Consider the following 576,716-nt stretch of genomic DNA (forward strand, 5'->3'; position numbering starts at 1 on the left):
GGCAACTTCAAGATCTCCGTTTCCCCTTATTGTGCCTACCTCTAAACTGGACTTGGACTTGGACTGGACAGCCCATCAAGCAAAGGACTTTTCTCTGAAAACCCTTCAAATAGAGGACTGTTTTCTTTAAAGTAGGAAACATGGCCACCTTATGAAATAGGTTTTATCTTCCAAATGATTACAATAAAAAGGTCACCTAGGCCTGGTTCATACATCACATTAGACCATAGTTAAAGTAAATTATGGTTTAATGTGAACAAGCGGCGTAGTGATAAATGCTGCAGAAACTAGTGGCACTTTGCTCTTTCCCTGCTTCTGGTGCAGCAATACTACTGGGAAAGAAGCCATGGTCTGGCTGGTTATGTAGAATAAACCCAGATTCCTGGTTTGGTTTCTCTCCCAGCAAACCATGAGAAGAATCCAAGGGTTGTTCTTGGCTTACCACTCATGGTTTGTCGGGAGAGAAATTGGATGGCTTTGTGCCAATCAAAATATTTCTCTCAACTAAGCTTAACAAGGCCATTGTGTGGATAAAATGGGTTAAACCCATTTCCTTCTCTTTCCCCTCCCCCCCCCCAAGTGTGGCCTTATTTCCAGATGGGGAGAGTTTGCCATTGGGAGTGCTTTCCAAAAAGCAATTCCCACCAAAGTGCATTCTAGTGATACTACAGTCTAAGGAATTGTCCTGTACTTAAAGAGGCTTCCATGTGATGCAGAACCCTGGGGGGGGAAAGCATCGTGTGGGAAGCCTAAATGAGTAGAAGCAAGGTCCCTGCTCATCTTCCAACCTCTCCAACTCACAGAGGGATATCAGTGCAGTAATGGGAGGGGCAGAACCAGCCTACCAGTGTGGTGTAGTGGTTAAGAGCAGTAGACTGATAATCTGGGGAACCAGGTTCGCATCTCCGCTCCTCCACATGCAGCTGCTGGGTGACCTTGGGCCAGTCACACTTCTCTGAAGTCTCTCAGCCCCACTCACCTCACAGAGTGTTTGTTGTGGAGGAGGAAGGGAAAGGAGAATGTTAGCCGCTTTGAGACTCCTTCAGGTACTGATAAAGCGGGGTATCAAATCCAAAACTCCTCATACATGTTCCCCACTTCCTGAACACCTGAAATGGGCCACACTTTTAGTCCTTAGCACACTTTGACTTGTATACTATCCACACTAAGAACAGTTTTGGAAGTATGGAAACTCCAGTTTTCTGATGGTTGCCCTCCAACTGGTGGGGATGGTTGGTACACAGCCCCTCCTCCAACCTTACATGCTGCTTTTCCCTCTTCATACCAAACCGGGGGGGGGGCATATAAATTCTTTCTTTCTCTATTTCTCTCTTTCTGAATAATATCACAATTCCTCTTTTTTATGGGGGGGATAGAACCCACACATACATCTTGAAAGCACTGCATGCATTTATTTGGAGGAGAAAAGAAATTAACAACACACACAGGTGTAGGTCACATTTGACTTGCCTCTCATGTATTTGCATATTCATTCCTGAACGGTGGGAGCTGGTGCTTGAGAGAGGTGAGGAAAAGATAACCAAGAATAGGATGTTTGGTGTAAAAAATCTTCCCCCCCCCCCCACACACGCATTGTAACATAAACTAAGGCCAAACCAACAGAACAATTTACATCGTTTGTGAGGTTTTCTGTCGTTGCAGTTGAGTTAATTAATGTTCTTTTTCTATATCAATACATTTCTAGCACTCAGACTCCACTTCACCTTGTGCCAAGGAGAGAAAAAGTGGCAGATTTAATTGAAGCTCGTTTCTCTCAACTTGTAGAGTTGGCAACTTGCAGGGTCAGCCAATATATAGGAGGCCAAGAAACAGCAGCTTTCACCCTCTTCACAGCCTCCAAATCTGTAGCTTGGCATAAGACATTTGGTGCTAAATTACAGCTGATCTCTCAGGCACTTAAGGCTCAAACAATCTACCGTGGCTGCTTGATCCATTTAATTTTGCTTCATTTTACATTATGTGTGTCAGTTATCATCAAAAGTGCAGAGGGATGGGGATAAGCTAAATATAAAATCGAAGTCACTTCCTCTTTATTCCCACTTTCTTTCTTTGTCCTCAATCAGACAATTCAAAGGGAGTCCTGTCAGTGTGAGAACTGGCAAAACAAAACACACAGCAAATACAAAATTGTAGCAAGGTCACTTAACATGCCATTCCTTGTACCTTATTGATCTTAAAACAGCAGAAAACAGGAAAGAATATTTATTTATAATGCTATTAGCAGCTTTGTACTGCTAAGAAACCGTAAAAATCTGCGTAGTTTTGATGTCAGGGGTTAGAATCACGGCAGTTTTGAAAGGTTCAGTCCACCATCTTGAATCAAAATAGTATTCAATTGTATCACAGCACAGACAAAAACCTTGGTTTTAGGAACCATCATGCAAAATTTGGTCTTTATATCTTATGAGGTATTCAAACACATAGCGAACAGACGACTTTACAAAATCTATAGTGCATTTATCTATTTAAAAAGGTAAAGGTAAAGGGAGCCCTGACCATTAGGTCCAGTCGTGACCGACTCTGGGGTTGCGGCGCTCATCTCGCTTTATTGGCCAAGGGAGCTTCCAGGTCATGTGGCCAGCCTAACTAAGCTGCTTCTGGCGAACAAGAGCAGCACACGGAAACACCGTTTACCTTCCCACTGGAGCAGTACCTAATTATCTACTTGCATTTTGACATGCTTTCGAACTGCTAGGTTGGCAGGAGCAGGGACCGAGCAATGGGAGCTCACCCCATCACGGGGATTCGAACCGCCGACCTTCTGATCGAAGTCCTAGGCTCTGTGATTTAACCCACAGTGCCACCCGCATCCCATATTTATCTATTTATAGACCACTTATTTGGGGCATAGCCACCTCACAGCAGCTTACACAAAATAAAAGCAGAATACTAAAAAACTTACAAGAGTAGAACCATGAACAACCATGTAAAAGCATAAGCTTTTTAAAGAAGATTTTATGAAGGAGAAAGCAGCTCCAAATTAAATGAGTTTAGAAAAGCCAATTAAAAGTTTGCAGTATGGGGGCCAGATGCACCTCCTTAGAGAGGGAATCCCAAAACCTGGAGGAAATATCCATGGCAGGAAATGGATTTACATAAGTAGCACATTTCAAAATCTCAGAGTTTAAGCTTTTTTTCCAGGTTTCCCCCCACATTTCATTAGCATGAATACAGAAAACCACTTACCAAGTGGCAGTTCACTTTGGTGGAAATTTGGCCATATGGAGAGCCACACACCTGTAGCATCTGCCCAACTGGTAAGGAGAATTTTACAGTATATTGTCTGTCTCGGGAGACAATGGAAGAAGGTGCCCTCATGGGTAATGTCAAACGGTTGGAGAGTTACAGTGCCTGCTGTGGCTGTAGAGACCGATACAGGACAGACGTGTTTTATTGCAGCTGGGGCAAAGGAAAGCGACCGGTTTTGCTGCTACAAGGCGCACCATGTTATTTCTTCTTTCTGCACTCCTCCCAAGGGTTTACAGAGGCTCAAATTCAAATCCCTGATCCTGCACATGACCTTGGAGAGCTGCTATCGGAAGAGACCATACTGGGCTAAGTGATTCAGTTGTCTGACTTGCTAAGAGGCAGGTGCATACAGTCTAATTGTGTCTTTCTGCCTTTGAAAAACATTCGTCCGCATCCCTTTCAACCATCCTGAACAGCGCATCAGAGAAGAGAGGCTCCTCCACCTTGCTTGCAACCTGAAGGTCATTGGGTCTTTGAATCCACATGCACAGCAGAGGCAGTGCTGTGGTGTGCCATGATGAACGGCTGCCGCAGCTCACCATCTGTTAGGACGTTCCTATAGGATACAAAGCCAACAAATGAGAGAGCTTGACAGCTCTGCTCACCAGAGTTTCTTGCCAAGCACCAGCCTTCAGCCTTCCACCTCTGCATTGTGTTGTGCTTTATTGAAGCATAAATCCCTGGCTTTGTAGTCAGGGGAAAGGTCGGCAACCCAAACGTTCAAGCTTTCCCCTTCTTTAAACAAATTCTTCTTGACTACATATTTTAGAGCAGACAACGGACACAATGAGGTTTTTACGACAGATGCTTTCTCTGAAGGCAATCAAGGACATGTTTCCTGTGATCTTTACTACCTTCCCCTATTCTTTATTGTCTTAAGAAAGACAAAGAACAGTTCAAATGGCGCTGGTTAGATGCACATGGAATGAAACCTAGAGACAACCTCGTCTTTGCCTTAAAAAGAAACAAGGAAATAGACAACCACCTACAAAACAGCAGAGTATATAACATGGAACATGAAATAAGCAAGCTACGGAACATGAACTAAATAAGCCAAAGAACTCTTGTTAGGGACTATCTATATAAATGCAGAAAATAAATACTAAAACTTCATAATTTCCATAAAGATAATAAATTGGTCCAATCATTTACAATGATTTTCTTCCAGAAAATCTAAAGCATTTCAGGATTTTGTATCAGAAGACTAAATATCTGACTTCTCTACTTTGTTCTGACACAGAGCAATTACATTGTCTCAGTCAAACTTTGATTTATACTTATCTAAGCAGGAAAGCATGCATGACATGTATCCATGGAATAAACCTACTTCAAACCATTCATAAAACTGTTTGGCCTCTTTGAATGAAAGAGACTGAATGAATCCCAAGTAGCATTTTCAATATGAATTACAAATACAAGGCTTAAAAACTGGCTCCCTATCGCTGGCAATTTTCTTCTTGCTCCTTTAACGTGTTGCAATGGCTGCAAACATTCTCTGTGCTAAAGGGTCAGGATCTATCACAGGATATTAACAGCAAGTAGAACAGATTCTTTCATTTTGTCTTTATCCTAACTGGTTATCCATAACTATGAGATATGATGGCATCACAGGGTTAAATCAAACAGGCCAAAAAACATATGGGCAAGAAAACGTATTGATAGACATGGGAGTATTTAAATGGAGAAAGGTTTGTCACACTGAACAACTGTGAACTGAAATAGCTATGAAAACCTTGTAAACACGTTAGGAAGTATTTCAGCCCTTAAACTGTTATGTGTAGGAGCTCCTTCATTATGTAAAAAGATATATATGAGCATTTGGAAGCAGCAGCTCAGATGGGTTTATTGTAATTTGCAAGGTGGAGGAAATAATCTCTATATTTATCCGCTATAATTATCTACCATAATTTGTAGGCATTTTTAACAGCCAATGGGTGGGAGGATGTCTGGATTTCTGCGCTACAACAGTCAGACCCAGGAAATCCATTTTTATTGCCAGATAGAAGTGGTGAAGGAATGCGGGTGGTGCTGTGGGTTAAACCACAGAGCCTAGGACTTGCCGATCAGAAGGTCAGCGGTTCGAATCCCCGCAATGGGGTGAGCTCCCATTGCTCGGTCCCAGCTCCTGCCAACCTAGCAGATCGAAAGCATATCAAAGTGCAAGTAGATAAATAGGTACCGCTCCGGTGGGAAGATAAACGGCATTTCCATGCGCTGCTCTGGTTCACCAGAAGCGGCTTAGTCATGCTGGCCACATGACCCGGAAGCTGTACACCTGCTCCCTCGGCCAGTAAAGCGAGATGAGCACCGCAACCCCAGAGTCGGCCATGACTGGACCTAATGGTCAGGGGTCCCTTTACCTTTACCTAGAAGTGGTACATCTTTTAAGTGAAATCTTCAGCTAGTACTTGCAAAAGCATTTGGGGGCAGCAGGAAGATAAAAGCTCCTGAGGGTGGATGCACTTTGTGTGTCTCTCCCCGCCCCCCATGTTTTTAAGGAAGAAGCTGAGCTCCCTCAATAACCAGTGGCAACATCACAACATCGTGCGCAGGGTATCATGATGTCACAAGACATCACAAGCACAACGTCAGGGTGTCACAAGCAGGATGTTGCGTGTGTGGTATCACAGCATTACATGTGACATCGGCTCTCTTGATCATGGGCACAAGCTGGCCCAATGATCCTTACATCTCATGCCCATGTGTAATGGGCCCCTGTAAGTCCCTATTTAAGTTACACTCGACACCTTCCATCTTCTAAACTGCTTATCATAAGCTGCATTTAAGTTGCAAAATGAAAATCAGAGCATCTAAACTAAAAGACTAAGAGTGTATAAATTAATCACTGGCCACCGGGAGCAAAATTATTCATATTATCTACCTCTTTTTTAATGCAACGTAAAAACCCAAGCACTATAGACATCAAGATACATGTGATTTAATATACTTCAATGAAGACTGAGTTTTCTGTTTCACATAAACACGGGGCAATAAATCGTGCTGCTAGGCAAACACACTCTTCTACATCTGTCACTTACACCTCTATTCGCAGAACATTGTAATTACATGGTTCTGAAATGGGCAAAGTCTTACAGCCTCCGAGGCAGCGCCAAGATTTACTGGCATACCCCTGGCAGAACAACTACTTTAGATGATTAAAAGAAACCCACCAAGGGAATACCTTTCAAATTTAGCAAGAAAAGTTATATTGACCTTTTAGTTTGTTTGCTGCATGAGTAAGAAAATGAAGAACAAAAGGATAGCAGAAAAGGCAATTCATATAGATCTATAATGAGGATCTTTATTTTCAAAGTCAGACTCCTTTGAAAACAGATGTAGATAGTCTGCATCTGCCCAATGGTGTTGCAGGTGAGCATATATCAAGATCGCAATCATCCTTTTCGCCTGTGGCATATGCAGGGAGGAAAAGGCACAGGTGGCCTAATCTAATGTAAACCCATATCAAGTACCTAGCCCTGTGGACACCAAGATTTAGAATCAGTGTGGTGTAGCGGTTAAGAGCAGTGGACTCGTAATCTGGTGAACTGGGTTCACTTCCCCGCTCCTCCACATACAGCTGCTGGATGACCTTTGGCCAGTCACACTTCTTTGAAGTCTCTCAGCCTCACTCACCTCACAGAGTGTTTGTTGTGGGGGAGGAAGGGAAAGGAGATTGTTAGCCCCTTTGAGACTCCTGAAGGGGAGTGATAAAGCGGGATATCAAATTCAAACTCTTCTTCTTCTTCTTCTTCTTCTCCTTCTAAATTGAGGACAAGCGTGAACAATTACAGATTGGGGGGGGACTGCATTTTTGTGCGCCAAACACGTTCGCTTGTATTTAGCCGAAACATTGCAACTGATTTTGATGGACAACCACTGGCCAATGGGAAGACCACAAGTGTGGAAGAATGGATCAAGCAGACAAAACGTTCAAGCAAAATAGGGGTGAGTAATTCCCATTTCACTGTAGCATAACAAGCATGGGAGGGAAATCCTCATTAAGCACAGTGAGTTCCTCAGAAGCTCCAGAAATGGTATCCCCAAAAAGCAGAAGACACTAGTTATCACTATATATATATAAAAAGCTTATATGCATGAGGTGTACCAGATCCACAACAAACACCTTTCTTGAAGACACCCTTCATTGATACTACTGCCAATATGGAGACAGGCGGAGACAGTTTCTGCATTCCTCAAAGGTCTCTGATTCAGTACATGCAAGCAAGGCATAGAAAATGCAAAGTAAAACTGACAATATGTTTGATTTACTTTTCAGAGACCTCTGGAACATCAGCTCATCACAATTAACTACAAGAGCAAGACTTAATATTGTTTGCAGAAGAGGGAAATTCTTTGATTTCTTTGGCAAAGTAGCTAGAATTTCTAACACAAGTATTTGGGCATATTAATTTTCTTTATCAGGGACGCGGGTGGTGCTGTGGGTAAAAGCCTCAGCGCCTAGGACTTCCCGATCACATGGTCGGCGGTTCAAATCCTCGCGGCAGGGTGCGCTCCCGTCATTCGGTCCCAGCGCCTGCCAACCTAGCAGTTCGAAAGCACCCCCGGCTGCAAGTAGATAAATAGGGACCGCTTACCAGCAGGAAGGTAAACGGCGTTCCGTGTGCTGCGCTGGCTCACCAGATGCAGCTTGTCACGCTGGCCACGTGACCCGGAAGTGTCTGCGGACAGCGCTGGCTCCCGGCCTATAGAGTGAGATGAGCGCACAACCCTAGAGTCTGTCAAGACTGGCCCGTACGGGCAGGGGTACCTTTACCTTTACCTATTTCTTTATCAAAAATAGGCAGTGAAGTAATGGCTCTTTTAGATTTGTTTTTTGAATTGGCTTAACCCTCCAGTCCTTATCCACAATTAAATGAAGCTTAAGTAGTATAAGTACATAAGCTCATATTCATCTCGTTACCCCTGATTCTCTAATTCTTTTCTTTGGTGTTAGTACAGTTGCCAACTGGCCCGGAGGGGAACTGGGGTGGTAGTCAGCTAAATTTTACTCAGAGTAGACCCACTAAAATGAATGGCCTTAACTTAGTCATGTTTCAATACATCTACTCTGGATAAAATTTGTTGACTATCACTCCTGGCCTGGATTGCTCCTGTACTTGTAAAAGCAACTTGATCAGCAGAAATCATAAGGCAAAGTTTTCAGGGAGTGAGAGAATGAAAACCATCGACAAATGTCTGCAGGCGATACTAGTGTTTAAAACAAACGGAACAGAGACCACTAAAAAGCTGGAAACCATAATAGTTACTTTTTCCTCTTGTCTTCCCAACTCACAAAATTTACCCATCAGGACTAATATTTTGGATTATGAAAATTCATACAGCATCATCATCATATACTTTGATAGTTAGGTGTAAGCAAACAATGATAGCTGTTTTCGGGCCAAAAAAAATGGAGAAAAGATCCTGATGTTCTTCTCCTTTTCCTATAGGAATGTAAAGAATGAGAGGTTCTCACTAGGAGTTCAAAGCTTTTTGGTCTGTGGCTGTGACACTGTCCATCTAGAGGAATTAGATTCTGAGGTCAGTCCTGCTGCACAAAACTAAATCTTTGATTTCCGGATAATTTAGGAGGGGAGAAAAGTACAACCTGCCTCTCTTCCTGAAACTCTTTGCTTTCAAACTTGACATATGTGAGAGCTACATCTTAGCTGTCTTGTCAAGGCGTGTTAAAAACAAAGAACCATCCAAAGAGAAGTTGACTTTATTTTAATTTCATAAATCATTTGCATTTTGAGGATGAAAAACAGGCTTGTAAAATAAAGCAGCTGAGAGCTTTAATTTGCCTGTCATTCAGGTAGCGTTGATTCCATCAACCTTGGTGATCCTGCAGGGGTCATTTATTTTTTACAGACAAGAAATGACCTTGAACAGCTCCTTTGCTGTACTCTGCATAAACCATTTCCACTGGAAGGCCAAAGATCAAACCAACTAAGGAGTCAGAACTTCATCTGCCACCAGATTCACCTAAGTGCCACTTATAATTGGGTCCCAAGCAAGAATCATATAAGGCTCTTGTTTCATTGACGGCATACCTTTGCCTTTAAATAAAAGGTACAGGGTGTGTGTTTTAACACAGCTTTCCAGCATAGCCCCAGATTAGGACATCAGTACCTTAAAGAGGGGGACGCGGGTGGCGCTGTGGGTTAAACCACAGAGCCTAGGACTTGCCGATCAGAAGGTCAGCAGTTGAATCCCCGCGACGGGGTGAGCTCCCATTGCTCGGTCCCTGCTCCTGCCAACCTAGCAGTTCGAAAGCACATCAAAGTACAAGTAGATAAATAGGTACCACTCCGGCGGGAAGGTAAACGGCGTTTCCGTGCGCTGCTCTGGTTCGCCAGAAGCAGCTTAGTCATGCTGGCCACATGACCCAGAAGCTGTACGCCGGCTCCCTCGGCCAATAAAGCGAGATGAGCGCCGCAACCCCAGAGTCGGTCACGACTGGACCTAATGGTCAGGGGTCCCTTTACCTTAAAGAGGGCTTTAACACTTTCACAGCTGCTATAGTCCTGATCCAGATAGGAGGCCGCGTGCCTGCATTTTTCATATGAAGACATCCCTCCTAAAACACACTCAGTTCATTCAAACCCTCCACCTTCCCCCCACAAAGGCTTTATATCCACTGCCCCTCGAGTTTTGCACTGCTTGGGAAATGAGTGGCACGAAGCAACCTGCCACAGTTATATGTTATTTTCTTCGAGAAGCTGTAAACCTGCCTTGCTACTTTAAAAAGCGCTCAGGGTGATACATGCACCTATTTCTCCACACAGCAGATACAGCCCGTATAAGAAATTTATCAGTTGTGAACTAGCCCTAAAAAAGCGGCATCTCGGCAGGTAGTCTTCCCCAACCGTCATTTCATTATAGCTGCTTAGAAGTGGTACCAGTTTGCTTTAGTTCACCACTCAAAGTAGACACCCACAAAGCATGAATGAAGGCATGGAAGTTCTCCGCCTCTCCCACTCCCTATGTCTTTTTGTGGAAAGGTTGGGTAGTGACTAGATGAATTTCTGGTAGTTTCTTTATATAAAAAAACACACAGAGAAAAAACAGTTAGCATTTTGCCACATTTCAGGGAAGCTGCTAATGGCACAGCATTGTGATTCAAAGGCACCAGCTTTTCAGAAATAAAGGAACCAAGTTCTGCATGACTAAATTGTCCTGATGCATTTATAGCTCTGACCTGTTGGAGTTGTTCTTGACCACTGCCCACAGGACAGGATTTGCTTTCAGCTTGATACCAGAAGGCCGAGAGCTGACCGTGGGGATTCAGCAACACCAACAGTAAGGGAAGAGGGAGAGATGACTAGTCCTAACACCCACAAGCAATGTGTTGAGGCAAGCAGCATTGGCCCACTTCTCCTAAATTCTTTGGCATCAAAAAACTTCCACTAAAAACAAAACCACGTCTTCTTGGATTCTCTTGTTTCAGTTGCCAAAAGATTCTCAATTCAGGGAAATGTAAGAGCCAAGAAAAAGGCTCCCCAGTTTGGTACCTATTTTCAACTGGAAATAAAAACTGCCTGGAATTGACCATTGCCACTAAATTCATGCCTCTAAGTGCAATCTTTCTCTGTCCCACTCATACACATAAAAATCTCCCCCAAAAAACAATACCATATGCCCATTTTAAATCCTTTTTTACTTTCTTGTGCCTCAGGCAGAGCTTTTTGTCCAGGGGTAGGCAACCTAAGGCCTGTGGGCCGGATGTGGCCCAATCGCCTTCTCAATCCACCTTCTCAGTACTTTTATTTAAAATGCATCTCTGGGTTATTTGTGGGGCCTGCCTGGTATTTTTACATGAGTAGAATGTGTGCTTTTATTTAAAATGCATCTCTGGGTTATTGTGGGGCATAGGAATTCATTCATATTTTTTTTCAAAATATAGTCCGGCCAACCACACGGTCTGAGGGACGTTGGACCGGCCCATGGCTGAAAAAGGTTGCTGACCCCTGTTTTTGTCCAACATATTCAGAGTGCATAATCATGCTGAGGGACAACCTAGCCCCACACCCTGCAATCAATTGTACGCAATTAACCAAGCTCAGAAACCCCAAACCTCTTACAATTGCAGTAAAAATAAATGAATACACAAACAAAGGACCCAGCCACATGATGCTGACACAACCTCCCTACACCAATAATAGGCAGCAGAATTAAAGAACAATACCCCCATCTCTCTCCCCCAACTGCAAGATGTCTCTGACCAAAGTGTCTCTCACCAAACGTAAACTGTGAAAAAGACTATGAATTGAAAGTGGAGACAATAGATGTGCTTTTCCTTGCTTATCCGTTTGCTTTGTAACATGAAAAATATAAATAAAATATAATTAAATAATAATAATCATGCTAAGGGGAAACTACAGCTTACTATGAGGTACAATGTGTGGGCATGTGCAGGTAAGAAACAACTCATCCTAAAGGGGAGTGTAACCTTATAGAGGCCATGTTAAGAATAAGCGTTCAATATCCTGAACTGGGAATGTTTACTTATGTTGGGTGACCCACCCCTCTGTCCTGAACCTCTGGCCTACCTGGTGGCAAGTCAGTATGTCAACTCTTCAGTCCTAGGTCAATCCACATGTCCAAAGTCCAAGCAAAGGGGCAGTTGAGCAGACACAGCACCTCAGCTCTGCTTCCCTTTGGTACTTTGCATGCTGATTGCAGCACCTGGGCTTGATGAGGCAACTGACCCTCACCTGTTCCAAGCCTACTGCAGCTAAGGATCACAGACCTCCTCCCAGAGGTAGCGAGCCCCACCTGGCCAGCTAGGGAGCTGGGCTATGGGCCCTTGCCTGCTGCTCCCTATACCTTAGAAGCAAGACCAGTGGTCAGGGATGATGGGAATTGTAGTTCAAAAACAGCTGGGGGCCCAAGGTTGGGAAACACTGCCTTAGAGCCTGCCAGAGTCAGGGCAGGGGCCCTTTTGGCTCTGGTGATGGGTCCTGCTGCTCTGGTTCCTGTGCACTAACTCCCATCCCCTCATCACCATCCGTCATTTTTTAAGTATTATTATTATTATTATTATTATTATTATTATTATTATGCCACCCATCTGACTGGGTTGCCCCAGCCACTCTGGGCAAAAGAAAAATACAAAGTACTTTTGAAGTCGAATAGAATCCGTTCCGGAAGTCTGAAGACTTCCAAAATTTTCGAAAACCAAAGCATGGCTTCTGATTGGCTGCAGGAAGTTCCTACAACCAATCAGAAGCCACGGAAGCCCTGTCAGACATTCAGCTTCCAAAAGAACGTTCAAAAACTGGAACAGTCACTTCCGGGTTTTGATTGTTTGGGAGTCAAAATGTTCGAGAACTAGGCTGTTCGAAAAAGCACAATACAGCATCACAATATGCAATATGACATCACTCTTCCTCCTCCCCGTCACCCTGCCAGTTCGTTACACACACACCCAATGTGTTCTGTGGCTCCCCTCAACTCTCCAGCATTTGGGGGGAGGGTGTGGGAGCATGTAGGAAGAGGAAACCCCCATTACACTGAAGTCTTTGGGCTAATAGGGCAGCTTTGCTGGATGCAAATGTGCCCTTCAACTCAGGCTTTCTCAACCGCGGCCCTCCAGATATTTTTGGCCTACAACTCCCATGATCCCTAGCTAGCAGGACCAGTGGTCAGGGATGATGGGAATTGTAGCCTCAAAACATCTGGAGGGCCAAGGTTGTGGAAGCCTGCTTCAACTGGAACTCCTAGCCGGCATTCAAGGGTCAGCAAGGGACAGATTTGGTGCCACATGAGGCTGAGGTAACCAAGTTAAGGTTGTCATGACAACCACTGCCCTGTGATGGGAACCAGGTGTGGATGACATAGATGTAAATGAGGACTAGCTAATTTAGAACACTTATCGGCACCTGCCTTTCTGTTTGCTTCTGGAAATCATTGCCACCGAAAGAAAATTGTTCTCAGCTTCCACTTAAGTCACCACTTAAATATAGAAGTTGGCATAACTATTTGGTGAGTTTGTTTGGAAAGCTAATTGAATTCAGAGCCCGGAGACTTTAAAGCTACTGAGAAGAGAAACTGTTAAGTAGACAGGGAGGCTAATCGCAGAATTCTTAAACTGAAATTGTTCCCAGCCCTTTCGCAGTATGGCAAGAGAAGGCTTTAAAAGCAGGCCATGTGATGTGATGTTGGGAAGGAATAGACAGGGATAAAGTTGCAGCAAACCATTTCACGCAGTGGTGCCAGCTTGCCCCCAAGATCCTGCTGGCGCATGTTGTGTGTGTGTGAGACATCATTCTGCTAGGCCGCACTGGTCTCCCCAACATCGGGAGATGCTCTGCAAGTCGGTGCAACCCCAAGTCAGGTGCGCTAGTCCCCCCAGCTAGTGCAGCCTTCTGTGATGTCATCAAGCCTCAATATCATCAATGATGTCATCAATATCAAGCCTTACCCCCTTGATATTGGGAGGGCTGGACCCCTTTCAAACAAATATGGAGGGGGCAGAAGACACCTCCATCCCCTAGAGTTGACGCACCTGCATTTCACTCATATTCCCTCAAAGATTTAGGCCACCTTACACAAAATGTTAGCTTGAGCACACCTCTATACTAAGAGACTATGCGTTGACACCTATACGATTACACTTCACTTCATAAAATCGCTGCTTATCTTTTCTGCCCCATATGCTTTGTTGGGGAGGCATCGCTGACACCAAGCCCCTTGCAGTTAGTCATAAAGTATACACATGGAGAAAATGGTGTGTGCTGTTCTTCTGCATTAAGGGGTCCATGGTAGGTACAGTTTCATAATGCATAAAACAGTCCTTGGAGGAGATCAGGATAATATTACGAGAGCAGTGGCAAAGCATGCAATTCGCTTTCATTATTGGCTGGAGTGCGCTGAGTAAACACCAGTTATAATAAAGCGATACGGAAGTGGAAGGACAAAGGTATAGCAGTTTGCAAATAACTGTAGTCATTTATTTGCAAAGAGTAAGCCTGGGAATCTTTTGGAAGCGCAATAAGGCTTACCAGCGTGAGCTAGGCTTTATACGGAATTTACAAATCAGTAGCATGACAGTATAATCAGGACTGGAGGCAAATCCTGAAGGCACTTAAGTGTTAGCTGTCTCTACCAACACAGAACCCTGGTTCAGCGAAGCCTTATTTTACTATAGTAAAATAACCATTGATTTAATGGGCTAGGTGAATGGACTTTCTAGGGCACAAGTAGAAGAGTGGGTTAAGTAGGAGCATTGGAAGCTGCCTAATACTGATATAATCTTCTCCCCTGATCTAAGACGCCATTGGTAGAATGTGTTCCTTGCATTTAGAAAGTCCCAGTTTCAACCTTTTTTTTTTTTTTTTGCTACCTTACCCTGCAGTCCTATGGTCTCTGCGAGGGCATCTAGAGTCTGTAAGGAAGCATTGAATCTCCCCTTCCCAAAGAGGTTGCTCAGACAACAACACCACCACCTTGGGTGGCACTTTACAGGCTATCAAGTTTATTATTGCATAAGACTTCATTGATTTCCCTGTATGGTGGGATTCTCCCCAAATCTAACCATTTTGGATTGCTATATTTAAAGAGATAACAAATATTGTACAGATACAGATTAAGATGAAACCACAACAAGCCCTTACTTCAGTTTTTGATGGAAACAATACAAATATTGTACAGTGGTACCTTGGGTTAAGTACTTAATTCGTTCCGGAGGTCCGTTCTTAACCTGAAACTGTTCTTAACCTGAAGCGCCACTTTAGCTAATGGGGCCTCCTGCTGCTGCCGCACCTCCGGAGCATGATTTCTGTTCTCATCCTGAAGCAAAGTTCTTAACCCGAGGTATTATTTCTGGGTTAACGGAGTCTGTAACTTGAAGCGTATGTAACCTGAAGCATATGTAACCCGAGGTACCACTGTATGTATAGAACTTGTAATATTTTTATTTGCTGCACATTTATTTATTGTACAAAAATGGAAAATGTTAAGAGGGTTTAGGTGTGAAACTCTGGTATAATATATGCTTTGCTATCTCTGAGAAGAATGCTGGTACCATTTTGAGGCCCCACAAGGATTTGCTAAACTTGCCACATTTCAAGATGTATGGTGGCATTTTATTATGTATGTAACCATGCATCATTTACATCAACAGCTCCCGACAGCATATGTCAAACTTTGGAATCCTGAATTGATCCATTGTATTTAGCTGATGATGTAATATGTTGCCATCTGTCTTCCCTGCTATTTAGATTTTTTAAAAAGAAATTAACAAAATAAACAAAAACAAAGATGCTATTTTGGGGAGTAGGGGCACCAACTCATATTTTATAAATAGCAAACAGTTTATTGCCGTTTTTTACCTGAGCTAGGATAAAGTCACAGACACACACAAAGAGAGAGTTTGTGGTTCACTATCGATCTCGTGAACAATTCCAGTCCTATAGGAGCACAGCCGTCAAAGCTGCATAATACTTCAGTAATTGGAGCACTCAGGCAAGCTGTCTTTTGTAACATGATTGCTCGGTGACTTAAAGACGCCTAAGTATCGTTCTAAAGAATATTATGACAACATGTCTTCGACTGACTGCAAGCCTGCCTTCTCCTTGAATACAGGTACTTTTACCTGTCCTATCCTTTTACAACATGTCACTAATAATCTGCAGACCTCTAAATTCTTTGTGAGATTTTTATTTTTATTTTTATTATTTATTTTCTAGACTGCCCTGCGTTCGAAAGGATCTGAGATGCGCACAAGCCATAGAATAACATATAAAACTGGAGTTCAGTGGAACCATTCAAACAGTTCAGCAGCAGTTTAAAGCAAACACCCCAGGTACAGTCTTCACACTATGAAGGTTCTAATACAGCTCAGCTGGTAAGAGTGTGAGACTCTTAATCTCAGAGTCATGGGTTCGAGCCCTACGTTGGGCAAGAGATCCCTGCATTGCAGGATTACCCTTCAGAGTCCCCTCCAACTTTACAGAAAGGGGGGAACTAAAAAAAATGAAATGTTGTAACTTTTTATATCAATTTATACCATGCTCCCATTTATTTTTTTGTCCCACTTTTTGTTGTCCCCTCCAGATGGGAATAATGGGGGAGTATCACAGAATAAGTGAATTGATGTGCGGCCGGTCCAGTAGAAACCCACCACTAACACACTTTTATTGTGTAAATGCATTGTGCAATACATAAGCAAAAAGCAAAACGAAACACCCATCTTGAGGGGCCTTAGAACACCCCTTCAGACCTTTCTCCTCAATGCAGGAAGGCTGAGGGTGAAGCAGACAGAGATAGGGATGCTGGGGCAAGGCTGGTGTGTGTACCCCTGTGAACCCCGCGACATAACATGTTTAAACACTGTTCATTCTAACGCCTGTATTGGTCTCACAGCCATCTATACGGTGCGCAGTTCTTTAGAACTCCCTGTGTACAACAAGGAAACAGGAAAATTGATGCAAGAGCTCAGTGAAATGGCACCTGGGGCTGCAAGAATTGTAACTGCCTGGAGTCAGACATGGAACATCACACAGTAGAGCTATCTTTGACAGAACTGAGATTTTTTAAAAAATATATATTATCAACTAGCCCCAGGAAAATAATGTAAGTGTCTCTGCTACATATTCAGAATTACACACACATAACCAAGGAACAGTATGGTACAAACTCCACAGACAGACTTGGTGTATATATTACAAAGCATATCTGGGGGGAAACAGATGAGAGTCCCCACCCCCCACTTAGATTAAAAAGCAGTTTGAAATTGGAACTGCCACTTGTACATTCACCCCACTTCTGCCTCTGGTAATCAGGTTTTCATGTTAGCCCCCCCCCCCTGCAGTTATTTTAGCTCCAGTGTTTCAGGCTCCTCTCCCAACATCTGCAGAAAGAATCTCTGTAGAGAAGGGTGGTGGTGGTTTGTGCATATAACAATATTCTGCTTATATAAATATTTATTTATATCCCACCTTTTTCCCTGACAGACTGAAGTTGGCTTACAGATACAATAAGAACAGCTTTTAAAAATGTGAGATATTGGAAGTGGGAGAGAGAATTATGTTTTAAAAAATTGCACATTGATAGAATTAAAACTCTCTATATATACATTTAAAAAATATTAAAAACCATACAAATGATTGCAACTAAAACAGCGCAGCAGCAGCAGCAGCAGCCCTTTCTCTAAAAGCAGTGAGTTCCAATAAGCCTGTTGAGACAATAAAGTCTTCACCTGCCAGTGGAAAGACAAGGAGAACGCTTCTCGAAGGAGGGAGTTTAAAGTCTGGGAGCAGCCACCAAGAAGGCCCTTAGAATGATGTGCTCGCACGGGATTTGGCAACCGGATCCCGTGGAGAACATTGCGTATATAACTATGCAAGCAAAGGCCCCTCCAAGGCCAGGCCAGCATGTTTTGCCCCTGAGGCAAAGTGGAAAGTGCCTCCTTTCCCCTGCTTAACTGCCTGCTGATGCTGATTCCTCCCTTGCCCCCTTCGAGAACAAATCCCCTACTCTCCCCCCCTCTGCTGCCAAAGAGAAACAGAGGCAAAAAGGAGGCCAGTGGCTGGAGAGGGGGTGAGATGAGGTGGCAAGGAGGAGGAGGAGGAGGCATCAGTGTTGGCGTTGGAGGAGGAGGAGTCAACAGGTGCTAAGCATAGCTGTCAACTTTTCCCTTTTCTTGCGAGGAATCCTATTCGGAATAAGGGAATTTCCCTTTAAAAAAGGGAAACGTTGACAGCTATGGTGCCAAGAGGTGGTGGTGTAGACGGTGGCAGCAGGCAACACACTCCTCATGGGCCCAGATCTGGCACCTGGTCCCATGGCCGCCACCCTGAGGCAATTGCTTCACCTTGCCTCATGGGCAGGCCAACCCTGGCCCTTTCCCCACAGATGTTCACGCTGGAGAGTGCACAGAAACATCCTGCTTTTTGTAAACCTTATTCTGAATGCGGTAATTCTAATGGTAATATGACCTATCTTTTGAAAGCATTAGCTCGGAGTTGCATTACTAAAAGCTCTCCCCCCCCTCTCCCTTATCATCAATTGCCACAGATACATGTCCCTATATTAGAATCATTTTCATCTTGTTTTTTCTCTTCAGGGCATTGCCTGAGCTAGGCTTCAGAAAGGCCTTGCCTGTTTTGAAAAATGATTGCCCTTTAGTTTCTTTTAGTCCCCTTTGTTTAACTTCCTTACATTTATGACTACCTGATGTGTATTTACAGGCAGTTATGGCAGCATGGGGGTGTGCGTGTACTGGTCATTTGGGCTGTGGGCACACCAGAGGGCTAATGAGCCCATGGGTCACGCAGATCCATTATTTCTCTGTGTGCTTTTGTACATATTCATGCATACTTGAGTGCTTTCAGTTGAACTCTATCACAATGTTTTCTATTCCCACTAGCTGACGGTGCTTGATGGGACATATTGGTACTGTATGTTCTTTTCCCTTCCCCAAGTTCTAGAAACCCTGGGTCCATTATGGGTATTTGTGCAAGTGTTTCTGTGTGTAGACCATTTTATTTATTTATTGCTGAGGTACTAATATTCCAGTACAGTGGTACCTCGGGATGTGAACGGGATCCGTTCCAGAGCCCCGTTCGCATCCTTAATAGAATGTAAGACACGACTGCGCGTGTCGCGTTTCGCCGCTTCCGCGCATGCACGTGATGTCATTTTGACCACCTGCGCATGCGCGAGCAGTGAAACCCGGAAGTAATGCGCTCCGTTACTTCTGGGTCACCACAGAGCGCAACCCAAAAATACTTATCCTGAAGCATATTTATACCGAGGTATGACTATATACCAGACTTGCACAAAACAGCAGATGATAGATAGATATGAGAGAGAGAGAGAGAGAGAGAGAGAGAGAGAGAGAGAGAGAGAGAGAGAGATCCTCCTGGCCCCATCAGTAGCCCTTTTCCCCTGAGTTCTGGAAAACAGAAATCCATTGAGGCATGTAAGCAGGCATTTGTTTACTGAGCTTTGGAAAATTTGAGCCTTCTCCTGTGCTCAGTTATATGAAGTGGGTGTTCTGCAAGAACCAAAATTCAGAGATGTGAAATCCCCATCTCCTGACCCAGCACTTCCCAGAAAGAAAAAGTCAATCGGCATATTTGTCCAGGCAAGGCTTTGCAACATAATTTTGTAAATAATCTTGCGCAAATCACACTGATTTGATAAATGGTTACCAGTCTCATTCTCTGAAGCAGGAAAGTGATTGTGAAGAAGACATACATTGTGGGAATTTGTGAAGGATGCTGACCAGCAAAATAAAAAAGAGAAAGTTGTAATTGTCGTGAAAGCTTCGGATTTGTGTTCCTAGTTCAGTTTCATGCATTGGTCTAATATCATCTAAGGCTAAGCAAGCCCTGGTTGTTCAGTCGCACTGACAGATTTTTGGAGAAGCAGGAAATACTCTTAGGTACCTTTTGCTATAGCTGAATGAACGAACAAGTGATCAAATTAGCATGATGGAATTAGGGCAGTGCTTAACATATCAAAACTCTACCTGACAAGAGGCTTTCTGGTCTGCTAGTCATCCTTAGTTGAGGATAATGTCTTCTGCTAAAGAAAATCCCTCTGGCATAGGGCAACATCTGGAGGATGGTGCAAGTGATGTCAGTGTTCATCACACATGCATATGTGTGCACAGGGACACACACACACACACACACAGAGAGAGAGAGAGAGAGAGAGAGAGAGAGAGAGAGAGAGAGAGAGAGAGTTAACTGAGAAAGGACTTCCTTTTTTTTTTTTTTACTCATTTGCCAATTAGCAGGCTCCTGTGAAAAACTTTTGCATCCTCTGAGGGTTGCTCTTTGAGGCTGAGAGCAATGAGGGGGAAATAAGGAGGAGAGCGAATGGAGCTGAGCGATGCTCTTGCTCTCACTTCCCAGTTCAATTAAATTACCTCGGCACACGGCACAAAAGCTAATGCAATGTCAGAAGCTAACTGTGATCAAGAATGACACATATTGCAGTTGTGTCACCAAGCCATAAATATGTGCGCAGCAAAGGTGAATTAACAGAATCAAGCGCTATCTTCCTCTCTCAATCCAGGCATTGCTTAGGAAACAGCAGGTGCTAAAACTGCAGCTGCTGGTATCTCACCTCACCAAAAACAAGTCTTTTGAAGCTGTACAGCACAGACTCCTGATACACAACCCCTTTCTCTTTTAGAGGCAAAGGCTTCTGGACTCCCAGACCCCCAGGAGAGAGAGAGAGAGAAAGGGATGAAGATCGGGAGGAGGATAATGAGGGGAACTACTCTCAGACCCATAACAGATCATCAACTAGAGTTGCTCTTCAGTTTTCCTTTCGTTTGCTGGGAAGAATCAACCACCCGGCTTCCAGTTGTTTCTACTCAAGAGTGAAATATTAGATGCTGCAAGTTTATTTCTCGATTCTTTGTGTTCTCCATTCTTGCCCAAGTAGAAACAGGATGTGCAAAGTGGGATGCATGCAGGCTTTTAGTCAGTTTGAACCAGCACTTCTAAGATGCAGAAGGGCACAGGAAAGGAAGTGTGTGCTTTAGGTTCTTATCTCAACCTCATTTTTCATAGTCATCGCATTGCTCAACTAAGACAAGCCGAAAATGCTATTTGGTGGTTATCTTGGGAAATCGGTGCTGTTGTGTTTCCCAGAGGTGGTGCCTTGCATCTTAATGTACCAGGGCCCTCACCTTTCCTACATCTGGGGGCCTAAGTCCATGTTCCGCTTTGGGGGGTTTTATGTGAAGGTGCCCCTTCATGGATCACTGCCTTGCCGTGGCGAAGGGGCTTGAAGAACTCAGAGAAGCTATGAACTACGCCAAGCAGGGCACACAAGATGAACAGGTCATAGTGGAGAGTTTGGACCAAACGTGATCCACCTGGAGGAGGAACCGGCAAACCACTCCAGTATCCTTGCCAAGAAAACAACATGGACAAATACAACAGGCATATAAAAGTTATGACGCTGGAAGATGAGCCCCTCAGGTCGGAAGGCGTCCAACATGCTACTGGGGAAGAGCGGAGGGCAAGTACAAGTAGATCCAGAGCTGATGAAGCGGCTGGGCCAAAGCCGAAAGGACGCTCAGTTGCGGATATGCCTGGAAGCGAAAGGAAAGTCCAATGCTGTAAAGAAAAATATTGCATAGGAACCTGGAATGTAAGAACCATGAACCTGGGTAAGTTGGAGGTGGTCAAAAATGAGATGACAAGAATCAATATTGACATCCTGGGCATCAGTGAACTAAAATGGACGGGAATGGGTGAATTCAGTTCGGATGACCATCACATCTACTACTGTGGGCAAGAAACCTGTAAAAGAAATGGAGTGGCCCTCATAGTCAACAAAAGAGTGGCGAAAGCTGTACTGGGATGCAATCTCAAAAATGATAGAATGATCTCGATACGAATCCAAGGCAGACCTTTTAACATCACAGTAATCCAAGTGTATGCACCAACCACTGGTGCTGAAGAAACTGAAATTGACCAATTCTATGAAGACTTACAACACCTTATAGAAGTGACACCAAAGAAGGATGTTCTTCTCATTATAGGGGATTGGAATGCTAAAGTAGGGAGGCAAGAGATAAAAGGAACAACTGGCAAGTTTGGCCTTGGAAATCAAAACGAAGCAGGGCAAAGGCTAATAGAGTTCTGTCAAGAGAACAAGCTGGTCATCACAAACACGCTTTTCCAACAACACAAGAGACGACTCTACACATGGACATCACCAGATGGGCAGCATCGAAATCAGATTGATTATATTCTCTGCAGCCAAAGATGGAGAAGCTCTATACAGTCAGCAAAAACAAGACCTGGAGCTGACTGTGGCTCAGATCATCAGCTTCTTATAGCAAAATTCAAGCTTAAACTGAAGAAAGTAGGAAAAACCACTGGGCCGGTAAGATACAATCTAAGTCAAATCCCTTATGAATACACAGTGGAAGTGAGGAACAGGTTTAAGGATTTAGATTTGGTAGACAGAGTGCCTGAAGAACTATGGATGGAGGCTCGTAACATTGTACAGGAGGCAGCAACGAAAACCATCCCAATGAAAAGGAAATGCAAGAAAGCAAAGTGGCTGTCCAACGAGGCCTTACAAATAGCGGAGGAGAGAAGGCAAGCAAAATGCGAGGGAGATAGTGAAAGATACAGGAAATTGAATGCAGATTTCCAAAGAATAGCAAGGAGAGACAAGAAGGCCTTCTTAAACGAGCAATGCAAAGAAATAGAGGAAAACAACAGAATGGGAAGAACCAGAGATCTGTTCAAGAAAATTGGAGATATGAAAAGAACATTTCGTACAAAGATTACCATAATAAAGGACAAAAGTGGTAAGGACCTAACAGAAGCAGAAGACATCAAGAAGAGGTGGCAAGAATACACAGAGGAATTATACCAGGAAGATATGGATGTCTCGTACACCCCAGGTAGTGTGGCTGCTGACCTTGAGCCAGACATCCTGGAAAGTGAAGTCAAATGGGCCTTAGAAAGCACTGCAAATAACAAGGCCAGTGGAAGTGATGGTATTCCAGCTGAACTATTTAAAATTTTAAAAGATGATGCTGTTAAGGTGCTACACTCAATATGCCAGCAAATTTGGAAAACTCAGCAGTGGCCAGAAGATTGGAGAAGATCAGTCTACATCCCAATCCCAAAGAAGGGCAGTGCCAAAGAATGCTCCAACTACCGCACAATTGCACTCATTTCACACGCTAGCAAGGTTATGCTTAAAATTCTACAAGGAAGGCTCAAGCAGTATGTGGATCGAGAACTCCCAGAAGTGCAAGCTGGATTTAGAAGAGGCAGAGGAACCAGAGACCAAATTGCAAACATGCGCTGGATTATGGAGAAAGCTAGAGAGTTCCAGAAAGACATCTACTTCTGCTTCATTGACTATGCAAAAGCCTTTGACTGTGTCGACCACAGCAAACTATGGCAAGTTCTTAAAGAATTGGGAGTGCCTGATCACCTCATCTGTCTCCTGAGAAATCTCTATGTGGGACAAGAAGCTACAGTTAGAACTGGATATGGAACAACTGATTGGTTCAAAATTGGGAAAGGAGTACGACAAGGCTGTATTTTGTCTCCCTGCTTATTTAATTTATATGCAGAATACATAATGCGAAAGGCTGGGCTGGATGCATCCCAAGCTGGAATTAAGATTGCTGGAAGAAATATCAACAACCTCAGATATGCAGATGACACAACCTTGATGGCAGAAAGTGAGGAGGAATTAAAGAGCCTTTTAATGAGGGTGAAAGAGGAGAGCGCAAAATATGGTCTGAAGCTCAACATCAAAAAAACGAAGATCATGGCCACTGGTCCCATCACCTCCTGGCAAATAGAAGGGGAAGAAATGGAGGTAGTGAGAGATTTTACTTTCTTGGGCTCCATGATCACTGCAGATGGTGACAGCAGCCACGAAATTAAAAGACGCCTGCTTCTTGGGAGAAGGGCAATGACAGGCCTAGACAGCATCTTGAGAAGTAGAGATGTCACCTTGCCAACAAAGGTCCGTATAGTTAAAGCCATGGTTTTCCCAGTAGTGATGTATGGAAGTGAGAGCTGGACCATAAAGAAGGCTGATCGCCGAAGAATTGATGCTTTTGAATTATGGTGCTGGAGAAGACTCTTGAGAGTCCCACTGCAAGAAGATCAAACGCATCCATTCTTAAGGAAATCAGCCCTGAGTGCTCACTGGAAGGACAGATCGTGAAGCTGAGGCTCCAGTACTTTGGCCACCTCATGAGAAGAGAAGACTCCCTGGAGAAGACACTGATGCTGGGAAAGATGGAGGGCACAAGGAGAAGGGGGCGACAGAGGACAAGATGGTTGGATAGTGTTTTCGAGGTTACCAGCTTGGGTTTGACCAAACTGCGGGAGGTAGTGGAGGACAGGGGTGCCTGGCGTGTTCTGGTCCATGGGGTCACGAAGAGTCGGACACGACTAAACGACTAAACAACAACAACAACAACATGTGAAGGTGACGGGATCCAATCCAGCCTAAGGTTACCAGAAGTCCCCGTTTCCCCGGGACAGTCCCCGGATTTACAAATCAGTTCCCTGACAAAATCCATCTATTTAGTGGGAAGTGTCCCCGGATTCATTGAAAAAATCTGGTAACCTTAAAGATAAAGGTAAAGGGGCCCCTGACCATTAGGTCCAGTCGTGACCGACTCTGGGGTTGCACGCTCATCTCGCTCTATAGGCCAAGGGAGCTGGCATTTGTCCGCAGACAGCTTCCGGGTCATTTGGCCAGCATGACTAAGCCGCTTCTCGCGTACCAGAGCAGTGCACAGAAACGCCGTTTACCTTCCCGCCGGAGCAGTACCTATTTATCTACTTGCACTTTGACGTGCTTTCGAACTGCTAGGTTGGCAGGAGCAGGGACCGAGCAATGGGAGCTCACCCTGTCACAGGGATTCGAACTGCCGACCTTCTGATCGGCAAGCCCTAGGCTCTGTGGTTTAACCCACAGCGCCACCCGTGTCCCTCTGGTAACCTTAATCCAACCTAAATGAGAACTTGGTGATGTCATGGGAAGATACAGGGCTGGCATGTGGCACCAAGTACACAATACTCCGTTAATCAGAGTAAGAGTTTAAAAGTGGGTACTTATAAATGTGTGTGTGTATCTTATCCCTCCGAGTTCTGAAAGCTGCAAATCTTTTAAGAGGCCAATTAAAGATGCAGGAGGACCACACCTGCCTTTCACACTCGCCCACATTCAAAAGTCTTTCCCATATAGCTACTGTGCAGTTTACTTAGCAAAGGTTAACCCAACAATGGAAGGGATAATACAAATGTGACAACAGAATGGCTAATTAGCATCTTAAGATTTCTCTCCTTCCCAGCTTTTCATCAGCAACTTCTTTTTGCTTAGCTTTTTCCATGTGCCTCCTCTCTGTGTCCACAATTTATTTTTTTAAAATATATTCATTACTCATGTGTACTGCTTACAGTTGGCACCCTCGTTGACAGAATTATGAGCTTCTTATGGAAGGAAGCTGTTGCATAGATGCCATCATTCTAAGCAAGCCCACATATTAGTCACAAAGGAAAATCACCTGACCAATTTTAAGCTTATAAAAATGTCATGCGAGGTAATTATCAGAATAAGTCATTATTCCTTTCAAATATAATCGGAGGGCATGCGGACAGAAACTCACACACGTATTATACACAGGCCGTAAACTGTTTAAGATATATTTTCTGGACAATACAAAACACTGTCAAAATTATTTTAAAGAAATAAATAACAAACCATTGCATGTGTGTCATCTTCAACCGCTGATGCCTTTTCCAGAAACAGGTCACAGGACTCAACAGGTGAAGCTTTTTCCAGGGTAAAGGGGACCCCTGACCATTAGGTCCAGTCGTGGCGCTCATCTCGCTTTATTGGCCGAGGGAGCCGGCGTACAGCTTCCGGGTCATGTGGCCAGCATGACTAAGCCGCTTCTGGCAAACCAGAGCAGCGCACAGAAATGCTGTTTACCTTCCCGCCGGAGCGGTACCTATTTATCTACTTGCACTTTGATGTGCTTTCGAACTGCTAGGTTGGCAGGAGCAGGGACCGAGCAACGGGAGCTCACCCCGTTTCGGGGATTCGAACCGCCGACCTTCTGATCGGCAAGCCCTAGGCTCTGTGGTTTAACCCACAGCGCCACCCGTCTCCCTTTTTCCAGCATAGAGATATGCTAATAGGAAAAGCAACACATGTTGTTTCTCATGCAGCCATTAAAGGGACATAATTGGGGTGGGCGGGTGCACACATGCGCACACACATGCACATGATACTTGCAGAATTAGTTTTTGCTTTTTCCATAGATGTTATTTATTAAAGAGTACATGACTCACTTCCGCACTAGCCACATGTTTCTGATATACAGAGACTTTATGTCAAGAAGAGGTGGGGAACCTCAGACCCTGAGACCATACGCTCCAACATTTCTCCGATGAAAATAGGGACGTCCCCTTCCATAATGATAATTTTACTATTTATACTCCACGCATCTTACTGGGTTGCCCCAGCCACACTGGGCAGCTTCCAACATAAATAAAGACATAATAAAACATTAACTTTTTTTAAAAAAGAACCTTCCTTATACAAGATTGCCTTCAGGCAGTTTGGGGGGCGGATAACTCCATACCCTCCAACATTTCTCCAATGAAAATAGGGACATCCTAAGGATAAATGGGACATTCCTGGATCAAATCAGAAACTGGGATGGGTTCTCTAAATCAGGGATGTCCCTGGAAAACAGAGACACTTGGAGGGTCTGTGAGACCAAGTGGGACCTTCTAGCGCTCTCTCTCTCGCGCTCTCTCTCTCTCTCTCTCTCTCTCTCTCTCTCTCTCTCATCCCTGGGGCTCTTCCTAGGCCCCAACTTCTCAGTAGATCACACCCCTCTTCAGCCCTGCTCCATGCCCTCAAGCACTTTTACCTGGTTGCAATATGTTCTTGAATATTGCTTGCTTGCCTAGACAGTGATATGTCTGCATGTGTACAGAAAACTCTGGTTTTTGTATGGAATACAGTCATACCTCGGGTTGAAGTAGCTTCAGGATGAGTATTTTCGGGTTTCACTCTGCGGCGACCCAGAAGTAACAGAGCGCGTTACTTCCAGGTTTCGCCACTCACGCATGCGCAGACGCTCAAAATGACATCACGCACATGCGCGGAAGCGGCAAATCGCGATGCGCGGACGTGAGTTGCATTCACTTCAGGATGTGAACGGGGCTCCGGAACAGATCCCGTTCGCATCCACAGATACCACTGTATAATCGATCAGTCAAATCCATTGCTCCACCCGCTTTTACCTTTGGCCCTGCCCACTTTTGAATCTGGCCCCCGAAGGTTCTCCACAAGGGAATGTGGCCCTCAAGCTGAAAAATTCCCCCTCCCTTACATGATATTCTACAGTTCTGCTCTGTTGTATTTCATACATCTGAAGCAACTGAAAGGAAATCATAATCCTTTCAGTGGCAAGGAAGAGCTCTACCTTTGTAGTATTCACAACCTAGAAAATTAGTAGAATAGTATACAGTGGTACCTCGCAAGATGAATGCCTCGCAAGACGAAAAACGCGCAAGACAAAAGAATTTTCCGTTTTTTGAGTCATTCCGCAAGACGAATTTCTCTATGGGCTTGCTTCGCAAGACGAAACGTCTTGCGAGTTCTTGCGAGTTTGTTTCCTTTTTCTTAAAGCCGCTAAGCCGTTAATAGCCGCTAAGCCGCTAATAGCCGTGCTTCGCAAGACAAAAAAAACGCAAGACGAAGAGACTCGCGGAGCGGATTAATTTCATCTTGCGAGGCACCACTGTATTCATTTTAAATCAATGACTTGGATCCTGATCCGAAAACAAGACTCAATGGTTTATTATTATTATTTCATTGAGACTATACTGGCACTTTCAATGCAGTCAACTCTAGCAGCTATCTGCCTTTTGCCGTTTAAAATTATGGTGTGTGAGAGAAAGTGTGTTTGCTTTCTAAGAAAAGCTTGAAAAAGAACAAAAGATGTCAGCCAAATGACTGAACGAAGCCAATCTCTTGTACTTAAAAACTCTTGGGGGGGGGATGTGTGCTCCTCATCTAATTATAAGCATGAATATAGTGGTAGTAGTGGGCAGTTCTGTAGCAACAACATTAATTAGAGCTAATAGAGGCATGTTGAGACAGGCCATGCGTCTCTTGTCCATTGTATAACCCACAGTTTCCACAACACTGCAGGTTGTTGCATCCTTCAAGGGCAGCTGGCTCTTTAAAAACACAGGGTGTTTGTTTTGCTAAGCTTCGCCCTGCCTGCTACCCTATTTTGTCTTCTCGGACATAGTTTGGAGCCAGCACTTAGACAGTTATTTCACCTCTTCAAGAGAACTCTCTGCGAGGGTCCTTTATTGCGAGTTAATTGCTCTGGCTAAGTAAGAGGAGCAATTAATTTTTGCAAGAAATATAGGGGGCCAAAGACCACTGGTGCAGACATTTCTGAGAATTTCCAGCGTGAAAGCAACAATTTTGCCTTGTTCCCTTTGAAGTCCACTTCCCGGCATGTTTAATTTAAAATGAATCTCTTTCCTGCTGAGTGGATAGGCAGCTTGAAATTTGGAATGAAGGGGTGTCATGCTGCTTTGTGGTAATAAGTGGCAAATTTACCTCAGTTTCTATTTCTGGACAAAGAACTGGGTATTCAAGGATGTTATTCCAATGAACCATTATTAATAGCGGCTATTTAGTTTTGTTTCTTTTTAAACACTTAATTATATCCAAACATACACATATGCACATAGATGAAGCATCAGCTAATAAGTAAATATTGTGCCTGAATTTTTTGACGCTGATACAGCTATACTGCAGTTTCTCAGAAGAAAATGTGTCCCACGCCACACACTTGGTATTTTCGCCCACATATGTGCTATATATAACCATTCTGCTTTGGTGATATAGTGTATGGAAAAGCACAACAGACTGTGCTCACAAGAAGGATAGTCATTAAATCGGCAAACACAAAGACAGTCATTTTTGAGTTTAGGAACAGGAGTGATTGCTAACAAGTTGTTGGTTTCAGAGCTAGTAATTCATCATTCATGTAGGATTCTCATGGTCCATCAACCATTTACTTGAGGCATACAGATGTAAAGCAAAAAGGCGCAATCTCTTAGTTTTGTTTTTTCTCCTGTTAAAGCCCTTTTGATAATAGCGGGAGCGCTGCAAATGGAGCTGAAGTGAATTATGCTCTTTTGCTAAACAATAGTACTTAACATTTTAATTTAAGGCTTTATATGTGACACGTCTGTCCCATGGTCACGTGAAGGTATCACCTTGCTAAACCTAAGTAGATCTGGGCCTAGTCAGTGCCTGGATAGGAAACCCCCTAGGAAATATTTGCCTCCTGGTACTCTTTCTTTTTTTCCCTTTTTGGGGTTTTACAAACAAGAATACAGTGGTGCCTCGCAAGACGAAAAGAATCCGTTCTGTGATTCTCTTCGTCTAGCGGTTTTTTTGTCTTGCGAAGCAAGCCCATTGACGGATTAGAAGATTAGCGCTATTAGCGGCTTTTAGCGGCTTTTAGTGGCTTATCAGCTTATCGGATCAGCTGATAAGCAGCTTAGTGGCTTAGAAAAAGGGGGGGAACCCGCAGGAACTCGCAAGACATTTTCGTCTTGCGAAGCAAGCCCATAGGAGATTCGTTTTGCGAAGCACCTCCAAAACGGAAAACTCTTTCGTCTAGCGAGTTTTCTGTCTTGCGAGGCATTCGTCTTGCGGGGCACCACTGTAATGTTATACAAACAAGTATACCAAGTTTTCTCATGTCATTTGTATATCACAAAAATAGCATAATAAATGTGGGAAAGTATCTACAACATATGTTTCATTTTTAGTGGTCAATGTACAGGTTCCTGGTTCATGAATTGGTTTAAACAATTAAGAAGAAAGAAAGAAAAGGGGGGAAGAGGGGTAGGGGGAATGGTGAGTGGGGTGGGGTGATTATGCTTCTATTCTTCTACTTGGGGGGAGGGCGTTGTGTCAGCGTTACTTATATGGGTTCTCTTACTATTCACTCGTTGTATTTCCTTGGTGGCGAGAGAGTTGGTTGGCTGTAGTGAGAGTTGTTTGTGTGTGTGTATTTTTGAATCAGGTTAGCCAGATTGATTCGTATGCTGTTGGCGGATTCTTACATTGTCTTGTTGGGCTGTGTATGTGATAAAGGGGAACCAAACCAGGGTGAAGGCATCTTCTTCTATTTGGCCCTGTGTCAGTTTCAGTTTATTGGTTAGTTTTTCCTAATAAGGCTGTTTCCCATACTATTTGGTACCATTGGTCCATGCTTACTCCTGACAGATCTCTCTAGTGTCTAGCTATGATGTTTCTGGCTGCCAAGAGTAGGTGGGTTATGAGCTCTTTATGGTGTGAGTGGGTGTTATAATCTTGGAAGATGTTTAGTAGGACCAGTTCTGGGGTGACTTCTAATACTTTAGTTATTTTGCATATTTCTTATATGATTGCTGTCCAAAAGAGTTGGAGTTTGATTTTGGAGCAACTCCTGGTGCCCTTTGTTCATCATCTGAGGCCCTACTCTGTGTATATCCTCTTTTCTTCTTCTTTTTATAGAAAAATAGCTCAAAGAAGCATCAGAACTCACCATGTTCTCTTATAATGGCAAAGGCACCCATCTGAGAGGTGATGGAAGGGAGTTCTGGCTGGAAAAAATGCCCTGACTCTGAGGAAGGTGTGGAGGGTGACTGCCCATTTGAAGAATGTTCTGCTCCAGAGCCAGCCCACCCATGAGGCAAGGTGTAGCAATGCCTCAGGTGGCAGGATCCATAGGAGCAGCAGATCCTCGGCTTCGGCCCAGTATACCTGAAGGAGCGTCTCCACCCCCATCGTTCTGCCCGGACACTGAGGTCCAGCGCTGAGGGCCTTCTGGCGGTTCCCTCATTGTGAGAAGCAAAGCTACAAGGAACCAGGCAGAGGGCCTTCTCGGTAGTGGCACCCGCCCTGTGGAACGCCCTCCCATCAGATGTCAAAGACATAAACAACTACCTGACATTCAGAAGACATCTGAAGGCAGTCCTGTTCAGGGAAGCTTTTAATGTGTGACATTTTAGTGTATTTTTGGTCTTTGTTGGAAGCTGCCTAGAGTGGCTGGGGAAACCCAGCCAGATGGGCGGGGTACAAATAATAAATTATTATTTATTATTATTATTATTTGGCCTCCAAGGAATGCATCACCCGCTGCTGGTGCTGCCACAGCAGGATCTGCTATCTCCTCAGCAGCCCCTACAACGCAGCTTCTACAGCAGTGTCCTGGTGAATACCAGAAACATCATAGCCAGACCCTGGAGAGGCACTCTAACCCCTAGGGAAGAAATGGCAGGGTCTGCCCTCTGGAGTCTCCTGGGCTTTGCATACATCCAGCGTGATTCAGAACATGCGCCCCATCCCAACAGAATTTGATTCTCACTTAAACCATCAGGTAAGGTTGCTTCGATTCTCCCCCTTGTTCCCAATGTAGATCTTCCCTTCCCATTTGTTCCTTATGCAGATCTCTCTCTCTCTCTCTCTCTCTCTCTCTCTCTCTCTCTCTCTCTCTCTCTCTCCTCTCTCTTGTTCCTGATGTAGATCTCCAATCACCCCATCTTCCCTGGCTGGGGAGGCGCCATTTTGTGACTAGCTTCAGGTGTCAAAATGTCTTGAGCCGGCTCTGCTTTGCTCCATCTGCCCTTATCTGCTTTTAAGTGCCAGGTAAAAACATTTTTATTCAGCCATGCCTTTGTAGCTTAACTCTCCACATATTATTTTAGTGCAGTGAATTTGAGTTGGAATTGCTCTTTTATGCATATTATTGTATTTTAGGTTGCTTTTATATCAGTTTTTAATGTCTCTGAATAGCACAGGGTACATTCTTTGGAAAAAATGAGCTATCGATATAAATAATATATATGGTGTCTTGGGGTTCATGATGGAAGAAAGGTTGGGTACAAATGTCAGAAAATAAAGAAATAAACACAGGCATAAATAGATGTATCCAAGGCACACAGGAAAATTGCTTATTCTGAGTCTTACTTCAAAATAATAAATATATTACTGTATATATTAATAATACTTTATTGTGTATTTTTCATTGTTCCGATGCTCCTGCTTCTATACTCAGTCTAGGCTTGGGTCCACAGAGGGTTCATTAATGCAAAATGACAATAACCTTGTATTCTAAAAGACATTTAAGTCAGTGTCCACTGTAAGGCGAATCTTTGGACATGTTTCCATCTGCATTTCTTCAGCTCACCAAGCTGAGCCTTGAATGTTTCAGATTACCAAATGGTTTGTGTTTCTTATCTCAGGAAAACACATTCTGCAACCATACACCTTGCGATCTACCTTCTTATGGTCAGGATTAAATCTGGAGCGTTATCCCCACCCCCACCCCGGTTAGAACCAATCTCTAGCTTCCCTATGGAGCTACAGGCAAGCAGTTATTATAAAGCAGGGGAGGAAGTAGAAGTCCTTTTACATAAACATTTTGCTGTCCCTGGGTGGTGAGAAATTAAAGCACACCTCTACTCTGCAAAAACATCGCTGCAGAAATGACACTTCCTTATATAACAGACCCATTCCGCCTGCATTCAGAGTTGCAACTGCTGACTTTCGTGTTTAAATAGAACTGTACTTTTACAGAACAAAAACAGCTAAGGAAACGGCCCTGGATTTTATTGCTGGTTGTTTATCACAACTCTTATTGGCTGGATAGCTGAAGCAGAATATATTGGGATTTGAACACCCCACTGTCGTCATAATTTGACCTCTAGAGTCATGCTTGCCATTGAATGATATGCACACAGAAAAAGCAGCAGTTCGTATTATGTATCTGACACTAGCAGAGGTGGTTTTACAGAGCAGATTGGAGGCTCAGGTATAGGAGCCAAATCCTAGGGGCAAGGTCCCTCCAGCCTCCCCCTAAAATATTTGAGGGGGCCAGCTCCCTCAAGGTGATGGGCATTGCCATTCAAATGCTGTGCATGTGAGGCAGGACTTACCTCCCCCTCCAATATTTTATTCAAGTTGGCTCCCCTGGGCTTAGAGGCTTTGTGGACACCGGAGAAAGTTCACAAAGGAACCATAATTAAGTTCTTCTAACTCTTGAAAATGTTCGCTCTAGTACAGGATTATTAGAAAAACCCCTTAAAGGGTGAAATACAATTATAAAATAGCTATTCACATTAATATTGAAGTCTATAGGCCGTAGTCACCTAAATCACTGCATGCCCAATGTAGCTTTCCCTTCCTCTTCCTATATTATTATTATTTATTATTATTATTATTATTATTATTATTATTATTATTATTATTATTATATTGAATTTATATATCACCCTATACCCGGGGGTCTCAGGGCAGTTCACAGAATAAAATCAAGATATAAAACCACAAAATACATAATAAAAATAAAAGCAACCCAATAGTACCCTCCCTCAACAACAACAAGAACCCCACACATTTTAAAAGGGCATAGGATGTAAATCAGATCAACCCAAGGCCTGGTTAAAATGAAGGTGCCAGGCGAACTTTCCTGAGGAGAGCATTCCATAGATGGGGAGCCACTGCAGAGAAGGCCTGTTCTCGTGTTACCACCCTCTAGACCTCTCGAGGAGGTACACGGAGGAGGGCCTCAGAAGATGATCTCAGGGTCCAGGTAGGCTCATATGGAAAGAGACAGTCCGTGAGGTATTGTGGTCCTCCCCTGTCCCCAAACCTGCTCCAAAGTGTTGGGGAAAACCTCAGAGCAGATTTGGAGGCAGTGGGGGGGGGGGACATTTCATTTTGTTCAAGGATTTAGTTGGATACAGTCCTGTGTTTCCTGCATATAAAGTTGGATTCACACCATCGATTTTCCTACTCTCACATAAAACACACTTTTATGTTGGTGGGATGCCGTCAGACCTCTTTGTTCTGTAAATAGTTTCTGATTTGTTTTCAAACCTGGGCTCACTGGAAGGACAGATCCTGAAGCTGAGGCTCCAATACTTTGGCCACCTCATGAGAAGAGAAAACTCCCTGGAAAAGACCCTGATGTTGGGAAAGATTGAGGGCACAAGGAGAAGGGGGCGACACAGGACAAGATGGTTGGACAGTGTTCTCGTAGTTACTAACATGAGTTTGACCAAACTGCGGGAGGCAGTGGAAGACAGGAGTGCCTGGAGTGCTCTGGTCCATGGGGTCACGAAGAGTCGGACACGACTAAACAACTAAACAACAATTATTACTTAGAAACCTAACTATTGGTTGGCCCACAACCCTGACTATGCATGGAATCACTACGAGACCAAAGCATGCACAAAACAGAAGGCAGCAACAAGAAGGAAAAGTTAGCTCATGCTGGAAGCAATAGCTGTGTGAACTTGTCTGAATGCGTTCCTCACTTAGATATACTGAGTTTGTTAAGTAAAACAGCAATGTCTTGAGCATAGTGCCATTGAACTGAATGGGAACTGCACAAGATCATAGCTGTGCTTTCAGCATGTTTCCTATACATTTCACTGGGGGTGGTATCAGAGAAGTTCTCCGTAGATTCAGCCCTCTTGTCTCACAAGATCTCTGCTTTAAAGAAACTTGTTGGTTTTGCTTAAGCATAATCCTCCCTCCCCATCTTTTTCTCTTCTTTTCTTTTTTCTAGCTGGTTTATTTAGCACATCTTGTATTGACAAAGTGTTTCATTTTCTCCCCTCCACGCCTTGCTTCAGCAGTCTGTAAAATACATCTGGGAGAGAAACCTGTGCTATCCATCAGCATTATTTCAGATATGTTTTTTAATCAAATATCAATACTACTTAAAAGAAAGATACAATTGGGAAATGGTGTTTGTACAACCTGACATTCCCCGACCTAGGTGTATTTGTTGAAGAGGTTAGCAGCTTTATGGTACGTATTAGGAAAGAAATGAAATTGCAGGGCTATGGGCATAGTTTGTTAGGCGATTATTCAGCTGACAGTACAGAATGCAAGCAGAACAAGCATCCTGGTCTCCAATGAATGAATTCATTATCCCTTATAAGCAAAACATGACTTCCCTGCGGGATTGTAAAGTCTGCTTTTCTTTTTTCTATTCAACACCTTACCTGTATAAAAACCTCAACACAGGGAGTTAAATGCTAATGTCATTTCATACCACAATTACTCATTTTCAGAATGGAACTGCATGCCAAGACTTGACTGTGCTGTTTTTCCTTTCCAATGGACAGGTACATGCGCTCTCTCTCTCTCTCTCTCTCGTGGAACAATAAGCCATTTTAAATAATGCTGGTCAGATGAGTCTTACCAATCTGACCTCTAAGCTGCGCCATACTCCACCCCACCCCACCCCACCCCACCCCATCTTCAGAGTGTGTAAGAACATATGGAAACTACAGTAATTCACTGCAGAAGTTCTAACTGGACAGATATAGTCTTCTGGAAGCATTGCTGTAGCTAGGGCTTTTTTTTCCAAAGGGGAACTCAGCTCACAGGTGAGTTCCGGAACATCTTCTTTCTATAAAAATAGCACAGGTTGCAGCAGATATATAATACAGCTTTGAATCTGCCACATTTCAAGAAACAGGCTTCTAGCCAAATAGGGATTTGAAATCACCACACTGGTTTACTCTTTAGCGTTTGGCAGAATTCTGAAAGCTTTTTAGCATAGATGTAAAATCTGATACTATGGTTCAGTGGATAGGACATTGCCCTAAAGTTCCTCTCTCTTATATGATATAGTGTGTGTGTCACTCACTAGCATTCACACACAGCTTCAGATTAACTATAATATCATAGAAAGCACTATGATCCAATGGATTAAAAATAATGCAGTGCCAACCTGTTATCTACAAATTTGCTCACTGGAAGGCTTTCATTAAGTCAGCCTCAGTTCCCCATCTTATAAAATGGGGAAAATAATAATGGTCCATCACTGAGCTTTTCAGAAGGGAGATAGTTTTGCTTACCATTTCCTGAACATTCATTATGTCTTAGTCCCAGTTGGGAAATTTAAAATGATATATAAATTACTAATGTAACAGCTCTGCGTGATTTTTCTTTATATAGAGTGTTAAAATAACAGTTGGTTTATCATTAATTGATTGTTGAATTTTATATGTTTTGAATTTTAGAAGGTTTCTGAAATAGATGGAGTGAAAACTGGATTTTCCACTATCAGACTTCTGAATCCTCGGGCTTCAATCCTACGTATACTTACATAAGACTAAGTCTTGCTAAACACAGCAAGACTTTATCCAGGTAAATGAACAAAAGAATGGATCATGGGATTTCTCTTCCTCTTTGAACATAATTTTGAATCTATGGCAGCCTTTTAAAATTAGTGACAAAAAAGGGAAAACCTGGTTCTACCAAAGGGGGCTAGTGCTCTTTTAAAAACTATTTGTTGCATCCAATGTTAAATCATATGTTAGGAGATACATTTAAATTAATCGGCATGACTAATTAGGTCCATTAATTGCAGTGGGTTTACTCTGAGAAGAACTTAAGTTATATGCAACCGAATGAAAATGACTATGTGCAGAAAAAACTGCAAGGTTCTGCAAGCATCTGATACACTTTAAATGCACTGAAAATGTTCAATTTTAATAGTATGGCAAAACACTGGAAAGTTTAACAGTAAACTAGATCCAACAAGAGACTGACAGATACTGAAACTCAAGCTGCGTGGAAGGAAGCTTGGAAATGAGCCTAGATAGATATCTGAAGAGATCCATGTACTGGAAATTCATGTAAGATGCAACAGACTGAACTAGATAATCTGAGCTCCTTAGTCTTAGGTTTCAAGCTGTGGATTCTATTCTCTGTCATTTCAGATGCCCACAACCAATATTATTACTTATTAGAATAAAATAAATATTAACTTGGTTTAAGCACACACCATGCATGCTTTTATTCAGAAGCCTGTCTACTGAATTAAATGGCACTTGCCACTTAGTAAGTGTATACAGAACTGCAGCCTACAGGACTGGTTTGGGCAGAGGTATTCCATAAATAATTATTAGAGTTGTTATGGAATGATTTTATATTACAATGACGTTCTCTTGCTATTCTTAATACATTCCAGAGTGCAGCATTTTATATTTTACCTTTTAATATATGACTTTCTTATTTTGTTGTCATTAATCTTAGTAGCACCAGTTCTTCAGATTTATTTTCTGTTCTCCGCACACTTCTAAACTCTTCCAGTTGGTTTCTCACCTTTGAAGTTTATCCTGTTACATATGGCAGCAGAACTTAATGGCTCAGACATTATATCCTAGAACCTGGTAAGTTCTCATTTAGTTTCATTTCACAAGCAGCAGATCACCGAAGAGAAAGACAAGTCTAAGAGTGCACTCTCCAAGACACCAAACGCCAGCATTTTATGGGTTGTAATTCCAGCAGGCTTCAATTTGGTTCTTAAAGGTAAAGGGACCCCTGAACATTAGGTCCAGTCGTGGCCGACTCTGGGGTTGCGGCGCTCATCTCGCTTTATTGGCCAAGGGAGCCGGCGTACAGCTTCCAGGTCATGTGCCCAGCATGACTAAGCCACTTCTGGCGAACCAGAGCCGTGCACGGAAACGCCGTTGACCTTCCTGCCGGACCGGTACCTATTTATCTACTTGCACTTTTGACGTGCTTTTGAACTGCTAGATTGGCAGGAGCAGGGACCGAGCAACGGAAGCTCACCTCGTCACGGGAATTCGAACCGCCGACCTTCTGATCGGCAAGTCCTAGGCTCTGTGGTTTTAACCCACAGCGCCACCCGCGTTCTTACAGGGCAGCAAAACAGGAAACATTAAATTTGCAGATGACACCAAACTGGGAGGGATAGCCAATGTCACAAAAGACAGGTTTGAAGATGACCTTAACAGATTGGAGAACTGAGCCAAAACTAGCAAAATGAATTTGATTAGGGACAAATGTAAGGTTCTGCACTTTGGCAGGAATAAACCAGCAGCACAAATATAAGATGGCGGACACCTGGTTTGCCAGTACTACATGTGAAAGGGGATCTAGGGGGTCTTAGTAGAGTCAACTCTAAAATTCTTTGATTCTATGAATTTAGGGAAACCTCTGGTGGAAAAGATTTCTTGAAGATCAGGATTTCTAAGCGAAGGAAACAACCAGGAAAAGGGCACCAGGAGAGAACTAGCAAGCTAACACTGGCCTAAGTGATCCCAGAACTGGCCTGCAATCCATTTAAATGGAAAAACAATCTATCTGAAGTGCTGAGCTTCTCCTAACCTGGCCCACCTGGAGAAACAGCTCCTGTATTAAACACATTTGATGGTTTGAGGGAGGTTTTCTGAACGGTTTGTTAAGAGAGGCAATTGAAATCAGAAGAAATAACAGGCAGTAAGGTTGTGTGTGTATGTTTTGAATTGTTTTAACGGAGTATATTAGGAAAACACCATTCCATCTGTGTATCTATTCTGGAATCATTTTACTAAAACAAAACAAGTTGTCCAAACTGAGATATTGTGAAATGCCGCACTGTATCCAAACCCTTATCCCCCTTGTTTTTATAGATTGAAGAAATCCAAATGAATTCCAGCCTGAACTTTCCTACTTCAGAGAAATACACTCTGAATCGCACTGAAATGCCATTTAGGCATAATGCCACTTTTCCTATATCTTTCAGAGAGCACCTTAACACAGAAAAAACAGAGAGAGAGAGAGAGATGGTTATCATTGTATGGTCATCAGTGAATACTGGAACGAATGCCACTGTTTCATCGAATGTCCTGGCTAAAACAGACAAGTCACCATTCATAAAATTAGAAATAGTGTAAATATCTCTTTAAAATAAAATAGCGGGAGCTGGGCAGCAGAGGGGAGGAAGATCCCAATTGAGACCTTGGTAGGGGGCTGTGGCGTTTGCCTCCTAGGTGGGTCATTAGGAAAGGGTTAAATGAGTGAGAATGTGATTGGCCAGTGGGAATGCAAGGGGGGAGTAAAAGTTAGAGTGGGGGGTTTTGAAAGTCAGTTGAGATTTTGGGAGTTGAAGAAGGAAGAGGGAGGATTAGGTGTGGGTTGGTAGAGTTGTACTGTGAGAGAGTGAGAGGAACTGTCAGGTGGAGTCAGATAGATAGTTGGGAATAATCAGTTTGAAGTTGTTAGGAACTAAGATCTAAGAAACTGACAAGAAAAATTGTTCCTGCCTTTAAAAATAAACTTGATTATTTGTTAATGTTAACAACTGTCTGGACTCCGTGTGTCCCTGTGAGAAACAGGGTGGTGGCAGCGAAGAAAGCAATCACAGTGGTGGCACAGGGTCAAACCACCGTCTAATGTCCGGGGCCCCTGTGTGATTGCCACAGGGGCATTACCTTTTTGCCCCCTTCGGTGGTCCTGATCAGGAGGATCATGCCTGATATTTACATTGGAAGAAAAGCTTCCATTGATGTGAATGGGCCTTTTCTTCCTTTGCAAATAAGCAGGCTTACAGTGCAGTTGTTTTTTTATCTTGACCACAGCACAGAGGAATTAGCACCATCCCACCCCCATAGTCACACTGGGGTGCCATCCACTTCCAGATTTTTTTTGGGGGGGGGGAGCCTTGTGCCTGCTACCGGTAATTACTTTTAAGTCATTCGAGCAACCGAGAGTAGTGTGAATGGCTTCTCATCTGCTTTGGCCATCAAGTCAGGCAGAAATTAGTAACAGCACCCATTAGGTTAGGCCGGCACAATGTAGGGAATTACAGTATCAGCATCTTCGCAGAATATGTAAAGGGTGTATTATGGATCAATACTGCATGCCCAGGAAGTATGAAATTGTCTTCAGCTCTACGGTATTATTTTTAAAATATTTTTTATTTTTTATTAAATGTGTATACTGCCCTTCATCGGCAGATCTCAGGGTTTTTCGCAACATAAACAACAACACAAAGCACGCAAAATGGCACACATATCTGGCATCCTTATCACTGAGAAGAATCATATAATCCACTCAGTGACTTCAGGTTATATTATCTTACTTTTGATCATGAACCATATACCTCTTAGCAGGAAATTAAAGTCACCAGTAAATTGAGATTTTATACTGCTGCCTACTAAATGCAAAAACACTGCTGATGGCTTTTCAGAAGATGTAAGTTGAGCCTGGAACATAAATCATTGCAAAATCTGGAAATGATTCATAGTTACAGTTCAGCACATTCTTTTTTGTTTTTTTTGCTTCAGCTCTGTCATAAATGCCCATGTACAGTGGTACCTCGGAATAAGAACTTAATTCATTCTGGAGGTCCGTTCTTAACCTGAAACTGTTCTTAACTTGAAGCACCACTTTAGCTAATGGGGCCTCCTGCTGCTGCCGGAGCATGATTTCTGTTCTCATCCTGAAGCAAAGTTCTTAACCCGAGGTAATATTTCTGGGTTAGCGGAGTCTGTAACCTGAAGCGTCTGTAACCTGAAGCGTATGTAACCCGAGGTACCACTGTATCTGTAGGACACAGTATCTGTTCTGCTTCTCCAACATTACGTCCCATCTTCCTCCTTTCTTCTACAGAGCTGAATCATATTTAGATACTTAAAACAGTAGCCATGCTATCACCATCATATTTAATTAGCCAAGTAACCTCACATCAATTACTAAAAGACAACGGTAGGTTGATGGCAATGTACCATGCCATCTCTAAGGGAAATTGTTTTGCATAGATTGGGAGTTAATATGCACTAATAAATAGGAACCTAGGAAGCTGTCTTAACCAAGGTGCGACTGTTCATCCATCCAGGCCAGTACTGCGTACTCTGACCGACAGCAGCTCTCTGCGGTTTAAGGCTGAAAAGCCTTTTCCCTGACTACCTAATCCCTTTCGCCGGAGATGACAGGGACTGAACCTGGAATCCTCTCCCTAGAAAGCATATGCCCTACTATTGGGCGATGGTGGTTGGGAATTGAAGGTGAGATACTCACACAGCGAAAGTTCCCCCCAGTTCCAGTCACTACACAGAGGCAGCTTAAGGTCCAAAATAATTGGACTTCAAGGTTAGGCTTCAGTAATACAGTTCCTGATGTTGACAGCTGTGGGCAGGATTCCTGCACTGTAAAGGGTTGGACAAGACCCTCAGGGTACCAACTCTACAATTCTGTGATACACACACACACACCCCTTATAGGCTTTGCAGATACAGATACAGATAAGTAGAAAGCATTTCAGTTTCTCCAGCAATTCAAGACGTAACACAGACTCCCGACTCACGGGCGGACTCACTGACCGGACATACCTTAATCACTTGGCACTGGATCGCTGTCATAGCAACTGGCTTGGCTGACCTTGCACCTGTTAGCTTATCTCATACATGGAGGGATTAAACTCATGAAGGAAATTAACCCTTTCCTCCATGTCCAGTTCCTCCAACAATGGTCCCTCCACTATGTTGTAAGTAACAAGTAAGTGAGGACTGCTGCACACAACCTTTTGCTTAACTGTTTGACGTCAGATAGCAGGCACAGGGTAGAGTGTGTAAACTCCTTGCCACATAAAATTCTCTACAAACCTGAGAAATCTCTGCATGTTGGGATGGAGATTTGAGTCCAGCTTTGCTCCTTCCTTGTTTCTTGCATGCGTTGCAATAGGGAACCTCAGGCCTGGGGAAATGTGGCCCTCTCTGCCTTTCTATCAAGCCTTTGGTACGCCCCCAAACCACACTGCTCACTGGTTCTATTTGCACCCCGAGTCCTTTTTGCCCGGTTTGAATGTGTCCTTCAATGCTTGGTAATGCCTCTTGCCTGCCTGCATGGAGGATCGAGAGGGTGGGTGTGTAGAAACCAAGCTGCACGAAGGTGAAATTATTGCTCTGGCTGCTTTTGTGTCTTGCCACACTTACCAAACGCACATGGTCCATGGCAGGCTGCCCAGAAGAGCAGGCAGCTCATAGGCTGGAAAAAAGGTCCCTGTCCCTGCTCAGTAATATACCATACAAGCATCTTATTTCTTCCCAGACCAGCAGACCATTAGCGGTTACAGCAACTAAGACAACAGGGAGGAGGAAGGGGATCCCGGCAAGGGGTGTAGCTGGGACTGGGACACACCAGGACATACAGAGAATTCGGAAAGAAGTACTCACGGGGTGATGGAGAATGGCATGGGGATGAAGGTCGGTGCACAGGAACCAGAGCCAGAAGGACCCCTTTCTCCATGAACATGGCAGGCTCTAAGGCATAGGGGGCAGGAGGAGAGGCGATCCAGGAGACTGAGGCAGGCAGGGGCCCACAGCCCAGCTCACTAGCTGGAGGCTTGCTAGCTTTGGGAAGAGAGGTGTGATTCCTCAGCTGCAGTAGGCTTGGAACAGGTGAGGGTCACAAGCCTCATCAAGCCCAGGTGCTGCAATCAGCATGCAAAGTACCAAAGGGAAGCAGAGCTGAGGTGCTGTGTCTGCTCAACTGCCCATGTTGGTGGACCTTGGCTTGGAGGTGCCTCGTGCTCTATGGGACTGCGTTTCAGGTTAGACTTTGACTGTGTGGATTGACCCCTGGTCTTTGAACTTTGACATGCTGACTTGCCACCAGGTTGGGTAGGGGTTTAGGGTGGCAACATCAGCAGAGAGCACACACTTTGTAGTTCTATCACCTTCAGAAATTTTTTTTCTGGGAAATAAGGGGTACTCCAGGAGAAGGGATCCACTCCAGGAGAACCTACATTGCAGAATTCCCCCCTACACACACAAAACAAACAAACACGTGTGTATCTGTCATCTTCATTGTATAATTCTTGCCAAATGCTTAAAGCACACCTCCTTACTGTTGCCTTTGACACCTGAGATATATATTTTAAGACCCACCCTGTTCCCTTGATTGTAATCTGTTTTAACTGGTTTTTTAAACACTGTATTTTTAAATAGTTGCAACCCACCCTGGGACCTCATGGTAAAGGATGGGAATGATAGCATACAGGTGGAAATGTTTATTACTCATTAGCTAAGGAAAAATTTCATCTCCATTACCAGAATTAAGGGTCTTGAATAGGCATAGTCTTAAAGAATAGTGGTATTGAAATATACCAGCTAGAATTGAGGAGTCTGGTCCTGGTTACTGCCTTAAGTGGGAGAATGCCTGGAAATCACATAAAAGACTTCCTCCTGAAGGAAGAACAGCTGGGTGTATAGGCATAGTAAAAATAAAAATTCTGTCAATCTATGAAACTTGGAGAAAAGCAAGAAAAGGCCATCTCACGTGCTTGACGCAAATTGTGCCTCAAACTAAATCTGTCCTTAAAATTTCTAGATTTCTTAATTTTGATTATAAACTAGGAGAGGCAGGGATTATCCCTGACTGGGATCTGCATATGCAGGTTTCAAAAGCTTATGTGGACTATACTTGGATTCATTGTTAGTTTGGTAAGAAGGTAAGCAAGACCTTCATCCATCTAGTCTGAGGAGTTTCCCCACTAAAAATAGAATTTTTGAATAGGTTACAGTCTTAGAAAACAATAACAATACACATTTCATTTATGGACCACCAATATTTAAGTTACCATCTTCTCTGCAAAAACGTAACCAAAACCAAAACGAGCACAATACGTTTTAAAGTAATTCAAAGAACAGCAAAACAAGGTAGCCATACTCTGCCCTTCAATGATACATGTTCTTGAACACTGGGAACTCTGAGGAGATGAAGTCAATTAGAACTTCAGTTTTCCTATCAATGATTTAATTTAAGTTACTGGCCAAAGAAGAGATAAGCCATTTATTGACAACAGCCAACTAAGTATTTCAGCAAACACTGCCAGCCAAGTTATCTTCAATATTGAAGTGAGAGGAATGTGGTGGGAGAAATTAAGTCTTCACACAGTATCACGTAAGAGAATCCAGCTGTGCTTGTATAGTCTCCAACTATTTAACAGAAAAGAAAAAAGAAAAATGTTTAGAAACATGGAAAGTAGAAGAGAAATAATAAACTATGCAAATTAAATATATCCTGAATGTGTTTCCCCACGAAATTAATTCCTGCAAATCTGCAATCTATATAAATGTTTATTCTGACTGGGTGAGTTCACCATGTTTATAAGCACAAATAAAGATATGCTATACTGAAAGTCTCTTGTCCTTTTGTTAAGTTTGTAGATTTAAAAGGGTATAGCAAGCATCACCTTGTTCGAAAGCACTTCAGCGGCAAATGTGAAACCTGCATTCAGTTAGTGCTTTATAGGAGACATAACTCAGAGATGCAGTGCTTTGGGAGATGAAGCTATTACATGTTTACAAGGAAAGCGCAAACCAAAAACAGCTAGAACCAAAGGACTGGTAATAAAGACTTATTAAAGGTAAAAGAAAGGTTATCAAAATGTTAGGAAGTCTGTAAAAGCACCAGTACAGACCTTGTTATAGAACTCAAACAGCTCTTGATGACTGAATTCCACAAACACTTTCTCCATGTTCTGTGAAAGAAAAGAAAAGAGTCAGCCCATATAATGTGATGTTACCCGCAACACTTCCTTCAAGCATCGTGACTCTTAAAGTTTTGACTCCAGCAGTTTGGGACATAAAAGAGCAGAATACTCCAACAAACTCCTACAGATGTTCACAGTACATACATATTTACATTATGGAGAGAGAGAAATGATGTTTTTTGGTCTGCAACTTCATTTGTTCCTCTGGAAGTTGTTCTCCAAGTCATAACAAAAGTAGATGCAAAGGAAGAAAATTATTTCATTGCTGTGCTTTTCTTTTTAAATACAAGATTACATTTCAACTTTCTCAGTAGTCCTTTCAAGTGCTGGCAAATTCCATTGCAGGGAGACTGTGCAGGCAGTGAATGTGACTGAACTCGCAGAGCCGTTAAAAGCAAGTACATCAGCTCGGAGTTAATACCTCAAATTAATCTAACAGTTTTGAACTTTTCATGCTGAGATTGCTATAGCCATTCACGTAGTCAAAGTTAACGATTAACCAAGCTGCTTCAAAGCAGTGGTAAACTAAAAGGAAAAGGAAAAAGGACACAGTGGATGAAACAGGTAACAGCTCTGTGTATTAGTAAGCCTGTGGTGGTTTGAAGGTGGCGTTAAATACATTGTTTTAGGCATTGTTGTTTTTTCCATATGTATATCCAACCTATGGGACGTGGGTGGCGCTGTGGGTTAAACCACAGAGCCTAAGACTTGCCGATCAGAAGGTCGGTGGTTCGAATCCCCACGACGGGGTGAGCTCCCATTGCTCAGTTCCTGTTCCTGCCAACCTAGCAGTTCGAAAGCACATCAAAGTGCAAGTAAATAAATAGGTACTGCTCCGGCAGGAAGGTAAACGGTGTTTCCGTGAGCTGCTCTGGTTTGCCAGAAGCGGCTTAGTCATGCTGGCCACATGACCCGGAAGCTGTACGCCGGCTTCCTCGGCCAATAAAGCGAGATGAGCGCTGCTACCCCAGAGTCGGTCACGACTGGACCTAATGGTCAGGGGTCTCTTTACCTTTACCTTTATATCCAACCTGATGGTCTACTTGAGTCAAAAAAAGCATGCATGTGATGTCTTCCTACACTGATTGTGCCTCTGCATTTGCTTCTAGCTACGTAGCACTGTTTTCTATCACACTTGCATCCCATCCAGAGCTGAAGAAGGACATAGGGATGCACCGCAACTAACTCCGGCAGGTGGGTTACGCCACGAGGGAATGACCTGTCCAAAAGTACACTTCATGTCTCCCCAACTCAGGTGCAGCACACTGTTCTCTATACCACAGTGGCCCAACTATCCCTGTAGAAAAGCTGTCACTGTTGTATTGATCCTGGTGTGTTGCTTTATCGATCTGTATGGAAGAACTTCTTCTTGGCACAACTGACTACGGAAGGAGGTGCAGGAAACAAATTGATGGCAAACACACGCATACACACAAAGTACACTCCAGCCCAATTAAGAGATATATTAAGGTACAAATTGGGACAAAGAACCCCATTCAGTTTGCTTGAAGGTTGCACTGAAAATTCTACTCACTCCAGTGTACTTTTTTTCGGGTAAAACTACTGCATTAGCAGCTAATCTTTCAGTAGACATTGTTGATCAAGTTACCTAAAAGGAAATAATTTCTGAAGGCTAAAGATTCTGATTTTAGTGCCCGGACTACCTCATACTAAACATTAATAAACCATTCGTTTACCTTGGGGTTCCAAACTGTGGGGTGGTGCTCTTTAAAATAAGCTTACTTGGTATATCCACATTAAACAAGGATAATGCAAAATGTATGTTGATTTAAGGTGGAATTTTTTTGGAGCTTTCAGAATGCTAAGCAAAATATTGTAAAAGGTAATCCTTTTCCTTTGATATAGTATTTTTCTTGCCTATTCAGACATGGATGTAACATGACACATACATTAAATACATCACTTGCCATAGCCAGTATAAGGAGCTGGCCTGCCCCCCCCCCAACCCGCCCCCATCCCCAACAGTTACAGGAAGAAAGTCAGGGGAGCTCAGAATGAACTCTGGCTTTCCAGAAAGGTTAAAAACAATAAAAAGGTTTCTTCAGCTATGTTTGAAGCAAGAGGAGGAACAAGCAACTAAGTAGGTCCCAAGGACATTCTCACACACTGGATACTGCTAAAATACCCACTCGCATAACCTTTATTTTATAACAGATAAGAGTTTCTGAATAAGATGTGTACAAAGGTTAGACTTGGACCTTCTGTAAAGTGATTTATTATTATAACGGGTGTATAAAATCAGTTGTGACCATGCCAGACCAAAAGATTAAACAAATTAAAATGACACTTCTTTCCCCCCAAGTGGTTTAAGATGTGCTTTATATGCATCTTTGGTTCAAGGCAGGAAAGAAAAACAGGAACTACAAGGATTGGATTTGACCACCGGCCCAACTATTTCAGGGAACTTGGGCCTGGCATACTGAATTTTCATAAGCAAACACACTGCCCAATGCATACCCTTAAAAGTGGCTATTAACAGCCATAAAATCACTGGGGCCAGCATGTCTACCTCAGCGCCGCCTCCTCTCTTCAGTAGAAAAAGCCCCTATTCTAGCAATCTGGGGAAATTTACAAAGGACCAGTAATTTGTATGAGAGACTAGTCTTAGCTCTAGTGGAGGGAACAAAGCAATGCTGGGAATGGGGTAGTGAATAAAAAAATAGAAGTCCTGGAAAAGGAGTTCTTTCTGCCATGATTCCCGCTGCTCCTCTCTCTATAAAAAACACACACCATAATACGCTAAAAGGAAAGAGAAAGATTTGTAAAATGTTCTGTCGGCCTTGAAACAGAGAGCAACAGAAGAGGGACCCATTTCTAAACAACAACTTACTGTAGTGTCTCAACCTCCTAGTTTATCACCTGCAAACTGAATCAATGCTACTAACACACAATTCTGAAAAGCAAACACACACAAACGTTAGAAAATATTACTGGAAGTTTGCTCTTCACGCTATACAAATAAAACTTGGATGCTTTGCTCAACTGTCAGTCGAGATTTGGCACTGGTTAGCGTAGACCCTACGTTGCCCAAAACTGTTCACAGAAAGTCACAGAAGAAAAGCCTCAATATACTTTTGTGTGTATCTTTTAAACCATTCAACAAATAAGTATATAACAATGATGTGAAAGAGTACCGCTGACTGGAAATTTTGCTATACTTTAATTTTTGTTTTAAATGTAATATCCTTGGCACCCATCATCAACATTCAGAACTTCTGATACTTTAAAGGGTTTAGGTATATTACATTTTCTACATTGCTTTCCACTAAAAAGAAGTCCTGGATCAATTGATAACCAAAGTAAAAGAAAAAAGAAAAAAAGCAATTACAACATTAAAACAACAGTACAACATAGTTCAAGGGACGCGGGTGGCACTGTGGGTTAAACCACAGAGCCTAGGGCTTGCCGATCGGAAGGTAGGAGGTTCGAATCCCCGCAACGGGGTGAGCTCCCTTTGCTTGTTTCCTGCTCCTGCCAACCTAGCAGTTCGAAAGCACGTCAAAGTGCAAGTAGATAAATAGGTACCGCTCCGGCGGGAAGGTAAACAGTGTTTCTATGCGCTGCTGTGGTTTGCCAGAAGCAGCTTAGTCATGCTGGCCACGTGACCTGGAAGCTGTACGCCGGCTCCCTCGGCCAATAAAGCGAGATGAGCGCTGCAACCCCAGAGTCGGCCACGACTGGACCTAATGGTCAGGGGTCCCTTTACCTTTACAACATAGCTCACGACACATCAAAATGTAAACTGTTGAAGTTGGTCTTGAAAAAAATAATCTACTGATGATGCAAGGGAAATATTATTTAAGAGAGGAGTGAGGAACCTCCAGCGGTTCAAATTTGGCCCCTTTTACATAAACCACAGTCACCTGACCCATAAATGACATCATATGTGACATCAGGTGTAGGGCCTGTAGAGGTGCAGCTGCCAACAAGCTTAAAGTGCACTTCCGATTGTGCATTGGTGAGGGAATCCAGGCTCTGACTCTATGGCACAGCCAAAGCCTGCTGAATCAGGTGTGCAGGATTTAGCTGTGCACAGTGCTTTGAAATCTTGACTTTGGGACTTCAAATCACCCAATCACCTGATGTCATTGTGACATCACGTGACTGACAAATGAGCCTGTCAATTTTAGCCCATGAGGTTAGATCCTTATAAGCCAAAAAGGTTCTTCATGCCTGACTTGAGAGATTTCAGCACTTTAGCACCAAACACTTCAACTCAGCCTAATACTGATTCATGTTGCATATTTCATTCATTCGTAACTTCCAGTCTGCATTTTGACAGAAAGCAGTATGTACTTGGTTCTAAATTTTCCCCTGCCTTTCTAGGGAACACATATGAAAAGAGAATTATGTATTTAAAATATTGCCACATTTTGTGCAGTTGCATTAGTGACTGGCAACCTGGAATTGACAGCATGCTGCATATTTCATTTACTTTTTAACTAATGTTATTACTGTTGTAAGCTACTCAGAGAACTTGGGTATTGGGTAGCATATAAATACTGTTAAGATGTAATAAATAAATGAATGATGAGACTCATGGTGAACACTAAAAATATATATTTAAGGCTGGACTCCTACCTTGACTTGTAATGTTGGCTGTGCTGTGTTTACTTTTATTTTTGTATTACTACAAGGTTTATATGTTGTCCATCAACACACATTCCCTGGGTGGCTTACAAAACAAGAAGTATTAAAATGCAAGGTAATAATTTAAAAACCACGTTAAAAAGCCCCAGTAAAATGCAGCATAAAAATTTATCCTTTCTAGCAGATGAAAATACAATAAATTAGCGTCTCAGTTTACAAAATAAAACATGGCTTAAAACAATGGTCCAGTTTGCACGTAACAATAAGACAAACCATGGATAAGCAAGTGTGTAAAAATCGCATCTGCTTTACTCTTCACAGGTCCTGCAGAATCAAACCACGGTTTGGCTTAGCGTTATGCCCAAACTTTGGTTCGTGGTTTGTTTTGTTCAAGGCTCAAAACAAAGCACAAGCTGCAACCAAGCTTTATTCTTGGCACTACCATTCATGGTTTGTTTGGAGAGAAACAAGCCAGAGGCCTGGGTTCAAATGTAAGGCGGAGCCAATCCATGATTTGGCTCTAAATAAGATCGCCGGAAGAAATATCAACAACCTCAGATATGCAGTTGACGCCACCTTGATGGCAGAAAGTGAGGAGGAATTAAAGAACCTTTTAATGAGGGTGAAAGAGGTGAGCGCCAAATATGGGTTGAAGCTCAACATCAAAAAAACGAAGATCATGGCCACTGGTCCCATCACCTCCTGGCAAATAGAAGGGGAAGAAATGGAGGCAGTGAGAGATTTTACTTTCTTGGGCTCCATGATCACTGCAGATGGTGACAGCAGCCACGAAATTAAAAGACGCCTGCTTCTTGAGAGAAAAGCAATGACAAACCTAGACAGCATCTTAAAAAGCAGAGACATCACCTTGCCAACAAAGGTCCGTATAGTAAAAGCTATGGTTTTCCCAGTAGTGATGTATGGAAGTGAGAGCTGGACCATCAAGAAGGCTGATCGCCGAAGAATTGATGCTTTTGAATTATGGTGCTGGAGGAGACTCTTGAGAGTCCCATGGACTGCAAGAAGATCAAACCTATCCATTCTTAAGGAAATCAGCCCTGAGTGCTTACTGGAAGGACAGATCCTGAAGCTGAGGCTCCAATACTTCGGCCACCTCATGAGAAGAGAAGACTCCCTGGAAAAGACCCTGATGCTGGGAAAGATGGAGGGCACAAGGAGAAGGGGACGACAGAGGACAAGATGGTTGGACAGTGTTCTCGAAGCTACCAGCATGAGTTTGACCAAACTGCGGGAGGCAGTGGAAGACAGGAGTGCCTGGCGTGCTCTGGTCCATGGGGTCACGAAGAGTCAGACAAGACTAATAATAATAATATTAAATTTTATTTATATCCTGCCCTCCCCAGCCGAAGCCGGGCTCAGAGCGGCTAACATCAAATGTAAACGACATAAACAACAACAACAAGCAGCAGCAGCCCTGAGGAAGGAATGAGCATCTCCAAGCTTGCAGGGCTCCCTGAAGTCTTTCAAAAATAAACCAGCCTTTATGGCCTTTTGCACAGCTTCATCTGAGCTGTGTTCAGGATCTGGATAAAAACTGAAGGAAACTTTTTTTTCCCTTTTCTTTTCTTGGGAAATATTTTAGCTGTTTGTCAGAAGGGTACCCCTCATCAAACATGCAGATTCTGACATGAAAAAGTCATCTCAGTTCTAAGTAAAACTGGCATAATACTGACAGATGTCAAGTTTTAAAACTAAAAGCTACCTTTAAAAAAAAAGGCACTAACATGGCAAATTAATGTCAGGCACATCTAAGAAGGCAGATGGAGAGACAGGTTGGCTTGTGAATGAGCTGCAAAATAGCTCTTGCTGCAAAGGCAGCAGTCAGAATTTTCAATAGTTTGTTGGTAGAAACTAATGGAAGCCTAGTATATACCCTTTACTTTTTAAGAGTCTAATGCTATGTGGAGTAAAAACAAAATTTATTATTTAATAATATTGGGATTTCACAGTGTTAGCTGCCCAATATACTATTTAATCCCATGAAAATAAACACGAGTTCAGCTAAAATACAGCTTGTGAAGCTTTCTTTTAGATTGCACAGATTATGCAGTACCTTATATCAAGATACCTGGCTGCACTTCTAGCCCTGTCCACAAAATCACAAATCTGACTAGATGGCTTGAAGTATCGTCACTGTCAGCCCTTTGAAGAACAAGTGGAGGTATGGCGTGAAGCAGCTGGCTGCCTAACTGACCTGTTTTCAGATGCAAGGAGTGGGAAGGTTAGAGAAAACCCTAATAGCATAGTGTTTTCCACATGGATGAGAGAATGGAAATCCTCTCCCTTCCTCGATGGGAACCCAAATAATAATAATAATAATAATAATAATAATAATAATAATAATAATAATAAATATTTCATAGGCCAGGATCTGTTCCTTAATCACACTAGTTAGCTGCACTTAGTTACTACTGAAATTAAATGGGACTTGCCCCATTTATTTCAATGGGAACAGCGCCCATTGCAATTTCATCCAATTAATGGGACAAAAACAGACGCTGTCTTTATCTGTTATGGAACTCTATAGTAAGATTTAGTCTGGGCATAATTAAACAACTTTGATTGTTTTGGTTTTTATACTGCAGCTTTATTTTATTTTTCCAAACCCACTACCTTACACTACAAGTTGATACTTACTTGCATTAGCATGAATAGAAATGTGAACATTTTGTGGACTTCCTTGACCTTTTTACCTGCTGAAGAAATTTTGCCAGGAGCAAACTGTGACCATTCAAGAGTTACTTTCCTCTGATCTCTTATCTGGCATCTCTTATCTGTACTGATGTCTTATCTGGCACAGTATTTCTGCTTTTTTACATTCTCAAACAGAACACATTGAACGAATTAGGTTACCAACTACATGCCAATCAGAATAGAGAATTGATTTACTGCTGTTTATGTGTGTGTGTGTGTGTATAAAAGTGCCTGTGTGTGCAGATATGCCACTATGATTTAAAAGCTCACTAGGAAAAAGCTTAGCCACAAACATAAAATGCAATATATATATTAAGAGTTGCTTTTCGAAAATCATTAAGGCTTAGCATTGCTCTGTAATCGGACTTCTTACTATTAACTGAAAATCATTGATTAAATTAAGAAAGAGCTTCTATTGAAACAACTCTTTCCTTAAGTGTTATCTTATCCCACGTATTAAAAATGAACTTTTCTTTTCCTACCCAAGCACACTGTATCAAATGCAATAACACACACCTTAATCACATTGTATTAGCTAGAGATTTGAGAGAGAAAGGCTAAAAGGCAAAGCTCTGCCTTCCTCAGTCAAAATCCATTTTGTTTGGTACAGTAATATTTTAATCACAGAAATGAATCAACATACCACTTCATCTTTTAAATTACATTACTGCCTAAACTCCAGAGTAATGAAGTCAGTTACAGCACAAGAGGGAAAGGCAATGAGAAAAGCAAGTTAATATTTCTCAACAACATAGCTGTTTTAGTTTAGAGGAAAGGCAAGGAAGAGGCAACATGACAGAAGGGTATAAAATTACGGAGAAAGTGGAGATGATTCACTGCCAAAGGAGGCAGCAATAGCAAAAGATCCAGCGTCTCCCATCAGGACACACACACACCCCAATCTGACTCTGGGCCCTTCGTCATAACACTCAGGTTCTGAAGGTCAGATCCAGTAACGCCATTTGGCTTTGGCAATCCACATTTCCCTCCTTCCAACCTATGCAAGAAGAGGCTGCAGATCCCACAGTCAGTCTCTAGCTTCTCAGTGCTGCTACAAGAGCGGTTAAAAATTGATGAAGTAATGTACATAACAATATATTAGGACCGCCCCTGAACAATGACCTTTATCAGGTGTAGGTTTACCAGGTGAGCAAAAACTTTTGAACCAATCAGTGTTACACTTACTAATAATATTTCATGTACTCAAACTAATGTCACCATATTCAAAGAAACAGAATACAATATGCAATATTGGTCCATAACTTCTTCAATAACACTTTCCAATAAAATAGAATCAGCTTCTTCTACATCATCAACAAAATTCCCCAGAATAGCTTAGATTGTGCTCAGTGTGGAGAAATTTGTTTCAGGCTAATGAAATTTGTTTCAGGCTAATGAAGGGACACGGGTGGCGCTGTGGGTTAAACCACAGAGCCTAGGACTTGCCGATCAGAAGGTCGGCAGTTCGAATCCCTGCGACGGGGTGAGCTCCCGTTGCTCGGTCCCTGCTCCTGCCAACCTAGCAGTTCGAAAGCACGTCAAAGTGCGAGTAGATCAGGGTCTGCAACCCGCGGCTCCGGAGCCGCATGTGGCTCTTTTACACCTTTGCCGCAGCTCCGGGGCGGATACTAGCGAGGGGAGGAGGCGCATTGTGCGCCCCGACACTCCCCACTGTGGTGGGCACTGTACTGGCTGTGACATCGCATGGGGGCGGTGCATGCGTCAGTCACGCACCGTCCCGATGTCACCTTCCCGCCCGCCTGCCCGCTACACTGTAAGGGGCATGTACGCTGGTCACTGCATTGAAAGGGGGCATGTACGCTGGTCACTGTTTTGAAGGGGAGTGAAGAACACACACACACAAAAAGGTAACTTGTTAATTTAACATTTATTTCTATGAGAAGGAGTAATTCTGAGGGGTCAAACGAAGAAATAATAAAAAGTGACAAAAAAGTTATTTTTATAATGACGAGTTTTGCGGCTCCCAGTTTTTTTTCTTCGGAAACGGGTCCAAGTGGCTCTTTTTGTCTTAAAGGTTGCAGACCCCTGGAGTAGATAAATAGGGACCACTCCAGCGGGAAGGTAAACGGCGTTCCACATGACCTGGAAGCTGTACGCTGACTCCCTTGGCCAATGAAGCAAGATGAGCGCCACAACCCCAGAGTCGGCCACGACTGGACCTAATGGTCAGGGGTTCCCTTCTAGAAAAGCCCCCAGTCACACGGGTTTAAAAGTGTTTATGTTGAGCCAAGACATCACATCATTTGCTTACTTTATTATAAGAAACCACAGCTATATCCCAAGGCTCAACACCAAGCAGCTAAGGTTGCTTTGATTTGGATTCTCATTGGCACCTCACTGGACATTTGGACTCATCATGTTTTCTTCCACAAAGCTGTGGAAAGAAAAATCGGCTGCAATTCTATAAGAAACGTGTTAACTCCAACCTCCCATTTAATCTAATCCATGATATGTCCTCCAACACGTCTAACCATTCAGTTCTATAAGAAAGTACAGCTATTTCAACAACACTCATCTTTGTTTAAATATCTATTGTCAATATTATGAATGCCCCTGGGTCATTCATATCAATGAGGTTGAACTCTACCACTTTTTGTTTGGAATATAATCCAAGTCTTCCTATATTTTGTGTATCAGTTTCCCAAAGCTTGTATTTTCATTTAAAATACTGGTCATTTAAAATACATTTATTACTATAAGCAGTAACATTACTATAAACAACGTCGATGTTCTTGCAAGAACCTTATGAACAGAGGCTGAAGACTACAGTGGTGCCTCGCAAGACGAAATTAATCCATTCCGCGAGTCTCTTTGTCTAGCAGTTTTTTCGTCTTGCGAAGCAACCCTATTAGCGGATTAGCGTTATTAGCGGTTTAGCGGCTATTAAAGGCTTAGTGGATTAGCGGCTAAAAGGCTATTAGCGGCTTAGAAAAAGGGGGGGAGCGGAAAAAAATCGGAACACTTGCAAGACGTTTTCGTCTTGAAAAGCAAGCCCATAGGGAAAATCGTCTTGCGAAGCAGCTCAAAAATGGAAAACCCTTTCGTCTAGAGGGTTTTCCGTCTTGCGAGGCATTCGTCTTGCGGGGCACCACTGTATATACTTTAAAGACAGGCATCTTCCCATCTTATTTACAGAACTTTGAGCCATTTTTGTGTGTATTTCAGAACTACGGTTTGTTTATCAGGGGATATGAACCCTAATTCATAATGACAGTAGTGATATGATAGCCATATGAAAATACAAAAACAGGGACATGATTATCCCGGAAGGCCTAAGGTCTACTGGGAAATGTTATATTTCAAATTTTAAGACAATGGAAGACTGAGCCATGATGAAGAACCTGCCAGAACTAGTGATGTGATGCTAAATCATTAATGTACACCAATGTTTTAAGTATATTTTTCTTAAAATAGGCTCCACTGTAATCAATTCAGTGGTACCTCGGGTTAAGTACTTAATTCATTCCGGAGGTCCATTCTTAACCTGAAACTGTTCTTAACCTGAAGCACCATTTTAGCTAATGGGGCCTCCCGCTGCTGCCGCGCCACCAGAGTACAATTTCTGTTCTCATCCTGAAGCAAAGTTCTTAACCCGAGGTACTATTTCTCGGTTAGCAGAGTCTGTAACCTGAAGCGTATGTAACCTGAAGCGTATGTAACCTGAAGCGTATGTAACCCAAGGTACCACTGTAGACACATTATAAGACAATTGCTGTAGGATCTAACTCAAGTCTAACATTCTTCTCACAGTGGTCAACAAAATGTTGACTGGGCTACCACAAAGCATTGCTCCCCAACAAGCAATGGGATTCTACTTCAGAACAAATAAGGTTTTTTCCCGTTATGGCCTGTGGAGCAGACTAGCTCAATTCAGGGTTCAATTTTTCATCTTACAATTATGATTTTTTTTTAAAAAAAAAAAATTTAATTTGTGGTCTTGCTCTGTGGTACATCTTCTCTACAACAAACACGTTAACCAGTTAACACATTGGCCATTTAACATTCCAGTCATTTTTGTGTGTTTTGCAATGGCCTCGCTTTCAAGGATTTTAAAGGATGTTAATCCGAGCCACCTTTATACTTTTCAGGATATATTGATTACCTAAATACAGTCTCTGAAACTGACACTATGGAAAGCCTGGTGTCCATCAGATGGTGACTATTTCTCATTTATGACTGATGGTTGATGCTTAAATATTAATAGTCCTGTACCAAACACTTGCCATGACAGCAAAATAGAATGACTTTGCTAAGGGTATGCTCCCAGATAGAATCAGAAGAACTATGAGTAGAATGGTGCCCTTTGTTCTAATGTTTGTTCTGTAGAGTAAAAACACTGAAGAATGGCAAAGCTAAAAAGACAGTTGTCTATACAGCATATTTGGGAAGTACCATTTAAGTCAGTACAGCCAAAAGATCACAGTCTATAAACACAGACATAGCTAGGAGATGCAACAAAATTCTTTCATAAAGGTCAAAGGGGTATAAAAATGAAGGGAAACGAGAAATTGTCTGACTTTGAAACAGCCATGCCGTGCCATGACATCTTCAGACAGACCCTGAGTGTGATATAGCCAGGCTTGCCAAGCCAGGCCCTCCAATGTTTTAACTGTTCTTACAAAGAGAGAGAGAGAAGGAAAAAACATTTTAAAGGCATATAGTGAACACTTTCAAGCTTGGTTGTTGTTGTTTAGTCGTTTAGTCGTGTCGGACTCTTTGTGACCCCATGGACCAGAGCACGCCAGGCACTCCTGTCTTCCACTGCCTCCCGCAGTTTGGTCCAACTCATGCTGGCAGCTTCGAGAACACTGTCCAACCATCTCTTCCTCTGTCGTCCCCTTCTCCTTGTGCCCTCCATCTTTCCCAGCATCAGGGTCTTTTCCAGGGAGTCTTCTCTTCTCATAAGGTGGCCGAAGTATTGGAGTCTCGGCTTCAGGATCTGTCCTTCCAGTGGGCACTCAGGGCTGATTTCCTTCAGAATGGATAGGTTTGATCTTCTTGTAGTCCATGAGACTCTCAAGAGTCTCCTCCAGCACCATAATTCAAAAGCATCAATTCTTTGGCTATCAGCCTTCTTGATGGTCCAGCTCTCACTTCCATACACCACTACTGGGAAAACCATAGCTTTAACTATACGGACCTTTGTTGGCAAGGTGATGTCTCTGCTTTTTAAGATACCTTCCCATTAACTTTGTCCCCACCTTGAAATGGTTGAGATATGTTGTTTGTTTGTTACCATTTCAAAGAAACATTTAATACAAGCTCCTCGTGCCAATATTTAGCCCGGAGTTGCTTTTATCTTTCTTAAAAGGCTCATAATAAGACCCTGGGGGCGGGGGGGAATCCATAAAAAAGAGAAGGTAAGCAAGGGAATGTTGTTAACTATATGGTTGGGTTCATTTCTAACAGCATCTGTAAATAACAGTTTAATGCTATGGAGCGTATTAATAGCAACTGTTGCTGGGCAGACCATAGGACAGTTTGGGTTGCGTGTTGTTGCAGTTTCTCTCTTGGCTATAAAACTAAAAGCAAAAGATCAGCAGTTTTTGCTGCTGAAAAAGCTGAAGGAGAAATGTTACAGAAGACATGGCGTTTCATAATTAAAGGAGTGGTTGCATTTCAGTGAAGAATCAACTAGCTCAACTTTCTGTTTTAAGAGTACTGAACAACAGCCACAGGCTACATTAAAAAAAATGCATAAACACAAGAAATACTGACTGTACTCCAGCCATCTCACCACATCAGTAAAACAATATAGTTGTAAAGGGGCAGGGGGAGTGATACACATACCACTAACGCTATGCTGTTGCACAGTGTCTCACATCAGAAAACAAATTCAAAAATCCTTTTTAAAAAGTCCTACAGTATCATTTACATTTTTCTCCCTTCCAAAAATTGACTCAATCAGTATGCAGGCTTTAAACAAGCCCATCTGCTTTCCTGTCCATCCTAGGAAAATTAATTTTCAGTGACCAGATTAACAATTCCTCTACATAACAATAAGAGGCCTAGCACTTAGGACTTTTACTATATTGCTCCTGGCAACATGCAGAGACCTTTTTCTGTTAACTCTTATTAAAATGTACAATGGTAGGGCATCTTTCAAACTGAATTTTTTAAATCTACAACTCTTCAGTGTTTGGTGCTTCATATCCAATGCACATTCTAAACAAAGTGGGTCAGTAGCAGACAGCATATATTAATAATAATCAGGCTATTAGTATGGGCCCTTTATTGCTGCTCTTAATAAGAAGAGGTCGTACACCGGTAAAGCAAGTTGGCTGCCAATCTGAATCTCCTTTACATGCCAGCCTGAATCGCCTTCTAACGCTAACCACTTTGCACAACCCAAGATCATTTTAAATTAACTATGATTATACCTTTACTTACATGTCACAATCAAACAAATTGATATAATTTCAACATATGACCATAACACTTCAAATATGGGTGAAAACATATTCCTGGCACTGAGAAAAAAAGGTGAAAATAAACACTCAAGCTACTGAATATAAATTTGTGGGGTTTTTTAAAAAAAATTAAGCTAAAGTATTTATGCAAAACAGCAACAACAAAAAATCAAATCCATGAAATTCGTAAGAGACTAATTTACTGCTAATTCCATGCTCTTAAAATATCCAGAAAACACTACAGACTTTTTCCAGTATGGAATCATTTACAGACCGTTCAAAGTACTGATACACCTCACTCTGGTAGATGTGTAGACCAAGTCTAAGCAAGGAAGTACAGTGGTGCCCCGCAAGACGAATGCCTCGCAAGACGAAAAACTCGCTAGACGAAAGGGTTTTTCGGTTTTGCGTTGCTTCGCTAGACAAACTTCCCTATGGGCTTGCTTCGCAAGACGAAAACGTCTTGCGCTTTTTTCTTAAAGCCGCTTGAAGAGGCGCAGTTGTGACGGACCGTGCTTCGCAAGACGAAAAACATCGCAAGACGAAAAGACTCGCGGAACGAATTATTTTCGTCTTGCGAGGCACCACTGTACAGGGGAAAGAGAATGAACATTCCACATTTTCCTTTCTGGAATGACAAAAAAATCCCTAACTTTAATTTGGTCACTCATTTTGCCAAATGATAAATCATCTCCGATCTGTACTCCATTGCAGGTTCCAGGGTTGTAACCACTGAATCCTGCAAGCATTGTATAGTGTTGAGGGATACTGTCAGAATCCCCGAGACTTTCATGTAACCAAAAAGTACTTTGTGTCATTAAAATAGTCCAAGTGCCAGTTTGCATTTCTTAGTACAGAACGTATTGATCTGATGTGCAGAGATCTTTCCTATTCTACTTAGTTCAAGAGGGTTCTGGAAGCTTATCTGTGTGAAAGAAACAAGCAGAAGGTCCATGATGTTTGGGTTATTCCTTCAGATAAGCTGAGTACAGCTGGTTTGAACTGGTACGGTTATCTTGTTCAGTCAAGGTCATGCTGACTATAATAATAAGGCCAGAAGGAGCCATTCTCTTTCTATCTCTTTTTGTGGTGTTCTGTACATAGTATGCTTAGTGTTTAAACTTATTATAAATTATTGTAAGGTTATGTCTGCTGCAACTGGATATCTTATGGTCAGGGCCAATCCTGAATGTATTGAATTTGTGACCTTTATGCTCATTTGCCTTCAGTAGCAGTAAAGCTCTGCTGGATGAAATACAATGGCCTCTGGTCTATTTGGGGGGGAATCCTGCAACGTGTTTAAGTTGCTACTCTGCTAACGATACATTGGAATCCACTCTGGATCAATAATGAGTAGAATTTTCACGACACCAAGTGCATTAGTTTGAGATTTTTAGAGAGAACCGAACAGGTTTTGAAACCATCTGGTAATGGCTAGCTGTGGGCCGGGAGTGTTGGAGGAAAATGCCATAACGTAAGTGAGAGTGCTTTTAAGTAGATTACCTGTGGTGAAGCCATTTGCATGGGGTCATATCCCGACAACCACATGGAGAGAAGTGGCCAAATGCACATTATATTTTAACATATCAGCAGAAATGAGCAACATGCTAAAAATAGTCTAACCAACTAAACGTCCTTTGGTTGCACTCTGTGCCCTGAACATACACTGGTACAAAAATGTCAATGACATTAAAAACAAAATAAAAATTCTAGCACAAACAGGAAACAAGACCAAATTGTAGAAAGCCAGGTTTTAATAGCACTCTAAGAACATTCCATTCATGACGCCAAACAAAAGGAAATGAATGTATATGAGAAGATGAACTAACTAATTATTCAGTTTGGATACGAAAGTTCATGACAAAAAGATCTATAACTAGAAATTCAGTTTCACAGTGAGTGCATGCCTTCACTAATAACTCGCAGGAAGGACCCCTGCAGTAGATTATTTTATTTTCCACACAGGACTTCATAATTATGAACATACGACTACAATTTAAAGCTGTGTGAACTCCTGAATAGATCTCAGACCAGCCAAACAATAATTACCTACTGCTTTGATATTGCAGTTTCTGCTGAAAGGTTTATAAAATATAGTAGATGAAAAGAGCGAGAATTAATAACCTGGAATAGCAACTTTTTTAAAAAAATCACCGCATAACTTTTGTTGCAACAGTCTGAACTCAAACTCAACTAGCCCTCATACAAGCATACAATCGTTTACAATAATTTACATACAAAATGATTTTTTAAATAGTAAATAAGTTTATGTTTTGCCATATATTACTGTAATCAATGTGGGACGCGGGTGGCGCTGTGGGTAAAACCTCAGCGCCTAGGACTTGCCAATTGCATGGTCAGCGGTTCGAATCCCCGCAGCGGGGTGAGCTCCCGTCGTTCGGTCCCAGCTCCTGCCCACCTAGCAGTTCGAAAGCACCCTTAAGTGCAAGTAGATAAATAGGTACCGCTTTATAGCGGGAAGGTAAACGGCGTTTCCGTGTGCTGCTCTGGTGCCGGTTCACCAGAGCAGCGTCATCACGCTGGCCACGTGACCCGGAAGTGTCTGCGGACAGCGCTGGCTCCCGGCCTCTAGAGTGACATGAGCGCACAACCCTAGAATCTGTCAAGACTGGCCCGTACGGGCAGGGGTAGCTTTACCTTTACCTTTTACTGTAATCAATGGACTTGTCTGGAGGTAATACAGGAACTCTGCCAAGTAAGGGGGAAACATATGTCTGGCCTGGGGGTGAGAAAGTGGCGATGCCTGGGCCAAATTTGGCCCAGCTGGTCTCCAGTTAACCACCCTTCCCTAAGGGGCCTTCCAGTGAAACCACAGATGCCAACTTAACATTTAATCTGCCGCTAAGCAAGACCCTTCTTTTAACAAAATACTGTTTCGCTATCAAGGTGCAATCATGCTATCTCTACCAACGCTTTCAAATGCCTATTTTTACCTAAGCCTGAAGGTCTGCTAAACAGAGAAATCAAAGGCTGGAAATGGCATTTCCTCTGCCCCCACCTGCTACAGCCTCCTGCTCCATATCCTACACACCATTTTCCCAAGCATCCCCCAAACCCCAGGACAGATATTTAGGAGGGTACAGTGAAGTGAAAAGGGGAAGGATGGAAAACCCCGTTCTGTGACTATATTCTGTTCACAGAAGGAGTTAGGATCTTGTTGCAGAATTTGGGACAAACATATGAATGATATGTTCAAAAGGGGGTGGGATGGGTTTTGAAGTCTGATATTACTAATTGTCTGATATGTCTTTTGCTACTTTGCTTCTGGGAAAAAGGACAATTTCCTCATCCTTCGCATAATGGCAAAACTGTTCCTAAAAGTGACTGCAACGAAGAAGAATCACAGGATATGTGTTATTTTGTAAGAAGTCTCGTCGTTTGGAACTGAACGCAGAGGAACAGAAGTTTCTGTTGAACAGAGTGAAAAGATCAGGTTTTCCTACTTACCCATACGCAGTACCCATCTGTTTTTATGTTTTGTGTTACACTTTTATACTTCATTTATTATATTGACTGTGTCCATAATGGAGAAAAGAACATTTTAGATATATATCGGGCTCAAATTTCGAAAGCTGTTAGAGATGCTTTTACGAACTGGAAATTTGCCAGATCAGAATAGCCTTTTCACTGGATTTGGTCTAGCATTTCTGGTTAACAAATTTTGGGGTTGCTCCAGTAGCTCTGCTGAAGCAGCAGCTCCATCAGGGTCCTTCCTCAAGTGCTACTTGGCAGTATCCATCCCATCAGGCTGCAGCAGCAATTGAGATGGGAAGCAGTGCCACTCAGCTGTTTTGGGAGCAGCTGGTCATTATAAAAACTACTTCGCAAGTTTAAAAAATGGTGCCTGAGGGTGCTTGTTTTCCTCTTTCCTCCCCATTCCTTTTATCTTTTGATTACAAGCCTGGGGGCAAAAAGGACTGTCTTGACTGATCATCTGGAAGTCACCCTGGGAGCCTTTCTGGCAAAGAGTGGTGTAAAAATGCTTTCAAACAAAGGTATATTATAGATGCCACAGAGGTTCTGCTGAATGCCTCAGTGAAAACTTGGTTTCCTTCCATTATTTGGAGAAAAAAAGCAACTATTGGTTTTGCCACCTGATCCCTAGGTTGGATGTCATATTTTGTAACAACTACAGTACTTTTGCATTGGGACGCGGGTGGCGCTGTGGGTTAAACCACAGAGCCTAGGACTTGCCGATCAGAAGGTCAGCGGTTCGAATCCCCGCAACAGGGTGAGCTCCCGTTGCTCGGTCCCTGCTCCTGCCAACCTAGCAGTTCGAAAGCATGTCAAAGTGCAAGTAGATAAATAGGTACCGCTCAGGCGGGAAGGTAAACGGTGTTTCCATGTGCTGCTCTGTTTTGCCAGAAGCTGGCCACATGACCCGGAAGCTGTACACCGGCTCCTACAGCCAGTAAAGCAAGATGAGCGTCGCAACCCCAGAGTCATCCGCCACTGGACCTAATGGTCAGGGGTCCCTTTACCTTTATACAGTACTTTTGCAAGACACTCCCTGTTTGTTTATTTCATCTAAACCCCACCTTTTCTCTAAAGAGCTTAGGGTGGTGTACACAGTCCTCTTTCCCCTTTTATTGGCACAACAACCCTGTGAGGTAGGTTAGTCTGAGAGAGAATGACTGGCCTACGGTCACCCAAAGAGCTTCAAGACTGATATTGGGATTTGAACGCTGGTCTCCAAGGTCCTAGTCCCACACTCTAACCTCTTCAACCACACTGGCCTTACCTATATCAGGTTGCCTTTAGCTGCCTTATACCAAAGGACCAATATACATGGTCCATTAACGGTCTTTAAATGGCAGCAGCACTTTGTGGTCTTTTTTACCAGTTCTGCTTTCAGAGATCCTTTAAAAAGAGATGCAGGTTTGAATATTAAGTGCTTTGCATGCAAATACAGATTGTCTACCTATGAGCAATGGCATCTTCCCTTCAAGGTTAAAGAAAGGGGTTGTAACATTTCCTCTCCACTCTTTAACTGGGTGTTATGGTCGTCTGTAACTTTTAGTCCAAAGGGACTATTTAATTCTGTGAAGTGTTTTGAAATCATGACACCACAAAGAGCTTGGCTTATAAATCAGAACAACAGGCAAGCATTCAGCACCGACAAGGATATACTTTAAGTTACTACCCAGAAACATTTATAACCACAGCAAAACAGCAGCGTTTATGAACTATTTCTAGCCCAAGGGGAAAGAGACTGTCACAAGTTCTTCAAAGATGGTTATGTAAAAAGGGACCAGAAATATGAAGCAAAGTCATAATGGGACATGATAATGGTGCATCCAATAAATGACCATTAATAATATAATTTAAGTAATTCTAACACCATTCTCCGAACACAACTGAAATATTTGACATGGTGGAGTTTCAAGTAAATGGGATTGTTGCTGTCTCACAAACTGTGATGGGCAATCTAAACTTCTGCAGGGTATTTGCATTGTTTCATGTCTGTCTGTCTCTCTTACATACACCATGTGGTAGAGCTGGGCAATGTCAGATTTTCAATACTGCAGTGTATCACCAGCCAAACATCACAATATGGCTATGCATTGTGTTGCTAAACGGAGGGGATGCAACACACCCACCCAGCAAGCTAGGAGAGAGGAAGGACAATCGCCGTCTCCTTGCTTTGCATCGTTCGTTTGCCACCTTCCCAGCGCCACAGTATCTTCCCCTCAGGGCAGCTGATTTCCCAAGGAGCCGATTTCTCCTCTGGGCTGTGGTGCGTGTCCCCCACCCCGATTTCAAACCTCTTTCACTGCATGACCTATTCTCCATGCTCCTTCATATACCCATCTCAAGCCTGGCCAAGGCTGCTTGTTCCTGCCACCAGGCGCTGGAGGCGGAGGAACTCAGGAGCAGTGGTGGTTTCACTCACAGTATACCGCTGGGTGAAGCCACCAGAACACTCTGGCCCTCATACATTGCCTCATACATCAGTACATCGGCCAGGCCCACCATGTGGAAGTCAAATTCCTCATGGGGCTATCCCACATGACTCTGCTGTGCAGATGTATACAGCAATCACAAGGGTGTTGTAGATCTCCCTTGTGTCTATTTGGCAAGGTCTAAGTAGGCTTTGAGATTAAATTTAAAGGAAGAGAAGAAGCACAATGCAGCATAGCAAAGAGTTCCTGGCAAAAGGGGATTTAAAATCTCAGCTCAAGTGATTATATTGTCTAAAAGTTATGCTTTTCCTGTTTTTAGCAATTTGTCAATTATGAGCCAACTAACCAAGAAGAAAGTACAAAAAATAGTAACACCCTCTTGCTCAACAGGATGCTACATCCTTGAACTTCCTGCAGTGGTGCTTCCTGTAAATTAAGAAACATCCGCACAGAGGACAACTTTAGTAAGATTTGCAGGAATAATGTCTGCTTAAAGAAACTCCACATTACCCAAATATAACCCGTATAACTCCATATAACCCAAATATTATAATTGCTTCCTTTTCCTCACAGAGTTTAGTGCTTGGAGGAGTTCAAAGTATAAGTAGAAATCTTTTTCTTTAGATTCAGTATCAGCAAAACATTACTATGTGCATACAGAAATGATCAGGCCTGAGCTAGGAGTGCTCCGTTTACAAAAGAATAAGACACTTGCCTGAGCTTGTGGAGCAGAGCTGAGAAAGGGACAGACTGTGTTCACAGATAACAACAACATCATAGTCTGCTGCTCCCATTTTCCAAGACTGCTAGACAGTGTCAAACACTTACTTGTGGCTGTTTTTGCCAAAGATTTCTGAGTAATATTCAGGGTCACTAAGGTTTGTTTTGTTTTTTATGGAAGCTTAGCTGATTATATATAGCATTCTCCAGTGGAACCTTTAACAAAGCATTGCAGTAATCTCCGGTCCCTAAACGGAGGAGGGTTCCTGGTCAGGGCTTCAGCTAGCCTGGAACAGGAACCCTGTGCAGGCCTCTCGGGAGAGGGAGACGTTTGAGGGGATAGGAAGAGGAAAGGACACATCCTGGTCCCACCCCAAGCCCTGTGTCATATACAGTGGTACCTCTGGTTACATACGCTTCAGGTTACATACGCTTCAGGTTACATACGCTTCAGGTTACAGACTCCGCTAACCCAGAAATAGTACCTCGGGTTAAGAACTTTGCTTCAGGATGAGAACAGAAATTGTGCTGCGGCAGCAGCAGGAAGCCCCATTAGCTAAAGTGGTGCTTCAGGTTAAGAACAGTTTCAGGTTAAGAACGGACCTCCGTAATGAATTAAGTACTTAACCTGAGGTACCACTGTATTAGCAGAAGGATTTCATTGCAGAACATTTAATAGCGGCATAGTGGTGGGTGGGGGTCCTGGAGAAACATGTTCCTTTTCCCTTCATTTCCTGCTGAAACATTCTTGTATAAGTGCAGGGGCTGTGGTGGGGGAACAACCCCCCATACTCCCTCCAGGATTCAATATAAGCTGTTAGGGCTCTAAGGCAGCCTACTGCCTCTCATCACCTGCCCTCCATTTTCTTTCCTTTTTTTCCTCCCCCTCGGCTTACACTGTAACATTCAATATCTCCACTGCTCTCCCTCATACACTCAATTGATGGTCTGTCTACAGGAGGCTAATTTATGCTCTTTTCAAGTCCCTTTACTCTCTCAAGTTTCAAATGCCAATGAATTCTGTAAGTCCTAGAACCATTTTGGTCTTTAAAAAGAAAAAGGAAAACCCTTTCAATTTATAAGCACATATACTTCTGCATCCTGCTAAAGCCCCCAAAGCATATATAGGCCACTCCCTTCTTTTCGAGTGGCCTTGTTGTGCTTCCAATCACCTGTGGTTAATGCTGAAATGAATAATTTCTATTCTGAGGCAGGTCAAGCTAGTAACAGTAAGATCTGCATTAATTGGACTGGAAGATAATGAGATCACTAGGAAAGTAGGCAACGGATCTTGCCGGAAACCTGCTGTCGCTAAATTAATAAAGCTTTCATTGCCTACAAAAACCATTTGAAAACTATACATTGATAGGGGAACAACTTGAAAAGCATTTAACACACCTAAAATACATGGAATGTGTTCCCGTGATATGTCATAGAATAAAAAAACTATTAGAAGGGATTCACTATTGGATCAGAGAGCTTAATGTTGACACAGCTACCCAGAAGATTGTCAGGAACGGATGATGTCCTGTTCTGTAAAGGTCTTATCTTAAACAGTTAACTCACAATGCAAGCATAAAAGCTTCAGTGACAGCACAATATTGTACATGGCTACTCGTAAGTCAGTCCCATTAAGTTCAGTAGGACTTGTTCCCAGGTAAGTGTGTATAGAGTCGCAGCTGAAGAAAACTTTTATCTTCATAATCCCAAAAGGTAGTATTTCACTCTGAAGCGCGTACTACAAGATGTTAGTTACAATTTGTACAGTTAGTATATCATGCTTGTCATTTATCAATATGAATTGGTTTTACGCGACAAACTGTTTAGACTAGTAATCTGCCCAAACCTAAACTCCTTTGAGCTTGTATGCGTAGCTACCACAAAGTTATTTGGCTTTGAAGTTTAAAAATATCACTGGCATCGTAAGCTATAACATATGCAATCAAAATATAAATTCAAATTATGCCATTTTTGGTTTGGAAATATTTTGCTGAACCCTTGCTTGCTTAATTTAAAAAGTCAGGAGTAACTCCTCATTTAATAGGCATATTAAATGGCATAAACTCTGGACAAAATAAAAGCCTTCTCTTATTCTGCATAGAAGCCAAGACCCCAAAGCAAATTTCGCGTACCCAAAGCTGTACTTGTGTTTTATGAACAGCTGCCTTGCATCCCGTATAGTAAAAAGTTCTCAAAACCAAGAGGAGCAGCAAAAGAAATCTAGGATATGGCATGGAGGGATGAAATCTGCTGTTGAAATCTAAAATCCCACTGGGTGGGTACAAACTCTTGAATAAGCTTAAAGTAGCTCTTTGGATGCTGGCCAAAAGCAACCCTTGTGATGCTCCAATTTTAAGCATGTATCAACTCCGGTGGGGTTCTCTCCATTCCTTCAGCTGTATGTATGTTTATGCATTTTGCTGCATGAAACTCATATAGTGTGAGGTAGCACATTAAAAGAAAATCATTTTTTTTAATGTTATGCTCTTCATTAAAGCCATAGAACAGTTTGCAAGTAACAGTATAAAACGCATAATCATAAACAGTTAATTAAAAAAAAATACAGTTAAAATCCCCTAAACCAACTCAACCATTACAAAAAGCAGTGGGCAATACTGTTCAGTAAATCAGATGTCTAAAAAGCTTCTTTAAAGCAACATCAAAAGGACCCAATGCCCTTTGTATTCAGCATACAAAGGAGTGCAACATATGCAAACATTGCAAATGTTCAGATATAAAAATGTGCAACTGTCATGATACTATTTGATCATTCTTATCAGTTGATTGCAACGCAGTATTTCTAAAAGCATTGTCTTTAAAAGTTTTAAAGAGAAAGCACTTCTGTTGAAATATCACTGGACAGAAAAAGCATTAAGTGGTTAAAGTACCATCACCCGCTGTGGATATGGTCCATTAGGAAGTTTTACCAAAAAAATAACCTCCCTAAAAAGAGTGGCAGCGTAAGATCACATACCTACTAAAATAGAGAGGTCAATTTTACAAATGCTCCTTAATACAGAGGCACATTCGGTCCTGGACCAAAATAATTTCATTTTGCTGTTAGAACATAAACCGCAATGAAAAATACACACACATACGCACCTAAAGTACTATGGTGAGCACAGTCTGGGGAAGGGAGCCATCACATCAGGTGATTATGCACTTTGAAGTTCTGAAGCCAGGACTTCAAAAGGACCTCACAACCAACAAAGTACTGCTAAAACAAAATAACCCCCCCACACCCCTTTCTTTCTAGCAGCAAGTTTCTATGAACAACCTTTTCCAGAATTGAAACAAATGGAAAGATCCACTGGACTCACCTGAAAGGTGTATCTTCACGCCAACATCTTGGACCTGCTCTAAACAAGAGGCATTGCTCCTGACATGGGCAGAGGTCAATGTGGAGAGTGTCAGTGGAAAAGCTAATGAGCAAGCCGACTGGTTGAGCAGAGGGACTCTACAACCAGGGGAACGGCATTTATCTGACCAACTATTCTGACAAATCCAAAGGGAATTCAGGCTGATCTAGAGCTGTCCACTTTTCACCTCAGCAACCAAACACCAAGGTTCTTTTCCAGGGACCACCCACAAGTAGAAGCCATGGATGCCCTCCACACAAACTGATCCAAGGGACTGACTTCTGTTTGCCTTTCCCCCTAATGCCTCTTCTAGCCATAACCCTCAAGAAGATACAGTAGGAATCACAAGAAGACCCTGGTTCACCGAGAAGAAGAAGAAGAGGAGTTTGGATTTGATATCCCGCCTTTCACTCCCCTTCAGGAGTCTCAAAGCGGCTAACATTCTCCTTTCCCTTCCTTCCCCACAACAAACACTCTGTGAGGTGAGTGGGGCTGAGAGACTTCACAGAAGTGTGACTGGCCCAAGGTCACCCAGCAGCTGCATGTGGAGGAGCGGAGACACGAACCCGGTTTCCCAGATTACGTGACTACCGCTCTTAACCACCACACCACACTGGCTCATGAAAGCCACCATGGCATCTAACCAGTGTTTCCAGACCTTCTCACACCGGAGGCCAGCATAGGAGATAAAATCTTCATTTTAGAAGGGGACTCCATCCTACATAGCTGGGTTCAAGTGAGCAAAAGTTCCCTACAGGGAGCTCTCTCCATCATCCAAATGAGCAAGACTGACCTCACCATACATCAGCTGCTGCATGGAAGTTTTACTCAACGATATAACCTGCAGGAACATTGCTGACTTTCCCACAAGTTGATGAAGCTCATATAATAGCAAAAAGAAATCAAGCCTTTAGTACAATTGGCCTAATCCTGCACAATGCTCTGTCCACAGATATTCAGCAGGTACATTCTGTTTCAACCTTTAAAAATCTAGTGAAAACCAAGCTTATTATAAGCACTGAAAAAAATTTCTTCCTTTAATAATTAGCTGATCTATTATTTGAAATCTTTACATGGTTTTTATTGTGTATATGGGTGTGTGGTTTTTGTTAGCTGCATAGATTTTTTTTGTATGAACAGCGGTATTTTATGCATACAATAAAAATAACACTTTATGTTATTTAACATAACATATAACAAACATATCATAATCATAATGTGTTAGTAAAAATAACACATTATGATTGATCTCCTTGTTAGTTTTGTAATTGGAGCTAATTTTCTCACGCTTATAGGGACTGAAATATTTCACCAAGTGTGAATTCGTGGCAGCCATCTTGGGTTCCAATATGAAAACTGCTTAGCTGATTGGCAACAGCTTCTCCAACATAATGCAAGTAGCTCTAACTGAAACATATGCCTGTCACCTGCAGCAATGAGCTTCCTAAGAGGAAACACATTGTATCTAATTTTTTTAAGTTTTGAGCATTTGGAAAGAAAGAATAAGTGTACAAAGCTTGTTTATAAGACCTGCGCATGATTACTGTATGAGATAGGCATGATACCCACTTTAGAAGGAGAAATTAAAACCAGCTGCCTTGTAATTTTATTTCAATATATGCTGAAAATATTTTTATTGTGACAGGTGTAAAGCATGGCATGAATTCAAGAGGTAATAACTTGAAGATGGCAAGGCTTTGAGCAGTCACAACAAAACAGTAACTTCTATTAGGTTACTTTTCCTAAATCAATATCAATTACAATAACCCACTCATGAAACCTTTTCTAATCTAGCTGCCTTTTCAAACCCACTTCAAGAAGATAGAAGCTCTCTCATTCGCCACTACTTATCATCATTGTTAGGTATTTTACATAAACAAGTAGGCAAGCAAGAAAACCTCCTGATAAATTAATGTAATCATTCACTTATTTATCGCTAGAGACCGATACAAAAAAATCCTTTAGTCATGTTACCTATAAAAGCTTTTAGAGTGCCTCGCAAATTTATGCATACGTGCCTCTTTCAAGTGACATTTAACTTACTTTCCTGTCTTACTGACATTTATTGAATGACCTAGTTTGGCTGAAGTTACTAGAGTGAAAAAGTATCTTCAGTTTGATAAGTGATTTTGCCCAGACACAGTGTCTCATTCTGAACAGCATACAAGCATCTACAGTGGTGCCCCGCAAGACGAATGCCTCGCAAGACAAAAAACTCACTAGACGAAAGGGCTTTGCGTTTTTTGAGCTGCTTCGCAAGACGAATTTCCCTATGGGCTTGCTTCGCAAGACGAAAAACGAAAACGTCTTGCAAGTTTGTTTCCTTTTTCTTAACACCGTTAATACAGTTGCGACTTGACTTCGAGGAGCAACTCATAGAACGCGGTGTGGTAGCCTTTTTTGAGGTTTTTGAAGACTTTGGTGATTTTTGAAGCTTTCCCAAAACTTCTTTTGCAGACATTTGGTAAGTTAAACTTTTAAAACTTTTTTTGGGTTTTTGGATTTTGGGTTGGGGTGTTTGGAATTCAAGGACTTGGTGTTGGGGAGGGGTTTGCAAGAATCTGGAAGCTTGTGTGTTTTTTCTGCATTTTTCTGATTTTCTGTGACCATTGGGCCACTCCGCTGTTTTTTTTAAAAAAATCTGGATTTGAATTTCTGTGTGGTGGGTGGCTGGGGGAACAGTTGAGGAGGGGTTTGCAAGAATCTGGAAGCTTGTGTGGTTTTTTTCTGCATTTTTATGATTTTCTGTGACCATTGGGCCACTCTGCTGTTTTTTTAAAAAAATTCTGGATTTGAATTTATGTGTGTTGGGTGGCTGGGGGAACAGTTGAGGAGGGGGTTCTTCAGCAAGAAGCAAAGAGTGGAAGAGGAACCTTCTTCGAGTTGTCCCCCAGAGTCTTAGAAAATGTACTGTACACTTTGTTGATTTTTAAATGTTTTTCTGTCATGTTTAGAAACTTAATTTATTGTTCCTTCAATTTTTGAAATGCTCTTTACAGTATGTGTGACATTAAAGAGCACTTAATAAACTCTTGTTGTACCAAATTTGGCTTTGTTTGGACTTTTTTTGATCATAGGAACACATTAATTGAATTTCAATGCATTCCTATAGGATTTCGTGGTTCGCAAGACGAAAAATTCGCTAGACGAAAAAACTCGCGGAACAAATTAATTTCGTCTTGCGAGGCACCACTGTATGTCCCTGATTGCAAAAAGCTGATTATTCATACACATATTTAGGGGGGTGCGGAGGGTAGGGGAGGTTAGAGAGAAATGTGGTACTTCTAAAAGAATCTTCTTTAAAAATGCAAAAGTAAAGGTTTTCCCACTATTAACCCAAACACTGAAATATATGCTATGAAGTACAGTGATACCTTGGTTGTCGTTATGGAAGACCGTTTGACTTCCTAAATGTTCGACAACCGAGGCGCAATGGGTGGTTGGCAAATTCCATTGAGAAAATTGGGAAACACACCTCGTTTGAAAATGGAAACATTTACTTCCAGGTTTTCAGCCTTTGAAAACCGAAACGTTCGACAACCCAGGTACCACTGTACCTACATGACTGTGTTGAAATTATCTTGCAGGTGGCAAGACAACTCCTCTTAATTAATTAATTTCATTTATACATCCTGTCTTTCCTATCTGGAGTTCAGGGCAGCATACATGGTCCTCTCCTTTCTACCTCACAATAACCTTGAAGTAGTGGGTTGCTTCAGAGTCAATGAAAATGAGCCTAGCCTCTTCCAAGGCTTGCACACACTCTGTCATTCACTAGGGTGGCCACAAGGAGAAGTCTGGAAACTTTGCTGTGTATTTTTGATTAAATGCAGTTTACTGTGGCATCCAAAGCTGGGCGAACCGTGGTTAATTTTAGTGGAAACAAGCCATAATTAACAAAGCTAAATTGTTTTCATGAGCCACAGCTAAGATTAACCACAGTTTAAGTTTGGACAGTGTGCTGAAGTGTTCGTCGAAGACAGAAGCTTCCGGTCTCCTGTGGTGGAGGAAAGTGATGGGGAGAGGAGGGAGAGCACAAGAGCCTGGGGGGAAGGCCAAGTTAATATGAAGTGAGCTTCATGGCTGATTTGGGATTTGAATCTGGCTCCTAGGCCAACACATTAAACCAGTTCTCTGTTTTGGGAGTAACAGGGAACTCTGGTTTAAAATAAGCCCGGATCTCCATATCAAAGATGGCAATAATAGTAACACAGAAGCCAGTAACTGCTCAGTTTTGCAATTCCTTGTAATTCAAGCCAACCTTCGGCCTTTCGGTGTGTACTGTTTTATTATGTTTATGTTTATTATGTTTATGTTTTGGAAGCCGCCCAGAGTGGCTGGGGCAACCCAGTTAGATAGGCAGGCTACAATGGTTGCTGCTGATTGTTGTTGTTGTTATACCAAGTTTTATTGTGCAATTTACTTCTTAAATATTAACTGCAAAACCATACATACTAGATTCAAGTATTCCCAGGTAGAAGTATTATTTTGTACTGGAGCTAAACTGATACTGGATTTTTTTGGCCTGTCATCTCTGCTGTCTTACCTAGAACTGGGGATACCCAAGTTCAAAACCCCATTCAGCCATGAAGTCCACTAGTTAAAACTTCAGTGCAGTCATCATCTCTTTGCCTAATCCACCTCTGCTTTTATACTTCCTGACATAAACAAAGTCCACCAGAAAGGTCCTTTTGCTGGAAATACTTTAAGAAATGCCACCCAGAACACCCTCTCCATTCCCAGCTCACAAATTAAATGACTACAGCGGCACCCCTTCTTGAATGCAACACACACACACACACACAGCAAGTACCCACAGCACCATCCCAAACAAAACATTGCTGTGTTGGAGAAAAAAAGAGGTTGGCTTCTAAACAAATCCAGTTTCCCGTATACTGTATCCTGATATTTGATATGCCAATTACATTCATTAATCTTATCAAACTTTATCGACTCAAATTATATCTCTGGCTGTAGAGTGAACCTGGTGGCAGATAGGAAGCCATTCACTGTTATCTTGAAAGTTCAGTAACATAACACACCTGAAAGATTTAATGAGCGACTTGGAAACTGGTCAGCTTGGCCTTTGCATGCAGACTGGTTATGCTGCAATACTGAACGCAGCCTAGAGTTTAAAGCACAGCAGATACCTAAATCACATCTGCAAAATTAATGTATAATTGCAACTACAGGCAACCAACAACTGTGGAATGTGAAAATGCTCAGTTTCCTTTCTTTTAAGCAGCTCACAATGCTACGCAGTAGCATGCTACACAATAGGGCATCTATTCAAGGTGCACCATATTTGGAGAGATCACGGGTGGTAAAACCGTAGCCCTCCAGATGTTGCTACAGTTCCTACCTTCCCTGGGCAATGGGCATGATGGGAGTTCTAGATCAGCAACATCTGGAGGGCCACAGGTTAGGCATTCTTGGTAGAGACTGTGTAGGTCCTCTTCAGTCAGGAATCAGGCATGTTTAAAGCCTTACCAGGTATCAAAATTATTCCACACTGGAGAAAATAAGACTTAAAACTGAGCTGACGCAAGCAAACGTGATCAGCGCTAGCGCTGAGTAGTATCTGGTTTTCAACATCAAGATATATCACCAGCTAAACATTGATATATCACAATGTCTGAAATAAGGATGGAGCTATGTAGAGGCATTGGCTGGCTTCACAGTCCCCCCCCCCCATTGTGATTGTTGCATAGCATGCACATGCACGCAATATATTTGCAATATATTGCCAAGTCAAAAACTATGAAACCGATATCATGATATGGACTTCAAACCAGTTTTGGACAATATATCAATATATCGCCCAGCCCTAGTTGGGGCATGTGAAAAGCTGAGAAACAGCTAACAGGTCCCTAAAGGTAAAGGTAAAGGGACCCCTGACCATTAGGTCCAGTCGTGGCCGACTCTGGGCTTGCGGCGCTCATCTCGCTTTATTGGCCGAGGGAGCCGGTGTATAGCTTAAGGGTAATGTGGTCAGCGTGACTAAGATGCTTCTGGCGAACCAGAACAGCATATGGAAACGCCGTTTACCTTCCCACCAGAGCGGTACCTATTTATCTACTTGCACTTTGACGTGCTTTCAAACTGCTAGGTTGGCAGGAGCAGGGACCGAGCAAGGGGAGCTCACTCTGTCGCGGGGATTCGAACCACCAACCTTCTGATTGGCAAGCTCTAGGCTCTGTGGTTTAACCCACAGCACCACCCGCATCCCAACAGGTCCCTAGTTTTGTGCAAAAGCAAATATTAACAGAAGAATAGATGTAAAAACTGTTGCTGCTTGGGTTTCTGGTAATGCTGCAACCCAGGTGTAAAAAAGTGGGTGAGGAAACAACTCACCACAAGGATTTGACTCTGAAGGCCTAAGTAGTAGCAAGAGGGTGCATTTGGTTTGGATGAATCCTGAGCTGTGAACAGGATGGGTCCAAGACTCTTCTGACATGAAATGGTGTCCTCTGAGGTACAGGCAATGACCAATTTACATGCGTCCAATTGATGTGTGACAGCGCACACATGTGCATCGCCACAACCTGGAAGTGGCCGGGGCAGACTAGCGTGCGCTCCACCAACATGCGCAGGGGTCAGGAATGCAAACCACCACCCCCTGCAAAACAGCCATTGCCTGTATCCCAAACCTGATTGGGCTGCTGCTGGAGCCTCAGGGCTTCACAGAAACCCAGGGAACTCAGACCATTTGTCTAAATCTGTTACTCCAAATAAAGAGGAGGTTGTAACTGGCTGACTGAGAGTTCTAGCCTAGAGTCTGTCCCTCACCTTGTCGAAATCAGACAACTGGAGACTAGCAATTAGCCTAAAACCTTCTTGAAGTGTTCCACTTTTTACAATATTTATAAATTCGTTCGCCAAAATGCAAACAAATGTCAGTTATCCTATAGTAGATATGTCACTCCTATCTGTAATAAGAGACAAATGATTTTTTTAAAAAATTATCAAATGAAACTTAAGTTTAAAAAACAGGATTTGTAGCTATAAATAAGAAAAGTGTGTATGTGTGCTAGTATTTAAGTTTACTTCAAAATACGGGGGTGGGGGAAGGCTATACACAAATACATTTTATTGCTTGTAATAAAAAATAACAACTGTGAAAAAGCCAGTGGTATACTTGGCCTCTTTATTTTTGAATTCTGTGCTTCTGCAGTCTCAGTTAATTAAACTAAGGAACTTCTAAAATGTGCACTATGGGTACATTTGAAATTTATGACAAGGGACAACAGCAGGAGGCTTATTGTGACCTTTGACCTTAAATGATGCTGTTCAATAATGAGGGTCACTTTACAATGCAGCTTTAGTGTTAACAGATGTGCAGATTGCCACTATTCTCATAATAAGGTATTAAGATGAATATGTCTGCAAAAATAAAAATAAAGCATTATTATAATTATAATCTCTGATTTGGAATTTAGTTAGGAAGCCAGACAGTCGTCCAATAAGAGTTCTATTTTTAATTACTTAAAAAAAATCCATTCTATAATATATATTTATTAAAAGTTGCACAATAAAAGCCTAACTCAGACCACACATACCACATATTACTTAGGTTAGCTTCCTCTTGCCCACAAATAATACAAAAGTTGTAAAGCTTTTTTAAAAAATCCCCTTCTGGCCAAAATCTGATGTAGCAATTAAGAAAAATCAGAGCAATCTCTTGAAGAAATGAGAAATATAATTCTTGTTCCCCAAGTTTTTTTTAAAAAAAATAGCATGATTCGATTATACATTAAGAGCTATGAGGAAATGTAATTCAAACTTCCTTTTTCATTTTAATAAGACCTTTGATGGAATCCATCCCACCAAGGGCCTTTACCACATTTCTTACCTGGGTGGTCATTATGTCATCATTTAAACTTTTTACAAAAGGGCTTTATTTGGTTCAAACAGTGCTGAACAACGAGTTTCCAGGGACCTAAGAGCGGACAAGGAAATGTTCTGCGGTGAAAAACTTCCTCAAAGAATAATATAACCTTACAATGGCTTACTGTTCCAGCAGCATATGGGCCTTGTTTGGACTTACAATTGAACATAATTCTACTTTATTTTCCTGACAGTTTTTATGTCTCCAAATCTTCCCAAGTGCTGCGCTTTAATGCTGCCATGAAATCTTCCCAATCGCAGATATTCTATAAGTACATTATCACCGCCAAATGAGTCTTCAATCTTGGGTGTTGGAGGACAAGGAAGACACTATAGCTGGTTTCCCAAGTCCACCAATGATCGTGAGCCCACAAGCTATTACTTTGGGGGGAACAGAAGTACTAAAGAGAATGTCTAACCGGAATCATCACTAGGGCTGTTAACATTCTAATTTACTTTGAAACATACAGAAGATTTATTTGTTTGTTCCTTTCCCTCCAGCTTGGCTCTACAGAGCTTTCAGGGCAGCCTACAACAAATCAAATTCTGACGTGACCATCTTTCCCCAACAAATTTGACCAAGCTAGCACACACAAAACTAAATGCATTGTAAACCAAGTTTTCAGCAGTAGCAGATCACTCAATGCAAAACTACCAAACGCCAACTGAGATAATAAAGTAAAAATAATAATATAAAATCACACTGGCCTGATGGGATTTCTCTGTGGAAGGAGTTTCATAAACAAAGGTGGCTTTGCTTCTCAACCCAACCAATCTGGCTTCAGATAAAGAAGATATTTTGAGGAGGCATTTCCAAACATACAATGTGAGAAAATTAGGAACAGCTCCCTTTGAAAACAGAAGCAAATAGCTATGGAGTCATGTCTGGATTAGGGCAACCTATTGTACTCCATCTTATGTTGTGTTAAAACTCAAACATTTTGGATCGGGTTATTTAAGGAAATAGCACATACTGCCAGTCAGAAAGGAGAGAAAGGGGCATCCATGCCTGTCAAGAACAGGAAGAACGCCAAACTCCCAGACCTGAGAACCAAATACCCATAGCACGTCCATCTTGTTGGGATTCATCTTCAGCTTGCTGGCTCTCCCCCAGCCTGTTACTGATTCCTGTTAATATATAGAGTAATTATTCTCAATGCCACGCATTATACCTGATGTTTCATTGACTTCCTCAAGGTATGATATTTATATCTGTCACAAACTAAAAAGGTCATAATAAAAACTTTGAAAGTTCCAGTGTAGCTCTGAATCTGGAAACCCCAGTAGCTGCTAATAGCGACATTTTACAATTCACTTTATCATTTTGAGTCATAGTACAATATAAACTGCTGAAGCTTTAAGGCGGAGCTACTATGAGCTAGAAGGTTTAAGAGGAGACATATATCATTTTAAGTCTGACGTGAAGTGCATTTGCAGCTCCTTGCTCTTTGGGAAGAAATCTTGATAAAATGCACAGTTGAAGTTAGCAATCAGAGAGTCAGACCTGGAGTTGGCAGGGGGAGAAATTATTTTACACTTTGGATATTTTAATAATTCAGGGAACAGATGTTCGTCAGTAGCATAAGATTAATAACACCATCCTATGCGTGTCTACTCAGAAGCCAGTCTCACAAAGTTCAAAGGGGCTCATTCCCAGGTAAGTGAATACAGGATTTCAGTCTTAATCTACAATTCAATGTCCATGCAGCTAGAGGAAAGGTAAAGGGACCCTTGACCGTTAGGTCCAGTCGTGGACGACTCTGGGGTTGCGGCACTCATCTCGCTTTACTGGCCGAGGGAGCCAGCATTTGTCCACAGACAGCTTCCAGGTCATGTGCCCAGCATGACAGAGCAGCGCATGGAAACGCCGTTTACCTTCCTGGCAGAGCGGTATATATTTATCTACTTGCACTTTGATGTGTTTTCAAACTGCTAGGTTGGCAGGAGCAGGGACCGAACAACGGGAGCTCACCCCATCACGGGGATTCGAACCGCCGACCTTCTGATCGGCAAGCCCTAGGCTCTGTGGTTTAGACCACAGCGCCACCCGTGTTCCACTGAATTTGGCAGATTTCTTTCCAAATAAACAGATAAGGGGTGGGGATAAAAGACTTTTAGCAATAAAAAGCATGAAAGACTTGCAAAACAGGATTGCAACTATAATATATGCATGGCTCTTTAACAGAACTATATTTTGGTATTAATCAAAAGCTTTACTGGTGGTGTCAAGAACAACGTGCTTCGTCACTGATCAGCAGGACTAACTATTCCCATGCCTCAGTGACCATGAAAGACCTTTGGAGGGAGGGAAGGAAAGACATGCCTATTCCAGGATCTGCCTGTTCCCAGATAAGATCTAAATATTTTCCACGTGTGGGAGGGTGCTTTGTTTTGTTCATTATTTTTAAATTGTGTTTCTCCTAACAAACCCGGCAGCAGCAGCATTTGGCTGCAATGTTGAATCTGTTTGTTTTACCAAGTTTATCCTAATAGATTTTTTAAAATGTTGTCCACCCCATTTCATTTAGTGAAATAACATTTTCACAAGCAATGAATAAATTCTTTTTTTATGCTTCTGCTTTCTATTTTGCATTAATATTCACATTTATCATATTTCAAACTAAAAGGCATTTTTTGAATAATTTGTAAAAAGAGCTCCAATTTCAGCTCGTGCAAATTATAAATGCTAATAACAGGCAAGTGTTTTACTCCTGCTAATCTGTAACGTTTGGAAGAAATGTGGGTTTTTTTATTCATCTTATGTTCAGTGCAGAAATATACATGAAGAAGTCAGATCCAATCACTCTCTCCAGAGTGGAGATGTATACGAGATGGAAAAGAGAGGGGTGTTCAGTGATTGTTACCATCTTAGTGGGCATACAACACAGGCCTTTAACTGTGGAGCCACTGAAACCATAACACAAAGAGCAGACCTCAATCCAAAGGGTCAATAATAGAGGAGGGGAACCTTCCTTGTAAGGTGAAATAATATGACACTAACTGCAAGCATTCAGAGATTTTCTCTCTCTCCAAATAGCAATTGAATCTTGTCTTTAGAACAAGCTTTCACTAAACAGTTTGAAGTCAATTTCTGCAATTCCGCAAATACACAGAAAAATAGACTGTAAGATTTTTATTTTTATTTTTACACATAGTTCAGCAATTCTGCAATATTATTGCTTGGAGTTGATTGTGCTAAGCCAAACATGCAGGCTTCAAGAGATGAGCTTGCCACTTATTTCCTCCAGTCCTTTCTGCTGCTGCACCACACGAAGCCCAGATTTTCCTTCACTGGGACTCCTAGTTAAGCTCTCTCCTGAATAGTTTGTGGTTAGTGAGGCCGTGTATGGCAAAGATGTACCTAATAATACCATATAATAATGTGGGCATTGGGGGGGGGGAGAGAATGAGAATCTAAAAACCACAATGTTACTCAACCCATGCTGGTCATCCTCAGTGATAAAATATAGATTTGTAATAATACATACAGTGGTACCTCGGGTTATGAACTTAATTCGTTCCGGAGGTCCGTTCTTAACCTGAAACTGTTCTTAACCTGAAGACCACTTTAGCTAATGGGGCCTCCTGCTGCTGCTGCTGCTGCTGCTGTGCCGCCGGAGCACAATTTCTTTTCTCATCCTGAAGCAAAGTTCTTAACCTGAAGCACTATTTCTGGGTTAGCGGAGTCTGTAACCTGAAGCGTATGTAACCTGAGGTACCACTGTATTGTCTTTACCCGAACCCTGAACAAGAATACCATGAGAATACATATCCTTGTAGCATTTGAAATAGCCAAAAGCACATATGGGGGGGAAATGAACTAAAGCATCCAAAAGGAGAACCCCAAATATAATAACATAAACATGCAAATTTACTAGAGTCAAAACAATGCCATCACCTGGTTATAAGTTGTCATGGAAGAGGGCTTCATTCTTGCAGCTGTTTGTAAAGAGCCTTTGAATCCATTAACTAGAGATATTAGCAGAGGTCCCTGCTATAGCAATGTGTAACCAAGGTGGGGTTTATATTAAACAGGAGTTTGAGAATTAAGAATTGCTTCCTTAACTAGTGCGCACAGTGTTCATTTGTGTTTAAGGACATTCCTTTCTGTACCTTTGTGCCGACAACTGTAAGTGGATGAAGTTAAGTTGTAGAATAGCTGCAGGTGGCAAACTTGTTTGCTGCAAACTGCACAATGGGATCGATGTAAACTGCTGGCCTTGTAACTGATTGAGGTGCTGACCTGTAACTTCAGCTACCTGAAGCATGTCTGCAATGGTTGCTGGAACACTGTGACTGCTTATTTGCTCCCAGCTAAGCCTATACGGTGTTTATAACATGCAACAATATGGACTGCAATATTCAGCTTGTCAAACAAGACAGGTTTTATGGAGATGAAATTTAATCTTCCAAAAATCTGCATGATTGATTTTATGTTTTTACCCCCCACCTTCCCTTCCAAGGACCTCACGATGCCAAGTCACAACAACAACTCTGAGGGGTAGCTTAGATGAGAATGACTAGCCCAGGGTCACCCAGTGAGTTTCATGACTCCTATTTTTTGTATGTTTGGGTTTTTTTCTCCTCTTTTCCCTCAGCCCTTGCTTTGTATAACATTCCTGCCTGATGAAGAGCACTGGAGAACTTGAAACCTTGCTGGCTATTTTGTGACATTTGGTTGGTCCCAATGAAGGGACTGCCCACCTGCGGATTTGGGTGGTGGTGTTTTTTTAAAAACTTATGAACAGATGCAGATGCCTTTGTTTATACACCTGGGAGACAGAATACTGAGTGGAATATATAGCCAGAGATTATTTTCTAGCACCTGAATTGGGATTCTGCATCCCATGTTGGAAGCCGCCCAGTGTGGATGGGGAAGCCCAGCCAGATGGGCGGGGTATAAATAAATTATTATTATTAATTATTATTATTACTACTACTACTACTACTACTACTAAGGGATTACATGCCATCCAATGACCAATACTACACCATTTGGCTTCAGATGACTTTTACCTAGTGTACTACCCACAATTAATTTGCATCTTTGCTAATATAAATACTGTCATATTTTGCTTTGCAGCTGCTTCCTGCCTCACCAGAAACTTGCAGGTTTTTGCCTAAAGCATTAGACAGAGCTGGGTAACAACCAGCCTTTAGGTTTTTCCAAATGTGGATCAGCCATTGTTTTGTCATCTTAGAATATTAGGTATTACTGAATACCTGCAACGACCCAGCAGGGACTAATTCAGCCTGCAATCTTCTTTGTCAGGCTGAATTGAAATGAAGACCTCAAGGCTTCAACATCTAACCTAATTTCTGCACTAACTCCATTCCCAGCATCCCCAACCGTTGCTATGTGCAATTTCTAGTCTGCTCGTTGTTTTGTGGGATGATCGGTACTAATAAAGGGATTGCCCAATGTTCGTATGAACAAGTATGAATGCATTTGCTAGTTTAAAATTCTGTCTACTAGATCATGAGACCAGTTCAGATTAACCAGCCTCCTCAATAACACCCTTTCGTATCAAGTTGTTAATCCCTTCCAACACAGCATCTCTAATTTCAAACAGTAAACAACGTAGCTTCTGATCTGCAGGTATCACACACTGTTCAGTTTAATTTTAAGAACAAAAGCCAAGTTTCCCCTCACACTGGTGCACTGATGCGGCTGAAACTGTGTTTGTCCTGCAGGAGCAGCACTTGACTGAGGAGGGATGTGTCCATCAACTATACATTCAATGCATCAAATACACGTCTGCCAAGAATAGGAGTGCCATGAAGAACGATATAGAACTCTTCTAGGTGCACGAGAGGAGCAAAAGGTCGCTTTTTACAGGTAAACAATCACACGGGGGTATCTGATTCTTCAGATACTAAGCCAAAATTATGATGGGCGTGCTCAGTGGCATAAATTAATGCAAAGAAACCAATTCAGGTAATATAGAAATTCCTGAGCTAATATTCAGCATTCGTTCCATATCCTTTGGTAACCTTGCAGCTGTAGCAAAAATATTAACAGCACACTTTTTATAAATAAAAAAAATGCAAGGTGTGTGACCAATCCTGTCCACACTCAAAAGAATAACACCGGGTACTGTACCTATATGTGATTTCTAATTAAGACTGACTACGATGATATACTTCAGCAAAATGTCCTCTCTTCTTTACAATTTGTACATTGAACCAGCTTAGCAGCATATCCTGTATAACTTGCAAGGTACTGCGAAGGTCTACAGTGAAAATGTACTCTCACTAAAAACACTGACTTTGCTGAAGTAATCGTTTTCAACCAGCTTGCTGTATAACTCTCCGTCGGCTTTATACTGGAACTTCCCTGCACCACACCCGCTTTTATTGGAGCTCATTATTTTGGCTTCTGTCAGTGCAACCTCAATTTCGGGTGCAAGAATTATAGCTCTGTCCAGTGTAGGATCCGTCTCTAGGAGCAAGTGCTCACATACAAGGCATTAGATGCTTTCTCTATCAGATGGTCTCTAGTCTCATCTGCCACATATCCGAAGCATGTTTCCTTGCTTCAGGGATCACTTATCATTATCTGCAAACAAGAGTTTACAAAAGTCCAGATCCAAACTGAAAATGTAATTGGCTTTAAAAAAAAAGTTGCAACAAGGTTCAATGGCAGAAGAGGCATCCTAATCAGCAATGTGCAATAGCCAATATGCAAGGCAAGAATAAGTCACAAACACTTTATTTTAACAGAACAGAAGTAACCATGAAAGCAGAACTGAGCGACGAGCACCTAGGCCTAAGGGAAAAGCCCATTGCTACTTCCCGCTTCTATTTATAGTCTGCTTTCACTCATATTCCCAGCTGTTCTAAAAAGTTACACTCCCTACAAAAGCACTACACAGCATCACTGGTATCTCAGGGGAACGGCAGAGAAAGACGAAAGCAGTTTGGGGGCTGCAATAAGATTTGAAGATTGTGCCAAAGCAGTCACTTCTACATGCAAAGTGTGTGTTTGTGTGCGCACACACACACCGCTTTAAGACCTCTGCATTTTATAAGAAGCGAACTGAAGATTCAGAAATTGCCAAGAACAACCTAAAGCCTAACACTGTCAGTGCTGCTGGCTGCAATAACCACATCTTCCCACCTTGTAGGTACCCATGCATTTTCTGAAATCCCAAGATTTATGAGGATATGCGTTGTCTGCCCTCCTTGAAAGGAAAGAAAAGGCAAATTTCCAGCAGAGAAGGGGCAGAGAGCACAGGTATAGGATACGGATAAAATTATACTTCCTGGTGTGCACTACTGGTTTAAAAAGGCTGTCGACAGGTATGGCAAAGTTAGCAAGCGGAAACGTTTTCAGAAGGCAGAACCCTGTGGACAGACTTGAAAGGGCCAATATAGCATTTGATTAGAACAGATTGGAAAAAAGTTTTCAGTTTGAAAAGAACAGTAATTTTAGTTTATGAATCTCAGTGGCATGTTTCTGCTTTGATTTTTATCAGGCTGCTATAAAGCAGGGCTAGATAAGAGTCCACAAGAGAAAGAAATCATAAAATAAATCTACAGCAAGTTTGTATTTTACATTTCAGTATCATTTGATTTTGCTTAAATTAAAGATTGTCAAGAAGATTCTGTAAATTCCTTTAATAGGTTTGTTTTGCACACACTTTTCAAAGGAAAGAATTTGTGTGGGAGTCCACTGAAACGCATCAAATCGCACAGCGTGGTGGATTTCATCTTCTGGCAGGTTTCACTAGATACATGTCTTAGGAGGCAACATGACCAATACAGACTACAGCTACTACTATTTTTTTTAAAGAATGCAACAGATACTGTATTCACATAATCAAAAAGAGTCTTGAGGCACCTTAAAGACGAACACAATTATGAGTTTTCAGGGTGCCACAAAACTCTTCATACATTTTGCTTCAACAGACAGCTTTCCCTCTAGAAGATATTCAGGTAGTGATATAGGGATCACACAACAGCACCTCCTCCTCTTCTCTGCAACTATTTGTGCATCCTGAAAATTTGCTGGGGGGGCACTAGGGGTGTCTGTGGGAGCTGCCAGAGAACAGGATGGTACTGTCTCATTGCAAGAGTTAAAGTCACAATGTTGGTTCATTTGGGTTATGGTACTGTCTCATTGCAAGAGTTAAAGTCACAATGTTGGTTCATTTGGGTTATGGTACTGTCTCATTGCAAGAGTTAAAGTCACAATGTTGGTTCATTTGGGTTATGGTACTGTCTCATTGCAAGAGTTAAAGTCACAATGTTGGATTCTGTCCAGGCCTTCTCGGTGATGGCGCCTGCCCTGTGGAACACCCTCCCATCAGATGTCAAGGAAATAAACAACTATCTGACTTTTAGAAGACACCTGAAGGCAGCCCTGAAGGCAGCCCTATTTAGGCAAGTTTTTAATGTCTGATGTTTTATTGTATTTTTAATACTTTGTTGAAAGCCACCCAGAGTGGCTGGGGAAACCCAGCCGGATGGGCGGGGTATAAATAATAAATTACTATTATTATTTATTATGTCCACAGTTACTCTTCATATTTTCAAAAGAGATGAAAATTTACGTAGGATGAACAGAAGAGTACAATTATTCAATGGATACAGATCTTATTTTTTTGCTGTTCAAAATGTAGAAAATCTAAAGGGCTCAAATCTGGAAAATTTGCTGTCACTGGAATTAACAAAGGTCTAACACAGTGCTGCTCTGGTTCGCCAGAAGTGGCTTAGTCATGCTGGCCACATGACCCGGAAGCTGTACGCCGGCTCCCTCGGCCAATAAAGCAAGATGAGCGCCGCAACCCCAGAGTCGGCCACGACTGGACCTAATGGTCAGGGGTCCCTTTACCTTTACCTAACGTAGCCATTATTCATTTGTTGTCAAACTGATGTTGCAGGATGGTACGAATAAATCTAAAGTACCGTATTTTTTGCACCATAACACTCACTTTTTTCCTCCTAGAAAGGGGAAATTTCTGTGCGTGTTATGGAGGGAATGTCTACGGGTGGCATGCCTACGGATTTTCCTCCTCTAAAAACTACGTGCGTGTTATGGTCGGGTGCGTGTTATAGAGCAAAAAATACGGTACATGGAAGTTGTTGGGGGGGGGAGCAGCATTCGGTTCACCAGGTTTTAGAAGAGAAAGGCTTACTTCCAGGATTTTACACAGCCTTTACTTTACACATTCCTCTTTTTTGGGGGGGGAGGGAGAGCAGGACATTCAAAGCCTTTTACAGCACAGTTCAATACATGTCTACTCTGACGGAAGTCAGAAGGAAAGATAAACAGGACTCACTACCAGGAAAGCAGGCATACAACTGCAACTTTATGTGGCCAAAATCCTGAAATGACATTTAGTAGTCCACTTAATACGTGCTGTGTCAGCATAGCTCTTGTATTTACATGCAGGATACAATGAACTACAGTGGTACCTCTGGTTATGGATTTAATTCATTTCAGGGTGCCCTGTAAAACCTGTAACTAGAGGTGCTGCTTCTGCGCACACGTGCGGCGCAGCCATAACCCAAAGATTCTGCAACCTGGAGGTTACGCAATATTTTAATAGCCATTAAGAAGCAGGAGGGGGTTTATTGTTCATGTTTTTATTATATGTTTTGTGTTTTTATGTTGTGAACCTCCCCAAGATCTACAGATGAAGGACGGTAAACAAATTTAATAATCAATCAATCAATCAATCAATATCTCTTTGCAGACTTCCAGTATAATAGTCAATTGATCCACACTACCCATCCATCCATAGTTTAAAAGCTTAAAAAGAACTTTCAAAATATATGTTCGGTTGAAATAGTGGCAATTGAGGAAATAAACACAGTCATTGCGAAAAAAGTTAAGACTGCAATCCTATGCACACTTTCACAGAAGTATGTTCCATTTAACACAGTGGGGCTTTCTTCCAAGCAAACATGCACCAAATTGCACTGAAAAAGAAAATTTATGGCACAGTAACAACAGTAAGCGGGAATGAAGGGAGAAGCTTAAAAAAAAAAAAGGAAAGAAGAGCCAGCAAGATACATTTTGCAAAGACAATGTTTCTCATCCAGAGTGTTTCCAGTTTGAAACTCTTCCCACAAATAGTGCCCCCTCTGCAAACAGAATCTAATCCAATTTTTTTTGAAAAATAAATTATCCTTTGTTGTCAAGGCAATTTCATGGCAGCACCCTGGGAAGACGGATTAAATATAAACTCAAAGCAAAACGGAATTTTTATTTTATGATAAATATAATCTACCAGAAGTGATTAGATCTGAATTTACCAAAATCTCTCTTCATCAGTTCAGTCACTGCTAAGTTTTGGAGAGCCTCCTTTCCCTCACTGTTAGAACACTGTAATCTATAGTGCAAAATATTCCCCAAGAGTCAAAGAGCTCTGACATAACAACACAAATCTCTTAACACTAGAGCATTAACCGTAAGCGGTGAGTCCTCACTGTTTAATCCGTTCATTTCCTTATACTCACTTCGTAAGTGTTGCTTTTTTCTATTTTTCCAGCAAGGAATATTTTTTAAAACTCTGCATATTTTTTCCAGCAAGCAGACAGATCACACAATAGCAACTGAGCATGCACTGGCAAGAAAACTGTTTCCGCTCCTAACTATTCCAGCACAGGGCAGACTTAAAGAAGAAAGCCATGCTAGACATGATTTTCACCACAGGAAATCAGCACCCCTGTAGAAAGTTGCCAGTCTCCTGGCCATAGCATGTACAAGTAAGGTGATCGTGGGGCAAGTTCCCATGTCTGTGCTCTACATCAGCAGTGGCCACCAGTGAAGACGGGGAAGCTAATAGCACCGACTCACTTGGCAAGCTGGTGGGAAACTGATCGTAGGGATCAAGCCCACTTTGAAGTGAGAAAGAGAAGGGGCAGAGAGAAGGGGGAAGAAGGAAGGAGACAGGCAGCACTGGGAGATGAATGATGATGAATGACGACTATCCAGCACTTCAACAAAAAGAGTTGCACCTTATCAAGTTACACACTTCATTCTCCTCCCATTGATGGAATATGCCTTAAGATGTAGGAACCCGTAAGGAAATGGAATATTAAATTATCTCCAAATAGTCATTTATTGGAAATTTCTTTTAAAATTATGTTTAGATGGTATCTGATCACATGATGGGATTGAAAGAATGATGGGTTTTACAAATGGATTTAATATACTCTTCTTTTGTATCTCTGTATCTTGTATTTTATTTTTATTTATTTATTTTTTGTACACCACCACAATCTTTTTGAATGGTGGGCAGTTTATATATTATTTAATGGGGGGGGGGGAGTCAGTATCCAATACTGTGCATTTAAAAGCTAACAAAACATATGGAATCAGTGACTGCACACATCAGCTCTCAGAACTCAGTACTGCTGCCATGATCCAAATAAAGCCTACATGGGCATAACACAGTTTAGCTTTGCTATTTGCTTCACAAGATTTCTGTTGCCAAAGAGACAGGCTGCTTTTTATACTGAAGAGTGGCTTTTCTCTTCTGCACTGGAAACATCTTTGGCCAAAAACAGCACACAAAGTTTCACACTGCAAACCTTCTTCTTCGGTTCCCATACTGAAACAATAAGCAAAAAAATGGTAATATATCTCTGTGGCTTCTTTTGAGGAGTCCAAGCTAATAAGAAATCCCTTAGGTATGTAGTCCACTGGGATTCCTTAAAAAGGGGCAATAAGGTTTCCACTGATGAAAAAAGCATTGCATTGATTTAAAAAGCATTAAAATGAGCAGGCAGGTATAACAGAACCGAATTGTTGTATGTAGATTAGAAAGGTAAACACTGTTTCCCACCACAACTAACTTCACAACTAATTCAACAATGTTATTTGAGGGAGGGGAAAAAGCATTCAACGTGTCAAAGAAACAAAGACACTTGGAAGAGCTCTACTGCCCTCTAGCGAGCCAATGCAACACACATTTTGGTCAAATCCACCAACTACTATTACTAAAATCAGATTTTGAAGTTGTTGCTTTCCTCAACAAAAATAAATAAATAAATAAATAAAAATATGACAGTATAGTTTTAAAAGAGGAAGAGGAAGCTGAGAAGGATTAGAAGAATAAAGGCACAAATGTTTCATCACACTTGAAAGCAAGATTTTATACATTCCTCAAAATAAATAATTCAGAGCATTCATTTAATGAGGGGACATACTTTTACAAAAGGCTCTTCATAGTTCAAGTTTATTTCAGTTGGTTTTTATTAAGATTCAAGATGCAATGTACGCAGAAAGTTATTAACGTCTGCAAACATACGGAGGACTGAAAAACTGCCTGCAAAAGAACAAGTGTATTATATGCCATCAGAGCTCCACGTAGTCAGCCAAAGCTCATGGTTGCCAGGGATCCTACCCTTCTCCCAAGGAGGGGGGGTGCCTGCCCAAGATCACGTGGACCATCTCTCAAGAGTCCACATGACTGCAAAGTCAAGACTGCACATTCGCCTCAAACAGGCAAGAGGAACAGGGTGTATGTTGTTACCATGGCACTAAGTCTTCCAAGGGCTCAGAAAGCAGAAAGATGCTTCACTGCTTACCACACCTCTTCTTAAGAGTTCAGTACTAAGGACTGGAAGAGAGGGACCTCTCACTGTGCCTTGGGAAAGGGTGGAGTACAACATACTGCCTTACTCCTTTCTAAGCACATTCGAGTCAGCATGACACCTACTGGCTGAGGGAAAGGGCAAGGAAAGTTTCCAGAACAATAATAAAAACACTTTACTTTAAAAAGAACTCCTACGTCAAGTGAAAAAAATTATACAGCAAGAGATTATCTGCTTAACTGGAGGTAAATCTGCAAGTTGGGGCACTATTAATCTAGAATCCTGTTTATAATCCGTATAGGAAAAGTGATAAGGATTACCAGGTCCCATTTCTCTGGGAAGGGAACTCACAGGATCCTTTTAAAATGATGGGCTTGAGTACAAAACGTTACATATCATGTCTCTGCAAGGAGCAAGTTGTACCAGCATCCATTTCAATAGGCTATAAGAGAGCTTTGCAAAGCCACAGGCTGCATTCCAAAAAACTGTGGTCCACTTTTTGCTGTGAACGCTCGTAATGGTGGAGGGAAACTGTTGCTAGAGAGGCTATTCTGGAGGAAATATCCCCACTTCTAACAGGGAGATCACAGAGGATGGCAATAGGCATTTTTCCTAGGATTGGTCCTGTGGCATCCCATAAGGTCAAAAGACGGGACTGTGCTGAGCTCTAGAGTTCAGCATCAGGACGATGCTAAGAACACGCAATATGACATTCATTTTACGGAAGTCCTGCATATGTGGGTAATGATGGCCGACTATTTTGGGAACGGGTCAGAAAGGACAGAAAAGGAGACAGGAACATCAGTAATAAGTGGTTCTCATTCCCCAAACACAAATTCAGCTGCACAGATTGGTACGGTTTATATTTCTAAATTGAAGTTCATTGTAATGGGTATCGACTATTATCTCAAATGTGCTGAGTGCTCTTTAGGATTGTGTAATCTTTGTATTAAGGTTAAGATATTGTAGTATTTATTTTATTTATTTGTACTTAACCTTGGAGGCAGTGATGAATCCACTCCAGAAGAGGATTTTCCTGGACTCAGAAGTGCCCACTATTGTTCAGTGGCAAATATCCCCTTTTGGGGCAAGGTGCTCGGTGTGTGTGTGTCCAGTTTCAGGCATGTTTGGAGGACACTGAATATCTGGATCGTTTTTGGGTTTCAGGCCAATTCAGGACACTAAAATTGCCTTAGTTGCTGTGGCTGATGGCATTTGTTTGGGGGGGATGGGGGGAGTGTCAACTTTCTCTTTCTTCTTGATCCCTCAGCAGCTTTCGAGACTACAGACCATGGTATTCTTCTGAAGAGGCTCAAGAAGGTGAGAGTTCTGTGATTCAATCAACAATTAGCGCCATTCATAATATTTATTAAAAAGGTATTTTGAACTGCTGTAACGGTTGAGTTGGATGGTTAAAGGGTATACTCTTTAGATTTACTGGTGATCTGAAAATGGCAATGTAAATAAATATTATATGTAATGGTTTTGATGCATCTTCCACCTCAATGACCCAAAGAAAGCCCTGATACAGTAATTCACTACAAAAACAAGAGAAGAGTTTCCCTGCATGGCACACATATAAGAATCATGAAACCCAGATCATTTAGCATGATACCTCAGCAGCTCTACACACCAAGGCCTATTTAAATTTGTTACCTATATTTGATATCTGAAAACTGGAGCCAGCTGAATCATCACCAGCAGCAATGCAGCAATGGGTATGAGTTGAGGCTTCTTACCTTTGAATCTTCATTGCTCATTCCAAGTTCTAAAACAGCTTGAGGAGATTTTTGTTTTGCTTGGGTTGATTGAGCCATCTGAAGGTTAAGCTGCCATCCAACAGACTCAAGCTAGGAAACACAAATGCAAATTAAAAAAAGATGTGCCACAACCACCCAGGTAAACCAATGTTTTAGCTTTCAAGGCTGATGCTATCACTCCCTAAGAAAACGCCGACAGCCTACAGACTGCAAGAAACACACTTCTAGAAACTTTACCCAGTTCTTCCTTAACCTAAAGCCTGGCTCGTTTTCACTGCAATTATATGAAGTAACAGATAAAGCTTATTCTAGGACAATCTCCCTATTCATGAGGATAGACTTCAAGCACCCTAAAAGTATGCAATTGTGATCAAAACCACAAACCACAAATGATGTTTGCTAGTTCCTAGTTCTCAAAGGTATTAACTGTGAGAGCTGCAAAGATAAAAAGTGCCTGTGCTGGAGAGGTTACAATGTGAAAACAGGGCCTTCTCAAATCAGCCAAACTGCTTCCTATGTGCATTCAGTCAAAGCTACTGGCTTCTAGCAATGAGGTGCACACTGGTGACGCTGTGGTCTAAACCACTGAGATTCTTGGGCTTGCTGATCAGAAGGTCGGCTGTTCAAATCCACATGACAGGGTGAGCTCCTGTTGCTCTGTCTCAGCTTCTGCCAAGCTAGCAGTTCGAAAGCATGCCAGTGCAAGTAGATAAATAGGTACCACTGTGGTGGGAAGGTAAACAGCATTTCCATGCGCTCTGGCACTCATCACGGTGTCCCGTTGCGCCAAAATCCGTTTAGTCATGACCCGGAAAGCTGTCTGTGGACAAACGCTGGCTCCCTCAGCCTGAAAGCTAGATGAGCGCTGCAACCCCATAGTCACCTTTGACTGGACTCAACTGTCCAGGGGTCCTTTACCTTTATTCTAGCAACGAAAATATATTTATAGAACCCTGACTTGTCAGCCATTTTTTGGTTTGCAGGGCTAAGAGCATGAGATTCAAAAGCCGTTTCCTTGAGCAGATCAAAATGCAAGCCTGAAGGCAAAGTTGCAAACTTTTACATGATGTACTGGTTTTTAAACCCATTACAATATTACATTCCCATTACAATATTAACCATCCCTTAGACAATTTTGATTATGTGAGCAAGCGGTACTACTGGTAGCTGCAAACAGTATTTTCCTAAATGAGTTACCGTAATCTCTCAGAATCTGTTTGGCCCCCAGAGGTTCCTGGGTCATTGTCTAAAAGGCAACTGGGTCCTCATAGCCATACTGTTCCACAATTCTATTTTTATGTAAATACTTGAAAGCCAGGCTATTTATAAATGTTTTCATTCATATATCACATTCATTTAGATGCGCGACTTCCACAGGGGAAAATCAAACAAGAACACCATATGGTGTACCAGTTTAAATACAGTAAATCAGGATATTTAAAGCTTCAACTTTGCTAAAAGTTTGAGATAGAATTAATAACTTTTTTTTTAAGCTAGGCTTAGACTTTCAGTGAAAAGTTACCCGTGTAGCCCTGGGGCTTCCACTATATGAGAAATAAAACATTTGACCTTATTAATGTTAATATATGTCTGTTTTACAGGTATAGTTGTCTCCTATGGAAATAAGGAGATGAAAGATGGAATGTTCTTGTCAGAACAAAGACATAATACACAGGTATTAGTGTCACACAATCATTTTTCCATCCTGGTTTTAGTGATCTCAAAACATGTTTCATTTCTGACACACAAGCCACAAGATATCTTGCTCACATGTCATTGTAAACCATAATGAAAGTTTCTAATGAATGCACAGATACTGCCCGCTTTGCTCACAGAAGAAACAAGCCATGATCCCCAAGTTAACATTATGTCCAACCCAGAGACCCTGGTTTGTTTTGCTCCAAACAAACCACATCTATACCAAAGGTTTTTTATTCACTTACTAACTCAGTGGTTTGAGCAGGTTTAAAGAGTTGTTGTTTTATGAATATTTTGCTGTGAATCACCCCAAGGTCCATTGGTGGAAGAGAAATTCATAAATACAAATAACAACAACGATACCTTTTGTGGCATAAACAATTCCACACGTTTATCAGCCATTTCAGAAGCTCTTCGACTGCATCATGCTAGCTCCCTTTTCTACCATCCCCAACTCATGAAATGTGATGTTGTGTCAATACAGTGGTACCTCGAGTTGCATACGCTTCATGATAATACGCTTCAGGATACATACGCTTCATGTTACAGACTCCGCTAACCCAGAAATAGTACCTCGGGTTAAGAACAGAAATTGTGCTCCGGCAGCGTGGCAGCAGCGGGAGGCCCCATTAGCTAAAGTGGTGCTTCAGGTTAAGAACGGACCTCCAGAACAAATTAAGTACTTAACCTGAGGTACCACTGTACACCATGCGAGCATTGCTGTGCATGGAACACAGGTTTTCCTCACAACTACACTTTCTTTGACATATGGTTATTTTACTACAATGGCATTGAAAACTATTAGAAAAAATATATATTCAGATTTAATGCACACTTTAAAAATATCACAAATTACACTGCAGATTAACGGAGTTAGCAAGCAAAGGAAAACACAAGTAACCTTTTCATAGATTGGATAGTCTGATTTTCCAGTGCAATTCAAGTGGAGTTTTCACCCCACATTTCTAGAAGTACAGCTATGCTTTCAAAATCTTTGATTAATGTACCATATGCTGCCTGGGGCTTCAGAATGGCTTACCTATTTATTTTATTGAAAGGAAGATTGAATATAATAGAGTCCATCCAATTCTGACTGCTAAGAGTACATGATATATGATCGCAATAAAATGGGACAAGGCATACAGGCATAGAGAAGTGGGTTACTTAACACATGCTGAGAATTAAGGAACCCTCCAAGTAAGCAAAATTATTTTTTACAGAGATTTGCTTTTGAAAAAAATGTTATACAACAATATATTGTTACATACAGCAGGTCTCTTACCAAACACAAGTTTTAAGGCTGGGGTTTTATTTTTTGAATGTGTGCGTGCAAAATTATCACACCTAATATGTAGAATTACACAGTTCAAAATCATTTCCCAGAAGCAATAACTTATCAGACAGTGGATAACCTTCAGTATTACATTAGAATGGGAAAGCGCTGACTTCATTCTTGAGTGGTCTATGTCCCTCCCCGCTTTAAAGACTCCCCATGGTCCACCAATGTGTTTCGAATTTACACAACAAAAAACCAATGCACACACACATATACAATCTCTTTAACAGTCAATGTATTCCAACCATACACTCTTAAGAACAAGGTATTTGCAAGATCAGACCAAATTCTACATAGTTCTCTTTGGAGGAATCCCAACACCGACAGAGACTATGCAGCTCAGTAGAAACTGACCAGCAGGCTGCTTTCTGCAAGTACCATCATCATCATCATCATCCTCATTATTATTATTATTATTATTATTATTATTATTATTATTATTATTATTATATTTATACCCTGCCTTCTTCCTTGCCAGGACTCAAGACTGCTTACAGATAAAATCAAGAACTGATCAAAACAAAAAAATAATAATTAAAAAGCAATTAAACATTGATAGAATTAAAACTATATACATATGCAGTGAGTAACCCTTCATTAAGCAACGGCACTCTTTAATGAGGGCACTGCATAACCTCGCAGTATCTAAATTAAAGGTGCTTGAAAAATCTGGGACCCTACTAACATATATAACGGATGACTAAACAGTTTTATGCAAACTTGTACAAAGTCATAAAAACAATTGACTAGAAAGATGAGAATATATATATACACACACACCCTTTCCTTCCCTCAACAGCCTGTGCCATGAACCATTTTCACTGCTGCAGTTCACACAATATTTTGTTTTATTTAGGAACAACATCCCACCACTTCCGCAGATAACCTCAACCAACAGTGCAGCGCAGCAGCTAAAAGAATGAACTGCGAATCAGTCTCTGCTTTGAATCTTATCTCTGCCTTAGGCCACCCCATCTCGCTCTGCCTTCATTTCCCCAACTACACTAATGAGGGATAGTAATATCAACCTATTTTACAGGGTTGCCGTAAAGAATACAACTGTTAGAGCTTTCCCTGAACACTTGAAAGCTACTTCCAGTTCAGCAAGCATTTTTTGTGAACTGGGAACCCTAAATACTAATTACGGGCACCCATGTTTTGCATCGGGATACCCTACACCAACACACTTTATAGTCACATTCTTGGCCTACACAGTCCTCTTTTTGATATACAAATTTCAATTCAGTTTACATATTCCTCCCAATCCCATCCCCCTAAAAACCTGACAGAGTACAGCAGTGGCTCAAACTAGAAAAACCTGCATTTGTTTCTTCTTAAATAGCAGGCATAGTGGAGGGGGGGGGGTTAGGGTTAATTTCTCCCTCAGGATCCTGATGAGAATCCCTTCCTCTAGGTGCTATTTGACCTTGGATGGAAGCTGATATTGGCAGAAACGCTTGTTTCCAGCACCGAAAAGTCACACTTGCATAAATTTCTTATTTGTGCTCCAATTTTAAGCTAAGGAATCTGCGCATGAAGGATTCATGCTCCCAAGAGGCGGGAACAGGTGAAGAGACTGGGGAGTGAGAGACTGCAGACAGGTTAGGTGATGCACTTAAAAATGAACTTAATGTGATTTGTAACAGTGTTAAAACAGCCTCTGTAGTAATGGCAAAGGTGACAAAGCCCAACATCGTTTTAGGAATCAAGCTAAAAAGAGGAAGATAAGCATCATTAAACATTAGCGCAGGAGGATCTTTAAACAGACAGTGGCTCTAAGCTCCTGAAAGGAGGACATTGCCAGAAAAAATATGGGAAGCTACGAACCACCTGCTCTTCAGCAAATGTTTCTCGTTTTCAGCAAAAAGGGCTTCTTCCAAAAGAGTCTTCTACTGGACCTTTCTCACTACTCTATGTCCTATTTTTCTTTTTCTTTTCTTTGTTTTTGAAATTTTTTTATTAGTTTTTATAATTACAAAGTGGTAACAAAAATTCTTTATATAATCAAGCCATGAGATTCTCTGAATCTCGTGACCTCCCCCAATCCCTTACATGGGTCCTAATAACAATTTTTTACCAATCTACATATCAATATATTCTCCATACTTCTCATAAGTGTAAGTTGTACATAAAACCCATTACTTTACAAGTGGTTCTTAAAGTCCAGCTAACGTTTTGATTTGCTTAAAGTGTTCTCTTGGGGAGATTATTAATTTTTCCCATTCTTTTTTGTATGTCCTATTTTTCAAACACCCATTAAAACTACTAGCCCATATTTAAATAAAACTCAGCAATGAATTTTTGTCCTTCCTCTAGGAATGGACTGGCATTCTCTGCATCAAAAGTATCTCTGGGAATTGGGATACCACTAGAGCCCGTGGCTACATATGCATGAAACACCATCTCATCTGAGCAGTAGCAAGCTTCTTTCAGACATGGAGCCCAGACTCAAACTGTTGCAGCTGCTTAAACCAATCACATCACATTTGGTGGCTATGGTGCAGCCAATGGGCCACACAGTACCCCATTCCAAGGAATGTATAAGGTTTCTTAGTGCCTTGCTGCTTGCAACGATGGGCATGGAGAAAGGGAGAGGACTTGGGATCCAACACATCATCATGTCAAGAAAAGAACTGTGAGCAAATCTGAGCCTATAAAGCAGTGCTTCCCAGCTGGTGGTCCTTGAACCCCAGAAGGTTCATGTAAGCCACCCAGGGGGTCTGTGGTTCCAATCACTTAACAAAAACTACCATAGAGATATCAACATTTTCAAAAGTAGGGGGTCCATGGCTTGGTTTTTGAAAAGCAGAGGTCCACAGTACTTAGCTAATTGGGAACCACTGCTGTAAAGAAGAAAAAGAAGAAGAAGAAGAGGAGGAGGAGTTTGGATTTGATATCCCGCTTTATCACTCCCCTTCAGGAGTCTCAAAGTGGCTAACAATCTCCTTTCCCTCCCTCCCCCACAACAAATACTCTCTGAGGTGAGTGGGGCTGAGAGACTTCAAAGAAGTGTGACTGGCCTAAGGTCACCCAGCAGCTGCATGTGGAGGAGCGGAGACGCGAACCCAGTTCACCAGATTACGAGTCCACCAATCTTAACCACTACACCACACTGACTCTCTAGCATAATATGGGCTGGTTTCATTCACTAATAATAGTAATAATAATAATAATTAATAATAATAATAATAATAATAATTTATTATTTATTATTTATACCCCGCCCACCTGGCTGGGCTTCCCCAGCCACTCTGGGCGGGTTCCAAAAGAATATTAAAATACATCAAACATTAGAAGCTTCCCTAAACAGGGCTGCCTTCAGATGTCTTCTAAAAGCCTGGAAGTTGTTGTTCTCTTTGACATCTAGTGGGAGGGTGTTCCACAGGGAAGGCGCCACTACCGAGAAGGCCCTCTGCCTGGTTCCCTGTAACTTGGCTTCTCGCAGTGAGGGAACCGCCAGAAGGCCCTCGGTGCTGGACCTCAGTGTCCGGGTAGAACGATGGGGGTGGAGATACTCCTTCAGATATACTGGACCAAGGCCGTTTAGGGCTTTAAAGGTCAGCACCAACACTATGAATTGTGCTCGGAAACGTACTGGGAGCCAATGTAGGTCTTTCAAGACCGGTGTTATGTGGTCTCTGCGGCCGCTCCCAGTCACCAGTCTAGCTGCCGTGTTCTGGATTAGTTGTAGTTTCCGGGTCACCTTCAAAGGTAGCCCCACGTAGAGCGCATTGCAGTAATCCAAGCGGGAGATAACCAGAGAATGCACCACTCTGGCGAGGCAGTCCGCAGGCAGATAGGGTCTCAGCCTGCGTACCAGATGGAGCTGGTAAACAGCTGCCCTGGACACAGATTTGACCTGTGCCTCCATGGACAGCTGTGAGTCCAAAATGACTCCCAGGCTGCGCACCTGGTCCTTCAGGGGCACAGTTACCCCATTCAGGACCAGGGAATCCTCCACACCTGCCCGCCTCCTGTCCCCCCAAAATAGTACTTCTGTCTTGTCAGGATTCAACCTCAATCTGTTAGCCGCCATCCAACCTCCAACCGCCTCCAGGCACTCACACAGGACCTTCACTGCCTTCACTGGTTCTGATTTGAAAGAGAGGTAGAGCTGGGTATCATCCGCATACTGATGAACACCCAGCCCAAATCCCCTGATGATCTCTCCCAGCGGCTTCATGTAGATGTTGAAAAGCATGGGGGAGAGGACAGAACCCTGGGGCACCCCACAAGTGAGAGCCCAGGGGTCTGAACACTCATCCCCCACCACCACTTTCTGAACACGGCCCAGGAGGAAGGAGCGGAACCACTGTATGACAGTGCCCCCAGCTCCCAGCCCCTCAAGACGGTCCAGAAGGATGTTATGGTCGATGGTATCAAACGCCGCTGAGAGATCCAGCAGAACTAGGAAACAGCTCTCACCTTTGTCCCTAGCCCGCCGGAGATCATCAACCAGTGCGACCAAGGCAGTTTCAGTCCCATGATGAGGCCTGAATCCCGACTGGAAGGGATCCAAATGGTCCGCTTCTTCCAGGCGTGCCTGGAGTTGTTCAGCAACCACTCGCTCAATCACCTTGCCCAAGAATGGAAGATTTGAGACTGGGCAATAGTTGGCCATCGTGGCCGCATCTAAAGATGGTTTTTTAAGAAGCGATTTAATAACCACCTCTTTCAGCGGGTCTGGGAAGGCTCCCTCACGGAGGGAAGCATTCACCACCCCACGAAGCCCATCGCCCAGTCCTTCCCGGCTTCCACTTAACTTTTGTGGATTTTTGTTTTGTGTGTCAACCTTCAGCGGGTTAGCAGTAGAATCTTGCCAGCATACAAAAAGTATATATAAAAAGTTAAAGCCATAGAATCATCTTTTGATGAATTTTTCTTCTTTTTTTTTAAAAAAAGAAAAGATTGCTAACACAGCAATAGTATAAGCACAATGAAAAAAGAGCAACCACAAAGTTATGGCACGGTAATAAATCTCGTATTGATCTCTGTTATAATCAACTATCAGTCAGACCACACCAGTCCCTCATTATGTCATCCCTTGAGCACAAAATAAAAATAAAACTAAACGTTTATTTTTATATTAGATCTTGCCATGTATCTGGATCTACTTCTTATAGTTCTGCTCCTTCTGGCATTAGCAGTACCCCTAACCAAGCTGTTAATGTGAACACTCATGCTTTGAATTTATTCCAGTTAATTTCAAGGCAGTTTCTAACGCATTGCTTCCAAACAGCTACAGGCAGACAGAGATTTTAATCTATGTTAAATACCTGTACAAGAAGCCATTTGAAGCCAATAACTGCTTCCACCTCCACCCACCCACCCACGGAACACAAAATGAAGGCAGTGAGAATGAATATCATCTTGTGTTCTATCCATACAAATGAGCAAAGGTTCATGTACATTTAAGTCAGGGATCAACAGTTAAGACACAGAGGAATATTATCTGAGAAATCATAAACTTGTTAATGTTTATAAAATAAACTTGTTTATTTGGTTCAGTTTTAATAACTGTCTGGACTCAGTGTTTTACCCGAGAGTAACGGGTTGGTGGCAGCGGGGAAGTGAGCACAGTGGTGGCACAGAGATCAATAGACTGTGAAACGTCCGGGGACCCTGTGTGAGTGCCACGCATGGCATCCTCCTTGTCCCAAAATATCCCTTTTCACACAACCTTTTGCCCCTAGGCCATGTATGAAACTTTGATGGGGCTCCAAACACTGCCTCTTCAAGCCCCTTTCCCATATTCCCCCTCCCACCTCCTTTCCTTGACTCCTGCTTGCCTTTTACTGAACTTACATCCTTTATAGTCCTAGGTTTGTTGCATTCAAACCTACACCATTCAGTTTTCTTCTAGCACCAGCAACCCCAAGTTCCCTTTGCAGCCCCTCCTGTCCTGGCTTATGCAACATGAAGCAAACCAAGGGCTGCTTTACACTCACGAGCATTTCCTATGCAAATACCTGGGGAGCCTAGCATGGCAAAGGCCATCTTGCAGCCAGGCGACACTCACCACGTTCAGGGGAGAGATTACTGCAACTGAGCAGCTACTGCAATTTCTGAGCGACAAGGGCAACTTTTTCCATGATGCTCAAACATGGGTAGACTACAGGGCACCCAGCTCCCTAAACTTTGGTGACAGCTCCCTTCTACTGTTTTAGAAAGCTGAGTGGCAGGGGGAAGGTGCTTCGTCTAAAAAAATTACCAGGGGAAAATGAGAAGATTTGGCTTGTGGATTTCATTAATGACTACTATAATCTGAGCCCTTCCTTTCAAGTTGTCACAAATCATGTTAGTGTATGTGTATGTCTATCACACTGATTCAACCTGGTTCACACATATGGCATTTCCATGCAAGAACAGCTGACATGAGTCCTAAGAGCAGAAACAGCTGATGGAGCCTGCTGCAGATTGGTACTTCTCCCAAGCAACACGAGGGTAGCTCTTGTTAAAATAGCACCCAATACTAAAAAAAATCCCAAAAAACAAATGTGTCAGAGCGAAGGACGAGCTAACATTCTCCTGCCTTTTCATCTGGCTCTGACCTTCTGCCTCTCTAAAAGTGTTGTAGCCTTTCAACCATCTACTGGGCTCGGGCAGCTACTTCACGGGATCAATAATAAAAGTTCATAATACAATGTTCCCCTCCCTGCCTTCTTACCTAATGGGGTATGTAAGAGCATTTAAAGAAGCAATCTATCCCACATGAGGCACAGAAGTAAACACAACTCTCTTGATAGAGCACCATTACAGTAGTTTTTGCTTAAACCTTTCCAAACTCATTTGTCACCTTAATTATGCTCTTAATAGTAACAGAGGTGGGTTTTTTTTTTTATAGTCCCAGGTTTTAATACTCAGTACATTCTAATTTCCTCCCATCTCCCTTATGCATCCATCTCATATGTATGTTTTTTTAATTGTACATGAATGAAAACTGTAAACAATCAGTACAGTGACGACCAATTAAAATAAGATGAGGCACAGCAGAGAATAAGATTTGTGGTGATACAACAGAAACAAATGCTCTGAATGTATTATTTATTAATGTATTGCGACATTAATAAATGAACAAATAAATAAATAAACACTCTACATGTACGTGTTGCCTTAAGGAAACTTGGGCACACTGCCCAAGTACATTTCACAATTCAACCAGTAACCACATCTACCGATAATAATATGCAATATGTTATTCTTAAATAAATGGTTTCATTGCCTTATTTGAATCATTTAATGCTGTACTCTCTTACACCAGCCAAGTATCTTATTCAACCAACGAGCCAGTCACGTAAACTACTGGATTCTCTACAAGGCATTAATGGGTTCAAAGCAAGGTTTGTTGCTGTTTTTTGAACATAATGTGTCAAACTCTCAAAAATGACTCATGCATATATATGTACACACACTAGAATGTTTACATCGCTTGGCTAGCAATAATATCTAGGTTTTCACTATTAAAATATTTCTTTCAATTTTTGGCACACACCTAGTTCTTAGCTCATATGCATCACATTCACCATTTACTGTGCATCTTCTGTCCCAATGAAAAAGTATTTTCTATGTTTCTGTAACTGTTACCTTCTGAGGTGACAAAGTCCTCTGTCTGAACTTTTCCACTGTCTCTGGACCTGCAGCAGCCCATGTGGTGGCAAACACTTCTGCTTTGTCGTGATCCACTTTGGAATGCTCCAACTGCTGTTGCAGAACAGTTGGCTTCAAGTTGTGATACACAGCCTGCAAAAAAAGAAAGAAAAATAATGCAATACACACACTTCCCTAGCTGATACACTAGACAACATGCTAAACAACTCAAGTGATGGTAAATATTTGACACTCACGGTTCATTATTTAAGTCAAGGTGGGTATATCCAAAATGCACAAAAAAAGTTAGCACAAAATTTACAACAGCAATGAGGGCACTGGCTGAAGGAAGAACAGAATGTTTCTAACAAAAAAAAATTTCTGCAACAGAAAGGATACTTTAAAGTTGCAGGAACCATTGAAAGGATTAGCTGCACATTTGTTGCAGGGCAAACCGACTGTCTGGAAAGGCCTTGTACAATTGACACATGATATACAGTACCAGGATAAAATCCTACTTAAGTCAATGTTTAGGATCAGGATGTTGCATTACTTGTAAACCTATTTACATGCCAAATAGCAGGCTTCCTCAACCTCAGCCCTCCAGATGGTTTTGGCCTTCAACTCCCATGATCCCTAGCTAGCAGGACCAGTGGTCAGGGATGCTGGAAATTGTAGTCTCAAAAGATCTGGAGGGCCGAGGTTGAGGAAGCCTGCCTAACAGGAACAAATTGCAGCTCTATTATTTCTTCCTATGCACCCATCCCAGTTAATATATGGGTATATGTTCTTCAGTCCCATGCACTACAGCACACCATTATATATACCACTGCAAGAAACAGGGAAGACTACATGTGTGACGTGGGTGTGTGTGCGTGCGCGTGCACACACACACACACACAGAGAGTTCTGAATTATAACCCCAGATCATCCCAATTTAGATCACAATCCTATGCATGTTTTCTTGGAAGGTAGGTTCCATTCTGATCAATGCAGCTTACTCACTAATAAGCATGCAGGGACAGGCATCTTAAAGCACGAAGAAGCAATCCCAAGTGTTTTTAATGATGCAGTACCTTAAAGGAGGAGGATTATCTCTTATACTTTGCATCCTTTTACTGAAAGTATAGAACTATAATAGAAGATACCTGTTCCAAAATGAATGCAATGGTTTCAAGGACAAGATGGAGATCTTGCTTCTCCACTGAAAAAGCGGCTTGTAGCTTTTCTTCCTCCTCTTCTGTGAAAGTACTCTCAGCCTGAAATAAAAAGATTTCCATTTACCAAAAATTAAGATACTATTTTATTCACCAGATTGATTGGTCTCATGCCTTTTCACAAACAGCATAAATGTCAATTATATTGGCAAAAGTTGCTTTACAATGAGTCAGCCCACTGGTTCACCTAGCTTACTATTATTTATACTGACAGGCAAAATCGCTCCAGAGCTTCAAACAGGAGTCACCATCCTTTATATAGCTCCCTCTCCCACTCCCATCTCTTCCAACCTCATCCTCTGGCTGTCATTGAACTAGCTTTCAGCCATTTTCCGTGAGAGTGGAATAATAATTATTAGTGGTGGTAGTAGTAGTAGTATTAATTAAATTTATATACTACCCTATACCTGCATGTCTCAGGGTGGTTCACAAAATAAAATCACCTAAAGGAGAGCACAGCAGACCACAGCAGCATTTTTTAACCCCATCAGTGTGCCCGCAAAACTAAAAAACCTGGGAAACATCTACTGAATGGTTTTTCCCCCAGGTGTTCCAGCAGAAAATATTGCCCTTACAGCGCTCTCAGAGGAAAGCTCCCATTGGCAGAGACACTTGGACAAGCAATTGTATTGTACTTTTCTGGAATCTATACTCAATTGTAGCCCATGGATACTACCAGCTTAAGAGATTTCACTGTGCATTGTGCAGTTATTTTCTCTCTCTGTATACAAACCTTTAGGTGAAGCTTCTGAAGGATGCGGGAGAGCAACCGAGAGAACTTTCCCGTGTCAATAGCATTGATGAGGGACACAGCCTTTCGAACACTAGAAAAGGGGAAGAGAGGATGGCAAGAATCAGTTAAAGACAAGGGACCTGGTGGGCAAAATAAGTTTTTCTCTGCTCTTTTCTGATGCCAGGAAGAGGTTTAAACAACAATGAAAAGGGCTGCCTACTTTCCCAGGCAAAGTTCCTGAACACACATGTGTTGTGGGAAAACCTTCCACAGGAGACGCAGCCGGTGAAGGAAAGAAAAGAAACAGTCTCCTGATCAGGAATTACCACTATATTTAAAATGTTTATTGAATATATGGGGGGGGGGAATTGTGTACATTTGAAAACGTGGGCAGAATTAAGATAAATTTAACAGTGTAAAGAAGTTTTGATGGATATATCAAAGGAATACTGAATGGCTTGGTTTATACAAAATATGCAGGGATTTGTGTAATGCAAAATGAACCATGGGAAGAGAAGAAGGGAAGTCACTGAAATTTTGAGGTTGTTTAAATGAATATTCTAAAATGTACAATAGAAAAGTTAATAAAAATTGTAGAAAAAAGAAGACGGAATTACCACTTTATTCTATGCTTGGGCACAGCATTTCAGCTTCTGGGAAGCTAGAAATTAAAAATGCTGGAACTGTGAACAAAGGACTTGGAGGGGGTTATACCCATGCAGAATTTTACATCTGGTTTTGGGCTGCCTAGTTCCTGCTTCTCAACCAGCATACCATCCTCCGCGCTGTCTAAAAGTGTGTGTCGCTGAGCTCATTACTGCTATTTTTCTTTGGTTTGTTGCTCTACACACACCACAGGCTATTCAACAGCAAATGCTGCTGCTATTGTTGCTTTTCCTACCACCGCACTTCTATGCTAAGCGCGCGGGGGGGGGGGGGGTCAGCAATAGGTTTTCTTTGCAGCACCATCTTATGCACGTCTACTCGGAAACCAAGACCCGCTGAGTCCCAGAGGAGTTTGCTCCCCAATAACCGTGTGCACAATAGCAACCCCGGTTGCCACGGAACTGTTCAGACACAGGAATACCGGCAAGCCTCAGGCTGCGAAGACCCAGCCTCAGTCCCATACTAGGTAGGTAACGTTGGTGCAGGTAAAGAAACCTGCGCATGCCCAGACACCACTTTGTTTTTACTACTTTGGAAACCGTTTCAAGGCGCCACCTCCCGCCTGCCCGTGCCATATTTAAAGGGAGAAACGGGGTTGGCAGCGCCTTTGGCAGACCCACAAGGGAGGAGGCAGCAGAGCAGATCCTACCTGACAGTATCCGGAATAACAGTGGGCGCCGCCATCTTGGTCGCTGTCGATCATACTGTCCCCGCCCAGCCAATAGCCAAGCAGCTAAAGCCGAGAGCCAATCCCGGCTCAGACTGCCTCGAGCTAGCTCCGCCTTTCGACTTCAACCCACAGGACTGAGGTTTAGCGTCGGAGATGCTTTCGCAAAGCGGGACGGAGAGCGGAGCGTCTCCTTCTCTGTCCGCCAGGCGGCGCAGTCCTTAGCTTGCACACGCCAGATCACTGTTTAGGAATAATAATACCCAGCAGGGGCGGATTTTGGGGACAGGGTGCCCTGAGCGGGGACAAAATGTGGCGGGCCCCCCCTGAAATATTTCTTATTTTCACAATAATTCCTTTTGGTACAATTGCTTTTCTAATGGATCTTCTCATTAGGTACAAGTCCTTTTTTATATATAAAAATTTTTAGGGGTGCTCTCATTTTCCTACTCATATTGAAATACTGCCCCTCAATGTGGCCAAACTTAGATTCACAAAATGTTTAGCAGTATGCGTACCCCTGTGTCGTCCCCCCCTCAGAAAAAAAGCACTGGGTACAACACATAGGTGGTGATTGTTATAAAAGTTGGGTGCCAGCTTTACTCTCAGCAAGAGAAAAGAAGGCTCTTAGGATCTGTGTTCCTTTGGAGAATTGAGACGTGGCAGGGTCTGCCATAGCTTTAAGAAATATGGTTTATTCACCTATTTGCACCTTCAGTCTGCATGGAGGGAGTCCAGATCTTACAGCATGGGCATTTCAAGAGGGCACTATTCAATTTCAGAAGCCTTTATCCATACAGATATTATTATTATTATTATTATTATTATTATTATTATTATTATTATTGATGAAGACGAACAATATTTTATTTATATCCCACCCTCCCCAGCCGAAGCCGGGCTCAGAGCGGCTAACAACAGTAAAATGATACAACATTATAAAATCAGTTCATTATAAAATCAGTTCAAATCAGATTAATGGCAACCATTGGGCTAGAATGCTGTGATGATTGCCAAAGGAGGGGGCCAGGCTGTGCCCTGGCCAAAGGCGTGGTGGAACAGCTCTGTCTTGCAGGCCCTGCGGAAAGACGTCAAGAGCCGCAGGGCCCTAGTCTCTTGTGACAGAGCATTCCACCAGATCGGGGCCACAGCCAAAAAAGCCCTGGCTCTGGTTGAGGCCGGCCTAACCTCCCTGTGGCCTGGGACCTCCAAGATGTTTTTGTTTGAAGACCGTAAGGTCCTTCGTGGGACATACCAGGAGAGGCGGTCCCGTAGTTACGAGGGTCCTAGGCATTCATCAGATTAAACATTCATCAGATGTCTTTTCAAAACTGTTGAATTATGAAAACATATTCAATAACTGCATGTTGAACTGGCTTTGCTTCAGTATTATTTCATTCCTCCCCTGAAGTTTTTCTACCTGCCCATCTATCAACAGGTGCCTTCCTAGTTTCTTATTTCGGGTGCAGAATACTGTTTCTGCGTTTGCACCACTATGGCCCTTTCCTGGGTCTGCACACCACATTAAAGGGGCGTTGTGCATGTGTGAGTACAGAAAGGAGTGGTATCTGCATTTTATTCAGCATTATTTTAAAATAACCCAGAGTTTACAGAGGGAAACAAATATGGGCAATAAACAGCTGGAGGGATCTCTTAACTTAACTGGCCCTCTTATGTAACTTGAACATGATATAATAGGCCCCTGTAACATACTCCTAAGGCACTGTGGTACTTGCATCATAATGACAGCAGAACAATTCTGGCCCTAAAAGTACAATCCCACAAAGATTCCTGGGTAGAATATTACATGATAACATATCTGCACTGTTTTAAAAAAGATGAGCTGTCATCTCAGGGAGACCTATGGCTCCAGAAAGTCTAGTAGTTTCAATCCCAGGTTTTGACCATTAAGCCACCCCTTTGGGTTTCAAAGAGTGATTCTGATGTATTTGGGGCAAAATGCCAGCTGGTCCCACTTCATCACTTGATGGAAAATGAGTCTGGCCTGTTCAACCACTCGTACCGATCAACGTCTGCTAAGGGGAGAGCTTCATAGTTAATGTTCACCAGCCTTGGCCTGTTAAGAGCATAACTATGCCAGAAAATTCACAAATCACAACCTCCTTCCAGGCTCTTTTTGTTTTTCAATAGCATTACCTAACAATACAAAACTGAACATAAGCAATATTTCCAAGCCCAAGTAGATCTGATTGAGGACCGCCAGTCTCAAAATCAGTTAAACTTGGAACAAAGCCTTGGCAAACGTTTCAAGATATGTTCCAGATACTTTCTTTCTGGGTCTCTGCAATCTTGCAACTGATACAAAACTTAAGTTGTAGTGTGTAGCTGAACACATTCCAAACTCCACACTAGAGTTTTGGAGTCAAAGAGCAACCATTTGTGAAGGGTATCTGGCTGCCTAGTAAGTTAAGTTCTCTGCTTTTTTGTTTTTAATACAATAATACTATTTTAACACAATAATGCTATTCTTAACACAATAATGCTATTTTTAAAAATATAAACAGTGAAAAGCAGCACAAAAACAGTGCTTTCTAGAAGAGGAAGAAATAAAACTACTAAGAACACAGATATACAATAAAAACTACTAACTTTAGAAGCCCAGATTGTAAGACAACAAGGTGTTTAAAGCCTGAGTGAACAAAAATTTCTTCAACTAGTGCTGAAAAGAACATAAAGGTGGTGCAGGGAACATATGTTACTGGGAAGCATATTCCATAACCAGGGTTTTGCCACTGAGGCCTTTTTTCATTAGCCACCTGATTCACTTAGAATCATAGAATTGGAAGGGACCCATCGGTCATCTAGTCCAACCCCCTGAAAAGCAGGAATCTCAGCTAAAGCATCCATGACAGATGGCCACCCAACCTCTGCTTAAAATCCTCCAAGGAAGAAGAGTCCACAACCTCCCGAGGAAGACCATTCCACTGTCAAACAGGTCTTACTGTCAGAAAGTTCTTCCTTTCTTGTAACTTAAAGCCATTAGTTTGAGTCCTGTCCTCCATAGCAGGAGAAAACAACCTTGTTCCCTCTTCCATATGACAACCCTTGAGATATTTGAAGATGGCTATCGTATCTCTTCACAGTCTTCTCTTTTCCAGGCTAAACACATCCAACTGAACCGTTCCTCATAAGGCTTGGTTTCCAGACCCTTGATCGTCTTGGTTGCCCTCCTCTGCACACATTCCAGCTTGTCTAATATCCTTCTTAAATTGTGGTGCCCAGAATTGGACACCGTATTCCAGGTGTGGCTTGACCAAGGCAGAATAGAATGGCAGTATTACTTCACTTGATCTTGACACTACAGTATACTTCTGTTGAATTGTTAGGTGCAGATTTTGCTGAGTAGTCTTATTGTACTGAACCTTTCAGAATTTTGTTTAAATGCTAATAAAGGATTGAGATTGGTCTTTGGTCATGCATGTCTGCAAAGGGGAAGCCCATATGCATAGTGTGCTATGCAGCAAACCCTACAATTTGTACCGGATACAAGTATAACAAAATTTAAAAATGCAAACCTACCACAAACACAAAGTGTGACTTGGGCACTTCCCAAAAAATTGTTTTGTGTGACATTGAAGGGACTTGTGGGTACATTACAGTAATTAAGGTACTGAAGTAAGAAGTGAACTGTTGATTCAACGCTTCCCTTGAAGGCTTAGTAAAGTTGCAATCTCAGGTATGGAGTTTTGCAAGCCTTCATTTATTGAAACTAGGTTTCTTTGACTATTTTAAAAAATTAAATTTTAGACATACTTTTAAGCAAAACATTGACTTGTGTTGGAGCTATACCAAACAGCACCAGCTGAAAACCTGGCCAAGTTGGCATATCAGAAGTGATTTTCCGTGGCTGCCTGTCTCACATTAAAAGCCGATGAGGGAAAAATGAAAGTGAACAACCAAGCCTCCCAATAGAAAGTGTAATGGCTCTATTTTTCTCTGAAATAAGAAAAGGGGGTCAAGGCCACCTAGCCAATTTTGTGGAGGTCAATTGGAGTCAAAAGAAAACTACAACCAAGCAAAGAGGTATTGCAGGGAGGGGTGAACCAATCAACTCTCACAGGATTTCACATGGGATTTAGTCCAAAGTTCTTTAAAGTTTTAATTTACATTAACAATTTAAGTGTGCAGCTATTACATAACTGCATTACTAAACAGCAAAGAGAAGCAAACACTGCAGAAACCTTAGTTAAACAGAATAACAATTAAACGTGTCAGCGTTTCTCTTCGCTGTGAAAGGTGGGGCTCCCTCAAAATTCTAATAAAGTTTTCATTGTGATTTTAGCCACTACTGTATATCATTTGATAACCTCTTCATATACACCACTATATTACCAGTATACACGCCCATTTCCTTTCCACTAACCTGTATGTCGCTGATTTTTTTCCCCAGTCAAGGAGCCTTGACTTGTTATCCATTTCAGTTTGTTATGACCACAGTATCTTAAGAGTAAGCAACTCGTTTAGGAATGGGGGGGGGGGCGGACTCAAAGTTGGAAATGACACTTTTAACAAAAATCACCTGCATGCTTCCTTTTATGAATACAAATGTCTATTACAGGCAAACTAGTGTAAAATGGTTGAGAACGTAACTTTTAAACTATGAATTCCTTAAATACATTTAGAACCCAGGTCTTTGTACCAATAAAAACTGTATGCTTGACATTACTTATATCCAACTTTATTTTCTGCAACTTTGCTCAAGGACTTAAACATTTACTTTGATAGCCCCTCGTTCTGCACAGATGATAAACACAGAAGGAATCAATTTTCGAGTTGTGCAGCAGCCCGTTGGGGAACAAGAGGCTTTCATTAATCTTGGATTCCTTGGTTCCCCCTTTCTTCCTTCTGTTTGCAAGAGTCACTTTGCAGTGTGATTTTCAGGAGGGCACAGTCTTTTCACCTGAGCAATAACAGGGTACAATAATCTATACGAGGCATGTATAGATGCAGTCAAGAAATAATGAGCTTTTAAAGAGGGGAGGCCTGCTTTTTCTTTAATTTGCTTCTGCTGGCTTTGAATTGGTTTATTCCCAAGGCAGCTGGATCTGTGCAACAAAAATGTTCAAATCTCGCCCCCCGCCCTCCTTCTCTAAAGCCTTAACAGATGAGAAAGATTAAATAAACTTCCTAGTAGCCAATTCCAACTCCTAACTTGTTTAAATTGAAGAAACTCAGAGGCTAGGCAACATATTATGAACCAACGCCTGGCTCAGAGCAAACGTGAACAAAAAGATATGAGAAAGTGCTTGAACTTTTTCATCTGCCCTTTTCCAGCTCCACACACCTAGTGTTCAAAATGTGGCTGTGCATGTATTTTGGCCCCCACAGGCGGAAAAGACTGCTTGGGGAGTGATTTGGAGCAGATATTATGGTCCGCATGTCACACCCTGACAGCTCTGCTACCCGTCTTTGCACGTCAGGCATTTTGTTCCTCTAACTAACAGGAGGAATAACACCCCTCTCTCTTCTTAAATAAATAAATAAGTCCAGCCTCTGTTTCACAACAACAGTGGTCAGGTAAATAGCCGTTCAAAAGGGAAATCTGATAACCGGCCCGGCCTCTATTTGAATCTGATCATAAACCCATTTCCGGTTGCAGCGACACTCTGCCCCACACTTGGTGGAATTGCATTTAGGGCAGGGGTAGAAGCAGCCCAAGCAGTTCTTCTCCAGGCAGTCACACAAATCCGCTTTACTGGAAAGCAGCCGGCCGTGTTTGTCATATTTCTTCACGGGTCTGTGAAAGAGAAAACATGGAATCGCCATTGGTTTTCAGAGTATGAAGCAAATAAAAGTGGGAAAGCCATGGGGGGGGGGCACCTCCGTACTTCCTCCTGATACTCCTGCAATATACAGTTCCAGAAGACCATTTGACTTCCCAAATGTTCAACAACTGAGGCACAATGGGCAGTCTCCAAAGTCCGCCAAAGTCAATGGAGAATATTGAGAAAAGTTTGGAAACGGAAGCAATTACTTCCTGGTTTTTGGCGTTCGAATACCAAAACGTTCAGCTTCCGAGATGCTCGAAAACCGAGGTACTGCTGTACTGAAAAAACATTTTTGAATCTCAGACCTTAACTTGGGGCCATATTACCTAAGTCCAACTTGGAAGGATGAGTTAGGAGTTCTTTGGGGAAGATGTTTGCTAAGGGCTGCTGTTCCCTGGTAGATTTTCCACAGGTAACCTAGATGCTCATGCTAAGTTATGCAGTTAAGCACTGTAGCCATATAAGAACAGCTGTCATTTGTGCAGTTAGCAAGGGACCCTAAATATCAGAAATCTGATCAGTTGCACAACTTACCTAACAAATGGGCACACATATCAACAAACTAGGGTTCAGTGAAGTATTCTGCAGGGGAGAGCCAGGAACATTAGCCACAAAGACTGGCCAGCATGATTAATTACAATCCAAACTAACTAGAGATAGGGAATTGCATTCCTGTACTGTCTTGCAAACAGCATATTTAAAATAAATTAGAGGTGTCCTAGATTCTGATCTTGATGAGCACTATCAATAAGCCTATCCTGCTTCCTTATCAGCAGAATTCACAACCACCATCAATTCTAGTTTTCTTGGGATTCAGACTATTTTTTGTCCTCCTCATGCAATTTATTAGTGTCTCTAAGAGTCAGTTCAAAGCCGCTATTTGCTTCCGATTCAGATGCAAAAACAAAATAGAGAAGGGTACCATCAGCATATTGATGGCCCATTTCTCCAAATCCTGGACATTTTCCATGGTGTTTGTTATACTGTACCAAATAAAGAAGGAGAATTAGAAAGTTTTGCTGCACTCAAGTACAGTGGTACCTTGGTAGTCGAATGGTTTGGTTCCCGAACAAATTGGCTCCCAGATGCTGCAAACCCGGAAGTCAGAGTTCCAGTTTGCAAACGTTTTTCAGAAGCCGAACATCCAACATGGCTTCCACAGCTTCCAATTGAGTGCAGGAAGCTCCTGCAGCACAATCAGAAGCCGCGTCTTGGTTTTTGAATCATTTCAGGAGTCGAACGGACTCCCAGAATGGATTAAATTTGAGAACCAAGGTGTCAGGGAACTGACATCAGAGCGAGAGGCGAAGGGGAGGCTCCCAGATTCTGCGGGCGAAGGACCCAGCACACCAGGGGGAGAAGCAGCTCGGTAGAGGAGGAAGGAAATCAGCGCAACACCAGGGATAAAGGGGGGCAAATGGGGGAAGCGAAGGAAGAGCTCCAGGATTCTTCTCTGGAGATTAGTGAGGAGAGCACAGGCCCTCCACTACCCACGCCCTCCCTGCGCAGAAGACTCCCGCGCAGTGAGAGAAGGAGGCGACTGGGAGTCAGAAAACTTTTATGCTGGAAAAGGTTTAAGAAACGCCCACAGACAGATTCTGCCAGCGACTGAGACAGCCACACGGAGATGGGCTGTGCAGTCAGAACGGTTTAACCAAGGCAATTAAGCCTAGAGAGGCGGCAGTTTACGCACGAGTAACTCATACCCCATTACACAAGGTACCACTGTAGTCTCCATAAAGATGTAAGCTGTCCATTACTATTTTACCATTATAACTGGAAAAATTCTAAACCAGTTGAGTGCAGTGACCCTAAGGATGGCATGATAACTTATGGCAGTTTTTTTAATGCACTTTTCTCTTGTTTTTTAAAGACAGTGCAGCCTCGGCAGATAGAAAAATCAGCTCTGCCCTCAGATGAGCAGGTAATATGATCAACTGTGGTTCTACTCCAGATGAACACCTGCCTTCTAGGGCTACCGAAAAGGATACAGTCTATGTTGGAGCGTGGAGAACAAGAGAAGATGGGTGTTACCATTGGGCCCCACTTCTGATTTTTCCCTTGTCTGCCTAATGAATGTTAATCAACTACCAATTCTGTGCCTATTTACTCAGAAAGCAAATTCCAGAGAAACCGGTGGGGCTTAAAAGACAGTTTGCATCGTACTGCTGTCTTAAATTATGAACATCAGGTCCTAGCCTTATGATCTTATGGTAATTATTATGATGGTCTGTAATTACCAGGGACGCGGACTTATAAAAAATATTGGGGGGGCCCGGGAAAGCTCATGAATAATAAATAAGCTCATGAATATGCAAATAAAGTGGCTCCGGCCCTAAATAGGGCAAGCCACGCCCCCCAGCCAGCCGATTGGCTGGCTGGGAGGTGTGGCCAGTCGGGATTCCCCTGTTCTCGCGGGGGCTGAAACCGACAGGAGGAAGGAAATTCCCCCCGGCAGTGCCTTGGCAGTGGCGGTGGTGCTGCGAAGCAGCGAGGCAGGAGCCCCCGCCCCCGGGGATTCCCTAATCTCGCGGGGGACGGCCGGGGCTCTCCCACTAGGGCGCGCGGCTGGCTGGCTGGCTGGCGGGGGACGGCGGCGGCGCTCTGCTGGAAGGGCGCCCGAGATTATTGGGGGGGCTGAGCCCCCCCAAAAATTTTTTTGAGGGGGCTCGAGCCCCCTCAGGCCCCATGGAGTCGGCGCCTATGGTAATTACTCCCAATTTAAAATATAGAATAAGATGCCGCATGTTACTTACTTCTTTGTATTGTTAAAACAATCCTGGTTTATCATTGACAGGCAGGCTTTCTTCTGCTGCTCTCGGGTTTCAGGGTTGAACTCTGCTAGAAGCGGTCCTGGATTTTGAAATGCCAGGCATTTCAGCTGACGCTCTATTTGTTGCTAAGAGAAAACGAGCGGTTCTGAGTTACAGTGATAAAATACTCTAAATCAGGCAGTAGCACAGGGTGGACCCATTTCAAGCCAGACCCAAACTTAAAGCATTCTGGGGGTTGTTACATGATTTTGAACAGGGAAGGCATTCACATTCTTACCTTCCCCATTTGAAGTTTGACACCCACACCTACATATACCTGGCCACTTCATTATCACTCACGCTTATTTATTTATTATCTATATTCTTAGTTGTCTCAGAATACAGATCCTCCAGATGATGCACAATAAGTTAAATAAAACCACATTTGAAATGTAACAATGATGATACAAGCTCACACTAAATGCCAGACCAACACAAAGCCATAAAGCAATGCCTGTCCCAAAAACTCATTGTGCACATCAGGAAAGCTACAACAGAGGAGCCACCCCCAAAAAGGCCCTCTCTCTCCCTTGTAGCCAGTGCCTGCACTTCAGGATGAGGGGACAACAGAAGAGATGCTCCAGCCATTCCCACAACCTGTCTGCTGTGCTGAACCCACTTTATTGCTTCATGAATGGCAGTGGTGGATTGCTGGGTGCATGAAGGAAGGGAGGGAAGGATGGCCGACCATCACAATGCAGACGAGATCAGGATGGCAAAAGGCAGCCAACTGATTTCTGTTGCAATGCAGGAGAAAGGATTGGTTCAATCACCCACCACTCTCTTTTCCTCTCTTGCTCACCATTTCTGCATGCTCAAGGGGGAGGGTTATTTTTACCATGATGGCATCAGCTGTAGGGCACATGCAATTTTATAAATTATGAATTATAAATTCCCCTCATCTTGTCATAATTTAGCAGAGAGAGCAGATGGCAAACACAGGGGTGGGGAGATAGCCAATGCACAAAGGAGAAACTAGGTGCAATGCCAGCCAACCTGTCCTGGCCAGACAGGCAGCTGCACTAACTGCTACTGGAAATGGTGAACAAAATCATGATAAGCCAACACTTATGGGTGTCAACAGTAAGTCATCATCAGAAACAAATCACGGTTTACAGTGAATGAACAAGCAATGTGCAGAAGCACTCGTACCCACTCTGCCTTGCCTACCCATAGGAGAAACAAACATTACGTGCAAACCACTAACTGGTAAGCCAAGAACAAACCTTTGAATCCATTTGTGGTTTACTGAGAGAGAAACAAACCTCAAATGCTCTTCACATATAACACTAAGGCAAGCCTTGTGGTTTGTTTATCCCAGAGATGCTGATTGAGTAGAACACACCAGCACACTCCTCATAGTTTTTCCCCCCTGATTATAGCTCACCATTACTTGTGAACCAGATCAAGGTTAAATGACAACAAAGAAAACACAGGGCAGCACCACTGAGCCTCTTGGGCTTGCCAATCAGAAGGTCGGCAGTTCAAATACAGTACCCGCAATGGGGTGAGCTTCCGTTGCTCAGTCCCAGCTCCTGACAACCTAGCAGTTTGAAAGCACGCCAAAAGGTGCAAGTAGATAAATAGGTACCACTCCAGTGGGAAGGTAAACAGTGTTTCGGTGCACTGCTCTGGTTTTGGTGTTCTGTTGCACCAGAAGCAGCTTAGTCATGCTGGCCACATGACCCGGAAGCTGTCTGCGGACAAACACCGGCTCCCTTGGCCTGTAAAGTGAGATGAGCGCCGCAACCCCAGAGTCGTATGCAGCTGGACTTAACTGCCAGGGGTCCTTTACCTTTATTAGCACTAGTAAGGAAGCTGCTAGGCAGGCATGATAGTTGAGTTGCTCACTTAGGCTAATTTTGTGATGTCTAAGAGACCCTCAGTTTGCCTAGGTGCCAAGACAACCACTCAAAATGTACTGGTGTCATGACCAAGGGCCCTGACACTTTATCTACAGGGGGAAAGGCCATGGATTCAGAGGATATCTCTGACTGGGAGGGAAATGCATCCTCTGAACCCACTTGTGACATGCATCTTCAGCCTGAAAAGGTCGTATTACTTTCTTCAAACACAAAGGGCTTCAGCTCAGAAGCTACAGTAATAATAATAATAATAATATATTATTTATACCCAACCCCCGGAAATGCTTGAACTCTGCTACTCTCTGCTAGGTAGTTGCCTCCCTCCAAACTCTTACCATCTTCTTTTTCAACTGATCCCCTTCGCCTGGCAACTCAAGAATCTGAAGGCAAGGAAAAGACACAGAAAGAATCACTGATGCAAAAACAATAAAATAGGCAGAGGTGCTACAGCAAAGTACTGAAAAAAATGAATAAACCAAAAGCCAACACATTAATAGCTAGGGAAAGTATTTCAGGGTGGCCGTTTTATTTTCAGAAGCAAGAAAGGGTTGAATTTTGATACATAATAAAATACAAGTAAGCTAGTAAATTTGTGCCCAAATTCAAACGGGAGCTAAGAATGAGGTCGTGCTTTTATTTATTTATTTTTAAATATCTAAGTCAGTAGTTGACTACTGTATTAATTTAGTTGTTCGAAAAGGTGAGGGGGAAGGAGGGACAAGTCAAATGATTGAACTGCAGAAAAAAACAAGCATCTGTTCTAATAAAAGGCTTGCACAATGAAGGCGAAATGATAAGGAGCAACACTGAAGGACAAAATGCCAAACACATGCAGTCTGCTGAATTAGATAGACTTATGCTCGATCAACTGTGCAATGATGTGCCTATGTGGCTAAAAATATATCACCTGCCTGTGTTTGACTAAATAGCTCTCGGGCTGTTACCTTTTCCTAATATCAGCTTAGGGCTGAACGCCTTAAATCCTTCCATGTGGAAACTGCTGTGACATGACGAGTTGTTCGCCGTGGCTCACCATAAAGTCCCAGCAAGTTCCACCAGGGAACTGCTAACCTCCCTCTTCCAACATCTGTGGTTACACGGCCAAACCTGCCTAATCTGTGAGATGAATCACCATGGGCAAGCAGCTCTCCATGTAACAACAGCTGCCACATGGAAGGATTTAAAGCAGCCTTCACATGCTAAGCTGTACTGGATACATCCCTCCCCTCTCTATCACACACAAACTTTTCAGAGCTGATTGAGGATGCAAAAGCTGATTGAGGATGCAGAAGCGTTAACCTATGTTGTATATTTGTAATGTGTGACTGTTTTCTTTGTGTCTGGAACTTTATGTCAGGATCTGGGCCAGATCCTTATCTCCCCCATCATGCACAAGTGCATTTGATAAGTGGGTGGGACCCCTCACCTGTCTGTCACGTGACATCACAATGCCATCAGGCAGCTGTGTAGGTGGGTCACCAGATGATATCACTGATGCATGAAGTTTTGATACAGGTACAAGGATGTGGAAATGTTAAGGATAGTGGGAGAGGATATATTGATTAAACATTATCCTTCCTTCACTCACGCCAGTGAGTGATGTAGCAGAGCAGATTCCCCGCAATACAGCAGGAAGCTAGTTTGCAGATTCATTTGAATCTCTTTAGTTAAGCAATCCAATCTGGCTTGCCCAGATGCATTATTCCTGGTGTCCCCTTTTTCCCCCTCTTAAAAGAATAAAGACACAAGAGCCTTTCCTTAAAAGTAGCAATAAGTTTACTCACATTCAGCTCACAGTATGATCCCTGAAGGCAGGCTTTAGCTTATAATTACATAGCAAATTGCGAGTTAATCCCACATGGGGATTGAGCCCATGTGCTGCTGGCTGAGAGCCAGCAGACAGCAAAATACAGTAAGAGAACAGCATCAGGAGAACAAAACGGAGAGCAGCATGGCATCAAGAGAAAGATGGCTGCGTGACTTGGCTCTTTTGTGGAGTCAGCCAGGGTCACGCCTATCTTTTTGGTCACATGCAGGGGAGGGACGCTACAGGCAAGGGAACAGGAAGTTATACTGGCTGGAGTAACACCTCCCTGCCTGTGTCCACTCTAGGGAAACAAGGAATGCTCCAATGGATTACATCCCACAAAGGATACTTTTTTTAGGCAACCACATATAACTTCATGAGTAGGGCAGGTGAGTGTGGCAAAACACACTTGTAGGTCAAACTGGGATGCCTCACAGCTGGAGGTTCCCCACTGCTGTTTTAGATTGCTACTGCTATCCATGTGGTTTGCATTGCCACACCCTCATCGCTGACAACATTGATACACACATATGGATAGGTTCTTTTGACAAGCATTCCCTTTGTTGCCAAAAAAAAAAGTCAGATGGGCCATTGCACCATGTAGCTGAGTATTTATTTCTGCTTCTCAGGGAAGCAGAATGGAAAACAATCACTGGTAGAAAACTGCTACAATATATAAGAAAGCAGATAAAATAAAAGCAGCTAATACACCAATTCAGAGAAGAAAAATAAACTAGCTATTAATTTATGTGTGTTGTGTGCAAAGGACAGCAGTCTGCACAGTGACAGTACCTACGCACAATACAACCTATTATATGACCCCAACAAAACCATTTGCTGCATCACACACCCCTGACTAATCCACTTTTTGTCTAAGCTACAGGATATGTGAAACTGGATTCTATGCACATGTCAACATAAACACATGATGACGCTAGCCCACCCTAGAGCGGCTATATATTTTCACCCTAAGACAGAGAATGTTTTAGTTGCTGAATCAGTCCCTCCATAAATTTCTTGGTTTGGGTACTTGTGGAACAACAAAGTGACCCAGTTAAAACAACACTGTGGTAGAGTGGTTAGAGTTGTGGTTGAGGGTGTAGAAAGCAGTGAAGTTCACTGTATGACCTTGGGTCAGTGGCAGTATCTCAGCCTAAGCTACCTCACAGAGCTGTTGGGAAGATAATGTGGGGACTGGGAGAACTACACATGCCATCTTGATTATCTTGGAATGGAGGTGGTATATAAATGTAATAAGCAAATAAACTCATGGTATGAAGTATATTGTTTTGGAATTGATGATTTTGTGGTTGTGACATACTCCAAGGTCATCTACAGAGTTCTTACCCTTCCCTGTATCCTGCCACATCCTGGGGGGTCACAAGACAAACTTAACTGTGTACCTAAAGGCTCCACCTTAGTCAACAGAATTAAGTCTACAACAGATTAGCCAAATGGATTATTAACTGCTACCATATAGAGCCATAGAACTTTACCATAGTTTGGTTAAGAGGCTGAAGATCAGGACAGGGGGTGAGATACTGGAATCCCACTGTATCGAACCACACCAGCTGCGCTTAAACCTCCGAATTTGATTTATAAACCAATTATACACAACATGGTATTGAAGCCAACTTACAAAAACAAGAAAAGTTTGTTCTGACTTCTGAACTTGCTTCTAACTACTAGGCAGTGAAGGTTTCTTATGTGCTTCAGAAATAGTGGAGTCTAAAATTACCAGTCTTTTGTGCTGCTCTCATGGCAGATGGATAGCATTGCGCCTCACCAGGTAACTCCAACTGAAGGCCCCGAGCACAGGACTGCATTTATAAATATTTGCCTGTAAAATGAACAGAGGCCTAAACTGCATCCGGACATTGGCTGGGATGAAACGAAGGTCATCTCTGATGGTCCATTCAGGAAAGGAGGCAGGAAGGAACACTGGGTCCTTGGGGTGTAGCAAAAGGTCAAACAAACATTTCAGTTTTCTATCATTTGACCCCAACTCTTTGTGACAGCTACAATAGTTCAACTTCTGGTTCATACACAACAGCAAGCCAAAATTAGGGGGAAGTGAATCTTAAACATTCTGGCAAAGTCCTTCTGGTAGCACAGGAAGAGGAGGAGGGGGAGAGGGGAAGGGCAGGAATCCAAAGCTTTGCTTGGAGTTCTTCCAGCTCATGTACATAACACTAAAACTGTGAACCTGTCCCATGTGGAAGGAAGTGTTAGAATTCCTGCTCCATGATTGCAGTCATGGGATTTTTGTCTTTCCATGACGGTATATGCTTTGACTCCACAGAGTGGGAAGTGACAGAGACAGGATGTTTGTGTTACTGTGTTCTGTGAAGTGGGACTATTGTCCTTTGTTGTTGTTTTTCTCTTGGCTGTCTGATGCTAGAGAGAGAGGGAGCCATGTTGCAGTGCTCCATGTGTGTTTATATGTTAATAAAGTAGATTAGCCAAAATGCTGAGTTGCTGAGGTCTGTCACACGAAATGCACAAACTCTGTGGATCCCTAAGTGTGCCAGTGTTGGTTGGCATTGGTCGCTGTGATGTTCGGGCAGAAGAAAGCTTTTGAAGCTCCCGAACGATCGACCAGGAGAGAGGGAACATGCCAGTCAGGCATGTGTCTCTACCAGGGTCCTACTCGAGCGTAGGCTGAGCTCTTGAAAGGAAGAGGGGTGGTCAGTAGTGGTCAGTGGAGTACTGCTTACCTAACCTGACACCTGTATCGCTGTGGCTTTCTGGGAGGGGTGAGGCAGCAGCAAGGCTGCCTAAACATGTGAACCTGGTCATTGTAGCAACAAGGATGTACTGGCAGGCAAGCTGCATTGGCTCCAACACCATGCCAAATTCTACTGGAAACAGGAGAAGATATTGGTGGTATCCCAATTTCAAAGCAACCTTCTCAGAGAGGTTCAACTGGCACCAGTGCTTTTTCTGGGGGGACACAGGGGTACATATACCCCTAAACATTTTGTGAATCTTTGTACTTCTGTCCATTTACTGTATTTATTTTTCCCGATTTGAACAATAAAATGGTCATTTTCTTGAGTCAAAATGAGAATACCCCTAAACATTTTTTTAGAAAAAAAGCACTGCCTGGCACCATCTTTATGAAATTTCCAGCACCAGGTGAAGAGTTATCTATTCTTTAATTAACACTTTATAGTCTCAATCTCTCAGTCTTAAGATGAGTTTTGAATAGTGCTTCAGGGGTTTTTAAAAATTAATTTGTTAAAGTTTTTTGTGTTTATGCTGTTTTAAAATGTTGTTTTTGCTTTGTGAGCCGTCCAGAGAATTCCTGCTATGGGAAAACATTATTATTAATTATTCATATTAATTAAACTTATTAGTTGCCCTTTTACAAAATGCACCTCAAATAAATGCAATAAATAATCAACAGCCTAGTACTTACTGTCTGAACCTGTGACACATTGTCTCTGAGCTATATATCCCCCCTCCCATTAAGATGATAAGAAAACTACACATCACTTTATTGACAACATAAAGTCTATCCTCCATTTCCTTTGTCCCATAAGGACCCTTGTCAGTAGAAAGATGGTTGAAAATATGGGCATCTTGCAGCACTTAGGAATATTGGAGCTGCTAAATAGCTAGGTTGTGGGGTCCAAACCCAAGAGAGATCTAGGCATGTTATACATTTGTATCAATACTAAGGTTCCAGACAGATTTCTAACAGGAGGAACCCCCTGGTTGGAAAATGTAAAATTTTATTTTATTGTTATTTATTAAATTTGCATACCACCATTCATCCTCAGGGCAGTTCACACACACACACACACACACACACAATACAATATAAAAACCACAGTGTGGATCAACTTAAAATTTCATTTTCTATACTGTAATTTGGAAAAGAAGACACATTTTGAAAGATAGAAATAAATAATATGTGTGCACTCAGATATCCTACCTGTTGTTTTTGCTCTTTAGTGCAAGTGCTAATTGTTCCTACCAGCCCTGCAGCTGCAGATTGTTCTCCTGCTGGACCATTTCTTTCTGAGGAACCATCCATTGTCAAAGGTACGCAAAACCTAAAATGGCAGGTGTACAATGTATACAGGTGAAGCATGTGCCAGACTTTAGGCTGCTAAAGATTTTCAAAGATGGCAGCAACAAGACATTTTATAGGGCACATTAACCTAGATACGGAACCGTTTCTCTCCCATAGTAACTGAACCCAGATGTTTTATTATTCATTCTTTCTTACATTACTCCCCTGGCCCCCCCAAAAATCCCATGGATATACTTCATCTCCACATGTTAATTCCTGCAAGAGTACTTCTAAAGCTTCAGAAGGCACAACGAAAATGTTAAAAAAACAACGGCAGATTAGGACAATTTGAGAGCTCCTTAATCTAATAACATTATCAGCAAGAATGGCAAACAGCCTTGTCGCACATTAAAAGAAACACCTAACAAATTTGTTGCGACAGGAAACTACATCAGATGCGTATGCCGTAATAATACATTTGTAAGTGTTTAACGTGTCACAAAGCTCTGCTGGCTGTGGGCAAACAAACTAACAGAATTATCAGAAAGCCAGTGACAAGTACACATTAGAGATATATTGAAAGGTATTGAAGCAGTACAGTGGTACCTTGGGTTAAGAACTTAATTCGTTCTGGTGGTCCGTTCTTAACCTGAAACTGTTCTTAACCTGAAGTACCACTTTGGCTAATGGGGCCTCTTGTTGCCGCCGCGCCGCTGCTGCGTGATTTCTGTCCTCATTCTGAAGCAAAGTTCATAACCCAAGGTAATATTTCTGGGTTAGCGGAGTCTGTAACCTGAGGCATCAGTAACCTGAGGTACCACTGTATATTAAAAGGTATTGAAGCCAGTACAGTGGTACCTCGGGTTAAGAACTTAATTTGTTCCGGAGGTCTGTTCTTAACCTGAAACTGTTCTTAACCTGAAGCACCACTTTAGCTAATGGGGCCTCCGGCTGCCACCACACCATTTCTGTCCTCATCCTGAAGCAAAGTTCTTAACCCGAGGTACTATTTCTGGGTTAGCGGAGTCTGTAACCTGAAGCATCTGTAACCCGAGGTACCACTGTATACTATAAAGGTCTACAAATGTTCGCTTGGCTTTCTAGCCAAGCCACCAACAATCCTCAGTACTAATTCCAACCTCACCCACCACCTCTCTGGCCCGTGCAGAAGACGACTTCTGAAAGACACCAGGTTTTTGGGGTACTGCAATAAGGATAAGCTTTCGGTTTCTACTCCTGATGTGTAAATCTGAGTCCGTCTTCCCTAATCCGAAGCCCTCCAACTATATTGGACTACAACTCCCATCAGCCCCACCCAACATAGAGGACTCAGGAAGGAGGCGGAGCCTGGCCTGAATTGCACCAGAAATCTAGCTGAGATTAAAAAAAAGAATATGAGGAGATATGGCTGCTGCTTTTATTCTTAGCCAAATTAGCTGCAGGAGTGAGACCCTCTCTGAGGCTGGCTTGGGGGTCTCTCCCACCAAACCCCCACCCCTTGAGGAGATCTAGATACTATATATGCTATATACTAATCTCCTCAAGGGGGTGGGGGCTTGGTGAGAGAGACCCCCAAGCCAGCCTCAGAGAGGCTCTCACGCCTGCAGTTAATTTGGCTTAGAATAAAATAAAATATATATTTGGCTAAGAATATATTATAAAATACATATTTGGAGATTACACACACAGGGTTTCTTTCAGGTCAAGTTTTGTACCAATCAGGAATGGAGGTCATGGAAATAAGCTGAATAAATCAGGAGCTGGAATTGGGCCAATGTGCTTTCCTGTCCCTGTTCCTCTGCACCAAAACTAAAATCTTCCAGGATTTGTTAAAGGCTGCTTCTCATTGCGTGTATAAGCCCTTCTTCCTCTCATCCCACCTCACTTCAGAGAACAATGTATCTGGCTTCTCCCTCTTATAGTCAGAAAGCTCAGTTAATTGCAGGGACTTCTTCTATCCATTCTAACTATATATTTTCATTTCTTTTTGTAAATAATTTTATTAAGTTTTCTGTTTTACAATTTAAAATACTCATTTTACATCCTAAAGATACCAATTACTTCCCTTCTTCTCTTTCCACGGTTCATTTTGCATATCATAAACCCCTGCATATTTTACAAAAAAACTATTCCATTCTTGCACCCATCCAAACTTGTTTACACTGTTGAATTTATCTTAACACTTCCAGCGTTTTCAGCTGTACACAGTTCTTTCCCATATATTCAATAAACCTTTTCCAATCTTCTTTAAACGTATGTTCTTCTTGTTCTGTGTGTTAAGTCTGCAAGTTGTGCACGTTCTGTCAACTAAAGTTGTTGCCATTCTTCTTTAGTTGGGACCCCGCCCATTTTGCATTTTGGGGTAATTACAGGGACTTTTTAATGACGAAACAGCTTTAGACAGCTTTCCTTAAAGCTGACGATATTTCCAAAATATAAGATAAAAAACAAATAAACTAAAACCTACATACAGCAACAGTGTTTTTTGTTGTGTAGGCTCCTATGGTATAAGTAATGGGCCCCGCCTGCTCGCCTGCTCCATAAAATATCACTGGTTTGCTCATTTCTATATCAATTACTTTGATAAAACACATATTCTGTTATCTGCAAATGGCTTTAGATACCTATTAGGTTCATAAATTACCATATAGCACATATTCAACACAAAAAGCAGCGACAATTTGTTGTTGACAAAGGACAGATGGACATACAAAGGGCTCTGAGCAGGGCGTGTCGTTTTAAGGGGTGAAATTTATTTCCCCAAAAATTTATTCAGTGAGGGGGTCTTTAAAATATTGTTTTTGGGTGTGAAAAATTCAAACCTGCTTTTTTTGTGACTGGACAACATTTAGCTTAGTAAATCTAAGATTACCACAGAATCACAGAATTGCAGAATTGGAAAGGACCACGAGATCCAACCCCACATTGCAGGAATCAGTGTGGGGCTGCAAACCACAGCCCTGAGATTAAGCGTCTCCTAAGAACTGCTTTCAGAAAACCAAAGAATTTTTATTTTACCTTCTGAAAACGTCAGGTAATATAGAATACGTAACTGCAAATACTTGGCCATGCTTTTTAACGACTTCTATGCAATTTCTCACACATTTTACTTACCAAGCAAAACTAAATTATATTAATTTAACCCGAATATGTTTTGAATTCCCAAGTCGCGTTAGAACTTTTTAGCACCCTTCGCTTTTGGAAGCTGGAAGTTTAAAAAGTCAACACACCCAACTCTCACATTTCATTTACCTGCAAATGTTTTATTATTATCTGAAACTCATGTGCTGCCCTGTTGCATAATGCCCAAAAGGGAAACACCAAACTCCATTTGCAGTGATGAGGCCAAAAACTCTGGCACCTAAGACAAAAAATCCAAATGGTGCTCTCAATATATAAAAATATATATAAAAATATATATAAAAAACTATGTAACTGACAATTTGCTGTTTTTAAATGGTACTCCAAATTCTGATATTTGAAGTTGACCACAACACTCTTTCTCACTGTAGGGCCAATTCCAGAAGCAGTGGCATCACTGTGTTACTCTTTATCTTAAATACGAGTTCTGCTGTTGCAATGTTATTTCCATCAGTGGCCACTGAAAAGTACAGTGGTACCTCGGGTTACATATGCTTCAGGTTACATACGCTTCAGGTTACAGACTCCGCTAACCCAGAAATAGTGCTTCAGGTTAAGAACTTTGCTTCAGGTTGAGAACAGAAATCGTGCTCCGGCGGCGCGGCGGCAGCAGGAGGCCCCATTAGCTAAAGTGTTAAGAACAGTTTCAGGTTAAGTACAGACCTCCGGAACGAATTAAGTACTTAACCCAAGGTACCAATGTATTTCATGAAGTTTAAAAAACTGAAATTGGGGGCTGTCTGACTGGTCACGCCGAAAGGCCCTGTGTCGATTTGAAGTAAGAAACAGGACTTAAAAAAACAAACAAAATGATTTTTTTTCTTAAATACAAACAAACAACAAACCTGTACAGCAACACGCAATATGTAGTTAAACTAATATGCCATTAGGTGTCACTATTGTTCTATGAAGGCGCAAGGACAGTATCATGCCACTCGAGGAATGAAAAATATGTTTCTTTTTGACACAGACTATGAAGCATTTGTTTGAATTGCCATCCCACTTACAAATCAAATACCTTGCAAGGTATTCACACAGCTTTTAAGTTAGCATAAAAATGATTGCCAACAATTATTTTGATACATAAAACACGCATAAATCCCAATGCAAGTTTCAGAACCAGCCCCTATTTCTCTCATCCCAAATACCCGCTTTAACACACAAACCCTCACCTCCAGGGCCAGCCTTACCATTGGGGCAAGGCAATTGCCTCAGGCAGCACAGAGGGTGCAGCAGCAGCAGCAGCCCCCTATGGCATTCCTCATGAGCCCCCTGGACAATTGCTCTCTCTTGGAAGACCAGAGCTCTGTATGCCACAAAACCTGGCATACATCCCCTAAAGTAGCCTGCACGCTCCCGTTTGCTCCATAACTGATAGCTGGGCCCCATAACCCTGAAGCAAGCACATCACGTACCCAGCTGTCCCCAGCCTGCCAGGTTGCTGAGCCTGCATAATCATGTTCCCACAGTGATAACTGCAAGGCTGGTCACACCTGGTCTGCCCCTGAGCTCAAGATAAGGATGGGATAGGAAATAACTGCCCTGTAGCCAATCAAAAGAATCCCTGACTTAAGCATGCTTTGTCTACTCAAGTTCTCAGTCAATAATAACACAAGAAAGGAAGAAATTGGGCATGCATTTGCTAGGATAGTATAAATGCTTTGGGTTTTGTGCATTCGGGGACTGGTCTTTTGGAGAGATCCTGCCAAACTTCTTATGCTGCAACACTGAATAAGCTCTTTTGCCCTTCTGCCCGTTGTCTTCTATTGGTGACCAAAAGGCGGCAAGGGAGGTCTTGCCTCCACAACATAGCCATCCCATGCCTTCCAACTGCTGGTGTGAGAGGCAGTGCACACTTAATGTTGCAGCAATCCCTATCTATCCTGTATCCATCTTGTCATTCCTTGGGAAATACAAGTAATTTGCAACTTAAGTGTATTTCACTTGTACACATTCAACTTTACACTCTTGGCATAAAAATAAATAGAAAGGGGGTGGGTTTTTGAGAAAATGATTATGGCAATCCCACCCACCATTGGACCCAATGGTATTTTTACTATACGCAATGGTGGCTTTGCACACAATTGCTGAAACCTAACCCCCGCATAATATGAGAGTCGCCTGCACTGCGTTTTGATGCACTTTCCTGCAAAGCGGCTTCAATCCAAATTGAGAAAAATGATGGACCTAGCTGTAAGGTGTACACAGCTTCAGGTAAAATGGAGGGTGCTGTCCTATTGCCAGTGTTAAAATAAGAATCAACTAAACAGTCAGCTTCTGTACATGTAATGTCGTTGGAGAAATGACATCGTCATTGTCGCATAAAATGCCCTGGGCCAGCTTTCCTTATTTCTCATAAGTCTTCCCAGCCTATCCTCTGCTATGCACAGTTTACATATTTTAACAGAAAAAGGATACTACTCATTTGGATAATCAAACTTATGAGGATTTCAGTATTGCCTTAATGCTTCTCTTGGATAGCCATGTGTCCTACTTCGTGGAATATATGTCTTTATTTAAAGGAGTCCATTATCTGAAAAGCTACCTGTGTCATGGAGTGATCAGTGCTGGATTTACGTATAAGCTAAACAAGCTATAGCTTGGGGGCCTCCAAAAATGTCACTATTAATATACTTTTTCTTAATTGTATTTCAGTTCAACAATTTCTCTGATAAAATACAAGTTTTGTTATGTGCAGATGGCTTTAGATACCCATTGGGTCCATAAATTGCCATATAGCATATATTCAACACAAAAAACAGCGACAATTTGTTGTTGACAAAGGACAGCTGTGCATATAAAGGGCCCCATTACCGTCAGTAGCTTAGGGCCTCATCAAACCTAAATCCGGACCTGGGAGTGATTCTGTAAAGTATAGCTGGATGCGGCCCCTCAGGCAGGTGTTAATAATTAGTCCCCAAAGTGGGAGCAGGTGATGGGGCTGCCCTTATAAATCTTAGCGTTAACCTGCGGGGGAGAGTACACACTGTAGATAAGACTGCTGTTTGATGTCTGTAACTGGTGCCAGAGAAGACTGCAGTAAAGCCTTGTAACTGGATTGGTGCCTACCTGTGAGTTACTGGAAGCTTGGAGAGAGGACTTGGGAAGGCGACCCCCTCCTTGACAACCTGGTCCAAGTCCAGATGAAACCATAAGGATGGAAAACAGGGCTCTTTTGTCAACATAGACAGTGGACTCTGCAGGCACACAAGGTGACTTGAACACAAGTCTTCCTCATTAAGGTAAGATGTATTTCTGTCAGCTATAAGGGACGCGGGTGGCGCTGTGGTCTAAATCAGAGCCTAGGGCTTGCTGATCAGAAGGGCAGTGGTTCAAATCCCCGCGACGGGGTGAGCTCCCATTGCTCGGTCCCTGCTCCTGCCAACCTAGAAGTTTGAAAGCACATCAAAGTGCAAGTAGATAAATAGGTACCGCTCTGGCGGGAAGGTAAACGGCGTTTCCATGCGCTGCTCTGGTTTGCCAGAAGCGGCCTAGTCACGCTGGCCACATAACCCGGAATCTGTCTGCGGACAAATGCCAGCTCCCTCAGCCTATAAAGCGAGATGTCCACGCAACCCCAGAGTCATCCGCGACTGGACCTAACAGTCAGGGGTACCTTTACCTTTAAAGGCAGCTATATGTGTAATCACTGAAGATTTTTGCTGACCTAGTAGTACAAAATGAGGAAGAGGATTGCAAGATAGTTCCAGGAAATCGGACACTGGAGCAGAAGAAGGAAGATACTTTAGCCTATTGTAAACAAAATTGCTCAAGCCACAAACAAGAAGGAGGAAGCTACGCTGATACTGCAGCTGTGCATTTAAATCTGCGAAGGAGCCAGTAATACAAAAACCTTTCTCGGAAAGAGCAACTGCACACAGAGGTAACTGCTACCAGATGATATCACATTGCCAAATGCACATTTACAAAAAAGCTAATCTGGAAAAAGTTAGTTGGACTGACACCATTTCAGTTTATTATATTATTTTCATAAACCATTAAATATAAAAAATTTGAATAGTTTATTCCGGGCTGGTTTAAAAAGAATTGTGCAGAAGCTTGCATTAATAATGTGCTTTCCTGCCTTCAAAACTAAGCCATATCATTCAGGGGGAAACAGAAATGCTTCTTATTCCAAACTTTTCGACAATAGAAGGATGAAACAATGCTCTGTAAATGTTTTTCCCTCTTACAAATTTCACAGCAAATTAGTTACTTGGAAGAAGCATATTAGTCCACAAATTAAACCTGCACTTGTACTAGAATGAAAAGGGTTTTTTTACATTTAACTCTTCCATGTAAAACTTTTCTCTATTTTTGCAGCAGAGAGGGAAGAATGCAGCATTTAATGTGAATATGCACAGAAAATGTTCTGAGTGTCATGAATGCAATGACAGTAACTGATCATTTACTGAAGTTAGCTGCATTGACCTAAAATCATGTCATTATTTTTTAAAGGTGGACACAGATTTCCGGCACATTTGGCATATTAGAGAGAGATCAAACTTTTTCAATAAGTTAAAATGTGTATATCCCATATCAAAGGACCACTGTACATTTTATCTTGAACTGCCATGCCAATAGCGTAAGGTTTGCCAGCTCAGAATTTAGGAGAGAAAACCACAAGTTCCCACCTGTTCTTTTCTGCAGAATATGAAGAATCATCCCACCCCACAAGCTGGAAGTGCAATTTGAATGTTATGCAAACAGATACAAACGTAGATTATTATTTTCTACCAAGTTAGCATTTTTATGTGCATATATATATATATGTATATCTTACCTAATCTGATAATTAAACTGCAAAAAGCAACCTATTGCTGCATTCCATTTGGAGTTGCACAGAGCAGAAATTCAAATGATGGTAGAATTACACAATGGTCCACAGATAGTCTCTTGGTAGCGATGCTGCTTGTTTGCTATACACAAATGTAATTGGACACAATGGGCCGCCGATTCTGCCAATTAAAATTGTTAGTGCACCTGAGACATGATTTAATCAGTGATTATGTAGACTGCATGAGAAAAATACTGTATGGCAAAAAGAAAGTGCACATTTTAAAAGTGTGGATGGCAGTTTTCAAATGTTTGATTTGTTAAAAGAGTTAAATCAGCTAGGAACTGTTCAAAATTTAAGAGCTCTCATAAACACAAAACAGACCATTCTCTTCATGTGACTTCTCCATCCGTTAGGACTCAAGCCTACAACACACACTATCAGAAGTCATATCAATTGTGCATTCAGTGTGTGCAACATCACACAGCTCTGGCCAAAGCAGGGATCTTCAGGGACTGGAAGATCAGCCAAGCCCAACAAAGAACAACAGGCCACAATCAGTAAGCTGGTGACACTGGCTTTAGGTCAGGTTCCCCTACAAGTCTTTAATTTGAATATGTTGCTGGTGGTTATAGGCTTCCAGGGTTGGGCTCTAGAGCACTGTGTTAGGAGCCGGGAACTGAGCCAGAGAATGAGATCTATGGGACCAAGGAGAAATTGTCACAGAGGTGTAGGCCAGAGTTTGGGAGTAAGTAGGAAATGGAGCCAAGGAACAGGTCAGAGATGAAAATCTGTGCCAGTAAACAAGTCAGAATGAGTACCAAATAAGCAAGCAAGCACCTAAAAATGAGCACTGAACAAACCAATTACTTGTGACTGGACTAAAGCCAGGAAGACTTTGCTTTTCAGGCAAGGCTGAATTCACAACGGAAACCACTTCCTGCCCAGGGAGAGTCACTGGCCATCTTTTCTCATGTGGCGAAAAGGATTCAGAGCCCTCAGCTATTCCACAGTCCCATCACACAATCATGTATTTCACTTCTGGCACCGTGCGTTGCCTTTGACATGAACTTCCAGATTCCGTGTAGTAATTTAGAAGATATATTTTATTAACAAGCAAACATCCATGTTGTACAACATCCATCAACTGAAAAGCCTGATAGGCTTAGCAGCACAGTAACAAATACCAGCATGGGGAGTGTGCATAAAAGAGGGGTGCAGAATAGAAGGAGAAAGGAGGAGGCGTGGAAATGGGGTGGTAGTCTGAGCGCAATGGAAAGTTGAAGGAAAGAGTTGGTAGGAAGCAGGGAGTGAAGAGGTTAATGGTGTGTGCGCGCAGAATGGGACTGACAATAGGAGAGAAAAAAGCCTAGAAACGGGCAATCTGTGTGCAATGGTGAGTTGAGGAAAGTAGGGGCTGTAGGAAATAAAGAAGTGAACGTGAAAATGGGGGTGGCAAGGTAGAAGGAGGTATGGAAATGGGATTGAAGATGAAAGCTTCTGAAGAACAAGGGGGATGGTGGCTTCATAACTGGACAGACGGTGGAAAGGGTGTTTAGCAGTGTCAATGGGGGGGGGAGATAGTGGGGCTGCAGAATAGAAGAAAGAAGTGGCTTCAGAATGGGTAGGGAAAGTGAAAAGGGAGTTTAGTAGTTTCTTGGGGTAGGAAGGCAAAGCTCTAGGGGGTTGATGTGGAAAGAGTATTTGGGGGGTTGGCAAGTTAAGCGAGCTGAGGTGCCCCCCTTAGTGCATTTTAAAAGGCAAGAAAGCTGAAATTTTACAGATGTGTAGCCCAAAGTGTCCCACGTCACATAGCAAACTGACAACAATGGCTTCTTCTAGTTGCTAGTTCTTCATTTCAGTTGGTAAGGCTTGCTACATTCCATCCATTTGAAATAAGCGTCAAGATATTCCTTGAGTTTCCTTTTACCTTTGTTTAGGCACGGGGTTATTTTTTTAGTTCATTCTGTCTTGTATGGCAATGTTCCGAGTAGAAATTTGACTCCACAGTAGACTGATTTGCACAGACACTATCGCAAGACTAAAACATGAAGTGGGAGCTCTATGCACAAAATATGTGCTCCTTTAAAAAAAAATGCTACTAAACAGTTACCAAAAAACACAGATATTTGGAAAAATTATCAAATGTCAGATGTCCATATTTCTTTGTAGCCACTTGACCATTTTAGTAACCGATTCTTTTCTTTCTTCATTTCTAGATTTTGCTTTCTGCAGCATCTCTGTAGGGGTTGTTCTTTGTTCTGGTTCAAGTGTATTGTTAAGAAAAACCTGGACCTAAAATAATTAACGTTTATGGTAAATTGGCAGTTGTTATTCAAAGTATTGCATTTTCACTTCCACTCACTCTCTCTTTAATTATTTTTAAAAATCCTACATACATTTCTGCCACCTCCAACCCTCATTTCCACCACCCTCATATGCACAGAAGGATAACATTGGGGGAAAACGCAGAAGAACAGAGAAAAGGAATTCACAGGACTCTTGTCCATTCTGGCGTTGGGCAATTGAAGAGAGGATTCCAGCCCCTGCTGATATGGATCAGAGATGGGCAAAGGCTTCTAAGCAACGGAACTACCTAAGAAACTCAGCTGCATTATTCTTTCTATTCCACATGGTTTTAAGTTTTGTTTTTTTTAAGGGCTTAAATCCTTCATTTTCAGAGTGACCGTTCTATGCTGTGTCTGTTCTACTTACCACTTGAACCTCGAAGTCTGTACTGACAGAATTCATGAAAGCATATAATGGTTCAAAGGAGCACCTATAAAAGAAAGAATGTTTATAAAGAGAAAACGTTTTGATAAAAATGTTGTGCGTGCGCCACTCGTCTGTTTTTACTCAAGCATATTTTGCAAAGGTTTGACAGAACGCTCATATGTATTAACCAGAGTAAACAATTCACCTTGTTAAGGGAATGAATGTTCTATGATTTAACACCACGGATGTAGCCAAGGGGGGGGGGGGCTAAATCAAGTAAATAAAAATATTTAACTGAGGTTCTGCCCATGTTTAACACCCTTATTATGTTTTCCGTATACTATTTTCTGTGTGATTCTTGAGTATTTCGTCTCTGGATTATATTGGTATCAGGGATGCATGTATCCTGCCCACTTCCCCCCGAAGAGAATGCAGCCCTCAGTGGGGGAAATGGTTTGTCACCCCCTGCTCTAGATAATGGATTGGCTCCAGAGATTCCCATGAGCTGAATTTCATTCATGAAATGCCTCTGTGAGCAGAAAGGAGGCAGGTAAATATCCCCCCCCCCAACCTTCCCTGCATCCCCAAGTACCCAACAAAAACCTAATCTGCAGAGTTAGAAAACTCTGAAACAGTATGGGAGATACTTTGGAATATCCCATGACAAAGTGGAATGGGGGGTGGCCTCCCCCACTGTTTTCCATGATTAGGAACTTCCACTACTTCTCCAAATGGATTTGAGATATGTTGGTTCCAAGCCAATGAGTTTTGGATACTTTTCATTTATATATTCAAGTATATAACTTTAAATATCTGTTCATTTTTTAATGCTGTGGTGTTTATTCTCTTTTCTAGTATATTAATGTGCTTAATAGATTCTCAAGCACACCACCACTGTGTCTGGGTTTTTAAGGGGGGAGGAATTTTATCCCTTATTCTGTTGATAGCCAAGTAAAACAAAACATTTGCAAAGTAATTAACACTTCAACTCTACCGGACCCAGCAGATTAACATTAGAAAATCAAGTTAAAGGGAAATTACATAAAACAGTTGCTTGCCATACCTATTATATAAATGTGACCAATTTTCTGTTATGAATTCCCATGCTATCCAGTGGCCAGCCTCACTTTCTGCCACGTGTCTAATTACTTCTGATACAAGATCTGGTGAAATTACAGAATCGTTCAGGATATACTGCAAGTATCTAAAGAGAAGTTTATTCAAAATAAACATAAAAATTATAATAAAGAAAACAGTTTCCAAAACACTTCTAAGATGAGCACCAGACTTCCATCTTCATACATTTTACATTTTGGAGGGGAGACAAATAGGGCTGGGCAAGGAATCCAGTGAACTGGGATTGCAAAGTGGACACATCAGATCTGATCTACTGAGATGTGGCGTCCAGTGTCTTACTCCATTGCCTTGCTCCAACTCTCTTATGGATTTTTCTTTGAGATGGTCAGAGAGCTGCCCCTTTGTCCTCCTGGTTGCCTTTTAAGAACTAATCAGAGCTGCCTACAAGTGGCTAGCTAGCACACAGGGCTCCGGCCACCACTGTATGTACATTCCAAATAATGTCATCAAGTTCTAATGCTCCCAGGGAGACTTTGCTACTACAGTGGTACCTTGGGTTACATACGCTTCAGGTTACGGACTCCGCTAACCCAGAAATAGTACCTCAGGTTAAGAACTTTGCTTCAGGATGAGAACAGAAATCACACAGCAGCGGTGTGGCGGCAGCAGGAGGCCCCATTAGCTAAAGTGGTGCTTCAGGTTAAGAACAGTTTCAGGTTAAGAACAGACATCCGGAATGAATTAAGTGCGTAACCAGAGGTACCACTGTACATTGTTTCGAATGTGCGCAGCAGAACTGCAACTCCCATCAAACTTGATCATTGGCCACGTTTGTTAGGGGTGGTGAAAGTTGAAGTTCAAGTAACATTTGAGGGGCCAAAGATTCCCCACTTCTGAGATAAAGCATAATGGACAAGGAACATGAAGAACCTGCATGTGAATGCAAAACCTGACCAACCTGGTAGCTTTCTGTAAGCCTGTGATGGCCTGGGATTCGGACTCAGAGGCTGAACCTGAGGGATCCCAGCCTGCACAGGATTCCCCGCCTCCAGAACCAGCTGCAGCCGGGGCTGGGTCCTGAGCCTGAAGGGTCCTCACCTGTGCTGGGTCCTCAGGTGCAGGCACCAGCTGTGTCTGCTCTGGCTCCGGAGGTGATGGAGGACCCATTGCCTGCAGGTGCTCCACTCTCAGCCACATCAGAGGAAGCTGAGGATGCCTCTGGGTCTGGTAACCCTCCAGCCTCTCCTGAACTGCAGGGGCTCAGGGCAGAGAGGCGGAGGGAGCTAAGTTCCCGCAGGAGGAGTGCTCGCCTCCAGGCCAGGAGAGGCGAGTCACCTGAGGATCGGGGCTGCCCTATGCCTCGGGGCAGATAAAAGCCGGCCAGTCCCAAGTTGCGGGAGCAACATTGTTGGTTGCCAGTTCCTGCCTGAACCCTGCCCTGCTTTCCTGCCTGAGCTCCTGACCTGCCCTGGCTCCCTGCTTGCTTGCCTGTTCCTGACTTCACCCAATTCCCTGCCCTGCACCCAGCTTCAGCTACTATGGACTGCCTTCCCGTTGCATCTTTGACCACGGACCGGACTTGGACCTCGCCTCTCGAGTAACTCACGGGACCAGCACAAAGCCACTGGAATGCGTATTATTTGTCTTAGAGGAAGCCCCTGCTGAAGCCTGACCTATCTAGAGAATCCTAAAAATGTTGTCTTTTTTTAAGTAAAATGGAAACTTGCTCTAAATTTTTGTCTTATGACCGCAGAGGTGCAGCTGTGGACAATTTCTCCTAAAGTTGCAGGCACCAGAGACCACTTTGTTAATTAAAGATGGACTTTCTTAACTACACCACTCAGGCCCCTAGTTAACAGACAAACCACCAGTTCTGTTCTCTTCTCCCCTCCCCCCAAAGTGAAGAGAATGTTCCGTTCAAGAAAAAAATCCTTTGTGTTACCTTTCCCGCCCTGACCTGGCCACAGTGATCCATGCGACGGTCATCTCCAGGCTTGACTACTGTAATTCGCTCTATGCGGGGCTGCCCTTGAAGCTGTCCCAGAAACTCCAGCGGGTGCAGAATGCTGCAGCGAGGCTCCTCACGGGGTATCTGCCATGGGAGCAGATTCACCCAGTGCTTTTCAAGCTGCACTGGCTCCCGGTGGAGTACAGGGTCAGATTTAAGGTGCTGCTTTTGACCTTTAAAGCCCTTCACGGCCTAGGACCCTCGTACCTACGGGACCGCCTCTCCTGGTATGCTCCACGGAGAGCCTCAAGGTCCATAAATAGCAACACCCTAGAGGTCCCTGGCCCTAAGGAAGTTAGATTGGCTTCAACCAGAGCCAGGGCCTTTTCAACTCTGGCTCTGGCCTGGTGGAACGCTCTGTCTCATGAGACCAGGGCCCTGCAGGATCTGATCTCTTTCCGCAGGGCCTGTAAGACAGAGTTGTTCCGCCTGGCCTTTGGCTTGGAGCCAATTTGATTCCCTCCCTCCCTCTCTTTCTTTTTTCTTTTCCTTCTCCTCCTGCGATGAGGCTACATTTTAATATTTTAATGTTCCATTATTTTAATGTTGTATTTTATTTTTGTTTTTAAGTTGTAATCATTCATCTTGTTTTTATTATTGCTTGTAAGCCGCTCTCATCCCGGCCTTGGCTGGGGAGGGCGGGGTATAAATAAAATATTATTATTATTATTATTATTATTATTATTATTATTATTATTATTATTTGTGATATCCCACCAACCTGATAATCAAGGAGCAAGTTCTGAAGTGTTGTGGAGGAAGGGAAGATTTCTGAGTGCACATTAGCTAACTTTATCCTGAGAAGAAGACTGCCTTCCTAACAAACTCTGCAAGATTGTGTGCTAGACTTGGACAGCAAGGGTTTGTGTTGGTTGTGTTGCTAGGCGTTTCACCCACATCAAGAGAGGGGAGCAACAGCTGTGGAGAGCTCATGGAATGGATTGTGTAAAACAAAACAAAAAAAAGTAATGCTTTTCACACCATTTCTGTTGTTTGTCCTCAGTGCACCATTCAGTTACTAAGCATAAATTCACGATAACTGAACAGATAACCCAGCAAAAAACATAGTAGTAGTATTATAAGGGATCACAAAATTCAGTAGTGAATTTCCCCTGTCCAGAGAAAAACTTGAATGAATAAGGTGTATAATGTTACTGATTTTCAAACAAATCTGGAGTGGAGTACCTAAGACATTTGAATGGCACCTTGTATGCTTCCTTCCAGCAACTCCTGGAGCCAAGCTGGTACCAAATGTATTGCTCTGCTTTCCTTTGGACCACATCAGTGAGGCTGAGAATGGGGTCTTGTCACCTGGGCAGACCAGGACCTCCATAAGGGCTTAAGCCCTGGAGAGGTCACTTCAGTGCTGTTAGAACAGCGGTTTGACTTCACCACCACCACCCCCCACACACCTAGGCGCACTCCATTGTCTTTTGAGACAGACAGATGCCAACAACAAATTTGGCAAACATTTTTTAAATGCACTGAAACAGTAAGTTAATTATGGTCACCTTTGAAGTAACCATGGCTCACGGGTACAGCTCATGGCGAAGAGTAGGTGATAATTTCCTTGACTATCATTCCGCTTGTACATCTGCCATTCAAAGTCCCATTCTTTGTCACTACCCAGCTGAATACCAAAGCAATGAATGGCCCTCCTAATAGAAACGGGAACCCTGCAAGAGAGAATATCGCTTAGAACGGGCACCATGCAGTCCTTTGTTTCACAATTTAAAATAACCTATTAACATAATGAAATCTGTCACTATGGCTGATGGAATTTCACATCATACACTGTGGTTGAGACAAAAAGAATTTAAAGTTCTCCATTTCAAAAAATGAGAATTTGCTAGTTGGAAGAGTCACATTTGGCGGAAATGACTGGCAGAATCCGAGACCAGGGAGAAGAGTCGGTGGAAGAAGATTGGAAGAAATTTAAAGACTATTTACAGAAATACTGCAAAATTAATGAATGTTAGAATGATGTCAGAATGAAGTTAAGTGGTTTTAGCAGCAATGTTACAAAGGAGTATGTAAAAATGGTTTGTTAACAGGTGAGAATCCAAAGTTACAATATATTAAGTTAAAGGATTAGGATAAAAACAAAGAGGGAAAGGATTTGCTGAATTAACTAACTGAACTGGAATACAAAAAAGGGAGGTGTGAGGAGGACAGGGAAACAAGTAAATGAAAGACAAGACATGGAAAGATTGATCTGTTTTTAAGTGTTTTTATTTTTCTGTATTCTGTATTTTTTCTTTTCTTTTTTTTTCTTTTTCTTATTTTTGTAACCTTTTTTGAAACTTTAATAAATATAATTTTTTTTTTTTAAAAAAAGGAAGATTCACATTTGGGAATGCTATACTCTTTTCTGATAAAATGGAGTATTCCTATGAAAACATGACCTACGTATGAAGAGGACAACATCAGGAGAATGTTTGAAATTTTGTGTTTTCAAATATCTAACTTGAGAATTCTGAAAATCTTTCATATCTTCAACTAAGAAACTTCTGTGAATAATTCAGAAATATGTTTACGATCTCTCCTTTTTAGTGAAAAGCTTTTGTTTTTATTGAAAAGCCTTTAGTATTTGTACTGTTTGTTAATTATGACAGAAAGCAGTCAATGGAGAAAACGATGAACATTACTTGGACTATTACAATTTCACTTATTTGTGCAGCAATATGCTGTTCAAAGAACAACTGAACTTCTTTAACTATAACTATTACTTTGCTAATATGAACTGATGTGTTACTGTATTGCCATGTGTGAAGCTAACTTCCACCCCTTGTTCACACTCTAATTGTGGCCCCTTCCAAATGAATCAACACCTAACACAAAGGAAAACCTACTCAGCCATTCTGTGTACTTAATAACCGTTTTTTTGATGAAGGGTTTTGTGAAAATTTCACTTGCTCCAATACACGACAGCCTGGCTAGATCAGTTGGTTAGAGCATGGTGCTGATGATAATGCCAGGGTTGCAGGTTCAATCCCCGTATGGGACAGCTGCATATTCCTGCACTGCATGGGTGTCAGGGGTCCCTTCCAATTCTATGATTCTTTATTACCAAATATGTATCTGATCCTGTCAGGAGGGGAAGAAAATCCTTTTTACTGAACCCCTGCAGAAATCATCCGTAACCAGCTACTATTTTCTCAGTCGTAAATTTGCAGACAGATATTATGCACCATACTCACTCAAAATCGGGGTTGTTCATCCACTTGGTGAAGATTTTGGAAGCTAGGTCTAAACAGTCACGGGCCCCCAACCAACATGCAGTTTTTATAATGGTTCCTATGCCCCTTTTTGGAAGGAAGAACAAAATGTAAATGAATAAATAAAAGGAGACAGACAGAAAAAAACATTACCATATTTTTCGCTCTATAGGACGCACGTTTTCCCCTCCAAAAATTAAGAGGAAATGTGTGTGCGTCCTATGGAGCGAGTGCAGGCTCCTTGGCTTCAGTGATAGCAACGCGAAGCCTCCAAAGCGCAGAGGGAGCGCTCCCTCCGTGCTCCGGAGGCTTCGGGTTCCTTTCGCTGAAGCCGGGAGAGCAAGACTCTCCTGGCTTCAGCAGAGAGGGAGAGCTGCACATTGCCCCTTCAGCGAAGCGGGAGGAGAAATGGAAGGGGCTCCGTTTCTCCTGCAGCTTCGCTGAAGGGGCGCTGAGCAGAGAGGGGGAGAATTTTTTCTTCTTGTTCTCCCCCTCTAAAACAAGGTGCGTACTATGGTCGGGTGCGTCCTATAGAGCGAAAAATACAGTAAATGTGTTGCATTCCCCCCCCCCCAAAAAGGGGGGAGAGTTGATGTTAACTAATGCGCCATCACAGGAGTCACCTAGAACTGCGTCCTCTGCAGGCACCTTTGGGCACCTGAGTTTTTATGTGAGTTTATTTATAGGGAATGACCGTGGCCCATTGGTAGAGCATCTGCTTTGAATTCAAGTACCAGTTTGCCAGCATTTCCAGGTAAGGCTAGGAAAGGTTACCTGTCTGAAACCCTGGAGAGTAGCTGCCAGTTACATGTATACAGTACATAGAGCTAGATAAACCAATAAGGCAGCTTTCTATGTTCCTATTGTCCAGTTTATCTGCTCTCATCGGGACTGCACAATCTGATTTCAGAAGTAGGGTGGGATTGATGAGCGAACCTGTGCATGGGGTTCGGCCAGGTGGCTTTTTAATTTCTTCCAAATTTGCAATTCTATCCCGTGGTTGAATAGATTCCCAGTCTATGTTCATATGCTTGGATGACAGGGCGACTCGAACAACTAGCACTAAATTTACAAGACCAGGGACAGGATAGGGTGGAGATGGAAAATCACAGAAGGATTTGTAGCTGTAATTAGCAGGAATTTTTTTAAGGAAAGGACAGTAATGAAGTAGCAGTGTTGCTACTTGCATTTTCTAAAGTTCTCAGTGCTGAACTTACAAATTTAGGATTGTGAAGAGTATTACATAAAACAACAGATTTTACTCATCGGTTTTTGTTGGCCATTGCAATTTATGCATCAAACAGACCTTATTTCTCCTCTTCCAGATATCATGTACACTGTGCTAGAGACCCAGCATGGTGCAGCTGATAGACATAAACTGATGGCTTACCTTTATGTTGCACGTTCTATGATAAGGATGCTGGTTTATTAAAAAAATTAAGGACTTACACAGTATTAAATTCATCTTCCAGTACTTCAAAGCTCTGACGAAGGAGATTTGTATAATGACGACAAATTGGTGAAATCCTTGTTAAGAAATATTTCTTTGGAGAAAAGAGAAAGATGTAACATATAGATGAACTCTACTTTTATTACGTTTCTTCTAATACAAACAGCACAATCTTTTCATATTTACTCAGAAGTCCCACTGAAATAAATTTTCTTTTTGTCCCAGGTAAGCGTGTATAGGGACTGCACGCAGCCTTAAGTAGATAACCTAGGTTAAGGTACTGTGGTTTTCATTTTAGCATTCTCCTTTTCCTCCTCCAATATTTATTTTACTATTATTTCCTTTGTCTACATTTGATAGAAAGCTTGTTTGGACAAGCATATTTCCCCCATGTGTTCTGTACAATATTTAGCATTTTAGACACTGAATGGCAATAACAACGATTATAGCAGAGATTATTATATCTAATTTATATTAAAATATGGCCCTGCAATCTCAAAAAAATTATTTCACTGACGAAATAACAGAACATATTGCTGCTGCTTGTGTGAATGTTTTTTTTCTACTTATAATGAGGATGGAAATAACACATAATTCCTAAGTGGACAGCAAGACATATAGCTAACTCTTTGGACGTTACATTAACGGCCACTTTTCTGCATGCATTCAAATGGGGAAATGTCACACCAGCAAGTACCTGTACTCATTGTAAAATAAGCACCCTAAATTTCAGAATTTAGATACCTTTAAAACTGGGTATAATTCATAATCCCTCTGAATGATCCCCCAACTCTCAACTTCTAGATGATGCAGTACCGATTCCCACACTAAGGGATCATCTTCCTTTTCAAGGTACTTAGTTAAATATAGAGGAGTATCATACTCAGTATAACCAGACCTATATTAAAAGAAATCATATTTAAGCAATGCATACAAGCAGCTATGTACATATGTGTATGCGTGTTTTCATTATTAGACAATGATCACAAGCAAATAAATGGTCTGATCTTGAAATACTTTAAAGAGAGCTCACAAAAGAATATTCTGCTAGGGCAGGGGTCAGCAACCTTTTTCAGCAGTGGGCCGGTCCAACATCCCTCAGACCATGTGGTGGGCAGGACTATATTTTTGGGGGGTGGGAATGAACAAATTCCTATGCCCCACAAATAACCCAGAGATGCATTTTAAATAAAAGGACACATTGTACTCATGTAAAAACAAGCTGATTCCCAGACCGTCTGTGGGCCGGATTGAGAAGGCGATTGGGCCACATCCAGCCCGCAGGCCTTAGGTTGCCTACCGCTGTGCTAGGGGAATGCTGGGTTGTTTACAAGCTGAAGTGTCTCCATTTAGAAATGATATGCAAAGAGTCCTTTATATGAAAGCAGATTCTACTGAAATCCACGGAACTTGCTTCCATGCAAAGGTCACGATCCCTCCCATATCCCATTCACCCTGAGGAGCCCCAGTTCCACCGGCTGTGGGGCTGGGAGGGGATACACACCCGATGCCTAAGCCGAGGTCTTCCTGCATCTGAAAGGTTTAATAAAGTTGTGGCCAATTTTTAATTCTCTAACACGTTGTGGGCAAAGTTATTTAGGCTTGAATCCAAGTGAAATCAATCAGATTCAAGCACAATGTTAAAATGCTAAGGAACTTAAGTTACAGCAATGCAATGGGAGAAACTTTGTGTGGAAGCAGCTTCCCACATGAAGGGTCTACACTGACATATCTGAAATCACACAACAGCAAGGGAAGCTTCATAACCCCAATCACTTCCTACACGGTGCTGCACCCCACACAGTATAACTAATGTGGCAATCGTGTTGCTGGCATTATGACCCCAACTTTAATGGTTTACGTGTCAGGACTCAAATGGAGGGAAGTCCCAGCAGAATTGGGTGCAGCAGACAGCAGTGTATATATACTCACAGTTCAAATATTATTGAATGGTGATGTTCCAGGCAGGCAATTTATAGGAGGAGGAAGCGGAGCTGGAAGCAGAGTCAGGAAGCAGGTTGAGGCTGGAGAAGGGAGACCAGGTGGGCTGGACTCAGAACTGGAGCAAAGAGAGGGCAGGAGCAAGACACAGGCTAGAGGCAGACCAGGAAGCACATGTTTGGAGTGCAGGATCAAAAGTTGTCTATGAGAACTCGCTATGTGATAGGCTGCTGGCTGCACAGGCAAAAGCCTCTATGAGTAAGGTTCTAATTCTAAGCACACCACAGAGTCTGCTGTGTCGAACTTGCTTCTGAGTAAGCAGCTTAAAAGTGTGCTGCAAATTATATATTTGGGAGACAAATAGGGCAGGCCTTCATTATGTTCAGTGTACACCTTAGCTGATTGAACAGAACAGTGAAGGGGAAACCGTAACAGGCTAAGGAAGCCAAGCTGTTAGCCTGAGTCCTAGCAAGCCCAGATTTCAGATTTATGGACAAAGATCCTGAGTTATAAATAAATCCCAAACATTTCTTTTATTTTCAGTCAAAGCTCTGCTTCTAGAAGAAATATTTTTCAGTCAAAAATTTGAACTAATTATTCCTCTACTCTACTGTAACGCTGCATCAATATTGCCAGAATCCATAGGCATGTGTATTGTAGCACAGGGGTAGGGAAGCTCAGTCGGTAGAGCATGAGACTCAGGGTCGCAGATTTGAGCCCCGCGTTGGGCGGAAGATTCCTGCATTTGCAGGGAGTTGAACTAGATGAGCCTCATGGTTCCTTCCAACTCTACTAGTCTGTGATTCTAAATCTGTGGGAACCTCTGGCCCATGGGACAAACTTGGTCTGCAAGGTCATTGCTCCCTAACCACCTGACATCAGGTGTGGAGCAGGTAGATACACAGCTGATCCCTGCAGAAAGCTGATGCACAGAGGGTTCAATCCTGCTTGGTTCTCACACACCAAAACCCTGCAGAAAGCAGGACTGACACCCACCGGCTGCCATCAGCAAATGCGCAGAGAACTCTATCCTGTTTTGTCACTATCTCCCCCCAGCCCTATAGGCCAACTTTGAGAGAGAGGTGGGACCACCGCTTGTCAATCGCCAGGCATCATTATGACCTCAGATGATTGGCAGTTGGGTGATCCCACTCACCTGTCAGAATTAGCCCACAGAATGGTGGTGGGACAAGAGAAATATCTGGCCCACCAGGTCAAAATGTGTCATGCCTCATTCCCAATACATGCAGACAACAGTTGCTGCATATAGGTAAAGAAAGAGATCTTTATTCCAGCACATAATGGTACAGGCTTGGCAGTGGACACAAGATGCTCAGGACTGCACAGAAGCAACCAAGATGTACCAACATTCTCCATGCACTGCCTGTCAAGTTTTTAAAGACAAGGCATGGCATGCTCAGTTGCAAAATTTGGCTTTGTGACAGTGATGGGATCGCAAACAAGCACTCCTCTGGAAACTGGCCTGCCTAGTTTCAGGCTATAATACTGCACTGGTCCACCCCAGGTGCCGGTGGGGGGTTGCTACGCTGCTGTTCCCCCTTGACGATCCATGGCCCTCCCCAGTCTCCACTGAAACTCTCTGTACCGCTGGGAGGTTGGGGTGGGGAGAAGCCAGCAGCCCTGCTCCCCTTTCCCAAGTGGCTGAAGTCAAGGCACACCAGAAAGAGACCCTGCTCCTGTATCAGGGCCTGTCGACCGAATCCCAGGACTCATGGAACCAAAAGGTTTCCCACTCCTTTTCCAGCAGCTAATCTGTTTGTGCATTTACACTGGTTGAGGGAGTAAGCCAGTGATGGCCAAACTTGGCCCTCCAGCTTTTTTGGGACTACAACTCCCATCATCCCTAGCAAACAGGACCAGTGGTCAGGGATGATGGGAATTGTAGTCCCAAAACAGCTGGAGGACCAAGTTTGGCCATCACTGGAGTAAGCCAAGGGGAAAGGAATGGGGAGGGAGCTCTTTCATTGAATTTGCAGCTGTGATCATCATAGCTGGTGAGGCTATTCTAAGGAACTGGGGAAACTGCAGCAGCCTAACGTAGGACTACATTATCCATGTCCACATTCCCCTTAACTCTTTTGTGCTAAGCACCCTGCACTCTCAAAGCAAAAGGTGGTGCAGAAGAAGTTGTGTCTGTCTCTGTGTGTGTGTGTGTGTGTGTGTGTGTGTGTGTGTGTAAAGAAGCAGACAGAAGTGGGAAAAGTATGGAGCTCATTTACAAATATAGCAAAAACCTGTCTTTGGGAGGTATGCTTACCATCGCAGCTCAAAGGCATCTCCGAACAGTTGGAATCTGCTTACAGAAGGAATGGCCTGCAAAAGAGCATCTACGTGTTCAAAAGATCCAAACAGTTCATTAAATACGTCTACTGCACTTCAAGATATTCACAAGAATCTGCAGCACCCGAAGTCAAGCTCATGCATACTTTTAATTGAAATGGTTCTCAATTATTCCAAGGTGAATGTAATGTGAGATATTGCACATTTGGACTGGGACATTGATTTCATTTACTTAACAAAGTTTACATAGCACTCAAGCAACAGAATTACATTTTAAAAATGTAAAATTTTCATAACAAAATACGATTAAAATAAAATCTTAAAGTAGGCATAAAATATATCAAAATATTTTTAAAAATCTGAAGTTTTATAACAGATATACTAAATAAAATTAAGAGTTTGGGTAGACTTGCCTAAACAAAAAAAAAAATTGGGGTAGCAAAAACAGTACAGCAAAGGTGTCTGCCTAATATTAACAGGCAGGACAATCAGCCAATCCCTATCTGGATAAGCAAACTTCAGTTAGCATACATACACAAATAATGTAGGGAAGGCACATCATATCTGTATAGTTTATATTAAATAAAGAATATATTGTTACTGTTATTTAATTACAAAACCAGCCCAACACATTTTTATATCATGTCTAAATTAACACAGCTACTGGAATATAATTAAAGGCATTGGTAATATATATAGAGTACAAATATTTGGCGGCAGCATTTAGAAGGTGAATCACCAGTGGTAAAAGAAAAAGGTGATTCTCCACATATAAAAAGAAGCTGAACGCCCCACACAAAAAAAGGAGGTTGTCTTGACATAAAAGCTCACATGACTATATAATAATCATTACCTTACCTTTGGGTTTCTTTCAAGCACTTTAGCCAGTCTTCTCCAAGACTTCTGGTCATAATTAACTCTATAGTAGCCAGTCCAGTTCACATTTAAAATAATCCAATCATGTTCTGAATCTGATATCTTCATTTCTGGAAATATTTCTGCAAGTGGCATGAAGGAAACAAAGTTGGCATGAATTTAGTGGTCTTTGTAGGCATGTGAAGACTGTGGGCTCATTTCTAAGGTAAGATAAAACATATGAAAATACACAAATGTGCTTCCTACAATGCACAAAAAAGCAAAACAAAAAAAAAAACCTGGGAACCAGGCAAAGGACCTTCTCGGTAGTGGCTCCCACCCTGTGGAACATCCTCCCACCAGATGTCAATGAAATAAACAACTATTGGACTTTTAGAAGACATCTGAAGGCAACACTGTATAGGGAAGTTAATGCTTATGCCTTATTGTGTTTTAATTTGTTGGAAACCGCCCAGAATGGGTGGGGCAACCTACTAAGCTGGGCGGCATATAAATAATGTGTTGTTGTTGTTAACGATCCCCACCAAACATCTGTACAAGATGAAGTGCAGTACACTGCAGGACTATGCCTGGATCTTAAACTGATGCACCAGACAGCAAGTTCCTGAAATATAGCTAGTATATCCCAAAAGAGATGGGAGTATAACTATTAAAACCAGTGCTTCCTCACTACATCACAAAGCCCGCCAGCTGCTGCAGAAACTTGTGTCTCTTTTCCTAACCATGTTGAGGCTTCAATGTCAGCAGAAGCAAAATGGGAATGTGCTGGGGAGTGCTTGAATGTGATGGATCTAAAGTGTTCCTATTCCACCAGCATTAGGAGTGAGAAAATATGCCAGCCCCTGAACCAGACTGGCAAGGGAGGGGAGGGGAAAACATTCTCCTCTTTTCCTACTGCCACAAACCCAGCAGAGCTCTAGATCTGGCATTTTGTTCCCCTTCTCCCTGCTATTTGAATTGCTCTTAATATGCTTTTAGCCTGTTTTCAAGATTGTGTATTGCAAACACTGTAGAGGCTTTCTTAAATTCAGAGAGAGCGAAAACTACTTACTGCTGCTCTTATCAAGCCATGCCAAAGGTTGTACAGTTCCATTTCTTAACCAAGAAATGGGAATCGTCCACATGTTGCTTCATTAAGGACAAAAACACATGATTATTTATTGAACCTAAGAAAATGAATGGTTCAAATGCAATCAAATAACTTACATTTAGGAAACATTTTCTGGAAAAAATCTAGTTCTCTCAGCCTTTCCTTTTAACTTCTTTATCATTTTAAATGTGCATTTCAAATTGCATCAGCACCTAAAGAATACTCACTTTAATCATATTGGGCATGAGCAAGAGGAGCTTACTCTGGAACTTGACTTTTGGTGTGAGTTTTAATTCAAGGTACACTAACTTTCCCAGACCCCAATTCCAACTTCCATGAGATTTGGAAAGTCAAGCTTTGTATATGCATGACAAACCTTCACTTTCCATAACTAATAACTGGGAAGCCACAGTCATGCACACAGCTCCACTCCGAACCAGAACTTGCCCTTTGATTTACTTGCAAGCAAGTCTCATGGATTTCTGTGCAGTGTGCTTTCACGTAGTGGGAACAATCCATATAGAAGCAAGCACTATTAAGCGCACCCGGCTTTCATCTTCATAATTTTCATAAAATTTATTATTTACCCTCCATCAGCAGATCCCAGGACAGGTTACAATTTAAAATTTGGTATAAAAACAGTTAAAATAAATTGCCTTCACATGAATATGGTTGGTCCTGGAAGCCCAGAAAACTGAACCCAGAAATTACAGTCCCAAGGTTTCAGGTGTGCCGCATTTATGCACACCATTTTCCCCACATCAGCCAAAAGATGCATCTTGCATTAAATGCCAGGTGATCCTGACACAAAATCTGAGATCATAGGAGTTATGGAAACCTTGTGTGTGCACAACACTTGGGGCAGCACACATATCATATATTTGACACCAGTAAAAGCCTTTCAGTTTAATGTGAAGAGAATCAACAGTGCTTTGACAAAATGCAACTATTTATTTAGTTTCTATACCACTTTATATTTTTAAGAAAAATCTCAAAGCGGTTTACAGCATACTACTAATAGGGTTGCATTTCCCTCCTCCCCTCTCGCGTGCAGTTTCACATCTCCTTTTTGGCACAACCCCATAATGCATGTTGACATCCAAGGTGGATTTCAATGTCTACTTTGGAAGGAAAGTGCAAAACATAATTTGCAGAGTCAGAAGATGTGGCTAATTATAGTTCAGGCAAAAATAGAAGATTATCAGAAGAAAAGAGTTACCTACTATTCAAATATACACCAAAGTACTTTATGAAATCAAAATTAAAACAATTGCACTAAATTAAGCATACTTGGTCTTGTTTGTTCCTTTTTTAGAATAAAACTGCTCCTGACTGATGTTCCCAGTGGTCAGATTTACTGTTAGGAGTGGCAAGCCATGTTGGCAGGTCCACGAGTCCATTATAACTTTTACTGGCGCCGGCAACCGGAGGTCATTCTGTTCATCTACTACCTTCAAGAAAAGTCTGAATTAGAAAACAGTTTGGTTTATTTAATTTCACATAAATGTTTCTACTTGTACTAACAGCAGGTTTTCCAGGTACTATTTGCTGGTTCATACGCAAGTAAAACCCAGCATTCTTAAGCATTTAATAGCTCATATGGAGCGGGGGGCAAACTTTACAGATCAGTTTTCATAAGAAAGGTTGCCGTTACCCACCTCAAGCAGCAACGAGGCATCCAACTCGGAGAAGAAGATCCCGTTGGATCAGGGGGCTGAGCAGTGCAAGATGTGGGGTTGCTGATCCCTGACCCAGTCCCTGACTCTGGAGTGGAGCTGAACCCAGGAGCCTCAAGAAACAGAATCCCTCAAACAGACGTCCAGAGACAGTACCACCCAACATAGGCGCCGACTCCATGGGGCTTGAGGGGGCCCGAGCCCCCTCAAAAATTCGTTTGGGGGGCTCCGCCCCCCCAATAATCTCCGGCGCCCCTCCAGCAGAGCGCCATCGCCGCCCCTCCCCCAGCCCAAAATGCACAGGGTCGGGCTGTATGCTCCTGCCCTCCCTCCCGAGCAAAAGCTCCACCCAATTTCCTTCGGAGCTGATTAATAGGCGCAGCACGCTCTCCCCTATTCGCTCACGAGGAAGCGGCGCCACTTTCTTTGCATATTCATGAGCTTATTTATTATTCATGAGCTTTCCCGGGGCCCCCCAATATTTTTTATAAGTCCGCGTCCCTGCCACCCAAGCAAGACTGAGTGACTGGTCTCTTCACATCATAGGCTATTAGCTCACTGGTATCTCCTTGCAAATACAAAGCCCTCAGAGTATTAGACTTCAGGCCAAAGGACTACCACTTTAAGGCTCTCTACTCTTCAGGAAGGGACGGGAGCCTGGGAGGTATAGCCTGGTCCAAGAGGGATGAAAGGCCCCTGTTGAGCTCCAAATTTGCCAGAGCAACATGTCCTAGTGAAGCCAATTACCATACTAATTTGTGATTGGGCCTGGGTGATGAAACTGTCAATTATGTATAGGATGCCTGATCTAAGCAGTTCTTGAAGTGGGGTGGGGGCTTTTTCTCCACCTACTTTATTCCCCAAGTCTTTATTACCGTATTTTTCACTCCATAAAACGTACTTTTTTCCTCCTAAAAAGTAAAGGGAAATGTCTGTGCATCTTATGGAGTGAATGTGTGGGTGATCGCTGGCTCCCTTTCTGGCCCTGCCCCCTTGCCCAGGCCTCCATTGTTAAATGTTCTGCAGATGAAGGCTGTTTGTTTCCCCAGGGACATGTGACTGGCTGATTAGATTATCTGTCTGGAAACTGTAGAAACGGCTCCCTTTCCTTTCTTAAAGAAGCTGCAGAACTGTGAGTTGAACCCCATAAAACAGGATATTTTCCCGTTGCAAAGTAAGCTCAACAACTTGAGCTGATCCTCAAAAAAGGGGGCTTTTCCCCTTTGCAAAAGAAGCTGCACAACTTTGAGCTGATCCCCCCAAAAAACGGGGCTTTCCCCCTTTCCTCCTCTAAAAACTAGGTGCGTCTTATGGAGCAAAAAATACGGTAAGTAGAAACTTTTCATGTGGGATTAGTTTGCACTTCACACACTGCTTTCTGACACACCCATGCTTTGCTGACTGAGGGCACATGACTGCCCACAGATGGTGGCGGAAAGGACTATAGACAACTACAGATATATAAATGTACTGAGATTCATATAGACTTTTGTGTGTGTTAAATGGGCTATTAACCACTGCCTGCAAGGTAATATCACGTACCAGACATAAGCTATCATAGATGTGGGAACGTTTGGCCCTCCAGATGTTGCTGAACTGCAGCATCCCTGACGTGCCTACTGGGGCTGATGAAAGTTGTAGTTCAACATCTGGAGGGCCAAAGGTTCCCCACACCTGAACTATCAGATCAAAAAAAATGAGCTGCTGCTCAGGGAAAGACCTGACTTGGAATCATGTCAAAGAGGCTTAATGCAGAACGTATTTGGTGCTGCTCATCACTGAGCCCAAACTAGCAGAGCATCTGAACAGTAAGTTCAGCACTGTTGGTTCAAACTAGTGTTGTGCACTGTTTTTAGCTGAACCCTGAACACCACATCAGGCAGAGTCAAACAGGTCATTCATCTCCCAGCCCTCTCCTGACCACATGTTTAAACTAGGATGAAAAACCCTAATTAAGCATTAGAGCTAGCCCCTAAATTGATTTGGCATATGGATATGGGTCAGTTAGGCCCCACATTGACCTGGGGCCAACACAAAGTGCCAGATTGGGTCTCAGTTCTTATTGAGAGGCCATGCACAGCCCTGGTCCGAAGGCCTTTCAGGACAGGACCAAGAATGCCCCCACACTGGATATTCCAAGAGCACCAGCGAAAACACTAATGGTTTAAATCACCTTTTGAATGTGATTCCACAGGTCATCCTGGTTGGCATTTGAAAAGGAAAATGCATTCAGGTACGACTGTAATTAAACAAGTATAATTAGTCAATTCACAGTGACAACACATTTTGAATAGTCGTCAAGAATCCAACTGTTGGTAAAGTTGTTTTTGAAACTCACATTAAGTGCTTTCATTAAAAGCCTTTCAGTCACAAAGTTGGACAGCATCCGGATGATGGCAGCCCCCTAAGAGAGAGAAAAATAGATATAGATGATTTATCTTTATGTATTTAGAATGATGAGACTTTGCAAGTCATGAAACTCAAGACATTAATCTACCAACATTACATTCAAATTAGTAGTTTTATTAAATATATTGATTGTTGTGGGGGCGTTTTCAGATGGATAGCTGTGTGAATGTTGCAGCAAAATCATATAGAGTCTTTTTATATTATACAGTTTCTTCAAAATGATTCCCTGCACTCATATCATACATCTCCAAGTGATGAGATTTTGCATATCTCACACTGTTATATGGCTTTATATGGAATCTTGTGAGTGGCTATTTTGCCACAGAATGCTTTATTTAGGATGGGCATATATAATTACTAAGGTAATTTTCACAAGTGATACAAAGAAGAGTAAAAATATCTCACACAGCCTAACAGCCACATTGATCCAAATTCACAAATCAGAAGTAACAGACTGGAGAATAAAAAGGCACTTGTGGCATTCAGTGATGAAGTTTGCTGACCACATCAAACCTGTCGGGCAGTCATTCTCTTCCTTAAAAACCCTCTCCAGTTCTAGATATGTGGGCACATATTGTGTCTCCTCACAGGTGAAGGGAACATGGGGTGGTATTCAACAAAGCTTTATTCAGAACAGACCGATTGAAAGGAATGGACCTAACTTACAGTGTGATCCTATACATGCTTCCTTTGAAGTAAATGCCATTGTTCTCAGTGGTGCTTGCCCCAACATAACTGGGCATAGGAGCCACTCGTCTGTCCCGCCCCGCCCCCCCGCCCCCACTGTACACTGCTATTTGATATACAGACTCCACTTCGAATGCAGCAGGAAGCCTTCTCAAACCTGGTACCCTCCTATCATTCCAGACCATTGGCTAAACAGTTTGGGGGCAACAGGAGTGGTGGTTCAAAACACATAGAAGGCACCAGCTTGGGGAAAACTGTCATAAAGGCTTTACCATTCAATTCAATGGAGGCAGAGAATTCCCTTTCTCATGTTATGAAAAAGTGACAATTTCATACTAACTTTTCAAATCATGTGACCGATAAAATCCTTTAATATACTGCTTACAAATTTTGTTTTTACCTTCTTGTATGTTATTAAACCAAACAGTTTAAGTAATGCACCCGATTCTTGTCTTTCACCTGTGTCTGATAAAGACTGATTTTGTAGTTCATTATCCATGCGCAAGACAGGTTGAACCACGTTGTAACTAAAGATGTCGTCCTGAAAATAACCATAAAATAGCAATGTTTACCTAAAAATAAAAGACCACATTTTAAGTTATTTTGAGAATTATAATTAATTCATAAAACATTTAATAGGCTTCCTATTTAAAAACCTTCGTTCAAGTCATTGCATTCATAACCCCTTTCAAGAAAATCTGTATTTGGCTGAAATTCTTATCGCAGAAAATCAATTTGTGGAATGCCAGCATGTGAAATGTAATTGTCAGGAAACCAGTATCATGTCCTAATTTTAATTACCATCTGCTACAGATAATGTAGCATTACATTACAGAGCCTGGCGTGCTCTGGTCCATGGGGTCACAAAGAGTCGGACACAACTAAACGACTAAACAACAACAGATAATTAGTGCAAATCAGTTCAGTAATACATAGCACAAAATTTCAACAAAAAGAATACCTATGGTTTATAGTATTACCATAGCGCAACAGAGCAGTAGAAGACAGCTTTGACCTAGTATACAAGGCATGATTATTAGCTAGGGCAGCTGTTTTTCAACCAGTGTGCCGTGGCACCCTAGGATGCCTTGAATGATGATCAGTGGTGCCACAGGCAACACTGGCCTCTGTTCCTCTTTCCTTGCCTCCCTCCTCTGATGCGTTCTCGCATCTCTGCCTACCAGAGGCTTGCACAGCTGTTTGTTGCAGCAGCCCTGGCTACAATGTGCTTCCCAAGTGAATGGTGCCTCTGGCCAGGGGGTGCTAGTTGCCAGGAGCTGAGGTGGCCTTGGAGTAAGCAAGCAAGCAGGCAAGGGAGCCCAGCCAGCCAGTCCGTCAGCCCTTACTGTTGGGAATGGATAGACAAGTGGGGCAGGCAGGCACTGCGCTGGCCTTTCTTGTGCTTGTTGTGGGCAAGGCCTGCCTTGGAGCTGAGTGCCTGGTGCTGAAGGGGAGCCTTTCTGCCTGGCAGGACTGGCCACGCCTGCCGCTGCCTCTCAAGGTAAGAAGAAGAAGAAGAGAAGAGTTTGGATTTGATATCCCGCCTTTCACTCCCCTTCAGGAGTCTCAAAGCGGCTAACATTCTCCTTTCCCTTCCTCCCCCACAACAAACACTCTGTGAGGTGAGTGGGGCTGAGAGACTTCAAAGAAGTGTGACTGGCCCAAGGTCACCCAGCAGCTGCATGTGGAGGAGCGGAGACGCGAACCCGGTTCCCCAGATTACGAGACTACCGCTCTTAACCACTACACCACACTGCTGACCTCACATTCACCTTCAGCCAGTCTCCGTTGGGCCGCTAAGGCTGGGAGCATCCTCTTCCCAGGCCCCTGTGGAGCAGTGTGAGGAGGCACTTCTCTTTGGGGCAGGGGGGCAGCTCAGAGACCAGGAGCGGCAACAGTGGCTGCCCAGAGGACTTCCAAGGAGACGGGAGGAAGATGAGGGGACGCTCCACAAGGGAGGGTGTTTGAAAAAGGGTGAAAGGCTGTCAGCTCTGCAGACAAGGGGTGACATAACCACAGGGGTGCTGCAATTGGTCAAGGGAGCCGTGGACTCAAAAAGTGGATTCTGCTAAGGGATTTGGAGCCACCTACTGACCTTGATTGGGACGCGGGTGTCCATGTGGTGTAAACCACAGAGCCTAGGGCTTGCTGATCAGAAGGTCAGCGGTTCGAATCCCCGTGATGGGGTGAGCTCCCATTGTTCAGTCCCTGCTCCTGCCAACCTAGCAGTTTGAAAGCATGTCAAAGTGCAAGTAAATAGGTACCGCTACAGCAGGAAGGCAAATGGTGTTTCCATGCGCTGCTCTGGTTCGCCAGAAGCAGCTTAGTCATGTTGGCCACATGACCCGGAAGCTGTCTGTGGACAAATGCCGGCTCCCTCGGCCAGTAAAGCGAGATGAACGCTGCAACCCCAGAGTCGTCCGCGACTGGACCTAAGAGTCAGGGGTCCCTTTACCTTTACTGACCTTGATGGAGAACTGTAAGGCTGCTAGGACAGCTAATGGATGAGTTCTCAAAAAGGTGAGATGAAGTGGCAAATCTGTGCGTGGACTGTACTAGTTCAGTGTGTGGATAGGGGCTCATATGTAAGCAGGAAAGTAGGTGGAGGCAGCAGAAAGGAGAATGCTGAGACTGGATCTAAACTGGGGCCCTCTAAGACCTGAAAGAACCATTGCATAGATCCCATTAATTTCAAGGGACTGAAAACAATCCCACAGTTTGGATAAATTTTATATAAACGATGATATAGTTCACACCTACCAGAGGTATTTTGGGCATTATGTAATATGTACCGAGATGCTCCAAGTAAGATGCAAATCCTTCGTTAAGCCATATGTCGTTCCACCAATTCATGGTAACTAGGTTTCCAAACCACTTCAAATAGAAGGAAGAGGAGAGAGAGTCTTTCAATGTTTGTTTTCAAACTGCTCTTCTAATCGTCAGGCATAAGAGTGTACAGTGGTACCTCTGGTTATGAACTTAATTCGTTCCAGAGGTCCGTTCTTAACCTGAAACTGTTCTTGACCTGAGGTACCACTTTAGCAATAGGGGCTCCGGCTGCCGCCAGGCCACCAGCGCACAATTTCTGTTCTCATCCCAAGGTAAAGTTCTTAACCCGAGGTACTACTTCCAGGTTAGCGGAGTCTGTAACCTGAGGTGTTTGTAACCCAAGGTACCATTGTAGTTAATAGTCTCGCATTGGCATACGTTATCAATGAGGAATGCTATAATGTTTACAGGTTTGTATGGATTTAGGAAGATGCAGTGTTTTTTTTCTTAAAAAAATGTTTAGGGGTACTCTCATTTTCCTACTCATATTGAAATACTGCCCCTCAATGAGGTCAAACTTAGATTCACAAAATGTTTAGGGGTATGCGTACTCCCAGGAAAAAAAAGCACTGGGAAGATGCCATTTTAGAAAAGCTACAAAGATAGAAATCAGCAGTTAAAGTACTAAAAATCCATTCTGGGATTTGATAACATAACCCAGGGGTCTGCAACCTGCGGCTCCGGAGCCGCATGTGGCTCTTTTACATCTTTGCTGCGGCTCCGGGGCGGATACTAGCGAGGGGAGGAGGTGCATTGTCTCCTCACTGTGGCGGGCGCTGTACTGGCTGTGACGTCGCATGGGGGCGGTGCATGCGTTAGTCACGCACTGTCCCGACGTCACCTTCCCGCCCGCTGTCAGATCGTGGCTCCGGAGATATATTTGTTTTAAATGTCGCAATGGTTTTGCGGCTCCCATTTGTTGTTTTTTCTTCGGAAACGGGTCCAAGTGGCTCTTTTTGTTTTAAAGGTTGCAGACCCCTGACATAACCAAATAGAATTCTCTCTAAGTGTGATGCATTCAAGAGCGCAAATGCAATGAATTTGTATGTCTTTAAACAGCAGGACCAAGTGGAATGAGGAGGGAGCCCTAACGGTCTGGAAGACAAGGCCTTCCCTCACCTGCCTTCCCAGCACTGAGTGTTATTACTGGTTCCTGAGAGGTGCAGGGGAGCGGAGTGCGGTGCAGGCACAGCAGGAGGAAGCACCAGATTGGCTCTGCTGCATCTCCAGCATCACCCTGAGCTCCCTGGATCTCCCCTCTCAGGAAGCAGCAGTGATGCTCAGTACTGGGAAGGCAGATGAGCAATGCCGCCATGCCTGACTGCTACTGAGAAAATTAACTTTCCCCCTGCCAACTGCTATATGCATTTCCAGATGAGTTCCTATAAGCCAGTGTTTCCCAACCGGTGTTCCCCGGCACACGAGTGTGCCGTGAGACACCGGCTGGTGTGCCGCGAGATGCCTGGAGGGAGGCGGGCGAGTCGGGCGGCGAGAGGCGGGGCGGGGGCGGCGAGGAGAGGCCGCGCCTCCTGCTGCTGCCTGGCGCTCCTCCTCGCAGCCGGCAGCGCTGCCTGGGCGCCTCCGCGCGACTCTGTCTCGCTGGGTTTGGTCTCCCAGCAGAGACGGGTCACACGCGCCCCTCCCTCCCTCCCTCAGCCTGCGCGGAGGCGGATTGAGCGCAGCTGAGAGGAGCTGCCGAGGGAAAAAACGTTCACTTTTGTGCGTCCCTCCCGGCGTGACGCTGCGCGCTGACGTCACGGGGCGGGGCTTTAATGGTGGTGTGCCGCGAGATTTTTTTTTAGTACACAGGTGTGCCGTTGCCCAAAAACGTTTGGGAAACACTGCTATAAGCATTAATGGAGGCTTCTATTGAAATGGAAATGGAGACTTCTCTTGAGATGTAAATAAGCAGCAATTTTGGGTCTGGTCTTTTACCCTTCCCACCCACTCCCTTGATCCTTTTTCTACTTTAATTTAAAAGAGGCATGTTTATGCTTTACCACCCTATTAATCTTGTCAGGATAAAGCGTGTAAAGCACGGCGTTCCCCCAGTTTACAAACACTTTTTTTCAGACACCACTTTACATAAAACTGTTATCGCTTAACTCGTAATGAAAAGAAAAAGAAGTCAATAGGAAACACAACAGGAAAAAATAGATTTGCTTAACAACATAAGCAGAAGCATATATTGGAGTGTCAAAAGGTTTGTTTGGTATTAAAGTTTATAATAATCTGATATATGTTTGCGGATTTGTAGAGCAAATGCTAATCAATCAAGTTTTGATCCAGTATCTTATTTTACATGCTTTCATTAAGTACTCCTTTTTAGGCTTTTAGCAAAAAAATAGTCTGGTGCTAAACAAATGTGACAATGTTCCCTGCTGTTCCTTTCTTGCTCCCACTTCTGTGCTTCCCCTTGTTACTTCCTTCCCCCTCCCCCTTTAAACAAATGAGGTACAGATACTCCATATCAGTGAGTACCATCACAAAAAAGCACTACATACCCATAGCTGCATACTACATTCAGCTTTCAAGGAATGGGATCTATTACAAGCTGCCCAACTGCAAGCTCAAAGGGACAATGCACAGTGAACTTATGGAAATCACTAAATGTATGAATTATTTTTTAACATGGCTGGGAACTTCATGGAGACGAGCCATGACAGTTAAACCTCCATATTTGCAGGCATATTTTGCAGGCAAAAAAAATAAATCTCTTGAGTATCAGGTAATAGGGACAAACAATATGAGAAGGTCACTACTTTCCTGTCTTGCTTATGAGCTCCTGTATATTCCTTCCTGTCCACTATTGGAAGCAAAATGCTGGGACAAAGGCACTATAAACTGAACCCGAAAGGTGGTTCTTGTGTGCTTCACTTATCCTCCTACACTTCTACTGGGACTAGATTATAGCTGTGTTGCTAATTAGAGCAGGGGCCATTAGCACTGTACCCCCTCTCTTTTGCGGCCCAAAAATGCTATTTAGGGGGGCTTACTTTTAGCTGTGGTCTCTTAAACGGCATCTTGTTAAACAGCATAGTGCCACAGGAAGCCTCATAGGTCAAAAGGACAATTCTGGTGTGCTGGCAGAAGTGCAAGTAATTGCTTGCATTTCGGCAACATTTACCTAAGTCATACGTGGGAAGCTTTGGCCCTTCAGATGCTGCTGAACTACTGCTTGCATCAGCACCAGCAGGCATGGCCAATGGCCAGGTTACATGGGAGCCATATTTAAGCCACATCCAAAGGCCCAAAGGTCCCCCATACATGATCTAAGGGCTCTGAGAGAAAGCAAAAGTGGACTTCCGGGGTGGCGCCATCAGCAATGGCGGACTCCCTCTGAACTGGAGGGACTAGCTCTGCGTGAAACGGGTCTTTTCCGCTACGGCAAAGTGGGGACCCTGCTAAAAATCACAGGCGGATGAAGCCTGTGACCATGGGACTCGGCGGGCACCTTAGCGCCCCCCCAACCCGCAAAGGAACCCACTAACGGGCTCCGAAGTGAAGAGGGGGAAGTAGCGCGGTGCTGTGAGTAAATTGCTTTTTCTGTGGAGCGAAGCCACATAGCCGTTGCCGGAGAGCGCTGCCTTTTTCCTGGGACAATTTGGCTTCTAAAATAAGCACCCGTGAGTACTTAAACTTTGAACAATCGGACTTTAAATAAGGACTTACGAGCAGAAAGGAATTGGACTTAAAAATTTACTTCAATTTGGTACTGAAACGGGAAGGTCTAAACAGGAAGTCAGCCTTCCGTTTCTTTGTAGACAGAATAAAGCAAAGACAACGTAAACTAGAGCTCAGAAAATCGCTTCTAAAGGATTGGCTTTCATCATTTAAAATTGTTGAACCCCCTTCGGCAGCAGGAGAAGAAGGGGGATCTTTTTTGGATTGTTTAAACCTGCAGAAGTGAGTTTAAAGTAAAGTAACTTTCCACCGTCCTGATCCTGGAGCGGGGTGTCAGGACTGACGTTTGAAGCTCATTGACCAGAGACAAACATTTTTGACAGATAGTTAAAGGAAGAGAAACATAGTGATTCCACTGTTTCCTTTCGCACTTTAAAGGAACAAATATTGACAAAATATCTCAAAAAGGATACTTTATTGCAAGAACAAATAGAAGTTCTCCCCCTAGAGGGAGACTGTGAAACTAACTAATTCCAGGGAGCTTGCAGCTATCTCAGATTACAATCGTGGGAATGGACTTGTGACCTTGTAGGACAATGTATTCAGAGGCTCTGTTGTGTGCTCTCTGTAAAACAAGTGCCCTACTGGAACAGTTAAGTGAGAAGATGGATTTGATGACTAATGTGGCCAGAATTTTTGAACAGGCAGTGGGAAACTATGTGGAGCCCACCCAGGAATTAGATCAGGAGTGTGTCCTGACAGAGCAGATGAGAGAAGAGGATGTTGCTGAATCTTGGGCGCCAGGGATGGAGGGAGCTGCGGCCTTGCAGGAACATGAGCTTTTGGATTTGACAAATGAACTTGGAAAAAGCCAGATTTGGAAAGATAAAGTTTGGATTGGTTTGGAAATGGGGGGTTGGATAGACCCCCCTATGCAGGGATGTTTGGACTTTCCGAGTCTGGCAATGGGCCGTGAGATGTTTGGAGCTGTGGGGGCTCTCAATTTTGGAGGGATTCTGAAACATGTTTTTAAATACCACATGGAGTTGAGTCTGGACTATGGAAAAGGGGCTGATTTGTTGAAAAGGGTCAAAAACATCACCAAGCTGGAGTTCCCACAAGTGAAAGAATATGAAGAAGAGCTGCGGAAGGGACATGGAAGAGATTTAAGGGCCTCGGATATTAGGTTACCAGGTTAATGCGCTAGATCAATGGGATAAAAAGGACTGACAAAACCCGGGACCAGGAGGAAGGGACGCTGGATGAAGATTGGATTGTTTTTATTTCTCTTTTTATTATCAGGATTGTTTTATAAAATTGATGAATGTTAGAATAATGTTGGAACGAAATTACTTGGCTCTAGCAAAAATGTTTAAAGAATTAGGTAAGAATATTATGGTTGTGAGAAGTCGGTAAAAATAAGATTTAAGGTTTAAGTTTTTAAGGTTTTCTATAAGATAAAATGAAAATAGATCAAGCTAATGTAATGACAGAATACTATGAAATATGGAAAGGATTTGCTGTGATAATTATTAACCAGGATACAAAAAAAGGGAGGAGGTGGTCAAAGAAAGAAGGTAATGAGAGTTGAGGATTTGAGAATGATGGATTTATTTTTGTCTGTTTGCGGTGTATTTTTGTTTTTTGAATTTGTATTGTTTGATGTGGTTTGTTTTTTTCTTTGTTTTGTTTCTTTTTTCTTTTTTGCTTTGTTTTTTCTCTGTAATTCAAAAATCTTCAATAAATATCATATATAAAAAAAGAGAAAGCAAAAATGAGTACCGGTAAATGTACTCAATATACCAGTGACCTTTTTTTCAGTGAACAGTCTGTTGAAAAAACTCTCCACATTGTTTATGTTAATCTCAACACAGACACCCAAATAAATTATGGGCATTTTAAAGGTCATGCCGGGGTTCACTTTTATTATTTGTTAGTTCTATGGAATTAGCTATAAAACTCTAAAAATGTATTCAGTCAGTGATATGCTGTTTGAGCCTTCTACTTCCCCAGGAACTGTACTCCTGACGACCGATTCCAGACACTTGGCAGTTCTCAGGATTTATTTTCACATTAAATTGCCACTATTGCAGCTACAGCTACTTCGAAAATAACACCTTTGTTTTTAAGATAGATTAAAGTGCAGAAGATTTTACCACGTGCCTGGTGTGCTATCTCATGGGAAATAATTTTGCAAATCCAATACTTCTGGAGTGAGAATTTATCTTCTGGGTGATACAACAAGGATATTTCCTGGAAAGTCATTAGCCCCCAGTGTTCCATAGCACCAGCTCCCATATCAGGTAGCACCAGCAGATCTAGATTGGTTTAAATGAAGAGAAAAAGGAGAAGCTTTAGCAATTTCACAATTCATACGTTTACATGAGTGCTCTTGGCTTAATCTGCCATTTCCCAAGATTTTCAGTCGCTGACAATATTGGCATGAAAAGAAACCTAGTACAGTGGACGCTCGGGTTGCGAACGTGATCCGTGCGGGATGCACATTCGCAACCCGCAGCGTTCACAACCCACAGCGGTGCATCTGCGCAGATGCGGGTTGCGATTCAGTGCTTCTGCGCATGCGCAAAGTGCGATTTGGCACTTCTGCGCATGCGCAACTGCCAAAACCCAGAAGTAACCCATTCCGGTACTTCTGGATTTCGGTGGTCCGTAACCCAAAAAAATGCAACCTGAAGCGTCTGTAACCCGAGGTATGACTGTAAATACTATTGGGAGCTTTCCCCCCACCCCACTCCCATGTAGGTTTTTCCCATGCTCTGTGTTTTTTAATAACAAAAAAACAAGGAAGTATTCGTACAAAAGAACATAAAAAGATACCTGCTTAATCAGGTCTCAGGTCCACCTTTGGGCAGTGTGGCCAATCAGATGCCTTTAAGCCCTGTTTGTGGGCTTCCTGAAGGCACCAGCCCTCTACTCTTGGTTTCTCACAGGTTCCTAAGGGCAGTAGCAGAGGCAACCAGAGAGCTGGGGAGAGACATTAATATCACACCCTCACCACATCTCTCTTAGCTGCCCCACCACCAAAGCTTTCAACTGAAGATTTAGTTTTTAACGTGTGATATTTTAGTGTATTTTTGGTTTCTATGGAAGCCGCCCAGAGTGGCTGGGGAGGCCCAGCCAGATGGGCGGGGTATAAATAAATTATTATTATTATTATTATTATTATTATTATTACCGTATTTTTCGCCCTATAGGACGCACCGTCCCATAAGACGCACCTAGTTTTTTGGGGGGGAAATAAAGGGGAAAAAATATTTTCCCCCCAGCCGCGGGGCTGGGGCAGCCTGAGCTTCCCCCGACCCCAGCTCCCAAACAGGCAGCTCTCTGCAAGCCGTGGGAGCCCAGCGGTGGCTCCCGCTGCTTGCCGAGAGGTCCGCGAAGCCTGGACGCGCTGAGATCAGCGCGCGCAGGCTTCAGCATGCAGGCAACTCTCCCCAAGCAGCGGGAGCGTTCCCGCTGCTTGAGGAGAGATCCGCGAAGCCTGCACGCGCTGATCTCTGCGCGCGCAGGCTTCTGGATGCCGGCATCTCTCCTCAAGCAGCGGGAGCGTTCCCGCTGCTTCAGGAGAGATCTGCGAAGCCTGCACGCGCTGAGATCAGCGCGCGCAGGCTTCGGGATGCCGGCATCTCTCCACAAGCAGCGAGAGCGTTCCCGCTGCTTGAGGAGAGATCCACGAAGCCTGCACGCGCTGAGATCAGCGCGCGCAGGCTTCCGGATGCCGGCAACTCTCCCCAAGCAGCGGGAGCGTTCCCGCTGCTTCAGGAGAGATCCGCGAAGCCTGCACGCGCTGATCTCAGCGCGCGCAGGCTTCGGGATGCCGGCAGCTCTCCCCAAGCAGCGGGAGCATTCCCGCTGCTTCAGGAGAGATCCGCGAAGCCTGCACGCGCTGAGATCAGCGCGCGCAGGCTTCCGAATGCCGGCATCTCTCCCCAAGCAGCGGGAGCGTTCCCGCTGCTTCAGGAGAGATCCGCGAAGCCTGCACGCGCTGAGATCAGCGCGCGCAGGCTTCCGGATGCCGGCATCTCTCCCCAAGCAGCGGGAGCGTTCCCGCTGCTTGAGGAGAGATCCGCAAAGCCTGCACGCGCTGAGATCAGCGCGCGCAGGCTTCGGGATGCAGGCAACTCTCCCCAAGCAGCGGGAGCGTTCCCGCTGCTTGCCGAGAGGTCCGCGAAGCCTGGAGAGCGAGAGGGGTCGGTGCGCACCTACCGCTCTCGCTCTCCAGGCTTCAGCGAAAGCCTGCATTCGCCCCATAGGACGCACCCACATTTCTCCTTCATTTTTGGAGGGGAAAAAGTGCGTCCTATAGGGCGAAAAATACGGTATTATTATTATTATTATTATTATTATTATTATTATTATTATTATTATTATCTGTTGATGGCCACTTCAGGGATATTTTAGATGGAACAGCAGGGTGTAAGTCTTAAAAATACAATAAAACAAATAGTGTATTCTAAGGTGTAGGCTTTCTCGGACAGCTCATACCACAATAAACCAGTTAGTTTCAGGGTCACAGAAATGTTATGCCTTTTGCTTAGAATTTCTAATTCAAAGTCAGAAGAAAAAAAGCATTTCTGGGGACGTATCACATGATTCCAAGCAAAAACAATTTTGTCCGTTTTAAACATTTTAAGAGGTTGTTTCTTTTTAAAAAAGAAGCAAGCAAGAATACCTGTTTTTGAAAGAGGGTAACTGATGTTAAGTAAGTCTTCCATAAATGAAAAGATTGGTCCAGTGATATTTAAAGCATAATCAGCAGATCCATTTTTAATTGCATCCTTCCGAGCCCAAATGCGTATCTATGAATATGCACAGGAATGTTTATTTTGGACAAGTGATGAAAATCTGTTTCATATCATTAGGCCTTCTTCAGTGGCCATGAATTTGCACAGTGACTTTCAGAAAAAAGAAAACAGATATTTAGCAGAATTCCTTAAAACTTCATTGCATTTTAGACCTCTGTTCAGGTTGCCTTATCCTTTGCAGACCACCACATTTTCTTCCATGACATCATGCACCCTGAAAGTCTTGTTCTTTAAAAGCTTGATTGCTCCCACATCCGCATGCAGTTGTGCCATGTATTCTTCCAAACAAAAGGATGAGTTTGCAGGATGAAAGGAAAAGGGAAACGGTTGCTAGGTTTGTCAAAAAACATTTGACAATCGACACACCAATGAATTCATTTCTGTGTTATCCAGGACTACATAAGCAGTCACTTGAAAAGCATTGTGTGTCTGCTCCACTCAATGTTTGTCGTGACTACAATTTGCAAGAACCATTTATCACCTGGATTACATGCAGCCAGTCATCAATCAACTTAAAAATCTGCACTGAGTTAAATAAGTGAGAAGGTACGAGTGTGCTAAGTAGCCACAGAATGCTGCCTGACTCTTGGTGGGCAGGTGGAAAATTCTGTAGAAGGGGTAATGGAATGGAGCCTTCTGAATTGGTGCATTCTGTTAATATTTTGGATTATCAGACATTTGGGTAAATGGGAGTACTAGCTGCTTAATGGTTAGAGATATGAGACTTCATGAGTGAAACTTTATATAATCAGTAGTCTGCTACAGACAAGGTTGTCCTCCTTAGCTAGACAACACAAGCACTGATAAAGACCTTGGAAAATGAAAAGCCCAGAAACACAAGCATCTTACTCTTTCCCCCATAGTGTAGATCAGTGTTTCCCATCATCCCTGACTACTGGTCCTGCTAGCTAGGGATGATGGGAGTTGTAGTCCAAAAACAGCTGGAGACACAAGTTTTGGAAACACTGGTGTTTAGATCCTAAACCGTTCTGCCCATTTTGCAGATGACAAGACAAATCTGCATGGGCGGTTTGGCTAAAACAGACAGTGGGAGAGAGTCCCACGAGAGGCTGTGGACTGCTTTAGCTGAGATTCCTGCACTGCAGAGGTTTGAACCAGATGACCCTCAAGATCTCTTCCAACACTATGATTCTATGATGATATAATGGCCCAGACTGACAGCCTTTTAAATGGGACTATATCAATTTAATAAATCTTTAAAGGAGCACTCCCAGCACCAGTCAGCCGACTGGTGTTAAAAGCATATCTCCAAGGAGTTCCCTGTAATCACTGATTTAATAGTTACAGCAACCTCATTTGAACTTTGACAGCTATCAGTCACCTGCCCTCTTAATGTTAGGTGATTGACAGGTGGGTGGCCCCACTCACCTCTCAAAGATGGCCTGCACGGGATGAGGGAGATGAGCAGCCAGCACGCCAGCTAGATCTGGTTCATCTGGTAAACCAAGTCTGGGACAGCAGTGCCTACACGTTGTGAGTGATGTTCTAGTAAGAGAACCCTATTCCAATGGTGGGCTGGCATGTGGAAAGCAGTCTTCTAACAAACTAATGTTTCTCCACTAAAGAATCTAGTTGGATTGTGCTTAAACAAAACCTGATCTGGAGTAACCCTGTTCTGAATAAGATTGACAAAGTGGGAAACGGGAGTAGATGTAGCATATTAGTTTTCAGGATAAAATTTATTTTTAAAAAACCCATTTAATCTTATACCATAATTTAAACATCAGTGCATATTGCGCAACACATAATTCACTCATAAATGCAAGTATATGCTGCTAAAGTCTATAATAAATTCAGCAGACTTATTCACCTCATTGCCCCTCTCCACTGTGGTGACATAATCAAAGTTACAGACCGCAAAAGCAGTGACATATGTGGACATTTTTGGTGTTGTTTCAAATGTTGTGACAGTCCAGTTCATCAGTGCAGTCCCATTACTCAAAGTACTCAATGTGCTCTCATTCACATCTTTATACTCAGATACATCTATAAAAGAACAATTATTATAGGCATTAATACTGAATATTATGGCAAATTTGCTCTGTTCAGAATGGAAGTCTAAGGGTGCCTTCTATATAGTGACCGCTAGATCTAATAGTCAAGCCGTACTCTTGTTTCCTGTGTAAAAAATGCCATGGCCTAGGTTCCAGCACTAAAATTTTAGGCACCTAGATGATCAGGGCACCTGGGATTTTTCCAATCCTGGCTGCAGCAACTATAATAGCAACCATATTAATAATCCTAGTACCACTGCCATTACTAACGGGTCCCACCACACAATTATAAAGTCCCACATTCCCTTACTTACCCTTAATCGGCATGTTGGAAAGCACTTTATAGCTTGGGTGGTGAACAATACTGATGTTAAAGGTAGCTTTCATTGCAGGTTCATCAAAGCATGGGTAAACCCTCCTGGCATCTACCGGTTCTAGGTGCGATGCAACCAACCACCTAAATTGAGAATACGAATAAGTTTAAAGTCAATAGCTCGTAGTCTGGGGGATGCTCCTGAATCCATCTCGGTCATTAGAGGCCCACGATGTAGCACCCTGCTTGTGGTTAACGCTTAGCTGGAATGAAATATTCAACACAGCAATAGAGAAATTAAAATAATAATTTATTTGTCAGACAAATAAATGATAGGTACAGTGGTATATGGTTACCAAAGCTCTGCCCACTCCATCCCTGATGGCCAGCACTTATATTTCCTCAGCCCAGCTCCCTTGCTCCTCCTTTGGCTGCCTCTGTCCAATCAGCCTGGTTGAAATTCCTACTGGCTGTTTGCTAGAACCAATCATAAAAGATACACCCATTTTCTATTACCTTTTATGGGAGACAAAGAGCTATATTTCCTTCTATCCATAAATGGCAGACAAGTAGCCATATATCTTACATTTGCCTCGACAAGGCACCTTAATTACCAGATCACCTTTGGCCCCTGTTGCCCCTGCATTCCAAAACAAATGGCTAAAACAGATGGCTCATGGTATTAAATTCTATCTTAAACAGAGATCTTGGGTTCACATTCTCACACACCATCAATGAAATAAGAATCTAACATAAGAATCTAACATTTCTTACTTTCTAAATCCTTTGCATAATTACATTAAGCCAATAAATCTCATACATAACATAGATAGCTTTTTAGAAGAAAAGGCCTTTGCAAAATAAAAAGGAACTCAGTAAAAAGAAGCCTCTTCAGTTTACACCCCCCCTTTCCCAGCCAGCTGCTTTTCCCATTAGCTCTTTGCCCTTTAACTTTAGGAAAATATGGCTATTGTCTGATGGGAGGCACATGGTATTATTTTCTGTTAAACAATAAATCTTACTATTTACCAACTCTTAATTAGTGTTTTTGCAGCTTGATTGTATTCTGTAATATGTAGGGTCAGTATAACCTTTGCTCCCAGCCTATAATTCCCTTTTACAACTTTGAGAAACTTGTCTCCTGTTACTGCTATAAATCGGGGGGCCCTTGTTCAGCAGAGCAGGAAGATAAACAGCTGCCAGAGTACTTAGCCAGCTGGTTTCTGCCTGGCATGAAACATACAAACATTTGCAAATATATTTTTAAGCTCATTTTAAAATACAGGCCTTGAAAAGATGCCTCAACGAGACCTCGGTGGCTGGGAATCCCTTTTACCAGCTTTGTGGTTTCTGCACCGGGATGAACAGTCTTTCATGAGAGGGTAACCTGTGGGATTACTTCAATGCAATCTGCCCTTGAGGCTGGCCCAGGATGAGGTTGGTATACAAAGCCCTGTACAACCTGGAACACTGAGGTCCAGCGCCGAGGGCCCTTTGGCAGTTCCCTCGCTGCGAGAAGACAAGTTACAGGGAACCAGCCTTCTCGGTAGTGGCACCCGCCCTGTGGAACGCCCTCCCACCAGATGTCAAAGAAAAAAAATAACTACCAAACTTTTAGAAGACATCTGAAGGCAGTCCTGTTTAGGGAAGCTTTTAATGTTTAATAGGTTATTGCATTTTAGTGTTCTGTTGGAAGCCGCCCAGAGTGGCTGGGGAAACCCAGCCAGATGGGTGGAGTATAAATAATAAATTATTATATTATTATTACTGGGACACACGCACTGGGTTCCACCCAACTTTGACATTACGTGGTGGTGGGGTAGCCTGACAGGGCCCGGTGTGGCTGCAGGTAGGCCTGACAGGGCCTGTCGCACCCACAGGAGGGCCCGATGGGGCCCGTCATACCCACAGGAAGGCCTGATGAGCCCTGCTGTGGCTGGGGGTAGGCATAGTGGGGCCTGTTGCAGCCCATTACAGCAGCAAAATATTGAGGGGGCCCAGCCCGCTGCTTCTAAGCCCCTGGCCTGGGACCTGGATGCATAAAGGATTGCCTCAGCTCATATATCCTCAATCCTCCTGTGGATACCATATTATAAGGAGGAATTGGGCCTTTAGTGTGGGCCCCTACTCTTTGGAATCCCCACACACACACATTAAATACTAGACAGGCACCATCTCTGCTGTCTATCTGGCTATCTAATTTCTTATTTAAACAAGACTTTTAAAAATGGAGATTTGGGTTTTTTTTAAAATCCCAGTCTGGATTTGTATTGATATTGTTTTTAGAAGTTTTCATTGTTTTATCAGTTATGTATAAACTGCCCTGGGTAGTTATTTATAGATGTAATAAATAAAATAAGATAGCCCCAATCCGGTCATGTGTGTGGAAACAAACTTCCACATGCAACCCCAACCTTAGTGGTATGCAAGAGCAGTTATACAACCTGATCCCTGGAGCTGTGTGCAGTTTTTAAAATAAGTTACAAGCACACCCAACAGCTTAAGAAGTGAAAGCTATTGGGTTAGCCATTGTCAGGGAAGGAGTATTCCGCTTTACTAGAAGGAATATATACATTGGGACAGACTCAGAAGTCCTTTTGTTTCTCTGTTTTCCTGTGTGTTGGGAGAAATTAACCGGTTCTACTGAATGCCTCCTTCACCCCAAACTGAGAAAAATGCTCTTCTCAAGTTAAATAGCTCACGTTGACTCACAATATATATTAGTATTTCCACATAAGCACATTTTTACCCCACTTGGACTTTAAGAGTAAGTGACAAAGTAGAAATGATTATTTATGCTGCAGGACAATGCAGGATGCCAAGCCAAGGGGGTGGAAGATTTAGAAGATCCATAATTAAGAAGATCCATTTTGGGGCACCCAATTTTGGCCTTGCTTATATTTCCATAGATCACGAAAGTCCACCCCTCGCTTACAAGAAGTGTGAATTAAATCTGCTTTCCTGACAAGACTAGACCATTCTTCCCAAAAATCATTGTACAGAGTTTGCTTTAAAAAGCCTAAGCCTGGGCTATGAAGGACAGAACAGCTGTGAGGAAGAGGAGAACAGGCAGCCTGTTAGAGCATCCTTGCAGGAGAATCACATCCTTCAGGCAACAGCACAACACAACACTGAAAAGGGACTCAAGTTAATTCAGGGAACTGAAGTGTCAGCATATTGCATGGCAATGCAATCAGGATTCTGAAGTTACCATATGGGAAGTTGTTTAAAGTTACGTGCTTTTTCAAGTTTCAAACTCTCATCCTAGATCACTACACTTGCTTGCACAATTGTGTCAGATATGAACATGTCCATGAAGGGTAGTACAGTGGTACCTCGGGTTACAAACACTTCAGGTAACAGACTCTGCTAACCCAGAAATAGTACCTCGGGTTAAGAACTTTACCTCAGGATGAGGTTAAGAACGGTTTCAGGTTAAGAACGGACTCCGGAACAAATTACGTTTGTAACCAGAGGTACCACTGTATACAAATTTAATTTAATAATAATAATAATAATAATAATAATAATAATAATTCCCCCCTGTCTCCAATACTGCAGTTGTCCAGTGGGGCTGGTGGAAGGCAGGGTGGTTCAAAAGTAGGAGGAATCCAGTGATAGCCAGTTAGAGCCAATGATAGGCAGACCCAACTCATGTTGGTCCCCTCCTCTTCCCTGCAACAAGTCCAATAAGAGCAATTTGGAGACTGAGGAGAAGCAAAAGGAGGAAAGCAATAAGCAGTACAACCCCCTCACTGGCAGCAAGCAAGAAGGCAGGATGGTGGGGCCTGGGGCTGAAGCCAGACTGAGGTTGCTGGAGCAGTGCCCCATTTGCTCTAATAGAATCACAGAACTTTAGCGTTGGAAGGCACACCAAGGGTCATCTAGTCCAACCCCCTGTAATGCAGAAATCTCAGCTCAAGCATCCATGACAAGATGGCTATCCAACCTCTGCTTAAAAAAATCCAGGCTCTACTGCAAAAGGTGTCAGCATGTCATGCACATTGGATCAAGAATCATCGCTGTGTCTGGATGCAAGACCACTTGGAAATCCCATCCTCCTTGGAAGACAGAAGGAATGGCATTGGGGAAAATAACCAAATATAAACAGGCACCACCATTGTTCCAAATTGAGTCGGAAGGCCTGTGCTAAACCCGTGGGCCTCAGGCTCAGGGAAAGTGTTTAACGCTTCCTCCCATGCAACTCCCCTGTTAGTTCCATCAGAGGGGTAAGGCATACCCTCCAACATTTCTCTGATGAAAATAAGGATGTCCTATTCAATAATAATAATAATAATAATAATAATAATAATAATAATAATAATAATACACCACCTATCTGACTGGGTTGTCCCAGCCACTCTGGGTGGCTTCCAACATATATAAAAACTTAATAAAATGTTAAACATTTTAAAACTTTCCTATACAGGGCTGCCTTCAGGTGTCTTCCAAAGGCTGTATAGTTCCCTATCTCCTTGGTTCGGGGGCCACATAATTGCATACCTTCCAATGAAAGCAAGGACATCCTACCATACCCTCCAACATTTTCCTGATGGAAATAGGGACGTCCTAAGGAAAAGCGGGGTCAGAGGTTCGAATCCCCGTGACGGGGTGAGCTCCCGTTGCTCGGTCCCTGCTCCTGCCAACCTAGCAGTTCGAAAGCACATCAAAGTACAAGTAGATAAATAGGTACCGCTCTGGTGGGAAGGTAAACGGCGTTTCCGTGTGCTGCTCTGGTTCGCCAGAAGCGGCTTAGTCATGCTGGCCACATGACCTGGAAGCTGTACGCCGCCGGCTCCCTCTGCCAATAAAGAGAGATGAGCGCCGCAACCCCAGAGTCGGCCACGACTGGACCTAATGGTCAGGGGTCCCTTTACCTTTTACGGAAAAGCGGGACGTTCCGGGATCAAACCAGAAACCTGGACAGCTTCTTCAAATTCGGCACTTGGAGGGTTCTGGGAAGCAAGCCCGGAACCGCATACCTACCTGCTCTCTCCTTCGTCCTTATAGGTGCTCGCGAAGAGCCCGTGGAGCTCCGGCTCGTGCTGGATCTTGCCCCGGAAGGCGAGCTGCAGCTCATAGAGGGCGCCCGCGCTCAGGTTCGCGCGCAACTCCAGCACCGCGTACTCGTTCCGCGGCGCTTCCCACAGCTCGGCCACGCCGACGCTGCTGCTGCCGTTGGCGGTGGCGGCGGCGCCCGTCAGGGGCCCCCAGACGGCGGCGCGCTGGTAGACGAGCCCCACGCTGTGCAGCAGCACCGCGTCCGTGTCGCGGAGACACCGCACGGTGATGTTCACCTGCCCCGAGTGCGTGCGCGGCTCGGGCAGGCCGGGCGCCAGGTGCGGCCACAGCAGCAGCGAGTAGTGCACCGGCTCCAAGTCCCCCGGCAGGCGGAAGGCGTCCCAGGCGCCGGGCGGCCGCGCGGAGGGGTCGGCGCTGGCGGGAGCCTCGTCTGTGGGCGCCGCCGCCGCCGCCTCGCCGCCTCTCCCTTCCAAATCCTGCGCGCAGCGCCCATACAGGATAGCCAGCACCAGCAGCGCCAAAAGCAGCGCGGCCAAGAGCAGCGCCAGCAGGGTGGCGGACTTTTTGCCCACGTAGAAGCCCGAGCGCATCTTGACGGTCATGGTGGCCGGTTGAAAGCGAGGGGGGAGCCTGAGCGACGGAGGAAGAAATTCAGCACAGGATAAGGCCCCCTCTTCTGAGGCGGGGAAGGGCCAGGGCCGCCTCTTCGTGGCCTCAGGGGGTCGTCGGCGGAGACGGGAGCGCCAGGACAGGCAAGCTGTTGGCTGAGGTGGTCTGAGCGCGGCACACCCCGCCTGGGCGCCAAGAATCCATCCTTCCTTCAACCCCGCCTCTTCTTCCTCCCTTCCTGGGAGCTCCTCATCCGCACATCATCTCCCAGCAGCTGACTGGAGGCGAAAGCCCTCCCTGGTTCCCTGGAAGGGCGAGGAGGACTTGGAATTGCTTTGCATCCTCCGAGACTCCTCTTGCAGCCCAGAGCCCATACTGGAAGCTCCAGCTGGAGGGGCTTTTTGCACATTCCTCCTCTGATGCAGCTTGGAAATCGGGCAGGGGAGGTTGAGGGGGGAGTAGGACACTCCCTCAGCCCTTGCTTTAGATGTTCAGGCCCCTTTAAGGTAGGGACACAGCTCTTTTCTTTCTCCCTAATTATGTTTCCAAACAACACATGTTGGGGACTCCTGTCCTGGGCTGTGTAAAGTGGGTTTGATGCGTCCCAGGTGTGCACCCTTTTCGGTTTCATCAGCAGGACCTTGTACTCATCCACATAAATGACAGTCTGCACTTTCCCCCGTTTAAGTTTAATGTTCCCGATCCGTGGATAATGTGGTGAAGGGAAATACAACAATATAAAATGATATGTTGCCCAGCTGAAGGTACTGAAGTGCATTGTGTAGGTGAGTTTGTTTGTTTGTTTGTTTGTTTACTCATAACATTTTTGTTGGATGCCATCTATCTAACTCTCTTCCCATTGACGAGGTGCTCATCAGTGGGCGGCTGACTGGGCCAAGCAACACAAGGCTTTGGGTTTTTTAACCTGCTGTTTTGTATAAGTCTGGTGTATTGGAATAATTGAGAAGAGTTGCCATATGCCCTCTTTTTCCAGGACACCTTTTCGTGGGTAGAGTCGTCATAGCAATCCATAGTTAAAAGTAAAAGTCGGCAACTGTGTCCTCTTTGTTTCTCTTCAGAATATGGCAGCCCTGTCCATCTTCAGATATCTCAAGGGCTGTCACACAGAGGATGGTGCAAGCTTGTTTTTTGGGCTAAGACCCGAACCAATGGGTTCAAGTTACAAGAAAGGATATTCTCACTTAACATCAAGAAGAAGAGCTGTTTGACAGTGGAAAAGACTCTCGCGAAAGATGGTGCACTCTCCTGCCTTGGTTTTAAGCAGAGATTGGGTGGCCATCTGTCATGTATAATTTAGCTGAGATTCCTGCATTGAAGAGCGTTGGACTAGATGACACTTGGGGTCCCTTCCAACTCTACAATTCTATGAAAAACAATTGGCCATGCATGCAGATAAACAAATACCTGTGCACATGCCCACAATGGACATCTGGTTTCCTGAACTCAGGAGACAGTGGGGAAGTACAAACTGAGGGGAGGCAACAACAACAACCCACAGTGAAATACATTCCATTAAGGACTGCCCATGAGTGTGGATGGAAAACATTGAGATAAGAGTCTAAAGTGCTCATGTGTGGATGAATGCGCACAAAAGCACACTTGGAAAAATAAGATCTGTAGCTACCCATGTGTGCATTGGCACTCGATGCAATCTTGAAGGTAGGTGGTCCATGCAGTGCTTAAGACCACTGAATATACATACAGAAGCGAAGGAACTAAATCGCCAGTCCCAGTTTGTGACATGTGCACCTGTGCCATACATGTGATGCAAAACATGTTTCGGTAATGCACCTGTGATAACAGTTTTGTGTATCCATGTAAAGAACTTTTGGATATAAAAATCTATAAAGAAGCACTCTCCTTACAAACAGAGACATAAAGCACACAGTGTAAAATCCAGAAATATTGCAATGCTTGGGGGTGTGGAGGGACCTTTAGTCAGACAAGGGATTTTAGATTATCCTAGCAATGCAAAATCATTTACGCTTTTGGAGCTGATTTCCCCCCCCCCACCCTTTCAACCCCAAGAATGCAAATGTTTATGTCTCATTCTCCTAAGTATAAAGCTAGTAAATGTTAATATGAGAAAACAGAGGGTCAGTTTACATAAACAAGAGTTCATAAAAATGTGTACAATGTGGTGCCCGGATGATACAAATAGCCTGTATTTATGGGAGCACTGAGCTAAATCCACTTCTGAGACCCTGACCACTGCTTGTTCACCGCCTATCTGCTCAACCCTACTGTTTTGAAGACATCTGGAAAACAATTTAAATTCATGCAGGAATGCAGAACTCAAGAAAACGTTAGCATTCGTTTTGTTAAATACTAGTTTACATTATCATATCCTGGTTTAGTTCTACTAGACAGCCTCCATCTGCTTCTTATATAAAGGACACCAGTTGCTGCATATCGCCTTACATCTCAGTCATCACCATATTGATTATGATAGAAAAGATGCATATACAAAAAAACCCCAAACCCTGAGCATGCATTGTGTTTATTTGCTGTCCTTCTTGAACCACAAACAACTTTTCCATTCCTCCGTCACCCTAAGCACAGTTTTGAAATCCTGTTGAGTAAAAAAAAAAAAGACATTACAAGAGGACTACTGTTCAAGGATGGCCATAAACTGTACTGCTGTGTATCTGAGTAAAAATAATGGCTTGACCACAGGTAGCTCTGTAAAATAGGGGTAGCCAACATAGTGCCATCCAGATGTTATGAACTACAGTGCCCATGATGAGAGCGCCCAGAGGTTGGGGTTGAAAGCTCCCTTAGAAACCCACTGAATGCTACATGTCGGCCAAATGAGCCTCAAAATTCCTCCCATTTCCAGGCTCAGTCAGGGATCAGATACGTCTGGCACTTGCAAACTCATAACAATGTTCATCTTAAAAATACGGTAACATATGCCATCATGCTGTGTGTGTTTATGCAAAGAGCGCTGCGAATTGGCATGGAAATGGGGGTGGTCTGTGTGCAAGGGGGAGCTGAGAAAGAGGAGGAGCGAGAGAAAAAGAGGTAAAGGTGAAAATGGTGTGCAAATAAGCATACAAAAAAGGAGAGAGAAGGAGGCATAGGAATGGGGTTGAAAACAAAAGCAGGGGCATGAGGGAATCTGAAGAATAGGAGGGGTGGTGACTTCATAATTGGCCAGAGGGTGAAAAGGGTGTCTAGCAGCTGCAGTGTGTGGGAGGAGGAAGACGCAGGAGTGGTTGCATAAAAGCAGGGAGAAAGACCCGAAGGTGCAAAGCAGGACTGCAGAACAGAAGAGAGAAGTAGCTTCAGATATGAAGTTGGGGAGCTGAAAAGCAAGCTTAGAAGTTGAATGGGGTTAGGAAGGCAAGTTCTAAGGAGTTAAATGTTGGGAGTTGGCAAACTGAGTGAGCAAGGCGCAGCCAAGTGCAACAAAATTGAACAGTTTGGAATACTCCTGTTTAGTGTTACAACAACAACAACAACAATTTATTATTTATACCCCGCCCTTCTGGCTAGGTTTCCCCAGCCACTCTGGACAGCTTCCAACAAAATATTAAAAATACAATAAAACATCAAACATTAAAAACTTCCCTAAACAGAACTGCCTTCGGATGTCTTCTAAAAGTCAGATAGTGGTTTATTTCCTGGACATCTTATGGGAAGGTGTTCCACAGGGCGGGCGCCACTACCAAGAAGGCCCTTTGCCCGGTTCCCTGTAACCTCACTTCTTGCAGTGAGGGAACCGCCAGAAGGCCCTTGGTGCTAGACTTCAGTATCCAGGCAGAACGATGTGAGTGGAGATGCTCCTTCAGGTATACTGGGCCTTGGCCGTTTAGGGCGTTAAAGGTCTGCACCAACACTTTGAATTGTGCTTGGAAACGTACTGGGAGCCAATGAAGGTCTTTCAGAACCGGTGTTATATGGTCTCGGCGGCCATTCCCAGTCACCAGTCTAGCTGCTGCATTGTGGATGAGTCAGCTGTGTCCTCTTAAATACTCAATTTTATTCCTCCTCCCACTTGGTTTTGCATTTCTTCTCCCCAACACTCAGTCTGCATTTCACAAACACCGAGTATACTCGGTCCTCTTTAAAATGTTTTGGAATTTCCTTTAGAATATCATGTTCTCTTTTGTACTTCGGGAAACCTCAGAGTGCTGCTAATTCATTCCTCTTGTTTGTCAGCGGTGCCATTTTGGCTACATAAGCATCAGCTCCAAACAGTGCATCCTTTTTTTTCCAAAGGAAAGTTGCTCACACTCACATTATAAGTTTTGTTGCCCTTTTCCAGCTTTCCAGCTGTGCGGTATCATTCTGAAGTGCAGCAATACTGTTACAGTGCTCCAGATGTGGTCATACCATAGATTTGTATGAGGGTACTATGATATTACCAGTTTTGTTTTTTATTCATTTCTAATGATCCCATAAGCCATAATTTAGCTATTTTACAGCTGTTGCATCAAGCTCTCCCCTATTACCCCATGATCTCAGTCACCACCAGTTTTGACCCTATTAGTAATTACGGAGTCAGGAAGTTTTGCCCTAGTGTGTATTGCTTCCTTACATTGAACTACAGATGCTATTTTAATCCCCATTCACCCAGTTTGGAGGGATCATTTTGGGTCCCCTCCCAATCACTTGAATAATTTGTTGTCATCAGCAAACTTGACCATCTCACTGCTCACTTCTAACTCCAGAGAATCTATGAACAAGTTTAAAAGTATTGCATTTTTTACATGTCAATTCAGAAAAGTTTCCTGGAGGCAACAGGCTTATAGAATCATGATCCAGACAAATAGTTTGTATCTCACCACAACATGTGGTTGCATATCAACTGTGAACAGAACTGGCCAGAAATCTATAGTCTTTGTTCCAGGGCCCATTCCTGGCAGAACATCCAGCCTTCGTCATCTTGAGGCTTGAGACGGACAGCAAGCTGGATAGCACTGACTGTTGCTTAATCATTTGGTAGAGGCTCCGTTTGTTTCACTTGAAGATGTTTAATTCTTGATGTGATGTAAAGAGTGGGATGCACTTTCTGCATTTTAACATTTTGCAAACAATTTAACATTGTCTCACAAACACCTCCATTTTCCTCTATGGATCTGTGGCCCGTTTGAATGGACAGTTGTTGTTTTTTTGAGATTTTGGAATGGGATCAAATAAATACACATCCAATCCAGCAGTCCATACTGTGTCATCTTCAGCAGTAGTGCCCACCTGAATTACAGGATGCACAATTGCAGGGCTATCTTAGTACAGACAGAATGATTGCTTCCAGACAACCTGTTTATCAAGCATTAATTCTGATTTGTTTGCAGGGAAGTTAGATCAGTCAAGCAAGTGTAAATCTGTACCTTCCAGTACATTTTTTTACATCACTTTCCTTCTTGTAAGAATATGGTCTTTCGGGAAAGTGGGCTTGTTGCACAAGACCAAATCAGCTTTAATTATGCAGCCAAAATTTGCCGATATGTACTTGAATCCCACAGTCTGGAAGCACAATATGAAAGCAGACCATGTTTTACCTTCTAATCGAGGTAGAATTTATAGTATCTGCACAGGCATAGGCAAACTCGCCCTCCAGATGTTTTGGGACTACAATTCCCATCATCCCTGACCACTGGTCCTGTTAGCTAGGGATCATGGGAGTTGTAGTCCCAAAACATCTGGAGGGCTGAGTTTGCCTATACCTGATCTACACATAGAGGTTCAGATACCTGGTTAGAAAATGTACCTGTGCTATCACACACTGGGGGGAAATAGTAGGAAATTATTATTTCCATCTTCCCTTAGGGTATCCGGCTGCCCAAGTACATTTAGCTGTTCAGTTTGTGGTTGTTAATATTACACACAACAGCAAATCATAACAGAAAAAGTAATTCTTGTCAGTTCCTTTTTTCAAGACTGCCATAGCTGTACTTGTACAAGCCAGATAATCTCTAGAATCAGTAACACTACAGGAGTTCTTGTATGTATTCAGTAAAGAATGCATTCATTATACCAAGGTGGGGAACATTTTTGACCCAGTGGTCCAGATCTTTTATCTTCCACCATCCATGGGCTTTTACAGGTGGCCATCTGCCTACCAACCATCTGACATCATTATGATGTCACTGATAGGCAGGCAGGTGATCCTGAACATCTGTAAATGCTGACCCACACAGTGGCAGGGAGTTCTGTTTTGAGTGGAGAATTCAGTCCTGCTCTCTGCAGGGGCTTGCTTCACCAACACATCCTCTGCGGGGAACGCGCTGATAAATCAGCACAGCTGCCCATCACCTGGCACCACCCAATGATACCAGCTGATTGACAGACGGGTGTGGCTTTGAAGAAGTGACCTCAGGCTCCAAATAGTACTCCCTGGCAGGCCAAGGTTGTACCAGGGGTTAGAGATTCCCCATCTCTGAGTTATGCAGCAGAGAGCTCAAGCATAATTGCATTTGTTTTTACTAAAACATATTTTATGGGAATCATCTCTCAACTTTGAAACCAGTTCTGTATTAATAGGAACAGCTTATAAGCCTCAGAGCAGTCATTTAAAGTTATGACATGCAAAGCCACGACTTAGAAGTGCCAAGACTTTTGTTTTGCGGTTATCATTGGCATGACTTTACACTTAGTTTGTGCTATTTATCTCAAATGCTTTCCCCAATTCATCAAAGTTGTTAAACATAAAAATACAGCATAGATGCTAAAACCAGGCTCAGCTACTGATACGTACTGTTGCACAGCCTTAAGCCTGCCTTTGTCTGACTATAGGACTTTGGAAGTGCAACAAAATATTGTAAAGTGGCTAGAAGTCTAAAAGAAACCCTTTTAGATCAAATCTGATGGTTATTAGTATTCAGAGAATGCACAAGGATAATGAAAATATGGCACACATCGGCTCTTCTAGGGTCAATTCAGTTTCCAGCTTCATCCACCATTAAAGGAGGAATTGAGCCTGCTCTCTTCTCCTGCACCCATTCCCTCCTCTTCCTGTCACATAGACATCTTCACAAAGATCCTGATTTGTTTAAACCAGCTTCCAATTGTGTTTTGATGTTGTGCGAGTTTAAAGTCAGTTGCAATTCCACTTCTGCCTTACTGTGGTTACTGAGTAGGACTGGGAGCAGCCCCAAATAGATTATCTGCACACCATCTATTTCTCACAAATAATTGTCTTGTTTACCGGTTGAGCATTTTATTTCATCGTGCCAAGAGACTAGAAATACAGTATATTTCTTATACACAGATTCTGCAGGAGTGGCAAAAAGTGAAATGTATCACAAAAATCAGAATTCTGTAGCTCACTTATGTTCCTGGAAGTGAGGCTGGCAGGGGTAATTATTTAAGGAAAATATTAAGGCAGATTTGGCTTGTTCTGATTGTTTTTCTGTTGAAATAACTTTTCCCCTCACTTTTGCTACTCTGATGGCTACTCACAGGGAGTCTCCGTCTTAGAATGAAGATGAATGACTTATGAATCATGCGAAGGACTCTGTCCCCAAGGACCTGTGGGGAAGGAAAGTTCTTAGATAACAATGAGTAAGCCTGCTGTGACATTGTTGTAGTAAGATGGCTTCAGCGAATGGGGATTGATGGCATAATTGTATTTTGATAATTTACAGTGCAGATGATGCTCATCTGCTTAGACCTGAGAGAAGGCTGCTGGCTTGCATTTCAGCTTCTTTTCTGCACACCCGTCCCATGCTTCCCTGCTGTTCTTAGGTCGTTTTTCTCAAGAAGCCCCATATCATCTCACTTCTCGGATCTGCTGCCACCAGATTTGTTAAAAGTATTAATGTTGATGATGCAAATCCCTCTGTTACCTCCATTTCCATTTTTTTATTTTTATAAACCATTGGTGGGCGGGCGGAGAGCGGTTAAGGGAAACAATTTTCTAGATTCAGTAACTGCAGAGTAAATTCTGCATGAGCTATGTAGTTCAGGATGAGCAGAGTTAAATCTTAACTAATGAATCAACAGTCCTCCTTTCTTTGGTTTGAATTAAAAGCACATGATAAAAAGAAATAGGCAGATGCTTGTGATCTTGCCAGGCTTATTTTTCCAGCTGGAAGTGTGCTGTTCCAGCTATGATTATTTGCAGATGAATATTCAGAAATGCATTATTTCTATTTTTAAGGGATTGTCAAGGCGGTGAACTGAGCCATTGTGGATTGTCTTGTTTATATTCTATTTAGGAGAACTTTGCTACGGAACTGCATAAAACAATTTCAAAATACACCAACTCCAAAATTGCAGCGTTTCCTGCAACACTTAAATGCTTCATGTACTCACCTGTAAGGCAGCCTTTAATGCAGATGGAAAACAACCTGAAATTAATGGACAATATTAGCCCACTGAAATTCATAGGCAGTATTAGCAGGTCTCCCTTTCATGGATCACTGCCTTGCCGTGGTGAAGGGGCTTGAATAACTCAGAGAAGCTATGAGCTATGCCGTGCTGGGCCACCCAAGATGGACAGGTCATAGTGGAGAGTTTTGACCAAACGTGATCCACCTGGAGGAGGAACCAGCAAGCCACTCTAGTATCCCTGCCAAGAAAACTCCATGGACAAAGACAACAGGCATATAAAAGTTATGATGCTGGAAGATGAGCCCCTCAGGTCGGAAGGCGTCCAACATGCTACTGAGGAAGAGCGGAGGACAAGTACAAGTAGATTCAGAGCTGATGAAGCGGCTGGGCCAAAGCCGAAAGGACGCTCAGTTGCGGATATGCCTGGAAGCGAAAGGAAAGTCCAATGCTGTAAAGAAAAATACAGTGGTGCCTCGCAAGACGAAATTAATTCGTTCCGCAAGTCTCTTCGTCTTGCGGTTTTTTCGTCTTGCGATGCACGGTTTCCCATAGGAATGCATTGAAAATCAATTAATGCGTTCCTAGGGAAACCGCCTTCAGACCAGGTCCGCGGACAGTCTGTCCCCGGACCTCTTCTGAAGGCTGGGGGGGGGACAAGGGCTTTTCTTCCCACCCCCAGCATTTTAAAAAACCCTGGGACAGCGGAGGACTTCTCCGCTGTCCGGGGCGATCTTAAAATGCTGGCGGGCGGCATTTTAAAATCGCCCCGGACAGCGGAGGACTTCTCCGCTGTCCGGGGCGATTTAAAAGCCCCTGGGAAGGCAGGCAGGGGGGACAAAGACTTTCGCCCCCTGCCCGCCTTCAGAAGGTGTTCCCGCCCCCCGCCCCACTTCGGAACAGCTTTCCGAAGTGGGGCGGCTGGGGCAGGTGTCCCCGCCCCCCCGCCGCACTTCGGAACAGCTTTCCGAAGTGGGGCGGCTGGGGCAGGTGTCCCCGCCCCCCCTCCCCACTTCGCAACAGCTTTCCGAAGTGGGGCGGCTGGGGCAGGTGTCCCCGCCCCCCCGCCCCACTTCGGAACAGCTTTCCGAAGTGGGGCGGCTGGGGCGGGTGTCCCCGCCCCCCCTCCCCACTTCGGAACAGCTTTCCGAAGTGGGGCGGCTGGGGCAGGTGTCGCCGCCCCCCCTTCGGAACAGCGTTTTAAAATGCTGGGGGTCGGGAGCGAAGCGCTGCCGACCCCCAGCATTTTAAAACCTTCCCGGGACACGGGGAGATTTTAAAATGCTGGGGGTCGGCAGCGCTTCGCTCCCGACCCCCAGCATTTTAAAACCTTCCCGGGACACGGGGAGATTTTAAAATGCTGGGGGTCGGCAGCGCTTCGCTCCCGACCCCCAGCATTTTAAAACCTCCCCGGGACACGGGGAGATTTTAAAATGCTGGGGTTCGGCAGCGCTTCGCTCCCGACCCCCAGCATTTTAAAACCTCCCCGGGACACGGGGAGATTTTAAAATGCTGGGGGTCGGCAGCGCTTCGCTCCCGACCCCCAGCATTTTAAAATCTCCCCGGGACAGAGACTTCTCTGCTGTCCCTTGGAGATTTTAAAATGCTGGGGGTCGGCAGCGAACGCTTCGCTCCCGCCCGCCAGCATTTTAAGATCGCCCGGGGCAGGCGGGGGGGGGAAGGCAGGCGGGGGGAGCAAAGACTTTTGCCCCCCGCCGGCCTTCAGAAGAGGTCCTCTTCTGAAGGCCGGCTGTGGGCGAAAGTCTTTGCTCCCGACCGCCAGCATTTCCCTATGGGCTTTCGTCTTGCGATGCAAGCCCATAGGGAAATTCGTCTTGCGAAGCGCCTCCAAAACAGAAAACCCTTTCGTCTTGCGGGTTTTCCGTCTTGCGAGGCATTCGTCTTGCGGGGTACCACTGTATTGCATAGGAACCTGGAATGTAAGAACCATGAACCTTGGTAAGTTGGATGTGGTCAAAAATGAGATGGCAAGAATAATTATTGACATCCTGGGCATCAGTGAACTAAAATGGACGGGAATGGGCGAATTCAGTTCGGATGACCATCACATCTACTACTGTGGGCAAGAATCCCGTAAAAGAAATGGAGTGGCCCTCATAGTCAACAAAAGAGTGGCGAAAACTGTACTGGGATGCAATCTCAAAAATGATAGAATGATCTTGATATGAATCCAAGGCAGACCTTTTAACATCACAGTAATCCAAGTTTATGCACCAACCACTGGTGCTGAAGAAACTGAAATTGAGCAGTTCTATAAAGACTTACAACACCTTATAGAAATGACACCAAAGAAGGATGTTCTTCTCATTATAGGGGATTGGAATGCTAAAGTAGGGAGTCAAGAGATAAAAGGAACAACTGGCAAGTTTGGCCTTGGAGTTCAAAACGAAGCAGGGCAAAGGCTAATAGAGTTCTGCCAAGAGAACAAGCTGGTCATCACAAACACTCTTTCCCAACAACACAAGAGACGACTCTACGCATGGACATCACCAGATGGGCAGCATCGAAACCAAATTGATTATATTCTCTGCAGCCAAAGATGGAGAATCTCTATACAGTCATCAAAAACAAGACCTGGAGCTGACTGTGGCTCAGATCATCAGCTTCTTATAGCAAAATTCAAGCTTAAACTGAAGAAAGTAGAAAAAACCACTGGGCCGGTAAGATACAATCTAAGTCAAATCCCTTATGAATACACAGTGGAAGTGAGAAACAGGTTTAAGAATTTAGATTTGGTGGACAGAGTGCCTGAAGAACTATGGATGGAGGCTCGTAACATTATACAAGAGGTAGCAACTAAAACCATCCCAATGAAAAGGAAATGCAAGAAAGCAAAGTGGCTGTCCAACGAGGCCTTACAAATAGTGGGGGAGAGAAGGCAAGCAAAATGCGAGGGAGATAGTGAAAGATACAGGAAATTGAATGCAGAGTTCCAAAAAATAGCAAGGAGAGACAAGAAGGCCTTCTTAAACAAGCAATGCAAAGAAATAGAGGAAAACAATAGAATGGGAAAAACCAGAGATCTGTTCAAGAAAACTGGAGATATGAAAGGAACATTTCGTACAAAGATTACCATAATAAAAGACAAAAGTGGAAAGGACCTAACAGAAGCAGAAGACATCAAGAAGAGGTGGCAAGAATACACAGAGGAACTATACCAGAAAGAAATGGATGTCTCGTACACCCCAGGTAGTGTGGTTGCTGACCTTGAGCCAGTCATCCTGGAGAGTGAAGTCAAATGGGCCTTAGAAAGCATTGCTAATAACAAGGCCAGTGGAAGTGATGGTATTCCAGCTGAACTATTTAAAATTTTAAAAGATGATGCTGTTAAGGTACTACACTCAATATGCCAGCAAATTTGGAAAACTCAGCAGTGGCCAGAGGATTGGAGAAGATCAGTCTACATCCTAATCCCAAAGAAGGGAAGTGCCAAAGAATGCTCCAACTACCGCACAATTGCACTCATTTCACACGCTAGCAAGATTATGCTTAAAATTCTCCAAGGCAGGCTTAAGCAGTATGTGGACCGAGAACTCCCAGAAGTGCAAGCTGGATTTAGAAGAGGCAGAGGAACCAGAGACCAAATTGTAAACATGCGCTGGATTATGGAGAAAGCTAGAGAGTTCCAGAAAGACATCTACTTCTGAGTGAGAGCTGGACCATAAAGAAGGCTGATCGCCGAAGAATTGATGCTTTTGAATTATGGTGCTGGAAGAGACTCTTGAGAGTCCCATGGACTGCAAGAAGATCAAATCCCTCCATTCTTAAGGAAATCAGCCCTGAGTGGTCACTGGAAGGACAGATCGTGAAGCTGAGGCTCCAATACTTTGGCCACCTCATGAGAAGAGAAGACTCCCTGGAAAAGACCCTGATGCTGGGAAATATGGAGGGCACAAGGAGAAGGGGACGACAGAGGACGAGATGGTTGGACAGTGTTCTCGAAGCTACAAACATGAGTCTGACCAAACTGCAGGAGGTAGTGGAAGATAGGAGTGCCTGGCGTGCTCTGGTCCATGGGGTCACGAAGAGTCGGACACGACTAAACGATTAGCAGGTCTAGTCAGTGGCTCTACTGAGTAGATTCTACTCTCAGAAGAACTTGGTTGGATACAACCCAGTCTAAATAAGTCTTGTTGGTTATACCCATCGGATTCTAGCTTAACCCCTTTTGGAATCTGCTAGCACATTCTTATCTTTACGAGAACCTTCAGGTGTCTGAAGATATCTGCCATGTAACAGAATTTTGCAGCCAACAAGAAGTTCTTGAAGCACATAGTTCCGCTCAAGATAATCAAACTTAACCTCTAATCTAATGCAAACAGATTGTTCTATCATTTGCAAATAGCAGGTAAGACTGTGCTTTCCATAACCAAAAGGCAAGCACGTATGATGTTTCAAAAAATGTCCGAAACCCACAATATTAGGATACGAATGAGAGCCAGTGTGGTGTAGTGGTTAAGAGCGGTAGTCACGTAATCTGGGAAACCGGGTTCGCGTCTCCACTCCTCCACATGCAGCTGCTGGGTGACCTTGGGCCAGTCACACTTCTCTGAAGTCTCTCAGTCCCACTCACCTCACAGAGTGTTTGTTGTGGGGGAGGAAGGGAAAGGAGAATGTTAGCCGCTTTGAGACTCCTGAAGGGGAGTGAAAGGCGGGATATCAAATCCAAACTCTTCTTCTTCTTCTTCTTCATTTGCAAATAATGTAGAAGCAACCTTTCAGTTTTCTGTATTGCAGTCATTAACCTATGACTCATAGGAAATCCAAGAGCTGTATGCATGTTTGGCACCCTTTTTGAATGCAAAGAAATGGAAATGAAAACACACTGAACTACTTTGAAGTATATTATTTGTTGCGTTTGCAAAGTAAAGGAAGGACTGGACCCTGATTAATAACAAGACACGAGGCTTTGACCAGCAAGGCTCTCGGAGAAAAGTGTGTCTAATCGTGTCTCTCTGTGCTTGTCCGGATGCCGCAGCCCCCTGGCCCAAGCCGTTTTTATTCACAAAAGAACTTTTTACAGAGTGTTCGTAAGAACCAATCAGATTTCTTCTGAGCATTTCCACAAACCCACGTGGGGACAAGTTAAGCTATAAACACTAGTTATCCATGCATACTTTTGGGGTAAATGAATGAATACTACAAAGGAGCGAATACAGCAACCCCGGAGGTCATAAACAAGCAATACATATGGTAAGGAGGATAGCCAGGAGGATAGCAAATCAGTATCACCTTCATGTGAGATCTGTTTCCTGGCCCTAAGATTAACATCCTAAGATTATATATAAGAAAACGACATCAAAGAACTTGCCTACTATCTTTATGGCCCAGGAAACCTGCCTGGCGAAGCAACTGCTGTGTACGTGACGTGAGGAGAGAGAAATGGGCAGTAGAGTCAAAAGGGCATCAAAAGGGCATGAATGTAGAATCTTATGGGATTTAATCAGAAATTATTGTCAATATATCAAACCCAGTCAACACAATGTCTTCATCGTGGACACGATGGCTTGATGTATATTTTATAATTCCTCATGGTAATCCCATCTGACCCCTACAATTATTCAATTATTTTTTAACCTTTTCTAACCCTATTAAAAAAAAACACAGAATAAAGCCAATTGTTACAAGTTTCTTTGTGCACATTGTGCAAATGTTTTAGTGCATCCCAAGAAGCCAGGACCCGACGCTAGAGATTTTCTCTATTTTTTCCAGACACACTGGAGCTTAGCCCTGGCATGAAAAACAGGTCTGGAGTGGAGCAGCAACTCAGAGGAAATCCTATTTATACAGGCACAGCATAAAGTTGGCTTCCACAGGTACATTTTGCATCTTCATTGGATTATATGTCATCACCTCTCTGTACATTAAGAGAGTAAAGCTGTTTTTTAAAAAGACATGCTGAAACATTTAAATGTATGCCATGTTAGAATTATATAGAATTTTCATATCATGGATAAGCTAGAATATCAATTAATTTTAAGGTTCACATAGCCTCCAAGAATCCCCTACATCCCAGTTCCTATAGTTGGCTCTAGTTCAATAGTTCAACTTAGCCCATCTTCTTAGCTTGCAAATAATTTGAATTTTTAATAATCTCAATGCAGTTATTGGGGAAGGGAACAGAAAACCCCATGGACAGCATAAATCTGAATTTAGCTTGAGGAATGATTAAGTAATTCTGCATTCCTTTTTCCCCCAAGAGATGGGGAAGCAAAGATGTGAAAGAAGCCCTTAAGGAGCTTTGAAAACAAGAAGAGCAATCTTAACCATGGTGTATATAGTAAAAGGAAACCAAACAAAGATTGACGATATTGTGTATCTGTTTTTCTAGCTAGGCTTGAGATTATGGCCACCCACTTAGTGATTATAGAGTTTATGAAAATCTTAACAGAAATGGTTAGGGACAAGGCAGGAAGCAATTAGTACACTGAATAAGAAGTGGTCAGTGAAATGTTCCGGCAACAGCCTAGAAAACAGAATAGAGAAGCCACCCAATATGAGATGTCGGAACACATTTGTAGGGGATGTACGCAAACTGCTCCATAGAACATCAAGTTTATCTGGTTTCAGGCCCAGTTTTGGAACAGAAACCGCCTTGGTTGCCATGATAGATGACCTTTGCAAGAAAGGGTCTGGGAGAGTACAATCCTATCTCATTCACCTTCCTATAGCTCAATCACAGCTGCAGGGATATCCTGGATTTTTCTGCTTTCTATGGGCAGCTCTCTCTACTGCTGTAGAGAAAAGGAAGGACTGAAGTGGGGGGGGGTGAAAACTGTGTAATAGTAAAGGTAAAGGTACCCCTGACAGTTAAGTCCAGTCGTGGATGACTCTGGGGTTGCGGTGCTTATCTCGCTCTATAGGCCGAGGGAGCCGCCGTTTGTCCACAGTTTCCAGGTCATGTGGCCAGCATGACTAAGCCGCTTCTTGCAAACCAGAGCAGCGCACAGAAATGCTGTTTACCTTCCCACTGGAGCAGTACCTATTCATCTACTTGCACTTCGATGTGCTTTCGAACTGCTAGGTGGGCAGGAGCTGGGACCCAACAACGGGAGCTCACCTGGTCGCAGGGATTCGAACCGCTGACCTTCTGATCAGTCACTTCTTTCATTCAAGCCTTGATAGCTCCTCTCCCCCAATTCCTGTGGCTTGCCCCTGTACGCCCTGCTTTTATTGTTTTGCAAAAGAATGAAGACCAACATCTTTGCTGAATTAGAGAATGCTAGTGTAATGAAGTCAGAAAGCACCCCATGCCTTCAGAGTATTTTTAATTAACATTAAGTATGAACAAGACTTAAAACTATTCTGTTTTTTTTTAAAAAAAGATACGTTGTGCCAGCTACAAAGCCAGGTTCCTGCATTTAAACCAAAAACCATATTTGCAGGGTTCCTATTCTTTCAGAATCAGCTCATCAATAAACTTTAACTGGTCTTTATCTACATTTAGACCCCAGGACTACATTTATGAAACTGAGGACAGCAGCCGACATATGCTTAAAGCTTTTACAACAGTTTTATTTCTGTCTGTCAGTGTTTTTTGGGCTTGGTGGTAGAACCTCTTTGGACAAGGCAGAAGTGAACAGAGAGCAGATATGTTCCCTCACTAACTCTTCTGGGCCTCATAATAAACTTTGATATCCTCCTGGATCTCTGAAGTTGGCACTGGTTGTCTTCAGTACCCAGCTTTGGGTCAGCCTTATCTGTCCCAGGTTCCCAAAACCCAAGCTCACTGCCTTCCTAAGTGCTTAGCCATTTTAAGTATTACCCACATGCAGCCTAGCAATAGGAAGGGTACTTTTATTTTTCACCCCAAAATACACACGTTCAAGAATTCTCCAAGTTTACCTCCCCCTAACCCTTCCATAGTGACCTTTCTAGTCAACATTGTGCCTTCAATGTGTTTGTAGACTTAACTCCCATAGCCCTAGCCATTATGGTCCATTGTCAGAAATATGGGAGTAGTATCTGGCAATATCTGGAGGATCCACATAGGATACCCCAGAGAACAAAGTTGCCTGTGTATTCCCTTACACCAGAGAGCTCAAACAATGTTATTGATGAGTTATGTCATCTGAGAAAACTGGGACAACTGAGAACCATTTTTTTTTCCCTACAGAAAGTTTTAAAATAACTGAAAATTAGAAGACAGTGTCTTTTGGAACATGTTCACTTGAAATTAGGTCCCTTTCATCCATGAATTAAAAAACAACCACCAGCTTTACAAACATATTATAAAGCCTTCCATCGCATGGAAAGGCTTGTTTCCAGACCCAATTAGTTTCCAGATATACAAGTGTAACTGTTTTCCTTCCAGTTCTATTCAGACGTGTGCTCAACAATAATTTTCATACTTCAAAACTAATCACCTTGCTCCCAATGCAGATTGTTATTCTGATATGCCTGCAATATTTCAGCTGCATACCCCAAAATACATGTGCTCCTTCATTAAATTGTTCCATTATTTGTTGTGGAAAATCTATCTGAAAACAATGCCTTGTGTACTCAAATCCTCAAAATCTCTCATGCAACCTATTGCTCAATACCAATTATCTAAGTGAGCTTATGGTGCTAGAGAGAATATGTTTGCTTACATGGGTGCGGAAAGAAAAAGGCAAGAGCTTTCATTAGGTCCTTGCATGCAATAAAAATCCAGCCAAGAAGCTTTATTTGAAACAGGCTCAGAGAACTCTGAATTTTAAGAATCTTAAGCTTCTTTCCAAATAAGTATGTTTGTCACTTTTCAGTTTGGCTAACCAGATACAAAAGCTATTTAGTTTTTTTTAAAAATCCCAACCCTTAATGCGTCTATAGTTATTTCATTTTAAGTAAAAAATTATGAAAAGGAGGTTCCAGAGTCCTATTAAATGTCAAGCTCCAGGGTGTTTTCCTTTACTGTTCTCTGTTACTTAAAAGTTCTCTGGCTGCCAGTGTAAGGGATGTTGCACTAGTGTAAAGGCAAGAATAATGATTGTACAGTTTGAATGATTGTACAGTGCAGCAGCTGTGCTAGTGAAAGCTTGTGCAACAGGAAGTATCGGGGCTACAGCAATCTGTTACGCAGCCAGCCACAAGAACCATGCTGGCTTCCTGTGCCTCCTCTCGTGTAAGACATTTTGCTACTGCAACTAGTATACTACTAAGGAACTTTAATTTAGCACTACACTGAATTCCTCCCTACACTTCACAATTGCAAATGGTTTATGATCCAATTTTAATGCAGTTTGATATTATGTGCTGTTATTACTGTAGGAACCCAGATTCTGCAACAGAACTTCTACACTCAATTGAAGTCAGGATTTCTGACTGAAAACTAGCATATCGGTGGTCAGAGTTCATCTCAAGTGACATATACACTAGACTTTAAGGTTAATACAGTATGGAACAGTCATTTATTGCTATCCACAAAGGTAACAAACAAATGATTGCAGTCCACATAGTTATGACTTTATTTAAAAAGCAAGAGAAGAGACAGCTGAATTGCTTTCATGCAACATTTAAATCAGGATCTTAAATAACTTGAAGGAATGTATACAGGACTGCTGTACTAATTACAGAGCTTAGTCTATACAAAAAAAACATGTCATACAAAGTAAATAAACAGTTTGAATTATTTTTCCAGAACATTATATGCTTGCTTTAGATGGGCACAGGAATTTTATTTGGAAATCACAAACCACCCACTCTCTTTAAATTCACTAAGCAAAGCACAATCAACTTCACATAATTTTATAAAGGATTTCTACAGGGTAACATGACCTTTTATTTAAACAGCAAAACAGTGGTTTGGTAAACATTTGCGATCAACTTCTATTTCTTCTTCATTTTTACCTGGAGTGCACAATTTATTTAAAAGAGGGAAGGTTTGGCACTTTTATACTGATGTCACCAATATTTATATTTCTTGGGATCTCTGGAAGATTCATATTCTTTACAGCTGACACAGCCCGGGCTGGGGCTCCTGCTAAACCAGCCTGTATACAGAAGAAAAAGATATCACTAAGATGGCGCACATTACACTCAGTCGCATACCACAAGGATGACTTTATTACCATAAATAATTATATACAGACACCAAGACTCGAGATTAGAAAAACCAGATGGTATTTTGGATTGGAATGAAATGGACTACTCTGAAGTATTTAACGAGAAAAAAAGCAGTTCACACAAACTCCAAAACATGGTTAACACGTGCAATGGCAACTTGATGGAAAAATTAATGTAGAGTCTGTAAAACAACCAGATTGAGGTTAATAAAAGTTAAAGCTCATGCTGTCTTTGATTTTTACTGTTTCCAGGCATTGCAGCACGCAACCTGCACCAGTGTTCTGACACCTTCAGTTGGTGACCAGTCTTGATAATCACCCATTTTTTATTGATTTGTTATACCTCTAATATGTTTATTTCTCTTATGGCTTTAGCGTTTAATCAAATGCTGAAAACTAAAATCATATGCAAAAAATATGAAGAATCTTTACACTGATTTTATATCTAATCATTCATTTAGTAGGACTGAATAATGAATGACCTCTATATCTTTTTTCCATTCCACCTCACTTCAAAGGCTATGGGGACGTTCCAAGAATGAAATCCAAAACACTTACAAAACAAGAGCCTCCCTGCTACATGGCTGTTGATCCTTCAAAAGAACATAGGCTTACACTAAATAATTGATTTTGGCAACTCAGATGCTAAATATAAACATGACTAGTCCCTCCCATCCCTGACTTATTGGGTCTTCACTTTCCATTTGTAAGGTTTAGAGAAAAATGCTTCTGAGCCAAGACATCTGAGTTTAACATAATTTATCTATGAAGGAAAAATCCCTGTGTTCAGAATTATTATCCACACAGAAGACAAGTAGTTACAACCGATCTTTAAACAAATACAGTAAGGATTAAAACTAAGCAACTATGTTCAGGATAGATTGACAACATAAAGGTTGCCGCTCCAATGTGTGCAAAAGTTGTCTGTATGATTCAGAGGTTACTACTACCTGTAGCCTGCCTTCTTGCAAAATATGCAAGAAATCCTCTCCATTTCTAGAAACGTATTATATACACTTTACCCACCCTGTTTAAGGGATGCAGATTTTGGAAGCTTTGCTAATATATCTGCATAGCTCCCCCAACTGCATCTTGGTATTTCAAACTAGTAAATTCAAGAGCAAGCCAGGGTTATGGAGGACTGCCAGTTACTTCAAAGAAAACTGTTAAATATTCAAATCACTATTGTGGTGCATTGTTCTTTAAGAGAAATGTACAAAATGTTTGCCAGCACAGATGAATGAATTTAATTAACCAAGATGTTTATGGCTTGCAGTCCTGCTTTACAAGGCTAGGCTTAGCTCTTACATACTTTGATTCACAAATGAACATTAATAGTCACATAAATTTGCCTAACTACGTTCTTAATTTTAAGGTTCCACACTCCCTTGAAGTTAATCCAGGGTAGAAAACAATTCCTCTGGCAGAAAACCTTCCGGGCTCACACCAAGCTGTTCTGTGACAAAGTACAGGCAAGCCAGTATACTTCTTGCCTGGAAGGTTGGCTTAATATTTTGCTTCATATACTAGTCTACTGCATTCTTCCTTTAGACATGGAGAAGCTACTTACTGCACAAGCACCCTTAGTCAAGGGCTTTTGCTAGGTGCCATGGGGGCCATGAAAGAAACTTTGCCTATGTTAATTTAAATGTATAATTGCTTCTGGGATACTAAGATGGTGAGTAACTGGGGTCTCAGCAGCATTACAGTGTCCCTAGCTGTGCTATAAGCATTTTGTTTAAGGGTTCAGGCTTCCCCTGGCCTTCCTTAAAGGTAAAGGGACCCCTGACCATTAGGTCCAGTCGTGGCCGACTCTGGGGTTGCGATGCTCATCTCGCTTTATTGGCCAAGGGAGCCGGCGTCCAGCTTCCGGGCCATGTGGCCAGCATGAATAAGCCGCTTCTGGCAAACCAGAGCAGCGCACGGAAATGCCGTTTACCTTCCTGCTGGAGCGGTACCTATTTATCTACTTGCACTTTGACGTGCTTTCGAACTGCTAGGTGGGCAGGAGCAGGGACCGAGCAACGGAAGCTCACCCCGTTGCGGGGATTTGAACCGCTGACCTTCTGATCACCAAGTCCTAGGCACAGTGGTTTAACCCACAGTGTCACCAGACCTACCTAAAATACAGGGCTGCTGTGTTTTGTCTATTACAAGCATTTGTCCATATCAGAAGTTCACTACTTTCAAAAAGCTTGTTAAATGATCACCAGAACCATTATCCTCTTAATCCTCAATATTTCTAAATGCCCTTTAAGTATTTATACAATGGAACAAAAACTATTTCAAACCCCAGCAATCTTTTCACAAGGAAATATATCTGAAATGTGTTACAACCTACATGACATATGCCAACCAAGCATGCTTGAACACAAGCCCCACTGAGTTCTATGAGTCTTATTTCTGAGTATGCTTGGGATCAGAATGGCAGCAAAGGGGAAAAAAATCCACCTGTTTCATCTTCTGCCATTAAATTCTTCCTCCAAATCCAACTTATACCCCACTCCACTAAATACTCAATTTGGCAAAAATGTTTAGTCATTACTAGTATCCCTTGCAAAAATGCATGAAAGTCACATTGCACTGCCCAAATTTCAACAGGGATGGATACAGAGGAAGACAGCATTCCTAATCTAGTTAACCTTTAACTGACTGTCACCCAACAAAATCCAGTCAGTGCTTTTTTTAACAACTGACACTTCTGGTCTTCTCCTTCCCAACACACACTTTTAAGAGAAAGGGCTTAGCTTCCAAAATTAGGAAGCTTGAATCAGGATTTATATGTGGTTTTATTACAAAGATGCAAAAAAGGCAGAATAGTAATAAATGCTGAATTAATTGTTGAAAATACAATTAGGGCACCAAATTAGCAAAAAAAGAAATATAATACACCATAGGTATTTACTGCTAAGTTAAACTCTACCAAGTTAAATATCACTTACTCCCAAGTATGCATGCACAGCCTTAGAGCAGAAGATAACTTCACATAAAAGCTCCTGCAATTTTTCAAAGTTCCTTTCAACTGAATTGGGGGGAGGTTAGAAAGGCTAGATTTATTACACATGTTCACCTATTGAATCGGAATGTTTAAGACAGGTTAGCTGAAGCAGGTACCATATTGGAAAACCAGGACATACCCTTGTGAACTGGCCAGAACCCTGGAATCTGAATATAATCACATGAAAATATGCATAACTTCTGATAATCCCTCAAAATTCTTCCAGGTTTGTTTGTTTTTTGTTTGTTATGTATTTTGTATTCTCATTTTGTATTTTTCTGCTGTGAACCACATTGGGATCTTCAAATGAAGAGCAGAATACAAATTTATTTATTTATTTGTTTATTATTTATATCAAAAGCAGAAGAAATGTAGTGTGAACAGCCTCTCTGGCAATGTTTATTTGCTCACAAGTCCTAAATCTTGTGATAGCCTCATCTAATGGCTGATTAAGCCCTGGCAAACTCATGATTTTCCACCTCTAAATTGTCTAAATTAGATAACTGCTGTAACATGCATCCACTCACATGTTCTCAGCCTTGGGATTTCATGGAATCAAAAGTATGCAGATATGGCCTTAAGTAGTAATAATAATAATAATAATAATAATAATTATTATTATTATTATTATTTATACCCTGCCCATGTGGCTGGGTTTCCCCAGTCACTCTGGGCGGCTCCCAACAGAATTAAAAGCACAATAGAACATCAAACATTAAATGCTTCCCTAAACAGGGCTGCCTTCAGATGTCTTCCCGAAGATGTCTAAGACTGAAGATGCAGGAAACTTCAAACAGAGCAATTTTGCCTCCCAAAGTCTTGGGGACAAAGTGCCTATCAGCTGAAAGTCAGGAGTAGGCAGAGCTCAATGAGTGTTGTTGTTTTTTTTTAAAAAAAACCTATTTATTAGTGAGAGGAATGGGTTAAAAATTATAGGCATTCAAAGGCCAGGTGGAACAGCTGATTAAGTTCCAAGATCAGATGCCTAGGAAATGGCTTTGACTGTGAACATAACTTCTTAAGCAGCTTTTGTAAATTTGGGTTATACATTAGAGCTAGAATGAGCAGAGATGCTCACTGGATGTTTCGGTGCAGCACTTGATGGCATGATATCATTTGCAAGGTGGCACCATTTTTGTGCTCTGCCAGGCCTGCCAATGTCCATTACAAACACTGAACTCATCCCTTACCCTGGGAACTCCTTCATATCCAGCCAGTTAGTTGGACTGATTTAATGTGAATGACCTTGGCACCCCACTTCAAAGCAGCATACAAAAGAAAACACACATTTCTAGCTTTATGTTGGTTAACATGGCAGCTTTTTATTCCTTTTTTTATTCCTGTCAAACATTCCGGTATCCCTTCACCCTACTTTACTTTGAACAGAAAAAGAAAAAACTCTCTTTTAACCAACCTGAAACTGTTGTTATTAACCTCATAAAAACACTCTTCTACACCCAAAATAATAAAGTCATTTGGGAATGTCAGTATTCATGCATACCACGACTGGCTACCATCTATTAAAGACACCAACTTTGTTTTATATGATTTCCATAAACAGACCATAGGGGGGGAAATATGTACATTTTGGGTTATTCCCATCCATAAATGCTGGGCAGATGCCAGAACAGACAAGACAACATATTTACCCATACACCACTATAAGAGAAGAGGACCACGACCTTATATTTAATTTGGTGAATTGACATCTGCCAATTTAAACTAGAATGCTGGATTTAACATACATCACTTTAAGCATGGGATACAGGTCACACAGTACTTCTGAGACAATGTGAACAGTTTTGGAATAATGTTTATAAATACTTGGGTGCTTTACACATCAAATATTGGGAACGAATTACAGAAGATTGTGGCAAACATGCATTTCTTTTTGTGAGCCCATCCTGTTCACATAAGACAGATGGGATGGCGTCTGTCAAAGGAAAGGGACCTTAGGGAGAGACCTGTTTATTCATCTTACCTCCTAAACCCATTCCCGTCTTGCTCCTGGTATCAGAGCTGGAAAGGGAGTGGCTAGAGCAATGAAGGCAGATGAGGCACAAAGGAAGGATTCCGCGCCCTTCATCTGTGTGCTCCTTTTACTGCTAAGGACAGACTGTATATCCCGTCTACACATTTATGTTTAAGCGTTTCCACAGAGTTTCAGAAGTACAGTATGAACTTACAGACAGCTCAAATTGCAACTAACCAGGCAACACATTCCCCCAGCTGCTTTATAATCTCAAATTAAATGAGCACACAGCAGTTTGGCATTTCAGTTCTTCGTCAAAAGCCACTGGATAGACACAGAAGTTAAAATACTGGCTTGTGGCTATAAACTGAGCACGGTAAAAAGGCTGAGGTGACACAATTAAGTACACTCACCCAGTTCACACAACTAGGAAAGCCATTTCCCTTTCAGCAGAAAATATAGAACTTTCAGGACACTATTTAGTAATATGGAAGTTGTGCATTTTTTTCATCTTTTGTAGCACATTACATGCGTTTAATTAACATCAAAAGTGTGTAACAATGATCACTTTAAATCTGTATTATCCCCAGAATAGGAAGATTCTATCAGCTACCTTCCAAGACTTCCTTGGAAGACATATGGACAGGTTAGCGTCCCAAGAGCTTGTGCTCATTATAAAAGGGGAGTCCTTTTATATGCACCTTTCTTGGAAGTGACTCCTCCCACATGTTTGAAACTTGGATATCACAGCTGCTGGTGTTCTGCATTAACCCTTCTTCCCAGAACAAGTATGATTCAAAGCAGCAGGGTTATGAATAGGATGGAAGGATGCACTACAGAATATAAAAGAATGGTCATGTTCTCTTCTCATGAGGTTAAATAAATGAACAGAATTAGAGAAAAAACAAAATGAAGTCTGCAAGTATATCAAAATGCCAAACAGATAGAAGACTTAGACATACTCTTGGAAATTTCAAGCACTTGGATCACAGCGATAGTAATGGATGGGCATGGTTTTTTAAAAATTTTGTTTGTTTGTCATCTCCTTTAAAAATTGCCAGACCCAAAAATAAAAAACAGAACATATACAAGCAGAAAGTAAAATAGAGCAATACTACATAAAAAGAAAACACACACTAATTAAAACCGCTTTTCTTAATTGTAGAATTTTTGTGTGGTTTGGGGGAATTAAATCAAACTGAACTGGCTGGATTACTTATTATCTAAATTATGCTTTACAATATACAAAATTCTTCCATGATTTTGGTCACTTTTAGGTTGAATCCTGTCCAATATAGCCACTTTAAGCCATTGTTCCCACCCACAGTTTAACTGAATGAAGACACATTTAGCTACTTATAACATTTTAAAATTAGCTAAGAACCAGTTCTATAGAGAATTTTCATCTTCTAAAACAATTAGAACAAATATCTGAAGTTTCCTTTCAAATATAATAATGGTACAAGTAAGATATTATAATAGGATTTTACTTGTAACCAACAGGGTCAAGGGTCCGCCTGACATTTAGCGTATACAGAACTATGATTGCAGCTTTTTTCCTTCTCTTATAAAGTCTACCCAGAAATATCTCCCTCCTGAAGCTTATTGTGTGCAGTTTTCCCTTTTTGTGGAAGTTATTTCAATTCACTGAGTTCTAAAAAGAAGATTCTCATCATTTGTACATTATTACTCTGACTGGTTTTTAATTTCCACAAGTTTTGACTGCTTGAAATTTCTTTTAAATTTTTAGTTCTCAAAATCATAAGACTCATAGAATTGCAGAGTTGGAAGGGACCTCAAGGGTCATCTAGTCCAACCCCCTGCAATGCAGGAATCATAGAATATCTCTATGTAAATTAAAATAGTACAAATTAGTTGCACTATGTTTGCAATATGTACCATTACAGCTCAGTTCAACTGGCAGTGGGGCTATTTATTTAATTCATGCATCCATCCACAATACAGCGTGGGGTTGATTTCTGTTTCCTGAATCTCAGCTACCTTTTAAAAACACACACTTCTAAGATTCTTTTTTGGCATTAGCTTGAAAATACACAAGCAGCTAATCTTGAAAGCTTCATCTGGTAGCATTTCATCTCTAGCACTATTTCCTCACAAGTTAGAAATGGAAAATTCCTTCCCTGGAGCATCACACTTACTTAAGAAGAACATTCTGACCATGGACTGTGGCTTACCCACCTCCTTCCTGCTGCAGCCCCCTAAATGTCATTCTCAAGGGTCAGACAACCCTCTAGGATAGTTCTCAATGCCACATGATGGCAGAAATCCAAGTTGCTATCTGCAAGTGTGAGCAGAAGCTCCACTAAATTCAAACCCTACCCTTGGGATTATCCATGCTTCCACACCAATAGAGTTTATTCTGCAAAACTTAAAATATTCAATTTGTATTACTGCATGTGTAATTGGGGATCAATAGTCCTTGCAAACTTTTTTAAAGCAATTGGAAGTGGTTTATGAGATGATGTGCTGCTACTCTGTCTCCTTTCCAGAGTATGAAGTCCTTGTGGCATTCTCCATGTTTAAGTGTTACATCACCAGTGATGTTAATTACTGTATAACTGAGGATAGCCAGGGTTCCTCTTTATCCAGAATTTTAAATCAGCCCGGAACCTTAGTTTCAGATTCTCATTCAGCAGAAAGCCTAAACAGCCTTACTTAACAGCTGACCTAAGAGTTATGTTATGGTTAATCCAGATGGTAAAACCCATGCTCCAGAAGGAACAACTGGGAGCAGAGAAGAGGAAACACACAACCCTGATTTCTGCTTCTGATTGCGTAAGCAATTAGAAGCATTACATTTGCACTAGCACAATCAGATTGCTTTGTAATGTGAGCATACAAATAATAAAGCTACATTAAGAAAAAATTATAAATTCTAAAGTTGAACACTAATGAAAGGGGAAAGTAAAAATAAAAATATATGAAGTCAATGACAATCTAGTAAATACACTACAGGCAATAAAAGATGAGGGAAACTAGCACAAAAAGTAGGCTACAAAGACTAATATGGGTTTATCAACACATAATTTTTGAGTCTGGCCTAATTTAGTTATTGCCTTTGACATCATTTTGCTTTCCCTTTATTTTATAGAAGCACATTTTTTTTTCTGAAAATTGGCAATACCTGGATCTACCTGTCCTGTCTGGGAGACTGAAAGATAAAGGTCTGTAAAGAGAAGAATGGAAAGAACTAGAAAAGATCAGGTGGTTTGGAAAAAATGAGGAGTGACTTAAACGACCAAATTTACACCCAGCTGAACACTGCAAGTACACAAGTATCCCAGTTTTTATATAGGACACCTTCCATGTCACTGATAGTGCCTGACAAATCCTTATCCTAAACTCTCTTACCAAAGGCTTCAATGAAGTCTTACTAACTCTTGGAGTGAATGGCACGACTTCTGCTTCTGTGAACAGGTATCAGAAACTAACAGCTAAAATTGTTTATAGCTTGCAAAGAGAGAAGCAGAAGGTGCTGTTGTTCCGCATCCTGCCCTACAAATTCAGCTGACAAACATTATCATGTTTTTAAAAATCATTGATTTCCAAGGCAATAATGCACCCATTTACTCTTGAACAGCCTTATTCACTTGTAACAAAACCATCCGGGGGAAATGGGCAATGCAGTGGAGGCTAAACTGTTTAAAAGCTGAACAAACTTGACACTGCTTTGGATTGTCTTCCAAGTTCTGTGCTAGGAAGATTAAATCTACAGCTTCCGGAACCAATTCTGTTCACTTTTGTAAAATGAGCTTTGTACACCAATTGAGATAAACAAATAGGTGAACTAATGACTTGGATCCAAAGAGCCACATGCAGTGCTCTGAGCACACGCCAGGGCTTTCCCTTCCGCCTATCCCCACGGCAACTCATGCTTCCTGAAAATGCACCCAAGGGTCAGAGGACATGGGGTGCTGGTGCTGAGAGGAATCAGACACACACACACACACACACACACACACACACACACACACCCTGCACACAAGCAGAAGGGGCACTTTGGATCAAAGCAAATATTTTGGATTCCTTGAAGTAGGAGTTGATATGTTAACAGGCAGATCTTCAAAATAATATACCAGGTAGCTTAAAAAGGACCAATTAGTCTCTCCAGAGATTACGTTGCCTTTTTTAATCCACTCTTTTAATTGGTGTTGTAACAAGAAGTGGTTCTAAGTGAAGATAAAGCCACTATGATCTAATTACTTTTCCATTATTCACCTGTCAAGTTTTATACAGAAAATAGAAGCTGAGTAGATGAAACAATGGAAATTGAGGTTAAACTTGTCCACTTCACTTAAGTGGCCTGCTTCGAGAGAATTAATTATTTGACAGTCCAAGTTACAGATCAATAATTTAAACCTCGGCTTTTGTTTTAAACTGTGCTTCAAAAAAGGATAAACAACTTATTTAGGCAAGTTCTCTTGAACCATCTGTAGAAACTCAGTTCTGCATAATTTAAAGTCAGATTCTAGTTTAGATCTTTGCTGATATTCTTGCACTAGCATAGTGCCATGCATTGTTTCATGACCTACCAAATTTCTGTGCTTCTCAGCCAATGCTCTCTGTAAGTAAGATAGGCAAAGGGATGGAGAATGTCCAACCAAATTGCAAAAGCTATGTGAAGGGTCAATACAAACTGCTAGGAAAGTCACCTCTCAATTTTATGAGCAAACTAGTTGCAAAATGAGTTTCATTTGTAGGTAACACAAGGAAGGATAATGTGTGCCACACCTGTTTATATACAAAAGACTAAGAATTGGAACTAGATGAGACATTAAATGCATGACTGAAGCTATTTGCCCTGGAAAGGAAGGGATTTGCCCTCCTAGCAACTTTCCTCCTCCAGTAGTGGGGGAGTGGGGAGGAACAGCATGGGGAAAGCATTAAAGCGATGCTCTCCAGGACTGATTTTAAAAAATAATAATTAAAAAAGACTGAAATGCAGTCATTTAGCTTGACTATATATTCCCAGATCATTATTTGTGGGAAAGGCAAGATACCATATCAATTTCTAGGTGCCCGTTGGTTTAACACTCTGGTTGTGTAACTCCAGACATACTGGCTTACATTGTTGGGAAGGAACAGAAATCGTTCCTCGGATGAAGTGGCGCTAGATGTCAGATTCACCAAGTTCTATAGTGTGGAACTAGATAGCACTTCAGAATCTGGGATTAGCCATGCTAATCTGTTTCTTGCTCTAGCTTCTTTGGCCACTTTGGCCACAGTGACCCTCCAGATGAACTGGCACCAGCTCATGGTCAGAGATCATGGAAGCTGCAGCTCAGCTGCATCTGGAGGGATGCAGGTTAGCAATCTCTAGCATCTCATTTTATTAACAGGTTTCATTTCTGTTTAACATGCACACACCCTTCAATAAGGTGTTCTAAGAAATCAACACAAAATTAAGCCTTGACTGAAGGAAGCTCAGAAATGTTTCGATACACAGATGCCAATGGCAGATGGGAGTTCAGTAGAAGGAAAAGGGGATGTTCAGCTATTTCAGCAATCAACAAAGGCTTCAACATGCTACATACTAAATGCTTCTTTGTAAACAGTACATGTAGCTAGGTATAAGGCAATACTAAACAATACACGGCAGTTTCAAATCATGCAGGTTGTGTGACCATGCTCCAATTGGATTCAATTCTTTCCATTCTTACCTCAGACTTTTCCAATTTATTTTGAGCATCAATTTGGGTGACAATTTCATTCATATTGGTCTCCAAAACCATTCCGCCCATCACCATTTCAGCCAAAATATTATGGACCTAAAAAATAAATAAATGACAAAAGAAACAAAGGCAAGCAAATTAATCAAATATTATTGTGGAGAGGCTGGTGAAATGTGGACTGGACGAGGAAACTATTAGGCAGATTTGTAGCAGACTGTCTGACCGAACCCAAAAAGTGCTCACTAATGGTTCCTCGTCATCCTGGAAAAAAGTAGCACATGGATTACCATGGGGTTCTATCCTGGGCCGTTGTTGTTCAATGTCTTTATAAACAATTAGGACAAAGAAACTGAGGTGATGCTAATCAAATTTGCAGGTGACACCAAACTGGGAGGGGTAGGCATTGCCACTGATGACAGAACTGGGTTTCAGGATGACTTTGATAAGATTTGAGAACTGAGCCCAACCTAACAAAACAAATTTCAACAGGGACAAATGCACTAAGGCAAGGAGAACCAGCTTCACAAATAGAAGGATATTGACAAGCTGGAATATGTACAGTGGTGCCTCGCAAGACGAAAAGAATCCGTTCCGCGAGTCTCTTCGTCTTGCGGTTTTTTCGTCTTGCGAAGCAAGCCCATTAGCGGCTTAGCGGGCTTAGCGGATCAGCTGATAAGCGGTTTAGCGGCTTAGCGGATCAGCTGTTAAGCGGCTTAGCGGATCAGCTGTTAAGCGGCTTAGCGGATCAGCTGTTAAGCGGCTTAGCGGATCAGCTGATAAGTGGCTTAGTGGCTTAGGATCAGCTGATAAGCGGCTTAGCAGCTTGGGGAAAAGAGGGGGGGGAGGAAAAAAACCCCGCAGGAACTCGCAAGACATTTTCGTCTTGCGAAGCAAGCCCATAGGAAATTCGTTTTGCGAAGCACCTCCAAAACGAAAAACCCTTTCGTCTAGCGGGTTTTCCGTCTTGTGAGGCATTCGTCTTGCGGGGCACCACTGTACAGAGAAGGGAACTAAAACGATAAAGGGTGTGGAAACCAAACTTTATGAGGAACAGTTGAGGTAACCGTGTATGTTTCACGTAGTAAAGAGAAGAGACTAAGAGGAGATATGATAGCCATCTTCAAACATCTAAAGGACTGTCACATGGAGGGTGGAGCAAGCTTGTTTTCTCCTGCTCTGGAGGGTAGGACTTGAACCAATGGATTAAAGTTACAAGAAAGGAGATTCTGACTCAACATCAGGAAGAACTTTCTGGCAGTAAGAGCTGTTTGACAGTGGAACAGACTCCTAAAAGAGGTGGTGGACTCGCCTTCCTTGGTGGTTTTTAAGCAGAGGTTGGATGGCCATCTGTCATGCATTATCTAGTTGAGATTCCTGTATTGCAGGGGGTTAGGCTCTTAAATTCCTTTCTTCTTTGTAAAATTAGTAACATAGCAAACATTTAAGTTAGAGCTGTAACACTGGTTGCTCATAAGATGCAGCTGAAATATTATGGACTTAAAGACCCGTAGAAAATGTGTGATTGCCAGATCATCCAACACAAAACTGCACACCTCCTTTATGAGGCCCTTCAAATAAATATTGTTCGCAAGTGTTGCATAAAGATTACATATTGATGCTTATATATCCTATGTTTACCAGCTTTCCATACTGGATATTTCTTCCTCATCTATAAAAGCTTTCACATTTGCAGAACACTGTCAGCACATGTTTTTAACTCATAACACAGTGTAAAGTAGAACTATTTTTTAAAAAAATAAAATACTATCCTCCAGTTCAGGGAGCTGCCACATTGAAAATTTTCCGGTAAAATGAGACATGGGGTCTCACACTTGTATAGTACAAAAATATTTGAAATTAAATCATTAAAATCAAGAACCTTCAGGTGCTTTGGCTGCAGGCTAACATACATTGCATGCAGCTGAATAATTTTTTGCAGTTACCAATATTTCAGGTATTGTATCTGCTTCAAGCATTACTGTGCAACATATGCAACTACTCTGGCATTTCAAATGCAGCATAGGCAACTCCCCATTTGCACACAAGCGGCCCGTGTGTGACACTTGATACGCACACCATTTTCGACACCGCAAGGGGGCAGGACGGGACTCAATCCCCGCATAAATGGGGAGCTGCCTGTATATAAGTTACACAGAACATTCCAGGACAATGATTTCCAGTGAGGGCTCTGTGCGCTGAAGTTGCGCAAATCAGGGTAAGTGCACTTAGTTTACATGATTTATCCCAATAGCTGTTTTTCTGCCTATTTCAAAATACCTTGGCAAGGAACAGATCTGCAGAAATCAACAAAAGAGGGAAGGCATAAGCCATGGGGGAATAAGACTTAGCCTAGGAAGCAAAGAAATATTAGATTGCTCAGAAATCACATCACTGAAAACATTTCGGCTTCAGGGTGGAAGAGTGTTTAAAAAAATGTTCTTAAAAATTGGAAGGCCAAATTTTTTCATCCTCCTTCAAACCCAGATGTAGAGACAAATTAGCAATCGTTAGTAAGGAGGAATACTTCCCATAGGAAAAAGGTGGGGGGAGCTTGCTAGTCTTCATAAACAGACATTTACTGTTCTAGTCCACATCTAATTTCTTGGAAGAAGTAACAATAGCCTCAGAGGAACTATAAGAGGTGTCAAACAGTGAAGCCGGAGGGTGGGGAAAAATTCCCTATACAAGGGAGCAAGTTCAGTTCAGGCACTCAGAAAAGTTGTTTTCTAGTATCTTTAACCAGCTGCCTTTCCGCTGCAAGTTATTATAAACTTGGCAGTGCAGATAGAAGTCATGCTCATGTGGAAGAAATCTTGACAATCATTAAAAACAATTTTATGTTCTTTACAGAAACTTCTGGCCTGTTGTTTCTTTCCCTAATGGAAGAATTAAGCAGCTTATTCCCTCCACTGCCTCATTCTCTCAACAAGCATCAAGCTGCTGTACAACTTGGGGGGGGGGGAGTGGGGCAAGTACTTTTAAGTTTTCAACCCACACAATTTTCTTATAATTGTTTTTTGTTTTTACTGCCTAAGCAATATGTTCTTCTCTGCATGGAAAATTATCTTCCCATGGACAATACACTAGCCTGAGTCATGCTTTTCTGCAGCTACCAGATAGGAAAACGTCAAAAGCAACTTACAATTCTGAATTAAGACTATGTGCCAAGGGAATCAAGGGGTTTTCTGTATACCACCAGTTTTTTCTTTATAGCACAATTGTATGCATTGTTAAGTCTCAGAAGGTAAGTCTGCAGTATTCAAGGCAAGGAAACCATGTGTAGGATAGCAGATCAGTAAAATGGAGGTCTGAAGGTTTGACTTGACAAAAGCAATACTGCAATTATGTTTTCGAAAATGCATGTGAATTTTACTATTCATTTCTCAGGGTATATTTATTCAGTTAAAAAGGGACTAGCTAATATAAAATGGCATTTGAACAAGGAAATGTTCTGACAGATACAAGAATGTGATTTTCTGGTCAACAGAATACTTTGAATTCATGTTACAGCAGCTCACCACACTACCTTATCCACATGGAAAATTAAATCCAGTTCACAGACATTCTCAAAGCACTTGTCTAGCGTTTCTACGAATACCTGTGGGGAGAAAATTTGCAAGGGGTCAAAGTTTTATAGCAACTCCATCATTCCATTATGGACAAACTGTAAATGTGGCAATCAGAACACAGAAGACCATCAAGAATTATGGAAGTTTAATGTATCTGTATAACATGTAGGGTTAACACAGCGGATTCTCTTGGCAGATCCCAAGTACATTATTGAAGATCAAACTTCACTAATGTGACAGCTTGACATTCCTGTTCCTTAGTCAAACGTAGCACGCTTCAAACAAAATTCACACTTTATTACTTTAAATACTTCACACTGTGTCTGTTACTATGGTCTGAAAGCTTTACTATCAAATTTTTGTGGCACAGTTTATATAGACATGCTGAAATGCTTAACCTGACAACAACAACAAAACAGATTTGAGCGTGGACTAACCGATTTAACATTTAGTCTCATCTGCCCAAAGAGACAGGCCTTGCCTGAACATCGCATTAAAATTTCTAGACAGTTGCTTTATTATCTGCTAAAACTAGAGCCATTTGCAGTATACAAGCAGCACCCTCATACTGCTTCTATTTAGGAGCTATGATGTTCTGCCACAAACACGCAGTAATGCACGCAGATTAATCCATTTAAAAGGAGACAGAAACTTACTTTATTTAATTCATGACTACATAAGGCTATTACTAAAAGCAGCATTTATACTAACTATATGCAACCAAAACATATAAAAATGTTCTGAGAAAGAGCAACAGAGTTCATTAAAGCTAGACATTTGCCTCAACTGGACTCCCAAACATAAGGGAACAATTTTAGGTAGAAAATATTTCCCCCTGAAATCACTAAATGTCTCCTAGTGGACCAGGGTAGCACCTATCAAAATGATTTTCTTCCTGCTTTCAAATATTGCCATTTAAGATTCTGCCAGAATGTTTTAATAGTAAAAAATACAAACCTTCAGTACAAGGGGAAAGTGGTGAGGGGGGGGGGGAATGCATTATATATGCACCAAAAAGAGGAAATTGGGGTTACCAAGCTTCAAGGTATATTACAACCAGGGCTTTCTTTCAGCCAGAACTCGCCAGAACTCAGTTCCAGCACCTCTCAGGTGAGTGACATTGCTATTATAAGAGAACAAGGGAGGTATTTACGGTGAGTTCTGGCACCTCTGTTTCTAGAAAAATAGCACTGATTACATAGCTTTCAATTAAAACAATCTAGATAAATAGAAATGATCATATGATCCCCTAGAGTTTTTTGCAAGTTTGTTTCCTTTTTCTTAACACCCTTAATACAGTTGCGACTTGACTTCGAGGAGGTGTGGTAGCCTTTTTTGAGGTTTTTGGCGATTTTTGAAGCTTTTCCAAAACTTTTCCGACACCGTGCTTCGCAAGACGAAAAATTCGCTAGACGAAAAAACTCGCAGAACGAAATAATTTCATCTTGCGAGGCACCACTGTATTCCTATCAGTTAAACCATCTGCACTGACAGGTTGCATGAACCATTTTTAGGAGCTACACTGTAGACCTGGAAGTAATGGGTTAAGGTTTTAGTTTCACCCATCAACAACACTGCCCTTGCTTCCTTTCCTAGTTTACCCCCAGCTTTCAGCCTCACCAAATATAAGCATTTTGAAGCATGATGGGATATATGGCATGATCCTGAGGATTAACCTAGAAAGCATCTCATATATGAAAAGTCCTAGACTTTCCTTTCTAAGTAAGCACAATAGGTTACCCAGTACAGCTGTATACAGATTTTTCCTGAGAGACGCCCATAAAATTTTTTATAAAGTGAACAAATTTCTGAACTCAAGATTACTGAATAGATTCTCTTTGCTAACAAAATATTAAAATTAATAAAAACATGTCTGTACAAGGTTACATAGCATCATAACATGAGCAGACTGGGGGTTTTTTGGGGGGAAGGGTTGTTGGGCAGGGTTGCTGCTGCTCTTTTTGTATCTTTATTTTAGATTTCGTTGTGATTTATGTGAAGATTATTCAGTTTGGTTTTGTATTTGTAAATGTTTTATTTATTGTTTATGACTACTTTTTTATGTTATAGCTATTCTTATTAATTAAATTTCTATACTGACCTTCATCCAAAGATCACAGGGTGATTTACAATGTAAGAACACAAAAATACATACCATAATGACAAAAAAAATCCCTAACATCCTGCCCCAAACACACAGTTTAAAAGACCATAGATTGTTTAGTAAGTCCAAGACCTGGGAATGTTTTTGCTTGGTACCTAAAGATATGTAATGAAGGCGCCAGGCAAGCCTCCCTGGATATGTATTACAACCAAAATTTCCAGTCATTTCAAACTTGGACAATGAGTGCCACACTACAGCTAGCCTTTCGTTTTGCTGTGGTAGGACACCCTCTTGTGGAACAAAATGGAATGAGCCCTTCCTTTAACTACCGTATTTTTCGCTCTATAAGACACACCAGACCACAAGACGCACCTAGTTTTTGGAGGAGGAAAACAAGAAAAAAAATATCCTGAATCTCAGAAGCCAGAACAGCAAGAGGGATCGCTACGCAGTGAAAGCAGCAATCCCTCTTGCTGTTCTGGCTTCTGGGATAGCTGTGCAGCCTGCATTCGCTCCATAAGACGCACACACATTTCCCCTTACTTTTTAGGAGGGGAAAAGTGAGTCTTATAGAGCAAAAAATATGGTAATTAAAATTAAGCATTAAAAGTGGCATTTTAGCCTGATAACAGCTCTGCAGGCTGAAAACAGGCTTGCAAACAGTGAGCAATATAGCATTTAATTGTTTTCCATGTCCTACCACTGTAGCCACATCACCAGAATGGTCCTGACTCAGATTGTATTTATCAAAACCCACATAGCCCTGTTAAACAGTCACATCCTGAACTGCTGACTTCTTATATATCTAACACATTTCTAAAGAATAAGCATGCAGCACAATTCTATATATGTTTATTCAGAAGTACATTCCACTAAGCTCAGTAGGTCTTACTCCCAAGCATGCACACAGTTGCCTTAGGAATAGGTTTGAGAAGTTACAAAAACGTACGCCACTTGATTACCACAGATTACATATGTACACAAAATGAATAGCAAGAGAAACACTTTCAGAAATGATTATTTTTGCATATCATGAAAACCTAGTGCCTCATTTCCAGGGGAAATATATTTTATTTTCCAAGCTGTTGTTACACGCAGGCAATATTTTGTTCTAAGAGTGGTTCTCCAGAGCCAATCCAATCCAAGTGAGCTTCTGTTCAAAGTAAGAAACTTAGCTCCTAATCAGCTTCCTAGCACCAATACTGGAAGCAAAACATACAATAGTGTGGCCACTGTTAATAATTTCCTCCCCATACAAGTATTAATACTTAGTATTGTGAAATATTGTCAGTATTATTATATAGAAGCATGTCAAGCCTTACAGGCAAGCAAATACACATGTCAGTTTAGACAATAGTTCACCCAAAATAATTTTAGCGGAATAAACACTTATCTCATTACCTTACATCTAATGATGGACATTGTAGATTTATTTCTTTATTAGTAGATAAAATAAAGAAAAACAACAGGACAAAAACATACAAAATCCTCTATAAATTACTTACTTGTATTAAATCTAAAATGCCAAGTTCACTTTCTGAAGAATCAACACAGAAGACAAAGTACAATGTGGCATAATGTCGGTATATCAATTTGTTGTCAGATCCACCTATTAATCTAAAACAAAACAAGATCAACATTAACAATTAACTGCAACATTCCAAGTTGCATTTGTTAGCAGCTACAACATTTTTTAAAATAGCAGGTAAAATTGGGGACCTCTCCCCCTAGTGGTGCAGCAATAAAACTGCTAGCACATTGCAAAGCTTAACCAGGGTCCAGTATGGTCCCAAATTTGATAGGGAACTGTGTCGAGACTGTGTGTGTTCTGCATTGCAGGGGGTTGGACTAGATGGCCCTTGAGATCCCTTCCAATTCTGTGATACCTGCAAGACTGCCTTACTCCATATATGGCTACTCATCCACTTCAATCTGGACAACTAGCACTGTTACAAATGCCACAAAACACTCCTTCTGCACTTTTAAGAAATCTGTATTTTAGTGTGGCAGCACCCACACTTTGGAACTCTCTGCCTGTTGACGTGGGGCAAGCATTTTCCCTGTAGTCTTTTCAACACCTGCTACAAGCATTTTACTTTAGGCACGCCTACCCAGACATGCATCCATGTCATGTGTTTTAATCTGGTTTTAGCTTGCTGTTGAGTTTAATTATTTTGTGTATGTTTTGAATATTTGTTCTTGATTTCTTTTACTGATAATTGTATTGGGTATTTTGGTAAACCACTCTGATGGTTTTATTACAATCAAACAGTACACACATGTTGTCAAATAAATAAAACACACATTAAAGTCAAAACCATTTAAATCAGTAGGCAGTGACTCCTCATAATAAAGACTCTATCATATAAAATGTACAAACATTGTAACATACAATATAACAGATAATGTACAAACATCAACCTACGCTGGTACTACGCTGGTACCAAATGAACGACAACGCCAGATAAAAATGTATATATGCCTTCTTCTAAAGCTGGTAGCCATGGCTTGCCAGTTCAGGCAAAACATAAAGCTACAGCTAAGTAGAGACTTAACTGAATTACTTTGGGTATATGCAAAGAGACAGGCAAACAAAAGGACCATTCATATCTCAGTGTATTAAGCTGAGAGTGGTGGTCCTAATGCAACAACATGTGCTTGCTAACATAGGAAGGGACCTTGAATCCTAGAAGATCTGGGTTTAGCCAGCCAATCAAAGCCATCTCCCAGAGTGTGGCTGCTGTTGCATGCTGACAGCTTCTAGGAATCACAGGTGAGAGCTGAGTGCAGGATGGGGACCAAAGGTGGAGAAACTGTCCCATAAGGAGCACATGTACCCCACCAGAGGAATTACCCATCATCTAACACTCCATACAACCCTATGACACCAGTGACAATTCTGGCCACCATCAAATAAATAAGCATCACAGCAGAATATGCACATTGTCTTCCAAGCCTAAACATTTTACAGGAAATGTCATGGGTTTTGATGTTGGACTTGTACAAGATCAAAATAATGTTGATGTGCCAAGTCTTCAAAGTGGGACACTTTTCACCACCTTCATATTTCATTTTAACAACTGTGAATGCAATTCAGGATACTTACAAGCCGCCTTCTAGGAAATTACAGACATTTTCATCACGTTTTGAGACTAAATGAAATGTTTCTCTGATAATTTGTTGCTGTGTATCTTCACTCTGGGGAGGAAAAGAGACTAGGGTAGTAAAACAATCTATATTTCTAAATACAGTTGGATAACATAAGCACTGTTCCATCCGTATCCAGTGTATTTTCTCTAAGTAACAATTTTGGTGCAACATTTTAGGAGGGATATATAATGAACACACACACACGCAAACACGCCCTTGGTACTGTTCCATACCGCACATTGTTTCAGAAATAGACAAAATATCAACAGACAGAAATATCTCCCTCTAGTGCAAGAGGAAATAAAGTTATTATTCTGAATGGGTAATACAGAAATGCTGAAACTTCAGGGGGGAAATCCAAATAGCATCTCAGATTTTGCTTTGGGACAAGAGTAGCATTTAAACTAAATTATTTATTACACACAAACTGATCCAATTCCAGTAAATCACTACATTAAAACTTTAGACTAGTATATTTTGCACAGCCACATTTTTTTCCATTTCTAATTCATTATCAGAGTTTTGTGGCACCTTATGAACTGACTAATTTATTATGACACCAACTTTCAATAAATTTGTTTGTCTAAGGTGCCACAAAACTCTTAAGATTGTTGTCACTGCAAAACGCTACCACAGCTATCCCTCTAGTTTAACTCTCAAAGATGAGTGACTACCTAAACAGATATTCATCCTCTGAAGCATAGTCAAATCATCATGTCAACCAAGATGCTGTGCACAAAGACAGACACAAACACCAGATTTGTACGTAGCCCCTTAAACTTTCACAAGGTGCATTTAAAAATCCTTCTTGGCAAGTTTTTTGCACTTACTTCACCTAAGCTGTTCTGCAACCCTACCACATTATAATATTTCTATATTAGCACAACACAAGAAACGAGCTTTGCTTATGCAAATACATACCTTTTTGCAATATTTAAAAGTGACTAAAAAAATAATAACTTTTGGAGTTACAAAGGATGGTGGCTCTGCAATTTTTATACAGCATAGTTCTCATTCTATCCTTCTCCCCTCTGACAATCACCAAGTAAAGGAACCAACTAAGAGTCACTTTGGGTTGACATGTAACAACTTTTCTACAAGTACACTTCTTTGTATTAAAACCCCCCGGCAAATACATCATCATGAATAGCAAATGTACATGAGTTTCAATGTGCAAACATAGCACAAACAGAACGACCACAAGTACAAAATAGACTTAAGGATACTCAAAATTTTCTGATTGGAAATAGTAGCACCATGTTTCCTCTTGTCATATGGAAAGCAACCTTTAAAAGTGACATACCCTACACATTTCTGTCCTGCTAACAAAACTCCAGTTTTTAGTACCTTTTCTCTGTGTGTGTATTTAATAGTGCCAAACACTACAAACTTGGAATTCTTAACCGTTCAGGATCAATACCAACCATAACCCCAAAGCCTGGCTGAGTATCACATGTCACTAATTAGAAGGAAGCATCAGCTAACAGGCAACATAAGAACTCTTCTGCATCAAACAATAATCACCTGCTTCTCATCTTACCCACTAAAATACCGTTAGAGCTGCCATCCTCCTACGCATCCCACTCAGCCCAATGTGCTGAAATACAGCAAAGCAACCTCCTGTGCCACCAACATTTATCTTTCTTCACCATTACTATTCAATCTTCCATTGTTGTTGTTGCTGTAGTTGGCATCTGTCTGTCTCAAGAGACAATGGAGTTCGCCTCCGGGGGCAAAGTCAAACCGCTGGGTAGCAGCACTGAAGTGATCTCCCAGGGGCACAAGCCTGGACAGTGTGTATGGAGGTTCTGGGTCACCCATATAACAAGACTCCCCTCTCTCGGCCTCGCTGATGTGGTCCAAAGGAAAGCAGAGCAATACAAAGGACTTGTGTTTGGCCTCTGGAGTGTGTGCACATCCATGGGCAACATCTTTGTTTTTTTTTTTTTTTTATAAAATTTTTATTGGTTTTACAACATTTTTAAGAAAAACAAACAAACACAAAAAGTGACAGACATACATGAATAGTTTCAAACATATTTTCATAAACCTCTTTTCTTGAACTTCCCCATACCCCCCTCTCTGCATCCCAATGTCCATAATTCAACTAGCAACTCCCAGTTGTTACTTTCTAATCTCTGTCATCTTAGTCCTCTTTTATAGTCTAGCCTTGTATCCCTGTACCCTTTTGCTTCTGGAAACCACAACATTTTAGCATTCATTAAGCTTATAGTAGTCCTTAAGATAACTTTTGAATTTTCTCCATTCTTCTTCCACCGTCTCTTTTCGTTGATCACGGATTCTGCCTGTCATCTCGGCCAGTGTCATATAGTCCATCACTTTCATCTGCCATTCTTCCAAAGTGGGTAAATCTTGTGTCTTCCCATGGGCAACATCTTTGGAACATTCCTTGCCTCTTCAGTCCTGCAGTATGGCTACAAGGTGGATGGAGCTGCTTGCTATTTCCCTTACATGAACTAAGACTAGTCTTGATATGCAGAACTGAAAAGCATAGGTGGAGCTCATTTTAGGGGCAACACTGTCCCCAGTGTCATCTAATATCTACATGAAACCACTGGTTGGGTTGTTCATGATGGACAGCTGCAACTCTGGTGATGGCAATGTCTGTTTTGCACAGGACATTAGGAGAGGGTCAGGGTGAAACTAAGCTTTATTTCACCAGGGTCAAAGACCTATCTTGGCACTCCCACGCGCATTTGTGTACACACACAGGCTGGGAGCCTCAATGGCACCCCTCCGGAGACTTCACCAGGAGCAAAGAAAACCCAGCTAGCCCCCCTCCCCTCCAGAGCTAAGGCACTGGGAGGGTTGTTACCTCTAGTGGGCGACACATCATGCTCTTATATCTCCATTAAAAAGAAGGCACGTGTCACAGACCTGGAGAGCCACTGCTGTCGGGGACAGCCACGAACCAGATGACCCGGAGACCTAACTTCTCACAAGGCATGCTTGTGATGGTGGGTTATTACGAGCCAGTAATTCTTCAGCCCCTGAAGGCCAAAATACGGTTGGCAGGTGATGCAGAGCAGCACAGGAGCCAACTCCTAAGGACTGAGGCCCCTTCGCTCCCTACCTCCCCCAATAAGGCGGGGTGGGCCCCCCCAAGTGGATGAGCATTGCCATACCAATGGTGTGTGTGTGTGTGCCAGTCATTATCGGTTATATAAGGCAGGGCTTACCTGCTCAACCCCCACTTCCCCATTATCTTATTCAAGTTTCAAGCTGCAGCACTGCTTGAAAGGGCCAGTGCCAACACCAAGGGGGGGGGGGGGAGAAGAAATGCCAAGAAGGGAGTGAGAGAACCAGGGCCAGATTTAGGTTTGATGAGGCCCTAAGCTACTGAAGGTAATGGGGCCCTTTATATGTCCAGCTGCCTTTGCCAACAACAAATTGCCGCTGTTTTTTGTGTTGAATATATGCTATATGGTAGTTTATGGACCTAATGGGTATCTAAAGCCATTAGCACATAACAGAATATGTGTTTTATCAAAGTAATTGATATAGAAATGAGCAAACCAGTGATATTTTAGGGAGCAGGCTAGAAGGAGGGGCCCATTACTTACACCATAGGAGCCTACACAACACAAAACACTGCTGCTGTATGTAGGTCTTATTTTATTGGGTTTTTTTATCTTATATTTTGGAAATGTACATCCAGGTTTTTTCCTTTAATTTTTTTTTGGGGGGCCCAAGAGAGTGGAGCCCTAAACTATAGCTTGCTTAGCTTATATGTAAATCCGGCAGAGAGAACATGTGCAGAGTGAAGGAGCATCTCCACCCCCATCGTTCTACCTGAGGTCCAGCACTGAGGGCCTTCTGGCGGTTCCCTCACTGCGAGAAGCAAAGCTATAAGGAACCAGGCAGAGGGCCTTCTCGGTAGTGGCGCCCTCCCTGTGGAACACCCTCCCACCAGATGTCAAAGAGAACAACAACTACCAGACTTTTAGAAGGCATCTGAAGGCAGCCCTGTTTAGGGAAGCTTTTAATGTTTGATGTATTACAGTATTTTAAACTTTTTTTGGAAGCCGCCCAGAGTGGCTGGGGAAGTCCAGCCAGATGGGCGGGGTATAAATAATATATTATTATTATTATTACTTCCCTGAAAGTAAGCCATAGGGGAAGAGAGGAATATTTGTATCGCTGGACCGGAGCCGCCTGAGCGAAGGGCGCCTCCTGGAGGAAAAGAGCACCTGCCTCGCGGTGCCCCCCCCCCCCCATTCGCAAGGAGCTCCCCCGCCACACAGCCACGCCACCGTGTCCGGCCCGCTCGCCCGCCCCTTCCCGGCGACCTCTCCTCGCCCCCACTCACATAGCGCTGGTAGAACTTGGAGAGCCGCGGCTTGCCGTGGTTGTTGAATATCAGGATGGCTTTAATCATGGTGAGGAAGGAGCAGCTGCTGCTGAAGAGCCGAAAGAGAGGGGCGGGTGGGGGGGAGAGGCGGTCTGCGCCTCCCCCAGTCCGAGGCCCGCGACTCCGGCCCCCTAAAAACCCGCCTCTGCCGAAAGACACCACGGGCGCTGGAACCGCTCCTCGCTCACGTGAGGACGAGATTAGAAGGGGGGGGGGAGGAACGGGGAAGAGAAACGGTCATCTGACTGACGCGAAATACAAGGACGGAAGCGCGCGAGGGACAAAACGGCGGCGGCGGCGGCGCGGTCACGTGCCCCCGGCAGGAGCCTATGAAAGCGAGCGCCGCTGGGGATGCTGCTTCCGCTGTTTCGTTACTATGTCGGAGCTGGGCGAGGAGCAGGAGCAGCCCGGTGCCGCCGCCGCCGCCCCTTTCCCACCTCAGGAGGGCGGCCGGGGTGAAGGGGGCGAAGATGCCCCGGAGGGCGGGGCCGGGCCCACGTTGGGGGTGCTGGAGTCGGCTCCCGCTTCGGCCGTTTCCCCGGTGACCGAGGAACCTGCGGGAGACGCCAGGAAGAAAAGTAAAGGGGGGCGGGTCGCGAAAGGGCCGACGCCCCGAAAAGGAGGGAGGGAGGGTCGTATTGGTCGCCCGAGGCAGGTATCGCAGGCCTCCCTGAACGGCTGAGGGCTCACGCTGCGCTGTCAAGTTTCTAAAAGGTCCCGATCTGCTGTCCCTCTTACCTGCCAGTTGTGCTTCCGTTGATCTTGCTCTGCGCCCCAGGCCTCCGTGGATCAAAATGATTTCTTCTGGTTCCCTACCAATAAATGACACCCGTATTAATAAATATTATTGTATTTATACATGGGTGTAGCCAGGATTGGGAGCCGCCCAGAGTGGCTGGGAAAACCCAGCCAGAGGGGCGGGGTATAAATAATACATTATTATTATTATTATTGTTATTATTATTTATTTTATTTTATTTACGTTAGGGGTGGGCAGGACACCCACCTGTCACCATCCTCCCTCTGGTTCTGTCTAGCAAATTTGGACCGAAACATCTCAACAATAGTTGTTTTAAATTACTTTTTTTACCTCAAATGTTCAGAAAAATCTCAAATCTACAATTTCTACTTTTAGTTAAGTATTTCTATTTATTTACTTGATTTGAGGACACAGCTCTCCCCCCCCCCCAGCTACACCCATGTATGTATATCCTCAAGGGCACAGCCTCAAGGGCTCAGCAGCGGTATTTTATGTGTATAAATTCTACAATGATAAGATTTTTGCAAATTATTCTGTTGCATTTCTCCTTGTTTCCCACATTTTATTGATTTTCTTTCAGTATACTTCAGTGACATGTTCTGCTGTGTTTCTGTTTGTTCTCATTTGCAATGTTCTCTGCTTTCTAGTTGATGTTTTGCTCAAGGCTGTTGGGGATACCCCTATAATGAAAACCAAGAAATGGTCAGTAGAGAGAACGCGCACAATCCAAGCCCTTATTGACTTCATCAAAAAGTTTCTCAAACTAGTGGCCTCAGAACAGCTGGTATGTGACATCCCTTCCCTATTTAGGAATTAGCAATCCGTAAGAGCTGAATCAGAGTAGGATGTTGCTGGGAAGCTTACAGGCAGGGCATGAAGGCACCAAATATTCCCTCTACTTTGTCCCCACCTATCTCAAAAATACATACTTGATGAGTTCTGAGTCCCCAAATCTATCTGGAAGTTTACTACTATGCACATGGGTAAGCTTTTCCAAGGTTATTTCTCATAGTAGTACAATAATGACTTTAGATATTTTGAATTACCTCTATCAGTTTCATTAAATCTAGGCTGAGCTGAGATCCTGAGTGGATGTAACTTGAAACTAAATGTAACGTGGGCATATTCAAGTGAATGGTTGAGGTTCCAGCTATATATTTATGCTGTTGTCAAAAATGACAAAAGACAGAGAAATATAGAAGCTATTAAACTTGAACTATGAAAAAATGGATGTTAGAGGAAATGGTTGTATGGGTGCAAAAGTAGCCACGTGTTATATACTGGCAGTGGTTTAGTTCACAAATGCTAACCCAGTTCTGAAATGATTGTTGTGTTGAAACTGAACTCCAAACATAGTTGGACTCGTATCCAATCCAGCTTTCCTGCAAAGCTTTAACAAATAGCCACTTAGCAACTATCCATAAAGGAGCTTCGGTTGTGGCCAAGCAGTTATCCTGATGGCAAGTTATCTTTTCTTTTACTCCTGTTATCAAAGGACTTCAAGTAGCTATGAGCTGGAGGTGGGCTGGAGGAGGAGCAAACTCCTGTCAACTCTTAAGTCCTCAGGCCAGTAAATATGGGTAGACTGGGTTCCTCCTTTGAACAATAAAACTAATGGACCTATTCTTCATAGTGGTGCAGCAATAAAACTGCTAACACATTTGCAAAGCTTAGCAGGGCCCAGTATAGTTTAAATTGGATGAGGGAAGCGTGTTGAGATTCCTGCCTTTGCAGGACTAGATGACCCTCAGAGTCCCTTCCAACTTAACAATTCCATGATTCTTGGGTTCTTTGCCCTTGTTCTTTGCCCTTGAACCTTCAGCTTATAGCTGGCTGTAGACTGTTCTTCTCTTAGCCCTGTAATTGCAGTGACAGGATGCTGAGGTAACACAGGAGAGAATATTGTCTGGTAAAACTTTTCTGTTTAAACAGAGTAACTTCCTTTAAAACTTACCAAGTATCTCTTTCTCATACAGTTTATTTATGTGAATCAGTCTTTTGCTCCTTCACCAGACCAGGAAGTTGGAACACTATATGAGGTAATTCACAACTTCTAAGTATTTCCTTTTCTCTTCTTTGCATTAGAAATTAAGGCAGGCATAGGCAAACTCGGCCCTCCAGATGTTTTGGGACTACAACTCCCATCATCCCTAGCTAACAGGACCAGTGGTCAGGGATGATGGGAATTGTAGTCTCAAAACATCTGGAGGGCCGAGTTTGCCTATGCCTGAACTAAAAGCACCATTCAATTGTTTGGATGAGGCAAAGGTTGCCCTGCCCAGAACAACTTCACCGGCACAGAGCTCTCTGTTCCACCCACTAAAAGGACAGTCCTACTAGTATCAGTCCATAAAAGGGTATTCCAGAGAGGGAGGGAATGTGGCTGAGCCAGCCTGGAATCCATTAGCCAGCTCTACTTGGGCCCAATGAAGGATGCAGTGCTTTGCCAGCTTCAGGCTGGCATAGCCCAGAGCAGGCTTTTACCTGCCCTTCCAAATGCAGCAGTGGTTCAATGAGCCTCACTGCCTGCTCTGGAGTCTGGATTGCTCTGTAAGATGTTTCGGTTTGATTACCATTTCACTCCATGTCTGCTGTAGCAAATGCAGCATGTAACTTTCAAAGTATGTTGTCAACAGGTGGCAGCATTTCATAAGAAACCTTCAGTAGAATGTTGACACTTTATCTGTTAGGCTGTATAATAGCGACCCAACAGTTTATAGGTTTAATTAAATATTGAATTTGTTTAACTCCTCTGTTTCTTGTTCTGTTGCAGTGTTTTGGAAGTGATGGCAAGCTTGTGCTTCATTATTGTAAATCTCAGGCCTGGGGATGAACTAGGAGCTACAAGTGCTCGGGATTCTTAGAAAATGAATGGGCTATAAAGATCTTCAGAAACATTCCCCAGGGACAAACTGAAGAAATGTCTGCATCGCTACCCATGGAGTTCACTTTATTCTCCCTATTTTCTCTACTTGTCAGTATAGGAGATAAATACAAGAGCTACATGGCCTCCTGGCTTCCATTTTCTTCATTTGATCACTTGCTTTGAGCAAATAATTGTGTGTGTGCCATCTGTACAGCTGAGCTGCCTGTCTTTGCTCCAGGACTTGTTTTGAAAGGATACTATCTCCTGACTTGGAGAGTACATGGATCATTATTTCATCAGGCTGCATGAAAGTTTACAGCCTCCTTTTTAGGATATTTATTGTAGATGGGCAGCTGAAGTATCTGTATATGCATAAAATAGTTACATTTTCTTATGACTAGTTGTTTTAAACACAGTTGCTGGGATTTAACTTTGGAATCTGTAGTCCCAAAGAGACTTTAGGATGGTGTTTCTCCAGCAGCAGCCCTCCCAACTAATCTCCTTCCTTCCCCTTGTTCACTACACAACAAAGTATATACAATGAAATGCAGAAATATAAATGTAGGAATATTGGGCAGCTTTGAGAATAAAGATTATCATTTAACAAATTATGAGTTTATTGTTATTGCTTGTTTGTAGAGCCCCTTTGACATTTATATTCGTTGTAGACTTTCATCTTGTATCTCTTACAACAGGTTGCTTCAAGTTAAACTTACTAGACCCTGTAGGTGAATGAATAACTTTAAACACCCAAAGTGACCTTGTAGGAAAGTAGAGATCACACATTAGCTTCTCTTCTCTTATCTTAGCTTCAGGAAATAAAATAAACTGGAAATAGGCAGTACCAATAGTGACATACCATTTCTCCATTATCCAAAACCTATTAAATGTGAATATCACAATAGTTAAGCTTTCACAGTTTGGCCTACATTATTTCTTCCTGGTGATATTGTTGGTATTGTTAGATTAACATTTACAAGGTTAATTTCCAAAAAACCCACAAATGCAGCACTGATCATGCTGCAGTTGACAAAACTCAGTATGTGAAGACTGCTTTATAGCCCAATATAATGGGTTGTATGAATAAAATATAGAAACACCACTATGAATGAATGTGACAAAGCAAAATGTCATTGTCAGTTGTGTGCGACAAGGTAGGACAATCTACACATCTGCACAGATCAAGCTATACAGCCAAGAACACAGTATTCCACAGTTATATATTTTATCTATATGATAGTGCCATTAAAGGAAATTGAAATGGTTCAAGGAAGTGGTATAAAGCAACTGATAAGCTTTCATTGAGTTTCCATTGTTATTAGACAAAGTAAAATACTAGCAATACTTTGAAAATGCATTACAAAATATAAGTGGAGAATTTGGGACTTATAATCCTAGAAAATGTAAAGCACATTGTTATTAAAGTGCAACTATTTAACACTGGGCAAGCTTCATTTTCCCAACTTGCCATTAACTTAACCTGGGTCTAAGGAGTAGCTTCCTTTTTCCCAAAAAACCCCCACCCACTTAATGAAACATTTTATTACTGACATCAGTGGAGCTCTTCTTGGAAGTGTGAATCTGCTGCTTTTGCTGAACAATGCAGGACTGAAATTAAAACTGCAGATGGTGGAGAAACTAATACCATTTTCAAAGTAAAAAGTTTGGAAATATTTGCTTGAATCACAACTGAGATGTGAAGATGTGCTGGTCCATGTCGTAGGGTACAAGCAAAGTTCAGCAGCATTTCTCTCCTCACCTTCCCCTGCCCCATCCTTAATAAGTAGGCAGAGGAAAAGTTCTGATAGACCTTACAGCTTGCTTTCTACTTTGTGGGAGATCTATTTTAATAGGCCCCTACAATGGTATTCTAGTGTTAATTCTGAATAAGAATGAAAAATGAGAAATAGAAGTAGCCTTTCTGTCCTACGAAACAGGCAGAAATATGCAGTGTTCTTTCCAAAGCTTTTGGAGTTAAATGTCACTGTAGATTGCTTTCTCTTAAGCCACCTGCCTGCTCAATCAAGTCCCTTATATATACCTTGCTAAAAATTGAAAACTTCTCTTCCATATTCACTCATGGGGAATGAACTACAGTACTTTGATCCTAAACCTGCTGTCCTTGGGTGAGAAGCCACCTTTTACCATTCTGAATTTTCCTACAAGACAAAGGTTTTTGCAGGGGTGGCTATCTAAATTGGCAATGTGTAATTGTCAGTGCCTACGTATTTCAATTTATAAACATAGCCTAGTTCCCCAAAACACACCTGGTTGGTTATTGCGCCATGAAAAGCGGAGACGACTGTACAGTAATTTAAAAGAGTGGCTTGCAAAGCTAATGCCTTCAGCCATTGAGCTGCTGAGTTAAAAGATTAGATTAGAATATCCAAACGTTGCCGGGGGGGAAATCACTCTTGGCTTCCTCAGTTGTATATTCCTTCTCTCTTTTAAGCACGAAGAACAGCGTCTTTGTGCTGTAAGGCTACGGCGGCGCGCCAGTCGAGGCCCCTTAAGAAGCGAGGCGGGCAAACGACCCGAAAGTGGGGGGAGCCCAGACGCCCCATCTCGCCAAGGCGACGAGGGCTTTTGAAATATCAGCCTGTGATAGGTCCCAGCCACGGCGGGGGTGTCCCTTTTTCAGCGTGTTCTAAAAGCCTAGGGCTAGCCGAAGCCGTTTCGCGGTGCCTCCCTCGCGCGCTCCCTGTCCTTGAGCACTTGGTACGTTCCCATCTAACTCCAGGGGATAAATAGCGGCAAGCCAAGGCACCGGCTCCGAAGCGACGCGGGAGAGACTGGGCGCTCCCATTGTGCAACTCGAAGCAGGCTCCGCAAAAGCGCATCATGGATCATCCCGGGCAGACGGAATTGTGGAAGGCGCAGACGCTGGACGAGCTGATCCAGATCCTACATCGGTTGTTTTCCGGCGACAAAGTCAATGTGGCAGAAGTGCAAACCTTAATGGAAACTTACGAGAGCAATCCGGAGGAGTGGCTCAAATATGCTCAGTTTGACCAGTTCAGGTAAACTCGGTGGGAATCAAGGGGATTAGCTCGCCTGAACAAGCAAGCGGGTGACAAGCTGTCTGGTTTATTACTGTAGGATAAGCTATTCTCCTGGGAACGAAAAGCGGTCGATATGTGCTTTTAAAATGAGAGCCGCTTTGCTTGAAATGCCAAACGGACGTGATTTTCTTGGAGCATTTCATTAAGTTTGGTACAAAATGAGTGCGGATCTTTTAGAAATTAAATAGCAATCTACTCTCCAGGCGCACTTCTACTTTGTTTGCACGTTTGATGTTCGTAGGTGTTGCAAATCCAAATATCTTGCTCAGATTCCTTTCCGTGTATCTTTTAGCGTTTACTACATATGTAATTTGTTGCTAATAGCTAACATATGTGTTGTGCAGATAGTGGCTCCTTTTTTTTTTAGCAGCTTGCATTCAGGCCAGCGGTTTGAGTTGCTCAAATCTCCTTTTTGAGAAGTGGGAGGCTGCGCAGCTTGGAGATGGTTGGCACTTTAAAGATGAGACCTTAGAAACAGCTGGAATGAAAATGCCTACAGAAAACTTTTTGGCAGGCCTCCCAGGCGGACTAACTGGCAGCCCATCTGCAAGTACAGCGATTTGCACAAGTCTAGTTCAAAGCACCCCAGGAGTGGGTCAAGGTGACAAGATTAACACCAGGCTTTTGGGTCACAGCCTTTCTTGCTAGTTTGGGCTTCATTTTGTAGCTTGTGTGTTGGCGTGTTTTTTGGGTGTTTTTTTCACGACTAGCCTGTTAGATGTTAAACTTTGACTGGTTTATCTTGCAACATTAGGGCTTTTCCAAAGTTGTTTTCCTCTTCTTTCTTGGGCATTCCAGTCCATTTGAAATGGCACTCCAGAACAAAGCAATATGCCTGGTGGTGAAAATCTGGAGGCAGCCTAATAAAGGTAGAGTTAACGTGCCCTCTAGGTGGTGGTAGACCACAACTTCCATTATTACTGACTATTGAAAATGCTGATGGAGCTGTAGTCCCAACAACAACTTCTCAAGGGCATCATATTACCTACTGTACTCCTGGCCTAAAACATGTGCCAGGAGTGGGGGTGAGGAGAAGGCACTAATGAGATGTCTACTGAATACTGTTCCAAATCTTGTGTCACAAAAGTCCTGTGCCTCCCTTAATTACTGGATAATCATCACTACTCATTTTTCTCAGAGGCCTGTTTCATAATCTGTTGTATTAAACAAGGCTAAATTCAGCCATTGGTAGCTGTTAAATAGTTGGTGATTCGCATCTACATTTCCTTTCCATATGGACTGCATGAAGAAATGTATCTGCCCCAGCAAGCCCCTCTCTGGGAATTGTCAATGCATCAGAGTCACACAAAATATTGCAGCAGTGTGAACTCCTAGTCATACAGTAATTCCCTCTCCATCAGCACTAGTACAACTATTCAAACATTAAATTTTAGCCTTAATCAAGAGCATGGATTAAGGCAGCTTACCTTTTTTTGCAGTCTGAGGTTCACTGCCAAAAGTGAATTGTCACTTTTAAGCAGGGTTTTGCAAATGGTGCAAAGTCCACCTTATTTTTCTGGAGTTTTTTCCCCTTAAAGAAAGAAATGCAGGTTATAAATATTTTTTTAATAACTGGCCACTGAACCACAATTTGACCATACTAATTTGAGTGTGATGGAGGATGAATTTGGATGACCAAAAGTGCCTCCAGCCACTTGGTAGGCTAGTTGTCTGTACTTCCTGTCAAGTGGCAATGAACAATAGGATATATCATTTATATGGCATTTTAAAGTTTTAAAACAATCCACATCTATTATTAATACATAACTATATATAATATAAGCAGAAGCAGCATGCATCACCAGTTGGTGGTTTTCATTAATGATGATGCAATGCTGCTGCTACTATAATGAGTACATAATTTTACTGCACAAGCTTAGCTATACCTGACCAGAAATCCAGGTATGAGCAATCACTGGCTATTTTCCTCTAAAACTTGCCCAAGACATTACATGCACATCAGATGTGCCCCTATAATCATAATTGCATTGTTTATCCCTTAACCATTTTGAGTATAGGTACTCCTGCAGTATACATGTATATGGTCACTTCATGGTGTTCAGGCTCTCCCAGTCTGTAATGTGGTGAAAATCACCAAAGCAACTTCAGAACTTGCTTCACTCAAATGGCTGCATGCACAGCAGTTTGTTTGAATAAATCAGCATGACTGTTGATTAACCCTTAATGCTGAAACTAAAGCATCTTTTTTATGGAGCTATTCATAGTGATTAGTGGAAACATAAAAGTGGGTTCTTCGGTTCATCCAGATTATCATGTGTGTTGTATAGTGTGTACGGCACAAACTGAACCTTATCCCGTGACCTGTTATTTCCAGCTTCTGCCTCACTGAAGAGACCATAAACCATACAATGATCCACTGGATGGCACTGGGGTCCTATTCTGATACTCTCCCTACAGAAAAGTGTGGGTGGGTAGGTGTTGATAATACATTTATAATTAGCTTAAATGCCAGTTTCTCTGCAAATGCATTTTTAGCAGAAGTTAAAACAGGTATTTCTTAATCCCATATCAAGCCTCCTCTCTTCTGGTTCCTGTTCTTTGGCACACTTTCCCTCTAAATGATTAACTTATGTAGGTGACAATAAGTCATCTTCAGTGTTTCTTTGTAAGCAGCAGCAACAGAAAAGGCACATGAATAGCCAATTCATTAGGGAGGCTGATAATCAAATCAAGAGGATGGCAGGGGCTCTAAGATGCAGATTCCACTTCTGCTTTTAGTTCAGAGTATCTTATTTGGAAAGGGGGTTAGTAGGGAGACTTAAGTTCAATCCATTATGTGCTGCAAAACATGCTGGATGGTCTGTAGCAGTCTGGCATACTTGCCTATTGGGCTTTACACCAGCCCTGAAGGCTGAATATTAGCAAAGTGGCTAACAATAAAAAAGTAAAAACAATTCACAATGAATATTAAACACAGCAGATAAATTTCAGCTAAGCCTTTTTTGTGAGTGTGTGGCTGTCAACCAGATGGTTGGTGTTTCGAGCCCACCCAGGAATGGCTGTGGGCGGGATTCCTGCATTGCAAAGGGTTAGACTAGAGGACCCTTTGGGTCCCTTCCAACACTGATTCTGTGATCTATGGCCCTGAAGACACGAGAATTACTCACAGGAAAGCCTCCCTTGTAGGGGAAATATCTCACAACCAGGCTGCCATAGCCCAGATCTACGAGGGTCCCCTGCCTGAAACCCCGGAAAGGTAGATAATATTAAGCTAGATAGACCTATGATCTGCCTTGTTTGAAGGCCCCTTCCCATGGCGTGTGGAAACAGTATGTTTCACCCTCAGAGTGCAGGCTGGGGTTCTCTTTGGGGGCTGCTGGGTGACCCCACTGGGGCGCGAGAGCAGCGCATCCACGGCGCCCGCAGCCCCGCCCACTCCTTTTGACTGCTTTCTCCCGGCTTCTCCCAAGTGCCACGCATTGAAGGTTTAGAGCAGTGTTTCCCAGCCTTTTTTGGGCAAAGGCACACTTGTTTGACGAAAAAAATCTCGAGGCACACCACCATTACAGCCCCGTGACGTCAGCGCGCAGCGTCACGCCGGGAGGGACACACGAAAGTGTAAGTTTCAATTTTTTTTCCTCCCCCTTGCCGGGGAACCTCCAAGCTTTGGGGGTGGGGGGGGGAGGAGGCAGCAAAGCGAGGCAGGAAGGAGAGCGCGGCTTGGCTGGGTGAGCTTTGGCAGGGGCAGGGAATGAGAGCCGCCGCCACCCCGCCTCTCGCCGCCCGACTTGCCCGCCTCCAGGCAACATCTCGCGGCACACCAGGCAACATCTCGCGGCACACTAGTGTGCCGCGGAACAGTGGTTGGGAAACACTGGTTTAGAGGCAGAGGGAGGGCGGGGACCCGGTGGCCAATCAGAGCCGCTTTTGAGCAACACCCCTGAAGGGTTGGGCCAATGAGAGCTGGCTCGAGGTAAATAGCAGCCCGAGCCTCCCGGGGAGGCTGGAACTTGTATTTTTTTTTTTTTGTACTTTTATAAGAATCGATGGAGGGGCGTTGGCAGTCCTGGAGGACAATGTCTAGTTCATAGGGCTGTGGCCCGCAAATGACTTAAGCAGCAGGCTATTACTGCGCGAATTGATCGGATGTGCCTTCTTGGTCGCTTTTTGCAAATAAACTGCTTTCGAAATGTTAACGAGGAGGAAAACGAATGGCTGGCATCAAGCCAGTTTTTTTTTGTTTTTCCTGATCTGTGTCAGGTTATTGTGTTCTCTAACAGATACTTTTGGGACAAGGTACTGGCAGCATATCAGGGGCTTTCTGGCTTCCCAGCCTTCTGGCGTTCCACTGTTGGAAAGGTCCCCTTGGAACCCTCGTCTGCAAACTTGCCTCCACTGGATTGTGTACCGATTCAAACTTGCGTGCACACACCTGACCTTTAAAAGTGAAAACAGGGTGTGTCTACTGTACCGTATTAAAAATCAGGCTTTGATTTAATTATAAATCGGGTGCAATAGCTCAGTCTGCCGCGCGCCGCTCCCCCGTCCCCCTTTGCTGTATCCTTTAGTCTTTTTCATACCATTTCTAATCTTCGATTATTGTGCAACACTTGCTGTTGGCATTGTGAAACTAGTTTGTTCTGTTCTTGCTTGGCGGAATTCCCTGTAAAGTTGGCTTTTTATCAGGAGGAGAGTCTCTCACCCCCCCCCCCCACACACACTTTGGATTTGCATATATATCTTCTGCAGAAAAGTAGCTTAAATGGTTGGGACCATTTGATAACAAGCTGTAAAAGAAATCAGTAACTTCCTTGTTGTTACAAAGCTTCTGTAGTTACAATCTCATTGCAGAAATTACCTCACCCAAGAAGTATTTGGGTTATGTTGTGCTTTTCCATTTATAGGCTGTGTTGCTGAATTTCATTTACAGAGTAGCCTGGAGATCCCAACCCCCTATGTCTTCTTGGCTTTCCAATGCTTACCAAATGTTAACCACCACTCCACACCTTAATTTATATCTATCTAGTCTTTTTCAGCATTCTTGAACTATAGCAATAGGATAAATGAAACCCAGATATTTGGGCTTCAACGAGATCTGCAATTAATGGGGTTTACACCACAATCCAAATTTTTGTTTATTCAATCTTACCGATTTCCAAGACCCATTGATCACACAACTGTGGGCCTGATTGACTTCTGTGCTTCCATGATGGCTGGGATTCAGAGCTACTTTAGCTATCCCATAAGGCCAGTGGGGTTTCTTTATTCATTTCCTTTGAATGGTGGACCACTATGCCATGTCACAAACCTTTGGAATCCTAAAAGTAAGGGAATGAGGATCTGCTCCTTGAGAAAGACATGTTCAGAGTCCCTTAGGTAAATGCAAAAATTGCATGAGAAAAGGGGGCTGTAGCTCAGTAGTGGAAGCCAAGAACATGAGTTGCATAAGCAAGATTCTGGGTTCCATTCCTGACATCTGCACGCAGGGCTGGGAAGGATTCTTGCCTTAAACACTGGAAAGCGACTGCCAGTCACTATAGATAGTACTGACCTAGGTAAGGACCAATGGTTCAACTTGTATGTGTATATATAATGTACTACTAACTTAAATGGCTTGTTGAGACAGACAGATGCAAACATCTAACATAGATTTATAAAGTACCAAGTCCGTAATCACTGGAATTGAATTCCTGAAATTTGTTACTTAAGACTTACAACCTAGTTTTTAATAATTTGTATTTTACACAACAGTTAATTATTGTTGACTTTTCATTTGATTCTGTTCACTCTCCTTTTTATGAGAAAGATCCTGCAAAGGATACAACTCACTCAGCATTGTAAACCACTGTGATATATTTTTATTACCCTTATGTGATAAAGGTATAAATACATTGCAGTTTTAGGATGCCACTGACTGAAAGAAAATAGGTCAGAATATATGGACAAGTGCAAGAGTGTGCTTATGTGTATGTGTGGTTTTTTTTCCCCTTAAAAGATAAAACTTGGGAGAAATACAAGCACTTCACCTATATTATCAGATATATTATCTCAATGAACCTTAGAACTACCCAGTAAGGTAGCAGAGTATTATCAAGATAATTTGTATGCAGTAGGCACTAATTGTTCAAAACAATGCAGTGAGTAGAACTGTCATACAGCTCAATCAGAAAATATTACTAGATGGTTGGGGTAGGGGAGCAGGCTGGAAATTAGCAACCATTAATTTTTTTAATTTGTATATACTGTTCAAGAGAGTGGTGCTCTTAACATCTGTTTCTGCTTCTCAGTGATGGCTCTTAAACTAAAACCCTGCATCTTATTCTTTCAGGTACACAAGAAATCTTGTGGATAAAGGAAATGGAAAATTCAATTTGATGATCTTATGCTGGGGTGAAGGCCATGGCAGGTTTGTGGCTCTATATATTTTCCCAATAATATAAAGCTGTATAGGCAGAGGGCCTTTTCGGTAGTAGCGCTCGCCCTGTGGAACACCCTCCCATCAGATGTCAAGGAAACAAACAACTATCTGACTTTCAGAAAACATCTGAAGGCAGCCCTGTTTAGGGAAGTTTTTAATGTTTGATGTTTTGTCGTGTTTTTTAATATTCTGAGTTGCTGGGGAAGCCCAGCCAGATGGGTAGGGTATAAAATGATGATGATGATGATTGTTATATAATACATTGCATCTGTGCCACAAAAAATGTATTGTAGCCTTATATATACGGTATATTATAAAATTCCATTAACTCTAACCTTTCCAAAAGCTTTGGGTGGTTCTCTACATGATTTTTTTTTTAAATTCAACTATTTAAAACAAAACCAAAGCAGTACACCAGCTCTTAAGGATCCATTTTTGCATATTTGATTGTTTCAGTTAATCAGCATTTAATCTCTGGGTTCCTTACACTTTTTAAAAACACTTTAAAAGACCATGTGAAAAGGTGAATATGGCTTTGTGAGTAACCCAAGTTCTGTGTGTGATCCTGCTCAGGGAAGGGTGGGGCAGGTGAATATGTCATTGACACAAGGGCTGGCCAATCAACACTGTGCAGATCCAGCCTCATCTGCAAGCCAGAGGTACCAGATTTCCCAAAGTCCCTTTAAAAAAAAGGCCATATGTTATTGTTCTGAGAACCATTTCTCTCTATGTACTAGATATATATGCCCTTTTTCTCTTGCCTCTGCAAAACAGACAATTATCAGACATCTCTTAAGCATGAGGAATGTGATGCTTCTTTGTCAGAGCAAACTGTTGTAGAACCACTTGGTGACTTCCTTCTTTGTGCTTTCTTACAATGGTAGTAGGTTTTTCATTGCTCTATGTATGTTAGCCCCAGTGTTTTACTAAAGGGGCATTGTGCTATCTCTGCCTCTAGTCTAAAGCAGGGTTTGTCAAATGAGAGAGTTCCCCCTCAGAATCCCAATTTTGTAAATCAGTAAGATCTGGTCAATGTACCCTTGACAATTCCCAGAACACAATGGGTGGCATTCAATTAAGTTTTGTTCAGAGTAGACCTATCAAAATTAATGGACCAAAGTTAGGCATGTTCATTCATTTCAATGGCTCTACACTGACTAGAATTGCATGCTACCCAATATGCCAAACTTTGGGGTTCAATGGCCTCTGCAGCTGTTGCATTGAATCCTGAAATGCCCTTTTTCTGTTTGGGTAAAATGCTGTCTTGTGATGCGATGATTTAAGACTCTGAGGATTGTGGAAGTGAGGAGTTCCGTTTTCACAAAAATGTAATTTGCACTAGGAAAGCTACAGGTGGTGTTTGCTTAACCCTTCTCCCATCCCACTGCTTTTCCTTCCAGTTGGGATTCCCAGATGTGTTTTTGCTGCATCAGGAAGGAAAAAACTGCTGGCAAGGGGATTCAGTAGGTGGGGAAGGGTGACACTTTCCTGGCTGCTATCTTTCTTCTGAAAATATGTGCAGGTGTATACACGCACCCCTAAATAGCAAAGAAAAAGTAGCTCAGATTCCAAGATTTGAGTTAACCTCTAGCTACCTAGATTCATCAGAGAAGATGCTGAGGGCAGTAAAAGATACCTGGGGAGGGGATGGAGCTTGTGTTTGTCTTCATACAATTACAGTTATGGACAGTGAGAAAGAGCTGAACTATAGGATTCTTTTGGTACCACAGTGAGCTGTCCAGCAAGATAAGCTGGCAGAGAATATACTTTTGGATGTTAGGAAGTTCAGGAAATTATTTTGGGGAAAAGTTTGTTATCATCGCGTATTATTATTATTTATTATTATTATTAGTTCACTTTTAATCTAGTGTCCAATGAGCCTTCAAGGGGTGGGGTGTCTTTATTAACAATACTGTTACCTGCCTTTAACTCCTAGGTCGCTGTGAACCTTACATTATTACCTGTGATCCCTGTGCTTGGTTTGATCCTGGAGCACACACACATACATATCCTAAGCCAATTTGTGAGGACATGGGTGGAAAATGGGGAACCCCATTACACAAGTAGAACTTTTTGTGCTGATGAGACTCATTAGGTGAACAAGTTCTTAGTTCTCTTAATAAATCTTGTTATGACTTGATCTGGTGCAAGTCTGCACAAAGATTACTGAAGTTAAAACCAATAATGAACAAGAGTTTCAACCTCCCCTAATGAGGAGTGGAAGCACATCTGGCACATTGCTATGCAGATTTATCTAGGGCTGCCTCGCCCTGTCCCACTTGTGACCATTCAAACTAAACAGACAACCTACCCATGTATGGTAGCCTACTAGAGGCCGAATAAATAACCTGCTTTTGCTGCCTTTCTGTGACTACAGAAAAAACAACAGGCTGCTGCAGGCAACCGTATGTGACTGTTGGGCTGTATTGAGCTTGGTGGCAGGTCACAAACTGTGCAAACCTGACATAGGATCATTACTTTTTTCAACACTGCAAGCTAATGACTCAGTTTGAATGTAATGTTGGGCCACAGTTTACTGCTACAGGAATGAACCTACAGAATAATTTTCAGGTTAACCTCATTTTATCATTGCATCTGACAAGGGCAAACTGTGGCCAGTTAAAATTGATATACTGAAACAAGCCTGGGTCAAACCATAGTTTATTATTCTAGTTTAATGCAACAAACCACAGTTTCAACTGAGATCAAAGGCTAGATGTAAGTCAAAATTGGCTAGCTTAAACTAGGAAGTGAGTGCTCTTAATCTTCTGCTAGTGGCCACGCCAAAGGAGGAATGCTTGAGTTCAAGGTTCGTTTAGCTAGCATTGTGCCCAAACTGGGCTGTTGGTTATCTGTGGTTTTTCTCCAGAATTGCACTCCAAGTTTCTGCCAAGTGCATTGTGGTTTGCGAGACAGACGAGCAGCTGCTTAAAAATAAGAAACCACAGCTTGTTTTAATTTGTTGCACAAGCAGCACCAGTTAGTCAAGGAGTCAATTAAATCTGAATGGGGGAGTGACAACGTGGCGTTTCCCCCCCCCCCTGCTCCAGAATATAGCCAGTAACAGAGAAAGAACACTGCCACATATTTTCCAATGGAAAATATGAGTGACTGTTTTGAATCGAGTTCATGATGTAAAAGAAAATTATTATGTGTATCTGAAATGAGAAGTTTCATCTCTGGAGGTAGTGGTGCTTTTTTGTTAGAGGGTTGGGTCCGAAAGCCAAACATAAATATAGCATCGGTTTTTATCTTAAATGGAATTCAATTCAATGGACAACTATAAGAGAGCTTCCAGGCAAAAGGTTGTGTAAGTATCAGGCAGGCTGTGTCTGCACTCTTGCTACCCACAAGCAACATAGAGACTGCCAGTTCTAGGGGTGGTTGCTGTCGACGAGTAGCATAGTACTAGCCAGCAACATTCACCTCTCTTGCCCTCAATTCATACAAATTAGTGCCTTTTCACTGAGGCACCATTTCCCCTTCACTTCTCATTCATACACATTGTGTAGATGCTGGTCAAGTAGCTCCTTCATTGCAGCCCAGGTAATGCCTTTGAGTTATGGTCCTATTGTTTAATTGAATTCCTATCTAGACATACCCAGCCATTGCCAAAGAACAGACTATTAGCAAATTTTGTCAGTAACATCACAGTGTGTTTCCTCAAAATCATCAACAGCTGCAATCTCTTTTCATATTTGCAGAAATTCTAATATTTCCCTTTAAATCTGACTCTTTTTTCACTTTGATTTTTTTTCATTTTCATCCCACTTTCAAGACCACTATAAAGTGATGTGGGCAATAACAATATTTCTCTTGTATTAGATGTACAACACAGTAAGCCCTATTGACTTCAATGGAGCTTACTCCCAAATAAATGGGGTTAGGGTTGCAGCCATAATCATTTTATGGTACATTATGTTTATACTACAGTCAACTTGCAACTTGCACACATTTAACTTACTCGATTGCAGCTTTATGTGCTTAGTGACCAACCAGCTGACACTGCACAAATTAAATGCATGTCAGAAAGCTTAAGAGCTCTTTTTTTGCGTGGTAAGCCTGCGGGGTTCAGAAAAGGATGCTTGCATGGGGGCAGTTCCAGGAATGTTTTGATCATATGCAATTTCGGCTTCACGTGCTATCCGCAGAACACAACCCTTATGCAAGTTGAGAGTCAGCTGTATATGTAAAAGTACAACAGCCCTGCTAACTTCATAATGGTATTTTCTGTGTTTGTGTACATATACAGCAGTATCCATGATCACACAGATTCACACTGCTTTATGAAAATGCTTCAAGGAAATCTAAAAGAGACGCTGTTTGAGTGGCCTGGCAAAAAGGGGACTGGAGAGCTGCTGAAGAAATCCGAAAGGGTTTTGAAGGAAAACCAGTGTGCCTATATTAATGGTAAGCCCTTTCGTTTTGGTTCATCATAGATACCCAAATAACCTTATAACTTCTTGGCTAGATGTTTCAAGTCTTGGAAGGCATTTTTCGTTTCTTGGTTAAAAGAACAGGGCACATGGGGACATTTCATGTTATAGAATAAGTCTAATCTTTCCTCTGCTGATAGCCCACTCGTTTCCTCCTTATGATCTGAACTACTATGTGCAGAATTTATAGTTTACAAATTAGGCATAAGATTCCTGTGCATAGTGTTGCTGACCTTGACCGGTACCCACTGTTACAGAGGCCATGGAATGGATTTTAAATGCTGCTACAAGTACCACAGTTGCATGCAGCACTTCCAAAAATGTTATTTATCCTCATATGTTTTTAGAACCTTCCATTATATCCCACCAACCTTTGTGGTGGTTCTGAAAACTAAGATGATAGGTAGAGCTCCCTCATCCCCCCCCCAAAAAAAAATCAAATTTAAGCAATGTAGCAAGTGTCTTGATCATAAAAAAACAAAGAGACTCCCAAGGTAGTGTCTGCAGGCAAAACCAGGGCTGTGGTAAGGAAGAAATACTAAAGCTTCATGGACAATTTTTGGAATAGGATCTTTATCTGGGGCTGACTGCAACATTGTCTTCAGTCTACTCCCCAGCCACATCCTTCCAGCCATTTTCTGGCATGGCTGTCAACAGCACTGGCAGGGACCTGTATAGTACCTGTTTTAGAACCAATGGATAGCATCCATCACATTAGTTGCTTATTCTGCACTCACCATGGATTAAAATGGGGACTCTAACGCCTCACAACTTAAATCATACACAATGGATTTTCATCCAAGTCATGGAGAGGCAGACTCTTGTAATATTTGGGAATTTTTGACATAAACTTAACAGACAAGAGAAGGAAGTGAAATATGTTTGGGTCACAAAAGGAGCATCAGAACTGAGTGAGGGCTGCACTTCAAGGCAAAATATTCAAAGTATTGTATCTCAGTTCTGTTCAGAATTTTGTGAAACTTGGCCAATTTATCATGCTTACCACCCAGATTCTCCATGCTTTTATTTCAGGTGGGATTCATTATTTTGACTTTGAGGATTAGAATGTCTGAGCTTACATGGAGTGGACTGGTTATTTTTGCATTGGGGATTCCATAACTGTTAGTTGCCTTGGGCTTTTTAAAATAAAAATATGGAGTATGAATAACTAATAATAATAAATAATGGTAGAACATGATTTGACCCTTCCATCTTAATTACAGAAGCCATCTTCCCCAAGATAATGTCAAGATGGCACATGCCACATTGGCCTTAGTTGATCTTGGTTATTTTCAGTTGTGGTTTATTCTTGTATGCCAGATGAGAAAAATGTCCTCTCTGCATTTCCCTGGGGAAACAACTCCAGTTCAATACTTGGCGCACACACACCTCTTACAAGGAACTAAAATCTCAGCTATGTTTTTTCCTCTCTGTTGTTTTCATGTCCAAACACTTTGATTTGGAATGAAATCAAAAACAAATGATGTATGCACACAAGCAACTTTGAACATTGCCGAAAGGCATTGTCTCTTCTTTCTGAACATCTTCAAACTAAAATAGTTGCTACACAGAAAGGTATGCCAAGCAAAAAGGGGGGTGGAATCACATGTATGGGAGTGTGTTGCTTATGAGACTTTACAACAAATGGATGTCCACAACTTACAGCTCAAAGATGGGTAGCTGACAATTTGGCTTCCTTTATACAATATTAATTCAACTATAACCTTTGCATTAAGCCAGCTCATGTGTTCAGATTTTATAAAGCAACGATATGTTTACTGGTGCTAAGGTAGCACCTGAAGATTGCCAAGTTTTGTGGATTTTTTGGGATATCAAAATATGGTACCATATTTGAAAGACCTGTTTAGGACATCACAATGGTAAATAACTTGATATTTTTACATAAGGCATTAAAATGGCTAGTTATACTTAGAAAAGGCAGAACCAATTACTGGAAGAATAAAGGCTTCACCCAAAAGAATTATTTCCTTCATATTAGGGCCAATGTCCTTACTATCTGCTTAAAATACAGTTTGGGGAATCTTTTGAGTAAGAGGGCCCTTTGCTCCTCTGCACAACGCTCCAGGTGAAGCATTCCAGTGAGAGGCAGGACTAGAGGCAAAAGTGAGCCGACCAATGAATGTGACCCATTGCACAATGAGCTACATTCCAGCACCATGCAAAAGTCAGTGTTGTTACACACATCTCTCTACCTCTATCCCCACGAGCAAGAGTTGGAGGACACATTTCAGCTTGGTGAAAGAACTCAAATGTAGAATACGGCTGGTGAAGGGGAGGCCTAGAGAAGCCTGATGGCTAGTTAAAGAAGCCTGGTGGGGCCCTGAGAATTTCCAAACTTGATTTAAAATATAGCATCTTTTCCAACCCAAGTTCTTGGAAAAATAATGGTCTTTTCTATTTCATTTATTTTCCCTAGAATTTTTATAACATCTTTAAAAGAGAATACTGCATTTGTACTGGTGGCAGATGATTAAATTCACAACACTTGAGATCTCACTAACATTCATGGAGACATCCTGTTGGCCTTTATCAGACTGTAACTATGCATAATTCACCTAGATTTTTAATAGAAGCTAGGCATTTTACTTTATTTTATTTTAAAAGATCCTAAAATTGAGGGTAAAATTGTTGGATAAATTATCTAACCCAGTGCTCTTGTGTTTTCTTTTGTTAGACTGCATTGGCTTACACCGTGTGGAGAACCCAAGCCATACGGAAACCGCTGTTAGTCTCCATTTGTACAGCCCACCCTTTGAATCTTGCTACACTTTTGACCAAAGAACGGGACACAAGCAAAAAGTTAAAATGACATTTTATAGTCAGTTTGGAGAAAGGACCCCATATGTAAGTATAAGGATTTGCACCTTGCCTGTACCATTTAGCCGATCACTGCAACCTTTCTATGGAAAGAAGGCAGTTGGCTGATGCACATCATGCTAATAAATGAACCCCTTGTTGGAGGCCCAATATGTTATTTTATTATTATTATTATTTATTAAATTTGTATACCGCCCTTCATCCAAAGATTACAGGGTGTTTCACAACATAAAAATAATACATTCATTGGATTTCTGATGAGTTGCAAATGTGCTGGAGCAGGGACCAGAGCAGAGGGCCATGAACTGCCATGTTGTTCTGGAAGGAAAGGGGATGCTGCAAAGAAGCCAACTTGGAAATCAATAAACCAGTGGCATAGCTAGGGGTGCACTGGGAGTAAATGGCCCTGAGCAGCATTTACCTTTGAGGGCGGTACACCGGAGCCCAAGCTGGCGCACAAGCCCAGCATGGCGCTCTTAAAAGCAGTGCGGGGCTGGACTCGCAGCACGCCCAAGCTGTTGTAGTCCCTTTCCTAGCTGGTGCCCCACCCCTATGGCACTGCATGCGCGCCCCAGACGCCGTCAGGCCTCATTATGCCACTGCAAAAAAAAGACTTGCAGGGCTACGAACTCCAGGATGGAGCATTTGTATATTTGCCTAAGAGTTAAAACATAGCTAAATATGTTCTGCAATTTCACATTAAAAATACACAGCAAACTGAGATTTGATTTAAATGTTCAGCTACAGCTCTTCCCACAATGTCAGACTGCCAGAAGAGTAATATTTTTAAAACTATTAAAATTTCAAGGGGGAAAAACAGCAACCCCAAAAGCTCTCTGAACATAGAAAACTAGCCTTTTGTTAAATGTTTATGCCAGAATTCTTATCCCAGACACTGTAGCTCTCCTTGGGCAGGGCTTTGCCCTATGGGAATATTAAAAAATGAGGTAATTTTATCTTCAGTTTTGAAAGGGCTGTTCCATGTAACATTTATGAACATGGGTAGTGGAATGAAATGAGAGCATGTGGATATTTTTCAAGCAACTTTTAATGAAGGCTTTCCTATAGTGTCTTTTACAGCAGCCACTTCATGAGGCTGCCCCTTATACTATTCCTTAGAGGTCTGTATTAGGACTTTTATATCTGTCAAGTCTTTTAGCCTCTAGTCCTTTTCCTCTGCTTTGCTGAGATCCTTCACTGCTCTGCTTGCTGCAAATGACTGTTACACCATAGTGCTGATTTCAGCCTTCAGTAACATCCCCAAAAGTCTTTGGGCATAAGAAATATAAGTAAATTCCAAACACACCCAGGTATGAAAAGGGCTTGGTGTTGGAGCACAGGACCAAACAGCAAAAAACTATCAAGTGGGAGCCATGGCAGAATTTAGTTACCCTCTATTCGCTCACATGTTTTTAGATTTTGTACCTCAGAGACTTCTTTACTTGAAATAACTGAAAAATCTAGACAACAAAGATTCTCTCTCTTCTTTCTAGGCAACATCAGTTTCACAAGAGAACAACTGAAAAGCACAAGGCCGGCTGGATGGTTTATTATTTGAACTGGAGCAGAAGGATTGTATGATTGATGCCAGTGCCAAGCTGTGTCTGAATAATCTCTATGTAGGACAACAGTAGAACAGCTATTTGGTCAAGTAGTTATCATTCATGATTCCTGTCCTCTTGAACACTAAAGGGAGTAGTGCCATGTATTGCTGCAGAGTTCAAATGACTCTCGCAACCTACCATAAAACCAGGGTCCTTTCCCCACCATTTCTACTTTTGAGACTGTGTACACAAACATCAGCATTTGGGCTTCTAAGTATGACTTGACTTTCTTAACAGCCCTACCTGTTTGAATGTATGCCATTTTTACTAGTAATGTAACTTTTTGGTGTCATCTGTACTGTGTACTGTATACTGTTAGCAGCTTCATTTTAACCAGGGTTCAATGATCTGTTGGAACTTTTAAAAATTGTTTGGGCATCTTAAAATCTTATGCGTAAGATCTGATTATTTTTTAAAACGAAAGAATAAAATAGGAGCAATAATGTCTTGTACCAACACTTATGTCCTGGAGAAAATGTCTGTTAATATCTGTTAAACGTTAATGATGTTGAATGGGATCAATTTTTAGTTTTTAAAGTGGTTTGTATCATAACTTGCCCCAAAACCTGAATAAAACTGAATACGGGCACACTTTCTCATTTTTGTCCTGTAGCATAATTTAGCATAATTGATGGCTGCTCATCTGTCTGTTAAACAAACCCTTTCATGGCTTCCAGATGCTGTGTTAAGGCCCCATCATGCAAAAGGTGAATATACAGCAACTCGCTGGTGTGCCAGAGCTCCAACATTTGAGCTGGATTAGTGAAGCAATATGCTATGTTGGAGATGGAGTCTGGAGGTGTAGTCCTACTGCCTGACCATGTGTTGGATTTCTGCTGCAGAGGGGGCTTTCCTCTCTTGCTCTGCATCTGATTAGTTTTATTTTTATTACACCATGCTTCTTACTTACAGGTGAAAATTAGCCCCAAAAGCGCTCTCTCTCCAAACCCTTTTTGTTTGCCTGTTTGAAAGGATTAAGGACTGTGTGAAGTAACAAAGAGTTCTCTATGTAAGCATGTAAAAATGTTAAGTCAGAGCCAAGCGTCTGCCATAGCCTGCTTTCTGCAGGTCCTAGATCTGGTATTCCTATGGAGGAAAGGTGTTGTTGAATTTTTGGGAGCGATGACACATTCCTGCCTTTTTTTCTCTCCTAGAACATGCTATTTTCAAATACAAATAAATGCTTAAGAGCATAAGCTGGATAGGTATCTTTTCTTACTTATAATATATGCTTCCAGTTCTGTGTTTGAAAAAAGAGCATTTGTCTGCATCAGATGCAGTCTAAGCTCCACGATTACATTACAAATCAGACTGAATAGGCTGTTTGTGAAAAACAGAAATTTGATCAGCTTTGGGAAACTTGTGGAAAGGTACCTGCTACAGTAGGAACATAGATCACATACCCTGCAGACAGTATTACTCTGACATTTGTGATCAGCTATTCCTGAACAACAAACTGCCACTTTTTTAGGAATGTGCTGAAGGGATATAAGTGTTATGTCAGACTTCTCGACTGATTAGTCCAGCAGTCAAACATGGTGTGTTAAGAATCAGCCATTCATTCCAGCTATGCTGCATTTGTTGTTGTTTAGTCTTTTAGTCGTGTCTGACTCTTCGTGACCCCATGGACCAGAGCACGCCAGGCACTCCTGTCTTCCACTGCCTCCCACAGTTTGGTCAAACTCATGCTGGTAGCTTCGAGAACACTGTCCAACCATCTCGTCCTCTGTCATCTCCTTCTCCTTGTGCCCTCCATCTTTCCCAACATCAGGGTCTTTTCCAGGGAGTCTTCTCTTCTCATGAGGTGGCCAAAGTATTGGAGCCTCAGCTTCAGGATCTGTCCTGCCAGTGAGCACTCAGGGCTGATTTCCTTAAGAATGGATAGGTTTGATCTTCTTGCAGTCCATGGGACTCTCAAGAGTCTCCTCCTATGCTGCATTACTTTTTGTTTTAATGGCATGACATGCTTGGGACTAGAATAAGCACGGCATACCCTTTTGATCAGGTGTAGGACCCATTTTTCTTGGCCATAGACTATGCTTGCTAGGGCTGATAGGAATTGTTCAGCAACATCTGCAGGGTCAAAGCTTTTCCCAGCTTTCCTTGTTTTTGAATAACCAATACTGCCATCACAGCTATTCATTTTTGCAGCTGGAAAAAAAATGGTCTACTAACGCTAACTTTCCACTGGAGACAGCTGGTGGAGATGAGACAGAGGCTACACTGTTTGACTGCTTCTTGTTTGCTTTTCTTTTATCTGCTTCCATTTTCTCAAAAGTGGCATGTGTGCAGGTGGGTGGAGAATGAATTTATGCCATTAGTCAGCAAGCGCAGAATGGGTAAGGAGGTACTCTTCACAGTAAACATTTGTTCTTCACCTCTACTTGTGCCTTTCGTCCTTGGCATTGGCTTGGGGAGCTGAAATCTGGAGCCTGGCAATGTGCTTTTCTCCTCTTTAAGCTAAAAGTACACCCTGTTCATTTGCTAATTCTTTTTGCTTATTTTTGTAGCCTCTCCCAAGCCTGGGAGAAAGTTGTTTGCTCTGCTGGGGTGCAGCCTTTTCAAGGTTAAAACATGCAACCTGCTTGTGATTACTCTCTGGAATTACATGTTGAAATGATTTTTTATTACATTGTTTGGCACTTTCCTGTCTTGAGCAATCTAAGTTATAACATTCTGAGTTTGAATGAAATTGAAAGCTGGCAGCAAGGACCCATTATGCCACCAACCCATAACCCATAAAGGGGTGGTGGTGGCTAAAATGCAGTCCTCCAGGCATTGTTGGACTACAACACCCATCAGCCCCAGCTATTATAGCCAATTAGGGATGGTGGAAGTTTAGTCCAACAACAACTGGCAGGCCAGATGGGTTCCACCCCTGCCTTAAAGTATAAATCATTATAAGTCAGATTAATGCCAGCTGCTATGGAAATGGAAAATGAAATACTTTACAGAATACTTTATATTTACAGAACAGTCATGCCAACAGGAGGTTGATTATGTGACTAATATGCCACTAAAACAACCCGCTAAGTGACTTTATGATATGATTTGCAAACAAATATATTAACTGCTACGGTGACCTTTGTAAATGTTTGCAGCAATGGGCCTTCAGCAGTTGTTGCAAGTCACAAAAGGACCATGCACACCAGGGATGGAGAACCTTTCTCAGCCCCCCAAGGGCTACAATCCCCTTCTTAGCAACCTATCGGTAGCCACATACCAAAGGGAAAAGTGGACATTAATTTTGCCCTTTGCACAGTAGGCTGGTTTCTACACATACTGATGCACCACTTTCATCCAGGCAAGCAAGAGGAATCATTAAAGTTCAGGGGCAGATTCCAGCCAGGCAAGGGCACTCAAAGAGCATGGAATTTGCTTCAATAAGATGTAGCAATGACCATCAACTTGGATGGCTTTAAAAGAGGATTGGACAAATTCATAGAGGCTATCAGTAGCTACTAGGCACAATGACTGTGCCCTGCCTCCAGTATGTTTCTGAATACTACTGCTGGAAACAGTAGGAGGGAAGAATGCTATTGTGCTCAAATCCTGCTTGTGGGCTTCTCATAAGCATCTGTGTGGCCACTGTGAGGACAGGATGCTGGTCTACATGTGTCACTGGCTTCATCCAGCAGGCTCTTACATTTTAAAGTGCCATCTAGAGAGGTATGGAGGGCCACACCAATATATTCAATAGGACTTATTGCTGAGAGTATTGATGCTTAGGACTGTGCCGTTAATTTTTAGCAAGATCCTGCAATTGAGAGAGAGGCAAGAGGAGATTTGGAATTCTAGTTTGCGTAAAGGATTATATGGGTTTTTAAAAGTTACATTGGTGAGTATGGGCCTAGCGGTTCACTGATAAAGGGTTATCAAATCAAAAGTGTTCTGAAAAGATTAAGTTTTTCCTAAAGTGATAAGGAGAACTGTGGGATAATCCTGTCAGTGTGTACATAGTACTCTCTGCAGTCAGTTTTTACAAAAATGATATACATCTTGTTGAACTGGAAGGGTGATCAGTGACTCACAAGAGAATGTAGTTAAACTACTTTTCCAATGCACACATAAATGGTCTGGTGGAAGTAAAAGCAGCTAGTTTTTATCAAGCTGACCGATATGGACATCACTGGATTTTATCCATTAACTTTCCCTCAGTTTTTTGTTGTAAACTTACTTTAACATGGGTAGTAAGACTACATAAATATGTATACTCTCCCCTGAACTTTGGAAATATAGGAAATAATATATTTCCTTTCAATATTTATATTTTCTTAAACAGTTCCACCCAACTTACTTTTTTGTATCCATTTTAATTAAAGATTCCACAAATGATGCTTTAACCACAAGGGCATTCTTGCTTCAGAAATTTGTCAGAAAACAATGAAAATATAATTGCATCATTCAGAATGTGATCAAATGAGATTTTTACATTTTTTAGCTCACTATGTGTATTTTAAAATTTTGGTCAAGTACCTTGAAAGTAAGCGGATATGTAGTACGACACTTTTGAGAGTGGGTAGGTGAAAGATACAAAAAAGCAAAAATATTTCCCTGTTTATTCTGATCAATAAAAAGCACTTGTAACTATCTACTTCTGTATAGGAACAAGGCCGGAATGTCTAACTGGCTTTCTCTGTTTTCAGGGTCTATGTAAAGTATTTCATTACAAGTATTTACAAAAGAGGTTCATAACTTGACTAAGAGCAAAGCAAAGTCCTTGGCTGAAGAAGCCTTTGTTTGAGTGCAGTATTAAATTGCAAACATGTGTTTTGTGTCAGGATCTTGGGTTTGCTCATTGGCTAAGGAAAAAAAACAGATTTCACTTGTTGGCATGTGCTCCTGTATCACATATAACTTTGACTGAACAAATGTCTGAACAAAACCTGAAAACCAAACAGTAACAGCACAGCAAGATTTGACTTGCTTTAGTGGCAAAGGAAATTCTTTGCTTAGCCTGAGAACATTGTATTGTAAATCCTAGTACATTTTTGCATATGTCTCCCTTACTGAAGTAGAAATATCAATGGGAGGGTTCTAGAAATTGTTTTTGGTGACTCTAATCCTTGCCACTATCTGAATTACTTTGGGGTGACTTCTACTTACAGAATTGTAGAACTGGGAGGGATATAAGGGTCATCTAGTCCAACCCCCTGCAGTGCAGAAATCATTTATTCACTTGTATTCGTGACTGATAACTAACAATTTTTAATTATTTTATTCAGCATGAAATAAGATTTTAGGGATCCAAGAGAGTCAGATATAAATATAAAACTTATATCAATGCACATCTTTCCTAATCAACACAGGTAGCTAATTGTGCTGTCTCTCTATATTGATTCAAAATTTAAATGTATTGAAGTCACACATATATATAATAGCTAAGCAAGAAGTACTGAATACTCACACCAAGGAAAAAAAGGTGAATTAGCAATAGTAAGATTTATTCAGGAAAACAGAACATACATTACAATGTGATCAAGCACTGCAGCCTAAGCTCACTATTGTGGGATATGGTAGGTTCCTTGGGGCAGGGAACTGCAGTGCTGCTTGCTTGACCTTATGGCCAGCAGGTAGGGTGGAGAGGGTCATGCCTTGTGACAAGTAGTGTGAGCAGGGAGGGAGGAGTTTAGAGTGACTTCCCTGGTGAGCGCTCAAGGGCACTCACATAGTGAAGGGATGTTTTCCCAATCTATTATTTATTGGTTAAATATCTTTCCTGCACTTAACCATAAGGTTACAGGGTGGGTTACAAAAATCCAGAAATACAATATTAAAATCCGTTAAAACAATTTACCATCAATCATCAGCAGAAAAGGGTGGGTCAAAGGGATGAGGTGCATTTTCAGAATGTGATGAAAGCTATATAATGATGGGATCAGATGCACCTCAGTGGGGAGGGATTCCCACAGCTATTGCTCAAGGAGAAACATGACAGACCAAACCTTGAACCCCATGAGGTTCTCCCTTCTGAATGCTGGACACCAGGGGAGAGGAGAGGTGCTCCTCTAGGGCAACCCCTTCAACCAGCCATTTTAGAGAAGTGGGTAAAGAAAGGCTCTGATCAGTACATTTTAATGAGGGGCTTTGAGCCAAGATGGGTGTTGTCATCTGGGCAGTTCAGGACCTCCATACACACTGCCCAAGCTTGCGTCCCTGGGAGGTCACTTTGATGCTGTTAACACAGTGGTTTGGCTTCACTCCTGGAGGCACACTCCATTGTCTCTTGAGACAGACAGATGCCAATTACAAAAAGTTCCTCACTGCACATACCTTTTTTACATTAATAAAGTTGTCCCCTCAAACTCAATTAATGTCTTGCATCTTCATTGTGTGGTGGGGTGGGGCACAAAAACTGTTAATATTAGGAACAGTAAGATTTATTTAGGAAAATGGAACACAAATTCAGGCGTATGTTAACAATTTAAAAAGACAGAATATAGCATTCTATCTAACATATTGACTTGGCTTAGTACATTAAATGCATAGATCAGAGCTAAAATGCTAGAGTCAATACAGTGCACTTTAATAACACTTATTAATAAAGGAAGGAATCTTTTGGTGATAATGTCAAATCTCTCATGGGGCAGAACCGATAATCAGAAAGTGGTTTAAATTTCTGTACAGGGAACAACAAATTAATTTTTATGCAGATCGCATAGAGAATGTTGGAAATGACCTCAAGAATCTAATAAACACAGTCAAGGGACTCTTAAGAGATGTCAACAGAACTATCAGGAAGGAAGCCAAACAGGAATTAAAAGGATATGGTTGCATCCAGCCTACCATTTCATAGCATGCTTTGGATTCAAAGACACCCAAAGGAAGTCCAGCTCACAGGTAACTTTCACTAAGGAAAAGCTTATTCTGTTATATAACTTGCAGAATATGTTTGAGACTGTGACTTTGTGTGTGTGTGTGTGTGTGTGTGTGTAGCTGCTTTGACTCTGTTTGCTCTTGGAAACAAACCATGAAGCAATAGGGATGCTGGGGTGTGGGGAGGAGAACAGCAAACAGCTAGTGACTGTGTAAGCTACCACTGATGCCTTGTGGCAGGAGCTGATAACTTGCCTTGAACTCTAGACTCAATGTCTGCCAAATTTGAGAGAAGGGGCACGCATGCATAAGTAGCATGATATCTTTTCAAACAATCGGTTAGGGTTGAAATGAATATTGGATTCTTATTATAACATGGGAATAGTATGGCACACAGTTGGGATCAGAGGCTTAAAAACGACCTTCATCTGACATAAATGTACGCACTTTTCGACATGATAATGAATAGATTTGTGCTAGTATTAGTTAATATTGGCTGTTGGTCTCTTTAGATCTGTGAGGCATGGAGTTCATTGTGGGGTGACTTTGTGACATATGTATTATGAAACGCAATACAATTGTATAAGTGTGATCTTGCAGGAGAAGAACCTGTAGGGTCTAACTTGCTCGTGATGTAACCCAGGAGGCTTTACGAAGATAAATACACACACAAGTCTAGGTCAGCAGGGACCTGGGAGAAATCCTCAGCAAATCATGAGGTAAAAGGGCTTGCTCTGCAGTTTCCCTGTCTAAAGATAAAGGATTCCCTTCTGGATGTGTGACCCTACAAACTGACCAGGCAATACAGGTGACCTTATTTTGGAAAGATCTGGCAGCTGTCAGGGCCAAGCAGGACATTTATTAATAATACATATATTATTAATTTTCAATCTAAATTTATATTTCACACATCCTCCAAGGAGCTCATTGAGGCATACATGGTTCTTCCCTCTCACATTTCATCCTCACAGCAGCCTTATGTGGTTGGTTAGACTGAGAGGGTATGACTGGCACAAGGTCACAGTTTTGTAGCTGCGTAAAGATTTGGACGTGAGTCTTTTCGGTTCTAAACTGACCTTCTGCTATATCACACTGACTCCTAATGACTGGAGCAAGCATCTTAAGACATTATGCTCTTGCTTTCACTGTTTGTGGTTGTTTCTGGCTGGTAACTACTTGGTGTGCTGAATCATGCTACGATGTTTGTGAGAGACTATAGAGACCGTTATACAAAGAGAATCCATAATTTTCCAGAGTCAATATGTTAACTGACCTTGGAGGGTTGTATCTTTCCTGCCTTATCTAGTGCAGTAAAATCTCCAGAAATAGTCCTGCCCTGATGCAGAACAGAACCACAGTAGGGCTCAGAGGTTTCAACTCCCTCAGTTATGTTCTGTATGGCATTATGGAAACAAGAGTTACTAAGGAAAGTAACAGAGTACTCTTTATTCAAAGTTTACATAATAGTTTTACCTCCAAGGTTTTTTTTGTTGTTTTTTTAATGACTAACAGATCCTGGGCCAAGCCAGTTTTTCAACTTCTGCATAAAGATGCAAGTGATAACAAATTGGAGGCTTCATATGACTATCTTCAGGGTAACTATTGCTATTGTAGAATACTGCAATGTCCCTAGTAGAAACAAGCTATGGGAATTGGTTTTCCATAAGCTTACCTTGCTATAATGTTTAATGGTAGATCCGTTCACACGGGAGTCATTTTTCAAGTTATCAGCATAGAAATGCAGCTTTCGTTGCTGTCACATGGCAAAAGAAGGCACCATCTATTCAATTATAAGATTAAAAGGTTATGTTAGTAGTCATAAACTTTCTAAGGGCGTTGAGGCCTGGAATGTTATGTTTGTTTTTATATGGTGTACTTAGTTCTTTTCGGCTTAGCTTCTCTGCATTTTTATACAGTGGTACCTCTGGTTACGAACTTAATTAGTTCCAGAGGTCTGTTCCTAACCTGAAACCGTTCTTAACCTGAGGAACCACTATAGCTAATGGGGCCTCCTGCCGCCGCCGCGTGATTTATGTTCTCATCCTGAGGTTAAGTTCTTAACCTACTTATGGGTTACCGGAGTCTGTAACCTGAAGTGTTTGTAACCTGAGGTACTACTGTGTTGCTTTGAGATTGTGTGTGTGTAATGAAATGATGTAAGCTGCCATGGTTAAGGCATATACATTGAAAAGGTGGTATGTAAATTTTCAAATGAATTAGTAAAACCAAGATCTGGACTGTACCACCATAGACTAGTTGTAGGTTCACATGGCAGAATATTGCCTTATGCAGGAGGGTGGGGAACCTAGACATAGAAAGCTACCCTGTCAGGGAGAAGGTTGGACTAGAATCACTCTTGCTGATATGCTAAATTCCTTTGTGTGGGGAACCCTTGGGTGAAATGGATGTGAACCCCCACCTACAATGTGAAGAGGTTCACCACTGCTGTTTGTTGCAACTAGACTAGAGAGGACACTCTTTTGTCGATCCTCAGAGTTACAGTGGGGCATAAAAGAAGAAAAGGAAGAAGCCTCTGATATATGTTTCACAGAGCCTATCCAAGGCAGGGGTCAGCAAACCTTTTCAGCAGGGGGCCGGTCCACTGTCCCTCAGACCTTATGGGGGGCTGGACTATATTTTTTTTTGGGGGGGGGATGAACGAATTCCTATGCCCCACAAACAACCCAGAGATGCATTTTAAATAAAAGCACACACACTACTCATGTAAAAACACCAGGCAGGCTCCACAAATAACTCAGAGATGCATTTTAAATAAAAGGACACATTCTACTCATGTAAAAACATGCTGATTCCCGGACCATCTGCGGGCTGGATTTAGAAGGCAATTGGGCTGGATCCGGCCCTTGGGCCTTAGTTTGCCTACCCATGATATAAGGCTTTAAACAGGAGTTGGGAACCTATTTCAACCTTTTGCTTTCCATTATCGTCAAACCTCTGTGGTAACATGCCAGTGGTAGTTGGCTAGTAGCCACTAATAGCCACAACCTCCATGAATTTGTCTTAATTCTCTTTTAAATCCATCCAAGTTAGTGGCCATCACTGCCTCCTCTGTAACTATATCCTGAGTGACTTTCTTTGTTTTGCCTTAATTTTCCAACATTCAACTTCATATAACTCCAAGCTCTAGTATTATGAGGGACCAAAAAAAAAAATCATTGTCTGTTTTCTCAACACCATGCATTATTTTATAAACTTCTATTTCAGACTATCAAAACCAACTTCTTAGGTGGGTGTTACAAGAAAATTCCTGAAAGACAGTGCTTCTGGATCTGTGTATACCAGATAGTAGGGGTCATCATTCATTATATGTTATATTGCAAGTTTTACAAAATTCCAAAGGCAAAATATTTAAAGAAAATTCAAGAGCCAACCATCACTCACAGTGACGTTGATAAAATAAAACATCTGATGTCTAGCGTAGCTAAGCCTGTTATGTTTAGCTAAGTTTGCAGTAAAAGCTTCCCAACTCAGGAAAACCTAGGAGTTTAGCCTTGTGACCTGAAATATATGGTATGCCATACTTGCATGTATATTTTATGCATTATATGTGTTTTATTACATGTATTTTATTATGCTGTTTTCATGGTACTGTAGCTGTATTAGTTTGTTGCAGTAAAACCAATGATGTATATTGTGGTACCTTACAGAATACACAAATTTATTGTGATGTGAGAGTTCACAATTTAAAATCTACTTCATTAGCTGCAAGATCACATCTCATTAAGTGGGCTCTAGTCCACAAAAGCTTATGCCATATTGAATTTGTTCCTGTTAGGTGCCACAAGACTTTTGGGGTTGTAAATATTTTTTGGGAATGAGTCAAATGCATAACGGGAAATTTAAGTTCACACAATTAAAGTGGATTAAATTGCTTTGTCACCCTAAACATTCACTTTGAAAAAGAAATTAACTTTTTGCAGTTAGGAAAATGACTTATAAATGCACTGAAATGTGTAGTAACAATGAATAATAGAAAGATTATAAGCACTCTGCAAAGAAATCAGGATGAATGCAGATTGTTGTATAATCATCCCACAAACAAACAAGAACAAATGCTCCATAAAGACTAGACATAGTCTAATCTCTGTGTAAGCTTTGTGCAAGCAAATCAAAGTGAATGCTCAATAAACAGGTTGTCTGGGAGAGCCCTTTGGCATTGTCATCCTTTCCCTGGCAGGTGTCAGTGGGAGTTCTCTACTGCTCAGGTTAATAGCAGGGAGCAGATTTTAACTGGGGTTGCTGTTGCTGCAGTCCTATTTGCTCCCTATTTGCTGCAGTCCTAATGAAAACTGGCCCCTGCATCTTTTTAGTAAACAAAGGGGGGAGTGAAAGGGACATCGGTATTCAGACCAGGAATGTAAAAATCAGGCAGCAAAGTTTCTTAAAGAAAAAGTTTTTATTTGGATTTTTGTCCGACAAAAAGCAAATAGGGTGCATTCAGGAAAATGAAGAATGCCCGCCCCCCCTTTGGGGCAGTCAACTTATATATCTTTCTGCAAAGCACAGTTCAGCCCCTTGGCATCCCTTTAGCCAATGATTGACAATTTCCTATGGTCATTGATACATATTCATTAAAGCTCAACCAATGAATAAATTTGGTGTGTCCTTTTGGTTCCAAGTTGCCTATTCCACTAGGTGGCGCTACTGGCTTATAATCTACTTAACCTCTGTACTAGTTCCAGGAAGTGCCCCTGAACCCCCCGCTTCCAAGAAATGTCCTTGTGGTTTAGCAACTTCACACCTAAGCGTTATATCTGGAGCCTGGCGGTCAGCAGACATCCTGCTACTTGCCTTTGTCAGGGGTCGTTTCTCAGAAATGGCTTAACCTCAACTAGCAACTTCCTGCAGGGGCAAGCTAGCGGCACCCACAAGCTTGCATGCTTGCTGCCTCTGCAAAAGGTGGCAAAGTGACAAACATGAGAAAGAGAAATAGTCTTTAGCTTTCTAAAATGGCTTTGTGCTTTTAGCTTTTTGATGGCCCTATAATATGGCTTTAGAGGTTCTTAGCCTGGCTCTCTATTGGTCATCCTGACCTTCACCCCTGCATTCCCCCCTTTCCATCACGAAAATGCTGACCGGTCACGGTTCTCCATTTTCGCTTGATGGACCTATAGGTGCAACATCATAGAGAGCCAGGATATAGGTACGTGTTGCTGCATTAACTGAGCGGCTCACCATTTGGCGTACAATCTGAATAAGGCAAGGCAAAAAGCATGATAAGAATAATACGGTAACGAAGAGAAGTAAAATCACAAGCAAAATCTCTTTTAACCATGACCAACCTGGGAGTTAAGAACTAATTCAACTACATACACTGGGGAGACCTGCACCATCTAGACTAATTTTGTGGTACAAATCAGCCTGTAACACTCAGACCTGTTCAGGCTCTTAGCTACAGCTGTTGTCATATTCAGGAAGGTGTTTTCCTTCCACCCTGTGGCCATTTGAGAGGTGAGAACCATCCGGAGGCGGGGTATGATCCACATCCTGATTCGAGGAATGTTCGGTGCCCCAGAACAAAGAACTGTACCACCAACACAGAAATACCACAAAAAGGGTAATACCACAAGCCAAAGGGATGGTGGCCCACGAAGGCCAGGTCATGGGGCCTCTAACTCCTGGCCCTACTGAGGCGTGAGCAGCGTCTACACACAAAACATTCCCACTCTACACAGGGAAAAGTGGCCGCCTGGCACTGATACACTGTTAGGCCTCGGGAGCTATAGGGATGGCAATAGACTCTGTAAAGTTCAAAGGCTGGTCCTACTGGGTGGAGGTCACCTATGTGGTCTCTGACCAGGGCCTATGGAGGCTGAAGCCTGGGGTGGCAACCCTTATGCAGCCACAAGAATACCCTACCACATTCAAGGGTATTAGATGTGGAGTTACCAGGCCCAGTAGTTCAGGCAGTATTCTGGGATTTTTGGGAGGCTCGAGCCACCACGACAACCACAGGTGGGGCTGCAGGATTTACTGGCACTTGTTCAGCAATTTCAATGCGCACCTGGTTCAGGCTCCCTCCCCTGCAATATTTGCATTAAGATGGGCTCCGTCCCATGCAACACCTGGATTAAGATTAGGACCTGGTCTACCAGATGGGGTTGGTACAGTGCTCTACCCCCTGAGTGACAGTTGGTTCCCAACCAGTCGTAGCAGAGGTCCGCAGGCCAATAGGGTTGGTATGGCTCAGTGGGGTCAGGACAATAGGACATAGAGCAAAAAGGGCAGTAGGACATAGAGCAAATCAATACAGAACATAATAGAGAAAAGGGGAAAGTCCTTGTGAAAGTCCTTGTGATGATCAGTCGCAGGATCACGTTGCCCGTGGCCCAACGCGTTTCCGGTAGCGTCAGACACAAGGTGATGATCAGACGCGTGTGATGCACCCAGGGAATCACGTCGGCTACTCTCACCGCAGTTGGGATGGAGAGGAGGACGGTATACGGGCCTCGCCACTTAGGGATGAGGGGGTTGCGCTTCCACACTGTCACCCGGCTGGAACTGGTGGACCGGCTCAGCGAGACTGCACGGTGTAGGCTCGAGGTAGTACCTGGAAAGGGAAGCAAACACACACGGGGACAGGAATTGCACTTGTTCCTGAGTGATGTGATCTCCCACCCGCCCCAAACTGGCGGGGATGTCTCAGACGAAAGGGGGTGGCCTGCCATACAAAAGTTCAAAGGGTGATAGTCTCAGTCTCTTGGTTGGAGTGTAGTCCTGACTCCTGGGTCAGCTTGGCCAAGTGGGTCTTCAAGGTGCGATTCATACGCTCAGGTTTTCCCGAACTCTGGGGTCTGTAGGCTGTGTGTAGCCTTCAGTTTATCTGCAGCGCCTTGCACACTTCTTGCACAACTTTATCAATGAAGGCAGGGCCATTGTCACTGCCAATACTTCTGGGGAGGCCAAATCGGGGTATGAGTTCATGTAACAGGTATCTCTGTTCTAGTGGGGTATGCCTCTGTCCAGCCCGTCAGGGTGAAGACAAACACAAGCAGGTATTTGATACCCCTAGCTGGAGGCAATTCAGTGAAGTCCACAATCAGGCTTTCCATAGGGGTAAAGCCCACGTGTTGTACACCCGGTGGGGGGAGGTGGCCTTGTCTGGGGGTGTTCTTGGCGCACAGGACACACCCCTGGGATATAGCAGCAACTAGTTGAGAAAGGTTAGTGATATAGAAAAGTCTCCCAAGGTGTGCTCTGGCAGCTGGACCCCCTAGATGAGTGGACTCGTGGTAATTCTTCACAATCACGGTAGCCAGATGTTGGGGCACAAAAACACGGTTTTCTGGTAGACGGAACCATCCCTCCTGGAGTGTTGCTCCTTCCTGGCGTGCCCACTGTTGCTCCTCCGGTGTGTAGCGTGGTTCCACATCGTCTGGAGTGAGTTGTGGGATGAGGGCTGCGTTGAGTGCTGGTGGAGGTCTCAAAGCTGCTTCACGAGCTGCGTTGTCTGCCTTCCGGTTGCCCCTAGTGACCATGTCCCGGCCTCTCCCATGGGCTTTGCAGTGCATCACGGCAATCTCTTCGGGACCCCATACTGCTTCCAGTAACGTCTCAACTTCTGGACATTAGCCTTGCATCCTGCTGCCAATTGCAGGGCAATGCCTTTTGCTGTTGGACTTCGCCTCAAAACACAAACAACTCTTGGAGACTTTGGCTTTCTTAGAGCTCTTGGAACGGCTTGCCTGCCTTGCACCCCCACTTCTGGGTGCTCTGCTGCCTGAGGAACAACTTATTGAAGCGTAGAAACAGCTTCCCAAAACAGCCTCAGCCCCCTCTGGGCTTGGTACTTTTTCTGGGCATTCTCTAGCCCCCTCTGGGCTTTCTGGGCGTCCCACAGCCCCTTCTGGTCTGGCTGCCACTGTGGCCTGACATGCTGTCTTCAGTGGCTGCCACGCTACCCAGGGCTTCCTCCCTTGGAGTATTGCCAACAGCCAAGAATCAACGCTGGCCCTTAAAATGGCTAGGACCCTTTGGTCTCTCTAGAACATCAGGCACGTCTGCTTCACAAGCTTCCACTGCGCCTGCAGACTTCTCAATGGGTTGGGCAAAGCCTGTTTCAGCCTCCTTATATTCCATAAGGGTGAGAACCAAATGGGGCACATTCACATGCATCTCCTGGCCAAACATGAACTTGTCTGCTTCTTCCACTAGTGTGGTGGTGGCAGTGACAGGCCACAGACAGGGTGGCCAGCCTTTCACTGTGGAATCTAATTACTTGATAGTCTCAAAGGCTTCTTGTTGGGCCGGTCCCCACTCAAAGGGGTCACTTTCCCTTCCTCTGGTAACTTCATTTAGAGGTTTTGCTAAAATACTGAAGCCTTGGATCAGGATTCTGCAAAAGCCTGCTGTTCCACAACTTTAAACTTGTCTTTTAGGAATATCACAATCTCTGCCTCTTTTTTTGCAGTGACCTTTTGACAATTTCTAGATGGTCAGTATGTTCAGCAAGTTGTCTGGATAAATTAGCTAAATCTTCATCCCTTTTTTTTGCATTTTGTAAAGTGAGCTGGTTGTGTGAATCTTTCACTGATTTCAGCTCATTCACAAAACTTTGTTCTTTGTTTTTCTTTTAATTTTAGTAACTTGTTCAATTTCTCCTTTACAGAGATATGTTCATCGACCTGAGATTTAAGATGGTCTGTTCCTCCTTACATTCTATTTCTGTTTCTTGCAATTTTTAGCTGATTTACTTATTTGTTCTTTAAGCAATTTAATTTGTGACTCACACTCCATGAGTTTGTTGTTTTAAGTAACATCACAAGTATTGATTGTAGAATGAAGATCTTTAACTGTTTGGCTAGTCTCTTTGTTTTGCCTAACAAATTCTTCATTCTCTTTTGTTTTACTAACGTTTTCAATTTTTTTTTTTTTCCTCAGCCAGTTCTGATTTTATTGCACTTAACTGGTCAGAAAGTTCTGAAAGCTTTCTGCCTCCACTGTTCACACCTTTGGTTTGTAGATCTTTCAGTAACTGGACTTCCCTTTCAGCCTTAGACAACACTATTTCCCTGTCTTGCATTTCATCCTCTTTGCACTTGATCTGACATTTCAGAATATTAATCTGCTCAGAATACACATTTGTATTTGAAATAATAGCAGAAATTTCTTTGTCTTTCTCAGCTAAAACCTCTCTGAGGTTGTCAAATTCTCTTCCATACCTCTGGAGGTCTTGAATTAGTTGAGACCTCTCTTCTAAATGACTTGTGTTTAATCTATTAAGTCCTTCATTTGTCTGTTCAAGATCCTGTTACATTAATTCTATAGTAGCATCCTGTTTCATGCTCTTTTCTTTTATTTTCCTCTGTTAATGCAGTAATAACTGCTTACTGTTCTGTACACTCTTCTCCATAAACACTGCACTTCTTCTGGACATCTTCCCTCTCCAAAACCTGACATGAGGGAGTGACTTTGCAATGTTCAGTCCTGCATTTCTTCAACCGGGGGGGGTGATTGTCATCTACCACCTTCAGCCAGTTGTCTATATAGGGAATCTGGTCAGGATGTCCCCCCTGGTCTATGCTGATTTTGGTCCTTCCTTGAAGTTGTTTAACATACATTGAAGGGGAATTACTGGACCTTTCAAGGCTTTCGAGCCTCCCCCCTCCCATTTTCAGTATGGCCCTGTACAGCGTCCCCACACCAATCACTCACACATTCATTTCGCAACTTTTCTCACCCAGGTGCAGTCGCCCGACTGGGAAATGGAGTACTTGTTGCTACGACCCCAGGGGAATGCCCCGGGGTAACACACATACATGCACAAAATGCCTCTCTCGTTGGACGCTTGCACGACACACTATCCACCCTGTGCCCCCCCTTTTTCTCCTTCCTAATACCAAAGCGTGGGTGGTTGTCAGCAGTCAACCCTTCTACTTAATGCCACTATCCACGCTGGAGATGTGATCAGTATCTCCCTTCTCCTTAATTAAAAGGAGGATTTCCTATCCCCTCAGGGCTTATTGCCATGTACTCACCCCAGCCGGCTTTTCTCTGTCCTGTCCTCCCAACCTCGGCTCTTCAAATCCGTTGTCCTCTGTCCCAGGATACAGCAAGAGGGTCAAGTTGCCTTCTGCCCCCCTCCGAAGAAAAGGTTCGGTGTGCACGTGGAAGCCAGGAGGTCTGTTGACCCTCCCCTGTCTCTGCCCAGAGGGCAAGGGAGCTGCCTCCTGGTCTCTGAGGACACTTAAAGTCCTTCTGATCCGAGTCACTTTTGGCACCAGAAATGAAAGGGACATCGGTATTCAGACCAGGAATGTAAAAATCAGGCAGCAAAGTTTCTTAAAGAAAAAGTTTTTATTTGGATTTTTGTCCGACAAAAAGCAAATAGGGTGCATTCAGGAAAATGAAGAATGCCCGCCCCCCCTTTGGGGCAGTCAACTTATATATCTTTCTGCAAAGCACAGTTCAGCCCCTTGGCATCCCTTTAGCCAATGATTGACAATTTCCTATGGTCATTGATACATATTCATTAAAGCTCAACCAATGAATAAATTTGGTGTGTCCTTTTGGTTCCAAGTTGCCTATTCCACTAGGTGGCGCTACTGGCTTATAATCTACTTAACCTCTGTACTAGTTCCAGGAAGTGCCCCTGAACCCCCCGCTTCCAAGAAATGTCCTTGTGGTTTAGCAACTTCACACCTAAGCGTTATATCTGGAGCCTGGCGGTCAGCAGACATCCTGCTACTTGCCTTTGTCAGGGGTCGTTTCTCAGAAATGGCTTAACCTCAACTAGCAACTTCCTGCAGGGGCAAGCTAGCGGCACCCACAAGCTTGCATGCTTGCTGCCTCTGCAAAAGGTGGCAAAGTGACAAACATGAGAAAGAGAAATAGTCTTTAGCTTTCTAAAATGGCTTTGTGCTTTTAGCTTTTTGATGGCCCTATAATATGGCTTTAGAGGTTCTTAGCCTGGCTCTCTATTGGTCATCCTGACCTTCACCCCTGCAGGAGCACTTAATGAATTTTCTAAGTTGCATTTACTTTCATGGGCTCTGTCTCCATTGGGACATCTTCACTGCTTCCATCCAGTCCTGAACACCCTGCCTAATTCCTGAACTTCTGAATCATGACTCCTGAATGGTGTGACTTCTGCCAAGCCTTTACCACTGCTTGCCTGAATAAACACTTTTTTTTACTTACTTTACTTTTTTACTTACACATAAGAGGCTTTGTGTATGTTGTAGCATCACATGCAGTCTAGCCTAAGCAGGATCGCTCCCTTTAAGAGAGATAACACAACAATACAATCCTATGCCTATTTACTTGGAAGGAAGTCCCTCCCAAGTCAGTTGAACTTACTGCCTGTAACTATATGTAGGACTGAGCCTAAGCACACAGAACTTTTCAGAAGCAAAGGCTAGTTAACTGGGCAGAAAAATACTTTTCCACGATATGGAAAGCGAATGTTCATGCTGTTTTAGTTGACAGAGCCCAAATACTAATAATTTCCAAAACATTTAATGCAATGGTTTAGATACAAAGAAACGTGAGTGGAAGTGGAGAATATAGTGTTATTCCATGGACTCTTACAAAACTGCTAAAGTTTCTCAAAATAGCACCACCATGCTTAGGGGTAGTATTACAGAATGAGAAACAAGGAGAATATGGAAAATATATACAGGCTGGAGTAGGCTATTAGAAGGGCCTGAGGGGGGAAAGTAATTTCTTCTTTTTCTAGTTCATAACCAATCCTGCCATGAGCAAAAGCAGCTTTCGAGTAGTACAGGGGTGGCCAACTCCCAAGAGACTGTGATCTACTCACAGAGTTAAAAACTGGCAGTGATCTACCGCCTTTTTGGGGGTTCAGGTCAAAGTTCTTGAGTTTTTTCAGGGAGGAGGTAAAATGTTGAGCTTTTTCTAGGGGAATCACAGTTGTTCAGCTTCTTTGGGGGGAGCCAATGATCTACCAGTGATCTACCGCAGACGTCCAGTGATCTACCAGTAGATCACGATCTACCTGTTGGACACGCCTGCAGTAGTATTATTGCATAAAAGGGTAAAGGGACCTCTGATTGTTAGGTCCACTTGCGGACGACTTTGGGGTTGCGGCTCTCATCTCGCTTTACTGGCCGAGGGAGCTGGTGTACAGCTTCCGGGTCCTGTGGCCAGCATGACTAAGCTGCTTCTGGCGAACCAGAGCAGTGCATGGAAACACCGTTTACTTTCCCGCCGGAGTGGTACCTATTTATCTACTTGCACTTTGTGCTTTTGAACTGCTAGGCTGGCAGGAGCAGGGACCGAGCAATGGGAGCTCACCCCATCGTGGGTATTTGAACCGCCGACCTTCTGACTGGCAAGCCCTAGGCTCTGTGGTTTAGCATATTTGGATATAATCATTATCTTTGTGCCAGAATACCCGAAGATTATTTTTTCCTGTTTTTGTTCTTTTGCTTAAGAAAGCAGTCTACTTGATAAAAGGGTCATAGATTAAATTTTAAGGGCCTGAGGATAGACTCATCAGATATAATTTTAAACCACAGATGTTCATCTACCCTGATGGACAGAGGAAGCTTTGGCTTCAGAACAGAGTGGTCCTGCTTGATTATACAGTAATGCAAGCACAAGTTTTGCGTCAGTCCAACAAAAAGATGTGACTAGACACAGTAACTGTCCTGGGGTTAATACGTGCCTAAGCTCATAGTGCAAATATGGGCAATCATTTGATCAAGTATAGCAAACAAAGCTTAGCAACAGCTGTGCTTACAGCACAGCGGTCAGCTCCCCAAATCAGTTTGCACAAGAGTCGGGCAGCTCAAATCCCGCAGTTGACCCAGAAAGACCTGGCTATGGAAAGCAGTGACCCTTCCAGATGGGTGTCCGTTGTGGGATTAATGTCCACCATACATACAATTTTTTGTAGTCCCCATACACCACCTTTGGTATCAAAATGCCAGCCTATATATAACCCAAATTTCCCCTTACCAAAGGAAATCCACTAAGTAAAAAACATCCTGCTGCCAATGTGAAATTGGCAATATTTCAGTGACCCATTTGCAAATTAAGCAATCCCTGGTGGTCAGACATACTAGTACAAACTCTGGGCCAGTTTTTACTTTGAGTTTCTTAAGATTCCTGGAGTAAAACATATTTTTCTAGCTTTTATTATATAGCTCTTTAAATGTGAATTAGTTTTTCCTCTTTTTTAAAATCTGGGAAGATACTCCTTATCACAGTGTTTCCCAACCGGTGTTCCGCGGCACACTAGTGTGCCGTGAGACATCGGCTGGTGTGCCGTGGGAGGGAGGCGGGCGAGTCGGGCGGTGAGAGGCGGCGGCGGCGAGGATCCGCGTCGAGCCGGGGGCGGCTCCGCGGTGGTGGTGCCGAGCGGCGGGGCAGCGCGTGCAAATGGAGGAGCGCGAGACAGCGGAGGAGGAGGAGGCCGGCATGTCCGGGCAGCAGCAGCAACAACAGCAGCAGCAACTCCCGCCGCCGCCCCCTCCTCCGCCCGCTATCGCCGCCACCACCACAACAGCCGCCGCCGCCTCAGCTGCCGCCGTCCCTCAGTCCCTCGCTCTGCTGCCTCCCCACCCCCACCCCCAAAGCTTGGAGGTTCCCCGGCAAGGGGGAGGGGGAAAAAGTGAAAACTTTCACTTTCGTGCGTCCCTCCCGGCGTGACGCTGCGCGCTGACGTCACGGGGCAGTAATGGTGGTGTGCCGCGAGATTTTTTTGATTAAACAGGTGTGCCGTTGCCCAAAAAAGGTGGGGAAACACTGCCTTATCAGAATTGAGTCCCAAGTTGCTAAGGACTTTATATCCTCATAACAAAATCCTGAATCAGTAGCTCAGCAACAGTGAGTATTGTGGTTTAAGGTGGTCATATATCCCTTCTCATTGCCTCCCACAGCAACCAGGCTTCAGCATTCTGCACCCTAAATCAGCTGCCTGAGCTGACTACCTCACTCTGCCTAATGACAGAGCTGGTCCTGGTGCCAAGTCTCTCCATATATTAATATTTAAAGGATACTTTAACAATGAGCCAAATATTAGTCCTTTATTATTCTCCCCCCTCACCATTTATATCAACTGATGGATTAGGAATCACATTTAAATCTGACAAATTTGGATTGGGTTGAGTGAATCTTACAGTAGTAAAAGGAAAGAACAAGTAGAATGGTGTTTCAGCAGCAGCTAGCAAGCCAGCTAATATGTATGTGCTTCTTACTCTCTGGAAGTGAGAGGTGATTATGCAGATATTAAAAAATGTGGCTTCAATTTCTCAAGGTTTCCTGAGGGTCAATGCCACACTGCTGCAAGGTTCATCAGCTACATAGAAAGGGGACATTGCTTAGTAGCTAAATAAACACCAGCATGAATGGAGCTTTTGTGTATGCTTCTGTTGTGTGTGCCTTGGAAAGTATACAGAGCAGAAACAAAACATCTTTTGACAGAAAGAGGAAAAACAAAGCTGAAATTCTTAACTATCCATGCCTAGCTAAAAAATTGACACACAAGTTCTGCATTTAGGCAGACATTCAAGGATTTGATTATCTTTAGGGCTTTTTAAAACTGTGTTTTCATAACTAAAAATCATATCAGAAAATGTAGGTAGATTAATTTTTCCTTGTAAGAGTGGCTCTGAACATTGCAGATGTTCAAGCTCAAAAGACTGGAAATTCAGAAAATAAGATAGAAAATCACCAGTCATGTTTGTTTGGTCAATTATCTACAGAGGTTTCTCAGACAAGAGCTAGACTAGTAGAAGACAAAGCAACATAAGATAAGGTGGTTTATTATCAGAAACTTTGAGTCATCTATCCCTTATACTAGACTCATGTAACTGAAATTCTATACATATTAATAACACAAAGTTGTTATAAGAATTTAAGGTCTCAAATATATAAATTGAATGTACAAGGAAAACACGTACATAAATATATATATATACCACATGTCTGAAACAGTACAGGAAGACAGTCCTGAAACCATTTTGACTCTCCCAAATTGACCAATGTTTCTCTGCAAGGAAATGAAATGAAAAAAACCTCCCCACTATCTTTATGCTCACAAATCCTGGCTTAAAGTCACATTTAAGGTGTGAATAGAGTGAGCCTGTGACCTGGCTCAGGAATTACCGTAAGTATTTATCATTACAAAAGAATGGCCAGGCTGCCCGGGTGATCCAATCCGTGACCGTTGACAGGTTTTCTGCCAGACAGGATTTTGCTGGAGACCACCTCTTTCTGTATGTATGATGTATTGGGGTGGTCTTGAGTTTGAGGGTGGGCAATTTCAAAAGTCTATATAAGAGCTGGCACACCTTTGTTCTGGGTCCTCCTCCTCTCTCCTGCATGTGGGGGGAGCACCCTGTTGCAACTGTTTTAATTAAGATCAGGCTTACTAGCTGCTTTGCTTCTCAATATTCTCTGGTTGGCCTCTGTTATTTTCTCCTACCAATAGGGAACCCACTTAAGGACTCTATACGGGCTCTTGGATACCCCATAAGGGAAAAAGGGCAGATTTTGTTTACAACGAAGTGATGAATGAAAAAAAGTAAATTAATTGACTCATTTATTCATATAGAAAAATAGTAAAAACCATCTTATACACATGATCACAACACTTGAAGATGAGGGAATATAAACTAAACCAGTTTGGGTTGTTTTGAAAACTATCTTAAACAAAGGTTTTAGAATAATCAGTTTAGAATAATAACCTAAATCTTAACGTGACAGATTAGCAATAGAATGAGGGCAGGAGGACTCCCAAAATATATCAGCTTTCACCGTCTAGAATTTCTATAATGCCTTACTAAGTATCCTTTTACACGCAATCCCTCCCCTCCATATTTTGGGGTAGTTCAAACCTCTTCATTGTGCATTAACAGAGCAGAAGCACAAGAAGGTGAGTGGAAAGACTGCAGGCACATACTTTTAATAATAAAAAATAAATCAGCCCGTATTTAAGAAAATTTGAGTTTACATGGTATTTGAAAGAAAAAGCCAGAAAAGTTCAACAACAAAAAGCATAAAACATAAGAGTAGCCATGCAAGTTCTCACATTGCCTGAGCTCTGATGTTTGTCTGGCTAGGAGATCGTCACATACTTCAGAAAATAGTACATATTTTGTTTCACTGAATGTCTCTCTGAGGTATGGAAGTGAGAGCTGGACCATAAAGAAGGCTGATAGTCGTAGAATTGATGCTTTTGAGTTATGGTGCTGGAGGAGACTCTTGAGAGTCCCATGGACTGCAAGAAGATCAAACCTATTCATTCTGAAGGAAATCAGCCCTGAGTGCTCACTGGAAGGACAGATCCTGAAGCTGAAGCTCCAATACTTTGGCCACCTCATGAGAAGAGAAGACTCCTTAAAAAGACCCTGATGCTGGGAAAGATTGAGGGCCCAAGGAGAAGGGGACAACGGAGGACGAGATGGTTGGACAGTGTTCTCGAAGCTACCAACCAAACTGAGTTTTACCAAACTGCAGGAGGCGGTGGAAGACAGGAGTACCTGGCATGCTCTGGTCCATGGGGTCACGAAGAGTCGGACATGACTAAATGACTAAACAACAACAAACATCAACAAATTGTGATGATAACTACCGGTACTTAATTCCTGAATCCAGGTCACAGGCTCACCCTATTCACACAGAGACACCCTTAAGACAGGGTTTGTGAACAATGAGACAATGGGGAGGCTTTTCCATTTCCTTCCTCCTTGCAGAGAAATATTTGAGGTGACTTAAAGATTCAAAATGGCTTTAGGACTGTTTTCCTGTACTGTTTCCAGACATGTGGTTTGTTTGTTTGTTTGTTTGTTTGTTTGTTTATGTGTTTGCCTTGTACAGTAATGAACATTTATTTTATATAAATAAGACCTTAAAATTCCTCTAACAGAGGAGAAGCAGAGTGGAGTTCATTCCTTCTGGCAAGCTGAAAAGCCAGGCTGATGGAATATTCAACATGCTGAAGTCTTTCCATACCTGTTATCGTTACTTATCCAACAGAATTCAAAAAGAGGAAGGGATTGTCTTCTTGTGAGTGAAAGACTAATGCTCAAAGGAAATGGCACATTCAAACTACCGTATTTTTCGCCCTATAGGACACACTTTTTCCCCTCCAAAAATGAAGGGGAAATGTGTGTGCGTCCTATGGAGCAAATGCAGGCTTTCGCTGAAGCCTGGAGAGCGAGAGGGGTCGGTGCGCACCGACCCCTCTCGCTGTCCAGGCTTCAGGAAGCTATCCGCAAGCCTTGGGAGCCCGCGGGAGTTCCCGCCGGGCTCCCAAGGCTTGCAGACAGCAGCCTGCAGCCCGAAACCTGGGGAGCGCAGCAGAGTGCGCCCCAGGCTTCGGGCATATATCCGCAAGCCTGGGGAGACCGGCGGGAGTTCCGACCCCTCTCGCTCTCCAGGCTTCAGGAAGCTATCCGCAAGCCTAGGGAGGGAACTCCCTCCCTAGGGAACTCCCGCAGGTTCCTCCCTAGGGAACTCCCTCCCTAGGGAACCCCCTCCCTCAGGGAACTCCTGCTGGTCTCCCCAGGCTTGCGGATATCTGTCCGAAGCCCGCACCTGGGGGGCAAAATAGCAGCCAGCCCTGCGGATTCCAGCCCCACGCCTGGGGGGGGGGGATAATTTTTTTCTTCTTTATTCCCCTCCCCCAAACTAGGTGTGGGCCGGTGCACCCTATAGGGCGAAAAATACGGTATGTCCAAGCACAGGCGGTTTCCAGTAGGGTTTTAGGCCTCAAATATAGAGACAGTCATTAGTTTACCAGAATTTAAAATCCAGGTAATTCCCTTAAAACTTCCTCCTTTCTAAGGACTATGGCATTTGTCAGAATGCTTTGAAAAGATGCAACAGACAACAATCACATTCATACTAGCTTGAAAAAAAGATAGAAGGCTATTCAAGATACCCAATTGTATTCATTACAAGATACCCAATTGTAAACATTAATCCAAACAGATTCAACAAAAAGCAATCAAATATAGAAAATTAATTACAAAAACTTCTTTGGAGCTAAGTCCCCTACTAACATCCACACAATATTTCTCATTACAAGGAACAAACAGTTCTAGTCCACACTTGTGTATGATCATGCAGGCTGTTCATTCATTTCAAGCTCAGGCAACATCAAAAACAAAATACCATCCTACTCTGTTTATTTCCAGAATGGAATGTATCTGAGTCTTAATTCTAGATCACTAAATTCCTCTTGAAGTGTGTATACAAAAACTTCCTCAAGTGACTCAACAAGGTTATTCATACAAATGAACACATATTATTGTCACAAATCAGTGCTTACGTAGCCAGCGTCTGCTACAACCAGGCTTTCCCCCCTCCCCGCCTCCAGAGCTTGAAAAGAAAAAAACCCTATAGCTTTTCCTGCTTTTTATCACCAAAGTAGACAGAATAATTTTTAAAAGGAACTCGACAGGTTGTACTATGCCTTCTTCCACCAGATCTACTTCCACTGATTTGAGGAACATGGATACAAATCTTCAAAATCTGTAGATTATGCAAGTGCAACAAAGGAGTATTTGTCCAATACGTAAATGTCCCTTATTGTGCTAACAATCCCTTCTTGGTGGTTGGGGCTGCCAAAATGTTTTATATCATCATAATTACCTGTGACATAGCTACCTGATAGGAATAACTTTTTTATTCCCTGGAATTTTACACCTTCCTGTGGTGCTCTGTCTATTTTCTGAGGGATGTTCTTACTAGCATATTATCCCACCTTAGCTCACAAAAACATTATTTGAGTATAACCAGAATTTTAAAAGAATATGTTTTATTTACAATATTTATAAGGAACTAGACTTTGGAAAACTACAGTGGAACCTCGTGTTACGTACTGTCCTCCTTGCAAACGCTTTGGGTTATGAGCTCCGCTAACCCCGAAGTAGATGCTTCCGGTTGCGAAATTTGCCCAGGATGCGAGCGGAAATCGCGTGCCGGCAGCGCAGCAGCAGCAGGCGTCATTATGAGCGGTTTCAGTTTAAGAACGGACCTTCTGAACGAATTAATTTCCTAACCGGAGGTACCACTGTATTCTGATTCAACAGCTCCCTCTAGTGAATTACAGAAATTATGGCTTCAACTGAGAAGTTTACTTTTCAATATTTCATGTGTGCTTTTTCTGACCACCTTGTTAAGTGACTCCAAGATGGTGGCTTATTTTACAAAGGTCAGCAACTTTTGGAAAACCTTATCTGTGTACCTGAGACTGCAGTCCAGTACTCATTTGCCTGGGAAAAAGTCTCAATGAAATAAATGGAACTTAAGTCTAAATAGACACGTGTGTCTATTGCACTGAGACTTTGGTTACATACAAACCATACATTTAAAGCACCCCCCATAAAGCACCCCCCCCATATATTCCCTACTGGAAATAGTATAGGCCTGGAGAGTTAAGAGCATTATTTTCAGTCTTTTATTGTTTGTTTGTTTGTTTGTTTGTTTGTTTGTTTGTTTGCTAAATATGTATACCTCCCTTCATCCGAAGATCACAAGGCAGCTCACAACATAAAAATACAAAATGAGAATACAAAACACATAATAAAAACTAACACAAACCAACAACCCCCCTCCCTCCCTCACATATTTTTTATTGAATTAGCAGGGTAGGACTTTTACTGAACTTTGTGATTTGCAATTCTTATAGAAATTTTTAAAAAATTAAAAACTGGAAAGCTGATTAAATCAATGATTCAGGGAAAGATTAGATGACCCTTGGGGTCCCTTCCAACTCTGCAATTCTATAATTCTATGAAATACTCTATACTCAACAACGGTTGGCTATGGGGCCGTAGGATTTGGCAGGTGCCCCACTACACTGACAGAACACGAGATATTTTGTCACCATGACAGATACACCAGTGGAACACTCCATTGTCTGCTCTCTCAAGTACCCTGGAGTGTGATGTTGCCAGGGTGTTTGAGGAAGTCAAACGGAAGGAGGGAAGGAGGAAGCGGTGGAGAAATGTTAATGAAAATTATTGAGATGCTGCCTGGCAAGGTTGGCTTATTGTGCAAAACAGATGAGGGAGAAGGTTGGTTATGCAAGTTACCACCAGGAGAGAGACAGTCAAAAGGACTGGGCCTTGCAAGAGTCAGGCTATTGGTCCATGAAGGCTTCCCGGAGTTGTATGCTGGATTTAAACCAGAGATCCTCTGCATGCAAAATGTAAGGTGTTCCACCTGGCCAGGGCTCCTTAACGTGATCATGGCATCTTTGAGTAGTTTTTGGGCTGGGAGCAAGAGGGAGCAGGCACACTTCCCCCTTTTCCCCTGGCGGATCCTGAATTCCCATCTCCTGCTTCTCAACTCTGTGCATATCTGTATTTCTCATTGTTGATTCTTCATCTGGCCCTTTCCCTTTGGCGGTGTGACCCCCCCCCCCAGTCTTTCCCTCCCTGGGTGGGATCAGAATCCTAGGGGTGATTTATATACACTTTGCAGGTACTCTGCCCAGGGAGCTTATGCGTGAGTTGTATTACATGGCCTCTCCTTCCTTCCGGATAGTTCTTGTGAGGAGCATAAGGGATTCAAACCTCTACCCACAGAGATAGCTGGAGACTTGCTATACTATGGGCATTGCTGGCTGTGTGCCTGGGAGTGATGACTTGAGAGTGCTCTGGCATCACTGTACATGCAACAATGCTGGGGGCATGTCCTTGTTGTGGACTCTTTTGTCGGCAGTACATCTCCTGATTGTTGAGCATTCACAGTCCATTGAGGGTTGCTGGGGCACTGCCTGCTATTTCATACCACTTTTTTATGTTTTGTGTTTCCCTCCTTCTGTACCAAACTGAGCACACGTAGAATATGGTGGCCATCCTGGTGGAATTTTACCCCACCCCCCGCTCAGGTATAAATACAGTGGTGCCTCGCAAGACGAAATTAATCCGTTCCGCGAGTCTCTTCGTCTTGTGGTTTTTTCGTCTTGCGAAGCACGGCTATTAGCAGCTTAGCGGCTTAACGGCTATTAACGGCTTAGCGGCTTTAAGAAAAAGGAAACAAACTCGCAAGACGTTTCGTCTTGCGAAGCAAGCCCATAGGGAAATTTGTCTTGCGGAACGACTCAAAAAACGGAAAACACTTTCGTCTAGCAAGTTTTTCGTCTTGCAAGGCATTCGTCTTGCGGGGCACCACTGTAGAGTAAAAGACTGCTTTATTCAGTAAAGGTTTTCCTGCCTCCCAGGTGATTTAAATTAATTGGCAAAGCCCAGTGGTATGGTTTTTTAACTGGAAAGTAACTATACTTGCAGGTTAACCAAGTGAGTTACTTCATCACACTAAATTCTTACCGTTTGTAGATAAAAAAATGGATCATCTGCTTATTCTTTAAGAGAGATGCTTAGCAGAAAAAATGTCTGGATAACCTAACCAAGCAACAAGCAGTCTGTGCTCCTCGTATTATTAAATCATGAGCAGCAGAGTAACAATGCAGTAAGCTTTTGAATCAAGGGTTTCCTCAAGTGGTTTTAAGGTCTGCTGATTTGTTCTCAATGCTTCAGAAATCAGAGAGCGTTATAGAACTAGACAGGAAGCTTATAAACACTGTGGCTTTTTCCCAAGAGGTGGCAGCAACTTCAAAATTAGTCCCTTGGGTATTCAGAGGAAATAAGAGTATCACTTTTCATCTTCAAGGACACTTATGTCAGCAATTGCAATTTAATAAAAACCTACGGGGTTGGGGTTTTTTTTTTAGAACGGGGAAAATTATTTTTTTATCTAGTGTTTTATCTTCACACCAGCGATTTGAATAGTGAGGGGTAGTGACCCTATTTTATTGCAAGGGTTGGCTAACTGAACTTAGTTTAATGGATTTAATTTTTCATTGCTATTATCATTAGTGCAATGGTTTTTTTAAAAAAAAAATAGTTTTATATAAAAAACATTGATTGTAAGTCACTGTGTGGACAGACATCTTTTGAATGTCAGCATATACTTAAAAAAAATGAACCATGTGTGTCACCGTGAACTCCTTGGAGAAAAAGGTGGGGTATAAATGCAGAAAACGAATGAACGCTGAGGTAAAATAAAATTATTTTAAGTACATACATAAGTCAACAAACACCCAGTGAGTTCAATGGGACTTACTCACTGATTATATGTGCTTAGGCGTATCTGCCAGCGAAGAAAAAAGCGTTTACACACATCCAGGGTGAGGGGTGCGACTTCCACACGCCGCCCTTCGGCGCCTCTTTCTCCACCTCAACTGAGTACAGGCCGCCTCTTTCCCGCTTCCCAGAAAACTCCCTCACCCGCCCTATCGGCCGTCACCCGGCAACATCCAATCAGCGCCTCGCCTGGAAAGCGCCAATAAGAACGTCTCGCGGCTGGCGTGGATTCGTCCTACCTCTCCTAGCTCCCTCAAGCCCCGCCCGCCTCTTTTGCCTAGTCCCCGCCCCCGACCACTCCCCGCCCCCTCCGCCTTCTCCCTTCAAAGAACACCACGTCTACAATTGACAACTCACCCGGAAGTTTCCGCTGCCGGAGCCAGGTCACTTCCGGGTCGTCGGCTCCGCTTCGTTCCCCTCCTTTTTTTTTTTCTTCGGCCACGCCGCAGGTGGGAACCGGCATACATCCGGCTCCCTTCGCAGGTGAGGTTGGGGTGCGACGCCCACCTTCGCTAGGCCTCGGGCGAAGCCGACGCTTTGATCTCACTTTCCTTTCTCGCTTCTCGCTTTTCAGTTCACCCTTCAGCGCTTGCGGCCGAGAGATGTTGCTGAGGAGCTGGCAGGGCCCCGGAGCCTCCCTCAGGTTGCCGGCTGCGGCGCTGCTGCTGCTGCTGCTCAACCTGGGCTGGTCTGTCCGCGCCTCGGAGATCACCTTCGAGTTGCCAGATAACGCCAAGCAGTGCTTCTATGAGGAGATCGTGCAGGGCACCAAGTGTACCCTGGAGTTCCAGGTAAGGGCGCCTCGCACGCCAGACAGGCCCTTGTCTCTTGTGAGAGCTGTCTTTTAGTTGCCTGCCTTTGGGTTATGCTAGAATACAGTGTTACCTCGGGTTAAGTACTTAATTCGTTCCGGAGGTCCGTTCTTAAACTGAGACTGTTCTTAACCTGAAGCACCACTTTTGCTAATGGGGCCTCCTGCTGCCGCCGCTCCGCCGGAACACAATTTCTGTTCTCATCCTGAAGCAAAGTTCTTAACCCGAGGTACTATTTCTGGGTTAGCGGAGTCTGTAACCTGAAGCGCCTGTAACCTGAAGGGTATGTAACCTGAGGTACCACTGTAAGTGCTGTGGTGTAATTAGAGGCAGGTGTGGGTGGCGCTGTGCGTTAAACCACAGAGCATAGGGCTTGCCAATCAGAAGGTAGGTGGTTCGAATCCCCGCGACAGGGTGAGCTCCCATTGCGCGGTCCCTGCTCCTGCCAACCTAGCAGTTCAAAAGCACGTCAAAGTGCAAGTAGATAAATAGGTACCACTCTGGCGCAAAGGTAAACGGCGTTTCTGTGTGCTGCTCTGGTTCTCCAGAAGCGGCTTAGTCATACTGGCCACATGACACGGCAGCTGTACACTGGCTCTCTCGGCCAATAAAGCGAGATGAGCGCCGCAACCCCAGAGTCGGTCACGACTGGACCTAATGGTCAGGGGTCCCTTTACCTTTACCTAGGCAGGCAATATTGTGATTTAAAATTACCCCCTAAAGCAGACACTGAAAAACCAACGTGGAGCGGGGAGATCTACCTTCTTGTCTTCTTTTTTGCAGCTTTTTTTGTTTAGGTTCCTGCATTGCAGGGGGTGGACTAGATGAGCCTTGGGGACCCTTCCAATTCCACAATTCTGCGTTCCTGGCCGGAGGGGGGTGGGCGGGGCACAAATAGGGAATTCTTCCCTTTCTGCTGCTGCTTGTAAATGCCAACAGGTGGTTAAGGAACTCTCTTCCAGTTAACCATGGTTTGGTTATTTCAGTTCTTGCATTTAACCTTCAAAAGAAGATAATATAAATGTTAACTGATATCTTTCCTTAAGAGAAATGTGATGTTTCAGTATCTCTCGTGTGTCTGTCTGTATCCACTCACCGTTTTATATTGTGCCTGAGGTTCTGTTTTATTTCTCTGTGTATGTTAATTTGTGAGTGCTCAGCCCTGAAAGGTAGCTATTAAGCAATTGAAATAAAAAAGGTGAAGTAATTGAAATAGTCAGATACTGTCTAAGATAACATGTTGAGATGTTTCAAAGTGAAGTTGTAGTCCTCTTGAGAGAAAAGACAGGTCCAAGTTTATTTAAATGTTTGCATGAGTAAAGGGCATATAACGCCAACTGCCTGTTGGAGTTTTCAGTGACTCCTTGGATCTCTCTGGTGCAGCTGCATCTGTTCAAAAGTAAACAGCAATTTTTTGGCTTTCAAACCATCAGATCTGGTGTCCTTCAATACTTGCACTATGCTGTGCATAGAAAAGAGAATAATATAACTTATAACTTATTAAATAAGTTAGAGTTAGGTTAAAGGAATGCAGTATAACTTACAGGACTGAAAAATATATACAACCAACTGTTACTCACATGGCCCAGTAAAATGCATCAATTGTTGGGTGTAATCCAATAAGAGCGTATGCGTTCTGGTGTGTTTCACACTTTTGACTACTTTCTGAAAACTAATGGGAAAGATTGCTACCATAAGTTATTTCTTTGTGTGCTGCCAAGGCAGAAACTTTGAAAGAATCAAGGAAGTTCAACATGTATTACTATTCCTGTTTTCTTTTTTAAGAAGCAGAGACATTGGAATATAAAACCTAAAGCCAGATTGCTACATTACTCCAGCTACCACTTCTCTGTAAAATGGCAATGAGATGCAGCAGTGGACAGCAGAGATCAGTAGTTAGGGGAGCGGTACTTAACCTTTAACCCCACTGCCCCCACTAGTGTTTCAGATTTTTGTTTCCATCTGAACCATGAGAATGAAACCCAGGGGTAGTGTGTCAAATAGTGTTTTCTGTTAAAGATGTTCACCAGGTGCGACCTAAAATGTCAAGCAATACATTTCTTTACCCAGCCTGAATGGTGAATCATCTCATCGTTAAATGGAAACAAAGGGAGCATTCCTTATTATGCAATCCGGCAACGCCAGTTCTGTGAAGCCACAGAACACTGACCTATTTGACAACTTTAGATTGCCATGCTACCTACTTCCTCATTCCTTCCACTCAGCAAGGTAGTACAGTGTTGTGCTTCTGCAAATCCCCCCACCGCTGTTTGGGTTGAGTAATTTTAGACCGTTATTCCCATATATCGAATTGACTTTACTGAGAGAATGTTTCAAATAAAGAAGGTTTAGGAGAATAGTGTTAAAGCAGTAAAATAGGTACCATCTCACTGGTGTCTTCCACGCATAGCTAATGTGGGGAATTAGTGTTATAAGTGGTCCCTTTTCTTGGCTCTCTTTATAGCTTAATACTCTTCCCATGCTGGAGCTGAACTGCCTTTAATAATTGTACCTGATGCTATGGGTTTCCCCCTTTCTTATGGAAGGATATTTTGCTAGGAAGGGTGATATGGCTGACTATTCTTTGTTTGTTCCATAGGTGATCACTATAGTTTTCTTTGTTCCATAGGTGATCACTGGAGGGCACTATGATGTTGACTGCCGCTTAGAAGATCCAGACGGCGTTGTGCTATACAAAGAGATGAAGAAACAATACGATAGCTTCACCTTTACCGCATCCAGAAATGGGACGTACAAGTTTTGTTTCAGCAACGAGTTTTCTACCTTTACACACAAAACAGTGTACTTCGACTTCCAGATTGGAGATGATCCGCCTCTGTTTCCTAGCGAAAACAGAGTTACTGCACTTACTCAGGTAGTTACGCAACTGAGTATAAATATAAATTTAGACTTTAATTCTCATACCACCAATTAGAATTTTGAGTTTTGCTGCCTTTGGAAGACTTGGGCATTTGTCATAGCTTTACCATGCATTCCTAAGCCAAAGCTATTCAAAAGTAAGTCCTTTTGAATTTAATGGCGCTTATTTCCAGGTAAGTAGTTTTAGGATTCTGCAGCCTTAGTTATTCAACTGCTCAACTACTAAATAGTTGCTGTTTTTTGTCCCAGCAAGAGGGTGAGGAGTTGGACCACTGGGGTAGGAAAGAAATTGCTGCACAATATCAACATACCCTAGTGCTACTCAAGAAATATTTACTGTGCACAAAGTAGTCAGCCAGCCTATATGATACAAATAAGTATATGATGTCTTTATTTCTGAAGGCTTTCTGTCTTCACATAAAATCAAAACCTACATATTCAAATGTGGATATGTAATCAGATAAGCAGTAGTTGATAGCTTAATAGCTGAAAACGCTGGCAGCATTAAGATAAAATTAACAGTATAATTAATTTTAAGTGATGTAAAAATGGAGAACTGATTAAAATGGTTATACAGTAGTAAAATATGCAGGAACGAAAGACAAGCAAAATGAACCATGGAAGGAGAAGGGGGAAGTCGTTGGGATATTTAACAGTATGTAAAATGTTTATTTTGAGATGTATAATTAAAATCTTAATAAAAATAGTTATATAAAATGAAGCTTAATGAGCTGAAAATGCAAAATCCTGTATACCTTTTTCAGTAAAGAGTACTCATCAGTCCTCTTTCTTTCTGTTATCTAGATGGAGTCGGCATGTGTTTCGATTCATGAAGCTCTAAAATCTGTCATAGATTCCCAGACTCATTTTCGGTTGAGAGAAGCACAAGGCCGCAGCAGAGCAGAAGACTTAAACACACGGGTGGCTTATTGGTCAGTAGGAGAAGCCATCATTCTTCTTGTAGTTAGCATTGGGCAGGTATTTCTTCTCAAAAGCTTCTTCTCAGACAAAAGAACCACCACAACTCGTGTTGGATCATAACTCATGTTGAGAACATGAGTTTGTAAAACCCACTGTTTGTAAAAATATATATGTATATATACTGTTCTTCAAATAATTTCTAGTTACAAAGCAATGAAACATGGGGAACATTTTTAAGTACCTTTGCCCTTCTTAAAGTTGCAGAACACATGCTCCCTAAAAGCTGTGAGAGAAAATAGCTTTTAATGTGTGATATATTGGTTTTCTCCTGCTGATATGTGCTGAGACATCTAAATTAAGGTTGCTTTTTAAAACAAAAATAAAAAACAACCTTTGAGACTACTTGGTAGGAGCACAGTGCTTTCAAGAAAATTCTTTGAATGATGATTTAGAAGATTGTCCATATTAAAAATGTGTGGCATTCAGATTTTTTTCAAGTTTGAAAAGTGGGGGAATATAAAGAAAAACAAATGTGGTTAACTATTGTCTCAGAGCCTTGTACTACACTGTTGTGATTTGCTATGGAAACTGGTCTCATTTTCTTGCAGAACCATTTGGGGGGGGTGGGGCGGGGGGAAGAATGTGTGTCTTCTTTTACAGTACTAAATTTTAGGCTGAGAATTCCAGGGCAACCAGTTCTCTGTACAATGCAAAAAGCTGTGTGGGTTGTTATTTTTTGAATTTATCTTTTTAAATTAAACAAATGAGGAGACTGTCTTGTAATTCTGGAAGCTGGGTCTTTGAGCTTGTGGAGCTGCTTCATTTTTTTGAAGATCTGAAAGAGAACAGGCTGTGTCACAAATAATCTATAGTCTGTCCGTACCACTTGGAAACAAGAAGAGTAAACTAAAGTGCACTGTGTTTAATATATTGTGACTCAAAGCCAGTCTTGTCATCTCTTTACTACTTGGGCAGTCCATGGGACCACGTTGGCCTAAATGGTTTGAGAATTGTAACCTAAAATAAGTAGCTTATCAAGCAACATATGCACAATGCTGGACATGATTGTATGACACCTGTGAAAGCTTATTACATTTGCCTATTAAGGAATCTAAATATTTTTTTAAAAAAAACTCTTTCTTCTGGGTGTAATACAGTAATGTGACGCCTTGTCCTTGCTTCTACCACTTTGGGGTTAGAGGGCTGCATTGAGGTTCATGGGAGTTAGTTGCCAAATAGCTGGTATTCTTTCTGTATGCCTAACAGAGAACATCTTGCATACTCCTCTGTGTGTTCAAGGTTGCTTGAAACAACAGTAAAATGTGCAATCAAAGTATAAGTAACATTATTACCCCAATCATACAACACATCTATTTGAAAGTAAACCTAATTGATTTCACCAGAATTTGCTTTCATGTATTTATATTTTCTATTGGAGAATAAGGTTTGTTAGAAAGGATAAAGATACGTGATTCCCAGTGTTTGTAAGCATATGAATACCACTAAGCTCAAAAGCTTACAAGCACAAAAATCTTATCTGTGTCGAATTGCCCTCTTATATAATGTTGACTCCCTCTACTTTACCATTGTAGATGTTAAGATATCAATCTTGGAAAAATACATGACAAAATCTCCTGTCTTTTAATGCTCTGTAAGAACAAAGACTATTGTCTTGAGTTTAAATGCTGATGTGGTATCAAAGGGAGGTGTGGATGTGATCTTAACACTGAGTGGTTCAACATCCAGTTTTTTAAGCTTCTTAGTTTGGTTAGTTACTGAAGCTGTTTGAAATGTCTACTTCACTACCACATAGTGTGCGGGTGTAGCTTTTTAGATACAACATTGATTGTGTATTAGTAGCAAGGAAGATCTCAGCGCTGTACTGGTTAAAGTCCTGCAGAAATAACTTGGTGTACAGTGTTTTGTCTCCCACTTGAGCTTGAGTAAAATAAATTTATTGACTGTACTTGTCTATTTCCTGCATCAAAACTCTAGAATACTCTATTTCTGAAGACAGGCATCCTGAATACAGTTTTCATAATAGAACGCTGACTCATGCTGAAATCCAACAATTGCTACAGTTGCCACTGCATGTTAGTGAAACATATGTAAGAAACCCACACAGTGGAACAAGCAAAGACTGTTTGCAGGATCTGGCTGTAAATTGGGTGGAATCTTACAAAAATATATCTGTTGAAAACACAGTATGATACCCTTGTAAGTAGGCCAGCTGAGATCATTTCAGCCCCACTTGGTCCAGAAATGAGCCATTTACAACCACCTTGTTAACATGCACAAGATAGATGAATTTGAATAGTAGTCATCTAAAAATACTACATTATTTATAAGTCTGCTATCTCCTGCTCTCTGATGTAAGCATGTGGTCTGAGTCTACACATGACTGCTGCCTAATACACTTGCAGGTGCTCTTACCTAATAATAATTCAACAGCACTTGTGCTACAGTTTCCACAGCAGGTTCAAGGTGAGCCCCACATTGAATTACTGTAACAAATCCTATCTTGAAGCCACTTGTTGACATCCATTCATCTTGTGATACCACGGAGTACGCCTCCAGAAGTTATGGTAAGTCAAATCACTGCATTAGCAGCACCAAAGTGACCTCCCCGGGGCACAAGCCTGGCCAGTGTGTATGGAAGTCCTGGCTTGTCTAGATGATAACACCTCCCTTTCAGCCTCGCTGATGTGGTCGAAAGGAAAGCGCAACAATACGTTTTGTGCCGGTTTGGCTGCAGGAGTTGCTAGAAAAATGTGTACAAGGCACCATCCAACCCTATTGGAGACTCCACTCCAAATTTCTGTAGCGGAGGTTTAGCATCAGAGTTTTTCTTCTCCTAGATGGGCTACCTTGCTAGGTTGATGAACTCTATCTGTCCCTTACTTCCCTCTGCAAGCACGTGCATAAACTGCTTTCTTAACCATTGGACCCACTATTGGCCTCATCTGCTCAGTTGACCAGAGCCTGTTTTTGGATGCAGGAGAAGTCCCTAAGATTTGAGACCCATCAGCTGTCGTCAACTGGTTTAGCTGGCTAGTCTGGACCCAACCAGTCAAATCTGCTCTGCTAAATATAAGCAAAGAGGGAAAGAGGTCATGTGATCAGGTATACAGCCAGAAGCACTCTGAGCCCATCATCAGGTCATATAAGCTGAAACCGATCTCTTGGAACTGCAGCTACCCATCACTTGGAACTGCAGCAACAGCAGAGGCAAGGTCACTCTGTAGTTGGCCAACTTGATTCTCAAAATGTCCAGCCAGTTAGTCACGGCAGCTCACTGAAGGCTCCAAGAGTCCTTCCCTCTATGGCAGTGGTTTTCAACCAGAGTGCCATGGCACCCTGGGGTGCCTTGAACCATGGTCAGGGTTGCAACGGGCAACACTGCCCTCTGTCCCTCTTTCTTTCCTTCCCTCCCGTCTGATGCCCTCTCGTGTCTCTGCCTCCCAAAGGCTTGCACAGCCTTTTGTTGCAGCAGCCCTGGTTACAATGTGCTCCCCAGGTGAATGGTGCCTCTGGGGCTGGCCAAGGGGTGCTGGTTGCCAGGAGCTGAGGTGGCCTTGGAGTAAGCAAGCAAGCAGGCAAGGGAACCCAGCCAGCCAGTCCGTCAGCCCTTGCTGTTGGGAATGGATAGACAAGTGGGAGGCTGGGCAGACAGGCAGGCACTGCGCCCGCCGGCCTTGTGCTTGCTGTGTGCAAGGCCTGCCTGGGAGCTGAGTGCCCAGTGCTGAAGGAGAGCCCGGCAGCACCCGCAGCTGCCTCCCGAGGTAAGGTGAAGGCCTCACGCTTGTCCAGTCTCTGTTAGGTCACTAAGAATCCTCTTCCCAGGCCACTAGGAGGCAGCGTGAGGAGGCACCTCTCTTTTGTGTGGGAAGGGCAGCTCAGAGACCAGGGACAATGGTAGCTACTGCCCAGAGGACTCCCAAGGGAGAGAGGCGGAGGGAACACTCCATAAAGCATGAGGGGCTGCCGGCTATGTAGGCAAGGGGTGACATAACTGGCTCCTGAGTCCCACAGGGGTGCCTGAGAAAGAAAGTAGTTGCTCAAGGGAGCCGTGGACTCAAAAATGTTGAAAACCTCTGCTGTATGGAAATACATGGGAAAGTATTGTACAGTGGTACCTTGGTTCCCGAATGGCTTAGTTGTCTTAACAAATCAGCTCCCAAACGCCACAAACCCAGAAGTGTTCCAGTTTGCAAATGTTTTTCAGAAGCCGAACGTCCAACGTGCCTTCTGTGGCTTCCAATTGAGTGCAGGAAGCTCCTGCAGCCAATCAGAAGCCGCGCCTTGGTTATCGAACAGTTTCAGGAGTCGAACGGACTCCCAGAATGGATTAAGTTCAAGAACCAAGGTACCACTGTATAGGGGACAAAATTCCACAATCTAGGGGCTGCCACCACTGAAATGAGGGTGGCAGAGCTACCAAGATCTTAGTACCCAAGAAGTCTGTAGAGAAGGAGGCAGTCTCATGGGTATTTGGAGTGTAAGTCGTTTAGGGCTTTAAACACCAGTTTGAGCACCTGAAATTGTGCCCCGAAATGAACTGGCAGCCAATGCATCTGTTTTAGAACAGGGGAACCCCACCAGTAATCTGGCTGCTGTGTTTGAAGCCAATTGAAGTTTCCAAGTCATCTTCAACTGCAGCCCAATGTAGACAACGTTACAATAATCTATGAGACTTACTTGATCCCTAAAAGGTTTCTAAACAACTTATATTTAAAAACATACACTGTATATTCTATCAGACAGCATGCAAGAGCATTTTAGCAGTCATCTGCAGTGGTGGGATCAGTTGCACCTGAGTAAGAGTAGTGTGACTCAAAATGTGTTGGGTTTACACCTTTGAAAACTCCTCTTTGTCATCCATTCCTGCAGTTCCTATCTTTCCTTCCTAGAACTAAAAATGAACTGATTTCAGCATCAGTAGACAGCTTTCATTTCCAATGGCGTTCCCTCACATTATTTTACCACAACAGAAATATTCCTTTAATGTATGTATTATTCATGTTATAATGATGGCTTGAGTCAGAACCTACTACTATTACTACTATTATCACTGCCATTAACTACATGCTGTTTAGTGGTTGAATTAAGAAACAAAACAAGCTCTGGCCAGAGGGTTACAAGAAGATGTCGAGACCACAAAGAAAGGGGAAGAGACACAGAAGCACAAGAGGAAGTGGGAAATTGTATATTTAGCAAATATTTGATGAGAGGGAAACTCCATGCATTGCCTTCTGGAAATAATGTGACACGACAGAGTCTGAAAATAGTTTTTATGTAAAATAAATGTGCTGTTGCAACTGAGGATGGGGCAGGGAGCCAGTGTCACAACAGAAACTTCTGCTTGAGAACTTCAACTGCTTGTGGTATAATGGTAATAAATAAATAAATAGATAAATCAATACATGTAAAGTCATTGAACCAGTATGTGTCATAACAGAAATAAACTTCTATCTGTCAGTTGCTGAAGAGTAAGGATAGGGAATAAATATCAACACCATGCCTTTCACATGAACTAATCTGCTTGTACTGTATTGCCTGAAACCGAATGCTAAGTACAGTGACACACTGGTCTAATCCTGCATCCCCACATCCTGTATTTGAACAATTTAGGCTGCAATACTTAACTGGGGAGTAGGTCCCCTTGAATTCCATAGGATTTAATTTTGAGTAGGTGACAGCCACACCATACATTTACATGAGAGTTACAATTCTCAGAGAGGTTTACCAATCAAATCCCTCTTCACACAGTCACTGGGAATTGTGGTTCTGTGGGGAAATAGGGCGTTTTCTATTAATTCTCAACACCCTTAACAAACTACAGCTCCCAGAATCCTTTGGAGGAAGCCATGAGTGTGGTTTTATAGTGCTTTAAAGGTGTGGTGTGAATGTGGCCTATAATGATTGTGCTGAAAGTGGCTTTTAATGATTCTACATAATGCAACTTTGATAACACAGCCTTACCAAACATGGCTGGGAGCTTGTCATACATTTCCCTCTGTTTCACAATCCCAGGCAAGCAGCGTCTGTGAGCTTTATTGAGTCCCTAGTGAACCACCGTGCATGGCAGAATCTCCAAGCATCCCTATTTTCCAGGGACAGTCCCGGATTTACAGTCCCGGTTTCTGATTTGATCCTGGAATGTTCTGCTTTTCCTTAGGACGTCCCTATTTCCATCAGAGAAATGTTGGAGGGTATGGAGTTATGTGACCCTCAAGCCAAGGAGATAAGTAACTATACAACCTTTAGAAGACATCTAAAGGCAGCCCTATATAGTTTTATTACGTTTTTATATTCAGTCATACCTCGGGTTACAGACGCTTCAGGTTGCATTTTTTCGGGTTGCAGACCGCTGAAACCTGGAAGTACCGGAACGGGTTACTTCCAGGTTTCAGCAGTTGCGCATGCGCAGAAGCGCCTAATCACAACCCACACGTGCACAGACGCGCCAGTTTGGGTCGCAGATGCTGCGGGTTGTGAACGTGCATCCCGCACGGATCATGTTTGCAACCCGAGCGTCCACTGTATGTTGGAAGCCGCCCAGGGTGGCTGGGGCAAACCAATCAGATGGGCAGAGTATAATTAATAAAATTATTATTATTATTATTATGGAATAGGGTATCCAAATTTCATCTCACTTTCAGGCCGAGGGAGCCAGCGTTTGTCCACAGACAGCTTTCTGGGTCATGTGGCCGGCATGACTAAACCGCTTCTGGTACAATGGAACATCGCAACACGGGGATTCAAACCACCAACCTTCTGATCAGTAAGACCAAGAGGCTGAATGGTTTAAACCACAGTGCCACCTGTGTGCCTCTAAGTACTCTACAGCCAGTGATTCAAGACTGGAACCCTTGGAGCAGATTGGAGGAGCACATGGGGAGAGGAGAGAAACAGAAGTCCCACTGCACAGGTAGAAGTCATTGTGCTAAGGGGACCACTTTACTGGAAATTAGGTTTATTTGCTTTTCTGTCTGTTTTTTAAAAGAGACCATGAATGGTTAAAGAACTATAAAACTCAATGGGCAGTTATAGAAGGTAAGAGTGGCTCTTCTCGCACAAGTCTTCCCCATAAGACCGAGTGGGGGAAACCTGGGGCAAGTACCATCTTAAAATGTGAGAGAAAATCTCACATGCTACAGAATGAGGTTATAGAATTTTGAGCTGGCAAAGTGAGCTGTGCCACTTCAGGCCGCGGGTGGGAAATTCTGACTCCCTGAGAGTCAAAAGTTTGAGTATCAGAGGAAGCGGTTTTAGTCAAGCCCTCTTCCTCTTGTGCTAGGTTTCTATATGCAATGATATTTTCACATGGAGGAATACGCAAACATGCAATCTACCACCACCAACAGAATCTCGATGGTCTCAGAACTCTGCCAGCTTATTATGCTGGTATATACAGTATAAAGGTAAAGGTAAAGGTACCCCTGCCCGAACGGGCCAGTCTTGACAGACTCTGGGGTTTGTGCGCCCATCTCACTCTATTGGTCGTGGGCCAGCGCTGTCCGGAGACACTTCCGGGTCACGTGGCCAGCGTGACAAAGCTGCATCTGGCGAGCCAGCGCAGCACACGGAACGCCGTTTACCTTCCCGCTGGTAAGCGGTACCTATTTATCTACTTGCACCCAGGGGTGCTTTCGAACTGCTAGGTTGGCAGGCGCTGGGACCGAGCAGCGGGAGCGCACCCCGCCGCGGGGATTCGAACCGCCGACCCTTCGATCGGCAAGCCCTAGGCACTGAGGCTTTTACCCACAGCGCCACCCGCGTCCCAAGCGCCACCCGCGTCCCACAATAGACAAGGCCAAAGTCATCACACTAGTAAGACGACAAAACAAAATCAGGGTAGAAATTTGAAAACATACAGTTCTGTTGCTGATTCAACTTTGGGGACTGGTCGTTTAAGGCCATCAAGTTGCATTGCTGGTTTATATACAGCTTTAAAGTATGTTTTTGTGACACAGTTTTTTGTGATTTAAACTGCTGCGTGTTTTATTTCATTGGAAGCTGCTTTGAACATTGTGGCTGAGACAGGGGTGGGGAAAAGGAATCCTATACTGCAGTTGCCTTGGCGCCAAAGACTCCCCGGTTGTTGATATTTCCCTCTCCTCTCTAGGGCTGAACACATGTTGGATGAGGCCAATCCACTGACGACAACAGCATACAGTGGTACCTCAGGTTAAGTACTTAATTCGTTCCGGAGGTCTGTACTTAACCTGAAACTGTTCTTAACCTGAAGCACCACTTTAGCTAATGGGGCCTCCTGCTGCTGCTGTGCCACCGGAGCCCGATTTCTGTTCTCATCCTGAAGCAAAGTTCTTAACCTGAAGCACTATTTCTGGGTTAGCGGAGTCTGTAACCTGAAGCGTATGTAACCTGAGGTACCACTGTACTTACTTCTAGGATAACTCTGCCCATCCTTCACCCTGAAATGTGACACTATCTGTTTATTTATTGTTGTTGTTGAGTCGTTAGTCGGGTCCGACTCTTCGTGACCCCATGGACCAGAGCACGCCAGGCACTCCTGTCTTCCACTGCCTCCCACAGTTTATTTATTTATTAGCATGATCCTTAAGACAGATGCTGAACTACGGTACAAATCTGCGTATGTTCACTCAGAAGTAAGCCCCACCATGTTTAAACGGGTTTCTTACCTAGCAGGGGTGCTGTGGATTGCAGGGCTCAAGTGTGAATTAGGGCTGTGTAAGGTAAAATGACATCTGTAAAACTGTTGTTGTTCTTGTTACTATTATTACTATTACTATTATTTTATTAAGAGAATTCCATTTATAAAAAATGGGGGGGGGGAAAGAAAGTGAGAATAAAAAAGGGAAAAATACATCACTGTACATATGTATATTCTTATTATCATAATACACATATAATTGTCAATAACCTAATATATTCTATGTAAACTCATTCCAAATATTATTGTATTTATCCAAGGGTAAGACCAAGGGTGCCAACTTGAATAAAAATTTGGGGCAGCCCAGGTAAGCCCCGTCCCACATAATCTATCATGGAAATGCCTATCAACTTTTTGAGGCAGCCCCGTCAAATATTTTATTGGGGAGGGTGAAAGGACCTTGGCCCCTAGGAGTTGGCTTCTATGCGTAAGACACACACACACACACACACACCAAAACACACAAAGTGTGTTTGTTTGTGTGTGTGCATGATTGGAGTAAGACACACGCGCGTGCACAAGCATTGTATGTTACACAGTCCTAATTCACATACTGTTCTTATGTTGACATCAGTCTAAGATGTCGACGGGTCCACCCGAGGGACACGATTGCTCCTTTCTTTGGCCAGCTCCCTCCGGATGGGAAGCTGGCAAAGGGGGTGGCAAGCTCCATCTTGCTGCTTTTGTAGAAAAAGGCGACGGGTTCAAGCTCTGGGCCCGCCCCATCCTTGTCATGCTTCCCCTTTTCTCAGCAGCGGCCGGACGTAAAAGGCGCTGAGACACAACGCCTCCCGGCCACAACTTCCTCAGGGGGAGAGAAGCTGGACGTTCCCGGACGCCTCCGCCGCGGGGAGAAGGACCAGGCTCACCTGCTCGACAGGTAAGTGCTGCTTCTCAAGCAGATGCCGCAAGTGAAGCTCCAGAAGTGGCGACCCCCGTTCCTCTCCCTCGCCCCTTGTCCGACGCGAAGCCCCTTTGGCAGCCAGACGGCTCCCCCCTCCCCAAACCCTCGTTTCAGTGGGCTTTCGCGTGGCGACAAGTCTTCAGTCTTTTGCAGCGTAGGGGAAGAGAAAGAAAAGAGCATTGTGGCATCTTAAAAGAGATGATGCTACCAAAATCTAGTTACTGGATTGATAGATCAGATGTCAAGGAAATAAACAACTGTCTGACTTTTAGAAGACATCTGAAAGCAGCCCTATTTAGGTAAGTTTTTAATGTTTGATGTTTTATTCTGTTTTTAATATTCTGTCTGGGGAAACCCAGCCAGGTGGGTGGGGTATAAATAACAAATTATTAAAACAATTATTATTATACTGGATGCTTCTCTCAGAGCTCCCCCCCCCCACCTCCCCAGTTATTTTATTTGTTCAACACTCCTGTAAAGGCTGAGAGGCTATTATTAGAATTAGAATTAGAATTTATATACCGCCCTATACCCAGAGGTCTCAGGGTAAAATCAAAATATAAAACCATAAAATACGTAATCAAAATAAAAACAAAAACCCAATAATGCCCCCCCCCAAAAAACACCCACCATGTTTTAAAAGGGCATAAGATGTAAATCAAATCAACCAAAGGCCTGATTGATAGCTAGAGGTCAGAGCAGCCTAAATCGGTACCCGCATAATTCTGGGAGCGGGAGGGAAAGGGGCATATTTCCTAACAATCTTCCAGTCTGTGGAGGTGGCTTCGAAAAGGGAAAGTGAAGGTATCAAGTTGAAAATGCTGGAAGTAAGAGAGGAGGTGGATCACAATCTGCTGCTGTTTTCCCTTTGATGTTGGATGCGCCTAGATTTGGACTCTCTGGAAATCCAACTTCTTGTTTCTCTCTCAGATTTCTGAAGAACCATATGGTGTGGTGTCCAGATGAATCATACTCAAAAGTAGACCTACTGCAATCAGTTGACTTAATTTATCTCAGCGAGTCTGTTTTGAGTATGATTTAGTTGGACACACCGCCCATTTTCTTTTTAAAACACTGTGCATAATATAAATCGGCCAAGAAGTTTGTAGGATTCGTTTCATAGAAGTAAAAGTTGAAAACAATGTTTTTCAACATGGTAAAACTATTCTACTAGTTAAGTAAAAAAAATGTTTTGTCTGCAAAGAACATGAGAGTTTCTAGTTGTGACTTGGATTTCCCCATTGCCTGACTATATTTAAGAGGCAATGTAAGACTTGCTTACTGTAGAGATTTTTTTAGAGGTTAGGGATAAGAGAAAATTGAGTTCTTTTGCTTTTTAAAAAAAGGAAGTGTGGTTGTAGCTGGATATTTTTTCTCTTGGGGTTTTTGTGCTTCTGTTTAATGTTAGTAGATTTGGGGTTTATACAGAGTTTGTATGTGAGTAAAAAATCTTCTCCAAACAGGCACCATAGCAACCCTTGTCATCAAAACATCTCTTCCTTTGGTTTACCTTCCTTTTCCATACATCTAGTTTGAGGAAGAGTTCTGTATCACCCAGAGGGCTGCATACTGCACTCTTCAATTCAAATTGATCTAAAGAAAAACTATTGTTTCACATGTTCTGATTTGGGGGTCAGGGGAGGAATGTTGGAGCAGTGTGACTAGAACATGTTTGAGAACTTAGAACACAATATAACATAGGGGTTTAGGTGTGCCAGGTTTTGTTTTTCATTGAGAGCATACAAGAAGTAATGGGGAAAAGTAAATTGTTCATAAAGTGTTGCAACTTAACTCTTGTTGTTTTTCCCCGGGCTGGATTATGTCTTTCCTCTAGCCATTCCTTTCTTAACCACCTTGTATCTATTGGTTTGTGGATCAGCTATTAAGAACAATTGCCATCTGCAAGGTAATTTGAGTGAGTTTATTTAGCAGTTTTTAGCCAGGAAGTTAATTAGGTAGAGGGCCCTATGAGATCTCAAGCTGATGCTCAATTCCCAGGTGTCATGCCTTTTGCTATCTTTGTCTGCTATAAATAAATGAGACTGTTTCTATTCCTTCTTGCCTTTAAAACTGTGGCTGGTTTCCTGCATTGAACTTCACCTGAAAGTCACAGCGAAGCTCACACTGGTATGTCTATAGCATCATAGAATTGTAGAGTTGGAAGGGGCTCTGAGGATCATCTAGTCCAACCCCCTGCGATGCCAGAATATGCAGCTGTCCCATACGGGGATCGAACCTGCAACCTTGGCATTATCAGCACCACGCTCTAACCAACTGAGCTAAAATGTGAGCTGTTGAATGAAGCAGATTGAGGAAATAGTATGCAGGTTCTGCAATGGATTTTTTTATGTCTTATGTTTACAGCTGAGTTCCTCTATTATGCATGTCCTTTCTGCTGATTCTACTCCTGTGTTGATTATTTCATGTTTATAGGGTTCATAGGGTCAGGGCATATCAACAGTTTTCTACATGCCTGGTTGCATTCACAACCAGGAGTGCAGGAAGTGTTTCTGGGAAAGACAATGACTCCAGATGGACAGGCCACACTTAGTCCTATGCCTGTCTCTGCTGTTGTGTCTCTGTCCACCGAGAACCTTAAAAATAATAGATGGTGCCAATGGTTGTTTGCTAAGACCAAAGATGACTGGAGAGCTCAGCCATTTCAGCATTCAGCCAAACTGTTTCTAAGTCTTCTCCCTCTAGGTGGATTTATTGTACAGTGGTACCTCGGGTTACATACGCTTCAGGTTACATACGCTTCAGGTTACAGACTTCACTAACCCAGAAATATTGCTTCAGGTTAAGAAGTTTGCTCAGGATGAGAACAGAAATTGTGCTCTGGCGGCACGGCAGCAGCAGGAGGCCCCGTTAGTTAAAATGGTGCTTCAGGTTAAGAACAGTTTCAGGTTAAGTACGGACCTCCGGAACGAATTAAGTACTTAACCCGAGGTACCACTGTATTCTGGAATATTGGCTAGACTCACAGAGCAGATTCATTACAAACATTAGACCTGTTGGATGTAGAGCTGAAACATTCAGGCTGGAGGGAACGGAATCTGTGAAAAAACAACCCCATTCCAGCTCCTAAAATCAGAGCTGCCTGGCTGTATCTGAAGTGCCATGAAGAAAGTTGCCTGGTTTATGTCTGCCTGGTAGCCTTTTAATCCTAGTTGTGTGTTAAGTAACATGTGGGAAACACTGATGGGGAATTCCAACCTGTTCTATATCAAGATATATTCTCTGCACAGTACTAACTGCCATAGGAAAACAGACTGAGCTCAGGCCAGCTTTTGGCTACGGTTTCATGTGTGCATATTAAAGTGCCTATTAATACAGAACTTGCAGTGTACCTGTGCCATAAGGTGGTGCTGTTCCCCAAAAAATAAAACAGCAAAGTCTGCAGTTGCATCTGAGCCAGGTCTGATGAGCATTTCATACAGAAAGGTAACATATTCATCAGATAATCAATCTTGTATGCACAGCTCGTTTTTCACTGCTCATTCCAGGCTTCTTCAGCAAGGGTTGTTATCATTTAAATTTCAACCCCTCCTTGAGAACAGAAGAGCCCTGCTATATTACACCACAGTCAGCATTCTGTTCTCACAGTAAGCAACCTGATGGCTATGGGAAGCCTATCGGTAGCACATGTGCGCATTAACACTCTCCTGCTCATATTCCCCAGCAACTGGTATTCAGGGCCATGGGACCCAAAGGTAAATGCAGCCATTGATAGCTGTATCTATGAATTTGCCCGCTTGCTGTCCCTCATTCTCACTACCACCTTAAGCTGACCTGAGAGTCAGGGAGGTATCCCCAGTGGCCATGGGTGTAGCCAGGATTTTTGTTAAGGGATGCAGGACTTTTGTTGGGGGGCAGGACTGATGTGATTGGTCAGTTAGTTATTTCTATTGTTTTACTTTACATCAAAGTGTTGGTGTTGACCTTTAAAGGCTTGGCCCAGTATACCTGAAGGAGCGTCTCCACCCCCATCGTTCTGCCTGGACGCTGAGGTCCAGCGCCAAGAGCCTTCTGGCGGTTCCCTCACTGTGAGAAGCAAAGCTACAGGGAACCAGGCAGAGGGCCTACTTGGTAGTGGCGCCCACCCTGTGGAACGCCCTCCCATCAGATGTCAAAGAGATAAACAACTACCTGACATTTAGAAGACATCTAAAGGCAGCCCTGTTCAGGAAAGTTTTTAATGTGTGACATTTTGATGTATTTTAAATCTTTGTTGGAAGCCGCCCAGAGTGGCTGGGGAAACCCAGCCAGATGGGCGGGGTACAAATAAATTATTATTATTATTATTATTTATTACACCCATGCAAGTGGCAGTGCAGTATACATAAATATAACCAGTTAGGACAGAGCTTTCCAGACTTTTCATGTTGGTGACACACTTTTTAGACATGCATCCTTTCACAACATAGTAACTCAGTTTTACTAGCAAACCGAGGGTTAAACTAACCCCTTATAAGAGTGTTTGCGTGACACACTATAGCCAATATACTAACATGTCATGACACACAGTTTGGAAAGCTCTGAGTTAGGGAAACAAGTGACACCCCCCCCCAAAAAAAAATACATGAGTGGTACTTGCAGCAATAAAACAGCTAGCACATTTGCAAAGCTAAGCAGGGTCCGGTATGGTTTCAAATTGGATGGGAGACCACATATTGAGATTCCTGCATTGCAGGGGTTGGACTGGATGACCCTCGGGGTCTCTTCTTAACAAATCCTTTCCAATTGCACCCTAGGCTCTCTGGATCCTGGCCTGTGGGTTTTTTTTTTTTTTTTTTTGGCACAGTAGTTTCAGAATATTCTTGGTTTTTCTTTTATATTCAACATAGTGAGCACATCCATGGTTTGCTTATTTGGGGGAGTTGATTGGCTCACATACATCATATACATAGCTGTCAACTTTTCCCTTTTTTTAAAGGGAAATTCCCTTATTCCGAATAGGATTCCTCGCAAGAAAAGGGAAAAGTTGACAGCTATGATCATACATTCAGCGCATTCACACCACTTACAGGGACAAAGACTCTTTAGCATGTGCTATGTAGTCTGAAAGGATGGCTTCCTATTATAGATTCAAGTAAGCAGCTTCTGAGAGCAAAGGATGCCTGCATTCCTGGGAGTGCTTTTTTTGGTGTGCCCTTGGCAGGGACCAGCTACACAGTGTGCCCTATTAATTAACCCTTTGGCCACCGCTTGGAAACAGCTGCAGGGGGAGAATTTCAGCAGCCATTTGCTGATGTGCAGAGCTTTAACCACCTGAAGTGTTAGATACCCGTTTCCTTTTCACAGCAAATAGAAATGTTAAAGTAACTAAAAATGGGGAAGTATAAAGGCAGTCTAAAATAGGGGCCTTTCCAGGTTTGTGACATATAATGTTTTTTTTTTGAAATTGTGGTGTTTCATTCTGGGCAGCTTACAACACTAATAAAAAAATATTCAGTTAAAAAAACACCCACCCCATAATAAAACCAATTTTAAACAATACAAATCATAACATAAAACAACCCCAAAGGACTGCAGAAAACTAAAAAGTTTATTAATAGTTGTGTACATGTGTTCTGTCTTTTTTGGGGAGAAATACCCTGTAAATAGCACCAGAAACTAGCTGATATCCTGTATTATGTTGTAACAACAACAACAACAACAACAACAACAACAATAATAAATTAATAATAAGTATTTATTTATACCCCACCCATCTGGCTGGATTTCCCCAGCTACTCTGGGCAGCTCCCAGAAGAATATTAAAAACACAATAAAAGAGCAAACATTAAAAACTTCCCTGAGCCTTTTATACTTATTATCATGTCACAGTCCAGAAATGTGGCTATTGTAGTTTCTCCAGAGCTCTGCAGTCAACTGTCTGTTCTGTGTATGTATATAAGAGAGGCTCTAAAATCCCCTTTTTCCTCCTCCTTCCTGCTGCTTCACATGCTTTCGCTGTAATGTACTTTCCAGTCTTGCCTTGAAATACTTCTGCTTCCTCCACCACTGCTGCCCTAGATCCCTTGTGATTTCAGGAATAGCTTTGAATGAATCTTGTGCTATGTTAAAAGACGGAGATCTTTTCCCTTCTGAACTTCTTTTTCGTTTATTCTATAGACTGGAAAAATTGGGATACTTCATCATCTTTAGATCCGGGTGTTTTGCTGCAATGGGAAATGGTAACTCCAAAAGAACGTTTCCTTTTTCTCCAAGAAACAGTGTGAAGGACAACCGTGCGAGTCCAGGACAAGAAGGCTTTAAGCAAAAGCCCAAAACGTTTGAACTGTCACTGGGTGAAGAAACCAGTGGCGGTACCAATACTGAAGAAATTCACAGCAGTGACGAAGATGCTGGAGATGTTTTTTACAGGTTTGTTGTTCTTCATGCTGAGGAAGATGTCGAGGAAGCTGCTAGAGTCCAGGACTTGCTACAGAATGAATTCTGCATTAAACCAGGAATCATATTTGCCGAAATGCCTGGTGGGAGGCATCTCTTTGAAAATTTAAACGATGCAATGAATGGGTCTGCTTGGATAATCATCTTGCTGACCGAAAACTTCTTAAGTGAGCTTTGGTGCGAGTTCCAGTTCTGCACGTGTCTGTTCAGTGCGTTGACCATACCGCACAAAGGATACACCGTCATCCCCATGAGGCCGCGGAATAACCCGCTCCCAAGGGAGAGGACTCCTTTCATCCTCCAGACCATTAACACACTACAGGAAGATAGCCCTGGATTTGCCCAGCAAGTGAAGAACATTTTCCAGGACTCGAGATACAGGCAGCAGCAAGCCATATGGCAGTATGAAAAGAAGAAGGAAGAGATGCAAAAGCTGCTGGAGTGGCAAACCTATTAAGGCAATTTCTGCGAAAACCCCTTACGCCCCAAAGAACTGCTTTTTTCAAATGATCCCCACCGAGTGTTAATCATCCTAACACTTAACTGTGTCTCATGGCAGAAAATTCTCCCTAGCTGTAAGAGCTGACTTCATGGAAGCTTTGCAGAGGGGGTTCATAGATCAGGGGTTACAGAAACTGATCTAGCCCTTGGCATCTCCAGTTAAATGATCTTTCATAGAGCCAGAAGTAGCTCTGCCTGGGAGGGACACAACCAGGGAGAGCTGACACTACTGGGCTAGACGGTCCAATGGTCTAAACTCCATGGTTCTCAAAGTGGGCAGTACCATCCCCAGGGAGGGGGAGCGGCTACCTGGTGTATGTGCTCATAGGGTGGCTCTGGAGGTGTAAATGACTATCGGACTTTGAGAAGCTGTTATCACTGTTGCACTAATTGAACTATAGTTTTCATTGGATTTTGAATAAATGTGCAGTAATTCGTTACCGTTTTGAATTCTGTTGTGTTATAATCCTCCTTTGAGGGACGCAGGTGGCGCTGTGGGTTAAACCACAGAGCCTAGGACTTGCCAATCAGAAGGTCAGTGGTTTGAATCCCCGCGACGGGGTGAGCTCCCGTTGCTCAGTCCCTGCTCCTGCCAACCTAGCAGTTCGAAAGCACGTCAAAATACAAGTAGATAAATAGATACCTCTCCAGCGGGAAGGTAAACGGCGTTTCCGTGTGCTGCTCTGGTTCGCCAGAAGCGGCTTAGTCACGCTGGCCACATGACACGGAAGCTGTACGCCAGCTCCCTCAGCCAATAAAGCGAGATGAGCGCCGCAACCCCAGAGTCGGTCACGACTCGACCTAATGGTCAGGGGTCCCTTTACCTTTACCTATAATCCTCCTTCACGGGTCATGCAAACTGCTATTCTGAATAACGCTTTTTATAGAGTAGCAGGAACCAGGGATGGTTTTATGGAACCTAGAGGGGCTGTGACCCCAAAAAGGTTGGGGTTCCACGGGTCTAATCCAATGTAAGGCAGCTTTTGCTGGAATTGGACATTTTTTAGAGAGAGAATTGAACATGGATTGAAAGAGGGATTACAGACAGTTGTGTGTACACTCATCTTACTTCCATCTTTAGTGAACAGGTTTTGCATTGTTTCAGAAACCTGTTCAACCAGGCACAGCAAGGGGACAAAAAGAAATGTTTGTGTACTTGTGTGTTTACACCAAGAATGAAGAACTTGTTGCCCTCCATGTTGTGGTATTCTCTTTTTCCCCTTATCATTTTTATTAAATCTCCAAAAATATTCCAAAATACTTATCATCATGTAATTAAAACAACAACGACAACGACATGCAGTTTCTTCGTGACTTCCCACCCCTCCTTTCCTGATTTTTTTTTTACTCCTTCTTGTTAGCTGTTTTACAACACGTAAGTTTTAATTTTCTAAACCCCACCATCGTTAATTCTTTCAATAATCCACTGCTTATATTTCAAATCCTGCCAGTGACTTCATATATGGGTGATAATTTGATAGATAATCCATCAGTGGACTCCACTCGTCCTTAAGCACTCAGTCATAACGTCTTCTTAATTTGGCAGTTAATTTCACCATTTCAGCATAGTCCGTCAGTTTCAGAGGCCATTTCTCCTTAGTTGGCCGTCATCCTTCTTTCCCCTTTTGTGAATATTAAGTTGTGGGATTCTCAAATCCCATTAGCCCTAGCCAGTATGGCCAGTTGTCCGGGATGATAGTGAATGGTAGCTCAACAACATCTAGAGAGTCACAGGTTGCCCAGCTTGGTGTATACTGTTGGAGAGGATCCTGCTCTCAAACCAGTTGCAACGGTCTGAAAAACTACTGCCAGTCTTTGGCCTTCAAATCAGGTTCGCCCGGGGACTGTATTTGGTTTTCCAGCATCTGAGAAACTTACTGTGGTACCAGATAAGTGTTGGGTTGAAATAACCGACAGACGAGTAGCAAGTGTCATGTGGGAGGCATCTCCCGAGCAAGTCTCGGGGAGTCCCTTTTATTGAATATTACAGCAATTGCCACGTATGTGCTTATTGCTGATTGGTTAACACAAGTACAAAGCAAAGGTTACATATAGGCATTAATCACCAATAGATTAAAGGCTGGGAAAGGGAGCACAGAACTAGACAGGCATGAAAACCTCCTAATTAAATTATAACTAGTGATTGATATAGCAAGACTTAAACAATTACATTCCGATAGATGTGGTCAACTATGCATTAAGAACAGGTCAGAGTATAATGTTTTCATGAACTCAATGTGAACTGAACATTCTGGGATGATGAGGGAATGTCTTAGTATTAGAACGGTTTGTGCAGCATGTGCAGAAGAAAAGCTTAGAAGCAAAACTTCCCATCATGCCACAGTCATGTGCAGAAGCAAGGCTTCCCATCATGCCACAGTCATGTGCAGAAGCAAAGCTTCCCTAAGTCTTTCCTGCTAAAGACTATTGTATGTCCAAACTCAGCTCAAAGTGCCATGTTCTCTGTTAGGCCACATTTTAATTTTTGCACTGTAAACTACTTCAACTGCAACAGAGCAGAGTCTCTCGTGTTGTGCCTGCCATTCAAACCAAATAACAAACAAGCTGGAGATGACAAAGTTGCCTGGCCCTTGCCCAGTAACGGTGCTCGTCTCCAACATCCAAGGCACAGATACTGGACCATAAATCAGCATGATGCTTCAGCAGCTGTCTTGGTTCCTTCAGTCATTCCAGATCTTTCTTTTTTGATGCGTTTATACAGCTCGGATTCATGAAAAAAGGCTTCTCAGCAGAGAGCTTCCATCAATTGGCCTCATTCCCATCAAACCACAAAATGGCGTGTTGCAACATGTCATGAACCGCATGAACAACTGTGGTCTCCAAAGAGTTAGTGCCAGTTGCTCCAGGCTTTTTCATTACGTGACTGGCAGACTAACTTCTACAACCCTCTTTACATACGTTAGCAGATAGCTTCTCTCGTTCTGTGGCACCTCTATTCTCCTGTGTGATGGTTGGTTGAAAACAAAAGTTAAAATTAGGGTGACCAGATGCAAAGAAGGACAGGGCTCCTGTGCTTTAACAATTAGGCAGAACAGGGAATTTCAGCAGGTTCAACCGGTTAGGCAAAAACCGCACTGGCTCAGATTCCATCTCCTACGTGACAGCCTTCTCCTTTCCATATGGATGCCCTAGTGCAACAGTGACAGACCTGGAAAAATATCCCCCAATGCTAACTTCTGGTCCTGGTACTGCAGGTAAGAGCAGAACCATCATATCATCTTGCCTCCCACTCCCACCTCAGAGAGCCACTCCAGGAGGACACCATAGCTGATGGTGTCAAAAGCTGCTGAGATAGTACTTTGTCAGGGCGACCAAGCCATTTAGGTGTCAAAACCCCATTGAAATGGATCTATGTAATTAGTCTCATCATAACACACCTAAAGTTGAGCAGTCATCACCCTTTCCATCACCTTACCCCCAAAGGGGACATTAGCTATTGAGCAGTCGTTTTTTAATACCTCAGGGTCCAGGGATGGCCCCTTGTTGAGAGGGCACTAGCAACTCTGCCATTGGCATCTTCCACAAAGAGGCGTTTACCACTCCCCATACCAACTCCCCCCAGTTACTGCCCAGCTAGCTCTCATAAGTCATATGGGCATGGCTCCAGAGTAACGTGGGATGAGCAGATGATGATGATGATGATTCCCTGTCTGGGTTGCCCCAGCCACTCTGGATGGCTTCCAAATGATATAAAAACATAATAAAACATCAAACATTAAAACCTTCCCAATACAGGGCTGCCTTCAGATGTCATCTAAAAGTTGTATAGTTCTTTATCTCCTTGACATCTGATAGGAGGGCGTTCCACAAGGCAGGTGCCACAACCAAGAAGGCCCTCTGCCTGGTTCCTGTCACTTCACTTCTCACAGTGAGGGAACCGCCAGAGGGCCCTTGGAGCTGGAGCTTAGTGTCCCGGCTGAACTATGGGGGTGGAGACGCTCCTTCAGGTATACTGGACCAAGGCCATTTAAGGCTTTAAAGGTCAGCACCAACACTTTGAATTGTGCTCGGAAACGTACTGGGTGACTTGTCAATATACTTGAGTTGCAACAACAGAAGCCAATCTCATATAATCGTAACAGGCGTGGCCCTGGACATTTCCGCTCATCTTTCAGCCTCAATAGCATCGGGTTTGGAGTGAATATGAGTAACTTTCTTCTCAAAGTGCCTTGCAAATTCGTCACAGTTGGCCCCAGAGGGTTCTGTTGACCCTGAAGAAGGACTGGCATCAGCCAACCTCTTCACAACCCTACAAAACTCAGTGAGTTGGCTACTTAAAGATGCTGTGGTTGGCAGAGAAGTGAGCTCTCTTTGCTGTCAGCACTGTCAACTGGTAGCGGGGCTCAGTCACTCTGGCAGCTGCCCCAGGGTGCCAGGTGCTTGCAAAGGCCATGGCACTGTGCTGCCCTGGAAGCCAAAGCTTGAAATTCTATCACTGTGCTCTTGGGCAGTTGTTAGCTTGCACAGGCTCTACAGTTCAAGTGCAATGTTGCAGTACAAGACCATTGGCTAGTAGTTGTCCTTTTTTATCCTTCCTTTGTTTGTACCAGGCTGTGCTTAACACTATGTGGAATGTTACACTTTGATACTTGCATTGCTCTATTTATTTTAGGAGAATTAACACCCCCTTTCCTCCTCCACCATGCTAAAGAAGTGCTAATCTGATGTGATCTCCATCACATCTGAAGTCAGGAAAGCATATGATAAAAATAGTAAAAAATCTCAGCAGCAAAGTAGTTATTCCATATCAGAACACTGAAAGCCTTGGTCTATAAAGCAGTTTATAAATATAATTCAGAGGGTGTGTTGATACGTGGCAGACTAGTTATATGTCATGATGCTTAAGTGTACTGAATGTGTTTTCCTAGAGGACTGATGCAGCTTGTCAGATTATATACATACATACAATACAAGTTGAAGGCCACCACAGTCCATAAATAGAGAGTACACAATGTTTAGCATATGCATCAATGAATATACAGGAAGATTGGCTTCAGAACTCCCCCTGCAAGGAACTATCTCCACTGCAAATATGGGGAATATAAGATACAAAACACTCCACTGATTTTTTTGTATGCTGAGCATTATTATTATTTTAGCTGCTGTAGCTAATTTTGCAACTCTCCTTTAAAAGATGTAAAAGGAATCACATTCAAACTTGTACAGTTATATAAAACCCAAGGACAATGCTCTCTGTGTGTGTCAGTAGAAATTTAAAAATTGCAGCTTGAATTTACTCAAGGAAAAGGAAAAGAAACCCATTAGGGGAGAGGGGCTGTTTTGTAAAGGTAAAAAAATAGCTAAAGGACCCCTGGACAGTTAAGTCCAGTCAAAGACAACTATGGGGTTGTGGCACTCATCTCGCTTTCAGGCTGAGGGAGCCGGCGTTTGCACACAGACAGTTTTCTGGATCATGACCAGCATGACTAAACCACTTCTGGCATAACGGGACACTGTAACGGAAACCAGAGCATACGGAAACACTGTTTACTTTCCTGTTGCAGTGGTACCTATTTATTTACTTGTGCTGGTATGCTTTCGAACTGCTAGGTTGGCAGAAGCTGGGGCAGAGCAATGGGAGCTCACCCCGTCATGTGGATTTGAACCGCCAACCTTCTGATTGGCAAGCCCAAGAGGCTGAGTGGTTTATACTACAGCGCCACCTGCGTCCCTGGCTTGTAGAGACATATTGGCACTATAGAAGTGCTGTACTGATGATGGTTCTGTGTGCACAGAATCATAGATTCATAGAATCACAAAACTGGAGAGTTGGAAGGTAACCTTAGGATCATCTAGTCCAGGCCCCTGCAATGGAGGAATATGCAGCTGCATGTTTGCTTTCTATCCGCTCAACCCACACATTTTTGGATTAGCAGCTTTATTACAAAATGACTTGTCTCCAATGATGCTGAACGAGGGGCGGGGAGTGTGAAGGACCACAGGATTTGCTCAGATGACTCCACTGATGCACACATCTGCAGATGGAGTGGATCAGTGCTCAGCAGCCCTGCCCCGCCATGTCACACACCTGGCCCCCAAGAAGAGTTTGGTTTTGATATCCCGCTTTATCACTACCCGAAGGAGTCTCAAAGTGGCTAACAATCTCCTTTCCCTCCCTCCCCTACAACAAACACTCTGTGAAGTGAGTGAGGCTGAGAGACTTCAGAGAAGTGTGACTGGCCCAAGGTCACCCAGCAGCTGCATGTGGAGGAGCGGAGACGCGAACCCGGTTCACCAGATTACGAGTCCACCGCTCTTAACCACTACACCACACTGGCTCTCCAGATATGGACTGTTTGAAGTTTGAAACTGGAGTCTACATGCGTAAAGCCTGTACGCACATAGGCTCTTCATTCAATTAGAAATCCTGTTTTCTCTAAATAATAGTATGCCTGGGTATTTCAGCTTTGCTGTTGTTTTATTTCAGCATGTACTGCGACCAAATATACCTTTCCCAGAATTGCAGAACAAGAGGAATTTGCTTACGTGAGGCTCCTGGGAACCAAAGAAAAAGAGTGTGTTTCAAGTTCTTTCTTCAGGGAATAGAGCTTTGCTGGAAAAGGGGGTAACAGACACTGACTGGCAAATGATCAGCAGTACAAGTTGTTCTTGCTCCGAGAAGCAGCAATCAGTGCCCAACATACCACTGGAGGTGTCTGTTCAGATAAATTTTGTTTTTCCTTGATTGGAGGAAGGAGCCTTTGAGGCCATAGAAAATGTGACTAGCCCAATGAAAATGGTACCCTGAATAGGCTGTTCTTAACCTTTTAACCTTGCTTAGAGAAAAAGAGGGCTATAAATAAGAGATGTGTTTTGCAGTTGTAGCATGACACTTTCAAAGCAGTGGGAAAGAGCAGCCAACAGAAGGCTGGGAAATGGATGTGGGCTTGCAGCTTGCAAATCTCATACGTTAGAAGTTTAAGGGATTGCTCCATTGGATAACTAATTGCAGGTAAGAGACTTTCCTATACAGAGGTGAGTCTGTGCAGTTTCATGACATGCACTGGTATTGCCGATGCATTTCCTGGTAGATAATGCATGAGATCACAACTTCCGCCTGATACTGTAAACACTTGAGGCTCCATTTGGTTACTCTTGTTTTACAAGCTCTCAATGTGCTTTTTATGCTGTTCTCTTTAAGCAAGGTGTTAAGACAAGGATGGGACTGCATGTTGAATCAGCTCACTGTGGAAAACAGGTCTGCTTTAGAAAGCAGACTAGAGGAGCTCGGGGTAATCATCCTTGTTGTAGAAGTATGTCTGCATAAGCCATGTGCTACACACCATGAGCAGTGCGAGATTCCAGGAATTACAGGTGCACTTACCAGGACCTGTGTTCCTTTTTGGGAGAATTAGGCACAGCAGCAACTGTGGTGCCTTTATGATATATGGTTTTATTTACACATATACACAACCTGCACCTAGGTGGAAGGATTGCAGAGCATTCACATCATATGAGGATCTGGCTTCTTGCTTAAGGGCAAAACCAGATTCAAACTACAGCAAAAAGCCATTTCCTTTGTCTCTTAGTTCCAGCCTGTTATCCTCAGCTCACGCAGAGTTCTCCCCTCCTTCTCCTTCTCACTGCTAACTGACTCCAAGGACACCCCACCCCCAGCCTGTGTCATTCAAAGCTGAAACCCTAAACCTGACCTTTGCCTCTGCCCATTAGCACCCAGCAAAGAAGGGGTCCCACTCCCCATTGCCCAGCAATCTTGCCCTCTGATGGTTTCCTTGATGGGCCACCACCAACCTTTATCCCCTGCTAAACCACAGAGCCTAGGGCTTGCTGATCAGAAGGTCAGCAGCTCGAATCCCCACAACGGGGTGAGCTCCTGTTGTTCGGCTCCTGCCAACCTAGCAGTTTGAAAGCACGGCAAAAATGCAAGGGGATAAATAGGTACCGCTCCGGCGGGAAGGTAAACAGCGTTTCCGTGCGCTACTCTGGTTCGCCAGAAGCGGCTTAGTCATGCTGGCCACATGACCCGGAAGCTGTACTCCAGCTCCCTCAGCCAGTAAAGTGAGATGAGCGCCACAACCCCAGTCCTGCGACTGGACCTAATGGTCAGGGGTCCCTTTACCTTTAATGGCTCATCCCACTAGCTCTGTGCTCTGGCTTGGCTACTTAGCATCACTAAATCCAGGGGTTTTCTGTGTTTGGCAAAGTTCAATCAACCTTGAGTTATTCTAACCCAGCCAGATGGGTGGGGTATAAATAATAATTTTTATTAAATTATTTCTTTATTATTTGAATATTTATTTATTACAGCCAGGAATTAAATTCCTGGGATCTGGCACCCAGGAATTTAGGGGAATGTGGCCCCCCACCAAACCCCTAACACAGGCACTCCTAAATGATCTATTGTACATAATTGTGTTGCCCTTTATTTAGGTGAATGCAATCTTTATTTTCTCTGAAAATCCCCATTAGTAAAAATGGATTGTAACAACAATCTCCCTGTCAAAAATACTTCTTGGGGGACGGGGAATGATCAAGAACATTGTGGCTGAGCAACTGCAGACATTCCTGAATAAGATTGACGATCTGGATCATGGGAAGGCAAACTAAGGCCTGGGGGCTGGATCCGGCACAATTGCCTTCTAAATCCACCCTGCAGACAGTCCAGGAATCAGCATGTTTTTGCATGAGTAGAATGTGTGCTTTTATTTAAACTGAACCTCTGGGTTATTTGTGGGGCATAGGAATTCATTCACAGACCCCCAATATCGTCTGGGCCCCCCACAAGGTCTGAGGGACAGTGGACTGGTCCCCTGCTGAAAACGTTTGCTGACCCCTGATCTGGTTCCATGACTGTCTGGGTTTAGGCCTGGGTTTGAGACCAAATCATAGCTGTCAACCTTCCCTTTTTTTTGTGGAAAATTCCTTTATTCCCAGCGCCGTTTCCCACTGCTTCCCGCTGCTATCCTGGATTCTTAGATATCCCGTAGACTGTCCCCGGGACAAGTGAGGCTGCTGATCCCTTATTTTCAAATCTGAAAGTTGACAGCTATGGACCAAATCAGCCTTGGTCATCCTGATAGACAGGGGGATTCCAAACCTGCTCTTTCTCCTTGATGTCTCAATGGCTTTTGATATCATTGACCATGGTATCCCTCTGGACTGACTCTGAGTATCGGTGGAACTGTGTTATGATGATTCTGTTTCTGCCTGCAGGGTTGTGTCGAGAAAGTAGCATTGGAATTTTAGAAGACTGTGTGTGAGCAGCCTTTTGTCAACCACACCTGGAAAGAAAAGCAAATGTTCTCCTCCACCTCGTGCAGCATCAAAACTGCAAAATGACGTGGATTAATGAGACCATTTCAACTTTTCACAATTCCTCCACAAGGATATTAATATCCCTGCCCTATTTGTACTTCCATAGAAATAGCTATTAAATTGGCATTTTTAAAATTCGTGCAATATTGAAATATCCAAAGGATAATCATCCTTCTGCCAGACAACCAGCACTTATGTCTTGGGAGAGATATATTCTGTTTATCTATTGGGTAACTACAGTGTAAAACAACAGCATTTCGCTCAGTTATTCTACACCCTTCACCGCTGTCATTGCCCAGTTTCTTCTGATTACTGGAACAGCTTAACATTAAAGAGCCAAATGTTGCCACATGCTATGAGCAATTGGAAATGTTTTTGGCCCTTCCCAAGGGTGTACAAGAGGACTCAATTACTTGAGTCATCATTGCTTGCAAACCTCTCTTGCTAGCATTTCAGGCTCCATGCCGCTTGCTGTGTTAACCTGTTGCATTACGTGCAGCGAGTGTTTTGTAAATATCTGAGCAATCACCTCCATTGTCAGCAAAGGTATGCCAGGAGCAGAGATGAGTAGATAGTAAAGTTTGCTTGGCAAAAACACAAAGCAAATGTCACCACTCAGTGATTGACTTTCTTCATATTTACTGAGCAGGCCATGAAATCGGTCCCAAATATTCCATGTTGGGACAGCAGATAGCCATGGTTCTTGTTCTTGTACATGGTTTATGTATGACAAAGAGGACTCATGAGATTCTTCTTTGCTTAGGTTGTGTACATACAACACACCGGAGATCCTCAGCCTCGGATTCCTAGATGTTGTTGTAGAATCATAGAATCATAGAGTTGGAAGAGACCACAAGGGCCATCGAGTCCAACCCCCTGCCAAGCAGGAAACACCATCAGAGCACTCCTGACATATGGTTGTCAAGCCTCTGCTTAAAGACCTCCAAAGTAGGAGACTCCACCACACTCCTTGGCAGCAAATTCCACTGTCGAACAGCTCTTACTGTCAGGAAGTTCTTCCTAATGTTTAGGTGGAATCTTCTTTCTTGTAGTTTGGATCCATTGCTCCGTGTCCACTTCTCTGGAGCAGCAGAAAACAACCTTTCTCCCTCCTCTATGTGACATCCTTTTATATATTTGAACATGGCTATCATATCACCCCTTAACCTCCTCTTCTCCAGGCTAAACATGCCCAGCTCCCTCAGCCGTTCCTCATAAGGCATCGTTTCCAGGCCTTTGACCATTTTGGTTGCCCTCCTCTGGACACGTTCCAGTTTGTCAGTGTCCTTCTTGACAGAACTGGACAGAGTACTCCAGGTGAGGTCTGACCAGAGCAGAATACAGTGGCACTATTACTTCCCTTGATCTAGATGCTATACTCCTATTGATGCAGCCCAGAATTGCATTGGCTTTTTTAGCTGCCGCGTCACACTGTTGGCTCATGTCAAGTTTGTGGTCAACCAAGACTCCTAGATCCTTTTCACATGTACTGCTCTCAAGCCAGGTGTCACCCATCTTGTATTTGTGCCTCTCTTTTTTTTTTGCCCAAGTGCAATACTTTACATTTCTCCCTGTTAAAATTCATCTTGTTTGTTTTTGCCCAGTTCTCTAATCTGTCAAGGTCGTTTTGAAGTGTGATCCTGTCCTCTGGGGTGTTAGCCACCCCTCCCAATTTGGTGTCATCTGCAAATTTGATCAGGATGCCCTTGAGTCCATCATCCAAGTCATTGATAAAGATGTTGAATAAGACTGGGCCCAAGACAGAACCCTGTGGCACCCCACTAGTCACTCTTCTCCAGGATGAAGAGGAACCATTGATGAGCACCCTTTGGGTTCGGTCAGTCAGCCAGTTACAAATCCACTGAGTGGTAGCGTAGTCAAGACCGCATTTTACCAGCTTCTTTACAAGAATATCATGGGGCACCTTGTCAAATGCCTTGCTGAAATCAAGGTAGGCTACATCCACTGCGTTCCCTTCATCTACCAGGCTTGTAATTCTGTCAAAAAATGAGATCAGGTTAGTCTGACATGACTTATTTTTCAGAAATCCATGCTGACTATTGGTGATCACAGCATTCCTTTCTAGGTGCTCACAGACTGTTTGCTTAATGATCTGCTCCAGAATCTTCCCTGGTATTGATGTCAGACTGACTGGGCGGTAATTATTTGGGTCCTCTCTTTTCCCCTTTTTGAAAATAGGGACGTTTGCCCTCCTCCAGTCTGTACTATGACTCTCACCATCCCTGATTGTTGGCTAAGATGGCTGGGGCTGATAGGGGACCCAAGGTTGAGGAAGGCTGCCATACACTTACGGCATATTTAAAGCACATTACCCCACCCCAAAGAATCCTGGGAACTGTTGGTTGTTTGTTAATTGGTTGAGGAATTGTAGCTCTGGCAAGGGTTAAACTACAGTTCCCAAGAGTCTTAGGGGGGGGAATGTGTTCTAAATGTTTGGTGCACACACAACTCTAGTTTGGGTGATAGCATCCCCAACCCTGCTTATGCAAACTGGTTGGGGGGGGCGGCTAAGAAAAAACACATACAAATAGGTAGAAATATTTGGGGGCCAGAATGCTTCAGCAATGGAAAAGAACCTAGAGGTATGTGTCTGCCTGCCAGTGAATCTTCCTTCCAGTATTGTAATATAAAACTCTCTTGAGTGGGAGCTGCCAGTTCTGTTTGAAGAAATGAGTGTGTAGGAGCCAAAACGTTTATTTACCTCCACCCAGTGATACCTTGTCATCTGAACTTTGACCAATTTGGGTTAATGCCCAGTACTGATTATGGTGTGCAAAGCTGTCCTCTTTTAAGCCGGGGAAACAGTGAAGTTTTTAAAGTGTCTCCCTATTTGTGCTAGTGAATAGCTGTACATTATCTGAAAAGTATTTCTTTGTTCGTTTACGTGTATTTTCTATACCCCCACTCGATCTTAATTTAGCATTTACCCAAGCTGAATGTATTTTAATTCCTTTAATCTTTCCTCATAAATTAGCACAACTAGCTCCTTAATCAAGTTAATTGCTCTTCCAGGATTTCCCTCCAATTAGTCTTTCTCTTGTAGATACTAAGGTCCACAAAATGTATTCTGTATTCTAGCTAGAGTTTATAACTATACACAGAGGAGTGTATCCTGAGGATGCTGATGCTTTGAGACAGGATGTAGCTCCTGCCCCACCTGTTACCAGATAACCCTCAACACCTATAGCCTAACCAGGAGAAGAAGGTGGGCGAGGGTGGGGAAGCAGAGCTTGAGACTATACAGTGGCTGCATCTTGCTTTATACCTTGGGGCCAAATGACACGTTACAAGCAAATGCCTTGGCCTTTGGCCTGATAGCGGAAAAGCCAATTCTGGAGAGGGTTCTCGGGACTAGACAGGTGGCACACAGGGATTGGGTATTTAAACTCTTCCCTACACAGTTTCCTGCTCTCATTCAGAAAATCCAAATTTAGCAGCGATGGAGGGAGAGTGTGGGCTGCCACTTGGATGAGGGTGTTGTGTGGATGCCACAAAAATAAGCAGAGACCCAAGTAGCTTCAGATTCACATTAAACTCCACTGTAGATGAGCCCTGGGTGAGAGAACCTAGCAATTCAGTTGAAAGGTTAAAGCAGCTGCAACTGCACACAGAAGTCAACAGAATAACTTTGCCTGCTGTGGGGAGAAGTTGTCATTAGAAAGGGCATAGAGCAGACTGCTCTTTGGAAAGTATTTTTAATGATGGGGAATTGTGGTATACTGCCACACCTGTGGCCTAAGCAGCCATAGTATACATTGGGCTCATCTCAACTTCCTTTTGTGTTGAATTTCTAAGCACAGGTCCATGCTTAAAAGCTCCGTGTCTGAGATTTACACATTTATATTATATTATATTATATTATATTATATTATATTATATTATTAATTGCATTGCTCTGGTGCTTTCCCTGTGGAAATCTGCTCTTTACTGCTGAATCAGAGCAAATGACAATCCTTTGGACTCAAATTGCCATTTGTTCTGATTCAGTGTTAAAGAGCAGTGTTTCCTGGGGAAAGTGGCGAGGTGAGAAAGAGCACTCAGACACAGAGCTTTGAAGGGTGGATCTGTGCCTAATGAGAGGCAAAAGGTGTGTGTGGATGAGCCCTTAGTTTGGTGGTTGTGGTATTCACCTGACCTCCAGTTGGTTGTGTTGCTGACACTTACTAGGAAGTCCTGGAGTAGGTGTGAGTCAGTGACAAAGCTCAGTGCAGTGCAAATGAACGGCTGGGAACACATTTGTACCCCTCTGACCCTGCCCCTGCCCTTCTACCTCCCAGTAAACAGCAGCAATGTGACCAACCAGAGGTCAGGTGAGCACCACCCCAACATGTGCTACTGAATATACTTAAGAGGAAACATGACACAAAGAAAGGCACAAAGCAAGTACCACCTCTTTTTACATCTTGGCCTGTTGTGGTATTGATAGGTGCCCCATTAACTCTGGTGCAAGCTTAAGCAACAATTCTGAAGCAGCTTGCTTGATGCTGATTCAGGAATCTCTGCAAGTCTATTCAAGGGTGTGGTGTTGTTTTGCATGAGAGGCCCAGCAAAATGCTATCACTAGTGACTTACGATGCTTTTTTATTTGTCTGCACTGCAGCCTGTTTGTACGCTGTTAGACTCCCAAGGGGAACTGCCTTAACAGCCATTTGCTGAAAGGCGGAGTAAAAAAGAAAATTTGCATCTGACCATGTACGGTGCAGTCACAACTAAACCCTGTAATTCCACAGTAATGCATAATCATAATGAAAGACAACTTCCTGAAAGAGGAAACTGGTATTTTTGCTATTATTTAAACTAATGTATCTCTAGTGATAAGGACTGGAAACTTTCTCCTCACCTACCCTCAGGTTTTTGCAAGTCATGTAGCATCATAGGTTCCTAACATTTTATAATACTTTGTTTTCTTTTTGTATCTGTTAGGCGTTTGTGCATTCTATGGAGTTAGCTTTGGGACTTTCATTGTCGAAAGCAATGAATGAATGCAACAACCAATAAATCACCCTTTAAAATGTTGTTGGTGGTGGAGAATTGCACATTTCCAACATGATGAAATAGCACCATCATACAGAAGCTGCAGTCTTGCACAACTCAATGAGGAACTGTTAAAAAAATTAACTGTGAGTCAATGAAACTGGTGTAGCAGTGGAGCCAATTGATATTAAAAACCCCAACACAAATTAGAACTTTCTCTACTGCATTTTGCACCAAGGTTGGACTGTTAAGTGTACTTTGTGCTAGACATAACTGCAATCTTGTTTCATTGTCAGGACTGTCATATCTGGAGACAGGAAACCATTTTATCTGTGGTCAGCTTGGGTTGTGATCACATTTTAGTTTTCGCATCTTGTCTTGTAGTGAAAGGCAGCTTGAATATTTAAGCCATCTGGCCTAATTAAGATTATTTGACCTGCAGGCTATTTTAAAATAGTCTTTGGAATTGCAAAGCTGAGGGAGGCACACTCTAGTCTTTGGCATTGGACAGGAGACTAAGGGCCAATGGAGGTTTCATCTTTTCCTCCCAGGAGGAACAGCATGGCAAAACAATCCTAGCTTCACCCACTGGCTCCAGCTTTTCCCCTCCCTGCTAGAAAGAACACTCAGCTCCAACTGTCAGTTGTTCTACACTTGCAGAGCTGTAGGGAAGTACACTCTGGTCCCATCCATCAGCAGGAAAATAAGAGCTTCTGGGCTGTGTGAGTTTGCACACATCTGTCTATTGTATTCTGCCTTGAGGATCATTCATTCATAAGGTGGGATATAAATCTTCTAAATAAATAACAGTGCATGTTGTTCAATATGTTCAGCATCTGACACACTGGCCTTTTTTTTAAAAAAGCTCTAAAACATTTCTTTTATAGTGACTATAATACTAATAATGTAGAAAGAACTATATGCGTCTCCTCTTCTTCTGGTGTCCTCCAATGTTTTGGTCTGAAAATCCCATCTACCCCAGTTAGTAGGGTAGGGATGGGAGTTCTGGTCTAAAAAATCTAGAAGGCACAAGGTCAAGGAAGGCTGGGTTAACCTAGGCCACAATGACTTTTCCCAAGCTACTGACTGCATGATTCTGTGCAGCTAGGTGACCTTAATTCAGTAATGTGCATGTTCACATCTCACTCTGTACAGGAGTGAAATACCAGAGAACAACCCCAGCTTAAGCTAGTAGACATGTGTGGGGCCTCTACCTTATCAGCATATGTATTTGAGATATTTATAAATCGCTTTTCAAGCAAAATTCACAAATATCACACGAATATTAAAATATTAGGATGCTAGAGCATAAACTAAAAACAAAACGTAAGATTACAAAGCGGCAGTGACACAGGCACCCTCTAGGCAAGCTTGCCTACAAGGACACCTCAGAGTGAGGCCAGGAGAGCCTGCTGCTCTAACATCCCTTTGTTGAAAGCAAGAGGGAAGGTACAGAAGCTGGGAGAAGAGATGAGGGTGGCAGCAGCAGAGGAGGGTGGCGGCGGCAGGGAAGTGTGACACAGCCTGCTGTCAGAGGTGGCGTAATGTCTTGCACCAGCCCTGGCTATAAGGGGGAAACATGTTTTCAAAATTATCTATCTTCTCCCCCTAGGGCAATGAGCACTCAAGGTAGCCCTGTGATGTTGGCTCAGAGGCAATTGATACTGATATGAATACCAATTACAGGGGGCAGCTGTTGCCTTTAGGCTCTGATGTTTGTGGGCTTCCCAAAGGTACTTAGCTGACCACTGTGGAGAAAAGAATACCAAATGGTCCTCTGGCCTTATCCAGGGCTTAGAAAGTTCATTCTAAAAAGGAACTAGCTCTAGTTCTCCAAAAAAGAACTAATTCCAATTCATGTTTTCCCCTTTACAGTACTTAAAAACAAAACAAACCTGTTCCATTCATAGTTCAACTCATTCATTCAAATGATCCTTGGCAAAAAGAGGGGAATAAGAGCTTTCCGAGTGTTACAAGCTGCTGAAGTATAACATATACTTCAGAAGTGGAATGTAAATTACCGTATTTTTCCATCTATAAGACGCCCCCATGTAGAAGATGCCCCCTATTTTGGGGAACTCAGATTTAAGAAAATGAGATGTATCCATGTATAAGACACCCCCTAATTTTTGACATTTTAAAGTAAAAAAACCTAGTCTTATACATGGGAAAATACGGTATTTATTTCCCCCAACAATTATTATTTTGGAAACTTAAAGGCCTGAAGAGTCTAAAGAGTAAAAAAGGGGGAAAGTGAATGAACTTGAGGATGAGCTAGAAATTGTTCAAAGTTCTACCCGAAATTGAACTTAATTCATTCAGCAATTATGAAAACTACTTTCAGATACAGTTCAGAGGTTTTTGAACTAAAGCAGTGAACTTTGTTAAACCAAACTATTTAATTCCAAGAATTAGTCTTACCTACCCTGTGGGGCTCATTATATTTTTATTTCTGTACTGCAACATTTGAAGGCTGAAATGGGACATGAAACCCAGCTTAAGCCTATGATGATGACATCATCAGAGCTGTAAGGATCATGGCCATGACCTTTTGCAGCCCAGGAGCAAAGTGCTAGGTCTGAAACTGCTCATCTAATGACAAATGTGATTAAGGCGCACAGGAAGACGTCACTAACTCCACACCCTAGAGCAGTTAGCCAGGATGGAGCCAGGCCCTTCATATAAGCACACAGGACAAGCAAAAGCATTTTTACAATTGGAACAGATTTCGAATCAAAAGAGAATTGGTAGGAAAACAAAAAAGTTGCCAATGAACATAAACAAAAGAAGTATACCCTCCAACATTTCTCTGATGAAAACAGGAATATGCAGTGCTATTTTTTCTAGAAAAAGAGGTGCCGGAACTCACCATTAACGCCTCCCTTGTTCTCTTAGAACAGGCATAGGCAAACTCGGCCCTCCAGATGTTTTGGGACAACTCCCATTGTCCCTAGCTAAGTGGTCAGGGATGATGGGAATTGTAGTCTCAAAACATCTGGAGGGCTGAGTTTGCCTATGCCTGTCTTAGAATGACAATGGTGCCTACCTGAGAGGTGCTGGAACTGAGTTTCAGCTGAAAAATGGCTTTGGGGATGTCCTATTCCATACCCTCCAACATTTTTCCAATAAAATTGGGACGCCCTAGGGAAAAGTCGGACATTCTGGGATTAAATGAGAAACCAGGACGGCTTCTATAAATCTGGGACTGCTCCTGGAAAATAGGGACACTTGGAGAGTCTGAAGGTTGATATAAATTAACTTATTATTGTCAGTTGTTTTTAATACTCTAACCAACCCTTGGACCTTACAGTGAAGGGTAGGTAATTAATAATAATAATAATAATAATAATAATAATAATAATAATAGTAATAATAATTACAACAAATACAAAACCTGGACTGGGGATGTGTGGTGGCTAGAGTGGGACACAACTTCAGAATGATGGAGGAAACAGCTAGAGAACCATCCTCACCCAGAGAAAATATCAATGCATTCAGTATTTGTAGGACGTAATCCAAGATGGCTTGGAATCTCCCATAGGAATGCTGTTGCTGTTTTGTTAGCTCCCTGAGAACAAACAGGTTTTGTATACCGATAACAGCATAAAGTCATGATCTGCCCTTTAGCTTTTATGTGATGGTTGCTTTTAATAGGCTTTTATTTTTAATGGTATTATCACTGATTAGTTTGCCACTCTTGGCTCCTTTGGTGTGAGATATACGTGTAATAAATACATAAATTACAGTCAACTACTCGTATTGCACCAGAGGGCTTCATATTTTGCAAGTGACTGTGGAGCAGACAGTGCCAGCTGGCCCTACTCCTGCATCTTGCCAGAGGAAGGCAAATACCCCTTCCCATAATTCAGTGCCACTTCTCATCCTTTCAAGTTTTGATCTACAAGTTACAGCACTGTAATGAGACACCCAACCTGCCCCCCACCTCTGAAACTGTGGCAGGACTATCGCAAATGTTTCTATTTTAGGGTTGTTTGCTTTTGTTGTCAAGAATTCTGCCACTTTATCCTGGTGGTGGGTAAAGCTTAAAGTAGCTTGTAAACAAAAAAAATACAGGAGACCCAAATGCAAAGTACCTGTAATTTCTAAAAAATAAAAACCAACCCTAGCTTTAAAAAAAATAATCACAGAAGACAGTGTCCCTACGCATAACCAGAGTGCCTTTCCTCTTTCATGGTTAGCATGGCGATTAATCAAAGCATCTCTTTGACACAACTTGGGTCTTCTTTTTTTCTCTTTTACTGAAGAACAGGGTATTTTAATGCCATCCTCATCGCAAAGGTGTCTGTGGAGGGGAAATATTGATTGAAAATGTCTTGTAAACTAGATCGGTAATTGGGTTCTTCTGAGAGTATTTGGTGAGCTAACATGACAGTGTTGTGGGACCAGGGACGCGGACTTAGAAAAAATATTGGGGGGGCCCGGGAAAGCTCATGAATAATAAATAAGCTCATGAATATGCAAATAAAGTGGCTCCGGCCCTAAATAGGGCAAGCCACGCCCCCCCAGCCAGCCGATTGGCTGGCTGGGAGGTGTGGCCAGTCGGGATTCCCCTGTTCTCGCGGGATTTCCGGCAGTGCCTTGGCCGGGGCTCTCCGATTAGGGCGCGCGGCTGGCTGGCTGGCGAAGGAGCAGGCTGGGAGGAGACGGGGGACGGCGGCGGCGCTCTGCTGGAAGGGCGCCCGCCCGAGATTATTGGGGGGGCCGAGCCCCCCCAAAAAAATTTTTTGGGGGGCTCGAGCCCCCTCAAGCCCCATGGAGTCGGCGCCTATGTGTGGGACTGAGGATCGTTGGAGTGATCATTCTGTGATATTATGCCAACGGACAAAGCTGTACTGTAACTTTTGAATAAATGTGAAAAATTTAAAAATAAAAAAATTGAATATGGTGTAGGAGCCAGTGGTGGTGTAGTGGTTAGAGTAGACTAGGACTAGACTAGGACCTGGGAGGAGACATGGGTTAACAACATCCCCATTCGGCCATGAAACTCACTGGGTGAGCTAGGGCCAGCCACTGTCTTAAATCTGATATAATAATAATAATAATAATAATAATAATAATAATAATAATAATAATAATAATAAACACCCTGAACATCTCCAGCGTGCTTCCTCTGTACAGCTGCATTTCCCCACCTTTTAAAAGTGCAGCTTATACAAATTAGGGAGAAACGAAAAACACCTGACCTCCCAACCCCCCAGCTTTGGCTACAGATCCTTTTGGCGGCTAGCGGACAAATTCTGGCGACTAGCGGCCCTTAACTCTCCTCCTCCTCGGCTCTCTGCCCTGATTCAGACACACGTCTGAGGGAAGAAGCCCCTCAGATTCCTCCTTCCACGTCCCACACGCCAGTGGCGGGAAGCCGAGGGGAGGCAGCGCGACAGGCCAGGCGACACGGAGCCCGGCTCCCCATAGGCCGCGCTCGCTTGGCGCCCGCCCGCCTCCATTATGTGCTAATTTAGCCCCGCGCTGAGCGAGGCTCGGCTTCCCGGAGCTTTTCCTCAGCCCGGAATAGCTCGGCAGCCCCCCCAGCGGCGGCGGCAGCGCCACCCCCGCCTCCCCAACCGCTTCCCTCAACCGCCTTCGTGCTTGCGCTCTCAGCCCAACTTGTCCCCTAGCGAGTCCCGCCTCCCTCCCTCCCTGCCGCGCGCCTCAGGAGGCTGGCGGGCGGCGCAGGGGCCACCCCTCCACTCGGCCTCGAGGCGGGACGCAGCAGCAGCAGGGTAGGCTGCGCCGGGTTCTGTGTTCGTTCGCTCGAGCAGGGAGGGCGGGGAGGAGGAGGGAGGAGGCTGGCTAGTTGCAGTTGGGAGCGCCTGTCATGGAGGAGCTGCGCCGCGAGCGGGGCGCGGCGGCGGCGGCACCGACGGCTGGGCTGTGAGAAGCGGCGCGGCGGTTGCTCTGAGGAGACGGAGCCGGGCCTGCCTTTCGGCGGGAAGGTAGCTGGCTGCAGAGACCAGAGGGGGAAAGGGAGAGAGAGAGAGACAGGCTCCTTCCTCGTCCTCCTCCCTTCGCCTCCGCCCCGGCCTGGCTCTCAGGCGTTGCCGAGGCTCCTCCTGCCTTGCCGGTCGCAGCGAAGGGCGAGCGGGGCGGTTGGAGTTTCGGCGGCCGGGCAGGCAGCGCTGCGGTTTGGGGCGGGCGAAGGGAACGCGAGGGCCGAGCAGGCGGAGGCGACGCAGGTAAGGAGCGGCTGCCCGGCAGCGGAGCTTTCTAGGCGACGTCGGCCGCCCGCCTGCCTGTTTCCTTTTGGCCGCGGGAGGCTCCCCAGGGGAGAAGTCAGGACAAAGGGGGCGGAGAAGCGAAGGGCGTCCTGGGTGGCTCCGTGCCCGGAGCACAGCCCCTGCGGGTGGGCTGGAGGTCGTGAGCAGGGCGAAGCGCCTCGGGTGTGGGGGGTCGTGACCGTGGGGGTACGACGGGGCCATCTATGTCGTCAAACCGTGTAGGGCAGGCGGGGAAATTCCTGAGGGCGCCTTCCCAGCTGAGGGCGCACTTGAAAGCTTTCCTTTTGTGAGTCTTGTGATATTTCGGGCATAGGTTCGGATCCCAGCCTTAAAAAGTTCTTCGCTTTTGCTTCTTTTTTTGTGTGTAGCCACCAGGTGGTGACAATCCCGTGTCAGCTAGGTTGTCTGAACCCAGATGGGCTCAGCAGACAAAATAGATGGTTAACCGGTATGAGAAGTGGCAAGAATAATTTGCATCGGGGATCCTATCTCCCTCATAGTCATCTCAAAAGCTAGCATTTGTTGCCTGTAAATGTTCAGATCCAGGTGCCTTTTTCTTCTGGGGACAAGTGGGAGAGACAGTATAAGCAAGTGTAATGATTGTATTTTGAGTGTCTTCACTTAGCTGTCAAACTTTGTCTTGTTTTCTAGGTTGCTGAGCATAGTATTTGCTTTAAGAGGTCTCCTGTGAAAGCTTCATGCAGTACACAGAGGCAGCACATCCTTGGAGGAGAGTGTGCAGGGAGCAGTTTCAACTCTGTGGTTCCAGTTATCCCATTATCTGTGATTCTGAAGAACAAGTCAGAGAGAAAGGAAGAGACTAAATGGATCTTAAGACAGCAGTATTCAATGCAGCTCGGGATGGCAAGCTGCGGCTTCTCACCAAGTTACTGGCGAATAAAACTAAAGAAGAAGTGGCCTTGCTGGTGTCAGAAAAAACAAATGGTGCCACGCCCCTTTTGATGGCAGCCCGCTATGGCCATCTTGACATGGTGGAACATCTACTGGAACAGTGCAGTGCTTCTATAGAAGTTGGTGGCTCTGTGAATTTTGATGGTGAGACTATTGAAGGTGCACCACCATTATGGGCAGCATCAGCAGCTGGCCATTTGAAGGTGGTCCAGTCTTTATTAAATCATGGAGCATCTGTCAACAATACCACTTTGACAAACTCAACACCTCTTAGAGCTGCCTGTTTTGATGGTCATCTAGAAATTGTAAAGTATCTTGTGGAACACAAAGCTGACTTGGAAGTATCAAACCGCCACGGGCATACATGCCTTATGATATCGTGTTATAAAGGGCACAAAGAAATCGCTCAGTATTTGCTTGAAAAAGGAGCTGATGTAAATAGAAAAAGTGTCAAAGGTGAGTTCAGTATCCATTTTCAGCAGTGACTTTTAAAGAACTGTTCAGAATGTTCATTTGGTTTGACAGTTCAAAGGTTCAAAGTCCAAGCTTAATTCTGTCCTTGCTAAATTTTCCATGCTGTATATAGCATTCCTTTAGGTTTCGTTTTTAAAGGGAATTGTTCCATAAATTATGCTCAGGTAGTGTTGTATGCTTACAATGATGTGGTGATAATTCCTTGTTTTTTAAAAAGCAACATCATACAGAAACTGGATTATTTTGGATCATTGAATGGAAGAATTTAATCACTATTAATACAGGTAATACTACAAATACAAATTGCATTGGCATTCTTTAGGCATCACCACCCATTAGCTAAACATATCTATCTGCCTACTAGCTATGGTAAGGAAATACCCCATATTAGTCTTATCCTTATAGCTGTAATAGAATTACAATAAAGGGACAGTGGCACTGTGTCACAACTGAAGCCTTTGTTCTTCTTGTTTGCTATGTTGACACTTTTGGTCAGCAAAATTGTTCTGTGGATTATTCTCGTGATTGTAGTTTACTCGTCCATTTGTTCTAGACATGGCATTGCTTTTTTATTACAGTATTTTGTTTTCTTTCACATTTTTACTAGTTTGCTAGGAATGTTTATTGCTTCAGAGAGTCACAAAGACTACTCTGCCCATCCTGTCTCTGACTCACATGCATCTGACCTCCCTTACTACACTAATCTAAAAAACAGGACGTATAACTGAGAGACTGTGCAGTCCTACACAGGTCTACTCAGCAGTAAAACCCATTGAGTTCCATGGGGATTACTCTCAGGTAAATGAGTCCATAGCAGCCTTAGTCTTATGAAAATCCATGGGCTTTGGTTCAATCATTTCCACTGTGTAATAACAAATATTATTTGTATGCCAAGTAACTGAGTAACTGAGAGCACAGTGGTGTAACTACAAATCAGGAAATTTCTAGTTTTGACTTGTTTCTGTCGTGAACCCCCCTAGACAGTTGCTTAGATTCCTGGATGCAATATAGTGAGGGGATAAATCAAACTATGATTATGTAAATTCTTCGAATAGTCTACAGCTTTATATAAATACTAAGTGTTATTATTATTGACCAGCTGGATCTTGTTTTGTGACTTTCTGGTGTTGTCTTTCTTCACTCTGCTTAATGACTCATAATTGAAACACAAGTTCTGCCCTTATAGCAATGTAAAAGGAATTCTATTTTTATAAGCAGAAGAAGCCTACTGCTGTCACTGACACTCGGTAGCAGAACTTTACCCCTTTCTGTTATTTTAATTTCTCAGTATTATTTTAGTACATTAACTAAAAGAACTGTGTCATGGTCATGGGTTCTTTCTATTAGTAATGTGTCTAGATAATCGAAGCTATGCCAGGTGAGAACCCACAGAAACTTTTATGGATGTCCTTTCCTAAACATTGGAGAGTGACATTGCTGGTTGTTTATCCTTGATGATGCTCTTTTTTCCAATTGGTGGAATAAGAGTTTTGGCCTAGAGATTAAAAAAAATAATTCACCAGAAGTTGTGACTTCATCTATTTTTCTTCGTCATAGGTTCACATAAGATTAATTTTATTGAAAATAAAACCTTAATTTTATTATAATTATTAACAGACAAAGTAATTATCTCAATTCCCACATCAATATATTCAGAGGGTAAACTGGGGAATATTTTTTTGTAGCGACCAATTAAACGTGACTGCCAGTTTTGGACTTTGAGTAGTATTTTGTGCACCTCTGTACTGTGAGCTCTGAAGTTTCAAAATAACACAGGAAGTAAATATTTCAGAGTTTTTGTTTTCATGCGGTATATATGCAGATTGATTATAGGTGTCTTAAAAGATCTCAATTTCACCTTTAAAAAGGTAGTCTTATAGTTCAGAAAGCAGTGGGTGGTCTCCAGTTAACTCATTCTGTCAGTGCAAGCATTTTCACTTGTGCAATGGAACTTCTCCCTTCTCTCATCCTTCCATGTGCCCCTTACTATTCTGGGTTTCCCCCAACCCTCTGGAACCGATGTAGGGAGGATATTAGGCGGGTGCAGGGAGAGGAGACGGGAAGTTTTGTTGTGCTAGTGGAAATCTCTGTGCTGATGGAACAAGGTAGTTAGATACCATTTGTAGTCCTTTTTAATACAATGCATAATGGGTCAGTTACATGATGCTTTTTGTTTCAACACATGCATAAATGTAGGTTGGGGCAGTAAGGCCTGTCTTGCCAGCTGGGGAGCACTCTGGTTTCTGATTTCTAAAGGTACTTTGAAGCAGCTCACAAATGTAGAGAAAATACACATTTCTTCCTTAACTGTGCTATTCTATAAAATGTATAGAATAGCACACTTAATGAACAAAGCAAGCTCAGAAATAAGCCCAGTTGAATCCTAACCCCTGGCTAGCAGTGGCAAGATTTGCTGGAGCTATTCAGCTAACCACTGCAACCACAGTCCTGCTGTTTGTGCTTGGCAAGGTGGGAGGGGGCAGGAAAAATGCCTTTTCACTGTGCCAGCTACCAGGGTCATACCCATCTGCCATGTGATGGCAGCATACCAGCTCTGATCTTGTGTCAACCCAGTCCATGCCTATAATGTCTCATTTTGGGGTCTTCATTGTAGTAGTGATAACTTCAGTGCTAGCTTCCATCTTTCTGCTATTTGGGTGGGCATATTGAACTGCAGCTCTGCCAGTGGCAAAACTCCCCTGCTGGTGCAGGCTAGTGGAGCCAGGCAGAGCTGGATAGAGGGACACCTTTGCTGCATCTACACTCGCTCCCAACATGGCCATTTGGGCATTTGAATTGCTCTGTTACTCTTAGACAAGTGTGGGCAGGAGTGCAACCAAAGTCTCCCTGATGCAAATAGCAGTAGCCTGGAGACTTTAACAGGATTAGAAAAACAGGCAGCGCTCCAAATGTTGCTGAGGCTGATGGGAATTGAAGTCCAATGGTGTCTGGGGAGCCATGCTTTTTAGACAAATCTACCAAAGGGTAAATATCTGTTCTGAAAATCAGTTTTATTCAATTCCTGAGAAGCACTTTCTTCCAGCACTGTGTCCTCCACAGTGGTGATAGTAAGAGCAGTTTCTGTCTCAGGTTTCTATTTCTGGCTCTTTTCTGTAAATCCTTAGAAGATTGTGCTGGCAGTATGTGGAGGAGCCAGCTTGTTTATTATGTTGTTGTTGAGCCCTGCCTTTTGAAAACTCCTAGGTTTGTGTGGAACAGTTTATGTGCCTATAATATAGTATAGTTGCAGTACAGTGTGGTGGGGTGTGTGTATTACATGAAAAGATATGTAAAATATTAGTTATTTGGCAAGGAACCTAAAATGTGTGTGAGGAAGCCTGTCCAGCGTATTCTAGAGCCAGACAGAAGAACCATGTGAATCCCTTCTTTGTTAGTCATACTGTTTTGCTTATATAAACCTATCACATTTTTTGATCTATGATTATCATTTCGGAGTCTATCCATGGCAACATTGTCACTTGGAGAAATATTAAGCTGCATAGATTTAGAGAGATTTTATTTAGGAATCTTTTAAACGTTATTCAAGGACTACGAAAATGTTATACTTCTTCCCTAGTGGATACTTTTAGGAAGAAGGCAAACATGTTAGGTTAAATATGAAATTTACAGAAAGCTAAGCATTTCAGATGATATATTTTCATTGCACAGATAAGGAAGTTGAGTGAAAACTAAAATATATGCATCACAATCCTATGCAGATTTGCACATAAGTACTTGCCCCAGAGTCGGCCACGACTGGACCTAATGGTCAGGGGTCCCTATACCTTTACCTTTTACTTGCCCTTCTGAATGTTCAGTATGTCTTACTAGCAGCTGTTAACCTCAGACTGCAGTCATATGCAGTGGAAGGGTAGTCTTTCAATAAGGTTATGAGTTACCGTATATACTCAAGTATATGCCGATTTTTTCAGCACATATTTTATGCTGAAAAAGCCCCCCTTGGCTTATACTCAAGTGAGGCGGCTGGCCCAAAAGGAGCCCTTTCTCACCACTGGTCCTGCCCCCGCCTCTCGCAAGAGCAGGCACAGGAGCCGTGGTTGGGAGAGGCCCTGCGCTGTGCTTCTCCCAGCCGCGGCTCCTATGTCTGCTCTTGTGAGCAGCAGAGGGACGAGCGGCCTGAAAGGAGCCCTTTCGGGCTGCTCCTTCCTCCTCCGCCGCCTTTGCCGCTGTCGGCAGCGGCAGAGGAGGAATGAGCAGCCTGAAAGCAGCCCTTTTGGGCTGCTTGTTCTTCCTCCACCACTGCCACCACCACCAAGTTTGTGGTGTGGTGAACCGATAAGTTTTGAGTCAATACGTTTTCCCAGTTTTTTGTGCTAAAATTAGGTGCCTCAGCTTATATTCAGGTCAGCTTATACTCGAGTATATACGGTAATTATTTAAGGGTGAAATCCAGTTTTCCACCTAACTCTTGGGATGGGTTTTGATCCAGCAGAGGCATCTGTGAATGTCAAAAGGGGGAAGCATTTTTCTCCCAATTCTCTTTGCTGATGAAGTCCCTCACACCACTTTTCATAGTGTTCTAAAAGGTTCCCTGATAATCTAGAAAAGATTTGGGCAGGCATTAGAAGGTGAATTAGAGAAAATCTCATCCCCTCCTCTAATGTTAGCAGATGCCTGTGCTAGAGCAAAAGATGCCCTGCAAGTGAGAGGGCAGCATTCAATGCATCTTATTCTAAATAACTAAACAATGAAATGTGATGGTTCTGACAGGACATGATTAATCCATGTATTATGGCTTTCAGAAAGTTAAAAATAAAATTGGCACATTGTCCGTGATTCAAAGCTTAACAGATTTATAGCCAGTAGTAATATACTAGGAAAGATGACTAGACTCTTGTAGGTGAGTTGTACTCTGTCCATGATTGTACACTGGGTTACTTTACCAACCTGTTAAATAGTTAAGATTTTGGTGAGCTGGCCTTGTATCTTAAACTATGTGGCTAGTGAGCAAACAAATTCAATTCCTGTGAAATGGTGAACTATTGGAGAGAAGCTGAATCTGAGTCTTCAGTGAAATACTGGCTGTGTTTTATCAACAGTAAGTTCCTTCCCCAAGTTGGGACGTAGGGACATGATCCCAACACAGTGCTTCTGTGCTGCATTATTACCCAGATATGTATAAGCTGGATGTTGAGTAGTATTGGCATCTGCATATGAATTGGTGTAAGTGGAACAAATGTCAGTAATAATTAGGTATTTCAATTTCAGCTTTTTACATCCTTTTCTTAAGCTATCATGCTTTGTGCTTCCTATCTTTAAATACCTTCTTGGTTGTCTTCCAAGTTATCTCTCCCTGCCTGTCCACAAAGATCGGTCTCAGGGCCCCATGTGAACAATTTCTTGAACATAATGTCTTTTCATTTTCCTCATAGCAGCATTCTTTTTTGAAAACTCTCCCGTCAATTTGACTTCACAGTAATACAGTAGTGATGGGGTGGGACAAATAGGCAACCAATTTCCTGTTTGTGGGTTTTTTGCTATATACATAAACAGAGCTTTATTACAGAAACATTTTGTAAGACATGTTCAGAAGGCTATCTACTAAGAAATTTACCCAGTATAAGTGGAGGGAAGCAGTGAAGTATTAGAGTACAGTGACTCAGGCGCAAGCTTTCACACACATTGTGGTATAAATCCAATTAAAGAAAGTCAGACTTCTTTCTAAATAAACATGAATAGAATTGTGCAGCATATCTCTGTGCTGTTCATTTGCAAGGGAGTACCTGAACCTATTTTTTCCTTGGGCAAGCTGGCATATTTGTTCCATTTTCCTATTTCAAGCAGCAAACCATTACGGCCACTCATAATAGGAATATACTTGCAGTTGAACTATAACTATTTCAAAGGCAATCTTTAAATTTATTAGAAATAATTAAACAAACATCAGCTGTAGTTTCAGTTGCCTAATTGGATGCAGATTTACTCCCCAATTTGTGATCTGAGACATCACGCTGGAACAGATACCTACAAACAAATATATTTGTAAAATTGTGCCGTAACTGATCATGTCAAATGGTGGGATGGAATACTTCCTGTTGCAGGATCTGCTTACTTGTAAATGCTCCAATCTGCCCCTTGATACAACAGAGAAAGATGCTTACCCGCCGGAATTTATTTATTTTGATAATTATTTTACAGTTCTAGATATGTGCTGACTGCAACCCCACAAACAGCAATCAGACTCTGTATTGATTGTGAAACTTATTGGAGAATTCTTCTTTCTCCTATTCACAATTATCTAAAGTAGAGAGGGGATTGCTACAGAACTTGGAAACAGTCACTGCTATGACCTCAGAGATATTGATGCTCCTGAAGTGCCTTGAAACTGAGTGACATAATAAAGTTAGGCTTGTGTAGAGCAGAAAATTATAGATAATTATTTGAACTACGCGGGTGGCACTGTGGTCTAAACCACTGAGCCTAGGACTTGCCAATCAGAAGGTCGGTGGTTTGAATCCCCGCGATGGGGTGAGCTCCCGTTGTTTGGTCCCAGCTCCTGCCAACTTAGCAGTTCGAAAGTACGTCAAGTGCAAGTAGATAAATAGGTACCGCTCCGGCAGGAAGGTAAACGGTGTTTCCATGTGCTGCTCTGGTTCACCAGAAGCGGCTTAGTCATGCTGGCCACATGACCCAGAAGCTGTCTGCAGACAAATGCCGGCTCCCTCGGCCTATAGAGCAAGATAAGCGCCACAACCCCAGAGTCGTCTGCTTCAGGTTACAGACTCCTATAACCCAGAAATAGTACCTCGGGTTAAGAACTTTTCTTCAGGATGAGAACAGAAATCGCGCAGCGGCAGCAGGAGGCCCCTTTAGCTAAAGTGGTACCTCAGTTTAAGAACAGTTTCAGGTTAAGAAAAGACTTCCAGAACGAATTAAGTTTTTAACCCGAGGTACCACTGTAATATGTATTGGGAAAACATGGGGAAAATTTTAGCTCCAGCAGAACAGCTGCAGTGGGATGTTCTGGCAAAATGCTGTGAGCTTTGTGTTGGCAACTATAAAAGCCCACATATTCAAGGCTGATTGTTTTTCTTAAATTCAAACAGGAAGATTATTAATTGACTAATAAGGAATGTTACTTTTCTTACATGTTCATGACTTAGATTAAAATGCCACCTTTGTCGATTATTTGACCACTGCTTATGATGTGTAATTTTATCATTATTTTAATGACTAACATACTTGATAATTTGAATTCTGTACAGCCATAATTCCTTCATTGTTTCTCTGAAAATGTGTCATAGCATACATGATTTTTTTGCTTTCTTTTTTCCATAGGAAACACAGCATTGCATGATTGTGCCGAATCTGGTAGCCTGGAAATAATGAAGATGCTTCTCAAATATTGTGCAAAGATGGAAAAAGATGGTTATGGAATGACTCCCCTTCTGTCTGCTAGTGTTACAGGTCACACAAACATAGTTGACTTTTTGACCCAACATGTTGAAACTAGCAAAGTAGAACGTATAAATGCACTGGAACTCCTGGGAGCCACCTTTGTGGATAAAAAGAGAGATTTGCTCGGTGCTTTGAAATACTGGAAAAGAGCTATGGATATGAGATACAGTGATAGGACTAACATACTTAGCAAACCTGTGCCTCAAACGTTAATAATGGCCTACGATTATGCCAAGGAGGTGAACAGTGCCGAAGAGCTAGAAAACCTTATTGCAGACCCTGATGAGATGAGAATGCAGGCCTTGTTAATTAGAGAACGTATTCTTGGCCCATCTCACCCAGATACGTCCTACTATATTCGGTACAGAGGTGCTGTCTATGCAGACTCTGGGAACTTCAAACGATGCATCAATCTGTGGAAGTACGCTTTGGACATGCAGCAGAGCAATTTGGACCCCCTGAGCCCTATGACTGCGAGTAGTCTGCTTTCGTTTGCTGAACTCTTCTCCTTCATGCTTCAAGACAGAGCAAAAGGCCTGCTGGGCACAACAGTTACATTTGACGATCTCATGGGTATACTGTGCAAAAGTGTCCTCGAAATAGAACGTGCCATCAAGCAAACTCCGTGTCCACCTGACCAAATACAGCTCAACAAAGCCCTTTCCATCATCTTGCATTTAATTTGCTTGCTGGAGAAAGTTCCTTGTAGTCCCGAGCAAGATCATTTCAAGAAACAAACTATATATCGATTTCTTAAGCTACATCCTAGAGGAAAGAATAACTTCAGCCCACTCCACCTTGCTGTTGACAAGAACACCACATGTGTGGGGCGCTACCCAGTTTGTAAATTTCCTTCTTTGCAAGTCACTGCTATACTAGTGGAATGTGGCGCTGATGTAAATGCTAGAGACTCTGATGACAACAGCCCTTTGCACATATCTGCACTGAACAACCATCCTGACATCATGAATCTTCTTATCAAGTCAGGATCACATTTTGATGCAACAAACTTGCATAAACAAACTGCTATTGACTTGCTGGATGAGAAGGAAATGGCAAAGAACTTGATCCAGCCCATCAACCATACTACACTGCAGTGTCTTGCTGCCCGTGTAATTGTGAATTATTGCATAGGTTACCAAGGGCACATCCCAGAAAAACTTGAGAACTTTGTTTTGCTCCATAGATGACAGTCTGACAATAGGCCCTTGGTACTGTGGGAGCACGAGTTAGTAACATCAATTGTTGCTTTCTCAAGCACTGTTGTGATATGCCAGCGATACACCATCATTCATTCAGCTTGGTCCATCCTGCTCATTTGCAAAAGCATTATTAGAATCAGATCTGCAGAATTGGTTGCCCAATATTTAAAACAAACATACCATATAATATATTTTGTGGATTATTTAGAAATGTAATGCTATATTCGGACTCACTAAAATTTGTCTGCCAAAGGCTTGTCTACTCTGGTTTAGTTTGCCTGTTGGTTGTTTGGGACTGAACTGAATAATTTTCGTGGTGTTGTCTTATTCTTACTGGTGTGTGGATTTTATATAGTTGGGAAGTCATCTTTTTGTTCTTGCTTGAGCATTTCTATTCTTTTTTCTAATGGGTTCATTGCTGAACTATACAAGTTGTATGGACTTGTTAACATTTGCAATTACCATAAGTGCTTTTATCCTCTCTATGCACTGGCTTGAACATGACTGTTTGTGTGTTGGCATATTTCTATGCAGCAGTTGGCCATTGTCAGTTCTGACACTGTTTTCTTGCAGTTTGTTAGAGAACTCTTTGAAAATATACCCTTTACAGTTTGACATTTCTTGAAGACATCAGTCAGCTGTCTAAACTCATGTGACTTTTTGCCCCCAGCTTTTTCTGCAGTTGCTTTCCATTTATTTTTCTAGAGTTGCGTGCTGAATTTGGGAGTAAAATGTGTTCTTGTTGGCAATCCCACTTTTAAATTAAGTCTGAAAGTCATATAAATATGTCTTGCTGCGAGGAGAGAAAGGAAAGGAACTGCCATATTCTCCTCTACACTAGTGTCTTGCTTGAGCTGATTGTGTGACTAGGCATAGAGAGTCTTTTTTCCCAAATTTAACCTGAAACTTAATCATACAACTCAGTGAGTACTAGATCAAACATAGTCTGAAATTACAACTCAAGATTCTTAAGTACAAAAGAAACTAAAGCATGTTGGCATGATGCTTGTCAGTCCAGATCTAGCCATCAACTAGTATAATTAACTATATGGTTGTAATCAGTAGCCCTCTGCAGGGGCTTCAGAAGTTTAGTAGTATCCCCTTCATTTTCAAATAACTCTTACAGATAATTTGCATGCATTTTATTCTCTAATACCTTTCAGCCATATTTATGGAAAACATCAGAGGCCATGTTGAGTACATAGTCTCAACTGAAAGCTATCTATTTTTATAATACTTGCACAACAGCTTAGCTATTGCAGCAGAAAGGGCTTTTTAGACTTGATAAGGAAACCATAAGTGAAGACTACAAATGAGATTAAGATTCAGGTAATTAATATAATTCAGCACTTTATTGTTGATTCATAATGAAACTTATTATGGCATATTAGACCTGCAAATGTCTTAAAATAAAATGGTTCTCAAGAAAAAAAAATCCCACCTCATTTTTCTTCAATGGAATACAGTGTATTTGACATTTCCACAATCTAACATAGTGAGTGTTTTCCAGTACTACTATACCTGGTGCTTTTTCAGATCACAAAAAAACAACAACACATAGGTTATTGTGAATCTGTAGCAGTTGACAGTGCAGGAAAAATCAGAACCAAATCAATGCATCAAGGCTGGCGTGAATCTGGAATTCCTATTTTAATTCCAACATTACTACCCTCAGTTGTTTGATCACATTTGGTTGGCACATCCTCACAGTACATATTAACTAGTACTCACACTGACTTTTTAAATCATCACTTTATTGGCCTATTCAGAAATAATGCTAAACCATGGGTTAGCATTTTGAGAACAAACTCTGTCTTTGTGCTTTCTCTTTTTCTTCTCCTTAGTGTTTGTGGGAAGAAGACTGGAAACCTCCAGTTTCATTTTGGAATAAATCATAATATCAGGAAACTGGTTTATTTATTCTAAGGAACCAGGATTAAACAATAGTTTAACATTTTCATTTGTTAAATCAGTTAACCACTTCCCAAACAAACCAGTCAGAATTAGCCATTTCCCAATTCAGGATGCTATGGGAATATGTGATGCATTAAAACAAGGTAGAAGCTTGCTTTCTCCTTTTTTCACATGCAAAGGAGGAGGAGAGTGGAGAGAAAGGGATGCAAGTCCAAAGTTCACTGTGGTTCATTCTTGCAATGCTAAATCGTGTTTTAGTGTTGCTTTTGAAGTGGGCCGTTGCCTAGTCGTATATGACAAAAATTAATTTGTTCTATCACACCAAGAAAAGAATGAGAAACTTGCATTGCTATTTGTTTAATTTTCAGAACTGGCAAGAAATGCAAGTTATTTTTTTGTTCATGGGCACATCTGGGTCACTATCAAAAGCAAATCGTATGGGGAAATTGGGTTCACAAGTATAAAGGAGAACATTTAATTTAACTAATTACTTTTACCCTGGTTGAAACACATTCCTATTTCTGGATTCACAGCCTGAGCAGTTTGGGGGTGGGGAAGTCAGATTTTTCATAATCTTCATTGCTTGCCTGCAAGTAGACAATACTAATTCATATACTAGAAGGGCAAAACTTAACCTACTTTAGCCTAAAAATAGGACATGAGATGAACAGGGAGACTGTAGAACACTGTGTCCTCAAAAATGTTTTATTTTCATTTGTAACTTTACTCAGGCAATACTAAGCGTTTGGAAATGGGGATATCTCTTGACTTATTGGATATACTTTGAAAAATATATTCTGCTGATAAGTTAAAGAATTGGTATTCTGTAAAACTTTTAAGAAACCTTAGTTAATGGTGACTGAAGACTCCTTATATTTGCCTTCTTGCTGAATATGGCATCTCCGTACTGAACAACCATACTTCATTTTTAAAAATACAATTTATTTACACTCTTGCTACTTCATTTTTAAAAACAATACAATTAATTTACACCCTACACCTACAGTCCAAGACTCATGAAGACAAAGTCTGGTTCTCTTCTTGATTTCATGTTAATTTTCTAAGTCTTTAAACTACTGAAATTAATTTGCTAAATGTTCAAACTAATGCAGCTTTAGATGCATAGTAAATTAGAAACTACCAGATAGCCATCTCTTTGTGTATACTAAAAAGTGGCTTCCAACAGGAATTACCCACCACTTGGAATACTGATGATAGCTGTTCCTGTAGTCCTGGAAATTATTACTTAGTATAAGGCTTATAAGCCATTCAAGAAGATGTGTTTTAGCATGGGTTGCAGGAATATCTACTTGCCAGCATTAGGGAAATGAAGCCCTTTAAGATATTCTGACTGATCATTTCTCTTCAACATAGTTTCCCCTAAAAACATCTAGTTTCTTTTTACTGAATTGCTGTCATGCCTTATTTGAGAACCTCACATAACTTTCAGATAAACCATCTCTTTATTTGGAAAGAGGCAGAAATGGGTACCATCAGTATGGCTCATCCTGATTCTTGACCAAGTTTATCCCATTTATTGCTTTTATGTATTTCCCTTTTTATTTATGAATGCTTGTAATTTTTGGCACTAGCACAACAGTTCCTTTGTTAACATGAGCATGGTTGCCAGAGAGGGCTCCAAATAGTGTCTTCTTCCAATGTTGTACTGAGCAATTAAGAAAGGGAAGAGCAGCCATACTTCGTACTAGCTAAATATCCCACACAGTGATAATGTGCATTCAGTTAGTATTGTTTGAGAGCAGAGAACCAGGGAGTAAGACTGTTACATTTTGGAGATAAAGTTTTTGAAGTAGTAGCCAGATTTTATATGCCAAAGCCACTGATTGCTCTGCTCTGCTAATCTGTATGGAATCTGATGATGAGTCAATATTTTGAAGATAATAGCAATAAATTTATATTTACATTAAAAAATACTAGTTTGTAGCCCTCAGAATTGCAAGGGGGAAAAGGGGGGGGGGAGAGAGATCAGTCCACTTAGAAGAAATACATGGAAAATCCTTTAGTTGCTGTGGATTTTTGGACTCCTTTGGGTACTGATTCCTGTATTTTGGTGGATTTGTGGTACACAACTGAACTTAACCATGCTAAGCTCCCAAGTAGGCAAGTCTAGGCAGCCCTGAAAGAGGCTAGAGGTGTAAGCTATTGACTTCCCTTGTAATGACATAATCCTGATTAGTTTTAGCTTAGCAAAACAAGTTTGGCTGTTGACTCTTCCTTTCTTTATTGCCCATTGGTGTCAACTAAAAGCTTTAAACCATTGTTTTCCTTGAGTTTTTCAGCAGCATATTCTGTTTCTCCTATGCAATCCAGTCATTTGATCTGTCCCTCTTTTCTTCCTTGTATGTTTACTGTCATTCTCCTAGTCTCTTATGTGGTACACCTCAGTTTTCTCATCCTTCCTCATGAGCCAAAATTGAGATGGGGCACCTGAACCCATTAAGCAGGAGAACTTTCCGGAAAAGTATAAGATCACTGCTTCATAGTATAATGTATTTATTTTTTTCTTCCTTCAGTCTTACCAAGTTGTGCCTATGCTAAGCCTGTCAAAAATAGAGGAACGCACCTGCTAAGAAAATACTTTATTATGCCTTTTTTCCTTCCGATTGGATGTGACTTTAATACATTAAAAAAAAAACCAAGATGAAAGATCTTGTTTCTTCAGTTCCTTATCAGTTAATCACTGCTAACCTTGCACAAGTCTTTCAATGTGTTGTTGTGGAGTTAACATATCAGACTTTAATAAGTTGATGTATGTAAACGAAGAACTCAGGGCTGTGTGTAAGTGCACTGAAATTGAAATTTTGCACTAAGAAAAGACTGTGAATAAATGTAATAATTCTGCTTCTGCAAACAATTTGTGAGAGACAAGAAATAATATAAATCATTGACATTTCTCTGAACCCTGTTTTCCAGCTGTCTCTACAGCTTAAAGAACTGGAAGCTTTTATTTTCAAATGAAAGCTGAGATTTCTGAGGTGCTGCACATGGCACGCTCAGAGCTTGCTATCCTGCGCATAGCTTGATCACAGATGCATAGATCACACAATAAGTGTTCCTGTAGGAACTTGGGCTTATGGCAACACCTCTAACAATATTGCTGACATTTGTGGAATGTTACAATACAACATAGATATTGAAAGAATAATAATGGCATGTGAAAGAAACATTGAACTTGCTGGACCTACAGGGGAGATTCTGTTCCTGTCTACACACAATGCAAATCTTGAGGGTTTTGTTGTATAGCCATTTTGCTAGTATAAACACAACACTGGGGTATATCACATTTGTGATAGACTTTTTTAAAAAAAAAATTCCAGGTCGCTTCTCTTCTCCATAAAGGTGAGAAACTGATTAACACAAAATTTTGCTTTTCTTTTTTCTTTCTTTTTAATAATAAAAAAACCACCTTGGTGGATGAATTTTCCCTGGTATTATGGCATTTTCTGGGATGCTGAGATAGAAGTATAAACTGTAAAGAATAGCTTCGTACCAGCATGTAGAAAACCTTTGAACAGAAATTAGCTGAAGTTCATAAAGTGGAGTGGTACCTCGGGTTAAGAACTTAATTCTTTCCGGAGGTCCGTTCTTAACCTGAAACTGTTCTTAACCTGAGGTACCACTTTAGTTAATGGGGCCTCCCGCTGCCGCCGCCGTGCGATTTCTGTTCTCATCCTGAAGCAAAGTTCTTAACCCAAGGTACTATTTCTGGGTTAGCGGAGTCTGTAACCTGAAGCGTCTGTAACCCGAGATACCACTGTAGTAGAGAACAGTATGTTGCCTATGTCTCAAAAGTAGTGAAACACAGCCATGAAGGTGATTTCTCATGTCCAAGCAAGCTGTCTACCATACCAGCTCAGTCCAATCTAGTTTTGTTCTTTCCGCTTTCCTGAGCAGCAGGATGTTCCAGGGCAGCTTTAAGCGACCATTTCTTATGAGGAGGCAGTGCTTATGTTTTTATTTTAAATATGCACAGAGAAAATGTGACGCTGTGCTAATTCACAAGAAGAATCATTCCCCCATGCCAACTGTGTTCAGCATGGTTTATCTGTTTAAATTTTAAAACTCCATCTTCCTTCACCCCTCTTCACCTTAGCTATACAGTCCCTAAATCTGTTTCAGATGTTCAGGCAGTGACAACCTTCAGAGCGGTGTGTTAACAGTTGGGGGCCATCCCTCTCAAAAGTTTGTTGACAAAAGTAGAACAATGTTACGAGGTACGTAAGATGTAGTAAAAAGGAAAGACAATTCAGATTTTAAAATAAATAATGTATACAACAATTCTAAATATGGGGATTGTGGGATGGGTCAGCCTGCATTGCTTCAGGTGTGCACGTAAAAAAAAAAGCTGTATTTCTTTCCTCCACCACCTTCCTCTCACAGTGCAAAGTTATGACCACATGAATGTTGGCAGAAAATAGGTTGCACTGGGGTCACTCTTCATTGATGCAGTATGCAGCTGGAGATATAAAGAGAGTGCCTTTGCCTGTCTTTCTGAAGCTAGTCTGCATGACTTTTTCTTTTCTTTTTTCTTTTGATGCAAAGTGCTCTGAATGTATTAAGAATTATCTGTCTGGCGACTGAGTTCTGAACACCTATTATCCTTAAATTACGAACAGTATGTTGAAAGAGCTGTGTGCCTACTTCATTGCTCAGATTAATCTCGAGGTTTTTATTGGATGAGTCACCACACGAGAATTCCTCACCCTTGAATTTTCTAATTAATGAGATTGCTCAGATCTACCTTGTTTCTCTCAGACTTCCCTTGGTCTTCTGAAAATCCCCAGCACCGATTCCTGAGTTATGGGTTCATTTCAACTTTTCTCTCACTTGTCTGATTTCCCAAGTTTTGACCTTGATGTATGGAGGTGTTGTAGACAAGATTTAGCCTATTACACAAAGTATATGTAAAAGAACATCACAATTTGACTATGGTTCCTCCCTCTATTATATTTGTAATAAGCTGAGATGGGAATTGGGTCTGTTCCCTTAAAAAACCTCTATAATGTAACATTTTTTATCCTGCTTTTCCTTCAGAGCATATAGGCCTAAGTCCAATACAGAGCTGGACTTAGTGGTTGTAAGCATGCCGAAGTCTGTGTGAGATGTAGACCTCAGTCTTTACAGAAAGCTTCCAATATACAGTGGTGCCCCGCAAGACGAATGCCTCGCAAGACGGAAAATTCGCTAGACGAAAGAGTTTTCCGTTTTGGAGGTGCTTCGCAAAACGAATTTCCTATGGGCTTGCTTCGCAAGACGACAATGTCTTGCGAGTTCCTGCTGGTTTTTTCCCCTCCCCCCCTTTTTCTAAGCCGCTAAGCCGCTTATCAGCTGATCCGATCAGCAGATAAGCCGCTAATAGTGCTAATCCGCTAATCCTTCAATGGGCTTGCTTCGCAAGACGAAAAAACCGCTAGACGAAGAGAATCACAGAACGGATTCTTTTCGTCTTGCGAGGCACCACTGTATATTCTCTCAAGACACTGACCATATTATGGCAAGCCTAGTTTTCTATACTGAGGTTCATTTTTGGGGCCAGCTCTTCTAGGGAGATGGCTAATCTGCGGCCCTCTTGCTGTTATAGGACTCCCAACTCCCATTAGCCCTGACCAATATGGCTGCTGGTCAGGGAGTTACAGTGGTACCTCGGGTTAAGTACTTAATTCGTTCTGGAGGTTTGTACTTAACCTGAAACTGTTCTTAACCTGAAGCACCACTTTAGCTAATGGGGCCTCCTGCTGCTGCCGTGCCGCCGGAGCCCAATTTCTGTTCTTATCCTGAATCAAAGTTCTTAACCTGAAGCACTATTTCTGGGTTAGCGGAGTGTGTAACCTGAAGCATATGTAACCTGAAGTGTATGTAACCCGAGGTACCACTGTTTAGTCCAGCAGCATATAGCATGTCATAGATCAGCCACCCTTGCCCTAGGCCTTGAAACTAGGCCTTCTCAAAACTCTCCTTTTCTTAAAACAGCTGGCACAAGCCCCTACTCCCCAGGGGGAGAACTTCAGTGAAATTCTCAAGGATCAGGTGCAACATTTTTGTCCCCTTACTTCTGAGATGGCCGAGGTCCTCTCTTTCTTACCATTTTACAAATCTGGTAAAATCTGCATTGTACAGCTTTCCCAGATGCCGGTGCTGCAATTATATCCCAGGGAAGAGACATGGTGTGTTTTTTACAGAGCAAGAAGAATGAGCAGCTCCGAGTGGCTGCTAAGTGCTGGCGAAATGTTGACTGGAATGAAAAACACACACCCTTCCCCAGCCTCCTTGCAGCACTAAGGTAAGTTCAAGATCGCTCACCTGAAATTCTAAACAAAGTCAAGTTCCCTGAGAATGAGGCAGAGAAATGAGAGCCTCTTTTGCAGAGAAAGAAAGATTTTGAGGAACTGAACACACAGATTTGGTTAAGCGCTACATGTAACCGAAATAACGTGTGATTTTCCTGTTTACCCATGTTTTTCCTTCCCTTCTGTAGTTTCTAATTGCAGGTTGCAATCCTCCCAGCAAGGGACCTCCCTCTTGTGTTATAGACATCGACGGCACTATATTAATTATAATAATACTGGCAAACGGGTAGCATGTGCTACCACCATGCATAAGAAATCTTACAATTGCCTGAATGTGTGTGTGTGGGGGGGGGGTGTTGTTGTTTTTTGCACACTTCTTTATGGGGATATTTAAAAACAAAAACAAAAAAACCCAGGGTGCTATCTGTGCACATGCCCTGTCGGCAATTAATTGACATAAGAAGATCAACCAGTGAGAGGGCAGACATAAATACAAAAGGTATGAACAGGATAAGGCTGAAATTGCTCCTCATATGCAAATTCAAATACACAGGAGTGTAGTCTAATTTTAATATAGGGAAAGTAGATTAAGAGCTAAAAATGCTCTTTTTGGATAAGCCCCCTGTTTTCCAATAGTGTCGGGAACATGAGCAGTTTGCAGGAATCCAGCATTGCAGGAATGCTGGTTTATTATTAAATGCATTTTACAGCATTAAAACAATGTGATAGGTGTACAGCACAAAAAATCAAACAGTTATTTCAATATAATGCGCAATAAAAGCAGCTGTGTCAAACTATTGATAAGTTATAGAAGTCACAGTCCCCATATTGTTGCTGGTAAGTTCAGTATAGCTCCTGCTGCAATCTCTTCAGACAGCTGGTCTTGTGGGGGGGGGGGGACAACTCTCCCCACAGGCCCAGAGCACTTCTCCCTTTGGCCTTATGTAACAGAGTTAAGTACAAGTGTCACATATCAGACTGGGCTTTGCTCCCAAATCCATATAAGGATCTCTCACTTAGGGGGTTTCCTGTACCAATTCCTTGGCCAGCTGCCTCCTGCTGCCTTGTGAATATTTCAGCTGTGTTCCTAAGCAGTATTCTCACTATTTGAGTAGGCCGGCTTCTTTTCAGGATTTTTTTTGAAATGCCCGCATTGCCCTTATTTTGCATATATTCTGAGTTGCCCAGTAAGGCTTGAGATGGTGCTGCTGTTGCCCTCATATCTTGCTGGGCCATCGATTCCTCATGCACTCTAACCATGGGCTTCTTTTCAGCTGGAACTGAGTTCTGCCCCCTCTGTGGTGCGTTCCGGCTTCTCTTTAGCGTTGCGTTTCTTCCTTGGGGTTGCGTGGCTGGTGGCATGGCGCTGGTAGCTGTGTGCTGCGGGCGGCATGGTGCCCTTGGTTGTGTGTCGGAGGTGGCAAACAGCACAGTGATCGGGGCAGCACGGCAATCGGCGTGGCAGTCAGAGGACGGCGGTGTAAGGCGTTGGGGTTATGTTGCTGCATTGATGTGCCTACAGCAGCTGTGGGAGGTTGCTGCCCCTAAAAAAAAACAACTTTGACATCCTCCTGAAAGGAGCTCAACAACTTAGGGTTGTCCGTTCCAAACAAAGGTGGGAGTTCCTGCACCTCTTTTTCTAGAAAAGAAGCACTGTGTATATGGCTGCAGGTATATCTTTTTCCCAGTAGTGATGTATTGAAGTGAGAGCTGCACCATAAAGAAGGCTGATCGCCAAAGAATGGATGCTTTTGAATTATGGTGCTGGAGGAGACTCTTGAGAGTCCCACGGACTGCAAGAAGACCAAACCTATCCATTCTTAAGGAAATCAGCCCTGAGTGCTCACTGGAAGGACAGATCCTGAAGCTGAGGCTCCAATACTTTGGCCACCTCATGAGAAGAGAAGACTCCCTGGAAAAGACCCTGATGTTGGGAAAGATTGAGGGCACAAGGAGAAGGGAACGACAGAGGACGAGATGGTTGAACAGTGTTCTCGAAGCTACCAGAATGAGTTTGACCAAACTGCAGGAGGCAGTGGAAGACAGGAGTGCCTGGCGTGCTCTGGTCCATGGGGTCATGAAGAGTTGGACAAGACTAAACAACTAAACAACAGCAACATATCTTTTTCCAGAGCTGCTTCAGTGCTTTCCAGGGATGATTTCAGGGAGCAGTGCAGGAGTGGGGAACTTCTGGCTCATAGACCTAATATGGCCTGTGAGGTATTTTCCTCCAAAATAAGCCCATGCGCCCACTTGAGGTCAGGTGTGAGACAGGTAGAGAGACCTGGTTGCCAATGCACAATCAGGAACACAACTGATTGTGTTCTTCTAAATGTTGCCCATACCCCATTCGCTCATCCACCTTTCAGTCACAGTTTATTTGATTTTAATGTATATAGCAAAATCCTAGCTCTCTGAATAATGGTCCTTGCCACCCAATTGTTTCCCCAAACTATTTTCCCCCAAGTTGCCCCTGGTTATTTCTATATTACACAGAACTGGTGCTTATGTGTTAATTTCCCATTTCAATGTGAGTAAAGCTGAATTCTTCAGTCTAGTATATGGAGAGGAGCAAAGTCTGCAAAAAGCCCACATGTCTGGCAGAAGTGAGTGCTCAGCTATATTCACATCTGGATAAAGACGTCCTCTTTTATCTGCAATATTTGTAATCTGTATAACAGTAGTTTATATGAGATGACTAGGCCATCTGTACATTCATTGAAATGTGATTTGAGTGCCTATAATGTAGTATGAGTCACAGACAATTGTCTTATATCTTATTCGACTTCCTAGTAAATGCAATGCAAAAACCAGCTAGAGGATAATATGGTGCCTATCATGTCAGGACAAATATGTTAGAGATTCAAATGACAGGTGTCTGAAAAACCTAGATTCTCTCAGCAAATAATACACCCTAAATAATCAAGTGACCACATTTGTTTTGATTACTGGTTGCCTAGTTACCTGCATTGTAGCCTGGATGTGAGGACATACAATCACAGAAATAGTTTAGGTGTAGTTCTGCTTCTGCGTTAAAGCAAACGTCTCTATATTAACATTGAAAGGGAATCATTAACATGCTGTGTAACCCAATCTGAAATATCAGTTAGCCAGCCAGTTTTGAAACCGCTTCTACTATCAATTGCCATTTCTGAGACAAAGGCTTTGATGCTGCTATTCAGATGCAAGCAGAATATGCTGTAAATCTTAAACTTTCCCAATAATGTAATCCCAGATTTGCATATGGAACCACAGATCAGCAGTTCCCCAGAGTGTAAGGGTGTGATTTTGTGCATCTGATGTGAAGAGAAACAGAAATATGGCACAATAACTTTGTGCTGATTCATACTGGAAATAACAGCTCTGGAAATAACAGCTTTAACAACAGCAACGAAACCCAAACATCATGGCTGCTCAGACACTGAGAAAGAGAGCTAATACCAGATTTGCCTTTCTCCCTGTTTAAAAAGCCAGCATTAGTCTAGGAGATTTTCTTGGAATGATTGAAATACTAATGCAGTCCACAAACAGGATACGTCTGGCTCCCTAAATTTAAGCTGGTTAAGTACTCATGAACTCTGCTCCATTTCACCTATTTAGTTGGTTTGTGAACTTCTGTGCCAAGCCCAGGCAACAGCTATAGAGCTTTTGTTTGCGCAAAACAAAAGGGCAACAGTAGAAAAAAGAGAAGAGATTAAACTAGGATTTGTCTTCTTCTTCTTCTTTGGCGATCACTCGTAGCCGAGTAAGATTGTCTTCCATAAACACGGTTTTCACAATGAGTCCGTAGTGGGAAGTTGTACACTGGAGATCTGTAATTATATTTGAGTAGAAAACTTACTTCTGTTATTTTTGAGAAATTCTAAAGCAAATGCTAATCCAATTTGGGGGTGGAGAACCTGTCCAGGCCTTTTTGCAGTTTTCATTTCTTCCTACATCTTTTGCAGTTGCTTCAGCAAACAAATACACACTTGTAAATTGACTTCACAATATGTACTTTCCAATAAACAAGTGGTGAAGTTAGGGCAGCATTTGGGGGCAGCATACCCTCCAAGTGTCCCAATTTTGCTGGGACGACTCCAAAATTCCTAAAGCTGCCATGGCTTCTGACTTGATCCCGGGGCGCCCCGATTTCTCCTGGGCAGCGGACGGGGGCCGCAGAAGCAGCTCCTGGGGCAGCAGTGGCATTGGGAGGAGGCCTGTGGCCTCCTTCCCAAAGCGTAGTTAGTGCTTACTAGGCTTTGGGAAGAAGGCGGGTGAACTTTAAGGCCCCTTCAGAGCCCTCACGCCTCCTGTTTGAAGCCGTACAAACCCTTCCTCTTGCTGCTTTCTTCAGGTGAGGGAGAACGGGCTTGCCTCTACTCCCATGCCTCCAATTCCAGTTTGTCTAACTATTGTAAAGGTTCCTCTGGCCGGTTCAGTGTCTTGCCGGCTCATTTCTAGTTTCTCCCAGCTTCGTTGTTAGCTGATAACTGTTAAGTTGTGGGTGAACATATCAGACGACACAGCGATTCTTCAAACAGCTCTTGTTTATTCAGAGGCCAGAACAGAACTGAACTGAAGGGTTCAGCCAGCCTGCTTATATAGAGCTCCAGTACAACATAACTGTAACAACTTTCTGTAACTATCCAATCACTGAACATCACTTTTGATCCCTTATTTGCATATGTGGACCTGAACTATCTACAGTATCCCCCTGCTGGCCCAGAGTGAGAACTTCAGTACATAACAATATCCAATTTGTAACCTGCAAAATGTAAGCCGGCTAACGACACCAAGAAGAAGAAAAACTATGTTTCCTCCTTCTTGTGTTCAGCTGCTGAGTGCAGTCTATCGGTTTCCTGGCTGCATTTGCGGCATTGCAGTAAAGCTGCACATTATCCTCGATCCCTAATTGATAGGAACGGGCTGAGAGGGGAAAGCAACGGAGGGACTAGCTTACGCATGTTCGGTGCATGAGGTCCAGTGCTGCGGCAGTTCAGTTGTGTGATTTCGGGTGAAGCTGCATGTGTGGAAAGGAGAGTGGGATGGAGGCTGGGAAGCAGCAAACTGCCCTCTTGCGCCCCCTGGCACTGGTGTCGGGTCGGCGAGGGGAAGAGAGCAATGAAACAGGCACATTCGAAGTGTGGAGCTGGTGCGGACACCCAACTCTGACACACTTCTGAGGTGGGGGAAGGAGGAAGAGAGCATGTTGTAGTTCTGTCACAAACCCCTAAAAATGACTCTGTGTGTTTATACCTGCCAACATTCCTCAAATGAAAATGTCTCTGCTTTTATCTGAGGGATGTTGGAGGGTATGGGGTAGAAGTACAGGGCCTCACTCTGCAGAATGAGCAAGTGGGGTTCCACCCCCCCCAACGCAGCAGGGCTGGCTCGCCCCATTTTGAACTAAGTGAAATAATAACACGCAATCATCTAAAGAGTGGGCCCCATTAAGTCCAGAGTCAAAAATTATTGAACTATACCATGGTGAGAAACATTAAAAGGGACTGGAGTAACACAAGCAAACGGTCATATAGGTTTGAGGGTGTTTTGTATCTTACATCTCTGCGTAAGTTTCTGCAAACCTGGAAAGAATATGAATTTATGACGGCCAGAAGAAAACACAACTGTGAAGGCATGTGTTTTTCACCTCGGCACCAATTAATTTTAATGAAGTTTGCCTTGGAAAACGTTAATGTATGCAGCATCTCATTCTGTGTCCAGTGATAAGCACTGTTATGCCTGGGTTTCGTTGCATGAAAGTGTTTTGTGCCTCAGAAAATAGACACTATAGCTTTATATGTAAGTAGCAAGCTGCCAAGGAGAAGAAGAAAACAATCTGTTAAAAATTCTCTACTGAGTCAGAAAATCTCTAAAACTGGTAGCTGTAGTGAATTCCCTATTTATAGAGAATGTGTACAGGCATGTCTCTTAGTCAATAAATCAGGGCCATGAACTTGGGTAAAAGCCTTGGCTGCTAAATGCAACGTTTTTCTTGCAAATGCATTTAGGGGTAGCAGGTTTTGTGTGATTTGCGTCCAATGTTTTCCCAACAGGCGTAGGAGGAGAGTGTTCATTTTTGAGGAATGCATTTGTTCCTTACATTTCCCAGAGTTCTGGTCACAGCTAGATTTCTTGAAGGGGCTGCAATGCCACTGGAGTTTTAGGGGAAAGCAAGGGCTGGGACTCCAAATGGCCTGCTAGCATGAAGAGCAGGCACCAGTGCTGTTTTTCTAGAAAAAGAGGTGCCGGAACTCACCATGAATGCCTCACTTGTTCTCTTATAATGGCAATGGTGTCCACCTGAGAGGTGCCAGAACTGATTTCCGGCGAGTTCCAGCTGAAAAAAAAGCCCTATCGGATCCTGAATCTTTCGAAGTGGCCCAAGTCTTTTTGGATAGATAATGAATTTGAGAGAAACTGAATTAGGGGGACAATCTGGGTTACTGAGTAGGCTAGTAATTTGAGGAATAGATTAATTTAAGATGATTCAATTTAGATACAAGTCCGAAGGTTATGAATGGCAGTAACTGAATTGATTTGGAACAGGATTTGTTGAGCAATTAATTGAGGGGAAGGGAAGAATTGATGAGGAACAGATTTAGGGGAGTCTGGGGTGGGATGCAGATTAATTGAACAGATTACATGGGGTAACTTGGGTGGCTTGCCTTCTGTAACACTTGTATTATTAATTTGCATCTTGCATAGAAACTTGGCATATGCAAATATGTTTACGTGTGGCCCATGTCCCAAATCTTTAAAGTGTCTAGCAGTGCTTATTGCCAGAGACACCATCCTAGGCACAAACATTTCTCACCTGATTTGGCAGAGTGAATGGTTCCTCTGAGGTGGTTAGATTTTGCCTAAGGGATTAAGTATCGGACAATAACTACATACAGTACAACAATTGTGCTTTCATAGTAATGGTTCGGCTTACTGTTTTGTTGAAGCTGCTGATGCAATTATGCCGCATTCTATTTCCTCCTCTCTGCTTTTGTGACCTTTTGCATTTCTTTGCAGAGGTAACTCTGAGGAAGGGTCATAGCTCCATGGTAGACCACATGATTTGCAGATAAAAGATCCTAGGTTGAATCCCTGCCCTCCAATCTTCACATAGAGCTGAAAACCCTGGCTGAAACCCTGGAGACCTGCTCCAATCAGGATGGACAAGACGGGGCTGTGTTTATTTATTTTAAATATTTTCTAAATTTCTTAGTATTTAAAATATTTACAAAAATGAAACACAAAAACAATAAAATGCTATAATTAAAAACAGAGGTATAACAACAAAAACCACACCACACACCCCAGTAAATCAGTATTATAAACACAGGAATTCAGGAATAACAGAAGACAATGCAGTATTAGGCAGGTTCTGATGATTCTGACTGCACATGTTAGCTGCTAGATCTTCATCAGGACTTTCTAGCTGACTATTCCTCATTATTGCTGCAAACTCGAGTACCATCTGTGAAAGTGCTGGTTCCTCCTTGGCTCTTCCATTAGTAAACCAAACCAATAGCGAACTACCACTGATGTCACTCATATGATGGTTTGGCCCCTTCTAGTGGTAGTTATAGCAGTAGAGCAATGTACAAGTCCTGGTGTGACTTTATCCAAAAGACATCTTTAAAGGACAGAGCTGGCATTTGCCTGGCTCAAATTTACATGTCTTTTCTATCTAACAAGAAAGTGCTTTCCAAAGCTCAGCTTGCCTTGCTTAATGTGCAGAAGGAATTGATATCATCCTTTCTTTCTCGTCTGTGGGAGGAGTGTTGCTAAGAGACTGAATTCTTTATATGTTTCAAAGAAAATAGCTCAAGAGTTTCAGCAACTAAGTGAAGGGAAATGAATTTTCTGAGAGCTGCTATTCCCCCCCCCCCCAAGAAGTAGGGACCTCAGTCATGCCATGCCATGCTTCTGGCTTTGAAAAGAAAGATAACATCTTGCCAAGATACATAAAATTATTTTTCTTGTGTCCACTGACAATGACAGAATTTCCTTGACAGCACTCTTGTTGGTTTTCCACTGATTAATCCACTGAATATTACTTCACATTACATTGTCGTAATCATCTTAATGGATACTGGCTATGGACTTGCAGTGTGTTTCTGTGATAGATCAGTTGTGTGGGTGTGCCTTATTTCGACAATATCCAACTGTAAGCTCAAACAGGAAATAATAATAATAAATTTTTATTTATACCCCGCCCTCCCCAGCCAAGACTGGGCTCAGGGTGGCTAACAACCAATAATAAAAACAAGTTGATTGAAATACAATTTAAAAGATTAAGATACAACATTAAAAAATTAGGATGCAGCCTCTTCACAGGAGGAGAAAGGAAAAAGAAAGAGGGGGAGGGAATCAAACTGATTCTATGCCAAAGGCCAGGTGGAACAACTCTGTCTTACAAGCCCTGCGGAAAGAAATCAGATCCTGCAAGGCCCTGGTCTCATGAGACACAGCATTCCACCAGGCCGGAGCCAGTGTTGAGAAGGCCCTGGCTCTGGTTGAGGCTAATCTAACTTCCTTAGGGCTCGGGACCTCTAGGGTGTTGCTATATATGGACCTTAAGGTCCTCTGTGGGGCATACCAGGAGAGGCGGTCCCGTAGGTACGAGGGTCCTAGGCAGAAAGAGACAAAGGCAGCTTTTATTCAGGACGACAGGTTCCTGTGCATGTCAAAGTGTATTTTGTGCTCTGGAAGCTTGCAGAACAATTTAACGGATGGCACTTATCTTCCCTTCCTTTACAAGTTCAGTGCATCTTCCATGGCAAGGATGGGACTACCTGTGGACTCCAACTCCCATCAGCCCCAACCCACATGACTAATGGTCATGGATGATGGGGGTTGGAGTCCAGCAATTATTTGAGGGCCACAGGTTCTGTGGGATCCCTGATAATCCATCCAGGTAATGATGGCACTTTGGCCTCCTTTAGCAATTGTACAGCATGTCCTCTTCCCTGAGGCTATTTTAGCCACTGCTCTTTGCTTTCCTTTGGTCAGATACCAGGGCAGAAATGTTCTCACTAGTTGTTGACAGCTTTCCTTTTTTAAAGTATTTCCTCAGGTTCTGGACATGAAATATACTCGGAGTCGAGAGGGGATTTCATGCTCTTTATTCAGCTCATAGTGGTGAGGAGGAATGGAAGTTCCCCCAGAATGTCTGCTTTATATACATTATTTACACAATGGCCCCCACATGATTGGCTAATTCCGGAATTCTCCTGTAGGCCAATCAGGCTGCGGAGTCACTTCCACCTGGAGCTGGATTGGGTGGCTCCTGTGGACCAATCAGACTGCTGCAGTCTGAATCCTATTGTTCTAGGACCAATCAGACTACTGCATTCTGAATCCTATTGTTCTAGGACCAATCAGACTGCTGCAATTTGGATCCTATTCAACTCAGTACATAACAGGACACTTGACATTTGATCTGAAATTTACAGGATATAAGATGTCTGTGACCAAATCATTGGATTTTTTTGGATTTGTTTAAATCAGTATGTGAAATCCACCTTGTGCACCCTTTAGCAATGTCAGGTCACAATGCTGCAGCAACAATAGGATGCGCAGCTAGGAGAATTTCCTTGTCAAGTCTTGTCCTAGCAACCCCATGCTCACTTTGTTGTGTGACCCAAAATCCCTTCCCCTCCAAGCCTCTTGAGCTTCTCCACTTCTCTCCTGCCATTAGTCACACCCCTACCTATTTCTACAGTTTTGCCCCAGTCCTACAATCTTTTTGTTCTCCTCCTCTCTTCATGAATCTAAAACCACATTCCTCCAGGATCCTGCTTTTGTCCCAGTTCCTTGACCAACCTCCCTAGTGCTCCTCTCCCCCTCGTGTTGCATACTCTGTCCTCCAAGATCTCTCATCACAGCTCCCTGCTTCACTCTTCCTAACAGTCAGACCAGTCCTGTGTCCTGGAACCTCTTCCCAAGTCCTCAGCCTATCCCAAGTTAAGTTTTAATTCTAGCCCAACTTGCAGCTTTCCCTTCTGTTACAGAACACGGAATGCAAACAGTTCAGTTCACTAAGCAATGGAACATTTTTTGCCACGGCACCTCTGCACTCATCTAGTGTCAGGGTTTTTTTTAGTACAATACAGATTACATGTATCTGTTTGCTTCAGCTAGGAGCCCCAAAGTAACTGGCCAATTTAAAAATAGCTTGAGCTCAGTTAGTATTTATACAGTTCCTTGGAAGTACTAAGCAAGAACATTTTTATTCTCTGTACACATGCTATTTACAATACAAATACTTCGTGTGCAGAGTTCATGGCTTACTATCATAGCAACAGATGCTTGACGCAAGAATATATGCCAGTATGTTACATAAAATTGTTTTAGAAACCCTGAAACAGCTTGATCCAGAAACATCCTATTGTCTGCAGCTCATTTTGAAGTAATAAATAACTCCGACCTTGATGTTGAGTTACTTGCAAAAATAATAAAAAGGAGGGAAGAACCGACAAGTGTATCCACTTGTTAAGACAAATTAAGAAATACAAGGTACCCATGGGAGTTGGCACAGAATATGCCAGGGTTTAAACACTTTTAAGAGAAGCTTTTTAACTAATTAATTTATTTGTGCATCAAAATATATTGATGGGGGCTGTGACTTACCAGGAAAAAGATCAATTTTGGACAGGTCAGTTAAAACACCAATTCAGTGCACAGCAGAAGTGGGGTGGGGAGGGGTGGGGAAGCCAAAAATCCACATTAGGGATCGTTACGAAAGGGATCCAAAGCGAAACTGTCAATATTGAAGTGCCTTTATGCAAATCTATAGTGTATAGTTCTGGTTGCCATCTCTCAGAAAGGATAAAAGGTAAAGGGGACCCCTGACCATTAGGTCCAGTCGTGACTGACTCTGGGGTTATGGCGCTCATCTCTCTTTATTGGCCGAGGGAGCCGGCGTACAGCTTCTGGGTCATGTGGCCAGCATGACTAAGCCGCTTCTGGCAAACCAGAGCAGCGCACGGAAACGCCGTTTACCTTCCTGCTGGAGTGGTACCTTTTATCTACTTGCACTTTGAAGTGCTTTCGAACTGCTAGGTTGGCAGGAGCAGGAACCGAGCAATGGGAGCTCACCCTGTTGTGGGGATTCGAACCACTGACCTTCTGATCAGCAAGCTCTAGGCTCTGTGGTTTAACCCACAGCACCACCCGCGTCCATCCCTCAGAAAGGATACCCCGAAGTATACTGTGGAGCAAAAAAGGGGCAATCAAAGTGATCAGGAGCCTGGAGCGATTCCACTACAGTGGTATCTTGGGTTACAAACACTTTGGGTTACAGACTCTGCTAACCCGGAAGTAGTACCTTGGGTTAAGAACTTTAGGATCAGAACAGAAATCACTGTGCGGCAGCAGCGGGAGGCCCCATTAGCTAAAGTGGTACCTCAGGTTAAGAAAAGTTTCAGGTTAAGAACAGACCTCCGGAACGAATTAAGCTCTTAACCCGAGGTACCACAGTATTAGGGAAGGCTGCCATGCTTTGGGTTTGTCTGTTTTTTGTTAGCAATGAAAGGTGGGGGGAGGGGGACGTGCCAGAAGGGTGTGCTCCATATTGGAACAAGTGGGCAGTGTTATGGTCTGATTCAGCAGGGCTGTTCTTACGTTCTTAAAAGGTCATGTGCAAGTATATTCTAAATATATGTTATTTATGAATCATTGCAAGACACCTTAAGGGCTCCTGTGGAAGCAAGAGAAGTCCAATCAATGAATATAATTAAGTTGTATTAAAGTCAGTTGGCCATAAGAGGTGTAAATATCATTTGGTGAATTTTCACCCCAATCATTGCAAGTAAACAGAACTCCCTTGTTATAATTATGCAATTTTTAGATGTCACATGGACATCACCATCTGGCTTGTCTATAACATCAGTGTCACTGAGCTGCTCCAAAAATAAATTTCCTTCCTCAGGAGTACACTGAGTTTGCCTTCTAGAAAATTGTCTGTTTAAATAGAAAGCACCAGTGGCTGGACTCCAGAGCAGAGCTTAGGCTGAAAAGAGGGAGTTGCATTTGCTCAGTGAAACTTCTGGTGTTTTATTTTCGAGACAAGCATGGGCATAAGCCAAGGGGGCGGGGCAGGGAGGGGCAGCTGCCCACCCCCCAAATCAATAAAAACCAATAAAAAATACATAGCAAACCGAGGTTCTGCCCCACCCTAACAAAAATCCTGGCTATGCCCATGATCACAAGTGTTTCCCTTTAAATATGATTGTCTTGTGATACATGACAAATTACTTTTGAAATCCCTTTTGGTTTCAAAAGAAGTTTGTCATGGGGCATATGGGACAGCCCCATTGTTGTATTGAAGCTTGCCTCAGGGCCTGCCGTGTTTGTGGAGACAGGGCCCCCTCTGGTGATAGGTCCTGCTGCTCTGGTTCCTGTACATTGACCTCCATCCCCTTGCCATGCCATCCTACATCACCCTGTGAATACTTCCTTCTCCATCCCTCTTGCCCTGGTGTGTCCCAGTCCCAGCTACACCCCTTGCTGAGATTCTCTTCCTCCTCCCCATTATAGCAGCCAACTCCGGGGAGCCGTGGGTGCTTGGATACTGTAGTGGAAATGCAGAAGACAATTGTATTTTGAGGAATTAGATGGCATGTCCCTTTCCCTTTAACATCCCCAGTTTGAGGTCTGCTGGATTCTTGTGTTTCACACACCTGTCAGGAGTTTTCTGGGTTCTTCGGTGTTGCAAGTGCTGGCTGGATGCCCGGCTGCAGGTAGTGGGAGACTCTCAGCCGCTCTGTATTCATTCCATCTCAAGGTCCTGCGCTAATCACGAGTAATGCCAGGTGCACTTGATTACATCAAGGCAGGCTATAAAAGCCATAGGTGGGAGGGATCGTGGAGCTTCTACCCAGATCAAAGGACCTGACCGACGGTCAGGGTCTTTCTCCTGCTGCTCTACCTGGGGCTCCGGGCAGCTGAAAGGGAGATTGGGTAGCCCCTGTCGGGTATGTTTTATTTTATGCTTTGCATGCCTGCTGTTTATTTGTTAATAAAACTGTTTTGGTTCCCCTTCCACCTCCTCATTCCTTTTGTCCTGATATCCTTGGAAAGAACTGCTGTATTTGGCAGCACAGGTACCCATAATAATATACAGTGGTACCTCTGGTTGCGAACAGGATCCATTCCGGAGCCCCGTTCGCAACCTGAGCAGAACACAACCCGTGTCTGCACGTGCTGCGATTCACCGCTTCTGCGCATGTGCGTGACATCATTTTGAGCGTCTGCGCATGTGCGAGCGGCGAAACCCAGAAGTAACCCTTTCCGGTACTTCCGGGTTGCCGCAGGACGCAACCCGAAGTGTCTTTAGCCCAAGGTATGGCTGTAATTGTGGGGGCTGGGCACCCACATAGTCAATGAAAAAAGCCAGCAGGCAGCAGCGGCGTTGCCTCCAAGACAGAAGCAGTTCAGCTCCACCCTCCTCAGCCAGTGAGTGAGGCACCCTTTTTCTGAGGAGTATGGCTCAGATGGAGGCAGAGAGGTGCCTCCGAGTCTGAGCCCTTCCCCGTGGAAGAGAGTGCCTTGCTGGCTGCAAATAGGAGGAGGAAAAGGTGTCGCCACCGTTGGCCACCATAACATGGATGTGCAATGTCACACAGACACACACCCCTGCACGTAGTGTGTGTGCATGTGACGTCACACGCACTACGTGCTGGTGTGTGATGTCGCACATCCACGTTGTGGTGGCAGGCACCCACAATCCTGAGGGCAGGATGGCTTCCCTGCCCCCCGTTGTCCTGCCAGCTCGTGACAATACCTAAGCAGGGTATGCTGTGAGCCAGTGTGGTGTAGTGGTTAAGAGCGGTGGACTCATAATCTGGTGAACCAGGTTCACTTCCCCGCTCCTCCACATGCAGCTTGGGCCAGTCACACTTCTCTGAAGTCTCTCAGCCCCACTCACCTCACAGAGTGTTTGTTGTGGGGGAGGAAGGGAAAGGAGAATGTTAGCCGCTTTGAGACTCCTTCGGGTAGTGATAAAGCGGGATATCAAATCCAAACTATTCTTCTTCTCTTCTTAGAGGTGAAGTCAGTTTAGAGCAGTGTTGAACAGAACTGTTTTGCTGGCCCTTGCGCCAGTCATGAAGCTCCTCTCCTTACCTCTTTCCCTAAGCAGAACGGTGCACAGTCTTGACTGACTTCTTCTTAGGTGAATCAGGAAGTTGGCTTCTCTCCGCCTGATCTGTGACAACAGGTGGCTCCCAGGGCCTAAGGCATGATGCACAAGGAAGCTCTCCTGTGCAAACCCTACTGAAGTGAGTTCAAACGGTACGAGGAAAGTACAGGACTTTGGAAATCATGCTGAAGGGGAAGTAGAGCGGTGTTCTCCTGCCTACCAGCAACGGTGCTAAGTATCATTATCTAGATGCGAAATGGTTAATGTGGTTAAGCACACGGAGCTAGCAAATGCTTAATTTTGCAGCAGATGCCATCGTAGAGATAAACACTTCCCCTCTGAAACAAGAAGGGATTTCACCAGGGCAGAATAGTTTCCATACAGAACAACGTGGCCCATTCAGATCTCAATTAAAGTTCAATTGTTTGTTTACCGAGACTTCGTTTGTTCAGCCAAGCAAGGCTGGGGGGGGGGGATTATTTAGAACAATTCCTTTTGTACATGTCCATTCTGCAAGGAAATTGGTGCAGGGCAGAAAATAGGAAAACATGACTTAATCAGTAAATACAGTTTCTCGAATAAAAGGGCATTTTCAGTCATTACACTAAATTGCCCTTTCCTCTCTCTATATTCTGTAATGCAAATATAAAACCTACATTAGTGCGTATATATAACTACGTAAGTGTTCCTGTTTTGTGTGTGCACCAGGTTTCTGATCGTAAGAAGTTGCCAGGAGTGCAACATTTAGCTGGTTTGTTGATCTCCTTTGCAAATAAAGCCAACAGAGGTTTACTGCCGTTTTGTACTCGTTCGTGTTTATTTACAAAAATACAGGTTGAACGGATGGAGGTACATCAGTAAACATCCTGAGGGATGCTCCAGAATTCACAGGGGTCTTGCATCTAAACTCTTGCATCTACCAGGGCCAATTATGCTCTCTCTACTCTTTCTGTGGCCCTGCAGCTTTCATCCCCTCTGAGGTGTATCATGCTTCAACATTATTCTCGTTCATAATACCTTTTTTTACCCAGGCTTTTGGGGAGGGATGAAGTGCATGGTGACATTTTACTTTTGCTTCTTCTGTCTGTTTTATTTATGATTGTTCGGTTTATGATGCTGCTTAGTTACGGTAACTTTGTGTTAATTTTTTTTTTGGGGGGGGAGGATTTTAATGTTATTCTTTGCTGCCTTCGGTAGGACTCTTGAGTGATAGGAAGACTTCAGTCACCTTAAATAAATTACTTACTAGTCTGCCTTTCTCCAGAATGTCTCCTGGCTCTTCACAGCTTGATGGCTCTAGCCAGTGGAGATGGAAAAAGACACAGGCAACTACTGTTCTAGAAGTGGGCATTCCCTGATCCTTCAAAGGCCTGCTATCAAAAGAAATCACTCACTCACTCTTAGTGTATGCAAGGGGGGGGGGGGAGAGGATATCTGCAGAGTCAACCTTTCACATACAGTTGGAGACAAGAGGTTCAAATACGTTTTGCAGTGCCATGCGTGAAACAGTTTTAGTAGAGAAGGGATGTGTGTTTTAAACCTGCTGCTGAGATAGCCTGAGCTGTTATTTCCATTACCGATGGTTGATGAAGAGAGCAGTATGAAAAACGACCAAAATGACGCCAAAATTCATCTGTTAGAAGTGCCTAGGTGGGTTGTTGTTTTTTAATCTCACTCCCTGAACATTCTTTTCCATACTCTCCTGGGAGGAAGTCATGACAGTTAAAGCAGCTTAAATACACAGTGTACATACTAATTTAGTCTCTTGAGAGCTAGTGAAGTGTAGGTGACAATCATGCACTAGGAAGTCCCCAGGGTAGTGATAGTGCTATGCCAATAAATGTTGCTACTACTAAGGCCCCAACTGCACTAAGAATTTAAAGCGTTGCCATTCCACCGCCCAAAGAAAGGGCTCTCTCGAGGATCAAGGAGCTCAATTAAAAGAGGAATGGGAAAAGGAGACAACAGGGCAGATAGATAGTCACAGCTGGGGGGAATTATGGGAGAAATGTACGTTGAAAATGCTGCCTATGAGAATAAAAGAAAATTATTATAAATTAATTTGGAGATGGTATATAACACCAGTCAGGTTAAATCAAATAAACAAGGAATATTTGGTGTTATATTGGAGGGGATGCCAGGGAAACAGGGATTTAGGTTCACATGTGGTGGGGGTGTAAATATGTACAATTTTTTTTTGGCAAAGGGTGTTTAAGGAGATAACAGAAATCACTGGGTTAAAGCTGACCAAATGTCCAGAGGTAGCATTATTATCAATTTACGATGGGGTGGAAGGTTCACAGGCTATGAAGGACTTGCTCACAAATTTATTGACAGCTGCACGAATTATGATAACTAGGAAGTGGAAGGGGCAAGCAGAATATAAAATGGAAGAATGGTATGAAGAGGTGTGGGATAAAGCTATTAATGATAAATTAACATGTGCTGTTAAGGTAAGATGGGGGAATATGCAGGAGAAATGATTCTGAGGAGATATGGAGGGTGTTTGTAGAATTTGTAGTGTTAAAACGGAAAAGGGTCGGACCATCGCAAGAGGTGTTGAGGTTTTGGGAGGTTGGATAGTTGCAGTGGAATGGTCTCAGTGGTGGGGTGCACATGTTTATTCTTATTTATGATTATAATTTAAAGAAAGAAAGAAAGAAAGAAAGAAAGAAAGAAAGAAAGAAAGAAAGAAAGAAAGAAAGAAAAGGCTCTCCCAAGATTACAGTGTGGTGAGAGCCAGTGTGGTGTAGTGGGTTTGCGTCTCCGCTCCTCCACATGCAGCTGCTGGGTGACCTTGGGCCAGTCACACTTCTTTGAAGTCTCTCAGCCCCGCTCACCTCACAGAGTGTTTGTTGTGGGGGAGGAAGGGAAAGGAGAATGTTAGCCGCTTTGAGACTCCTTTGGGTAGTGATAAAGCGGGATATCAAATCCAAACTCCCCTTCTTCTTCTACAGTCCCTTCCCAGGCCATGTCCCTTCCACTGACCTTTTGCCTGGCTCTCCTTGAGTTTTCTTGCCTAGCTAGAATGTGTGCTTGAGCCATGACAATGCCTCTTGTGTGCCTGGAAAGATGGGAGGGATGTTTTTGTGTGTAAGCGTCTTAACTTTGTATGGCTGGAATGTAGCTTATTGTACAAGAAGAGTTACATCCGTTGCTTCACCCACTTTTGCCTCTGGACCTGTCCACCCGCAGCATGCGGCCCCCAGAAGGTTGCCTGAGAAGGAAAGTGGCCCTAGGTTCAAAAAAAGGTTCACCACCCCGGTTTAAAGGGACTGGAAGATGAACAGTTTTCAGTGATATTTCCCTGATTTAAAGGGACTGGAAGATCAACATTTTTCAGTGATATTAGCTTAATTCATGACTGGTAACAGCAGTGGCATAGCGTGGGGTGTGTGGGCAGAGAGGCCGTTGCCCCAGACACAAAATTTCAGAAGTGAGCTAAATGTTAAAAGAAAAACAAACTGCTTTGAGGGTTTTCTTAAAACAATTCATAATTTTTTCATGGAATATAAATAATAACAACATAAACGGCCACCAATGCTGTCCCCTCCCCAGCTCTCCTCTCCCTCCCTCACCACCACTGCCCAGCCCTGAATGGAACCACAGGTTAGGGAGTGCAATACTTGCCTTGCCCCGGGAGCTGGCAGTCCACGCTATGCCACTGGGTAACAGCAAAGTAAAAGAAGCCAGTGTGACTAAACTTCTGTGTTCCACAAGGCCAGGTTATTTGTGCCAAGCAAATGTTAATCGCGCCTTAAGGAAAGAAAAGCGGTGTGTCTGTTCCAAGGAGGCTGATTTCTGTCAGGCTGTGCTGTTAGACTGACAATTCCTCAGCATCTTTTCAAAGCCTTTAGCTCAGCCCCATAAAGAGAAACCTTAAACTTTATTAGACTGTGAACATGGAACGAGAACACAGGAACAGAGTGGGAGTGGGAAGGGCAGAAGGAAACAATGGCGGCGTAAATGGAGCAATTTACACTAGTTTTAAAGGACAGATTTGATGCTGACATTCTTGTTCCTCTCCAGGGAGAAGAAAGAATGAGTGAATTATTATGTAAATTCATATGAAAGCCTTAATTAACCAGGGATGATTGTAGAACACAAAGTCAAGAATTATCTAGGTAGGGTAGCAGTTTTACACCAAAAAGTAAGCCAGCTTTGATGTTCTCTGGATGTTATTTTATGAGCTGATACAAAACAAGACTGGGGGATCTCTGGTCTTTTGGATGTCGCTGAGCTATAATTCCCACCAGTTCTAGAAAGCATGGCCAGTGGGCAGGGATGATGGTAGTTTTGCAACATCTGCAGGGTCAAACGTTCTCCACACCTGTACTAATAAGATTGGAGGTAGGGCTTTTTTCAGCTGGAAGTTGCTGGAACTCAGTTCTGGCACCCCTAAGGTGGGCTTCATTGCCCTTCTAAGAGATCAAGGGAGGTGTTCATGGTGAGTTCTGGCACCTCTTTTTCTAGAAAAATAGCACTGATGAGAGGTACCCAACTAACAGGTCCCACGTACCTTCCCCATTTTCAAAAATTGGTGTTACATTGGCTGCTTCCTAGTTCTCAGTTACTGTTCTGAGGGACAAGTTAGGTCACTTTGTTAGAAGGTACTGTTTTACATTTGAGTTCCTTTTAAACTCTCAGGTAGATGCCATTGTCATGTCAGGATCGGCTGTCAGTTAAGGTTTTCTGTTGCATGTACAGATCACAAAAACAACATGAGAAGATTCGTGCTGGACGCTGATCCTCATCATAATCCTGCAGGGCTGGATTAAGACCTTTAGAGGCCCTCTGCACTTAAAAGCTTTTGGTGCCCCCATAGATATCTAATTCAAAATATAAAAAAGATAAACCATAAAATATTGTCTTCTATGATTATTTTATAAAGTTCATCATGACTGAATCTTGTTTCTACATTTTTTGTTGCACTGAACTTCCATATTGTGGCCTGAAAGCGAGATGAGCTCCACAATCCCATAGTTGCCTTTGAGTGGACTTAACTGCCCAGGGGTCTTTTACCTTCATTGCGGGAGCCTTTTTTTGTGGAACCTAGTTCAGCTGCACCATATGGTCCATGGTAAATCCAGCAATGGAAAATTTATCTGGCGTTCCCCTTCCCATGATGCCCTAAGCATGTGCTTATTTTGCTTAATGTTTAATCCATCCCTGTACTCCAGTATCCTTCTTTCCAACCGTATACTTCATGCAAGCCAACAAGCAGAATATAGATAACCCTATATCTTGTGTTGTTCCCCTGAAACTGATGTTCAGAGGCATTCTGAGGTAATATATAGCCGTCATGATGACTAGTAGTCATGGATAGATTTATCTTCCGTTAATTTGTCCAGTCCCTTTTAAAGCCATCTAAGTTGATGGCCATCACATCTTGCGGTTATTAATTCCTTCCTTAAATGAAGTGTCTTTGCGTGAGACACTTTCTTTGCATATGCTTTGCATTCACAAGAGAGTTCCATCTCCTGTTTGGAATGTCTAATATAAGACCTTGTGTTTTCTCTGGGGTTTTTGATCGTGCTAACATTTACTCATCTGTATGCATACATCAGGTTCCAATTATGAACACACCACATAATTAGCATCCTATGGGAGAGTAAACCCATGCGTTCTAACATGTGACATCCTCTGGTGTTTAATTATCCACCATCATGGCTTCATTAATTGCTAAAATATGCTCCGGACTAACATTGCATTTGTCATCATATGAGAGTTCAGCACACTGTTTACTTGAGTTCTAATCTACCTTCGGTCTTCTCATCATCTGGTTAGTCACCGAAGAATGTAGTAGCTGAAGAATGTGCGTGCTGGTTGCCATATGCTATGATGAGGCATTTCAAGTATTAATTAAGCAGCATAAACTGTGGCATTACTGAGATGTCTACATGTGTGCGTATTGTGGTCATAGTGAACACTGTGCTAAATTCATTGGCTTCAGTGCAGCTATTCTAGGACAACTTAGAATTGCACAGGCTTTCTAAGAGAATCTTAATCTAAACCTTGAAACAAGAATCTTTTAGAAGGCCTGCTGAATGTATGGATACCAAAAACCAAATTTAGAAAGTTGATGTATTTTGCATATTAGAAAATCAGGTAGGCGGAAAGAAAAATTATTTTAATGTTCACTCAGGGAGCAAGAGTGGGTGGAATAAACTAAAAAACAGACTTGTAATGGGAAGAGAAGAGCAGGACAGTGAAATAAACAGATATTTCACTCATCAAACCCTCTAGTATACTGTATTTGGTGCAAACCATAAAGTCGCATTCCATTTCTAATTCAAGATGTATGAATGGGATTATTTGGGAAGAAGCAGTTGTAAGTCTACATAAAAGCATGTATGTAAAGGCATGTACCCTACTTGACTTGAAGCCTAGTTATATGAAATGTGTGTTTCTCTCTAGCAATCAAGACCAGATAAAACCGTGCCCAGCCAGCCAACAGAGAACAGGAGAGCTGGCCTGCAGTTTTAGAACTCCTTGCATACTCCTGATTAACCTGATCTTCAAAAAACTGGTCCAGACCTCATCTTTTTAGAATGACTTGCGGTGATGTAGATCCCTCTGATTTGATTTTGTTGTTGTTGATTAGTTGGCCACCCCCATTTGCTTTTGTTGTGCTCCTTTTATGCCTTTCAGCTCCGACGCCACATATTGTTTACTCCACCAACAGAGGCGAGGAGTGAAAATAGCAGAGGACAGAAAATGATTTCATTCCAGACGAACAGGGCTTTTTAGCTCACCTGACAATTGGATACAATTTGTCAGAGATGAGAGGGCAGGAATTCATTATTTCAAAATGAGGTGACTAATTTAGTGTGCAAAACAGCTTAGCTACAAGCTCAAGGGATCTGTTTTAATGTGGTGTGCTTTGTCTAACAAACCTGTTGGATGACATAACTGCATCTCAGAGGTAAATCTCCTTCACTAATTGGATTATTTTTTTTAAAGAAAAGCTATGTTCATTCCAGCACCAAAGATGGGGAAGAGATATGAGGCACTATGGCCCTTGGGGCCATTTGGCACTTCCCTGTTCCTCCTAAGTTAAATGGATGTAATCAGAGGCAGGGCAGGAGGGAGAGTTGCGCTGGTGAACTGTCTGATATGTCAAACAACCACAGACCTGTGGGGCAGGTGAACATATACTGGTGTCCCAGACAAAATAAATAGTTGGTTTTGGGAATGATAGTCCCATAATGTTCTCTGTGGGTCAGTTCCCAAACCAGTTGTCAATATCCAGTTGCATAGGCTTCTGGGGCTATCCAAGTTGGATGCATCCTCAGGAATTAACTCTTTCTTTGGTCCAAGCATAGGGACGCGGGTGGCGCCGTAGGTTAAACCACAGAGCCTAGGACTTGCCGATCAGAAGGTCGGCGGTTCAAATCCCCACGATGGGGTGAGCTCCCGTTGCTCGGTCCCAGCTCCTGCCAACCTAGCAGTTCGAAAGCACCTCAAAGTGCAAGTAGATAAATAGGTGCAAGTAGATAAATAGGGCAGGTAAACGGCGATTCTGTGAGCTGTTCTGTTTCGCCAGAAGTGGCTTAGTCATGCTGGCCACATGACCCGGAAGCTCCCTCGGCCAATAAAACGAGATGAGCGCCGCAACCCCAGAGTCAGACACAACTGGACCTACTGGTCAGGGGTCCCTTTACCTTTACCTTGGTCCAAGATCTGGAGAATCTCTTGGGAGCAGCAGCAATAAACCCTGAACAGGCAGACAGCGATCTGGTACAACAGCGTGAGCAACAGCATCAATACGAGAAGAGGTTCACCTCCTCTCCCATCTGACAGGTCTTATCCTCCCCTCTTTGGCTTGAAGGCATAACCATTTATCTTGGCACCCTCTTAAGGTGAGCCTAATCAATATTTTAAGGTTTGAGAAGCGCCCTGGCTGGCTAATACTGAGGGAGACACTATTGACCAGGACATGTCTTGGAACAATTGATAGTCTGGAGTTGTTTCCTGTGAGGTGACAGGATGCCACCAACAACAGAGAGGGTGCAGTCCTTGGGTGAAATGGGCAAAGATAATTATCCTTACACAGAAGGTTCTTTGTAGTGGATGTAAATTGAAAGTGGCAGCAGGTTCAGTTTGAAGGGCTGCAAATTCTAGGCTGGCATCCTTTTCATGTTTTCCTTTATATTCGTGTGTGTGTGTGTGTGTAAAAAGAACCACAGATCCTAGTTCTTCTTGTCTCTGTCAAGGGATGGCACTTTGTTGCTACCATGTCAGAGAGACAAGATCTTACAGGGGAAGAGGTTTCTTTGTCTGACTCTTACACGGAGGATAGACTGTGGAGCAAATTGTGGGGCAATGAACCTACAGTCTACAGTCAGCTCTGACGCCCTATCAGAATACCTTTTGCAGTTGCATAATAGATAAGAACTCATTTCGCTTCCTATGTTCTTATTTATTTTCTTTACAAAAAATGCTTCTATACTGCAATCTCATTAAAAATATCAAAGTAATTTACAACTATTTTACACACACACACACACACTATAAAATTTAAAAAATACTGTTGCAGGCGCTGTTCTCTTAGTTGCCTTCATAAGCTTGGTGGCATAGGAAAAGAACATCTAGCAGACGTTTGAAGGTTAAAATAGACGGCGCCTGCTGAATCACTGTTGAAAAAGCATTCCACAAGGCTGGGCTGATGACACTAAAGGTTTCGTTACCAAGTCACATGCAAGGGCACTGTTCCACTAAAAACGCTGGAGGGCAAATGACTGCGAACAACAACAATCTGATAAATGAAAAGAAGTTTGCAATAAAGTAGACAAAATATCCATACATTCTGATGATGATGATGATGATAATAATTTATTATTTATACCCTGCCCATTTGGCTGGGTTTCCCCAGCCACTCTGGGCAGCTCCCAACAGAATATTAAAAGCACGATAAAACATGAAACATTAAAAACTTCCCTAAACAGGGCTGCCTTCAGGTGTCTTCTAAAAGTCAGATACAGTCATACCTCGGGTTGAAGTTGCTTCAGGTTGAGCGCTTTCAGGTTGCGCTCCGTGACGACCTGGAAGTAACGGAATGTGTTACTTCCGGGTTTTGCCACTCGCGCATGCGCAGACGGTCAAAATGACGTCATGTGCATGCACAGAAGCAGCGAATCGTGACCTGCACACGCGCAGACGTGCAGTCGCGGGTTGCGTTCGCTTCAGGATGTGAACGGGGCTCTGGAACGGATCCCGTTCGCATCCTGAGGTACCACTGTAGTTGTTTATTTGCTTGACATCTGATGGGAGGGCGTTCCAAAAGGCGGGCACCACTACTGAGAAGTTGTCTCAGTAGACAAGGCTTACGAAGAACTATATAGCTAAAAAATGATTGAAGCATCCTCTAAGCAGCTGACAAATATAATTGTACTTGCACTGCATTTCGGCCAGACTTACAATGAACCATACAGCATTCTTCGATACATTATCAGCAACAACAATGATTTTATTTATACGTTGTATAAATGTATAAATAAACCGTATATCATAAAGACACCACAGGCTTCTTTGTGCCTCTTGGTCCAAAGGAAACACACAGCCTGGGTAAAGCACCTTCAACGCCTGTTATCTCGCACTGGGGTGGCATCCATTTCCTTTGAACCCATGTTGATTTCACATTAAAGGCGTAACAGGGACCACCACAGAGCTTAAATGCACACTCAGATCTATTTTAAATACACTTGAGCCTAACTATCACCACCAAGGAAAATAGCTTTGACTCCCCCAAACCTTACTTAAATTCTAGCACCTATAAATCTTTAACAGTGTCTTCATCCCCATAGCAAATACAACACACTTTAAACTATACCGAGAATTGTTGGCACTGAAATTACGACGACAGAATGTTTGGGAGGAAGGGAGATAATATTCTCTGTTTTAGAGTTTGTATTTTTGGCTTCCTTTCCCTCTGTCGTGAATCATTGAATGACTTCTAATTTTCAGCTCCTTCTACAGAGAGGATTCTGTGTGGAATGATTATGGATTTAATTTGAACAAATTGTACTCTGTAACAGATTTCGAGGAAGGCTTAGATTTATTAGAGGGGGAAAGCATATTTAATTTGTGAACATATTTAATGTGTGCTCTCTGTCTTGTTTTCCACAGCTGGTCGTTGGAGCAATAAAGTACTGAGGGTTGGTGGTTTATTCAAAATGACAGGAAAATCCCTTCAAGTTCTAACACACTGTTTTACAGAATGCAGAAATCATATTTAAGGACATTAAATTAAGGTGGCCAAGATTTTGCTGCCAGAGGTGTATCTCTGGGTTGATTCACACACGCATGGAGCACATCTGTTTAGCAAAATGTGTGAAATGTCTCCACTGACAATTATTGTTTGATTTAATGCTAGATCATGTGATAACTCTGACTGTGATGCCTAACCCATAAGCTTCCCATAGCAAATGTTTCCGAGCACAATTCAAAGTGTTGGTGCTGACCTTTAAAGCCCTAAGCGGCCTTGGCCCAGTATACCCGAAGGAGCATCTCCACCCCCATCGTTCAGCCCAGACACTGAGGTCTAGCTCCGAGGGCCTTCTGGTGGTTCCCTCATTGCGAGAAGTGAGGTTACAGGGAACCAGGCTGAGGGCCTTCTTGGTTGTGGTGCCTGCCCTGTGGAACACCCTCCCATCAGATGTCAAGGAAATAAACAACTATCTGACTTTTAGAAGATATCTGAAGGCAGCCCTGGTTAGAGAATTTTTTAATGTTTGAAGTTTTATTCTGTTTTTAATGTTCTGTTGAAAGCCCCCTGGAGTGTCTTGGGAAACCCAGCCAGATGCTCCAGGTAGAAATAAATTATTATTATTATTATTATTATTATTATTATTATTATTATTATTAGACTGGCCACTAATGGAGACAGACTGCTAGACTGGGTAGATGCTTGGTCTCATCTGGCAAGGCAATTTGTACATTCTTAGGTTTTGTACCTACTTTCTAAGCCAAGTTCCTTAAAAGTTTAAAAGAGGGGGATGGGCAACACATTGGGGCCTGGTGCAGAATACCCTGGGCTTGCGCTCCCTGGACCTCTTTTAAGCTTTCATTCCTCAAGAATTAATACAAAATGGCTCCTTCTAGGATTGAGTTCATTCTCTAAACTCACACATTTCTTCCTCGTTCTAAGGATGCATTCCCTCTGCTGGTCCTAGTGCTCTTAAATAAACAGTGTTACACAATATGCTATAATGCCTCCTTCAGGCCTTTTGGTTCAAACATAAAAACATACACATTTTAAACAAACAAGGTTACAATCCAAAATGTATCATACACACCCGTACACACATATAGTGTTATTTCCTCTTCTCTAAACTGGCTGTTCAACCATATGCACTTAAAACTTCTCGTGTTTTCAAAGTCTGTGATTTTCATTTTAAGCTGCTGATAGTAAAGTTTCTTGGGCTGTCTAGGCTTGAAGAATTGCAGGAAATCTCTTAAGATCAAGATCAAATACGGTTGTGGTCAATGCAAGCCCGAAGTAATGGGTCAATATGACCAGCCATGTTAGACAGCGAAGCTGATGGCAGTAAAACTATGATTGAGCTCAGTGGCAATTGTCTGTAGTACATTAAGTGGACAGCCTTTTCTGGCTGACCTCCCCCTCCCTTGCCCTCCCCTCCTTCCTCCCCCTCTTCCCAAATGCGTGGTACCTGCCATCACTGCAGCTAGTTGGCGCTATGGTTAGGCTCACGCCCAATTTATTTCCTTCAGTTATATACTTTAAATGACATTTTTTGTGCGTTGGTAAATGCAAAGAGAAACTCACATCATCAACAAATAGATCCAAAATGCACAATGAATGCCACATGTTCAACAGTTGCTGGCCTTGCACCCAGTGGAGCATAGGCGCTGTCTTATTTTCCATGTACCTCCTACATAAAAACATCCTGCAGGTGTCTACAATGCACAAGTTATATGCTACCCCTCTGGTGTTTGAGGGCTCAGAAGGTTTTGTTGATGTTTGGTTTTCCTCAAGTAGGCAGTGTGAGTGGGCTTTTGTGGCTGGTTCACTGGCACAGATGGTACTTTGTCCTCTGGTTCTTCCTGCTCCCAGCGTTCCTGGTTCTCTCAGTCTGTCTGCTGTGCATGGTTCTATTGCACATCAGCCTTGGACCGGGCCTGTTCTGCCCTTAGAGGACAAAGCTGTATCTGCAGCTTGCCCTTCTCTCTCCTGGTATGAGCAGACACCTGGAAGTGTTATTGCTGCTTTGCAGGTTCCCAACCATTATCTGTCTGCACATGAACAGCATCTCAAGAGGGTTAAACAGAGACATTGGCATAGTTGTACAATCTCGGTAATGCATTGAACCTGGTTCTTTCCAGCTACCTGAGTCCCCCGTGCTCTTTTATGACATGGTAGGTACAATCTGTGAAGAAGGTAGACTGTTCTTGGCACTCTACTCACCAGCAATTTTGCAGTAGAATATTCCATACCTGTAACTCTATACCTGTAACTTTCGGTGTGGCTTCAACTGCATAATTATTTCTTCAGGAAAATATTCCTTTGTCAGGAGTATGTGTGTCATATTTCTTTAGGCAAATCATAACACACTGGTGTCCTAATGGTGCTTTCCCCCCACAGATTTTCCCCACTGACTAAAGATTTATGACCAGGCTCCATCTTCACTGGCATTCCACATGTATTAACTGATGGCATCTCACTGTGGTGAACTAGTAGCTCAATTTGGGTAGGGTGATCTAACAGCTGCTGGACTTTCATCCAGTAAGCAATCTCCTTGTCCATTTGTGGGAAGCATCTACTTTTAGTAAGGCTTGTTTTCTGTGATTATAAAATCTGAGGACTGGTGAATCGGATGCCTTTAGCTGTTGCGGTGTTACATTAGAACTAGCAATGTTCTGCTAGAACAAACCATGAGCTGTTTTACTCACCAGTACTAGACAATATAGTGGTACCTTTGTTTACGAACTTAATCCGTTCCGGAAGTCCGTTCTTAAACCAAAGTGTTCTTAAACCAAGGCGTGCTTTCCCATAGCAGCAGGGGACTCAATTTACAAGCGGAGCACACTCAACAGGAAGCGGAACATGTTCTGCTTCCAAGGCAAAGTTCACAAACCAAAACACCTACTTCCAGGTTTGCAGCGTTCTTAAACCAAGTTGTTCATAAACTAAGCTGTTCTTAAACCAAGGTACCACTGTACTGTCATGTAGTAATTTAGGGTTGCCATATGTCTGGGAATTCCCAGACATGTCCTCTTTTGGTGGCCCTACATGCCCATCTGGGGGGAATTTTATACTTTAAAGCAAATATCCTGGATTTGGAGTTTTATTTTTGTGCATGGACTGCTCTTGTTCAGCTTCTGGCTCTGCCATGGGTGGCCAGAGCAATTGCCCTAAAAATGCTCAATATCTTTTTGTGTCCAGATTTTTACCTCTTGAAATATGGCAACCCTAAGTAACTGCTGATGTGGCGAATATATTACTCGTAAGCAATTTGTTCCGGCATGCAACTGGAAGCCCCAGGAACTCATGTCTTCCTGGTGCATGCACATGCAGTAAAATGTGTTCTATCATACAGGATAATCTACAGAAAGAGTCAGTGTTAAAAGCGTGGAAATGCACTCAGTGTATGATCACCCCATTCAGAGCTGCACTGTTAAGTTAAAATAGCTTTTAACTATTGTAGAGAGAAACGATATCACTTTCCATCTTTCTCTGTGTGCTTGACTCTAAATAAAATGTGGTCACATGAATTCATCCTCTGACAGTGTTAGAGAGGCTGAGGTAGTTAGTTTGTTTAATGGTATATGTATATCAACATGATCCGTATGTGCACATTAGGACTGCTCTGTGGAAGCCCTCAGAGTATAGCTGAGAAATCTGCTTGCCTTGCATAGCTCTTAGACTCTGGCAAAGCAAGGAACATATTCAGATATATTGAGATGTTTACAGATCATCTTGCATTGTCCATGAAGGTCCCTACCCCCCTCTATTAACATCTGAATTACATTTTCAGGAAAACTACAGCTTCTGGAAGCTCAACAACTCCTGAGGATTTCTGAAGCTTACGCATTGACTGTAACAACAACAACAAACAAATTTCCTAGCCCATTTAGGCCAATATCTTATGGCTCCAATAAGCGCAAGGCGCTCCATGCACACAGGAGCTTCTCTGTTTAATTCTATGAATAAGAGAATGTTCCTTGTGTGATTGGAAACCTATGTGTTAGTTGCTGTTACAGTCAGCAGTCAATAGTTGTAGTCCTCCAAATGTTTATAGACATTTCCTCTCATAGCAAAAGAAAAAGGAGGCGCTGGCAGTTACCAGGTTATGAATCATACGGTTAGTGTACAAATATTCAGGCCCAGCCCCACATGTACAAGCAAAATATTAGGATGACAACATTTATATGGGCATCAATGAAACAGATGCAGTTTGAGAGATTTGTCCAGGGATTCCTTGTAGAGCATCTTAGGATGCTTGGATACAAGTCCAGGTGTGTGTGACTGTGATCTGAGTAGATCTTGCCCTTACTCCATAGAGTAAAGGTAAAGAGACCCCCACCATTAGGTCCAGTAGCGGATGACTCTAGGGTTGCGGCCCTCATCTCACTTTACTGGCCGAGGGAGCTGGCGTACAGCTTCTGGGTCATGTGGCCAGCATGACTAAGCTGCTTCTGGTGAACCAGAGCAGCGCACGGAAACGCTGTTTTCCTTCCCGCAGGAGTGGTACCTATTTATCTACTTGCATTTGATGTGCTTTTGAACTGGAGACAAAAAGAGACAAAAGAGCATTGGCTTCAAGATAGGGATTGGGGTTCAACAATTGTATGCGAGTCTGCCCTCCTGGCTCTGAAGGACGTCACAAAAATAGGAGGATACCTTTTATTCCCATTTTAATATGTTTAACTGTGTTGCACTGGGGTGAAGAAAATCAGCTGCAGGGCCTGCTCCAATGTCCCTGGAACCAGCCAAAATGGATAGAAAATCGGGTGCAGCAGTGGTAGTATTTGCTACACCTGAAGTTTCTTGATGAAGGACTTTGGGGGAGAAGGTGTCTCTCCCACACTTCCTCCATCTCAGGTGTCTTCATCCAACCTGCTACCATCATAACTTCAATATGAGAAATGAATGCAAATAACAATGTTGAAGGATGACAACTGTAGACCCCTTAAACGCTATTGGGTCTGAGTAAAACTTAGTTGCACACCACCCATTTGTCCCACTCGTATGTCACCCTTGTTACATGGAACTCCTGGTGGTGCATGTGGTTCCCATCCAGGCAATGTTAGAACGGGAGCTTTGAGCTGAAAAACATTGTGTAGAAATCCACCCTGGCCTGACTCATTTATGTCCACCCCTGCAGTTTCCCCCCCACTCCTACTGGTTTGCTGCTCATAGTGACGCATGAGATGTTCCTATGCTGAAACTGAAGGGTGATGGGGGAAACACTTTCCCCTTAAGCTGTTGTGCCTCTGTGCTTTGTTCCAGCACCAGTTATTATTTCTGAAATATGTACAAATAGCAGGCCTTTTTCCTCATTTGCTTTGCTCCCTTTCACCCCCCTTGGCTTCTGACACCCAGGCAGGTTTGAGAGATGCTCTCTCAATAGCTTGCAAAGCTGATGGACTTAAAAGTCTGACCTTTTGGTTTCCTGCCACCTTTACTTGATGTATGATTCAGTCCTACTCTGGGAAAATTGCTAAATTGTCTTCTAAGGTTAAAAACAAAAAGCCATATGAAAGGAAAAGAGCTGAAAGCATTCCCACTCAGTCACGACTCTGACAGAAACAGGCTGGTTTGATACGCTTTTTCTTTTTCTTTTTTAAAACTAGACTTTGCATGAACAACAAATCTTCTAACTAGAAAATTGGGGAGAATTGCATGTTTGGAATGCTAGAGTTGGCTTACCCTGAAGCATTTCCCCTTTTGGGATGAATCAATGAGAATATTGCGTGGCATGTATTCACCATTACAGGGAGTGTGTGGGGTATAGTTATGCATTTCAATTGTAATAACGGATGTCTGCATAGGAGTTTTTCAACCTGTAGAGCTGGGGTAGCCAAGCTGTTTTGTACTCCAATTCCCATCAGCTTCAGCCACCCAGGCCACCAGTCAGCAGGATGAAAGTCCCACAACGTCTGGGGAAACCCCTGCTGTAAAATATGCAGTATACTTGTCTATAAAGCGTACAGTATGTCTGTAGAGTTGGGGCTTGGCTGTACAGCCTGCTTCCCATCAACCCAAATCTTATTGAGTCATTATTCTGCTGCTGGAAGAGCCAATTGGCGCTGTGGGTTAAACCACAGAGCCTAGGACTTGCCAATCAGAAGGTCGGCAGTTTGAATCCCCGCGATGGAGTGAGCTCCCGTTGCTCGGTCCCTGCTCCTGCCAACCTAGCAGTTTGAAAGCACGTCAAAGTGCAAGTAGATAAATAGGTACAGCTCCGGCGGGAAGGTAAACGGCGTTTCTGTGCGCTGCTCTGGTTCACCAGAAGCGGCTTAGTCATGCTGGCCACATGACCCGGAAGCTGTACGCTGGCTCCCTCGGCCAATAAAGCGAGATGAGTGCCGCAACCTCAGAGTTGGTCACGACTGGACCTAATGGTCAGGGGTCCCTTTACCTTTACCTATTTAACCCTTAGCCGTGTTATTCTGTACACCAGCTGAGAGCTAGAAATGAGCAGAAAACAACTTCCATTCGTTTCTAAACCAAAATCTCCTCTTCACTGTTACATCCTTATTTTAGAAGAAGCTATATGGAGCTGTTGATTCTAAGTGTTACCCCATTACCTTCCCAACATGGAGTATGAGTTTTGGAAGCCAAGGTTAAGGTGACATGAGCGTTTTAATTTTACACATGGCATTTAATATTCAGAGGACCATTTATTGCATCAGTTTTATTGTGCTTTGCATGTGTCCATATCCACCCTTGGTCCTAAGGATGGGGGCTGAGGGACACTGGGAAGTTTTGGTTCAGGTCAAGAGCACTTCCAGATAGCAGCAGTACCAGTGCAATGTAGAGACGGCAACAATAAGCCTAGACGGAAGTGAACTCACCACGGGAAAGATGCATCCTGGTTGCTAGGGGGCAAAGGGCAAGCGATGCAGTTTCCAAGGACCAGAAAGCAAAACAGAAGCAGGGAAAGTGCATTGCAGAGAAGGGGACCTCCTCACACCCCAAGATCCCTGTTGCCTGGCATTCAGCCATCAATCACGGTTCTGAATTCGCTCGTTGTCTAAGATACACTGAGAGGTGGAAGTAGCCAAACTGGCTCATCTCTCAGAATTTGCTTCGAAGGTTGCCTGAACATTGTGCTTCATAACTTTCTTTTTAGGATAGCTGGAGACTTGCTTTTTTTAAAAGGTGAAGGCTCAGAATCTGGGTTCTCTTCTGGCTGTAGGTCCAGGATATGAGTGTCCCTTGTACCTGCCTCTTGGTTGTCACAAACACATTTTTTCCAGTACAAGTGTAATGCTACCTATATTGGCTAGAAGTGTCCTATGAATGGGAAGAGAAGGAGCTACATTGTGGTTCTAAAAAAATGCCCTACGATTTTCCTTTGATTCTGCCCTGAGAACCTCTGGGTTGAAGTTATGGATCAAATAAATAAATGTGCACAAAGAATAATGGGTTCATATCTTTAGTTGCCTCCCTAGTGCTTTGCTTTTTAGTCCCCAGCTCTGACTAGCTTAATAAAGCAGAGAAGGTGAAATTAAATATATGTGAATAAAATAGAGGATAATCATGACTCGGTATGGAAAGCTTTTTAAGGAGGCAATTTCTGTTACAGCTGCTTCGAATAAAAAAAAAAAAAAGTTCTGGGACCTTCCTGAACCTCAGCAAGATGAAAAATCAAGCAGGCAATAAAAAGGTAGAAAGCAAACCCCTTGTATCTGTGGGCGTTAAAATAGAATTAGCATGCAATTATGACAGTGGGTATGGATATGAATCACAAAATACACTGCCTTCTTTTAAAAGGGTAACTTCAGTAAAGCAGACCAAACTATCAATTTGGAAGATGTATTTTGGATTTCGCCTTGATTCATCAGCTCATGCTGGATTGATTATAAGTTTTTGATAGAGTGCTTAATTATTTGAGGCACGTATTTTGTTCTGTTTTTCAGTGCATGCTGCAGATGGAGTATGTGATGATTCATCAAATGGAATAACAGCATAGCCTATTAAACACACACACACACACACACACACACACACACACACACACTTCCCAGATACCAAAGTTTGAATCTTTGTTGTTCCAAGGCAGGGATTTTCATACCTGAATCCCTGAAGCCTCAGGGAAAAAAGTCAATGGCAGGGTGGGACTGGTTTAGTGCCTCTCACAAGGTGGTCTCAAACCAGAAAGGAAAAGGTTGGGGATTCTTTCTACTTTCATCCGTCTCTCAGCCTAACCTACCTCACAGGGTTGTTGTGTGCATAGATTGTGGACAGAAACAGACAATCTTTCAATGATATGAACTCCTTCCTTCCTCACCCCTGCCGTACTGTAAGCTAAGGTAAATATCTAGATGTGTGGCCTATACAGTGGTGCCCCGCAAGACGAAATTAATTCGTTCCGCAATTTTTGCCGTCTAGCGAATTTTCCGTCTTGCGAAGCACGGTTTAAACGGCTTAACAAAGTCGCAAGACGTTTTTGTCTTGCGAAGCAAGCCCATAGGGAAATTCGTCTTGCGAGGCAAATCGCGGACGAAAAAACCTTTCGTCTAGCGAGTTTTTTGTCTTGCGAGGCATTCGTCTTGCGAGGTACCACTGTATATGCACCACTGCCAGGGTTTATTCTCAGGGATGCGGGTGGTGCTGTGGTCTAAACCACTGAGCCTCTTGGGCTTGCTGATCGGAAGGTCGGCGGTTTGAATCCCCGCAACGGGGTGAGCTCCCGTTGCTCTGTCCCAGCTCCTGCCAGCCTAGCAGTTCAAAAGCATGCCAGTGCAAGTAGATAAATAGGTACTGCTCTAGCGGGAAGGTAAATGGTGTTTCCATGCACTCTGGTTTCTGTCACGGTGTTTCGTTGTGCCAGAAGTGGTTTAGTCATGCTGGCCACATGACCCGGAAAGCTTTCTGTAGAGAAACGCTAGCTCCCTTGGCCTGAAAGCGAGATGAGCTCTGCAACCCCATCGTTGCCTTTGACTAGACTTAACAGTCCTGGGGTCCTTTACCTGGCTAGGGTCAATGAGAGTTGAGGGCATCATGTTAGCTACGGTTTGGAACCACTTTACTTGAGGGCTCACCTCACCCCATGTATGCCCACTCAACTGCTTCAATCTGCGGAGCTGGCACTAAGAAATGGATCTTTTAGTATGGCATGACGTATACTTTGGAACTCCCTGCCTATTGACATCAGGCAGACTACTTCACAGTACAGTGGTACCTCAGGTTGCATATGCTTAAGGTTACATATGCTTCAGGTTACACACTCGGCTAACCCAGAAAGAGTGCTTCAGGTTAAGAACTTTGCTTCAGGATGAGAACAGAAATTGTGCTCCGGTGGTGCAGCAGCAGCAGGAGGCCCCATTAGCTAATGTGGTGCTTCAGGTTAAGAACAGCTTCAGGTTAAGAATGGACCTCCGGAACGAATTAAGTACTTAACCCGAGGTACCACTGTACTTTTTTCAGAACCTGCTTAAAACATTTTTGTTTAGGTTAGCCTATCCGGGCATGTAGAAGTTACGTGTGCATTATTTCTTCTTAGTTGATTTGAATAATCTTTTGAATATTTTTAAATACTCATTTTTAATTGTTTTTTTTGGGGGGGTAATTTAATGTTTTAGTTTATATTTTGTAAACCACTTAGAGGTTTTATTACAATCAAGAAGGATGTGCAGTTTGTTAAATAAGTGTTGACCCCCAAGGAAATAAGGAAAGAAAGAGAAACCAAGCATAATTTAAGCATTTGAACCAAGTGTGAATGGAATAGAACATGCTTGTGTACTATCCCACATTTGAGGGTTGGTTTGTTTGTTTGTATGTATGCAGTCAAGTGGTATGTAAATTTTATGAAATAAGTAAATTCACGATTGTAATGTTCCTATACTTGTATGAGGAATTACTGTCTTTCTTCTTCATAATGGCACATTGCTGAAAGCTGTACTCTGCTGTAATATGAAGTCATGTATTTTCCATCGGTTTGTTCTACTCTGTTCTAAAACCCAAGTAGGTAGTTCTTCCCAAGTTTGATTAAACATCTGCAATGAAAAGCATGTGTCTCCTACTAGCTGTCTCCTCAATATTCACAATTAGCCTGGAGAGCATGTGAGAGGACAAACTGTGCATGGTGTCATGCCTTAGCTAGAGAGAAGATGTGCACACACAGATTGTCAAACGCAGATTTAGGTTCTAGATGTTGAGTTGTGGGTTGACATAGCAGACGACACAGCGATTTCTCCAAAGCAGCTCTTTATTTTGTAAGCTGGAACAGAACTAAATTGAGGAGCTCAGCCAGCCTGCTTATATAGAGATACAGAACAATTGTAACTGTTGCAACGTTCTAAAACTATCCAAAATAAAAAATTCCTTCCAGTAGCACCTTAAAGACCAACTAAGTTAGTTCTTGGTATGAGCTTTCGTGTGCATGCACACTTCTTCAGATACCAAAGATATCTGAAGAAGTGTGCATGCACACGAAAGCTCATACCAAGAACTAACTTACCGTAGTTGGTCTTTAAGGTGCTACTGGAAGGAATTTTTTTATTTTGACTATGGCAGACCAACACGGCTACCTATCTGTAACTAAAACTATCCAATCACTGAACGTCACTTTTCGATCCTTCATTTGCATACAAAACTATCCAATCACTGAACGTGACTTTTCGATCCTTCATTTGCATAACTATCTACAGTATCCCCCTGCTGGCCCAGGGTGAGAACTTCGGTACATAACACTAGAGACCCTGGGGAGAAAGCTGAACCCTGATGCCAATTCTAGCAGCTCACATTAACAAGATTTCCAGAAGGGTTGCTCCAAGAAGCAGAAATAAGGACATTTTAAAACAATATTTCTTGATCAAAGAATTTTCAAAATGCCAGACAACAAAACACACACAAAAAGAAAAACAGGCACTTATCACCCGTTGAAAAACAACCAGAACTGTGTTGATTTACTGGAGATTTGTGTCCAAAAACAGCCTCTCCCTGCTGAATAGGGGCCATTGGGAATACATGCTGTGCTCTTCTCCATTCTCCTGAAGAGGTCTCAAAGAGATTTCTTCTTCTCTGTCTCTCTTTTAAAGCTTTTGTTGGGTGTGAGCCCTACCTACCTTGAGTCACTTTTGATACACAGTTGTGACAACTCAGTAGGCTACTACCAGAAAAAGGATCAAACAATTACAGCTTAATGAGAGCCTTGGCTCCTGGAAACCATTTTCCTATTTATAGAGCATCAGTTGCTATGGGACAAAACAGCCCCAAGTACTTCTCAGTAAGTTATATTTATGTGGCACTTTTATCAGGCTGCAGGTTTGCAGAAACCCACAGCTGTATAAACAAGAGCCTGTTTTCTTCCAAGCAGTTCAGTCTCTTTAAAACAGACGTAGCTACTTCTTGATGATCTTGTCCTTTTCTCACTATGTAATAGATCCTGTTTCTTAAACAAGAAGGGGGAAAGGGAAAATCATCAGCCCTGCTAACGTGCTGCGATCTCTCAGTTGGCTGCCCAGTACAACTATGGAAAAAAGCTTTCTCAATGAAATATCGGAAGGAAACGCTTAGATAAACTGGTATTGTCAAAAGCAAAAGAGCTACTGCGATGTGTAAAATGTTCCAACAGTTGCATGAGCAACTGTGTGGGCAAGCCTAGCATAGCATGATGTGCATGAACGCAGACTATTAACTGTGGCTTCTGATTTATGAACATGTAACTTGGGGATTGTCCACATGATGACCAGTTCAGCGCAAATCAGACCTGTCCATATATCTCCTAGTAGTTCAGCATCTATATATCCAGCCATCAAGTAGATTTGTCAGAGAAAGAGGTGGGGAATTTTGGCAGCATTTCACCACTGCCTTTTTGCAATTTTTGTTATGTATTCCAGTGGGCGCTGTGCTTCAGTATAATGCTTTTTGGCCCTCTTGTGCTCCTATAGTTTACATACCGCAGAGCCCCAGATTGGAGTTTCATTTTCCAGCCTTGTACCTCCGTTTAAGAACAGCCCTGTTTACGAACTATTCGGTATACGAACTCCGCAAAATCGGAAGTAGTGTTCTGGTTAGCGAACTTTACCTCGGTTTATGAACAGAAGCCGAACGGTGAAAGGGCACCGGCGGCAGGAGGCCTCAATAGGGAAAGCGGGCCTCGGTTTAAGAACAGCTTTGGTTTAAGAACGGACTTCCAGAACAGATTAAGTTTGTAAACTGAGGTACCACTGTAGTGGGTGCAGAGTCCCCAGACTCAGGTTAAATCGATCATGAAACTGCAGGCCTACGTAGCCTAAGTCTAACAATTAGGAGATAGGAACCTCCTATTTAATGTACTGAGGGAAACAAAAGGGCGGGATGGATTCCATGAAGGCACCATAGCAACCCAGTGTGTTGATTGGTGTCACCTTTGCATGGGTAATACAGGGCACTAACAGTGAGCAACATTGTGATTGGTGGGTGGAGTTCCTAGAGTTTCCATGGGAGTGGCGAGTATTGTTCGTTAAGGTTGCTTGTTGGTTTGTTTTTTCTCACTACAATTACTGGGCTTTTTGCTACTGCTGCTAGGATCTGGTTAAAGTTTTTGCCATCATTAGCCCTGCTGAAGCAGAGGAAGTAGGACAATAGGACTGACCCATCCAGAACTCATGTCTTCAAATATCCTGGTGCATGCATCTAAACAATATTTATATTTTCAGCCTGCAGGTTGATATTTCCAGTTGCCCAAGGGGCCGCACACACAAAGATGAAAGCAGAAAATATGCACGTTAAATTGGGTCACACAGAAGAGGAGGTAGAATTCACCTTGGTCTTCTTGTGCATACATGTCTTCGATGTAAGTTGACAGAAGACTCAGTACAGTGTCACCAGAGCTCAGAAACTGCTCATGCTAATGAAATTCCCTGTCGCAAAATGTGCCTAGAACAATGGTTCTTTTGAACAATGCCTAAGTTTCTCTCCAGTGAAGCTAGAACTACAGTACAGTACGTTACCTTTGGCAAGAGTACCGTATTTTTCGCCCTATAGGACGCACTTTTTCCCCTCCAAAAATGAAGGGGAAATCTGGGTGCGTCCTATGGGGCGAATGCAGGCTTTTGCTGAAGCTTGGAGAGCGAGAGGGGTTGGTGCGCACCGACCCCTCTCGCTCTCCAGGCTTCAAGAACACATCCGCAGCCTAGGCAGCCCTACGGGAGGTCTGGCAGGGATGTCTAGGCTGCGGATAGCAGCCTGCCGCCTGGCGGGCGGGGCGCCCTGAAGCAGAGCACCCCCCTTGTCAGGCAGACATCCGCAGCATGGGGAGCCTTGCCGGAGTTCTCGGCAAGGCTCCCCACGCTGCGGATAGCAGCCTGCCGTCCGGCGGGCGGGGCACCCTGAAGCAGAGCGCCCCCCTCGCCAGGCAGACATCCGCAGCGTGGGGAGCCTTGCCGGACTTCCCGGCAAGGCTCCCCACGCTGCGGATAGCAGCCTGCTGCCCAGCGTGAGGGGTGCCCTGAAGCAGAGCGCCCCCCTTGCCAGACAGACATCCGCAGCGTGGGGAGCCTTGCCGGAGTTCCCGGCAAGGCTCCCCACGCCGCGGATAGCAGCCTGCCGCCCCGCAGGGGGGGGCGCCCTGATGCAGAGCGCCCCTCGCGCGGGGCAGACATCGGCCAGCCCCACAAGCTCGGGGGACAGCAGGGAGGCGCAGCGCCGCCATCCCGCTGTTCCTCGACCTGGTTCTGTTTCCCCGACCTGCTTTTTGGGGGGAAATAAAGGGAATTTCCCCCCCCTTTATTTCCCCCCCAAAAAACTAGGTGCGTCCTATGGGACGGAGCGTCCTATGGGGCGAAAAATACGGTAACAATCATGGCCATGGCTTCTGATACCAAATCAAGGCTTCCCATGCTCATGTTTAGGTAGCCAGAACTACTCCACACACATGAGAGATTCAGCAGACTTGGGATAATGCTGAGGTTTGTAGATGCTCAACCAATCTTTAGGCGGGGACTCTAAGAACAGATTGGCACACATGAATCGTGCTGATGTCAACAGCACTTCTACCAAAGGAAAATATTGGTGGGTTCACCCGAGCTGGAACATACTTATTTTATTTAGGGTATTTAGAAACCCCCTTCCACCACCATCTCGGGCTCAAAGCACATAACAAGAAAACCCCATTTAAAATAATATATCAATTATATTGTGCAGGGAAGGATGTCAGGTCCATCTGTATCTTAATAAGGGGGAAATCTGGGTAAAGAGAGGAAAGTTAAACAGGTTCCAAACAACATGGGTTGCAATCAATAGATTATTATTATTATTATTATTATTATTTATCAAATTTGTATAACGCCCAATACCTGCAGGTTAGATGTGACAAAGGAAAGTGACTGCATTGCACTTTGGGACTTTTGTAATCTGTAATTCTGTTTTTCTATGGTTCCAGTGGATCTGGTCTGACTTTGCTGGAGGTGGCTCTTGTTACTCCCCAGGAGACTGTAAAATACCATTTTAAAACATCAGCAACATGAAACCTTTTCATACATGTAAGGACAGTTTTCATTTGCTAGTTGTTGCTTTGGAACACCTCTCGCTAACTCCCCAGAAAGAAAGGAACAGAACGAGTCTCTAATATAACAAGAGATTACATTACTAGCTACGCCTGGCCAAAAGCTACATTAACAAGAGGGAACAGTCATGATAACACCAGTGACAGCTGGAGTTCATCCTCGCTCGATGCCTTCTCACTCTTCCGTGCAGATGGCTCCAAAGGTCAACTGATCCACGTCTTATATATGAGTTGCTCGCTGCACAATTTCTTACGCTAGCACTAGCTATTAATATACTCTTTCAGCTCTGGATGAGTAGTTGAATTCTTGCTGGGCTGCACAAGTCCAGCTTATTGGACTCATTAGCAAAGTTCTGGCTGTGGATAGGGATTGGGGGGGGGCAGGATTTGATTGGCAGTTCTCTGTTTAAAAATACTGCTAAAATGCATATATTGGGGGAAATATATGCATGAAGAGGCATATATTATTGAAAATAACAGACAGAAATGCATTCTATTGGGGAAGGGTGCTTGCAGAAAATCTTTATATTAGAAAAATTGTGTACAAAATTTTATATATACAGTGGTACCTCAGGTTACATATGCTTCAGATTACATACGCTTCAGGTTACAGACTCTGCTAACCCAGAAATAGTACCTCGGGTTAAGAACTTTGCTTCAGGATGAGAACAGAAATCATGCTCTGGCGGTGCGGCAGCAGCAGGAGACCCCATTAGCTAAAGAGGTGCTTCAGGTTAAAAACAGTTTCAGGTTAAGAACAGACCTCCGGAACGAATTAAGTACTTAACCCGAGGTACCACTGTACCACTCGGTTTTCGAACATCTCCGTTGATGAACATTTTGGTTTTCGAATGCCGTAAACCCAGAAATAAATGCTTCTGTTTTTGTACACGCCTCGGAAGTCAAACTTGCCACGCAGCTTCCATACTGAGGCTTCCGTATTGAGTTTTCAGTTTTCGAACGTTTCGGAACTCGAATGGTCTTCCAGAACGGATTACATTCAAGAACCGATGTTCGACTGTAACTATATCTGTATGTATGTACAACCGCTTAGTGGGGTTATCCAGAGTTTTTGAGTACGCTGTCAGCAATATGTTGATAACACACAGCTCTACTTCCTTACATCTGCAAGTGTGGCAGAGGATGTGCTGGACTCTTTCTTGCCTAATGGACTGGATGAGAGCCAAGAAACTGAAGCTCAATCCAAATAAGACTGAGACACTATTCGTGGGCAGTTCCCTAGACCCAGTGAATGGGAAGCTGCCTGCTCTTGATGGGGTTACACTCCGTCTGAAGGAGCAGGTATGTAGCTTGGGGATACTTCTGAATCATTCGCTGTCGCTTGAGTCTCAGGTAGCATCAGTGGCTCAGAGTGCCTTCCGCCCTATCTGGACAGGTATACTCTGGTAACCTCTTGGTTAGATTACTGCAATGCATTTACATAGGGCTGCCTCTGAAGACGGTTTGGAAACTTCAGCTGGTGCAGAATTTGGTGCCTACGTTGCTCGCCAGGCAGGGCCATAGCTAGGGGGTGCTGAGGTGGGCCCCTGCTAGGGGCATAGGCAAGGAGGGGCATAAAATCAGCTAAAAATATGTCCATAAATAAAATTATTGATTATTGCCTCATAAGAAAATGTTTTAAATAGAGGTTGAATTGAATGGGTGGAGGGGGGTTGGAGGAGAGGCAGAAAGAAGAGATAATTTTCTATGGCAAGGGGCGCAATCTGGACGGTTCTGCCAGGGGCGCAAGATCACCTAGCTACGGCTCTGTCACCAGGGCAAGACGATTGGAGCAGATTACATAGATCCTGGCCTGCCCGCACTGGCTGCTAATTATTTTCTGGGCTCATTTCAACCTGCTGGTTTTGACTTATAAAGCCTTAAAGAGCGCAGAACCGTGATTTCTCAAGGACCACTTTCCCTTATATACGGTATGAATCGACCCAGACCCTGCGATCATCATCCGAGGTCCATCTTCGTGTGCCTCCCCCATAAGAGGTTCAGAGGGTGGCAAAAGGAGAACAGGCCTTTTTTTGTTGTGGCTCCCCCTTTGTGGGATGTTTTTCAATGCAGCCCAGCAACGGAAGCATGCAGCTGTATTGAGGCTGTTGATATTTTGCGCCCAGGATGACACCCCCTGTGCCCCCCCCCACAATGCTACGCCACTGTACAGTGGTACCTCAGGTTACATACGCTTCGGTTACAGACGCTTCAGGTTACACACTCCGCTAACCCAGAAATAGTACCTCGGGTTAAGAACTTTGCTTCAGGATGAGAACAGAAATCGTGCTCCAGCAGCGTGGCGGCAGTGGGAGGCCCCATTAACTAAAGTGGTGCTTCAGGTTAAGAACAGTTTCAGGTTAAGAACGGACCTCCGGAACGAATTAAGTACTTAACCCGAGGTACACTGTACTGTCCTATTCACCTCTTGTCTTCCATGCATTTGCATTTGTGCCCCAAATTATACTTTCTTCCTAAGTTGCTGGTTTTACTTTAAATTGTGTGCTCTAGACTTTGTGCATCTATTACTGTTTTATATAACTGGGGAAGATTACCATAGAAAACAGGGGCTTAAATAGAAATTAATGCTTGATGGAATTCTGGCACCAAAAGATAGCATCATAATTAGTTTCTATATTTCACATATTAATAACTTTGCATAATCCTAGGCATACTTATTTTACTGCCGGGCAAGGCTAATTAAATGTGCTATAACATCTTCCCTCTTCTCTGGAACATATGAAGGCATTTTAAATACCCACACTTTATTGAAGATTATTTTATTACGAAACCTTCAGACAAGAGGATCATGTTCTCTGTGAAGAATTGATAATTTCCACATAACTTAGCTGGAAGTTTTTAGAGCCACATTTTTAAAAGATCAGACTCCACTGTTACTGTTCATGTTCTGTGTTTTTCCTTGGCAATCATTGTTTCCTGCCTTCCTAACTAGATTGCTGAGACCCAACTCAGCTTTGTCACAAGTTCTGCCTGAATTCCAGGAAGACTCTCCAGAAGGATGGCAGGGATCACTCCAAAGTTATTCAGGCAGAAAGACACTGTAGGTTCACAAAAAGTTTAAGCAGAATGAAGCAGTAGTAGAGTGTACCCTTTGAGTACCCATCTAATGCTATTATTTATGGATTGGAACTGTTGGATGAGTACTCCTGCAAAATATGTGATTGGTTGGGACATGATTTGGCTGTATAGGATACCTAAAGAATGGACCGACATGCATAGACAGTACTGGTGTAAAATCCTGCACAGATCATGTTATAAATGTAACTCCAACTGGATGTTTTGAGATTTCTGTAGCAACCATTGGGTCCATGCCTCTTCCTGCACAACCCGACCCCACTCCAATGCCCTGCCCTTCCTACAATCAATGATATGAGAGAACTGATAAACTAGAGAGCAGCGATAAATCTAAGGAAAAATATTCACATTTTCTTCCTTTCCCTTGTATTGACAGGCTTTCATTTGCTGGTAGTTGGCAACACAAATGGCGTTCTGAAAAAGTTATGTGCTTATAATATGACATTCCTGGCTAGTGACCTATTTGAGCTCTTAACATCACAATAAAAATTATTATGTAGAAGGATAGCTCAGTTGGTTAGAACATGGTGCTAATAACACCAAGGTTGCAGGTTTGATTCCCGTATGGGACAGCTGCATTGCAGAGGGTTGGATTAGATCAGTGGTCCCCAGTTAGGGGTCCGGGGACCCCTGGGGGTCCATGAAATGCAGCCCCAACCTTTGGTCCCCCCCCATATTTTTTTGTCATTTTTGCACAGTAATAGCACAAATTTTATGGTCTGTTTTATGGTCTGTGGTTTTTCAATATGTTGGCCAAAATCAGTTTTGAAATCACACTGCGATAACTGTTAAGTTGTGGGTGAACATATCAGACGACACAGCAATTCTTCAGACAGCTCTTGTTTATTCACAGACCCAGAACAGAACTGAACTGAACTGAAGGGTTCAGCCAGCCTGCTTATATAGAGCTCCACTACAACACAACAGTAGCAACTTTCTGTAACTATCCAATCACTGAACGTCACTTTCAGTTCCTTATTTGCATATGTGGACCTGAGTGAAAACTATCTACAGTATCCCCCTGCTAGCCCAGGGTGAGAACTTCAGTATATAACAATAATGATTTTGACCCAACCATGCACCACAACATGTTGCTCCTTGTGCAAGGGAGAGCAGGGCAGCCCATTTCAAGGCACCACCAATAACGCTGCTGACGCTGAGGGAAAACAGAGCAGATGATTGTGAGATGCTGCCTTCCCCTCACAATTGCCCTCACTTCAAGGCACCATAGCACTACCTTCCCCTGGCACTGAGGCACAGCAGCTTCTCTCAGTCAGCAGGAAAGCAGCAGCTGCCACAGTGGACATCCATCTTCGCTGGCTGCCTCGCTGATGGCACCTTGATGTATCCCCATCCCTTCCCACTCAAACCATGTTGTGGCGGTGGCTCTGTTTCATCTCATCCCTCCACCCACTGAATCTCTGTGACTGCTCCTTCTCTCATCCCTATGCCTGATCTCCAGTTTCAGACATTATGATATATCGGACTTTCATGATGTTTAGCTGCTGATATAACATAATGTTGAAAACCAGATATCGCTTAGCCCTAGTCTGATTTTTTTTTAACCTAAAATCCTTTGCTTATAAGGGGCTACCCCACATTTTATCACTTTGCAGAGATAACTACCATGGAGTTAATCAAAATTTTCAAAAGTAGGGGATCCCTGACTTGGCTTTTGAAAAATAGGGAGTCCTCAGTAATTAGCTGTGGGTTAAACCACAGAGCCTAAGACTTGCTGATCAGAAGGTCGGCAGTTCGAATCCCCACAATGGGATGAGCTCCCGTTGCTCAGTCCTTGCTCCTGCCAACCTAGCAGTTCGAAAGCACATCAAAAGTGCAAGTAGATAAATAGGTACCGTTCCGGCGGGAAGGTAAACGGCATTTCCGTGCGCTGCTCTGGTTCGCCAGAAGCGGCTTAGTCATGCTGGCCACATGACCCGGAAGCTGCACGCCGGCTCCCTCGGCCAATAAAGCGAGATGAGCGCCGCAACCCCAAAGTCGGCCACAACTGGACCTAATGGTCAGGGGTCCCTTTACCTTACCTTAAAAAAGGTAAAGGTTCCCCTGCCCGTACAGGCCAGTCTTGACAGACCCTAGGGTTGTGCGCTCATCTCACTCTATAGGCCGGGAGCCAGCGCTGTCCGCAGACACTTCCCAGTCACGTGGCCAGCGTGACAAGCTGCATCTGGCGAGCCAGCGCAGCAACGGAATGCCGTTTACCTTCCTGCTGGTAAGTGGTCCCTATTTATCTACTTGCACCTGGGGGTGCTTTCGAATTGCTAGGTTGGCAGGCGCTGGGACCGAACGATGGGAGCGCACCCCGCTGCGGGGATTCAAACCGCCGACCATGCGATCGGCAAGTCCTAGGCGCTGAGGTTTTACCCACAGCGCCACCCGCGTCCCTTAACTTACCTTACCTTACAGTAATTAGCTAATTGGGTACCGTTGGATTACAGTGGTGCCTTGCAAGATAAAATTAATCCGTTCCGCGAGTATCTTCGTCTAGCGGTTTTTTCGTCTTGCGAAGCAACCCTATTAGCGGCTTAGCGGATTAGCGCTATTCGCGGTTTAGCAGCTATTAAAGGCTTAGCGGCTTAGCTGCTAAAAGGCTATTAAAGGCTTAGTGGCTTAGAAAAAGGGGGGGAGCGGAAAAAAATCTCAAGACTCGCAAGACATTTTCGTCTTGCGAAGCAAGCCCATAGGGAAATTCGTCCTGTGAAGCGCATTGAAAAACCGAAAACCCTTTCGTCTAGCGGGTTTTCCGTCTTGCGAGGCATTCGTCTTGCGGGGCACCACTGTAGATGATCCTCAGGGTCTTTTCCAACTCTGCATTTCTGTGATTCTAAATCAAGGCACTTGTGTACAGATGTTTCTTTTCCTGGAACCCAAAGCATGCATGGCAATGATAAGTTTTTGTATTGCTGTGATCATACACAAATGTTTTGAGAGCCTGTGACAAACAGTGCAGCACATGCATAGAGAATGAGAAATCTGCATGTCCCATATCAATAACCAGATTCCCCACATAATTCCCCCACTAATGTGTGGAGTTCTGAAGTCCTATGCACAGGCAATCATAGCTATAGAGCGAACAGGCTTCCTTGGAGCAAGGACAGCTTTGGGCTGCTTGTTCAACCTCCAGGCAGCGTTGAAGCATTTTTAAATCTCTTCAGATTTTTATCCAGGCTCATATGTTAGTCAGTCTCTGCATTGTCCTAAAGAAAGAGGAAAGGCTGCAAAGATGACTGGCTGGATGTATGCTACAGAAAGGCTGCTTTCTCCCTCGCGTGCTATTAATGCCTTGGGCCCACTCAGCACTGTGGCTAAGTTAAGTTAGGGGTATTGATTTCAGTCCCTGTCTACTGCACGTATGAGAGGACTCTTCTGATGAATGGAATGAGTCAGCTAGTTTGCACACAGAAGCAATGTATCTTCTGCAGTATAGGGCAAAATCAATTAGGCCTCTTTTTGGCAGAAATGGTTTTTAAAACAGAGGGTGAGGGGTAGAGAAATTTGTTCAGTCCACACGCGTTTTAAGTGAAGCAGCTTAATTTGCCAGGGCTAGACCTATATGTAGATCAGAACACAGTTACTGGAGTGTGCACTTCCTGGAATTTTGTGGTGCAGTTTCAGTTTGAAAAATGTGTACAAAAACGCACACTTATCGGAAAGCTGTATGGGTTTTTTTTTGTTTGAGTTTTGTAGGTGGGAAATGCATTGGAAAGTACAAAAATGCAGTGCTTTTTTCTAAAAAAAAATGTTTAGGGGTACTCTCATTTTCCTACTCATTTTTAAATACTGCCCCTCAGTGAGGCCAAACTTAGATTCACAAAACGTTTAGAGGTATGCGTACCCCTGCATCCCCCCAGGAAAAAAAACACTGCAAAAATGTATTTTTAATGCTGCAAATGCATTAAAAATGTGCACAATTTAAATGCTATCTTTTCATGCTTTTTAAAAAACGTTAAAAATGGGGTAGAATGGACCTGTGATTGAGTTCGTGCAAAAATGTAATGGGACAGAAATAGGTTGATCCATCTATGTTTAGTGGGGAATATAACCTTTTGTTTGCTTATGCTGGCCTGAACTCTCCCTGTGTGAAAAGTCTTGGAGCCTGCTGGATATTTTCTTCATGTTTTATTTTTTAGCTTGTAATTGTAAACAGCATCTTTGCACTCCATAGCACATGAAACATGATGGTGTCTGTCACATGGACATATGCATTTGTAGGGTGGTAACTAACTGACAAGAGTCCTACTCAGAGCAGGCCAATTGGGTTGTATCCAATGCTCATCGTATTTACAGTAGACCCCTTAAAATAAATGCCCATGCAGAGACATCACCTTGCCAACAAAGGTCCATATAGTTAAAGCTATGGTTTTCCCAGTAGTGGTGTATGGAAGTGAGAGCTGGACCATCAAGAAGGCTGATCGCCGAAGAATTGATGCTTTTGAATTATGGTGCTGGAGGAGACTCTTGAGAGTCCCATGGACTGCAAGAAGATCAAACCTATCCATTCTTAAGGAAATCAGCCCTGAGTGCTCACTGGAAGGACAGATCCTGAAGCTGAGGTTCCAATATGTCAGGGAACTGACATCGGAGCCAGAGGCGGAGGGAAGGCTCTCAAGTGATGCTGGAGAGGGACCCAGCAGGGAGAGAGGTAGCTCAGTGGGGGAAGGAAATCAGCGCAACACCAGGGATAAAGGGGGGCAGATGGGGGAATCGGCGAGAGGGCTCCAGGACTCTTCGCTGGACACCAGCGGGGAGAGCACGGGTCCTCCGCTACCCACACCCTCCCTGCGCAGAAGACTTCTGCGCAGGGAGAGTAGGCGGAGACTTGGCGTCAAACAGCTTTTATGCTGGAAAAGGTTTAAGAAACGCCCACTGACGGATTCTGCTAGCGACTGAGGCAGCCCCAAAGTGAAGGGCTGTCCAGACAGAAAAGGTTTAACAAGGCAACATAGCCAGGAGTGGCGGCAACTTACGCACGAGCAACCCCTATATTCATTACACAATACTTTGGTCACCTCATGAGAAGAGAAGACTCCCTGGAAAAGACCCTGATGTTGGGAAAGGTGGAGGGCACAAGGAGAAGGGGGCGACAGAGGATGAGATGGCTAGACAGTGTTCTCAAAGCTACCAGCATGAGTTTGACCGAACTGCGGGAGGCAGTGGAAAACAGGAGTGCCTGGCGTGCTCTGGTCCATGCGGTCACGAAGAGTCTGACACGACTAAACGACTAAACAACAACAACAACATAGGTCAACTAATATCAATGGGTTTACTCAGTGGAACATTGCTGGATGCAACCCATTGAAATTAATGGACTCAAGTAGGTCATGCCTAACTTAAGTCATTGTATTTTAATGGGCCTAACTCTGAGTATGACTTAGTTAAATATTACCCATCATCTCTAACACAGTGGTACCCAATGCAATTGTAGGCCTTTCAGGACTACAATTCCCATAATCCCTGACCATTGGCCATGTTTGTTTGGGACTGATGGAAGTTGGGGGTCCGCATTAGTTGTTCCTGCAAAGACATATGAAGTATCCCTCTGCCATTTAGTCAAGGACCGCTTTATAAAGCTCTGTCATGTCAACTGTGGAGATTAGTATTTCCTCACACATCCCACCTTCCCCGCAAGCTCAACTCTGAATTTCTGCAATCAGAGTTTCCTTACCTCTCTGATTGTGGGCCATATTGATTTTCAGGTCAATGTTTTATTTTTGCTATAGGAAAAAAGGACACACACCTTCACTCCCGATGTCGCAGAGGAAGCTGCAGAATGAATGCACCCTGCAATTCTACTTTCCTTTGGCTCTCCTTAATGGTTTGAAGCGGTAAGCCTGAGCCCATTAATAATTGTACAGAAGGCTCTCAGACTCTCAAAATAAAAGCCAGTCTGCCACTTTTCATTTACCTGTAACATTTCCTGAATAGAACAATATAAGTTATGTTCCTCAGTGGCCTAGACTTGGCTGAAAGTCAATAAATGTCAGATGTGGCCAAAAGTAATTCAACCAGCAGCTGTTGCTCTTTTTGATCTGTCTTCTCTAACAGCACAGAGGACTATTCAAGTAGTGCCTTGTGAAACCATTCATTCTTGGTTTCAAAGCTAATTTTTCTGGTAATGTCTTTCCTACTACCTCTGGCTTCCGTTAATGTACCAGAAAGAGACCCCAGGAATAGGGTTAGGGGGTTGGCTAGATCACTCAACTGTTTTCCCAATAGCCTCTCTAACACCTCATCTGTGATTTTGTCTGTCATTTTGCAGTGAAGTATGTTCTGAAAGTGGTCTTGTGTGACTAATCCTTTTTTATTTTTATAATTTTTATTGAGATTTAAGATCACCCACCAACACCCACCAACACCAGTAGAACATCAAATCTTATTACATATATCCTACTTTATGCTCCGTAGAGCTGTTGACTTCCGTCCTTCCCTTCCATCAGTTTTCCTATTCTATTCTATAGTTCACAGTTTCTTTGATTAGATATTACAACATGACATAAGATTTACTTCAATCCTGCCAAAGTTTTCAAATTTGCACAGTTCTCACTTATATAGATCAAAAATTTACACCATTCTTTTTGGTACTTTGTCTCCTTCTGATTGCGAATTCTGTGTGTCAATTTAGCCATCTCAGCGTATTCAACCAGCTTTATCTGCCATTCTCCTATTGTCGGCATCTCCTGTTGCTTCCACTTTTGAGCTATCAGAACTCTAGCTGCTGTTGTTGCGTACTGTCAGGGGTTCAGGAACAGAGGCACAGGGGAGAGAGGAAATGGAGAGCGAAGGGGAAGAATCTGAGGGCAGCGTAGGGGAGTATGACAGTGACCCGAGAGATTCCATGAGCTTCTCCAGCGAATCAGAAGATTCCCAGAAGGAGGCGCCGATGGTCAGGGCAAGGGGGGTCCCAGGGGGAACACACCAGAAACAAGGGGCCAGCGGGGACTCCCAAAGCAGCAGCGGGAGATCAGGACCAGCTTCCCCACCAGAGCATAGTGGGGGGGAAGAGTCCCATGTGTCAGGGCCAGCGTCTCCTTCAGCAGGGAGAGAAGATGAGTCAGGGCTGACCACGCCTCCATCGGAGAGTGGGGGAATGGAGGGGAGGTCAGGTCCAGCTAGCCTCCCCGAAGGGGGAAGCAGTGACAGGAGCAGTGTAACAGTCAGGAGGAAGGTTGCCGGCTGGGCGCGCGCGCCAAGTTCGAATGTACAGGCACGTGGGACAGCAGAAAACCCGGATTGGGAACCAGGTCCTAAAGCCCGCCGGAGGCAGGGGGAAGACTCAGGGGACTCAGCGTCAGAAGAGTCTAGGAAGGGCGAGACCCCAGCTGACAGGCGGAGCCAGAGGAGGAAAGAGCAAAGGAAGAGGTGGAGCAAGGCTAGAGTCTTAAACTGGTGTCTGGGGGGAGGAGATTCAGACGGAGCTTCGGCGGTCTAGAGTTTCAGACGTAGAGCTGCGCGCTGCGGCTGTGAAAGCGAAACTGAACTTCAATAAAGACTTTTGTATATAACAACGAACTGGCGTTGGTCCTTTGTGAGCTGGGACCTCGGGCAGCTCTGACACGTACAAATATAATCTTTGATCAGTCTTCTTAATATCTTCTCCCACCAAACCTAGCAAGAATTCTTTCGGCTTTTTGGGAAAGCTATACTTAAACATCTTTTTTAACTCGTTATAAATCAATTCCCAGAACTCTTTTAATTTATTACATGACCACCACATATGAAAGAAGTCGCCATCCTTTTCCTTGCATTTCCAGCAAGTTTTACTACTAGTTCTGTACATTTTTGCCAATTTGGTGGGAGTAAGATACCAACGATAGACCATCTTCATAACATTCTCTTTTAAGGCAGAACAAGCGGTGAATTTTATACTCTCATTCCAGAGTTTGGCCCATACATCATAGTCTATGTTGTGTCCTAGATCAAGAGCCCATTTTATCATAGCCTCTTTTATAAGTTCGTCTTTTGTATTCCATTCTAATAGGAGATTATACATTTTTGAAAGTAGTTTAGACTTACTTTCTATAATGTCTATTTGAAATTTCGATTTTTTTGTCTTAAAATCCTAATTTTTTGTCCTCTTTAAAAACATCATTGACTTGATGGTATTGCAACCATCCTGTCAATTGTCCAGCAATACAATCATAAGGCTTCAATTTCCAACCTTTTTCGGCCTTCATCAGAATCTCCTCATAGGTGGCCCCTCTCCCTTCTATGTTCAGTTTTTTAACTGTTAACATATCAATTGGTGACACCCACCACGGTGTTTTCCTTTCCAACAAATTCTTGTTTCTGTCCCAGACTTCAAATAGAGCACCCCTTATCACATGATTTGTAAACCCTTTATGCACTTTTGCCTTACCATACCAAAGATAGGAGTGCCATCCAAATCTATTGTTGTGCCCCTCCAAATCTAACAAATCTGGGTTCTCCTGGGTTATCCACTCCTTTATCCAACATAAACACGCTGCTTCATAATAGAGTTTCAGATCAGGTACAGCGAACCCCCCTCTTTCTTTCTTATCTGTCAGTATTTTAAATTTGATCCTTGGTCTTCTCCCTTGCCATATAAAACACGAGAGAGTCTTTTGCCACTCTTTAAATTGTCTTAAACCTCTTATTATCGGGATTGTCTGGAACAAAAATACCATTTTCGGTAATAAGTTCATTTTGATCGCTGACATTCTTCCAGTCATTGACAGCTTTAGTCTGTCCCATATTTCTAAATCTCTTTTAATCTCCTTCCAGACTGGTTGGTAATTGTCACTGGATAAGTTTATGTTCTTTGCCGACATCCAAATTCCCAAATATTTAACTTTTTTGACCACCTTGATTTCAGTTTCTTGTTCTAACCTTTCTACTTCACTTTTTTCTAAAATTTTGCCTAACATTTTCGTCTTTGTCTTATTCAATTTAAATCCTGCCAGTTGCCCAAATTTTCCCATTTCTTCCAATGCTATTTTTACACTTTCTTGAGGTTCTTTTAAGGTTAATACCAAGTCATCCGCGTAGGCCTTAAGTTTGAATTCTTTGGTGCCTATTTTGACCCCTTTTATCTCTGTTCTTCCTCTCAGGCAATTTATTAGTACTTCTAATACACTGATAAAAAGCAGCGGAGATAGTGGGCAGCCTTGTCTGGTACCCTTTGTAATGTCAAATGAGTCTGTTAAGGTGTTGTTCACAATTAATTTTGCTTTCTGCTCTGAGTAAATTTCCTCAATTCCTCTTAAAAAGGTGCCACAGATCCCCATCTTTTCTATACTCTTCTTCATAAATGACCAGGATACATTATCAAATGCTTTTTCAGCATCGATGAACATCAGTATGGCTGGCTTATCATTTCTTACTTCCAGGTATTCCAATATATTAATAATATGTCTCACACTATCCTTCAATTGCCTACCTGGCAAGAAACCTCCCTGGTCTTTATGAATTAAATCATTTAATATTGTCTTCAATCTGCTGGCCAAGATGTCCGCAAAAGGTTTATAGTCATTGTTTAACAATGATATTGGTCTGAAATTTTTAACACTCTGATGGTCCGTATCTTGTTTGGGGATCAACGTTATGTAAGCCTCCTTCCAGGAGTTTGGTATTTTCCCTTTTCCTTGTAAAATAGCATTCATTACTTCCCCTAGAACCGGTACTAGCTGCTCACCAAGTGATTTATAATACTTAGAGGTTAACCCATCCGGTCCTGGGGCTTTACCTTGTTTCATCTTCTTTATTGACTTTTGGATTTCTTGATTGGTTATTGGGGCGTTTAATTGTTCTCTTTCCTCCAATGATATCTGTTTTCCTTTGTAAATTTCCAGATATCTTTCTATCTTTTTTATATCTTCTTTTTCTTTCCTGTAAAGTTCCTTATAGAATCCTTGAAAGGCTCTTCTTATTTCTTTTGGATCTTCCGTCAGCTGTTCCCCTATCCTGATTTTATTAATTAAATTTTGACTTTGACGTTTTCTCAGCTGCCATGCCAGAAGCTTCCCAGTTTTATTTGCCGATTCAAAGATTTTTTGTCTCATTAACTTTACTTTCCATTCCACTTCTTGATTCACCAACATGGAATACTGAGTTTGTAGCATTTTGATAGTCTGTTTAATTTGTTCATCTTTAGGTTTTATTATCAATTTTTTCTCATTTTCCGTGAGTTGAACCAGAATTTCTTCTTTTTTTCTTTCTCTTTCTTTCTTTTTATGGCTATTTTGCTGGATTAGGAAGCCTCTCATGACAGCCTTACTCGCGTCCCATACAGTGTCCAGACTGGTTTCTTTATGTAAATTCCATTCAAAATAATCCTTAATTGTCTCTTTCGCTTTCACTACTATTTTTGGGTTCTCAAATAAAGTGTCATTCATCCTCCATCTAAATGAGGATTGTTCTCTACCTTTTAGTTCCAGATAAATCGAATTGTGGTCTGATAGAGTTTGTGGAGTGATCTCAATTTTATTTACTCTGGAAACCAGTTCTTTAGAGACCCAAACATAGTCTATCCGACTCGAGCTTTGGTGAGGTTCCGAGAAAAAGGTGAACTGTTTTGTAATTGGGTGTTTCCACCTCCAGGTATCTATTAAGTCAAAGTTTTCAACCAATTCAAAAAAAAATTTGGGGAGTTTACCCTCATTTATATTTTTTCTCTTTGACAATCTATCTATTTCTGACCAGACCACCCCATTACAGTCCCCCATCAGAATTATTTTCTGATCTATAAATTCCATCAATCTTTCCTCTAATTTTCCAAAAAAAAGTTTTATTTCCATTAGGGGCATATATTCCCACAAGAATTATCTTCTCACCCTGTAATGAAATTTGCACCACAATCACTCTCCCCTCATCATCTTTGGAAATCAGTTTAGGATCTAATCTCTCCTTTATATATAGCACCACCCCTCTTTTTTTATTAACATCGGAGGTTACAAACTCTTTTCCCAATCTTCTATTAATCAAAACATGTCTATGTTTTTTAGCAACGTGAGTTTCCTGTAAACAGATTACATCAACATCCTTTTTTTTCAAGACGTGTTCAACTTTATTTCGTTTAGATTTTTCATTAAGCCCATGAATATTCCAAGTAATCAGTTTCCACGTCATTTCTCTCTTTAATATGTAGAGAGAGAAAGTTAAATTCGAGTGGTTTTGCTAATGTCCTGTTCCTCTTCTTCCTCTTCCTCTTCTTCTCCTTCTCCTTCCTCCCCCTCCCCTTCTTCTTCCTCTTCTTCTTTATTTCGTGCTTTCTTTTTCTTCTTTTTGTTTTCATCTTCCCCATAGAGGTTTGCTCTGGTAAATCTGGGCTCAACAAGGCGTCCTTCCATCTTGCCTAATTCCTTCTCATATCTTCACCTCTTGTAGATCTGTTAATCTGAATTTTTTATCCTTGTAATAAAAAGAGATTCCTTCAGGGAACTCCCACCTGTGTTGGATTCCATTTTTCTTCAGTGAAGTCACCAGTTGTTTGTATCCAACTCTTTTTCGAAGGAATCTAATCGGGATCTCTTTAAATATGATAATTGGTCTTCCATCAATTAATAATCTGTTACTATAACTCATTTTCAAAATTGGTTTTGGCTTTTACAGAGCTCACCTTAATTCTAAACACATTCTCTATTGTGTGACTAATCCTAATATACTGTGAGCTCCGATTCCATGATTCACTCACTTGCAAAAAGGATTGCAATGCGTACTTTGCCATTGAGAGAAAACGGCAATATTAATTTGTATCCTGAACTGAAACTTTTTGCCATTTGTGACTTTAAAAAAATCAATCTACAGCAAAAAATTGTGGGTGGGGGATTGGGGAATTCATTTTTTTTTTTAAAGAACCATTGACCTGCGTAGACCTTGAAGGGTAATTATTTTCTTATGCTCACCCGACTTCTCCTAACAGTGAAAAGCTCCAAAACTACAACACTTAGCAATGTTGGGTTTCCTTTGCAAGGAGATCTCTGGAGATTTATTGTGTTATTTGCAAATATGAAGTTGAACATAGGTGGAGGCACAGCTTAAACACATCAAGGAATAGCCAAAGTCTACTGCTCTCACATTAGATCTCCAGGGAGATAGCCAATAATGTAACAGCTCACACTCAGATCTCTGGGTCACTCTGAAATTGCGGTCTGTGGGCCTGAAACTGCCATCTATTTCCACACACCTAGATTGCAGCATCCTTTGCTAGTAGGAAGGGAGGTATTTTGTAGCCATTAAGAACACTTAAGGAAAGTAATCTAACAATTAGTTAATATATATATATAATATATATAATATATAATATAATTTTTTATTTATACCCCGCCCTCCCCAGCCAAGGCCGGGCTCAGAGCGGCTTACAAGCAATAATAAAAACAAGATGAGTGATTACAACTTAAAAACAAAAATAAAATACAACATTAAAATAATGGAACATTAAAATATTAAAATGGAGCCTCATTGCAGGAGAAGGAAAAGAAAAAAGAAAAAGGGGGCGGAGGGAATCAAATTGGCTCCAATCCAAAGGCCAGGCGGAACAACTCTGTCTTACAGGCCCTGCGGAAAGAGATCAGATCCTGCAGGGCCCTGGTCTCATGAGACAGAGCGTTCCACCAAGTTGGGGCCAGTGCTGAAAAGTTCCCACGAAAACACACTGGCAGTCTATTGATACTTTTTTGCTTTAGTGCAACCAACCGTAATAGCTTCAGTTACAGAAACACACAACAGCGGTATATGCCTGAGCTCTCAATTTTATCCAGTTTTAGCAAGCACTGGAATGATACGTAATACGGCAAAATGCACATTCAGCTATATTTTTTCATGAGTGTAATCAATAAGTGCTGCTCTAAAAATATTGAGCGACCTCTCCCTTTTGTACCAGGGTTGCAGTGATAAACAAGCACTGGCTTCCTGTAGTGAAGATTCACTAGCAGAAATCAGGAAACTGGTGTTTTGAACAGAGGGATGTTCGTACGTTGTAATACTTTTTATTTTCTTCTGTGTTCTCCTGCACAGCTCAGTTATGGATTGGTCCATAAGATGGAAGAGAACGGATTGGGGCTGAAGAGAATGGATAGGTGACGAGTTATGTTATTCAGATTGTAATAACGTAGTGGTAGAGAACATGGTTTGCATGAAGGTGCCAGGTTATTTTTTTTATTGTTTATGTATTTTCCATTTTTCTATGTACACATCATACTTTACTATCATACATAATTTTTGTGCAGACTTCCCAACCTGTCCTTCCATGGCATTATTTAGTCCACTTTACTTTTCCTCTTCTAATCCCTCATTGTATTTAACTGTTGTTCATAGGAATACAGTGGTACCTTGGGTTACATACGCTTCAGGTTACATATGCTTCAGGTTACGGACTCCGCTAATCCAGAAATAGTACCTCGGGTTAAGAACTTTGCTTCAGGATGAGAACAGAAATTGTGCTCTGGCGACGCGGCAGCGGCTGGAGGCCCCATTAGCTAAAGTGGTGCTTCAGGTTAAGAACAGTTTCAGGTTAAGAACGGACCTCCGGAACAAATTAGGTATGTAACCAGAGGTACCACTGTACCTCTCCTTGTAAATTGATTTTTAGTATCATTTAAAAAAAAATATTCCCCAAAACTGTCCCATTCGCCTTTTGTCTTTTTTTAATCTTGATTCCTTATTTTGGCTGTCATATTTGCAAATTCTGTCAATTTGTACAGTCATTGTTCCATCCCTGCTGTCTCTGGTTATGAAGATCACGTACCAGATGAAACAAAAAATGCCTTTCTGCTTGAGACCTTAGAGAGAGCCATTGTCAGCTCCTGAAAAAATAATGTGATTTAGACTTGTGGTGGGGGGAGTGTTTTACTATTAACAGTGCAATCCTGTGTGTTTTCATTCAGAAGTAAGCCATGTTGAATTCAGTGGAATTATCTGCTGGGTGAATGCGGGACTTAAGAGGGGGATGGAGGGGATGGTGTTCACCATGCCTCTCTCCTGTGCATCAGCAATTCTTATTGTTTTTGTCTGAGCAATTATTCTTATTCCGTTGTAGTCTGAGCAATTGAAAAGAGGAAGAGAAATTCTCTCCTGGCTCTTTAAATTCTACTTCTGTGCACTGTCTAATTAATTCAACAGACACACAGTTTCCCCACGATAACACCTCACATCATGTTATATTTGTCGACAATAAAATCAATGTACCAATAATTTGCAGTGTTTTATACGTTTGGTAAATTTAATCTCCAATACTGTCAGGTTTCAGTTCAGTATCCCTTTGGAGAAACTTGCCTTCTTTTTCTTTCTGATACAACAGTCCAAATTCAGAGGGTAATCTGGTTTCAGAACATTTGAACTTTGAATGAATTAATGAGAACATTTGGGAACACTGGCAACTGAGATGAGAAATGGGGTTCTATATTCATTGGCTATGATTCAAATTTGTGTTTTCTCACTATGTAACAGAAAATGTTTGATTAACAACAGCAATGTTTTGTAGTACACAATTCCTGACGCTGAACCCTCTGAAGTTCAAGACCCAAACAAGAGTGCCTTTTTGGGTGCTTTAATGATCACTTCAGAATATTTTCCCACAGCAGTTCATCACTGTTCACACGTTATGCTTGTCGTTAGGTCCCATCAAGCGTTATATCCCATGTGGGGAAGGGCAGATCCACATTTGCATACCTCGATGCATAGCCATAAAGCTTTATAACTAGACTTAAATGTGATCCCAATGTGATGCTCTTAATAATAATAATAATAATAATAATAATAATAATAATTTATTTATACCCTGCCCATCTGGCTGAGTTTCCCCAGAGTGGGGTCTGCAACCCGCGGCTCCGGAGCCGCATGTGGCTCTTTTACACCTTTGCCGCGGCTCCGGGGCGGATACTAGCGAGGAGAGGAGGCGCATTGTGCGCCCCGACACTCCCCACCAGGGGCGCCAACTTATAAAAAATATTGGGGGGGCCCATGCTGGTCAAGGAAGGCTCCCCTCCTCCAAAGCAGACCCGATCCAGGCGGCTCCATAAAGCTCCTGGAGAGAGGCGGGGGGGCGCGGAGAGACAATGCCAAAACTCAGGGGGCTCCTTGAGCCAATTGCCAGAGATGAGCCCCGCAGGGGGAGGCAGGGTCCTCTATAGCCCACCCCAGCTGCCCTTCTTGTATCTACAGCCAGTTTGGCAGGGGGCGGTGGAAGGGTCTGGAAGGAGCGGGGACCACCGTGGAGCACACATACCGGGAGCTGGAGAGGCGAGGCCCAGCCGAGAAGGGGCCAGCCCGGAAGGCGCAGCTTCACAGCCGAAGCTGTCCTCGGCTTGGGGAGCCGGAGAAGCTGTCGGGTCAGGGCCCTGGTGCAGGCCTAGCCACTCCCGCAACACCTCTTTGCTCCCGGGATCGGGGCCGCCAGCTCAGCGCTGGAGCCGAGGGAGCCCCCAGGCAGGCCTGCGAGCAAAGGCAGAGCCGCCGGGCGGTGGCCGCTTCTGCAAGGCGGCCGGAGAAGCGGGGACCCCCTCCCCTCCCCGCGCCCCCCCACTCGCTCCCCCCTCTGAAACTTTGCTAACACTTCCACGCTGAGCCTCTGACAATAGGGGCAGGCCGAGGGCACGACGCGGCTGGGCCCTCTGGACTCGCCCCCCCCCAGATGTTGCGCCCAGTGCGGCAAAGCATAATATAACTAATAATTTTCTAAAATTATTGGGGGGGCAGAGCCCCCCCAAATGAATTTTTGAGGGGGCTCGTGCCCCCTCAGGCCCCATGGAGTCGGTGCCTATGCTCCCCACTGTGGCGGGCACTGTACTGGCTGTGACGTCGCATGGGGGCAGTGCGTGCGTTAGTCACGCACCGTCCCGACGTCACCTTCCCACCCGCCCGCCCGCTACATTGTAAGGAGCATGTACGCTGGTCACTGCATTGAAAGGGGGCATGTACTCTGGTCACTGTTTTGAAGAGGAGTGAAGAACACACACACAAAAAAGGGAACTTGTTAATTTAACATTTATTTCTATGAGGAGGAGTAATTCTGAGGGGTCAAACAAAGAAATAATAAAAAAGTGACAAAATAGTTATTTTTATAATGACGAGTTTTGCGGCTCCCAGTTTTTTTTCTTCGGAAACGGGTCTAAGTGGCTCTTTTTGTCTTAAAGGTTGCAGACCCCTGCCCCAGACACTCTGGGCAGCTCCCAACAGAATATTAAATACACAATAAAACATGAAACATTAAAAACTTCCCTAAACAGGGCTGCCTTCAGACGTCTTCTAAAAGACAGATAGTTGTTTATTTCCTTGACATCTGAAGGGAGGGCATTCCACAGGGCGGGTGCCACTACCGAGAAGGCCCTCTGCCTGATTCCCTGTAACTTCACTTCTCACAGTGAGGGAACCGCCAGAAGGCCCTCGGAGCTGGACCTCAGTGTCCGGGCTGAACGATGGGGGTGGAGACGCTGCTTCAGGTATTCTGGGCTGAGGCCGTTTAGGGCTTTGAAGGTCAGCACCAACACTTTGAATTGTGCTCGGAAACGTTCTGGAATGGCTGTCCCCAGACTCTGGAACCCACTCCCTGAAGACGTTAGACTGGCTCCCCCCTTGTTGTCCTTTTCGTTTCAACAGGCTTTTCGGAATCAGCTGCTTTTCATGAAAGGGCTGGTCCAGTGCTGTTCTTCTTGTAACTATTTGTATGTTTTAAACAGATTTTTTTATATGGACATAGTTTTAATTCTATTTATGATTAATTGTTTTTAATTATTATTATTTTCCTATGTTTTTAGTGATTCGTAGTTTTATCTGTAAGCTGCTTCCCTGTCAGGGAAAAGGGTGGGGAATTATTATTATTATTATTATTATTATTATTATTATTATTATTATTATTAATGATTTGATAGTGAATAAACCTCCCTGTCCCTGCGTCACCTGCCCCTGCCTCATTTCCTTCACTATCCTCTCCACTGATCACGCAGCTCAGTCTCATGCAGCACTCAGAAGTAAGTCCTACTATGTATGAGGCTTACTCCCAGGTAAATAACTGCAGCCTAATGTGCTTATAGGGACGCGGGTGGCGCTGTGGGTTAAACCACAGAGCCTAGGACTTGCCGATCGTATGGTCAGCGGTTCGAATCCCCGCGGCGGGGTGAGCTCCCGTCGTTCGGTCCCAGCTCCTGCCCACCTAGCAGTTCGAAAGCACAAGTAGATAAATAGGTACCGCTTTATAGCGGGAAGGTAAACGGCGTTTCCGTGTGCTGCGCTGGTGCTGGCTCGCCAGAGCAGCTTCGTCATGCTGGCCACGTGACCCGGAAGTGTCTCCGGACAGCGCTGGCCCCCGGCCTCTTAAGTGAGATGGGCGCACAACCCTAGAGTCGGACACGACTGGCCCGTACGGGCAGGGGTACCTTTACCTTTACCTTAATGTGCTTATAAGAAATCTGTCTATTCAGGTAAAAAAAACCACAAAGGTAGAATTTGGTGGAACAGAAGGAGAGACCTCTACACAGTAAGAACAGTCTGGCAATGGAACCCAAGTAAGTTGGTTCTCTCCATTGCTAGAGTTTGCATATCCTTGCGTTTCCCAAACCTTGGTCTCCAACTGTTTTCTGACTACAACTCCCATCATCCCTGACCACTGGTCCTGGTTGTTAGGGATGATGGGAGTTTTAGTACAAAAAACAGCTGGAGACCCATGTTTGGGAAACACTGCTCTAAAGGATGCTCTAGCTTTGAGTTCCCTGCACTGAGAAGGAGATTGGACTAGACAGTCCCTTTAATTCTGTTTTATAAATATAGTTAATTAGTTAGTTAGTTAGTTAGTCAGTTAGTTAGTTGGGAAAGTATTGCTACACATAGGTTTGTGTTTTTTCGGTAATGTTTTGTTGGAATTTAGACATTTGGTGCCATCAGGACAACATGAAGAATCGCCTTTCAAAGATAGCTGGAACTGTTTGTGGCAAGGCTATTTTTGATGCTGAAGACAACCTTAGCCTGCCCCCTTTCTTTTGTAAGTAGAATTATTTTCCTGATAGAATGTCTTTTTTTCTTTCTGAAAAGCTATGCAGGAAACCAGTCACCTCCATCTTCCTTCCTTCTTCCCTTCCTCTTTTCTTTCTTTCTTTCTTTCTTTCTCTCTCTCTCTCTCTCTCATCAATTTTAAAAGCTCAGAGCCGCTTACAGTTAAATTTCTTACAGCTCCTTTCAGAAAAGACTGGAAATTGTGTAGAGGCAAGAGGAACAGGGGCTGTTAGTGCTGCTGTTGTGATTCTTTGAAAAGACACACTTCCTTTTGCCACCAGAGTAAATAAATGTTTTTCTTTGCCAAGATATTTGATGTTGTGCAAAAATAAGATGAGGAATCCTCAGAGGTTCAAAACAATCACAGAACAAAAAGCATTTCATCCTTTCCACAGAGATGCACTTGGTGGTTCTCGCCCCGCTGCCTTCAGAATGTATGGGAGGATTTCCACGAGGATTTTCTGTGTTCAGAGCTTCAGATATTTAAGCCCTAACCTTGGGAAATTGGCTACTTTTATCCATAGGATAGAGGGCCTGTATTCTTATGATATATAAATCTGAGCTTGCTGTAGTTGAGCTTGATAGAAGCAAGCATTTGAACTGTAGGTAGCATAATTTTTGAAGCAAAGATACATTTCCCTTTCTTGTTCTTTTTTTATTTTATTGTATTAAATTGCTGGGGAAAGCAAGAAGTAATACATAAACCATTTTTAACACAAGCCTACCTAAAAAACCATCTCCCATGTTATGTCTAATTTAGTCCTGAGTGTGAAACAAAAACCACCCAGCAGGCTCGCTCATAAGAAAATGGGCTGGATCCAGAGAAACGGCCATAACTCAGTGGTAAACCACATGCTTTGTATGTCAAAATCCCTAGCATCTCCGGGTGGGGTGGGGGTGGGGGAGTGATGGCTATCTGAAACCCTGGAGAGCCACTTTCAGCTAGTGTGGAAAACACAGAGCTAAGTGGATCAACTGTCTGATTCAGTTGTAAGGCTGTGTACACACTATACCTTTAAGGCACTTTTGAGGCACATTCTTTCCCTCAAAGAATTCTGGGAACTGTAGTTCATCCCTCAGAGAATTAGAATTCCTAGCAACCCTTAATGAACTCCAATGCCCAGAATCCTTTGAGAGGAATAATGTGATATGAACGTGCTTTAAAGTTATAGTGTATACAGAACCTAGCTTCCTATATTCCTCCAAAAGAGCAGGCTCCCATGTTGGGGAAAGTTCCGCTGGATGCTTTGACTTCCATTCCACTCCAGATTCTAGTAAGTTCACCCTGCACTGGCAAACCACTGCAGCAATTATCATACGAGTTGGATCGGATGTGAGAACAGGTCAGATTAATAAATCATAGGCACAGGCTATGAGCTTCAAGCAAAATATTATTATTATTATTATTATTATTATTATTATTATTATTATTATTATTAATACCCCGATCATCTGGATGGGTTTCCCCAGCCACTCTGGGCGGCTTCCAGCGAAATATTAAAATACAATAGCTCATCAAATATTAAAAGCTTCCCTAAACAGGGCTGCTTTCAGATGTCTTCTAAAAGTCAGATTGCATCCTTTTGAAAGAGCGCTAGGACTAAATGGCAAATTGAGCATTTGGATCAGTCATCCCTGACTATTGCCCTACAGCTCTTATGGACTACAATTCCCATAAACCCTAGCCACTGAGCAATCTGATCAAGGTTGATGGGAACTGCAGTCCAAAACAGCAGGAAGGCACCAGGTTGGAGGAGGCTAAGCTGGATGCATTCCCATTGTAAAGAGTGTAATAAAAAACTGTTACCCAAAACAACTTTCAAAGAGGGTTTTTAAGAATAAAATAAAAATATTTCCAGGATGATTCTGTTCCAAGGAGTTAGACACAGATTAGATAAAAGAGGGAGAGAGCTAAAAGCCACCAATTTAAAAAGGAATGTTAAAGAAATGTAATAATACACCCCATGTGTATTTGTAAACATAGATGTCCTTCTTTATTTTCCTTGGACATCATACACAATATCTAGACGGTAATCTATTTAGATGCCTAATGATGTAAGTGAAAGGAATATCGATAGAGGAATCAAAGGGTTGAAGGAATAAAATTGTATTAGACTCAAAATGGTAAGACAGAATCGACTATATTTCTGTTAAAGACATTTGCTGGTGAATGAATAGATATAATTAATTGCACATCTTGTAAGGCCCACTGTGTAACTAAGAAAGCTCTTTCATGCACATCTGTTTAAATGACTATCCTGGTAAGGAAATATCTCTCCACTGAAAGCCTCCATCACAGTTCTGCTAATGGCTTTCTGGTTAGCTTAGGCTTATAAATGTGTCATTATGTTATCTACATGGCATTGAATCCAGACATCTTTCTGCCATCTTCCATGCATACTATTGTCACTCATGGAGAAAGTATATCTATCTAGAAAGAGATTTCCCAGCTAAGAGAAGGGTTGACTCTATGTTCACGGTCCATCCTCTCCCTTCTGATGACTGATTTGGATTGGCAGAAATCATTACTGTACCTATGTGGCTTATGGATGTCATATACACTGGATTTATAGGCTCACAAAACCCTGCACCCAGAGCAAATTATTCAGTATGTAGGGAAATGTGATGCTTTCCTCAGATAGGACATTAAGTTTAGTGTCCTGATCAAGGAAAGTAATAGTTCTGCTCTATTCCTCCTTGGTCAGACCATACCCGGAGTATTGTGTCCAATTCTGGGCACCACAATTTAAGGATAATAGACAAGCTGGAACATGTGCAGAGGAGGGCAACCAAGATGATCAAGGGTCTGGAAACCAAGCCTTATGAGGAACAGTTGAGGGAGTTGGGTATGTTTAGCCAGGAAAAGAGGAGACTGAGAGGAGGTAGGATAACCATCTTCAAATATCTAAAGGGCTGTCACATGGAAGATGGAGCAAGCTTGTTTTCTCCTGCTCTGGAGGGGAAGACCTGAACCAATGATTACAAGTTATAAGAAAGAAGATTCCGACTAAAAATCAGGAAGAACTTTCTGATGGATAGAGCTGTCTGAGCATGGAATGGACACCCATGGAAGGTGTTGGGCTCTCCTTCCTTGGATGTATTTAAGCAGAGGCTGGTTAGCCATCTGTCATGGATGTATTAGCTGAAATTCCTACATCTCAGGGGGTTGGGCTAGCTGACCCTTAAGGTCCCTTCCCTGAGAAGGGGGAGAAGTTGGTTTCCCTGCAACTCACATGTACAAAATGATTATTTGCCTGATGGCAAAATTTGCCCATGAGTATTTAATGAAGGGGTGAACAAAAGCAGAAAAGAAATAGCAGAAAAGAAAGTAAAGGATGTTGGGGAGGAGCAGTGGCGTAGCGTGGGGGTGCAGGGGGGGCCGGCGCACCGGGCGCAACATCTGGGGGTTAGGGTTAGGGGGCGCAAATCCACGGGTTAGGGGGCGCAAATTACTTGCCTTGCCCCGGGTGCTGACAACCCACGCTACGCCACTGGGGAGGAGGAAAGAAGCATAACTGGCAAGATAACTGTTGGAAGCTTCACTTAAAATTATCACCAATGTGACAATTTGCACCTACATCCTTATCAGACCAATACTACTATAAAGTGGTTTATAAGTGTCCTCATAAGATGTCCATAAAAGGATTTTGTCTAGTCATCTAGGTCAGTGTTTCCCAACCTTGGGCCTCCAGCTGTTTTTGGACTACAGTTCCCATCATCCCTGACCACTGGTCTTGCTAGCTAGAACAGCTGGAGGCCCAAGGTTGGGGAACACTGATCTAGGTAACTTCAGCTGCCATCCTGTACACATTTACTTGTGAGTAAGTCCCATTGAACTCACTGAATTTTACTTTTGAGTAGACATGTACTGTATAGATTTCACTGTAAACCTTAGTAGTTGTGTATGTTTTGCTTTCATGTAATTGTTTTTGGTACAATTGGAGATTTATTTACTTTTTTAACATGGTGAGATTGAGTATGAAAAAGTTTGCAAATCCCTGCAACAACAGTAACCTGAGAACAGAATGGTTGGTGATGACTCAATAAAAAAGCAAAGCAAAATCTGCATCAGAGGGCACAACATGTTCCCCTGGCATTACAGCATTGCAACTTGAGACAAAGAATTAAACAACCCTGCAGTGGCAGAACAAAGCGATATTTTCAATCTACTCCATGAAGTAATCAATAAGAACAATTCTCTTTAATGTGCTTTGATGACAATTTTCAGGCTTTAGAATTCTTCCCACTACTTGCTAATCCCTATTCAAAGTAAAATACATTTTAAAAAACCATCAACACAAAAGAATCCAACATAATTGCAGCCACACAAACAAAAAAGGAAAAATACAGCAGGAAGGCGTTCTGAAAACACTTTATTAGACAATTAAATGTCATCAGAATAGACCATTTTGTTTTGCACCTATTAATATTTTTTGTGTCCTGCAGCTGGAAAAAACACCAGTCTGTAAAGTGATTTTCATCATGTAGTGTCTCTCTTTGATATCTGCTGCAGAAAGTTTGGTTGATGATGCTCTTCAAGTTTGATTTTAATCCATGTATATGAACAAAACACAGCAGGAAGATTTGTTCCCTCCTGCTCCTCCTCTTTTATCATTGTTCTCTGGCCTCTGTGCCCTGTGCACCTTCATATTAATGATGCTGGTGACTCAGTACAGCAAATTAGGTGAAACACAACACGTTAATTACAGGCTGTTCTTTTTCATAAACAAAAGTACATTTGGCTAGTCATTCCATTGACCTTCTGACAACATTGTGTGACCAAGATGTAGCCAGTTGATGTGCAAAGACATTTCCACTCACTTTCCTTTTCAAATAGTTGAGTATCAGCCACAGATTCCAATAATACAAAGAAGTGCAGAGAATCTGGAGTTTGTTTGTTAGCCCATGTTAGTGTGGAAGATTTTGCAGCCAAAACATAACTAGCAAGCCCAGCATTAGTTAATGAACTGTATGAAAGGGGTCCATGGAGCTGTATTTGCTAAAAGGCTAACAGACCATGGAAAAGTACCGTAATTGGTAGAGTCCTATGAGGGAGGAAGTAAAAGTTTGTTTTCTTCCTCTTCTCACTCTCTTCTCTTTGAATCATTGTAGCTGATTTAATGTGAACATGAAATAACTCATGAACAAGTGAATGCAGAAAGTGTTGGTGGCAGGGGAAAAATATTGGTATAAAGGTGAATTCCCTAGATGCCAAGATCCAGGTTTGGGGTGGGGGCAAGTACTCTTTGGTGAGAGAACAGAAGCAGAGATTCAAAATTACATAATATGCAACAAAGTAAACGTGGAAACATAGGCTGTGAGACATTTAAAATATACACTTGTGAGTTCCAAAATTTCCGCTTCCCTTACTGTAGACAGAGTTTACTTACAAACTCTCCAATGTCAGATTCATGCCCTTTTCCATACAGCATTCAGAAAAAAGTTGCACAGACGCCTTCACTGTAATCTTTTTGGTGTCTACAAAAAACATTCTTGTTTAGACAAGCTGGATGCTTAGAAAGTAGAGGTAAATTTTAATGTTTAAAGTAGAGCTGTGAATTTTTCTCAGTATTATTGATTTATCTTTTTGTAAACCGCTTTGAGGTGCTTTTTTTTTACAACCAAGTGGTGTATAAATTTTATAAAATAAATAAAAGTCTTTTGACATTTAAGAGTGAAGGTAATTGAGAGGTGCAGGTTCAGTCACTGATCTATCTGTTTACAGAGTTTGACTGTAAATTATTTCTGTTATGGTTCATGGTTCTTGAAAAAGATTTAAGAAGCTTGATGCAGTATACCCAATTCTGTACCGTAAATTCATCTGCAGCCACCTGCTGTCTCAAGACAAACATACAAACGCAGCAAAGGGGGAAGGAAAAATTAATGCAGCCAAGCAATGACAGCCAGTCTGAGTTTTAGCAGTAGAATTTCCAGGTCAAGGAACGCAGCTTTGAAAAAGTACTGAGTAGCCAGAAAAAGTATGTGTCACATCCACTCCTTTAGGGGTAATGCCTGCATTTATGACTTTGCTTCTCAGGGAATGTTCACATTACAGTACCAGCTTAGAGATCAGTGAAGTTGTTTAATCTGTGAATTCCACAGTGCTTTCCTCCCAGCTCTTCGCATCATTGTGGCTTCATTAGTGCCAGATTCATTTCTGTTTGTGTTCACGCCAGGGCATACCTGCCAGGTTCCCCAGAAAAAAACAGGACATCCAGTCCCCCCCCCCCCCGTGTGAGATTGTGGTGGTCATTTTGGGTGCTGCACTCTCGGCTCGAAAAAAGTGCTTTATTTGGAGCGAGAGTGAGGTGCGGGTCATGCGACTCACCAGGGAGCGCATGTCAGTATTGGGCCTGAAAAAGTTGGATGGTATGCTGGGTGTTGGGGGTGGGAGGGATGTCTTTACCACATGAATGCTCAATGCATATTCTGCAAAGGGCTAACCCACACTTTCTCTCTTCCCACTGTCTGCCCCCCCCCCAAAAAAACCGCTCTTTAGTGCTTAATTGGAGCAAAATGGCAATTCAGATTTTCTCCAGATTGACATTTGCTCCAATTTAACACTAAATAGAGGGTTTTTCCCAAGAAAGGTGCGGAGCAAGGGGGAAACCGCTTGGACCCGTGCCTAGAATTGCCTTAAATAATAAGTGCAATCCTAAATATGTCTACTCTGAAGTCTGCTTTGGGATAGATGACCCTTTCAGCTGTGCGATTTTGATTTTGTACTGTGCGCTGCTGTGGCCCTCACAGTGCCATGAAACGCTGTTGTCCGATACAGATGTGTCAAAATCCTGGCAACCTTGAAATTACCACCCATGAGAGCACGTTCCTGTTTTTCAAAATGCTTTTTAGATGTTCCTAATGTTGTTAAATATGTTTTTTTAACTGCTTTGTTTGGCTGTTTGCCGCCTTGGGCTTCTTTGAGGGCGGGACAGAAACGTAAGAAGGGAATAAATGAAATGCGGGGTTTTCTCTATCGATTCCTATGCGGAGGCAAGCACGGCGGCAGCAACGAAAGGAAACTGCCACTGAGGGGAAAACTGGCGCTCTAGCTGCTTCTATGCGGGAAGAGCGCTGCTTAGCCCCGCCCCATTGTGACGTCGTCGAGTCACGGGCCTCACGTCGTCCATAGGCAACGGCGATACGTCGCCAATGCAGCCGCGCGCTGTTTGAGGGCTTGTAACAATGGCCGCCCTAGCAACGGCAGCGCTAGCGACGGTAACCAGGAGCAACCAGGTAAATTCTCCCCATCACCCTCAAGCTATATTGAGCTTCGTCTTTGTGGGCTTCTGAGTGAGGTTCTGCTTGTGGCCGCGGGAGGAAAGGCGGAGACCGAGGGTTACACGGGACTTCGCTGGTTTCATACACGTGTCTGAAAACTACCACCGTTGCTCCCTATGCCGTCAGAGCCTCCATTAACGCGTCTATTATTCCCGCAAATAAAGGGATCCGGTGACGTCAGGACCGGCTCCGCCATGGCGCAGCGGGGATCGGGACCCTTGGAAGGCGGCGGATCCGCAACCGCCCAGTTTATGGGCTTGTTCGCAGGAACTATTATGTGCGTGAAAGTTCTGGTGTGCTCTGAGTTTGCCCCCAAATGCCACAGTAAAGGAATGAATCTTGCTCTGTGTAGGGATCTTGGAGATACATACAGTGGTACCTCGGGTTAAGTACTTAATTCGTTCCGGAGGTCCGTACTTAACCTGAAACTGTTTTTAAGCTGAAGCACCACTTTAGCTAATGGGGCCTCTCACTGCTGCCGCTCCGCCACCGCTGCACAATTTCTGTTCTCATCCTGAAGCAAAATTCTTAACCCGAGGTACTATTTCTGGGTTAGCAGAGTATGTAACCTGAAGCGTATGTAACCCAAGGGACCACTGTATTGCAACGAGATATTGCGTTAGAATCTTTTAACGTGACATTTAAATTCCTTTATTTGATTTGCCATTACAGTGGTACCTTGAGTTACATACGCTTCAGGTTACAGACTCTGCTAACGCAGAAATAGTGCTTCAGGTTAAGAACTTTGCTTCAGGATGAGAACAGAAATCTTGTGGCGGCAGTAGGAGGCCCCATTAGCTATAGTGGTGTCCTAGGTTAAGAACAGTTTCAGGTTAAAGACGGACCTCCAGAATGAATTAAGTTCTTAACCTGAGGTACCACAGTAGTGGTTTAATTCAACTGACTAAGATTCAGGTGAAAAATGACTGAATCAAGCATTCATCTTTTATTTTTTAAGCACCCTTGGCGCTGTGGGTTAAACCACTGAGCCTAGGGCTTGCCGATCAGAAGGTCGGCGGTTCGAATCCCCGCATCGGGGTGAGCTCCCGTTGCTCGGTCCCTGCTCCTGCCAACCTAGCAGTTCAAAAGCACGTCACAGTGCAAGTAGATAAATAGGTACCGCTCCAGCAGGAAGGTAAACAGCGTTTCTGTGTGCTGCTCTGGTTCGCCAGAAGCGGCTTAGTCATGCTGGCCACATGACCCGGAAGCTGTATGCCAGCTCCCTCGGCCAAGAAAGCGAGATGAGCGCCGCAACCCCAGAGTCGGTCACAACTGGACCTAATGGTCAGGGGTCCCTTTACCTGTATCTTAAGATTCAGGTGAAAGATGACTCAATCAGGCAACCAAATGGTTGCCAGTGGCTTGATTTGAATTAATTTTATAATGAATGATTTTAGAGTGTTGTTTGTGTTGTATTTTTGTACTGTTTTATTGTTAGCCGCCCTGAGCCCGGCTTCGGCTGGGGAGGGCGGGATATAAATAAAATTTGTTATTATTATTATTATTAATCTTTTATTTTTTAAGTACCCTTTAAATAAATAAATAAAAAAACACAGTTTTTCTGTAGTGGTTAAGAGCCGTAGTCTCATAATCTGGTGAACTGGGTTCGCTTCCCCGCTCCTCCACATGCAGCTGCTAGGTGACCTTGGGCCAGTCACACTTCTCTGATGTCTCTCAGCCCCACTCACCTCACAGAGTGTTTGTTGTGGGGGAGGAAGGGAAAGGAGAATGTTAGCCGCTTTGAGACTCCTTTGGGTAGTGATAAAGCGGGATATCAAATCCAAACTCCCCTTCTTCTCCTCCTCCTCCTCATGTTTTGGGTAAAATCACGGTTCTTTCAGTAATTCATTTGCTTTTCAACAAAATTTCAGAACTGCAAGATGAAAGCTGATCAGCCTAAGAAAGCTGAATTTCTAAGAGAAGGGGACAAACTAAATAAAGAGTAAGTGTATATCTTCTATTGTTGTAGGAAACATAGTTTAAAATTACAAAGAAACAGTTCTTTTTGTCAGAAATTATAACAGGATAGTGACTTGTAACTCATATAGTTCAATATTCTTGGTTATAATAGATGGTTATAATAACCTTTAAAGGAAGTATAATCTTTGTTCAGCTTTAAAAAGGAGACTTTTGGATCATTTTGATGACCCCACCAATAGAGTTCATATAATACAAAAAATGTGCAGCCCAGTCCTAAACATGTTTACCCAGAATTAAGCCCTACTGTATAACACACTAGTAAATGTGCATAGGATTGTAGCTATTAGCAAAGCCCAATCAAATAAGAAAAAATTCTTAAATCATAACATTTCCACTCAGTATGATTAGTTTAAAAGGAGCAATATTTCTCCTTTATTATGTGACTGCTGAATTTTATGTTACAATAGACTTGTCCCTAAGATAACCATTATGAAATTTGATTTGTAGTAAGGCTTTGATCAACATCCAATTTATTATTAATTAGCATTCCTAAAGACATATGAGGACTACATTGGAGAGTATTACCTTTGTGGTACTTACATGTTTTACGCAGCAGGGCATTTGGCTTGAGTGGCATTTTAATCAGGAAAAAGTGGCAGGATATGTGTATACAATGCAGATCTCCTGGTCATGCCTAGTTTGCCCTTTATTGAGGTGTGTTTTTATGGAAATTATAATTTTATATTTTTCTGAAAGTGATGTGGTTTAAGCTATTTCTTGATTCATTTTTTTACTTATTACTAGAATAATTTACAGGTTCAAACTATAGACTAATTAAAATTATCTATTGTATTTGCTTTGCTTGGGTGAATGCATTTTAACTGAAAAATATGAGTAGTGTATTTTTTTGTATTGCATGGAGACCTAACTGGTCAAAACTTTTTATTTTTGATTTAATTGGTACCAATGTATATTCTGTTATTTGTCAAATATGCATTTTAAACCAAACTTTGTCCCTAGACTTCTGAGCATTGAAAGGGATAAAAATATGCTTCTCTTCAACAAGAAGAGTGATTTCAGGAGGGAATATAACATATTGGAAGAACTGGAACATCAACTGACTAAGAACCGGAAAGCAGAAAGTAAAATATTGTTTTCTTTATATATATTTATTCAATTACCAGTTTGATAATAGCTGAAAGCATTTCCTGCTACATTTTATGTCCCACAATCACCACAAAAGGTAAAGGTAGCTGGGTTGGCCCATTTCTAAAATCTATATTAGGGCAATACCTTTATTGGGCTAAAGTCTCACAAAATAGTGTGCAAGCTTCAATTTCTCCAGAATGGTAAGCAAAACAATGAGCGGAGAGAGGAAAATGCTGGGTGGTAAAGTCACGAGTTTGAATCTTGTAAGAACCTTAAGATGAAACTTGGGAGAGGGTAGCACGTGTGCGAATAAGGCTCTGTAGTATTGTAGCTGCTCATTTTATTTAAATTATTATGTCAGTTACAATGAACAAAAATGAAAATGATTTTTTAAATTTGCATTTTCACAGTGTGTATAAAATATTTTTGCCCAACTTTTTCTTTAAAGAATAAAATATCCCCCCCCCCGCCGCCGCCGCTTTAAAAAAAAAAGGTATGTGCACATGTTACAGCATCAAAATTCCCAAATGCAACACCTTCTTAGGATCATTTTTGGAAGTACCGTACTTCCTATTAGGTGCCATGGGAGATTAACTAGAATCAGCAGTTGCTCCACTCACAGATTGGGCTCTTAAGCCCCTCCTTCAAATGTCATCCCCCTGAAAAGCTCCCTGCCAAGACTGGGAGGCCTCCCAAGTGGCATCTTAAAAGGCATGAGAACTACCATCAGAATGAGTTTTTTAATCCTCTCTGCCATGAGTTAGAGCAGTAGTCTTCAACATTTTCAGACCTAGAACCCACCTTTAACCAGGGTGGATTTGATTTAAATCACTAGTCAGTAAGACTTGATTTAAATCATTTTTTTTTTACAGAAAGACTCATTCTTGCTGGTATAATGTTAATATTTACAACCAGATGAAGGTTTCATTTTTGGAATAATAAATTTCAGAGTAGTTTTTACACTTCTATCAAAAATTACTGATTTGGTTATACTATTAGAAATACATAGATAATTATGAAATTATTGTGAGGTTTAATAAGTTAACTGTTTATATTTGGACAACTTTTCTTCTGTACTTTATTGGAAGGAGAAAGTAATAATTTCCTTAATAACAATTTAAACAATTTATTTAACTAAAACAATAACATTACAGCATCTGTATCCATGTTTGTTAACTGATGTGGTTAAATGTTTTTTTTAAAAAAGACGTAGGTTGAGTTTTAGCACACATGAAAAACTTAAAACAAATCCTTATTTCCTGATAGCCTTTGGACTATAATGTAACTTAGATAGAAAACCATCTTTAGAAAGATTTTTCCTCCAAAAGCATTTTATTTTAAAAATCCAATTTAAATTTTAAAAATCTGATTTTTTTAAAAAAATCATTGATTTTTCTCCACCCTGCCTTTAACCCAAACATGCATTTTGCAAGCTATTTATTATTGCCATATATTAGTGTGGTGTAGTGCTTCTGTTGTCACCCATCATAGATGAGTCTACAACCCAGTAGTGGGTCCTGCCCTACTAATCAAAGACCAGTGAGTTAGAAGAAATATTTTCTGCTCACACACTTGCAGAGGAGGTGCTGGTTGGATCTCACTTATAATTTAACACTCTGGTTGTGTAAAAGTTGTTGTTACAAATTGAGAATTTACTAATAAGTGTATGTATAAAGAGGCATGCTAACAGATGCCTGCATACTTTCTTGAAAGTAATCCTGTTGAACATGGAGGCACATTTGAGTAAATATGCATAGGATAGCCTCTATGACGGATAACATAACAACATTCTGCAAGAGATGTTCTATTCTCTGTGTATTTTGGTTATATGAAACTATCATTAACACCCAGATCCTAAATACACTGTTCATTATCCACATCTCCTTCAGCTTTCAGATATGCTCATATTGCTCCTGGATGAAGGGTTTTCTATTTTCACTTCTATTTGCCAGCATGTCCTTCTTATTTGTGAACTGGAATACCTGCGCCCTTAAGGAATTGTTGAATTGGGGCAGCAAACATTATACTGATTTCTGTAGAATTTCCATAGAATGGACTGAAGATGTTTTAAAATGAAGGTGTAAGGTGATTTATTTATTTTTTTGCTTACTTTCACAGAAGCTAATATCCAACAAAAACTGGGCAGAATTTATAATAATGTTAAAGGACTCCAGCGACAATTAAAACATGTGAAGCCAACCCCAGAATGTAAGTCTTACTACTAATGTTTTTGCTAGGAAAAAGAAAATCCTTATAATTTGCCTGAATAATTGTGTTGCAGATTGACACTTTCCCTGTGTTTTAGCTCTGAAAGGGTTTTCATTGTGCACTTGGCTGATATTGGATTAAACTGAACACAGTTGCAGCCCAGTTTACAAAGTCTGCAGTCCTCTGCTCACATACTAGAGACTTAATCTAATGGAAGTCAGTGAGACTTATTTCTGAGGAAACCTTCATTATATCATGCTGAAGGTCTCTTCTGTGTTGGCCTGCAACGTATAAGAGTAGGGATCTGCCAAACTGCTGTTATTCAATGAACGTTAATTCTGCTTTAGCTGTGATAGGTGGAAGTGTCATTTCGTTATGTGATCAAGCTCACTTGTTTGTGCGGTAATAATATATTGTACCCCACCCATCTTACTAGAACTGGATTATTATAGATCTATTCCTGACATAAATTCACTAGGTAGCTGTTGAAGGATATTTGGAACTGTAGACGATGGCTGCATTAGCAGAAATGTCCTGGTTTTATCTCATTTCCCTTTTCTTTATATTTGGTTATTTTACAATGTGTTAGTATTTTTAAAGCATCTGCTGTGAGCAAACCTCTCTATCTTAATTATATAAACATAACTTTCTCTCTATTTTGTAGTTGTTGACAGACTCAGAGAAATGATGGAAGACGCTGAAATGTCAATAAATGCTTTTAAAGAAGAACAGCGACAAAAGTATTTTATTTTTATTTAAAGCATTAATATCCTGACTGTTTTTGTTAGAGCTAAGGTGGTTAATAGCAAAGTTAAATCAACATAACAACACTAGAAGCAGAACAGAGAATAAAAAGTAACTACTAAGTTTCTAGCAGTTAAAAGTTGTTCAGTTTAACATTTATGGGTTGAAACCCATTCCTTAAAAGGAAGGTTTTAGCAATTTAAGCCTTTTTAAAATGGTTTTAGCAAGCCACTTAAAAAGGGGCATTGTGTAAGTCCTTTTGGAGAGAGTTCCAGAGTCTGGGCACAGCTACCATGAAAGCCCTCTTATCTTGTACATCATATGCTCTGGTTTTAAATCTGATAGTTGTTATACTAGAAGAGCCTTTCCCAACCTGGTGCCCTTTAGATGTTTTTGACTACATTTCTCATCAGCATCAGCCAGCATGGCCAATGATGAAGTATTATGAGAACTTTACTCAAGAAGAGGCATAGGCAAACTCCAGCCCTCCAGACGTTTGGGACTCCCAAATTCCCATCATCCCTAGCTAACAGGACCAGTGGTCAGGGATGACGGTATTTCCCAGTTTTCAGGAATGCATGCCGCCCTACATCTACATAGACAAGAGGTGTTTATATGACCTTTTGGCATAAATACTGTCTGAAAACTTACTATTCCAACGTTTTGCTGCCACTGTCAGGCTCCAATTGTTGAACACATCCAATAATGTAGGCATCCTCAGTGGGATTTTTGACTTTGATCAGCTTGCCTTCCAAAACTACTTTTACAAATCTACTCAGTTTCAAACATCTTTTTCCAGGCAAGCATGGTTGGTACTAGTCACATAGTTATCCAGATCTTACTGTCTTTAGGATTGTTGGATAGTTATTTTGCTAATTGTTAATGGTTTGTTAATTATGCTTTTATTTAAGATATGAGGAGCTTCTGAGAGAGGAGAAGACAGCTACTAATGAGATTAATGCATTGGAGAAAAAAATTGAGCTCTGGGCATTAGGTACTTCAGCAACAGGAAATACGCTTAAACAAGGCATGCTTGTAGTGGATAAAAAGACACAAAATCACCTGCCTCCTGGAGTAGTGGAGCTTGATAAATTCCTTCAACAGACAGGGGGCAAGCAAGGAGGTTGGGATGTATATGATCACCAAGAATTTTTGAAACTGTGGACAAAGCATAAAGGAAAACCATCGTACATTGATGAAGTCCTTGATCATCTTCCTGACAAAACAAGGGAGGATATTGTGCAGCATGAGAAATGGTATCAAGAATTTCTGATTTTAGAAGCACAAAAAAAGGAGGTGAGATAATGTTGCTAATTAGCATTTACCATTTAAACAACTTTGTGTCAAAAGCGATGAGACAGTTCACCCTCTTTTCTTCATCTCTAGCTCTGCTGCCATGGCTTTCTTTTCCTTTGCTGGTAAGCAGGACATGCTAAAGGTAAAGGGACCCCTGACCATTAGGTCCAGTCGTGGCCGACTCTGGCGTTGCGGCGCTCATCTCGCTTTATTGGCCGAGGGAGCTGGCGTACAGCTTCCGGGTCACGTGGCCAGCGTGACTAAGCTGCTTCTGGCGAACCAGAGCAGTGCACGGAAACGCCGTTTACCTTCCTGCCAGAGCGGTACCTATTTATCTACTTGCACTTTGACGTGCTTTCGAACTGCTAGGTTGGCAGGAGCAGGGACCGAGCAACAGGAGCTCACTCCGTCGCAGGGATTCGAACCGCCAACCTTCTGATCGGCAAGTCCAAGGCTCTGTGGTTGACATGCTACTTTTTAAATAATCAGTAGGTGGTAGTATTCTGTCATTTTATCCAGGAGAAAACAGTATTGTGCCTTTGAGAGAAAAACGTGTCCTTCATAGGGTTTTGTACAGGGCCACTCCTCCCACCTTGCAAACTTTATTGTTCAATGCCTCGGCTTTGTACTATCAGAGGGCATAACTTTGCAGCCTTAGACACACACTTAGTTGTTTCTCTAATCACCAGCTGTATTGGTATTGACCTGGAGTCACTGTGGCCATCACTAAGCCACTTCCTAGCTTCTTTTGACTTACCCCACCTTCGGGTTGTGGGTGCCCACTCCATAGCTACCACCACTCTATTTTTCTGTTCTCTCCTTAGCACCCCTTGTCCTCAGCCCCTTCTCTAGAAATTGAGTGAAATATGAAAGTTGCTATTGCCCTCCACGGACATATCCCCAACATCTGTCCGAGCCAGTCCAATCAGGGATGTGCCACTTCATCCTAGTGGCCACTGACCCTAGTCTTAATTATTTATAAAAACATATTTTTTTTTTTAAAGAACACAGCTACTCTGTCAATTAAAAAAATTAAAAATTGCTAAAAATATTGTTTCGTCCAAGGATTACATGCCCAGGTTTTGGGTAACAAAATTGTAATCCTGATCATTTCCTGAACAGTTTACAGAGTAAGGGTCATTCTGTACATTACTTTCACTGCATAGAGGCTTCATTACATGGTAGTTTTTAATTTGTGGGGAACAGCTTAAGGTAGCGGTGTGGCAATTTTTGCCATATTAGCACATAACCTTTTCTTTCTGGAATTTTGTGCTGGCAAACATAATCTGAAATCTCTTAAATCGAAGTGGAATTTAGGCAATAAGTCTAAGCAGGTAACTTGGGAATAAGTATGTGTGGCGTTCGTACGGAGCCCCCGGTTGTCTCAGGGACTATTGACCCGTACACCACTAATCTGCTGCCACCAACCAGGTCTTCCCTGGTAAAATCACTTCAGTCTCAGTCAGCTTTTCAATTAATAAAGAAGAGTGTATTTTATTTCAGACACAAACAAAACTTTTACAGCATTCCAAACATTTTCCTCTCTCTATCTCTTTTACCTCCCCACGCTCAAGAACCCACTGCCCTAACTGTCTCTCTATTCCCAACTGCCGTTTCCAACTGCCTTTCCCAACCAGCCAACCCACTAAAACCAACCAACTGCCCACCAACAACTCCCAACGAACTCCCCCCAGAACTCCTCCCAGAACTAGTTTTATAGAGCCACTGACTCCCCCCCCCCCCGTTACTCATTCTGCCTGAACCTTGTGTTAAAGCCCAACTGTTGCTGCTTCTTTGCAGATTTGAATGAGAAGGGAGTTTTCAACCAGTGCACCGTGGCACCCAGGGGTGCCTTGAATGATGATCAGGGGTGCCACAGGCAACACTGGCCTCTGTCCCTCTTTCTCTGCCTCCCAAAGGCTTGCACAGCTGTTTGTTGCAGCAGCCAAGGCCACAATGTGCTCCACAGGCAAATGGTGCCTCTGGGGCTGGCCAGGGGGTGCTGGTTGCCAGGAGCTGAGGTGGCCTCAGAGTAAGCAAGGAAGCAAACAGGTAAGGGAGCCCAGCCAGCCAGCCTGCCAGCCCTTGCTGTTGAGAATAGACAGACAAGTCCCAGGTCCTTGTGGGACAGTGTGAGGAGGCACCTCTCTTTGGGGCAGGAGGAGCAGCTCAGAGACCGGGGTGGCAGCTGCAACTGCCCGGAGGACTCACAAGGAGAAGGGAGAGGAGAGGAGGCTGAGGGAGCCCTCCACAAGGGAGGATGAGAGGCTGCCAGCTCTGCAGGCAAGGGGTAACATCACAGGGCTCCTGAGCCCCACAGGAGCTCCGCTGCAGAAATAATGTAGTCGGTTAAGGGATCTGTGGACTCAAAAAGGTTGAAAACCTCTGGACTAGGCATTAAAGAAGTTGGGGCAAAACCTGTAATTTGCCTTAAGTTAAATGCCAAAGGCAAGAAAGAGTCAATGCCAGCTACATTATTGCAGCCCTGTTTAAATCAAGAAGACAACAACAGTGAAGTGGGTTACAGAACTGCCTCTTATATGGCAAGGCTTTATACAGACTTTATACAACTTACTCAGGAGTTATGTTCCGGGGATTGCATCTAAAGCCAAAATTACATATAGTCAGAACACATTGAGTTCAGTGGCAGATGGGATTGCCGAAGTCGTTTTATTGGAACCCCGCCTCCTTTTCACCCCTTTAATTTTTTTCACAAATATTTGCCACATAAAGCTGAATATGCACAGGTTAAATGCGCATAAGTTGCAAACTTCCTATATTGGCATTTGATGCGGAGAGTTCAAAGCATTGTTAAGTGGTTTGTTGAGGAAAATCTCATAAGATTCTGTTAAGAAACCACACCTCCTTTTTCACTCTACATGAAAAATAGCCAAGTTCCTAATTGACATGAGTTTCTAATCGTGAGTAAGGATTTTGAAATATATTGTTCATTTTTGATAGCCCTCAGAAAGCTGGAACTAATGTGACAATATAATCTGCTTTAATTGGTCTGTTCTAGTCCATTCAAGAATGGAAGAGAAAAAAGCTACAAGAGAGAGAGGAAATCTTAGCCCAGAAGAAGAAGAAGCCAGAGGAAGGGCTCACTACAGCTATACTACAGCATGCAGCAGCCCAGAAGCAAAAAGTTGACGAGGAAAGGAAAAAACGACTGAAAGAACTTGAATTGTGGAAAAGGCAAAAAGCAATAGAATATTCAACGAAACAGGCCGCTCAGCTACAAGAAGAGGAAGAGAAGGAGAAGAAAAAGCAGAAGGAACGGCAGCGGCAATGTCATATCAAGTTGCTGTTGGAAGACTATAGTAGGCAGAAAAAGGAGGAGGAAGAGCTTTTGAGATTGGAGAAGAAGAAGAGAGAGGAAGCTGAAAGGGAAGAGAAGAGAAGAATTGCTGCAGAAGAAATTCTTAAGTTCCAAGAGCGAGTGAGTAGTGATCTCCTGCATATTTACTTCACATTCCTCCTTGTGTAGCAAAACAGAACAAAGATACCAAAATACATGGTATCCAAATGCACGACAAGTTTCTTAGCAACACACGTTGATCTTTATACCTGCATTTAATTGGTGCTGTCTGTAGTGCAGCAACAAGTCCCATTGCTTACTATTACAGGTTGATCTCTTTGCCCAGGTATCTCTTTGCCCAGGGTGAGTAAGAATTGAGACAAACTTGTGAGCGTTCAATTGCTATATAACACTGGAACCAATACTTGGAGCTGCATGTCTCCTCCTCCCGGAAAAGGGAGAAGGACTAGCTACATGTGCGGTTTCCAAAGCATACACCCTCCACCTTCCAGGCTGCATGCTGGGCTCCTTCCTCCTCCCCGGGCAACATTCTTCAAGTGGGCAGAGAGAAACGCAATGGGTGAGACAAATAATTCCAAAGCTCTGCATTGGAAAAATGTGCCCCAATTGGCCCTCTCTCTCTGCAGGAGTGGGAAATGGAGAGAAAGAAATGAAAATATACTGTGGCCAGTTTGTTATCTGTACTTTCTCTGTTAGAGAGGTGGTAGTAGTAGTAGTAGAAATAGATAGATAGATAAATAGATAGATAGATTTAGATAGATATTATTTATACCCCGCCCATCTGGCTGATAGTGCTGGCTGATAGTTCCCTTATCCCCTTGGTGTGGGTTGGAGAAAGAGAATATTTCTGTATTTTATCTCTGAAATGTATTCGCCACCCATCAGATAATTGACACTTATTGGGCAGTTACAAAACAGTAAAAGAAAAGTGAGTATTTTTCTTGGGGAAGCTAAGAATTGGATTCAGGCAAGTCATACATGTATCCTACTCCTGCTGTTGTTTCACTGGCGGAGTCTTGCCCCTTCACCCCTCAAAGAGACTGCTGGTTGGTTGGTTGGTTTGTGTCAGAAAGTTTACATCCCATTTGCTTGTAAGTATGCCTCTAAGTGGTTTACAGAAGTATAAAATAAATAAAATTATCATTAAAAACAGTTGTTTAAAATACTTAAAAGATTATTAAAATCAACAGTACCTAAAAGAAATAAAACACATGTAACTTCGACATGTCTGGATAGGCTCACTGAAACAAAAATGGTTTAAGCGGCTGCTAAAAAGAGTCAGTGAAGATGCCTGCCTGACGTCAGTTGGTATTTGCACTAGAACCAACTGCCCTGCAGCAGGGGAGGAAAAAATGGTTCATAACAGCCACCTCTTCTAATAGCATGTTGTACTCTCTTAATAGTATGTTCTTGTTCTTACTGATCTAATTAATGTAAGCCGCCCCGGGAGCCTTGTTGGTTGAAGAGGGAATAGAAATAGTTTTAAGAAAATAAACATTACAAAAACCCAGATATTTTAAGATAAAGGTCACTGCATAAAATAACTAAAACCTCTAAAAGTTGGGTATGTTTAAAAGAGTGGAAAAATAAAAGCTTGTTTGACTAGTGCTAAAATGAGGACAAAGTGGGTGCCAGGCAAGCCTTCCTGTGGGGAAAACATTCTGCAGCTCAGATTCCACTCCCCAAAAGGATCCCCTGTCTCTGCCTGCCTTACTTACTTACTGTGACGTCTGGAAAAGAGTCTCTAGAGTAGATATAATGTAGGCAGAGTGATGAAGAGAAATTGATTGAGCAGATACAGCCATTCAGATCCCAAAAGATGTGCACCAGCATGTAGAGCCAAGCCTGGAAGGAAACAGCGACCCATTGAGGTTGTGGAGAAAGCACAGTGCTTCATGGCAGCTTGACATTCATGATCTTCTAGGACTTGGGGAGGGAAGTTTGTATAAATGAAAATAACTCCCTCCCTGTGTCCTCTGGAGAATAAATAGTGAAAAAGTGGGAAAGGTCAGGCAAGGGTATGCAGGATGGGGGGGTGTGAACTCCCACCCTGATTATTTGTAAGGTTAACTTATCAGAGGGCTTTGTGTACTAACTTTCACTGAACCTTACTCTCAAAAAGAGTTGGTTGATCTTGGTTATTTAAACACTGTTACAGAAGAAGATGCTTTGTTTTGCTTGAAAATTAGTACTATTAATTCTAAAGAGATTTTTTTCCACTGTATTTTATTATTTCACTCTATTTTATTTAGGATTTATCTAAAGTTGTGTTTAAGATTCAAGAAAAACAGGCAAAGGAAGACGAAAAAATAGAAAAAGAAAGAAGATTGAGAGAAAAGTTGAGAGAGAAGGTAATACATGAATTTGTCATGCAGCTCCATCATAATCCATTTGTTCACACTAACACCCCATTTCACACACCACCCATTCCCTCCTCCCATTGCCCCTATCAAAATTTCCCATCCATACCAGCACCGCATGCAAATTGCAGCAGCTGAGAGCTGAACTTGGATCAGGACGAGGTATTGGGGACCTTGACACGCCTCTTCCAGCAATGATCCTAAACCATATTAAACCCTTCATACCTGTAGTTTGCATTGCTGAAAAAGGAATGAATGGATCATTTTTGGTAGTCTAATCAGGAGGCATTGGTGGTCTGATCTGCTGTAGAGAGTGGAGAACTTCAAGGCTTTGCCTACCTTGATGGCCCTGATCTGACTCAGGGAGGATTCTCCCCTTAGAATTTTTTTTTAACTGAAAACCTTAGCGGTTCCCCCTTGAAAATGCTGATTCTTCTTCAGTTCCATTTTTGTTAGAACTCACATTAAATATTTGTTTTAATCACAAAGTGAGTCCAAGGTAAAACAACAACAACGGATGGCTTGCATTTTGGCTTCTACATAATACCTACTTTTTGCAGTTGCCTTTTAGGATGTTTTTTTAAGTTTTCACTGTCAACAGGTTGCAATGAATGTACCTCGAGACCCACATAGGCTGTTGAAGCCTACAAAAGTTTGGGAAGAACGAACAAAAGAGATTGGACCAGAAGGTTCCGGGCCACTTCTGCATATTCCGCACAGGTAAGGAAACAAAAGCTATTTGTATGTTTTAATGTAATTCATCCCAGAATGTTTACCCCTCTTTATTTTTACAGGGCTGTCCCAAGCTGGCGACAAGGACAATAGTTGGTTGGCGGCACAGTTTTATTAGAAGATAAGCAAAGCATGTATAAATTTCCTGTACAATTGTTTTCCTATTCCAGTTATTGTTTTTGTAAGACTTTATAATGTAATAAATGATGTACGTTTTATATAGGGTATGAATTTATGTAAATTTGCATTCTGTGTCATGTATATTTTATCTTTTATTTAACATCCTTATGTAGATTACACCAAAAATTACTAGTAAAATGTGTAAAAATGCACTGTTTCTTTCCTTATTTGAATTTTCTTATTTCCCCCCTTGAATCTGTATTTAGCAATTTAGTTCTAGGCATGTGACTATAAATGAATGCATTGTTTTATAATAAATTTAATTATATTATAAATTCTTTTTTGCTGGGTTATTGAGTTGATAAGTCAAATTTGTCCCATACTATTTTACTTATTATCTTACATTTATGTATTGAATTCCTTTCAACATGGAACCCCAGATGCTGTACATGGTTGTCAAGCAAACACCTCTCCAGGTTTGCTGCTAATAATCAGATTGTTCAAGGAAATTAAAAGAAAGGGGAACTCTAAAAGGATATCTCCAAATTGAGTGAATGGGCTGTAAAATTGCAAATGCAGTTCATTGGAAGTAAGTATAAATTGATGCACATTGGAGCAAAGAATAATAATTAGCTTCACATATACACTCATGCGGTCTGGACCAGCAATGACTGTCCTGGAATGAGACAGTTGGGTCAAAGTGAAAAGCTCAATTAAAATGGCAACCCAGTATGCGGCAGCTATGAAGAAGGCAGATTCCATGCTTGGAATTATTAGGAAAGGAATTTAAAATAAAACTGCCAATATCATCATGCTGTTATATAAATCTATGGTGCAACAACTCAGTTCTGGTCACCACACCTTTTAAAAGACATCTGAAGGCAGCCCTGTTCAAGGAAGTTTTTAGTATGTGATGTTGTGTTGTGTTTTTACTACTTTTTGTTGGGAACCACCCAGAGTGGCTGGGGAGACCCAGTCAGATGGCACGCCAGCAAGCAAACAAGCAAACTTTATTAATTAATTTGTTATTATTATTATTATTATTATTTATTACATTTTATTGAAATAATATTGTAGAACTGGAAAAGGTTCTGAAAAGGACAACTAAAATGATAAAAGGCCCTAGAGCAACTCCGCAATAAGGAAACAACATCTGGGGCTTTTTAAGTTAGCGAAAAGTTGGGTACGTGTATGGTGGAGGTATAAACAATTATGCCTGATGTTGAGAAAATAAATAGAAAGTTTTTCTCCCTTTCTCATAAAACTTGGGAGTTATTTAATGAAGTTAAATGTTGGAAGGCTCAGGACGGGGACACAACATACAGTTAAGACTATGGAATTTACTCCCACAAGAAATAGTGATGGCCACCTACTTGGATGGCTCTGTATAAAATATGTTTATAGAGAAATTAATGGAGTGTGGGCCCTGGGCTCCTTTGGGAAGAAGGGCAGGATATAAACTTAGAGTACCTCTGAATACCGGTTGCTGGGAATCATGAGTGGGAAAAGCACTGTTGCATTCAGGTCCTGATTGTGGCATCAGAGGCATCTGGCTGGACACTGAAAAGATGGAGGACTAGATGGGCCTTTGACCTGATTCAACAGTACCCTTATGTCCTTAAGGCACCAGACTCCTCCCTCCATCAACTGTCACATGGCAGCTGCTACTCTTATCTGGCTGCAGCAAAGGAGAGATATTAGCAACTTTTGGTGCCTCCTGTCAGCACTTTTCCATTTAAGGTGGTTATTAAAACAACTTGTAACTAAGAACTTGAAACCGGGCTTGCTTGTTTCCTTCTCCCACCACATCCACTTTCCTTTTGTGTCGTCTTTTTATATTGTAAGCCTGACGGGAAGGACTGCCTTTCTCAGCAACTTACAAACTGTAAAATGCTGCTGTTGTGACTACTTTGCAGTCTTTTTAGCCGTAGACACCCTCACATTGTGCAATAAATCTTGCAGTTGAATTAAAAAAAAAAGATTGAGGGAATCCTTCAAAGAAGATCATTTCTGCTCAGAAAGCTAATCTGGATGTTCGGTTCGAGCCATGATTGTCACTGCAGCGATGGAATAAAAAGAGTATTAAAAAGCATGGCATTACAGCTGTTGCCATAGCTGTCAACCGTCCCTTATTTGGTGGGAAACTCCCTTATCCCAGTGCCGTTTCCCGCTGCTGTCCCAGATTGATGATCTCCCTTAAATTTCCCGGGTTTCATGCTCGCCCAGCTCGGGAGGGAAACAGCAGCTCGGGGTCCTCCACCGTGAGAGAGAGAGAGAGCGCAGGAGCTGCTGCGTCTCTGTCTCTCCCTTTTCCCCCTCGGGCACGTCGTGAGGAGACGGGTGGCGGGCGGGCAGGCAGCCCCTCTCTTGCGAGACTTCCGCTACGCTGCCAGGGAAAGCTGGAGGCGGCTGAGGAGGCGGCCTGAGGGAGGTGGAAGAGGAGGGGATGGGGAGGGACGCAGAAGGGTGAAGCTTCAGTGGCTGTGGCGGCACCGCAACCGCCTCATGCCAGTCTCCCTCCCTCCCCTCTCGGGCGGGGAAGGGCCAATGAAACTCCTCGTGCCAGGACGACGGCAGCCCCGATGTGCTGCTTAGCGTACCCTCCAACCAGTGCAGCATCTTAATGTTGTGAGAATACCCTCTGCATCCCTTTCATAACTCTATTTTTATAAATCATTTGTCCAATTTTTACTACAAGTTTTCTGTCAATCCTACCAATGTATGTAACTCTTTACAATAGCTTTTCAACTAAATTATAAACTTTCCCCATTCTTTATTAAAGAGGTCCTCTTCCTGGTTTCTAATTCTGCCTGTAAGCTTTGCCATCTCGACGTCGTTCATCAGTTTTGTCTGCCACTCTTCTTTGGTGGGAGTTGTAGACCCTTAGGGTCATCTAGTCCAACCCCCTGCAAAACACAGTCAGTGGCAGCCAAAGCAGCATGGCTCCATGAGTGGCGGATTTCTGTATAAGCTAAGCCAAAATCCCTTATTTGGGCTGCTGATCCCTTATTTTCGAGGCTGCTGGTCCCTTATTTTCAAATCTGTAAGTTGACAGCTATGGCTGTTGCCATTGTGTGGAGCAGCTCTGTATGGAGGTCAGGGGTTTTTGTTTTTTTGTTTTGTTTTTTACCACTCCGGCACCAACATTTTCTTCTTTTTAAAAGGCGTTTATTTTGGAAGACTAGTAACTCTCAAGCGCCTATACAAGAAAACGTGGAATGCTCACGTCAATGCTCCCCAACCCATCGACGCGCTTCCTATTTAAACGACGGCCAGTTTTCTGAGCTCGCATCTGATTGGCGCCCATGCCGGCTGGCCCCGCCCCTTTAGTCGCACGCGGGGCGTGCTCGCGCTCCCTCCTCCCTCCGGAGCTGCTTCCACCGCCCCCAATTAGCGCCGCGCCTCCGCCGCCCCACGTGACCCGCGTGCCGCTGCCGGCGGTGACGGACGCTGCGCGCGCGCGCGGGGTTAGGGAGCGGTTGGCCAACATGGCGGCGTCGGCGGAGGAGGACGGGGGCTTCGGGGACGGAGAGCGGCTGGATTTCCTGAAGGAGCGGCACGTGCGCTTCTTCCAGCGCTGCCTGCAGATCCTGCCCGAGCGCTACTCGTCCCTGGAGACCAGCAGGTAGCCCTGGCGGGGGTGGGAGAAGGACAAGCGCCTGCCTAAGGCGGCTGGGCATCCCGTGGCGGGTCTCTTCCTCACGTTCATCCTCGCGTAGAATAGCCCTCGGAGGTTTCCCCCACAGTGTCAGGGAGCGCAACGGTTCCGGCAGCCCCCGGACCTCTGGACTTGCCCAAGGTTTAATTTCTAAATCTGATTTTCTGCTTTCCTACCTCCGTCCAACTCTCGACCCCCCACCCTCAAATCCATGTTGGTTGTGGTATCGCTCAGAACTGAGGGGAACTCTGTGTATGCTCTTTGGGTACTCTTGCTCATGTTCAGCTTCAACCCAATTGGTAAAAGGTAGAGTTTGTTATGTACGTATGTATGTATTCATTCATTCATTTTCTATATACCACCCTTCATCCAAAGACTTCAGGGTGGTTCACAGCATAAAAATATAAACTGACTCTACCCTAGCTTTTCAGATCAGAGCACTGGTGAAGAGGTGAGGAACGCTTTCTCTTTAAAGTCCCCGAAATTCATGTGCTTAAACCTAGTGGCTGAACACCCTGAGTCTTAACAAGCGCTAAGCCTTGGCTAAACATGACATGGTGAGGTCTGTTTCTGTTCTGCTTTCTTGTAAGATGAACAAAAACAGGAAGGAGGTACAGAAAGAATGTGCAAAGGAGAAACTTGTTCCCCGATGTGCCAGCTAAGATGATTATCGCAGCTCAACTTGTTTTGGATTACAAGTTGAGCTTGTTTTGGAATACAAGTGGAGCGCTCCTTCATACAATACAACTTGCTTTGGAATACAAGCTGAGCGTTCTTTCAGAGCCTTGGTCTCAGTTGGGAGCAACACCTCCTTTATGCAAAGAGAAATAATTTTAGTACAGCACGAATGCAAATATTTTACTTTATTGGCTTCACCAGGATCTTTTCAGTTTCTTCCACTTCTGTTACAGCTTCCTGACCCAACTTTCAGTTTAGTTCAGTTGTTTCCAAACTTTTTTGGGCCACTGCCCTCTTGGTTCCATAAACTTGGTTCCCCAGTGCCCCCTACTCTATAAAAAGCATTATTCAGAATAGTGGTTTGCACAACCTACTAAGGAAAGTAATAACACAGTAAAATTCAAAATTAAATTACAGTATTCAAAATCGAATTAAGCTAAATAGTTTTAACTGAACAAAACTGATGAACTTGATCCAGTTCATCAAAGCTTTTAAAAGTCTGATAGTCTCCTGTTCCCCGCTCAGGGGGTGGTACCATCCGCTTTGGGAACCAGTGGTCTAGTTGGTGCTGGAGGAGATGCTGGCAGCTACAACTACTCCTGCTTAACCAATAAGTAAAAAAATTGTCCAATAGCACCTTAGAGACCAACTAAGTTTGTTCTGGGTATAAGCTTTCATATGTACATGAAAGCTTATACCCAGAACAAACTTAGTTGGTCTCTAAGGTGCCACTGGACATTTTTATTATTATTATTTTGACTGCATCAGACCAACTTGGCTATCTTCCAGAATCTATTCACCAATAAGGTTACGGGAAGTAAAAAGAGCACTTTAGCTACTTTCCTTGGTTGCTTTTAAATATGAGCAATGGTTCTTTTCTTCAGTTATTCTCTTGAACTCAACTCATTTTCTAACGGCAACGATGACCAACCAGATTTTTACTTTATGCCCTACCTTGAGTGTTGCTTTATCAGGTAGGCAGGCTTATAAATTCCAACAGGGCCTACAGATACTGCACGCCACAGTCCCACTCCTTGTACCCTCAGAATGTGACTTAGATTGTATGCCGAACATATTTAACATCATGTTTATGTCACCCTGGGACAGTTTTTTTGAAGTGTTAGAAACAAAAAAAACCCCTCAACCCTATTTAAATAGAAGGACTATTATCCTACTTGTAAGACTGTTGAACTTATATAAGTGTAGTCTTATGCACACTTGGGATCAAGCCCTATAGAAAGCAGTGATATTTGCTTTTGAATAAACATCCATAGGATTGGAAACAGCTTCAGAATTGCTCTTGGAACATGAAGGTCTGGAAATTTGGAAGGAGAGGAAACAATTTGCTAGAAAAATTTCTAGAAGTGACAAGAGCTGTGGTGAGAAATATATTTTAAAATTTATTTAGAAGAATCCTTTATGAGTGGTTCTCATTCTGGTCTGCAATCTGTAGAAATCCCCAGTTGGGTAGTTTGCTGGAGAGCGATGCAAACATTGTAGAGAGCTGCTAAGACTTTAGAACTTGAATATTAAAGTCATCTTTATGATGTATGAAAAAGCTCAAAGAGTTGGAGGAGAAATAGAACCCCTTAGAAAAAAAGAGGATGTTGAATTTGGTCAGCAAGAAGCAAATTCAGTTTGAAACCTGATTTCTCTTTAGGAATGAAATCACCATTTAGGAAATAGTTCATTTCCCCCCTACTGGTCAATTTAAAAGAAATCAATTACTTAAGTAGAAATTATTTTCTAACAGGAGGAATTTGTTTAGTTAGCTAATGGGAATGAGACCCCTCACTTAAAATGTTTGTAAACAGTATAGTCGTACCTCAGAAGTCGAACGTCTTGCGAGACAAATGTTTTGTCTCCCGAATGTTGCAAACCCGGAAGTTGTTATTCCGGTTTGCGAATGTTCTTTGGAACCTGAATGTCCGTCGTGGCTTCCGATTGGCTGCAGGAGCTTCCTGAAGCCAATCGGAAGCCACACCTTGGCTCCTGAACGTTTTGAAGTCGAATGGACTTCCGGAACGGATTCTGTTCGACTTCCGAGGTTTGACTGTACTATGAAAGAGCAAGGAGAAAAAATGTTTACTTTCTATGTTGCAGCTTTTCTACCAATGATTGGGGAATGCTGACCCACTGAATATTAGATTTAGGAGAATCCTCCTCAGGGCAGCAGCATTTTTTCCTTGAATATGTTCTCCAGATATGGAGCCACCTATTAAAGAACCTGTTCTAATAGCTATGCAGGTAATCTGTGCACTTAATTATACCATGGCTCTCAATAATTCTGCGAGCAGTGTGATTAGTTAGTAGTCTGTGATCTGTGAAAAGCAAAACAGGTTACAAGTAACAATGGGTGTAGCAGACCTGGAGGTTGTTGCAGAACCCAGATAGAGGTGAATAAAAGCATTGTAACCAAGACTGCAAAGCAAAGTGTACATTATGCTTAATTATAAGGACTCTTGTCTGACCTAATCATTAATAACTTGAATTGCTACTGGTCTGTGTCTGGTAACTATTATGTGCCACCAAAATGTAATTAGATGACATCTCTGTTTGTAGAGAAAACTGATGTCACGTGAATCCAAGAGTGTGCTGCAGAGCTTTCCAAACTTTTCAAGTTGGTGACACTTTTTAGACGTGCATCATTTTGCTACACAGTAATTCAGTTTTACTAGCAAACCTTTGTTTGGTTGAACTATCCCCTTTTCAGCCCTGGGAGGAGCACGGGGAGCATTTGTGCGACACACCTACACACTGCAGCTGACGCACTAGTGTGTTGCAACACACATTTTGGAAAGCTCTCATGTACTGCAACGTCTCTGTAGGGGTATTGTCAAACTCAGTAGCAGGTGGTGTGGGTGAAGTTGCATTGCTTTTCCAACACCACACATTGGACACAGCATGGTGTGCAGTAGTAGGAGCATCACATTGGCTTAGTTGCTGCACATGTGCCAAACTCCCACTGCCTTTCTCCTTCCCCTTCCCTTCCCTTCCCTTCCCTTCTCTTTCCTACCTTCCCATTCACTGCTATGCACAGTGTTGGGAAGACAGATTGGCAATACAGCCCCATCCACACTGTCCACTACTCATTGTACTAAGAAAATACTAGGTGAACTTCCTGGGTGTTTTATTAGATTTAATTTTGACTTACTTGGCAAAAATCTGACAGAATATGTTCTGGGCAGCAATTTTGAAAGTAGTTTGTGTGGAACTGTGTCAGATAGGTATACTATTAAAACAAAAGACGTTTGAGAATTAAAGATAAAGTCAATTATGGAATGTCCTCCTTTTGGAGGCGCACCAAGCACCAACTTTCCCTTTGTTCTATTGCAAGGATGAAACCTAGTTGTTTTCTCAGGTATTTGTGATTTTTTTATTGTACCAGTAGTGAGCAGCTCTGTGCTTTAAGATTACTATTTATTGTTTTATCTCAGGTTGGATAAAAATCAATGTTTTTTTTAAAACAATAAAAAAAATCTATGTCATGTCAAGAACCTGAGACCTAGGTTTCAATGCAGCCATTCAGGCGTCTTCGGCTGGCTCTTGGCACACTCTATGCCATACTCCTACCCACCAATGTTTCATGAGTGTGTGCCTCTGACATTTGTGATGCTGGAATGTAACCTACTGCACAAACATAAGCTACGTCCTTTCTTTGTCCACTTTTGCCTCTGGACCTGCCTGTCACTTTTATGTGTCCCCTGAATAGTGGCCCTTGGGTTCAAAAGGTTCTCACCCTTGTTCTAAGTGATCTAAATGTTGAATTTACAACTCATTAAGAAATACAGTTGACTCGCAACTTGTGCTGTGGTTTTAGGGATTGTGTGTAAAGCCAAAATCACATATAGTAAGAACAACCCCAGAACTGTCCCTGTGTCCACCTCTACCTTTCCAAAGGCTCTGGAGGTGCTTTCAGCAAGCTTTAAAGCTCTTTCCGTGCCAAGTTTTCTTGCTGCGGAAATCGCTTTTAAGCTCTCCTCCTTGCTTACCAGGCTCCCTCCTGGAGCTTCCCAGAACCTGGTAACCAAGTATGAGAGCTTAATAGCTCTTTCTGCATCTAACCTCTCCACCTTGTGTGTGTTTAATTTGTGCAATTGCAGTTGGCCAGCCAAACATAAAGCTGTGATCATTCAAGTTGCAAGTTGATTGTATGCAACAAAATCAGTCTCCTTACGATTCAGAATAAGGTCTAACAATAAAATGCAAAAATATTATCCTAGTAACAACAATAATAACAGGGCTCCAAAATTAAATCTTCATCCCAACCCAAGTCCTTAAACAGCACTGCATTCTGATAGTTTTAGGCATCATGATCATCATGTTTTTCTGGACTCAAAACAAGATGGTTTGCATCGCTTTCAATAGTAACAGTTTTTGTAGCTGGAATCAGTCATTGCATTACTGTCCCAGGCCAGGTGGGAATAGGCCCTCAAGGCAGGTCTTGCAGGGCTCACAGTTAAGATGGTCTACGGTTTGCATTGTTCACACGCAACTGTATGGAGCCACATTGTAGGGACACCTGCACCACCTTTTTATCTGCGTAATTTCTAGCACCAAAATGTGTCTGATTTGTGTTTGTTACCTGTCAGATTGCATTTTTCTTCCATGGCTCTTGGTGCTGAAGACATTTTTTTTCCCTGATTTTGATGCTAATGAGCCAGTCATTTTACAGTTTCTTGAACATGTTGTTATTCTACGTTTATGTGTGGTCTGCTTCATCAGTCAGAGAGACTTGTTGGTATCGGTTTTTCACTCCTTCACTCCAGGTGGAGTTGGTTAGTGAAGCTTGACAGCAGCGTGGCTTTCTGCCTGCAGAGTTACATGTAAGCCAGCTCCCTGCAGCATATTGTCAGGTTGCAGCACTCATGTCTGGTTTCAGTTCATGCTGGAGCTGACACATAACACAGGTACTTCTTTGTGGCTTAGAAGTATGACTTCTCATGCTTACAAACCATTTTATATCGATGGCGGGTAGTAATATCCTGCTTTTCTTCCCTCGCAGGTTGACAATTGCTTTTTTTGCACTCTCCGGTCTGGATATGTTGGATTCCTTAGATGTGGTGAACAAAGAAGATATAATAGAATGGATTTATTCCCTGCAGGTCCTTCCCACAGAAGACAGTGAGTGAGTTTTTAGCTTTTCTCTTACTGACATTTCATTACACTCATTTGTGCTGCTTTTAGCTTTTGATAATAGAGAGCAACCCCTTGTTCAAAGAGATGCTGAGCAGTGACCATCTTACTTGTAACAATTGAAAGTGCTTAGCAGTACTAAAATGTAGATGCTCTTAGCCAGGTCACAGAACTGTGCAGTGAAGCCTGTCAAAGAGCTATAGTGAGTTATAGATGCAGTTGTATTAAGCAAAGTAGGTTAAACTTTCAAGCAGGGGGCCCTCTGCTTTAAAAAATAATAATGTTGCTTTGATGGGTTCTAGAAGGATATGTTGAAATTCTTAATATATTGTTAAATTAGAAACATTCAGAAGGTATTTTGTCTAATCATGACAAAACATGTTCATGATAGTTTTTTATAAAGCTGCTTAAATGTGCTTAGATGGGTCAATGGCTTTGTTCCTTCTTAATTGTACTGAATTTCCTTGTAAGACTTATTAGCTTAGCTGTACAAGAACTATGCAACTACTATAACTTGCCAGAACTATTATTACATTAATGAATGTTAAGCCAAACCCACCACTACTATAAGAGAACAATGGAAGAATAACAGGGAAACTCAAGCTAATTGATAGAACTGAGTCAGATGTCAATACAGTAATGCACTGTTGTCCTACTTATTGGAAGTCAGTGGTCTTGTACTCTTGTGCTCTCTGCTCCATCTAGGAGGCAGGCTTTCAGAAAAAGAGAAAAGTACTGGGAGTATATACCCCTTCCTCCTTAGTTCCACATCTTGAAATCACTAAGGCTGCTGGTGTGTGGTAAGATATTAGAAACATTTGAAAAAGAAATATACATATAAAATCAGGATCCTCGTGCCACTCTATCTCTGATCACCAAAAGCCAACACATGCAAGATAAGGCTATCTAGTTACTAATCATGAAGGCAGTTTACTGTTTTCAGCAAATCTCTGAATGCAGGTTTCTGGGGATCACGAGTTGAAGGAGGCTATTGTGCTCTTGTCCTGCTTGCGGGTTTCTCTTAGGCATCTGTTTGGCCACTGTGGGAACAGAATGTTGGACTGAATGGATCTTTGGTCTGATCCAGGAATGCTGCTCTTAACGTTCTTAAGTCAAGTGAAATATTTAAAAGTCTTGTACTGCTTTCATTTGATGCTGTGACTTGGGTTTTGGAGAGTATGGTGGGAGAAGACTGTTCCACAAGTGTTTCAAATTAGTTTTGATATTGGTCTGACTTCTTTGTACTTTTTATGAGCCAATACTGAAAAAAGCAGAAGGCTAAAAAGACTCTCTTCAGATTATTGGCAGTTTCACCAGTCAGATTTATGGCTAAAATGGGATCAATATTGACACGTGTTGCAAATGGAGCAGTATTATACTACAAAAGCTTAAGAGTTATGAGGTCCATGATAATCTTGTTTTGGTTTTGAACTTACTGCATACATGTTTGTTAGTTGTGTGGTGGTGGGGATATATTCTCTACAAAATAAGACTTCCTCCCATTACCTCTGATTTCAGCTGTCTTTAGAATAATTCCAGAGGGATTGTGAGTCTGTTAATAGCACGCACAAAAATGAGGCTTGCAACAGCTTAACAAACATATTTTTTCTCTTTAAGATGCCACAAGGCTCCGGTTTTGTTTCCTTAGAGTAATGATTAGTATAACTCATTGGAGTGTGTTACATCTTTTTTTGTTGTTGTTGTTGTTAAAGCTTCAATTGTTTTCAGTAGTAGTACCATTTATATGCAGAACAACCACTAGATGGTGCCATTCCACAATTGAAGTCCAGAGGAGAAGCTGTGCTAGTCTGTTGCAGTAAAAACAAGGGGCAAGCTACAGTTAAAGTTTTGTGACACCTTTAAGACTATCATATTTATTACAGCAGAAGTTTATACTTTAATAGGTTTCCTAGACTTTAAGATGCTGCAAGAGACTCTTACTTGCTGACAACAGCTTGTTGATTTTTTGCCATAGTAAGTAAAGGATACAGCCAGTTGTGATGCCTTTGACTTCTCTTAACATTTAATCTTTAACTGTAGCTGATTAAAAATATTAAATGATTATGAAACTGTCCTCCCCCATACTTAAAAATTCAGTAACATGGTTTTCGAAGATGTAGTTTTATGTGGCACATATCAATAGTATTGGCATATTAATAGATATGCACTCACATGAAACCAGGGGCGCCGACTTATAAAAAATATTGGGGGGGCCCATACCGGGGTCCTGCCGCTGGTTCGCTCGGGTAGCCGGGAGAACGCAGTTCGAGGTGGCGGTGTTGGGGAGAGACCCTCGCTCAGGGCGCCACTAGACTTGGCGGCTGGCGGCCTATCTGGGGGTTTTTGGAGCGTATTTCGGCGGAGCGATTGGGGAGGAGGGGGCTTGTTGCCGGATTCTTCAGCTGGGCCGGAGATCCGCTGCTGGGGGGTCCCTGGGCCGAGTTGTGAGCACGGCCTGCTGAAGGGAGATCCAGCCGATTGCGCGACGGGGACGGCCGGGGCTCTCCGGCTAGGGCGTGCGGCTGGCTGGCTGGCGAGGGAGCAGGTGGGGAGGACGCGGGGGTCCTCACTCTCTTAGGAAACGCACCCGCGCGCCCGATTGCCACGAAGTCCGAAGGGTGCGTGTGTGGAATTAAAAAGCAAAAACGAGATACGGGCAGGGCAGGCAAAGAGTTTTCTGCAAGAGGATGGAGGGCAGGTTGAAGAGAAAATCACTCAGGATGAGACAGTCAAATCAGCCATGATAAAATGGGCTCAGGATATTGGGTATAACATCATGTTTGAGGACTGGGAAAGGTTATGGACCACCGGAATGAAATTCACGGCATGTAATGCCTTGAAGGAAAATATTATGAAAATTATTTATAGGTGGTACATGACCCCAGTCAAGCTTGCAAAAATATATCACCTGTCTGATAATAAATGTTGGAAATGTAAGGAGGCTGAAGGGACATTCTTTCACCTCTGGTGGACTTGTCCAAAAGTGAAGGCCTTCTGGGAAATGATCTATAATGAGTTAAAAAAGGTATTTAAGTATACCTTTCCCAAGAAACCAGAGGCCTTCCTCTTGGGCATTGTTGGCCAGAAAGTGTTTATGTATGCAACTACAGCAGCAAGAATACTTATCGCAAAATATTGGAAGACACAAGATTTGCCCACACTGGAAGAGTGGCAGACGCAATTGATGGACTACATGGAACTGGCTGAAATGACTGGCAGAATCCGAGATTTGGGAGAAGAAACAACGGAAGAGGACTGGAAAAAATTTAAGGACTATTTACAAAAACAATATAAGTTGTATGAATGTTAAAAATTTACACGATTCGGAAACTATAGCTTCAGCAATTAGATTTGGGAAACAGGAAATTATATTTTAAGTAAGAAAAGGTCAAAATCTAAGGTAATACTATGTTTAATTTAAGATATAAGTAACTGGTGAAAAGTATGTTAAATTTAGAGGTATAGTATTTGAAAAGTACAAAATAAGGTACGAAACAAGGTAATAATTTGCTGATATCTTTATTATAAAGAATGCAGGGTAAGGGAGATGCGAGGAAGTCCAGTTAGTTATATAAAAAATGTGTTGAATGGTTGGTTTTCTTTTCTTCTTTTTCTTTTTTTCTTTTTCTTGTTCTTTTACTTTTTTCTTCAGTGTATGTTTCTAACTTTGTATTTGAAACCTTAATAAAATATTTATAAAAAAAGAAGAAGAGAAAATCCTTTCGCTTTTCTGGGGCGCAGGGAAGTCTCAAAGCCGGAGGTTGGGGAAGGGACCCCCTTTGCTCTGCCCTCTTCTCCCGTCTTAGATTTGCATGGGGGTCCCCGCCCAAGCTTGCCTGGCCACCGGGCCACACAAGGGCCGCGCTCTACGCGGCGCACCTTGCTAGCCGTGCAGCTGTCCTCCGCGGCTGCGGAGCGGCCCTGCGCCGGTGCCCAGCTCCTCTGGGCGCCCGCTGCGCTGCCAATGACAAGCGGGCGACGTTGCGGGCGGGGAAGGCGTCGCTTTCTTTCCCGATCCTGCATCCTCCCAGTCTTCCAGCCCTTTTTTGGGTTGGAAGCTCGTCTCGTTCGCCCTTCTCCTTTCTTCACCCTGCGCGCAATTTTCCTCCCTCGTCTCCCTCCCCATTTCTCCTTCCTTCCTGACTGACTGACTGACGGGCTTGGGCTCGGGCTCAGGCTCCGGGTCGGGCTCGGGCTCAGGCTCGGGCTCGGGCTCCGGGTCGGGCTCGGGCTCCGGGTCGGGCTCAGGCAGCCACAGCGTCGGCGGTGTTGGCGATCGGCGGCGCGGGGGGATGGCCCTCCCGGGGGAGCCGGCGCTGCTCAATGGGGTTGCCAAGGAGACAGGCCGGCCGCCCCCCTCCCCCGGCCCGGCGCCCCCCGCCGCGCCGGTGCCTGTTATCGAGCTGGTGCGCGCCGGGCGCCCTATAAAAGCCGCGGACGCGCCCACCGCCGCCCGAGATTATTGGGGGGGCTGAGCCCCCCCAAACGAATTTTTGAGGGGGCTCGGGCCCCCTCAAGCCCCATGGAGTCGGCGCCTATGCATGAAACATCCCCACTGAAGCTAAAATACTTCTTATTTTCTTAACATCTCCCAAAACCTGTTTTTAAATTTTGGAGCTTCAATATTAGCCTTAGACAGTCTTCTTGACTAATTACCATAAGACCTCATCTATAATAATTGATTCACAACAGCTGCTCTTGTTTTGAAACTGTTGGATTAACTCCTACTCAATGAATAGTGATCATGGTTTGTCTGTTAATCTCCGGTTCTGTGTGGCGTTCTCCATGGTTGTTAATTTCTGGAGTGCTTGACTTAAGAATTGAAGGCTTATGGCACCTTTAAGGTCATCTTGCAAAAGGAAACTTAAAAGTAACAAAGCTAATGAAGGTATTTAAAAAACCCAAAACAAACTCTTGACTGTGATCAGTATTCTCTTGGGATGGGTAATGAGATGTTAGTGAAAGATTCAAGAAAAGCTCTTTGAGCTGAAAATAGATTTGGCTCTTCTTTCACAGCAACTTTCTGCAAAACACAATGAAGACAGGCACTGAGATGAAAACTTGCCAGTTAATAGCTAGAACCATGTTCTGAAGCTTCTTCTGTATGCTAATTTAGTGTATTTTCTGAATTGAAATACAAGAGCAAAACCAAGGGTGGCAATCGACCAAGTTTTACTCAGAGGAGATCCACTGTAATGACTAAGTTGGGCCCATTAATTTCAGTAGGTGTACTCAAAATAAAATTGAGTCACTTACAGTCCCAGGTTATCAATTCACAGCTGCATTCTTTTCACATATAGGTTTAGCTTTTCTGGGAAATGTCGTAGCCCACTGTATTTCATGGCATTTTGGTATGTCAGATTAAAAAGAAGAGAAAAATCATCTCTAAATTCTCTATAAATATTTGCCTTTGTGGAGGACATTTCATGAGTTTAACTTATGTCATTATACATTTACTGTGGCTTTGGGGCCAATATGGGAGAGAGATGTTTTGTTGCAGTTGGGGCAGATGAAGGCATCCAGTTGTGCCAGCTGCAGATGCACCATGGTGTTTTCTTCTCTCTGTGCTCCTCCCAGAGCTCATTCCTCCTCTGGTCACTGCTATGGATACACAACCTGACTGTCCATCTACAGGCACTGCAATCACTGCTTTGCCTCCTTCCCACTTTTGTTAGCCTCCACTAAATCAAAGAGTCTTCCGTGAATGGAAGGATGCATTGGATACAACCCACCATAAATACTGGAGTGACATTAAAAATTAATAATATGTAGGAGGACCTTCATTATTTAGTATATCTCAGATGGAAAAAACCCCTCTTTAAACGACTTCTTTGTGCAGGATGAATGCTTTGTATGCTTGTCATCCTTGGAGACCCCTCTTGGTACTGTTGCATGAATAATAGATTTTTTCTTTCAGTTTTTAGACAGAGAATATACATAAAAGACAACCAATTGGTACATGAACTCTTTAATATAATTGCTGTGATAAATTTGTTTTTGTATGGTTCTATATGCCTTACTTTGGCTCAAAGTTTATATATAGTTGCATGACATTTGTGTTGGAGCTGTATCTTCCTGGCAGCAGAGGACAGAACCATGAGACAGGTGTAAAACCCTCAAGCAAGAGTTTTATTTACAAACTTACAAACACAAAGCATGTGGGTGTTCTCTTTTGCAGACAAATTCAAACTGCAACTTCTCCTCCTTTTGTACTCATCACTAGTTGTATCTAATCAGCCCAGAACTCACACCCAGAACTCACAGAAACAGCTCTTAAAGTTACAATCATCTTTTCTGTTTCTTTGCAGAATGACTCCTAACAATTTGTAAAACACTGTTTGTTTTTATTTAGCTGCTGCTTATTACAGCTCTTATCTCTGCAAACGTGTTAGGCTAGATCCCAGAACAGGAGCTATATTTTCCTGGAAGGTCAGTCTGATGAGGGGATAGACTGAAAATGGCTGGCTGACCATTTCTACATCAACTACGTAGGATGGAGTGTATGTAGAACGCAGAAAATGATGAGTATGTAGCAGGGTGGAAAAACTAACCACTCCCATTGGCCTTCTGTGAAAAATGGTTGTAAATGCAGAGCTGCATTGCCAGCGCCTTTACTCAAAAGTAACTGGGTTCACAGAGTTCAATAGGAGTTACTCCAAGTTAAGTTTGCAGGATAGCAGTCTGAGCTAGGGAATATGATTTGGCATTAATCATGAGCCAGAGAGAGACTTTAAATTTCAGTAGAATTGTTTAAAACAAATAGCTAGTAATTTGAAAATGAATGCACAGAGTTAAACTAGGGTTGTTTTGTTTCCTACAAAGGGTCAAACATGCATCGCTGTGGATTCCGTGGTTCTTCGTATCTGGGAATGCCATTCAATCCGTCCAAGGTTAGTGAATGCTACATGAAAAAAAATACAGTGCATTCCTTTGCAGCCTTTTAACAAATATTTACATGATCATGAAATAAGGCTCTGAGGTGAGCATTTTTAAAAGTAAAAATAGCACTCTATTTTTGTAAATTCTGCTCGTAAATTGAAAACATTTCTGTGAGGCAGAACAGTGGTCTTATTATCGAAGCCATATTTTAATGAAAGCTAGAAATGGATGCACAGCTTTTTAATGTGCTTTATGCTTTTAAAACCAATAAGAATAGAAAGTAGGTTTTCTCAATTTTGAGTCCCCAAAAAGAGGGGGCGTCTTATACATGGGGGGGTGTTATACACTGGAAAATGCAGCAAATCCTCACTCAGATTACTGCAGCATTGCCTGAACACACATTTGAATGTTGTATTCTAAATGAGGATATTCTTCATAGGAAACCTTCACCTTTATAACGTGGTTATCTCATGTAGTTTGTGGCAGGCACGAGAAGTGGGGTCCTTGAAGTATGAACAGCCTGAGGATTGAAAGTGGGTTAGAAAGGGAACACAAATCAAATACACGGAATGCAAGTTCAGAGGAGTCAAATAAGTCTGCAGTGTCAGTGTGCTAGCAGGCTGGGTGCATGGACAGAAATTCCATTCCTAACATTTCTGTCTTGCTGTTATCAGGACAGCATCAGTGTGGTTCTTGTGAGGAAGCCACAAAAATAGATGCCCTTAAGATAGACTAGCATGATGGGCAGGCAAACCAACACGTGTGGGCTTTTCTTTACAGTTGTGAGAGGTGTGAAGTCCTTCTTTAAAAAAGACTAGACTTTCTAAATGCTTCATAACACATCAGACTTACATCATATCCATATTTCCATAAGTTTGTATCCAGCCTAAAGATACTCCGTAGACTCACTGAAATAAATGAAAATCTACTCTTAGTATGGCTTAGTTGGATAGAACCAACTTAGTTGGATCAACTTGTGGAAGTGAGAGAGAATGCACATCACCAGAATGTAAGTCGCCTGGGCTTGAGTGGCCTCTTTTTAAAATAGGGTTGCCATATTTTGAAGGGCAAAAAAGAAGATACTATGATGGCCATTCAGAGCAAATAAATGCAATTTGTCTCAAAATTTACCTCCTGAAAAAGAGGACATGTCCTGGAAAAAGAGGACACAGGGCAACCCTGAAATTCCCATAAACAGAGTGTGATTATTTTTTAGGTTGTCACTATTTATATGGTGTGATCATATTTCTAAATTTATTGAAAGTGATATTAGATGTGTGGTGATAACTCATTGTATCCTTTTACATGGTGCCAGAATTTTGTAACCTGGGATCACTAATGTAAATCCCAGAAAATACTGAAAGGTATTGTGAAGTGCTGCCTTTCTGCAGGACCAGCTTGTTAAAATATTTTATTTATTTCTCAAGCTGTTTGTCTTTCTAGACTGAACATTTCATGAATATTTGCAAAGGAAAGTCGAGTTTGGTCATCTATCCTAGTACAGTAGTTGAGATCTGTAATACAAGACTAAACTGGCACACTGGAAGCCGTCATCAGTTCATAGAAATCTGTGCAAAATTCTTCTGGTGCTGGAAATGTACCCTGGTCTTAAAATAACTGTCACACTTCCTGCTATTTGCATAGCTGCTGCTATGTGTGGGTCATGCAGAGGTGGACATTTATATATAGCCATTCAGGCAATTCTCCTGCATGTTTCTCCTGCCCAGTGTTAGAAACTGAGATATGAAAACGAGGAGTTAAATGGCACCTTAAACCTAGGTTGTGGGTGCAACAACAGAATGTCCAGGAGCGCTTTTTTTAAATAACAGGAATACAAAGCTGAAAATGATTTTTCACATGGTCTAGTCCTTCCCCTGCCCTCCCCTCTAATATTCTTAAGAGGGTCTCTTCTCCGGTCTTCAGAGAGTAGCTGGAAGTGGTGAGGCAGAAAAAGGTCCTCCTTTCATTCCACTCTGCAGTTTAAATCTGAAATTTTAGGCTCAGTACTGCGCCCAGAGCTCAGAAATTGTTTGTGCTAATGAAGTTCCCTGTCGCAAAATGTGCCCAGAACAATGCTCCTGCCCAAAGACACTTCAGGAAAACAATCTCTGTTTTCTGCTAAAACAAATGCTTATTTTGTTATCCGTTGAGAACTATAAACTCTAATAATAATTGCATTTTCTTGTGTTTCAGGGTCCCGGTATTGCTCATCCCTATGATAGCGGGCACATAGCAATGACTTACACTGGCCTTTCCTGCTTAGTTATTCTTGGCGATGACTTGAGCCGAGTAAATAAAGAAGCCTGCTTGGCAGGACTAAGAGCTCTCCAGCTGGATGACGGGAGGTACAGTGAATTCTGTGTTGCCAGGTGTTAAATATTTTTAGAAAGGGAAAACTGGATCCAAATACATAATGCACAGTACTGTAAAGGAGGAACTGGCGAGACTGAATCCAGCGTGAGGAAAGTGAGGACTTGAGCACAGTAAGCAAGAGGAAGCTTACATACTTTGAGGTCTCTTCTTGCCAGGGAAAGCAAACGGAGACGAGGGTATTCTAGCAAGCAGAAATGTCCCCTTCTTCATTTCACATAGCACAGATAGGAGGCCTGCATTTTTGCATTTAATTGTGTCCTTCACTGGGGGTTTCAGAGCCTAGTCTTTAAACGCCAGTAACTTGTTGTCTGTTCCCTATATTGCCGGCAACTGGTCAAAGGGCTCTAGGCTACCAAAAACAGTATTTAGAGAAGTCAGGAAGTCAGGAGACTTTTGCAGATTTAGGTAGGGAAGAGTACTGTGCTATATAGTTTGCTGAATGTCCTCGGTTCTCCTATCACAGCAACTCATTAAAGGTGTACTGTATATACTCGAGTATAAGCCGACCCGAATATAAGCTGAGGCACCTAATTTTACCACAGAATGGCAAAGGCAGAGGAGGAGGAAGGAGCAGCCTGAAACGACCCTCACTTGAGTATAAGCCGAGGGGGGGGGGGGCTTTTTCAGCATAAAAAATGTGCTGAAAAAAATGGCTTATACTTGAGTATATATGGTAATTCCTGCTGATCTCCAGAACCTCTTAGTAGACCCTCATGGACGCTCAAACGCCTTTACTGCTGTTCCAGTCTGTTCTAGAGCCCTTTTCCTTGTTCCAATGTACCCACAGACATGACTTTGATCTCTTTGGCTTGCCTTTCAAACTGAGCATTCCTCCCTCCATTGCTGAGACTGGCTCCTTTCATAGACTGCAGACTTTATATAGATGGAAAAAGTGACTCCTGAATCTTGGGTATGGCTGCAACCAAAGCAGTAACAACCATAATTTGATCTTCCTTGTTTTAATTCTTCTCCATTTAGTAGCCCAGCAATATGCTAGTTTCCATACGTTCTAGAAAGCAGACGCCACCTGGTTGTCTTAATATTTGTGGGGAGGGGGTGTAGAAATCATGAGCTTTCATGAAAAGCTGGAATTACAAATGCAGAATTCCTGCTGATTATGCCAAACCCTGCCTCTTTCTTTTCTTTTTTTTAAATTTTTTTATTAGTTTTACAGAATTTTTAAACACAATACAAACATATAAAAAGACATACAAACACGTATAGTTTCCTAACCTTTTTTTATAGACCTTGTTTCTCAGACTTCCCCATACCTCTCCTTTTCTGCATCCCAATGTCCAAAGAATTTTTAGCAACTCTAAATATTTCTGTCAAGTCTCTGTCCTTTTAGTCTTTCCTTCAGTCTAATCTTATATCGCTGTAACCCTTTCTTACACAAAACCTCGACATTCTAGCATTCATCAAGTTTGTAGTGGTCCTTAAGGTAGATTTTAAATTTCTTCCATTCTTCTTCCGCCGTCTCCTTTCCCTGGTCGCGGATTCTGCCAGTCATCTCGGCTAATGTCATATAGTCCATCACTTTCATCTGCCATTCTTCCAGGGTGGGTAGATCTTGTGTCTTCCAATACTTTGCAATGAGAATTCTTGCTGCTGTTGTAGCATACATAAAGAAAGTTCTGTCTTTCTTTGACACCAATTGGCCGACAATGCCCAAGAGAAAGGCCTCTGGTTTTTTAGGGAAAGTACATTTAAGAACCTTTTTCATTTCATTGTATATCATTTCCCAGAAAGCCTTAATCTTCGGGCACGTCCACCAAAGGTGATAGAAAGTACCTTCAGTTTCTTTACATTTCCAACACTTATTATCAGGCAAGTGGTAAATTTTTGCTAGCTTGACTGGGGTCATGTACCACCTGTAAATCATTTTCATAATGTTTTCCTTTAAGGCATTACATGCCGTAAATTTAATACCGGTGTTCCACAACCATTCCCAGTCAGCAAACATAATGTTATGACCAATGTCCTGTGCCCACTTAATCATAGCTGATTTAACTGTTTCATCTTGTGTATTCCATTTCAGCAGCAAATTATACATTCTTGACAAATTCTTGGTATTGGGTTCTAACAGTTCAGTCTCTAATTTCAATTTTTCCACCTGGAAGCCAATTTTCCTGTCCTGTTTATAGACCTCCATTATTTGAAAATATTGGAGCCAGTCTTGTACTTTAGGTTTCAATTTCTCATGACTTTGTAATTTCAATTTATCTCCATCCTGTTCCAAAATTTCCCAATACTTTGGCCATCCGACCTCCATATTGAGTTTCTTCAGTGCCTTAGCCTCCAAGGGTGACAACCATCTAGGGGTTTTGTTTTCTAACAAATCTTTGTATCTTATCCAAACATTAAACAATGCTTTTCTAACAATATGATTTTTAAAGGCCCTATGCACCTTGATTTTATCATACCATAAATATGCATGCCAACCAAATGCATTATTAAAACCTTCCAAGTCCAAAATGTCTGTGTTCTCGAGGAGCATCCACTCTTTCAGCCAGCAAAACGCTGCTGCTTCATAGTACAATTTTAAATCCGGCAGGGCAAATCCCCCTCTTTCTTTAGCATCTGTCAGTATTTTAAATTTAATTCTGGGCTTTTTGCCCTGCCAGACAAATTTCGAAATATCTTTCTGCCACCTCTTGAAACAGTCCATCTTGTCAAGAATCTGCAAAGTTTGAAACAAAAATAACATTCTAGGCAATACATTCATCTTAATAACTGCAATTCGGCCTAACATTGACAATTTCAAATTTGACCATATTTCTAGATCTTTTTTAATTTCTGACCAACATTTTTCATAATTGTCCTTATACAGGTTCAAGTTGTTAGATGTCAAATAAACCCCTAGATATTTCACCTTCTTAGCCACTGTCAAACCTGTCTCTTCTTGAAATTTCTCCTTCTCCATGACTGTTAAGTTTTTTCCTAAGACTTTAGTTTTTTGTTTATTCAGTTTAAATCCGGCTACCTGGCCAAATTGTTGAATTATCTCCAACACCCTTTTCGTACTAGTGTTTGGCTCTTGTAAGGTCAATACTAGGTCATCTGCAAATGCCCTTAACTTATAATGTTTAGCTCCGACCTGTACACCTTTAACCTGCTGGTCATTTCTAATCATATTCAGCAACACCTCCAGAACAGAAATGAAAAGCAATGGGGAAATTGGGCATCCCTGTCGTGTTCCTTTTTCTATCTTAAATTCCTCCGTTATCACATTATTTACAATCAACTTGGCTTTTTGTTCAGAGTATATCGCACCCATACCATTCTCAAATCCTTGGCCTACCCCCATCCCATGAAGATTCTTCTTCATAAAACTCCAAGAAAGATTGTCAAAGGCTTTCTCCGCGTCAAACCCTGCCTCTTTCTGCCACCATTTTGTGACTGGTGGACCTCCATAATTTTCAACAACCTTGGGGGAAGAAAGTTTGATAACCCTTGCTCTAGGAAGCAGAGGGCCTTGCTAATGGGACATGGCACAGAATAATTCAGTTTAGTCCCTGCTACTCAGGTGAGTGGTGGGTATGCTGGCTGGTCAAATTGGTACTTTCACTATGCTGGCTTTGTAGTAAATGACTGAAAGAGGTCTTGTAATCACCTGACAGGGTTCTGCTTTCAGCAGATAATTAGATCATTTTCCCATAGAAACTGACAGTTTAAAGTAAATTACGTTTTGTTCTAAAACCCCCCAAACAAACCCAGATTGAGATTCAGTTGAACAGAGCAGTAACTGTTGCATAACTTCTATATGTTTTAGTTTTTGTGCAGTCCTGGAAGGAAGTGAAAATGACATGAGATTTGTGTACTGTGCTGCTTGTATATGCTACATGCTTAACAACTGGTCAGGGATGGATACGAAGAAAGCCATTGACTATATCAGGAGGAGCATGGTGAGTTTTGCAAATCAATTTTTTTTCAACTTCCTCTATTCAGAGTGTCTTTTCTTAACATTTCATATGCATACATTTTGTATTCCTGTGTTGATTGAGGAACTAAAGCAATAAAGCAGCTTCTTTGCCAGTTTTCCTGCATCCAAACATATTTAATACAGAATATTATAGCATTAATGTATAGATTTGCCTTTGTAATGAGCAGCGTGAGAGAGACAACATTAGGATATGCTTAATGATTTAGGACACAAAGGACTTCTAAAACATGAATTTTTATGATGCTACAGTGATATACGCTACTTAGTTTTTCTTCTTACTAGAAATAATGATGGATTTCCTGACTGCTAAATAGCCTCCACTTTAATATAAATTGTTGCCTATTCTGATTGTGTACAAGAAATATTAAGTATTCTGTGCATTCATTCATGGATAGTATTAGCCCTTCTGGGCAATTCAGACTGCAATCCTTTGTGAGTAAGTCTGAACTTAGTGGGACTTATTCCTAAATATGCTTGCATACGGTTGCACTGTAAGACTCCAACATTACAATCTTGTGTACGTTTACTTAGAAATATGGTACATAGCCATAGGATTTCAACATTCAAAATTCTTATATTGCTGCTTTTTATGATGTTATTGGGACACGGGTGGTGCTGTGGGTTAAACCACAGAGCCTAGGACTTGCCGATTGGAAGGTCGGCGGTTCGAATCTCCGCGACAGGGTGAGCTCCCGTTGTTCAGTCCCTGCTCCTGCCAACCTAGCAGTTCGAAAGCACGTCAAAGTGCAAGTAGATAAATAGGTACCGCTCCGGCGGGAAGGTAAATGCCGTTTCCGTGCGCTGCTCTGGTTTGCCAGAAGCGGCTTAGTCGTGCTGGCCACATGACCCGGAAGCTGTACAATGGCTCCCTCGGCCAATAAAGCGAGATGAGCGCCGCAACCCCAGAGTCGGCCACGACTGGACCTAATGGTCAGGGGTCTCTTTACCCTTTACCTTTATGATGTTATTGGCATATAGACCTTTCAAAAACTGAAAAGCTACCAGTTCATATTTTACCTGAACGTTTTCCATACTAGTGTGATTGCAACGCTGGAATCCTGCCCTGTAGCATGGTGAAAATATAATTGCTGTGGCTAGTTGGGCACAGCTTTACTTAAGGTATAAATCTAGTTTAAGTTCAAATAATTTAAATGTTGCCTTTTGTAAGTATAGAAATACAGGATTGTGTTGTGAACAGCATGAGCTATTGGCTATTATCTGTCAGAGTACATGGGTTACAGATTAACAACCCAGGCCCTGAGTTTCCTGTTCTCTTTTAGCTGATACTATAAATGAGTTAAACTTGCACTACAAGTTTGGAATCTGCACCAGCAGACCATCATTAGCATGGCAGACTGACACTTCCTAGGCACTGTCTCTATGGGCTTCTCCTAGAGATACGCAGTAACCAGTAGGCTGCAGTTTTGCCACCAGTTATTTCATAAAAAGAGAATCCCGCACTGCACCATCAATCCTGCACAATGCCAAGAATCTGGCATGCTGTATTTTTAGTCTTGATCTGATGTGCAGAAAGCCAGTAGCTCTTGCATAGTTAACACTTGTAGTGAGACACTAGACTTCAAGTACACTTGATTATACACTTGAATGCTCAAGTGTGCTCCAGAATGCTGCTCTTGAAAAGCACGTCAAACAGATAGTCCTTCTATGTTTTCCCTCTTTAGTTCAAATTCTGCCAAAGCCGTAAGCAGTCAGCTCTCAACTGCTGTACAGGAATGAATGTGTAGATTGCCATTAGGTAAGCTGTGTCCTGGGAGGCGATTGTGGTAAAGTTGACTTTTAAAAGCTGAAACTTGAAGAATGCGTCCTGAGCTGCTTGAAAGGTCAAAAATACTATTGGTAGAATAAGGAAAACAGTGAATGCTATATTTCTGAGAGAGACATACAGTGGTGCCTCGCAAGACGAAAAGAATCCGTTCTGTGATTCTCTTCGTCTAGCGGTTTTTTTGTCTTATGAAGCAAGCCCATTGACGGATTAGCGCTTTTAGTGGCTTTTAGCGGCTTATCTGCTGATCGGATCAGCTGATAAGCGGCTTAGCAGCTTAGAAAAAGGGGGGGAAGGAAAAAAACCCAGCAGGAACTCGCAAGACATTGTCGTCTTGCGAAGCAAGCCCATAGGAAATTCGTCTTGCGAAGCACCTCCAAAACGGAAAACTCTTTCGTCTAGCGAGTTTTCCGTCTTGCGAGGCATTCGTCTTGCGGGGCACCACTGTATAAGGGGGGGGGTGATTACAAATGTGCTATGTGCAGTGGCGAAGCTGCATGCTCCAGCACCGGGGACAGAGAGCAGGCAGGCGCGTGGCATGTGTCTCAGGGGCGTGGCACGCCGCCCAGCGTGGTGGGGTGTGTGCGGTGCGTGTCTGGGGGGTGGCCGCGATGGTACCCCCCTTCCCGGGGGCAGTGCACTCCCCCCTCCCCCCGTTCCTCCGCCAGTGGCTATGTGGATCTTTTCATAGACCATAGCAGATTTTTTTTGTGTACAAGCAGAACTAGGCATTTGGCAGCAAACGTAGGAATTTGGGGCCCTACCTTTGCTTGTGACATATAAAGCAAAGGCAGTGAGGCTTTTGCAGAGAGCCTGCTGCTTTTCCTCTGCAACCTGCTCTCTGCTGTTCCCCAGTTGTTGCTGTTGCTGCTGCTGCTGCTGTATTCTACCAGTTGATGCCAAGAAACATCAAACTGGGAGACATTTACTGCACAGCAATATCAGACTTACTCCATCCCTATTTCTCACCTGGGACAAAAATTCACTCCTTCTGTTCACCACCAAGAAAAGGGCATGGGGCTCCCACATGTAGTTCCTAGGAAATGGGGGGGGGGTCATTTGGAGAGTTTTATCAAAGTAATTAAGCAAGTTTAAGCACTCCAGAAAATGCCTCATCCCTACTTTGCATGCAAACACTTTGCCCTACCCTACCCTGTAGTGTTCCATTTCTTTTCCAGCTTAATAGGTTGGAGGATAGAGGTGAATGCTCTGATTATCAAAGTCTGCCCCTTTTTAGATTTCTGTTATACTATCATTCTCTGAAGACAGTGATGACTTTTGCTTTGTGGTCAGTTAAGAGCAGTGTGAATATACCACATTTTCCCGTGTATAAGACAATGTTTTTTGCTATTATTATTTTTTAGTAAAAAATTGGGGGCCGTCTTATACATGGATGGTAGTCTAAACCACTGGGCATCTTGGGCTTGCCAATCGGAATATCGGCAGTTTGGATTCCCACGACAGGGTGTCCCACACTCCTGTCCCAGCTCTGTCCCAGCTCCTGTCAACCTAGCAGTTTGAAAGCACACCAGTGCAAGTAGATAAGTAGGTACCGCTGTGGTGGGAAGTAAATGGTGTTTCCATGCGCTCTGGTTTCTGTCACGGTGTTCTGTTGCACCAGTAGCAGTTTAGTCATGCTGGCTACGTGACGCAGAAATCTGTCTGTGGAGAAACGCCAGCTCTCACAGCCTGAAAGCAAGGTGAGCGCCGCAACCCCATAGTCACCTTTGACTGGACTTAACCGTCCAGGGGTCCTTTACCTTTACCTTTCCATCTGCTTGTAAGTTACAGTGTCATTCGTGGTTTTGGCAACCCTAATTTAAAATATTGATTTCTTAAGTTTGCGTTTAAAAAAATAGGTGTCATATACATAGAAAAATATGGTATTTGTTATCTTTGTGCTTGAGATCTCTCAAAATTCCCAGCCCCAGAATACATTAGTGGAGTTTCTTCATAGCAGACATGAGTCTCCTAGAAGCAAAAGTATTATATTTAGGAATTAACAAGCACAATTATTCTTAAGCTAGATTAATCTAGAACAGTGCTTTTTCTTCTTCTAGAAAAATAGGTGCTGGTACTCACCATGAAGTTGTAACAGTATGTGTGTTGCATTTTTTCACAACAACAAAGAGTTGCTGGTACTGCGTACTTTTGAGTACCCAACTGGTCTAGAACAGTGTTTCCCAACCTTTTTTGGGCAAAGGCACACTTGTTTCATGAAAAAAATCTCGAGGCACACCACCATTACAGCCCCGTGACGTCAGCGCACAGCGTCACGCCGGGAGGGACATGAATTGCTAGCAAATTACATAATCACCTCCTTGAGGGCTGGCTCATCTTCTCCGAAGGCAGAACCCCATTAATTAACAGCACAGACTCACACCATAGCCAAGACGAGGGGGGAAAACCTCAGTCATGCACAGTCATGCACATGTGGGGGCTAAATGAGGACGAAGACCGGGCAGAGAGCAGGGTTCAAATCACCCCCCCCTGGCCAGGACAATCCCTGGGTGCTCCCTTGGGCCACTCGCCTGACCCACCTCGCAGGGCTGTTGTTGCGAGGATAACACGGGGAGAACCACGCGTGCCCCCGGGAGCTCCTTGGAGGAGAAAGCGGGCGATGAATGCAATGCACGAAATATATGAGAGGCGACCAGGTTTTGCAGGTGAGGGGCCCCCGCCAGCCTCCGCTTCCAACACCCGGCGCAATGACGCCGAAGTTTCCCCCCGGGCTCGGCTCGGGGAGCAGCGCTGCTCCCCCCCTGGCTCCCCTTTGCCCTCCCGGCTCTCTCTGCCGCCCACTGGGGACCCCCCTCACCTGCCAAGTCCGGAGCGCCGGTGGAAGTTGCATGCATGCATGCAGGGCGCCGCGTTGCCATTGCATTGCACTGCACTCCATGCAACGCCTGCACGCATGCATTGCCTTGCACACCCGCCAAGGGGTCTCCCCGCGGTCTGATGCGTCCCCTCCGGCGCGGATGCAGCATTGCAAAAATAACCCCCCCCGACGCAGCCCTACCTGGGGGGCAGCCTCCGCCTCCGCCGCTCCGCCTCCGCGGGGATCCCCGGGCTCCATCCTGCTGCCCGATCTCCGCGGGGGCGCAGGCAGGCTGCGTGGGGTCTGCGCGGAAGAGCCCCTGCCCGCCCGGCCGCCGCCGCCGCGCTCATTCCATGGCCGGGAGAAGAGCGCTTCAAACAAAACGCTAGGCCCGCCAGGCCACGCTGGGAAACGTAGTTCGCGCACCCCGCGCGGGCGCGGAGCCCAAGGGCGAGGGGACTACGGATCCCGGCAGCCCCCGCGCCGGGGACGGAGGGGGAGAGGCCGGGTGCAGGGATGGAGGGACGGGTGGGCGAGCGACTGAGTGAGTGGCAGCCGCCAAGCCTTGGCCGAGAGCCAGGAAGGGCCTCACCGGAGGAGGAGGGAGGCGCAGAGCGGGAGGGAGGGAGGGAACCCCAGGGGTCATCTAGTGACGGCGCCCCAATCGAAAATTTGACTTAAAAAAATATCTTTCGAATTTTTTAATTTTTCCCGCGGCACACCAGGCAACATCTCGCGGCACACTAGTGTGCCGCGGAACAGTGGTTGGGAAACACTGGTCTAGAATATTTTTGCAGCACTAATATTCAAAATAGCAACTTACCTTGCAACCTGAATTTTTCTCAGAAAGGGTAATATGGAGAATGGAAAATGGAAATACAGGTGAAACTCGGAAAATTAGAATATCGTGGAAAAGTTCATTTATTTCAGTAATTCAGCTTAAAAGGTGAAACTAATATATAAAAGGTGAATATATGAGATAGTCTCCCCAAATCAACACAGACTGTGGAAACTTCACACTGGACTTCAAGCATCTGGCATTGTGTGCCTCCCCATTCTTCCTCCAGACTCTGGGTCCTTGGTTTCCAAATAAGATGCAAAAACTGCTCTCATCAGAAAAGAGATTTGGGGAGCCATGTCATCAGCTGGTGTTGGTCCACTGTGCTTTGTTAAGTCCAGGGTCAACACAGCCGTCTACCAGGAGATTCTGGAGCACTTCATGCTTCCTTCTGCAGACGAGCTTTATGGGGATGCTGACTTCATTTTCCAGCAGGACTTTGGCACCTGCCACACTGCCAAAAGTACCAAAACCTAGTTCAGTGCCCATGGGATTACTGTGCTTGATTGGCCAGCAAACTCGCCTGACCTGAACCCCATAGAGAATCTATGGGGCATTGCCAAGAGACAGATGAGAGACATGAAACCGAGCAATGCAGAAGAGCTAAAGGCTGCTATTGAAGCATCCTGGTCTTCCATAACACCTCAGCAGTGCCACAGGCTGATAGCATCCATGCCACACTGCACTGAGGCAGTAATTGATGCAAAAGGGGCCCAAACCAAGTACTGAGTACATATGCATGCTTCTACTTCTCAGAGGTCCAATATTGCTCTATTTGCAGTCCTTGTTTTGCTGATTTCATTTAATATTCTAATTTTCTGAGATTGTTAATTTGGGGTTTTCATCAGCTGTACGCCATGATGATCACAGTTATAACAAATAAAGGCTTGACATATCTTGCTTTGCATGTCATGAGTCTATCTCATATATTAGTTTCACCTTTTAAGTTGAATTACTGAAATAAATGAACTTTTCCATGATATTCTAATTTTCCGGGTTTCACCTGTATTTCTTTTCAACACCGTATCTATGTTTGTGAGGTGCCCATGTATTTCATTATAGTGAACTGTTGGTTTATGTACAGTTCTGGCTTGTACTGATAATGTCCCCTTTATCACAGGCAAAACAGATGCCATTGTTAGAAGGGTGCTATTATTCAAAGATGTAGTTTTTGTTTCAACATCTCCTATGTTGTCGTTTGCAAGAAAATAAGGCTCGTTCAAGCTTATATGTTTTTATCATTGCAGTGCAAATTTGAATGCTGCTGAATATAATTTGGTTAGGTAGCAACACCTTTGGCAAGTCAAATATTATTTCAAGTCAGTATTTTCATAGACTTAGATTCTTTTTGTATTTCTGTACCACAGCCCATGCCATTCTAAGGGCCCCTTGACCCTCATGTATTCTGTTTTTTTCCTTGGGTTTACTGGTTTGTTTAGTATTGGGATACACAAGCTTTAGCACTGTCAAAGTTGGCTTAGTGAATACTTCAGTACCAAAGGTAATGTGCAGCAAGAAATATTACAGAAAAATCCAATGACCAGGAACTGTTTTGAAAACAACTTTCTAGTCTGCTCTAGAATTGCCCAGCGTCCTAAAGGGCTGTGCTTTAGTTTTGCATAGCTATAGTTTGAGCATAGAGTAAACTTCTCTATACATTCAGTAATAAAATTAGGAATCTGTAATTAGGCTAAAAATATATATTCTGTGCAAACAGCAAAGGCTGCTGTTTGTTTGGCTTTTCACATTTCCTGTCTTGTGTCAGTCAAACATATGAGTGCAATAATTATTGGAAGGGCGGAGGATTGCAGCTCCTCCTTTAAAAGGGCAAAGTTCCCAGTTATCTTACAAGCAAGATGACAACAGTCAGTCTCAGCATCCAGATAAACCTTAGGTCAGTGTTCTGTGTTTTTTTTAAGTATCACGAGTTTGGTGCTGGAGTAAACTAGGTCCTCTACCTACCTTCAAGCTAATTATTTTATACTTGGTGTGATGTTTCATTCTCATTGTTTATGACACACCTGATTAGCTGGGCGTCCGGTGTCTACAAGTAGCAGATTATTTTGAGTCAGCTGATTAGTTTTTAGGGAAGGGTGGACATTGTTTGCTGCCTGCATTCTTCCCCCAACCCTGACCCACAGCAGTCACAACTGCTTGTCAATGAATTTATTGTCTTTTCATAATGGCATTATCTGGGCTCCTGTATAGAGTGGAAGAACACCACCACCAAATAATAATAATAATAATAATAATAATAATAATAATAATAATAATAATAATAATAATAATAATGAATGAATGAATGAATTTGAGCACTTTCTAGCTGTATACATTTGGTTATAACTTTGAAGTTAGTCCAGTGTCTTTGAAAAGTAATCTCCTAGGCTGTGGGAGACTAGAAATAACTTTTGGCCAAGGCCATGTAGTTTTACTAAAATGAAGTGTACATTCAAAGGTCTGCATGAATGCTTACATTTGCCTGCCTTTTGCCTTTTCAGTCTTATGACAATGGGCTTGCCCAAGGAGCTGGACTTGAATCTCATGGTAAGAGTATTTGTTTTCTTAAGGATCACTTTAATACAGTGGTAATGAGATAGAACACTTCTGCAAGGAAAAACTGCACGCACTGAGAAACTTTATTTTTGAGCTTGGCTTCATTGCAGGTTATTGACAAAATTTGGATATCATGAATCTTGTGCTGAGAGTCCTCCTTGTGAAAGTGATAAATAAGCAATAAGGTCATTACTTCAACAAGGAGGACTCAACACAAGATTCACAATACCCAATTTTTGTCAGTATCTCTCAATGAAACCAAGCGCAAAAAGGAAGCTTCTCGGCATGTGCATTTCTCTTTGCAGAAGTTTTTAAGTGAGCCCAGACTTGGGGGGAAATGTGTGTATGTGGGAGCCTATGATAGCATAGTCTAATTCCTTAATTCTTGTGTTACATCTGCGCCTGGCCTAAAACTACAGGTAAAGTAACAAACATGCATACCGTGGTATAAGTGGGATGACAATTGGTTAACAAAACAGTAACATGGTTGAGTGGCTTACCAGTCGCTTTGTTTGAAAATTTTTTGTCCAGCTCTACATGTGCTTAACTCAGTGCCTCCTCTCTCTGCTAGGGTGAATGACAGTGTATCACTTAAAATTGTCTTTTAGATACAGTAGTTTATGTAAACTGGGCTTCCTCAGTAGCTCCATGAAAGACTGAAAACTATGTTTGGGAAAATCTTGTCTGGTTTTTCAGGTGGCTCTACTTTTTGTGGTATTGCATCCCTATGCCTAATGGGTAAACTTGAAGAGGTATTCTCTGAGAAACAGCTGGACAGGATAAGGAGATGGTGCATTATGCGGCAACAGAATGGTTATCATGGCCGACCCAACAAGCCTGTAGATACCTGCTACTCATTTTGGGTTGGAGCAACTCTTAAGGTAACTTGAAAGTTGAAGCAAGACACTGTCATTCATAATCTGCCTTCTGACTGTTTAACTTCTGCATTAATAAGTTAATTTAGATTGACCTTTAATATCAAAGGTGCTATTTTATATCCTATAGTTAATTCTAGAAATTCATTTTTCTTCTTAAAAAAAGTATACAAACTTTACAATTCTCTATTTGTACTTCTGGTGCATGTTAAAACTGATAATGTGTGTTAACACGACAAACCTTTCTTTCAGCTTCTGAAAATATTTCAGTATACAAACTATGAAAAGAACAGGAATTACATTTTATCAACCCAAGATCGCCTTGTTGGTGGATTTGCTAAATGGCCAGATAGTCATCCAGGTAAATGAACTTTTTTTGCCCACCTACATGAGAGGGCAAGGGGGAAGGAGAGGGGGCGGGAAGAGAAACTATAGCCAAATACTTATAATATGAAAATGAAACATTAATCCTTTTGGTATGGTATAAGAGAGTAGTGACACTGAACACTAACAGGCTCTTGCTAACGGAAATCATTTATAAGAACTTCTTAGGCCATAATTTTGGCTTTACAGATTGTGCCAGCTGGTGTTTTGGTTACATGCCAGCAGTAGATTGGTTGAAAACAATATTGTGCGCTACATCCATAGCGAAAAAGTAGATGAGAACAAAAGGTGAAGGAAATTGGAAGTAGATATTAGTGTTTGTATAGTGGCACTGAAGTAGCACATTAAGAAAAGGAGTATGGTGTCCACATTTGCGTAATTGTCCTAAGGAATGAATCTCTTTCCTATCCATTTTTGTTGTTGTGACAATGTTCCTGTTTAGTTACACAACCCATTAGCATAACATCTGTTTTGGAACCATTATTGAAGATAGATATTGAAAAGGGGAGATCACTTTGCACAGAGGGAATATATACTACTTATCTCGCCTTTGAAAGTGTTAACAAATGTGTACCAAAATTTGTACCACTATATATTGTATACCTGCAACTCCCAAAAACCTTTGAGAAAATACATTGCCAAAGTCTCCTAAGTAAACTTACCAGTCATAGGAACTAACCAGAGAAGTTGTGTTGTTGGGTGCCATGTAAGTATTGTATATAAATACATAAGATAATACTCTTCCTGTTACAGGTTGGTAATGGGTTGTAAAACAGGAACAAGGTAGAGGTAAATGGACATTTGTTACAATAAAGGGATGTAAGTCGTGCAGCCACACAAGGCTCTTCTGTATGGAGAATGGAGCTGTACAACTTACTCCTGAATGTCCAAATTTGCAGATGGCTTCACATTATTCAGGATGATAAAAATCTAAGCTGATACTGAAGAGCCCTATAAGGTGTTTCCAAACTGCATGAAAAGCCAGTAAAATAGCAAGCGAGGTTCAGTTTCAGAAAATGTAAAATGATGCAAATTGCGGCAAAAAATCCTAATCAGATATGCATGGGGGTCTGAACTGCTGTGGCTAATGAGGAAAAACCTTGGGGTCACTGAAATGTCAAACTGGTGGCAGCAGAGAAAAAAATTAAATCATTCTCAGTGTTCTTAGAACTGTGACCACAACATGGCTTTTACAGTATGGCGGAATTTGGAATGATGTGTACGGTTGTAAATTTAAAAATATTGCCAGGGGCCAGAAGACACTGCAACTTGCTAGAGGCCATTCTCCTGGGATGACAGCTTTCCTGTCTGTGAGTTCTTCATTTACACCAGATCTGGGCAAGCCATGGGCTGCATCCCCCAAAGTCCTCTAGACCTTTCTACCGTTGGAGAGAGAGAGATAGAATTGACAGGCAGGCATTCATGTGTAGCATGTAGAGCAGCACTTTGGAACTCCACTCTCAACCCATCTTCCGTGTGCCGTTGAAATATGGAGGGTGCACATCACCAATTGAAGCTTTTGTGTGCTAGACTACAAATGGAGGGCCCTATATAGTTGGAACTTGTAGCATGTGCTGTTTGGTATGGGGATGGGGCCAGTAGCTTATGCCCTTGCTTCCACATGCACCTGTAGGCAGTTCATGATAGTCTGCCCAGAGCTTTGGCAACCTTGCAAGAAAACTTCTTTTAGGGCTTCTTTTGAGCTGGAGCTTAGCTCTGGAATATATTTTCAAATGCTAGAACTCAGCCGTGGAACCTCTGAAGTGTGGTATTAATGCCTCTGTGTTGGTATCTCCTGCTTTAGAAGGACATTCTGACAGTCCCAGCTAGCATCTTTTCCAGACGTCTGCTATTCTACAGGAAGGTAGGATAGAATCTATCACTTGTAGTTAGCAATAAGCTGATTTAACTAGTTCGTTTTTAGACAAAGAGCAATGGAATAGCTTGCTGAAGTTCTCTGTTTGAGCTAGGGCTTCCTGCTGTCATGATTTGAACCAGAGTCTTCTGTACTATGTGCCATGCACTTACAGAGAATGGCTGACAAGGTTGGGTTTCTGGATCAGAGGGCCTAATTTTCAGCAGTTTCAAGCCTCTGCCATTCCTTAAACAGCTGAAGGTTCTGATAGCTTCTAAAATCGTCTTGCTGCGTGGAATGAGGGGCATTAAAACTGCTTTTATCCATAGAAGTAGTTGGAAATTGTGCTCAGAATGCTGGTTTAACTAAGCATCATCATTTAACAGCTTGAGACTTGTGGGAGAGAAGGAAGGAACCACCACGACTAAGGACTAACCAGGTATTGAAACTTTGTAAGTCTTAAGGTCTAAACAGCATAAGCAGTAAAAAAATGAGGGTTTTGGTCTAGAAAGATACAGATCAAAGCACAAATTCTCCTGCTTCCATTTCTATTCTCTTGCCTCTAGGTTGACACCCTTGTTCCTTTCTGTAAGGTAGGGTAGGGAACCTCAGGCCTTGAGAACAAGTTCAGCCTTCCAGGCCTCTCTGTCCAGGCTCTGCCGCTTCCTAAGCCACACCCTTCGCTGTCCCAGGTCCTCGAGTGTTTTTGACCGGCTGGAATGTTTCCTTGAATTGTGGTGATGTCTCTTGCTTATCTGAATGGAGAGAGAGACCGGTAGAAACATTTGATTTTCGTGCTGCTGGAATGTACTTTACTATCAAAGAGTAAAAAATCTGTTGCCCCAACCAGCTTTTGCCCTTGTGGTCCTTGTGAGGTTGTTCATGATGGGATGTGGCCTTTGGGCTGAAAATTTCACACACACACACACACACACACACACACACACACACACACACACAGCCTTGATATAAACAAAACGCTTGAGCACTTTTAGAAAAGAAAAAAAACCAGGATAGCTTTTTCTGTCTTATTAATACTTCTCTGGAAGTGTTTCCAGACATGGCATATGACCCATCATCCTTAGGAAAATGTCTGACATCTAGAAATTATCCAGATTCAAAGGTGGTCTTTCATGAGCAGGAAGGAACTTCTGCTTTTGGAAGCCATCCTCCCATGCCTCATCATACTGCGGGGGCTACAGTGTAGTGGAGGAACCAGGAATGCCCAGTTGCAGGAGTAGATTCTGTGTCTCCAGATCCAACACACTGTCTCACTTGGTTGACCAGCTGCACATTTTTAGTATTATTTGGTTGTTGGCATCAGCTCTTCAGGTGTGGTTCTGAGCACGCATACAAATTCAATTTCGTAAAGTTTTGGGTGGAATGCTGTGTAACGCTAAGGAAGTCTTTACATTTGCAACATGTTTCTCCCACCACCACCACTGTGTACTCCCTAATTCTGTTTTGTAGGTTCCCTCAGTCCTTTGGGGGGAGGGTGTGTGGTGGGGCAAGCATAAATTCATGTGCTAATGGAACGAGTGCATTGGATACCACCATTTAAACGGTCCTTTCCATTCACCAAATATGCAACAATTTAAAAAGCAGCAACCACCTTTGTTACATGTGTTGTGGAAGGAGTGGGGGAAGGGATTTTCACTTTGATGGACAGATCTAGTTGTTAATCACAGTGAATTATTTCCTAGGAGCTTCAATTCACAGTGATTTGGAAGAGAGGTTTCTTCACACGGGTGATCGTTCTCTGAATTTTGGCTCTCAGGTCAGGGTGTTAATGATCAAGTTAGACTATTTCAGTGGCTTCCTTCTTTTCTGATTTTTTCCTAATAAAGAATCAAACAACATAGTGCAATCTCCCTCTCTTTGGTACTTCCAGGAATGAAGGCAGATGGTGAGAAAATGCAGACTTTTCTGGGTGGCTTAAGCAAGGTACAATGCCGTAGGACAGTGGTTCCCAAACCTTTCTCCTCATGGATTGCTTGAAATTGCTCAGGGTCTTGGCAAATCACTTGTTTTTCCACCTGTTGTAGCAACTGACATGCACTGTGCTAGGTTTTGGGTTGAATTTTTATAGACGTGCTGTGGACCACTTTTTATTTTTTAAGATTCTGCAATATAGTCAGGGTATGTGTGTAGAGATTCAGATTTAACAGATCAAGTTTAGGCTGTAATAATGAATAGAACTGGAACAACACAGCGGCTCCAAAACAGACTGAGCGGCTGCACACCCCTTATGTGCCTTTTGGAGTTGCCATGTATCTCTTTGAAGACATGTGATGACTTTAGTCTTTTGACTGTATGACCTGGTATGTGGGATGTTGTTGGGAACTTTAAAGCAAATTATTAGGCACCTGTCCTTTAGTTTGGGACCCGCTAGCTGTTCTATAGGGCTGAGATACACCTTGTTTTCAACATCACAATATATCACCAGCTAAACATTGTGATAAACTGATACATTACAACGTCTGGAATAAGGATGGAGCTATGTAGAGGCATTGGCTGGCTTCACGGTTTTTTCTACATTGTGATTTTTTCAGGATGCACACATCATAATTAGCAGTATAGTGCAAGGTCAAAAATAATGAATCTGATATCACGATATGGACTTCAAATTGGTTTTGGACGATATGTAGGGTTGTCATATTTTCAAAAGTAAAAGCCAGAATACCCCAAAAGTAGTTGAGCTTTTTTAAGGAAGACCCCAAAATTGTTGAGTGAGATTGAACTCTTCACCAGGCTTTTTCTCATTTCTGGAATATTGTGTGGATTCTGACAAAGATTAATATAAAAGCAGGTGTAATGTGATGTGCATGACTACATGACTGTATTTTGTCCCAGGAGGCCTTCAGTGGCATCCCTGTAGAACAGTGGTTCCCGACTGGTGGGCCGTGGACCCCAGGGGTGTCCACTTATCCCACCCAGGGGGTTCATGGCACCATTCACATAACAAAAAATACCATAGAGATAACATTTTTTCAAAAGTAGGGGGTCCATGGGTTGGCTTTTGAAAAACGGGGGGTCAACAGTACTTCGCTAATTGGGAACCAGTGCTGTTGAATATTCCTGTTAAGTAATGCAAACTTTTAATAATGACAAGTATGTACTGCTTCCAGGGGGTGGATCAGTGCTACTTTAGTGGAATCACATGCGCTTGTGTAGCTTGGAATTCCTTGGTATCAGGGGTGCCAACCTGCAGAAAATATTGGGGTGGGGAGGTAAGCCCTGCCCCACATAATCAGTCACATGGCGTAGCACACACACACCATTTGAATGGCAATACCCATCAACTTTAGGGGGGCCTGGCCCCCTCAAATATTCTATTGGGGGGCACGCGAAGGGACCTTGGCTGAGTTGGCTCCTATGCTTGGCATACGTGGTCCCTTTCTCTCCCCCTCCACCCCAATTTGCTGTCTCCCATAAGCTTTAGTTACTACAGACAGTTTTCAGACAGCAAGAAGGAATATTGTGTGTTGATGCTATGTTTACTACTGGCATGCAGTGAGGTATTTTTTTTCTTGAGAAAATGGCAATTGTCTACTGCAGAATAATGCACATCCTCTGATGTCTCCTCCCAGATGCTCTGCATGCCTACTTTGGGATCTGTGGCCTGTCACTAATGGAGGAGTCGGGCATTCGCAAGGTTCACCCCGCTCTGAATGTAAGCACACGAACCTCGGAGCGCCTGCTGCACCTTCATCAGATCTGGGCAACCAAGGACTCTAAACAGTGTTCAGATGCCACATGACTGATTTCAGACTCCAGTTGAGCTTGGTAGCATAATTGTAGCCCAAGGTGAAAAGCCATGTATAACCAATGTGCTCTTTTTAAGTGCTGGAATCATACAATCAAGTTCATGTCACTGGCATCATTCAGACAGCAAATGGCCTTCAGCCAGTTATTCTGGATTGGAATTTTAAAAAATTGCTTGCCCCTACAGATGTTGTCTTGGTTTTAATGAATCCCTTCAAAGCAATGTTGTTCTATTATATTACTTTAAACAGTGCAATGGCAAAGTGTAATGATAATAAAAAGGATATTAAAATGTATTTAAGTATTTTCATACTTAATCCCTTGAATTTACTGAAATTTATTTGATACATTCTTCATATAAAATAAATTAAGTGTTGATTACTAAAAAAAAAGGTGTCCTTTTAAGGTAGATGGCAATTCTATAACCTTTGTAAAAAATAAAAAAATAAAAATTATTTTATTCATTATAATGGACCCGATATGTTTGCATTATTTTTTAGACACCTTGGCTGCTGCTAGTTGGAATATTTTGAGATAACACTTGGAGTACCACAGTTTTAACTGAACGTTAATGCTATTTTAAGATGTATCATTCTAACTGAAAAGAAATAACTAAAAGAAAAAAGTATTGCAGTTGATGTGATTTGCTACAAAAAATTGGACAAAAGTAGTCCAGTCTTTCCTGCATTCTGTGATCTTATTTATCTCACACAATCAAATACTTAACTGAAATGAGTGTAGACAGCAGTCTTAACTGCCCTTTGTTTCTGTCACTTCATTTTGGGGCTTTTTTCTGCTGCTTCCTGTATTATTAGGGGAGTTGTCCCACTGTTTCTGTGTGCGCATTCAATAACCTTATTTAATTTGCCCCCTTTTTTAAGCAAAGGAGCCATATTTCATTTCCTCATTTTGCAAATTGCATCACATTTATTTGGAGTTCTCTAAGCCTTCTTGGAGCTAATTCCTGCCTTCATAAACCATGGAATACCAAGAGCACTTTTCCCACCCCTTCCATTTCTCCGTTATTTTTATTTTAGCTGCATTAAGCCAGCATTCCCTGATTTGAACTAACTGGGAACTGTGGCTTAATACAAGCTTGAATCTTTGTGCTCAAGCCATTGTGGAACAGGAATGGGTGAAGCATGCTGTTGTGATGTTCAGAAGGGCTTTTTAAAAAGCAGACAAGCAAAAAGGCTTGGTATGCCCATTCTAAACTAAAACTCGAGTGCTTTTTTGAAAGTGTCTTCAGTAGAAGAAGTACAATTGTTAGGTACAAAGGTGGTTCAGATTCTGTTAATATAATACTATGCAAGTCTGATTTCTGAAAACTGCAATTTAGACAACAACCTACCTTAAGCCTTCCAAAGGGGCACCAGAGATATACTTAACCTTTTATTTGTTTGTGTCTCTTTTTGCACCCAGTTCATTATATTCTCAAGCTGATGAATCTGCAAAATGCGGATTCTGGGATTTGTTATTTCTTAGGTATCTTTGAAAAGACCATTTGAAGTTTGAAACATGGAAATCAGAAACATTAAACCAATAAGGTAATTTTATTTTAAATCCCTTATTTTTAAATGACCCTTGTAATAAAAATTTTAAGGTTTCATATATATAATAAATGTTCATAAATGTACCAAGCAAACACGTACATAAATATATAAACCACATGTCTGAAGCAGCACAGGAAGACAGTCCTGAAACCATTTTGACTCCCAAACTGACCAAAAATGTTTCTCTGCAAGGAGGGAGGGGGTGAGGGAACCTTCCCATTGTCTCAGGAATTAAGTGATTACCATCTCAAAGGTAATCTACCAGAAAAGTCAATCAGGTAACTTGCCACACAGGAGATAAACAATGCACTCAGATTTCTGTTGTTGACCGCCTTTTCTGTGATGTAGGTATGATGTTTTTGGGGGTGGTCTTAGACTCCAGAGTGGGCAATTTAAAATGTCTATATAAGAGCAGGCACACCTTTGTTCTGGGTGGTCCTCCTCTCTCTTGCATGTGAGGGGAGCACCCTGTTGCAACAGTTTAATAAAGATCAGGCTTACTAGCTGCTTTGCTTCTCAATATTCTCTGGTTGGCCTCTGTTATTTTCTCTTACCGATGGAGAACCTACAAAGGACTCTATAAGGGCTCTTGAGTACCCCATAAGGGAATAAGGGCAGATTTTGTTTACAACACCCTTGGGGTCCCTACTGTACAATTTTATGATTCTAACAGATGACCCTTAACTAAACAAGCACATTTAAATAAGAAATAATGCAGTGGTACTTTTCAGTAAAATTGAATTCCTCTTTACCTAACGTCAACATTTTTCTTTTTATTAAAAAAATCAAATTTGAGATTGTACTTTTTAAAAACTATTGCTGTTCTAAATATATATTCCTCTCAAGTTTCAGAGCTCATTTGAGACAACTAATAATTTGTAAGGCTCTGTTAGCACTACTTCTGCTGTTCAGACTTGAAAGGTGGGGATGCAATTATTAAATTTAGCAAAATGCAGCTAAGCACTGAAAGTTTAATGAATGTTAACTTGATTCCTGATCTCTATGTGATCCTCCTGCAGTTTAGCTACAAATATCCAAAGTATATTGCCTTTGGTGCAGCCCATCTTAATAGGCCCTAAAATAAACACAGCTACTAAGAAGAAAGGATTTAGTAGGAGACAGATTTTAGATATGGCCTGGAATATTTGTTGTATCTGTGAGATTAGTATCGCTGTGTGGCTCACAGTACCCTAAAATACAACACAGGGATTCTTTCTAATTTTAAATACATGAGCAGCTTAATAAAATTGGAACTTCCGTTCCACCCCAGTTACCAGTTAATTATTGTTATCTTATTTGTGTGTATGCAGGGCTTCTTTTTCAGCTGGAACTCACCGGAACCCAGTTCCAGCACCTCTCAGGTGGGTGCCATTGCCATTCTAAGAGAACAAGGGAGGCGTTCATGGTGAGTTCCGGCACCTCTTTTCCCAGAAAAATAGCACTGTGTATGTAACATGAAACTAAAATGTAGCTTGGTCTTTCTATTTTTCTCTCAGGGCTCTGGGGATTTCCTCTTTTTTAGCATTGCAAAGCAAGCAAGAATTACACCAGCAGTTCGGACCAAATTCAGACGTGCTGTAAAATAGAACATGGTGCCCTATGTTGTAGTCTACAATTCTAACCCCTGACCATTGGCCATGTTAGCTAGGGCTGATGGGAGCTGTAGTTCAAAACATCAAGAGAGTACTAGGTTGGGGTTGCAAAGCTCTTGCAAAGCTTTGGAATTGGATCCAGTCTAAGTTAGAGCTTCCCGTCAAAAGGAAAGGGACTTAACTAACGTTTCAAATTGATCTCAGTGGGACCCAAGTACAGTGGTACCTCGGGTTACATATGCTTCAGGTTACAGACTCCGCTAACCCAGAAATAGTGCTTCAGGTTAAGAACTTTGCTTCAGGATGAGAACAGAAATCGTGCTTTGGCGGCGCAGCAGCAGCAGGAGGCCCCATTAGCTACAGTGGTGCTTCAGGTTAAGAACAGTTTCAGGTCAAGAACAGACCTCCGGAACGAATTAAGTACTTAACCCGAGGTAACACTGTACCGTATTTTTCACTCCATAAGACGCACCTGACCATAAGACACACCTAATTTTTAGAGGGGGAATGCAAAGAAAAAAAAATTCTTTAAAGGGAGCGCTGAGCAGAGCCTGTATGCATCCCAGGCTTTGCTCAGCGCTCCCTTTCACAAGCTGCATGGAGCATGTGAAAAGCCTCTTGGGGGCTTTTCCCCAAGGAGGGAGAAGGGCAGCAAGTCAGTGACCACACATTCTTTAAAGGGAGCGCTGAGGAGAGCCTCCCACCTGCATTCGCTCCATAAGAAGCACACACATTTCCCCTTACTTTTTAGGAGGGGAAAGTTGCATCTTATAGAGCGAAAAATACGGTATAACCAACTTTTAGGCTGTGATCCTAACCCCACTTACCTGGGAGTAAGCCCCATTGAATTAAGTTGAGTAGACATGGTTAGGATTACACTGCCAAGTGTGCCTCCTATCCTTAAGACTCTAAACATAATCTCCAAAAATCTTTTGTGAAATGACATTAATCCATGGTGGTATGCCCAGGCTTTTGAACTACACTCTGGATTCAGATGTTTCAAGTAGTCTTGGAGTCGTTTGTACAAGATGGGTGGAACTCTAGTCTGGCTACTTCTAAATATAAGTGCCTGGGATTAGGACGTCCCATTGCCTATTCCTCCACAGCTCTTGCGTGTGTATATTGCATGCCCCTCCTCCACGTACCAGCAATTTCGTTTTCAATGGTCATATTTCTGCAGTCTAAAAATAGTAGGTTTTACAATTGCACATAAACTTCACTTTTGCTGTGTTGCCTCTGACATTTGGTGGCTCATGAAATGTGGGGCCCCTTGCATGTTGATCTCAAAACAGCACATGCAGACGCTGGAATGCCATTGGGAGATCAAGAGTTCCCACAGTTTTCCTTCTAAAAAAGGCAGCCGAGTTCTGCCGCAGCTGTTGATCTGATACCAAGTCTGCATTGGGTTCTTTTTATTTGCTTCCCCCTTTCTTTCCTCCTTGCCCTCTCAGCAGCTGCAACGGTTTCTGAAGCAAACAGGCAGTGGAGAAGCTCCCCACCCCCCATATTAATTCTCTCTCTCTTGCTCACAAACAGCAGAGGAATGAGGGACTGTGTGGCATGATGAGTGAACAGCTTCAGAGGGGCTATGAATGCTTTACCAACATGCGTAAACCGCCGACCTCTTCATTGCTTGTTTGCTTTTAAATACCAGCACATCTAAAACATTTAAAAGTGTGTAGCATAGTTAATTTTTAAAAGTGTTTTAACGGTGGTGTGCCTTGTAAGTAGTTTTGTCCGCATCTGCAAACATTGCCACCATTTCTCAACAGAAGAGCCAGTGCAGTGCCCAGCGTTTGATTTGGGTTAAAAACAACCTGGGTTCAAATGTCTGTGCAGCTGTGAAACTCGCTAAGTAACAGGCTGCAAGACACTGCTTTGATTACCTTACTATTGAATTGGGTAAAGGTAAAGGGACCTCTAACCATTAGGTCTAGTTGTGACTGACTGGGGTTGCGACGCTCATCTCACTTTACTGGCCGAGGGAGCCGGCGTACAGCTTCCGGGTCATGTGGCCAGCATGACTAAGCCGCTTCTGGCGAATCAGAGCAGCGCATGGAAACGCCGTTTACCTTCCTGCCGGAGCGGTACCTATTTATCTACTTGCACTTTGACGTGCTTTTGAACTGCTAGGTTGGCAGGAGCAGGGACCGAGCAACGGGAGCTCACCCCATCGTGGGAATTCGAACCACTGACCTTCTGATTGGCAAGTCCTAGGCTCTGTGGTTTAACCCACAGCGCCACTCGCGTCCCGCTGGGAGGAAAAGTAAGCTGCAAATAATGTAAGTTAAGAGGTTCCTTCAGATGCCGAATGTAGCTGCTGGAAGAAGTCCTGTGCATGGAATTCTCTCTCAAATGTGTCTTCTGAAAATGAGGCTCTTCACATTTCGAATCAGAATTGTAGAATTGGAAGGGACCCTGAGGGCCATCTAGTCCAGTGTTTCCTAACCTTTGGTCTCCAGCTGTTTTTGGACTACAATTCCCATCACCCCTGACCACTTGTCTTGCTAGTTAGCTAGGGATGATGGGAGTTGTAGTCCGAAAACAGCTGGAGACTCAAACATTGGTCTAGTTCAATCCCCTGCCATGCAGAAATCTGGCATCCCTAACAGATGGCTATCTGACCTCTTCTTAAAAACTTCCAATGAAGGGGGAGTCCACCACCATCTTCCAGGGGAGTCCATTCCACTGCCTGACAGCTCTTACTGTCAAAAAGTTATTCCTTATGTTTAGTTGGAATCTTCTAAATTGAATCCATTGGTTCATGTCGCAACTTGCACAGCAGCAGAAATCAAGCTTGTCCCATATTCCATGTGATGGTCATCATATTCTGGATAAAACAGGGAGGAATTTGAAAGTCTGGATAAAGGTGTGGGAACCACTGCTGTAATCCAGGTGTGCTTGACTCTGATCCGTGTTTCGCAACCAAGAAATTGCACTATTTTTTAACAGACTTGGCTACTTCACCTAACCAATCTGCATGTTGTGGGTGTGGGTGTTTGGTGCACCCATTGATACTGGATTAAGTATGTGGTTGAGAGAACTGTGATTGCCCCATCTGCCCAGCTCACAATGCAACCCACATTCATTAAATAAAATAATCCTGTGTGGTTATTAGCCTTCAAGCACCTACCAATATGCAAATGTCTTAAATTGCTTGCGAAAGACATCAAAGCTATAGCTGTAGGGGAATTTCGGTGCTCGCTGTGCTCAGAAACATTTGCACAAGATGCCCTTTGTTCCCAGGTCCATGTAGACACTGTGCTGCCCCAAGAAGCAGTAGAGGAGATATTTATGGTAGGTAGAGCGGGGGCATACCTGCTGGCCTCTCTTGTCAAGCATTTTTCCTTGATAAAAGTGTCCTTGCTGTTTCGTTTCGCCTGAAGAGTCAATGATCGCTGGCCTTTTCTATTTATAGGAGGTATTCAGTTTCCTGAATAATTCTTCTCATCCTTTTCTGCGTCTTGAATAATGGCATGGTGTCCTTTGAGAAGCAGGAGATTATGTAGCTGTCGAGTTCCTCTCCAAAACGAAGTAAATAACCTGTGTTGCTTCATGCACGGAAATATAAAGAGTGGGTCATAAAAATGGAGAAAGGGTTAATAAAAGCATTGGGGTGGGAGTGTAAATCAAAGAAGACCCAATAACATAACTCTTTGCTCACTGGAATTGTGTTTCAGGGGAGAAGTCCCAGGGTTTGATGCATTTCAAAGGGAAACTGATTATCTTAGAAAAGCAGCCGAGAGACCCTTCCTTGGCCCTGGGGCACAGCTAATTGCCCAGCAGGCCACTTTCCCTTCCTATTTCCATAAATCTTTGATACCATGTCGCTTTCTTTAGCACAATTAATATACTCAGGCAACACACAGCTAAAGCCAGCTCCTGTTTTTAACCCTCATTGCACCTGCATTTTTCTGGCAGCAGCCTGATCCTATGCATATGTACTCAAGAGAAACTCCCACTTATTACTATTATTATTATTTATTACTATTATTTATATCATGCCCATCTGACTGGGTTGCCCCAGCCACTCTGGGTGGCGCCCAACAAAACATTAAAAACTGAATAAGCATGCATAGGGTTGCAGCTTCAGTTAACTTCATCTGCCAAGAAATGGTCCCCCCCCCTTTTTTTTAAATGCTGCTGCGTATGTATGGTATGCCTAGCTATAGAGATGGGGGTTGCTGCTTATAAATATGTAACAGCACACTGGAAATTATGCATGAAATATTCATATTGGTCTACATATTTAACCCACATTTCTGACATGAACTCTTCTTGCATGGGCACGTGATAATGGGGGAAAGGGTTTTTCCATGGATGAATGCCAACGTGCTGAGAAGGTTAGCCATGTGAGAAATAGGTTTTAAATGCCAGAGGCTTGACGGCTTTTTCATTACTGTATATAGAACTTGCATTATTGTATATATAGATGCACAAATAGTTATTATTTTGGTGCCACATCATATACACATAGTTACAGGAGCTGCATTAGAAATCACTAGGACGTCAATGTGCTTTTTCCCCCATTGGTATCTCAGTTTCCATAAAAATGCCAGAATAACCATAAAATGTGCCTTAAAAATAACCTTTGATGCACAGCTAAGTGACGTGACTATGTCACTAAACATTTCCCAACATTCTGGCCATGCATATTTAGTTCTTCCACTGCAAACATTGTGGTGAATGACAAACAAAACACTTTTCAAACTCCAAGCAGGTCTAAGGTAATTCTCAGTAATTACTTCTCTACACATTTCCTTTCCAGGAATTCCCTTCCCACAGAGGTGTGTCTGGCACCTTCATTATGTAGTTTTGACGTTGTATGTTTGAAGCTGCACCTCTTTATCCTGGTCTTTGACATTTGAGATAAGTGTTTTCAGGAGTCCTCTTGTTCCTTTGATTGTAATTTCTTTAAACTGTTTTTAATACTGACTTTTAAAATGTTGTATCCCACCCTGTGGTGACTGCTGAAGGGTGAGTGATTTATTTATTATCAACAACAACCACAACAAACTGAAACACCCCTTACAGTTCTGATTAATTTTAGTGGGTGGTTATTGTTGGCGTCCATCTGTCCCAAGAGACAATGAAGTTGCACCTCTCAGGGTGAAGTTGAACCAAACCATCTTAGGGACTCCACTCTGGATTTGTGTAGGGTTTACTCCTCCTGAAGATAACCCACAAGGCAGCAAAGATTTAGGATCAGAGTTTTCCTCCTTCTGGATGGGTTATATACTGTATGTTTTAAGTAATTGCACCAGTGCCTTGAACTGTATGGCTTCTGGTTGAGATACTGTGGGAAGATCCCAAACACATGGGCAAAAACACCAAACAACTACGGCTGCATTCAGATGTGGGGTTTCTTGTGTTAGTTCGGCTGGTTATAATGCTAGCGTTTCTCTCCCAATTTCTAATGCTCCTTTTACACTGCAGTATGTGCTACATTATGGAACTATGGCTTTTTGATTGCTATACCACTATGTCACACTAAACTTTAAATTTTGTGTTTTGGCGTTTAGTCGTGTCCGACTCTTTGTGACCCCATGGACCAGAGCACGCCAGGCACTCCTGTCTTCCACTGCATCCCGCAGTTTGGTCAAACTCATGCTGGTAGCTTCGACAACACTGTCCAACCATCTCGTCCTCTGTCGTCCCCTTCTCCTTGTGCCCTCCATCTTTCCCAACATCAGGGTCTTTTCCAGGGAGTCTTCTCTTCTCATGAGGTGGCCAAAGTATTGGAGCCTCAGCTTCACGATCTGTCCTTCCAGTGAGCACTCAGGGCTTTTTTAAAAATATATATATATAAGACAACAGGCATTTAAAAATTTTAAATAGTGGGAATTTTAAATAGTGGGATACCACCCCAAATTTTGCCACATGAAATTACAATGCAATACTCCTGTCATTTTCGGAGTTAACAGGTTTGGAAACAGATTTATTTCTGGAAACAACACAGAAATAAGCATTAAACTTCCCCTAGATTTTCAGAAGTGGGAATTGTCAGGTAAGGAAACATCAGGAAAATTGAATAAAGCGCTGTCTGAATATAGCCTATGTGATTATTGCAATATGGCTTCAGATGCCACTGTTCCTATAACAGCACACTAACCAATATACCTCCATGTCCTACCAAAGGCTGAAATACCCAATCTAACAGTGGGAACATTGAAGGCCACAAGGATAGATTTAGCCCTACCAACCAGAGGAATCTGCATTGCTGTCTTTATTCCTGTTTTCCTGAGCACACTGGGAAGGAAGAGTCTTGTTTTCTTGTGGCTGCTGCCAGTCTCCATCAAAGGCACTCTCTACAAAGCCACAATAGTTTATGCAAAATTGATAAGCTACTAATGCGAATGCTCTTATGCTCCGAATGGCTTGGGCGCAGCAGCACAGAACATTTCTCTTAATGCAGCTGGCAGAATAAAAAGCAAACCCATTTCTGCACTTGAGAGTGAAATGTAGCTGTGATTAGATTCAGCTTTAAAATGCTTCACACCGTTTGTTGTTTTAACAGAAGAAAATTCCTAAGTGCAAGAAGGCTGGTTGCACTGAGATACTTTACTGCTTTCTTTGATCCGCTATGGGATCCTTCTGTTGCCTGGCAATAACCTAATCCTACACATAAGAGGACAATAAAAACATTTGCTACACCATGATAAATCTTCTGCTCTTGCTCATAGTGTTTGCCATATTTTGTATCCTACCCTTCCTCCAAGGATCTGGACTATTCATGAGACTTTCCTCCAGAACACTGACCGATACTGTCGTTTGATGTACAGTCCTTAACGTTCCCCTGTGTCATCTCAGGATATTTCTGGCCAAAGATCCGGTATGTTTTTTGTTCACTGTTTTTCCGAAGATGCCCAAATGAGCTTTGAATATATTGTTATGAGTTGGTGGGGGTAGACGGCATGCTTTGAGCCCACTTCTTATTCCTAGATCCAGCATGAATTCAATTCCTGGAACAGCCAGGCTAGCTTCCTGGTGAGGTAATGGCCCTCTAAGCATGGGCCATTAAGGTAACAAAGGAAGTGCCTCTGTGCCAGAGGAAAAGTTAGAAAGACAAAGGCTAGAGTTGGGAGTTTTGAGTGATGTGAGCTAGAAGCTGGAAGACTGCAGGCTGGGCAGCTGGGAGAAAAAGCCATGCCTGCTTTCTTTTTGGCTCCAAGGTGGTGGCTATGGGAGAAGAATGACCCACTTGGGGTTTTGATGCTGTGAGCCCCTCCAATGTAGACTCAGTTGTATATTTTGTTGTTGTTGTTTAGTCATGTCCGACTCTTTGTGACCCCATGGACCAGAGCACGCCAGGCACTCCTGTCTTCCACTGCATCCCGCAGTTTGGTCAAACTCATGCTGGTAGCTTCAAGAACACTGTCCAACCACCTCATCCTCTGTCGTCCCCTTCTCCTTGTGCCCTCAATCTTTCCCAGCATCAGGGTCTTTTCGAGGGTGTCTTCTCTTCTCATGAGGTGGCCAAACTATTGGAGCCTCAGCTTCAGGATCTGTCCTTCCAGTGAGCACTCAGGGCTGATTTCCTTCAGAATGGATAGGTTTGATCTTCTTGCAGTCCATGGGACTCTTGAGTCTCCTCCAGCACCATAATTCAAAAGCATCAATTCTTCGGCGATCAGCCTTCTTGATGGTCCAGCTCTCACTTCCATTCAGTTGTATATATGTGCAAATAAACCATATATCATAAGGACACCAGAGATTCCACTGTGCCTCATTCTGAAGAAACACGAACCCTTGGCTAAGCGCCTGGGACTCCTGGGATCTCACACCACTCGGAGATTGGGGTGGCGTGCAACAATATGAAGGATTCCAAGTCCTCGGTTTGGTATATTTGAAATTAAAACAACGTAAAAGGGCTCCTTAGCTGCAGGAATATCCCCTCTTATTAGACATGCATTCATTCAGCTCAGATTTCATACTAGGCCCATAATTGACTGGTAAATTTTAGAGGGCTGAATTGTCTTTGAGTGTATCCTGAATAAAGGGGCGTATTGGGCAGGGCCTCACATCCTGATTGGGCTCTTGGCAAAGCATGTTTGGGCAGGAGAGGAAACAAAAGCAAAGAAGAGGCAGGGCCGGGAGTGCCTAAAGAGGGCAATTGGAGAGGAGGTACAGCCAGGATGGGCAAACTGCCCTGAAGATCTTTTCCTTGGGGCCAAGGCTTGCACCACCTGCAGCTGCTGCATCCATTCTAATGCAGTTGAGCATAAGAGATATTTGAAGATGGCTAGCGTATCTCCTCTCAGTCTCCTCTTTTCCAGGCTAAACATACCCAGCTCCTTCAACCGTTCCTCATAAGGCTAGGCTTCTAGACCCTTGATCATCTTGGCTGCCATCCTCTGCACACGTTCCAGCTTGTCAACCACCTTCCTAACCTGTGGTGCTCAGAACTGGACAGAGTATTCCCGGTGTGGTCCCACTGAGGTGCTGTGGGTTAAACCACAGAGCCTAGGACTTGCTGATCAGAAGGCCAGCGGTTTGCATCCCTGCGACGGGGTGAGCTCCTGTTGCTCAGTCCCTGCTCCTGCCAACCTAGCAGTTCAAAAGCATCTCAAAGTGCAAGTAGATAAATAGGTACCGCTCTGGCAGGAAGGTAAACGGCGTTTCCGTGCGCTGCTCTGGTTCGCCAGAAGCGGTTTAGTCATGCTGGCCACATGACCCGGAAGCTGTATGCCAGCTCCCTCGGCCAATAAAGCGAGATGAGCGCCGCAACCCCAGAGTCGGCCACGACTGGACCTAATAGTCAGGGGTCCCTTTACCTTATTACTTGTTTGGGCACTATACAGTCATACCTCATGCTAAGTTTGCTTCATGTTACGTTCCTTCAGGTTACGTCCTGCGGCAACCCGGAAGTACCGGAAAGGGTTACTTCCGGGTTTCGCCACTCGTGCATGCACAGAAGCGCTAAATCACACTTCGCGCATGTGCACAAGCGCCAAATCGTGCCGTGCCCCTGCGCAGATACGGCGCTTCAGGTTGTGCTCTTTTCATGTTGCAAACAGGCCTCCGGAATGGATCCCGTTCGCAACTAGAGGTACCACTGTACTTCTGTTGATGCAGCCTAGAATATGATTATTGTAATCTTGAATCTTCTGTTTACTTTTGTTGGCTGTTTGACTGTGATGGCATCTTTTTATGCTGGGGTTGTTAATCAACGAGGGAGTGGGCTAGAAATTTAACAACCAAACAAAATGCAGTTGCCCAGTATTCCTTTTGCGGCAACTTTGCCTCTGGCCCAGCAGGAACTGTTGTAAGCAGAAGAAAGCAATTTGTTACAGGTCCAGCCGCTCTGACCACTGTCATAGGTTAGAATGAGGTGACAGGACTTTAGCAGAGGAAAGGCCCCCACCTACCTTGCCGGAGAGAGCGGCATCGATCTGCTTTGCCGTCTAGGCCCAAACACAACGAGCAGTATAAAGTTACCGCCTTTATGAACGTCTTTTCCTCTGTGTTGGTTGAGGACAGTTCTTCTTTCTCTCTGTGCTCATGTTGTTAATCTGGATCCTTTGTCACAAAAAGAAAACACAGAAGACAGTGTTGAAAAAAAGTACTGGAGATGTGCCGAGAGATTCAAACAGCAAGCTATTTAGCTAATGAATTATCTAATGGAAGCGCACAGTATCTCGTAACAAATGAGCTTGATAGCTATTCATGCACTCAGTTTCCAGAGAAATAAAGGGTATATTGTGTCAGGGATAACCTGTAGAAAAGATCTGGAGTAATGTTACTACAGTAACCTTAACCACGAGAGCCTCTGAAAAGGGCCATTCTGCCATTCTAAAGTAACCTGTGGACAGAGAGGTTACATAATATGTTTGGGTCAGGTTTTCAGCTCCCAGTCTCTGAATAAGCTATTTTTCTACAGAAAATCTGAGGCTATGCAGGCATTCAAACCTGTTGGGAAAGTTATGGTACTGCATGTTCAGATTCAGAAAGGACAGAGAATAATGGCACTTCAGAAGGCAGAAGACACCTAGATTCTGAGCATGGAAGAATCAGAGCTATTATTGTTCTTTAGAAATCTACTTTTTAAAAGAAACAACATAATTGGAATGAGGTAGGTGAGGAATGAACAGTGGCTTACTGTTCCTTGTAAATTTCTTCTATCTTTTCTCCCTGTGAACAACGAAGAAATATCCCCTCTAACACCAGACTCAGGAGGCTGAGAGCCAAAGCATGGGAGTCTTTCATTTCCTTTTTCATTGCAAGGGGTTGGACTAGATGACCCATGGGGGTCCCTTCCAGCTCTACAATTCTGTGTGTCTAAAATGCATAAAATACACACCATTAATGTATACATTAAGTTTGTCCTTCCTGGCTTATAGATACAGTGGTACCTTGGTTCCCAAACTTAATCCGTTCCGGAAGTCCATTCTAAAACCAAGGCGTGCTTTCCCACAGAAAGTAATGCAAAATGGATTAATTCGTTCCAGACTTTTAAAAACAACGCCTAAAACAGCAATTTAACATGAATTTTACTATCTAACGAGACCATTGATCCATAAAATGAAAGCAATAATCAACGTACTGTACTATAAAATAAATAAGACAGTATTGTAGATGACAAAAATTAATTTCCCCCCCCTTACGTGCACTGATGATAGTCCTTGTTTGGATGGGGGGCTTTTATCCATTTCTGCAGTCAATCTGTAGCTGAACTGGGTTCCACACAGTCACAAAAACAAGTCACAAAAACGAAGCCACAAGCCACAGTCACAAAACGAAGTCACAAGCGACACTCACATGTCAGTCCCGTAAAACGAAGAACAAGTCACAGTCAAAAAATGAAAAGCCACACAAAAATGCAAAAAACAAAAACAAAAAAGAAGCTCAAAATATCACTTCTGTGTTCTCGGTGCTCGGGACTCAACAGTCAACAGAAAGCCTGATGTTCCACTTCCAAGGCAAAGTTCACAAACTAAAAGACTTCTGGGTTTGCAGCGTATATTTCCAAGTTGTTCATAAACTAAGCTGTTCTAAAACCAAGGTACCATGGTACTGCCAAAGGGAGACTCGCCAAGGTGGTAAGGGTCAATGTTCCTTTGAGAGGGAACTGTTCCATTCAGCCTTACAGAGCTGGTCCAGGTAAAGACTGAGTTAACAAGGTCCTTTTTGAACTCCTTTGTATCAGGCAATTTCTCCAGTGCTCCATTCTTGGGCAAGGTGCTCAGTGGTTTGGTGGCGTCCCAACTCTTATTTCCTACTTCCCCGGATGACACAAATTATCTAGATTCCTTGCTTTCAATCCAGTTTCAGGTCCAGTTATGGAACAGAGACAGCTCTTTCCACAGTGATGGGCACTGCACCAGGAACTAGATATGGGGAGTGCATCCTTGTTGGGTTTTCTTGGACCTCTTGGTGGCTTTTGATACCATTAATCATGGTATCCTTCTGGACTGCATAGCTGGGATGGAAACCAGGTGGCACTGTTTTCTGATGGTTTCAGGCCTTTCTGGAGGGTTGGTTTCAGATGGTTGTGCTAGGGAGCTTCTGGTTATAGACTATAACCTTGGCTATAGACCTGTGGTCTCCCACAGAGTTTATAATCTATCTCCTTCAAGACTTACTAACTTACTAACTTCCTTACTAACTTTCCATCACAATCAAGGAAACTGTCAATGTTCTGAATCAACTTCAGTGAACAGTAACAGACTAGATGAGAACAAATTAAAGCTTAATTCAGACAAGATGGGTTACTTGAAGGATTTATTTATTTTATATGAGCCTTCCCAGCTGTTTGGTGAGAACAGAAGTGCGTTTGTAGGGGATTTTGTTTGTTGTCTGCAGAACATTTGGGAGACAACATAAAAATTGTATATCTCACCTGCGGTCTGACATGGTACATCCCTTCGTTTGTTCTATGAGTCCATCACCTCCAAGCTCAGCCTTGGTGATGGTTCCTATCTCCAAGGCTTTTTTTTTTAAAAAAAAGCAGATTACTTGCAGCAAAACCAATGATGACAAGTAACTGTATTATAGGATAAGCTTTTATGGATTCTTACTTACTTTGTCAGATGCATGTGATCAGGTAGGCCTGAGTCCATGAAAGCTTACATATGTCCCAATACATTTTCAGGTGCTACCCCTGAAGAGGTGGGTTTAAGACAACAAAAGCTTAGGCCACAATAAATGTGTTTGTCTTGAAGGTGCTGTGGGACTCTTGTTATCAATACCAGTGTCTTTTACCAACCTAGTTATATTTTGTTTACATGATGCGTATTTGATTCAGCTTTGCTCTTGACGCCTGGAAACTTCTGTGTTGCTAAAGTACAAATAATAATAATAATAATAATAATAATAATAATAATAATAATAATAATAATAATAATAATAATAATAATAATAATAATAATAATGTAATACTTATACCCCGCCCATCTGGCCAGGCCTCCCCAGCCACTCTGGGCGGCTCCCAACAGAATATTAAAAACACAATAAAACATCAAACATTAAAAACTTCCCTAAACAGGGTTGCCTTCAGATGTCTTCTAAAAGTCAGATAGTTGTTTATTTCCTTGACTTCTGATGTGAGGGCATTCCATAGGGTGGGTGCCACTACTGAGAAGGCCCTCTGCCTGGTTTCCTGTAACCTCGCTTCTCACAGTGAGGGAACCACCAGAAGGCCCTCGGCGTTGGACCCCAGTGTCTGGGCTGAACGATGGGGGTGGAGACGCTCCTTCAGGTATATTGGGCTGAGGATGTTTAGGGCCTTATTATTTACACAAACACCTCTGAATTCTAGTTCTGCAAATTTGCATGGTACTCCTTTGGATGCAAATATCTTTCAAATAAAACAAATAGAGTTTGATTTGCAAATCTGAAAAAGAGAAGAGGAAATTACCTCAGGGACAGGGCACATTTCGACATAACATTCAAATACAACTGAAGTATTGATGTAACCCCACAACACAATGTAATTGTGTGCTTAAAAGATAATATTATGAGGAGTCATCCTTACAGTGCAGTTCAAACATGTGTATCTGCAAGTAAGCACCATTGTATACAATGGGGCCTTCTCTTAAGGTAAGTGACCAGCCTCTTTGAGATGGCCTTGGCTTAGTTCTACAGATTCCTCCTTGTTAGTAAGGAATGCCCACTGAATCAGTGCTAGCCATCCATGATAACTGAATGGCAAGTGCACAAAGAAGAACATTTTCAGCAGCTGCTCCACAGCTCCATGCTTTCTTCTCTATGAGGGTCATGGCAGCCTTAACAAACTACAGTTACCAGGATGCTTTGGAGGAAGTTGTTATTTTAAAGTGATATAACAGACCCTCCAAGTGTCCCTATTTTCCAGGGACTGTCCTGGATTTACAGAAGCCATCCCGGTTTCTGATTTGATCCCGCTTTTCCTTTGGACGTCCCTATTTTCATTGGAAAAGCTGAGGCTCCAATACTTTGGCCACCTCATGAGAAGAGAAGACTCCCTGGAAAAGACCCTGATGTTGGGAAAGATGGAGGGCACAAGGAGAAGAGGACGACAGAGGACAAGATGGTCTGACCATGTTCTCGAAGCTACCAGCATGAGTTTGACCAAACTGCGGGAGGCAGTGGAAGACAGGAGTGCCTGGCGTGCTCTGGTCCATGGGGTCACAAAGAGTCGGTCACGACTAAACGACTAAACAACAACAACAAAAGGCTGAACGTGGGCATTTTCTAGTCACAGTGTTGATATCTAAGGAGTTCGTTTTTTAAAAGCGAACTACCCACTCTGGGGCTTTAATCCAAAATACCAACAACCTTGCAATTGCTCATAAGTTGCATGTATTTTGGGAGGATCAAAACACTCATTTATTGGAATGCACGGTTCATATTACCATCTGCTTGATATTGCTCGGTACACTGGCTACTTTTCCTGTGGGTCATGTACAACTGATGTCATTTGCATGCTATTTGCATACTTCTGCAAACCTGCATTCTAGAATGTTAACAGTCGTATACAAGCAACAAAACCAGTTCTGCATGTGGCAACATCTGCGTGCAACTTGCAGGTTGCAGGCAGGGAGGTAACCTATGCATCTGTTTCAAGCAGCCACCATGAGCCTTACTGGTTATTATGGGAATCAATCCTCACACACCCATTATGTGCAGTGAAAACTAAGGATGTCCTCCTCTTCTACTATAATCCTATTCCTAGGACTGAAGCTGTAATTGGAACAGATTAAGAATATAAATTAGGGCAGGGATGGGAACCTGCAGTTCTCCAGAAGTTTCTGGACTCCAGATCCCCTCATCTCTGTCCTCTGGGTATGCTGCTTGCGGAAAATAGGAGCTGCTGTCTAGCAACATCTGGAAGGTCGTGGGTTCCTCAACCTGCTTTATGGCATTGAGTTACAGTTATTCTATTATCTGGGTAATTCCAGCAGTGTTACATATATAAATCTGATGCTGCAAATTTACCTGGGAACAGGTCCCATTATCAGTGGGATTTGCCTCTGAGTAAACGTGGCACTGTGGGTTAAACCACTGAGCCTAGGACTTGCCGATCAGAAGGTCGGCGGTTCGAATCCCCGCGACGGGGTGAGCTCCCATTGTTCAGTCCCTGCTCCTGCCCACCTAGCAGTTCGAAAGCACGTCAAAGTGCAAGTAGATAAATAGGTACCGCTCTGGCGGGAAGGTAAACGGCGTTTCCATGTGCAGCTCTGGTTAGTCAGAAGTGGCTTAGTCATGCTTGGGCACATGACCTGGAAGCTGTACGCCGGCTCCCTTGGCCAATAAAGCGAGATGAGTGCCACAACCCCAGTCGGCCACGACTGGACCTAATGGTCAGGGGTCCCTTTACGCTTTACTTTAAACATGGGTAGGGTTGGGCTGCAACACTATTTTCGAGCGCTGTCTCCATTTTGATGTAGCGCAGAGACAAAATCATTACACCCAGCAGCAGATAATTCTATAAAAGCCATTTGGTACAGTATGTGTGCCTTAAAAAAAAGAAAAAGGACAAACCACTTTCAGCTCCCAACCATTAAAAGATCTATTCAATCAATACAATGCTAGTTTGACTGCAGTTAAGTGCCTCGTCATTCATTGTGACCTTGTTGTTATTTACTGAATCTTGTCACAGAGCCAGCTTTTTTTGGGGGGGTGGTTGGACAACTTGTGGCATGGTACCCCCGCTTCTGTGTCTGTGGTGGGCAGCAGCACCATCACACACACACACACACACACACACACACACACACACACCGCGTGGCTGAGGGATGCATTTTCATTTCCTACAGTGCCCCAGGCAGATGCTACACCAGGGAAACTGAACAGTGGGGAATTAAAATACCAGCTAGGTTCAGCAGTCTGGTGCTGCTCAGATCACTAGGCTGCCAGTAAGAGGGGTGGGGGGCAGGACAGACATTAGCGGTGGGCCCTGGCATCTTCCCTGGTTGTCATCCTTAAACTAGGACTCCTGAGGTAATCTACAAATTCTGAACTAATCCAGAGGGGCAGGGGAAGGCCTTGTCCATGTCCAAGGCTGGAATCCTATGCACATCCCTTACCTTATGATGTTAGCCGCTCTGAGACTGGCCTCGGTTGGGGAGGGTGGGATACAAATTAATAATACTGTAATAATAATAATAACAACAATAATAATAATAACCTGGGAGTAGGGTGACCATGGGGTGTGGGTGGCACTGTGGGTTAAACCACAGAGCCTAGGACTTGCCCATCAGAAGGTCGGCAGTTCTAATCGCCGCGACAGGGTGAGCTCCCGTTGCTCGGTCCCTGCTCCTGCCCACCTAGCAGTTCGAAAGCACGTCAAAGTGCAAGTAGATAAATAGGTACCGCTCCGGCGGGAAGGTAAACGGCGTTTCCGTGTGCTGCTCTGGTTCGCCAGAAGCGGCTTAGTCATGCTGGCCACATGACCCGGAAGCTGTACGCTGGCTCCCTTGGCCAATAAAGCGAGATGAGCACGCAACCCCAGAGTTGTCCGCGACTGGACCTAATGGTCAGGGGTCCCTTTACCTTTTACCTAGGGTGACCATACGCAAAGGGGCTTCTGCATCTTTAACAGCTGAGTCATGGAAGCCACCAAACCCTGGTTTCTGTTTTGATCCTGAAATGTCCCACTTTTCCTTAAGAGGTCCCTATTTTCATTGGAGTGTATGGAGTTATGCAAAATGCACCCACCCCCCAGCCAAGGTTATAAGTAACCATATAAGACATCTGAAGGTAGCCCTGTATAGGGAAGTTTTTAAAAAATAAAATAAAAATAAATGTGTTATATGTGTGTGTGTGTGTGTGTGTTGGAAGCTGCCCAGATCGGGAGGGAGGATAATAAATAATAATAATATGTCATTTTTAAATGTGTTTTTTTTGGGGGGGGGCTATTGGGTTGTTGTTTTTATTTTTTTACTATGTATTTTGTGGTTTTATACCTTGATTTTATTCTGTGAACTGCCCTGAGACCCCCAGGCATAGGGCAGTATATAAATTCAATAAACAATAATGGAATAGGACACCCCTATTTTAATTGGGGAAATGTTGGAGGGTATGGGGCTGTAGACCTATGCACATCCCTTACCTGGGAGGAGAGTGGCCAGATCCAATGGGGCTTCTGCACCTTTAACAGCTGAGTCATAGAAGCCTCACCTGCCGAAATTCCCCGCTTTCTTAAGGCGCCTCTTCCGCCCCTGGGCCACCCTGCCTGGAAGAAAGGACACCCCCAGACTTAAGAGTGAAAGTTGCTTAGGAGTAAACATGAATCGGATCGGGCCTATTGGGGTTCTATATAAATAGACGCCTATAGATGGGATGCCTCGCCGCCCCCCTCCGCTTGATCCCCACTTAGCGAGCCCCCTGCCAGGCTGGCGGGGCAGCGAAGAGGATCCATCATCTCGTCGCCTCGAGGCGGAGCTTAAATATCCCGAGATGGGAGTTCAGCTTATGAAAATTTCACATCCCTCCAGCCTCTCATGTGTTCCTTCTTTCCGTTAGCTCAGCCTTGACCGGCTCGCAAATAGAATCAATTAAGGCAACGGCGTCTGGTTTCCCTCCGAGCGCCCAGGGCGCGCGCGCTCTCGCTTCCGACGGCGGGGTGGGTGGGAAGGAGAGAAAAGAAAAAGAGAGAGAAAAATAAAGGAAGGAAGAAAGAGAGCCCCGCCAAGTGAAAGGGACGAAGGAGCCTGACTACAATATATTTATTTTTGTGTTGGGGAAGGCCGTCGGGGTTGTTTCCTAGCCGCCTCCTCGTTTCTTTCACTGACGATGTCCGAACCAGAGGAAGGGAGTGAGTTTGGCTACATAGTGGATCTGCTGGAAAAAGGCAAGGTAAGGCGACGAAACCGGGAACCCCGACTCCTCTTCTTTCCGACTCGGGAACCTTGCAGTCACTCCCCCTTGCAAAGGCGGGACTGGGCGCGCGCGTTACTTGCTGCTCCGGCCGGGATCCGGTGCAATTGTTGATTTTCTTCCAGTTTGCAATGTGCGGCGGGAGCGGCAGGACTTGCCGAGTTGTTCCCTCTGTCATTTTCCCCCTCGAGGCTGGGAATACAACCAGAGAGGAGGGAGGACGGTCTGTCTGGGTGCAAAAGAACGACTTGTTCCTCGTTGTCGCTTTTGTCTTCTTTTTTTTGCCGGGCTGCAAGCGGGCGATTTGCATTTGCAAGGGGGCTGGCAGTGGGCGGCGGAACCGGGCGGGCGTGGCAGGCGAAACGGGAGCGCCGGTCCCGTGCAAAGCGAGGGGATCAAGTGAGGCCGCGCTGCTCCCTGGGGCAACAGGTTGGGCGCTGCCGAGGAATCGATAAGCCGCCAGACTGCAGCCAAGCCCCGGCTGGTCTCCCTGCTGCGCCCCGCTCGGCCCAGCCGGGGACTAGACGCGCGGTGGCGCCTTGAAAGCCAAGGGAAAGGATCCGGCCAGTCGAGTTCCTTTATAGATATGGATATATTTGCATGAAATAACCTGGCGGATATATGCACCAGGAGCAACTTCCAAAGTTTGTGTGTGTGTAGCTTTGCTAATCTGTTGGAGCGGAGGTCTTGTGGCACTTGCTGAAGCCTTTTCGCTCACGGAGTTTATTCCATAAGAAAAGGTGTTCTGTCTTTAAGCCAGCCTTCCCCGACGTGGCGCCCTCTAGAGGCATTTACACATTTGTCGACTTGCCACCCCGTTTTCCATTGTCTTTTTAAAAAAATTTCTCCCCCTTTTCTGCACCCTTTCTTCTATCTCTTATACCATAACAATACTATAATCTCGAATCCCATCTGTTGCTTATAGTTCAAATCCTGCTCCCGAGTTCATCATATTAGAGTACAGTGGTACTTCGGGTTACATACACTTCAGGTTACATATACTTCAGGTTACAGACTCCGCTAACCAAGAAATAGTGCTTCAGGTTAAGAACTTTGCCTCAGGATGAGAACAGAAATCGTGCTCCCGTGGCGCACCAGCAGCAGGAGGCCCCATTAGCTAAAGTGGTGCTTCAGGTTAAGAACGGACCTCGGGGTGTTTTCAAACTGCTAGGTTGGCAGGAGCAGAGACCGAGCAACGGGAGCTCACCCCGTCGTGGGAATTCGAACCGCCGACCTTCTGATCGGCAAGTCCTAGGCTTTTTGGTTTAACCCACAGCGCAAGAGCCTAGGACTTGCCGATCAGAAGGTCGGTGGTTTGAATTCCCACGACGGGGTGAGCTCCCGTTGCTCGGTCTCTGCTCCTGCCAACCTAGCAGTTTGAAAGCACGTCAAAGTGCAAGTAGATAAATAGGTACCGCTCTGGCGGGAAGGTAAACGGCATTTCCATGTGGCTTAGTCATGCTGGCCACATGACCCGGAAGCTGTACGTCGGCTCCCTTGGCCAATAAAGTGAGATGAGAACCACAACCCCAGAGTCGGTCACGACTGGACCTAATGGTCAGGGGTCCCTTTACCTTTACCACTGTATTTAAGTAGTCCGGGGGAAAGGCTTCCATTCTTCCGCCAAACAACCATCGTTTGGGTCTCTTATTTTGGCTGTTAACTTTGCCAATTCCGAATAGTCCATAGGCTCTAGTTCTCAACATGCTTGGCCCTTTGGCCATGCCAACAAGTTGATGGGATTTGTAGTGCAAAGTACCGTATTTTTTGCTCTATAAGACGCACCAGACCACAAGACACACCTAGTTTTGGGAGGAGGAAAATAAGAAAAAAATATTCTGAATCCCAGAAGCCAGAACAGCAAGAGGGATCACTGTGCAGCGAAAGCAGTGATCCCTCTTGCTGTTCCTGGCTTCTGGGATAGCTGTGCAGCCTGCATTCGCTCCATAAGACGCACACGCATTTCCCCTTACGTTTTAGGAGAGAAAAAGTGAGTCTTATAGAGCAAAAAATACGGTATATGGTGGGCACTGGTTGAGGAAGGCAGCTTTAAAGTGTACCAGACTCTCTTATACCCAGAGCCAGCACAAGACGTTTTGCTGTAGGCAAAATGCCCAATGCTGCCCCTGCCCCCACGATGCCCCCCATGCAGACATGAGCCCCCTCTCCCCACTGTAGCAGCTGCACTACCACCAGCCTGGTTGCTACAACTTGTACCCTCACCTTTGAATACAGTGATGAGAGTGAAGCCCTGGTGGGGCTGGCAGTGGTCCGATGGCAAGGGTTGGATCCACCGCCTGAGGCGGAAGGCTTCAACTCACCTCATGCATGGGTCAGTTTTGGAGGTGGAGACAACCTGAAAAGCGGATAAGAACATATCTTCATAATAAGATCTTCATTGGCTCCCAGTACGTTTCTGAGCACAATTCAAAGTGTTGGTGCTGACCTTTAAAGCCCTAAATGGCCTTGACCCAGTATACCTGAAGGAGCGTCTCCACCCCCATCATTCAGCCCGGACACTGAGGTCCAGCGCCGAGAGCCTTCTGGCGGTTCCCTTGCTGCGAGAAGTGAGGTTACAGGGAACCAGGCAGAGGGCCTTCTTGGTAGTGGCGCCTGCCCTGTGAAACGCCCTCCCAGCAGATGTCAAGGAAATAAACAGCTATCTGACTTTTAGAAGACATCTGAAGGCAGCCCAGTTTAGGGAAGTTTTTAATGTTTCATGTTTTTCATATCCTGTTGGGAGCCGCCCAGAGTGGTTGGGGAAACCCAGCCAGATGGGTGGGGTATAAATAATAAATTATTATTATTATTAATATAATTGAACAATTCACTTGTTGCCAACTCACAGGGTTAGTATGAACCCCTTATCCCTGAGAATAAGCCACTTAGTTTATGCTGCAGAGGTATAGACGGGTTCAGAGAAAAGAAGACCACTTGGATCTATTTGAGAGAGAAATCTGGGTGCCAGGTCTGCTCTCTTGTACTGGGAAGGCTTTGGTCAGAGAAAAGTGTCAAGGAAGGTGGCTGCTGTCTCTAGAGTCTTGGTTTCTAGTACAATGGTACCTTGGTAATCAAACAGCTTGGCTCCTGCACAAATTGGCTCTCAATTCCCACAAACCCAGAAGTGAGTGTTCTGGTTTGCGAACGTTTTTCATGGGCTTCCGATTGAGTCAGGAAGCTCCTGCAGCCAATCGGAAGCTGTGCCTTGGTTTTCGAATTGTTTTGGGACTCGAACGGACTCCCAGAACGGATTAAATTCAAGAACCAAGGTACCACTGTATTTTCTCCAGCACCCCAGAATTATCTCATCTGAGGGGGTGGTGGAGGAAACAGCAGCGATTACTGGATAGTTTTGGGGTGGGACTGGCCTACCTTTCAATATGGTTGTTGTGTGAGGGAGGTTGCAAACAGCTTCTCCTAGTCTCTCGCTTCCATTACTGGGGCTATTGGGGTGTTAGCTACTGTACGGTTTCTTCACCTTCCCTGCTAGTCAGAGCCTGTTCTGTGCTTTTCATGCATTCAAGGGGAACGTCTCTGGTTGGAGGGACTGGACTGTTAAAAGTGACAAATCAGCATGAGGCAGACTTGCGCTACTAGGCAAAGGAAGATTCCATTACAGTGGTACCTCGGGTTACATACGCTTCAGGTTACAGACTCTGCTAACTCAGAAATAGTACCTTGGGTTAAGAACTTTGCTTCAGGATGAGAACAGAAATTGCACGGTGGCGGCGCGGTGGCAGCAGGAGGCCCCATTAGCTAAAGTGGTACCTCAGGTTAAGAACAGTTTCAGGTTAAGAACGGACCTCTAGAATGAATTAAGATCTTAACCTGAGGTACCACTGTAGCTGCTTTCTCCTGGACCCATACTTACCGTAATTCCTCTGTTCTAAAGTGTTGACTGTGACTGCTGGATTAAATTAGAATTAAGCAGGAATAGATGTAGTTTATGTTGAGAATAAGTTGATTTGAACATGTCTGGGGTGGAGGTTGACAGAGAATATTCCTTAGCCCGAAGCAAACATTATTTAAATAAATCTTAGCTGGCTGAATTCTGATTAGGTTAGGAAGAGAAATTGGAACCCTTCTGCTCAGTAATTTGATTACTGCAAACTCAAGACCCACGCTAGCTAAGAGCTTTTGGCAAAGGGGCGAAGCTTCTAAGCAAGGAGGAGTCTATATTTGATCACATAATCAGAGTTGGAAGGAACTCTGAGGGTCATCTAGTCCCAACCCCCTGCAATGCAGGCAGTGGCGTAGCGTGGGGGGTGCAGGGGGGCCCGGCCGCACCGGGCGCAACATCTGGGGGTTAGGGTTAGGGGGCGCAAATCCACGGGTTAGGGGGCACAAATTACTTGCCTTGCCCCGGGTGCTGACAACCCACGCTACGCCACTGAATGCAGGAATATGCCACTGTTCCTCACGGGGATCGAACCTGCAACCTTGGCATTATCAGCACTATGCTAACCAATTGAGCTATCCAGCTGTTCTGTGTGTGCCCCCTTTCGAATATGACTGGCTGTGTTTACTTCAAGACACTCTTAAGACAGCACAGATTGCAGGGCTTGGAAATGCTCCCTCTCAATAATTTCCATGTTCCTTACAAACCACGGAGATAAGCACCTGACAAATGCATCCTTCCAACCAAGTATATCTTGCAGGTATAGGCACCAGCGGGGTGGGATTAGCCATGGCTCCTTGTTGCAGGTGCATGCAGTGGCAAATGTGTATTTTGTATTGCAGGTAAGGTAAAAGGTAAAGGTAAAGGACCCCTGGATGGTTAAGTCCAGTCAAAGGCAAGCCAAAAACCAAAAACAAGTCAAAGTACAGTGGCACCTTGGTTTGCATATGTCTTGGTTTGCATATGTTTTGGATTACAAACACATCAAACCTGGAAGTGCGTGTCCCGGTTTGCAACCTTTTTTTTGATTACAACCCTTTTTTTTTTTAATTACGAACAATGTTTTTTTGGAGGCCCCATTGGCGAAAGCGCGCCTTGGGTTACAACCTGTTTTGGTTTACAAACGGACCTCCGGAACGGATTATGGTTGTAAATCAAGGTACCACTGTATTGCATAACACAGGGGTTGCCACCCTTTTAGGGCACATTTGTATAAAGCTATGCGGGTGGCGCTGTGGGTTAAACCACAGAGCCTAGGACTTGCCGATCAAAAGGTTGGCGGTTCGAATCCCCGTGACGGGGTGAGCTCCCATTGCTCGGTCCCTGCTCCTGCCAACCTAGCAGTTCGAAAGCACGTCAAAGTGCAAGTAGATAAATAGGTACCACTCCAGCGGGAAGGTAAACGGCATTTCCATGCGCTGCTCTGGTTCGCCAGAAGCGGCTTAGTCATGCTGGCCACATGACCCGGAAGCTGTACACTGGCTCCCTCGGCCAATAAAGCGAGATGAGCGCCGCAACCCCAGAGTCTGCCACAACTAGACCTAACAGTCAGGGGTCCCTTTACCTTTACTAGTGAGGAACTCAAACGATATCATTGTTCTTCCTGTGTGTGGCAGTTATTCTGTCCGTGATATTTCTTCCTGTCCTTGTAAAATGTTATGTCTATCTTTTCCTGGTTGTTGCTGTTCTCCATCATGCCTTGGGCAGAGCTAATAATCCCATTGTTGTTTCAGAAATTTCTCAGTTGCTCCGACATTTGTAAACCAGAGGGGTTGTCATGGACACAACAAGCAGGATACAGCTCTTTCGCATCCCAACTGTAACACCCACCCACCCCAAATTACCTTCTGTGCTGCAATGAGGCTTGAAGAAAAGTCTTCTGTATGCTATGGAAGGCTTCTTTCAAGTGTAATTTCAGCAGGAGGGCAGGATGTGACCCTCTGGGTGCTTGGAAGGGACACATACATGCTCACAAGCAGCATGTTGATGACCATAGCACAATTTGTGAAGCGCCCTTGAGACAATACCATTTATTGAGCAAGATTATGTTTACAAAGTTTCTGTTGATAAAGATGACTCTGCTCAAAAACCTATCAGTCCTAGCGCTTCCCTGAACACAGCTTGATTTCCACAGAATATGAGGTAAAAAGGGTGTGTTGGACACAGCAGAAACGCTGTTGATTTAAAACTTTTTTGGCTGGCTAAATTTTCTGCTATTTTCATGCCTACAAATTCGTCTTAGCCTGCGGAGGAGTTGTGTATAAGTTTTGTTAGCGCTTACCACTCCCAGTGGAAGTTAATTATGGCTATCATGAGGATTAGTGTATGCATAAGCAATAGTCCCATGTTGCTAAGTGACACTCCTAAAAATAATTTCTCATTCTGTGGCAACAGATAGGGAATATGCTAGGGAAAAGTTGTCATCTTTCAGGAAATGATTTGTAAATGGAGCTCCAGGGGGGAAACTGAGGGTGTTTGCATCTTCTTCACACTCTGAAAACCAAACTCCTCCTAGTATGATATCACCTGTTATAGTAACTTGGGTTTTCTCTCTTCGCTGCTTCACAAAGTGTGCAACCAGCAGCCTATAAAACTTGGGGGAATTGAAGTTGCTTTCAATACTTTGCTGCTGCATCAATGCCCCTGAATCTGTTCTTGCTTCTATTGCTTGGCCAGCGAAGGGGCTCAACCTGTGGCCCTATTAACTCCTTTTAACCCTGACCATTGGCTATACTGGTGGGGCTGATGGAACTTGAGAGTCCGGCAACATCTCCAGGGCCCACCCCTGAACCAAACATTTATTGTTGAGGCTCAACCACATCCATTGAGGCTCTCCATCATTCCCAAAGGGTGTGTTTGTCCTATGAGGGCATTCTGTGCCCTCTTCTACACTAGTTCTGCTGACTCTAGTGAAGCGTAGGTGTCCTAGCGAATGGACTCGCCTTGGTGCAGTGGTGTGTGGTCAGTAGACTAAGGGGACTAGGCAAGTCCTCTAAATGTTCCTGGTAAATTAAAGTATTAAAGCTTGGTGCCTCCTTCCCAAAGTCTGGGAAACTTGTGCCCAGCTTAGGGAGGGGGGCGCGATGCTTATGCACATAGAATAAGGACATCGTGAGGTCAGCTCCCCCCCCCCATTGCCCCCATAAGCTGGTTCCTCTGGCCCTAACTGCCCCCCTACGCCACTGCTGGTGAGAATGTGAAAAATGGCAGCACTGCATCCCAGTCTAAAAAGCGGTTGAAGCACTTCCCCTGCCCAATTTAATGAACAAAGTCCATTGGTAATTGTTTGGTAATTTCTCCTTTAGTAATTACATTTTTAAAAATGAAGTTTGTTGTGGGGGGAGCCCTTTGAACATCCTCTTAAACATGCCTCAACTGCACAAATTCATGTAAAAGAGGCAGCAAGGCAGCAGGAGAGACTGTAACTAAATGGGAATGAAGCTCTCAGCTAAAATAACCAAAGTGATTTCATTTCAAGGTAGCATAATGATATTGCTGACATTAATTTCTTTGACATTTGTGTGCGCTGTTACAATCTGGCTCTATATATCTTGTCGTCTCTGTGTCCCGCTCTGAGTTGTCTGTCCATTGTCTAAAAGTCTAGGCTTTCGGATCAAGGGATTGTAGTAGATGGTGGTACTCTGTAGAGCAGGGGTCCCCAAACTTGGGTCTTCAGCTGTTTTTGGACTGCAAGCCCATTGTCCCAGACCGCTGGTCCTGCTAGCTAGGGATGATGGGAGTTGGAGTCCAAAAACAGCTGCATACCCAAGTTTGGGGAACCCTGCTGAAGAGAAACTAAGACCCAAAATAAAAGACAAGCAAGGTCTTGCTTCATGTTGGAGAGAACATGTCTCTGATCGGCAGCTGCTTTGAAGCCTTAATTTTTTGATGTTAGTCTTCAATATGAATTGTGGCTAAGAGGGCTAAGGGAGAAACCACTTCCTCAGCTTATTCATAAAGTATACTTGCAGGAAAAAAAAGTTTGCTTGTCTGGAATGTTGTTTAAAATGAACGCTGCTCTTTGTGTTGCAGCAGGAGTTTAAAATGCACACCATATGATATGCACTGTCTTGTGGAATGACAGCTCATATTCCAGTGCACTTCAGGATAGAGTGCTTAACTTTGCAGCATAGAGAGCAAAAGAAAAGTTTTGCATAATGTTACCAGCAAAAATGCAACCTATTTCATTTATTATTATTATTATTATTATTATTATTATTATTATTATTATTATTATTTGGTAACTAAGATTTTACACCCACAAGAAAATTCTGTCCACTTCTGCAGGAGAGAGAAGCTGCTTCCAAGTCTTCCATATCAAGATCAGGCATGGGCTTATGGGGTTATGATTCCGGAAGTAAAACTCTTGACAAAATATTTTATTTAGGGCATGTGTTAAGCACAAGCCTAACTCTATCCAGTAGGAACCAGAAACAACAGTAGCAGAGAAGCTGAAAAAAAGTTGTTTCAAATACAGGAAGCTTGGTTAAGGCTTCTGGGCTATAACAGCTTCCCCAGTATTATGCAATCAATTTAAATATTTTTAGCGGACGTATTGTGAAATGTTGATTCCAAATTATTTTAGCAACTTCATATTAGAGAAATAAGGATGTATTCTAAAATACTTGTGTACTTAATTTGTGAGGTTCTTGAACAAACAAGGGTAATAAACAAAAGAGCATAGTAAACTGGCTGCAAATAGAAATGATGTTTACTCCCAATTCTCTGATGACATTTAGATTAATATTTCAAAATCCAGCTGAATATATGAATGCAGAATCTCTTCCTGAGTGAAAGTCAGAGACGCAAGATAGAGATTTCCCCCCTTCAGACTTATGTCAAAATGGAAAGTTTATTTATCAAAGGCATTTTAAATAATTTCTTGCTTACTCTTTGTGACAATATAATATATCCAAATATATAATAAAATAAAATAATAAAATAAAATAATATATCCAAATAAATATATTGCCTGACAGTAGATCTTGGATTTTTTTCCTCATGAACCAACACAGCTACCTTTGCTTATTGTTCCTGTAAATAATTAAGTTATAGATACAGCTCTTTTCAAGAACTTCGCAAGAATCCCTTTTCCCCTCAAATGGCTAGTGCCCTGAGACTTTTGAGTAAAGATGGGCAGATTGTGCTTCTGTGCATCTTCTGCCCTGGATGGAGTGTGTATTCTGTGGTTTCCTGTGTCTTCTTACACCAGCCTTCCCTTCCCCCAAGAGATATAAAAGCTGCTCTTAATGTAATCATTACAACAGAACAATCAGTGTATGTCTCTGCTTTGTCGAATTGCTTTGTCGAATCCCAATGGAAATTAGATGTGTGTGTCCAGGGTGGGGGTGGGAGCTGAACTTTAGCCTGCAATTCTGTATATCTATTCTTACCTCTGAGTAAGCCCCATTGACCTCGGAGGGGCTTGCTTCTATTTGTAGGAGTGCACTATTCATTGTATTCTTAAAGCTTTTGCGAGATTGTACTGACCTCACTGGTTTTACAGCTGCTGCTGCTGTGATATTCTGTATTATTTTGGGGGGAGGGGTTATTGTACAGTGGTACCTTGGTTCTCGAACTTAATCCGTTCCGGGAGACCGTTCGATTCACAAAACGGTCGAAAGCCAAGGCGCAGCTTCCGATTGGCTGCAGGAGCTTCTTGCACTCAATTGGAAGCCATGGAAAGCTGCATTGGACGTTTGGCTTCCGAAAGACGTTCACAAACTCGAACACTCACTTCCAGGTTTGCTGCGTTCGGGAGCTGATTTGTTCAGGAGCCAAGCTGTTTGAGTACCAAGGCACTACTGTAGTTGTTCTGCTATTTTAAATTACTGTATACATCTTCCTGGGAGTCTTGTGCTGAAAGGTGGTGTTATTTATCCCTACATAATAGTCAGAAGTCTCCTGGCGTGGACTGGAAGATCAACCTGCTGATTAAAACCCTGAATTGGTTTCAAATATGACACTAAACAATAGACAATAGAAATATTCCGTCAAAATGCAACCCAAGGATGGTGCCTTTGTTTTTCTTAGGGAAGTTTTGTAGATGCTTTGCTCTGCTGGAGCAAAACAGGATAATTGACTATCTGGCGCATCTGAGAACAAGAAAAGAATTTGTAACTGCTTGGTTTGTGCTTAGTCTTTCTGCTGAGATAATAATGGATTGCCAAACTTTTCAAGGTATTATATTACAAGTAGCTTTGAAATTTAAATTATATTACTGCTGAAACAGTTAAGAAGAGCAGATACTTACACAATAACCCTGGTCCTAGGCAGTTTAAAATATGCTTCTGTTACCTATGAAAGTAAAATGACCTTTAATTCATTGCAGTTTTAATCGGAGTAGTAGAGCAAGATAATTGAGCTCCTTAAATCCAAAACAAACAAACAAACATATCAACAGGTTAATCCCTTTGATCTGTTAGTGACAGGACTGAGCAAGCAGTTTTTCACAAAGGAGTCATGACAATAACAAAAGTTGGGAGGGACCGCCAAGAAATCTGCCAGTTTTATAATGAATCTACTTTGTCCCTGTGTCCGTGCAAAAGCAGCTATTGTTGCCTTGTGGTCAGTGAATAGATAGATACTGGTTGTGTTAAGTCTCAAGCAGCCTTTGTGCACCCACCCACCCTGCAGCCTAAGAAAGACTTGTTTTTAATGGTCCCTAACAACTGAGCAATGATTCTATATCAATTGATTGTTGCTGTTAACCTTGAATATTATTGGTAGCTCAGCAAAAACTAACAGGCGGCGTATGGTATGTATGGGTACTACTTATGTACAGTGGTACCTCGGGTTAAGTACTTAACTTGTTCCGGAGGTCCGTTCATAACCTGAAACTGTTCTTAACCTGAAGCACCACTTTAGCTAATGGGGCCTCCTGCTGCTGCTGCGCCGCTGGAGCACAATTTCTGTTCTCATCCTGAAGCAAAGTTCTTAACCTGAGGTACTATTTATGGGTTAACGGAGTCTGTAACCTGAAGCGTATGCAACCTGAAGCATATGTAACCCGAGGTACCACTGTACTATGAAATAATCCCACTGGAATACTCTGGCTATTGGAATACTCTAGCATTCTCAAACTTCGTGCAAGTTCACAAGTAAGACTATATATGCACCAGATTTTTTGGGAATGGGCTGCTTGTTTTTCTTGAAATTAGCCATAAACTAATTCATTTTTACATATGTAAGATTAAAACTTTGGGCTTAATGTGGAAAGTCTTCCCCCCCCGCCTCTTCAGCCCCCTCCCCCATTTTTTAGAAGCAGTGGTGACTAATTTCATTCTTCTGAGACTGAACATGTCTCTGGAGCCAGTAATATTTTTAGTTCATCTCTTTATATGTATGTAAACTTTCAAAAACAAACACAGTGCTGGACAGGGAGGTTTGCCAAACAGACAAAATGTTAATAAGAAAGTTGAAGTGCTTTGTTGCAGTGTGGAAAATATAAAAAAACTACACTATCTCTTGTGACCCTAAACAATGTATTTTTAAAAATCACCGTCCTGTGGTCTGGGTGGGAATTGCAAAGCAATGGTGGAATCAAGTGCCCCTACAAACTTAAATAATTCACGGAGCAGGCCCTGATTGAATGGGGCAAGGGGGGGGGGCATTTGCCTCAGGCGGCAGGTTGGGGGCGGCAGCAAAAACAGCATCCTGTTCTAATAGGCAGAACCCAGCTGGAATGTCGCTGAGCATGTATTGCAGGCCAATGGAGTGCCACTCTCACACGCTGTAGTCCTCCTTCACTTTCTTGCTGAAGCAGCAGGAACGTAAAGGGGAAGTGAGAGGGTGGCTGGTGCTTAAAAGCGGTGGGCTGCCCCCTGCCATGCTGAGGATGCCAGGCATGCAGCTTTTAATGTCTGCCATGCACGAGGTAGCTGCCCCTTCTACCACCTGGGTCAGAAAAGTGTCCCACAACCTGACACCTGTCCCTCCCAGCATCTGTCCTGCCAGGATTCCCACTGTCTTGCCCTGTTCTGATCTGTGAAAACAATGAAGGCAAGAAAGAGTTTCTGCCTTTGCCCACCCCACTTTGCTGCTGCTGCTGGCAGCCCTGGTCATTGCTGCTGCAGCTTCTTGTCCTCCTCTTTTATGAAAGCCTGCATCTCCAGCCCTCCCCTTCTATGCTTCTTTCAGGGGCAGACGGTGGAGGGCAGCTATGCAGAGCTTTGCTCCTTAAGGCAAAATTTGTAGATCCAGCGCTGCCAAGGAGCGTGAACAATCTGAATAGTTGTTGAAGGAAAAGAGAAAACTGGCAAAGGAAAAATGCAACGCTATCAAAACAATGAATTCCATAAAGAAATATCTTAGTCAAGATGAGTAGTCAAGTCAGCTTTGTGTTAAGACTCTAATTCAACATGCTTTAATTAAGCCTTTCCCAAAAATGTGAGCCAAATACAATGGCTCTCAGTCTAAAAAAAATCTATCCAATGTGATTTTAGAAGCTGAACCCTATGGAAGCACAGATGGTATTTCCTCCTCCTCCTCCTGATGGAGAGATTCAGTTTGCTGGATGTAGATAAAGGAGAGGTCTGCTGCCTAGTTTATTCAGATAGAGTTCCCTGAATTTGTTTCCCTCTGTTCTGAATGGTTAATGATAGCTTAAGAATTAATCTAATTGAACCGACAGTGATAGAAACAGACAAGTACAGCCCATTCGCTCCTCATCCTCCTCTTTTTGGTAGCCCTCATCCTCCTCTTATGTTGGTAGCCCTGAAAAACTATGTATGTTTACTTAGAGGCTGGTGACTAGATACAGTAGGGATCATTCTCCGGGAAGCATTGTTGAGAATACAGTCTTATCAATCTTAAGTTTGTGTGACTCACTTGAGCCAACTCATTACTCTTGTGGAGACACAGCACAAACTGTTATTTAAAAAGCTTCACCTTTGCCTCCATGGTTCCATGATCATTCTTTTGTGCCTGGAAAACGGGCTTGCCAAAATAATTTGACTTCATTTGCAGAGGAACTACAGCAAAGATAACCCGCCACCTGGGATGTATTGTGTTGAATGAAGGGGAACAATCCCCATTGCCCCTAAGGCAACCGAGCCCTTGTGGTGCTTTCCAGCCAAACAAAGTCGATGGCTCACCATACCCAGAAGCACCCATTTTGCATGGGGCTTTCAGGGCTGCGCCGATTTTCCCAAAGCCCAAACACTACAACACCTTCCCCCTTGCAAGTTCCAAGCCTAGAGGCTGGACTCTCCTGGGCCCCTAAACCATTCCGGGCTTCCCTTTACTGTAGTAGTAACGGTTGCAGCTCAGTTCACGTTTATATATCGCTTTTATATGTATATCACGTTTATATATCGCAAAGCAACCTGAAAGCAGTTTATGTGGCTTGAAAAGCTCCAGCCCCCTCTGTGTCCCAGCTCAGCTCCCCTGCAGTCACCCCAGCGGCACGTGGCGTCAACTCAACAGGTGAAGAAGCAGCCCTCCCTGTTGCAACTCAAGGCCGGGGAGAAGCAAGACTGGCCGGCATCTTGCTTTGGCTACGAGTCGCGTGTGCACGTGCGTTTGGTGATTTGAGAGCAAGAAAGAGCGAACAAGCAACTTTTCTCCGGAGTGAACGTGATTCTGGCACTTGTTTTTGCGAAAGGGGACAGACGGGGCGGGGCGCAGCTCGCTTCCCCTTTCCGCCACACATTTGGCTCCTGCGTGTGTACGCGTGTACACGTGTCGTCCCCGCCCAGCCTGCCTCATTTCCCCTCTCGAGGAGTAAAGTCCCGCCGGCAACCCGCCTCCCGGCTGAGGTGGCCAACAAAGGTGCCAGGTGCCGCCCCTCCCACATTGTGTCGTGGGCGTGGTTGCCAGGCTGCCGCCGCCGCCGCCCTGCTCCCCCCGCCCCCTCCCGCGCCAGGCCCCTCCCCCGCCCCTCGCGCCCCACCCTCCAGGCCAGCGCCGGAGTTTCCTCAGGGGGGTAGGCAGCAGTCGGGTGGCAGCTGCTGGGCGCCTCGTAGCCGCTTCGCGCGCGCGCCCCTCTCTCCTCCTCTGTCTTCCTCCCTCGCGCCGCGCGCTCCCCAAAGCGGGGAGGGCGGACCTCGCCGGTCCCGAGAGAGGCAGCGAAGCGAGCAGAGAGAGAGAGAAGCGAGCACACGCGCGTGCCGGGCACCCTTCGGGAGCAGCGGAGGCGGCGGGGGGCGGTGGCGTGTCCAGGATGGAAGGGGACCGGCTGGAACCCGCCGTGAGTAGCCCTGAGAGAGGGAGGGACGGGGGGGGGGGGCTGGCGGGAGTTCTTGGAGGGAGACGAGTGGGCGGGGTGGGGGGCACGTATGTATGTGTGCGCGCGTGTGTGAGGGAGATTTACAGGGACTGAGGAGGAAATGCTCTTCTCCAGTTTTAGAGTAGTTGATCTACCTGCCTAGGTGCCTCCCTCAAAGCCATGGGCAAGGCCCCCCCCCAAAGGGACAGCTGCCCTTCTCCCCCCAAATCAAGTGAATAAATAAAAAATACTTAGGTTCTAATATGAATCCTGCCCCCCACCCCACAACATAAACCCCAGCTACACCCATGTGCCTAGCTTCTTGATCAGGGGTGCCAAGGTATGACCTGCATAATCCATCACAAGACACAGTGCATACTATTTAAAAGGGAATAATGACCATCAACCTGGTGTGGGGAGGGGAGGTGCTCCTATCAAATATTTTATTTGGGGTGGGGCTGGAGGGACCTAGGCCCCTCGGAGTTGAGCTGGCTTCTCTGCTTTTGATGCACAGGGAGAAGCCCACACCTCAGGTGGAGTCGTATTTTGCCAATCGAATCTCTTCCTTGTCTCTCCTTTTAGTGCTTAGCCTTCCTGGTCTGCCTGCAAAAAGATATCCCAGCCTCCTCCTCTGCCCTCTTTCAGCATTTGCTTTACAGCTGCTGGTTTTGCCATATATATATATATATATATATATATATATATATTCGTTCTCTCCTACGCGGGACGTGACTTCTCCCCCTCCATCTCTTCTTCGTTTTGACACGTACAATAAGCAGGACTTGGGTGTGTAACCTCTCGCTATATGTACCGTGCGCCCAGAGCGTTGTGCAAACTCATGCTTGCTGCAGTTGACCGCTGGGTGGACTCTGCCCCAAGGAGGAGCTGTCAGCTGCTGCAGGCAGACCAGGGGTCTCTTCAGATCTCTTAAGGGATTTCTGGGCGTGGGTGGGATCAGACAATGGTGCGCATTGGAGAGGATGAGAGGTGTGCCAAAGGTGCTTGCTGCACATGCTAAGAAGCTGTGAACAATCCCTGCTTTTCTCTGTGTGCGGAATAAAGTAGATGCATTTGTGTTAGGGTCGCCTGTGGAAGCTTTATAATTGGGGCCAGCCGCATGAGAGTGAGTGGCAGGCATGGGGAAAACATAGCAGTGATGATGCAGCCTGATTTGGTATCCATGCGCTGATGTCTGTCATCCACGTTAATTTGGAATGTCCTGTACGGGCTGCATACAGGGGGGAGAACACTTCAAAGAGCGGGAAAGTATTTTGGCTAATGAATCCATATTAAATTATCTTATATACCTTGATAGATGGATGGTAGCTCAGTAGCCACTTGCAGTTGGATCTGGAATGATCAGTGTTGAACTATGACTCTGGAATGCTTCAAAAATCTTTTTAGCTAGAACAATAGTAGCACAAAAGGAATTTGAGTCTGTGCAGCATAAGCGATGCTACTTCAATCAGACCACTTTCAGCTGGCTTAAAAACTACTCCCTCTCCAGTCAGTGTGTTACGACTAATGTTCAGCGCCGTCTCTCTTCTCCCTCTTCTTTGGATGAGAGGAAGGTGCAGCTTTTGTTTCTGGAGAATGAATGGAGGGTTGATCATCACTCACTGTGCTTTGGCAGCACGGTTCGCAAAGCCCTATTCCCCAAAGGCGAAGAGCCGGGCATTGCGGAGTCTGTCTCCTAATTTATTCAACCAGGCTATAACTTATTCTGACTGAGCTGTAACTGGGACAAACATCTCTTCTCTCTTACCTAACAATGTGCTTTTTTGTTCTTCAGAGTCCTTTTGGAATAGAGGCAAAGCAAACTGCGACATGCACAGCAGCAGTGTCTATTTAAGGGGCAGTTTTATTTCAAGTGCTTTGGTTACCAAATACAACTTGCCTTGCAAGGAAATAAAATTTAATGAGATAATTTACTATAATTGCATAAATGGAATATTTGAAGAGTAATTGATTGTACAACTGCTTTAATATATAAAGTTGTTCCTATATGTAAAAACATTTTGGTAGTAACTTCTTATGATATTTACTGCCATACCATGGCATCACTGAAAGTGCAACCCTCAGAATACATAGGAGTTGCTGAGATTTTCCTTTGGATATTTGTCCTGTCTGTGGCATTAAGATTTATTTTAGTGCACTCATATCCATAAGTTCAAGGGACGCGGGTGGCACTGTGGGTTAAACCACAGAGCCTAGGACTTGCCGATCAGAAGGTCGGCGGTTCGAATCCCCATGACGTGGTGAGCTCCCGTTGCTCGGTCTCTGCTCCTGCCAACCTAGCAGTTCGAAAGCACATCAAAGTGCTAGTAGATAAATAGGGAAGGTAAATGGTGTTTCCGTGCGCTGCTCTGGTTCACCAGAAGTAGCTTAGTCATGCTGGCCACATGACCCAGAAGCTGTACGCCGGCTCCCTCGGCCAATAAAGCGAGATGAGCGTCGCAACCCCAGAGTTGGCCACGACTGGACCTAATGGTCAGGGGTCCCTTTACCTTACCTTTACCTTTTATCCATAAGTTCAATAGGACCCTGTGTGGTCTTTCTGAACACCGAATCTCAAATAAATATAGTTTAATATATTTGCTCTTCCATTTTTTTTTAAAAAAAGCTCTGTGGTTGAAATAGCAAATGAAATGGGTATATGTATTTTGTTTGTTTATGTAGTTGCCTCACTGCTGCTTATATTTTTTTTCATTCCTTGTTGTTTGCTTCCAGGTTACCATTAAGAATATTGAACGAGAGCTCATCTGCCCAGCATGCAAGGAGTTATTTACCCATCCACTTATACTCCCTTGTCAACATAGTATCTGCCACAAATGCGTAAAAGAAATCCTCTACTTTACGCTTGAAGATTCGTTCAATGATGCTGCCTCAGAGACCTCCAATCAAAGTAGCCCTCGCAACCGAATGCATTCCCCTAGCTTGGATAGAATTGACAGGGTTAATAGATCAGGTATGTAAAAGTAACGCTTTGATTAGTGGATTGCAAAATTTATTTGGAACAAGGCAATTTTTTTAAATTGTAACCTTCCTTAGTGTTCTATAGGTAGTTCTTATTATTGTGAAGATGTATTAATATTATTATTAGATTTGCAGTGAAGTGGGCTGGATCACACATGCAGTGGTGGCTGGTTCCCAAAGGAACAGAAGGCAGGGAGACCAAAAGTAATGAAGCCAAGGCCAATGACAGGCAGAGCCAACTATTTCAAATTTTGTCCCCATCCTCCTCCCTGCTGAAATTTATAAGAACATTGCTGCAACTAAGGAGGAGGGCTGGTTGTAGGTAAGAAGACAGGCAGGTAGAGACTGACTGGGGATAGTTCCCCATTTGCCCTAATAAACCAGAGCCCATTGTATATTTCTAGTAGTATTGCAATTGGGTTTACATTCCCTATAATTGACTTTGCTAAGCATATATTTTGTGTTTGTGCTGATTTAATTTCTACACCCTTTATAGCACCTCTATATCCATCTTACTGGAAATAAGCCCTGCTCATCAGTTATTCGAAAAAGGAGTGTTTAGGATCATGGCTTTAATCTCCCACTCATTTCTACGCCCCGCTATATCTGGTTTGCTGTGTGATGTTGGAATTGTTCACAAAGCCAACTAAAATTGCCAGATAGGTTTTAGACATGTACTGGGTAAGATAATTTGTCCAACTACCATTTATCTAGACAACAGTATTGCCTACTTTGATTTGCAACAGTTCTTCAGGATCTGAGGGAGAGGTCTTTCCCATCACCTGCTATTTGATCCTTTTAACTGGAGATTTCCCAGGGATCTTGCAGTAGTGTTCTTCCTTGTACTTTTGGTAGTTGCAGTCCTGACACACTGGAAACTGAATTTTACTAGTATTGTTACTTGGGTAGATGCCATAACTGGAATACCTTGTGTTTTCAAAAGGGCTTATATGACTGTTTGCATATGTTAAACTTTTACTTAATAAATCTATATGTGCTGCTGCTGTTATAAAATGCCTAAGTAGGGCTATGAACTATTGGCTAATTAACTGGTTCTGGGTTTGTGTTTGGATATAGAGTTATGAATAATCTCCTTATGGTAAGTAAGTCTGAGGTTACATTGATTGTCCAAGACAATATAAATGGTATTATAATTAACCAATAATAAATGCTTCAAAATGTAACAGTTCTTAAAAGAAACAAGATCTGTACTGTATTAAAATAAACCCTCATCTTTTAATTAGAGATATTGACAACTTGATATTAGTAGTCATGATAAGATGAAATCAAGCTCTCTTCCCCCCAATGCCTCATAACAATTGTGCTGCCTGATCTGGTCCTTGTTGACTCAGAAGTAAGTCCCCTCAAACACAGTGGAACTTACACACAAGTAAGTGTGCATGGAGTTACAACCTAATCCATTTTTCTGTTCTGCAGTGGGAAGAAGGGCACCTGACCCATTATTTTAAGTATACCATAGTAAACCAGCTTCTAAAAACAATTTTCTGTTCATTGTTTACAGCTTCACAGAGGAGGTCTCTTGGGTGCAGAGGTAGAAATGCTTCACTTTTGTTTGGCAGTAGTTAGGATTTGGCTCTTGTAATAAATATGTTTGCCTATACTTCTCTTAGACATCAGTGGTCAAGTCCAAGCTTAGTGGGTGGATAAAGGTAATATTGTTTAGGAACTATTACCCTCATTTTTGTGGAACAGATGTGAAGGTCAACTGGATTCAAGAGTGCAACTTGGTAGCTCTTATTGCATGATCTAAAAGAATCAATACAAATAAAAGAATATCCTTTAGGAATAAGTATAGCCACAATGCAATTCTCTGTGTTTCTACTGAGGAGTAAGTCCCATTGAATTTAATGGAGTTTACTGCTGGATAAATGGTATAGTATTGCAGCCCCATTGGCAAGGTCACACTTAGATTGCTGGCTAAACTGGAAATAGTATTATTGTTTGTTGGACAAACTCTGCTTAATCTTAACTATTTTTAGTGCACACAAGCCAACTTAAAGGGTGGAATTCAGCATAGCACTAAGAAGATCATTCCATCAGAATGGAATCATTTCTGCTTGCCCAGTGCAGTGTCCTCTGCCAGCATGCTATACTGGGGCTTCTCCCAATCCTCCTGAGCAGATGTGGGGAGGGTGCAGGGGGAGTTTGTTGCACTAACACCACCTTCCCCACAAGAGGTTTGGAGGGTGGCAACAGGCATTTTCTGCTGTGGCTCTTTTGTTTGTGGAATTCTCCCCCCAGGGAGGCTCGCCTGACACCTTTGTTACATATCTGTAGGCTAACAATTTTTCTCCAAACGAGAACTGCTTCTTCTTCAGTCTCCCCTTCCCATTAAAGACTGTCAGAAGTACCGTATTTTTCCGTGTAAAAGATGATAAAAGGTAAAGGTACCCCTGCCCGTACGGGCCAGTCGTGACCGACTCTGGGGCTGCGTGCTCATCTCGCTTAAGAGGCCGGGAGCCAGCGCTGTCCGAAGACACTTCCGGGTCACGTGGCCAGCGTGACGAGGCTGCTCTGGCAAGCCAGCACCAGCACAGTGCACGGAAATGCCGTTACCTTCCCGCTATAAAGCTGTACCTATTTATCTACTTGCACTTAGGGGTGCTTTCGAACTGCTAGGTGGGCAGGAGCTGGGACCGAACGACAGGAGCTCACCCCGCCGCGGGGATTCGAACCGCCGACCATACGATCGGCAAGTCCTAGGCACTGAGGTTTTACCCACAGCTCCACCCGATGCTTTTTGCTAAAAAAAAATTAGGCAAAAATTGGGTGTCGTCTTATACACGGATAGTGAATGCAGAGGGGGGACATGCGATTAATGGCAGCAGCAAGCAGGAGATTGGCAGCGGTGATTGGGTGGGTGATTGGTGGCTGCGGCAAGGCCTGCTGGCGATTGGATGTGGTGATTGGGGGCTGTGGTGAGGCAGGCAGGCAATTGGCTATGGCCAGTGGGCGGGTGCGCTGTTGGTGGCGGCAAGCGGGCAGACAGTTGGTGGCTGCGGCAAGGTGTGCGATCGGTTGTGGCTGTGGCAAGCGATTGGCAGTGGCGGGCAGGCAGGCAAGCGATTCCCCCCACCCCCGCTAAACACCTTAATTTCTTAATTTTGGGTTGAAAAAAACGGGTTGTCTTATACATGGGGGCATCTTATACACAGAAAAATACGGTACTTTCTACTTCACTGATATCCCATGTTGTGCTTGAAAATACAGATTACAAAATATTTGACTTACTGGTACATATATATTCTTTTAAAGTGCATCTTGTGAGGATGAATGCATTCCAGAGTGACATGAATGGAACTGAAAAAGGGTTCCAATGCTAAATCGATTAGTAAAATTTATTAACCTTCAAGGAAAATGACATTGCCATAATGTAAATAAAGGTTTCTCAACTGTCACTGAATGCCCACGTATCCTTAAGGGAAATATTTTATCTGAGGAGAGCAAGCATTCATTTTTGAACTTGAATCCAGCTGACCTTAAAACATAGTTTTGTTTCAAAATACACCCTGGAAATTTACTTTTTATTCTTCATTATGCTGGTGATATTGCTTATTTAAAAATGTAGGTTGAATTAAAAGATGTGTTATCCCTTTTCTAGTTCTTCTGGCTTTTGTTGTAGGAAATCATACTTTTAAACAGTGATAATGTTTTTTCTTAAGAAAAAAACACACCCACACACAAACCTAGGCTCTGTTACTCACGTGAAACTCATTGCATATGTGTAAAAGAGCATGAATTGCAGCTATTAATACTACCCTTGCCATGCATGTGGGAAGAAGATTAAAGTAGGTGGTAGTAAGGACCTATTTGCAGCAAAAAAATTTTTTTTTGGTCAAATTCTGCATTTATATTTGCATGGAGGAAAAAGTGGGCAGAGTACAGTTATTGCAATATGTTCCCCCTGTGTTTAAAATATGTACATAGTACTTTTCTAATCAAATTTCCAAAGCAATTTACAGCAAAATTAATTATAAAACAATAACAAAATTGTTTTCGAATCGCTGACCTTCTGATCGGCAAGTCCTAGGCTCTGTGGTTTAATTGGCCATGCTGCCAGGGGCTGATGGGAGTTGTAGTCCAAAGCACCTGGAGGGCATGACATTGGCTAGTCCTGGTCTGCAACAAAAGTCATGTGATACTTAAAGAAAAATGTACCCGTTTGTTATGGCATAAGGATTTGAGGATAAAAGCCCACTTTGCCATTAAGGTGTCACAGACGCTTCTGTTTTTGGATATGAAATATGCTTGAAGGCAAATAAGGCAAATATAACATGAGTAGTGCATATTAATACTAAATTTTACCACCTTAATCATATCATGTTCTCAAAAGCAAATAACGAAGCAGAGGAAGTAGCCAGTGGCTTCACTACTAAAAGTGGAGGATTGCCAATTCTGGTGCTTTCCCCCAGTTTTTTTAAATGGGCTCTTTTGCAGCTTTGTGAACCAGAGTAAAATGCTATGTAAAAGTTTTGTCTAAGCAAAGACAAATAGACTACATGAAAAGGGATGGAACATCTTAGATCATTATATTTACGAATCATCAGCATGGTGTCACCAGTATGTATGTAAAAGCATGCCTTCATTATCATGCTTCTCCTTATTTTTAATTAATTGATATAAAGACCACATAACTGTGTTATCTAACTTTATATTTTAGCCTGAAACTATAGGGTTCACACCTGCCAGCACTTCAGAAGCATGCTACTGGCTAAGCATTTCAGATTGCCTTGTTTAAACTTGACCACTGCATCACAGTTATTTATTTTTTAAAATTGGATTCTGTTTTTTACATTTGCCTGCTTAATTGCCATTTTAAATAGTCAATAGTTTGAATATAAGTGATATTAGTTGCCTGCCGTACTAGCCAACATATGACTGCTGCTTTTAATTGCATGTTGCATGTTACATTCTTTTTTTACTTTAAAGGTCTTGAGTTATTCAGTGTCTGCAATTAATATACTGCATGTATGCCTTTTTTGTAGGGCATGTGGCTTTTGAGATTAAACTTGTTTAGTGTATGGGCATGCTTTAGGGTTGGTTCCGTGATCAAATTATAATGCACTCATCACTATAACTGCATATTTTTCTGTGAATCTAAGGGTAGACATCTTTCCCTGGAGTGTGGTCTTGGATGAACTGCTTTCACCTCTTTACCATTAATAATTCACATAAAGGGGGTTTTGAGTTCTGAAGTGTGCCTACAGCTAATAGAAAATATTGTTTTGAGGAGTAACTTTCTGCTAAAAAATATTTCATATGGCCAATTGTCTGTTATAGGGTTGGATCCAGATTTCTCTTTTTGTGTCAGGGACGAAGGAGTCCTCAAGATAAAGCCTAATGTTCTTAAAATATAGCTTTAGAACTAGGAAACAGTTACCGTATTTTTCGCCCTATAAGACGCACTTTTTCCCCTCCAAAAATGAAGGGGAAATGTGGGTGCGTCTTATGGGGCGAATGCAGACTCCTTGGCTTCAGCGATAGCAACACGAAGCCTCCGAAGCCTGCGCTCCGGAGGCTTCGCGTTGCTTCCGCTGAAGCCAGGAGAGTCTGCTGTTTGAGGCTGGCGGTGGAGGAAAGCAGCGCTTCCCCCATCGCCAGCCCCAGAGGATGGGGGGCAGCAGGAAGACGCGCGACGCCTTGCCGCTACTCTCCAACCCTCCTTTGGGCTTTTGCGGGAGATGGGGAAATTCCCCCACCTCCCGCAAAAGCAGGCAAAAGCCGCGCGCTCTTTAAAGGGGCTCCCCGGCTTTTCTAGGAGGTGGGGGAATTCCCCACCTCCTAGAAAAGCCTGCAGGAGCCGTGCACCCTTTAAAGAGCAAGCGGCTCTTGGGGGCTTTTCCCCAAGGAGGGAGAAGGGACTGACTAGCCGAATCAGTCCCTTCTCCCTCCTGGTCGAAAAGCCCGCAGGAGTCAAGTGGGGCTCCTGTGGGCTTTTGCGGGAGGTGGGGGAATTCCGCCACCTCCCGCAAAAGCAGGGAGAAGGTCTTGGAGTAGCGCACAGGCTGCGTGCAGCCTGTCCGCTGCTCCCAGAGCTGCAGGGGGGAAATCATATTTTCCCCCTTGATTTCCCCCCCTGAAAACTAGGTGCGTCCTATGGGCCGGTGCGTCTTATAGGCCGAAAAATACGGTATATTGGCTTATACTCTACATACTTTAACCAACTAATTTGGAGGTAGCCACTTTGTGGCTGTGATACTACTATGCATAGGGGTGACAGTATGTTTCCTGTATATAGGGTTGCTGCAGAGTCACAGAAGCCAATCCTGAATTTTATTTACTTTTACTATTTATTTTTTTACAATTTATATACCACTTTTATTTAAAGTAATGTCTAAGCAGTTTGCAACCTAGATTTAAGACATTTTAAATAAAAAAACTAACTCAAAAAATACCAGAGAATTTACACATTATAGAAGACACAATTAACTGAACAGAGTGTCTTCTTTAGCATAGAACTCAGCCGCAAAATACAAAGAAAAGTGCATATTGTAAAACATAGTAAATGCTAAATAAAGTATTTTCTAAACATCAGCAGATAGATTGCATCTGAAAATAAATACAATGGCCAATAATGATATTTAGGCAAAAGAAAAATCAACTCATACTTCCCAACCACCATACGCCAAATCAGTTAAACGATTAAACAAACCAGTCCCATCAACTTCCCAGCCCCATGGAATCTAAATGCAGTTTTGTCCAGCTTCCTTGCAGGATCAGTGCACTTGCATCAAACACATAAACACTTGAATTCACGATTCTAGCACATCCTCAGTCTTGCATCCCAGAAGCGGTAACAGCAGTCACCTTTTAGCCCTATGATGACAACGATGTGTCTCCTGAACCCAACGTAGTATCACCTTCATTTTCAGTTGGCTGAATCACATGATTTTTGTATAAAGTTGTATCTTGTTTTTGAGAAATGGCTCCTCGTTTTTGAGAGATGGCTCCTATGCAGAAGAAGCAGAATTGCAAAGCATCTGCACTCTTCTCAGTACCTCAGCTTGCTTTGGAGAAAGATTCTTATGCAGAAATGCTCTATATCTGAGAAATACTTCCTGCCAAGTTTTGACATCCCGAGACCCCAAATTTCATGGTTTAAGAAAATAGAGCCCTTACGATTAAAGAATGGCTAGTTAATTTTTGGAAACTGGTAGAAAAGTATAAACTCAGAGTTGGTTCGACTGCGTGATGGAAGACAAAAGAGGAATTATTTTAAAAATGAATGGATCCTGTTGATTGAATATGTGAAAAATAGATATAATATGGATATTGAAAAATATAATAGCATCTCTATATGGTAAGAATACATTGTCAAAATTGTATTGATTATTGACTATGATTGTGGATTTATATATATGCTGAGTTGGTATTTATTTTTAATGTGAAAGTGTTTTTTTTTATATCTTGAGATTTTTATAAATGTTTGGAAAAAGAAAAATAGAACTTGTGCCATGGGAAAAGCATAGAGAATGAAAAATAGGAATCCACAGGGCTTTTGGTGTCCGACAACTTCCTGATTTATTTTCATAGTATACATCATTCATTTTAATATTAATTTATATTCTTCTATTCTCCTAGCGCCCCCCCCCCCAAATCCAAATTCTTTGAAAGCCTTGATCTTGGAAACAAATTGTTTGAAATGTGTGAAAGTTGGTGACACTTATATAAATCTGCTTATAGAATTTAGATGTTTGTAATGTGTGTTGGAAAAAAGTCAGGGTTTTTTCTTTGCATAGAGAACATGTACCCAGAGCTTAATACTGAAGAGGGCTCTGTTGCAGTTTGTTCCAAGTCACTATTATTACTGCCGAGCCAGAATGTAGTCATGGAAGCGACATATGAATATTTCTCACTCATGTATAAAAGTCTATTCTCAGTTGAGGTGACTGAGACATCCAATAATCTGGATTAATTCTAGGAAGGCAGGGAACACATGACAAGCATTTGGGCCAGCCATGTAACCCTAAGCTCATCCCTCAGTTGGTTCCCTGCCTTGACCCAGGACCGATTTTCCTTGCTGCTCCTTTCTCTCTCAGCACTTAACTATCATCTTTACTCTTTTCTGGTTACCGTCTCATGGCTTGCTCATTTTCCTAGCCTACTTCCATGTTCTTCTCTTCAAAAGGAATAGTTTTTTTCCTTTTTGCTCTGTTCCTCCTCCTCCTCTTTCCTTCCTCTTCCACAGCTCCCTCAGCCAAGCAATGAACGTGGGCTGCAAAGAATATATTAAGTAAATTAAGAGTAGTGATGGAGGAAAGATAAAAGATGCCTACTTCAGCCACGGTGGAGCCACCAGCTGAGATTTTCTTTCATAGATACAGTAGGTATCAAACGTGCCTTTTCCCAGCAGATCCTCAGTGGGCCACAAAAACTTCTGAGGGCCATTTATGGACTACAGGCTTTAACCTTCTTCGTCTTCCTTATGGATAAATGTTTTGTTCTGTGCATGAAATAGGCAGCAATTGATGACCTTGCGTATTAGTTTGTCAGACAAGCGAAGGAAATGGGATGTCATTAGAGGTGAAGAAACTGTCCTGTTGGTTCTAAACCTTCTACCTCCCCCCAGTAGATACCAGCTGTTCCAAAGCTTTAGGATCCCATCCACACCTATGACGCTTCATGAAGAAGGCATCTCTCCTCTGCCCTCTGGTGGTGCACAGATTTCCAACTTCTACCTGCATGTGATTGTCAAGGCTCTCACAGCACCTCCCTTTGCAACTCTGAAGGATGATCCATTAAGACTGCTGTCCCCAAAGGTCTCCTTTTCTAATGGCAGTTACCACCACTTGCAAGTTCTTAGATCTGGAAGTTCTTTTGATCAAAGAACATTAAGCACATTTTTCAGATCTTTCAAATGGATCCACTGATGGTTAACTCTGTCTTCCTTAGGGAACAAGAGCTGAACTTGCCTGCAACCCTCTCACCTAAGGGAGAGAATCTGGCACTAGCTAGGCATTAGGAGGGGCCTACAAACTTCTATTGAACAAAAACAGCCAATCAAACCTGCTCTTTGTCTCTTTCCACTAAAGGTCATTGGGGAAAAAAATACCTGGTACTGCGGTTGACCAGATGGTGCAAAGCATGCATCTTTTTGCCTTACAGTTCACAGCACCTCCCAAAACCTCAACATATCATGGTCCACTCCAGCAGGATAGCATACTCTTTGGCGACATTTTACACTAATGACCCCTACCTAGAAATCTGCTGGGCAGCCCCATGGAAGTCCCTACTCCCTTTACTAAACATTACATATCTCAGGGGTCATTGTCCCTCAATCTCCAGCTTGTATTGGGTATTCTCCTGTGAACGAGGATTCTGCACCACCTGTTTTTTCTAGGTTCACATTGTGGTTTTGTTTCTTTTTTGTTCTGGACTCTTCTCGGCACTTCTGTCTCAAGCTTTGCTATGAGATGGAACTGGTGGAGAAGCTTAGGGTGACATGGCTGGCCCAAATGTTTGTCACGTATTCCCTGCCTTCCAGGGTGATAGGAATAGGAGAATAGGATAGGAGGAATTAAACCCAGCCAGCATATTGGATGCCTGTTCAACATAACTAGAAAGAACCTTCAAGGTAAGTGTCCGGTGTTCCTTTTCTCTTTCGTACTTGCAATTGTTTTTATTATGCTTCAGCCAAGATTTGCAGTTGGGAATGAATTTAAACTTAAGCCTGCTGAGCATGCTGGAAGAGCTAGCCTCATCTTGCTATTCAGGGTATTCTTACAGTTGGGTTTATTTTTTGTTTAGATTTGCATCCTGCACTCAGCATGTGCTATAGCAATATATTCATCAACTCATCAAAACAGTAATGGATTATGGTGGGAGACAGTGAGTTACAGAGGATGTTAAGTGAAATTCAGGCTGAGCAAAAATTGAACAGAGACTTGCCATTCCCAGACCTCTCTCCCTTGAATTATAATGTCTCTTCCAGTAAGGTTCTTACTGAACAAAAAAACAACTCCAGCATTTTTCAGGTTGGTCTGAGGATTGTCAAAAGATGAAATATCAAACATTTTGCTCTAGCTTCCATATTATCTTTCTTTTGCAAAGTTGTGCAATTTATTTACAACCTTACTAAGTATGGCAGCCACATGGCATATGCATTAAAGGGAATTTCTAAATAAAGATCTAGTAGCTTATCGTTTATTCACCTGCCAAATCATTTTCCTTATCAACATTGCAACTAAATCAGCTCCTGCCATCTGCACAGGTTGGAAACGCAATTCCTTGACTCCTAAGGCAACTACCTTCCCTTGTCCTGGATGCCGGCATGACATAGACCTGGGAGAGCGTGGCATCAATGGCCTATTTCGCAACTTTACTTTGGAAACTATTGTAGAACGATATAGGCAGGCAGCAAGGGCAGCTACAGCCATTATGTGTGATCTCTGTAAACCTCCACCGCAAGAATCCACAAAGAGCTGCATGGATTGTAGTGCAAGTTATTGCAACGAATGCTTCAAAATACATCATCCCTGGGGAACTGTAAAAGCGCAACATGAATATGTGGGACCAACTACGAACTTCAGGCCTAAAGTAAGTGAGTTTGTTTGATGTGTAATAGAACTGGCTTGCCTTTGTGCACATACAATTTGTATGCTAGCTGTTGCTGCATAACAATTACTTCAGTATTCTTGATTATAAATTCCAGAATTTTGTCTTCTGATTCTGTTGCTATGACTGTTGATGAGCTGCATTTTAGAGAGAACTGTGTAATGTAATTTTCCAAACAGAAATTGGATGTTGAGCATAGTGCTAAACAGGTTTTATTTTGAAAATAGTACACCATTGTTACTGTTGAATTATTCTGGATAACTGTCTTCAGATATTTTCAAGTTTTGTAAACTTTTAAAAATCTACTAAAAGTTTAAATTTGTTGTAGTTATTACTTACGTTGGTAGAATGAGTTCCTATTATTATTATTATTATTATTGCACATCTAGCATAGCATATAGTTTATGCTGAGTGGGATATTTTGGCGTGGTGATGGTAACTCTGTAATTTTAAGTATTTTACAGGTTTTTTTAACCTTATATATGAGGATTGGGCAAACTTTTTTTCTGTATTAAGAGCCATATTCCCTCCGAGGTAACCAAGTGGGCCAGAGCCATGTGACTCTCTTTAAGACAGGTTGGGAAACCTATGGCACAACCAGATGTTGTTGGGTTGCAACTCCTGTAATCATCTCTGACCATTGACCATGCTCATTGGGGCTGATGGGAATGGAAGTTTGAAGAGTGACATGTTCCCCACCTCTGCTTTAGGTCTTCCAAGTTGGTGGCAACCACTACTTCTTATAGGAGCCAATTCCATAGTTTATGGACTGTGTGAAGAAGTGCTTTATTTTGTCTGTCCTGAGTCTTTAAACATTCATCTTCATTGGATATCCATAAGCTCTAGCATTATAAGAGAGGGAGAAAAGTGTTTCTCTACTTTCTCGGGACGCGGGTGGCACTGTGGGTTAAAGCACAGAGCCTAGGACTTGCCGATCAAAAGGTTGGCGTTCGAATCCCTGCAACGGGGTGAGCTTCCGTTGCTCAGTCCCTGCTCCAGCCAACCTAGCAGTTTGAAAGCATGTCAAAGTGCAAGTAGATAAATAGGTACCGCTCCAGCGGGAAGGTAAACGGCATTTGCGTGCACTGCTCTGGTTCGCCAGAAGTGGCTTAGTCATACTGGCCACATGACCCAGAAGCTGTACGCCGGCTCCCTCGGCCAATAAAGCGAGATGAGCGCCTCAACCCCAGAGTCGGTCACGACTGGACCTAATGGTCAGGGGTCCCTTTACCTTTAAGGTTATCAGGCTTTGCTGCTGTCGCATGGTGTTTTTAGTATCTGGCTTATGGTCTGACTTCTTCACCTCATTTGCAAAGTCAGTTGGTAACTAGCCCCAAGGCTCAAGTAATCAAGCTATGTGGTACATGACAGCGAATGCAAAACTACCTCTAAGTTGCTGCTCAGCATTCGTTTGGGTTGGCTGACTTCTTTTTCCAGCACTGTGGTTGAGAATGCTCTATGTATGTGCAGTGTTTAAAACTAATTTGACACAGGTCCGCCCATTTTCACATTTCTAAATGTGACAGCGTTTAATGCCAAGGGGAAAAAAGAGAATTCACAATCCTATTTGGTGCCTCCACTATAATTGCTGTACCCCATGGGCATAGCTGGATCTTAATCATTTATTTCATTTCTGGAGTTTTCATTGCCTGTCACCTTCACTGTATTACTTTTATACAGTATATGGATATCTTTACTTGGGACCTAATTTAATGTCGGAAATGGCTTTGTGAATGAGAATGACAATCATTCTTGCCCTAAGAGGCTGTCTCCTAACGCCTGAGGTTAAAATTGGCTGTACAAAACATATAGCCTATTCAGCTTAGGAAAACAAATGAGGTTATTTGCTTTTAGCTTTATTGGGGCTGCGTTCCAGATTTTAATTCCCTGGATAGTTAACAACTTCCTTCCAATTTCCAGCTTATAAATCACTCAGAGTTGATTTATTTGTGTTTGCTTTCTGCTTTTCCCAATCCAAACATATTCTTTAGACTAAATATAGGCTTGGGTCCCAAAAAACCCCATTGCAAGGCATGGTGTGAATGCAATAGTGCTTTTCTATCCACTTGAAAAGCTGAAAAGTTCTGTGAGAGTTGGGGAATTCTTCAGAATGGAATGTGGTGCAGTGCAGGAGTTACAGCTTGTGTTTGTGTGTGTGTAAATTGGTACATACCGTATTTTTTGCACCATAACACTCACTTTTTTCCTCCTAAAAGGTAAGGGGAAATATCTGCGTGTTATGGAGGGAATGCCTACGGGTGGCATGCCTACGGATTTTCCTCCTCTAAAAACTACGTGCGTGTTATGGTCGGGTGCGTGTTATAGAGCGAAAAATACGGTACATTTGTGTGAGTGAGAGTGCCTTTCATTTGCACAAATAGAGCATTGTATTCAGCCCCATCATTGTAAAATTATAATTTTAATAGGAAAACTATTTTTAAAAGAAAGCTACCTACAGTATTTCAGGCAAGATAGTGGTATTGTTGAGCTAGTTCCCATCCATAGCACCTGCAGGAGAACTGTTTTAAATGGTTATTTGTCCTTTCTTCTGTGAAGAAAGAGAAGCAGATGGAATCCTGTAATTGCTTGTAATCTTGTTAAAGTGAATTAACCTTAAAATGTTAAATTCAAGGCTGCTGTGGGTTTTTAGTCCAATCTAATTATAACGTCTCTTATATTAGCTGCTATTTAAAATTGTAAACAATCATATGAATCGCTGTAACTGAGTAAGGTGAAAAAAGCAAATCTTTGTAGCATGCAAAACAAGTAATTAGGTGAAACAACTAGCTTGAATTTTGCTTTACTTTTTAAAGAAAACCAAATGCAAGAAACAACATTTTCCATCCCTTTGCACAGCCAGATGGCTTGCTTCTAAAACACTTTTTTTGGCAGTTAATTCTTCCATTTGTTCACCAGTTTTCCTTCACAGTCTTTTAACTAATAAGCATCCAGTGCCATCAGTAATGATATCCTTTTAAATTGTTTGGCAGAGTTGACCATCAAATCCTTTTGGATGGCTTTTTATGGTGACTCTAGTTCTTTCTGAAGGCTTGATTTCAGAAAGTGCTGCTGAGGACTCTTGTTTGACTTCTTGGCCATTGGCCTATGGCAGGGTGTGGCAAATGTTAAGAACATGGAAACTGCCTTATACCCAGTTTTATTTTATTATTATTCCATTATACATATATTTAAAAATACACTCTTTTATTTCTCTTTCGCCTGTTTTCCACCCACTCTTCCTCTGGCTTTTTCCCCTCAGGGGATGCCTGCCTCCCTCACTCTGAATTTCAGATCCTTTGCCACATTTGTTCAGCATGCTGGGAATTGTAATACTGGCATGGCTTCATCCAAAAGACTGTGACAGGACCAGGGGACGAGGCAGACAAGTGAGGAGGCATTGGTTGGCTGTGGCAGTGAGGCCCACCTGAAAGTGAACTGAGACTCGTTGGCCAACCCACTGCTTGAAAAATGTTGGCAATATGGCAGGCTTCCTCAAACTCGGCCCCCCAGATGTTTTGGGACTACAGTTCCCATCATCCCTGACCACTGGTCCTGCTAGCTAGGGATCATGGGAGTTGTAGGCCAAACATCTGGAGGGCCGAGTTTGAGGAAACCTGCCATATGGTATCTTACAGGGGCCGGTTTTGTTACTCACGCTGCTTAGCATATATGGTGAACAACTGGAATTTTGAGTTGTTGTTGTTTAGTTGTTTAGTCATGTTTGACTCTTCATGACCCCATGGACCAGAGCACACCAGGCACTCCTGTCTTCCACTGCCTCCCACAGTTTGGTCAAACTCATGCTGGTAGCTTCGAGAACACTATCCAACCATCTCGTCCTCTGTTGTCTCCTTCTCCTTGTGCCCTCCATCTTTCCCAACATCAGGGTCTTTTCCAGGGAGTCTTCTCTTCTCATGAGGTGGCCAAAGTATTGGAGCCTCAGCTTCAGGATCTGTCCTTCCAGTGAGCACTCAGGGCTGATTTCCTTAAGAATGGAGAGGTTTGATCTTCTTGCAGTCCATGGGACTCTCAAGAGTCTCCTCCTCCAGCACCATAATTCAAAAGCATCAATTCTTCGGCGGGAATTTTGAGTGCATTGCCATTAAAATGCAGTTCTGTTTCCCTTGACATCAGATACAGTGTTAGCTGATAAGGCGTCTGTCAACAGAACAGAGAAACTTTTGGCATCTCCACCTCTCCCTTGCCCCTCCACCTCCCAAATCTGCTCCAAAGGGCTGGGGAATCTCCCACAGCAGGGGGGAAATCTCTGAAGATTGCTTCTCTTTGCTGCTCTGTTGACAGAAGCCTGGCAAGTGAGCAACACCATTGGATACAACTATTCATGCTTCAGAGCAATGCCTGGGGGCATTACTAGTTGAGGGCCAATAAAGTGGGGCTTAATCCAGATAAGGATGTAAGTGCTACTGATTAGGGAATAGGGATTCAGTTTGTCTTGAAAGATGCAACACTTTCTTTGGAAAAAAGGGGGGTTTCAGTTTGTAGGTAGTGGGCAGGGACTTAACAGACCTGGCCTTTTATTTGGATGTCCAGATTGCAGCTGTGGCTAGGGGTCCTTTTGTCCAGTTTAGGCTAGTTTGTCATCTGCACCTATTCCTGAAAAGATCTAACATGCCTTGTTGACACATACCTTCTTAAGCTGATTTTGAAACAGAGTTCTGGAGTCCACAAGAGGGAAACACTTCAAAATCTAGTTGAGCAATTAAGGCTGGCCAAAAAGTTGGTTTTTGAGTTCTACAGAACTTTTCATTCAGCTAGAAGTTACTCAAAGCAGGGATAAGAAATTATGCTGGATGTTGAAGCCTTGATGTATGCATTTAAACTCGATCAGGAGGTGGAGATTGCAGTCTGGATTGATCTCAGCTAGCTTCTTGCAGGTATCAGGTATACCTAGGATCCTGGGATAAGAGCAGCTGATTCCCCATTTTTGTAAACACAAAGCCCATCTCTTATCCAGATTTCGCTCATGCATTTTGTGAAACACCGAGGCTCCTGGTAAGGAAAAACCACAAGTAGAAACAGCAAATTGATTTTAATCCTAAAGTTCTGTTGCATTGAGTGTAAGTAATGTCCGTTTATGTGTGGATCTGTGGGGTCTTATTTTGTCAGTCCCTCTTCCTGCACATAGCATCCTATTCACAACCAAGCCCAGTGGATTTTCAGTGGGCACAGGGAGCTGCAGATGGAGAAATGAGGTGGGAAAGCCATGTTCTCTGAATGGAACAAATAAAAGAATCCAAACCTATGTGGCTGTTAAGAACACACAGTAGTGGAAGTATGTTTTATTCCCCTATTATTTTTTCTCAACTAGTAAATAGTTGAATTTCAATAAAATTAAATTTGCTGCTATCTTTCAAAATTCCTATTTGTTACAGTGGGTCATTCTCTAGGAAGAAATTATGACATTCAGTTATTTATCACATATCGTTGGCTTAATTTGATTGAAACATGTTTGTATCTCTTCCCCTCCATATTGTCAACTTTTGATGGCTACTAGACTTAGCCTTTTAAAATCATGTTTCTGAAATGTTCTTTTTGCAAGAAATTGGTTGGATGAATTGAGGTATGATAGCTATATGAATTCCTGACTTTGTGCTTTTTAATTAGTTTTTATCAAAAACTAAATATATTTTAAAATCTTGTTTTTAAGTTAATTTCCCTGATTCTGTGTGCATAGTCTAAAATCTGAGCATATTCATACACAGAAGATTATATATAACATACTGAATAATAAATAACCTGTGTTGCTGAGCAGTTCGTGAAAGACGTTTTAAATTATTTTATTCTTGTCAGATTTTGATGTGTCCGGAACATGAAATGGAAAGAGTAAACATGTATTGTGAAATATGCAGAAGGCCTGTTTGTCATCTTTGCAAATTGGGTGGCTCACATGCAAACCATAGAGTGACTACAATGAGCAGTGCCTACAAAACACTCAAGGTAAGGGGGAATGCTCTTATTTTTTCATCTTTGGTAACAAAAGCATCATGAAGTTTTTTTCCTGGTGTATTTTAACACAGACACACACACACAGATTATTTGCATACAGGCTTATTTTTGCAAATGTAGGCGCCATCTGTTGAAATGGCACACTTTTCGTTTATTTTGTTTATCAGTTTGCTTTTTATAACAAAAAGTCTCAACGCAACATGACAAGAATAAAATGTAACACACAAAAACAATTTTAAACCTGAAATATTTTTAAACACCGATAATACACGGTACATAAAATGCTCATCAGGATGATCAAGGGTCTGGAAACCAAACCTTATGAGAAATGGTTGAGCGAGTTGGGTATATTTAGCCTGGAAAAGAGGAGACTTGAGAGGAGATATGATAGCCATCTTCAGATATCTAAAGCGCTCTCACATGGAAGATGGAGCAAGCTTGTTTTCTCCTGCTCTGGAAGGCAGGACACGAACTCATGGTTTCAAGAAAAGAGATTCCAACTAAACACCAGAAAGAACTTTCTGACAGTAAGAGCTGTTTGACAGTGCAACAGTCTCTAACGAGAGGTGGCGAACTCTCCTTCCTTAGATGTTTTTAAGCAGAGGTTGGGTGGCCATCTGTCATGGATGCTTGAGATGACCCTCAGGATCCCTTCCAACTCTAGAGTTCTATGATTCTGTGATCCACAACATGTTAATAAGAGCCAAGTCCCCCCCCCCCACTAAGATATTTGCACCACTATAGGAGGCAGCATTAATTATCTAAAGGCCTGGGTACACAGAAAGGTCTTAGCCTGGTGCATGAAACATGGCAAAGGTGGGGCCAGGTGAGTCTCGCTGAGAAGGCCCTTTCACAGCCCCAGGGCTACTACTGAAAAGGCCCATTCTCATTAGGTTACCTTCTTTTCTCATCTTCCCTTGGCTGGGGCACACTAGGAAGGGCCTGTGTTGAAAACCACGTCGGATTCTATTCTTGAGATTATTGCTCCAGTGGCAATAGGAGCCAAAGCATCCACTGGGCAGACGTCGTGTTTGTATTAGGCAGTGGCTCTGAAGAACAGTCCGCTTGCATAGCATATCCTTCCAGAGCCAGTACCTGGCATTGCCTCCTATGGCAGGAAGCACTGCCATTAGCCACCTGGTGTATTGTGGGAGATGTATAGAAATGGGTGATAGCATAGATAGATGGGGCTGCAGAAGAACAGATCTGGGTGCTCGCTTCGGCAGCACATATACTAAAATTAGAAGAACAGATCTGGTCTCTGGGGAACCTTAAGGCCTAGGAGCAGCCCTGGCTGCAGCCTGCCCAACACATGCTCTTGAAATAGTCATGGCGATGCCGTTTTGATAGCTTTAGAGGTAAAATCATTTTGGTTTTATTTAACTAACCAAATTACAATATATTTTTTTACAATCAGACATTTTTAATTGGATGTTGCCAGCCTTAACCCATAAAACAGAGGTAGTGGTTATTGCTCATAAAATGTTTAATGTTCTTGAAGCATGGAAGTTTAAATTGGATTAACACTGTTGACCATTCCTAGCATGGCTCATACCAGCTGTTCAAATAGACAAATGTTTTATGATTGTGTTTGTGGAACAAATGACATTTTAATTATTGAATTCACTTCGTTCTGTAGGGACTTTTTGTCACGAGGAGTTTTTATGTATGAACCATGCTTTGAATAAAGCAATGTTCTGATGACAGGAGTGGATTGGTACTCCATTATTCAGACTCTCAGTTACTCTTGTTTCAGACTGAAGCAGTTTGGTGATTACAGATGTTCTGATAGAATGAAGTGGCATTGGTTTCCATGAACGAAAGCTGGTTTTCTTCACCTGTACTGCAGTTGCAGAAATGACTTTCAGGGCGGTGCACATGTGGATCATGACCAGTTCTACCACACACCCTTTCCCATCATGCTTTAGCTGTACTTACTTGAATTATACATTGTTTGTATCTCACAGACAGTGGCAATTAGCTGTAGTAGCACCTAAACACTAGCTTGGATGGGATGGTATTTTGCACGACACTGTTGCTTGTTGAAGGGGATTTGCTTACTTATTTATTTAATATCCTGATATTCCTCTGAAAAGAGCCCCCAAATTCCCTGTTTGCTTCAGAGATTCTGCTTCAAAAAGCAGCAGAACACTTAGCCTTAGAATTCCTATGCAATGTTTTTACTTCTTTTCTAACCAGAATTGCTGCTATTTTTAATAGGAGAAACTTTCAAAAGACATAAACTACCTCATTAGTAAGGAGAGCCAGGTGAAAAGCCAGATTACAGAACTTGGTCTTTTAATGAAAGAGGCAGAGGTAAGAATTATTTATTGGCATGTGTTAAACTCTCTTGTGATGTGTGTTCATTTTTAACAGTGCTCATTTTAATGTTAATTTATGCATGTTGGCTAGGTGTTGTGTTTTGTTCAAGGCAGTAAATAAATGATTTTTAATAAATAAGCTTTCCCTAAAAAAACCCCCATGTATATTAGCCATAGATCAGGCATTTATATTTAAAATACTTGCATACAAATTTCTTTAAAAGTGGAGTGGTTCCTAGATAGGGACTTGTGATGGGATGATGAGCTGCTTGTGCGTAAAATCGTAGTCCCTCAGAGTTTGTTCAAGTCCACAAACCTCTGTCTGTGACGGAGCCCCTCAGACATGGCTCCTCTTAGTCACTCGCAGATTCCGACAGTGGCTGCTTTCGGAATCGCTTCCAACATAAAAGCTCCTTAACGGAAACACGTCTTCTGGACTCACGGCGTGACAGTTTCCGGCGAGGAGTGGGTCTCCCTATGGGAGGTTCAGAAACCTCCCCACTGTTCTCGCTGGACGTGTCCCTGAGCCCTCCCTCTTGCTCGCTTTCCCTCAGAGACCCACCTCTCCCCCTGCTGGTTCCTGCTTCCGCTGCTGGGTCTCTCCCAACCTCCGTGAGCCCTTCCACCACCTGTCCCTCCGATGGCAGTTCCCTGACAGGACTGTATAATTGTTAAGCTGTGTTTAGAAATTTATTTGTTAGAAATTTATAATTAGATGTATTTTCACACAACTAACTTCAGGTGAGCCTCACTGTCACCTGAAAATGAGAGCAGCTCTTCACACATTTTGCAACATCTGACTTGTCAATAACAGCTCTTATATTCAGGCCAGGACAGCTGTGTGTTTAGTGAAGTGTTAATTAACCTGGCTTGGAAGTGGTTCTTTGTAACTTTGAAAATACAGTATGTAAGTGCAATTTGCACCAAAAGCTTAGATTTTCAATGTCCTTGTTTTGCTAAAAGCAAGAACGAGTCTTCCGGCAGACTACAAATTTCATTACTGCTCTTCAGATCCTTGAAATGTTAGCAGGTATGGCCTCTTGTTTTTGCTGCAACAGACTGACCCAGCTACCTTTGGAAATTGTTCTGGTAGTTATTGAAAAGTATGTTCCTGTTTTTCAGCATAATGGCGAAAGAGCTAAGGAAGAAGCATCTCACAGCTTTGATAAGTTGTTCGATGTTTTGGAAGAGAGGCGAGCAACTGCACTCAGGGCTATTGAAGCTTCCAAAAACCTAAGACTGGAGAAACTGCATTCTCAGATAGAAGAGTATCAGGGACTTCTAGAAAACAATGGCCTTGTAGGGTATGCCCAAGAAGTTCTTAAAGAAACAGACCAGTCTTGTTTTGTTCAAACAGCGAAACAGCTTCATGAAAGGTACGCCATTTATATTCTAAAATGTTTAGATGATGTACAGTGGTACCTCAGGTTACATACACTTCAGGTTACAGACTCCGCTAACCCAGAAATAGTGCTTCAGGTTAAGAACTTTGCTTCAGGATGAGAACAGAAATTGTGCTGCGGCGGCAGCAGGAGGCCCCATTAGCTAAAGTGGTGCTTCAGGTTAAGAACAGTTTCAGGTTAAGAACGGACCTCCAGAACGAATTAAGTACTTAACCCGAGGTACCACTGTACTTCAAAACATGCCTTGTTCTTCACCATAATTTGAGTATAGAGATCTGCTTGTGGGGCAACTTCCCTCATGTGGAAGTAAAATTATTTTCTGCCCACTTTTTGTATTTTGGATCTAAGTGATATGTTTCGAGATCATGGCTCTCAAGTAGCTCCAATACACTTATAATTTCTTTGCAGAGGAGAACATCCTAGTAGATCGTGTCCCTACTTTCTTTCAAACTAGCTTATGTCAACTATGCATCATAAAGTTTCTGATTAATTGAATAATCAATATATAATAAACTACAGTGGTACCTCGGGTTAAGTACTTAATTCATTCCGGAGGTCCGTTCTTAACCTGAAACTGTTCTTAACCTGAAGCACCACTTTAGCTAATGGAGCCTCCCACTGCTGCTGCGCCGCTGGAGCACGATTTCTGTTCTCATCCTGATGCACAGTTCTTAACCCGAGGTACTATTTCTGGGTTAGCGGAGTCTGTAACCTGAAGCTATGTAACCTGAGGTACCACTGTATTGAGGATTTCAATTCCACTGTTACATAGGAAAGTCAAAGAAAAAGTATACTTTGGCAGGTGACTTGTTTTATTCATTCTCAGACATTAGCAAAAACTAAAGGATCGTATATTTTCGTATGGGTCTCTGGGAGGTATTGTTCATTTGCAAGATCTTTTCTTTCTCTCACTTATAAGAGGCTAAAGCAGTCGTATTCAAAGAGTGTGGTGCGCCAGCCACACTGATGTGGCAGTAGAAGATAGCAAGTGTGCTGGGCAGATTCAAGGACAATCAATATTATATTTTGTGAATGATTCATGTTCTTATGTAGCTGCATTGTTTATGCTTTCTGAATGTCTTACAAGCACATATTACAAAGTAGTTGTATTCTATGTTACAAATCAGACACTGCTAGAAGTTGTTTCTTTTCCTTTTCCAATGCATTTCTTATCAGTAAAAAAATTGGTGTGGCACAAGCAAATTTTCATTCTGAAAGTGTGGCCCAGAGAGAAAAGTTTGAGGACCACTGGCTAACTTGTTAAGAAAGAATGCATATGTATATATCTCGCTAGTAAAACTTTTCCACATACAGAATTCAAAAAGCAACTGAATCTTTGAAGAGCTTCAGACCTGCAGCTCAAGCTTCTTTTGAAGATTTTGTTCTTGACATAGCAAAGCCACAGGAGGCTCTTGGGGACATGTCTTTCCTTTCGAGTGGTAAGTTGGAAAGGAAGCTCTGCTTAACCCCCCCCCCCAACATAGTCTTTCCAAACACAATTTGCTCTCAGCTGAGTTTTCAAAGTTCTTGAAAAGTCAGTTGTATACCTGTAACAACTATGGGAATTTCTTAGTACTAGAAAATACCCTAATAGGCCCTGCTACTATTGGGCATTTTGGGAGAGACAGAACAGATCCTTTGTATTGAAGAAGTAATCATAGTGTGGCAAAGTCAAGTCAGCATTTGACACAGCTGTGTGTGCTGTCATGCACATGCTGGAGTTGCCTTTTCTTGTAACCTAGTTGATCTCAGAGCATATTTAGATTGGGAATGAGTCCAGGAAAGGTGTTAGCAGGTGCAGCCAATTATTTCCCTGGAGTTTAATGTATTGTTACCAGGGGATTGGTAGACGGTATGAGCAGCACTGCTGTTGAGTGAGTGACAACCAAGGATGAATAAGATCCAGCACAAATTCTGTAGAATTCTCTCCCAGCCCAACAACTATCAACTCGGAGAAGTCTTTGTTTTAATTTAGTGAAGTTAAAAGCTTGTTTGCAAATCTAAAAAAATATTCTTGTATGTTTAATTCAGGTGTTGATATACCAGAAATCAATGAGGAACAAAGCAAAATGTATAACAAAGCTTTGATCTGTTGGGATCATCCACAGAAAGCAGGTTCAGCTGATACTTACATCCTTGAATACCGTAAACTGAACAGAGAAGATGCTAACCCAGCCTGGCAAGAGACTGAAGTCTTCGGCAAGAGTGAGATCATCTCTGATCTTGACACTAACAGCAGCTATGCCTTCAGAGTCAGAGGATATAAAGGATCTATCTGTAGTCCTTGGAGCAGGGAAGTTATCTTGCACACACCTCCAGCTCCAGGTACAATTCACGTATTTTTGCAACTCCCAAACTGGTGGCTGTGGAAGGTTGAGATCTTGCTGTGCATACATATATGAACACTCACACAGAAGTATATCCATCACCAAGTTATAATAAAATTCCATTAAATTAATATTTTAAGTTCCCCACTCTGCCTGCTTTAACCATGAGCCCCAATATTTAGCCCAAACATGTAGCTCTAAGCAATATTTCTGAAATGCGCACAGGTTTGCTCTTTGGCAAGCTTTTAAGGTGAACTCCATAAATGGGGGCAACTACAAAGAAGTGTTTCCATATCCTATTTAAACTTGACACAGTGATTTGTATTGTTGGAATGACACACTTGGTTGATCTTAGGAGGAAGCAGACTTAGCTACTGTTTTATAAACCACTTTAACATTTACAAACACTAAAAATACGGTATCTCTTTGCAGAGATACAACCTGATAAACAATACCAGAGGGGCAAGGGACATGAAAACAAGCAAATACAGATACTTAATTGTTTAATAAAGCTACGTAAATATGACCAGGTGCAATGGCTATTGAAGGAGACAGAGGAAGGACCAAAAGACAAGTATTCATAGTGGAACAAATGAAATACAAAGGAGAAGTTACGGTAGCCATTTAGAGCTCTATTAATAAAAGCGAGGTCTCTTTTGATCACAAAAGCATTAGTACAATGTGCCCCTGATGACTCAGCTTTGTTAAAAGTTGGACAGTTTCATTCCCCTACACCAAGACTTCTGAATAGTTTCCAAGGTCAGCCCAGTCACCATGTCTCAGGGTAATGACTGATGAACACCAGAGCCTCATCAGAAAGAATAGGCTGCAGTTTTCTTACCATGCGTAGCTGCAGTGGAAGTGATGCCCTTGGCTGCTAGTAACATCTGAGCTTCGAGGTACAACAGCTAGACCTGAAGCACTCAAGGCTTCTGGGTGTGAGGGGCTGGGGGCAGGTGGGTGGTGAGGTTGGCACTGGCAGAACCATTCCAGCACTATCACCAGTGTGCCCTGACATGGCCACTGTCCCTTCAGGTAAGTGACAGCAATACTGCTGTGGGGAGGGTGGCTTCGCAGCACCGCCTTACCATGCTGGTTACCCATCCCACATAAGTCTTGTGGTCTGCTAGCCAATCTTGTTTGGATTCAGTTTTGGGTTGGGAGTAACCAGTAACAAATGCAGCTGTCACTACACAATGGAAAACATTGGAAACCTATTCAGATAATGTGTTTATGTCTAAAATAATACATTCTATTTGGTCAGTGTGTGTACCAATTGTGCATTCATTCACTGTATATAGTAGAACAAAATCTAAACCTTGAGTGTTGAAAATTAGTCTCAATTGGTCTTCATAAACTTGAATTTGAATGGTGCCTACAGATGCTCCTCTATAGGTGCTTCCTGGAAGGAGATATGTAGTGCCAGGTGTAAAGAAATATGACCATCAGATTGAATCATTTGAATCTGGAAGAAAGAAAACATCCTTTGATGCCAGCCGAATAATTTTTTAGGGAGAAACGAAACGAAACTAATTATATTTAATTTAAAGAGCATAGAATGCACAAGGGATGAAGAAACAGATGACTGAAAAGTTCACTCTGCCAAAAGTTGATCCATAATGGGAGGATTGGATTATGGAATCAAGGGAATGGTTCTCTGAATGAGAGGAAGAGCATTGTAAACAGAGATTATTTATTAGTAGAAGGCTACATGAATTGTGAATATATAATTAGGTTAGTGCTGATGGTCTTCAGCACCTGAGAGCTCATACTGTCTTTCCCTTCTTGCTAAAGAACCAAGGAGGAGATTGTAAACCATAGCAAGCAAAACTATTTAAATTATTAGAACTTCGTGGCAATCACAGTTTCTTAAAATATCAGATATTTAAGGGAAGAAGGGACAATGTAGTGCCCCAGTTGTTGGCAATTTCAAAATTACAATATGGAGAAGCCAGTACCATTTGGCCCACAAAAAGAAATGAGCATAATTATGGTGTCTTAAAAGAGAAGGGCATCCTTTGCATCATGCTTATTAAAACTAAACAAAACCTTGGGAGGTGAAGTGAATTCCTTGCACTTTAGTAGGAGTCATGGTGCCACTAATGTGTTCTAGTAATTATGTCTGAGATTCCTAGTCCAGTCTGCTGATAGAGTAAAAAAGTGATATTTTTTTAAAAAAACTAGGAATATCTCAATCATTAGATGCTGATCTAGGATGCATATTTTTCAGTTTTTAGTTTCCTTTTCGATGACAAGTGTGGCTACAATAGCGAACACCTCATGCTGAATGCGAGGAGAAATGCTGTGGAAAGCAGGGCTGGATTTCCTTTGCTTCTGGGAGCTGAACGTATCCAAGCCGGTTGCTACACTACATTAGACTATGTTGTTGGAGACACCGGTATTGTGAAAGGGAAGCATTTCTGGGCTCTCCGCGTGGAGCCCTATTCATATTTGGTGAAAGTAGGAGTTGCATCTGATGCTAAGATCCAAGAATGGTTCCAAAATTCTCGTGATCTAACAAGCCCAAGGTAAGTAATACTTTTCGTATCTTTCGTAAAGGCTAATGCAAAGGTTATATAAGATAAAAGCCATATTGGTTGAAGTAACAGCTGGATTGCTTCCTCAGCTGCCTTCACATGGGGAAGGCGGTCTGCCTCTTTCTCCTGGTTTTAAATTCTCAAGTTTTAAATAAAACTTGGGATTCCCCCAAGCATGCTGATACACCCCGCTTGCTTCTCGGCAGCCCTCGTTCTGGTTCCATTTCCAAGATTTCACTATTAGAGAGTGATCGTTTCTTTTTAGAGATTTTGTTTCAAGTGATTTCAATTGGAATGGGTCTCTAAAAAAGCGACATGCTCTCGATTGCTTACTCATGCACATGTCAACATGACATTTGTTCCTGCCTTTCCCCCCTTGTGAATATTGGTCACTGTAATGTACATTTCCTACAACTTGTGTAGGGAAGAGGAACACAGATTTCATGCTAGTACTTGTGTATCAGAGTTGGTGCTCGCACTTGTGTATCAAATATCTATATCTGCATTTCCAAGAAGCACATGGGCATAAAAGGACAGATTGCTGATTTCGTTTTGACTTGCGTGCTTGTACAAGCCAAATTTCTACTCAGTGCAGCAGCAGCAACAGTAAAAAAGCATTCAGCTCAGAAGTGCGACAGAGTGTGATTCAGAAGCAAACTGTTACAGATCATTGCTCAGCACTGCAGCAGCTCACACTAGCAGGCAAGAAGCCTCCTTTTTACTTTATTGTATACATTGCTTAAATTGAGCAGAAATAATATGTTCATGCATGCAGACGGCAATGCATTCACGGCTACTCTTCTAACTCAGCTCAGACCCTTCAGGTCAGTCTCCTTTGACCTCCTGCTTCTAGCAGGAGGGGTGGAAATGAGGAGGACAGGATCTAAGCTGCCTTTTCAACTTCTATTAGCTTCTTTTCATGTTCAGCATCTGGGGAAACTAATCCTTCTTCACTGGATGATGATTCCAATGCGGCTGCTGTGATGGGTATTTTGCTAACGCTGGCTGCCCATATTTGTCCTGAATCAGTTGCTTTGTTCATAATCCTTGTTTTCCCTCTTCACTAGTACTGACAAGTGCCGTTTTAATTTTTTTTTTAAGATTACAGTTGCGTGACACTGTCGGGGAGAGAAAAATCTTACAACATGAAGAAAAGGGCCAGAAAGAGGAGGAGGGGGGAAGAATGGAAAAAAGGTGGACAATTTTTAAAAAATTTAATACAGTTTGAAATTGCACATTTCTCAGAAGTACAGTCCAGATTGTTGCTAGTAGATATATACATCTGCCCAGCTACTTTACATCCCATGTAAAGCACAGATGCAAAGACTTGTCTCTTCAGCATGTGTAGATGGGGGCTGTTTTGGCTTCCCATCTGTTGCTTGATTCCCAAGGTTGATTCATGCCTTAGGTGCAATCTCTGTATACCTGCATTTTTTGCTGACTTTAAATATCTTCCTTCATAGCCTTGGTTCTTCAATTTTTATTTATCATACACTAGAACACATCACAGTAAACACAAACTTACAATGAACTACCCAAAGCAGGAATTCGAAGTGTTTGCTGATCTCTATTATACTGCCATCTTTCCATCCCTCAGACCATTTCCCTGAACCTGAAAAAGGGAATTATTATTATTATTATTTGCAGAGTGCTTTCTTCTTCTTCTTTTTGAGAGTCTCAAAATGATCTCCTCCCCAAAATCCTGACTCAACTGAGGGTGGAGGTGTATGTTAGAAAAAGGTTCCAACTCTCTCTCTATATGATTTTGTAAGGCGAACATGGGTGCATGGGATTTTGCAAGAGAGAATTGGAAGGTGAAATGGAGTATTAATACCTTCTAGCTCTCAAATGCTGCTGCTAGTAATTACTACCATTACCGCTACACTCAACTGCAGTGTTTTCTCCTGTTGCACACTTAAAAATGGAAGTGAAGCCTGTTTGGGAAAAGAACTGGAGGCCAAAGAGATTTCATGGGTGTGGGAGGTGTTACATCAGCAAGTGTGAGCTTGGGAAAATTTTCCGCAGGGATATAGATATATAGATGGAAACCCTGTAACCAGTATGTGGGTAATAACCTGCACAGAATAAATCCATCATCATCATCTGCCTTAAGAAGCAAAGAGTTGTATCCAATGGTGACTTGGCATAGATGTGCTTCTGCTGGGGCCAACAAGGACTCCTTCTTTGTGCTAATCCCCCTTACCAATTGCAGCCCTCTAGTCCAGGTTTCCTCAAACTCAGCCCTCCAGATGTTTTTGGCCTACAACTCCCATGATCCCTAGCTAGCAGGACCAGTGGTCAGGGATGATGGGAATTGTAGCCTCAAAACATCTGGAGGGCCGAGTTTGAGGAAGCCTGCTCTAGTACATACCATTCTAGAGTGTCCCATAACCAGTGTTTTTTATGGGGGGGGCGCAGGGGTACGCATACCCCTAAACATTTTGTGAATCTCAGTTTGGCCTCATTGACGGCAGTGTTTCAGTATGGGTAGGAAAATGAGAGTACCCCTAAACATTTTTTAAAAGAAAAAAAGCACTACCCATAACCCTTGGGGAAAGCTTTTGGGAGTCATTGGATGGGGAGGATCAGTGAAAATTTAGTTACGACACACAAATGCTTATAATTTCCAATTTAGACCTGGTCTTTCTGCTCTTGGCTGTTAAAGTACATGTTTTCTAGTAGCCAATATCCAGTGGCTCACTTCTAACAGTATAGATTCTAGCATTAGGATTTCCTGCTTGCCAGGAATAGGATTCTGCTTTACCTGCTGGGGATTCCTTTGTTATTTGCTCCACCTCAGTTCACGGAGAGCACTAGCCTCTAGCTGTAAGGTTCTTGAATCCAGATAATTACTCTCATTTGTGCTCAATTATCTGGAAGCCATGTTAGGGCCGACCTAGTTCATAGTGATTTTTTGCAGAGGAGAACCTATCGCTGGAGGCCTGCATATGGTAAGTCCAGCAGAATTACAAAGGAAAGGTGTTTAATATTTATAACATTTGGCATAGAACAAAATGGTAAATGACACTGCAAATTTTAATCCAAGAAAGCTTCTTTGCACAGAGGAAATAGTTCAGGGGACGATGGTGACCAGGTACATGCTGTCTATAAAATAGAAAGAAACAACAACTTGTAGTTGTCATGAACTCTACCATGTATTCACATTGCCAGAGCCTGTTTGGCTTCACTTCCTCAAACATGAGAATTGTGCTGGTTAACACTGCCACTGAAATACTATTTTCAGAAGAGGAATTACTGTTTCAGAAAGTTAGAATCCTCTTTGATTTGTTTCTTTTGCTGAACATTGCTGATAGACGTTACCCTGTAGCATAGTAGCATAGTCCTCTTGATCTCAGAAGTACCAAAGTTTCTACTTTACGCAATGCCTCAAACTCTGACCTTGTATACTATTTTCTCAACTGTTTACATTTGTACTTGGCCTTCCTCAGAGGAAATCAAAGCAGCATTTTAGTCTTACAACAGCTTTTGAAGCTGAGAGACAAGTGACTCTCGTCCAAATTTCCTGAGCTTGCTTCACAGTTGACTTACCTAGATTTTCATTCTTCAAACACATTTTGACTTCTTCCATCCTGTGGAAGGCACATCAAACAAGATTTGGGGGGGGGGTAGATGCCCTATATGCATTGTAATTGCTGCTTGCCTTGAGTCTTGGCCTTCAGCAGTACAATTTAATAATGTGGTATCACTTGAGATGGATGTAACGTATCTCCAAGGACACAAGCCAGGATCCTGCTCCAATGACTTTGCTGTGGTTGCAAGCCATATTGGCAGGATCATGGAAGAGGGCCATTTTTCCATTGTGAAAAAATGTGGTTAACTCACATGATCGTGCACTCAGTTCTCATTTAAATCTGCACAAATCTTCCTAGTGTTGATGCTATGTAGATTCTAGGCACACCTTCTCCCTGCCCTCTAGCATACTTTGGGACTGCATGGCAGAGGATCTGGCTTCATGCACCATGTTTTAAGGGTCTGTGTTGTGTGAACTTTACTGTGCTGGACTATGAGAAAACTTAGGAGATATTCCAGTATGTCTAGTATACACCAATCAATGTTGTGTTCTTCTTCCAGATATGAACAAGACAGTGGTCATGACAGTGGGAGTGAAGACATCTTTGTTGAGTCCTTGCAGCCTTTCACACTGGTAACCTTAGGCATGAAGAAATTCTTTATTCCTAAGGTTTCTCCTGCTCCAGCTGCTTCCAAAGATTCTATGAACAGAATTCTTCCCATGCCATCATGCATTGGGATCTGCCTTGACTACGACAAAGGCAAAGTTGGATTCTATGACGCAGACAGGATGAAATGTCTTTATGAGCGTCAGGTAGACTGCTCTGGTAAAATGTATCCAGCTTTTGCATTGATGGGGAGTGCAGGAATTCATCTGGAAGAAACGATTGCAGCAAAATATTTGAAATACGAAGATGAAGACTTGTAATGCCCAAGGATCCATCTTTAGCATTATGTCTTAATTACATCATATCTCCTAAGTGCTTTTGCTGCAACCCTGCTTTTGAGTCTTTCTGTTTTCGTTTCGTTTTTTAAGTGTCACTGAAATTTTTCCATCTCTACCAGATTTCTTTGGTCCAGAAAGAGCTTTCGGGCGTCACCCCTTGACCTGCCTTTCGGCATGCCTTTGGAGCCTTCAGAAATCAAATGGATTATCAGTCTCATTGCCTTTCATAAGCTGGAAGTTTGGTGGCTATCTGGTTTTAAATTTTTACTTAGCTGACGCTTGCTGGCATTCACATTCCATTTTAAAATGGAAATGGGCCCTATGTAACAGTGCATTTCTTATGGTTATGCATTATGTATGCTCCTTTCTTGAAAAGGAGTTTATCTCACTACATTGCGAATGGTTAGGTGTCCTGGTTACTATATTTGCATGGGAGCAGAGTACATTGTGAATCCACACATAATAATTGGGAGATAGATGTGAATCACAATGACTGTATCCAAGATGGATTTATTGTGACTCACGCAATTGACTTTTACAAACCTGCCTGTCTATCAGTGATCAATAGCAAGGTTCTCATGTGTGTTTTCAGTGTTGTTGGTTATTTCCTACATACTGTACTTCAGTATATTTAAATATAAGTGCAATTTCTTTTGAAACATCAGACCTTGCTGTTGAAAACTGCATATAGAGAGATTTAAAAAGCAGGCCCAAATGGTAATATTATAGATTTTTTTTAAAAAAAGAAAAAGTGAACATTTTTTGTTTGCGTAGTTTATACTGTAACTTCATTTTTAAAAATGGTTTTTAGTGTGTTTAGAATAAAGTGTACTGACCATTAAGTTTGGAACACTTTTGCCTTAGGGTGCCCTTGTCAATTAGATGTGTTAGCTAGAAAGCAATCCATACAAAACTGACTGAAGCTCCATATAGTCTGCTTAGCTTGTGGCAAATGTCGCTCTTAAGCAGAGGTTGGTGAAGCACTGCACTTCTGATCATCGTTTTCTTTTGGTGGAATTAAATTTGTGTAATATGTTTTGCTAAGTACTGTTTAAAAATACTGCAACAGGTTCCCCAAGGTTTGGCAGCTGCTGATCATTCGGGATCATAAAACTGTAGCCCAAAGCGTTACTTTTAGCTTGTGTTTATTTATGAGATGCTGACTAAGCCATAACTTATTTATTGTACAGTGAAGTGATATTCTGCTTTTTAAAAAGAACCACCCCCCATCATAATTTAATCAACAAGTGGATTTGGACATTTCTGCTACTTTTATGCACCATACTGTTTCAATCAGTACTGAGAATTAGTGGAATGTTTGGGACCTATTTAATATAAATGTGGTGCTTACACTTCAGGTGAAGGGACCAGGGGCAAAGATACTTACCTGTCTATGCAGAGCTTCTTGCTTTAAACTAAAATTGAAAAGTTTTAAACCACCCAGGAATGTTGTGTCATGGTTTCGTTTGGTCTTTTTTTAGAAAAGGGGGGAAAAAGCCCATCCAGTTTCTACTGAAAAGAAAGAGCACTTTACATTCAGACTAAGTGAAACCTTGTGTGGATCATTCACATATAGCTGCTATAACTAACAAACCTGTTAGGGAGTACTGTGTGATCTGCAAAGCTCTATACAAGTGTACATCATGTAGACAATTTTCAGAAAATAATAATATTTGAAGCTTTAATGCAAACCGTAAGGCCTTGTTTGAAAATATTGTGAAGTGGAAATGTAACTTTCTCAAGATTTTTTAAAAATAAAGTATGTCAAATAAAAATGCCCTTATTAAACACTCTTTGTTATTACTAAGATAATGGCAACTCCCTAATAACAGTTGACAACTGGATTTTAGGTGTGGGGAAGCTGATATCGTATTGCTTATTGGCTGCATTTCAAAATGTGAATGGTATGAAAACGAAGTAAAGCAACTGATTTGATTAGCTCAAGACAAATTTCCAAAACACATTCCAAACTTGCTTATTATTTTGCACTGATTGTGCAGCATTAATTGTGATTCATACGTGTTTTTTAAACATGTAGAAATAAACAAGTAAAATATTTAAAACAGCAAAAAACAATTAAGGACAATCACATACTCTCACAGCTCATAATTTCAGGGTTGCCTGGAACAGTATCAAATGTAGCTCTCAAATGCTTGAGTAAACAAGACAATTTAGCAAGTTCCTCCTGAACATTAATAATGAGAGAGAGAGGTGCATATAGCCAATGAGGACATTCCACAAATGGGGAACTACCCTGTAACGAGTCAGTGCTAGCTGAGCAGCAGCCTGTAGTGTGTGTGTGTGTGTGTGTGTGTGTGTGTGTGTGTGTATATATAAAATCCCTTTATTTGATCAACATAAAAATTCCACAAAGATGAACAATTAACAGTGGGAACATACAGAGTTGGGGAACGCTAATAGTGCTTTCCTGTCAAGTGATTTGAGTACAGTATTTGATGAAGAAAGCCCATCTCTCAATAAATTATCCAAACTGATTGTTTCTTGAAGCTTTTCATAGATATGCTAGCTTTGTCATTAAAGCTTTCCCCCATATTTTTTCTTAACTAACTTGTTATAATTGAAGGGTTTTTCCTTTTCCATATTTGGGCATTGCAGAGTTTGTCTCCAGTCAATTGGCTTCTTATATGCTGAAGAGCTACATTTCTTATTTATTATAGCAGAGGAAAGAGACTCTCCCATTTATCTATTTTCCCGACCTATGCAAAGCTGCGGATGTGGCCTTACTTGGCTTTGGGAAGGCATGAGAGCTCTGGCAGCACATTGGGAATAATGCTTGAGGGCTCTGGCAGGGTTCTGGAACCTGCATCTTTCCCAAAGCTGGGCAAATGCTTCCTGGGATTTAGGAAGGTGGTGGGAGGGCTCTGGGAAAGCCAGGTAGGCAGACCTCCACCTTGTGGGGGGTAGGGGGGTTGGTTCCAGGTGTTCCTGGCTTTACTTTTTGTGTGTGTACACAGTGGCACCTCCGTTGTCAAACATAATCCGTTCCAGAAGAGCGTTCGACTTCCAAAACATTCGACAACCGAGGCACAGTTGCAGTTGGCAATTGCAATGGAGAAAATGGAGAAACATGCCTTGGAAGCTGTTCAGCTTCCGAGGCGTGTTCAAAAATGGAAGCATTCATTTCTGGGTTTTGGCGTTGGGTTCTGAATTGGTTGACTTCCGAATGCTCGAAAACCAAGGTTCTACTGAATATACATGGACCTCTGGAACTGAACTGTTGCGTGAGATATCTTAACATTGGGAGAGCATTGCAGAACAACTGTAAAGTGGAATGAAATGTCCAGTATTAACCCACCTCTAATGCACTATTATTGCATCAATGACATGCCAAATAATATACCCACAAAGCCATCCCAGTCTGGAGGGGCACTTATAGCAAGCATTCATGGAGGAAGAGGACAGATATAAGTTTGGGGAGTGTGCTGTGAACTTTAAAGGCTCCCTCGTCCCATGCAAGATGTTTCAGAAGGGAACTCTTTAATCTCTTCTGAGATTAAAACTGAGGCACATCTGCACAATATTTTTAAAGCACTGTGATGTCACTTTAAGGGTCAATCCTGGGAACCGCATGCTGAGTGTTGTTAAAGGTAAAGGGACCCCTGACCATTAGGTCCAGTCATGGCTGACTCTGGGGTTGTAGTGCTCATCTTGCTTTACTGGCTGAGTACAGCTTCCGGGTCATGTGGCCAGCATGACTAAGCCACTTCTGGTGAACCAGAGCAGCGCACGGAAATGCCATTTACCTTCCCGCTGGAGCGGTACCTGTTTATCTACTTGCACTTTGACGTGCTTTCAAACTGCTAGGTTGGCAGGAGCTGGGACCAAGCAACGGGAGCTCACCCCGTCGCAGGGATTCGAACCGCCGACCTGATCGGCAAGTCCTAGGCTCTGTGGTTTAACCCACAGTTAGGTGTCCACTATTTCCCTCACAAAACTGCAATTCTCAAAAGTTCCCTGGCAGGAGTGTTAAAGCACCCTGGAAATTGTAGCTCTGCGAGAGGAATAAGGTTCTCCTGTTGACCCTAAGCATCCTTAATGAAGCACAGTTTCCAGGATTCTTTGGGGGGAATGCCACGGTTATTAAAATGGTAGGATAGTGCTTTAAATGTATAGCACCCCCCTCCCTATATAGCTCAGATGCTCTATAGCAGCTGCTCACACATAAGGGCTCCTCTTCTGAGCTTATGGCCTGGATATTGGGGCTAAATCAGCCACATGACAGTGGGGCAAGACCAGTGTCACATCCTCATTCCTCCTGTGCCTGAGTGCCTCCATTTGAGTAACAACTGCGAGGAGCGCGTCTGTCTTCACCTTCAAACATCCTCCATATAACTTTCCAGTAATATTGGCTCAACAATTGTGAGTTGCTTTTATTTGCTGTTCTTCAGTCTTGCCAGTAGATGGTGACCATCGACCATGCAGCAACTAAGGAAGAACGATTTTCATTCACGGCCATTCCTTCTGTCTGGCAGAGTTGCTGCTTTTTGGTATTTATTGCCACGTGGAAGAGAGAAGCATATCTCAATCCTTGGGAAAAACAAACAAAACTGGCAAATTCTAAAGCAACCATTGGAGTTAGGTTGCCAGACAAAAAAATTGTGTCTTTTAAGGTTTATAAATAGTCTGTGGAGAAATCATAGCAACAAACAACAAAGTCTCCCCATATTTCATTTTTTTTAAAAGGCCTTTGTAGTAATAGCATTTCACTCATGATTAATTTTCAGAAGTTGACCAAGGAAACTTGACTTGATGGTTTTATGCTAGATAAGGGAGCTGGGAAGGGAGGTGAAAATCCCAGAACACTTGATAGATTGAAAGTTCCCATTTGCAAAGTTGATCAAAATAATAATGCAATCCTATACATGTCTATGCAATGACATACAGCCAGGAAACTCTGTGCCTAGGACTATGCAGCTTTATAGTCTCTCTTCATTGGAGTCCAGGATGAAAAAGGGTTTGTTTATTTCCCTGTTTACGGCTTTGTGTGTAGTATAAAAAGTGCCTGCACAACCTCCAGTACAGGGGAACCCTCCAGTTGTTGGATTGCATCGCCCATCAGCCCCAGCCAACTTGGCCTGTGGCTGGGAATAACAGAAACTAGTTCACAAACATCTGAGGGAGTCACACTGATTATCCTTGCTCTAGTACAGGGGTCTGCAACCCGCGGCTCCGGAGCCGCATGTGGCTCTTTTACACCTTTGCCGCGGCTCCGGGGCGGATACTAGCGAGGGGAGGAGGCGCATTGTGCGCCCCGACACTCCCCACTGTGGCGGGCACTGTACTGGCTGTGACGTCGCATGGGGGCGGTGCGTGTGTTAGTCATGCACCGTCCCGACGTCACCTTCCCGCCCGCCCGCTACATTGTAAGGGGCATGTACGCTGGTCACTGCATTGAAAGGGGGCATGTACGCTGGCCACTGTTTTGAAGGGGAGTGAAGAACACACACACCAAAAAAGGTAACTTGTTAATTTAACGTTTATTTCTATGAGAAGGAGTAATTCTGAGGGGTCAAACAAAGAAATAATAAAAAGTGACAAAAAAGTTATTTTTATAATGACGAGTTTTGCGGCTCCCAGTTTTTTTTTCTTCGGAAACGGGTCCAAGTGGCTCTTTTTGTCTTAAAGGTTGCAGACCCCTGCTCTAGTACAACCACCACTAGGGGCAGATGGGGATTGTCAAGCCCACCCAGGAGAAGGAAAACTGATCCTAAACCTCCACTGCCTTGCGGGATATCTTTGGGAGAAGAAAAGGCTAAGGCGTAAACCCTACACAAATCCTGAGTGGAGTCCCTAAGACAACTGGATGGTGTATTGTACACCTCCTTCTGGCAACTCCTGCAGCCTAGCTGGTGCCAAACGTATTGCTCTGCTTTCCTTTGGACCACATCAGTGAGGCCGAGAGAGGGGTCTTGTTGTCTGCCAGCCCAGGACCTCCATGCACGCTGCCCTGGCTTGTGCCCTGGTGAGGTCACTTCAGTGCTCCTAACACAGCAGTTTGACTTCACCTCCATTGTCTCTCAAGATGGATAGATGCCAACAACACAGTACACCCACCACATTCGGAATCCTATATCATACCAACCAATGAGATCCATGGGCTCTTTCAGTTAAACTGAGCTCTGCTCCCCACCCACCCCATCCTAATCTACAGCATCTTCTCCAGGGACCCAAGCAGGTGAAGAAGCTACCTGCTTTCTTTGTGACAGCCCAGAGACAGCATCACTGTCCCACTGTGCAGTACAGTGGTACCTCGGGTTACAAACACCTCGGCTTACAAACACTTCGGGTTACAGACTCTGCTAACCTGGAAGTAATACCTGGGGTTAAGAACTCTACCTCAGGATGAGAACAGAAATCATGCAGTGGCGGTGTGGCGGCAGCAGGAGGCCCCATTAGCTAAAGTGGTGCCTCAGGTTAAGAACGGTTTCAGGTTAAGAATGGACCTCCAGAACGAATTAAGTAACCAGAGGTACCACTGTAACTCTTTAACAAACCATTTGGTGGCTTTTCTAACCTCGATCTTTCATTTCATCTGGCTGCTTTTATCCACCAAACTGTTTGATTGCCTTGGGGCCAAATTTCACTCTCTGCTTAATGTGTAACATGCAGCCATTTTGTCTTGTTTTTCTTTAAGTGTGTGTGTGTGTGTGTGTGTGTGTGTGTGTGAGAGAGAGAGAGAGAGAGAGAGAGAGAGAGAGAGAGAGAGAGAGAGAGAGAGAGAGATCATTTTCAGGCTTACCACATCCAGGGTGGAGAAGGCACAGCCATTAAGATTGCGAGACCAAAGAACTAGGACTATTAATATTTAGAAAAAAACTGCTGTAAACAGCCGTGAGACTATGGGAGAAAATAGGAAACACGTCAAACCAACCAAACAGCCAACAAATTCCTGTATTGTTAGGCATCAAATCAAGTGTCCTTATCAAACAAAACAGCCAACCTGCTCAGGGCAAACCCAATTCTTGACCCACATCTGATGTCAAGCCAACTTTTTTACTTGTTGTTGTTGTTCTAAATGTGGTTGGCAGGATTCATTTGTCCCGATGTCCCTGTAATACAATGTTTGGATCTAAACGCGCTGAAAGTGGAAAGAGTAATAGGGCTTTTTGCATGCTATAAACCCCGAGGCCTTTTCTGTGCCCCCACCTGGATTATCTCTCTCATCTCAAATGCATTGGCATCTGATGAGGTTGCTCTCTTGAACCTGCCTCTTTCTCTATTGTTACACACATTGGAAAATTGGAGGGATAACCTCTGTGATCTTGTTTTCCTGCATGAATGCAACACCTATGTTTAGTTTATTATTCTTTGGCTATTGCTGTTGCTTCTGAATGTGACTTGAATATTTCGCGCCACAGTATTTAAAATAGTCTCGATGTACTGAATGGCTACTTGCTTTTCTTAAATACAGAAATAATTATTGTTATTCCTGATTGGCATGTTATCTCATGCTGAACCAGGAAATGGAACTTATTTTAAAACAACCACTGTCTCCTTAAACTGTGGATTTTTAATGCACTTTACCTTTTTATATGCAGACTTACAAGACCATTTAGTGCCTATGTTTAAAAGTTTAAATATCAGGAACTTTTCTTTTTTAATTTTTTTATTAAATTTTCTGTTTTACAATTTCAAATACTCATTTAACACCCTTAAAATATCAGTGACTTCCCTTCTTCTCTTTCCATGGTTCATTTTACATATCTTAAATCCCTGCATATTTTACAAAAACTATACCAATCAGTTTTCCATTATTGCATCCATCAAAACTTATCTATGCTGTTGAATTTATCTTAATGCTGCCAGCGTTTTCAGCTGTATACAATCTTCCATATATCCAATAAACGTTTTCCAATCTTCTTTAAACATATGTTCTTCCTGTTCTCTTATTCGATATGTTAAGTCTGCAAGTTGTGCATATATTGTCAACTTAAGTTGCCATTCTTCTTTGGTTGGGATATGGCAATATCAGGAACTTTTCTATCCTCTGTTTTCACAGACCCTCCCAAGTGTCCCTATTTTCCAGGGACAGTCCCAGATTTACAGAAGCCACCACAGTTTCTGGTTTGATCCCCGAATGTCCCACTTTCCCCTTGTTGTTGTTGTTTAGTCATTTAGTCGTGTCCGACTCTTCATGACCCCATGGACCAGAGCACACCAGGCACTTCTGTCTTCCACTGCCTCCTGCAGTTTGGTCAAACTCATGCTGGTAGCTTTGAGAACACTGTCCAACCATCTTGTCCTCTGTCGCCCCTTCTCCTTGTGCCCTCAATCTTTCCCAGCATCAGGGTCTTTTCCAGGGTGTCTTCTCTTCTCATGAGGTGGCCAAAGTATTGGAGTCTCAGCTTCACGATCTGTCCTTCCAATGAGCACTCAGGGCTGATTTCCTTCAGAATGGATAGGTTTGATATTCTTGCAGTCCGTGGGACTCTCAAGAGTCTCCTCCAGCACCATAATTCAAAAGCATCAATTCTTCGGCGATCAGCCTTCTTTATGGTCCAGCTCTCACTTCCATACATCACTACTGGGAAAACCATAGCTTTAACTATACGGACCTTTGTTGGCAAGGTGATGTCTCTGCTTTTTAATATGCTGTCTAGGTTTGTCATTGCTTTTCTCCCAAGAAGCAGACGTCTTTTAATTTCGCGGCTGCTGTCACCATCTGCAGTGATCATGGAGCCCAAGAAAGTAAAATCTCTCACTTTTCCCTTTGGACTTCCCTATTGCAATTGGAGAAATGTTGGAGGGTATGGTAGGACGGCCCTATTTGCATTGGAGGGTATGGAGACATGTGACCCCCAAGCCAAGGAGATAAGTAACTGACTTCTCTGGTAGCATAAACAAAATGTCTAAGGAGGAATTTTAGTCTTCTAAAGCTCTAGTGAACTCAGAGAAGAAACACTAGGGGGCACTTTAGTCCATGTACAAAACATTATTTCTGTCTCAGCAGTGCCTTTCTTAGTACAGGTGGAAGTACAACCACAATTTCTTGCCACAATTTCTGAATGCAGCTCATTTCAGTTTCTGCAGATGTAAAGGGCACAAAGCTGAAATACTTATCAAGAAGAGTCGGACTGAAGTATCTCAATGGAACAGGGGTCCAGCATCCTCTATATCTGCTGATATTTTAAAACATTCACAACTTTAAAACCACTAAGTAGAAATGAGATTACTGGAAAAACGGCCATGAGAAAAAAAGAGAGGAGAGGATTGACACATAGGTGGCTGAAAACTCCTGACTAGATTTTTTCCTAAAATATTGACACAAAGGTTCACATTGGGTAATAATAATAACAACAATAATGCCCATTATTATTATTTCCCCAATTACTCTGGGCAGCTCACAACAGAATATTAAAAACACAATAAAACATCAAACACTAAAAACTTTCCTAAACAGGGCTGCCTTCAGATGTCTTCTAAAAGTCAGATAGTTGTTTATTTCCTCGACATCTGATTCTACAGGGTGGGTGCCACTACCAAGAAGGCCCTTTGCCTGGTTCCCTGTAACCTCACTTCTCGCAGTGAGGGAACCACCAGAAGGCCCTTGGCGCTGGACCTCAGTGTCTGGGCTGAACGATGGGGGTGGAGACGCTCCTTCAGGTATACTGGGCCGAGGCCGTTTAAGGCTTTAAAGGTCAGCACCAACACTTTGTTGTAGCCAATGAAGTCACTGTGCTCATGGAATGGAGGGTTAGGGTTGAGGGAAGTCCCAGAGCAGATTTGGGGGTGGGGACATGGAAGGGAAGTTTGTCTTATTACATTTATATTCCACTTTTCCTCCAAGGCACTCAAGATAGTGTACATGGTTCCTCCTCATTTTATCCTCCCAGCAATTCCATAAGATGGGTTAAGCTGACAGACTGTGCCTGGCCCAAGGTCAGTTTCATGCCTGTGCGGAGATTTGAACCCTAGTCTCCCAGCTTCTCACTTTAACACTCTAACCATTATACAGTGGTACCTTGGGTTACATACGCTTCAGGTTACAGACTCCGCTAATCCAGAAATAGTACCTCAGGTTAAGAACTTTGCTTTAGGATGAGAACAGAAATCGTGCTCCAGCGGCGCGGCAGCAGCAGGAGGCCCCATTAGCTAAAGTGGTGCTTCAGGTTAAGAACAGTTTCAGGTTAAGAACGGACCTCCGGAACAAATTAAGTACGTAACCAGAGGTACCACTGTATACCACACATTGTGTGAGCACTTTGACTTCATTAGATGCAACCAATTGTGGGGTTGCCCCTATCCGGCAATAGGAAATGGGTTCGAGAACTGGGTCTTGCACTGCGCATATAAGTGGGGGAAACCCCTTTCACCTGGCCTTAGAAAATGGTGCAAATAATTGTCCTATCTTAAGCAGAGCTGTGCACACCCATTGAAGAAGTGGCTGGCAATGTTGGCTGTCAAAGCACCAATCACCTGATGAGGAAGTAATGTAGGAGGAAACTATCCAGGCACTTTCCATCCATCAACAGATTGACACCGCAACCAAAGCTTAGAGAACTGATCTGTTTATCAGGGAGATTCTGTATGTAACCTGATACAGAAGTTCAGCACTGTACCCGGCCCTATATATTCAGATATAATAGTTAAAGAATGCTCAATATTTCATTTAGACCAATATGTTTGCAGAGTTACTGGTATTTAAATAGGAAACAAGACTATAAATTCCCTCTCAGAGGACAGTAATTAAAAATGGTTGGAAATTTTTTATCAGTTCCTAGCTGGAAAAACGAGCAGTAAGAACCACCTTCTTCATCTTACAGTGGTACCCCGCAAGACGAACGCCTCGCAAGACGGAAAACCCGCTAGACGAAAGGATTTTCCGTTTTGGAGGCGCTTCGCAAAACGAATTTCCCTATGGGCTTGCTTCGCAAGACGAAAGCCCATAGGGAAATCTCTGGGACAGCGGGGAAGCGCAGCGCGTCTTCCCCACTGTCCTCGGACCTCCTCCCGCCACCCGGCATCGGAACGAATCTCCGATGCCGGGCGGGGGGGGGAACGCCTCCTCCCGCCGCCCGGCATCGGAACGAATCTCCGATGCCGGGCGGGGGGGGGGAACGCCTCCTCCCGCCGCCCGGCATCGGAACGAATCTCCGATGCCGGGCCGGGGGGGGGGAAACGCCTCCTCCCGCCACCCGGCATCGGAACGAATCTCTGATGCCGGGCGGGGGGGGGGAACGCCTCCTCCCGCCGCTCGGCATCGGAACGAAGCTTCGATGCCGGGCGGGGGGGAACGCCTCCTCCCGCCGCCCGGCATCGGAACGAAGCTCCGATGCCGGGCGGGGGGGGAACGCCTCCTCCCGCCGCCCGGCATCGGAACGAAGCTCCGATGCCGGGCGGGGGGGGGGGAACGCCTCCTCCCGCCGCCCGGCATCGGAACGAAGCTCCGATGCCGGGCGGGGGGGGGGGAACGCCTCCTCCCGCCGCCCGGCATCGGAACGAAGCTCCGATGCCAGGCGGCGGGGCGGGGAACACCTTCTCCCGCCGCCCGGCATCGGAACGAAGCTCCGATGCCGGGCGGGGGGGGGACGCCTCCTTCCGCCGCCCGGCATCGGAACGAAGCTCCGATGCCGGGCGGGGGGGGCGGGGACACCTTCTCCCGCTGCCCAGCTTCGGATGGCTTTCCTGAAGACTTGGGGTGGGAGGAGGGTTTTCCTTCCCACCGCCAACATTCAGAATGCTGTTCTGAATGTTGGCGGTGGGGAGGAAAAACCCTCCTCCCACGCAAGCCCCGGGAACAGAGGGAAAGCGCTGCGCGCCTTCCCCTCTGTCCCCGTACCTGTCCTGAAGGCTTTTGGTGCGGAGAAAAGCCTTTCTCCGCACCGCCAGCCTGGCAAGCGGTTTCCCTAGGAACGCATTAATTGATTTTCAATGCATTCCTATGGGAAACCGTGCTTCGCAAGACGAAAAACTCGCAAGAAGAAAAAACTTGCGGAACGAATTAATTTCGTCTTGCGAGGCACCACTGTACTAGTTACTTGACATCCATCTTCCATTAGTGATATTAAATTAATGGAAGCTGATTTGCCAACAGTTCACTTGCTGAGTCAAGACTCTGAGCATTTAGTTTAAGCTTCCTTGCAAGGGATTTTGCATTGCGGTACTAAAACTCAGTCAGTTTAATCTAAAAAACCGTTTCATCTGAAGGACATGGAGCCAAGCCTATGCTCACTCACTGAAATCAACAGCATGGAGGCACTGTCTCCTCGATAAGAACCAACCACAGGGAGCCAGCGTGGTGTAGTGGTTAAGATTGGTGGACTTGTAATCTGGTGAACTGGGTTCACTTCCCCGCTCCTCCACATGCAGCTGTTGGGTGACCTTAGGCCAGTCACACTTCTTTGAAGTCTCTCAGCCCCACTCACCTCACAGAGTGTTTGTTGTGGGGGAGGAAGGGAAAGGAGATTGTTAGCCACTTTGAAACTCCTTAAGGGGAGTGAAAGGTGGGATATCAAGTCCAAACTCCTCCTCCTCCTCCTCTTCTTCTTCTTCCTCTTAGCACTTGCACAATACTTCCACAAATCTCACATCTGGCAAAAATGTTGGATGGCAGAGGGGTTGCTGTACAGCGTCCCATGAAACACAGTTTATACTGTGATGCTATCATCTGTGCTTCTGAAATCTCTGAAATCTCAAACATCTGATGCTTTTTTAAAAAGTGTGTTGGGGAGAGGCTGTTTTTGTTTTTATTTCTGTTATGTATTTTGTGCTTTTATATTGTGCTTTTATGTTGTGAACCGCCCTGTGGCTTCGGGTATAGGGTGGTATACAAATTTAATAAATAACAGCAGCAACAGCAACTTGAATGGCTCTTTTCTCCTAATAATGGAGTCCAATCAAACTTGAAAGCTTTCCTGCTGAAGCACCGTGTGAAATGAATACGAACCCACATGGCTGATCTGTACCACTCTGAAGCCTGCTGCATGCATTACTTACGGTACATGAAGGGACTCTACCTCCCAAAAAAGGAAGTGAGGCCCTGATTCCTGGCCCCACACCCAATCTGCCATGCTGGGCTGGTCCTGGTCTTCAACATCTACATGTTAAGTGTCGATGACTATAGCTGCTCAGACCCAAGTGCTCCATGCAACCAGTACCCCAAAATTATCCCAGTTGCATGGAATATTTAAAGGTGAGGAGCAGCTCACACAGAGATGCCCTTCTGCAGACTTCTGTGATTAGTATGTGGAATTCCACCCTTACAAGTGATTTTGAGGTGAGCTAGGACCCAATTCCCTTCCTTCATGCAGAGCCCCCAGTAGCACATGAAGGGGACTTGAGGGATAACCTAAATCTGCCAATCTAGGCATTATGTCTCTGAATAGCATCTGGGGGGGACACAGAGGGGTCTCATCCCCTCTAAGGGAGACACCCCCAATAGTCTATTGCCTGCAGCAGGCCTCACAGGGCCTACTCATAGCCGCGGCAGGCCCCGTCCGGCCTCCCCGCAGCCACAATGGGCTTCACGGCCTCCTCTGGCTGCATGACGTCACCTCACGCACTCGCACTGGGTCCCCCCAGAGTTGGGTAGAAGCCGGTGCCTGTGGACATCTGGTCCGCCACTGTGAGAAGAAGATGTTGGACTGGACGGGCCATTGGCCTGATCCAGCAGGCTCGTCTTGTGTTCTTAGGTGGTTCCTTCACCTCACACGTTTCCGGGTTCAGTGAAATCAGAAGCATGGGAAGCCGCTGGCTAGGTTCAAACAAAAACCGGACTTCCTGCCCTCTCATCTTTTTCATCTTCATCTTGTTTTGATTCACTTGACTATGTCAATTCCTGGTCTGTTTCCATTAGTGCAATATGCACAATGCTTTTCTAGATAGATCCTGGATGACTGCGGCAAAGCTGTAACTGACAATACTAAGTCAATAGACTCGTGACTCAGCCATTCAAGCACTGTCTCACTGAGTGGAGTCGAAGGAAGGAAGAAACGTCACCTTTGGTCTATAAAGAGCTTACACTGATCCCAGTTACAAGTACTCCCACCTAACAACATTGTTTGTGGTTTGACCTGAACGGTAGACCTTGCTTTCCCCCCTCCTGTAATGGGGACCATTCTAGTTTTCCAAAATAGCTCTGAGACACCAATTCTCGGCTGCTATAAGGTTTTTGTTTGTATTACGACACAATGGCAGCCATGGCTGTCTGTGGAACAGCACTTCTTTACGCAGATACGTAATTCATCCCTTCAGAGCGTTGCTGAAAAGGAACATCATAATACAAAGCAATCTCTCTGCGGCTTTCTCCGAAGTGAGACGGGACTACTGCTGATCGTGATTAGCTCCCTTTGTGTGCCACGTTGAAATCAACACAACCTGGTCCATTAACTCTGTGAGAACTCTTCTTTATTGAGTCGCCTTCCTTTCAGCTGTGGGGACCACAAAACCCCCCAACAACCTGGCATTCAAATAAAAGCGAGGTTTCGATGGAGCTGCGGCAATGTTGAGCAGCAGAACTTGTGGGCAAAGTGCATTTAGTCGTAATAGGAGACCATGTGGATTGAAAAATTCAAAGAAAGGGAATGAGAAGAAAAGCAGAAGAGAAATGCAGAACAGCAGTGACTTTTGCTATAACAATTAAGCCCTGTTCATTGTAATTATAGCTCCCAATCTGTCCTCTGCCCTGTTCATAAAACTACTGGGGTGATTCATCCCTTCTCCTGAACAAGGCAATTCCCATAAAGCGTGACAAGATGGCTTCAGGCATGTGACTGTACACATGTTGGACTGGTTACCATAATAGTTCCCATATTTTTTTAGAGGGTGAAGAATATAACAAACTGATTCTCTGTGTCCAAGGCCTCATAGGCAGGATATCTGCAAGAAGGGAAGGAAACAACATATCTTCTCCTACAATGGAAGGGATTTGATAAACTGGTAGTGTATGAACTGTCTCCATAATTTGACAGATAGGGTCTATCCTATCATCTATCTATCTATCATCTATCTATCTATCTATCTATCTATCTATCTATCTATCTATCTATCTATCTATCATCTATCTATCATCTATCTATCTATCTATCTATCTATCTATCTATCTATCTATCATCTATCTATCTATATCTATCTATCATCTATCTATCTATCTATCTATCATCTATCTATCTATCTATCTATCATCTATCTATCATCTATCATCTATCATCTATCTATCATCTATCATCTATCTATCTCTATCTATCTATCTATCTATCTATCTATCTATCATCTATCATCTATCATCTATCATCTATCTATCGTTTTCTACAGTTTTCATTTATTTTTGTTCTCTGGATAGCTAACAAAGTAGTTAGAAACAGTAAAAGTACAATAAAAATAGAAAATAGAATTAAGCACACAAACTACCACAACAAACTAAAATAGCAACAGTTCATAACTACAGACAATAAAATTAAAAGGGATATACCTTTCGACTCAGGTGAACCTTAACTGCTTGGGATAAACCAGGGTTGGGTGTTAGCAGTATATTGTTGCATGCCACCCCAATCTCTACAGCAGTTTGAGATTTCATGGGTTCCAGGTGCTTACCCCGGGTCCATGCTTCCTTTGGAAATGAGGCACAACAGAGTCTGTGGTGTCTTTATGCTAGATGGTTTATTTGCACATATACTGCATCCAAGCTGCATCTAGGTGGAGAGAGTTCATAGCATTCACATCCCCAAAAGGTCCTGTTCCTCCCATTGCTGCAGCCTCAAATTCCAAGAGACCACAAACATCATGCCTGACCTTCTCTGCAGCATAAAACAGACTGTGTGGCCTGTGCTCTCTCCCCGCCCCTCCAGTTTGCAAAAGGGACACTTTTTCCTGTTTGATTATTTCAGGCCCATGGTAATTCTGAAACATCTCCTTCCTGACTCTGGTATTGTCTTTGCTAACTATGCCCCATTTGTGGCTGGCACAGCCTCTGCTTTGCTGATATCCAGTCTTGGTTTCTTAATAGCTTATCTGCCAGAGGATTCCCCTTCTGGAAAGGAAAAACCAGGGTTAGCTTGCATTTTTACACTGCTGAATTAAGGGGTGGGGATTTGGCACCAAGGAATTTACGGGAGCCAGGACACCACACACACCAATAACATTATATTGTCTTGAAGCCTTTTGCCCTGAAGAGAGAAACAGCATGTCCCACCTATGTCTCTGGCGCTGCTCCGTTTATCTCAGATGAGAAGAGGGTCACTGGAGAAGAAAGACGTCTGTGAAGTTTACAAGTGTAGATGCTCAGCAACATATTCTCCCCACAAGTCCACTCATCTATTCATGCAAGAGAAGAGACACAGAGCTGCATTTAATGGGTTCATGTGGCAGCAGTCTTGCTTTATAAGAGTATGGATTGAAGAGTGGGGCTATTTTAACACTATTTAATTTGCAGTAAAAGCCAGTTTATTTGCTACCTGCCAGCACAATCAGATGTGTCTACTGATATCCAAACCCATAAATTATGCCCCTGAGAGGAGGTGAATGGAAAGCTAACAACCCCCAGAATAGATGATGGCATGATTTGAAAGATAAAGCTTTATCTCCCCCACCCCCAGTTTATGAATAATTTTTATTGGCTATGGGATGAGCCAAATAAAACGCTGAAATAGATGTTTGGAAGTAAAACTTCAAGCATTTGGGCACGGTCACAAAGACCTCTTAAGATTGATAACTATTAAATGAATATTATCGCCACAGGCATTTGTTTAGCTGAATGTTGCTATAATTAATTCTAGGTGCACACAGGCAGATAAAAGTGGGAGAGTTGGATAAAAATCAGCCAGATGCAAGACTTCTGAAACATAGATTGGCACAGATCTTTAAAAAGAATTTGATAATTAATAGTTCATGATTGCTTGCAGTCTATAATTATGTTAGGGGGACCTCTGTATCCTGGGCTCAGCACCAAGCTGTTCAGCTGGGGCTTCCTCCAAAACCAGCTTTGAATAAATCCCCAACTATGTTGGGCTACCTGTTTCGGGTCATCAACCATGGAGTCAGCTTGAAATATCGTGGGTAAGAAGCTAACCAACTTCACAGTTAGTGATGCATAACCTTCTCTTTGTTCACCTCCAGATGCTGCAGGCATCACTGCTGAACGAGACCCAGTGGGCAGCCACTAGGAGCAGAATGTTTTCAACAATGGCACCTGTTATGTACTGAAGTTCTCACCCTGGGCCAGCAGGGGGATACTGTAGATAGTTATGCAAATAAGGGATCGAAAGTGACGTTCAGTGATTTCGCTCAGTGATTCAGCTCAGTGATTCATCTCAGTTCAGAGGGTGGCCGCATCTGGCTGTGCTCTGATGTCCATCAATCCCATCCTCGTCGCGAGTGTTAAGTTGTGGGTGAACATATCAGACGACACAGCGATTCTTCAAAAAGCTCTTGTTTATTCAGAGGCCAGAGCAGAACAGAACTGAAGGGTTCAGTCAGCCTGCTTATATAGAGCTCCAGTACACATAATTGTAACAACTTTCTAAAACTATCCAATCACTGAACGTCACTTTCGATCCCTTATTTGCATAACTATCTACAGTATCCCCCTGCTGGCCCAGGGTGAGAACTTCAGTACATAACAGCACCCATGTTGGGTATCCCTAAAGAGGATCACCAGGCCTTAACTCTTTATTCATTCAGGCGTCTGTTCCAGAAGGTTTGTACCTAATCACAACACCACCTTAACCATGTCTACACTGGAGTAAGCCCTGTTGAATTCAATGGGGCTTCTTCTCAGGTAAGGATTGCGGATTTAGTAGTCTTAGATGTTGATATTTTAGCCCTTTTACCACCCACCAGAAAGATGCCGAGTGTTTCCGTTGCATGTGTTTTTTATGGCATTGTTGTTTTATTACTTCTGCTGCTTTGTGAAGAAAAGAAGATGCAAGTTACTAAAATAAAAGCAAAGAAAAGAACACTTCACAGGGCTAAAGTTGTCCCTCTAAAAATATGCATGATGTTTTGGGCTAACTGCTATGGGTGGGCAGAAGATCTGTATGCAGGCTGAATAAAAAGGGCTGCCCAGAGACCGCTATTCTCCACACAGAGCTACAGTTTTCAGAGTGATTTAACAATCAGCCCCTTGTTCCAGGGAACTCTAGGAATTATAGTTAAGTGAGGGGAAGGTGGGGGCTCCTAACAACTCTCAGCAGCCTTAACAAACTACAGTTACCAGGATGCTTTGGGGGAAGCTGTTATTTTAAAATGATATGACAGACTCTCCAAGTCCCTATTTTCCAGGGACTGTCCCAGATTTACAGAAGCCATCCCGGTTTCTGATTTGAACCCACTTTTCCTTAGGACGTCCCTATTTTCATCAGATAAAGGTTGGAGGGTATGGAGTTATGAGACCGCCTGAGCTAAAGAGATAAGTAACCATACCATCTTTAGAAGATATCTGAAGGCAGCCCTGTATAGGGAAGTTTTTTAAAAAAATGTTACCGTATTTTTCGCCCCATAGGACGCACCGCCCTATAGGAGGGGGGGGGGAAATAAAGAAAAAAAAATTATTTCCTCCCCAGGCACGGGGCTGGCGCGGGGGAAGCCCAAGCTTCCCCCAACCCCAGCCCCCAGAACAGCCTGCTATCCGCACGCCTAGGGAGCCACGCCGGTCTCCCCAGGCTTGCGAACAGCTGTGCGAAGCCCGGGTGCGCTCTTCAGCACACCCGAGGCTTCGGAATGCAGGCAGCTGTGTGCGACCCTCCGGAGGCCGGCGCGGCTTGGAGGGCTGCACAGAGCTTCCTGAAGCCTGGAGAGCGAGAGCCTCTCGCTCTCCAGGCTTCAGCGAAAGCCTGTATTCGCCCCATAGGACGCACCCACATTTCTCCTTCATTTTTGGAGGGGAAAAAGTGCGTCCTATAGGGAGAAAAATATGGTAATGTTTTATTTTTATATATGTTGGAAGCAGCCCAGGATGGCAGGGGCAACCCAGTCAGATGGAACCCGGTCAGATAGGCAAGGTATAAATAATAAAGTTGTTGTTGATGATGAATAGGATGTCCCTATTTTCGTTGGAGGGTGTGTTATGATACTACTTTAAATGTATGAAGTGGATATGGGGAAAAGTAACAGACTTGGTGAGGGGAAGGAAGAAAACTTTAATAAAATAGTAAGTGTAACTATGTGAAGCGAGTGGTTGACGTGTCCAACAGAGAATTCTAAGCATTATCTTTTCTTATTCTTTCTTATTCATTATTATTTTTTATTCTTCCGGTAAGTTTTGCCATTTCTGCATATTCCATAAGTTTTTGTATCCATTCTTCCTTTGCTGGAACTTCTGCTTCTTTCCATTTTTGGGCAAGAAACATTCTTGCTGCTGCACTGAGGCCATAATCCTAAACCTATTTACTTGGGAATAAAGTGTGTTCTCCCTCATGGAGAGCACGGGTTGCGGGCGAGGCTGGCGAGACACCTCACTGTTGCTAGGCAAATGGTTTGGCCATCCTTTACGCAGGGGCGGGCTGTTACTGGGGAAATCTAGATGTTGCCATTTGTTGATTGACAGCCCTATTTGTTAAATACAATGCTCGCACCAAGGAACTTCCTTTTTTCGCTGCTTACTTCGGATCACCCGCCCTCCCTTCCCCAATTTTAGGCTGTTTGCTTGACCTTGCTATGCCTGTCATGGGGTCGTCTGCTTTGGGGCAGGGGCCCGGTAGGAATTTTGTCCATTTGGCTGATTAGTGTGTGCCACTTGGTTTTTGCCTACTGCGTAGCAAATCGTCACAACTTGTAAGGTTTGTGGTTAGGCATTGGTCTTGGAATTGGTTGGTGGAGGGGTATGGATTCGGCTGTGCCTGCCCCTCCAAAATGCTGCTGCTGCTGCTGCGTCAAGGGTTTTCCGTTAAAGGAACCCAGGGGCTCCCCATGCTTTTGTCCGAAACCCCCTGGCAAGGGGCTAGGGCCACGCAAGCCCCTGGGAGCATTCTGGGGAGAGGTGAGGCATGGTTCCCAGTCCCGTCTCTCTCCCCAGGTGACTTACCCTTGCTGACTTTGCGGGGGGTGCGAATGTCAGAGCTGTCCCCATGCGGGGTCAGTTAGTGCTACCAATGCCTAGGCAACCACTCACATTGCTGTAATTTGAATAAAGTTGTGGCCAAAATTATGCCAAAAACCTTAAACAAAAATTAAGTGTCAATTGTGTTTTTCTTGGGGGGTGTCTTGGGGACCTTGACGCTCAAATTCTATGAAAATTAACGAGTTTTTCTTCTATTCAAATAAGTTTAGAATTGGGGTGAATGCTTTGGGGTTGTTGTTGTTAAAGCAAAAATGAGCATGCCCTATATTCCAGTAGCATAATAATTTACTCAACTGAGAGGAATTTGATTTGAAGCTCTAGTCCCACAGAATGAGAGAGAGAGGCAAGTACTTCTGAGGATAACAGTTAATATTTTCCAAAAACCCAAACTCTGGCCACCAGTCAAGATTTGTTTTGCTTGATCAAAGTGCTCCATTCCCACGTGGCGCAGTATTAACATGGAATGCAATTACGAGGGAGGCCAAATTTGTTCTGAGGCGTTTCAAATCTGGAAATATTTTTGGCATTTACCCCCCCCCCCCCAAAAAAAAAGGGATACGAAATCCCACACCATTGCACTGATTGTTCTAAACTGTGGAGGATTAGCACTCAGTTTGAAGTGGTGTGCCAGCCACTGGATTTCTTATTTGGTTCCTGGAATGTGAAGTGCGATGGCAAAGAAGCCTTGAGCAAGAACAAAGTGCTCTACATGAAGAACCTTGCAGGCTTCAGCACTAACCCAATAAGTGTTAAGTTGTGGGTGAACATATCAGACGACACAGCGATTCTTCAAACAGCTCCTGTTTATTCACAGGCCAGAACAGAACTGAACTGAAGGGTTCAGTCAGCCTGCTTATATAGAGCTCCACTAGAACGCAACAGTAACCATTTTCTGTAACTATCCAATCACTCAACATCACTTTCGATCCCTTATTTGCATATGTGGACCTGAGTGAAAACTATCTACAGTATCCCCCTGCTGGCCCAGGGTGAGAACTTCAGTACATAACAATAAGCGCTGATCATCCCTCTTAGCTCTGGGTGGCAGTTTGCAAGCAGAGGGCAGGAATCCAAGAAGATTCTGTGCAAAGAAGGGCCTCTAGAAACCAGACGCCTATAAAAAAATTATTGCTCCATTAAATATTGGGGTGAGGTCAGCATACTGCATACTATCCTCAAGGCACACAAAAATGGAGGCGAGAAGAGCTCTCTGTGGTGTTTGTATGTAGCATCCTCAAACAACTTGTTGCCTCAAATGAGACAGACTGGTTTCCGCAAACCTGAACTGTCACTTCTTCACCAGGAGGTTAGTTATATGCAGTGCTTTTTTTCTGGGGGGACGCAAGGGTACGCATACCCCTAAACATTTTGTGAATCTAAGTTTGGCCTCATTGAGGGGCAGTATTTCAAGATGAGTAGGAAAATGAGAGTACCCCTAAACATTTTTAAAGAAAAAAAGCACTGGTAATAATAATAATAATAATAATAATAATAATAATAATAATAATAATAATAAATTTTTTATTTATACCCCGCCCTTCCCAGCCAAGGCTGGGCTCAGGGTGGCTAACAAGCAATAATAAAAACAAGTTGAATGATTACAACTTAAAAACAAAAATTAAAATACAACATTAAAATACTGATTACAGATAAGTAGCCGTGTTGGTCTGCCATTAAAATACTGAAACATTAATATATTAAAATGTAGCCTCATCGCAGGAGGAGAAAGGAAAAGAAAAAAGAAAGAGAGGGAGGGAATCAAATTGGCCCCAAGCCAAAGGCTAGGCGGAACAACTCTGTCTTACAGGCCCTGCGGAAAGAAATCAGATCATTATATGTACTTCTTTGAGGACAAGCTGCTCTCACTGCACCCAAACTACATATTACGTATAAAAACATTGACCAGAAACCCTCATGGCAACGTTTGGTACAGGAAAAGCAGTTTCCAGGGAGAGCAATTGTGTGTGTGTGTGTGTGTGTGTGTGTGTGTGTGTGAAAGAGAGAGAGAGAGAGAGGGAGAGAGAGAGGGAGAGAGAGAGCGGGAATGGGTTTGCGTTCACAACCCTTTTCATGCTCCTTTCTCCTTTCCAAATTATATTCTCAACAGATATTCTACCACCTTCTTTAACGTGCATACCTGGAGGCAACTGGAGTGTTATGTACTGAAGTTCTCACCCTGGGCCAGCAGGGGGATACTGTAGATAGTTATGCAAATAAGGGATCGAAAGTGATGTTCAGTGATTGGGTAGTTTTAGAAAATTGTTACAGTTACGTTGTACTGGAGCTCTGTATAAGCAGGTTGACTGAACCCTTCAGTTCAGTTCTGTTCTGGCCTATGAATAAACAAGAGCTGTTTGAAGAATCGCTGTGTCGTCTGATATGTTCACCCACAACTTAACATGGAGTTTCCCCTCAACATCTGATCAGATAGAGAAGTTAAAATTATTTTAAGATTTTGTTAAGCTGAATTGGGATGTGTATCTCTACTATAGCTTATAATGTGGAAATTCATTAGCATACGCTGTAAATTTTAACTAAAGTTGATGGAGTAAAAGGAAGGCACCCATCGCTTAGAATCACAATTGACTTAGAAAATTAAATGTACACTATGCTAGCAGCATTCTTTTTAAGTGACTAATCTGTTTTGTTTAATTGAATTATCACCGACAAGGAAGTAATCATTCTTACTTGTGTATGTCACTCTGCTGTTTTAACAGTTTAGGTGACTCATTCAGAAGAAATAGAGCAAGAGATATCCATTTAATATTGTCTCATTCAGCTGTAGCTGTAAGCCATTTGAGTTTCCTAATTTGGAAAATTGTTAGGGAGGTGGGGAGAGTCATCTCCACTTCACTGTTGTCCTTGAAGGGGGTTGCAATGAGAGCTGATCACTTAGCAAAAAATAATCACCCATCCTCTGAGCTAGTACCAACTCTGTAGGGTGATAATAATTATCACGTTATTTAAAAGTGTTGAGTCTGTTTGCCACAACTCAAGTTTGTATCTTTAGCAGATAGACTATGAAGATAACACAGCGAGTGGATCTAAGACCTGCCCCTAGCATTTTACGGAAGTGCTAACATAATATTTACAGTGTTCGCTTGCAAGTAGTACTTGCCATTGTTTCACGATAAATATGGCTAGGGTGCACTGATGCACTAGATAACTGGACTCTTAAATCTTTAACAGTTATACAGAAGAGGAAATTCCATCAGGCCAGCTTCTTAGATAATAAATGCTTTTTTGGGGGCGGGTTGCGGTTGGACTCAGAAAAGCTGCATCTGTTAAAATTCCTATTTTTGCAGGTCAGACTAGACTTTGCATAGCCCTAGTTAGCAGCAGAATTCACTTGCCAATATTTTCCTTTAGAATCATGGATTTGTTAGCTTGCTTTTAAGTTAAGCTAAATCATCCCATGAACCTCTGTTTTTGTGAAGACACACGTTGCCAGTTGAATTATATTTCATATCATCTTAGAGTTGGAAGGTCTCTTGCAGGTCCTGCTGGCAAATCAGTTTTCATATAGCAAGAGATCCTAACTCTATGATGCATGACAGATACTCGTCTATTTATTTTTCTAAAAACACACACACACAAAACCCATAGTAACAGTCTGTACACCTCCCTAGCTAGTGTGTTCCATGCCTGTCATGTTTCCTTGTCAAATAAGTCAATCACACATTTTTGTTTTGTTTTTAGATTTAGATGACATCTCATCTTCGTTTTGTTTCCCCTTTACTGTCTCTGTCTCTTTTAGGTGACACAATATAGTTGCAGTACAAATTTTTATTTCTGCTCTTTCTCAGTGCAGGAGCCAGTAACTCAGCAGGAAAACGTAGTCACCTTTTCTTTATTGTGCTCTGGAGCTTTTGCACAGCTTTCATCTGCCTGTTTTGTCTAACTTCCTGATTGCTAATAGTACAGCAGGTACTAGAGCTGTACCCCAAGAGTTGGCTTGTACCACTATCCCTAGTGCTGGGAAGCAACCTAATTTGTTTCAGATCCACTCTACGTCTTCCTGACTCATTATACAAAACCAAATTAAATCTATTGAATCTGAAGTTCTGCTCATCCTCTATTCCCTATAGGGAATGTAAAATGGTTATACCTTTTTTGTGTTCTGAGCTGAAAGTTTGAAAACTTAAAACAAAACCAACGTGAACTGGGGGGGGGGGGTGAGAATGAAAACAATTCGACCAAATTGATTTTTGATTGTTTGTTAAGAAAGAGATTGGGAAGGAAGCCAACAGTTCACCATTCTTCTCAGTTTTTCCAGCCAGGTAGTTGGAAGAGAACAATGACCATGAAAAACAAACCTTTATTATTTACTTCAGCATCCCTCCCCCAAATCACTGTGATTGGAGCATCCTGGAGAAGACACTCCCTGTGATTTAAACCTAGACCTGCCTATCAAAGTGAAAGATTTCACCGCTTCTCCCCCTTTCCCCCTGATCCACTTTGAGTTGCCTTGTTAATTGTGAAATCCAGCTCCGGCATGTGAAAACTTCACCCCTGTACACCTCGTAATTTGCACTGCACGCTCAGCTGATGCACTTGCCTTCCAGATATATTGTGCAATATTATCCTAGGGATGTCAGCTGCGTTCAGCCAAACAAAGTTGTCAGCCACTTCATAAGGTCCCTCCCTGCCCAGCAGAATAGCGGTCACTGAAACATTGCCCTAGTGGTCTACCCTCACTCTGCTGGCACAGATACGAGGGCATTTGCATGGTAATAGATGAGAGGTCTCTTTTCTGTTGACCTTTGCTTATTGGATTCAGAATCCATGCCGGTGTTGACGACTTAATAGATTTCTTTTCTTTTCTTTTACAAGGTTATGTGTGGCTTCCTGGAAGAGGGCTCTTAACACAGGTTTTTACCCAGAGTTTTTCCTGGCTGAAGGCACGGGGAGAGGGCATGTCTGAGGGTTGAGCTGTATTTAAGGGGACAATGAACTGCTACTTCACTATGTTTGAATAAAACAGGGAATAAACAGGGAATAAAACCTTTGCCAACCTGGCGAGCTCCTGATGTTGTGGGTGGCAACTCTTATTAGCCCAGTCAGCTCAAAATTATGGAGGGTTCATTTTAGTTTTGAGTGGAGTGATAGGTAACACAGAAGATCCATCAAGATTTGCTAAAATGTATAAGACTAAAAATCAGATAATTCCTGGAGATGCAATGAGGCTGAGGGTATGTTCTATCATATGTGGTGGACTTGTAAAAGTTAAAAGAGTATTGGGAAATAATTTATAATGAATCGAAAAAAGTGTTTAAAAGTACTTTCCCCCCAATAACCAGAGTCCTTTTTGTTGGGGATCATTCAGAATGAAATTCCCAGGTGTCAAAAAAGATTATTGATGTATGCCACTACTGCGGCCCATGTTTTGTTAGCCCCAAAATGGAAAATGAGTGAGGTCCCAACTAAAGGAGAATGGCAACTTAAGCTGATGGAAAATGCACAGTTTGCGGCAGTGGCGTAGCGTGGGGGTGTAGGGGGTGCTGGCCGCACCAGGTGCAACATCTGGGGGGGGCGCTCGCACTTGCAGCTCTCTGCCCTACCTGGCTCACTCACTCTCTCTCACTGCAGTGCTGGCTGTGCGAATCCGATCCGAGCCGCTGGGTCACTGCCCACTGTGGAGGGGGTGGGTGCCAGGCGTGCGGTGCGGAGAGAGAGCGAGGGACTATCTGGGGGAGGGACAGTGCAGCGGCCGCCCAGCGCAGCGCTGAGCGCGGGAGAGAACCACACCAGACCAGCCCAGGCAGCAGCAAGAAGAAGCTGGCAGCGGCGGCAGGTTAGGGGTTAGGGGGCGCAAATTACTTGCCTTGCCCCGGGTTAGGGGGCGCAAATTACTTGCCTTGCCCCGGGTTAGGGGGCGCAAATTACTTGCCTTGCCCCGGGTGCTGACAACCCACGCTACGCCGCTGGTTTGCGGACTTAACATATAGAATAAGAGAACAAGAACATATGTTTAAAGAAGATTGGAAAATGTTTATTGAATATATGGGTGAAAATTGTGTACGTTTGAAAACGTTGGCAGCATTAAGATAAATTCAACAGTGTAAATAAGTTTTGATGGCTATGGAATGCTGAATGGTTTAGTTTATGTAAAATATGCAGGGATTTATGATATGTAAAATGAAGCATGGAAGGAGAAGAAAGGAAGTCATTGATATTTTAAGGTTGTTTAAATGAATATTCTAAAATGTAAAATAGAAAAACTTAACAAAAATTATATACAGTGGTATCTTGGTTTTCGGAACCGAACTCTGCAAACCCAGAAGTAGGTGTTCCGGTTTTTGAACTTTGCCTCAGAAGCCGAATGTGTTCCTGAGCTTCCGTTTTCACGGTTGCACAGCTTATTTGAGTCCCCCGCATAGTAATTAAGGCTTTTTTTCATCCTGTTTTACACTTGCGAGGCAAATTTATGTCCCCCCATTGTAATTAAAGCCTTCCGTTTCTGATTGCAGTGTTCTGAGGTGATATTTGGTGCTTTTGTTTTTGCTAATTTTTTGCGTTTTTGTTTGTGTGGCTTTTTCATTTTTGTGACTGTGGTTTCCTTTTCATTTTATGATTGATTGATTGTGTGACAGCGGAAATGGATAAAAGCAATGACTATAATCCAAACAATGAATATAATCATCATCATCATCAAACCTTTATTAGGATGTCCATAAGCTCCTCAAACCAAGCGACTCTAGCTACTAGAGAAAGTTCACCACTCCCTACCGAGATCAAGTGAATCACACGATCAGAATACACCAAGGTTTGGAAAGACGATAGAGTATGCGCGTTAATCCAAATCCTTATGTACCGTATTTTTCGCCCCATAAGACGCACCTAGATTTTAGGGGGGGAAATGAAGGAAAAAATTTTTATTTCCCCCCCGGGTGCGCTGCGCTACACCAGGAGCTTGGGGCGTGCGGAGCTCAGCGCGCCCCAAGCTTCTGCGTGCCGGCAAGGTCTCCGCTAGCGTGGGAGAGCCGGCGCCTCTCCCAGGGCTAGCGGACCCCTGCGCTAATCCAGAAGCTTGGGGCGTGCTGAGGTCAGCGCGCCCCAAGCTTCTGCATGCCGGCAAGCAGTCCGCTGCCGCCCCAAGCCTTGCGCACCCGGCGGGACCTCCTGCCGGGTGCGGGAGGCTTGGGGCGGCAGCGGACTGCTTGCCGGCATGCAGAAGCTTGGGGCGCGCTGACCTCAGCACGCCCCAAGCTTCTAGGTGCGCGCAAGCAGTCCGCTGCCGCCCCAAGCCTTGCTCACCCTGCCTTCAGGGCGCCCGACGCTCCGAGAAGCAGGCTGCTATCCGCAGCCTAGGCAACCCTGTGGGACCTCCCACAGGGCTGCCTGGGCGGCGGAATTGTTCCCGAAGCGTCAGGCGCTCTGCCTTCAGGGCGCCCGACGCTCCGAGAAGCAGGCTGCTATCCGCAGCCTAGGCAACCCTGTGGGACCTCCCACAGGGCTGCCTGGGCGGCGGAATTGTTCCCGAAGCGTCGGGCGCTCTGCCTTCAGGGCGCCCGACGCTCCGAGAAGCAGGCTGCTATCCGCAGCCTAGGCAACCCTGTGGGACCTCCCACAGGGCTGCCTAGACTGCGGATATCTTCCTGAAGCCTGGAGAGCGAGAGGGGTCGGTGCGCACCGACCCCTCTCGCTCTTCAAGCTTCAGCGAAAGCCTGCATTCGCCCCATAAGACGCACCCAGATTTTCCCTTCATTTTTGGAGGGGAAAAAGTGCGTCTTATGGGGCGAAAAATACGGTACTGAGGACGCGGTACCTGGGGGAGTGGATTGATTAAATTTTCTGGCACTCTTGTTGGAAAGACAAATTTACATTGAAGGGGGAGATAGTCACTAAGCATAGGATCACCTATGTGGAACTCAACCACATGGGGCAGCAATTTAGTGGGGACCAGAATATAGCCTACCACACTATTTCCTTGTGGGGAGAGGAAGGTAAAGTTCCCAGAACCTTCCCTGGAAATGTAAAGAAACTGAAGGTACTTTCTTTCACCTTTGGTGGACATGCCCAAAGATTAAGGCTTTCTGGGAAATGATATATAATGAAATGAAAAAGGTATTTAAATATACCTTCCTTAAGAAACCAGAGACCTTTCTCTTGGGCATTGTCGGCCAATTGGTGCCAAAGAAAGACAGAACATTCTTTATGTATGCTACAACAGCGGCAAGAATACTCATCGCAAAGTATTGGAAGACACAAGATCTACCCACCTTGGAAGAATGGCAGATGAAGGTGATAGACTATATGGGATTGGCAGAAATGACTGGCAGAATCCGAGACCAGGGGAAAGAGACGGCGGAAGAAGATTGGAAGAAATTTAAGAATTATCTTAAGAAACATTGTAAAATCAAAGAGTGTTAAAATGATGTGGCTTTAGAAAACAAGGGGATTATAGCTGTAAAGAATAAGTTAAAAGAAAAGAAAGGTTAACAATTAGATAAAACTAAGGGTGAGGATTTGCTGAACTAAATACCTGAAATTGGAATGCAGAAAGGGGAGGTATGAGGAGGTCGGTGAAGTAAGTTTTAAGAGAGTAAGGATTTGAAATTATACTTGTTTTTTCTTGTTTGTGTTTGTTTGTATTGTTGTGTTTGACTATATAATTTGTAAAATCTTAATAAATATCTTTTTTTTTAAAAAAAAAAAAAGTTCCCAGAACCTTCCCAATTTGGTGCTTTTGTTTTTGCTATTTTTTTTTGCATTTTTGTTTGTGTGGCTTTTTCATTTTTGTGACTGTTGCTTGTTTTTCATTTTATGATTGATTGATTGATTGTGTGACTGCAGAAATGGATAAAAGCAATGACTATAATGCAAACAATGACTTTAATCAGTGCAGGTAAGAATTATTATTATTATTTTTAATTTTTATCGTCTACAATACTGTCTCATTCATTTTAAAGTATAGAACATTGATTATTGCTTTCATTTTATGGATCAATGGTCTTGTTAGATAGTAAAATTCATGTTAAATTGCTGTTTTAGGGGTTGTTTTTAAAAGTCTGGAATGTATTAATCCGTTTTGCATTACTTTCTATAGGAAAGTGTGCCTTGGTTTTGGAATGCTTTGGTTTTGGAACAGACTTCCGGAACCGATTAAGTTTGAGAAGCAAGGTACCACTGTATATAAAAACAGAAGAAAGCATTGTGCCTATCACCTTAATGGCACTGCAACTTAAGTCCTATTTTTATTAAGTCCTATTTAACTTAAGTCCTATTTTTATTTTTTAAAGACAGGAGAGGGACTTGGAAGGCTTCTCTTCTCTTCTCTTTTTCTTTTTATTAGTTTTCAGATTATTATGGAACCACAGAGACAAGTAAACAATAATAAAAAACTCAATAATATGTCCAACTAAAGGCAGGGAATGCAAAACCTAAACATATTAAATAATAACAGTCAATCTAAAATCACGACACCTATATTTCTCTAGAAGGCAAACAGAGAGATACCTGTAAATCTGAAACTAAACTTCATGAAATAAAATCCCACCATACTGAACAGAGGGTGCTGCAGAGCAACCAGGAACCAGCAGTAGGAAAATGGTGTTATTACGGCGAAAACAAGGTCTGAATTTACTTTTAATTTACCAGGGTGCCCTGAGACGTTTTAGAATGATGTATCCAATGTTGTTCTAATAACGTTAGAAAGGTCAGTGTAGATCCAGTCTTTGTCTCATTTCCCTCCCCTGCCCACCAACACCCACTCACAGCCCCTTCCATCTGTGCCACTGATCCAATCAGGTTTGGCTGCATAACTGAAAGCAAATAAACGGATTGTTCTCCTTCCGAACGGCTGGCAGAGAACAGAGAAGGAATGCATCTTCATTGCTGACACAACAGATGCTCCCTAACCTGCAGAGCTGCACTGTAATTTCATTTCTATAGCACTTCGTGACGCACCAGAATCAGTTTCCTTTCTCCGACACCTGTTGTGAAAGAGGGGTCCTGTGTAAGGGACAAACATTTCTCGCTCCCTCCTGGAAGACTGCTGAAAGAGGGATGAAAAAAAATACTTAGGGGAGAAGCAACCCTCTCCCTTTTTAGCCTAGTGTGAATAATAAAATTAAGATATGCTGAAATCCTTACTGTTCATTATCTCCGCAGTAAAAGAATTGTGCTGAAATAATTATAGGAATGCACCAGAACTACAATCTAATGAGCTCTTTCTGTGGATTAAAAGCAGCTTCTCCCATTGATGGCAAGAACATGGGACAACACCCCTTGTATTCATGGGAGCTCCATTCATCCATGATAGCAGCGAGAGCTTTGTTCGCAGTGCTGTGTATTATAGCCAATCAATTTCAATGATTAACACTGAGAAATGTGACAAAGCCTGGACTTCTTTGAATCGGCCAGCAGTATGTTTATATTTGATTGGTATTCAGCATGAAAAACGCTGAGGGAGAGGAGGGGAAGGCAGCTTATTATGAAAGCTTAAATACCAAGCACTTTTTTCTGTGATTTGACTGTATTGTGACTGATCTGGACGGTCTCTACTTGGCCTTTGAATAAAGTTCAGATTCAAGGTAAAGGTAAAGGTAAAGGTACCCCTGCCCGTACAGGCCAGTCTTGACAGACTCTAGGGTTGTGCGCTCATCTCACTCTAGAGGCTGGGAGCCAGCGCTGTCCGCAAACACTTCCTGTTATGTACTGAAGTTCTCACCCTGGGCCAGCAGGGGGATACTGTAGATAGTTATGCAAATGAAGGATCGAAAAGTGACGTTCAGTGATTGGATAGTTTGTTATGCAAATGAAGGATCAAAAGTGACATTCAGTGATTGGATAGTTTTAGAAAATGGCAACAGTTACATTGTTCTGGAGCTCTATATAAGCAGGCTGACTGAGCCCCTCAGTTTAGTTCTGTTCTGACATCTGAATCAAGAAGAGCTGTTTGAAGAATCGCTGTGTCATCTGCTATGTTCGCCCACAACTTAACACTTCCGGGTCATGTGGCCAGCGTGACGAGGCTGCTCCGGCGAACCGGCACCAGAGCAGCACACGGAAACGCCGTTTACCTTCCCGCTATAAAGCGGTACCTATTTATCTACTTGCACTTTGATGTGCTTTCGAACTGCTAGGTGGGCAGGAGCAGGGACCGAACGACGGGAGCTCACCCCGCCGCGGGTATTCGAACCGCCGACCATGCGATCGGCAAGTCCTAGGCGCTGAGGTTTTACCCACAGCGCCACCCGCGTCCCTATCAAGTTCAGATTATGCAATTACAAATATCTGAAACTGGCACAGTCTGCCCGCATATTGTAAATCATAGAATTGGGCCCTCGGTTTCCATGTGTTCTGATATGCTAAGCTCTTACTAGATAGCTGGGATAGCTCAGTCAGTAGAGCTTGAAACTCTTAATCTCAGGGTTGTGGGTTCAAGCCCCATGTTGGGCAAGATTCCTGCATAGTAGGGGGTTGGACTAGATCTAATGTTTTGGGACTACAATTCCCATCATCCCTGACTACTGGTCCTGTTAGCTAGGGATGATGGGAGTTGTAGTCCCAAAACATCTGGAGGGCCGAGTTTCGGGATGCCTGGACTTGGGGACCCTTCCAACTCTACAGTTCTATGATACTCTGAATCTTGTGCAAAATAACTTTGTTTGCATCCTCATAAGAGGGTATGTTGCCTTAGTTGCTCAGCGTGTGATTTATTTATTTTTTAACAGAGGGGACCACAATTGCTCTATCTGCTGCTCGTGGTCCAATATACAGTGGTGCCTCGCAAGACGAAATTAATTCGTTCCGCAAGTTTTTTCTTCTTGCGAGTTTTTCGTCTTGCGAAGCATGGTTTCCCATAGGAATGCATTGAAAATCAATTAATGCGTTCCTATGGAAACCGCTTGCCAGGCTGGCGGTGCGGAGAAGGGCTTTTCTCCCCACCGCAAGCCTTCAGGACAGGTACGGGAACAGAGGGGAAGGGGCGCAGCGCTTCTCCTCTGTTCCCGGGGCTTGCGGTGGGAGGAGGGTTTTTCCTCCCCACCGCCAACATTCAGAACAGCATTCTGAATGTTGGCGGTGGGAAGGAAAACCCTCCTCCCACCGCAAGTCTTCAGGACAGCCATCCGAAGGCTGGCGCGGGGAGAAGGTCTCTCCGCCCCACCGCCAGCCTTCGGAGGAGGTCCGAGGACAGTGGGGAAGACGCGCTGCGCTTCCCCGCTGTCCCGGAGATTTCCCTATGGGCTTTCGTCTTGCGAAGGAAGCCCATAGGGAAATTCGTTTTGCGAAGCGCCTCCAAAACGGAAAACCCTTTCGTCTAGCGGGTTTTCCGTCTTGCGAGGCGTTCATCTTGCCAGGCACCACTGTAACTGCTTTTGATTTATTATTATGCACATTGGCCTAACAAAGTATCAAAGAATTCCTGTCATCTGGATAGTAATAATCTACATCAGGAATGGGGAATCTGAGGGTTGCCCTCCCTCAGGGCAACCTGCCACATGCCACGTGTCTCAGGCAAAAATGGGCATGGGCAGAGGCAATGGTGGAAGGAGCAGGAAATGTGAATTTCACTTTTGCACAGTAGGGTAGTTTCACACAAACTCACACCTCAACCCATCAATATTCTCCATTCAGACAAGCAAGAGGCATTATCAGAATTCAATGGCATTTTTCAGAGTGAAACAGGATCAGTCAGGGGAGAGTCCTGAGAATCAGGTAGAGGAGTCTAGTAGGCCATGTTTAGTCGTCAGTCTTGAGGTTCCAGTCTCTGGCCTAAATGATTTCCCTCATCCCGGTCAACTTTTTCAATCAAAGGGCATAGCAGTTATCCAGCAAAACATCCATTTATAATTGATAGCCCTTTAGGTGCAAGAAGACCCAGTTTTCAGAACTTTCTGAGATCTAGTATTAGCACGTTTCTCCCACGTTGCCATAGATTATGCAAATGCATACCCTCCAACAATTCTCCAATGAAAATTGGGACGTCCTATTGAATTATTGTTATTGTTATTGTTGTGGTTGTTTTATTTTATTATTTATACCCTGTCCATTTGGCTGGGTTGCCCCAGCCACTCTAGGTGGCTTCCAACATATATAAAAACATAATATACAGAGCTGCCTTTGGATGTCTTCTACAGTGGTACCTCAGGTTAAGTACTTAATTTGTTCCAGAGGTCCGTACTTAACCTGAAACTGTTCTTAACCTGAAGCACCACTTTAGCTAATGGGGCCTCCTGCTGCTGTGGCGCCGCCGGAGCCTGATTTCTGTTCTCATCCTGAAGCAAAGTTCTTAAGCAAAGTTCTTAACCTGAAGCACTATTTCTGGGTTAGCGGAGTCTGTAACCTGAAGCGTATGTAACCTGCAGCATATGTAGCCTGAGGTACCACTGTAGTTACTTATTGCCTTGGGTGTTTTTTTTTGGGGGGGGGTGTCACATAACTCCATATCCTCCAACATTTCTCTGATGAAAATAGGGATGTCCTAAGGAAAAGCAGAATATTTGGGGATCAAATCAGAAACCAGGACATCTTCTGTAAATCTGGGCCTGTCCCTGGAAAATAGGGACACTCGGAGGTTCTGTAAATGCATCTCCTGTGAGTCAAGTTTTCATAGCCCAAATATTCAAAGCTTTCCGGCCGCTTCAGATAAATGAGTGTTTTGCTGCAAATAGAACCACATGAAACCATCCCATTGTAGCCCAGTATACCAAAGAATCCAATACATTCCACAACAACTTCACATTGGGGACTCTTTAATTAACAGAGGGCCACTTATCATTTTAAAAGCAGCATCACAAAGTAATAAATAGCTCCGGGGACTTCTGAAGGCTAATTGAAAGCAGTTTAGAACATTAATCACAAAATAGTTCAAAAGCAATTTCCAAATTGCTTCCTGCAGAGGTCAAGTTATCGATATACACATTTGAGTCAGTTGGCCTGTGAAGAAATCAACATTGGGACCAAGATCAATGACAAAGCATTTAGCTGGAGTACCTAGGAGTGATTTCAGTGGTGTAAGTGACAAATGGCATGTGATTTTTTTATTTTTTTACAAAGTAATCTTAAAATACATTATAATCAGTGCTTTTTTCTGGGGGGGGGGATGCAGGGGTACGCGTACCCCTAAACATTTTGTGAATGAAACTAATTTTTAAAATTTCTTTAGTTTTTCTCTAGCGTGGTGAATCGTCAGTTCCGTTTCTACCCCCGATGGTGGCCTCATTTCCTGTCACGGTGTTTCCTGAGTCTCAAACCGAATGAGAGTACCCCTAAACTTTAGAAAAAAAGCACGGATTATAATAATAATTATTATTATTTATTAGATATATTTTATGGTGTTATTTCTCCCATGTTTTTGTTGCTGAACAAAGCACATCTATGATGGATGTGGCTAGAAAATCCATAGCTGAGGTAATTTGCATCTGCAGGTAGCTTTGCGTTCCACAGAAGAATTTCTTCTACCTGACTTGCCTTGCACAAGTGTGTTGGCTATTCACAGCCACCACGAGAGTCCCTTTTAACTCCCAGGAAGGAAAGACAATCATTATTTTTTTCTTTTTCATTCCTTAAACAGCAAACATGCAGCCCCAATTATTAAAATTGATTGATAACAAAGGTTTTGGCTGTAGTCCTGTCCAGTTCCGAAGGGTGGCAACACAAGAACGGGGACTTCTCTGCAGTGGCTCCCCATCTGTGGAATGCTCTCCCCAGGGAAGTTTGCCTGGCGCCTTCATTATACACCTTTAGGTGCCAGGCAAAAACATTCCTCTTTAACCAGACCTTTGGCTGATTGACATCCAATGCCCTTTTAAATTGTGTTGGGGAGGGGAGGATATTTGGGTTGTTTTTGTTTTTATCGTGTATTTTATACGTTTATATTGTGATTTTATCTTGTGACCTGCGGGCAAAGGGCACTAAATAATAATAATCCACACTTAATTTGGAATTAGTCCCACTGAAATCAGTGGGGTTTTTTTCTGAGCAGACAAGCATAGGATTAGCTTAATTTTTGACCCATTAAATTATGCAGCATGGCAGTTTAGACAGTACACCCATATGTCTCCAGGGGCCATGTGCTCTACATTGCAGAGCAGAGCAGGGCTGCCTGTTCCAAATCTGTTTTAAAAATAAAGGGTGGGATTCAACTAATGAGTCTCATCAGTGGAAACACTTTCCTCCCATGTGCCCCAATACCCTCTGAAATTGGCTCAGGGGGCATAGAGAACTCCCAGAACAGTGAGCAGGGGCGAGAAAGGGGAGGTTGTTCCATCTGGCAATCCAAAATGCTTGCCATCGATTGAAATAATCAATATACAGTGGTACCTTGGGTTAAGTACTTAATTCGTTCCGGAGGTCCGTTCTTAACCTGAAACTGTTCTTAACCTGAAGCACCACTTTAGCTAATGGGGCCTCCTGCTGCTGCCGCGCCGCCAGAGCACGATTTCTGTTCTCATCCTGAAGCAAAGTTCTTAACCCGAGGTACTATTTCTGGGTTAGCGGAGTCTGTAACCTGAAGCGTATGTAACCTGAGTTACCACTGTAGTGCAATTTTGAGATCCTCCCAAAGAATGACAGGAGCTCTCAGTTGCCCATCAGTACTTTGCACTTGGACCACAGGCTGAGCAGAGACACAAATCACCGGTCACTGTCTTACCCATTATTTATAAGTTTGCATCTGTGCATATACATGACGTGTGGAACATGCAAAGCTCTGGCAACAGCTGATCATCTGAGCTAGTGAATCCAGGTGCACCTCAGTGCCTGACAATCAGCTGATGGTTGGAGCTTGCAAAATCCTACCCACAGTGTAATGCAAGACCTGGCAGTCAGCTGATTTTGGGGGTTTGCAAAGCCCAGTAGAGAGGGAATTTACCCGGTGCTTGCAGGTGCGTCTGATCAGCTGATCGGCGATGCTATCAAACCCCTTTCGGCTAAGCCATATCTTTACCTGCCCCAATACCATGAGCAGAGGAGAACGCAGACTTCTAGAACAGTTCCCCTCTGTCCCTTTAGCTTTGCTGTTCTGTTCTGTTAATGTTATTTCAATGTCAACTGCTTTGTGAGGTTTGCCCCAAAAGGTATATAACACAAAAAACACTCACCTGGCTTGAAGGCTGTAGTAAAGATTCCTGACACAAGCAAGTGAGCTGTCCAGAACACTCAGAAAGTGCTAAATATTGTTCTAAGTGACAAGCCTTCAGTGCAATGGTGTCAGTTTTATTATTATTATTATTGCTCATAATTATGGCAAACGAATTAACCTGTTCATAAGAGCCGAGCACTAAACCTTGGTACAGATGCTGTGTTGAAATGAATAAATCAGTGGGTAAAAGTGAAACAAGTTATAGACAGTAAAATAGAAGAATTTGCTAGAAGACGCTCGGTTTGCCACTGGGTGCAATACCTTTCCCATTTCCTTCTGTTAACTGCCATGTGGAAGCCTTATGAGAACAATGATTCTGGCCCATTGGCAGCCATTTACGCACCCTGACAGCACACACTTTCCTCCTGCCTGTTGTCTGCACACCTACTGTGAGGGTGTTCATCATAATGACATTATGAAGCCTTTTTTTCTGGTTTTGTTTTTTTGCTGTCAGGAATAGTATGGCATGCAAATTGCCCCATAAATTGTGTGCATCATAAAAATGGAAAGCGGAGCTTTAAAACCTATTCCATATCAAGAATCCACGACTACCACTATCACCACCACCACCTCTGGAGTTTTATGAACACAGAGATAAGACATTTGCATAACAATTTTTGAAGTGCGAATGGGAGGGAGGCGAAAAACATAAGCTATTTAGAGGAAGTCATTATAGCCTGTAATGTTCCACTGTGTTGATAATGGCAGATAAATGATTTGTACGAACCACCTAAAAGCTGGTGCTAAAGCACTGTGGGATCTGTTCCCGTTCGCCTCTTTAAATTTGAGTATTTGCACTGTTGAAATGCTTTCGTTTTGGGTGCGCTTTTGCATTTATATTCTCACTCTCCTTGACAGATACATTCTGATGATGGCAATGATATTGTTAATTAATTTGTTCTATGGCTTCGGAGCCATAACCTAAAGGCAGAGCACCTGTTTTATGTGCAAAGCAACCGGGCTCCTTCCCTGGTATCCCCAGTTTAAAATGGATCTGTGATGGCAGGGCTTCAAAGGGCTTCTGCCTGTGACCAAAAGAGCTGCTATTGGTGTGAGTCGGGGAGTGGAGTGGCTCCTAACCACTCAACTGTCCCAATTTGAGCAGGACATCCCAGAATTACCATACATAAGCCATCCCAGCTTCTGATTGGATCCCAGAGTGTCCCATTTTTGGTTCGGCACTTTGGCACAAGTCAGCTGTGTGAGAGCTTGGGACGCAAAAACTGAGCTTCCCAGTTTGGATCACCCAGTTTGGATCACCCAGATGTTAGTGGGTATGCTACCAGGCTAAGTTCAAAGTGCTGGTTTGGGTGTATAAAACCCTATGGAGCTTGGGACCAGAATACAGTCATACCTCGGGTTACAGATGCTTCAGGTTGCATTATTTTGGATTACAGACCGCCGAAACCTGGAAGTACTGGAACGGGTCACTTCCAGGTTTCGGCAGCTGCGCATGCGCAGAAGTGCTAAATCGCACTTTGCGCATGTGCAGAAGCGCCGAATTGTGACCCACACGTGCGCAGACGCGCAGCTGTGGGTTGCGAACGTGCATCCCACACGGATCATGTTCGCAACCCGAGCATCCACTGTGCTTGAAATATTGTCTCACCTCTTATATATCCAGTTGATCCCCACACTCTGCAAGTGAGGGCTTCCTGTAGATATCATCTTATCAGAAAGTTTTATGGGTTATGGCTTAAGAGAAAATTATATGGAAATGATATATCCTTGGTATCGAACACTGTGTAAACTGGCAAAAATGTATAAATCTAAATCAAACAAGTGTTGAAAATGTAAAGGAGAAAGAAGGTTCTTTTTTATCATATGTAGTAGTCTTGTAGTAAGGTTAAGGCTTACTGGGAAATGACATATAATGAAATGAAAAGGAGGTTTTTATAATAATGTCTGTAAAAAACCCCAGAAGCCTTTCTTCTGGGAATTATACGGATAGAACTACCTAAATTGTATAGAAATTTATTTATGTAAGCAACTACAGTGGCAAGAATGCTACTTGCCCCAAGGTGGAAAGAAGCAGAAGTCCTAAGCAAAGGAAGAATGGATAGAAAAACTTATGGAATATGCAGAAATGGCAAAACTTACCAGACGAATAAGAAATCAAGATAACAATCTTTTTATTAAAAAAAAGGAAATGGTTTATTGACTATTTACAGATAAATTGCAAGCAGATGAAAACACTGGCAGGATTATTGTAATAAGCTGCAGCTATATAGGAGTATAAATATAAAGAAGATAAATAAATGAGTAAATTAAGTTAATCTGGATATGCAGAAGATATTAAAAATAAATTAAAGGAACCACAGAAAGAGGGGGAAGGAAGTCAAGTTTTAAAGTGTCAAATGAATGTAAAATCAGTAAAATGTATATATCTAAAAAGTATAATTTTTTTAAAAAAGAAATTTTTATGGTTTGTGTCTTTGTTTAATAAATTGCCAACCTCGTCAAACCTCCTGGCAAGCGACTCAGGAAGAATGCTTGATAAACAGGTCTCCTCAGTGTAAACAGATGACACAGTATTGTTCTCTTCTTACTCCGAGTAGGGAGGGGACGTTGCTATTTGGTTCCTCTTTGCTCTTGCGTGCCACTTTTTTAACAGGTCCAGTGGAAGGACCCTAGGAACTGGGGGTTTACCATTGGGGCAGGTTGAACAATATAACAGCCTTTCTCTGCCGGTCATAATAAACCATTATAAAGGAGTAGAAGGGACTGCAGGAAATCCTAAAACCCCAAATGCCTATCATCCCTTGTGGTGGATATGACTTTGATTAAGAATCACTGCAGTAGACAACCCTGGACTAGAAGGATCAATGACCTGAACCAATATTGAGGAGCTCTATGTATTCGTGTTTTGTTCCAGACAAAAGAAAACATAGGTCTGCAGTCCTTGGCATATATATTAAAAAACACTGTGAAAATGCTTTTTTAAAAAACGTTTAAAAATATATACTGAATTCGCAATTAGCTCACCATTGCCATCTAGTGTCACATTTGTAGAATGAACTTAAAACACACTTAAAACATTATATTTGAAGTTACAGGTAGGTAGCCGTGTTGGTCTTCTGTAGTCGAAACAAAATAAAAATAAATTCTTCCAGTAGCACCTTAGAGACCAACTAAATGTTATTTGTATGAGCTTTTGTGTGCATGCACACTTCTTCAGATGTGCATGCACACGAAAGCTCATACCGATAACAAACTTAGTTGGTCTCTAAGGTGCTACTGGAAGGAATTATATTTGAAGCTGGATAGCTGAGTCCCTAAACTCACCTAGCTGGCTGCGGATCTCACTGAACACACTGGGACTTATTTCTAAGTAAATATGCTCAGGCTTTTCCTCTTCAGACATCCTCAGGGCACTCTTTCTTCTGGTTTCTTGACTCATCTCCCTGTAAGCTCTGTGACAATACCTGTGAAAAATGGAAAATCTCTATAGCTAAACATATTAAGTCCCCCCCCCCCTTGAGATCTACAACACGAAAGTCAATAAGTAGCTTTTAGGAATGGGCAGCTTCACTTCCATGAAGATGTCATTGTTGTATACAATTTAGTTTGATGTGTGATGCTAAATTAGAGAGACAAATTATAGAGAGGCTGTTGGGGAAGTGTTGTACCCCCAAGGAATTGTGTGCCATCACCTCCCACTCTAGGAAAATGAAGGCAATGTTCATACTGTTAATGGGAGGTTAACAGAGTATATTGAGAGTAACTTCCTGAGGGGAAACTTCGTGCTCAGATCAGAAGGGTTTTTTAATTTTATTTTATTAATGACAGCTCTATAGCAAACAAAAGAGAGGGAGGATTCATTGTCAAATGCAGACCTCGTGTTCTAAATATAAACGATCCATCATTAACAATGTGCAAACGGAACAGTACTTTTGTCATGAGGTTCTTCGTTCGTTTGAAGACTTGACGGCTCAAGAGAACTATGGAAAAAAAGTATGTCTAGAAATATCTTGGTTCCTGGATATTACTGAATCTCCAGACTGTAAATCCTCTTTTGTTTGATGCAATTATATTCAGCGAAGGATATCTTCCATTTTCTCTGGATTGGTTTCAGATGGGCCTCTCTGACAAGGGAGCTTGCTTCAGCAGAGAAAGATCCTCTGGTTCAAACCTCCATGAATAAACAAATATGTGAAAATAGGATAATTGGTGCTTTAGGTCAGGAGTGTTGACCTTTCAGATGTTCTTGGGACTCTCAACTCCCATCAGCCCCAGACAGCATGGACTAGGGATGATAGGAGTTGTAGTCCAATAACATTTGGAAAGCCAAAGGTTACGCAGCTTTGACTTATGTGAAAGGTGAATCTAACGACTTACTTACATTTTACAGCAGAGATTTAGAACAAAATAACAGAAACTGTTCCCAGCTAAAAAAATATTCATGATTAAATGTTCTTACTTCCTTGAGTTTTCTTTGCCAGACTCACCTAGCCTCCTGCCCCTCAACATATTTTCACTAGGGATGGAAAGATCTGTAAAGTTTGGATCTCTCGGTTTTTCATTTTTCCAATCTTAACTTCAGTTCTTCACAGTTCTGCAGCAATTTGAGGGTTGTTGTTTTTAATCTTCATGAAAATTCTCCAGTATTTTAGTCCTAATTTCTCCTACCGAACATATTTTTGTATTCAGTTTTATAATAAAAATAATGTTATCATTTATACCCCGCCCATCTGGTTTTCACTAATGTATACATTTTTGCTAGAAATTTTAATACGATGCATTTTCGTATGTTGTTTTCCCTAATATATCAATATAGTTGATAAATATAATATGGCTGATAAATTTGGCTTTAAATATAAATTGAATGGATTTCCCCCCTCCATTCCTCTTATCCACACACCTTGTAACTTGAAGAATATTCCCTTTTAGTCAGGTCAATTTGGGTTTTATATGTGTGTGTAGATGTGTATCTGTGTGATACCAGAATATTGTTACAAAAGTCGTGTGTCACTCCCACTCTCTGTTGAGCGATAGCAAGATCCCAGGGGGTTCCAGGCACTCCCTCAAAGTTTGTGTTCCTTTGGAGAATTGAGATATGGCAGAGACTGTCCTAGCTTTACATATTTACACCGTCAGTGTAAATGGAGGGACTCCAGAACTCACAGCATTGTCATTTCAAGAGGAGTTTGTCCCCCACAGCAGTGCAGCCAACCTTCAGCCAACCTGCCCAAGATGGATCCCAGACTTTCTCCCCCCTTCTTCTTCCCAGAACACCCTGCTAAAAACTCTTTTCCTGTCACCTCATACCCAATTACCCTGGCAACATCTGTCTCCCCAGCCAAAAGATCCCTCTCAGGTGGTCCATCAACACCTTTTATCATCTTAACAGGCTGGTTTTCATGAGCCAGCCCAGGGATACCTTGTCTGGCACAGTTCTGCAGCTTGTACTTTCATCCATATCCCACTTAATCAAAACCTTACCATTTATTAATTTATAGGGTTTAGGGGGATGTCCCCAAAATCTATAACAATATATTAAGCAGATCCTCTTCTCCCCTTCATTTACTCCCTGCCCTGCTTCCCACAGACCCCTTCTTCATTTCACCTGTCCCTCTTTCCGCTGCCATTGTTGCTTTCAGGACATGTGAGAAGCTGACAGCACCAAAGAGAGCCCATTTCGTTGAAATTGTATGAGGATGTTCAAGTGGAAGGTACAGCAGCTGTACCTGTATTGATTAGCACAGGCTTTCCTACTTAGAAGCAACCAAAGGCTACAGAACACATTCAGGAGGCAGAATTCTGAAAGAGCTCTGTATAGCAGGATGAGAGAGAGAAGTGGGAGGATTGGGAGCTCAGTGAATATGGGCATTTGCTGTGTGGGCAGACCATAGACTGCTAAATATGCACCTCCAGGAATATAACCTTCAGGACAGACTTCCGGGTCGGCGGCACCGGCAATGGCGGACACCCTCCAAATTGGAGGGACTAGCTCCGCGGAAAACGGGTCTTCTCCGCTACGGCGAAGCGGGGACCCACTTAAAAATCACAGGCGGAGGAAGCCTGTGACCATGGGACTCGGCGGGCACCTTTAGCGCCCCCCCCAACCCGCTAAGGAACCCACTAACAGGCTCCGAAGTGAAGAGGGGGAAGTGGCGCGGTGCTGTGAGTCAACTGCTATCTCCGTGGAGTGAAGCCGCATAGCTGTTGCCGGAGAGCGCTGCCTTTTTCCTGGGACAATTTGGACTTTAAAATAAGCACCCGTGAGTACTTAGACTTTGAACAATTGGACATTAAATAAGGACTTGCGAGTAGGAAAGAATCGGACTTTAAAAATTTATTTGAATTTGGTACGGAACGGGAAGGTCTAAACAGGAAGTCATCCTTCCGTTCCTTTGTAAACAGAATAAAGCAAAGGCAATTTAAACTAGAGCCCAGAAAATCGCTCTTAAAAGATTGGATTTCACCATTTATAATTGTGGAACCCCCCTCAACTGTTTAAAGTGACTTTAAAGTGAAGTAACTTCCCTCCGTCCTGACCCTGGAGCGGGCTTTCAGGACTGACGTGTGAAGTTCATTAACAAAAAAACAAGTGTTTTTGACAGATGGCTAAAAGAAGAGAAATCTAGTGATTCCACTGTTCCCTTTCGCATTTTAAAGGGTTATATATGGACAAAGTATCTTAAAAAAGGAAATTTTGTTGCAAGAACAAATAGAAGTCTTCCCCCTAGGGGGAGTCTGTGAAATTGTAACTGTGAAACTGTAACTAACTCCAGGGAGTTGACAGCTGTTACAGATTACAACCGTGGGAACAAGTATCTGACCTTGCAGGACAATGTATTCAGAAGACTTGTTGTATGCTCTCTATAAAACAAATGATCTACTGGAACAATTACACGAGAAGGTAAATTGGATGGCGACTTCGACTAGAAATTTTGGGAAACTTTGAACAGAGAGTGGGAAAATATGTGGAGCCCACTCAGGATTTAAACCAGGAGTATGTCTCGACAGAACAGGAGTTTTGGACATTAAATCAGGAGTGTGTTTTGACAGAACAGGCCCAACAGGAATATGATTTTTTGGATTTGACAAATGAACTTGGAAAAAGCCTTATCTGGAAAGGAAAAGTTTGGTCTGGTTTGGAAATGGGGGGCTGGATTGACCCCCCTATGTTGGGATGTCTGGGCTTTTCAAATATGGCAATGGGCCGTGAGATGTCTGGGACTGTGGGGGCTTTCAATTTTGGAGGGCCTTTGAAAAATGCTTTTCAAAGGCCCTCCAAAATGGAATTCATTGTTGATCATGGAAAAGGGGCTGATCTGTTGAGAAGGGTTAAAAACATCGTCAAGCTGGAGCCACCACGAGCAGGAGACAAGGGAAAATACAGATACAAATACGAAGAAGAGCCGTGGAAGGGTCATGGAAGAGACTTGAGGGCCTCGGACATAAGGTTGCCAGGTTAATGGGCTAGATTGACGGGAACAAGGACTGACAAAACCCGGAACCAGGAGGAAGGGACGCTGGATGAAGATTGGATTTGTTTATACCTCTTTTTTACCATTAGAACTGTTTTATAAAATTGATGAATGATAGGAAAATGTTGGAATGAAATTACTTGGCTTTAGCAAAGATGTTTAAAGAATTACGAAAGAATATTATGATTATGAGAAGTTGGTAAGGATAAGACTTAAGTTTTAAGTTTTAAGGTTTATTTTATTATAGAGAAATAAGGTCAAGGATTTGCTGGGATAATTAATAACTAGGATACAAAGAAAGGGAGGAGGAGGTCTAAGAAAGAAGGTAATGACAGTTAAGGTTTTGAAAATAATGAATTTGTTTTTTAAATGTTTTTAAAGTTTGTGATTTTTGCATTCTTCTCTCCCCCCCCCCTTTTTCTGTCTTTTTCTTTTTTTTCTCATTTGGAACTTTTTCTTATATGGTGGGAAGGGGTAGGTTTTTCTTTTTTCTTTTTTTTGCTATTTTGTCAAGTATTTTTATCCTTTGTACTCTCTTCTGCTCCTACTTTATTTTTTTTTCTTGTTTGTAATATTTTGAAAATCTCAATAAATATCTTTAAAAAAAGGAATATAACCTTCAGTGCAAACAAAACACATGTGCAAGGACAGATCTCACATGGATGCCTCTAATTTCCATCATTGATGTATAGATGCAGAGTTAATAAAAGGGACGTATCCACCTTGGCAACACTTTCAGGCAGAATAGGTACAGTTTTGATGTTGTTAATAAAACAGATTGCTCTGCTTTACTCAAATTGATTACTTGGCTCAGCCATTTCATTTCAGGAATTTTTAAATCTTCTTTCACACTTCAGTATGAAGGAAAGACACTATGTTTTCTTCCAAGTTCAGTGTCCACAATTTAATGATTAAAGTTTTGGATAGAGAAAGAGGTATTCTACTACATTGCCTTAGGGAACAGAAAACATGAATGATCATTTTCTAGTTTTAATACGTATTTTCTAAATTCTGAAACCTCGGTTTGTGCTTTTGGCTTATTTTCAATCTGCCTCTTGTTGTATAATGAAGTGAGGAGGCTTACAATTGTTAAATTTATTTTGCCTAGGGTAAGAATAAAAATAAAGAATAAATGCTTTTCAGGAAAACGAAGTGGGGAAAAATTATTATCCTGTATCCTGGACCCAATTGACCACATGTCCGTTTCCATCTTCTGGCTATTTTTACCCTACTCTCGTTTCAGGTAACATACCTATCCAATCCTCATACTATTGTGTTGGCTGACTCCCTAGTGTGAGCTTGCCAAAATGATGTCCTTCAGATGTCATTGGGCTGCAAAACCATCCTTTCTGACTATTGGTCATACTGGTTGATGCTGATGAGAGTCTGTCATGCTGAAAGGGATCATACTGGCTAACCTTTCCTCAACTCATTCTGATGAAACCTTTCAGTCTGACTCTGCAGCTTTTATTTCCCCTACTCACAGCAGCCTCCATTCTGGTTTTGGAAGCAGACAGAATTTGCTTCCTGATTATGTCTTGCAGTGTCAATCTGTTGAAGAAAAACAAGGCTCATTAAGGCTAGCCATGTTTTGCACTCTGAAGGAACGATGTTTACGCTGCTTTTAGACCTGGGTACCTGCCCTCTGTATATGAATCCATATGAAAGATATTATTGGCATTCGCAGACTGTTCTCATCTTCGGAATCTCACAGCACTACGCAGGCACCAGCTAATTTAAAAATGACATCTCAATTAGCAAAACAAATGAGTACATGGGAGCCCAAACTCCATGTGTTGTGTGGAAACCCATTAAGATTCACGTCTGCTGTGGGAAAGAAGGCTCCATCCACTTGTCTTCCTGAAAATGCGAAAAGTGTATATGGTTACAGTAATTGAGCTTTATGATCTTAGCAAGCCTTGCTAAACTCTCCAGAAACAGGTGTTTAATAATCGCTGATTTTAATGAGATTGTCTTGAGAAAGTCTTGGGGAAATTGACAGAGACATCCAAAATGGAAATGAGAGGCGGCGGCGGCGGCGGGGAAACAATCACACGGGATACAGAGCAACTTGAGACATGTCTGGAGGGCAAAGGTTTAAGGCAATTGCTGTGTGAGATAAAGCAAAAAAGCAAGGCACATTTAGCTTATGCTATCTTTTGTTCTGAATTGTTGACACATTTTCAGACATGGAAAGAAACATGTAAATATGCAATGGCAATAACAGGATAGGAACAGCAAAATGACAGGCTTTGGGTGCATTTTCGAAATCACACTGCTTTCCACTGACAAGATCCTTCTCTTTTTTTACTCTTTTCCCATCAAGACAATTGAGCCATTCAGTGGTCAGTGTGCAATGGGTATCTATGCTAGTGCAAAGGCAAGGAAGACCTGTGCTAGGGAATTCATTCTTCCTTCTCTCTACTGACCTTCCCCTACGGCCTTGCAAGAGATTGGACCATTGGCACCAATGGGGCATGGCTGTGTGTGCATAATGCAAATCAGACACAAGATGCCTTGTGCAAATGGAGCTGTAAATTTGGAAAGTTTCCTAATGGCTTTCTCAGCTTTTTACAAGTCTTAGAGGAGTGTATCATGTGGCTGCATCTGATGTCGATGCCAAACAGGAGGGAGAAAGGACAATGCTTTTGAGCTTCTAGATTATCTGCTTATTGAGCATTCATTCTGATTATTATTTTTTTGCAGGGATGTGAAGCAATTGTTACCACACACTTTCCCATAACTTTCCTTACCACAGAATGTCTGAATTTTTACTTTAATTTTGGAGGCGTGTTTGCCGTGTGAGAGTGACAAATCCACTTTAATTGTGAAACCGGGATTCAAATTGTGGCAGTCTGGAAGCACCTGAAGTGACAAATTTAAAAGTGGCAAGCCACTGGGGCAGTGGCGTAGCGTGGGGGGTGCAGGGGGGGCCGGCCGCACCGGGCGCAACATCTGGGGGTTAGGGTTAGGGTGCGCAAATCCACGGGTTAGGGGGCACAAATTACTTGCCTTGCCCCGGGTGCTGACAACCCACGCTACGCCACTGCACTGGGGACAGATGGCGTGGACCCAAGAACTCATAAAGAAATCACGTATGAAATAGCTGATAGTTTGACTAAAATGCAGAATTGGTATCGTTATCAGATGGCTGCAAGGCTTTAAAGAAATGATAGTCTGATAACTGGCCCAACTGGATAACAATGTTATATAGTTATTATGAGATTTAAGAAAAGAAAACACACGGAATGATTTAAAAACATATGGTGATTTAAAAATATATGGTGATTTATTTATTTATTTGCAATTCACTCATCCCTCCCCCCAAAAGAAGGCATTTGAGTTCTTCTAGGAACCTTGAGCCCCCTATTCCTGATACCTTTTTGCTTCTTGACCCCAGAAATCTGAAGGGGCACCCCTTTTCATTAAATTAATGTGACCAGTTCAGGTAAAATGGAGAACTGGTTAATGGTACAGCTACTCCACACGACACAAGCCATAATAATCTCTTTGACATTTTAGTCCTTAAGAGTCACATAAGTGAACCTGCAGCAGTCTGAAAGTCAGTCAAGGTTTCAAACCGAGCAAAATTGTGCTCTTTTCAATGGCAACTCTGTTATTTCCAACGCTTTCCATAGTCATTGTGTTTGGTTTAAAAACCCTCACAGCTCACCACAGTGGCTGACAGCTTTCCTTTTGTGTCAGTCTTCTAAGTAGGAGGAGAAGGGGGGGATGTAACAGTGGAAGTCTCAGGGCTTTAAAATCCCCCCCCCCATATGTTGTAAACAAGCAAGAAAAGGCCTCTCTCCCTCTGAGGAACGAAGAGTAATACATAGGAAAGAAACAAAGGCTGGGGAAGGAACTGAGTGCCTTTTCAGAACACAAATTCATATGCCATGACTTAAAAGAGAGCTGACCACTGAACAATTTTACCACAGAAAGGCAATCAAATCCTTGGCAGGGTGTTCCGGGACAAAGGACCCCTTCTTTCATGAAATTTAATTGTATAACTATATAGCAGCGTGGTCCCTCTTTTCTGTATATAAGAACCATTGCTTCTATTGAGGAGTTTTGCAGGAGAACATTCTGAGAAGTTTAATGCTCTGCCCCCCCTCCCGCTTTCCATCTGCGGGGGCTTCAAACAGGGCCCTGTGCCATTCTTCAGCTTCCCCTCAATTTGCATTCTGCGCTGCTGAGCGACTGCCACCCATTCCTAGCAGAAAAAATAATTAAGCTAGTCATTACCACAATCTGCCTCTAATTAAGTAAACAACTGGCTCTTTTCAGCTGGGGGGGGGAGGAGGTTTAGGCCACTTCTGTGTCAGCCTGCAATTTTGAGTTGGCGGTGGTGGTAGCAGAGCAGCCACAGCAACTCTGTGTGTGGTAGAGGCCAGCACACCGAAACATAAGCATGAGCGCAAGGATAAAATGCGCACTTTGCAAAGTATTAGTTGATGGAGGCAAGATAACTAGTGGAAAGAGAATTGAGTGAGAGAAGCCACATGGGTATATTTTCAAAAGAGAATTCTAAAAGAAGATGCTATACGCATATGATTTTTGTTATGTACTGAAGTTCTCACCCTGGGCCAGCAGGGGGATACTGTAGATAGTTTTCACTCAGGTTCACATATGCAAATAAGGGACCGACGTTCAGTGATTGGATAGTTACAGAAAGTTGTTACAGTTACGTTGTACTCTATATAAGCTCTATATAAGCAGGCTGGCTGAACCCTTCAGTTCAGTTCTGTGAATAAACAAGAGCTGTTTGGAGAATCGCTGGGTCGTCTGATATGTTCACCCACAACTTAACAATTTTGAATACATTGTTACAGATGTCAGGAGGAAATGAGGGATGTATTTTAGTCTACAGGCCTGATTCTAGGGAACATTGCCTGCCGTGGCCATGGGTTATCTTCCTGTCCAGGTGGATGCAGGGTGACCAGATAGTTAGTGGAACAGACTCCCATGAGAGGTGGTAGACTCGTCTTCCTTAGAGAATTTCAAGCAGAAGTTGGATGGCCACCTCCCATGTATGATCTAGTTGAGATACCTACATTGCAGGGGTTGGACTAGATGACCCTCGGGGTCTCTTCCACCTCTACAAATCCTGCAATTCTATGACTTGTATCGGCAGATGCCTCCATCAAACACAATGGCCCCCAATGAACATCATTATGTGGGTAATCATCCTTATTCAGATAATAATAATAATAATAATAATAATAATAATAATAATAATAATAATAATTTATACCCTGCCCATCTGGCTGGGTTTCCCCAGCGACTCTGGGCGGCTTCCAACAGAATATTAAAATACAATAGTCTATTAAACATTAAAAGCGTCCCTAAACAGGGCTGCCTTCAGATGTCTTCTAAAAGTCTGGTAGTTGTTTTTCTCTTTGACATCTGGTGAGAGGGTGTTCCACAGGGAGGGCGCCACTACCGAGAAGGCCCTCTGACTGGTTCCCTGTAGCTTTGCTTCTTGCAGTGAGGGAACTGCCAGAAGGCCCTTGGTGCTGGACCTCAGTGTCCGGGCAGAACGATGGGGGTGGAGACGCTCCTTCAGGTATACTGGACCGAGGCTGTTTAGGGCTTTAAATTGTTCTCGGAAATGTACGGGGAGCCAGTGTAGGTCTTTCAAGATATGCCTCTTCATGAGTTGCATGCCTGCAGATTTCTCTTGTGGGATTGGTGTGATATTATCTCTCTCTCCCCACCAAATCTTCTTTCAATTTTCAATAATTGTTCAGTTGAGAAAAATGCGTTGCTCCCTTTAATGTTTGACTGTTTTTAAAAACTGCCTATCAAGAGTCAAGCTTCTCTGCCCCCCCTCCTTTCTGTGAAGATATAAGCTGAACCTCTAAGGGGTTTGAATATAAAGCATGTGTCAAGCATAAAAACGACTCAGAGAGAGACTTCGGCAAGTCTTTTTTAATCCTGTCATTGGATGTTTGGACCTTTCCATTTGGAATCCTCTGAAGTGTGCTTAGAATCCTTTTAGATCTCAGATGTTAAGTGATCTGTCAATACATGTACTGATGTGGGCATAAAACAAAAAGCAAAAGCCGTTTCATGGATTATATCTGTGTAAGAGGTCTGAAATATGGTGCTGCTATCACAGGTTATTTTCTTTAATATTATTTAAAAAACAAAACCTTTCATCTCTTGGCATTGACAAGTAGGAAATAGCCACAGGCATACCAAAGGGCAAGAGAGCCATCAGTCTGGCATGTCAGGAAAAAATAGTACAGGTAGCCCATATATTATCAAATGTTCACCGTCAATGACTGCGCCTTGGGTATTGCACAAATAGCCATTTCGTTTCTGGTTTTGTTTTTTGCAGAAGGGTGGAGAATTTTTAATAGTCCCATGCCAAGGGGAGGTGCATAAATACAGGATAATAGCTAGTACCTCTCAAATACTTGAGGAAAGGAACATGTCTTATTTGTGTAACTGCAGAATTCTTACCTTAAGGCCAGGGCTGGGGAAAAGACTAAACAAGCACAAAACAGTAGAAATGGCTGTGAAGTTCTCCTAAGCTCGGCCTGGATATAAATGTTGGGCTCTTTTAAAGCTCACCTCAAAACAAGCGGTGTTGAAATGCTTCACCATCTCAGATGGAAAGCCAAGCTAAGGAAGAATCCACAGCTGCCCATCTCTGCTGCCGTCTCCATAATATATTCACAGCAACCCCACCCATTGAAACATGCTCCAGAATCCCCTTTAAAAGAGACAAATTCATGCTGGTTTTGATCTAGAAAGCTTTTAGCGGCTCAGGACCACAGTACCTCAAGGACCACGTCTCCCCGTATTAACCATCCTGGACTCGTCACCTGAGGCTCTTCTTTGTGTGCTACCGCCATGTGAGATCCATGTGAGGTGGCAACACGGAACGGGCCTTTTCTGTACTGCTCCCCATTTGTGGTATGCTCTCCTCAGGGAGGTTTGCCTGGCAACTTTATTATATATATATTTAGGCACCAGGTGAAAACATTCCTCTTCAACCAGGCCTTTGGCTGATTAATATCCTACAGCCTTTTAAATGTATCTGTGGGAAGCGGGATTATTGTTTTGTTGTTTTGGTTTAATTATTTACTTGTGTTTTATATTGTATTGTATTTTATTCCATTAACCACCCAGAGATCTCTTGATGAAGGGCAGTATATAAATTTAATAAACAATTAAATTTTTCTAGATTTTTTTTTCTAGAAAAAGGGCTATATCCAACTATATTTTAGGGTTGCCATATTTCAAAAAGTAAAAGCCATACACCCCAAAAGTTGTTGGGCTTTTTTTGGTTTTTTTTTTTGGACTTGCCTAAGATCCAGGATAAAGCGCCACCTTTTGGAAATCACCTGCCCTTTGAGATCCTGGTAATGTCTGGATGCATGGTCTTCTTCCATTTCAACAAAGAGCAGGTCTCGAAGTGTAACTCCATCTAGTAAGAGAAAAGGGACTGTTGCCCCAATCCAGCTAGGAGATCAATGCATGTAGTTGACACAGATTATATTCATTTAGTTTCCAGTGAACTTGATAGATGAATCTCATAAACAAGACCGGCCCTACCATTAGACAGGGTGAGGCAATTTCCCCAGGCAGCAGATGCTGAGGGGCAGTGGTGGCAGTCATCCTGTAACCATTCACCTCATCCTATATTGGAGACTAGAGTTATGTGTGTCATGCATCCCCTAAACTAGCCTGGTACCCCCAGGTAGTCAACATAAGAGTCAACAACTAGTTGGGGATGCTTCTGTACATGAAATGGGGAAGACTGCAAATGTTTCTTTTACCGTCTTAGGTTGGGCCTGCTGATGAAAGTGGGGATTATCTATATCTATCTATCTATCTATCTATCTATCATCTATCTATCTATCTATCTATCTATCTATCTATCTATCTATCTATCATCTATCTATCATCAATCATTATCTATCTATCTATCATCTATCTATCTATCTATCTATCTATCTATCTATCTATCTATCATCTATCTATCATCTATCTATCTATCTATCATCTATCATCTATCATCTATCATCTATCTATCATCTATCATCTATCATCTATCTATCATCTATCTATCATCTATCTATCTATCTATCTATCTATCATCTATCTATCATCTATCTATCTATCTATCTATCATCTATCATCTATCATCTATCATCTATCATCTATCATCTATCATCTATCTATCATCCATCATCTATCATCTATCTATCATCTATCTATCATCTATCTATCTATCTATCTATCTATCTATCTATCTATCTATCTATCTATCTATCATCTATCTATCATCTATCTATCTATCTATCATCTATCTATCTATCTATCTATCATCTATCTATCTATCTATCTATCTATCTATCATCTATCTGATCTATCTATCATCTATCTATATATCTTTCTATCTGTATAAATGCATATCCCTTCCTGGTTGACTAGTTGTATACAGTGGATGCTCGGGTAGCGAACGTGATCCGTGCGGGATGCACATTCACAACCCGCAGCGTTCGCAATCCGCATCTGCGTGTCTGTGCACACATGGGTTGCGATTCGGCGCTTCTGTGCATGCGCAAAGCGCGATTTAGCACTTCTGTGCATGCGTGACTGCCGAAACCCGGAAGTAACCTGTTCCGGTACTTCCAGGTTTCGGCGGTCCGCAACCTGAAAAAACGCAACCTGAAGCGGCTATAACCTGAGGTATGACTGTACAGCTAAATCAGGGCCAGCCATTGGAAAACAGGATGTGAAGTCTTCTAAGCAGTACAACTGGATCAATCTCATTTAGCTATGAAGTGGCACCTTTCAGAGAGTCAGGAAATGGAAGGATAGTCCAGGAACAATAGCTGTAACCTTAGCCCAGTACTTGCCAGTGCTTTTTTGGGAAAAATAATAATAATGAGGAGCTGGTACTCGTAGCTGTGATTGCCAGCACACAATGGCCCATGTGGGCAGCAGAAAGAAGAGACAAAGGTACTCCATACCTGTGAGTACCACCACACAAAAAAGCACTGGCTTTAGCTCCGGGGAGACTGTACTGTGCTGGAATCGCAACCTTAATTATTTTTTTTTATTGCAACTATGGGGATGAAAGGTAGTGAATAGAGAAAAGGAAAAATCTAAAGCAGTATTATCCCCACCACCAATAGCTGCCCCTTGCTGACTCTTACAAAGTCTATGGGGAGGAAGGAGAGTTGCTATGGCACCATGGTTTGAGCCTTGTTAAAAGCAACAACTTGCTGACTTTTTTTGGAGTGGGGGCAGGTCTGAACTGCCTGAGATGACCTCTTAACTTGCTCAGATCTTGCTGAAGATGGTTTTATTTTGAAGTGGTAAGCTGGAGAAGAATGCCCTTGAATGTTGATGCAATGCCCTTCTCTTGCCTTTGAGACACCATAGCTTTAGGGTGACCTAGGGCAGAAAGGACAGTGTTCCTGTCTCTTTAATTGGCTCTGTAGTATAGGGAATTACAGAGAGACTTGACCCGTCGGCAGTAAATGGAACCTGCTGAAATTCCCCAGTAGCTAGCTCTACTATTGGGCAGAGTAGCACAAGGTGGGGAGCACAGGTGAAGTTCTGGGGGACAGAGGTGAACCTGTTGTGTGCCTCTGAAGTTAGCCAGTTGCCCTCTGGAGCGGTGGAAGACACCATCCCATCTCCAATACTGAAGTAAGTCAGCTGCCAGTCTGGTACATGGAAAGCAGGAAGGGGCCCTCTTGTTCTATGTCAATGTTCAAGGATGATGAGATGCCCAATTAGATCTGGAGAGCACTATATTGGTGACCCCGGCTTTAAAAGGTGTGGCTGTTCAGGCACCAATTCCTGCTTTCATCATTTCCCACCCACCCAGGGCTGCCTGAAGCACATGTCTTCACCTTGCCTGCATAGTAGGGCGGATCATGTCCCAGACAGTTTACAGAGTTGATTATAATTCAGTCCTTCTGATTGAATTTGCAGGAGGTGGTGACATGTGCAGAGTGGCAAGGTGCTGTTATGTAACAGAAGAGATTGATCATGATTTGGGTGGGGAAAACATACAGCTAATTGACACTTCTTTTATTTTTGCCTTGTAATCCTCATTCCAGGTCTATGAAACTCACATTGTCTAGTCTGCATGCAATAATTACAGAAAAGAAAGGAAGAGTGACAGAGATCACTTAGAATTCAGCTCCTCCACCTGTGACTAAATAGGGCTTTGAAGACACCTCTTTACAAGACTCACTGCTGCCTCTTACAAGACTGTTCCTGCACTGCTAAAGGCATAGGTAAACTCCTTTGCACACAGTGTTATTCTACAAGCATGGATACCACATTCTGGGAGCTTTGCATCATGCAGAGCATCATTCCATAGCTGTGTGTGACTTGCAAAACTGTCACCTCTGCAGGAAAACCTGCGCCATAGTCAGACTTTGTGGCGCAAGGTTTCTTGTTTCCCATCAGCTACAGTTAGTTGTCCAATTTCTGGGAAAGCAGCTTTTCTGAAAATGAGGCCATTTCTCTGAGCACATTAACAGTGGCAGTGTAGTTTTCCTGAAAAAAGAAAGTCAGGGGGTCTGGAAAGCACAAAGTGGTCTGCAGGTGACCCAAACAAGACTGAACTTTGCAGGCTTCCTTGCAGATCTGGTGGTGCACTCTTTCGGGACCACCATTTATTTCAGTTTGCATCCTGTCTTCTGCACTAGATGCCCAAAGTGGCTGAAAGTGATGCTAATGTGGAAAAGGCCGGCCGCCTCAGCATCTCGCTGGCTCAGTCACCCCTGAACTCGTGGCGCAGAGCTGCCCACAGCAGAAGAGCCCGACCCATGAGTGGGCTCTTTCCCGGACTCAACTCTTGGGCCCCAGACTCTTGGCCTGGCACCCCTGAGAGCCCCACACCCTTAGCACCTATGGGTAAGATGGCCCTGGTGGGGGTGCATATGACAGCTAGTTCTCCCACCATTTTGTACTCTGGCAAGGCTCCTGCAGGTTGTGAGTTTGGCTTATGTTAGAATGGCCCTTCAACACTTGCCATGACGTGTGCATGGAGCTCCCTGTGCCAATCAGGATCTCTCTCTCTTTCTTTCTTTCTTTCTTTCTTTCTTTCTTTCTTTCTTTCTTTCTTTCTTTCTTTCTTTCTTTCTTTCTTTCTTTCTTTCTCTCTCTCTTTCTCTCTCTCTTTCTCTCTCTCTTTCTCTCTCTCTCTCTCTCTCTCTTTCTTTCTTTCTTTCTTTCTTTCTTTCTTTCTTTCTTTCTTTCTTTCTTTGCATTTATAGACCACTTAAGATTTCAAAGATCTCTAAACGGAGTACAATCTCTAACCAGTGTAAAAACTTTCTGTTGTTAAAATGTTGAAACAGAAACACAACCCCAAACCAGTAAAACGGCAACATAAAAACACAGGCTGCCACCAGGGCCACAGCTAAGCTGCACAGCCCTACAACCCCCTCATTCATTTATTTTAAAGGGGAATGAGGTAAAATTCTCACACGGAGTGTAAGAATTTTACGCTGGGAGTGTCAGGTTCAGAGGGCAACCCTGTATCTTCAGCATTGTGCAGTTCCACCTTACACATCTGTTCATGGGAACTGCCCTGAGATCTGTGATGAAGGGTGATAAATAGATTTAATGAATAATAATAGTAAATAATAATCACATGTAGGAACACTCACAGTTTCCCAGGGGTCCTAAAAACATGCCCAAACGATCATGTGACTCAGCCCTTGTGCTCAAGGGGATGGAAGAAGCAGCCTCCTGCTCCTAGGAGGGGTGATTATTCTTGCTTGAAGCAGCTTTCCTGATAACAAAAGGAACTCCCTGTGATACTTTGAAGGCCCCTTTTATAAGGACGCTTGGCCTAATTAAGTCGATAGTGTTTTCAGAGGCGTCTCCTCTTTCTATTCAAGAGGCCGAGTTTGATGGAGTATAATGAGTGTTAATCTTGATAGAGCATTGGATTTCTACCAACTTGTACGGTTCTGTGATGCATGAGTGTATCCACTTTGCTAAGACAAAGGAAGAAACTTGCTTCTGGCTTTCACAGAAGCACAAAGGGGGGGGGGGACTGTCTTCCAAAATGGCTTAGGGTTACACGAGGATCTCAGCATGCGCCAGAGGCATTTGGGGGCAAACCTCATGAGCATCTAAGATATAAAAGCTGGGGGACCGCATGTAATTTGTGCAATTTCAGCAAAAGAAGCCATGAAAAATGGCTGAGCATGTGCTGGGATCCACCTGGAGAAGTTCCAACTGCTTCTCCATCTGGGTGTTCTTTCCAAAGATCCCTCCCTCCCTGGATCTCTCTTAATGTCCTTTAAAATATCCGGAGTTCAAACAGCAATTTGTCAAATTCTCTTCCACAAATTTGTCTAATTCTCTCTAAAAGCCACCCAAGTTGTTGGCCAACACTCTCTCAAATTGCATAGCTGTGAGAAACATGTCCATTCTTTGTCTGCCCCGAATCTTCTGACATTCATTTGATGACATTCCCTACCACAGTGAAAAAGAATTGCCAAAGGGATGTGCATCTAATCTAGTTAGTGATCAGGTCTAAAACAAGCAGGAAGATGCTTCTCTCCCCCTTGTAAAAAACAGCAAAACAAAACAAAAAACATATTAAAAATAAAAAAATTCCTTCCAGTAGCACCTTAAAGACCAACTAAGTTAGTTCTTGGTATGAGCTTTCGTGTGCATGCACACTTCTTCAGATACCTTCTTCAGATGCATGCACACGAAAGCTCATACCAAGAACTAACTTAGTTGGTCTTTAAGGTGCTACTGGAAGGAATTTTTTTATTTTGACTATGGCAGACCAACACGGCTACCTATCTACTACAAAAAACATATTAATCGCCATTACTGTCCATGTTTTTATTGGCCAGTTGTCAGCAGTTGGGTTGCGCAAGTGGCAGTCTTTTTCCATTGATGTGTAATGTGTACAGTAAGACAAGAGGGTTTTAAATTGGTTGAAAAAAATTCTAAAATGTGCTGTGGGAGGGAGGGAGAGACCTCCTAAAAAGCAATGCTACAGCACCTGGCTTCCTTGATGTTCCAAGCCGATTAAGGCTTCGTCATGCCCTGCCCTGCCCTGCCAGACAATTATTGATATCTGAGGTCTCTGTTTCAGTGAAAGTCATCCTCCTTTGCCTCCCTGGCTTTTCTACGAGGCTGTCAATCTCGGGTCAGGATGAACATGCTAATTGACTGCCTTGTTAATTTATTTATGGCTAATGACAGAAAGAAAAATGTGGGACGCTCATGGTCCAAGGCCTTCAGTGAAGAACTATTCACATTTTAAAGGAATGCCTTTAACTACCCACCATTACTAATTTAGCTGATCGTCATGCATTATATTTAAAGATCATCAACACCCAGCAAAGTGCTGCCTTATTATGGAAGGAAATGTACTGGGGAGAGGAAAGCATTACATGTTCCACACAACAATTGGAGCTTTCAAGCATATTGTATTACGAGAACAGGGAAACTGTTCTAGCATTTGAAAGTAGGATGCAGAATAATTATATTCAATTAACTAAGGGCTTCTTGGGCAGTTGGCCCAACAACACACTTTATATGCCAAGGCCTCAGAACGGAGAACGAAATCGGTTGGTGGCAATTATTTTCCCGTTGCACCAGGCATCTGGGCTCATGTTAAGCATATTATAAAAGGGCCAGAATTTCTATTAACATTAAAACAATTAGGAGAGCCTTGTGTGGTGCAGTGGTTTGAGTGTTGGACCAGGGTTCAAATCCCAACTCAGCCATGAAACTCACTGGGTGACCTGGGGCCAAGTACGCACTCTCAGCCTAACCTACCTCAAAGGGTTGTCATGAGGATAAAATGCGGAGGAAGAGAACTATGCTCCTTGGAGGGAAAGTGGGGTGAAAATGTAAACAAACAAACAAAACCATAGCCCCATTATATCTATGCTGTACCCCTATTTTATTCACATTTCTATGTTTTCGGATGCGTGGAACAGGTCTCGGTGTTTCGATTTCTGGGAATGGAGTTGAGAGACAACCTAAGCTGGGGAGAGAACAGCAAAGACCTGGTGAAGAGAGCACAGCAGAGGTTATATTTTCTGAGAATCCTCCGGAAAAACAATCTCTCAAAGGACCTGTTGATGGCATTTCACCATTGTACTGTGGAGAGTGTATTAACTTATGGTCTGTGTGTGTAGTTTGGGAGCTGCACGGCCAGGGAAAAAACAATGCTGTCCAGGGTTGTAAAGACTGCAGAGAGAATAATTGGGTGTACTCTGCCCACCTTAGATCAAATCTATGCTGCCAGGTGCCATAAGAAAGCGGCAGAGATAGCACAGGATAGTACGCACCCCGGAAATTATCTCTTTCAGCTTCTGCCTTCTGGAAGAAGGTATAGGGTTATAAAGCCCAGAACTAGCCGCCTGAGAAACAGTTTCTACGCAAATGCAATTCTGGTTCTAAACGCAGCATAAGGAGTCTCTATAGTATAGTGTATTTTAAAATGGGGTTTCAGAGTTTTTAGGGGTTTTTGAATGTTTTATGTAGTTTTTCAATTTCATTGTTCTGCATGGGACAATGACAATAAAGATATCATATATCGTAACACAAGTTACAGCTGCCTGTGCAAAACTGATAAAAATAGCAATCCCTGCCACAACTGCTGCTAGAATTTTGCTGGCCAAAAATTGGAAATCACAAGAAGTACCAACAGTCAAGGAATGGCAGATGAAGATGATGGATTTTTCGGAGCTAGCCGACCTGACCGGAAGAGTCTGTGACCAGAAGGAGGAGGAGTACCAGGAGGAATGGAAGAAATTTAAAGACTATTTAGCTAAATATGCTAAGATAATTTAAATAGAAATACTTGCAAGTACCAGATTGGCGTAGGATTTAAATAAGTGGTGTTATAGAATAATATGTTTAAAGTAAAAATGAAAAGAAAGAAATATGTTAATTGATTAAGTAAATTACACGTGAAAATAGTTTTGGAAAACTGTTACAATGATATACATTGAAACTCAGTCTGGGGGAGTTGAGGAAGTCACCCAACAATGTAAAGAAAAATGGAATTATTATACTTAAGATTTATGTTTGTTTGTTTGTTTATCTGTTTGTTTATATATATGGAAAATCAATAAAAAATTTGGAGAAAAAGAAAAAGAAAATAGCAATCCTGGCTATTCAAACATTAGGTATTCTGTATATATGGTCGTCCTCTTTTTGGCATATATTTTCCCCTAGAAGATTTCTTTTTATATATAAAAAAGTTCAGTTCAGTTGGTGTTGCAGAACTGTTTTATTCCTCCTAAAGTGGATCCTGCAGCCCAGTCATCCATTTCTGAATGGCATAAACTGCCACCTCTCTGCAAAGGATGGATTCTGCATGGGGGGGGGGATGCCTCAGCAAAGTTGAGCGAAACCGCAGTAAATGCAGACAAAAATATGGTGGAAATTATTCCTCCAGCTCAATTTGTAGCAGCTTGCTTGCCAAAATCCTTGCAACAAAAATATTGATGTCTGGCGGGTAATCAAACACTGATAGGACAGGCAGATTACCTTCTCAGAAGAAATTCCATCCATCAGCTATGGCAATGAAACTGGGACATGGTAGAGAAGCTTGCTGTACTTTAGCGATAAGGCTTAGTGTGGAAGCGAAAGTGTGAAACATGGTAACTGAGAACACTTAGAGTGCCCTATTAGCAGTTCCACAATGTATTTTCTCCCTTCTTCTTTATGTGGGAGAAGCAGGAGGAGATTCGACCTCCTGCCTGCAGGGCTGTTTAGGGACTGGCAAGGCTGGGGAGACACTGCTCACATCACTGGCTCCCTCCATAAATAGATATTATTATTTCTTTTTTGTACTTTCTGGCAAAAGTCATCTGCCCCTTTCTGCCACCATGAGCAAATTCTGGATCCAACGAAAAATGTTTTATAGTGTATAAAGAAAAGTGAAATGGGTTTTCTATTTAGGAAATCAGAAAGGGTGAGCATCTACAAGTAACTCAGTGTGTTTGCTGAGGACACTCCATAGAATATGATAAATGACATTTCATCCCAAACTAAATTATATGGGGGAGAAGCCCTTGCAAAAAGAAGTCAAATTATGATACATTCCCCAAACAAAACAGTAGCTTACAGAAATCAATCAGGCCATCACTTATCATCAAGAAGGCCATCAGTTCAACTTGTACTTGGTTTCCATTTGATTACAGTAATCTAGTTTCTGTAGAAAAATGAATGTTTGAGCCATAATAAAAGGACTTCCCAAACACCTGTTAAGGACACAAAGGTATGTCGTGGAGTTGGCTCCATGGGCTCACCTGATATTGGGATGCCCACTATCAGTTAAACAGGTCATGGACCAGGCAAATGCTAACCCTCCACCTAGTCCTCAAATAGAGATTAACAGAGGAATGCCTGCTGTACCTTGACCCTGATATACCTTGAATAACATGCAGGAACCTTCTCAATCACTGCTCACCATGAGGATAGGAATTCCTATTTTCAGCTTCCCCTGACACTTTGTACACACTGTTAACTTCTCCAATTCCACATGTTTTACCCTGACTTCACTGCAAGACTCCATTGCCCTTGGACATGCTGATGACCTAACCACACTTCACGCCAGTTGTAGAGATCCATGGCTGGCATCTAAAGTTTGAGTCGCATGTGGTTCAGCTATGCTTTAGATCAAGGATGGGAGACCTTTGGCCTACCAGATTTTTCCTGAACCACAGCTTGCTGCATCCCGAACCTTTGCTTGCTTGGGCTGATTGGAGTTGCACTTCAGCAACACCTGGAATGCCAGAGGTTTCCCACATCTCCTTTAGATGTTACAGAAGCAGAGCAGGAACCCGTTTTCTCTGTGTACATTCAATGGCACTGCTGTCACCTGACACTATGGGATGGGACCAGTCATGCTGGTCCTTTCCGCCTTGTTATTGCCTCCCAACCATGATGTGTTAAATATACTGCTGCAAAAGTATGATGCTACCCCACTCTCTGCAAGACTCCAGGGGGTTCCAGACACTCACACAGGATTTGTGTTCCTTTGGAGAATTGGGACACGGCAGAGACTGTCGTAGCTTTAAGGAATATGGTTTATTCACCTATTTACATTTTCAGTGTGCATGGAGGGAGTCTAGATCTTACAGTATGGTCATTTCAAGAGACACTTGTCCCACACAGCAGTGCAGTCATGGAGTCCAAGGCATCTCTCCCAGCCAACTTTCCCAAGATGGATCCCAGTTTTCTTTCTTCTTCCCAGAACACCTAGCTAAAAACTCCATTTTCCTGTCACCTCACAGCCAGTTACCCTGGCAGACTTCCAGATCACCAGCACCTCAGGGCAAGAGGGCGGGAGGACAATTCTCTTGTATTGCAAATGGCCATTTACTGTTTCTCAATGGCTCTAGCTAACCCAGGAATTCCTCTGCAGCTTGCATTTCTTCCTGTACATCCCAAATAACGGTGTCTCCGAAAAATTTGGGAAACAACTGGGAAACACTGGCCTGTGAGCACTTCAATTGGAGAATAGCCTTTACCAAAGGTGTCATGGGCTTTGAAGGCACTCGAACTGAGGATGAAAGGGAAAAACGTGCTAAAAGGAAGGCACGTTTGGCAAACCCTCACTGTGATCAACTCCCACCCGGAAACCTATGTCCCCACTGTGGAAGGACGTGTGGATCCAGAATTGGCCTCCACAGTCACTTACAAACCCACTGTTAGAACCGTGTTTATGGAAGACAATCTTACTCGGCTACGAGTGATTGCCAAAGAAGAAGAAAGACTCCAAATCCTACCATTTATTAATTTCTAGGGTTTGGGGTGGGTTCTCCCCAATCTGGAACAATACACAGAACTGGCCTCAGGCACATGACCTTTAGATACTACAGTAACAGCACTATGGGATGAACCCATGGAAAAATGACTGCTCTGCAATTCCTGTAATGTTTAAGGTCCTAAAGCAAGCCTGGAGAACTTGTGGGCTTCCAGACATTGCTAGACTACAACTCCCATAATTCCTGGCTATTGGGCATGCTGGCTGGGGCTGATGGGAATTGGCATCCAATAGCATCTACAGGGTCTCCTAAAGAGTGTCCGTGAAACTGTTCTTTAATGCAGGCATTGTACAGGATGCTTGCTGCTTCTTTTTTTGCTCCCAGCACAACCCTTTCCCTTTGCAACTGATGGTGCTGAATAGAGTGATTTCATATGCTGGTGGCATTTACAGGGCCATTTTAAAGAACACGGATCACTCCCAATTTTAAAGCTTATATTTCACTTTAGGTTCCATTAAAGAGCCAGTTTTGTTTTACCTTTTCAGTAGACACTTTCAAGTATAAGGTACAACCTCAGTTCTTTCACAAGCAATTGACTGGGAATCTCAAGAGACAGGTTGGGTTCCTGAAGTCTTTCGCCATAAAACGATTTAATGCCTTATTATACTTTTCATGGTTCTGTCAGTTTAAAAAGCAGGTCTAAAATGCAATCTATCTGATTCCATATATATGGATCACACACACACACACACACACACACACACACACACACACACACACACACTTAGACTCTTCATAGCAAGATTTTGTTATGTTGCTCTTTATCAAATGTATGTCTTGACTGATTTTCAATAATGCTATATAAATAAACAGGAGTTAAACTGGTAACACCATAAAGAAGGCTGATCGCCGAAGAATTGATGCTTTTGAATTATGGTGCTGGAGGAGACTCTTGAGAGTCCTATGGACTGCAAGAAGATCAAACCGATCCATTCTGAAGGAAATCAGCCCTGAGTGCTCACTGGAAGGACAGATTGTGAAGTTGAGGCTCTAATACTTTGGCCACCTCATGAGAAGAGAAGACTCCCTGGAAAAGACCCTGATGTTGGGAAAGATGGAGGGTACAAGGAGAAGGGGACGACAGAGGACGAGATGGTTGGACAGTGTTCTCGAGGCTACCAGCATGAGTTTGACCAAACTGCGGGAAGCAGTGGAAGACAGAAGTGCCTGGCGTGCTCTGGTCCATGGGGTCATGAAGAGTCGGACACGACTAAACAACAACAATCTGGTAACTCTTATTTCCTGTCCCATCTTGCTCTCCCATCCTCGAGGGTCTAGGTTTCTCACGACCAGCATTAAAAGATGTATAAATGCCATACTTGTTTAGATGCTCACATAGCACAACATAACTTATCCTAGATTTATTTTAACAGATACACTCATAATTATCCATGTGTTGCCAGTGGAATATACATAATAAACTAGGGCGGTTGTTCAACAAAATCATCATCGGAATCTGTGTCGGCCTTCTTTGTTTTAAATGGTGCTTTTAGTTGTTACTCTTGAACAAGTAGTTTTGGAATTTTTAATAGCATTGCAGTGATTGGTGTTTGAAATTGACCAGCTCATTTGATCTTATTTAGTTGTTACTCTGCAGAGAATATTACATTTACTTTTATCTTCAAAGGGAATATTTAGGGTTTTTGGATTTTTTTAAAAAAAAACTTAGCCCCATCAGATGATAAGAGAAACAGGAGGGGGTAGCCACTCACATTTTATCTTGTTTTCAAACCTTTGCTGCCTTGCGAGTTCTCCCTTTCATGCTTTCTTTGTTCTCCTCTCCCACTGTGCTCTCTTTGTGTGTACAAATGAGTGTTAAGTTGCCCACAAAGGCTGGCTGATAAAGAATATAAAGAGCACCCTACTAGCAGCAGTGAATGGGGGGTTGGCTTATAAGTCAAATGTTAGACTTTTAGACTGTGGAAAGATGAAGGTGCGGATTCCAGCAATTCTATGATCTCTCAGCGGGGATAATAGGATGCTCTGCGGGAATCTCAGTTTCCAGCTTATCCTGTATCCAAGTACTCACCCGTAACTTTGCAAATTAACAACACAGGGAGTTACACGGTCTACTCCCAGTGTCATCATTCTGCCCCCCCCCCCCCATGCAGGTTTTATTTTGTCCAGCGGCTCTTCTTATTTAAAGAATTATGAATCTTCTACCTCCCACCCCAGTCATCATTTGTACATCTGAGAGACATAGGTCTGCAAATGTCAGTCATGAACGTCCCATCACAGACAGGAAGATCACTTCATCATCTCTATAGATAGCTCAGTTGGTTAGAGTGTGGTGCTGATAATGCCAAGGTTGCAGGTTTGATCCCCGTATGGGACAGCTGCATATTCCGGCATTGCAGGGGGGTGGACTAGATGACCCTCAGGGTCCCTTCCAACTATGGTTCTATGATTATCTGATTTTCTGGAGCATTGGTCCTTTAGTCTCCAAGTTAGGAGGGATGCAGAGAACAGGGTCATTCGCAGCAGCCGTACTGAAAAGCCAACTCGGTCAGACTTTCCCTCTTCCTCAGCTGTCTGTCATCTGGCAAGAGCTGTTCCATAGGGCTGCAGCAAAGTGAGAGAATGGAAGCAGGGCCACCAACAGGACTGCTGAGAAGTCAGCTGTATCAAGTTCTTCCCTCCCTCACCTGTCGCCTGGCAGCAGCCATGCCATCAGATTACAGTAGAGGCAGAAAAGGAACACAGACCCACTCTAACCACTCAGCTGAGAGACAGACAACTTTTTCTATTTCACCTGGCCATTATAAAAATTAGTGTTAGGTGTTTCCTCCCCCCCCTTAATCCCTTTCCCTTTTGTGTCATGTCTTCTAGGTTGAAAGCCCGAGAGTGGGATCTTCCTTATAACCAAACTTTGTAAGCTGCTCTAGGAGCCTTTTCAGTTGAGTAAAAATGCACAAACAAAGCAGGAAAAAAATATTTTCAAATACTCTAGTTTAAAAAAACAAACAGACTTCTTTGTTTCAAGTGAAGTGCAAACTTGGTTAAATCAGTTGGTAGTGCCTCAGCCAACTGATGGCAAAATGAGAAGGATGGATGGATGGACGGACCCAAGAGAACAAGTGAAACTGGGGGAGATGGTGCAGAAGACGTATTAAATGTCTACATATTAATAAGAAATAACTAGCCAGATTGTTGCCTACAGGTCCCTAGTACTGACTCAAATAATAATTTTAGATGGTGAGATACAGCCAAAGTTTGAAATAAATCTCCTCTGGGCACATGGCGATGCTTTGTTCATCCCATGACCGCATTTCATTCTTACGTTATTTCACCTGCGTAATTTTGTTAAGGCTGCAAGTCTTAGGGTTGGAATGGATTTGAGCCCAGGCAGGATGTTCCTGCTGAATGTTATCTAATAAATCAATGAGCCAGCTTTGTGTGTAGCATCAATGGTAAAGACATTTGACTGGAGACCAGGACGCCCATGTTCAGTTAGATGGGCTGCTTTCCTCACTGAAGGGATTGTGTGCTAATGGAGCAGTGGATTGAAACAGGAGTTAGAACTTGCAGAATGTTCATAGGTAGGTGACAGGGGCTGGAGAATAAGCATTTGGGACAATAGAAAGAAAAAAAGGAAGCTTTAAAGGTTGTAGCTAGGGGGGAGAGTACATAGTCTGCATGCAAGAGATCCCAGGTGTATCTCTGACATTTCCACACAGGACTCGGGGGGAAACTTGCATCTGAAACCTTGGAGACCTGCTGCCAGTTAGTGTGCACCAAGGAGGGCAGCCTATGTTGTCGTTTAGTCGTGTCCGATTCTTCATGACCCCATGGACCAGAGCACGCCAGGCACTCCTGTCTTCCACTGCCTCCCGCAGTTTGGTCAGACTCATGTTTGTAGCTTCGAGAACACCGTCCAACCATCTCGTCCTCTGTTGTCCCCTTCTCCTTGTGCCCTCCATCTTTCCCAACATCAGGGTCTTTTCCAGGGAGTCTTCTCTTCTCATGAGGTGGCCAAAGTATTGGAGCCTCAGCTTCACAATCTGTCCTTCCAGTGAGCTCTCAGGGCTGATTTCCTGAAGAATGGATACGTTTGATCTTCTTGCAGTCCATGGGACTCTCAAGAGTCTCCTCCAGCACCATAATTCAAAAGCATCAATTCAATTGCACAACATAGGAATGGACAGCACAGCACATCCATTGTCTTCATGTGCCTAAATACTTCTGCTTGTATGCAGCTGAGAAATGTACCTCCCATTGTACATAAGAAGGTTGCTGTTCATTAAGTAAGTGCTGAAAACCCACTTATGTAGAATTATACTAGACTAGAATCAGCTAGAAAATTAGTATTATTGTTTGCTTTCCATGCAGCCCATTGTTTTACCTGTTTCCTTATGTGAAGATTGTATTTATTAATTTTTTTAAAAACCTAAATACCAGAAGCCCAAAGTTGACTGATGGTGCATAGCTTAGGCTGGTCTTCCTGATGTGCCTATCCAGCCATAGATTTGTAAGGCGAGGTGCATGGGAATGACAAGGTTAAATTCAGATAGCTGTGTGTTGTGTGCTTGAGGAATGTTACTTCTGTACTCTTGAAGATTTCTATAACCTTGAAGTTTCCCCAGCTTCAAACCAAAGAGCATTTGGCAGCAACTAAATAAGATGTGAGGCACAACTATTTTGATCTTAGCATCACTGGTAATAAACTTACTAAGCGTCCATGGGTCAAGCTATACATTATGCTAAATGTGATGCTTGTGGGTATGTCATGGATTTTCTTTAATTAATTACAGGTGTGGGAGTGCCAATTCTAGTCTGGATTGCAGGGCACAAGGATGAGGAAGATTCACCCTCTAGTCATTCCCTCCTCATTGCACACTGGGAATCTTCAGCCACTATTCAATATCAGTCAGTGCTCATGTCACCCTTATGTTTGACAGCTTAAAGGACAAAGGTCTGCACTATGGGTGAGATTTAAAGCTGTTTTCTCACACAACAGGGTTTCTCCTTGCTTTCCTTCTCCTGCGGCCCCAGTGCCGCCCCAATTTTCTGCAGAGGGTTGGGGCACACAAACACACTCAGAGCACCTTTGGGGTGAGACAAAAAACCAGAAGTCTTGCTGCAGAAGTGGCTTTCCGTTGCACACGTGAGCAGACATAATTGGATGTAGCCCTTTGTTATAACGGTATAAAATTTAGTACAACGGAAAGAATAACATGCCAGTTCAGTGCCTTCTTTAATAAGGTGTCTGTTTACAAAATGGTTTTAATTTGGAATCTCTACTGGAAGTGTCAGTTGAAAAAAGTCAATAATAAACCCAATTGCTTTATTAATTTAATTTTGCATTTGTACCTGCTTCATATTATAGTAAATAATTTTCAAACCGACAGTGAGATCTAATCAGCTTTGTACATTCAAAGAGACTAGGCCATTTATGATAAGCACAAGAAAGTCAGATGTAAGGATGTACACTCAGTTTGTGACAGTTTCTTACAGTTTGACCTACTGAAGACCTATAGTTGATAAGAGCAAATGGCATATTTAACAAAATGATGCATTGTAGAGTGCTTCTGTTCAAAGTTCCAGTCTTCTAGCAAGCCAACACCATCTTTCAGAATTTTCTATTATTCCAATAGTCAGTGTTTCATAACCACTGGGCGTTCTCGGTCTGCATTGGGCTGCTTTTGGAGTATTATTTTGAAGGCTTTTTGTTTTGTTTTTGGTATCTCTGCAAACATTGAGATGTACCCACACAACCCCAAAGTGAGGGAGGCAAGTGGTTACAGTACCATGGAGAGCTCTGGTGAAGCCTGGGGGTGAACTGCAGCTTTAGGAGCCTCTTTCAAAATCCAACTAACCCAACTGCTTTTCTAAATTTGTCTCCTAAAATAAATCTGACACTCAAGTTCCGGTTTTGCTAATACAACATGGTCACTGTTTGAACACAGGAATATGGCCTGGACTGAAATGGACTGAACAAGGAAAGAGATAACACAGGACAATGAGCAGCTTCAACGGGTTCTTTTGCACTCATAAATTCACTTTTTGTACTAGAGGTTTGAGCACACAGAGATACAATTTGACCTTAAGCTAATTGGTGTAGAATGTAGCTTTTGCAGTAGTGGGATTGTCTCAACGGTGAATTGGCATTCAACAATATCTATGTATGGGTAAACTTGTGTGGACCGGACACATGAAAAATAAGTTAATGATATATAACCAAGTAACATATGAAGTGGTCCCAAGGCAACATTATGCTTTAACAATCATACTGTCAATGGGTACTCTTCTTTAACCGTAAGCCTCATCTTTCCCCATCTTTTCTCATTAGAGGATCTCCTGCTGAGAACTTCTTAATAAACTAGATGGAAATTGTTCATAGAAACAAATGCTTATGCGATTAAGTAGGAAGTTCTGGGAGATGCTGAATTCATTACCAAAGTCCTTACGAAAGTTTTTCATTACATACACAAATTATTTTTTTCCAAATTAACTTGATGATTTGCCAGTTAGGCATTATAATAAGATGAAATACCTTAAGCAGTTTATCACATTTGCATAATGGTTGAAGATTCAAGGTCTTCTAAAACTCCATTTTTTCACAGGGGGGAAAATCAGAAAACTTGTGTCCGTGCGGGATGAATTGTTAGTGCTATACTCTTGGTTGAGTTTATGAATAATAGCAATAAAAATACTTCTTCAGATTCTTTCAGGAGCAGGTCTGAAGAAGGAGAATGGTGCATGTAATTATTGTACCTTAGGAGATGGTGTAATTGAATGCTTTGCTATTGAAGAACTAAATTTCCAATCACGCGGCCTCATTAGGGGGTGGGTGTGCTTGAGATGTATTTGTTATTCCAAGCGAAGGTTGAAATCCTAGACAACATGTGGTGCCAAGTTATGTGTATCCCCCACCCACTCTAAAAACAAAGAGCAAAAAAAGAAAAGAAAAAAGTTTTGAGTGAAGGACTGGGGGAGGAGAGGAGCTGCTTGACCCTTTCCCCTCCAGTTGCTTTTCAGGTCAACATTGCTCTCCTCAGCTGTGGTTCCATCTGTGCAGGTATAGATATTGATACCTAACCCATATATTTTATCTCGTGGGGCAAAAGGGGTATTTGGGGAAGGGCATTTTGAGGTGAGAGATTAAAGGTTTAAGCATTTTTGTCCCCTCCTTAGCCCAGTTTGTTACTGAAACGAACAGCCTCCCACAAGTGCTTTTAGCTTTTAAAAAGCGAGGGGAATTCATATGTAATTTGGACATTAATCACCACTTGTGGCAAGTACATGGATACTTCAGTTTTTGAAATCATTTATTTGTAACGGGAGCCAAGTTGAAGGGCTTGGGTTTCTTTTTTTAGCCTCTTACTTTCTGTGACATGCAAGTTAGTACAGTTTATCACCATCACCCCTATTGGTTATTAATTGAATGCAGAAGAGAACAAATGCATATCCCAGAATGTAACTTCTCAGCTTCCTGTGGAGAACAACGTCTACAGCACAGTAGCTAACCAATTACCTGTGCTGAAGATGAGGTCATGGTTAGAGTAAGTGCTGCTTGGAAAATAAAAAACTACCACCTCCAAGCAATAAATTTCCAGCCCCTGCTTTTAAGGAATCGTAGCAGCACACCATTTTAGAAGGAAAAGAGAGAACCCTTCTGATCGAGGACAATTGCCTGATGAATGATGCTCCACTTAACTCTACTGGATGCACCAGCACTTACTGGGAAGTATCAATTCTCAACGTTTAGGTGTATTCCATACTCAGCATACAAGACAAACTTTATATCATGAAGAAGGTGGTGGGCTGTTGCAGTGTTTCAAAACAACAAGTCTTTCCACAACTTAAAGCCAATAGGTCAGGGGTAGCCTACCCTCCAGATGCCATTAGTCAGGGGCTGGCTGGATGAGGATGAGGAGGAATGACCAAGAA

The 576,716-nt window shown here is 42.8% G+C and overlaps 12 protein-coding genes and 5 long non-coding RNA genes across 47 annotated transcripts; 10 read left to right on the forward strand and 7 right to left on the reverse strand.

Moving 5' to 3' along the window:
* Positions 1-43,381: 43,381 nt before the first annotated feature.
* COMMD10 (COMM domain containing 10) lies at positions 43,382-104,074 on the reverse strand. 2 transcript variants are annotated; one of them, XM_081213922.1, is made up of 7 exons: positions 103,980-104,074; positions 102,665-102,755; positions 101,863-101,973; positions 100,712-100,867; positions 90,073-90,183; positions 44,066-44,125; positions 43,382-43,580 (listed from the first exon to the last, which is right to left on the reverse strand). In XM_081213922.1, the coding sequence occupies exons 1-7, from the start codon at positions 104,012-104,014 to the stop codon at positions 43,542-43,544; spliced, it is 603 nt and encodes a 200-aa protein (XP_081070048.1). In that variant the 5' UTR covers positions 104,015-104,074; the 3' UTR covers positions 43,382-43,541. The 2 variants fall into 2 exon arrangements, with proteins under 2 accessions (XP_081070048.1, XP_081070049.1); XM_081213923.1 differs by lacking the exons at positions 43,382-43,580; positions 44,066-44,125 and adding an exon at positions 69,306-69,341.
* Positions 104,075-109,387: 5,313 nt separating this feature from the next.
* On the reverse strand, positions 109,388-126,270 carry ARL14EPL (ARF like GTPase 14 effector protein like). Of its 14 annotated transcripts, none has more exons than XM_081213906.1 (5): positions 126,248-126,270; positions 120,212-120,332; positions 114,800-114,844; positions 112,543-112,685; positions 109,388-109,755 (listed from the first exon to the last, which is right to left on the reverse strand). In XM_081213906.1, the coding sequence occupies exons 2-5, from the start codon at positions 120,311-120,313 to the stop codon at positions 109,548-109,550; spliced, it is 498 nt and encodes a 165-aa protein (XP_081070032.1). In that variant the 5' UTR covers positions 120,314-120,332; positions 126,248-126,270; the 3' UTR covers positions 109,388-109,547. The 14 variants fall into 14 exon arrangements, with proteins under 14 accessions (XP_081070032.1, XP_081070035.1, XP_081070030.1 ...); XM_081213909.1 differs by lacking the exon at positions 126,248-126,270 and adding an exon at positions 124,849-125,317; XM_081213904.1 differs by lacking the exon at positions 126,248-126,270 and adding an exon at positions 124,624-124,797.
* Positions 126,271-129,298: 3,028 nt separating this feature from the next.
* Positions 129,299-169,034, reverse strand: LVRN (laeverin). The gene is made up of 20 exons (XM_081213594.1): positions 168,252-169,034; positions 163,267-163,409; positions 162,769-162,944; positions 160,805-160,931; positions 158,275-158,429; positions 152,419-152,532; positions 150,059-150,199; positions 148,901-148,966; positions 148,736-148,801; positions 146,177-146,337; positions 144,848-144,924; positions 143,779-143,918; positions 142,898-142,953; positions 139,423-139,576; positions 138,678-138,772; positions 137,211-137,315; positions 135,522-135,686; positions 131,989-132,129; positions 130,926-130,989; positions 129,299-130,505 (listed from the first exon to the last, which is right to left on the reverse strand). Exons 1-20 carry the CDS (start codon positions 168,887-168,889, stop codon positions 130,359-130,361), a joined length of 2,931 nt encoding a protein of 976 aa, XP_081069720.1. The 5' UTR covers positions 168,890-169,034; the 3' UTR covers positions 129,299-130,358.
* Positions 169,035-169,228: 194 nt separating this feature from the next.
* On the forward strand, positions 169,229-191,140 carry LOC308597838. The gene is made up of 4 exons (XR_014013182.1): positions 169,229-169,681; positions 169,976-170,576; positions 182,928-183,031; positions 187,511-191,140. It is a non-coding gene; the product is annotated as an uncharacterized lncRNA (long non-coding RNA).
* LOC308597905 lies at positions 171,399-177,217 on the reverse strand. The gene is made up of 2 exons (XR_014013273.1): positions 177,180-177,217; positions 171,399-171,489 (listed from the first exon to the last, which is right to left on the reverse strand). It is a non-coding gene; the product is annotated as an uncharacterized lncRNA (long non-coding RNA).
* On the reverse strand, positions 186,638-211,316 carry AP3S1 (adaptor related protein complex 3 subunit sigma 1). Of its 2 annotated transcripts, XM_081213932.1 has the most exons (7): positions 211,075-211,316; positions 206,701-206,792; positions 205,100-205,211; positions 201,448-201,519; positions 197,910-198,017; positions 195,374-195,415; positions 186,952-187,186 (listed from the first exon to the last, which is right to left on the reverse strand). In XM_081213932.1, exons 1-6 carry the CDS (start codon positions 211,141-211,143, stop codon positions 195,380-195,382), a joined length of 489 nt encoding a protein of 162 aa, XP_081070058.1. In that variant the 5' UTR covers positions 211,144-211,316; the 3' UTR covers positions 186,952-187,186; positions 195,374-195,379. The 2 variants fall into 2 exon arrangements, with proteins under 2 accessions (XP_081070057.1, XP_081070058.1); XM_081213931.1 differs by lacking the exon at positions 195,374-195,415 and having other exon boundaries at positions 186,638-187,186.
* LOC308597858 lies at positions 198,024-199,611 on the forward strand. Its single transcript, XR_014013217.1, has 2 exons — positions 198,024-198,484; positions 198,925-199,611. It is a non-coding gene; the product is annotated as an uncharacterized lncRNA (long non-coding RNA).
* An 86-nt stretch (positions 211,317-211,402) lies between the features above and the next one.
* ATG12 (autophagy related 12) lies at positions 211,403-215,350 on the forward strand. The gene is made up of 4 exons (XM_081213870.1): positions 211,403-211,694; positions 212,524-212,660; positions 213,853-213,915; positions 214,650-215,350. The coding sequence occupies exons 1-4, from the start codon at positions 211,493-211,495 to the stop codon at positions 214,707-214,709; spliced, it is 462 nt and encodes a 153-aa protein (XP_081069996.1). The 5' UTR covers positions 211,403-211,492; the 3' UTR covers positions 214,710-215,350.
* Positions 215,351-217,384: 2,034 nt separating this feature from the next.
* On the forward strand, positions 217,385-233,657 carry CDO1 (cysteine dioxygenase type 1). Its single transcript, XM_081213921.1, has 5 exons — positions 217,385-217,762; positions 224,094-224,171; positions 228,436-228,593; positions 231,315-231,484; positions 232,951-233,657. Exons 1-5 carry the CDS (start codon positions 217,584-217,586, stop codon positions 232,978-232,980), a joined length of 615 nt encoding a protein of 204 aa, XP_081070047.1. The 5' UTR covers positions 217,385-217,583; the 3' UTR covers positions 232,981-233,657.
* On the reverse strand, positions 226,828-262,149 carry LOC308597862. The gene is made up of 2 exons (XR_014013222.1): positions 261,947-262,149; positions 226,828-227,107 (listed from the first exon to the last, which is right to left on the reverse strand). It is a non-coding gene; the product is annotated as an uncharacterized lncRNA (long non-coding RNA).
* A 163-nt stretch (positions 262,150-262,312) lies between these two features.
* TMED7 (transmembrane p24 trafficking protein 7) lies at positions 262,313-268,541 on the forward strand. The gene is made up of 4 exons (XM_081213886.1): positions 262,313-262,445; positions 262,537-262,753; positions 265,404-265,649; positions 266,459-268,541. The coding sequence occupies exons 2-4, from the start codon at positions 262,565-262,567 to the stop codon at positions 266,693-266,695; spliced, it is 672 nt and encodes a 223-aa protein (XP_081070012.1). The 5' UTR covers positions 262,313-262,445; positions 262,537-262,564; the 3' UTR covers positions 266,696-268,541.
* A 601-nt stretch (positions 268,542-269,142) lies between these two features.
* On the forward strand, positions 269,143-283,524 carry TICAM2 (TIR domain containing adaptor molecule 2). 3 transcript variants are annotated; one of them, XM_081213866.1, is made up of 3 exons: positions 269,143-269,160; positions 276,029-276,153; positions 282,295-283,524. In XM_081213866.1, exons 1-3 carry the CDS (start codon positions 269,158-269,160, stop codon positions 283,028-283,030), a joined length of 864 nt encoding a protein of 287 aa, XP_081069992.1. In that variant the 5' UTR covers positions 269,143-269,157; the 3' UTR covers positions 283,031-283,524. The 3 variants fall into 3 exon arrangements, with proteins under 3 accessions (XP_081069992.1, XP_081069993.1, XP_081069994.1); XM_081213867.1 differs by lacking the exons at positions 269,143-269,160; positions 276,029-276,153 and adding an exon at positions 276,321-276,476; XM_081213868.1 differs by lacking the exons at positions 269,143-269,160; positions 276,029-276,153 and adding an exon at positions 279,768-279,890.
* A 6,442-nt stretch (positions 283,525-289,966) lies between these two features.
* Positions 289,967-318,398, forward strand: FEM1C (fem-1 homolog C). 5 transcript variants are annotated; one of them, XM_081213716.1, is made up of 3 exons: positions 289,967-290,047; positions 304,254-304,970; positions 312,288-318,398. In XM_081213716.1, the coding sequence occupies exons 2-3, from the start codon at positions 304,427-304,429 to the stop codon at positions 313,595-313,597; spliced, it is 1,854 nt and encodes a 617-aa protein (XP_081069842.1). In that variant the 5' UTR covers positions 289,967-290,047; positions 304,254-304,426; the 3' UTR covers positions 313,598-318,398. The 5 variants fall into 5 exon arrangements, with proteins under 5 accessions (XP_081069842.1, XP_081069839.1, XP_081069840.1 ...); XM_081213713.1 differs by lacking the exon at positions 289,967-290,047 and adding an exon at positions 303,173-303,320; XM_081213714.1 differs by lacking the exon at positions 289,967-290,047 and adding an exon at positions 303,346-303,560.
* A 69,868-nt stretch (positions 318,399-388,266) lies between these two features.
* On the forward strand, positions 388,267-402,911 carry CCDC112 (coiled-coil domain containing 112). The gene is given in 12 exon segments (XM_081213752.1): positions 388,267-388,920; positions 389,130-389,220; positions 389,223-389,242; positions 390,837-390,907; positions 391,906-392,027; positions 394,153-394,242; positions 394,907-394,982; positions 395,898-396,282; positions 399,302-399,721; positions 401,854-401,952; positions 402,563-402,681; positions 402,756-402,911. Coding segments are annotated over 12 exon segments (1,575 nt in total). The 5' UTR covers positions 388,267-388,869; the 3' UTR covers positions 402,787-402,911.
* Positions 402,912-406,264: 3,353 nt separating this feature from the next.
* On the forward strand, positions 406,265-440,825 carry PGGT1B (protein geranylgeranyltransferase type I subunit beta). Of its 3 annotated transcripts, none has more exons than XM_081213832.1 (10): positions 406,265-406,438; positions 412,155-412,273; positions 419,108-419,175; positions 421,358-421,509; positions 425,310-425,442; positions 433,418-433,463; positions 434,169-434,353; positions 434,600-434,708; positions 436,536-436,595; positions 440,177-440,312. In XM_081213832.1, the coding sequence occupies exons 1-9, from the start codon at positions 406,302-406,304 to the stop codon at positions 436,559-436,561; spliced, it is 975 nt and encodes a 324-aa protein (XP_081069958.1). In that variant the 5' UTR covers positions 406,265-406,301; the 3' UTR covers positions 436,562-436,595; positions 440,177-440,312. The 3 variants fall into 3 exon arrangements, with proteins under 3 accessions (XP_081069958.1, XP_081069959.1, XP_081069957.1); XM_081213833.1 differs by lacking the exon at positions 440,177-440,312 and adding an exon at positions 437,153-437,289; XM_081213831.1 differs by lacking the exon at positions 436,536-436,595 and having other exon boundaries at positions 406,267-406,438; positions 440,177-440,825.
* LOC308597845 lies at positions 437,226-454,318 on the reverse strand. The gene is made up of 5 exons (XR_014013196.1): positions 454,101-454,318; positions 453,596-453,774; positions 452,865-453,015; positions 446,815-447,047; positions 437,226-437,341 (listed from the first exon to the last, which is right to left on the reverse strand). It is a non-coding gene; the product is annotated as an uncharacterized lncRNA (long non-coding RNA).
* A 6,314-nt stretch (positions 454,319-460,632) lies between these two features.
* Positions 460,633-507,531, forward strand: TRIM36 (tripartite motif containing 36). Of its 8 annotated transcripts, none has more exons than XM_081213675.1 (11): positions 460,633-460,773; positions 477,630-477,867; positions 488,089-488,432; positions 494,262-494,408; positions 496,638-496,733; positions 497,861-498,114; positions 499,456-499,580; positions 500,173-500,466; positions 502,699-502,996; positions 504,107-504,199; positions 507,098-507,531. In XM_081213675.1, exons 1-11 carry the CDS (start codon positions 460,711-460,713, stop codon positions 507,462-507,464), a joined length of 2,319 nt encoding a protein of 772 aa, XP_081069801.1. In that variant the 5' UTR covers positions 460,633-460,710; the 3' UTR covers positions 507,465-507,531. The 8 variants fall into 8 exon arrangements, with proteins under 8 accessions (XP_081069801.1, XP_081069805.1, XP_081069802.1 ...); XM_081213676.1 differs by having other exon boundaries at positions 460,636-460,773; positions 488,107-488,432; XM_081213677.1 differs by lacking the exon at positions 460,633-460,773 and adding an exon at positions 474,584-474,881.
* Positions 507,532-576,716: the final 69,185 nt, after the last annotated feature.

Source organism: Podarcis bocagei, assembly GCF_964188305.1.
Source record: "Podarcis bocagei genome assembly, chromosome: 11".
NCBI classification, from domain to species: Eukaryota; Metazoa; Chordata; class Lepidosauria; order Squamata; family Lacertidae; genus Podarcis; species Podarcis bocagei.

Coding starts and splice junctions, on each gene's coding strand:
- TICAM2 (XM_081213866.1), top strand. Junction 276,154..282,294: donor CAGGCTCACCTGCTCGACAG/GTAAGTGCTGCT, acceptor TTTATTCTATAG/ACTGGAAAAATTGGGATACT.
- ARL14EPL (XM_081213909.1), bottom strand. CDS start 124,892: ATGATTATGCAGGCTCAGCAACCTGGCAGGCTGGGGACAGCTGG. Junction 114,845..120,211: donor CTAAAGAGCAAAAACAACAG/GTAGGATATCTG, acceptor CCTTGCCTTCAG/ATTCTTGAGTTGCCAGGCGA. Junction 109,756..112,542: donor TGTTTTAACAATACAAAGAA/GTAAGTAACATG, acceptor TCTCTTTCACAG/ACCCGTGAAGAAATATGACA.
- FEM1C (XM_081213716.1), top strand. CDS start 304,427: ATGGATCTTAAGACAGCAGTATTCAATGCAGCTCGGGATGGCAAGCTG. Junction 304,971..312,287: donor AAATAGAAAAAGTGTCAAAG/GTGAGTTCAGTA, acceptor TTTTTTCCATAG/GAAACACAGCATTGCATGAT.
- LVRN (XM_081213594.1), bottom strand. CDS start 168,889: ATGACCGTCAAGATGCGCTCGGGCTTCTACGTGGGCAAAAAGTCCGCC. Junction 143,919..144,847: donor ATGGCTTGATAAGAGCAGCA/GTAAGTAGTTTT, acceptor TGCCACTTGCAG/AAATATTTCCAGAAATGAAG. Junction 137,316..138,677: donor GAAGATGAATTTAATACTGT/GTAAGTCCTTAA, acceptor CCTTCCAAAAAG/GGGCATAGGAACCATTATAA.
- ATG12 (XM_081213870.1), top strand. CDS start 211,493: ATGTCGGAGCTGGGCGAGGAGCAGGAGCAGCCCGGTGCCGCCGCCGCC. Junction 211,695..212,523: donor GGGAGACGCCAGGAAGAAAA/GTAAAGGGGGGC, acceptor TCTGCTTTCTAG/TTGATGTTTTGCTCAAGGCT. Junction 213,916..214,649: donor AAGTTGGAACACTATATGAG/GTAATTCACAAC, acceptor GTTCTGTTGCAG/TGTTTTGGAAGTGATGGCAA.
- TMED7 (XM_081213886.1), top strand. CDS start 262,565: ATGTTGCTGAGGAGCTGGCAGGGCCCCGGAGCCTCCCTCAGGTTGCCG. Junction 262,754..265,403: donor AGTGTACCCTGGAGTTCCAG/GTAAGGGCGCCT, acceptor TTTGTTCCATAG/GTGATCACTGGAGGGCACTA. Junction 265,650..266,458: donor GAGTTACTGCACTTACTCAG/GTAGTTACGCAA, acceptor TCTGTTATCTAG/ATGGAGTCGGCATGTGTTTC.
- PGGT1B (XM_081213831.1), top strand. CDS start 406,302: ATGGCGGCGTCGGCGGAGGAGGACGGGGGCTTCGGGGACGGAGAGCGG. Junction 412,274..419,107: donor GGTCCTTCCCACAGAAGACA/GTGAGTGAGTTT, acceptor TTTCCTACAAAG/GGTCAAACATGCATCGCTGT. Junction 425,443..433,417: donor ACTATATCAGGAGGAGCATG/GTGAGTTTTGCA, acceptor TTGCCTTTTCAG/TCTTATGACAATGGGCTTGC.
- COMMD10 (XM_081213922.1), bottom strand. CDS start 104,014: ATGGCGGCGCCCACTGTTATTCCGGATACTGTCAG. Junction 101,974..102,664: donor TTCAGAAGCTTCACCTAAAG/GTTTGTATACAG, acceptor TTTTTATTTCAG/GCTGAGAGTACTTTCACAGA. Junction 44,126..90,072: donor TGAGCAATGAAGATTCAAAG/GTAAGAAGCCTC, acceptor TTTCTTTCACAG/AACATGGAGAAAGTGTTTGT.
- TRIM36 (XM_081213675.1), top strand. CDS start 460,711: ATGTCCGAACCAGAGGAAGGGAGTGAGTTTGGCTACATAGTGGATCTG. Junction 499,581..500,172: donor CATGTCTTTCCTTTCGAGTG/GTAAGTTGGAAA, acceptor TGTTTAATTCAG/GTGTTGATATACCAGAAATC. Junction 502,997..504,106: donor CGTGATCTAACAAGCCCAAG/GTAAGTAATACT, acceptor TTTTTTTTTAAG/ATTACAGTTGCGTGACACTG.
- AP3S1 (XM_081213931.1), bottom strand. CDS start 211,143: ATGATTAAAGCCATCCTGATATTCAACAACCACGGCAAGCCGCGGCTC. Junction 206,793..211,074: donor CCAAGTTCTACCAGCGCTAT/GTGAGTGGGGGC, acceptor TTTCCTCCCCAG/AGTGAAGATACACAGCAACA. Junction 187,187..197,909: donor ATAAATTGGAAAAGTCTGAG/GTAAGAATGGAA, acceptor TTCTGTATACAG/GCTGGTTTAGCAGGAGCCCC.
- CDO1 (XM_081213921.1), top strand. CDS start 217,584: ATGGATCATCCCGGGCAGACGGAATTGTGGAAGGCGCAGACGCTGGAC. Junction 217,763..224,093: donor GCTCAGTTTGACCAGTTCAG/GTAAACTCGGTG, acceptor TTATTCTTTCAG/GTACACAAGAAATCTTGTGG. Junction 224,172..228,435: donor TGGGGTGAAGGCCATGGCAG/GTTTGTGGCTCT, acceptor GTACATATACAG/CAGTATCCATGATCACACAG.